The sequence below is a fragment of the Manis javanica genome, chromosome 3 (assembly GCF_040802235.1).
Source record: "Manis javanica isolate MJ-LG chromosome 3, MJ_LKY, whole genome shotgun sequence".
In the NCBI taxonomy this organism is placed as follows: Eukaryota; Metazoa; Chordata; class Mammalia; order Pholidota; family Manidae; genus Manis; species Manis javanica.
Genome location: NC_133158.1, coordinates 127,111,408 through 127,688,123, shown reverse-complemented (window position 1 = coordinate 127,688,123; position 576,716 = coordinate 127,111,408). Strand labels below are relative to the sequence as shown.

Sequence of the window (576,716 nt, the reverse complement as noted above, 5' to 3'; positions counted from 1 at the left end):
CTTTCTGATGTCGTTCTCCAAAGTCCCCTACCTTTGATACATACCAAGATACCAATCATCCTGGTGAATTAAAACAGCATAATTAGTACGACCCTGACATTTTCAGTAAATTACATAATATTGTGCAGCTGTATTTAGGCCTGACAAAATAATGAAAACATTTCCTATGCTGGCACTAAATACTTCATTTGTTCCATTCCTCTTTGGTAGTGCTTTCAAAGTCCTCTTGAAATTTGGGGCACTCGCTTGAAACTGATTTGATTATGGGATACATGGTTAATTGGTTTTTGCATTTGAATTAATTGCATAAATGTACAAAGAATTTTTAAAAAGGATTGTGCTTAGTTAAAATTGATGTCATGGGAGACATCACGATTGTAGTATGAACAGCATTATTATATGTCTAAGGAGATTTTCCTTCCTTCAGAACCTTTGGACATGCAAGCCTGTGACAAATTTTGCTGCTTACCGTGGCTCTCAGCCAGGTAAAGCTGCATCACATGTTCTGAGGCAAATGTGTCGTTGTATATTCATTGATTGCAGTCATCAGTAGTTCGCTAGGAACTGGAATGAAATAGCTCTGAAATAACACATGCTTGTTTTATCTTTCCTCAAACAGACAACGCTGTAGCTACAACTCTGTTTGAAATGAGTATGGCATGGTGCCTTAATCACAGTTTATGCAAACACCATTCAGTTGTAGAGTGCTCCTCAAGAAATTGTCATACAAATTATTTCACTCAATTCTCAAGAACAACACATGTAACTTAAACATCAAACTATAATATCCATCTTGCAGACGAAGAAACTGAGGTTTATAACGGCTGAATAACTTGTGCATGACCATAAAAGCTAGTAAGTGAAATGAATATACTTATTGTATAATCGGTTGTGGATGCTGGCATTTAACAATCACAATATTAACTACTCACAGGCCCTTGAGAAAGATTTATACAAATTTATAAAATTTTTGGTCAAAACTTTGAAAACACTGTGTATGCTAGACACACTTAGGTGTTAGTCAGTTACTAATGAGTGGACCTATTTAATGTTCAGCAGCTACATCTCAACATTTTATTCTTTATTACTTATCACTAATTTCATAAGGATCTGAAAAAATCAAACACAGACATTGGCCCATTCACTCCTTCTTCAAAAAAACAGCGATTATGTGACTCTGTGACTGGTGCTATAATAGATAGAGGAGATAGGGTGATGAGCAATACTGCCTCAATCCATGAATTCAAGAAGCCTGCAGCTGGAACTGCCAATTGGCAAGAAATTAGTAACAGAGCATGATGAGAATTATAGAAATGATTTTCAGGAGCTGGGATAGCTAACCTACATATTGGTCAAGAAGTTTCTCTCTCGGGAAGCTGAGATGTGAAGAACAAATAGGAGCAGGATCTAATTGTTTGAGGGCAAAGTAATACATTATATTTTTAGTTTTACTTTATTGCTTTCCGTGAAAGAAAATATATTATATAGTAAGTATCTATAAATTTAGGAATTTATGGATATACCATTGTGAATGTAGTGGGTAGATTCTATTCTATTCTGAGCTTTCTTCCACATACTTAGCTAGTTTGGTTAGAACATGATGCACTTAAAGTCAGGGGTTTGATTGCATTCTTAAATGATGATGATTTTTCCCTGTTCGAAGTATTCAATCTGTGGTCATAATTCTGTCATAAGAAAGACTGCCTAAGAAAAGGTGGTTGGAAGAGTGAAATTTCATTGCCAATGCTGGGAAAAAAATTTGTTTCAAGTACAGACACTACTGATACCATATATTTTCTGTTTACCTTAAAGACATCAGCTTATTACACAATTTATATACATACTATAAAAACACAAAATCTTACATTCCTTTCTTTAGTGTTCGGAACAAAGAATTCATGTTTATTTGTATTGTTTCTTATAAACCTTCTAATTTGTTCCAAGTATCACTAAGAATATTTGCAAGATATGCACTGTATGTGTCTGAATATTCAGTAGCTATAGTACTGTATTTTACATAACATCTGTCAGAAATATTATGTAGCATAATGAAATTCTAATTGATAGAGTATTTTAAAAAGTCAAATCTAAATTTAAAATTTCTTTTTTGCATAATGGACAACACCATCTCAACACCAGAGATTATGTTCAGGGAAAGTACAGTTAACACAAAGCACAATATATATATATATACGTATATATATATATACAAAAGAGAATATATTTAAAAAATATACCCCAAATTATGGGTATTATTCAGGACATTTAACTTATGAGATCCTAGAATCACTCTTCAATGTTAACAAATTTGTAAAAATCACAGAAAGTCAAAATTGGATGTAACATTTTAAGGTCAATCCTCTCATTTTGTAAGTGAGAAAAGTGAGATACAAAAGTGAATGACCTAACTGCAACCATGTGACCTAAATGCAGTCACATTTTGTGAATGGATTTTCTTTACCCCCAATAATTATTTGGTAAATTAAATTTGGTAACTGGGCTGATATAAAAAATGACTGAATTCAGGATTAAAAATGACTGCTACATAATGTTTACTGATCACAGTCTAATAAATACCTCAATGACATTTGTGTTTTTTCTTAACATGAAAATCAGAAACAAACAATAACAGGAAATTTTAAAAAACATGTTATGGAGTTTCTGAGTCATATCTTAATATGACTACATTATTTTTATTAATTTTTATGCTAGGTCAAGAGTACTACATTGTAGAAGTAATTCCTAGGGCAAGCTGGTCACACAAGGTAATATGAGATTTTTCCAAAGAATACAAAACAATGTTTTTTTCATTGAACCTAACTAAGCCCTTCCTGAGAGATGAAGGAGATGAGTATAAGCATTCCCATTATATGAATAAAAGATAAAACACACACAGTGTTTATAGTAAAAATTTCAAATCTAGACAAATGTGTGAGCCTAAACCAATTCAAAATGTAACACTCATATTGAATTTTAAACCTTTTATAACCTAGCTGATTCACAAACCACTGGATCCCACTGCCAATTGGAGACAAAAATCCCATTTCTTTTTATGTTATAGCTCAGACTCAATGTAAAAGATAAAAAGAGAGTATCCATTTGTAGTGAAAGAAATATATTAAATCAAATAAAAAATCAAATTTTCCTATTAAATTAGTAAAAGTTTTAAAATCATAATAATGTAAAAACATGAGAAATATATATAAATAAATCCTGATTAAAGTGTAATTAACATTTTTTGAAGATCAAGATTCTTCCTAATAAGACAATAATGTTCGATTCAGCAGCGCTACCTCAGGGTGTAACCTTACAAAATAATTATATTATGGATATGGATCTATATGCAAAGATATTCACTAATTCACTATATTATTTAGTATCTAACACTAGAAGTCTGGCTAAAACAAATTCTGATATACCCTGATGGTGGAATACTATTAAAGCACAAAACATTTTTGAACACCATGTAATAAAATGATTAATAGTAACAAAAACAGGACACAAAACAGCATGTGCATGAGTTACTGGTTCTTCGGTTGCAAGCAACAGGAGCAAACTTTAGCTAATTTAAGCCAAGAATATGAGGTAAGAGGAGGAAAGAGAAAAAGTATGATGAGGAAGGGGAAGGGAAGCTAAAGAATGTGACAGAAGAGGCAGTTTTGAGGATCCAGAGGTAGGATCTAATTGTTAGTCTCATCTGTTTACTACTACATGATTCAAATCATTTTATCATTTCTTTCTTTCAATTACTGTATTCACATTGTCAAGAGAGAGCCAGATTGGTGTACTTTAGTCCAGTATCTACCACTTGCCTAGAAAAACTTCAGTAGTACTTCCTTCAATACAGCATGATATGAAAAAAATATATATATATATATATATATATAGATATACACACATTATCTTTTTTGTAAAATATGTACATATCCTTTTTTATACATTGGGAATTATTTTTAGAAAGGTAACATTAATTTATTTTAAAAGGATAGTTCATGGAAAAGAGCAGGGTAGGCATAGCTTAGGTAGGGATGGAGTTTATCACCTTATTTTCTTGAAAACTCACCAATTGAGCATATTCCTGAATGTGTAAATCAGTATTTACTACATTCTTTTAATGATGGTGTTTATTTTTTTGCCTAATTTCAGAACTCTATAAACTGCCTCACTTATGAGGCTTTGCCCTTTCTATTATGTGTTCATAGGCTGTTCATTTTTTTGTTGTTTTTAATTCAGTTGAGATGTGATGTTTTCTTTTGCAACCAGCATGCTAACCTTTCAATTGAAAGTTTCACTATTAAATTGAGATGCAAGAAAGTACAGCTTTTATTCACTTTTAAAATTTATCTTTGGTTAAATTCCAACTGACTACTAGAATATTTTATGGAAAATAACTTTAATTTTAATTAACTGTGGCAATCTTTCAAATAATAATACTTTTGTTCAGTTTTAAATTTGGGTTGATTTTTTAGTTTGAATTTTGAGTTGATTGACACATTTTGATTATAATACAATTGCTTTTTCCATTAAACATGAAACAGAGCAGTCAACTCAAAAACAAATTTCAAAGGAATTTGACAGGATTTGAAAACAATTTTTGTAGTTTATTGGAAAAGAATCTCTTAATCCAAGATCAAGGCCTTAGGTGATTGTGAGAAAGATGACTAGACCATGAGGAGTACAACCAGGGAAGTAATAAAAAGGTTGTTTTTTTTCTATCTTTTGAAGGATTGGAATGAAAGAAGGAAAAATATTTACCAGGAAAAAATAATTGGGATTGATCTACCTGGAAAATTTTTAGAATTTACTTTTATCTCTTATACCTATAGAATTTGCTGGAAATGATTATTAATAGTAGTAATAGCTATCAGTTAAGATATTTTAAAAATTACTTTAACCATTATGGAATTTTAATCATTATAACTCTATGATTATAATTTTAAACATTACAATTCATGGTACTAAAATTCAAGTATTATGTTGGTAAAGTAGAGGTATCACAGGCCAGAAGTTCACATAATTTTATTCTTGCCCTTGTTCTGCCATTTTCTGGCTAGATCACCTTGGGTTATTTACTTATCTTGCTTAGTTTTCTTTAGTAAGGAAATAAATATAGCATCAATTGTGTCATTCACAACTCATAATTGTGTGGACTAGATAAAAGGTAAATATGAAGATGCATGAAAAGCTGTACATTTTCATACAAATAGAAGGTGATAATACTGTTATTATTATTATGCTAAGTGTTAAATAAGAAACTATCTCCAAATTATCTTTGGTTTCTGAACTACTGATATTTATTATTATAGATGCTAATACTTCAATTAAGCATCAATAATAGTGTTCTTGATATCAATGAAGATAGTACTTCAATCTTATGAGTTTTGATTTATATGCATTTTTTAATTGATTACAAGGCTTTCTTTCAAAAATGTATGATATTTACAGCAGCTTCCTATGAATTCTTCATGATTTCAGTGCTCGTGAAAGGAGACAGATTGAGAGCACCATGAACTGTTTATTATCTCTAGGAAATGACACTACCAATTAAAAGTTCTAAAGGCTTTGGCAAAGCGCTGCCTCACAACACAAAAGGATGGTGGTCTGGTCTCCACAGGCTGTTTAATTCTGCAGGGACTCCTGCAAAGGGCCTCGTCTGCACACGTGCTTTTCATGTCATAATCCATTAAGAGTTGGGAAGGAGTCTGCTGATGTGCTTATAGGCTGTGAGACAATGCTGGAGAGGAATAGTGAAAGCAGAATAAGCCCTGGAATAGAAGGGCCTCTAACAAGTCGGGCTGTGTGGGGCTGAGGGGTAAACCAAGTCATCTCCACAGGGGCCTACCTTGCAGACCAGGGGATGGCAAATTATCCATCCAGACAATCAGAGAGTATTTTACGTTTTGTAGGAGATACACAACCTCTCTCTCATATTCTGCGTATGTGTGTGGGTGTATGTGTGTCTGTGTCTGTGTCTGTGTGTCTGTGTGTCTCTGTGTGTCTGTGTTTATTTTACAACCATTTAAAAATATAAAATAAGTCTTAATTAGAAGGCCTTATACAAAGGCCATGAGTTGGATTTGGCCCACAGGCTGAGTTTGTGGACCCCTGTGATAGACAGACATTTGCCCATTTAAGGTATGATTTAGTGATTCCCAGAATATGCTGTACCTCTCTCCAACTTCCCCAAGCCTCTACTAATGCCCACTCACAGATCCACATAATTTAATAGAGCTTTATACCTCAGGCTTAAGTTTTCCCTCCTAAAATGAACATTGTAAATCAGTGAAAATTTTTAAACCTTCACCTTTACCTGTGAGTTAAATGTACCCATTACACTCTTCTGTATGTGTGTGTGTGTCTGTACTGTGTCCCCTCTGAGACAAAGCAAGTCACAGCTGTGCATATTCCAAGCCAGCACCCAGAACCCTTCTGCCTCTGCTCTCCTGTGGGGCCCAGAGAAGCCTCCTTTCTACAGGTCCTGCATCCTGAAACATTTCTTTCCAAATCTGAAGCTCCTTTGATTCAGTCATCCTTTGTCTCCTATATTTTCACTTCTGGTCCTTGGCTCCTGTGCCATCTCCTTGTGATTTGTTTTGTCTTCTCTGAATTTGGCATCTCCGAAAGTCCTAAAGGAGACTCAAGTAACAGAATCCACCTTACCAAATAATAAGAGAATTATGTGAGATAATCCATGTTAGGGGTCTAGCACGTAAGTGCTCAATAATCAATATTTATCAATAGACAGAGGAGTGGAGGGAAAGAAATTCAGGGTTTCCAATATCCGGTGAAGTAGTGGTGAAGTTAGAAACTTTTCTGTATTTACTCTCCATTTGTTGGGTACAAGAATAAAAGAACATAGAAAAATAATTAGTTCCATATTTCTCTCAGTCATCCAGCCTCTGACTCTATTATTCAAGTTAGCATCAATAGGTTCTATACAAAAAGTAGAAAAAGTTTTGCTTATTTTTCTAAGGAGCATAAACACAAGCTTTTAAAGAATTAACGGAGCAGCAGCTATGCTGTCCTTCTATTAAAAAGGTCTTGTTACCTCTTCAAGATCCTGATTTTAATCATTTTGGATTTATATCCAGAAATGGGATCGCTCGATCATATGGTGCCTTTATTTTAAACTTTATGAGGACCATCCATATTGTTTTCCATAGCAACCACACCATTTTACATTTCCACCAACAGTGTGCAAGAGCTCCAGTTTTTCCACATCCTAGACAACAACAGTTGTTACCTTTTGGATTGTTGTGTTTGTTTGTTTTTTATGAAAGCCATCCTAACAGGTATCAGGTGATATCTCATCACAGTTTTGACTTGCATTTCTCTGATAATCAGTGATGTTGAATACATATTCCAATACCTGTTGGCCATTTGTATGTCATCTTTGGAAGAGAAATGTTTATTCAAGTCCTGTGCCTAGTTTTGGAATCAAATTATTTGTTTGTATTGCTACTGAGTTATAGGAATTCCTTATATATTTTGGATATTAACCCCTGGTCAGATATATGGTTTGGAAATATTTACACCATGCACTTCTGTTTGTTCATTGCAGAGTTATTCACAATAGCCAATATATGGAAACAACATAAATGGCTATTGGTGGATTAATGGATAAAGTAAATGTGATATCTACATAAAATGGGCAATTATTCAGCCTTAAAAAAGAAGGAAACTCTGTGTAACAACATGACGAGCCTGGTGAACATTATGCTAAGTGAAATAAACCAGTCAGAGAACAAATATAGCATGATTCCACTTATATGAGGTAAATAAACTAGTCAAACTCACAGATGCATAAGGTAGAATGGTGGTTCCCAGGGCATGGGGAAGGAGCAAATGGGAGTTGCTATTCAATGACTACACCTTCAGTTATGCAAGATGAGTAAGTACCTAAGGGATGCTGTCCAACATAGTGCCTATAATTAACAACATTGTATTTTGAAGTTAAAAAATTTGTTAAAAGGGTAAATCTCATGTTAAGTTTTCTCATCCCAAACAAACAAAACCATAAAGGGCACAAGAAAACTTGGAGATGATGGATAGGTTTATTACTATGGTGATGGTTTCATGAGTGTATGCATGTATCCAAATTCAACAAATTGCATACATTAAATATGGGCAGGTTTTTGTATATTAATTCTACCTCAATAATCTGTTAATAAAAATAAAGTCTTGTTTACCAGACTGTCATAAGCCTCTTTCTTCCCTACCCTGACCCAGATGCCTTTAGAACGGCACAAAAACCACCTCACAATCTAGTCCTCACTGCTTTCCTCACCCTCCTCATTTTCCACATGGACCCTGTGTGTCTCTAGGGTCATAAATTAGTTCTTATTGCCAACCTCTCTATGATCCTGCATACCTCTATTCTCTTAAGTGTTCTCATCTTCATGTGATACGCTCTTCTCCCTTCTTACCTGTTAGGTGATGATGTTTATTAGCAACTCTGTGAAGTCTGAGTTGTTCTTTCCTCTTTATTCAAATAACACATTGTGCAAACCTATATTAGTATTTGACTCAGTGTTTTGGAAATATCTGCTTGCATATTTGTTTCTTTCCTAGATGTGGAGCATATTCTGGTCAGGGGTTTTGTTCTATGCATTTTAAACCTCTAGAATCCAGTAGAAAATCTGGCTTATGTTGATCGAATTAGTGAGTTCTTTGTTAATTTTTTTTTCAATTTCTGACAATTTTTAAAAAATTTTTGTTAACTTCATGTTTACTCTAGATACAAATTCCTATTGTTCTGAAGATTCAGTCTCTAACCATGTTTATAAACCATGTTTATAACTTTACGATCAGAGCAGGAGATTCTTTACTGAGTATTGTGAGATTAATATATAAATCATGTATAGAAATCAAATGTATAATCATATAGGACTTGATTATTTTTCCTGTAATTCCTGATAAGTAATCAAGAACAGAACAAACAAGACCAAAACAGTTTCTGAGACCTAATTGCCCTTGCTATTGTTTCAATACCTTGTAAGATGTCGCACCTCAGGAGACTGGAGACTCCGAAGACTAAGTTTAGAGTTAGTTAATGGTTGTCTAGTAAGTCCCCCACACAGAATTCTATCATTGTTAACATGTATTTGCTCAATAAATACGAAGGGTGCCCCCTCAGCACCACTCTTGCGCTGTTACTCCTTGAGTCCCCTGGCTGCCCTTTCAGATCTTCGATATCTCATCGCGTCTCCTCCCTTGTCTGCAGGTCAGAAGCAGGGAGTGACCGACAAGTATTCTGATAGGATCATCGCAACTTGAAAGAGCTGGATTTACATCACTCTGAGGTATGATAATATCTATTTAGAAAACTTTTTAATGTTCATCAAATACACAGTAAATACTAGAGCTAGATAAAATGACATGCCCTCAAGAAGCTTTTTTGCCCTCAAGGAGCTCAATCATATTTTCTGGGTTTCAAGATTCTATTTTCCCTTATTTTAAAAAGGTTCTTTATCCTCTTTTGTTCTTTCTCTGAGTGACCCAGTCTTCTTCATTCACCTGCCTCTACAGATTTACTCATTCAAGACCTTTCATTCTCATACAATCAAACAACCTTGGAGTTAAAAAGGGCAGAAATTCCTTCCTAATGCCAGTAATTCCTCTTTTGCCAGCCTCCCAAACATCCCCTCAGCAAGCCAGTGATGAGCACTCCCACCTAAAAAGCAGCCTACCTGATCAATTCTATGGGTTCTACCCCAAATAAACCATCCTCTTCCTTACATGACAGCTTTCAAGTATTTCAAATTATCTGTAATCTCCATATGATGAAGCCTAATTTCTCTGAGGCAATTTCACAGGCAAGTTTCCTTATCAATTTCCACTGCTAACCCTACTTATACTGTATCTCCAATGCTGGAGGCTTGGCTTGCTCCTCAAGAAATGTAGTTTTTTTGTACTGTTTCCAACCCAGAGTTCCAGATAGAGTATGATCAGAACAGATATCAGAGGAGCCCTTAACTAGTCACTATAATTCTATTATCAGATGCTACATGGTATAATTCATATATTTAGCACCATTTTTTCCTTTGAAGGTTAATCTCCTTTCTCTTTTTTTCATTAATACTCTGTCATGGGAGCTAAAGTTGGGTTAATGGTAAAGACTGAGGAACATGCTAACAATACATATGTTGATGTTTCATTTATTTCTATTAATTTTTATCTTCTTGGTTTTGGTTTGTACTCAGCTCATCAATTTTTATTTTTAAATTCCAGTGATTTTGACTTGAAATATAGTAGTTACCCTGCACAATATATGCTATTTTTCAGTTTTCAAATGATGCTTCTATATATTCATTAAAAGGAACCTCTTCCCCTACTCAATTGCTCCATTGCTTGAGTCCAGGCCCCATACACACTCCTTTTGAATCATCTATCTAAGCATGGGTGTCCTTCGTATTTCTTTTGACACCTATATCTACATAAGTATGAGCACAATTATTACTCCATTAACTATTCATCAAGCCCAGGTGATTAGGAGTTAGAGACATCTGCTTGTTAACTGTAAGTTAGTATATGGGTCCTACTCTGTGTCTCACCTTTAATGTGGCAGAACATACCATAAGATAACTCCCAACATGCATGGATGGTCTTGTATAATTCCCTCTCCCTGAGTGCAGGAGAAAGCTTTGACTTTCAGCTATCCAGTGGAATATGGTAAAAGTGATAAGATAACCATGATTATGTTATAATATATAGAACTCCATCTTAGCAGACTGGTGAAAAAGATTATTTTCCTGGCTTTGAAGAAGTAAGCTTCCATGGTATGAGAGGGCCTGTGAGAGGGTCATGGCAAGAAATTATGGGCAGCTTCAAAGAGCTGAGAGCAACCCCCAGCTAACAGTCAGCAAGGTTATAGGTACTTCAGTCCTACAACCCTAAGGAATTGAATTGTGCCAATGAACAATCTTGGAAGAGGACCCCAAACTTCTGAAAGGAACACAAGTCTGACTGGTACTTTTACTGTAGCCTTGTGAGATACAAAGCAGAGATCTCAGCTGAGCCACTTGTGACTTCTGACTCATGGAAACTAGGAGATAATATTTGTATGTTGTCTTGAGCCACTAAGTTTGTAGTAATTTGTTATACAGGATAAAAAACTAATATGTACTGATTTTGCACCATTTAGCCTCACCCTCATTTAAGTATACCTAACAGCCTGATACACAATTCCTATTATGTACCTTCAAAGTCATGTTGAAGATTGGGAGGAGGGTTTAAAATAGTGGCAAAGGAAAATCCTGAACTCACCTCTTCTGATGGACATAACAAATCCACAAGTATGTATGGAATAATTCTCTCTGGTAAAGAGGACCTAAAAACTGAATGAACAAAGCCTCCACAACAGAAAGCCAAGACAAACATAAGAGACAGAGATACTTCTAAGGGAACAATAACATACCCCATGGCATTCCATGGTTGGGAAGGATCTCACAGGTACATAACTCTTCCCTGAGAAGAAAGAATTTTGAGTTCCACATCAAGCACCCCAACCTTTAGATCCCACACAGGAGAGACAAACCTCCAAAACAGGGAATATATCCAGGAGAATGATAGGGAGTAGAAAAGCCCATTCTTAAAGGACTTATACCAGACTCACTTGATCTAGAAACTGGTGAAAAAAACAGGCCCAAAAGTACATAGATAATAGATAAAGGAGACCCACTTACTAAACTTGGAATGCCTACCAAAGAGGCAAGAGACAGCTAGGCCTCTCCCTAGGAATAAGATACTGACAGCAGCCACTTTTGCTATCTCATTCTGTCACGACAAACCTGATGGTGGCAAGAGCCATTTTGGAATCCTTCTAGACTGCTAACATTAAGAGAACACCCTGCTGAGAGCCTGTACCACCCTGTGCATCAGCCAGGTCTCACAGTCCACAGGACAACCATATCAACCAGGGACCCTGCAGTAGTCATGGTTGGGCCTCACAGCCAGACAGGCCATGGGCCACACTGCCCAGCAGCACACCCTAGGCAGTTCCAGCCTGGCCTCATGGCCAGTCTCACAAACCAGTGTGTATGTAGCAGACATGGCCCTACCATAACAGGAGGCATGTGCAGCCCACACAGGCAAAACGCCTGGAGTATCTGGCCCTGAGGGACAGCAGGGATTATACTTCTGAACCCCAGAGGACACCTTCTACATAAGGCCTCTCCTTCAAGATGAGGAGATGTGACTGAACTATCTGATACAAACTCAAAGTTTGTTTCCAAAATAATGAGATAGAGGAATGTTACAAACAAACAAACAAAATAAACCACAAAAAAGTAAACAAAAAAGATAAACAATCTACCCAAAAAAGAGTTCGAAGTAGTTGTTACAAAGATGCTTACCAAACTCAGGAGGATGAATGAACACAGTGAGAACATCAACAAAGAGATAGAAAATATAAAAATGTACCAATCAAAGTTGAAGAATACAATAACAGAAATTAAAAATACACTACAGGGAATAAGTAGTAGATTAGATGATACAGAAGAATTGATTTAGCAATGGAAAACAGAGGAACAGAAATCACCCAATTAGAACTGCAAAAAAGAAAAAAATAATTTAAAAAAATTATAATATTTTAAGGGACCTCTGAACAGTATCAAGTATATTAAGTTATTTGAAGAAATGATAATTGAAAATTTCCCTACCTGGAGAATGAAACAGACATCCAGTTCCAAGGAGCACAGTGTCCCATACAAGATAAACCCAAAGACACCCATATCAAGACACATTACAATTAAAAGGGCAAAAATTAAAGACAAAGGGGGAATCTTAAAAGCCACAAGAGAAAAGCAATTAGTAACATGTAAGGGAACCTCCCTAAGACTAAATGCTTTGATTTTTCAGCAAAAAGTTGCAGGATAAAAGGGAGTGAGTGATGTATTCAAAGTGCTGAAAGGAATAAAATTTACAATCAAGAATACTCTACCTAGCAAGGATATCATTCAGAATTAAAGGGGAGATTAAGAGTTTTGCAGAAAAGCAAAAGCTAAAGGAGCTCATCACAATTAAACTGATACTACAAGAAATAGCAAAGGGATGTCTTTAAGTGGAAAAGAAAAAGCCATAATTAACTAGAAATGAGAAAATATATGAAAGAAAAAATCTCTTTGGTAAAAGCAAACATATAGTAAAATTAGAGGATCAACCACTTATAAAACTAGTATAAAGGTTAAAAGACAAAAGTAGTAAAATCAACTATATCTACAATAATTAACTAAGGGAACATGAAATAAAAAGATATAAAATACGACATCAAAAACCTAAAACATGGGTGTGGGGGAGGTGGGTAAAATAATGTGCTTTTAGAATGCATTTGATTTAAGCAACCACAACTTAAACTGTTATATAATAGGTTGTTGTCTATGAACCTTATGATAACCATAAACCAAAAACTTAGATACACAAAAAAATAAAGAAAAAGGCATCTAAATAAAAACTAAAGAAAGTAATCAAAGAACAAGGAAAGAAATAAAGAAAAGAAAGGAAAAGAGATTATTTGTAAAAGTAATCAAGAAAATAGCAATGGATACATACCTATCAAAAATTTATTTAGATAGAAATGAATTGATTCCTCCAATCAAAAAAATAGGATAGCTGAATGGATAAAAAAAAGAAGACCCATCTATTTGCTGCCTCCAAGAGACCCACTGCCTACAAGGCACACTCAAGCTGAAAGTGAAGAGATGGAAAAAAAGATATTCCAGGAAAATGGAAACAAAAGGAAAGCTGGGGTAGCAATACTTGTATCAGACAAAATAGACTTTAAAACAAAAGCTGTAACAAGAGACAAAGAAGATCAATACATATTGATAGAGGGATCAATCCAACAAGAAGATGTAACACTTGTAAATATTTATGTATACAACATAGGAGCACCTAAATGTATAAAGCAAATATGAATAGACACAAAGGGACAATATTACAATAATAGCAGGGGACTCTAACTCCCTACATCAATGGCTAGATTATCCAGACAGAAAATCAATAAGGACACATTGGCCTTAAAAGACCAGATGGACTTAATACATATATTAAGCTCTTTTCATCCAAAAACAACAAAATATACATTCTTCTCAAGTGCACATGGAACATTCCCCAGAAGACATCAAATGTCAGGCCACAAAACAAGTCTTAATACATTTAAGAAACTGAAATCATATCAAGCATCTTTTCCAATCACAACAGTATGAAACTAGTATCAATTATAAGAAGAAAACTGGAAAAAAACACAAACACATGGAGACTACAAAGCATGCTAATAAAACAACAATAGATTGCCAAAGAAACAAAGAAGTAAATCAAAAAATACTTTAAGACAAATTAAAATGAAAATACAACATTCTAAAATCTACAGAGCACAGCAAAAGTAGGTCTAATAGTGAAGTTTATAGTGAGCAGGCGCATCTCAAGAAATAAAAGTAATCTCAAATAACAATCTAACCTTACACTTAGAGGAACTAAAAAAGGAGGACCAAAGTCCAAAGGTAGAAAAAGGAAGGAAATAATCAAGAGAGGGAAAATAAATGATATAGAGACTAAAAAATATGTATCAATGAATCTAAGAGCTGGTTCTTTGGAAAGATAACCAAAATTGATAAACCATTAACCAAACTCATCAAGAAAAAGAGAGGGTCCAAATAAATAAAATAATAAAAGAGGTTATAACAATACTACAGAAACACAAATGACCAAAAGAGATTCCTATGAACAATTATACACTGACAAATTGGACAACCTAGAAAAAATAGATAATTTCCTAGAAACATGCAATCTTCCAAGACTGAATCAGAAGTGAATAGAAAATCTGAACAGACCAATGACTAGTAATGAACTTAAATTAGTAATAAAAAACATCCAACAAACAAAAGTTCAGAACTAGATGGCTTCTCTTAGGTGCATTTTGGCAAAAATTCAATGAGTTAATATGTTAATATTCCAAAAAATTAAAGAGGTAAGATATATTTCCAAACTCATTCTATGAAGCCAGCGTTACTCTGACACCAAAACCAGGCAAAATCACTATAATGAAAAGAAAATTATAGACCAATATCCTACATGAACAGAGATGTAAAAATCCTCAAGAAAATCTTAGCAAAATGAATTTTAAAATACATTAAAAGAATCATATACCATGATCAAGTGATATTTATTCCAGGGATGCAGGTATGGTCCAATTTTTGCAAATAAATCAATGTGACACACCAAGTTAACAAAATGAAGGATAAAAGTCATATGATTATCTCAATAGATGCAGAAGGAACGTTTGACAAAATTCAAATCCATTTACAATAAAAACCCTCAACAAAGTGTGTATGGAAGGAACATACTAAAAACCACAGATGACAAACCCAGTTAATATCATATCCAGTAGTGAAAAGTTGAAAGTTTTTTCTCTAAGATCAGAAACAAGACAAGGATGCTTACTCTCACTTTTATTCAACATAATATTGGAACTCCTAGCCACAGCAATTAGGCAAGAAAAAGAAAAGGCCATCAAATTGGAAAGGAGAAAGTAAAACCGTCACTATTTGCAGATGACATGTTACTGTATATAGAAAACTGTAAAGACTCCATCAAAAACCTATTAGAACTAATAAATGAACTGATTTTTCCAAGATAAAAATCAATATTCATAAATCTGTTGCATTTCTACACACTAATAGTGGAATATCAAAAAAAATAAATTAAGAAAGCAATCCCATTTACAATTACATCAAAACAATAATATAGGTAGGAAAAAATTTCACCAAGGAGGTCAAGATCTGTACTCTGAAAACTATCAGACATTGATGAAAGAAATTTAAGATGACATAAATAAATGGAAAGAAATACCATGCTCATGGCTTGAATGAATTAATATTGTTAAAAGGTCCACATTGCAAAAGCAATCTACAGATTCAATGCAATCCCTATCAAGGTGCCAATGGTATTTTTTACAGAATTAGTACAAATAATCCTAAAATTTTTATGGACCCTGAATAGCCAAAGCAATCTTGAGAAAAAAGAACAAAGGCAGAGTGAAGTTTCCCCATTTGAAACCATACTACAAAGCCATAGCAATCAAAACAGAATGCTACTGGTAAAAATAGTCACATCAATCAATGGAACAAAATAGAGAGCCCAAAAATAAACTCACACTTGTACGGTCAGTTAATTTACAACAAAGGACACAAGAATATATAATGGGGAAAGACAGTACCTTTAATAAATGGTGTTGGGTAGACATCTACATGCAAAAAAAAATATGAAACTGGACCACTTTCTTACACCATATACAAAAAACAACTCAAAATAGATTAAATGCCTTAATGTGAGACTGGAAACCATCAATCTCCTAGAAGAAAACAGGCAGTAAACTCTGGAACTTCAGTATTAGTGATATTTTTGGGGGTCTGTCTCCTCGGTCATGGATAACAGAAGCAAAAATAAACAAATGGTACTACATAAACTAAAAACCTTTTGCACAATGAAGGAAACTATGACAAAACAAAAAGTCGAACTACTGAAAGAGATATATCGCAAATTATTAATACAATAGTGTTAACATCCAAATATATAAAGACTCAAACAATTCAATATCAAAAAACAAATCCAATTAAAGAATGGACAGAGGACCTGAATACATTTTTTTTTCCGAAGGAGACATGCAGATGGCCAACAGACTCATGAAAAGATGCTCAACATCACTAACCTTCAGGGAAATGCAAATCAAAACCACAACAAAACATCACTTCACCTGTCAGAATGGCTACTAACAAAAAGAGAAGAAATAACAAATGTTGGTACAAATGTGGAGAAAAGGGACATGCCTGTACTATTAGTTAGAATGTAAATTGATTCAGCCACTATGGAAACAGTATGGAGTTTTCTCAAAAAATTAAAAATAGAATTCTCATACAATCAAGCAATTCCACTTCTAGGTATTTATCCAAAGAAAAAAACACTAATTGGAAAAGACATATGAACCCCTATGTTCATTGCAGCATTATTTGCCATAGCCAAGATATGGAAGCAACCTAATGTTCATCAATAGATGAATGGATAAAGAAGATGTGGTATATACATATACAATAAAATATTTGCCATAAAAAGATTAAATCTTGCCATTTATGACAACACAGATGGATCTAGATGTTGTGATGCTAAGTGAAATAAATCAGATAGAGAAAGACAAATACCATATGAATTCACTTATGCTACATACTTCACTGTATGTGGAATCTAAAAAAAACAAAACAAAACAAAGAATAAACAAAATAAAACAGAAAAAGTTTCATAGATACAGAGAAAAATATTGATGGTTGCCAGAGGAGAGAATGTGGGGGCATGAACGAAACAGGTGAAGGAGATTAAGAGGTACAATCTTCCACTTATAAAATAAATAGGACATAGAGATGTAATGAACAACATAATACAGCCAATAATATTATAACAACTTTTATGGTGACAGACAGCAACAGGACTTATTGTGATCACCATTTCATATTTTATATAAATATTGAATCACTATGTTGTATACCTGAAACTACTACAATATTGTATGTCAATTATTCTTCAATAAAAAAGTCACATTGAGAACTTTGAAATCAGCACACTTACTATGGGCTTGTTTAGGCATTTTGGGCAATAGGAGACGGAAGTACCTGCACTCAAGCAGCTACAGTCTTATTGTAAAGTCAAGAGCACCCAAGAACAGCGCAACAAACTGATCCTGTGAGACAAGTGAAAGTGCCCTAGAGTCAAAGAGGGAATGGATCTGATGATTCTACAGAGCAAAACACCAACTCCAACTGCTAAGTAGGCAGATAACTTCACTTTGAAATTTATCTTCCCAAAACTCCCAAAAAGAAGGAGAAAATTGCACATATAATATTATAGAATTCATAAAGTTATAAGGTCAATGTAATACCTAACTATACTGGGTTGGTGTAAATAATAAATGGAAATGAGATAATAGGTAAAAATATCTAGTATAGTACCTGACATAGTAAGTACAATAAAAATAAAGTGAATGAGAGAAAATGCTAATTTATATTTATAATAAAGTAGCCTTTTGTGAACAGCAGAAGGATGCCCAAAAGACTCCTGGGATATCTGGCTCTTGGAAACTGGTGAAGTCTGGAGAGAATCACATAATATTATGGCACCTTCGTAACTCTCCCATGTCCTCTACCCTAAAGGATTTATTACAGGTGTTTTCCCCCAAGACCTCTATGACTCCCTAAAAGCTGAGGGTGTGTGGGCTTGCTGAGGAGCATCCATTCACTATGAGGAGGGTTTCTCATGTTTCCAGTCATAACTGGGAAACACAAGTGCAAAGGAAAGCAATTCTGACATTGTGAGGAATATGACCCTCAGCAGACTTCCACCCTCCCACACACACCCATATGAGTTGTATGAAAAGTCAAGCAAACTTTGTGTTGTAGGGCATTTGCAAAAGAAGATCTCATCCTTGCAAGAGATGTTAATTTGTGATCAATAAAGGAAAAAGGGTCTTCCAGAATGCATAAGTGAAACTCAGTAGGTAAGTCTATGCGCCATTCTCTCATCTCCTGTCACGAAATGGTGAACCTAAAACATTCAGTGCACTTACTACATCCTCTTCAAAGAATATTCTTCCATTTCTTACAATCTTTCCTTTACCTGGCAAAATATTTTTCTTTTGAAATCCCAGTTTAAATGTCTCCAATGCCTGAGAAATCTTTTCTGACTCTATAAGGCAATAGTTACCTTTATTTGTATTCATACACTACTTAGCTTATATACCACACTGAATTTTAGTTATCACTCAGTGTCTATGCTTCCCCAACATAAAGTCCTTTATAATAGAGACAACGTGTGTGATAGAGATTTTATTTATATTTGTGTCCTAACCTATGGTCAGACTCATTATAAAAAGTTAGTATATAGTTGGCCAAAAATGAAATAATTTATATAAAACATATCCAAATTATGGAGGAATTCCCCTAAATATCAGAGATTCAGCCCGCATCACAGAAGTGGCAAACCTCAAAGTTTAATATAGTTTGATAATTATAGTTTGCTTTCAAAAGTTGGCATTGACCAGGGATCCCCTTAGCACAACCACCAGCTATCATCTTAAGATAAAATACAGCACATTATATGGTAAAATAGTTCTTTTGGAGCATGTTTATTATATAATCTCTACTAATATGATGGTTTAGAATTGTGTTCCCATGAAATAAAATAGAACAAGGAATAAATACCTGCACTATTTTGACATCCTAAGTTAATGACCCAGATTTCTTTTATTCTAGACTTGCAGAGCTTCATCACTCAGTGAATGCTATGGAAAGAGAAACCTTGTGAGATCTGATGCCCAAACAGGTCAGTTGGCTGATGTTTCAGTTTCAACTTTTTTTCCAGTATCTTTAACCAGTTCAGAGACAGTCTAATAATACCAGTTATTTAGCACTTGGCGTCTCCAAAGCTCTTTAAAACACTAAATAGTCAATCATCTCCTAACCCACTACAAGATGGGGGAGAATCATCATTCTGCCTTTACAGATGGAATATTTGAAATGTAAAATAGCATATCCAAGGCCAGACAGGAACTCAGCATCATGATTAAGTAAAAATTCTGAGTCTCTGACATCCAAGCCTTGGCAAAGAAATTTGTCACATTGCCTTTTTATAGAGTGAGCATGGAATCCTAGGGGGAGATGCATAAGAGAGAACTATGAATTTTAAAGGAATATGGAAATCTATTTAATTTAAGCTGAAGTTAATAGATAATCAGCTCAATTCCTCCCCCTCCTGCCCGTGAATAGCTGGCTGTCAGACCCACAATTTAGGTGACTTGGAAGGACCAAAGCAGGTTGAATAGTGACAGAGGTGAGCAAGAGAAAAATTAAGGGGCAGAGAGGACTTATAAGCTATCATCTGCTTTCAGGGAACTTTTTTTTAAAAAGGAAATATTAGCACTAGAAAGTTATTTACCTACTTTGGGTTATTCTACACACTGAGAATAGAGTTTCATTATCCATGGCAGGATTTTACAACCAGCTTAAGGAAGTTATTCATCCAGGGAGGTCTTCTTTGTTCTGGGCTCCTTGATTCACATTCCTAGTAGCATGTGCTTGTATAACTCTGACTATATTTAATGACTAATCAATGAAAAACTAGTGTGTCCCACAAGTCAGCAACTAGACAAGAGTTTATATCTCACTTTGCATACTGAGGTTCATTTTATAAATTCATTATTGAGGGATCTGAGTTCTGATAGTAAGGATAACCCAGGAAGTAATTTATTTTTCCACAGACATTCTCTGGCTTTAATAGCTGATAACATGGTTGTGGGAGGAGAGCATTGACCACAAATGAAATGTTTTCTTCTCGTGTCCCGCATTTGGGCACTGTTTGACTTTCAGTGGTTTCTGATTCTGTGAAAAGAAGTGGAATCACTACCTGCTGAGGAGCAGAGTGAAGAGGCCTGACAGGAAGTCACAGTGGCTATCTGTTCAGGTGATCTGCAATATCAGGAAGCGAGGAATCCAGCACTCCCTGGATTCTCTCTCTCACCTGCCTACCCACTGGACACACTATTATGGTCACTAAAGGGCGGAATGGCAAAGGTGGGACTGTGGCCTCCAGGTAGCCACAGGTGGGACGCTCAGCCTAGCCTTGATGACAGTTAAAATAGGGATGACAAAAATACAACTATGCCTTTCATGTCTAAGAGTGGCATCATTTGCACAGCATTTTCAGACACATTCTTACAGGACATCCTTCTCGCAGCTGGTGACGGGAAGAGGCCAGGATTACCTCCACTAGATGAAGAACCTGAGGCCCACTAGTATTCTGTGACTTTCCCAGAGTAGTACAGGTAGCAAGTGGTTGAACCAGGATGGAACTGGAGGATTGCCAATGCCAACTCTATCCTATTCCTATGCCCAAGCATCTTTGCACAATTAGCTGTTTTTTCTGTCCTTGTCCCCAAATCTATGTTTAATTAAATGAGAAAGAGATCTAGCTGACCTCCCACAGTCTTTCCAGTGCCAGGTGTTAGTCACCACACAGGTAGCTATAGACCTCTGAGAACCAACCCAAGTTTAAAGAAATGGATTTTCACATCGTTTCTAGATCACTTTAGAAGAAGCAGTAACTATGGCCTTTTGGTGGCGACCAGGACATCATACTCCATGAGATATTGTGAATTGTCATAACACTCAATGTTTGTGCATTTATTCAATTACTATGTACCAGAAATGAGGAGCCTGTACTCAAACAAGGAAAACAAGCATGAATTTCAGGCACAGTAACTTAACTCCAACAATGATATTTAATAAAACATGGTGCTCTGGATGCTAGCTAATATATGATGAACTTCTTATCAATAAACAAACCACAATTTGTAAGAGAAAATAACAGGAGACAATAAAGTCACTTTTGTAGACAATGATTTTCACTATTTGTAGTTAATAGAAAAAAAGTGCTTAGGAAAGGCTATAAGCTATAGAGAAGAAAATAGCTGGAAAAAGGGCCCTGTGATTTCCATGTCAGTTTCCCTTTAGGGAAGTAAGGATTTTTCCAGACCCTTCTGTCATTCCAGGCAGTGACTGACTTGAAGCTCAGGTGTGCATTTGCCTGCTTAAATCTGCCACTGTTCCCAACAGCTTGCCATGCTCTATCTATAGAGATGACTTCACCCTCTGTTGGAATGCAGCAGCTGTTCAGCAGTGCACACTGACAGGCAACAAAGACTTGGACCATATCTAATTGAGCACTTCAATACTGCAGAGATAGACGCCTTGGAAATATTTAGATTAAATGCCTTTGGCCAGATGGAAGCTGGCCAGGATACCAGGATAGTATCTTCATCTCACAGGACTGTAGAGAATCTTGGTGGGGGACTCCATGGAAGGAAAAGGCATGAGGAGAGATGCTGCTCTCTCACGCATGCCCCCACTCTCCTCCTGGGGCTGTAAACATGACACAAAGAATAAGAGGAAATAGGAGAAATCAGCATTTTCCTGTTTATTCCTTCTTCCTTTGGCAGACCAAAGAGAGTCTACCCTCTGTGTAAACAGTCTGAATGGTAGTGGTGCCTACATGTGAAGAGGCTCCTGGTTTTAAGATTCCCCCACAAAACTGTCCCCTCCCCTAGCTCCCAGATTTCCAGCCCTAACAATTGGTTGGCAGATACAGATAGATCAGGTGTTACCATCCCACTGTTTCTAAATTAATTGGTTGCTCATAAGACTTTCATAAACTTATTTTTAAAGCTTAACAATATCAGAAACATTTTGAAAGTTCTAAGATTACAGTTGCTTTATAAAATGTGAAAGAAAACCCTTCAAACTAAACAAAAAATTACTGTGGACCATTCCATTACTCTAAATCAAAAACAAAGTTGTGAAGTTGTTTAGTCATTTTCTTCCACATCCTGTAAATCACCCAATAAGTTCTTTGCCGAAGAAACAAGAGAGCACTACAGGGTGAACACGTGAACAGAGATCAGCATCGTCCATGAGGAGCGCTCAGAAGAGCAAAACCCAGGGAATGTTAAAAAAAAAAAAAAAGATAAGTTTAGTTATATTAAAAAGGTCTATTTCTATTCATGCTAAAGGAAGGGAGACATTTGTTCTTTCTATCAGAAATTAGTATTATTTTATGTAAGACAAAAATAACTGAGATGTGGATTTTTAAATTATTAGGAACATATTTTCTGTACATATAGCCTCATGGATTATTTTTCAGTTCTCACCAAAACACTGTGTGATAGGTATTATCAGCTCCATTTTAAAGTCAGGGAAAGAAACTCAGGTGAAATGGTTTATTCAAAGTGCTGGCATTTATTACAGAGTCCAGGTTTAATTCCAGGCAACTGGGCTCCAGTACCCACTGGGCCACTGCCTATTTCTATATAGCCTATTAGGCTGGATTTTTTTCTCCACTTTTTTATACAGTTGAAAAACCAAAGGAATAATGTCTTGTGATACAAGAAAAATATACAAAATTCAAATTTCAGTGTTCATAAATAAAGTTTCATTGGAACACAACCACTCTCATTTTTTATTATTGTCAATGACTGCTTTTGTTCAGGGCAGAATTGGGTGGTTATGATAGAGAGCAATACATGAAAGAAAAAAATAACCATCTTCATGGCTTAGCCAAAAGTAAGGCTCAATAAATGCAACATTATTAGTTCTTTGCTTTTAAGGAAAGAAGAGTATATACAATCTAGAATACTTAGAATATTATAATGATAATGACGAAAAGGATTCCATACTCAAACCTTACCTATATGTTATTATGGGAGGGAAGCTCTCCAAGGAAAGCCTAGATGCTAAAATAAAGGATTTCTTGTATTAACTGGGTAGACTGGCATGCTACAGTATGTTGTATTTTACTACATTATATCAGCCAAACATTCAAAGACTTAACTTGTCCTAGCAAAAATTGTGATACATTGTCCAAGTTTGAATAAACACATGAAAACACTAAGATTTATTAGTACAAACTGTAAAAATTTAAGTACTGTACTCATTTATTCTTACATAGCTTCATTTTATAAACATTCATAATTTTATACTCAAGGTACTATTTTAAGCAAGGCATGAGATTATGGAATGCCTGCTGTGCCATGCCAATGGACTTGGTTTTATTTGATATTGATGGAGAGCTATTGACAACTTTCAAATTTCAAATGGGAGTGATTTGGGATTCTAGTAGGTTAGTAGCGAATGGATGAAGAGCAGCTCACTAAGGCCAGTGGTGTACAGGTAGAAGAGCAGAATAAAATTACTGAAGAAAAAGAATTATAAAGTTCAAGAGAAAGAATATAATTTGTAGTGTCAAATTCAACAGAAAAGTCTAAAAGGCAAGAATCAAAAAATATCCATTGGATTCATCTATTGATTTCATTTAGCATAATACCTTGTATGTCCATCCATGTTGTTGATTTCTTTCTTTTTAATGGCTGAATAATATTTCATTGTGCAAATGGAATATTATTTCTCTTTATCCACTAATCTATTGATAGACACTTTGGTTGCTTCCATATCTTGGCTATTGTAGATAATGTGGCAATAAACATAGGGATGTATATACCTTTTGAATCAGAGATTTTGTTTTCTTAAGATAAATACCATATGATTCAGTTACATGTGGAATCTAAAAACAAAACCAAACAAAACAAAATGAACAAAACAGCAGTATACTCATAGATACTGAGAAGTAACTGGTGGCTACCATGGGGGAGGGGTTGGGGGAGGGTTGTGAAATAGGTGAAGGGGATAAAGAGGCACAAATCTCAATTATCATATAAATTAGTGACAGGGATGAAAGTACAGCATAGAGAATATAGTCAATATATATATAGAACAATATATATTGTTCTGTAACATCTTTCTATGTTGACAGATAGTAACTGCACTAGTTGGGATGAGGATTTAATAATATATACAACTGTTGAATCACTATGCTGTATATACTTGAAATCAATATTGTATATCAACTGAACTTCAGTAAATAAATAAACAATAAATAAAAGCAAGAAAAAAAAGAAGCCATTGGTGATTAAGTAAAGCCAGTTGCAGAGGAATGGTGAGGCTAAATATTAGACTGCAGTGAATTGGAAGAGATTCTATATTATTTTTGCAAATTTGGAGGACCAGATGACAGGGATCAGACAGTTCCTTAATGAGGATGCAAAGGCAGGGTTTTTCTTGTTTTCCTTTCTTTTCCCTTTTTTAGATAAGAAATGCTCAAACATGGTTATAGACTGAAGAGAATGAGCCAAGAAAAGGATGGGGGGTGCTAAAGATATTAATTGAAGTAGCTGAATGTCTAATGGAATACATCTTAGTAGAGGGGGAAAGCAGATGGAACCATAAACTCTGACAGAATTTGGATTTGCACACAGAGTAGACTATCCTTTCTTCTGATGCTAAAGAAAGGAAATGAGTTTGATGACAGGTTTAAACTTCCTGTATGGTTGTCTGGGAGAGGGACTCAGAGTCTATTATAACCATGGCCTTGCTTTTCTCGATGAAGAAGCAGCAGGGTCACTGACTGAGGATGGGAGATAGGGATTGAATGGGGATTTGAGAAGATCAGTGAGTTTTGTAAAGTGTAGATACTCCCAAACTATTATAGGCCTCCCTCTATTCTCTTTTCACTGTCATTTAAGCATTGTAAGCAACTGAGAATCTGCAAAGTGACTCTCAAAGTGATCTTAACTATTTGCTCCCACTCTATGTAATGCTGCTTCATGATTTTCTTTTGTTGTCTTTTTCTTACATTATTTTTCACCTTCTGCTCATGTTATTCTTCCCAAGACTATACAACTTTGGGGAAGTGTTTTGTGCATGTAAGCCTGTCACCAACCTCAATCATTGTTTAAATCCCTCTGGACATTCTGTTTGGGATTATTGTCATTTCACAAGTGACTTTTTGTGGTTAGATAGTTCTTTTTTTCAGTTTTATGTGAGAATCAGATTTAAGGACCTTGTTTTTAAGACCTTATCATGAAAAATGTTTTCCCATTTTTAACATTATACTGACCTCTAGAGTGGAAAAGCTCAAATATCATGAGCAAAAGAAAATAGCAAGATAACTAGCATAGAAAGGCTTATTTTTAACCCTAACCATCATCAGGGGAGTATGTATATAGAGGAAAACATTTTATTTAAATACATAATTGAAATAAATATTTTAACTTTCATATAGGGTCACATTGGAAACATATCAAAATAATCTCTATATAGTCTTAGCCACAACATAATACTTTTAGAACAAGACTGGCTTAGAAACAGAAAGCCATAGTTTTCTATTTCACATATATATAAGGTTCTGTCTATAAAGGAAGTCAGGATCTTAAATAACAAAACAAGAAAGAAGAGAACAGTCTGATTTTATGGAGCTATAAAGGATAGAAAAATAAGGCATTACGACAGTCAAATAGAATCAAGATTGAATAAAAGACAGAGTCAGAGACATAAAAAGTAACTCAGAGAACATTCTCTGTCTTCATTTCTCTCTAGCTCTTATTTTATAAGAAATTAGAGGCCCAGGGAGCTCTCTATGATTTGCAAAGTCAGATCTCTGGCTCCTAGTTCAGTGTCTTCATTTCATAATGCAGCTTCTCATGCAGGAAAGAGCCACTTGCTTGGTAGAGCCACTGAGCTACCCACTGACAAGAGGTGGTCCCAATGACAATAAGAAGACATACAAGACATATAGTTTAAACTTTGCAGTGCTCTGTGAAAATGTGATTTAAATTCAGAACTAGACCCGACCATGTGCTTCCTAAATTCAGTTGCCTGGCAAACCCTGGTTTTCCCAGGGACCTTCTGGACCATGAAGAGATCCCAGAAGTGTCTTGTATACTTTTATACCAGATGCTCCTGTGATAGACCAGAAAATTTCAAGTGCACTTAGCTGAAACGGTCAGAAGATACCATCTTAGAATACCAAGCATACACACATACTCATCTAATTTTGTCTTCTCAACAATGAGAAAGGTAAGTATTAATATCCCTGTTCTACAAATGAAAATCTGAAAGAGTTAAATAACTAGAAATGGCAAGACTAACGTTTAGCCCACGTTATCTCATTTTAAGTCTCACTCACACACCCTCCTTTGGCAGTGAGATTACTTCAATACTCAGGCAAGGCGTATGACTAAGGATTTATTTAGTAGAGAGTTTTGATTCTTTTCTAAAAATCTTTCATAATTACTAGGTTTGAAAACAACTACTAGAAGAACTCCTAAACCACTGGCTAATTTATTGTTCTTGATGGGATACAGGGGTGACTATGAGTATGAAGTCATTTCTCATGGGTATACCCCAAGGCTGTCCCAGAAGCTTCGCAGTGGGAAGCCAGTCTTTCAAAATGATGTCAGACTCAAAGTGAGGCATAATTTTAAAGCATATTTGACTTAAATGAAACCACAGACTGACCTTCCTCTTACTTTCTTACTTTCTCTTCAACCATCATGTACCATACATCTCATATCCTTGCACCCAGACTGTTGTTTGCCCCGCACATATGTGTACCTTATAATCATTACATACCCAGACTGGGCAATTTTGGAGGAATGATCAGAAGTGGGTATGTTTGTCTTGACCCTCTACCATCTACATTTTATCTACTTTTTTTCCATATTTATACTGTTCAAATTCTCATGAACCAATGCATGTTTTTCCTGACCTTATCTCACAGAAGTTTCAATTTATGCTAAAATGTAAATGATAGACAGAAACATCAACTACTACTCAACCCAAAAGGATGTATATTTTAAAGGTATCAAGTCTTTTATGGAAAAGGAGAAAAAAATCCATTATGGTGATTGTGATTTTTCTATGGCGATTACAAACTACAGCCATTTCCCTCTCCCATATCTAATGGGGTATAAGAGCTCTACCTGAACACCAAAAATATCGAACAAAAACATATCTTAATTTGTAAGCTGAAAGTTAGAAGACAAAGGAAAGAGTAGCATCTCCTACTCTTCTCCTATACACTTCAGGACAGAAAAAGAGCAACCCAGTATTTATTGAGTGCCCATAATAGGTCATTCACTGTAATAACTCTCCCATATGTGCGACCTGAACTATTTCATTTCAATCTTCCCTTAAATCCTTTGATAGAGGTAATTTATCACCATTGCAGTTTTTCAGATTCATGCAGGTTTTGAATGTCAGAGTTGAAAGTGAAACTAAAAATTGTTAAGACAACCCTGTTTTCACTAATGCCACCATAAGTAAACTAGTGGGCTTTTCTGTTGATGTTGTTGAATCTGAAAAACCTTCTCAGCACTATCTTCCAGGGTATTTGTTCTCGACTCAGACTGCCTGGGTTCAATCCCAGCTATACTGGCATGACTATGGTCAGGACACTTAACCTGTTTAAGCCTTGTGCTCCTTATTTGTAAGAAAGGAATTATAATTATACCTGTTTTATAGGGGCTTTGGGAGGATTAATTGAGTTAAACTACATGAAATGCTTAGCACAGTGGTTCAATAATTTAGATATTATTACCATTACCCCAGGGTTGGAGGTGGCCAGTAGGTTTCTTTCTTACTTGCTCATTCTGAGTGGAATGGTGCAGAAACGCTGGGCTAAGAATTCAGAGGAAGTCTCTGGAGAAAGTGTGCTGTGCCTGATTCTGCCTCAAGAGCAGGGCTGGGGTTAGGGGCAACAAGCGCACAGGGAGAAGGCCATTCTGGACCTAGGCAATACCGAACTCTCCCCAGTGTTTTGCATAAAATAGTGCTTAAAAAAAAGTGAATGACTGAAGTAAATAGATAAATGAATTAAAGAATTAATAAAAGGCCTATCTAGTATGGATCCATATATTAACTGAACTCAGTCTCAAATTTCCTGACTCCTCTATCTTAACTTCCCAATCATAGCTCATAATAGATACTTTCTCTAAAACTTCAGTAGATTTCAGAGCACAGACATTAAAAATATGTACTATCTTTGTTTGTATACAGTGTAACAGTCCAAGTGGGCCTGCAGCTCTAAAATCCTAGGACTTTAAGGTTGGAACATGTTCTTCCCCAATCATTTGCTCCAAATGGAACCTGTCTGTGGACTGGTGGACATGGTATTGTGCACAGAAGCAGAGTTAATGTAGTTCTCCCTGGGAACATCAATACATGGCTTGTCCACAGTAAGTTTAAGCCAGAGTATTGAGTTTTCAATACAGAAATGAAAACATCTTTTCTAGCATTCCCGCTTTGTCCTCCACCTCTGAAAGGTTGCCAGGCTAGTTTCAAAAGCAGGCATATTTTTTTCAAAAGAGAAAGACTATCTTTACCCAGAAGATATGTAACTTTCAGACTTATGATGTGAAGACCTTAGACTGACGGGATTTGGGGAAAATAAGGGAAGCTGGAAAAGTCTCTTATGACCAACTTTAGAGAAAATTATTGAAAATGCTATAAAAAAAAGAATCCAACAATAAACTGAGCTGTTCAGATAAAAAAACAAATCAATAGACTACAGCTTTAGTTGCCTTTCTTACTTCCTTTCCTAAGACTAAGAAAAAAAACAAATTGCTTCATATCCATGATCATTCCTTGTACTGTGTGCGTACACATAATGGAGAAAGGTGCCATGGGTGCAGACTGAGTCTCAAGAGAGAAGAATGCCAAAGAATAAATGGGTGGGAGTGATCCATCCAGGAATGACAACTCATGCGCTTTTGAAACTGGAGTGGAGTACAAAGAGATCAAAGTAAGATATGTCGACAATGAAAAGCCTCATAAAACAGAAAATTATGAGCTATATTCCATTGACCACGAAGAGCAGCTAGCAAGACTCAGTGACTATTTTGGAATGAATAAATGTTCCAGAAAGACCTAAAACCCCTTTTCAGAGAACATCTGTAGCATTAGGTTTCCATGGAGCACACTTTGGGAACCATTGGTATATTGCTATATGAATAGATTGCTTTAATATTTATAAAATAATAATTATTTATATGTTTGTTATGGCTCACCATACATGCTTGTGTGCCCTTGTTCATTTAATTATCAAAAATAACCTATTAGGTTAATATTAAAATATTCATTTCAAAGACATAGAAACAAAAACTAAGAAAGGTTAAATAATTTGCCCAAAGTCTCACAAATAATCATAAGCAGAGCCAGGACTCAGGATTAGAATTTCAGGTTTAAATCTTGTGCTTTTTTCAGTAGAGACAGCAGTAAGTAAGCTAGAAAAGAAGATTTGGGACATATATAGCAGCTTTCTTCTAAAGAGTCTATTTTGTGGGCAGTCTCATTAATGAATCTCACAACACTTCAGAAGTGAGACAAGAAATTATTGTATTTCCATTTTGCAACAACAATTCTATTTCTCCTCACATTAGACCCTAAACAATATTTGCTTTTCCTTAAAGCATGCACAGTCTACAGAACCAATTAAACTGAATGATCCTTTGGTCTAGTGCTTATAGATTAGGCTGAAATCCTCTGAACAGCTGAAACAAACAGTGGAAAAATTGGTGTCTCATGCTGATATTATCGACCACATTCACCTACTGAAAGAATGCAGCTCTGACCTGCTTTAATTATTAAAGTCAGATACTGCCTCTGCTGTCAAAGCTCTCCAAGAGGACAAAGAGTTAAATAAGCTAAGTTTAAATGATTTTAGTAAGAACAACAACTGCAGTCTTTAAAGATCACCAACAAGATGAAGATGGTTAGGAAAATAAAACACAAATAGAATTGACCCGAAAAAATTTGAGGATTCTGCAGCTGATGACCACGTGTGTAAGAAAAGCCAATCAGATTGATCTTTTTGTGCATTTTGGCAAGTTGCTTTTTATCTCTTGATCCAGTCTCCCCTTCTTTAAAACAAGGATTCTGATATTTATTTACCTCATGAAGTTATGAAGATTAAGTGAAAGCATATGTGGTATCTGGTAAATGTCAGGATCCCCTTTTGTTCCTGTTTCTCCATACTCTAGGTCATCATTTGAGAATATTGTCACTGAAGTTCAGCTAAATGCCTTGTTTTGACTATGAGTTTTGCATCCAGCAGAAACAGAATGCACTGAAACACTGCACGTTGTGTAGGGGACAAGGGAGAGGCAATTTGCAATGGTGGTGATGATAGTTGTCTGATTTTTGGAGCAGAGACTGCAGCCTCTGAAAAGGTCTTGTAATCCCTAAGGCTTTATGTGTAAGATTCTCTGGGTCTCTGAAAGCCATAAGTACTTCTATCTAAATAAGAATCTGAAGTTAACTCGGAGATTCTGAAGCTTAAGGAATCAGCTTTCTTCTGCTCAGTTTCCAGTGGGAACGCAGGAACCCAGCAAACTTTAGCAAAATATTCCCTCCCTGATAGTGAAAAACCAGCAGAGAAATCAGCAACACGATCTTGAAACCTGAACCATGACCTTTAGGAAATGTCAAAATGAGAATGGCATAGCAATAGGGTACTTTTTGTTTGGTATTATTTTTTCCCCAAAAACATCCTTTGAAACATGAAGTTAAAGCAATGAGTTTTGTGATCACAAAATAAAATTGTATGCCAAGATCATTGCATTCAAAACTAAAAGTGCTGAGGATGAGAAAAAGTTTCAAATAGAATCATGTGTATCTTAGGTGTCAAGATATATGAGCTTCCATCTGACCAGATAGATGGTACAACTTCAAGATGCTTTTAAAATGGATTCTATGCCATTTATCTCCAAACTTCAGAAATTTATAATTTTGTTAATTAACCCATCAGGTTGTATGTGAAAGGAAAAAACAGGTATGAAGAAGGGTCTTGTTATGAGACACTATGTACGTTTAATTCACTTTTCCAAACAGCAAGTACTTAGATTCAAAGAAATTAATATCCTACACAGGTCCCAGAGCACAGCACCTTCTCTTCCTTTGTAACTACCACAGATCGAACCATACCTAGAATTAATTCCTAAAGCTTTGATTTTACTTCTTATTTATGTACGATTCAGTTTTCAAGTATGAGAAACATTGCTACTTCCTACTTATCCCCTACAAATTTAAAAAGAACCCTCAAATGTTTTATGTGGGATAAGGTTTGAAATTTAAAATATCAGAAAATATTGCAAAAGATATAAATATAGGTTATGTGAATTTGTAAAATGATTGCTTTGGAGGCAATAGATCCTTCTTAAACCTCAAGCCTGGGATGATACCACATTCCTAACTGAAGTCCCTGGCAATTTAATAGTGTGAATCTCTGAAGGGGAAGAAGAAATACAGAATAAGGGCTTCAAAACCCAGTAGGGAAGGAAGGAGAGGGTTAATACCCCTCTATTCACTTTTAATTCTGCTCCTGTTTCTCTACATGTTTTGATCTACATGTTTAAGGCTTCTAAAATGAAATCTAAAATAAATTCTCATCCCTTTAATTATCACAATGTACTTCACATTCACAGTGATCTTTACATGGTCAGAGGCAAGAAAAAGTACTTTTGATACACAATTATTTACTGTAAGCAAAAACTAAAAGTCTTATTTCTTTGGGCCCTGGATATCACTTATGAGTTAAAAGAATTTCAAACCAATAAACATTTATATCCCTAACTAAAAATTAAAATTAATCAGAATAACAAACTGGGTGTCCATGGGCAAATTATATAATGCCCCTAATCCTCAGTTTCTCCATCTTTAAACTATGGCATTCTCATTGTGTTGTTCTAAGTATTAAAGTGACTGTTCTGTTTCACACTACCACCTATGCAGCGTGAACTCCAGTTGCTCTGCTTCCTCATCAGCACTTAGGACTGTCAAGTTGTTTTGTAAGCCATTCTAGTAGGTGTGTAGTGGTTTCTCATTGTGGCTTCAATTTGCGTTTCCCTAATGGATTATATTGCTGAGTATTTTTTATGTACTTATTTGCTATACTTGAATCTTCTTTATTGAAATGTCTGCTTTAATCTTTTGTCCATTTTTAAATTGGGTTGCTCATTTTCCTATTTTTGAATTTCAAGATTTCTTTTTATATTTTGGACACATGTCCTTTATCATATATGAGATTTACAAATATTTTCTCCTGGTATTTGGTTTGAATTTTCATCTTCTTATCCATGTCTTTTAAAAAGCAGCTCATAATTTTGATGATTTCTAACTTACTTTTTTGTCCTTTCACATATTATGCTGTTGGCATCACATTTTTGAGGTTTTAATTGTATTCCTTAATTACTAATTATGTTGAGGAACTTTTCTGGGTGTTTTTGTCCAGTAAGTTTTTCTTTGATCTTCTTCCTCATATCATCTGCTCTGTTTTCTATAATGTGGTTATTTATTTTTCTTATTAAGTAGTAGGAATTCATTAGATATTCTAAGTACTAAAATCTTTTAATATATTCTCCCAGACTGTGATTTTTCTTTTCATATTTTTAAGATGTGTTTTGATGTAGTTGATAATGTATTTGAATTTATTAGCCTTTTCCTTGTGGTTTGTAATTTTTTATATGATCATTAATAGACACTTATCTATTCCAAGACCAAAGATATTTTCCTCTAAAAGTTTGACCTCATATTTTCATATTTCATTGTTTAAACCAGCTAGATTTTTTTATAATGTTGGAAGGTAGAAAACTAATTGTATTTCCTACCATGTGGATGGCCAATTGTCATAAGCACATAAGCAGTTCCATTCATACTGAACTGCTGCTATACTGTCTCTGTCATATTTCATTTCTAGGTTCTCTCTGTTACAATTTTTTTAATTTTCTATGATTATGTCAAAATTACATATTCTTAATTACTATGCCTTTATAACATTCCTACCTAAATCTTTAAAATTTTACTGGCTTCAATAATCTTTGGAATACAAGATTCCTTGAAAATTTTAATGTAGATAAAGTTGACTAAATACCAAAACAGTTTGTCGAGAAAATCAATCAATGGAATTTACCATATTTACAGAATAAAGGGGAAAGTCCATATGATTATTTCAATTGATGCAGAAGAAGCATTTCCTAAAATTCAAAATTTGTCTTTGGTAAAAACACTTAGAAAATTAAGAATAGAGTAAAATTTCTGAATCTGATAAAGGGTATCTGTAAACACCTAGAGCTAATATTAAACTTATCAATGAAATGTTCAATATTTTCCTCCTAAGTTTGAAAACAAGGCAAGGATGTCTATTTTCACTCTCATTTAGACTGTCTTGGAGATGCTGTCATTTGAATAGGGCAACCAAAATAGTAAAGGTCAGAAAGATTAGGAAGGAATGAGGAAAACTGTCTCTTTGAAGGGGAGAAGACCTTTGGGTAGAAAGTCCTCAGGAATCTACAAAACAACTACTAGAACTAATAAATGAATTTAGCAATGTCACAGGATGCATGGGAAATATGCAAAAATCAATTGTTTTAATTCACTTAATAGTAAGCAATTAGAAAATAAATTTTTTATTTAAAAATCTACTTAAAATACTGTCAGAAACATAAAATTCTTAAAAATAATCTCAACAAAAGACATATATGACATTTTCCTCCATGTGTAATTTTAGATTGTATTCTGGAAAGTGTGAATATTATGTTGTACATTCTGGATTCTATTATATTGTTTTAAAAAGTGTTGTCTCTGTGTCAGCAGGCAGTTAACTTGATTCTAATCATATTGTCAATTCTGATGCCTGTGGTTGATGACTCAGATCTCAAATCAGATCTTTAAGCTTTAGAAGGAAGCTGCTTTAAGTGTTCCCCATGCAAGACTGTTCCAGGAGTCAGCCAGGGACAGGCTGAACTTAAACACAAGACTTAGGGTTCTCTTTCTCTAGATCTTTCCTCTGTCATATCCCCTCATTCTCTGGTCTTCCTGGTGGTCTGGTCTTCGTTTACAAGTACCTCTGGCCAGAAGAACTGGAGACTCTCTACCCCAGGTTTGCTGTTTGTTAAGTTACCAAGGCATTAACTGTGGCCACTCTCAGGGCAAAGCAACAAAATGCAGGCAACTTAACTCCATGCAAGCCAACTTAAAAGTTTCCCTCCAATCTAAAAATCTACCTGCCATGGTTCAGACTCCAGGGGCCTTGGTTGATTAGTTTTATTTTGTTCAAATTTACAGCTGTTATTTGTGGCAGAATCAACTTGTTAGGCACTCATTCCTTCAAACCAGAACTCCAAAACCTCATAATTGCTGTATATTCCCTGTTCTTGGAGGGAGGGCCTTAGAACCACTGAACTACAATTATCTACTTCCAGAACTACATGCTACTAAACCATGTATTTTAATTATCCATATGTTTTAAACCACTGTATATTATTCTTATTGTTTTGCACATTTAATATTAATTTACCCTTACCCTCTTATTTATTCTTCTTGATGAACTATGTTCCTTCCTACATCTCTGAACTTCTGTCTGGGGTTACTTTCCTTCTGCATGAAGAAAATCCCTCAATATTTTCTATGGAAATTTCTTTAGTAATCTCTTCAGTGTTGGTATACTGACACACATTCTCATCTTTTGTGTGTAAGAAATTGTGTCTTCATTTTACTTTCTCTCTTGAAGAATATTTTCAGTAAATTATAATTCTAGGTTACTAATCATATCCTTCAACACTTTAATAAGACCATCCTTGCCTTCTGTCTTCATCATTTCCATTCAAAATTCAGCTATCATTGTTTCTGTTGGTTCTTGAAAATAATTTATATCTATTATTCTGGCTTATATGAAGATTATGTTTTTAATTTTATTTTCCATAGTATTACTGTCATGAGCCTTCTTTGAGAAGTTTACCTATTTGAGATTTATAGGATTTCTATAATCTATGACTTGATGCCTTTCTTGAATTTTAGAAAATTCTTGATCATTACCCTTTCAAATATTGTTTCTGTCTCATCCTCTCTTTTTACTCTGAGACTAAATTACACATAAGTACACATATATGCACTATCTCTTCTTTTTCTATTTTTGGTATGTCCTATCCTTTTTATCTAATCTTGTTTCCTTCCAAGAAATTTATTTTTGATTTGTAATCCAGCTCACCAATTTTCTTTTTGGCTAGTCTGCTCTTAATTCCATCTATTGAGCTCCTAATTTTGATTATTTATGTTTTAGTTACACAATTTGTATATGCTTCATCCCCAATTCCAAGTGGAAATATATTTATTCCTATATTTAACTCCTTGAACATAATAAGCATACTTATTTTAAAATCAGCATTTGATAACTTGATTAAGTCTGGAGAACCCAGCAGATTTATTTCTGTTATCATAACTATTGATAATAGTTGTCATTCATTTTATTTTTACTATTTTTATGACTAGTATTTTTATTTTGTTTTGAATATTGTATTTTCACAATTGTTTGTAGAAATAGTTTGAGTACTAGGATCTTTTTGTTTTCCCCCCAAACATTTAGGTTTTTGTTTTCCATGTGCCTGACAGCATCCTAGCAATCTGACATTACTCAAAGCCCAGAGACACACAAAGTTGACCCGTGGTTCCTGTGATAACCTGCCTTCTCTGGCTCACTGATACTCCTCAGCACAATTCTTTGGGGTTCCAACTCAATGTAGGGAGCTCTACCTCTGTGAGGCTGTCAAATGGGCCATCCATCATTCCATCCTTTCAGCTGCCCCTGTAGGTTTTACCTACTTCCTAATGAAATATGATTCAAGTACCAGGGGTATTTCCTGGGCCTCAGTCTTTCCATGTACCTTAGCCTGATCATTGTTAATGACCAAGCTCTCTCTCTGTTATCTTCAAGCAAGTGTTTATATTTTGCCCAGCTTTTTATTTGACCTTAAAGGGAAAGTTAAAAAGATCTACCTAGTCAGCCATGCTGAAAAAAGTCTACATTTACATACTTCTTAAAACTTATCCAATGTGATGACAACTTAATATTTAACTATAGTATTATCATTCAGTGGTTAATTCCACTAATTCAGAGAAACAATATTACCTATGAAAGTCAAATTAATCATATGTAAGAACTCCAGCATATTTTTATGAATTTGATATATGTGCTATTATTTCCGTAAAAAATGATATTTTTCCAAATAATTTCTAAATATGAGAGAGTACTTTTTGGTAGAGATGCACCATGATATCTCCTATATCCTACTTCACAACAAATATCTTTGTACATGAAATTGTTATTAGACCTGCTAATAGCTTGTTCTACAAATTTTTTTCTTTCTTTCAGAAAAATGGCCCTTGTAATTACAGTTGACCCTTGAACAACATGGGTTTGAATTGTGTGAGTCCACTTATATGCAGATTTTTTCAATTAATACATTGGAAAAACTTCTGGAGATTTGCAACAATTGAGAAAACATTTTCTTTTCTCTAGCTTACTTTACTGTAAGAAAATAAGATCTAATATACTCAACATACAAAATACATGTCCATTGACTATTTATGTTACCAGTAAGTCTTCCAGTCAACAGTAGGCTATTAGTAGCCAAGATTTTGGGGAATTAAAAGTCATACAAAGATTTCAAGCTGCACAGGAAGTCAGTACCCTTAACCTACACATTGTTCAAGGTCAATTAATTTAAAAGCCAGCACATCTCCATTACTTTGTTCTATCTCATCAATTTCTACTTTTATCATAATTATTATCCTTTTGTTTTTCTATTAGTTTGATTTGATATTTTTTCTAACTTATTGTCTTAAATACTTAGGTTTCATTCATTTTATAAAAAAGTTTAAGGCCACAGATTTGTCATGGTCACATCATATCCATGTTGTTAATTCTTAATATAATTTCCATGTTATGTTATATTTTATGTTAATTTCTAAATATTCTTCAATTAGAATTTTGTTCATTTACTATTTAACCTGAGGCTAGATTAAATTTAGAGTAGATATATTTTCCCATTTTTCAGACAACCAAAAACATACAAGTCAGTTGCAATTTTGATGAGCTGTTCTTCATATTCTGACACTCCTGACTATGTCTACACACAATAGACATGAGATATGAAGTCACTATCTACAAATAAAATGCATCATTCTGATTAGAGGGTAAAATATTAGTTCAACCTTTCACCCTCAAGTGCTATTTTTATTTTGCTCTTTTATATCGTTTATTCTTGGGGAAGCCAATTGCCATGCTGTGAGTGGACTTGTGGATCTGAAACCTGCCAACAGGCACACAAGTGAGCTGGGAAATGGATCCTCCTACAGCTGAGCCTTGAGTGAACTGCAGACCTGGCCAACACCTTGATTACAGTCTTAGCCAAGATCCTGAGCTGAAACCACCCAGCTAAGCCACTCTAGGATCACTGATCCACACAGTCTATAAGATAATAATTTATTGCATTAAGCCACTAAGTTTTAGAGTAATTTATTGTACAGAAATAGGTAATTAGCACACCTCCCATTTGTTTTAACAAATATCAAATAATAAAGTAAAATTCTAAGTGATAAGGTATATGGGAATATAAGGTGTATAAGATATATGGGAAAAAGAGAGTATGACTAAATCAAGTACGGTTAAAACAAAATTATGGACAAAACTCAATTATCTATAAAAAGAGATGTCAAAGATATCTCCCAAGAGGAGATGATGAGAAACCTGGCTACCTGTCCCTGTGATCAGGAAGTTTCCAGTGCTGGGAACTAAAGTTGAGGAATGGTGTTGTGTATAGTGTATGACTCCAAAATGTTGCTCCATTCATGGATGAAATTCATGGCCATGGCCTTATCTTCACAGCTCTACATCTCAATGAGCTGTGTCACAGAGGCATCTTTGGCTTACTTACAGATTGCTGATTAACATCTCTGCAATTGAGCTTCAGGTGCATGGCAATGCTCTGTGTTCTAATCTGTTTTGTCCTTACCTGTATTTAGTGCAAGCAATGATGGTTTTAATTGTATCTGAAAGACAAAACTTCTGTAAAGGATATATTTATTTAAGACCCCATAAGAAATGCTATGCTCTGTCTAATCCTTTGGGAAGAATCCTCAGAAAACTGCATTGCCTGCTGTGTGCTTTATCTCTTTCACAATATAAAAGATGGGACTCTTCCTTCTGGAGTGTTTTAAGATCTCTGACATCTAGTTTAGGAAGTGATGAACGTGCAACTTCAGTAATATCTTGCCTTAGTTGCAGGAAACATCAATTGACAAAGCTGTGCCTGTGATGTTCATACAAGTGCATTCCATCATAGACACATTTTTCTCGTAAAATCTGGATTTAGTCCTGTCACTTGACTTGCAGAGAATAGGTTATCTTGTTTCAAAAATATCTTTGCCAACTATCAGTCATCATTAGAGGAAACATCTTTTTTTCTTGCTTCTTCATCCTGTCTAGTAATTCAATAAGCATACTTTCTCAATCACATCTTTGTTGTCTTTTCTCTGCTTATTCTGCTTTGCTCCAATTTTTCATTTTAGTACAGCTGTTCCCAATTCTTAGTACCTTTTGAAAAAGTGACATAAAGCATCCTTTCCTCTCTGCTTTCATTCTCTTCACTTAGCAAAAGAATCTTCAAAACTAATACAGACACTTTTATTTCCATTTGTAAAATGGCCACCAATGAATATCCATACATGTATGATTATAAATATGAGAGGCATTTGGGAAAACATTCATTAGCCAAGTCACTCTCATAAGGAAGTATAGCATACTATAGAAAAGCTCAGGTAGATGGGTTTTCATCCCAGTTTGGCTATTTAACTGTGGGGTCTTTGGGAAAGTTTTATATACTTTTCTGGGTATCAGGTTGCTTGCATATTGGACCATATTTACCTAGGATATTGCTCTGAGTTTTAAATACAGTAGTGTATGTTAAGTGTTCTAAGAAGAACCTGGAATATAATAAATGCTCAGTAAGTATTATCTCATTCCCTAGCAAAAAGTTGGGATTTTGACTATGCTGTATATTATAGATTTTCCTATAATAATTAAATATACAAGAGAATTAGTCTGCAAGACAACCATATTTAGGGAAATATGCAACCTTTTTAACACAGTCTACTTCAGGTGTTAGTAGATATATGATAGACTGAGTTATGTAATAACCACCTCTAATTAAATGTGTGCACTATGCTAAAATGTGCATAATGGCCATTATAGACAGGTAGAGAAATAACAGGTGATAGACATATATATGATACATTCATAGATAGATACAATCATAAGATCACAGAATTCAAAAAATAAACGATTTTAAATAATTTGCTAAGCAACCTCTGAATTTACAGATGAAGAGGGGAGAGATCAAGCTAAATTTACAAGACCACAGTTCTCCCAGTCAATTCTTATGCCATTTCCACTACACCAGTAGGTGCTCTGTAGACATTTCCATAGAATCTTGCAGTCAAATAACACCAAAGAATGTATAATTCTTTCCAACAATTTGTACAACACAAAACATTTAAAGAATTTGAATTAGAAAGTCTTCTTAAGAGGAACATTGCATATTAGTTATTTTTGATACAGCAAAGCATTTTGCCTGAACTATAGACACCCCTGCATTTGACTCCTTTTTTATCATCATGGGAAGGGCAATAAATGGCCCTTGGAGGTAAAAATGGATATCCTACTTAAAATAACTCAAGCACACACAATTAAAATGTGTTGAAAGTAATACGTACACTCATCAGGTAAAATTCTAAAGTATATAACCTTCTCTAGGCCAGTATGTTAAGCCTTCTGCAAAGTTTATGCACATTTTAAAAACACTAGAAGGGGGGAAAAAAAGCTTCCTGATTTCAGATTCAATTAAAATGTGCTGAATATCAACTACTTTCATGTACATAATCTTAATTTCATAACTCTGATAGGCTGGTAGAATTTATATGTAACTGATGATAAAACTAGGGTTCACAAAACTAGGTTACATATCTACAATCACACACACATAAATGAGAGAGCCAGGTTTCCAACCCGAGTCTCTATTCCAAGTGCAGTGCATTATACTGTAATTGCCTTAAAAAAGCCTCTTTGGTTTTTATGTGTTTGTTTTCACCAAGAAAAAGCAATATTAAAGAGTGTTCAACAAAATGGAAAAAATTAAATATAATTTTCTTACTCTGGCATAATTTTCCTACTTTTTGTATGTATTCCCAGCAATATTTATCTAAAAGCATTCATAATTTTATACAGGTCTAATCCCAGTGTCTGCTCATTCTATTGCCATTTTGACTTATTGAACATGTTACTTATTAAACATGCTTTTACAAATGTTTTTAGCTATTTTTAAGATTGTATAATATTTAGTCACTTAGCTGGACAGTGATTTATTTCATATCTATTAATAGCAGATATTTAATACAATAATAATTTTGTGCATATGGCATTTTTCTTTTGTTTGAAATTTTTTAATGATACTTTTCCACTATTTAGACTCCTGGATTAAGAATATGGATATTTTTTTCCCTTTATATGTACTGACATATTGCTTGTGATAAGAATTATGTAAATTTACACCACATGATTGCCAAATGGTTGAGTTGATGAAGTCCAGCTTCACACAGATATGTAGTTTGAAAAAGAATATATTTCCACAGCCTTTTCAGATAACTGAATATTCTTCTTTGATCCTGTACCCCCAAAATCAATAAATGATAGTGTATTAAAACTTGGTTGCTATGTGGAATCTGAAACCATAACAATGAACTGTTTGTCTTCAGTTGACATTAAAATCCATTGGCCTATTTTCACTTTGAATGTATATAATTACCAATCATGATTTTGCAATGCTATGCATTGATCATTTGGAAAATATCAGTTCACAGCTTTATGCAAATCTTCCAAATGTTGCCACATTTCATTATACAATATAAACAATTCACATTCATTACTATCACAACTCATCTCATGTAAGTCTAAAGCAGGATCATCTTTCTGGGAGTATAGGCTGCACAGCTGCAGAGGACCCACACTCAAAGGGTTCTGCTTGGCTTAATGCTCTGCTGTTGCCTCTTGACATTTTTAATAATTTTATCTTTGAACTTGTGTTTCGTAAGTAGAACCTAACAGAACAATAAATGCCCACAATCACAGAGTTCTCATGCACCTACAAAATGTGGGAATTCACTGAAATTCAAACTACAGGCTCAGCTGGTAAGCCTACAACTAAGCCTACAACTAAGTGGGGGTGCTCAAGGTCATTAGAAATCACACTTTGCAATCAAATCAGAATCTGCTTCTAATACAGAAAGAAGGTGATGCTTTCTAAGAAAATGAAGTACCTAGATACTCTATCATATCCTTTCTTATTGATGTTCCTTTGATAATTAATAATTATTATTGATTATTAATACTAAAATTAATAATAATCTCTTGGTATTATTACAAAAATCATTTTGATCTTGTGAACCTCCCTGAAAATGATGACAGTAAGAAAACAAGGATAGGGCAACCCATAGCCCCTTTTATTTTCAGTCCATCCTTAGACATAAAGAAGCTGAACATGGTGTTGACAGAACATACAAAGGCTAAGAATAGAAATGAAAACAGTTGCTTAAGGTTGGGCCTCATTTCCACTCTTCTGTTAAGACCGAAAAAATATGCACATATGAACTATGCAATACAAATTGTGTAATTTTTGTGATTTATATGAATCAGATGTCCTTATATTTGTATGTAAAACTGGCATTAAATAATGTAAACAGTAAAGTTCATGTTAATAATTTAAAATTTTAATTTTCCTTACATAGAACATTAAGTAGCAAATAAAAAACACTATGACAAGTCAAAAGAGAGACCATGGCAGAAGGCAGAAAGCTTTCTATTTGAGTAACCTTAATTACTTAATGATACTTCTTTCTGCATTTTGAACAAAGAGCTCCACATTTTCATTTTGCATGGAGGCCTGCACTGAGAAGCTGTCAAGTTTATGGTGGTGGATACATGTTTTCATAATTCTGATTTTAACTTGAAAGCTCAAATTTTATCATTGGCCACAAATACTGTCAGCTGTTTTCCTTGAAGTGACAGGTTCACTTCATTCTTTTTTGAGAAAGTGTCTGCTAGATAGTTAAGTCTGAATAACCATAGTTGCTTTCAAGCAAAAAATCGTATTTCATTTTGGCAAAGGGCAAGTTCGGCTCTCAACAATTGCTCAATGAGACAGCCATCACCCGTTGGTATGTAGCAGAGGTGCTTTATGAATACTTTGTCATATGCAATATTAAAAAAGCGCATCCTCAAAGATTGAGATTAAATAAAATTAATAATTTTTTGCTGCTCCATCCAAGGCAGTGAAAAAAGTGAAACTGGCTTTCTCGTCCCTTTTGCATACATGCATGGCGAAAGACAATACAGTGTCTATCAGAACAGCTGTTACTACTTTGTATCATTAAGACTATAGCAATTTGTCCTACCATGGCATTTGATTCATCTGTACAAATGTCAACACAGTAAAAAAAATTAATAATCTCTTGGAATTATTATGAAAATAATTTTGATCCTGTGGACCTCCAGAAAGGATCTCTGGGGCCTCCAGAGGTCCATAGACTTCACTTTAGAATTATTACACTAACTGATTCATCATGATGGGGACAAGAAAATATTATTTGAATTATATTCTTTGAAATGTAGTTTGTATTTAAAACAAGAAAGGAGTTAAGCTTCACTAAATATTTAATATATAAACAGACACTAAGTGCCCTCATTTTTGCACATAAAATGATTATGTATCTTACATTAGACATTATATACATGATATATACATGATATATACACTATACAAGATTTCCTCCATCCAAAGGAGGTGCCAGTGGTGACCTTGCTCCTTTGTTCTTTTATATTTTCATCTATGATGTCAAATGGATTTACCAGGTATATTATGCATTTTAACAGGGCTAATTCTCACAGAAATGGTCAAATGACTTAAATATTTCTGCAAAGAAACAAGAGGCTAAAGACAATAAAGAAAATACAAGCGTACAAACTCAAATGACAGAGCCTACACTTCTACTCCCAAAGTGACCGAACTAATCCAATATGACAAGAAGTGTGTTAAAAGTACTCAAAAGTATTAAAAAAATATTTGATAATGAACAATGAATCCCACTGAAAATACTGTATACTATATTTGACATATTAAAGATAGTAACACCTGTATATACATACATTAAAAAGTGTTTCTAATTATTAAAAACTAAATAAAGTAAAATTGTGTAAATAAAAATGAAAGGACTATCCATAATGAAAATGCATTAGGAACTCTGGTTTATTTTTTAACCAATTCTACACACATGAGGTTCATAAAGGAAAAAGAAAGGTACTCAAAAATAATAATCAAAAGAAAACAAAAAGCTGGCATAACAATACTTACATTAGACAAAATCAAATTTAAAGAAAATTATTAATAGTAGAACAAAAAGGCACCCTACACTATGGGAGAACATATTCATAAATGACATATCTGATAAAGGTTTGAGATCCAAAATACATAAAGAGCTCATGCACATCAACAAACAAAAAGCAAATAATCCAATTAAAAAATGGGCAGAGGATCTGAACAGACACTTCTCCAAAGAAGAAATTCAGATGGCCAACAGACACATGAAAAGATGCTCTACATCACTAATCATCAGAGAAATGCAAATTAAAACCACAATGAGATATCACCTCACACCAGTTAGGAGGGCCACCATCAAAAAGGCAAACAGCAACATATGTTGGGGAGGATGTAGAGAAAGAGGAACCCTCCTACCCTGTTGGGCATGTAAATTAGTTCAACCATTGTGGAAAGCAGTATGGAGATTCCTCAAAATAGAAATACCATTTGACCCGGAAATTCCACTTCTAGGAATTTACCCTAAGAATGCAGGAGCCCAGTTTGAAAAAGACATATGCACCCCTATGTTTATCGCAGCACTATTTACAATAGCCAAGAAATGGAAGCAATCTAAGTGTCCATCAGTAGATGAATGAATAAAGAAGATGTGGTACACATCTTCTTTATACACAATGGAATATTATTCAGCCATAAGAAGAAAACAAATCCTACCATTTGCAATAACATGGATGGAGCTAGAGAGTATTATGCTCAGTGAAATAAGCCAGGTGGAGAAAGACAAGTTTCAAATGATTTCACTCATCTGTGGAGTATAAGAACAAAGAAAAAACTGAAGAACAAAACAGCAGCAGACTCACAGAACCCAAGAATGGACTAACAGTTACCAAAGGGAAAGGAACTGGGGAGGATGGTGGGAAGGGAGAGATAATGGGGAAAAAGAGGCATTATGATTAACACACACAATGTAGTGGGGCAGGGCATGGGGAAGGCAGTATAACACAGAGAAGACAAGTAATGACTCTATAGCATCTTACTACACTGACGGACAGTGACTGTAATGGGGTATGTGATGGGGGTTTGATAATGGGGGCAGTCTAGTAACCATAATGTTGCTCATGTAATTGTACATTAATGCACCAAAATAAAATTTTAAAAAAAAGAAAATTACTAATAGAAACAGAAAGGAACATAAATCATGATAAAAGAACAACCCTCCAAGAATATATAATAATCATAAACATCTATCATTGAAAACATAGTCTTAAAATAATAAACCAAATTAACTATGGAGAAATTGGCAAATTCACAAAGTGGGAAATTTTTTACATAACTCTTTCTGAAACTGTTAGCTATAACAAGTTATAAATAATTGAGAACACTGGAAAAGAGACCAATGTTATCAATAAGCAGGTATTAATACATTTGATAATATCTAATAAAATCAGACATATTCAGATTTTTCTATCCAACATTACCAATTATAGATATTCATCTAAATATTATAATAAAGATATCCAACATCTTTCTATGTTAACAGATAGTTACCGCACTAGTGGGAGTGAGGATTTAATAATATGGGTAACTGTTGAGCCACTGTGTTGTACATTTAAACCAATATAAGATGGTATATCAATGATACTTCAATAAAAAATAAATTTAAAAAACTATAATAAATCCAAACATAAATAAATAATAAACAAAAAATAGAAACAACCTAAATGTTCACTAAAAAGAAACAAGATAAAAAGTATATGTGCAGATTAATACCAAAATAAAAAAATTTTTTTTTAATTTAAAAAGAAAAAAAGTATATGTGCAACTTTTAAAAAGCATACATGTGATTGTTAAAAAACATTGTTATAATATTTTAAGTGAAGAGAAAATAAAGACAGAATACATACACTTTAATATGTGTATGTAAAAAATGCCAAATGCATACATGTCAATAAAACGTGTTTTAAAATGGATTTATAAAGCATCACCTAACTAAACTTTGAAATTAGCTACTTTGAGAAAAGACAAGGGAAAAGATTTATATTTTACTCACATGTGTATGAATTTTTTAAGTTTCTTAAGACAAGAAGATACTTAATTATATTTAAATATTATAAATGTATATTGGAAATCCAGGGAGAAGAAGGGATAGAATCTAGATGGATCACTAGGCAACTATATGCTGCTGCAAAGAAACAAATAGGAAGCTCTGTATTGACAAAACCATGGGGCAAAAGATATTTCCATAAACTGAAAGTGTAACCTGATATAGTGAAAGAAAGTTTGTTAGTACTAATGATCCCTAACCTATGACCTAAATGTTTTCTGGTCAATGGTTGCATGTTAAGTTGTGTTAAATAAAACTCATTTGTTATACAGACAAATGTAAAAATCAATTCATAAAAGACCAATTGATCAGTAAATACAGAATTTTATACAATTATAAAGTAAAGATAAGTTAAAACATAAATGCATTTTAAGGGAGTAGGGTGAGCAAGAGCTCTCATGGAAAATGGAATGCCTCAGACATCATAATACACAAGTCTGATGAATTTGGTATTTTCCCAATAATCTTCCTTTGGCAGGAATTATTCATTGTTCTGAAGATGCACAATTAATTCTAAAAAATAGGGTTTATTCTTAGTTGTTCAGATGTACATGAGTAACTCTGAAAGAATTTAGTTAATACAGGAAGAAATAATTATTAATGGCAGCATCTTCAACAAATATTTATTAGGCAAAGGAGAAATATCTCTAGTAAGAGTAGTGTAGGATGCTTGGTATTAGATTTAAAATATTCTTGTGAAGAAACACTTTCCTCTCTAAAATACAACATGAAAACAGTCATCGCGAGAGCTACCATTAACAGTGATTCAGAGAAGTGAAAATTATAATATCACCTACAATATTTGGCTTCAATACAGTATCATCTAATTTAAATGTAATAGATTGGTAGAAAGAGTTAGATAATCAGTCATTATTACATCAGAATAACTTTTTAATTGCTTTAATCTATTTTTATAATTGCTTAAATTTGAGGACTAGAGAATAATCTTAAAGAAAACTTCAAAGGTATTTTTGGAAAGGATTAAAGAATGGGAGAAAATGAAATAATTTTTTGCTTCTACATACAGAGCAGGAAAAATTATTAATGAAAGCAAATTCCCCCAAAAAGAAAATGATAAGCAAATTAGTTTTAGTTCACCAGCACAAGCAAAAGGCACTGAAATAAGGCAAAATTTTAAAGCATTCATAGGCCAATTATCAGCATTAGTAAAGATAGCAAAACATAATGATAACTAATATGAGAAAAAGGACACAGTTTACCTTCTAATTAGAAACCATGTCAACTTAATCCCAATATATCCAGTTAGGAACAAAACTTGTGAGCTTTTAAAGTAAAGATTTGAAAAATTAAAAAATATAGTCTTAAATATTACTGTAAAACTGTATGTTATCAACAGGAGACACTCATTAAAAACTCCATTTCAAGGAAATAACAGATTCTGATTTCATGCATGAAAGCTTTGGAAAATTCGGTAGTTCAGAGACTGTTATTTGACTAAATTGGCACTTTATTTAACTGAACTAAATGAATCAGCTCAATAAAAGTGGCCCAACTGTTTTTTTCCTGCCTCAAAAGAGGTCTCTCAATAAAATATATAAATAAATGGAAAGATGGATGGAAGGATGAGCATTGATACATTTTTCAGATATTAAATAAAGAAGTAGTCACTAAAAAATTATTTTAAATTTTTAAATAAAATGAGAAATAATAATAAGTAGAAACAAAACCACTTCTCAAAAATAACCCCAAATAAGACCTAAAATATAATTTTCTTTATTTATTGAGGTATGATTGACTTACACTATTATACTAGTACAGGTATACATTATGATTCAGCATTCACATACATTAAGAAATGGTCACCACAATGAGTCTGTATACCACCTATAACCTTACAAAGCTGATAAAATGTTACGACTATATTCCCCATGCTGTACATCGTATCTCCATGACTTATTTATTTTATAACTAGAAGTTCGTTCTTAATCCCCTTTACTCACGTTGCCCTGCAGTCCACCTCCCCTCTAGCAACCACCAACCTGTTCTCTGTACCTATGAATCTGGGTTTTGTTTTGTTGTGTTTGTTTGTTAGATTCCACATATAAGTGAATTCATGCACTATTTTTCTTTCTGTGTCTGACTTATTTCACTTAGCATAATACCCTCGAGGTCCATTCATGTTGTTTCAAATTTCAAATGGCAAGATTTCATTCCTTTTTATGGCTAAGTAATGCTCTATTTTATACATGTACTAGATCTTCTCAATCCATTCATTCATTGATGGACAAGTGTCTTTTTCAAATCTTGAGCTATTGTAAATAATGCTGCAATGCACATAAAGGTGCATATTTCTTTTCAAGCTTGTTGGGGGGGGGGGTGTTTGTTTTCTTCAGATAAATACCTAGTAGTAGAATTAGTAGATCATATGGTAGTCCTGTTTTTAATTTTTGAGGAACCTCCATACTGTTTTCCAGCATGGCTACACAAATTTATACACTCATCAATAGAGCACAAGGGTTTCCTTTTCTTCACATCCTCACCAACACATGTTGTTCCTTGTCTTTTTAATAATAGCCATTCTGAAAAATGCAAGGTGATATCTAACTGTGGTTTTGATTTGTATTTCCCTGGTGATTGGTGAAGTCAAACATCTTTTCATGGCTTCATAAAGAAGCCATCTTTATATCTTCTTTAGGAATGTCTATTCCAATCCTCTCCTCGTTTCTAAACAGGATGGTTTCTTTTTTTGCTATTGAGTTGCATGAGTTAACCCCTTATTGGACATACGATTTGCAAATATGTTAGTATCCTATTTAGTAGGTTGCCTTTTTGTTTTATTAATGGTTTCCTTCACTGCATAGAAGATTTCATTCGTCTTGAATTATTGAGAAGTGTTTTTGGCCTAATGCAATCTATCCCAGAGATTGTTCCATGTGCATTTGAGAAGAATGTGTATTCTGCAGTTTTTAAATGGAATATTCTATATATATCCGTTAATTCCATCCAGTCTAATGTGTCATTTAAGATCAATGTTACCTTATTATCTTCTGTCTGTATAATCTATCCACTGATGTAAACAGGGTTTTTTGTAAGATATGTCTCTGTCTAGCCTACCATTCTTGAAGTGGTCCTTTTATCCTTTCATGTGGACAGCAGTTCATCTAGTTTTCAAATATTTTTCAGAAGGAAATGATCTATATGTACATAGTTGGAGATTAGGTGTGTCCATGGGAAGAGGTGAATTCAGGATCTTCCTACCCCCTCCACAGAATCACCTCCCAAAATATAATTTGAAACACACAGAAGGTGTAGATCACTGGAGTAGAAAGCAAATAAAGAGGACAAAGGAAAGAACTGATTTAAATATAAAGGGAAAGTAATATATATTACACAAAATAAAGGGAACCAAGTCTCTGGTTAACCCAGATCTATTTTTTCTTGATTTGAATTAATTCAAACTAACTGAGGGTTAGGATTTCTGATGCAGTAACTGATGAACACAGATCACACAGGATTTGTAAATAATAGGACAGGTGTTGACAGCCCAAAATGATGGTTGAATGAAACATAAGGGAAAAAATTCAAGTTTCTCGCATCTCTAAATATTGAAATGGATGAATGTTTCTTTCTCTGAATGAGCATGGTTAGATCATCTGAGAATTTATTTCACAGATAGAAACATTACCCTGTTTTCTCAGTCAGCATTACACTAGCGAGAAGCTCTTATATAGAACTAATTCTGTTTTTTTAATCTCAAGGCACGAGTCTTAATTATTCCCATAAATTACTATTTTTAAGAAGTATCATTCAGTTGTGCATGGCACACTGAGCTAGAAGCAGGAAAGAGTTACTGGGCAGCTGACCTGTCAGTAAGGAAACAGGAAAGGCTTCGGCTCTGAGTCTTTAGACTTTATCTGGCAAACTCCTTAGATTCTGTTTTTATCAGAGAGGCATGGCAACATATAGAGGGAAATATTTATGCTACAATGCTGATGTTAAAATTTCAGAGGAAAAAAACCATATACAGTTCAATTATAGGCATGCAAAGTACATAAATGTGAAAAAAACTAGAATAAAGGAAATTGTTAACAGATGGGTTGAATTAGGGATTACATGCTTTTATTTCTTTCAATTAATTTACTAAACTTTTTTGATGGTGTCATATATACTTAAAAATTTTTTTTAATTCAACGTTTCTCCCCATGCACAGGGAATATGTTCCAAGAACCAGTGGATGCCAGAAACCACAGATAGGACTGAGCCCTATAAATACTATGTTTTCTTCCTATACACACATACTTATGATAAAGTTTAATTCATAAAATAGGCTGAGTAAGAGATCAGCAACCACAATAATAAAATAGAACTATAGCAATATAGTATAATAAAAGTTATATGAATGTGGTCTCTCTCAGGAATATCTTACAGTACTGTACTCACTCTGCTTCTGATGATATGAGATAAGATGCCTGTGTGATGAGATGAAGTGAGGCGGATGACATAGACATTGTGATGTAATGTTAGACTACTACTGAATTCGGAGAATATGTCGGAAGGAAATCATCTGCTTCTAGACTGCGACTGGCTGTGGGTAACTGAAACCGAGGAAAACAAAACCACAGATAAGGGAGGCCTACTGTATGCGTAAAAGATATTTCAGACGTAAGGTCATTTAGACTGATGGAGACTATTAATGGCTTATAAAAAAATACCAGTATATGACTTGAATTCTCCCAAAAGGGCTCATATTTAGAGACAGATAAAACTAACAAGTACATGTTTCCAATTATCTAATGACACAGTCTTGAATTTCCACTTTTGTTCATATTGTCTATAATAAAAATTAGCCCATAGAGTTACAGTTCTTTTGCTTTTTTTCCTCTCACTGTGAGGCTAGATAGGCAAGACAAACTGGTAGACGTATAATTTCTTTCTATATAGAGATATTAAGGAAACTAAAATTAATAAAACAATAGAGAAAAATATGCTAAATTTCACAGTACATCTAGAGAGTAAGACAGTAGCAAAGCTTCCTTCATAGGCTCTCTACCTATAGATTTCCATAGATAGGAACAGATCTGAATGACAGGGCAGGTGTGCCGGTCACCAACAGAGAGCTGAGCAGCTGTGCTTAATCATGTTCATCTCTTTATTTATCTACTGGCTTGGATGCTTGCTGTGTTTGTGCTTATTTGGGGTATGTGTTAAAAACCTTATTGATTTATATAAAGTAAGTTTTTTTAAGGCAGTAAAAATATTGTATATTGTAAGAAGCAATAAAATATGATTTCTGAGTGTGCTATTATGATTTCATAAGTGTTTTTCTGGATAACCTTTCAGACAATAACTTATTTATAAGGGAAAGACTCAATTGTTATTATGTCAGTCATAACATGAAAAAAGGAGTCAGAGAAAAGTAAGATATAATGTAGGGAAATTGAAGACATGAGAGAGAGAAAATGAATCTAGGAGGAAGTTAAATTCATACATGAATGTAAAGTTCTCATTTAGGGTAAAGACAGAGGAAGATTATAAAACAGGGGAAAACTTTTTAAAACATTTAAAGACTTAGAACAGTAATATATAATACTAGCTTCTACAGAATAAAAGTTTGAGAACAGAGGACCAAGAAATAAAGTTTGGGGACTTCCCATGGTGAGAGGCTGGAGCAGACAGAGGAGCGAGAAGAGAGACGCGTAAGAGAGACGGAGCCCCTCCTGGTCTGTGAAAGGACGGCTGAGGGGAGTTGGGGAAGGGGCTGAGGAGCCAGTAGGACAGATATCACTGAGACATCAAGAAGCGAGGTGACTGAATTAAACCTAATTTAAAGGGCACCTTACTGCCGTTGAAAAAACTGGGCCTATTTCAATGGTAGAAGCAAAAAAGAGGGAGTGGGTGGTCAGAAATTGGATTTTGGCTGCCAAAAGAATATTATAAGATAGGTCAATGGTGACAAAGCACAGCAGTTAGTAATGAGCCTTTGTTTTCATTCAGACGGAGAAACTGGGTTTTTAGAATATAAGCACTAAGAAGAAGAAGAAAGTATAAACTTCCAATTACAAAGTAAATAAGATATGGGGATGCAGTGTACAGTATAGGGAATATAATTAATATTTGTAACAACTTCGTATGGTACTATATGGTAGCTAGATCTATTATGGGGCTCCCTTTATAACATATAAAGGTTGAATCACTATGTTATACACCTGAAACTAATATAAAATTGCATGTTACCTACACTTCAATAAAATTTAAAAAACAAATTAAGAAATTCAGCATGGTTGGAGCATAAGGTATGTGTCAGAAAATGATGTATGCAGGGAAGAAGCAGAGACATCTTCCTTAAATGATTAAAATCTTCCTGTGATCTCACTTATATGTAGAATCTAAAATAAAGCCAAGCTCATAGATAAGAGAACAAATTGATGGTTGTTGGAAGGGTGGGGCTGAGGGAATGAACAAACAAATGAAGGGGATTAAAAGGTACAATCTTCCAGTTATAAAATAAATAAGTCATGGGATGTAATGTACTTGCATGCTGACTGTAGTTATTAATACTCTAATTATAGGTATAAGAAAATAAATCTTAAAATTTCTCATTACAAGAAAAAAAAATTTCTAGCTAAGGATGGTGATGGATGTTAGCTAGACTTACTGTGGTAATAATTTTTCAATGTCTATAAATATCAAATCATTGTGTTGTATACCTGAAACTAATATAATGTTATATATCAATTATGCCTCAATTTTTAAAAATGGTAACAATGTAAGATTACATATAATTAGCTTAAGTGTAATAATGTGTATCAGTTTATCTTGTTGTACACTGTATATATATATGTGTGTATCAATGTATCTGTATCAATTTATCCTGTTGTACACCATATATATATATATATATACACATATACATACATATATACACACACATAAATATATGCACACACACATATAATACACAACTTTTTTGTCAAAATAAAAAGAGTAAGTGGGAAGACCCTGCAGCAATAGGGATCAGCAGAGTCATTTTTACATCCCTATCCTTATGCTAACTGATTGGGGTGCAGAAGGATGTGGTGGGGCCCCCTAGGGTCTTCTAAGAAGTGTTATAAAACAGGGATAATAGAATAAATAGGTTTCCCTTTGAGGGAGGAGTCAGACTACTTCCTGACAACAGATCAGGGAAAGCGATCTTTCTTGGAGGAATACCATAGTGACACTTTCCCCACTTGGTTCCTTCCCTCCGGGTCTTCTTTCTTAGTAAAGGAATGAACCCAGCAAAGGTCTCCTACCAGCACATAAAAACAGGAAGCTTTCCTTGGTGGTCCTCAAAAAGGAGAATGGTAGATTTTTGGTAAGGGACCACAGCAAATCATTGATTTTAAACATTTTTAAAAATACTTTCTCCTAAAGTAAAGAAAAATGAAGCAGTGTAAAACAGTAAAACACCTAACCTCTCTCAGGTTTAGGGCTCAGTGCAGGAGAGGTAACAGATAGTCCAAAGATGCATCTAGGGCTTTCTGCGCTGAGAGGACTCTGGCACAAGGAAACACATTGTACTTTCCTTCAGAGAGTGACACAGAGTGATATTTCCTGACTGTCTGTTGAATTTATTTCATCTTAATGTAGCATCTCTCAGTATTTGGTTTCACATTTGTTTATAATCATGTAGTCAACTGTGCATTACTACAAAAAGGAATCTGAGGTTAAAAAAGAAGCAACATTTTCTTCACCGAGACATAAATTCCTGAATAAATCACTCTTCCCTGAAATATAAAATTTGAATAACAATTTTTCTTTTAACATTTTGTAAAAGCTTGTCATAATTATCTCTCAAACAGCTAAACAAAACAGTGTTCTGTTTACAGGTCAAATCATTTTAATGAACCGAGCAGAACAGCAGGAATGTCACTAATCACTGTCCTTTCATCTCCAGTCCTCTTTGGATGGGTCAAAGTAAAAAATAATAAATCAAATTAGTCCCCAAAAATCTTATCAAAGAAAATCAATCAAATGCAATAGCCAAAATGGTATTATAGAATCCAAGTTTACATTTTTATTAAATTTTACATAAAGCTATTCAAATCCAGACTTGCTGCACTACCTAACTTCCAAATTATACAAACACTATTGCGTGTAAGAGAGTGTTTGCACCAGATGGGCAGCGTAAAAGAGCCATATTCCCTATGACAACTGGTCCTATGAATTCTTAAATGAATGCAAATAGGGATTCACTTTGCTGTATCTGTGGTCCAAAACCCCTCCCATATAAACCCCATAGATTTAAATGTTCTTGCAATCAATTCATCTAGCAGATGAGAATAAAGCATTTCACCATTTCTCAGAGTTTTCTCCTTCTCTCCCACACTTTTTTGGTCTATTATTGATAGTCAAGGATTTTCCTTCTTTAATAGACCACATTTAATTCTAATGCTCATTGTAGTAAAGATTCTCTTGCAGCAAGGCTGTTAAAAGGGGGTAGAGTGAGCATCAGGCAATGTTTGCTTCATTCCCTGTGAGCATCAAACTTTCATTCTGCTAAATGAGTTGTCATTAGCAGGCAGTTTTTCCCTCCAGCCTTCTGAAGTCACACAGAAAGAACTTTAACTGAAGTAGTGACTAAAACTGGAGGAGCCCTGGTTGAGTTTGGAGGCTTAGAGATCCCTTTTTCCCAGACCCCCCATCCAAGGACACTGAATAGTCCGTAAGAAGGGAGGGTAGTTGGCTTGAGACTGATGACCTAAAATTACCTTGGAAATCTGGCATGGTATTTCTGCTCTAGCATGAATATTCTCATCTCTTAGCCAGCATTACTGGCAGGCATCTCACGCATTGCCAAGTATGTACAGCAATGGGAATGATTGAGAAGTGAGAGTGACTTGCAGAAATAAATTAGTAATGGTTCCCTTTATTCAGTTTAGAATTTCTGTGGGACATTATAGCCTCAGCTTTCTTGGTCTTCCTTTGTAGTTTTACTAGGTGATTTCAATACTTTCCCCAAATTCAGACCTTATCATAGTAATGGATTTTTCAACCCTCAAACACCTGTCACTGCCTTTCTTTTACAAAATGATACATCTTCATGTGCCCTATATTACATATTCTCAGGCCAAACTTTGTATTTTTATGATCTTTTGCTTTTCTGTAGAACTCCTAAATTTGAACTAAATGAAGAGTCATACTTATGAAGCAATTGAACTTTTGCAGAGAAAAAAGAACATCGTTTAATTGATTCAAAAAACATCGATTGGCTCCTTATGAGAGTAGTTACTTCCAGCCTGAAATCCCTCACTATTTAGAGACTCACAAAGCTAGTAATAGAAATTTCAAGTTACTTTAAATATTTCAAAAATTAAAACAGTAGTCACATATTTTTCCCATAATAATACTGTATGGGCTAACTAAAATGTCAAGTTTCTTTGTGGCTGGAGTTAAAGCATACCTTTGGTGCTCCCAAGGTGATCCCAGCGATTTCGTGATTCCTCTACTCCATGGATACATTATCATACATAATATATCCTGATACACTCTATGTTATAACTAAAGGTATATCTTTCCATATCCTCCACCAATGTTGAGTTCTTCACTACAGCTATCTGAATAAATTCGCACACATCCACCAGTTATCTAAACTTCCTGGCATAGCATAGTCAGAATTATAACACTTCCTTTGTACATAGATGACTTTGCAAACACACCAAGTGTGTAACTCGTTACAAAATTCCTCAGCTGGTTAGTGAAGAGCAAAGAGCAGCAGTGCTGCCAGGAGAGGAGGCGCCGGGCAGGCAGCCACCCAGCCAGCCCCCAGCCAGCTTCCCAACACTCAATGCAAATACAAACTTGGGCAAAATGTCACTAGGTCACGTACCTCTGTGAATGTTTACCTCAGACTGGTGATAAGCTGCTCTTGGCATTTACATTTTTTAAAAAGAGAAAAGTGAGGAAATGAATTATACTAAATAAACATACCTTGCTGAACAAAATATTTCAACAAAATATAAAGTTCATGGATGGGATTGAGAATAACAAAGGGGTCTTGGAGATGGAAAGCATGAGGTTCAGTGTTAATCTGTTCTTCAAGATCATTTTTATCTTTAATTTTTGTTCTTAATAAAATGGAAAAAAATACAAAAACCTACAGAGATAAATATAACAGCCTACATGTAAACCCTCCCTGGGTGAATAAATGTTCCCATTTTGTCTTTTTTGTTTAATTTATTTTTTAAAAGAAACAAAGCTCCTTAGTTAACACTGAAGCTCTCTTTGATCTCTTCCCCAGTGCTGATCCCACATTCCCTTCCCCGAGTCAACTACCACCACGATTTTGAGCCATATCACTCTAATCCATGTCTTAGTGCTTTTATTAAATACACGTTTCTCCATAGATAGTGCATGTTATTATTTTTGTGAATTTTTAAATGTATGCATATTATCCTACTCTGGACAACCCTTGACACCCTATTTTTTAAAATTCAACATGGTTTTTTAAATCATTTAGATTTAATTTTCTTTTACTATTGAATAGTTTTCTATTATATAACTGTCCCACAACTATTTATCTCAATGGGCATTAAGGTTATTGCCTATTTTTTGTGATTACAAACATTACTACACTGCCCAAAGTTATGTATGTTTCCTAGCACACATGTATAGGAGGCAAGACTCTTAGGTAAAATATAACAAGCTGAAGGCTTTTAAATGGTGCTAGGGGAGGGTCTACAGGGCTTAGGCTGTAAGAGGAGCTCACATGTAAGAGGAGACATACATGGGGGAGGAACAACAGGCTCCCCTTTGGGTGTTAGCAGAACACTTTGTTGATGAACAGGAAGCTAACACATTTTAAGTGGCATCTTTACAAAATCTGTTTTAAACAATGATAAGAAAAATACTACATTTAATTTCTGGTTGCAGAAATATACTACTTTATTGAAAGAAAACTCTTCAAAGCAGGTAAAGTGATCACAGAAAAAAATGAGTTTCTGCTAAGAGAATGTTCTCATACCTGGATCCTACCTTTCGGGTCTTGTCTGAACTCTGCCTCTCTAGCATCAATTCTCCAGCATATCCCTCCACTCTAGCCAAACCTCTCAACTTACCACACTATAAATAAGATCTCTATTTTACCTCTTCCTTGATTTTGCTCCTGCTGCACTGTCTTGCCAATGGGTTTCAGCCCAGGCAAGTCCACTATGGACTCAATGTGACCAAAGAAAATGACAGTAAAATGTTTCTTTGGGGTGAAAGGGATATACCCAACTTTATTTCCCGGTGGCAGGTCAGTCACTAAAATCCCATTCACTCAGAGTGAGTCTGCATGCAGCAAGCTGGTCTCTGCCTCTGGGCCCCTCTGTCCGCACAGCCATCCTCTGGGCCTCTTTCCTCGGCACTGCCACCACTCCAGCCTCTGCTCTGCTGCAGCCTTGCAGCCCTGCCACTGTGTTGCCCCAAACAGTGAGCAGAGCTCCTTATATAGAGTCAGTAGCAACGTATTGCCCACACATGTGCAGTGAGCTAGCCAACCAGGGCCAGGTGAGAATCCTGGCCACAGGAACTCTCATTTTATCCACATGCACCCAGCCTGGAAAAACCCTGCTCTGGTTCATGGTGCTTTTTCCTTCCTCTCGATTCCTATAATACTTAGTCTGAGCATCTCACTCATACTTAATCACTGACATCCTGTTGTAAGTGACATGTGTTTTGATAAATTGCAAATCTAGGTCTTTAAGATCTCAGCCAAGCAATCAATTTTCAGATTCTGCTGCATCCAAGTTTCAAGCTTTCTGTAACAATGACAGAAGAATCTAGATACAGTTGGCCTAGTCTCTTAAAGTTGGAACTTAGTTTTCAAGGTTTAGTGAGTCATAACAATAATATACATATGAATGAGATTATTATAATAACAATATCCAGCATACGAACTGTTCACTATGAGTCAGGGTCTGTACTAAACACTTGGTATGTATTATCTCATCTAATCCTTAAAACATGTCTGAAGAAATGAAAGGCACAAAGAGATTAAATGAGTTGATTAAGGCCACACAGTTGGCAGGCAGCTAACTAAAGCTTCAAACCCAGGTCTTTCTCATTCTAGAGCCTGAACACATTAAACTGCCTTCTTGTTAATAACTAGAGAAATATGTTCCTTTTATCTAAAAGATGCTAATAAAAACTACCCTGTCCATGGAAAGAAGGAAAGACAGTATGGAAGGGTGTAAAGAGTGCCAAATCTGGACCCATTTCAATATGAATTCAGTTCCCACATCTATTATTTATTAGGAATGTGGCAAGTTACTGTTTACGATCCTAGTTTCTGTAAGATAGAATGTTCCCTGGGATTCTTGCTGTTGATGCACAGATGTTACTCAGTCTCTGGATTTTCTTATTCCCTGTTGCAAAGCCTTTGATGCATGTCTCTGTTTGCTTTTGTGCATTTATTCATAATACCATTCATCAGGCACCTAGGGGATGTGCCAGGGCCTATTCCAGATGCAGGGACACAATGGTGAAATTTACATAATAGCCCTGGTCTTATGGAACTTAGATTCCAATGGAGAAAGAGAGATGATAAACAAAATAAATACTTAAATAAAAATATAAGGCTAGAGAAATTCTATATAAAGAGCTAAAAGAGGATGATAGCAGTTTAGTGACTATTTTACATTGGGAAATTAAAGAAGGCTTCTCTGAGAGAGAAGTTTAAGATGCTAAATGAGTCACAAGAAGGATCCAGACTTCCAAATATTGAAAGAAAGAAGGTGCCAGGCAGACAGAAGAACTAGTGCAAAGAATTCAGGTTCTCTCCGTACTAGACAATGAGCTTCACCCAGAAACATTTTGTTTTCTGATTGCTTCCTGGTGGTGTATTTTAATGTGTTACTGTATTCCTTGTGTATTAATAATCCATTGCTACAATGATGGTGTGCAATAAACCATATAGTTTCTCTGCTTAAAATCCTTTAGTGACTTCTCTCATTGGACCTGGAATAAAATCCAAACTGTAAAGTAAAAACTCCATGAAGAAAAGAAGCACATACATCTGGATTGCCTGATATGAAGTAAATGCTTGTAGTGATAGAATAGCAAAAAGGGAATGTGTGTATAAACTGAAGGTTTCTGTGGCCAGGATTCTCACCTGGCCTTGGTCGGCTAGCTCACTACACATATGTAGGCAATACATTGTTATTGACTCTACAGAAAGAGCTCCGCCCAGTGCTCTGGGCTACTGCGCCGGTGCACAGCTGTAGGAGAGCAGAGGCTGGAATGGTGGCAGCACCGAGGACAAAGACTGGATGGCTGTGCAGGCAGAGAGGCCCAGAGGTAGAGACCAGTTTGCTGCATGCAAACTCACTCTGAGTTGATGGGATTCTGGTGACTGACCTGCCACAGTGGAAATAAAGTTGGGTATAACTCTTTCACCCCAAGAACATTCTCCTGTCATTTCCTCAATCTCACTGAATCCACAGTGAACTTGCCCAGGGCTGAAACCCAGGGACAAGACAGAATGCATGAATGAAACAGGGCCCTGCATCCCAGCCTGTCATTCCCCTCAAGGGATTACAACTCTGTTTCTCCTTTTTATTTTAAACCGCTCTTTTATACTAGCCCTTTGCATTTAGAACATGCACTTTTTCCTACCTTAAGAATAAAATTAACTAACAGTAACAACAACAAAAAAATCCTTACCTTCAATTCCTTTAGCTGCCAACCTATTATTGCATAAATGACACAACTTCACTTGTCATTCACACTTGGAATAGGGCTTCTGACCACCAGAGAATAAAATTTGGAAGTTTCCCATACATACATAAATGCCAAAGTCAAAGGACATTTTTTTTCCTTACCTTGCTAAACTACTGGACTTCCTTTGTTGCTGTCAATCTTATTTTCCTATAACTATTCCATTCAGCATTGCTTCTGATCAAAGAACTCACTCCACAGCAAAGAAGTGTGGCAATGGGCCTGTGCTCTTATTAGGGTCTCCACCATCCTAAGCAGCTGGCCTGACAGAGTTTTGAAATGGCCTTTTGAAGACTAAAGTACAGTGCTAGCTAGGTGGCAATTCCTTGGGGAATTGCGTCAAGGTTGGGGCTAGGATGAAGTTCTCCAGAAGGATGTATGTGATTTGAATTAGCATCCAGTATATGGTGCTGTTTTGTCAATAGCCAAGATCCAGGGGTCCAGAAATCAAGTGGAAATGGGAATGGCACCACTCACTATTACCCCTAGCAAACTTTCTGCTTCCCATTCTTTGTAACATTCTATGTTGCTGGCTTAGAGATTTTAAGTCAGAGGAAGGAATGCTTCCCCCAGGTGACACAACAATAATGCCATTGAATTGGAAATTAAGAGTGGCTCCTTGTGCCTCTGAATCAATGGGCAAAGTGGGCATGCGCACTTAAACATACAGTGAGGGATTCGAAGAAGGAAAGCAAAGGCAAGGGATTTAAAGACAAAGAAGGGAGTTAACACTGCAGTTTGGGTGACTGATTCCAACTTCCAAAGGGAAACTGGACCACTACTCCATAACAGAGGGAAGGAAGAGTACATCTGGAATAAAGGAGATCTCTCAAGGAGTCTTTTAGTGTCACCATGCTCTGTGATTAAGATCAACGGAAACTGCAACAACCCAGTCCAGACAGGACTTAACGGCCCAGACCCTGCAGGAGTGACGATGCGGATCACCCTGCCAGGTGAAGAATTGTGACCAGCTGAGAAGCCTGATGAAGGCAAAAGGAATATGGAGTGGGTAGTAGAAGGTAGTTACAAAAGCAGCTGAGACCGTGTGACCAGCTACAGCAATGAGGACTACAATTGTCACAAGTACTTACTCTTCATTATCTTGGGAAGATGTTTGTGTGTATATATGCATATATTAAGCAGTCTTTATTTTCTTCCCTCTCTTATTCCCTTATCATGTAACATAAGATGTATTGACTTTCTACCAGTATTTTGGTATTATTAATTTTACATTGTAGTGTTTAAGTTATGGGATATCAGAAGAGTAAACCACTCAGGGACTTAACCTCTTCTGGAGACGGGATCAGTGCAGTTTCAGTTGTACGCAGGATAGTTGTATCACATTAGGTGGAATTATAACCCTGTTATTGTCCTTATTTGGAGATTAAGTATGGTTTGAAGAGATGTGTATGGGTGCCAAACTGACCAGGGTTTTACGCATGCTGGTGAATTTTATGTGTCAATTTCACTGAGCTATGGGATACCTGGTAAAACATTATTTCTGACTGTGTCTGTGAAGGTGTTTCCAGAAAAGATTAGCATTTGAATCAGAGGACTGAGTAAAGAAATTCACCCTCATCAATGTGGGCAGGCATCTTCCAATCCACAGAGGGTCTGAATAGAACAAAAAGGCAGAGGAAGGGCTAATTTGTCCTTTTTGCACGACTTGGGACATCCTTCTCTTGCACTTAGACACTGGCATTCCTGCTTCTCAAGCCTACAGACTCAAGCCGGTATTCACCCCATCAGCCCCCAAATTCTCAGGCCTTTGAAACTGGACTTACATAGTTGACTCCCCTGATCCTCAGGTCTTTGAACTCAGACTAAATGACACCACCAGCTTTTCTGGTTTTCCAGGTGGCGGAAGGCAGATGGTGGACTTCTTGGCCTCCAGAATGCTGTGAGCAAGTTTCTATAAAAAATCTCTCTACATAAATCTATATATCCTATTGGTTTTTTTCCTCTGGAAAATCCTGAAACACTCCTCCTTCCTAAGCTTCCGATTTTCTTTCTATTTCTCCAGTCACCACTTAGTTTTCCCCATGGGCTGTATGCTCCTCATTCTCCCACCCTAAATAGTTCTTTTCATCCCATTCTTTTTTACTTTATGCACAATCCCTACAGAAATAAAGCCAAACTCATGGCAATTAATACCTATGTGACAATGATACTCAATATCATCACTCTAGATATCTCCCAAGCACCACAGACCTTCATAATAATGGCCATTATTTACTGATTGCTTATTATAATGCAGGAGTTGAACTTAGAACTTTGCAAACATTCTTTGATTTATTCCTGTAAACTTTTGAATTATATTTATTATTATTTATATCTTATAAAGGAAGAAACAAAGACTTACGCAGCAGGTTAAGTGAATTGCCCACGGCAAGACAAATAGTAGCAAATCTGGGATTTAAATCCAAGTTGCCTGACCCCAGAGGCCATGATTTTAAACACTGTATTATATTACATTATATGATACATGAAACACTATATTTATTATATATTAAACATTATATTCATATTGAAGAGTTATTTAAATTAATTATTTTCAAGCATCTTAATTACAAATTATGTTGGATATAATTCATGAGGATCCAAACTGAATTTCATGTATTAAACATGAAGCAGTTATTTTCTATTTAGGAAATATACTTTCTGCCTAGAAAACCTTATGCTTTATTGTTCCATTTGTTTAAAATTGCTTATCTGTACTTATCTTCATGAAACTTCTCTTGGAAGAAGAACCTTCAGGCTAAAACAAAACACATTAAAGCACAGAGTGTATTTGCTTTGATCAATAGTTCCATAATAGTTCACGGCTAAAATTTCCAGCCTGTTTTTCTTGTTGTGTTCATTTTTGTTTTATTTTGTTTGTGGTTAATGCTCTACTGGGCTCTTTACACCAGGAAATAGTAGATAGCTAGTTTATTAACACTTTTCTTTATTTTCTGTGTCTAAGGGACTAGATGACACATGGAGAAGAGATGCTTAGCCAGAGTATTAGACAAATGGATCAGACTTTCAAATTTCTAAAGGCCAGAGGCAAAAAGTTAAAACAGATGATGGTTAAAGACAGGGGTCTATAATCAGAATTTGTGTTCTGCACCTACATTGCAACTTGGCCATGGTAACAATCATTTAAACAAGCCTCATATTTCTCATACACAAAATCTTGAGATTTGTGTGGGTGGCAGAAAGATCTGCTGTGGGTAGGACAGTGCCTTACATACAGCAAATATTCAACCAAAATTGGATAAGTTACTTATGTTTTCTTCATGCCCACCTGTTCCACATGCCTGATGACAATATCACATGCCAGACATTCGTGGTTGTAGTCCACAGCATCACCACGCATCCCACCAGCCATGCCAGACTAGCAAGACAAAGATCATTACATGTTTCTAGCCCCACCTTAAAATAGAAGGCGTGCTAGTGAGCCATGGCTATTTAATGAAAGGAACATGACCTAGAATTTCAACACACTTGGCTAAGTGCTACAACATCTACCGGTTTGTGTGGAATAGAGAGAAATTGTATTTAACTCTACCTTGTATCAGTCTTATATCTGACTGCATCAAAGTATCTGAATACATAAATAGTATGAAGATTGAAAGGCAAACCCAGGGGAACATAGGAGAGTATTTTGTATTTAGACATAAAATATTTAATGCTTTGAGGAAACTGGATGAGACACATCAGATCTTATCTTGCTGTTTTAAAGGGTGCTTTGGTAAACTACAATGTGGAAATGATCAGATTAGAGGAGGTGCCTTACCACTTTGAGACTCTAATTTAGTGAGGTGGAGTCACATGGCAATTCTAACTCACCTACAAGAATAATGTATCACACTGTATTTACTACATATGGGGCTTTTTTGTATGTACTAGAAGTTGATCTTTACAAAAATACTGATGGATAAAGAAGCTGTCATTTACCTATCAACATTTTGTATACTCTAAAAACTGTTACTTTTGGAAGATTGGTGTAACTTCTCTGATTCTGTACTTAGTATGCCACAAATAGCACCCAGACCAAAACTGCCTCATTTAAGAGAATATGACTTTCTCCCAGGGCATATTTATGCTCTAATAAAATCCTAATTTACAGATCCATGTATTTACTGTATAACAGTAATGCCAATGTGAGGTGGTGCAAATCCTACTGCTGCATATTATGGAGAGTCAGAACCTATCCATCCTTAGTGCTTATGCTCTATGGCCCCAGAGCACCTTTAGTCATGATCTGCAATATTATAATGTGGTCTTCTAGCAAGTGCATGCAAAATGGGAAAGAAAGGCATAAAGAGAAGAAAAGGTAACTGTTGACTCAGGAAAAAATCATCTCACATTCTTCCCTTTCTCCTTTGTGCCATCCTTTCCCATTTTGTACATATTTTTCCCCAGAGGCCCTCATGCTGTTATAGCTCCTCTCCTAGACCTGACCCTCATTTAGCTGAAATATAAGATGCCCCTGAGTAAACATCACTGATGTTACACACAATTCTGTAAAAACAACTGACTAGGGACCATTTGGCAGAATTATTAAAGGTGCTCTCAGCAGTATGTTTGCTGTTGTGCCACTGGAGCCCACAGACTCATCTCTCTCGTGTGTGACATGCCCTCTTGAATACAACCACAGCTTTGCCCGTCTCCTCACAACCATCTGTTCATTCGGTGCTTCTCTGACCTTGACCTGGACCTTACATATCAGTGAAGCTACCTTGCACCCCTGATTGTATCCATGCTTCATGGCCACCTGCACAGAATCGTGAAGAGAACTCAGTGTTCTTTCACACATTTTGAGCAAAACACTCAACTTTGTATGTGGAAAAAAATCATGCAAATCTTACTCAAATCTAATAGATGCAAATCTTTCTCAATCTAATAAACCTTTACTTGAAAGAAAAAGTGAATTCATCCAAATGCATATTTATTTATTTTAAAACCATTTAATGCATATGTAAAAATTACTTTCTCCCCACACATACTCCAGTAAATGCCATCTGTGATTAATATTATCGATATCATATGGAGTTTACATTTACTAATCTACTTTTTTATACAGAATCTGGCAAAGACCTATCCTGAAAAGATCTAAAGTGCTTCTTCTGTAGAATAATCATATTTACATAAATAAAAAGAAAACATCAGAATGATGTTTTTCCCCCTACTTGAAGACTCACTTTTCATATAATTGTATGTGACTGTCTCCTTTTAGGGGTCATTGAAATTCTAAAAGACTTCAGCTGATCACACACACACACACACACACACACAAATGTATTATAGTTCAATTAAAAGATGTTAAAATTTAATACAGTGTGGTTTTTGTTCCTTTATTTCCCGCTGTGTGATAAGATACTGATGCATAACCTTGTGTGTTTTGTAAGTTTACTGCTCCTGATAGTGTTCCTGCTGTCACTCCGCTATGTCACTATTTACTGTGGAAGTGTGGAAGTCCATGCAGGAGGAACTCCTCAGCGGGGAGGTGCTACTCTCACACTGGCTTCTAGGACAGGTACTCTCTGGGCATCATTTCCGATTCCTTGATGGTGTCCTCATGGCCTCTGCTTTTGGGAGAGCAATTCTGGCTCATCACCCAGAGAACCCACCCACCTTAATTAATAAAACTAGCACACATATAGCACTTTTATTTACAAATGTCTTTCACATACATTATGTGAAATCTGTCCCAAACCCTATGAGGTAGATATTTAAAAAATTAAAAATCTCTTACATTATGGCCAAGAAAATGAACTCAAGAGAGTGATTCAGTTTATACAAAAAGAAAGTTTATATAAAACTTCATGTCGATAGCACATTAGTGGTGGAGATAGGATTGGAAGCCAGGTATTCAGACTTAAGGACACATCATCTTGCCAAGGCCCTGCCCCTCTTTAGAGTAGTGACCTATTCCAGCCTGCAGTGTCACTGTGGTATCATGTGTACTCATGTATCACTATATATGCGCACACCTACTGTGAAGTAGGAGGGCAGCAGGTCTTTCATGTAGAGAGAAGCAAACATACACACATCATTTGGACAGAAGGAAAGAAATGATTGCCCCTTGAATGGGCACAATGTACACATGCATAAACACCATATAAAACTCTAGCACAGGATTCATTTTCTAAATGCAGTTTTCTTACAGATTGTTATTTGTACTACTATGAAATGTTCTTCTTGAATTTTGACCACAGGACAAGCACAGTCCATTATGCAAGTTAATGTTAAGGAACCACTATCCATAAGTCTAGATCCCTCTCTACACACCACCTTTCCATTAGCTGTGTCAGTCACACTGAAGAATGTACTGAATGGAAATGATTTAAATACAACCAGAAAAAAGAGAAAACTATTTGTTTCTCGGATTGTCAGATTATTTTCATTGTTCCCTTGGAGGAAAAGGAGAAATAGTGTTTGTTCAACAGTTTCTAATACAAAGAGAACTTCAGCACGTGCTATCTGGTGCAATCTTCTTAACTACCAATAAATAAAAGTTAGTTTTTCTTTTTTATCCTTGTTTCCTGTAACCCTGTTTCAGATGAAGTTCCCTGAGACTCACTGAATGCTTTCCCAGATTTCTCATAGATGCTACAGTCAGAATCCCAACATGGGCATCAGCTCTCGAGCCAAGGCAACTTCCCTCTCACCACACTTCCTGGCAGTGGCATGTCCGAGGGGGCACGAGGGTGAGGGCTGGACCGCGGAACCGGGGTAGGCAGGCTGACTCTTGCAAATCTAGATCCAAGGTGGAAACTAGATTCCCAAGTTCTCACGTTCAATGTTAAGCTTCCTTTGTCCATCCCAGCCTTGTCATACAACAAGGGGAAATGGATACTGGAGAAGAATAAATGAAAGGGAGATGCCGAGTTCTCAAAGCAGGCTCTCGGCCAGACCATTTAATATCTGGAATGAAAGCACAGGAGTGGTGGTGCAGAGGGCTAGCTAAGGGGGCTTTAGTTGCCACAGTAATCTTTATCACTTCCTTTCCTCAATAAAGATACAATCGAAGGAGAAAATTTGCTCTGTATGCAAACACAGCTTCAATACAACACCCCCACCCCCAGCCATACTCTTTCTGCAATCTTTTAGCCACATTATCACCCCTGAACTTCTTCATATAGATATTTTGAGACCGTCATGACTTGTTCTTTATTATCACAGCTAATTATTCTTCACTTCCTAAGGAAGAGTCCTATCCCACCCTAGAATATGTATATAATGTATATACCTCCTACAATATGATCTTTGGCCAGTTATAAGACAGTGTGAGGTAGAGATTCTGTTCTCACTTATGGGCAAAAGAAAGTTTATACAAAAATTAGACCTAGAAGTTGATGCAGGAAGATGGGACAAAGGTAGAAGAGAACTGGAGAAGTCCTGGAGTATTAACAGAAAGCATCCCTAATAAAATTCAAGCACTGCTGTACAAGGTAAGTTTCCAGGGAGAAAAAATTTACTAGGAAAAATAAATCTTTTTTGGATAGGGGGAGTAAAATAATGGCCTCATTATAGTGACAATTTGGGACCAAAATGAAATCAGAAGTGGAAAGAGCTAATAGGCCTTCATACACTACAAAGCCTAAATTAACTTTCAGTTTTGGAGAACGTGCACTAGCAGATGCCAGGTTCAACAGAAATGCCTCTGGCGATGGCAGAAACAGTAAGAAAAGCAACCTGCAGCTCAGAAGGAAACTGCCAGGTCATTAAACAAAGCACCAGCACATTAAAAAACCAATGTCTGTCCACTGGGACATAGTAGTAACTTTCCACATTCCACATGCAATGTTCCTTCATGAGATACACAGAGCTGCTACAAGCTATGCCTCTGCTCTGGGGCCTAGAACTACAAACAAAATAAAAAATAAAAGAGAATTTGTATAGCAATTGAAGCTACCTAAGCAAAATTTAAGCAGGCTAAACTTTATTTACCTGCCCTAATATGATTTCTCCCACACTTCAAGGAATACAGCATGCATATGTGAAAAAGAATTTCATTCTGATAAGAAAACAACGTATTTTGTAAAATTGTTAAGTGGTCATGAATAGGACCCAAGTGTTTCATTCATTCATTTATGCTTTCAAATATTTAATAAGCCCCTAGCCCTGGGCTAGACACTGGGGAATACAAAGAGAAATGCATCTGATTTTTCCAATGATTGATCTCACTATAGTCTATGTTGATCGAATCTGACTCAGAATTTGCATTTGATTTGCAGCCCTAGATTCTGATCAATCAGAGAGGGAACTTGGAAAGTGCTGAGAAGAGCATCATAGCAGCTGCTATTGCAGGACTAAGAATGGTCAGCTTGGAGATCCTGTGGGTGCTCACTCTCTTCAAACACTTAAAGAGCTGACTGGTCAAGCAGACGACAGATGTATGTTGTGGGGTTCCAGAGGACAGAACCACCGAAGTTACAGCAAAAGATATTTTGATCTAATAAAATAAAGAGCACAGTGGGCTGCCTTAGCAAAGTGCGAGCTTCCTGACTCTGGAAATATCCAAAGAGAGGCTGAATACCCAGTTAGCATGACCCTAATAGGGATTTCAGCTTCTGTATAAAGTTAGATTAAATGTATTAATCTGAGGTAGTGAAAAGAGTGGTGCTGGAAAAATCAATCTTATTGATTCTTTTTATATTGAAAAGCCCTAAGATTAGCATTTTAAAATTAAAATTGTAATACTTATATTGGGAGTTTTGTTAAATGATAAGGTTATGAAAAGGTGCAAGCAATAAATATCACCCCCACAAGGCCTCCCCAAGCCCCGGCTGTTCCCCCTTTGGTGATTAGGGGGGTGTAATTTAGTTCCTGAAGCTCCTGGTAGAGCCTGTGTCTCCAAAATTTGTTTTAAAATCTTTTTTCCTACTTGTGCCACTAGATTCACTCTGAACAAATAGCAAGAATAACAATGGTGAATCCCAAGTGCACGCCTGGGCCTCCTTATATATTAAGTACCACATGGTCACTGTGTGTCTTTAGACAGAAATAGCTCGTTACGATTGATTGGTTGTGAAATACATGGTTTGAGTACCTTATGCCCAAATATGCATTATTTGTATGAATGTTACCTATTTTAATTGAATGTCTGTCAGCCTGTAGCTATTTTGGTCCTCAGTATTACAAGGCACCTTTCTGAAGGCTATCAAATTGCTTTCCAAATCTGTTGAAACAGCAGTTGTTACAGGATTAACTGGATCAACAGAGTCTAGAGAATCTGAAGTTGAATCAGAATCAGATTCCTCTGCTAGACAATCTTTATCCTCTTTGGGATCATCCAAAAAAATCTTTAATACTCCTGCTTCTCCTTCTACAAGAGATAATTCTTTAACACTAAGGCCTTTTTGTTGTTGTTTTTTGACATTTTAGTTTCTTCCTATAATTGAATAAATTAAAAGTACAGTAGAAACACATAAAAGTGGGTGTTAAGGTGGGAACAATATCTATCATATATTAGTGTAGTTTAAGAACTATTATATTTGGGTAATGTGGTGCTAAGGGTAAGAACAGACAAGTCAAAAACAGAAGCATGTAGAAAAATTTGGAACATGATAAAAGAGGTCCCCTGATAAGTGGTATTGGGAAAACTGGCTAACTATTTGGAGGAAATACATTCCTAATTTTTATCATGTATTTCATCAAGATTAAAGAATTATTTACAAAAAAATAAGCTATACTGATAGTAGGAGAAAATAGCTTTATTTTAAATGACATCAAGGTGGAGAAAGTCTTTCTAGGCATGATACCAAAAGACTGAAATTCAATAACCTAAAAATTAGCACATCTATAAAACAACAAAGGAAATAGTCAAATGCAAAAATAAACTTGGAAAAGTATTTTCAACATATATGATATGAATATATTAATAGTTCTTCGCGTAAATATGAAAAAGAGAATAAAAGTATCTCCCCAGAACAGCCTTGGGACATGAAAAAGTGTAACTGTGGGGGGAAAATCCCAGGTCAAAATACCTTTGAAACAGAAATGATCAAAAGGAGAAATGAAGTGGGAGAAACCCTTTTATTTCTTACAAGCAGTCCACCTCTGCTCCCCCATGTCTCTCCTGACACAGCTGCAGAAGAAGAGTCCCCCACCTAACCTCTCAGGTCCAGATAAGCCCTGCTAGCCCTTGTTAATATGGAGATGGACTACTTCTCTCCACCCTTTGGAAACACTTATTGCATGGAAATGCACTAAAGCCAGGCGAGAGAGTCTGGAAATTTTACAATTTTATCCACAAGAAGTAACCAGTAAAGAAGAAATAAAAAATGGCCAGTAAGCATTTTAAATGGTCAGGGCTCCTAATAATCAAAAAACCAAAAATTATAATGATAAGGAAGTACACTATGTACCTACTATTAGAGTAGAGGAAACAAAAATAATACCTAATGTCCAAGATGTGAAGAAACAGGAGCTTTCATACTCTGTTGGTGGAAGTACAAATTCTTAAAACATTAATTATTCAAAAAGTTAAATGTTTTAAAATATGTCTGGCGTGAAGACTGCAAAATATACTGAATCAATTAACATCTGCATATCTTTTAACAGAAAAATTTTCTTTCTAGAAATTTATCCTAAGGAAAACAATCAGACATATATGAAAGCATTAAAATGAAATAGCATCCATTAAGGATTAAAATCTAAGTATACATTATTTTCTTGGAGAGACATGTGATTTCCTGTTTTAAAGGATACTGTAATATATTTGTTTCTACATTAGTTTATCTGTTCACAAGGAGTTTCTTCCTTAGGTGAGATTAGTCGTCCTACCCTAACCTCTCTTTACAGATGTCTCATTCGCCACACAGAAATCCCAGATGTTCCCCCTTTCATTTGTCATCGAGGATATCTGTCTATCAATGTGTCATCTGTCAACCTATCTAAAGTAGCCTAATCTGGAATTAATGGTGCAGTTAGTGTGCTAACCAGCGCCCACCCAGGGCCACAGCCATCAGATGGAGGGCCGACAGAATGGGCTTAGAGTCTGGAACAACCAACCAGTCCGACCACATGTGCAAATACAGGAGGAACACTTCTACTACTGTGTCTGCCATCATTTTGGACTGTTTGAAGGTCGTGTTAACAACACAGCTCCATTCCCCTCCCTAAATAACCAGTAATCAGAGCCTTCCAGATGAGTTGTTTCAGTTCCTTATATTGAGACACCATCCCTGAAGATTTTTAAGTTAAATACCAGTCCCTTAATGCTTTACTTTCAGATATGACTCTTAGCCAAGAATTATATTCAGCTATTGTTCACAGAGGAACCTAGAGAATTTGAGGAAAGTTTAAGTGGAGAAAGGTGATGAAAAGCTATTCACTTTTCTACAGTATCCATGGAACCTCTAGTGGCTAGGATCTACATTACTGACTGGCACCCTTCCTTCGCCTCTAACTCCTGCTTTACCACACCTGAATTACCTGTATCCTGGTATCGGGAACTTGCGTACCTTCAGTGCTTTGACCTATTCTCAATCTTCTCTTTTATCACCTTTACCAAATCCCCAAGCCCTTAATCCCCCTGTGCATTCTCTGGTGAGAGAATGCCGTTTCCTAGTGCTGCCCTGCTTGCTGGCCAAAGAATGTTCCCTTCTGCACCCTATCACTTTGGGAAGTCTTTGGGAAAGCCATGCTTGAGGGTAAGGAGACACTTAAGATATACAATAATCTCAAGCAAACTGCCGTTGATAATGCCATGGGAAAATCAAGTGTGAGGAAAAAAGGAAACTTCTGGGATGTCTTCTTTAAAAAAGGGTCCAGATAAAAGAAACAAGTGAGGCACAAATACATATGAATTCTAAAGCTCAGCAGCTGGGGCTCCCTTCCTACGACCCCATCCAGTTGAAATTCTCTTTCTCTGAGTTTCTCTTGTTCTGAAATCCTTATTCTACTGCTGCTCTAGGACAGAATTCTTGTCACATTCATCAGGTAAGCCCAGCACCTGCACAGAGCCTGGCATGCAATATGTGCTCAACAGTGTTTCATGAATGAAATTAATGTGAATATATAATCAAAGTTTCCTCCCAAGTTTGGGATCTTCATGAGAGGATAATGATCAAATTTTATAATGATAGTTAATTATAAAATTCATACATCAAGTAAAGAGGTCAGTTGTATCTAGAACCCAGCTTCTTTTCCCTGCAGCTGAAAGGATACATATCAGAGCAAGACCTATATGCCTAAATTTACATTAGAACCTACAAGCGGTCTCACATGTCATAAAAGATATATATTGTATCTAGCAAGAGATGATAATTTAACAAGAGACAATTTACAGATATGTACATGACACAGACATAAAACATTTGTATTTTATATATGTTCCAAGTTTTGAAAGGGGATGGTTGGAATGATTAGGAAAGATGATAACTGGCAAGCTGGATTGACAGTCCACACTGTGTACCACTCTGGGCCCTGCTCCTTGGCTGTTTTCCACCACAAATAGTTATCTGGCAACCTTGTAAGATCTTAATAAAAATAACTCATAAGATTTAGTCTCATCAGAAAGACCATCAGTATGAATGATCACAAATGTTTTGAAAGGGTCACAAACAAAGTCAGCACTTAGGCTACACTTTAAAAAAAAAATTGCCTTATCTCTTTCATTTCCAAAGAAAACACCAGAAGGATATTGTCACAACTCTGGCAATCTCACTCCATCCCCCAAAATCTGTTAATACCACATTGTAAAGTGTGTGCCGTTGTCAGAAGCCCAATAAAATCCCACAGCATTTTTTTTTATTTCTTTCCTTTTCCAGAGGAGTAACTTCTTTCTAATCTTGTTAGACACATTTCCTTGCTTTCTAACCTAGTTCATACCAGATGTATTTTTACCTGTCACTACATGAGTTTTCATGACCCAAGGACTTTGAAAGGACATAATTATACTATTTATATAAATAATTACACTCAACAGATTGTGTAAAGCACCTCACAGTTCACAAACCCATTTATATGTAGTTGTCATTTTAAACTTAAAATCACCCAGTCACTTGTTTGGGTAGATTATGGTGTTTTTTCCCACTTTAAGGAGAAAAATCGAGGTTTAGAGAAGTTATAGTAAATTCTCAAGGTTAACAGTACATATCTGGTAAAGTAATTCTTGAAAACCATATGTCTTCCTCTAAGTCTATGATCACCTGTACCTATAAATGGGCTGCACAGCTGGGAAAAAGAGAGAGAGCTGTTAACCGGCACCCCTAGCATGGAGGCCCAGAGGACAAATGATTTACTAAACTCCGTGTATCCTCATACCAAGAACTCCATTAGGTACCTCTTGTTACTCTACTTTTCCCACTAGAAAATGGCCCTTCTCAGATAAGACCAGTTACATAATTTTCAGGGGCCAATGCCCTGTTCTAACATTCTTCCTATGCAAAATTGAAGAGGAGATACAAAATGTTCTTCTGAGACTTTATCATTAACTCTTCAGGTGTCCCTCTTAATTTTTGGATACTTGTTTCCCCAGGCCCTCATCATCCAACCTGATCTACTTGATCCACCTCATCTGGGAAGAAGTCTACACAGTTGCCTTTGTCTTCTCTCTGGTGACATTTAAAGAGCAAGTGAAGGAGTTCGCACTAAGACGTTAATGAGGGTGATGTGATGAAGGGGTTTCTCTTCCTATGGCAAAGGTATTTCTTTTGTGAATCTCTAATGGAGTCACTGTGCATATCAGGGACAAGCTTCGAGGGGAAAGAGGGCAATATTTGGCAATAGTCTTGCCCTGGTAGCCATAAGCCTCAACCGTAAATATCAGCCTGGATATTTTTACATCTGCAACCCTCAGTTTATATAAATAATGTATCTGTTTTGCTTTTAAAATAAAGAATTATATTAAAAAAATGTTTTGACTACTAAACTGAAATACTGTCTTATTGAGAATAATAAACTGTCATTCAAAAATAACTACTTTTACTTTCAACATACTGTAAGAGAAAACTGTAAAAGGCAGAATAAAGGGCTGAATTCTGTGGAAGTTCCCATGTGAATCTTCCAAGGGAATAGAATGGCCCCTTCCTTTGAACCATTTTAACCCCCCGATTACATTAACTTTCAGAAAAAGCACAAAGGAAATATGACTTCAGAGAGTTCCTGAAACTAGCATATTCCTTGGAACTCTAATACCACATGGCTGACAGCAAATGTCACTGTTAACCTTTTGTTATGTTTCTGAACCAGTGTCCAGCACAGCCTCTGAGGCCACCTGCTTTTCATGGTTGTCAGCCCTGAAAATACCGAGAGGGCTGACTTCCTGGAACACATTTTTCCTACTGTTTTGATTAGCAAAGCACTTCCACCCTAATCAATTTTTCTGTTTTAACTCAAGCAGATATTTGACAACCTTCCTAGGTCTGATTCTTTAATATACACAACAGACTTTAAATACCAGGTGATATTTGACACTGGGGAAGTTTCAGTGTACAGACAACAGAATGCTATAAAGTCATTTGCTTTGCTCTCTGCTCCTGGAGAGAAAACAAAAAAACTTGTACTGAATAAAACCACAAAGGCAGGGATAGAAGGAGGCCCTTGTGCTAGTACTTCCCTGAATTAACACTTTCCACATCCTCCTTACTCCTTCAGATACTTGGTTATGTAATTTCCCAACCTCCTATCTATCATGTTTTCTTGCTGCTTTAGATGATTTTTTGTGGCTCTCCTAAGTATCTGTGTCTAATGGTTGAGGCCCATCACCTAAAATGTGTGCTCAAATAGTGAAAACAGAACATCTGAAAACACAGACTTATTCCAAGCAGATTTATGATTCAAATAGGATCATCTTTGTCCCAATTCAGCAAGCCTACTTGAAGATGGCTGGCACATTGTCTTCATGAGGAGATTTTTTAAATGTCTCAAAGCTAAAAGAATGAAAACATAGAGGGAGCTACAGAAAAAACATTACTTACTAAGGCACTGCGTTTACAAGTCTTGGAGGCATGCACGGAATTGCTTTCTTTCTGAACTGGATGGTGCTCTGCAGAAATCCTCCTGTGACTTCTTTCATTGCCTTCATTCAGTTTTATATTGTTTTGAAGGTCCAGGCAGAGAGGATATGTAATTGGACATTTGGTGAATACAGAGGAGTGAAATTTTGTCCAAAGTTATTAGCTTATCTTCGTCTGAAGAGCAAGGAGACATTTTATTTCATCTAACTTTTTATAGCAATCAATTAAATCCTTTGCTTCAAGAATGACAACAGAATGCCTTATTCATTCTCATGGAAACATTGACATCTAGTGGGCCACTGAATTAATGCAGTGCAGCTCAAAGGCTGGAAAAAAACGCTCAAATTTGGGAGATATTCAATGTGGTGTGTGTGTTCTCTTTAATTAGTTTGGTCCATTGATCACTCTAACTAACCTTGCTTCTAATTGCAGATGGGAAATAATAATTCAAAAAAATATGTAGAAAACAAACTTAGTATACTTAACCAATAGCTTTCAGATACCCTGTAAATAAATTCTCACAGATTATTTTATCTGAAGATTCATTATTTGTAGCAACCAGAATCAGTAACGAACGGGTCACAGAAGTTTAGTTCAGAAACTAAACCTTAGTGTTTGGAGACCTATATAGTCTGGCACAGTAGTTCTTATGCTTTTCATTTCAGAGATTATTTAATGAACAGTATGAGCACTCTGCCAAGAAATGTTACATACTTATGATACACACTAAATTTTACATACAATTTCAAGGGGTTCATAGAACCAGTGGAGCTTGGGCTAATAAAGAAGTCCTGACTTACTAAAAATGATAGTATACTCTTCCAGCACTTACTATGTGCCAGACACTGTTCTAAACAGTTCATGTACGAACTCATTTATTCATCACAACTTAGCTAAGTAGATATTATTGTTACCCATTTCTCAGAAAAAAGAAACTACAACAGAGAGGGATTAAGATATTTGCCAAAGCCACATAGGCACTAGCAGATGGAGTTAAGATGCTGACTCCGGTAGGCTGGCCGCAAAGTCCTTGCTCTGTTACACTGGTCGGGGTCTCCCGCAGAAGGAGCACTGTAGAGATGGTTACATGGGCAAGCAGAGGCCTTGCACATTGCTCTCAGCACGGCCAATCTCTCTAGGCAAACCTCTTCAGACTATTTATTTTCTATGCCTCAATTGCCTAGAACTGTATCAAAACAGTATAAATACATACTTCCTAACTGAGAGAGCAGAAAGCAGGTGGAGAAATAAGGCAATATACCTTGGATCCTTTAAAAGGGGTATGTAATACATGTCTGAGTTACTAGGAACTTCCAGTCCTATAGCATTGGACTGATAGCCATTGGGAATACAAAAGACTAGTAAATTAATCATAAAAACACTAAACTTCAGCAAATAATGTCAGGCAGTGGGGGAAGAAATGTGACAGATCTTCTTAGTTCTATAGGAGCCTTAATGTTTTACATTCATATCATAAAGCTCCTTCAAAGCCAACTACTCAGATTAACTCTCCTGTCACATTAGGAATGAAGGACTATAATGTCTGCTCCCTGCATGCAATTCTCCTATAGGCCAATGGTAGGTTAGGAAGCAGGATGCATGAACTAGGTTGCCATCCCCCTAGATTAGATGTCCTCTAATCCAGCTCTGGACCACCCTACATAAATCCATCCCCAGAGGCTGCTGGACAGCAATAAGCCTTGCTCAGTAGTGCTCTTTCCCCAAACCCCAAAGCACTTAGTTATGACTGAACAATGTCCTTCAGAATTCATTTTTATCTGGTTAGTGAGGGAGTGAGAGATCTTTTAAAAGATCTAATTTCCAATGCATCCTTTATATATGCAGGCACTCTAGCACTATGACCACACCATGCATCTTTCCTTTGAAATGGATACAGTGAAGATTTTAAAACATTATCTCCTCTTCTAGGGAGTTTTCCCTCCCCACCTTGGCCCAAACACATAACCAAGCCAGAAATAGTGATTGTTGTCACTTGAATGCAACTGGGTTTGTTAACACAGAACTTCTGATGCTGTTAAACAAGAACAGACGTGAACATCCATGGATGGCGAAATGTTTTCTCCAGAGAATCCCGATGAATCTAAAAGAAAGGTGCACATGTTTTCCAATTAAGAAAATGCCTGCCGAGCAATGGGTAATGCCATATGTCTGAGGCTCTTAAATGGAAATGGAACAGCCAAAAGCTTCTTGCTAAAATAAAGAAAAATGATTATTTGTGTTTGTGGCCTGGTGTTTTGAACTTCCAGAATATCATCATTGCATTTCCATTATACCTACTATTATCTTATGTACATTTGGACTCTTTGATGGTGATGTCATAATTCTTTAATCAATCAAAGGAAATTTCCCCTTCTCCACTCCTCAATGGTCTTCAAAAACACCATCTTCTCATTTAAGGAAAGAACTCAATGGATTCCCAATATAGTTTTAAGTGATTTTAATATTCAGTGATAAAAGTTTGTGCTTCATATTTCACCATCGATCTATCAATTTCTCCTCACAAACACTTGAGGAATCAAATCAAATCAAACATTTTAAAAAAATCAGAATAAACTCCATCTGTTGTCTCACCTTTTCCTAATTCTTTTCTGAACAATTTGAAAGATGTGGTCCATAAATATTAAATGAATAATAAAGATCAGAGAAAGGTCATGATTTCTTTTGAGACAGGTACATTTTCTTTAGCCCATCAATTTGCTGTTTTCTAACTACAAGGGAAATCTGCAGCCTTATTAAAGAGAATTCTGCTTTCATTTTTCCACTTGAAATGCAAAATTGTGTTCTCTGGGTCTAGGTTCTATACAGAACCATATTAAAAGGGGTCCTTAATATTTTGTAAAAATGATGGAATTCATTGCAAACAACAGAAACTTGCAATATAATGAGAACCAGGCATAGCTTATAACACATAGGACATGACTAACAAAGGATATTAGGTTGGCTCTGAGACTGAGTAACTGCTGAAGACCAGTGAAACTCTCTTGCCAGTGAGTTAAGGACTGAGCAACTCTTCTAACTCATTCCAGCTAAGGGGGGCCATATACCTATCACTCCACTAAGGCTTGTGTCAAGGTTCTTAAAACTCAGACTTGAACTTTGCTTAGGTACTTGTTAAAATAATAAAAACAATATATAATGTTATAGTATACATATGTAATTTTATAATGAAAGTAATACAAACAATATCACTCATTCTAGGTTTATTGCACCAAGTGTCCTAGTAAACACTGCACTGTTTTTATTTCATTTCGTTCTCCCTTAGTGAAACAAAACCTCCATGAAGGCAGGCATACTTTTTCTTATTCACCACTATATCACCAGTGGCTGAAACACTACCTAATAGGTAATTTCTGGAATGAATGGATGAATGTTGAAAGTATTACAATAAATATTTGACAGATGAGAAAACTAAAGCTCAGTGATGTTGCCTTGTCTCAAAGCTACCAAAAAATAAGTCCCCTTATCCAAGGTCAAACAGTAAGTTTTGAGACTGAAGTATACCCCCACTTTCATCTGAGTTCAAAAGCCAAAAAATATATTTTGAAGTAACAAAGTCTAGGGCTATGAAAAGCATTGCTTTCCTCCCAACATAATCTGTGGATTGTCAGCCTTGTCCCTCTAATCTGAACGGGGTGCGTGGTTTCTTACGTGTTCTGCACCAGGGCTCCATTCTCCTCTCTGTTATTAAGATAGGAAGAACTGAAGTCCTCCACTGGACACTCTTCCTGGACACACTTGGTACCCACCTGACAAGTGATCACCCCTATGTGCAGGAAGTGCTACTTCATAGGCATCACTACTGACACCACCTCACAGTAATAGCTCAGAACACTGCATAATTTTTCATGCCAATTATCATATAGATTATACTGGGCCCCTCCATTTTCTCAGCCATTTTACCTTCCTTCCACTGGGTCTTCACAAGTTTCCTACTCCCGAACTAGCTTCCTGTCTTCAATTATTCTTTAAAGATACAGTCTGCATTCAGAATCTGAATGATAATCAAACTAAAAACCTTATGTTCAAGATGACCTAAGATAAAAAATTTCAAGATTTCCTAAGCAGTAAAAAATATGCTTCCTGGATTAAATGTGCTTGTGGGCTCTCTTTTCCCTGGGGACACCATGGGAAGCGTGGAGGCTACCCTCCAGCGTAGCTGAGTCCCTGGCTGCTCTGTTTACTGACCATGGGCTCTGGGGCAAGCACTTTATCCTCTCAGCTTCAACCTTCTCAACGTGGAAACTGCAGGGTAATTTAAAACCTTCTGACAGGGCTGTTACTTGATTACTGAAAAATTTTAATTTGTTCTACTTGGCAGATAACAACACAAGCACATGTTACAAAATTCAAAAGTAAAGAAGAACATTTAATAGGAAGTAAATCTTCCACCCATCCCTGTCTTCCAACCCTGAAATATACATTAGGTGTCCTTCCAGGGAAATCCTTTGCATATTCAAGCAAATGAAATTTTTATTCATTTTTTTAACTTCAAATGCAGTTGAGCACACATGGTTCTTCACCTTGTTTTTTGTTTTGTTTTGTTTTTTAACCTATCAATATTTCTTAAAGGCCTTTCTATATAAAAGAGTTCACCAGAAGCTCACTCATACTTTTTAAAAGCTATATGGGATTACATTTGAACCTTAAAAAATTACCATTAAGTTAATATGGAAGAACAAACAGGTGAAAACATTCAAGACATTTTGAAAAGGCAATGATATTAAAGCGAGAATTGGCCTGTCCAGCTGTCTAAATGTCTAAATATATCCTGAAATAGGTAAAACTGTGCAAATACTAGTACAAAATAGACCATAAACAAAAAGAACATAAAAAGGTCCATATACATAAAATCTGGTATATGATAAACTATGGTATATAATAAATAGGGCACTTGGGAAAAGATAATTATCATATTCCATACATATTCCAAATGGATTGAAGTTAAATATAGATATTGAAACCATAAAAGAAGTAAAGAAAATGTGGGTAAGTATCTATGTGATCTTGAAGTTAAAGGGGCTTTTTTAAGCAAATGAAGAAACTATAGCCATATCAGTTATATAAAGAAACTATATAAAGAAGCTAGAGCAGAATCAAAAGAAGAAACTATAAAGAAAGTGATAGATTTTTATGATTCCCATTTCTATTTCTATGATAGGTTTGACTCTGTGAAGAATGAAAATTTCATTATACCAGAGAAATTAAAAAGGTAAATTACAAAGAGAAATATTTTGGAACATATATGGTGGACAAGTGGCTAACAATGGGCTTTACATTGAAAGAGGACTTACTAATAGTAAGGAAAGCAAAAGCCGCCCAATACAACTGTCAAAGCACTTGAGTGACAATTCAGTAAAGCAAAGCTTATACAAAATGGCCAACAAGCATTTTCAACAGATATCTAACTTTCCAGTAATGTTAAATGGTAAATAACGCTGAGAAAAAAATGAAATAAAACTTTTTTTCATCTGTGAAGTTGGGAAAGATAAAAAATGCACAATTTTCAGTACTAGCAAATGCTCAGTGAAACAGATGCTCTCATATGCTACTATCATCACAAAAGGTAATGTGATATTATGATTCAAGAGCCTTAGAGTTCACAAAACTCAGAAAATTGTGAATTTTTTTCTTGTGCTTCTTTTCATAAGAAGTTATTCTAGTAAAATAATCAGATGTGCACCAAAAGATTTATATATAACAATGTCCGTAGAACAAGTGGAAAATTTCAAACTTATATGTACATCATAATGCTATATACATATTCTGTTACACTTTGCACCTGTTAAAATCACATGTTATGGAAAATGTAATAACAAGGGAAATTCTGCAAAATATAGAATTACATGAAAAAATAAGATTATAAAAGATCATAAGTGACATGCTTCTATACACATATATCTGTTAAAAATTTGGTGGGTGAAATGATAAAGAACGGTTTTTTATAAGTTTTGTATAGAAAGGTATTATTCATAAGTTTTGTACAAAAAGGTATTATCTTTGTAATCAGAAAAGTCAACAAATGTTATTTTTTAATTGAAATAAGAACATTTATGACTTAGATATTTAACATTTTTTACACTATTTGTACCAAATCTTACTTGTTGCTTAGATATGAATTTCCTCAAAAAACATATAAATGAGCATTAGTTCAGATAATCTTCAAGAAATCTCTCAGCCGTAAAATGAAGTCCAAAAGTATCCCCTGGAAGGGTCTAAATACTATTAAAATATTGTTAATGTTTCGCTTTGTGTGAGGCAATTGTTTAGATTACATACACAAACACTGCTGAAGCCTGATTAAGAAGTTAAAATACCTGTAATAGTGACGATGTAGTTAAAAGAACTGGGATTGTTCATGTCAGCCATGGGATTTGTCCATGTAGGTCCTCCTAGACCAGCAATAGCTGTGACATCATCCGTTCAAGTTGCACCCTTGGCACAAAAACAGGAACCAAGCTGTTAATCTAGGCCAGGATTCATTTCAGAACCAATCACAATTTTTGTGTGTGATTTATCAAATAATTTTTTAGTTTCTTTTCATGGTTTTCTGAGAAAATCCAAAGCCATGATTTGGTTACATTACTTGAATTGGCAACAAAGCTAGTCACGCACATAAAAATCACTACTAATGCGTTTAAACACCCTTAAATCTGTTTCTTTTTCAATTCTCCCACATTGTTAGGACAATCAGCTCCACTCTAGTTTTCCAGTACTAATCAGAGTTTGATTCTCAAATACAAATGAAATGGAGGCCTCCTTTAATTATCAAGAGGTCTTCCTCTTCAGGTCTCCTGATAACCAGATACCCAAAAATGTGTCTGCACTGAGGAGAGTAATACTTGGAAGTCCATTGTGCATAAATTATTTCTGATCTGGCATTTTTTGATTGATTAACAGCTGATATATATCAGATCTATCAATCTAAAATACACTGTGGTAATGGGAATGAGAGGATTTTGGCAGATCAGTGCTTCCACCATAAGCAAAAAGAAAAACACAGATGGGCCGTGGGGACTGTGTGCTTGAGCTCAGCATACAGCAAACACAGCACAAAGAACTGGGAGGCCCACACTCCAGACAGGGAAGAACATTGCAGAAGAAATGAACTTACACAGTTACTTTTAACTTGGGGGCATTTGCCAATTTTGTAAATGGCACAAAGATGAGAATCCAACTGTTGGATGCTACTGTAGGACAGAAAAAGAAAAACACCTTTTGATAGCAATATGGAGAGCCTCAGGTATACTGCTGGTTTTCCTCTCACAACAGTTAACAATTTCTAGGTCACTAGCAGACAGGAACCTAAAACCTAAACAGAAAGTTTTTTAAAAACTAAGTAAAACTTTAGCAGTCTAATTACAAGATACCATTGAATGAGTGAAAAGACAATCCACAAAGTGAGAGAAAATATTTACAACAATGTAGCCAACCAAGACCACCACCAGAATATACAAAGAACGACAAATCAATGAGAACACATGATACAATCTAACCAAAAACAAATAGGCAAAAGATAGGAACAAGTGCTTCACAGAACATATCCATTTAGCTGGTAATCATAAAGAATAGTGCTCATTAATCATCTGGAAAGTAAGAATTTAAATCACAAAGCAATTACCACACACACCTACCAAAAAGCTAAAATAAAATATATGTATAATAATTTCAAGTTTGGTGAAAGTATAGAGCCACTGGAATTCTCATATACCACTGAAGGAACTATAAATTGAAAAAATGCTTCCAATATTGACTAAAGCTAAGCTTATGCATATCCTTGATCCAGCTATTCCCCTCCTTGGTATAAACTCCATAGAAATATTTAAGTATATAGAAATGTTTAAGCCCCAAGAGACATGTACAAGAATGTTTATAATGGCACTGCTCATAATATCCCCAAATTGGAAGCTACCCAACTCTCTAACAACACCAGACTGAATAAATACTAGTATATTTATACAATTTCACTACTTTCTGCAATGAGAATGAACACACTGTAACTACATATAAATAGATTTATCCATGTAACAACAAAGAGGATAGACCCAAAAGATTGCTTATATTCTGATTTTATTGATAGAAGTTCCCAAATCAGATAACATTAGCCTATAGAGTTAGAAGTCAGGAGGGTGATTACTCATGGAGGCTTAGCAGCACTTAAGGATAAAAAGAGGGCTTCTGGGATCTGGATTTTTTTTTTTCATCTGGATGCTGGCCACATGGGTTTTGTTCACTTGGTGAAATTTATTCTGCTGCATACTTTTTATTTCTACACTTTTTGAAGATACATTTTGAAGTTCACATCAAAATGTATAATACAGAGAGGAGCCGCCTAACTAGCCCAGCATAACTGTCTTACACTGAGGTCGGTATCAGAATCTCAGTGTGCGATCCATTGATCTGTTAGACACAATTGATTCTACATTTGTGCCCAAACCACTGAACAAATATTAATTAAACACCTAATTGCTATGCTAGTGGGAAAAACTTACATAAAAGATATAATCTCCAATTTCATGATATTTACAAAGTATTTACAATCTGTTTGTAGAATGAGATTAAAGATTAGATTAGCAAGCAGAATTCAAAGTTGACGTCTAAACTCCACTTGAATCTTGGGAGTTCTGAGCTGATTGAGTTGGAAAATTACTTCAGCCACCAAGACTACCTTTGACGATCATGTTTCCTGCTCATAAATGTGTTTATTTTTCAAGTTTTTTGCATCTATACTAGTGTGGAATATTGACTTGTAGTTTTCTTGCAATGACTTTGGGTAACATTGGCCTCATAAATTTGGAAGTATTCCTCCTGCAGTTATCTGGAGGACTTTTTGTAGCATATAAATGTTTGGTAGAATTAGTCAGTGAAGCCATCTCACTTGGAATTTTCTTTGTGCCTATATAATCCTTAACAGATAGTGGATTTTTACCTTTATCTAATCCTCAGTTTAACTTTGGTAGATTGTGACTTTCTATGAATTTGTCCACTTACTCTGTGTCATCAAACTTATTCAAATAAATGTTTTTATAGTATTTCCTTATTAGTATCTTCAAGGTCTGTATGATCTAAAGTGATGTCCTTTCTTTCCTGATATTTCTATCAAGTTAAAAAAATAGATTAGAAGCTCTGTAATTGAGTACATAAACCTTTAAGATTGTTACATCTTCTTGGGGAATTGACCCATTTCCAATGTGCAACTTCCCTTCTTATTCCTGGTAATACTCCTGGTTTTGAAGTTCACTATGTCTTGTATTAATACACCCACTTCTGTTTTCTAGTGATCAGTAATTGCATGGAATATGACCCATCTTACTTTTAATTTATATATGTCTATATATGTAAAGTGGGTTACTTGTGGACAACCTATAGGTGCACCTTAACTTTTTAACCAGTATGGAAATATTTGCCTTTTATTTGTATCTCAGTAAACAGATATGTTTAAAGAAAATATTGATATGGCTTGATTTAAATCTGCCATCTTGCTCATTGTCTTTTGAGTAGTCCCGTCTATTATTTGCATTTTTTTCCTTCCCTACTACTTTTGAATTGAGTAGTTTTTATGAATCCATTTTGGCTCCACTTTTAGCTTATTAGTTATACCTAAATCTTATTTTTTAATAGCTGCTCTAGTGTTTATAATATTCATCTTTATTATAATCTACTTTCAAATGCTAATATACTATTTCATATTGTATAAAAATCCTATAATAGTGCATTTCCATTTCCTTCCTCCTATCTTTTGTGTTACTGTAGTCATAGATTTTATTTCTACGTGTGCTATAAACCCCACAATCCATGGTTATGGCTTTGCTTTAAACAATTATCTGCTAAAGTGATTTAAAAGAAAAGTCTTCTACTCACCCTCATTTTTACCATTTCCTATGCTTTACATTTCTTGTTTAGATTTGGCTTTCTATTTATTATTGTTTCCTTTTGTCTAAAGGACTTGCTTTAATACTTCTTGCAGTGAATTTTTTCTGCTGGTAATAGATTTCTCTGTATTTGTATGGGAAAATAAAATCTTTATTTTGCCTTCAGTTTTGAGATATATTTTCACTGAGTACAGAATTGTAAGTTGACAGATTTTTACTTTAAATACTTTAAATGTGTCTCTCCATTATCTTTCATCTTTAATATTTTCCTGAAAGAAGTCTGCTATAATCCTAATCTTTGTTCCTTTCTTTGTATTTTCACTTTTCTTCAGCTGCCTCCAAGGATCTCTACTCAGCCTGGATTTTCAGCGGTTTGCCTTTGACATATACAGATGTTTTATTCTGTATGGGGTTCTCAGAGCTCATACATCTGTTGTTCATTATTGTTATATTAATTTTGAAAAATTCTCAGTTATACTCTATTCAAATATTTATTCTGCCTACTTCTATCTTGTTCCTCCTGGGACTCCAATTATTTATATGTTTAGACCACTTGTTATTGACCTCAGCTCCTGAATGTTATGTTGGTGCTTTTTAGCTCTTTAATTCTCTTTGCATTTCATTTTGGATAATTTCTACTGACCTACCTCCATATTTACTCATTCTTTCCTCAGATGAATTCAGTCTGCTAGCCATCCCACTGAGGAAAATCTTCATCTCTAATGTCCCATTTTTCTTAAAATCTAATATTTTTGTCTTTTAAAATATTTTTTTATATCTCTGATGAAAGTCCCCCCTGTTCATATATATTGTGAAGCTTTTCCACTGATTATTTTAAATACTGATTGTAACAATCTTAAACTCCTATCTCATTGTTCTAACACACGTATCATCTCTCTGGTTCTGTAGATTACTTTGTTTTTTTTACAATAGTCTTTTTTTCCTGAATTTTATGTGTTATGCAGTTTTTGACTGAATGTAGAACATCACATAAGTCAGAGGCGAGTAGTTTCTATTCCCAGAGATGGGTATGACTCTTCTTCTGTCAGGACATCAGTGGAGGGAGGGTTCGATTCAGTCTAGTCAGTTATTGAAAATAGGCTTGGCTTTTCTGTTGGTGTCATTATCTTTAGTGTGTCATAGGATTCAAATACCTTCAGAGCAGTCACTGCTTTCTGCTCAATGTAGGGCCAGGGCTCCTGGCCACACACTAAGCAAAGGCACCCATGTTATGTTCCACCCCCTTCAGCAGTTCTACATGCCTGAATTCTGCACTCTGGTCCGCAGGTGAGCAGCTTCTGCCGGGCTTGTGGTGGGGGTGGGGAGGGCTCTTGGTTCTCCTAGCCCAGCCTCAGGCTCAGGCAGAGCTTATTCACATGGGCCTTGTAAGGGAGGCATTTTCAGCATTCCTTCCCCTTCTTCCTCCCATAACAGCCAAACGTTTTTAAAGTCTGTCAGGTCTTAGGCAAGTTTTCTGACCCTCCCCAAGTGGTAGCAGATCTCTGCTTTGTACTGGTGCAGGATTCTTGGACCAAGAGGTTTTCCTGCCTTTCCTTTAGCATCCCTGGTGGCAAGTTTTCCGTCCTCTCCCAGTGTCTTAAGGTTCTGGTGACGAGAGCAGTGCTGTGTCCGTCACCCAGTGGCAGCCAGTCACCTCATGGGCATCTACCCACACGAGTCAGGGAGTCAGGAGGGGCATTCCAGCCTCTTGCCCGGCCCCCAGCCTCTCTGTGAGTCCTTGATGAGGCCCATGGAAAAGAGTTTGTGAGTGAGGGCAAACTCCCCTTGTGTCTGGGGCTCTCAGTTTTTCTAAACTAAAATTTTTGCCCATTATGGGCCTTTAAGAAGTATTTATGATATTAACTGATTTTTTTTCTTAAATGCTTCTATGGCAGCCACGTACTCTTTTTTGATATATATTTTTAATTGAAGTATAGTTGATACATATTATACTGGTTTCAAGTTTACAACATATTGATTCAACAGTTATATACATTATCAATCCTCACAACTAGTGTAGTTACTATCAACATAGAAAGATGTTAAGAACTATTGACTATATTCTCCATGCTGTAGTTTCGTGCCTATGTCTAATTTATAATCCCTTTTGCTATTTCATCCTCCATCCCAACCCCTCCCCCATGGGAACCCTCCTACACTGTTGGTGGGAATGTAAATTGGTGAAGTCACTATAGAAAGCCTATGGATGGTCCTCAAAACAGAACAAATAAAAAGACCATATGACCCAGTAATTCCACTTCTAGGGTTTTATTCAAAGAAAACAGAATCTCATGATTCAAAAAGACATATGCACCTCTATGCCTATTGCTACATTATTTACGATAGCAAAGACATAGAAGCAACCAAAGTGCCAATCAATAGGATGGATGGATAAAGGAATATACACAATGGAATATTATTCAGCCATTAAAAAAAGAAATCCTGCCATTTGCAACAAAATGGGTGGACCTAGAGGGTATTATGCTCAGTGAAAAGGTTTGTGTCTGGACCCTCTGGCCAAGGGATTTGTAACTTTTCAGAATTCAGGTTTTTTTTATTTAGTTAATAAACAATAATATATTGGTTTCAGGTATATGACACAGTGATTTGAAAAGGTTTGTGTCTGGACCCTTTGGCCAAGGGATTTGTAACTTTTCAGAATTCAGTTTTTTTTTTATTTAGTTAATAAACAATAATGTATTGGTTTCAGGTATATGACACAGTGATTTGACAATTACATAACCTTACAAAATGCTCACCATGATAAGTGCAGCTACCATCTGTGAACATACAAAGATACCATATTATCACCATATCCCTATGCTGTACTTTTATCCCTGTGACTAATCTATTTTATAATTAGAAGTCTGTACTTTCTTATCTCCCTCACCTATTTCACCCATCCCCCTGTCCCTCTCCCCTATGACAACTACCAGTCTGTTCTCTGTGTTTGTGAGACAGAATTCAGTTTTCTTTGTTGTCTTGTCAACTCAGCACTCTGATGACATTGTGATGTTACAATTTTGGAGATCATCTGCCTTTTTCTCATCACTAGGATGGGCACAACATTCTTTGGCAGCTTTCAGCACCCTAAATGGAAGTAGAATTTACCTGCTAGGAATTTGATTGGAATTAAAATCTACAGATCAATTTTAGTAGAATTTTCCTCTATAAAATATGAGTCATTCAATCCATATGTGATTTATTATAAAACATTTGAGTGATTAAAGTGATTAATTTATGAATAGTCACTGTTTTTATAAAACAATTTTATTTTACAAAAATAAAAACACTGGGGCTCTCTTGTCCCCTCCTGGCTCATACCAGGAGCTCTGTACTCTCACTGTTTCTCTCAATAAAAGTCTCCCTTTCTGTCTTAAAAAAATAAAAATAAAAAATAAAAAAATAAAAACACTGGAGAAAATTACCCTTCCTGAAGTCTAGATTTCCTTGGGATGATGAGGTACCAGAGGTAGGGAGCAAATGTAGAGAGAAGAGAGTGATGCCTTTTTTTTCTCATTTTACAGGGCATCATAATACTTGTTCAAAGTCAAACTGCTGCTAGTGCATTGCAGATGCCAGGCTATAACTCTGGCCTTACTGATCCCGGATCCAGGACTCTCTCCACTACACACCACACGCGCTAATGCACTCTGAAGGGATCCCCTGGCTTTCTTTCTCTTTTCTTAAAAGAAACAAAACAACTTGTTCAGAATGTCAAACATATCACTGAGTTCATGACTTTTCAAATTTCTAATCTCTCTTTGTACAATCGAAACTTTCAATTTGGGATATTCCTGCTGAAACCTTCATTGAAAAGGAGGTCTTTCCTTCTAGAACATTTGTTCCCATTCATTTATCAGTGCTCTCAGCAGACCTACCATTTTTCTCACTTTGCATCTTACACGTTTGTATTTGAGGTAGTCCTTGGGATCTCACCACTTGAAAAATGGTTCCTTCTTGTATCAGAATTAGGAAAAAGCCTTTAAATATCTGGCAGATGGGTTTTGCCATTCTCTACTTGAATTTGAAGTCACTGACATTGGAAGACGAGGGCTGGATTTTAAGTTAGTTGGCTGATCATCTTATAATTCAAGTAAACTTGGCCAGTGTCATGTGGGAACCTCAATAGCAGGAGCTGGAATTTAGGATCCAGATGTGAGGGAAAAGGGATATTAGAACTTGTCATGGGACAAATAACCCTACAGAAGGATGAATCCCTAGGAGAAGGTAATAATAGCATTCAGTGCAGTGAAATAAAGTAGCTTTTGCCTGGACCACAGAGTTACTGCTTTCTTTCAACATAGTAAATGAAAATTTTCCACTCTTATTTTTTATTTATGGACTTCTCTTTAAAGAGAAAGAGGAGTGCAACAGAACATGACAGTAAAGGGTTTTAGTAATTTTCCACTAAAAAAAAAAGCAGTTACTTCTAAAACAAGAATTCAATCAGATTGAAAGCAGAGTTCAACAGAATATGGCCCACAGCCTAACTCTAACCCACCAGTTATTTTTGTAAATAAAGTCATACTAGGGCATAGCCATGTCTATCTTCTATGTGCATTCACAGATGTACTTTAAACTAAATTCTTGTTAAGTAAATTAAAAAATTCAATCTTGGATTTGCTTACTAAAAATCTTCCAAGGGCTTTTTACTGCTCCAAACCTTTTATGGCATATAAAGCTATTCATAATATGACTCCTGCTTGCCTAAGAGGATTCCACATTTATCACTATTCCCCATCTTATGTGCTACATTTCAGTAATCATTTGTTGCATCTATCTTCTTGCCTGTAGGCCTTTGCACATATACTTCTCTTTGGCCTCAACTGACTCATCCTTTCTCATCCTCCTAGTCACAGCAGAGAAGTCATCATTTCCCCAATAAAGTCCAAGACACCCATGAGGACCATGTGCTCCCATAAAACCCAGAAAAATATATTGCTGACAGTGCTGATGCTATTGTTTGTTTAGTTTGTGGTATATATCTAGGGTTTTTAAACTGTAGCCCAGAGGCCAAACCCAGATTCCTGTCTGTACAATTTCTGAGCTGAAAATAGTTTCTACATTTTTTAATAGTTTTAAAAGAACTCAAATCAAATATTTCATGATGTGCAAAAAAATTATATGAAATTTAAATTTCGTTGTCCATAAATACAATTTTATAGGAGCCCAGCCATACTCATCTGTTTATGTATTGTCACACTCTAGAGAAAGTGTTATAGATACAAAAAGAAAATATTATTCCAGGCCCCACAAACCTCAGTATCCACAACACCTTCCCCAGTTGTAGCCCATCAAACACACTCAATAATTATTTATGGCATGAATAATGTGTGAATAAATAAATAAAACTAGTCTGCTCAAAAAATTACAATTAAGTACAGAATCCAGCCAAATTTTCCAGTTCCTAGCCAAGCACTCTTTGCTACTAGATCAGGCCTCATTCCCTATGATTGCCAATATTATTCTTAGAGTAATAACGGAATTAAAATTCTTTCCAGTTTACATAGTCTGGGATGGTCCACTGACTACAGGTTCTAATATGTTGAAGTGTGCATAAGAAAACCTCCCCTGTTATGCCCACAAAGAGTAAATAATGACAGAGGAGTGGTTCTGCTCAAAGCTCTGCTTTAGAACAGCATTTTGGTAAGTTCAGGCACATCTCAAAAGCACAGCTTATGAAAAAAATTACATAAACACAAGCACTGTGATTAACCATATCCAGATGGAAGAAAAATGCATTGACATTTCAGCAAGAATAGTTTCAATTCAAGCCCCCCAAAATCCCCATTTATACCTTCCAGTCAGCCAAAATTTCCAGCTGCATGGATTCTCTGGTGAACAAACAGGCCAGCACACAGAATAAGGTCACTAAAGAATGTGCCAGTAATCATAAACTGTAATTAAGCAGTAATGACCTCAACCTGCAGCTTTCTTCAGGATTAATGAATACTTAGGAAGCCAGTAGCCTGAGGCAGCCCTCATTCTATCCACAATGCCCTGGGATAAAGTGAGTGCTATAAACAAAACATGTTTCTAGCTTAAACCACCCCCTAAATTTACTTTCTTCCACCATTATGTCACAGAGTTGGACTTTTTTATGGCATTTGTTATAGAAAAAAAAGTTTAGACAAATAAAGAGAAAGGAAAGATTACAACTGAAAAACAGCAGGGGATTTCTTTGGGGTAGGACAGTGTGGGTGAGTGTGAGTATTCAGAATATTTAGCCATAATATTCAGCTTTGCCAGGAAACATAAGGAAAAGTATATTATTATGTGCCAAATGTTGTCCATAAATTGCAAGTATAAATGTGAACTGCAATTACAATTATTATCAATAATTATTATAATCATTATCACTATGGCTTTTAATGCCTTGATTTAACTAATGTGAAGAGAGAGAACAAGTAGATCAGCAGGCTAGTAAGTAACCTGCTGTTAGTAGTAAGTTAAACATTATTATCTCCTTCTTACAGGTATGGAATCTGAGAATCAGGGAGAATCAGTTAAGGAATTTGTCCCACATCATTCTAATCAGTGCAGGGGTTGGGACTCAAGCCCAGGTTCCTCAGAGCTTGGAGTATATCTGTTTCTTGATATGAATATAGGAGCCCTGAGACAATCATAAGTTGCAACGTGTATCCCACACTCAAGCTAACCCCATCTCAGTCCACCATGTCTGAAATTTCTTTAAAGTCTAAGGTCTATGTTTAAATAAGAGGCTTAATACGTAGACATGTCTTAAAGAGTTTCCCACTGTAACTTAAATTTATCCTGAGATGGGAAAAACTCTGTCTTGCCAATGAGTTTCAGCGACAGGCAAGTTCACTATGGATTCCATGTGGCCAAAGAAATTAACAGCAAAACTTTCTTTGGGGTGAAAAGGTTTATTACCCGGCTTGTTCTGGCTAGTAGGTGGAGCACTAGCCTCTCTACCTCCACCCAGAGCACTAGGCTGAACTTTCTATATAGCACAATAATAACTTACTGCCTACGGGTGTGGGAGCGGTAGCCTCGCAACAGGCCAGTTACATCATCCGGTGGTTTAAGTTCAATGAGGATCCTGGACATAGGAACCCCAACTTCCCCACAAACTGCTATCAGTAACTTTTTCAAAGGTAAAACAAGAGGCTAGTTTTACCATTTGAGGAATAACTACTGGGTTATAAAGAATCCTTCATATACTAAAATAAGAGAGGGAAGATGTAGGGAAAGACCTATTTACTTGTGTGCTGCAGACAAATGTGGAAAAGATAAAGCAACCAGATTCCTGTTTCCCTAATTTCATTTCCTTGGGCCCAGAGTGGGTGGTCGGGCTTTCCCTCTTCCTCAGGCAAGTGGATCTGATGACAGGGGACATGAAAGGTCCTCCAGACAGCCAGTTCACTGTACTGAGCCTTTCTTTTCAGGTGTGTCTTGTTCTTTTAAGGGAAGTGACAGTTTACAGTGGGGTCTCAGGGCCTCCACCAAAGACACAAAATGCAAGATGTCCATTCGGTGACCTAACTGCCCGCACCCTTTTCTCTGTATGAGCAGCAGACCCAAAGCTAGTGGCTCAGCTCTCCAGGGCTGAGGCACCACTATGAGCTCAGCTGCTTTAACTTACTTAGGAAGACAACTCTTGGCAATATTCGAGCAAACAAAACCTTTCCTAGTCAGGTCTCAGATACAGAAATAAAATTATGTTTGGAGTAGGATTTTTTTCAGCCAAAACATACTCAGATTCTAAACTAAACTTTACATGACCTCGTCTTCTTTTTCCAAGGGGAGAAAATTAAAAGAATATTTGGAAGGAAATTCTCAGTTCAGCTGGGCCTGCCTTATCTTTCCACATTTTCAAGATCAGATCATCACAAATACAAGTACATAAATCTCCCCTTTGGCTGTAAGCTACAAAATTCAGAGGTAAAGTATAGCGAACAGAGAGAAAAGGGTCAAGGCACTATGGACAGGGGTGACTGACCTTACCCACTTTGTAATAAATAGGAAGTCTTGCCAACTTTCTCAAAGCAGAAAATTATCTTACCTTTCAAACACCATGGCCAGGATCGTAGGACAGAGGAGTGACAACTTCTTCAGAATGAGTGAAGCATGTTGGTAAAACTGATGCTGAGGCAATAAGAAGAGGAGGGGAGAAGAGGGGAAGGCAGGGGAGGGGAGCGCAGGAGAGGAGAGAAAAGTTATTGAATAAAGAGTTTAATAAAGAGCTGCTGAATTTAATGTCATTGCTAATTACATTACAACTAAAGTCTGGCCCCAGCCAAGTCCCTGGCCTAGTCCAAATCTATCTCATCTACCAAGGCCCGGGCTCCCCTGGTACAGGAGGAGTGTGGAAGGAGGGAGAGAATATAAGAAAATCCTTTCTCATCTCTTGGTTGTAGAATATAGAGAAAAAGAAGCACAGTGATGGGCTGCCAGCCTTATCCATCCCAGCTAGCCCACTCTGCTGAGAGAGTTCCCTAAGAGGCATTTCCCTCAGCCATAGCTGGTTAGCTATTGATTTTGGAAATAGTAAAAGACCCCAGATGGGAACTGATCAACTGGTTTTTCAGGAGATTCAGTAAGTAGAAACTTTGTCGTGTTTGTATTTGTAGACAATCATTATATACACTTAACTTTCTTCTCTAAGCTATTTCTAATTTGGTGATTCTCAACCAAAGGTATGTATTTGAAACATCTGTAAAACTTTAAAAAAATACACATCCTCTCCTCATTCTAGATCTGAGGAGTAAGAATCCTTAGGGTGTTTTGCCAATGGGTTTCAACCTGGGTAAGTTCGCTGAGGACTCAATGTGATCAAAGAAATTGACAGTAAAACGTTCTTTGGAGTAAAAGGGTTTATTACCCGGCTTGTTCTGGCTAGTAGATCTAGCACTAGCGTCTCTACCTCCGCCCACAGTCCTGGGCTGAGCTCTCTATATAGCGCCATAATAGTTTATTGCCTAAAGGTATGGAAGCAGTAGCCTAGCAACAGGCCAGTTACATCATCAGGTGGTTTAAGTTCAGTGAGGATCCTGGCCATAGGAACCCCAATTTCCCCACAAGGGGCATCTGTATGTATATTAAAAACAAACAAAATACTCAAGTGATTCTTAAAACACCTGCTAAGTTAAGAAGCATTGTTTCAATTTCCTTAGTACTTCATCAAATGATAAAATCCAAACTATCCCTGCCATCTCAGCTGCTACTCTTTGGGATGTACTGGTTTTCAATCTTGCTTTTAAAATAATGACACCTGGTAAAGGGCATAAAACTCCAAACATAAGAAAACTGGACTACCACCTCCTGATTCTATTAATGCAACCTAAATGTCATTTGCTTCTCCTTTTAGCATTAGCAAAACCTCTATAGGCTTTGTAATCTCTCTTTCAACTGTTTGATCATGTGCCATTTCATGAGATGATGTTCTCCCAAAGAGAACATCTCACATGCTTTCTGCAAGAGCTTTCAAAACTTACTGTTGAAAACTCAGCTGCCTAATGTAGCCTCCTAACTGCTTCCCTTCTTTTAGACATCCTCATAGCCTCTGGTCTGGCACAAGCTTTTGGTTTCAAGTTGCATTGTGTAGTTTGTGGCTTATTGTTGTATCTTTTCTGTGCATAGATTAAAAGGAAGCTACATCCCTTTTTCAGCCTCCTGAGACTAATGCAGATTGGATGTTCCAGGATGTTCACAGTATATTCCAAATCTGTGCTGTTTGCACAATCAGCCTCTCATAAATTTCCTCATGATTAAAATGTTGAGAGCATGGTATCAAGGTTATTTTAGATCAACTAAATAATCATCTAACATTACACCTTGCTCCAAAGTAAGAGATCAAAAATAAAAAAGAATTCACAAGAAAAATAGACATTTATAACTTGGATACTCCATAGTTCAGGAACACAAAACCACCTTATCCCCTATGATACATCCTCTTGATGGGCGACATTTCTCCTTTGTAAAATGTCAGACTAGAAAAGTTTTATAGAACTTGAAGGAAAGAGTTATAACATTTACTATCATAAACCAGTTTATATCAGAGCCCTACTGAAACTATGGGTAAATAATTTATTGTTGAATTAAAATAAAAATGATGCCACAGACCTTCATATCCATTCATCCATCCATTCAATGAATGGATACTTATAGAATATTAACTGTGCATCAGATAGGCATGACACTAGGCATGAAGATAGAATGATAATGAAAATAAACCTTTTCAGTTACCTCAAAGAAATAATGGTCCAATAGAGGAAGACAGACACTAAAGGGGAAATAATACAAGTTATCCTGTCTAGATATAGAAGGAGCCCTACTGCTAAATAATGCTCCATTACTATGACACCATATGATGACACCAATCCTCCCAAAACTCCATAAAAGCCACTGCCACACTGAATGGGGACTCCCAGGTGTCTCTAGAACATATCTTGTGGTCATATACCAGACCATGACACAATAGGCCACCACCAATATGACTGTAGCACATCCTAATAATATGTGTATCTTGATTTTTAAAGATTCAGCATATGAACTTCATAAATTAGTAACATTTAGCTGGCAAATTGTTGTATGAAACCAGAGGCTCTCAAAATGATTGTGAGATATTTTACATTCCCTCTTTTTGAAATTATTTCCCCAACTAAAATTCAATGGGGAGGAAGCCTACTTATATTCTGTTAAAAAGAAAACCACAGGCTCAAAGATGAGTCATTCGTGTTAATGGTTCTATGTCAGCTCACCAAGACTCAAAACCCACTCTAACTAGTTTCAGCCAACTCCCACCCCAGGAATGTAACCAGTCAAAATTCACTGATAGACCCTGTCTTTTCCCCTTAGGTAGAGAATTCCTAAAACAATGGATTCTCTGCTAATAATTCCCTTTCTTTATGCTCCCTCTTTATCTTTAAAAACCTTTCCTTCTCTGGAGCTCAATGGAGTTGTTCTCTACTTACTGGATGGGAGGCTACCCAGTACATGAATTAATTAATAAAATCAATTAGATCTTTAAATTTACTCAGTTGAATTTTTGTTATTTAATAGAGCTTTTAATGAGTCTTTTGTGGAAGAGATATGAATTGTTTGTTCATATTTATTGAAATAAAGAGCTATTCAAATCTTTAAAAAAAAAATTTTCTTTTGCAACCTATGTAAGCCCTAGTTAGCCCCTTCCTTTGTAGCCCAAACTATACAAACTACCCTAGCCCCTTCCTCTGTAGCCCAACTATACAAAAGTTGCCATCACAAATAATTTCTGAAACTCCTGTTTAGGAAATGCCTTCAAGAGCCTGTAGCAAAATCTTTTGAATAGCTTCAGTGGTAAGCTCCCACCCCTAGAGTCCTCTGAGGTGCATGTTTTGAAATAACCAAAAATCATTCAAATTAACTTCTGAAAAATAAGGTTAGGATATCAGATTAATAAATCATAGCCTATTTTCCCAATCTTAAATTTCATTTCTTTTTTCTGTGGAGGTCCAACTAATTCTTCTCTTAAGGCTATAAATTCTTGCCCCCTCCAGGGAAAAATGTCCGAGTCTTCCTGTACAATCCAACCCAAGTGTTTTGTTACTGGTCCATTTCAGAATTGCTTGACCGTGTTCCATGGAGAGGATATGTTTAAAACCTCAGAGCCTTTAAACCTCACTGAGGATTCACTAGATCTCCATAGATCCTAGGAATCTCTTCCAATCATTATGATACTTGACCAAGTGAGGGCATCTCTGCTCTGTCATCTTATTCCACCTCATACTTTGGTCCTCATCCCATCACTTCCATAATAAAATTCCTTTAAGGGAAAAGCACAGAGTTTTAAATTATGAATATATAGATTTAGATCCTAAACCCACTGTTAACTAGCTGATCTTAGCAAATGACAATATCTTTGAGGATCTTCTCAACAGGGATATATTAATAGTTAATTTGGAGGACTATTGTAAGAGTTAAATTAGATGGTATATATAAAGCATCTAGCATAGTAGCTTAAAAATTATGGAAGCAATTATCAATTTCTCATCATAACTCAAACCTACACATGTTGAGCACTTTTTCCCTAATAATTTTTTGTTTATTACTTTTTATTGAAATATTTGATATGCAACTATGCAACTATGCAACATTATAGTGGTTTCAGGTATACAAGTGATTAGACAATTATGTACATTACTAAATGCTTACCACTGCCATAAGTGTAATTACCATCTGTCAGCATATGAAGATATTACAATATTATAGAATATATTCTCCATACTATACTTTCATCCCCATGACTATTACTGAACTATTACTGAACTTGGATTTCAACAAAACCACTGAGCTGGAGGGATCAAGCCTCATTAAGTGAGAGGGGTTCTAGAATACACTGTAGGATTTCCTGGAAACACCAAAGGAATATGTTCTAGGAGTATATGTGAACTAGAAGTAAGGACTAAACGCAGCTTCTAATGACCTCATTACTTGATTGGAATAAGGTGGCATGCCACGCTGCCTTCTATAGCAAAATAAATCCTCTAGGAGAAAGATAACATTGTACAGAGCTCCAAATAATCTCCTCAATTTCTCATGTAAAATGCCTATCTCTCAATAAAAGGTTTGGCAAAGGGCATAGTGTGGGGGGAATAAATCAGCAAAACTAAAATGAATTCATGGGAGACCTGACAATGGAGTTATCAGACAAGGGGCAAAAGTCTTTATGGGTAATATGTTCAAGAAGTTAAAAGAATAAATGGAAAATATTCATAAAGAGTTAGAAATAATAAAAAAAATTCATATGGAAATTCAAGACTGAAAATAATAATGGCTATTAACTCACAGAAATGATTTTAAAATAGATTAGACACAGATGGAGAGAGGATTTGTAAGCTTGCAGATAGGTCAAATAAATTATCTGTACTAAAACAGGAAAAAAAAAAAGAAAATCACAGAAAAGAGCATAAGAGACATATGTCATAGGGAAAAATGTTTAGTATAATTGTAATGAGAATTCCAGAAAAAGAGAAAAGAGAAAATTAGACAGAAATTATTGAAAGGTCAAGATGGTACTGGCCAAGAAGTTTCCACGACCAGTGAAAAACAAGAAAACAGTTAAGGGTCCTACAAACTCCAAGCAGGATTAAACACACGATACTAAACAAAAACAAACCCAGATCAAAACCAAAGACAAAGAAAAAAAACTGAAAAGCTCACAGAGGAATATAATATAATATCTTCAAAGGAGCAACAATAAGATTAACAATTTATTATATCACAAAAACAATGGAATCTAGAACATAAAAGTGCTGAAAGAAAATAATTGCTAACCTAGAATTCTATTCCCAGGAAAAAACAATGAAGGCAAAATAAGGACGTTTTCAGAATAACAAACATGGAGAGATTTTATCACCAGCAAAAACACTCTAAAGAAAACCAAGTAGGTATTCTTCAGGCAGAGGGAAAGGAATTCAGATATAAATTCAGAAATACAGGAAAGAATGAAGACCAGCAGAGGCCATAAACATAAAGGTAATACTAAATTAACAAAGTAACTTAGTGAATTACAAATACCTAAAGTGAATGACTGAATTAGAAAAATCACCATTTTACAACCCCATTGTAATAACTATTTCAGCCAAGGGTCATCTATAGGCACAAAATCATCAATAAAGTTAACTGAAGAACAGGATATTCATATGTTGCCCAAGTATTAACCCCACAGGACATTAATTACAAACTGAAAAATATGACTATACTATGGAGAGTCACTTAAATGATCTAATTTAGAATCTTCATAGTGACACTATCTGACATTACACGCCTTCTTATATTATGCAATATGAACATCATACCTGTGTAACATTTTGCCAGTATTTAACTTGAATCTAATAGAGTTTAAATTTAACTTCCAATTTATTGAAGATACAGAAAACAGAGGAACTAGTTAAATGATGCGATGAAGAAACAATCAAATCCATAATTTGGGGCATCCTAAGAAATAACTGGCTAGACTGACTCAAAAATTCAATGCAATGGGAGAAAAATCTATTGAAGGTTAAAAGACAGATCAGATTAAATCAATGTAATCTTTGTTTGAATCCTAGTTTGAAAAAAATAGTTTTAAAAGACATTTTTGGTAAAATTTGAGTAAATGTGTATCGGGACTCTACATTAAATATTACCAAGTTAGTGCAAATTTTCTGAGGTTAGATAATGACATGTGATTGAGGAAACTCATTATTTTAGGGAGATTCCTGCTGAATATTCAGTGGTAAAGTCTGTTGATGCCTGCAACTTAATATACAATGGTTAAGCAAAAGAGATAGAAATCATGCAAATTAGCAAAATGTTAGCAATTGTGAACCCAGATATTGGATATTTGGATATTGTTGTACTATTTTTTTCAACTTCTCCATATTTGAAAATTCTCAAAATAAAAAGTTGGAGAAAAATACACTCAAACTGACCCTAATATATAGAGGAGCTTGGCAGGAACAAAAATGAAGGCCTTTAATCATATGTCTAAACATTTTAAAGTTATAAATCAAATTAGCAGAATGTTAACTAAAATCTATCCTATTATCCTGACTCAACAAATGGATCTTTATATATTTTCAAAACTGGGTTTGTATTCTAAATTATTGGGCTCCTTGGAGTTGTGCACCTGTAAGGCAGAGTAGCCTTGTGCCCCTGACCTCCAGCTCTGCATCTCACCCTCTTCTCTTCCCTTCCTAGGATCCCCCCAGGAGGACCTCCCACAGGTAGGCTCCAACATTCTAGTCCAGTACTGTTGCCTCCGTATCTCTCACAACCACTCCTGGCCACCAGTTCAGGTCCACTTAGCGGTCCTGAGAAGAGGTTCACATGAGTCCTGGAAGTAATCCTGGGGACATTCAGAAAGGGAATTTAGTTGTCCTGGGAAGTGGAAAAATGGTCTAAAGATGGGGATGCAGGTCAGAGCACTTACCTTTGGCCTTGGGACTCATCATCTAGGAGTGAAATTCTTGTTTTATGTCAGGGTTTAAGGGCAATATTCGGCCCAATTTCTAACAGCTAGCCAGCAGCAGAGCAACAGTCTAGGATTAAGATCCCCAAACTTGTAGGAGACTGAGAGACCCCACACATTCATTTGTGCTCTTTCAGTGGAGTCCAAACACTCTCAGAGCTGTCCTATTAGACCTCTCCTGATGTCTAGGTGTTAATAAAGAATTGTGTTCTCTTTACACAGAGATATGTCAAAGCATTTTCACATGGAAATGACTGAGGGAAGTGGCTTTGGTCTTATGAACATACACCCACCTCAACTCTTTAATTTGCAAGAATCACCACCTTTGGGGAGAACCACTTTCACATCCAAACTCACCTCCATCTTCCACTAATAAAAAAAATCACAGGCTCAAGTGTATGTCAAAGGATGCAAATGCACCAATATCTTTACTGATGAATAAAACTACATCACTTACTGTTCTCTGGGAGTTGGGGGAGACAGAATGTAATTTAGAATCTAGAAAAAATGTTTAAATGAACAAATACATCATTTTGATAGATTTTTTTCATTTATTTCCAGGCATATAATGTTAAGAAATCATTTTGAGAGTCTTTCTGTTTAAAACAAATTCACAGGAATAAACATACAACAAAAAAAGCTTTTCCTCCTTAGAAATTAAAAATTGCTTTTTCATCTTATTGTATACATGGATGTAGACATCAAAAATGTCAATAATTTCAAAACAGTGAAACTGGTTCATGTATTTCTAACTTGGTAACCTATTATCAGAACCAACTACTTTGCCTATGTGATCTTTTCCCAGACCTTTCAGCCAGAAATTGCTGAAAACAGGCTTTTAGAATGGCAGGGCTATTTTACAACTTGAGTTGAAAACCAAATGAAACCACTTCCAACAGGTACTAAAACAAACAGCAGGTCACATTTGTAGTCTTCTTACACTACCGTCTATCATTCAGAGATGTCACAAATTTGCACACCATATACTATACTGGTGTACAAGTATACAATGCGTATGATGCACCTTATTCCTGCAGGGAAAAGTCTGCAAAATGAAACAAATGGTATCAGTATGTCTCTGGGCTTCAATAAGCTTTAAACATGTAAAAAGTGTGCCTCTGAGCTCTTTCTGCTAACAGATGTTAAAAATCAGGGGAAGTTCCCCTCCATCTCTCTATTGCTATCAGCACAGATGGTCAGGGCACATCTTTTCTTGGGGTTCTGTTTGTTTTACTCACTGTTTTTCTATCCCTCTGCTTCAGACATTTTAATGAGTAAGCCAGAAAATGCTCAGAACAGAAGTCTCCCTGCTACCTGAAAAAATGAGTTTTAACTTTGAATATCACACAGATATAGTGAGGTAAGTGATTGTTTTTTAAACCAGTAGAATGATTTTTAAAAGTAGTAGTTTACTGTATGATGTGATAGTCCTACAGGGTACTGGCCTAACTTTTCCAACATCCCAATTTGGGAACTTCTCCCATTCCCCAATAGGAAAATATGACTTAGCTGTAGTATCAAAATAAGAAATTGTATGTGAGCATTTGGCAAAGTTTACAGGAGAGTTTTTTCCCATTTATTTAGGGGAAAAAGCTAAAAGTATAAGAAAACTTAAAAGCAATCAAATTTGTTAATTATTTACACCCTTGACTTAAAAGTTAGTCCTTTATCCTTTACTTACTATCATATTAGGTAAAATTGCATTTGATAAGAAAAGCTGAATTTTTATCCCAAGATTTTGCTTGTATATCCCATTGCTTAATAACAAGAGCAATCAGGTACTAAGACAAAAAATGAACCCACGTAATTAAGGAACTGGCTACCAATTTGGTGGAAATATCAAGCATGACAAGTGAATTTCACAATAGGTTTACTTTAGTAATCTTGCTTTAAAATGATCGCCCTCTAATTTACTTTGAATAATATTTGAAACAATATTGAGAAGTTAAGGAAACATGTATTTGGAGCTCACCATGAAATTTTAGGTAAATGAGCCCCAAATCAAAATTCTGTCTTTCTTTCAAGCTTCATAACAATATGAGCTTAAAGTGATGGCCTGGTCCTGAACATATGCAAACTTACTCAAGTACTCCAGGGAAATGGATGAGAACTCTTCTGTCATTAACCTCACCATAAAAGGAGCAGGTGAACAAATAAAATGAGAAAATACTAGGTGAAAATGTATATTTATGAAATGTATATGCATGTCAAAAATGAAAATATATATTGACTCCAATCTCCTACTAGTTCATATATAATACAGTATGACAATATTTATATGAGTTTTCTTATACAATGGGGTGATGACAATGGGTTATAATACTAGACTTCAGTATTTGTAAGGTTATAATTTGGGTCATCCATTGTTTACCATATCTAAAAGGAGAAAGTGTTAGAAACAACCCTTCCATTGTAACCCATAGTCAAAACAACTTCTTGACATATGGATTCTCCAGGCAATTTTAAAATACATAATGCACAACAAAACTAGGAAATCATCTATTGAATTTTTATAAATATTTTCCTTTTCTTCATCTAGGTGCATTATTTTTCATAATTTAGAAACATTTTGTATAAAACATAATGCAATTTTCTGTAATAATTTAAAAGTGCTAAATGAGCATTTTTCAATCTAGTTCTTAACTCTAATAAGAAATCTATTTAAAAAATAATTTATAAATTTAAATCCCCAAATTGATAACCGGTAAAGTATAAACCCATTTGAGTTTTATTAGTTTAAGTTTTGCTAGTGTTCCTCCATACTGGATCTTGAGATTAACTGTTTGTAGAGATAAAATGCACACATTCTCAAATGCCTTCAGAGTATTGTGCAAAATATATCAACAGCATTCTGCTTCAGTTTTATCTTACGAGTTCTTTCTGGAAAAGCAAAGGAATTGCCCAATGCTAGCACTTAAAAATATTACTAGGTTCACAGATTTGACAATGAAAAGATGGTTATTAAACTGGGCATTGAATCCAGAAAATTCAAATTGAGACAGATTGATTTTTCCTAGTTAGAATTTTCCCTAAATTGAGTCAACTTCAAATAGCTAACTTATTTGCAGGCATGCATACTTCCTCTGCTATAAAGTGCCCCAGTTTTGGTCCAGGTCCATCTGTATATTTTGTTTGCTTTAAATAAGTGAAACACAGATAGTCATAGCTCAAGCTTCCCTTAGGTACTTAAGGAAAACGTACATCATGCTGCCAGTCTGGTTATCACTGATGATAACACATCAGGAAAGAGTCACCTGTATTTGTTCAAGGAAATCTGATCCTGACAAGCAATAGTAAGCATTTTATAGACCTGAAGTCCCACTTAAGGATTTTAAAAAATCAATACACATTCTACCCAGCAGGTTTGCTGTAATAACGCTGCACATATTTCTGACCATGTATCATCTCTTTCTCTTGACTGTAGCGATTGCTTCAAATATGTGTACATTTCTCCCTGAGCACTAAAGAAGAGTCATTACCATCATAATAATCAGCTGAGGATTTGCTATATGGAACCTGCATTATGTAGTGGCACATTGGACTAGAAATTATATCTGTACATTAGTAGAGCACATTATTCCCTCTTAAAAATTCATTTCCTCATCAGAGCTTGTGGTTGCCAATGTGTGACTACACATACATAACTTCTTAATCATGAAAATTAATGTGTACTCAAAGAATCGAAAGAAATCTAACACACACGGATTTAGTTTCTGTGTCTGAAGGTGGATGCTAAGAAGTATAAAACATGGTTCCTGGTGTTCAGGAGGTTGTGATCTAATTGGAAGAACTGAGGAAAGCAGGCAGGAAAAAGTGAAGTAGCAGCAATGATTAATGCCAACACAAGAGATAACAGTAATTTCCAAAGGGGTTTTAGAAGGTGATAAATGGGGGTTGACGCTTCAATAAAGGCCTCAGGCACCTGAGAGGCAGTATACCCTTGGACAGATGCCTGAGCAGGATAAGGAAAAATTGAGGGGAAGAAGAGGATCAGTTCAAATGTCACCTTCACTTTCAAGCCTTTGCCAACTTCCTTGGACACAGCTAAGGCTGACATTTCCATCAGACTTTTTCCAAGCAGTGGCCCTTGTTGCAGTGCACTGTAATTCCCTGCTTCCTTGTTCCCCCACCCCATACTTCCTTATGAGCTACTAATGTTAAACAGGATTCTGATTTTTGTATTCCCCTTGCCTTGAAAGTTCTCAATAAATGTTTCTTAGATGCATTTTTTAATGATTGGGAAGCAATGCAAGAAAAGGGGCAGGAATAAGCACAGCATGTCCACGTTTTATTGAAAGAACTGACCGTGTAGACAGAGTTTTATGCTGAATATAATAAAAGATCAGTTTAAATGATTAGGGAGAAGACCTGAGAGCGCCTTGCTTGTTGGGGCTACAATTATCTTCTCTTGGCTGGACTCACAACCCATAGTTTCTCTTGGTCAGCTGGGTCCATCATTGCCCAGCCTTCTGTGAACAAGATAGCACTAACCAGACTTGAGCTGCTTCAGGGTTAGTCCATAGACTCTACTGCTCCATATTCAGCTATTGATGAGTTCTGTGATATATACAAAATGAATTTATAAAGGTTAATTTGGCCAAGTACAGGATGAAGAGGAGGATTAAGAGACTAATGCAAAAGTCCCACCTAGAATAAGATAGGAGTAGTGGTTTAAAGGAAGGGATACTAGAGAAGTATTATGGGAAGTAATTGGTATTGATAAACTGGGGGTGGGAGGATGTTGAGGAAAACGGAAGTCTTAAATATGCCTCCATGTTTCTGGAACAGGATGATTCCATTGTTGGAAGAAGTAAACCTAGGGCATAAACTCTGATAGGTTTGTTACAGGGAAAAGAGAATCAGTTTATTAAGACATGTTGTGGGTGATGGAAAGAGACATAGTAGAAATATCTCAGAGGTAAGAGACAGGACTTCTGGAAATATAAATGGTGATCTAAAAGCAGTGAGCATTGATGCTGTGGCTGTGGTAAGATTTCAAAGGCAAGAGAGAATTCTGGCCAGGAGTTAGAAAAGTGTCTGAGTGTCTTTGAATAAGTCATTCCGTCTCTTCTCGTTGTTTTCACCTCATGGAGAAGGTAGATGTAATGAGTGATGTTTATAAAGAAGGAAATCCAAAGATAAGTAATAATTTGTGAAAATGAATCTGGAATACAATAGGAAATCAGAACCCAGCATCCAAGACAACTGCCTGGAAAAGAAGCCAGCACCCGATCAACGCCCTGAGTGACCATATAACAGGAATGATTATGACATTAATAAAAAAATGATCCAACATTGGAACACACCCCAGGAGAAGATTAAATGAGCGCTATGAAAACAGACTGATTATGATGCCACTAAAAGAGAAAAATAAATTACACAAAAAGAGCCAAATCAGATAAATAACTAAAAAGAAGAGGAAGCAGAATAAGACAAATGAGGAAAATAGTACCTCAGACTCCCCTCTTCCAAAATAGTAAGAAACACAATCTTGGACAGATTCATACTAGTTGTGGACAACAGAGGCCTAGAGACCACAGGTGGATGGGGAAGTCCTAACTGGCCATGAGGAGCAGAACTCGTGTGCAAGTTACAAAGAAAGTTTGTATTATATACATGACTGTGTCTTAAAATCAGAGCCATTTGGCAGTTGAACTACTCAGTACCATACTCTAATAGTGGATTCACGGTGTTACTCCTTTGTCAAAACCCACAGAATGTACGGCACCAAGAGTGAGCCTAATGTAAACTTCAGTGAGTAACGAAATGATATCGGCAGATCAATTATAATGAATGTAGCACACTAGTGAATAATAGGAGAAACAAGATGTAAATAACAGGAGAAACTGTTAAGGGCAGGGGTATAAAAAACTCTGTGCTTTCCACTCATTTTTCTGTTACCCGAAACCTGTTCTAAGAAATAAAGTCTATTTATTTAAAACAAATAGGGCTATTTGAAGCTTGTTGTAGGTCCCAAGGTCCACAAATTGTTCAAATATAATAAAATATTTATGAATATTAATTAACTATGGATAGAGTTTATATAATGTTATGTTTTGATACAACTAGATATTTTTTAAGTTTAATTTTATCATGATTTTTCATATTTGGGGGCCAGTAAATTTTCTTTCAACTTGCAAAGATTTTCATAGATCCTAAAAAGCCATTAACCCTTGGCATTCTATCTATAAACCCATACTGTTCAGCTTATAAATGTACCTACTTAAAAGATAACTATTTATACATATATATGTATATATGGCATATAGATTTAAAGTAATAAGGCTAAGTTATAGAGCCTGATGCACAAATATATTTTTATTTATTATATTTTATATTATATATTATAACAAATTGTATAGTTATTATATTTCTACTTACAGTAATATTATAATACATGATTTATTACTTATACTTACTGTATTTCATATTCATATTATATTTCATTTTTATATTTTACCTGGTCTCAGTAGCAAATTTTTAATCTTAGGAAAAATGGCACCGAGGCATAGTATTACAGCTTCTTTCCCTATGGTATGCAATATTTTCAAACGCAGACTCACCCCATTTTGTCATTTACATAACTCTACCTAGAAACAGTATGTATGACACATAGGATGAAACCAGTAATATTGCTGCTTCCCTACATAAACTGCTAGAAATTAAACAGCATTAAAGTGCTTATTTTTTAAAAGTACCCAAAAAGATGAAATGAAGTAGAATAAAATGAAATTAGAAAGGCAAGCATTTTATATTTTCCAAAAAATACTGTCAGTAATCTTGCCTCCAGCCCTCCCAACAGTTTCTTCCAGAAGCAAAAGGTAGGAGACTTTAACAAGAAGAGGGGGATTTGAACTAAGAACGAATAAGGTTAAGTCTCACGCCTCATAACGCCACTGAGCAGATTTTGTGAAGGAGGAGCTTTTCTCAAGGAAACACCTTGTTCAAAGTCTGAGGACATTCAAGTTTGAATACTTTGAAGCAACGCTCAGTTCAACCTGAAAAACCAGTTCTCATAAAACACTGAGAAAATCAGTACAGAGACAGGTTTCAAAACCAAGCCACCAACCTTTTTCTCTTCCTGCCAGTTATTACATTTTGCTTCTAACTCTGTTTCACCAAAACTGGAGCAATGAAAGAAACAATGGCCTGTCTGGGCAAATCTTTTCATCAGGCTTGTACGGAAGCCCTGTAAAGTGACATGGGGACAAAGAATAAACATTCAACATAGACTGGCAATGGTAACTTGGTTAATAGATTTTCCTCCATTCACCTATTTATTGCACACTGATGATAAGAAAGTGCTTTATTTTTGACTCTCAGGATACAGAGATGATCAGTGAATATCTGTGTGCTAAAGAAACTCAAAATCAAGTATAAATCTATGAATAAATCATTTATAAATGTTAATATATTACAACAGAGAGTGATAAAGTAGAAGCATGTACAAAGTAGAGTGACAGAACAGAGAAGAGGGAGATTAGTAACATTTGCAGAAAGTGAAAAGAGAACTGCTGAAAAAGGTAATATTTGCACTGGGTTTTCAAAGATGAGTAAGAGTTTGCCAGATGGGAGAGTCCGTTCCTGCAGAAATAAAGAGCGTGTGCAAGGGCATGGAAGCCAAAACAAACCTCGTATATTCGGAGAACTTACATGTAGGTTGGGACCTAAAGCCAGTACTGTATGTGTCTATCGAGCACTTTAAATGTGTGTTTGTGTCAGATGTTAAAATGATACTATGATTTTACCTGTTGTTTTAGGGTATTTTGTTTGGCTGGCTTATTAGTTTCTCCTATTTTCATGTGGCTACTAGAAAGTCTCAAGTCACATCTTTGTGTTGGATAATGCTGTCCTAGTGTGTTGAAAACAAAGAATTAATTATGAGAGGTAAGACTGGATAAATCATCAGGGGCCGAATCAAGAAGAATCTTTTATGACCTGGAAAATAGTTTCAACTTGCCCTTTAGGACAACCCCGAATGATAATCAAGAGCAATCAAGGAAGGTGCCCTGGGGGAGGCTAAAGGGCCATTGCAGGGATAGGAAAATGAGGAAAGCCTTCGGGCGAGGCATGACGGAGCACTGTGGAGACTGCAAAGCTAACCGAACCCATAGCCAGTGAGAAGTTGCACCAAGAGGTGCACACGGCCAAAGCGCAGGGGCCGCCCAAAGAGCGATCTAATAACGCAGAAGGTCAGATCTGCGTTGGTGAGAAGAGGAAGCTGGGCTGACAAAGAGACCAACAGCCCTGCGCACAGCTCAGGCTTACAGTGCCCTGCCTCGCAAGCTCCCATCCAACAGTTGTCAAGGCCTCGGTTTTTCCCAAAGAGGCAGGAACAGCACCTGGCTGCATCTACACTGTATGTACAGGCTACCCTGGACCTGGTGACTTGGCAATGTGACCTCATTTAATGAGCACTCTTCCACTATTTACTCCCCAACCTGAGAACAGACTCTACCTAGGCCAGAAGCTGGTCAGCTCTCCTGGAATAAGCAGGAAATTGCAGGAAGTAATGTTTTCAAAGCAGCAGATGGCACTCTGTCCTCTGCCTCCGTACTAAAGGTTTTAATGATAGGTGAGGCTGTCATTTACAGAGAATTAAGGATTTAAAAGACTACAGCACTTTGCAGGAAAGTTAGGGGTACTTAATTCTAAAGTATAATCTATACAGAAATGTCCATCCCAATTCTATAAATTCATCACAAAGAAATAGCTCAAGAGAAGGAAGAAGTAAGGAATATATATCCAAAGATGCACATTGCAACACTTGTTCAATCAGAAGCAACCTAAATGTTCATACATAGGAGCATGGGGGATGTGTGTCCATCCAGTCTATAGGATATAATTCAATTATCAACATGATAAATGTGGGAAATGCTTCTTAGCTAAGATTCAGTGAAAATAGTATAACAGAAAGTATTTCCATAATACAATCTTTGCTTTAAAATATATATAAAATACTCACACGCATATATACAAACATTAGACTAGAAATTTTTGCACACACAAAAAATGAAGACAGCTGTTTTAAGGGTGCTAGGATTATTAATGCCTTTACTTATTTTTCACATTTTAAGTAATATTGTAATTGCTTAAGCATAGTATGACGGCTTCCCCTCCTAAGAGATCCTTATCCAGAAAGCACCAGGTTAGCTTATGCTTTGGATAATTTTGAAATAGGGAGAGAAAGTTAAAGTCGTTTAAGATTCCCCAAAGCTCTGCCTAGTGGTCTGGTTTTGGGAAAATTCAACTTCTTGATCCTTTAGAGCCTGGTCTTTCTAAAGTTCCCCTCTAGAGTTGCTGTTGAGGTGAACACAGCATTTTGAACCTTCCTGGAGAGGACGCTAAGAACTGGCTACTCTAAGCGAGGTGCTGGCACTGGGGTTCTGGGGCTTGTGTCAAAAGCACGTGAGGTTGCAATGATGGACAGCTGTTGGAATAACCTTTGTTCTTCCCGGCCCCTGCAGAGGGAGCTATGGTTCTGCAATGGAGGGAGAGGGAGCAGGGGCTCTTTGCTCTCCACATTAGCAGTGTGACTCAAAGAAACCAGCGGTAGCAGTCCCCTCAAGTAAGGATGTGACAGCCTGCAAGATGCCATCATGGCATTTCTGCAAGGTTCCTTCCCCCTTCAGAAAGGCAAGGCAAGGCTGAGTGTACAACGTGTCAGTACCTAGGCCAGAAGCTGGTCAACTCTCCTGGAATAAGCAGGAAATTGCAGGAAGTAATGTTTTCAAAGCAGCGGATGGCACTCTGTCCTCTGCCTCGGTACTAAAGGTTTTAATGATAGGTGAGGCTGTCATTTACAGAGAATTAAGGATTTAAAAGACTACAGCACTTTGCAGGAAAGTGAGCCCCATAGTTAAGTGACTTTGGTGCTGGCTGCTTTAGGCATATTATCTCCCTTACCTTCATAGCAACTCTAGGCAGATGCTACAGCCCCATTTTATATGAGAAAACTGAGACCCAGACACAGTAAGTGCTTTCTCAAAGGTTTCTCCCTGTGAAAACTGCTGAATCAGAACGAAATGCAGTTGTCTGACTCCATGCTCTTTCCAGAGCTCTACGTAAATGCAGAAGGTCTCCCCTCCGGGACCTGGCAGGGCACACCAGTCCCGGTTGGGGAAACTTCTCCTTAACTGCAGACTGTGAGGAGTTTGAGGAATGAGAGCACAACAGAGTATTACTCTTGCAGTTCCTGGGAGCAGGCCTCCCTTTGGAAAAACTTCTTTATTTTATAAATGTGGAAAATGAAAATCAAAGAGGGAAGATTGTACTTTGAAAAAAAAAATTTGTACAGTGCTTTAAAGGCAGGCTAGGGGTTAATTGTGCCTCCTCAAAATTCAAATGGTGAAGTCCTAACCCTCAATACCTCAGAAGGTGACTGTTTCTGGAGACAGGGCCTTCAAACAAGTAATTAAGTTAAAGTGATGTCATTAGGGTGGGCCCTAACCCAGCATGACTGTGTTCTTATAAGAAGAGGACATTTGGACACAGACAAAATACAGAAGAAAGACCATGTGAGGACACGGAGGGAGGCAGCACCTACCGCCAAGGAGGGAGGCCTCAGAGAGACCAGCGCTGCCAACACTCTGACCTCGGACTTCCAGCCTCCTAAACTGTGAGAAAATAAGTTTCTGTTGTTGAAACCACCCAATCTACAGTACTTTGTTATGGCAGTCCTAGAAAACTAATACAACTATTTCCCCTTTATTATGTCCTTAAAATAATTCTATAAGGGAAATTGATATCGTTATTATTATTTTACTGACACAGAGATTGTGGCCTGGGAAAGAAAAGGCAAAAGCACTTGGGAGTCCCCAAAATAGTTGGGTTAGTTTTTTACAAAACAAAAGGTTTATATGATATTAGAGAACAGGCCTTCATTCTAAATGTTCGGAGACTAAGCTAAGCAAAAATCATCTGGGTAGAATCACAGAATATACAAAATGCTTTTTGAGGTTTTCTTCTCATTTTACAGATGAATAAAGAGAGGCCTGAAGGGAAAGTCGTTTTTGTGCCTATTGTACCAGATATACTCCTTCCTACCAAGAAATTGAGGAGACTGAAAATCAACAAGTAATTGGCAGCAGTACAAGTAGTTAGTATTGGCACAGCTCTTACACATTTAGCTGTAAACAGGTATCTTAATGTTTTCTTTACTTAAAAAAGAAACACTAAAATCGAATGTTATTTTTGTGTCACAATAAAAATTCTGTGTCTATTCCCAATTCATAAAAACCACAAGGATTTATAAGATCTTGACAGGATCCTCAGGATCATTTTTTTTTTTTAATGCTTTGAGATTTTATTGCAAAATTTTCTGTTATATCCAGTAGATGGCACCACTTAAACCACAGCAGGGAAGAGAACTGCGACAAGGCTAGAATGCTTGTGACATAGATCAGTGGTTCTCAAATCTTGGTCCCTAGACCAGCAGCATCAGCCTTACCTGGGAACTTGCTCAGAAATGCAAAGACCAAACTGCATCATAATTTCTAGCAGTGGCCCCAGCAATTGGTGTTTTAACAAGTTCCCCAGGTATTTCTGTTGCAAATTAAAATGTAAAAAACCCCTATAGATTATTAACAGAAAATCAGGTTTGCATGAAAGTCAGGCAATAGTTTTCTATGTTGAAGCAACATGAAAATGCACATTACAAATGTTGTTTCCTAATAAATACAATGCTCTCTTTTCAGACTTGATTGAAGAGGCAAACCTCTTCAGTATCATTGCCATTGGCCTTACTATTAATTGCCTACTATGGGCCTACCACTTTATCTGCATAAATTTATTTAATCTTTACAACAGAGCCTGGCTCTCCTGTCTTTACAGATGAGGAAACAGGCTCTGAAGTCCTAAGCCTACCTCATTTACCCACCTAGTAAGGGGCAAGCCAGAACTCAAAGGCAGCTCAGTCTTCAATCTTGAAGCCAAAACCAATGCTTTTTCTCTTTATGCCCATTTAGGTTGTTAGATTTAGCAAATAAAAATACAGGATGCCCAGTTAAATTCAAATTTCAACTAAGCAACAAGTTTTTTTCAGTATAAATATATCCCATGCTGTATTTGAAACACTGTTACTGACAAATTATTTGTTGTTATTTGATAATTAGTTTACCTAGGTGTCCTGTATTTGACCCGACAACCCTTTTCCACTGTCTCCTTCGGTTTGCTTTCAATCAGTTGAAGAAAAAGAGGCTGGAAAGAGGCCTTCCCTATGGGTCATTAAGAATAAACCTGAGCTTGGGGCTCACTCCAAAAACTGCATTTTAAAACCATCAGGTGTTAAAGTAAACACCAAGCGATTTATATGAATTTCAGTGTTCAAGAAGCAATGGGCTTGCATAGTTACAGTCCAGAATGACTTTAGGCTAGAGGTAGGGACCACATTCAGAGGCCCCTCCAGACCTGAGAGTCTAGGATTCTATAGGGGAAGATAATGTGAAATAGGTTATCAGTTTGGTTTTTTGTTTTGGGTTTTTTCTGCATTTATTTGAACTACTGATATAAATCTGCATGAGGCAATGAGAGATATTGAAAAATCAATAAATATTCATTTACAGAATTATAATTATTGATTCAGTTATTGAAGATAGGAGTAACACTGAGCAGAATTTTATAAATAGTAAAGTATCACAAAAATGCCTTTAATACTGATTTCAAATCTCTTATTCAAGTCACAAGTATTCACAGCAGCAACAATACTACTCATTTACAAAGAAGAATGCATTTTTTAGCCATAACACCAAATATAAGACACAGAAGAAGGAAAATAATTTCCCAAATGATACATTTACTCCCTCATTCAGTGTTTATTAAACACCTGGGAGAAGTGAAAGTTCTTCTCCCATTATGTCAGACATACATAATTCATGTGAGATGTCACACATTCCTTTATGCAAAACTTGAAAGGATCTTTTTGGAGAGCCAGCCTCAAGCTTGCTAAGACAGAATGCCATCCAACAGCCCTTCCTACTGTGCCTATCAAAACCATCAAAGCTCAAGTAAAAACATGAATTGGCTCATTCAGCAAACACAGATTAATTTCCTACTCTGTACCAGGCTTTGAGGGAGGGTTTATATATAGGAAAAAAGAGAAGGGAAATCCAGGCACATGCAGTGATTCATGGGAATATGAGCAATGTCACTGTCTAAGCCAGGTCCTTGAAATGGAGACTGGACAGTGTGTGTACAAAGGGCAGAAAAAGTGGTTGGCTGCAAAGCCAGGAAGGCAGGCTCGGGGAACTCATCAGAAAATCTCCTGACTCTCCAATCTTGATCTTATGATCATTATCCTGTGTTTATCCACATTTAAACAAAAGGAATGCATTTCATCTGTCTGGTTTTACATTACTCAAAAGTCTTGCTGCTTTTATCAATATTTATCTGCAATATGATTTTGCTCTCTGACATTCATTTGCACCTGGCTTAGAAAAAAAGTATTTCATTAAATATTAACTATGACACTTACGAAGTTTGGTATTTTGCAGTCTGATATTTCCAAAACATTAATAATATTGAACCAATAAATACTACCCTCTCTTCATATCTGGCCCACAGAGGTTCGCATTAAGAAAAGAGTTTTAGCGATTTGTTTGGCCTCAGATCCCCAGATGCTATTTTTCATAAATCCCTGTAAACAGTCTACATTTTAGATACTGAACAAATTGTTCACTGAATCCACAGGGCTATTAAAATGTGTATTTATTCCCTAAACACTAATGCAAACTCAAACACTTGACTAAGAGTTCCCCCAGAACTTCTCTCTGTTGGGGGAGCACCTGCAGGAGGTCGTGAGTCAGGATAGACTCTGGGCTGGAAGGAAGAGACTGTAGCTTATGCCAAGACATGGGGGAAGTTTGGAGTCATTTTGTACTGCTCTGCCCAGACTTTTCAACATCAGTTGAATCTTCTGCGTCTTAACCAGAGTCTGGAGGTATTCAAGGCTCTCCTGATCACCCTATCTGGTTTTCCTTCCTCTGACAGGTTACTAACCATACCATACTAGTACCCACTTTGGGCTGAGCCCTGGACTAGATACTTAACATTTTGCCATTTTATCTTTAAAAACCTGCATGAAAATATGTGTGAAGCATTTGACAGTGAGAAACAAAATCCAAGGTTAATCAGCTCATGTGTGCCTGGCAAGAAGTCTCTAACTCAGATTTGTCTAAGCTGAAGCCAGTTCTGTGTTCACTAAAATGCACTACTTCCCTACTCCATGGAAAATGTGGTAAAAAAATAAATAGCAAAAACACATTTGGAAGGAAAAGGGGGGAGACTGTGGTATATGGACAACTTCAGGCCTGAGTGTGGAGCAGGCAGAAACTCAGAGCAGTTGGACAGTCAGGTCCACCTACAGACCATGTGAATAGCAAAGGCATGTGCGCCTATGCTACTTAAAGTACTTTTGCGCCAAAAGGGATGCAGCTCTCCAGGGCATTTCCAGAGTCTCATGACAGCTTTCAGTCAGGCTCATCTTTTCAAAGAGTGTGCATAGCAAACATAGCTCTACCTTCCAGGGTAAAGAGATTTGTTTCCTGATCAGGATAATGTAGATGTCTTCCCCAAGGACTTTCAAGGTTGGGCATGTTTGCTAGCATCCCTCTGAGGGGGTTTCCCGAGCTCAGCATTCCTCAGAGTGTACAGTATCCATGTGGCCCCAGGGAACTTGGGGTGCAAGGGGACCTGGTGCAGACATGAAGCTCAGGGTGCCTATAGTGCCATTGAGTAATCAACTGTCTAAATCCATCAGAGCTTGTTGTCTCCTGAAAACCTGAATCTATGCACCTGTCAAGAGCTGTCCTAACAGCTGTCTACTGCTGCTGAGAGGCTGCCGGACCACCTGCTCCTGCACCCCATCCTTCTCCAAGCTTCTCCGTCTTGTACTCAGTCTGACTTCTAACAGCTGCACCCTGGCCTTCTTTGCTTCTGGCTTCCCAGTTATGGCCAGGGGGAGGTGCTCTGGGAGGTTGGAGACACAGAGGTCAGGGTATTGATTCCTCTTGCTCCTTCTCTGCCTCTGTGGCTGCAGCTTCTGTTGGGAGATCCTCTTTCACAGCCATTCTGTCCCTCCCTCTTCCCTCAGCCCCAAGGAGGCTAGGCCTTGAGTATGTCCCCATCTCTTTGTGGAGCCTCTGAGCCTGCCCACATCGCTATAAACAGTCTTTAGGAAGACGGCACTGAAACTCTTTGGAAAGTGCCACCTTGCTTCCAAAGATAATTTAAGGAAGTCTTTTATGTATATGAAACACGGGTTAGACACATATACACATAAGAGTTCTTCAAAAACCTTAAATTACTTCTCCATCTTTATCTTACCATGTTATTGCGGCTGCCTGGGTCCGCAGCAGCACAGGGGCCCCAGACGGCCAGGACGTTCGCCTTGTTTTCCAGCACCTTCAGGGTGGCTCTGACTGCATCGCGTCACAGATGCATTTTGCCCTCCTCCCAGCTATTTTGATTAGATCATAGAAGAGCTGTGGATGATTGGTGGACATGAAAAAGATGCCATCTTTGCCAGTATAGAGTCCACTGTGCCTCTTCTGGCAATAGCTTAGTTAAATGATGGGAAATTAAATAAGGGCTACTACATAAAAACATTCTACCTAAAATCACATCATTTGGGGAACTTAGAATCAGTTTCTAGTTGGAAGAAATCTTTAAAGACCTTTATTAAACTTTTTCATTTGAAAGTACATTTGATTGTAGAAAAATTAATATTACATAAATTCATTTCAGTCTCAAAATCATTTCATTTTCCCTTTTTAAAATATTGTTCCTATAACTCAACAGAAAAAAAAAGTTTCAAGAACAGTTCTAAAATTGCATACTGTAGGAAAAGCATATTGTCCCAGTACCACATATAAGGAGAAACTTGGCAACTAAAGCGTTTCCTTTTGTTAATAATAGTGATGACGATAAGCGAAATAGGAGGTGACGGCTGTGCCCTGCCCGAGGGGTGGGCAGGTGCTAGCCTGGAGGACAGCACTGTGCAAGGGCAGCTGGAGCAGCTGGAGCAGAGCAGACAACCCAGGCAGAGGCCTGGAGCAAAGAAGGAAATTAATGTGTCCCAGGAGCTACAGACAGTTCAGAACTGTAAGACCATGAAGGGTAAAGGTAGAATTAAAACAGAGGAGAGAGAGATGAATGCCCCTAGTGTCCCTGATTTGAAATTACCTGCTTCTAGCCACACAGCCCAGCTCTTCTTCCTGTAAATCCCTGCCAGCTCTGGGCTGGAGAAGAGCCATAATCAATGACATCAAGTTCCCAACTGACCAAACAACCATGATCAGCCCTCTCTCCACTGAGTCAACAGTCACTTAGCATTTGTTATTCTCTAAACAGTGATAAGGGATCCTATCAAAATTCTCAGTAATTTTACCTTGAATTAAATGATCATTATGCACCAAGGTCAATGCATCTGTTGAAGTCTCCACCATTGCTGTCCCATCCAAGAACTGGTTTTTGATTCTCTTCCAGGACGTCTGAATCCACAATGCCTCTAGATCAGTGTGGTTCAAGGTAAAACCTGGTCTCTGCACTGAAGAATGTGGATCTAAACATGGGATAATTTGTAGATAATCTAGCTCCTCTAAAATCTACATCAGTAAACCCCCAAGCCTCTCCTCCAAATGAGCATATAGGTATACCTAAAAACAATGCTTATTATGCTAATGCAACTACAGGACAGGTCACCTCTCACTTAACAGCTCCCCCACAGCCAGACTGTCTCTCCTAACTTCATCTGTATAGAAATATTACCTATGTAGAATTTCTCCCTTGAGTTTTTTTTTTCTTCTAATGAGGGGTCTTTGAAGCAGAGGAAATGGCCTCAGAAATTAGAATAAAGGTAAGAAAGAAAAAGAAATTTTGTTTCTGCTAGTAAAGAATTATATTCCAATTAGGTAGATAAGTAATATTAAAAAGAGTACTTAATAAAAGACAGTCAAACAGGGTCCATGCTTAGAAGGGCCGTGCTCTTAGTTTAATGCTGCTGTCACCATTTGGAATTCTTAAAGGTTTTTGAACAGAGTTTAATTCATTTCATATGGGCTCTGTAAGTTATATAGCTGCTCTGGCCTGTAAATGATACAAGAGTCCTCAGAGGGGAGGGCGCTGAGGGCACACCTGGTCAGGGAAAGCAAACGGAAAAGAAAGACTTTATGCCAGACTTCAAATAATAGTCAGGAGTTGGATAATTTAAGCAATGTGGGGAAGGGGGCTGAAAATTCTCTCTGGGAAATTGATATTCTCTCTGGGAAAACACTAAATAAATAAATAACACTGATATATTAAAATTAAATCCTGAAACAATCTCCTAAAATTGTTCCAAAACACCAAATTAATATACTTTTTTCCTGCTCATTCTTCTTAGTTAAGTAGCTAGAGTGTATCTCTTAACCTGTGGCACTGCTTCATCCCCTACGAAGGATTGAGTACCATATACAAACCTAGAAAAAAGCTCCCAATTGTCAAGAGAATTCCACAAGGTGTCAGCCTTGGGCTGAAATGGCAAATCTAACACTGGGAGATAGTTTTCATTTTTAAAAAAGGAAGATTCCAAGCCTCCATTTTGAACACAGGGATCAGAATCTACAGTAACAGAGCAGGGCCTATTCGTTGACCGCCCAGGATATGCAGGCAGTTAACATACAATATTTCTAATCTTTAAAATAACCCTGTGTTAATTTTTTAACTCCCCTTTTGCAATTGAAAAGGCCAAGATACATAGAAGTTAGGTCAATTTCCCAAAGCAGACAGCTCATAAGACCCAGAGCCAACATTCAAAGACAGAACTACCTGAGCTGAAGAAATTCTATGCAATTTCTACTTCACCATATATATTCTCAAGTCATTGAAGAACACAGGCAAAGATGTTTATAAAGTGGACACAAAACAAACTGTGGGATCACTCTCCTGTCCAGGCTCTATTCTATGCCAGCTAAGGGCATCTGGAGTGCTATGCTGGGCCCATCAAGGATCAACCTAGGAACTGCCTCTCCTGAGAACAACAGGGAAACACACAAGGGCCACTCGCAGTGATATCTATGCCTTGCAAAAGAGCATTCTAGTAAAACTCTATTGGTCTTGATCATCATCTGCTATTGCTAGTACTTGTATCAGAAGTGATGTGCAGAACATATCTTTGACATTAATACCACTGTTGCATCCAGATATCCTTGATCAAGATGTCATTTGCAAGGCTTCCTGCTGTGAGGGGCCTCTATAAACCTGGTTTCTTGACCATATCTACAAACAGTCCCCTTCTCTCCAAAGCTCTGAAACCATTCTTCATGTATTAAGAAGGTGATTCAACATTAAGCTCATCTTGCTGGTTATTCTGATCAGCATTGTAACTGAGCCTTATTTTCAAAACAAAATCCCTCTTTGTACCAGATTCTTGTCATTTGGAACCATTGCCTTCTTGTCCTGAACCAGAATCCCTGCCTTAGGAAGGCAGAACAAAAGCATGAGGATAAATACCTTAGGAACTGAGTTTGAGTCCTAGCACCATCATTTTTAGGGTAACCAACTGTCCTGGTTTGCTTGGGACTGTCTTGGTTTTAGCATCAAAAGTCCAGTGTCCAGTGAGATCCATCAGTCAAGGACAAACCCAGATGGTTACTCACTCTAAATTCATTTCTTAGTTCTGCAACCTTGAATAAGTTACCTAACCTTTCAACACCTGACATGTAAAGTGGGCAAAATACTATTGATCCCATCAGGTCCTTTTGAAGATTAAGTGTTGTTTGTATACAGTGCTTAGCACAGGATAAGCATGCAATATACTTTAGCACATATTGCTCTTGACCTATCCATCCATAATTCTTCTAGAGCTTCCAAGACTGAAGAACTGCTCTGCTCTGACCAATCCCTCCCCACAGAGAGACGTCCTGCCCAGAACTTGAGATTTGGGGTCCCTCCAGACCTTCATCTTCTCTTGCTTTTCCTATATTGTTTGTTCTTATACCAACAGCCCTCCAAATAAAGAAGTCTCTGGGATGTATTTGTTTTTAGGCATCAGTAACCATTCTGACAGCTCACACTCCCGAAGTCTCAGTGACCATGAGAATGTCCTTCTCAAAGAGGCACAATCAGTACATAAGAATGTCCCTCTCATGGGACACAACCAGTGATCCTGGGGGACAGTAAGGAAGGTCTACCTGGAAGTGCCTGAAATCTGAGTGTGGCTGAAACTGTACACCTTTATTCCATTTACTAGTACAACATGTGCCTAGCCTCAAGAATAATTTTGTTGACTTGGCCAATAATCCTTCTCAATCCAACTGTATCTAATGTCCTGCGTAATTAAAGATCTTTCTCCAACCAAGCATTTAATAGCTGTCATGTTTAACTACACTTCGACACATATATCTTCATCATCATTGCAAATATTGCTTTTAACTACTTTATAGAAACACTGTACATAATTAGACTCTTTCAGCTTATAATTATTTTTCTTTGCAACAGGAAAAAGGAAAACATAGCTAAAAGTGGTGCCTGCTCTATTTTCTTCTTCTATCTTATGTAAACTTGGGTTTATGATCGAACACATTAAAAATATATGTACATATTGCCTCACTCAAGAAAGCTTGCCAAGACATTTCAGCTATATCTTATCTACCACTCATGAAATCATAACTAAACCTGTAACTGAAAATGGTATGTTTTATTTCTACCTTCTAAAGAGATACTCAGAAGTTATATTTCTTTTTCATAGGATACCATCTTCTACTAAACTTTTAGACTTTGTCATTTTATGTGAAATGAGTACCTTGGAACAGTAATATGTATTGTGTCCTTTGTATCCTCATCCAAAATGTCTTAGTCATCAGCCGAATGCCTGATTTGCACAGGAGAGCCAGTTTGGATGATTTTCAATGCAGATTTCTGTGTAGCTTGAGTCCACCTTCATCATAAAACATGACTGAAGTTCTCATATTATCACACAGTCGACCTCATTCTTCTCACACCAGCCAATCTGTAATCCCTCTCTGAAAAAGTGATACAAGACAGCTCCTCTGGAAGTTGCCATCACAGTGACTCTGGGAGAGATGCCTATCTATACAACAACTAGTCCTGTTCTCCCAGCTGGTTGCAAATACTCAGTCCAAAGAAGCCCTTGGGGGTTGGGTATTTGTCAGCTCTAATTGAAGTAAGCGCTTCTGGTGAGGCATCTCAATCTGGATTCCTGCCACATGATTTAACAGAAACTCAGAAAAGTGAATATTGCACTAGATTTCTATATTAGTGTCTAACCTTCAAATTTTATGACTCGGTGTTTAAATTGAGTGGGTCTCTACTATATAAATCACAATATATACGGTGAAGTATAGATTTGTATTACTGCACTCTTTTGACAACTAGGCTTGGCTTCTGGAAGAGTCCATCAGGAAACTGCATAGTAGAGGCGAGATGGCAGGAGTTGGAGAGCTTGGTGAGAGAGAACTTGAAGGGACTTTCCTTTGACATGTTCCAAGTTGACTGCATCGGCGTTATTCAGCCATCAAGATTGCCAATATGCTATCAGAAGTACCAAGAATAATAATGGAATGATAAATTCACCATGAGTAGTATAAAACTTGCCAGCCTAACTCAAAGAGAATCCCAGTCTAATTTACCAATCTGACATATAGGGAATCCTTCCTCTCAGGTCACCACTTATCCCTTCTTTAATTCATTTAACAAACTTTTAGAGAACACTACTTTATGCCAAGCACTAGATCAACTGAGGACTCCAAGACAAAGAAGCTATGTTCCTTCGCTCCAGGAGCTCATCATCAATCAAACAGGTAAACAATAATTAAAATTGTACTGCTCTACTCACATCTATACCTCGAGTAAATGCCTACGTAATTGATGAGCAGATTGCCCAGATCAATCTTTAACCTTTTCTGTACTTATTGAATTGGTATTATAATCTCTGTATATCTTCTCAAAGCCTAACAGTTTCACACTTTAGGTGGTTCTTTTAATAGCACTTAGCTTTTTACTAAAATAATCAGTCCCTTATCACAATCATGTCCCAAGGTATTGACCATCCAATTTCATATCTTATAGGAATTTATAACCCACACACACACATTCACACACTGCACAACACACACACACACACACACACACACACACACACACAGCCTGTCCAGGAAGTAAATCTCTTGAGTGCTTCAGATTCCTTTAGCCTGCAGACACTATGCCAGGAACAGTGGCAGGAGTGTGTTTCCTTACCACCCAATACCCACAAGACAACAGAAACACTGGGCAGGCCTGACAACAGCAGGAAGACTGACAGTAGTTAAACCAAGCCCAAGTCATAGGACTGGGGTTTAGAGACATAAATCTTCTACTTGTACAGACATTGTAACATCTAGAAAATAACTATTGTTATTGAGTCTTTATCATGTGCCAGGCAGATATCTATATGAAGTATTTATCAGATATTATTTAATCTTAACAAAAATTCTATTATCCCCATTTTAGATGTAAGGCAACTGAAGCCAAATAATTTGGCCAAGGCCACACAGCAGTGAATGATAAGGTCCCTGACAGCCTGGCTTCAAATCCCACTCTATAAGAGGACACAGAGAAATTAGAATCCAAGGTCTTAGGGTGGCATAGTGTTAATACACCTGGATATTAAACTTAACTTGTTTTATCTTCTGGGAGAGCAATTGTCCTTAGAGTTTTGTGAACACCAAGAGCCATGAGAAAATGTCTATTAGCCACACAATTTTGTCTCTACCTTAGCAGAACCTGACTTACACAGACATCCTGCCTCAAAATTCTGCTGTTTCTGCTGTACTCTGATGCCTGTTTATAAAGCTTATCTGTGGTACAGATATAGAAGAGAATAAAGAGTTCTGAAAGGATCGATTGAACTATAAAAACTAGATGTTCAAGTTTCACCATCATTGGCTTATTTAAGTTTGACAATTGTTTTTAGCTAGGTGTAGAACGGCTGGTTGTCAGGGAAGAACATTTTTATTCTGCTCTTGAAATGTATAACATCTTGTTTATTAAGGAGGAAATCATTCTAAGTGCCTCATGTTCAGGCTAGAAGAGAGGCTCCCCATTCATTCATTGCCTGAGTTTCCACTAAGGTGGAGTACAGAGCCAACCATCTTTAACATCCCGAAATGAGCCTCAGAGACAAATAGAAGTGTGTCTAGTTGAGATTTGTATGGCAGAGAGCCCCAGGGTCCCACCATGATTGACGGCACCAATATGAAGTCCCATGTCTGTCATCTGGGGATGATGTTTGTAATGATGGCACATTCCTCCTTTCAATTCTCATTTCCTCTTAAGGAGGACTACTCATCTATACCCTCTGAGGATGCTTCTAACAAGATAGATGTACCATCATATGTTTAAGGAGGGAGAAAAAAGGCAACTGTGGGAGTTCAAAAAAAAAAATGAAAGCTGAATCACCCTCAGTAATCTCCCAAATTTATATCTCCCAGTATCACAAACCATATTATCTCTATAAACATTAGTTTAGAAAAACAACTTTCCACTTACAGCTGCGTGGTGAAGAACCACATCACATCAATACAGTAAGGATTTTATTTTCAATCTAATGTGTCAATGGCAGTTTCCAATAACAAAATGCAATTTGCTAGTCTAGGCAATTATGATTTGTCCTTGGATGAAAATGACAGCAAAGTCTGTGTCTCAGGTCCAGTGGAAACATCAGGAAGATGTCTTTAAGACTAAGTCTGTTTTTCTGTGAAGTTAAATATTAAGGAGGTGATTAAAATTCAGCCTAACTTTAGTATCAAATCAAAGGGAAGGCATTGCCTGATGGTAGGAGGAGGTTTTCAGGACTGTTCAGAGCAGCAATGGCGTGCATTTTAATTACAAGCCTTATGGACAATAATGAACCTCAGTACCTCCCGTTATACCCTCACCAAAAAGCCTCCTCTGTATCCTGTGGGTATAGGGCTACTTGAGGTATCTACACTCCTGTACACAGATTTATTCAAACATGCAATCCTTGCTTCATTTGACACCTCTTTTACCAAAAGATAACCCATGTCTGTGACTGAGAGGTTTGGGAATGAATTACTCTTGATTATGTCACTAGTTTCCTGTGTCGTGATCAGAAAATCATTTTGCCTCTTTTTGCCCTGGGCTACACTGTTAGAACACATCAGAGAGCTGATTTGTGAGGCTGCTATGATAAGAGGATCAGATTTTTTTTAAAAGCAGATCAGAGATATTTGCTGTGTTAATAGTCTTTTAAAGATGAGTAAACTGATGGCTTCTGAATAATTATCCAAGATAACACTTTTAAAGTTACTCTACCACTATTATATCAATTTAACACTGGATCATTAATGTAGAGATATAGGAAATTATGCTTGATAATTAAAAGGCACTTCCTATATCCTGGCCCAGAACTAATGAACAGGAAGTCAAGCCTTAATTATTTCTTCCAATTCCAGCATCAGACAAAACTCTGGGGGGAAGAGACATGCTCTGGTCATTCATTTATTAATTTAGCCAACCTTCACTGAACGTTTACTCTATGCCTGGTTCAGTTGTACTAGAGGTACAAAGATGAAAAAGGCTTGACTCCTGCCCCATTTGCAGGAGACTGAAGGGGGCTCACCTGCTCTCCATGCCTGAGCCCCATGCACCCTCACTTGATGCTCATGCTCTCTGCACCTGCTCTCTTGCTTTGTGGGCTGGGCTCTCTGTGTGACACACCCCCATTCTTTATCTAACTAACTCCTACTCATTATTTGGATTTTAGCTTTGTGTCTGGAACATGGTATTTGCTCAATAATTATGACTGAATTCACTCTAATACAATATGAGAAGTTCTCAAACAGAGGAGGAAACAAACATCTGTAGCCCTGAGCCCATGGGAAAGAAGGCTATCAAAGAAGGCTTCACAAAAGGCATTTGAGTGGTGATATTTGAGATAGATTTTAAAGAATGAATAGAGGTGAAAAGTGAAAAGGGGCAACATGAGAAGAGGGCTATAAAGTAGTGAAAAGTATTAGGGAAAGTTTACCTGACAAAGGGCACATCTTCTGCAAAAGCATGAAGATAAAGATATAAATGAGGTTGCAATGTTTGTGGTGTTTGCAAACTAAGAGACTAAAATGTAGAGCATGGTGAGGACAGAATAGATTGGAAGGTACATTTGAGCTATATGTTGAATGCCTTACATGCCATGGTTAGAAGTATGGATTTTTTTCCTAAGGTGATGGGAAGTTATGGAAGATGTAGTTAACAGGTGATAGGAAGTTTATAGGCAAGTGTATCAGTTGAGGTTCAGAGCTAAACAAATGTAAAAGAGTAACTGCCCTAGCTTAAGGGGAAAAAATGATTTGTTAAAAGTTATTAAGTAGTTCAGAGACACTCTGGAAGGGACAGAGAGTCCAGGCTTGGAGGCTGTAGCAAAGACCACTTTCTCCTCTGCTTACCTCCCACTCCAGCAGCCGTACCAACGTCCCTGGGCATTAGTTAACAATAACTCTACCACTCCTTCCAAGAAAGCCATTTCTGTCATCCTCAAAAGACAGTAAATTCACACAATACTTCCTTCTTCACATTGCTGACTTTCAAATCAAAGTCTTACATACATTCATCTGATTGGTAGCACCCAAGTCACATGCCAGAACCATAGCTGCAGTGGATGCTGGAAAAGTGAGTTTCTAGCTTCTCCCTGGGTAGGAAGGACCAATAACATAGAAAATTCCAAACACAGAAAAGGTATTCTAAAGGAGAAAAAACATAATCAAATTTACATTATAAAAAGTGCCTTTGCAGAGGAAGACAGTTGGATGTTAGAAACAGGCAAGATTAGAGCAGGCAAGAGACAAAAAGAGCATGGACCTTAGTGCTGACAGTGGACACAAAACAGAGTGAACAAGACCTAGGGTAGGAGATGCCAGAGAGCAAGGATTTGCTCTATATTTCTCACTGCAGGAACCATGAAGTCCTTCTACATAGAAGGCATTCAGTAAATTGGTTTTTTTTCTTTTTTATATTAAGTAAAATTTTTTTTTATATTAAGTAAAATTCACTTTGTTTGTAAGTTTTGGCAATTGTATACTATAGTTCTACCACTACCACAATCAAAATAGGTGTGGTAGTGGTCAATAGGATGGCTCTATCACTCCAAAATTTCTTCATCTTGTCCTTTTATAGTCACTCTCTCAATTCCAACCACTGGCAACCATATACATACAGTATGTAGCCTTTTGAGTCTGACTTCTTTCAGTTAGCATAATGTATTAGAGATTCATCTATGTTGTTGTGTGTGTCAGAGTTCATTTCTTTTTATTGCTGAGTAGTATTCCATGGTTTGGTATACAAGTGTTGATCCATGCCCCAGGTGAAAGGCATTAGGGTTGTTTCCAGTTTGGAGGACTACAAAAGGTTTTGAATGAACATAATTTTTCCATTCCATTTGGGTAAATCCCGAGGAATGGGAGTCCTGAGGGATATGATAAGTGTATGCTTAATAAGAAACTGGCAAACTGTTTTCCAAAGTCCTGTACCATTCTACATTCCCACTAGCAATGTATGAGAGTTCCAGTTGCACCACATTCTCATAAGCACTTGGTATTGTCATTTTTAAGCCATCCTAATAAGTATCTAGTGATAATCATTTTTGTTTTAATTTACTTTTCACTAAAGACTAATTATGTTGAACATATTTTCATATTCTTATTTGCCTTCAATAGATATTTTTTGGTAAAATATTCAAATATCTTCGCATTGTTTTCAATAAATGTTTAATGAATTTATATATAAACCTTTACTACAGATATTTAGAAAAGCCTCCAGCTGGTATAATTAGGCATTGCTAATGAGAAAGAAAGGAGGCTTTGAGGGTGACACCTGTGGGTAAAATTGCAGTATTTCCAGAATCTCTCTCCTGGCTGTAGTTCATCTCCATATCAGTAGGTGTTTCCAAGGACTGGATAGAAGTAGTCCATCTCCACATCAATAGGTGATTACAAGGGGGAGCAAGGGAATATCTGTACCAGAGAGGTTGGGTGGGCCCCTTTTTGCAGCCTGTAAGCAATAAACAGTTTTCTCCCACTTTATTTCTCCCTTTGACTGATTTCTGTTTCAAAGATATTTGGCCCTGGTCTGAGAAAATATTTCCCCCCCAGAGTTACAACACCATAGTTTTTAGGTGAATACTGGTAAGAGAGTTTAACTGAATGACTTAGTAAGCCATCACCAGAGGTAGCTGTTCTAATGCCTTACAAGTAATTACTATCATTCAGTAGTCTGTAGCCAAATCTAAATTCATGGAACTGTATAACTCCACAATGCTTTCTGCAATTCAAAGACCGTGGAACCTCAATTGGTTTTGACCTCTAGCTTATAAGAGAAATAAATAAATCTCAAGACTGAATCCATATCATTTCCCAGAAAACCTTGGCAATGGCTCAATTTTTGCCCCCCAAATAGCACTGAATCAGATACCAAATCAGGAAAAAGAGGACAGTGAAATAGAGCTGTGGGCTCTGGAAGTTAATTAAATGGCTGATCCTCTGTAATCACCTTCCCTACAGTGAAGGATGCTGAAAAGGGAAGTAAGGAGATTATACAGTTTTGCCTCCTAAATCACCACAGAATCAAAGGTTCTTGGACAGTGGGGGGTAGCTGGTAGCTGCGGTGGAAGAATTTCTTTCTTTACATGGAATTGCCAGATTGTGAAAACATGCCTTGAGTTGCAACAAAGACAAGACAAATCCAACTCCACCGGGCGTCCTGCTGAAGCTGGGATGGAGCTTGCAGAACGGCCAGAGCAACTGGCAGCCAGCGGAAGCTGAAGCCCATCCACATGGGCGTGTCAGGATTTGGGGGTTTCATCAAAGATCAACTAACCTTGGTCTCGAGTTCGCCCACGGTGCTGGTAGAATATCAGACACTAAGGCAAACCAAGAGAAGAGAGCAAAGTATGGAATGTGTGCCATAGCATTACAGTGGAGGAAAAGCATTGACAGAAAAAATATATCAAGCCTTGATTCAGCCTAAGCAATTTTATGAAAAGATTGGTAAGTGCAGATTCTCTCCATTCTCAATTTTTCTTCCACAGGAGAAAAACAATAATGCAGAGACCACAAAGACATGGATTCCAGCCCCCATTTCCTCAACAATATAAACAACAGAAGGGCAGAAAAGAGGTTTATGATTCCCCCATACATAGGAAGTTATTTAATGGCATCACTAGATTAGAACGTAGATCTGGTGATTTACTATTCAATCACTCTGCCAGAAATGTCAGCTCCAAAGAATGCTGCCTTCGCAGAGGGTCAGTGACTGGGCATTTCCTAAAATTTTGCATAGGGCTTTTGATCAAGCATTTGCTTCATCCCATCTCAATCTCTGCTACCAAAAAATAGATGTTGTCTAAGAACTGATCACTTAATAATTTTTAAGATGCATTTATAATTAAAATCATGAACATTCTGCTCAGTGCTAAGGCATGAGAAAGGTGGAGAAACTCAGTTAAGAGAAGAAACTCGATTAATAGAGGAAAATCTGTGTAGCATGTTCTGGTAGAAATAATTGCTTGTGTTCAGATCCCAGATATACCATGTGTTAGTCCATGACCCTGGGAAAATTGTTTAATACTCTTGAAGTTCAGTTGGTTTGCTTCTAAAACTGATATAATGGTACTTCCCTTTTAGCTGTTGTTTAATGGCTTCTTCAAATCTCCAGGACTGAGCATCTCCTGGACCACACTATCTGCACACAGAATCAAAAGCTTAAGAGACAACTCCCTCTGCTTGGAGCATCTATACCTTGGTCTATATTAAGTAACTTTAATTATTATTTCTATATTAAAATAAATGCCCAGAAAAATGTATTAAAATAAAAAATTCAGAAGAATCTTTTATATAAATTACAGGATTTCCAAAAATGTGGCTGTCACAAATTCCTTTGCCTATGCCTTCAGGCATAGTCCCTCTACTAACAGAAAAAAACACTCCTATGAAATGGTGGTGGTCATTCAGTGAAAGGATTTGGGAAAAGACACAATCTGCTTGGCATATGGCATCACTAGTTTATTTCCTTCCTCTGGTAAGTTGTTTCTAACGTGGAAGACTAGCTGTGCAGACCTGAGACTGCTTGAAAACAATATCATTAGACACAACTGCAAAGTCACAGCTCTGATAGAACCACAAGCCGTAAGGGAGCCACAGAAAGCAAGTGGGTGCAGCAGGGCCACATCAGCCAAGGTGGAGGTCAAGGCAGTTCTCAAGCTGTTCTCAGACTAACACAGGAATACACAGAATGAAGCCCACATTTGGCCAGGTTTGGTTCACAGCTGAAATGACGGTTTAAAGATCTACGACACTCCCCTGTTACTGTGAGGGCACAGTTTTCCTATCCTCAAGGCCTGTCCCTGAACTAGATAACGGCCCCACGTTATTCTTCTTCAGTAAATCAAAGCCATCAATTACCACCTCCTAATGCAGCCGCTCCAGGTGCTGCAGCATAGACAGGGCTGCAAAGAGCACTCATTGGCAAACGCTGGGCTCCTGCTGGAATTGTTTGCTGCCGCTTATGGGGTCAGACAATGCAGTGACGTTTCATTCTCTCCTGCCCTCCCATTAGTCTCTTGGTTTGAATGGCACCGTCTCACAGGAAGGTGTAATGACCAGACTCCGAATAAAAGTGCTCTGATGAGCCACAAAGATCTCAGATTAAGCTAGCAATTTTTATAAGATGATTACACAGTGAAAGGTTTTTAAAAAGAGCTTTTTAAGCAGAGGTCTGAATTTTTTACAAGCAATTGGTGATAGTTATTAGAAATGATTTTTCAGACAATACCTAGCAATTGCTACTTTGAGTCAGGCACAGTTCCAACCAACACCCCAAAACTCAGAGAACTGTGCATATGGATCAAACTTAAAAGAATCATAGGTGTTTTAAAAGTAGACAATTAGTATATTCTTGGAAAACATGGGATCATAATACTTGAGAAAATAAAAGGTATATGACTTTCCTATGACCACCACTCCAATCCCACCATTGGTAATCTGTTGCTTAATTCTATAGCCAATTTTCTCTCTGTGAAATGTGTATTGTATGTGTGTGCCTAACTATAAACTCTTAAGTAGTCCTTTTTTATTTTAACAAAATGTTGTTATACTATACACACTGTTCTTTAACATAATTTTTTCATGTAATAATGTCTCATGGACATTTGTCCATAAATCATATGTATTGTTTTTATTCTTCTAATAGGTGTATAACGTCACACCAACTTAATTTGGCAGATTCAAATCCATGATTTCCTCTATCAATAAATATTTATGTTGTTTCCAGTTTTTCCCTATTACAAGTAAGCCATCCAATGAGCACCCTGGTACTTACATCTGTGTGCTTGTGCTCGTTATCTCTGAGAGACAGCTTCTAGAAATGAAGTTGTTGAGATGATAAGTATTCATAATTTTAAATTATTTATTTAAATATACAAATAGTACTAAGTTGTCCCTCAAAATCCTATACCAGCTTACACTTTGACCAACATTATAATGTGAGAACTCAATTCCTCACACTCATATTAACATTGGATATTATCCATTTTTCTAAATTTTGCCAGTTTAAATTTTTTTCAAATATACCTCTTTAACAAGCATTTTTGCTGTCCTAAATAATGATTTCTAATCACAACTACTGGAGCTGGATCATGATTACATTTCTAGGCCATTTTTATGTTTGTTCTATAAATTACTAATCCATATAATTTATTTGACTCCTCCACTAGACTGAGCTCCAAAAGACAGATTCGTAGGAACTTTGTGTTAAGTAGAGATATTTGCTCTTAACCTTCCACTTATCTTTCTCAAGTTAGTTTTCCCCCCTCATTTGTTTTTCTGTCTTATTCTCTGTCTTCTATATTATATACTTTCAATAATGTCTGCAGTGTGAGATCCTATCGAAAATTGATTTTTCCTAGGAGAATCCTAAAATGTTAGTACTTATGGGTCTTTTCCCTTAAGCTGTTCAGTTTTTTCCACAAAACAATGTATCTCTGCCTGAGAGAACTGGTGAGGTAAAAGATTTTCACAGATATCCTGGAAGCCTATCAAGCGAAATGGGCTTGATACTCTACTTTTCAGCCTTCAGACTTCTACCTAATTCCCTTATTTCCAGAGATACCCTGGTCAGATTTCTCCACAGTATCACTTATCCTGTGGGGAGGGGTGTTCACCTGGCTTCATAGATCAGGGGTGGGGACCTCGGGGTCTGTCTATCCTGTTAGGGCCTTTCAGTCAAATCTCTAGGATTCGGTTCATACCTCGCTCTCACCCATGGTCCCCGGTGCCTTGATTCCTGAATCACCATCACATTTTCCAAGATGAATTTCCATGCTTGCCATTGGTATCCCATCCTCAAAGTACTCAGGTTTTTGACATTCTCCCAAATGCCTTCTTAACACTCACTAAAACCTCAGGTTCACTATCGTTTCCTCTTCTTTTGTCCTAATAAGTTTATGCTTTTTAAAATCTTTAACTGTTGTTTTAGTGACATAAGGTAGGGAAAAAAGTTGCAGTCCTGGGTCCAAGCTTCCCTAACTAGAAGTTCAGTACATAACTTGTCTTAAAGGCAGATGTTCCTGGAAGTTTCTATCAAGCACAAATGATCAGCCATTCTCTTTAATTTATTTATCACATTAATTTATGTGACATCCTTTCTTAAGGAATCCTTATAAATGAGCAGGGAAATGTTGGGACCCAGAGGAAAATCTCTGAACTGGAGTCAACAGGTTTCAGTGTTGATTCTCCACAAATTAGCCCATTTCCTTGAGGAAGTCTTAGACTCAGTATCTTCATCAGCAAAACGACAATGGGTTTAACTACAGTAACTTCTAAGGTTTCTTCCTCATTTTAAAAGGGGATGGGATTTTGAATGAAAGATGTTGAGACTGGTGGCAGGATGATTCTGGAACATGGGCATGCCTGAAAGAAGGGAGGGACTCGACTCACAGGGCACCGCAGTTCAGGATGCTACTTCACAAGGAGGCAAAGAGAGCTCTAGAATTGGGAGGTTTAGAAGCAGAAAGCCCTGTATTCAAATCTTCAAAGCATAAAATACAGCTGTCTAACAGCTGTGCCACTCCTGACAACCTCATTCTTAACTGTAAAATGCAGTTAAGAAGTTTATAGGATTTTTATGTAAAGGAGTAAAGTGCCTGACACATAGGTTATAATTCATAATACTATTTGTTTGTTTGTTCACGTTTAATGTGTCCTTGCTAATTGCCATGTGGAATTCTCCCTGCAGATACCTCTTAACAAATTTCCTGGCACACCTTTACTTTCTGAAGCATGTGATTCACTTTCTATGGTCTGATGTATGGCAACTGGGCATAATTCAGGATGGGCACCTGGGCACAAGGTATGCTGGAACTGTTAAAATATTAGTGCTGGAAAATGTGGGGGAAAACTGTAAGTCATTGAGTCCAGATCTAAAGACATGGATTTGATGGTGGAGCTGACCCTCAGGGGGTTTGGGCCAATCTGATTGGTCTGCTATCATCATCAGAAGGTCCAAATGTGGTGGGGCACAACCCCCAGAGGTGCTGACAGTGCACGAGCCTTGGAATCAGGTGGCAGACAGGTGTGAAGACTTATGTAGTAAGACTACTTGGAGTAGGACCAGCCCTTCTTCTAATCTGGTGACTATGGATTAAAAAATCAATCCTTAGAGAGAGCAAGCAAGCACCAGGCAGAAGGCTGGGTCCCAGGCAAGGGGCCTGAGTCTCTGAGGACAGGGTGGTGGGGTGGCAGGAACTTAGAGGCCCAATAAAATAAACTGTTGCAGAAGGCCAGCCAATCAGGATAGGCTCACATGACTGGGCTGAGAGAAGATTATGGCCTGCCATGCTGGCACTCTGCCATCAGATTCACTTCATTGGGGACACACAGCCAAGACTAAAGCCGGCTTCCTTCCACTTCTAATGCACTGCCTGCCTTTCCCTGGAATGGTTCAAGAGCTGTCCAGAGCAACACCTGCAGGCACTGTGACTGGGCTGGGCCTGGCCAGATGAAGGGCAGACAGAACCATTACATCCACGCAGAACCGCTGCTTAAACAAGGCACGGGCAACAGTTAACTGCACTTTACCAAAAGTGAGGGAGGACTCTGAGAAAGGATGTGACTCCTACAGGTGGTTCACAATGTACTCAAATGAAGGAAAAATTGTTAGGGGCTACAGCTTCATGCTTATCCTTTGCCTAGTAATCCTCTCCTCCAAAAGGGAGTGGCTGAGAAAAGAAAATAGCTAGCTGAATATATTGAATATTTAAATTTCAGAATATGAAATCAGGAGAATTTCTTGGAATGGTATGATCCCCAGCATATAAATTCACTGAGAATGAGCACAGAAGCAGCCAGTCTGTCCAGGTCTTTCTCAGAGACTCCAAATGTTTGGTTGGTAGACATCAGACTTTCAATGGAGAGAGGAAGGAGCATTTTTTAAAAGAAATTCTCTTTTCATGTTGGCAATCAAATGTATTAACATTCCCAAAGTTCATTTAAGAATGAAATTTCAAAGAGCTTCTCTTTTAATTACTCAAGCTGACAGGCCCATTTTTTTTTTTTTGAGAGGGCATCTCTCATATTTATTGATCAAATGGTTGTTAACAACAATAAAATTCTGAAAAGGAGGGTCAATGCTCAATGCACAATCATTAATCCATCTCAAGCCTAGTTCTCGTCAGTCTCCAATCTTCTGAAGCATAACGAACAAGTTCTTACATGGTGAACAAATTCTTACATAGTGAATAAGTTCTTACATGGTGAACAGTACAAGGACATTCGTCAGAGAAACTTTCGGTTCTGATCACGCATTATGAACTATAAACAATCAGGTCAGATATGAATATTCGTTTGATTTTTATACTTGATTTATATATGGATCCCACATTTCTCCCTTTATTATTATTATTTTATTTTTAATAAACTGCTGAAGTGGTAGGTAGATGCAAGATAAAGGTAGAAAACATAGTTTAGTGTTGTAAGAGAGCAATTGTAGATGATCAGGTGTGTGCCTGTAGACTATGTGCTAATCTGAGCTAGACAAGGGCAATACAACATCCATGGATGCAGAAGCTTTCTCTCAACACAGGGGGGGTGAGGTTCTAAGCTTCACCACTGTTGTTCCCCAATTTCTCACCTGATGGCCCCCCTGCGACTGTGCCGACAGGCCCATTTTTTACATGTCATTGCTGATAGATCAGGTCCGTCAAACTGCATTAGCTTACAGGTGCCACACGGCACAGCAGGAGTCATGTAATTGAACAGGATGTGCACTTCAGTGGTGAGTACATCAGACAGGCCACCTTCTGCAGGACCTGTGATCTAAATAGTTTCATCTCTGACTGTTTCTCTCAAACTTAATTTTCTCTCAGTTTTTATTTTTCTCGTATTTCCCTTGGTCTCTTGAATACCTTGCCTGTGTACTTGACCTCCTCTGGTTTGTCCATTCCTCAGAAAGAATTGATTAGTGAAAAAGCTTGTTTTCCTAGTTTATCTTACTCAGGCTGTGTAACACTGCAGGACAAGAGTGCCTGTGTCAATGGTTCAGCTTACCTTGCTGAATTCAAATAGGATGACTGGAGTTTCCAGAGCTTCTACTGCTGAAACTATTTCACTTGACGATATTTCCTTTTAAACAACAAAACTGATTCAGGCTGTCATTTAAAAAAAAAATCTAGTGGTATAAAATGGATTAACTCACAGCATTAATGTAGCAACTAAAAAATCAGCCTTTGAAAAAGATACAGGATCTCTTGAGGTCTACATTGTGAGGATAAGTCAGTGTCAGGGACTCTGCAGTTTGGGGTGTTGTGTTTTCTTCCTGCATGTAATTCCATGGAGAGAGATCTGGTGGGCCTAGTAGGGTCTTTAATCACCATTTAGCTAAGGAAAAAAAGAAGAGCTTTTTGATTCATCATGCCACCAGTTCTATATTCATTGGAGGAGACAGGTGGTTCCCAAAGCAAAAGGGACAAGATGCTTGGGTTGCAAATCCCCAGATATCCACCATAGCCCAAAAAGAGCTAGTTGCATAGGGCTGGATCTGGGTAGTTTAGGGATGGTAAATAAAATGGTGCGCTAGAATCTCAGTAGTGTTGGGCCCCACATGAAATCAAGTGGAGTGAATCTGCTGCTAAAAGTATTAAGTCATAGGAGTAGCTGAGGATGAGCCCCAGGTCACAAACACCAAAGTCAAGCCTAGAACCAGATAATACAGCAGAGTGGGTAAGCTCATAAGTACCAAATTCAGAGAAACATGGGATTAATTATGTTCCCTCATCTGTAAAGTGAGGATGAGAACAATAGCTACTTTTATAGGGTAAGTGTGAAGAATTCATGAGAGAAGGCCAGCAAGGTGCATACCACAGCACCCAGTACTTAGTATGCCGTCGAGGGGTGCTATCCCTGCCTGCCAAGCGGACATTGCTTCACTATAGCTTATTCCATTCAGAAATTGGTTCTCCATCTCTCTTATCGTGGATATTTTACTGCCTAAGAGAAACTATTCAGAAGCCTCTGTTAGACATTTGCACGGCTAGATTTGGAGTACAAAAGAAACAAATGGTTCTCTTTTCCCCTCTGCACTAAACCTGACCATTGCCTTGCTAAGCACACTTCCCTTTTCTCAGCACGTTACTCTGGAATTCAGGGCACTATATAGAGTGAAAAATTGACTGACATAGGAGGAGGAAAAGGGGAAGAAGAGAAAGAAGTTCATGGGACCAGGAGTGAGTGCATGATGAAAGGTTTTTGAGAGTTTACAGATTCTCAGAAGCCAGGAGGGAAATTAAACCGACTCAATAGCTCCTCCTCACCCACAGCCCTTAAATGTCCAGCATGCTGAGATCCTTCAATGGGCAATGGTCATTGGAGACACCAGACTTATAGGTTAATATACAAAAGATCAAAACATATGGAGCTTTCCAGCTGCCCTGTTTCAGCCTAAAAACTCCATAGAAACGCTTAGTTCCTCAGACTCATTAGTTTCAGGCTGTCAAAATCCACTTCTGCTGATTGGAGAATTGCTAACAACTTTCTCTTCTCCAAAGTCCACTTAAGCTTTTAGGAAGTTGTACTCCTACCAGGTCAATACTAATTGGAGCCAGTGCTGACCTCTGCAGATGTCGGAGTGTCAGGCATCACATCCTTGTTTTCCTTCTGATCTCATCCAGAAACTTCTGTTCCCTTCCTGGCTAATAGTTTTACCTTCTCTTTCTCTCTAAGACTGCTTATAAAATTCAGCTCATTAATTGTGTTATACAGTGCTGCAAAATATCTGGGGAACCTTCATATTAAGCTTGTCTAAAACCCAAAGAATATAAAACATTGTTACTGGCAGAGATGATACATTTATAGTGACAGTGAATTCAGGAGATAGCATGTTTTTAACAGTCTAGGAAGAGAGTATAATATTAGGCTGTATGAAATTTAGGTTAAGGAAGATATAGATTCAAATAATACAAAATATACAGACTCCAATGGCTCTTCAGTTAATTTTTTGTTCCTAGATACACAAACTGAAATTATTTGACAGATGGGTCATCTATGCAATACATTATGCTGATATCCTCAATTTGTTTTTCATAGTAAAGGGAAGATGAATCTGAAACTTCAGGTGTATGAAATAACTTAATAAACATGCTTATATAAACAATTATTTACATAATCAGAGCTTAAATATAAATGTTTTTAGACCTCAGTTCCTTAAATGCCCAGGATTTAATTTGTAACTTAAATTCACAATGCTCTCATTTTTTGGGCACACTGCTGATAACCTATTTCCTAGGCTGACTTTTGCTACTAAATATAGAAATCAAAATTTAGCAGCCATTATATCTAAGTAGGCTCTGTAATAAGGATCAATTCCATTACCAATGAGAAAACTGAATTTTCCCCAAATTTGTGTAGTCTACCTGAAATTTCACAGATTTTAATAGTTAATCATGAAAAAACATAGTCTATGTAGCAACAAAGTTTTAACTCTACTAGTAGTAAAGATGCTGCTACATATCATTAATTTTCCTCTTTAAAAATGAAAGACATAGCCACGTGTTTTGGAAACCCTATTTGCTTCCAAATAGGGGTTTATGAGAAAAGTATCTGGACAATTGACTAAAAAATTTCATTTTTTGGCACCAGGAAGATAGCTTCACATGATATACTCGCACTGTACCAACACTGCCTCATTTCAGAAAGTGCTTAGTGAGCGACAAGGGAGGCCCTGTGGGAAAGACCAAGGTGACTAAGGATGCTTCAGACTGCACGGAGATGAAAGTCTGCTACTATGTAGTAAAACACCATCCAGATCTCCCCCAACTTACAACGGGGTTACCTCCTGATAAACCCATCATAAGTTGAAAATTCATTTAATACACGTAACCTACCAAAAGTCATGGCTTGGCCTGGCCTGCCTTCAACATGCTCAGAATACTTACATCACCCTGCAGTTGGGCAAATCATCTAACTCAAAGCCTATTTTATAATACAGTGTTGCCTGTCTCAAGTCGTTGATTGAATACTGTACTGAAAGTGAAAACCAGAATGGTTGTATGGGTACAGAATGGCTGTAACTGTGTTTGTTGGATACCCTCCTGATTGCTTACCTCCCTTATCACACGGCTGAATGGGAGCTGCAGGCCCAGCTGCAGCAAAGAGGATCATACTGTATGTCGCTAGCTGGAGAAAGATCAAAATTCAAAATCTAAACTTTGGTTTATATTGAATACGCTATCTCTTTTGCAGCATTTTGAAAAGTCAAAAAATTGTGAGTTGAACCATCATAAGTTGGGGATGGTCTATCCTTACTAGAAACCGAAGGAAGGTGGGGCCATCAACAGATGATCACATGGAAAAGAGAAAGGCTGCAGGTGTGGAGGTGGAATAATGCCTCCTGGAGTCGTGCAATGTAGTAGCTTTGAAAGTAATGAGTCTGGGACTTAGAGATAGAGGACCTGAGTTTTATTCCTAGACCAGACAGGGACTGGGAAGTCCCTCAGCCTCTGTAGATCTCCATATCCTCAGCTATAAAATAGAAGTAATAATCTCTCTTCACAGAATTGATGCATAATTAAGTATGTTTACCCATTATTAGTGTGGGGGCCCGGCCTACGGCCGAGGCTGAGCCCCACTCCAGGTGGACAATGCCCTAAAGATGGCGCCTGCTTCCCTGTTGGGGATTGGCCCAGCAGACTTCCGTACCCGTGCACAGCTCGTGCTGCCCGCTTAGAGTGGCGCATGACACCTATCCGCTTAAAGGTCACGCATGATACTGTCCCGGATTGGTTGGGTGACTGAATATAAGGGAGCCCACCAGGAGGGAAAAAAGCTTCCTGACAACTGCTGTAATCACCGTGAGAGATTAGACAATAAAGCCTAGAGAAGAATCAAGACCTTGGGCGTGTTGCTTCGGTCCCTGAAGGGTCGCAACAAGTGGTGCCGAACCCCGGGAATCGCTAAACCTCGTCGCGACCTGATCCGCTGACCCTGGTGCCTGCCAATGATCGTCGCTGGACGCCGTTTGGTCGGCTGGCCAGACCGGGAGAGGGAACCAAGGAGGGTGAGTGGATCGGCGAGTAAACAAAGTATACGTGGCAGGGCAGATGGCAGGCAGTTGCGGTGGGTGTTTATGTGTAGTGTGTCTGTCCTGTTAGTGTTTGTGACATTGTTTATTATAATATATGGAATGAGGAGGCGCCAGTGAAGGTTCGCAGAGTGGCGACAAAATCAAAAGGTTCGCAGAGTGGCGACGAAATCAAAAGGTTCGCGGAATTAGCGACGTAGTCCATCTAAATCATAACTAGGATACTTGCCCTTTTAGAGAGAGGATGGGGACAGAGGACCAGGATTGGGTTTTTCTTCAGGGCCACTGAGGGAAAACAGCCTAAAAAGGCCTGTGTGGGTACCTCAGTGGCCCCTCACTAAAGAAAAGAAGGAAGCAGCCCACACTTTAGTACAAGAACAGATAGCAGCTGGTCACCTCCAGCCCTCTACCTCGCCATGGAACACACCTATTTTTTTAATTAGGAAAAAGTATCAAAGACTGTTTCTTCTCCATCCCGCTTCACCCCAGAGACTGTCAAAGGTTTATTGCCACAGGGCATGGCTAATAGCCCCACCATGTGTATGTAAAGAAGGCCTTACAAACTGTCAGGAAACAGTTTCCCCTGATAATCATCTATCATTATATGGATGACATCCTTTTGTGTCATGAGAGCAGCAGGGAGCTAGAGACAACCCTCAGGGTCAGGGTATGGTGGAACGCACTCACCTCACCCTCAAGAATGCCTTATATAAACAAAAACGAGGAATAGGAGAAGATTTTAGAACACTGGACAAAAATGGCCGCAGTGCAGCAGAGTGGCACGGCCAACAATCCAATCCAAAACACATGCCTAAAGTTTTGTGGAAGGATGTGTTGGAAGGAACATGGAAAGGCCTGGACCCAGTGATAATCTGGACCCGAGGCTCAGTTTGTGTTTTTCCACAGGACTAGCGGAACCCCGTTTGGGTGCTTGAACGTCTGATATGCAGAGTGGAAAACCCCGGAGCAGAGGTACAAGATGATCACACTGCTTCTGCTCCTGCCGTGGATCCTATCACCATTCCTACAGCAGAGATGCTGAATGGTTTGTCCCAGGCCACTGCCTCGGCAATGACAACGCAGAACGCAACCAACGCATGAACCTTCTTCAAGAACAATTGGACCTCTTGGGGGAGGTTTTGTCTGTGGGCTGCGTCCATTCTTATACGGGGGTGTACTGGTATTCCTTTTCATAATTATTCTAAAGCTGCCAACTTGTTCAGACAGTTAGGCAAGATGTTAAACGCCACCAAAGCCTGGTCACGTGTAGGTGTCATAGGAATATTGCTAATTGTGGGCCTCCTCGTGCTTAGGAGGAAAGTCTGTTCCATACAAAAACAGCAATGGGGAGAACGGAAGGTCCTGTTGCAGGCCATGGCAGTGCTAGAGGAAGGCATCTCCCCTAGAGTATGGCTTAATATGCTGGATCAGTAGTCAAGGACAGGTAAGATCAGGAGCTGCGCATATCAACCTAAGACAGGGCGCAGACCTAAGCTGTCTGTTGCCTGAGGACGGGTAAGAATGCTGCAGACTCCAGACGACCTAAGACAGGCATGATCCCGACAGCCCTTTGGTTATAAAACAATAAAGGGGGAGATGTGGGGGCCTGGCCTACGGCCGAGGCTGAGCCCCACTCCAGCTGGACAATGCCCTAAAGATGGCGCCTGCTTCCCTGTTGGGGATTGGCCCAGCAGACTTCCGTACCCGTGCACAGCTCGTGCTGCCCGCTTAGAGTGGCGCGTGACACCTATCCGCTTAAAGGTCACGCATGGTACTGTCCCAGATTGGTTGGGTGACTGAATATAAGGGAGCCCGCCGGGAGGGAGAAAAAGCTTCCCGACAACTGCTGTAACCACCATGAGAGATTAGACAATAAAGCCTAGAGAAGAATCAAGACCTTGGGCGTGTTGCTTCGGTCGCGACAATTAGTTGAAATCTGAAATAAGGGTCTAAAATGGAATTTATTGGTGATTTGAAACATCATTTAGTAGTCATAAGTTTGATTTTAAGAGTAGTTTTCAAAGGATTAAGGAGCCACTAGAAAGTTTTATGCAGATAAAATAAATATATAAAAATGTAAAAAGTTTATTAACAAAATGTGAAGAAAAAAACATTCAAATATTCAAATACATTTTTTACCAAAAAATGCAAAGAGCCATGTAACTATTTCTAAAAATGTTAACTTTATACCATCTCATTTTTTAAAGTTCAAATACAAGCCATTCAATGACATGAAAATAACAGCTAATATTATTTAATTTTGCATAATAAATTGAGCGGTAATTTTTTTCTCCTGCACACCCATGCATGCCTTTAGGTATGCATTCTGAGTCTGTCTCTCTGCTGAACTGAGTTATGCTCTCAGAGCCAAAGGAGGTAATGAATGGAAAGGCTCCTGACAGGAATTAAGGGCTGTAAAACAAGCGAATCTAGCATTTGCAACCACAATTGCCTGTTGTTGCAAAAATCTCTCCAAATTATCTAGCTACCCTGCCACCATGCAACAATATAAAACCTTTTGCTTTGTAAAGCTCTCAGTTCTTCATTTTCTCAAGATAATCTCTCCAGCCTTCTTGGCATGACTAAACAATGGAATTCTGACAATATCTGTTGTGAAAACAGCATACAAAATTTTTTGAGGTTGAGAAGACTGTTTCCCAAACAACACTGACTTCTTCCTGTCTTGCTCCTCCAGGCCCTGGCATTTCCTCCTCATGAATCTCAGAGAAAGTTCTCAGTGCTTATGCAACAGTGTGGGAGCCTCAGTCATATCATGTGTCAATATGACAACATCTAGACATATAACTGGCTTTATCATTCAGAACTGTCTTGGAGATGGTGCATTGAGTGCCTTCTGGACAGGTGGTAGGTGCTAATGAATGAGGAGGTTGCCATGCAGCAGGGAGAACAATTAAATGATATTGCCTCAATGCCAATGTTATTTTAAAATTTAATCATGCTGTCTGGTGGCTTAATGGGAATTTCTTTTCCACAATAAAGAAACCAAGCCAGATGCTGGTTCTCTGAACGAGGCTCTATCCACAACACAGAGCAAAATACTGTTTAGATGATCAATCAGGTTAATCGGTAAACATAGATGGTAAATCTGCACAATTCAGAGCCCAAGGTTAGGTTTTCTCATTCTGATTTATTCCATTAAGCTTGTGCTTCAGAGAAGCCAACTCCACAATTACAAAATACTTTCACTTGTACCTTGTAGATTTAGCCTGAAGAGGGTGATACCACAATTAAGGGCAAAAGAATGCCAACACCCAGGAAAACTTCAGAATACAATTGATCAACCTTTAGCTTCCAGACCAAAAAAACAAACAAAAAATAGTTCTAATAAGACATGTTTTCTAATCATAATAATTAACTTGGCCTTAAAATAAAAAGGAGTTACCTTTACTAGGTAACACCATTTATACAAAATATACCCTTAATTTTTCACTTTTTGACTATGTGCAAATCACAAGCACAGAAGCTAAGATCTAATAGAACAGGAGCCAGAAATCTGTGGCCTGAGGGCCAAGTGTGGGCTGCTCCCTGTTATTATGCAGCCTGCATGCTAAGAATACTTATTATATTTTTTAATGTTTTTTTAAAAATCAAAGGAGAATAATATTTTGTGACAAGTGAAATTATATAAAACTCAAATTTCAATGTCCATAACTAAAAGTTTACTGAAACACAGCAACACCTGTTCATTTATGTGTTACCTGTGACTGCTTCTATACTACAACTGTACAGTTGAGTAACTGCAACAGTGACAATATGGCCCTGAAAGCCTAAAATATTGACTATGTGACCCTTTACAGAAAACTGTTGCTAAATCAACACCCTAAAGTCATCCGCTTACGTTCAAATCCTGCTCTATCACTTACTAGCTGGGTGCTCTTGGACCAGTTAGCCTTCCTATGCTTCAGTTTCCTCAACTACAAAATGAGAATTATACCACCAGCTATATATGTTACTTATGAGAACTAAGTAAATTAAACATGTACAATGTATTCAAAACAGTCTCTGGCACATAGTAGATCTCTCCATGTTATTTGCCATTATTATTACATTTTGTCTTCTAAAAAGTTCAATGGTTACATCTTATGCTGATTTGGAGAATTGTAAGGAAAAGTATTAAATGAGAAGTTAATTGAAATATATGAAATTGATTATAACATTATTTTATGTAAGTTCAGTAAATAAAATTCCATAGACAGAAATATAGTAATGTGTGTTTATTATTCATCCCATCACCCTGCAACGTTCTTAGCCACATATCTTAGTGTAATTTCAAAGCCCGTTAATCAAAACTGAAAATATAGTTAGGTAAAAGCAGCTGGATTGGCACATTGGCCATATTGCTTAAACACAGGATTAAGGCCCCTGGAATTCTTTCCCTAATAAAATACATGATTAAATACTGATTGCTTAGCTAAAACACCAGCTGCAATTTAAACACTTGTGACCAATTGTGTCAGCTCACTGTTACCTTAAATATTATAAAATATAAAACAAGTGCTTAAACACCTAAGGATTTAATTTCAAAATTTTGCTCAGAGGCTTCTAAGCAAATTTTGTCTTTACTTCTTAGAAAGCAAATTTAATCTGGGTTGAAAATATACATAAGGAAAAAATACATAAAGAAAAAGTGATGGTAGAATATAATCATCAAAATTAAAAAGTTTTTGAATATTAGTAGATAAAGAATTAAAAATATGTAGGGAATATGAATATACATTTTAAGAAAACAAAAATGATAAGGCTACAAAGAACACAAACAACTATTTTTCATGATTAAATTAATTCAGATCAACATAAGATATATTTGCTTATGGGCTGGCAAAGATTTTTCCCAAATGATAATAATGCTGGAAAGGGTGAGATAATCATGATAAAGGTTTATGCAATGTTTTCCCGAGGGCCACATTTTTACTAAGTGCTTTACATACATTAACTCAGGGAATGCTCAGAATAATCCCCTAAATTCCATATTATTATTAGAGCTATTCTAATAATATTTTACTATAAAAGAAACTAGAGCCCAAAATTATAAATGTGGTTGGAGATAGAGCTGATATTTGAACCCACATCACCTAGTTCCACAGCTATCGCTTCCAACCACTGAGTTATTGGTGCAGATACAGGCATAATCACCCTCTGCTGGTATCAGAGAAACCAATACATATTGTGAGCTGAGGACAGGTAAAGAGGGAAAAAGAGGGTCTCCACTGATTTTCTCTCCATCTCAACCTCTTTCAAAAGAATATGTCTTCTCATTCCACAGCTTATCCTAGACTAATGATAAATATGTTCCAATGATATTTTTAAGACAAAGTAACAAGTCTTGCCAAAGCTCATCCAGGCAGTTTCTGTCTAGTCAGAACTATAGCACAAATACACTGTGGTTGTTCCCAGATTTCTCAGAAGAGCAATGACAAATTAAAGTTACAGATATGGGTTCTTTATTGATATGCAAGAGAGGGAAAAACAAATATTTATCAAGGAACTGCCAAGTTCTAAAGCTTTATATGGGCATTCCTTGGAGATATTGCAGGTTTAGCTCCAGACCACTGCAATAAAGTATCACAATAAAGCAAGTCAAATTAATTTTCTGGTTTCCCAGTACATATAAAAGCTATATTTATACTTTACTGTAGTCTATTAAGTGTTCAGTAGCATTATGGCCAGAAAAAATGGACATACCATAATGTAAAAATACTTCATTACTAAAAAATGTTAAACTACATCTAAACTTTCACCAAGTTATACTTTGCTTGCTGGTGGAGGGTCTTGCCTCATTGTTAATGGCTGCAGACTCATCAGGATGGTGGTTGCCGAAGGCTTGAGTGGCTGTGGCACCTTCTTGAAGTAAGACAACACTGAAGTTTGCCACACTGATTGACTCCTCCTTTCACAAATGATTTCTCTGTAGCATGTGATGTTATTTAATAACATTTTACCCATAGTAGAACTTCTTTCAATATTGGAGTCGATCTTTTCAAACCCTACCACTGCCTTATCAATTAAGCCTATGGAATATTCTAAATCCTTGGTTGTCATTTTAACAGTCTTCACAGCATCTTCACCAGGAGTAAATTCCATCTCAAGAAACCACTCCCTTTGCTCATCCATAAAAGCAACTCCTCATCTGTTAAAACTTTTATCATGAGATCACAGCAATTCAGTTACCTCTTCAGGTTCCACTTCTAATTCTAGTTCTCTTGCTATTTCTTTCACATCTGATGTTACTTCATCCACTGAAGTCTTGAACTCCTCAAAGTCATCTATGAGTGTTAGAGCTGACTTTTTCCAAACTCCTATTAATGTTGATATTTTGACCTCTTACTGTGAATCAAAAATGTTCTTAATGGCATCTAGAATGGTGAATCCTTTCCAGAAGGTTTTCAATTTATTTACCCGGATCTATCAGAGGAATCACTATTTATGACAGCTATAGCCTTACAAAATGTATTTCTTAAAGAATAAGACTTAAATGTCAAAATTACTCCTTAAACCATGGACTACAGATGGATGTTTGTGTTAGCAGGCATAAAAACAACATTCATCTCATTGTCCATGTACATCAGAGCTCCTGGGTGACCAGCTGCATTGTCAATGAGCAGTATTTATTTTGAAAGGAATCTTTATTTCTGAGAAGATCTCACCAGTGGGCTTCAAATATTCAGTAAACTGTGTTGTAAACAGATGTGATGTCATCCAGGCTTTGTTGTTCCAAGTATAGATCATAGGCAGAGTAGATTTAGCATAGTTCTTAAAGGCTCTAGGATTTTTGGAATGGTCGGTGAGCACTGGCTGCAACATAAAGCCATCAGCTACATTAGCTCCTAACAAGAGAGTCAGCCTGTCCTTTGAAGCTTTGAAGCCAGGCATTGACTTCTCTCTAGCAATGAAAGCCCTAAATGACATCTCCCAGGAGAAGGCTATTTGAGCTACACTGAAATCTCTCGTTCAGTGCAACCACCTTCATTAATTATCTAGTGGACACTTTGCTGCAGCTTCTACATCAGCCCTTGCTGCTTCACCTTGCACTTTTATGTTATGGAGACAGCTTCTTTCCTTAAACTTTTCCTAAACCAACCTCTGCTAGCTTCCAAGTTTTCTTCTGCAGCTTCCTCTCCTCTCTCAGCCTTCATAGATTTGGAGAGAGGGCCAAGACTTCAGTGGATGCTCTCTGAGTTAGGCTTTGGTTTAAGGGAATATTGTAGCTGGTTTGATCTTCTAACCAGACCATTAAAACCGTCTTCATATCAATAAGGATGCTTCATTTTCTTACCATTCTTCTGTTCACTGGAGTAGTACTTAATAATGTCCCTCAAGAATTTCCCCCTTTCTTTCACAATTTGGCTAACCATGTGGCACAAGGGGTCTAACTTTCAGCCTATCTCAGCTTTTAAGCATTTCCAGCTCCTAAGTGAAAGATGTGTGATTCTTCCTTTCACTTGAACACTTAGAGGCCACTGTAGGGTTATTAATTGGCCTAATTTCAAAATTTTTTGTATTGCAGAGCATGGGGAGACCTAAAAATAGGGAGGTAGAGAGATGGGGGGACAGCCAGTTGGCGGAGCAATCGGAACACACACATTTATCGATTAAGTTTGCCATTTTATATGAGCACAGCTCATGGCACCCCAAAACAATTACAATAACACCAAAGATCACTGATCACAGGTCACCATAACAAATAAAATAATAATGAAAAACTGTGAAATATTGCAAGAATTACAAAATGTGATGCAGAGATGACACAGAGTGAGCAAATGTTGTTGGAAAAATGGCACCAATAGACTTACTTGACTCAGAGCTGCCACAAACCTTCAGTTGATAAGTCAATATTTGAAAAGCACAATAAATAGAGGTGTGCCTGTATGTTGGTTCATGCTGACCTCATAACTCCATGAGTTGAGTTATTATCTCCATTTAACAGGTGACATCTCTAGATCAGATTAGCTGAGTTATTTAAACTGAACCAAACTCTCACAGCTTGAAAGTGTTATAGCCTGGCTTTAACTCAAGTTTACCCGAAAGGTCTCTGTTCTTTCCAGTACACAACCCTGTCTCCTATCTAAGGGGTTATCTCAGGTTTGCCCTCTACACTGTCATGAGGAAGTGTGGGATCCTGGTATGTCTTGTTGGGAGCTGGGGTACAAAAGCAGGAGAGTGTAGAAGGAGGAACAGATATAACAGTAGGAAAGGACATGAGCAGAACAGTGACAGGATGGCCTTCATAAACACCAGGATCAGGAACTGGAGCTCACAATTGGTTTTATGTGCTCCTTCAGCACGGCATGTGAGTAGAGCAGATCAAAAGGTTGAAGAAAAGGCACACTTTGCCTACTTCATCATTAATATGTTGAGAAGCAGCACAGAGTGATCCACATTGTGTGAGCCACTATAGGTTAACACAACTGAAACATGATGAAAATATCCATCAAAAAACACCTATAATAATCCATGCCTAGCCACCAGGTAGTCTCAAAAAGGAGCAGGATGCACATTCTAAGGAAGGGGCATCTAGACACATCTCTCAACCTAGACTGGGAGGCAGATGCTATGATTATCCGTTTTTAAACACCCAGACCCTAACATTATAGTTTTCAATAAACATTTTATGGCATATGGATAAATGAATGGAAAGAGCATAATTACACAGGTTTGATGGAAACCCACTGAATACAGCTGAGTCACAAGGGCTTAGAATAAGCTTAGTCGTCAGGCCGACTTACTGCTGAATCACAAAAGCTACCAAAACAGAACTGCTAAGATTCTACTGACCAAAGTCAGAACTACTTCCAGGGCCCTGCATGGCTGAGTCCTCAGTAGGGCTACAGCAGTGGGACAGGAGGGTCATAAAGATGGGGAGCCAGCTGAGTCAACCCCGCATGGGGAATTTTACCAGTAAAAAGCCATCACTGTTGACTGTGGACTAACTCAACAAATTGGAGCATGTCAAAAGAAGTGAGGGAAGCATGGTGAGGGGACACGAATCCACAGTGGGGGTTGAGTTATGAAGAAGCTGGGTCTGTGTTACTAGATGAGACAAGGTTCTGTGGGACAAGAGAGCTCACTTCAAGCAGATTTTTTTTCTCTGTAATATTCTAGGACAGAACTGAGACCAATGAGTGGAAAATAGGCAGGTTGACTTCATTTGCTAGTAGCCTGGAGAAGCCCATGGCAGGGACATTACAGAATTCATTCCTAACAGACTAGAATTGATGAGGTTGGGGTGTGACATGACATGACCTTTAAAATCTTTTCTTACTACCTGTCTGTGCCTCCAAAGTCTCCGTGCCTCTAGCATTTTGAGGATACTCATCAAAAACTCAGAACAAAAATTATGCTTAGGAAGAACCAGAGAGAGAGAGAGACAAAAGGAGAGAAAGAAAGAACCAGAGAGAGAGAGAGAAGCATTTGGCACTCAGAGCTGGTGCATCTTTGTGCAGGTTTTAATCTGGATTCAGTGTATATCATTAATGCTCTCTTTCTATTCAACACTGCCTTCCCAAGGCTTTGTGCCTCCTCACGGGAGTAACAAGTTGCTGGTGCTCTTTACCTTAAAGAGCCTGAATCTCAACTTTCATCCATGCAGTCGTCTTGCTTTCACTTTTGAAATATTAACTAATTTGCTTTCATGATTATACCCATTGCCCCCTCACTTCTATGACATATTTTGTCATACAAATTAATTAGTTGATCTACCCATGATAAATATCACTCCCCCTCCCATCCCAACTACACACAGCTAACCTTAATTGTCCAGAGTCATACTGTGAGTCAGCAGCATACCCAAAATGTGAATTCGGAACTCTAACGGTCCAGAGTGGATGCCCTGCCCTTTAAATGTAAGGGTGATATGGTGGGCTCACTGACAGCAGGACATGACTTGATGACTTTTGTTTTAGCAGAACATTGACTTCATGACTTGTGTTTTCTTTAGATAATGAATCTGTATAGAAGCACCTGTGCTCTCTGACCCAATCATTCATTCATTCATTCACCACTAAATTCATTCATTAAAGACAGGAGCAAAACAAGCTCAGCCCTACCCTCCCAGAGCCCAAAGGCCTTCCTTAATATTTCTTTAAAACAGTCATGATCATAGATTGAAAAGTGAGGGCAAGATTTTTCTAGGTGGGGGAAGAACTGGCAAATAACTGGATACACTTGACAAAAATGTCTACCTACAACCGCACAGCCTTGTGCTGAGGGGAAGTGGGATGAAGATGGAGTAGTTGCCCAGCACAGTCCGCATCACTAAGGGCACAGGGCCTTTAAACTAAGTCTTAACAGATACAACTTTCTCGTTCTGAGTTTTTACTTATGTGAAGGCAAGTTTGCATGATGTTACAAAATCCCCAAATAACTCACATTCAAGGAACACCTGAAATCCTTAGGGATGGGTACAAAGTGGCAGAGTGGGAGCTGGAACCCAGGGCTCTGGGGCTTCAAAGGCCATGCTTCCTCACTTCTCAAGCTGCTCCCCTTCTGATAGGTGAACTACGCTCGTGGGGGTGGGGTACCTCTCACGAAATTCTTGGATAAAATGCTGCCTGTGGATCACTCAGTGTGGATTCTGTGGGCCCACTGGGAGTGTGCTCAGGGCCTTGGAGCCACTCTAGGGCAAGTGTGTCTGCGCCATCAACACAGGGGCCAGGTTCCACCAGAGGCTGGAGGAAAAGGAGCTGAGGAGGGTATTTATACTGTATTGGTGCACGAGAGACTGAGGCATCCAGTATCTGCACAGTAATCTACAGTCAGAAGGGGTGTATCTTACCATCACCTTTGAGTTTTATAAGGCAGCATGAATCTGTGGAAAGAGTGAGAGTGGATCGAGGAGAGAAGCCTAAACCAGAAATCAATGACCTGGGTTTGAGTCAAACTCTGCTCTGATGCCAACCAACTTGAGCTGATTCCTTACCCTGTGTTGCTGCCTAGAGAAGAGGTTCACTACACTGTGCTTTGGGTTACACAATGGTCTTAACTGCGTGGGAATGATGTGTTGGCACTTTAATATAAATATGAACGATGCAAAAAGCACTGTACAAACCCTAATGCCTTATTTTCCCTTTTAATGTTTTAAGACTGCCTATGAAAACCAATGTTGTTAAGATGTCTACTCAGGACGGTCACTTGTATATTTCAAATCCCCGCATACACTATACTCACCGTGCAGCCACCCATCAACTTCCAAATAGCCAAGGCTCATAACAAAGAATAAGACTTAGTGTACCAGACTTCATAATTCTAAGAATTGATTAGAAAGTCTCTTTTTAGCTCATTCATATCTCCAGGGTAGACAAAGAATTAAGCAACTGTAATTACAGAGGCTGGAGAAACTGTGAGACTTTGAGTTGGTGTATATAAAATGCAAAGGGGGAAAATTATGCAAAAGATATCCAGTTAAATTAGTGTGAGTTTTTATTCACTAGTTTCTGATTCTCTGTTATAAAGCTGGAGGTTCATAAACAAATTTTCAGGTAGTCTACTTTTTCTCTTTCTTTCCATACATGTATTAGTGTTTTTTTATATCAGGATAATTTTCACAAGCTAATATTAATTTCCTAATAAGTATTTTCCTACAGCAATAACTTGCTAGAACATTAGAAGATTATTTATGAGCCAGGTGGTATCATCACGTTAATAAGCAGAGACCTAAATCCTGCAGAAATAAAATCTTGACATCTGGAAACTCCTCTTGAGAGGTAGTTGTAAGAATGAAACATGGTCTAAGAAGCATAGTCCTAAGAATATGGCAGAATTTGATCCTATTTTGTTCTTGCTCATACTTTGTAGATTAAAATATTATTTTAACTTGAAATAAATAGATATATGTATCTTTCTTATTTTTTCCCATCCCCCCAAAATATAACAGCAGAATAAAGTTATCTTTAGTCTGCAGCTGCTGTGGGAACCATCAAGAGATAGTGCTAGTAAATAATGTAGCCATATGAAAAGCTTTGAAGCCCACAGAGCTGCTCTTCCTGAGCTGGGGTGGGGCAGCAGGGCCATGTAAACAGAAGGAGAAACAGTAAAGCCCGTAATTCCTAGTAACAGTCTCTGTATCTATCCACATCACAAGGTCCTTTGAAATATGAATCCCATTATTTCAGGTCACCCTGCTCACAAAGAAATCATTAGTTTAGCACATACATAGAGGGTTTACTCTGAATGAGGCAAGGTGTGTTTTAATAGCAACATGAAAGCAAGGGAGGCAAAGACATCTATCTGTCCAGGGAAGTCGGGGAAGGTTTCTTAAAGGAAGTGACTTTTCATTTGAGGTGAGTAATCAAGTTATCAAATGTGGTTGCATATTCCAAACAGAGGGGACAACATGAGCAAAGTCTGGAAGATACACAAGTGCATGGAAGACTAAAGTAACAGCTAAAAATTCCAGTGTAGCTGGAGCATAAGGTACTTATCAGGGATGGATAGGAAATAGGACTAGAGAAGTATATGGGGACAGACTGTAGAAGCTCATATCGGAAACTAAGCAATGTGAACTTTAACTTGAAAACTGTGGAGAACAATTTGAGGTTCCCCATGCAGGAGAGTGTCATGATCAGCAGGAGGTTTTTCTGTTTGTTTTATAAATTTTGTTGAAGTATAATATAGAGTAAGTGTACAACTTGAATTTCACAAAGTGAACATAGCCATGTAACACAGGACCAGAACGAGTAGCCGTCTAGCCAGTAACCAGGTCAAGAAACACAACATTGTCAGTCCCTAGGACACTCCCTTATGTGACGTTCCGTCATCCACAGCCTCCTGTCCCCCACCACACGCACAAAGGTTACTGTTATCCTGACTTCTATTGATTAGTTTTGTCTGTTCTGACCTCATATGAATGGAACACTAGGGTACGTGTGCTTTGGTGTCAGGCTTCTATTTAACAGTTAGTGAGATTCGTCCATATTGCAGTAGAGCCACAGTTCATTCATTCCTATTGCTGCAATAGTATCACATTATATAAACTGACCACAATCCATGAGTTCTAATGTTGAGAAGGACATTTGGGCTATTTCCACATTTGGGCTGTTAAACAGCGTTATTAGGAGTCCTCATTCAAGGCTTTTGGTGAGTATGTGTTTTCATTTCTGTTGAACATAGTAGGAGAGGATCTGCTGTGCCAGAAGGTATGATTATGTTCAACTGTCGTAGATATGGCTAAACATTTCTCCAAAACCTGTTCTAATTCACACTCCTGCCAGTTACTCCACATCCTTGTCAACATTGGTATTGTCTTTTTCATTTTAGCCTTCATCCTATCCTGCAATCTATTTTGAACAATGTGATGGTAGAGAGAGACCAAAAGTCGGGTGGTGGATTAGAGAACCTGGAAGTAATCCAGGAATTAAATATTACAGGCATGAGCCCAGGACAGTGCCAGTTAGAAAGCAGAATTCTTGTATTGTCCCTATTTGTCACCTATCATACACACGCAGTAGAGAGAGCATATGCAATAATACTGAAAGCCTATGCTAAGTGTTTCTCATCATCTCACAAATATTTGCACTTTTTCCTTTCAATAAAATAATTTCCATTTTTGTGGGATCCTTAATCCTAAAGTCCTTTCAAAGGAGCCCAGCAAAATGCAGCCCAGTCCATGTCAGTTAACAGAGGAGAGAAAATAAAAGGCCCATAGGAGCCTCACCTTCCCTCCCTGTCAGGGGCAGGGCTGCGCATCTTCTGTACCAGCCTGTGGGTAGGGGGAGTTGAGACGGGTTGCAGGGAGCTGGCGTGGAGATGGAGCCTGATTGCTTAGACTAGCATCTGCTCCCAGCTCAGCGAGTCCCCTTCAGCAGGGTGACCAAGTGAGGATGAGGAATTCCATCAGGGGGAGTCCAGCCAGGGCATCTGCAAACCCGAGAGGGGATTTCATTGTCCTCTGAATACCTGTCTAATGCTGTTCACTTGCTATGGACACAAAAAGGGTTTTGTTTGTGAATTTCAACCTTCAATTCCAGGTGTTTTAAGACAGTTTGCACAAAGTTGGCAGGCCATTCAATTTGGAGCACCATTTTGGAGGCAGGATCTGTGATGAGTCAGGGAGCAGTATGCCCTTGGATTGCACGCAGGGCCTCCAATTCAGAGAGAGGCAGTAGCCCATCCCATCCATTCAACATGCACCCTTCCCTCCTGCTCACAAACAAGTCCTGCTGGGGCAGCTCTCTGTCCCACCCACATAACTGGCCACTTCCAGAGTGGGGCTCTGCCGCCGAGGGTATTACAGGTAGCCTTTGTAGGAAAGTCTCATAGCCAGGTAGGTTGCAATTGGACCCGTGAAGAAAGTTCATAAAGGAGGTCTTTCCCCATGGGTCCACCTTATTGAACCAGAGGTATTCTTTTTTTGATGCAAGTAAAAGTAAGTTTCCCCTCTCCTATTTTTTTTTTTGTTGTTGTTAACTTCCTCCTTCAAATGTACCTCTCAGCCCATTAATATGTCCTGAGCCTCCTCTGTGATCCCTAAGTAATTTGGACTCTGGAGTCTGCACCTTAAATTCCTTAAGCAAAGCACCCCTTTTCTCAAACCTGCTGTTTCTCTTTGTGGGCTGCATTTCCTATTTTTACGAAGAGGACCATTTTTACGACCAGTCACTGATTCAGAACCTTGAGGGCATCTTTGACTTCTCCTTTGACCCCCACCCCACCCACACACTCCGTCACTCTCCCCTCACTTGCACCCCTCACAACACCCTACATTTTACTTTCCTACTTCCACCATCCTGGCTCAGGCCCTCTTGCCTGGAAACTTACGAGGCCCCAGCCTGAGCTGCTCACCTCCTGCATTGCCATTCTGATTCATCCCCCATTGCACTGAAAGTTCAACCTAATTAAAGTTCAATTAATATATATTAATTTAAAAATATACATATATACAGCACTTGTTTCCAAATCCTTCTATTTTTAAATATCCAAGATTCTCTAATGTCTCCAGAATAAAATGCAAACCATATAGATGGACATTCAAAGCTTTCTGAGTAAACATTCCAACTCATCCTTCTAACATTCTTCTAACCCTCCTTATCCATACTTTGCAGCCTGGTCCAGTAGATTTCAAACTGTATTTTTTAGAACCCCAGTGTTTATGGAAATGCTATAGAGTCCATGTCAGGGACAAAAGGCAGGGAAGGAGATGCTGAGCAGGTAGGCCCCTGTCCCTCCTTTAATTTTATTTACTACATTTTACATTTATATTTAATATATCAATGTATTGTATTTTAATTTTATATACAAAAGTTCCACTGTTTAAAAATAGTAATGAGTTTTCAGCCCACAGCCTTCTTGTAACTGAAAGCTTTCCTGAGCTCTGAACACCTGATCCCATGTCCCTGTCTTCTATTACTATGCCCTTCGGTTGGCTGAACTGTCCTTTCATTATTCCCACCCATTTCCACATTTCCAGATGCATCCTCTCTTCCAAACCCACCTTAAATGCCTTTCTTCCATCAGTAATCCTAGAGAGCCCCTTCCTGTTCCCAATCTGGAGGCTGAGCTGCTGCTTGTACACTGAGGCAGAGGGATGAAGGGAAGCTCTCTGCACGTTGGAAAAGCCTGTGGTCTGGCAGGCTTCCTCTGTGATGCATACATGAATCAGAGGCCAGAGGGCTGGAGAGCCCCCAAAAGACAAAAAATCGCAAAAAGAAAAAGAGAAAGGACTTCTCTGAGGCACACTGCCTCTCAGTTTGTCCTCTCTACTTCTTTAGAAGGAAGTTCTTATACTCCATCACAGTCAAACCAAAAGGCTGTGGTGTCTAGCTACTTAGGACACAGATTGTTAACCAATCACCCTGATTTCTATTCCTCAGCTGACTTCAGCTCCTCATGCCCACCATCACCCATTTGGGGGCGCATCCCTAGAAAAATGATCCCTCCCTCTTTACAAACGTTCCATGTGTGTGTTCTCAACTCTGACTCATTTCTCCAGCAATCTTTCCCACCCACCTGTCATCTTGCAGAAATTCACTAAAAACCCTCCCTGGTGTTTTGACACAAAAAACATCACATTCTACCAATTCACATTTCAGCAGAATAGGTTCAAAGTTCTAGGCATTGTTCTGGATTAGAGAAGACATCTGAGATCTAGATTGGTTTGGAAGCTCATGTGCTAAGGAAGCTCAGCAAGATGAAAAGGACTGGGTAGAAGCTAAATGAAAGGCCGAGAGGAAAGGAATCATTTATGACATTTTCAACAAAATTCAAGACAAGCAAGCAAAAGGCTTCAAATTCAGTAGGCCTGGTAGCTGAGACAGTAACATGGAATAGGGAAGACAGAGATCGCAGCCTGGCACTAAAATAGAGGCAGCCTAGCCTCAGTCTGTTTCATGGTTCTTCTGAGTCTGAGCAGTCCTTACCAATAGATATTAAAAGGAATGTGAGATGAGAGCCTTTGTCTCTGGTGGGACCCCAAATGTGGTAGCAGTGGGAAGTTCTATAATTCTCATTCTACTTAAATAAAAAAATGATTTCCTATAAAGGTAGCATATGACACTATTAACTTTGTTCATTCAGATGGACTATATTCAGACTTTATTGAGACTCTTTATATAACCATAAAAACAATGAGAAAGGCAAAGATATTTTTGACATGCACCTAAAGTTTCATCCATTTACCCAAACCAATATCATGCATGGCTTTTCACGATAGATCAGTTGAAGTCAAGGGGGAAAAAATAGTCACTTCACTCAGCAAACATGCACTGATCAATTAAGTGACCCATTAAAAAACAGTCAATTCAGTAAAAAATGACTGAAATTGTGTGTGTCTGTGCACGTGTGTGTACTCAACAAAAAAAAGGAGATATCCATGAAAAATGAGCCTTTGGTTATCATAGGCACCCAGAATGTATTTAGACGCACTTGCTCTGTGATTCCTAATGGCCCTTGGTCTTAAAAATAATTGAGCAGAGAAAAAATTTGTTTCCAGATCTACTTTCAGGAAAGATAGTGAAAACAACACAGTCTGGAAAAGATAAAGCACTCTGTGTGTATACGCGTGTGTTCGTTCCACTGGGTGTAGAGGGACACACAAGTTCAGAAATGAGTCACTACCTCTAGGACTGAAGCACCTGCAGCCTTTGGGTGTAACCTTCCTGTGGATGTGAGGCAGTTCAGCCATACACAGAAATCAAAGTGTATGGGGGGAACTATGCAAAACAAAATATGAATTGTAATAATCTAAAATGCCAGTAGTTCTATTATTGTGTGCTTTATGCAATTAGAGGCAAAACTGCCCAAATAATGAGAGGTCAAAATGGATAAAAATTGGAGCACTAATGTCTCTAACCCACTGTTAAGAAGCAGTGATCTCAATAAAATGCAACAATAATGGGAATAGTCCCACTGGGAAAAGCTGACATATCTGTATTATAGGAAAGTGGAGAGAAATAGAGAAACCATCTCAATCTACCTAAAATCTATTGTTTCAACAAAAAATGTCATTTTAAATCAGTTAGGAAATTTCTCCCCAAGTGTGTGCTTCTAATGCTTCTCTCACCTAGAGTCCAATCTTCTAACTTTCCCTTGAGTGAGTGAGTCAGCCAGTTGTGGCCGTCCTATTCTTAAGAACGTTCTTGATTTTGACAAATGTAATCGACATGCCCATTGTATGAAAGGCCATGACAGCCACTCAGTGTGCAAGGAGGCTGTTGAGGAAGACAAGAGCCCATTCAGAACAAAGCCTTTTACGACTTTAGGAGGAGTTGAAGAACCAAGTTGGGGCCAAGTAATACCTCAGGCTTAAAAATATTCAGTCAGCCCCTAAGCCTCTCACCACTGCCAAAATAAAGTCAGGGGAGACCCTCCGTGCTTATAAGCAGCCACTGATGGAAGATAACTCTTGCTTCAAAGCTTCGCTTTAGTTTCTTTTTGTTTGGGACCAGTTTTTACCTGGTTTTGTTAGGACAAGAAAGCCAAGGAAACGCAGGAGTCTGGAATGGTGACAGATTTAATAGAAAACTCCACTAGAGAGGTAGTGAAGGACTGAGTCAGAGATACAGCCGTGAAAGGAAAAGTTATGGGGTTTGATAGTAATCAGTCTTTGGCCAAGCGCATGTTCCCAAGGATGGGGGCAGGACGCAGGTGAGGTGCAAGCATTTCCGTCTCTTCGTTAGCGGGACTTGAGCCCCGCAGACGTTCTCAGAGTCTCGGCAGGATGTTCTCCAGCTCCTCTCTGGGCCTGTGATTTCTCTAAGAAATCAACTCAAAATACCACAATTAGTTTTCCTATTTCTGCCTTCTCTAGAGTTTTGATAGAAAAGTGGAAAGGGAACAGCCGTGTCATTTTCTCCAGCCATGGAAATGATAAGGGGAAATGGCTACTCCGACCACCTCATCTATGTAATTAGACTTCTTACATGGCACATTCTACAGATGCTAAGCTCCTGGAAGGCCAGGATCATTTCTACACTTTTTAAAAATTATCCCTTACAACTGTTAATAGTATGCTCTCCACACAGGAGAAAAAAAAATGGTATATTGAAAATAAAACCTCAGCATACTTCAAAATTGCTGAAAGCTCAGGGGGCCATGTGGTGAGCATCTACTGGGCCATAGGGCCATGTGCAAGGTACATTGCTGAGTGAGCCTAGAGCAGATGGCAGGGGTCTTTCACAGAGACTCCTTATTATTCTGGGGGTACTGGGGAGACACTCAGTTTAAGCAGAAGGTGTTATGATCCTATTTGGAGACTTGGGAAGATCACTTTAATGGATGGGATGGCTGCCATAGGAAAAGAAAAATAAAAGGCAGAGAGATCAGGTAATCAGTGTAGCTTAAGTGTCCCTGCTCCCTTTCTTCATATGCTAGATAACAGATAACATCCCCCTGCTGACCTCTGGCTATCCAGACCAATTTTTATGATCTCCCACCTGCAGGCTAATCAGGCTTTGGTTTAGGACTGGGCATCTTAGATTAGAATTCTAGAACAATGATTAGCAACCAGGTGTGGTCATGGGTCGGGTTGTTTGGAAGGAAGCACTGGTATCTCCTAGCTAGGAGATTTCAAACTACATCAGCCACCTTACTATGCCCCATTTTCTACCCGCCCCTGCCCCACATACAACCCCTGAAATTCTGAAGTCTGCTGCTAGAGGAGTCTAGGTCCTCACCCCCTAAACAAGGGGGACCCCTGCCATGGACAGCGGCATGGGTGATGGGACTGGACCATACACTCAGCTGTGACTGAAAGCGTCAGAAAATTGAGGATCAGTCTGCTAGAATGTGGGGGGTGGGTTGCTCTACTCCCTGTTTTTGAAGCTCACTAGGTAATTTACTCCAGGTAGGCTATTGTCCTCTCCTATTCAGAACAAACCCTTTCACAGCTTTAGGAAGAGTTGAAGAACCATGTCACTGGTTAACCAGTGGATAGCACTAAAGGAGCTATTAATCCAATCCTCATCGCCTTGTCTTTCCATAGCTTGTGAAAACAACAGGAGAACTACAAAATTCACAAAATTACTGTGTGTGCTTGACTCACATTCCACTTGTAAACCGATCCGATTCCCTGTGTCCGCTGCTTCTCCCTCACTGACCGGTTTTCATTTTCAGCCTTCCCTTTGGGTATCCCTTCGTCTTCCTCATCTCATCTTTCTACTTCTCTATTTCTATTCTTCACAATTACTTCTCTGTGCCTCTTCATCCAATTTACTTCTACCTATTTGAATATTTTAAAAATATATGAAATTTCTCTTTTCATGGAATTATCAAAGGAAAATGTCATTCAAACTTAGACTCTAGAATACTCTGCCAACTTAGAGATAAGTTGGATGTGTTTTCATATTTTCACAAGAAATGAATGACTGAGTAAGAAGTGAGTTTAATGATCATTCCCTCCCTTCGTGATTCCACAGATGGCAGAATCCTAGAAGACAGAAAATCCATTCTCTCTCTTCTTTTCTTCCTGACTACATTTTCTTCTTCTCTCTTCTCTATATACCTATATACATATATTTTACCATCTTTTAAAATGTCCTAAGTTCCCTTTTTTTCAATTTATCATAATATGAAACTAAAAATATGCATTACAGAAATTTTGATACATGATACGACTGTATAATTCACCACCTTTCTCCTATGTGGAGAGCATTATACTAAGAGTGAGAGGGGATAATTTTTTTAAAGTTCAGACTTTTGTGAAAATCCTTTGTGTCCTCTGTAAGGTGAAGCTTCCTTTCCATACTATCCTATCAACATTCTTTCCATTTTTCAAGACCTAGCTCAAATCACAAATCCTCTAAGAAATGACCCTAATTCTTCACATCAAAATTGTTTTCTTTCCACTCATTTTCATAGCACCACAGACTTACATTTTTATTCCTTCTTTTATCCAATCAGTCATCCATTCACACACTGTCACAGGCTGAATTGTGCCTACCCCTATTCATATCTTTAAGCCCTAACTCTTAATGTGATTGTCTCTAGCGCTGGGCCTTTAAGGAGGTAATTAGGGGTAAATGAGGTGATAAGGATGGGTCCCTAATTCTATAGGACTTTTGTCCTTATATGAGGAGGGAAGTACACCAGGTATGAATGTGCACAGAGAGAAGGCCACATACGCACACAACTAGGAAGTTATCATATGTGAGCCAGGGTTAGAGGCCTCCAGAGAAACCAAAACTGCTGACACTTTGATCTTAGGCTTCCAGCCTCAAGAACTGAAAGAAAATTAATTTCTGCTTAAACAAAGCCAGTTACTCAATGGTATTTTCTTATGGCAGTACAAACAGATTAATACCAAATTTGTATTGCAAGCCTATTATACATGACGCTTTTTTATCACGGCCCCTGCATTACACCGTCTGCTCTGCATCAGACATATTGATGCAGGAGGCTTCCCTCTCTGTCCAAAGGGAAGCACTTTGTGGATGGGTCCAGCTCAGAGCTGAGGACAGGGCTTTGATATGTGTGGGCAAAATGGAACTTTCTGACCAGGATTCCGGCCTGGCCTTAATAGTGTCCACTGTGTATATAATAAGAGACTGTGCACATTTATGGCATGCCTACCAGCAACAGAGCTGCTGCTCAGTCAAGGGAGTACCTGTGCAGGGGAGGGTTAGAGAGGTAACACCCATTCTTTCCTCCCCCTGTGTTCCTGGTACATAATTGGCCAGGCATTTGCCAGTCACCAGAGACCCACCCACAGAGTTCCTCCCCAGTGTGGGAGCAGGGAGCTTGCCTAAAGGCCCAGAGTGGCGAGCATGTGGTACTCCTAGAGGATTAGGCTTGTGTTGTGGAGCAAAACCTGTAGCCGGCCTGGGGAGCATATCCAAGCCAGCTGCATGTACTGGGCTGTCTGTGACCACTGTGGGAATAAACTCGGTGGCCCTGAAACTTGCAACTTCTTTCCCTGGGTTTTCTTTGGTCTCATTGAATTCACAGGAAACTTGCTCTGAGTGGGGAAACTCCTCCTCCCGGAGCTACAATAGACGATAGTCTTGCTCATCTGCTAGATTAATATCAAACTTTGCTCTAGCTACACAGTGGCCCTCGGGAAGAGGAAGGTATTTGCAGTTTAACAGGTGACATTCTTTTTCCTCAGGGCATATTTCAGCTCTGAGCAGTCACCATGCTGCATACTTTTCTATCATATTTTCTCCCTGAGCCCTCCTGACACCTGAGCCGGAAACTTCTGAACTCATAGGGTGCATATCACAGTGAGCTGTGGACTCCCCTCCCTCATCAACCCAGGCCACGGTCAAGCTAAGAAAGGCAATTGTGTTTCAGATCCACTGCTTTTCCTCTCAAGCACACCCTTCTTTTCTTTGTGCTAACAATTCAGTTTGTTTTCATATTTGAAAAAGAAGAAAGGAAATGCATAAGCCACCCCCGCTCTCTCCACCCACTTTGGCTTTTTACAATTGACGACTACAAAAGGCTATCCAAGTTTAGGAAAATTGATTTTTGCCATTTAAATAATCTAATCTTCACAAACCCTTTTAACACCCAAACAAAAACCATTTAAGGCACAGCAAGATAATTAATATTGAAAATAGTCTCCACAGGGGATCTGCCTACCTGCCAGCCCACATTTTCCATTTGGAGGAAGTATCTCCTTTGTAGTTTTAAGTTTATGGGAAGATTTACCTCACCATACATGAATTCTATTTTAATAGACCTTTTCTTCCACATGTTTTACAAATTGCTTAACTGACCAAATACTAATTAAAAATGCATTAGGAAATGGTTTGTATTTGACAGTTTCACTAATATTCTTGTTGATGTTTTCAAAGCCCACTGAGTCAGAAAATAAACACCGAGGAGTCTATTTCTCTGCTATAGCCTCACACATTATACAAACTCACTGGTGCTGATGGGAACTGCCCTGGGAGGAGAGAGCTGAGCCAGGAGAAGAGAAATTATTTTCTGAAGGCTAAATGCCACTATTAGCAACCGCAATGTAAACTCAAGTGGCGCACAGCATAGAAATATCCTTTCTGCTATTATTCACCTTGACTTACGTAAATTAAGAAGAGTCAATGGGCCTGGAGTAAGACTGATAAAAACAACCTGTCTAGTGAGAGCCCCCTGCTTCCCTCAATCCTGCAAACATAGCTGTTTCCCACCTGATGGGATTTCTTATTCTGAAGTTCACAGACAGGCTTCTGCAAATTTGTGAACTTTCTGAATTGGGAATGTAGGAGCATGTTTCTAGAAAGAAGGTGCATAGCTTTAAACAAATCTTAAAAATATACATGACCCCAGAAGCATCAGCAACAAGAATTCCCTTTTTACCCTATTGGATGCCATTCTTCCCATCTCTGTAGTCTAGCTTATTGCCTTTCTGTAGATGGACAGTGCCTTCTGTCTGACTCAAGTCTCTGCACATACCCTGTGTGGGTAAAATTGAAACATTTCCAGAATTTCTCGCCTGGCTTTGGTGCATCTGCATATACAAGTAGGCTTTAGTGCATTTGCATCTTTCCTCAGGGGTGAAGAAGTTCATCTCCATATCAATGGGTAATTACCTGGGCAACAGAGGGCTTATCTGTACAGGAGAGGTGAGGGGGAGGGCTGGTGTTGTGGCTGCTTGAACTGGAGAGAGAGATGGGCGAGACTGCAGTTTTGTAAGCAATAAATGGGTTTTAAACTTTATTTCTCCCTTTGACTGATGTTGGTTTTTAGAGGTATTTGCCCTGGGATTTCCTTTCCCCGGACATAGAATTGGCATAGTCGGCAGGGTTCCTGTGAACTAGAAACCTGTCATAATGGGTGCGACCTTTGGGAGGGCCGCCCCTAGTAATGATGGGGAGAAGCGGCGCTCGCGCTGAGGGACATGTTTCTACACTCGTGTGGTTGTGGAGGTACCACCACCGCTGCTTGCCACACCAACCCCGGCCCGTGGCCTGAGCCTAAGCCTACTGCTTTTGCCACTACTGCTGCTCTTGCTGCCGGCCAGAGCCTGGCCACAACCATGGAAAGGAGCAGAGGTCCGGCTCACCTTGAAGCAATGGCTGCTGTATACCACGCCTTGCTGTCTACAGAGCCCATTGCTGGAACAGCTCTGACCAAGGTAATGACCTCCTATCCCATCGCGGGGAGGGTTGCCAGACTGGACCCAAAGGCCACAGGGTGGCGTGGCACAGACACCTAAAAAGACAATGTGGGCCCATCGGTGTGGCTTGTCTTTTACCTTTGAAGAAGTCAGCCGAGCCCAGAAGGAGTGCCCTGCACATTGTGCAGATCAGCAGACCACCAAGAGGCGCCTAGAGTGTCTCTCTGCAGCCTATAGTCAGTTGCCAGTTACTGAGAGCGATCGAGGTATGGGTGCAGCAAAAATGGACATGGCCCTGGACATTTCTATGGTCTTTGTGTCCTAGATGCAGCCCCTGGCTGCAGCTGTCGCATGATGGCTGGAATGGACAAGCTTTGGACTTAATCTACATAGGACTTTGAACCTAGCTGAATCCTCTGGCTTGAGAATTATGATTGTGTTGCTATTGTCAAGAAAATAATGTTTAAAGAGAGGCTTGACTTTGTCTAATATTTGGTAAAAGTTTTGTGAGCAATCTAGCATGATTGTTAGGAATGAGTAAACAACTGTAGAAACGTACTTTTGTGCTTAGTGAGAGATTGTGCTGTAAAGTAACCTAGCTGAATCCTCTGGCTTCAGAATTATGATTGTGTTACTGTTGTCAAGAAAATAATGTTTAAAGAGAGGCTTGACTTTGTCTAATGTTTGGTAAAAGTTTTGCAAGCAATCTAGTATGATTGTTAGGAATGAGTAAACAAGGTGTAGAAACGTATTTTGTGCTTAGTGAGAGATTGTGCTGTAAAGTACATTTACTTAATATGCATAAGCTGAATCCTCTGGCTTGAGGATTATCAAGATTTTATTGTTGTTGCTATTGCATGTTATAGATTGGTCAGAAAAGGGGGATCGAGTAAATGGTAAGGCAAGATTTCTGGAGGGGTAGACTGTGGGTAAAATTGAAACATTTCCAGAATTTCTCTCCTGGCTTTGGTACATCTGCATATCAACAGGCATTCAGAAGTCTAAACAAGTAGGCTTTAGTGCATTTGCATCTTTCCTCAGGGGTGAAGAAGTTCATCTCCATATCAGTGGGTAATTACCTGGACAACAGAGGGCTTATCTGTACCTGAGAGGTGAGGGGGAGGGCGGGTGTTGTGGCTGCTTGAGCAGTTGAGAGAGATGGGCCGGACTGCAGTTTGTGAGCAATAAATGGGTTTTAAACTTTATTTCTCCCTTTGACTGATTTTGGTTTTTAGAGGTATTTTGCTCCGGGATTTCCTCTCCCCTGACTTACATCTGTCTTCTTCATTTTATCAGAAACTGGAACATTGTACACTTACAATATTTGTCATGTGAGTGGAAAATGCATGAATAATAGATGAATTGATGAGTATCCCAAGCTCTACCTGCCATTGAGCCTCCTTATAAAGTCCCCTCAACTTTCTGAAACATTAAATTCTCAAGCACATGGAGAGTGACACCATTCATGTGGGCACTGTTCTGTGTTGCCAGACTCTTGTATCTAAGTAAGTCTGTGTACTCAGCTGACCTAAGAGTGCTTTGGGACAGGGATGAGTCTTACACTTGTCTCACAGCTCTCATCTCACTTGGCTCATTGTTGATGACATATGAGGAAATAACCAGATGCTGTCTTAATACCCCACAGCAAGTCAGCCAACTTTAGCTCAGTTTGTTCCACACTAATTTACAATAATTGATAAGATGTTAAGTATATGACCTGCCTCCCAGATCAACCATCACTCCCTGAGAGTCTGGATTTCCCTTCTCCCCTATGACATATGGGTAGTCCTAGGTGCAGATTCAGTCAGCTCTATAGCTGAACATAACATGCAGCACAGGGTTAGGCAGTCAGTAGCTCTGTTTTCCATGAGACCTGAAAAAATGTGTAAATGGGAAAAATGACTAAGACTAGAGTTTTCTTAATCTTCTTGCCTTCCTATAAATCTTTCTATAAATTGTAACTCCCCCACTGCACAGGGCTGAAGACCACCACACTAACCTGGCCAGGGCAACCGCAATGGGCATTCACTGGGGCTCTTGCTCCCAGTGACAGCTGTGTTCTGATATCCTAACAATTTTTTCTTCTCAGTTAGAAACCTGAAAACTGAACTACAGGGACAGTCCATATCCTTTTCATTTACTTCTCAACTGCTGTTCACCTTCAGGACAAGACCATACACTTATTCAAGCATTAGGCTGACTGTGTAAGTTTTGGACAAGTTAGGAAGGAGAAGATCAAGATGGATTACTGTGTCTGGATGCCCAGAAGCTAAGGCAGTGGGCATATTTCACAACTCAGTCAGCAAAGACCTGATGGCAGCATTTGTCCTATGCCATTTTATGACCCAAAAGGCAGGAACAAAATGCATGAAGCTGGTGAACCAGAATAGATCCTGTTTAATATCCTAGAAACAAACAATATTACAGCAACTGTAAATTGGTGTTATATTTCTGCCTTAGGATGCCCCACGGTTTCAGAGTTAGAACATGGTGATGGTATTTGCATAGGTTGTGAAATTAAGCCATGTGTCTTTATGTTAAGGTTGGCCACCTCTATCTAGTACACATCAAAAATCCCCAGGTAAAACATTGTGCTTTGTTACAAACCTGCCCCAGTGTAACCCCCTTGCATTAGCTTGCTAGGGCTCCCATGACAAATTACCACAGCCAGTTACCTGAACAACAGAAATTTACTTTCTCATAGGTCTGGAGAAACCACAACCCAAAGTCCAGGATCAAGATGTCAGCAGGTCTGGATTCTGAGGCCTCTGTCCTTGGGCTGCAGATGACCACCTTCTCACAGTGTCCTCACATGGTCACCCCTCAGTTGTGTATGTGTCTGTGTCCTAATATTTTCTTAAAAGGACACCACTCAGATTAGGGCCTATACATACGACCTCGTTTCACCTTAATCACCTCTTTACAGGCCCTGTCTCTAGTAGTCACATTCTGAAGCACTGGTGGTTAGGACAGCCACAACATACGAATTTGGGGGAAACAGTTCAGCCCATAGCATCCCTCTTCCTTGGATGGACATCATCTCCTCCTAACCAATCTCTTCACACCTTCAATGTTCTTCCCATCTCAATCATACCATGGCCAGAAACTCTTCCTAAACATAGTCTCACCCCATCATTCTCCCACTTAAAAATGAATTCCCAATTGTGTGTAGATTACAGAATGAAGCCCTCATTCTAGTTTGACATACAAAGCTCTTTCTGGTTCCAGGCTTATGTTGTCAAACTAACTGAAGCCCTTCCTCTCCTCTGTACTGGTCTCTCACTTCACAGCCTGTGGGCCTTTGGTCTCAAGCTTCCTCCTGCCTGGAGTATACCACCCACCTCACCTCCACCCCAGACACATCTATGCACTCACCCCCATTTACCTCCGGCACCACTATCATAAGTTCCATCACGAAATCCAAATTCTATTCATTTTTAACAAGATTCCCAAATCCTTCTTCTAATAAATATGTCGAGACACCTTTAGTAGAAAGTACTCTCCTTCCTCTAATCTCCTACTCTAACCAAACTTAAGGCAATGATAATAATGTAGAAAGAAATACGTGTCTTCCTTGGAGACAGGATCTATATTAGTTTCCTGAGGCCATCAACAAATTACTACAAATTTGGCTGCATGAGCAACATACGTTTATTCTGTCCCAGTTCTGGAGGCCAGAGTTTGAAATCAAGGCCTCTGTAGGACCGCACTTCCTCCTGAAGCTCTAGGGTGGAATTAACTTGCTTCCTCTTCAAGAGCTACTAGCCTGACTTGTGGCTTCATCACTCTGATCTCTGAGTCTGTGGTCCTATTGCCTCTTCTTCTGTCCTTGTCTCTCTTCTCCCTCTGCTCTTCTCTCAAAAAGGCAGTTATTGGATTTAGGTTCCACCTGAGTAACCCAGGATTATCTCTTCCTTACAAGATTCTTAACTGTATCTGTAAACACCCTTTTTCCAAATAAAGTAATCTAGCAGGTTTTGGGAGTTAGAAAATGGACATTTCCTCAACCTATTACAGGATTCTCAAGTCTGATCCATCTTTATATCTCCACCAGGTTTAATAGTGTCTTACATAGTAAGTGTTCAATAAATATTTGTGGAATGGATGAATAACTAGTGCTCTGTTAGTTCAATTGCCAGGATAAATCTTTTAGCATTGTTGATGCAAAAAAGAAAAGAAAATTATTGGTGGATTTTTACTATAAACCTCTGAGCCAAATAAATTACTTACTGATAATTTTTACATCCTTTTAAATTCTTTATTTAGACATTTCTCACTTTTTAATAAAAGAGAACTCTTTTGTATGTTTCCAATAAGACTATCTCTCTGTTTCAGTCTAAATGCTTCGGTGCCATGAGTACTGAAATGTCTGATGGTACTATGCTTATGCAAAATGAAATAGAACTGACTCATATTAAGTTTTAATTTCATGTTTATGAACATTTCTTGCAAAGTATCAGATGTGTACATTCCTGATAGGATAGACCATTAATTATTTAAAATATGGCATCATTATGCATGAAATTGTCATTTATTTTGTAAGCAGGTATTATAAACAGCATTTATTGCACCTTGTAGCAGATATTTAAAAAATAATTATAAATATTTTAGCATACCTATGTTTTTACAATAGAGGCAAGATCTTTTTAAAATAATACCTTAAGATTGGGAACAATTTATTGTTTCAAACTATACTCCTGTGCTGCATTATCTCATTAAACCACATAACAACCCTGAAAGGAAAGTAAAACCTGCTTATTAAGACCTAATCACTGACAGGGTTCCTTTCAGAATGTACTCTTGTAATGATCAATGAAATCCCTTTCACAGAGAACAAATATTCTTCATGACAAATAAGGACAAAGAACCTTTTTTTCTGAAGAGCTTGTTAAAATCCAAGGTCTCTCCATTCTGCCTCAAGATAAGAAGACATGTGATCTGGAAAAAAGCAATGGACAAAATATATCTTTGGAATAACTGATTAATGACTTTCAGAGTTGGAAAGAGTCTTGGAGACCCTGTGGAGGTCTCCCTGTGGAGACTCAGTTGAGTCTCAAAGGGGTTAAGTGACCTGGAGAGTCAGAACTAGAACCCAAATCTCCTGCTCCCCGGTCCTGTGAGCACATGACAGTTAGGGTTCTGTCCTAGTCTCTGAAGTGCACTGACAGTGTACCACACGGAGCAACAACCCCGGTGGTGTGGCCTTGCAGCTCTTGCGTATGATTTGGGTTCGGGAAGAAGGAAACCCGGTGGTGTGCTGAAGCAGCTCCCACCTGCTTCAAGAGCTGCTTGTTGGTATCTCTTCTCAGCTCCGTGTTCACTGATGTCACACTGGTAGTTTGAGTGGCCACGGTGGGAAAATTTGCAGTATGGATTCAGCAAATGCTCCCAATTAGGCCTTTACTTGAAGTAGGGCTGCAGTGAGGACAGCCAGTTGTTAAACATTTACTAGCAGACCCCTGGTAAAACCCTCTCCCACCCTCTTCAGTATGAACAATATTCACCTTTGCTTTCTCAATACACATCAGAGAGGAGCAGGCCTAAAAATATTATTTTTTGCTCTTTAAGATTTGAATAAGAAATTAGGTAAGAGAAAGAAGAATAGCAACTATTTATTATATGCTTACAATGTGCCAGGCACATGTATACTCAGAGTTTACTCTTTACAGGCTTTACTCTTTAAATCTGCATAACAGCCCTTTAAGGTGGCTATTTCTATTACCTCATTTTATAAATGAGGAAATTAAAGCCCAGGAATGATATGTAGTTTACCAATTTTTACTGATAATAAAGAGGAGAACCAGAATTGAAAATCACATCTTGCTCCAAAGCCTCTGTTCTGTCCCCAGACCATGCTGCCTCTGTCCCTCACCCTGCACACCATATTCTTTGAAACAACTACTAGTTCCCGAGTGTCTGTGAGTGTCAGATGTTGTGCTAGGCCACATACAGACATGAATCATTCACAGAGGGTGTTGTTAGCATCTTGCATGGTACCGATAATAAATCAATGATCAGAAAAACTAAGTGACTTGCTCTCACTCTGAGAGCTAGGTAGCGGTGGGGTGGCGTTTGCACCAGGCCTGCCCATCCTGGATCCATCCTTTTCCCCACTGGCCTTAAGCAGCCTTGCAAACTGACAGTAACAAAATGTGGTGACATTTGGCGAGTGTGACTGGTGCCACAGTCATCACTTCTCATGAAGTGTCACCTTTTGTTTTGCTGTTTTCCATGTCACAGGAAGTGCTGATGGATTGTAGACTCCTTTACGGGATAACGTACAGACCCAGAACTGTCAAACTTAAAGAACTGGACAGACTGGCCATGACCATCCGACTTTCACACCACAAGGCTCTCAAACAGAATCACTGTCAGTGATATACCTTTATTTTCACTTGGAATTATCATGAAAGCAAATATTTTCTCTTATTTAGAGAAAGATTCAGCTCTCAAATCAAGTATGAGAATCATTTTAGAACTGTTAGGCTCCCAAATGGCTTTTAAGGTCCAAATTGCAAAACCCAATAGAGCAACTAGTGGAGAAATAAGCTTCATGCTTATAACCCGTCATTGTTTCCTGCCTCACTCTACTCAAAACTTTTTGTTGTTTATATTTTTAAAGTGAAGTGAAAGCCCAAAACTCACACAAATATAATAAGGCATGCCAAAAATGATAGTGATTAGTAAAATGAAATGAAATAAAATAAAATAAAATAAAATAAAATAAAATAAAATAAAATAAAATAAAATAAAATAAAATAAAATAAAATAAAATAAAATAAAATAAAATAAAATAAAATAAAATAAAATAAAATAAAATAAAACAAAACAAAACAAAACAAAACAAAACAAAACAAAGGTAAACTATGAAAACTGGTATGACTAGTTAGAATGCAAAAAAGAACCTACCAATTTTTAAAACCAATGTCAGGCATTAAGCATCCAGTGGAACTCAAATCCACCTCTCTGAACTATTTCAAGCACCTGGACAATCTTCATGCCTATATTTAGGCCCACATGGCTACCCAAGACTATGCTAGGTACTAGAATGAATGGGAATATGCTGAAACGAAAACTTCCCATAGTAACTTCTTATCTATCTGTAGAGATAAAGCCAGCTTCCACAAAACCATCTCAGAATAAGTACACCCTAAATGGTATAACCCACACTCAAAATTCCTTAGTATAAGAAAGGAGATCAGCATGTGTCATTGGTATGGGCTGGAGTGGACTAGAAATGGTGGAGAAGAGGCAGAGGTAAGAAGGGGAAAGGAGAGGGCAGGACTGGGTCTTTCATAATGTCTTTCCTTACCTAAATAGTGAGGAAGCCATTCCAAGCAGAAAAAAAAGCAAAACCAAAATCTGAGGGATAGGAATGAGCCTACTACAGTCCAGGAACATTTCTCAGAGGTTCTTTCCAAAGTGATAAACAAGAGTAAGGAGGGAACATGAGTCTAATTTGAGGGTCCCAGCTGGCCACACAGGGGAGTTTGAGCTTTAAATGTAAGGCATCTGTGACCCACTCTAAGTCTTTGAGAAGGAATGACACGATGGAAGTGATTTAAGAAAACCCGCCTTCTGCCTCTGCCACCCCAGGTCTCCATGTGTGGGTCTCTCATTGCTTCACTGAGTCAGTCCTGGCTGCGCCAGTTCACAGGAGCATCAGCAGCTAGAGCGACTGTCTCCTTGGTCCAAACTGCGGGGCTCTAGCAATATTTTTCTTTACATTCTCAGTCCTCTGACACTGAATTTTCAAATTTTTTCCCTAACCTGCCAAAATATATATGCATCTGCTGCCGCCGGTTGGGTTCCCATGTGCCCTCCACCCTTGAAGTGCCCACTAGCTGATTCCTACAGGTCTCAATGCCTTGTCATCCCCCTTCTGCAGAGGTAATATGATGCTTCCCTTACAGCTTTTTTGGGGTCCCAAACCCTACAGTTGTATGTGCTTCCTCCTGGGTGAAGATATCTGGATCCTCCACCCCTACACTGCAGCCACTTGCTGGATCCCTGGCCTTCAGATATGGCCACTACCTGTCGTACACATGTATTATGACTGCACATTCTGGACCCTCTGAAATGGTCTTAGCCCATGTGGCTGCATCTCAACTATCATAGATGACTTGTGCTATCGGGTCTGGAATTCCAGATCTATCCTGCTTGGAATGCTATCTTGTTACCTTGTCCTGGTAAATATCTATTTGTCTCCCAAGTCTCAGCTCAAAATGGCTTCTCAATCTCTCTCTCTCTCTCTCTCTCATGTGCCCTCCCATGTAGACTTCTCCTTGCCCTCACTACACCCTGTAAATATTTCCACCTATCAAGAAAGGTTGGACTGCAAACATGTTAAATGCCTACCCCCTCTCACCAGACTGTGAGCTTCTTGAGGGCTAGGGCATGGGAGTCTCTTCCCTGTGTCCCTGGCACTTGGGAGAGGAAGAGGGTGAATGCTTCAGTGCATGGATCTAGAGTCAGGTCATTGCTCTTTCGTCCTCTCCACCTGCTCTGGATTAAGAGCTGCAACCAGCCATAAGATGGAACGGTATGGCCCTAGCCTTGTGAAGGAACAAATGACAGCAGATACTCTAGGGCAGCAGGGGATCACATTTTACTCAGTGCACTCCACTCTACTCAGGTGTCAAGGAGAGAAGAAATGGCATGAAATAGTATGTGCTTGCTCCTGTATTAATGTTTATCACACTGATTGTAATTTAATTATCTGTCTCCTTATTAGGTCATAGTCTTCATAGGGTTCAGAACCATGTCCTATTAATTTCTATGTCCCCAGGCCCATCTAATAATATCCGGCCTTAGGATGGATCCTGAGCCACCAATGGCTCTGTGCTGAGAGTTATTCTCTATCTCCTGCCACCATTATGCACTTTCTCTCCCCAGCCAGAAACTTAGAGGGAAGAGTACCAGCAGGCTTTTTGGGTGGAGGGGTAGTGTGGATGGACTGTAGTGTGCCACAACATTGAGACCTGTACACGCCCCTGAGGCATGAACTCCAGGGATAGCTGACCTTTCACCTGTAGCATCTGGAAAGGTATATTTGATTTTAAGGAGGGAACAGCATCTTGGAAAAGAGATTTGCTAACTCCAGAAATCCATTGTTTCCACTGAGCACTGGCACAGGAGGGTGGCATAAAGGGAGAGGGCAATCTAAGACATCGTCTAAAAGAAAAGAATATTTGTCTCATCTCTTGACTTCAAGAAATGAAAAACCCCATCAGCCTAAAGAAACATTAGAAGTTTATGATGCAGAAATAAGTAACTTGTGCGTGATGCATTTCCAACTTATGGCAAGGCAGCTATTAGAATGGAATACTCTCCAGTGGATGTTACCAGATTTGAATCCATTGCTACCAGCCAAACAAAGCTCAGGAAAACTGGCAATTGCATACAAATGGGAACTGATTAGTATTATGTCTCTGGTAGACTCTTCCCAATGGGAAGGTGACAGAGCAATCGTTTGCAACAGACTATAAGAAAAAGCAGACATGTGTCTGGGTTATCCTTTAAAGATGTTGCGCTCTCTCTGCATCTTTCCCTGAATTATTTATTTATTCATTTATCCAGCAACATTAATTGAGCACCTTCTAGTGCCAAGCAAAGTGCTCAGCCTTGCAATTCAAATATAAATAAGACCCTGACCCTTACCCTCAAAAAATTTACAGACTGGTGGGGGAAAAGAGTGAATAAACAATAAAAAATTGCAATAATGAAGAAATGCTTACATATAAGAGAGTAAAAAAGATAAGGCCAGCTAAATAAGACTTTGCTTTTTTGGGGGAGTGGGGTAGGAGGAATAAGGAACCTAGAAGTCCAGGTTTCCTGGTGGAAATTGTTGTCATGATAAGTCCTGAAGTGTGCGCAAGAGTGAGCCAGGCAGAGAGAGTCAGTGCACCAAGGCGTGAAGGCGAGAAGGAGGGTCATTCTGAGGGAACAAGGGCTCTCCCTAGAGGATATGGGAGCAAAAAAGGCAGAGGGCAGGGGACAGGCAGATTTGGCTCAGTAATGGATTAAGGTCTGGGGCAGACCTTAAGTGATTCTGCCTTATTGAAATTTCTTTTTCAACCTAAAAACAAAAGAAATGTTTGGAATATTTATTAATAACCCACTATCAACCCAACTACCTGAGTGCAGATTTTCTATCTGGGCTATAGTCTACTTTTATTTGTTTGCTATATTCTTGCTGGGGAGAAGGGAAATGGGTAGATAACATTTTTAATCCCTTTAATATCAGCGATTCTCATCTTATAGATAGAGCTGCAAGAGACCTTAAACATTGTTTAAGGCAATCCTCTCATTTTACAGATGAGGATACTTATCTCTCCAAGGTTAAATGACTTGTTCAGGGTCACATACATAATGAAAGCAATAAAAACCACTTCTCTTTAATTTCAAATCCTTTAAGTATATGAGAAAAATTTAGAAAACAGTCTGGTCCTCTCAGTGTGCATTGCTTCTCAGAAAGCTAACCTCTTCCATTAAATCTCAATTTGTAAACTTTTGTTTCAGATGCTGCCCTTTGACAAACCTCTGTGCATATTCTAGGGTTGTGACCACTTTGTAGGCCATGAAATACCTTCTTCCTACCCCAAATCCCACCCCCACCCTGCCAGACATGGCATATGAAGGGAACAGAATAAATCCTTGCCCACCTGGGCACAGCTTAAAGATTCGGTTCTCCGTGATGTTTGGATGGTTTGGTTACATGCACTTTAGTCCTCAATAAATCATCTCTCTGGTTTTTTAAAAATAATATTTAAGTAATTGTCTCTGATTTAAACATTCCCTGGAAATATGAGATTAACAGACCCTGGAAGACCTCTGAACCATTTCCAGCAGCAACAAGGAATCTTATCCTTTTCTTTGGCCCTCGCTTCTCCCAAACTTGGGATTCAGTCTAGAAAAATGCAAATATTTTTTTATCTGGATTTCTTCATTTTACAACTTTGTGACCTTATAAAATCCTTATAAAGTTTGGTACTATACCACAGTCATCATTCAAAGTGAGTTAAAATATTTTTTAATTTACAAACTACGTTTTAAGAAAGTGATTCAGTTCATGGAAACTTTCAGGCTGTCTTCCTTTGACAAATCTCATATTGGAACCATGTTCAATAACAGTCTAAAAGAAACCCTCCTAGAGTGATATAAAAGTGTCCTTGTTTACCTGAAGAAAAATGATCAGAACCATAGTACACGTATCACTTTTAAGTTGGCAGCTGTGGTTTGACATCAAAATCTGACCACTTCCTTCACCACATGATCCCAGTGGGTGAAGGCTGGAGAAGGTGGAATAGTTACCCAAGTTCATGCAACTCGAGTTATTTCCTCAAGCATTATCTAACACATAGTAAGTAATCAAAGATTGTAGAATAAATTAAATGAGTAAAAAGGATACTTGCACATTTGAAATCTCATAACTCAGAGGTATGCATTCCATAACTCCATTACAAATGCACTCCTCTGAGACTGTATTCTGCAAAACATGTCTCTTGAGATTAGGGTGTAAAGCTGTTGCCATAAATTTCTTAGCCATATTCAGTCAGATGCAAGAGTCCAAAACCTGTGGTGGAAACTACATAGATGTTGTTTTCAGGCCTATTGCCCACAATTGCCCCACAGGAAAAAATGTTACAATAAGAGTTAGTGTGTTCGTGTTCCTCACCCCTGAGACTTCAATCCTTTTAGAAAGTTCTCCAGGGAAAACATTTGCCAGCTCCTTGGATTGGTTAATAAAATGGAGTTCTTTAGGCTTTTCCCTCAGGTACTATGCTCAAGAAACCAGATACTGATTAGGCAGTTACTTCAGAAATGTAACTTCCAAAATTCTCAATAAGGATGCAATCTGCTGCCTGAAAGATGTTAATTTTTTTTTCCAGTGATGCCTGAATTTAAATCTCAGCCAAGATCTAGGTTTCCTACCAAGTTATAGATACCCTCAGGTCATCTTAAAGTTAAAATAATGCTTCTGTGCATGGGCATACAGAAAAATCTAATTTAATACAGGGTGGCAATTAATACAGTTTGATACACTATGGAGCACCTGTGTGCATTTGTGGGGAGGAGTGGTGGGGAAGGGAAAACGAAGGCTGAAACACTAGGTTGGTACATATTCACAGAGAGCCTGGAGTGCCAAATACAGAATTTGGGATGAACTATTCCCACCTTCACATTCTTCCTGTCCCGTAGTCAATGTCATCCGAGTGTCTGTAACACTCACTATTGCTCTGTTATTTATGTCTGTCTCTCCACGCTAGACAGTAAGCAACATGAAAGCAGATGCTATCTCCAACTGCCTTTTTTTCTCCATGGCTAGCAAAGTGAGCAGGGTAATTATTCCACGAATACTACCTGATACCATTATCATTGTTACAGAAACTCAGAACAATGAATGGTTTTGAATAAAATCAAGAGTGATGAATGAAGGGCTGAAAAATCTGATGGGGTGGGACAAGTGCTTCTTGCAGTGCTGTATATCAGTCTATAAAAGGAAATCAGAAAGGAAATCATTTCCCTGACCTCAGAGGACGTCTGCCATCACGACTAGTTCACTTTAGTCATGCAGAATGTGCAGCAAAATTCTGTACAGTAAACCACTTGCTCATTGACTTTCACATTAAAATTAGATTAAAACAGGAGTTAATGGGTTTTGCTTTGTTGCTTATACTAACTAGCTTCTGATTGATCATTACATGGATTAATCCGTGGGTCAGTATAAATTTATCCATATAACATTCTAAATCAAATTTCACTCCATATACTGGTACACAATTCTCTTCTATCTTATTATGAAAAAGAACAGAACTATAAACTCTCTCCCTTACAGGAAATTTTAATTACCAACTCAGTCAAAACAGAAATGGCCAAGTTCTATGACTCTTGTGTATTTGGGATTTTTGCTCTCTAATGACAACTAATAACAATAACATAATAATAATCACACTACTTTTGGTTATCTGTTTCCATCAGGAACTTTCCCAGATACTGTTGAGTAAAAATATTATTCCCATTTTCCAGATGCAAGAGCTGAGTCTCAAAAAAAGTTAAAGTATTTGCATAAGGCAAGCTAATAAATGATGGAGCCAGAAGCAAACTCCTTGATCTGTCCAGTTCTAAAGCTTGGACTCTTTTCATTGTGGCACTTCCGTTTTTTGCACATTTCACATCCTTCATAACAAAGGGCTCTATTCAAGTAAACAAATATGGCCAATATTTAGCATGAGTCAAACCCCAATGAGGCAGCAAGAATTTGGCATGATCATAAGGAGTGCACTTGTTTGAGGGTGATATTACTATGTTTCATGAGTCATTTGGCTAAATTGACTTTAAAGGGGAGCCTGAGTTTGAAAGCAACAAAGAAGCATATGGAAAAAGAACAGGTGCTGTCTTTGGTCCTGCCTATAATTTACAAAAAGCCACAATCCCATAGAAAGGAAAAATAAACAAATATTCCAGTATGGACAAGATAAATGGCAACCTGAGGTTATGTATTTCTTGTGATCTGCTGTAATATAGTTCACCTGACAGAGAATAGGAAGTGAAAGGAGACGAGGGTGTGTGTGTGTGTGTGTGTGTGTGAGTGAGTGAATCTGGGAAAGGGCTGGGGGCTTCTGTGTATGCAGACATTCCCAGTAGGAATGCATGAAAAGAAATAGAATATAGGCAAGAAAACTCAGAACATTTGAACTCAAGTTCTTGCTCCAGGACATTTTAGAGGTAGAACATTGAGCAGTTAGCTTAACCACTCTACCCATAATTTTCTTCCTCTCTAAAGTGAGGTTATTATAAAGTGTAGTAAGCTCCTGACTGATTAAATAAATGAAAACATAATCAAATGAAAGAAATTTACTAGATAGCAGTTTTCTATCATGAAATACTAAACAACATTAATGGACTATTTTGTTATTAATGACTTAGTATAGGAGATATTCATCAAACCCAGATTAGAAATACTATCTCTCATTCAATAAAAGGACTTAAATGATACTATAAATCATTCATGGAGATTTTAACTGGGTTTTCCGTATCCTCAGAACATTAGCCAAAAAGGCAAAATTAAAATATAAAAAACATGTCTATTTTAATGGTGCTTTATATTTTTGAAATTCTTTTCCCACCCACTACCCCAATAAGTGGGCTTGGATATAGTTATTTCTAGAGATTCTGGAGATATTTATCAAATAGTGGTCAGAATTTTTATTTTAATAAACATTTTTAATTTTCATTCAGTCTTTAAAGCAATAGAAAAACTTTTATCTGTAAGTTAGCAACTGAAACTCCTTAGTTTTTAAATGTCTAAAGGGAGTGAGCTTTGAAAGGGTGATCGTGTAGGATGATATTTAAGGCATATGATTTGCAGGATATCAAGAAAGCCTCAACCACTCATCTGCGCCCATTCAAATGTTCTCTCCTATTCTATTAACTTTCCACTGTGAGAAAGTCATTCTTTTTCATTAACTATTATGCTCCACCATAGTCTTTTGCATAAAGATGCTAGAAGGGCCTCACATTATAACTCATTACCAGAAAGCCAACCAGTCATTCTACAAGAAATGACAACATGTTTTTAACCTGTATTTAATCAATCATTTAGAAGCACTGCTTTGAGCCCCATGTTGCAAAGGACAATGAAGCCATTGGCTCTGAGGACTCTAGAGCCATGCCCGAGCCACACCACCCAGAGACACAGGACGGGGGAGGGATGATGCGCTTGTCAAGTGCTGCTGCCCCTAGTTGAACACATTCATCTGGCCAGAGAACACCCGAGCGCAGCTAACAATGGGTTGCCCAACACCACTAGGCCAATTGAGAGGTCAGACATTAAAAGCAAAGAATATCCATCTTTTTATGCTGCAAGTGCAGTGTTCGCCCTCTAATATATTTGTTCACACCACAATTTGATTTCATTTCATCTGATTATCACTTTTTACTGTGACCATATGAAAAGGGACACTAAATAGTGAAAAGGAATGAGGGAAAAATGTAAAATCCCTAAAGTTTTGGCCAAAATGGTTCCATCTAGAGTTGGTTGGACCAATCTCATTATAACATTTTATTTCAAAAAAAAACAAAGACAATGAAACCCCAAAACCCCATGTACCCAAAGACAGCATATAAACTACAGATTCCCATAGAAGTTCATATCCTGAAATGACAGAGCAATTTGTATAAGCAATTTAGGTAAATATAGAGAAATCATCTATGTGAAAAGCCAGAAAATGAGTGAAAAATATTGCCTACCTCTGCTGTGTCATCAAAGATGAGACATATGGAGCAAAGTGTTAGGGGCCAAAAAGGAGAAACTCTATATCTGTGTTTCAGAAAAATGGCTTCTTATTAAGTACACATGAAAGTCTCACATCCAACTTCTGTGCATGATGAAGCACATACGATTAAGCACATTAGCTTATTTTGCAAGATAGATTCCTGTATCCCATAGATGAGTATCAATTGACTTGTCTTATTCATTTCACAAAGTAATACACTTAATCAACTACAGGCCTGACTCAGAGCCTTTATAAGTGGCACACATTTATTCCACCAAAGAAAATCAGAAGTTCCCAGTTTTCAAACAGTGCTCTATTTGCCTCCCAGAACCATTCCTAAGATATGCTGGAAAGAATAACTGGCCCCTGTGGAGACGTTTGATTCGTGTATTATACCAGCCCTGAGTAATAAGTGACACAGGAAGAGAACTCCTTTGAATGTCCTTCTAGAGGACAGGCCCCATGCTTGCCATGCCCAGGCACAGGAGAGTCCAAATGTGGATGGGTCTCCCCCAGTACAAGTGCCTCACTTAACTACCTGAAGGGAGCCTTTACATGGACAAAATGTGGGCTGGAAGAAAAAGCCCAGATTCATATGCAATGTCACATACAGTCTTTTAGCATTTAAGCCTAAACATACAAACATAACAACATGCCCAATACAAATATTTGCTGGTTCAAAATGTTAGATGAAAAATAAATTACAGATAATACCATATCATAGCTCAATAGGCTTTTCTAATAAAATACAGGTTCGAATCTAGGTTTTGTCACCTTACTAGCTGTGTGAGTATAGGGACATTACTCCACTTCTGTGAGACTATTTTTGCCCCTCTAGTACCAGCCATGTATAGAGTATATATGTAATACAGCTCACATAGGTGCTATGAATGGACATTATTACTGCAGTTAGATGCTGGTATTTGTGCCCATCCCCAAGGGTGGGGAGAGTCTGTAGTGGTCTCTGCAAGGCAGGCCCAGCTCCCATGCCTCCTTGGGTTGAGTGGAGTCTTTCTCAGCTTTGACCTGATATTGCTGAGCTCCTCCTTTACAGTTAAGCAATGTTTGACTTCAACTATACAATTGAATTTCTATTTTCAAAAACTTTAGTGTAGGTATCTTCTCAAACAAAGGCTCAGTAATGTAAAACAGATCAAAGTACAGTTGTTCTGTTGTCTCCTCAACCCAGCCTGCTCTCCTGGGCATTCTCTAAGGCACAGCCAGAACCCCTAGCCCTTTCTGAACTACATCCACTGGCTCTCAGCCCAAGTAGTGATGACCCTCAAGGGGCTTTTGGAAATGTGTGTGGGTCATTATGCCTGAAACAGTGGTGGGTGGGGACACTATTGGCAGTAGGAGGAAATAGGGAAGCCAAACATCTTGCAGAGAGGACTTCAGAGGACATCACTCCACAAATGCCAATTACCGCCCTCAGTGGAAAAGCTCAGAGCTCTATCTTTTCATCCTTTTGCATCTTTTTGCATGAATGAGTCTGTGTGTGAGGCAAATAAATCACTCCTGCAATGCCTCCTACCCAGTGCCCTCTGCTCAGCTCTGGTTTAGTGTGAGGGCTGTTGCGTATCTCCTTGGCTTCAGCCTAGAACAAAAGTCTACGTCTTAGGTCAAGTACCACCTGTAAGACTCTTACAGCTTCAAAATTGTGATAGCCATCACAGGGCTGAACAAAAGTCTGAGACTGAGAGAGATTATTCATCTTTCCCAAGGCCACACACATAAGATGGAGGGCCTGGGTCTGTTGGACTCCAAAAGCCTTTTTCCACACTCCGACAAACTGTCTCTCAAGCAAGTGACACTCATTTCCATGTCATCAACAGATACACCATGCCAAACACTGTGGAAAATCCAAAATAAATTAAGGCACAGCTTCTGCTCAGAGGAAGCTCACAGTCTAGTCAATGGGACTACAATTCTGATGTGTGGTTTTTTCCTCACACAAAGCAATTATCCGACACCAGGTAGGTGTCCTACAATTCACGACCCGCCCAGATTCTAACACTACCTACCCAGAAATAGCATCAAGTTCCACAGGTTAAGCTGTCCTTCTCATGAGGCTGCCCACCCCCTTACTTCAGACTCCAATCAGAAGTCCAGGTTGTCAGCTGTGCTTCTGACCAATGGGCTAAAGATTAAAGGTTCCAAAGACCACTGCCTCCTTGTGTTCAATTAATTTGCTAGAGTGGCTCTGAAGTCAGAAAAACATTTTATTTACTAGACTACTGGTTTGTTATAAAAAGATGTAACCCAGGAACAGTCAGAAGGAAGAGATGCACACGGCAAGATATCTAGAAGGTGCACAGAGCTTCCGTGTCCTCCGAGTGCACAGTTCTCCCCAGATCTCCACCTGTTCACCAATCTGGAAGCCCTCCAATCCTGCCTTTCTGGATTTTTAGGGAGGCTTCATTACATAGGCATGACTGCTTAAACCATTAGCCACTGGCAGTGGAATCTCCAGCCCTCTCCACTGAGCTGAAAGTCCCAACCCCAGCACCCGGCCCTGACCCTTAGCTGACCTCGGGGCTTCCCAAAGTCATAACAAAAGATAACTTTGATTCTTTCATCATTTAGGAAATTCCAAAGCTTTTAAGAACTGTGTGCCAGGAACGAAGACCAAAAATATATATTGCTTATAAATCACAGTGTCACAGAGACATAAACCTCAGGAGCACAAATCTCAATACAGAAAAACCACTATGTGCCTTATTAGTTAAGAGATCAGTGGGGGCTGGAATGATATAAAGATCTTCAGGAGAAAGGTCATACTTTTCTACTATGAAAAATGAGTTGGACGGTCAGCAAGTGTTTTCCGTAAAGGGCGAGACCCCAGGTATGTTAGGCCCTGGAGGCTGCACACTCAGCATGGTAACTACTCAGCTCTGCTGTTAAACAGAGCTGAAGGGTAATAACAGCCATTAACTATATGCAAGAAGAAAGGCATTGCTGTGTTCCAGTAGAACTTTACTTACAATATCAGATGGTGGGCTGCATTTGATCTGTAGGCTATACTTTGTCAACTCTTGTATTAGACTATAGATTTAATTACAAACCTAGTCTGGCTTTAACCTTTACAGTTGGACTGAAATCTGCCTTTTCAATATCTCTGTGCTTTTCAATGGGTAAAGGATATTAAGGAGGAGTTCCACATGAGTAAAGCCATAGAGGCAAGAATGGAAAGGTCATGTTCTACACAGAGAAAAATCAGCTTGGCCAGCGCACAGGATTCTGCTGAAGAGTAGAGAGAGAGACTGAAACAGATTTGAATTCAATAGCAGAGTGCCTAGAGAGAAGATCAGGGGATTTGTACCTTAACCTGCAGGCCATGGAGAATACTTTAGGCATTTAAGCAGGAAAGAGAGAAATTTTTATAAGGTTAATATTTTTGAGACAAGGGTTTTTCTTTAAACCTCATAGAGGTCAGTAATATTTACTATGTTTGTGATAGACATGGAGATACACCGCCCAGGTACCCCTTCGTGGAAGGACTTGCTGTCCAGACTAAGAGTGTGATCTGCAACCAGCTTTCAGCTGTCGGCACCTTCAGGGTCTGCCTTCAGGTGTCACAGAGACACCTCGCCCAAGGCCAAGCCCTTCCTAGGGAGCCCACACCTGATGTCTGAGAACGGCAGGGTATAAAGGCCTCTCAGAGAGACATTATGATGGGCAGTACTTGTTGCAAAGCTCCCTGACAGATGGTGTGAGACCCTCCCGGCAGGATCTGCATTACAGTTTAACCTCTTCTTCTGCCCAGTGTTCTTTCATATACCTTTCTCTTAAAGATGCACATTTTGCACCCCTTATGGGTTGAACTGTGTCCCTCAGAATCATATGTTGAAGCCCTAACCCTAGTACTTCAGAATGTGATCCTATTTGGAAATAGAATCTTTGCTGATGTAACTAGTTAAGATAGTATCATACTGAAGTAAGCTGATCTTTAATCCATTATGACTAGTGGACTTCCAAACAGGGAAACTTGGACATGGATATACACACAGGGAGAATGCTATGCGACAATAAAGGAAGAAATTGAATTGATGCTGTCACAAGCTAAGAAATGCCAAGGGTTACTAGCAAACTACCAGAAGCTTGGGGACAGGCCTGGAGCAGAGCCTTCCCTCACAGCCCTCAGAAGGAAGCAAGCCCACTGTGTCATGATCTTATACTTCCAGCCTCCAGAACTATGGGAGAACACGTTTCCATTATTTTAGCCACCCCATCTGTGTACTTGTTAGGGCAAGCCTAGGAAACTGACACACACTCCAAACTCCATCTCAGGGTTTACTGCCATAGAAGCCAAACTATGACAGTATTATTTTAATAAAAAAGCAACTGAAAAAATATTAAACAATAATATGGCATGCTCTGAAGGAAAGACTAAAAAGCAATCTTAAAGAAGGTTTTACATAGACTTTTACATTCTTACATCAAATATAGAAACTTTAAATTATTTTCATTTACATAATGGAAGACTGTTGTATGTTTTTTTAAAGAAAACAAGTAAGACAAAAACAGAGGTCAGAGCGAAAGTAGAGAAGCAGAGGAAAGAATGTAGAAAGTTAATCAGCACCATAATAACAATATTTTCCTAAAATATCAAAAGTGTGTGTTAATCAGTGACATAAAATTGCTGATCATGCTGAGTATCCATAATGTAGATAGAAAATAAATGTTCCAGGGGAGAAATTCAGCTTTGGTCTGTCTTTAGATAGAAACCACTGAGTTCCAAATTGTTTAATGTATTTAAATTATGAACTTCCTACTCTAGCTTGCTCTACCAGAGGCAATAGTGAAAGATGATTTCTTTGTTCTAAAAGATATGTAGATCAAACACAATGCAACAAACTTCCCTTATTGCATGACAATGTCTTCAGAAGTTTTATCCGTGACATGTACTTGCATTTTTCTTACACGGCAGTGACAAAGTTTGGTATCACCATGGTTCCAAAGGCCTGGTACTGCAGTCCAAGCAGATCAAGGGTTACCCAACCATCACCCAAACAGATCAAGGGCTAAAGTGGATGAAAGAAGTAGGGTACAGAGCGCAGCCTATTAAATATGGCTGTCTGAATTCTATCTCAAGTCAACCTTAGACGAGTATGTGTAACTTACTTGACAAGTCACTTCTCCCTGAGTGTCATCATTGCATTTGTAATACTGAGGGTTGAACCAGATGTCCTCCAAATTTTGCTGACTCTAATATTTTGAAACAGTGGACAATGAGCAAAAGAATATAAAAAATGTGTACGGGATTTAAGAGACATGTTCGTAGAGCACCAGTGTACATCTGGACAAGGAACAGGCCCCGGAGATAATAGCTGCTCACAAGCCCCCATACTCTGCCTGAGAAGTCCCACCCTGAGCAGGCACAGAGTAAACCAGATGGCTAATCTTACACCAGTCACTCCTTCTCATCCTTGTGTAATCATGTTTCCTTCCTTCAAAGGGAACAGAATGGAAAACACAGTCTTTTAATAAAGTATAGATCTGGGCTGAGGTAGTACTTTGACTATAAACAAGAGGGTCCTGTGAGCATAAACATAAACTTTGAAAATGTTTTATTCTTGATGATAAAAGGAAGATGACAGTGTGAATTATATCTCAATGAAGTGATTTAAAAAAAAGATGACAATGTCTACCTTAAAAGGTCACTGTGCAGAGGGGCCAAGATGGGTGTGGACAATATATGCTTAGCAGGTACTCAACAAATCAGCAGCTACTAATAGTCTCCTCATGATAACATATGTTAACATGGGTATTTTAGAGTTTTCAGTTCTTTCACTAGCATTTGCTTCTTTAATTTCCTCAGCATAATTAACAAGCCAAGGAAGCAAGCAATAAAGCTAGGGAGATTTCCCAGAATGTACCCACAGAGCACATAAAACCATGAAAGTATCTTTTTTTTTCCCCTCATGCCTCAGCTGATTGCGGAAATAAATGACTCTTCAGTAAACATTCTTGGCATCAGACGATATTTCCAAGCATTGTATTATGTCTCTAAATGTCTGTGCAAGTTAATTATCTTCATGAATATTGATAATTGTTTGGAAAGTGTGCTCTTGAATCAACTAGTAACATCAGTAAGGTCTCAGGCAGAGGGGCAATAGTTTCATTTGCACCCCAAATGGAACTGAAGTAAATTATCTGCTATATGTATATATGTATGCCCTGACCTTTTCACAGGAAAACAGGGCAATTGATAGGGAGTGGAAGTTCACATCAGTGGAGGATTTGTGAGGGCTTTTAAAAATCATTGACTATTATTCCTGAAGGTAAATTTAGAGATATAATAATTTAATCTACTCATTGTTATCTGAAGTAACTGGGGCACAGGGGGGTTAAATGATTTACCCAAGGCCATAACTTTGTAGTGGTGCAACTCATACTAAAATCTGCCTGGCCTAACTTTCAAACTAGTGTCCCTTCTACATACTACCCTGCTTCATCACGACAAAATAAGATAGCAAAAAGCACTGACATATACTTCATGTGTTCGGGCCACATTGAAATCTGGATGTATAATTTTATCATATAACTATGTATATTTCCTGTCTGGATATATAACCTTATCATATACCTATGTATATCTCCTTTCATCCTCACTTGGATGCTAAAGAAAATGAGAAAAGTCCAGAAGACATAAGCATACCCTAAAGAACCATACAATATCATGGGAAGAGCATGGGCTTAGTCTCCAGAAAGATATGAACTTAAATTTAAGAGCTCAGTGTTACTTTGAGCTAGTTATTCAACCACTAGGATCCTCTTCCTGATCCTCAACTAATTGCCTGTGGTTCCCATGAAATAATAGAGGTAACACCTGTCTTAAGGGCTTAGCAAGGGAGCGGAGAATACACATGAAAGGATTCTAGCTCATAGTAAGTGTTTGATGAATGTCAGTCATTATTATTCTCTGAGGCCCATTCATGGTTCAGTTCTGTAGTTGCCCAGTGCCCCCGTGGGGGAATACGGAGAGGAAGGAGGGCATCAAACTGAGACAAAGGTTGGGCTCGGGTCTAACTGCCACCAGCTGCCTTCATTAAGGGGAGCTGGCTTTGCCTCGGCTCCTGTTTGCAAATGGGTCTGAGTTCTGCCACCTCCACCAGGCTACGGGCTGCCTTTCCCAGGGGCTCACAAGAGCCTTGCATCCATCCATTAGGGACGAAAGGGCACGAGCACTATAGAGAGTCAGGGCAGGGGAAGCAAGCCGCCAACTGCTGCCACGCCATTCCGCCCCTGGCAGGCTCCTCAGGGAGACATTCTCCTCAGACCCCTGCTCTGAGACGTCAGGAATTTTACTGCCTTCGCAATCCTCTCTTTCCAACACTTACACCCTGCACAGAATTCCACAGCCCTCATGTGTCCAATTTCATCTGAAAAAGTCATATTTTCCCAAGAAAACAAAGAAGTTCATGGGCTTTAGCAATAAAAATACCTTACTTGTTTATTCATTTCCTCCTCCATTCCCAACCCATATTGCATGCCTTGGTGCGATTTGAAAAAGCTGTTCTCAACAACTCCTCTCCTGCCATCTTTTCATTCAAAATACAGCATTACATTACTAACCAAAAAGACATCAGCCATCTGGTGAAGTCCTATTTTTACAGCCAAGGAAACCAAAATATTAATCACCTTAAAACAGTAACACCTTTATTTTCCTACTGATCCTTTGATCCTCTTTTGTTTCTCCTAAATATGATTATTTATCAAAATCTATGTTTGCAGAGTATTCGAAACTAAGAAAGGTCACCCAAACACAGATAGCCATATATACTCCTGAAATTTAATTATCATCCAAGTTTTTAAATAAAGGCCCAAGACATGTATTTACAGATTCAGAAAATAAATAATAAATACAATGTCTAGATTTAAACAGATTGGGCTTCTGATCTTCAATGCTGCCATTAGAAAGTCTAAACAGTGATGCTCTCAGCTGTTTTGTGCTTTTTCGGATATTTGAAAATTAATAAGGTGAAAACCTTTAAATCTTTCCCAGCCCAAGAAGTTTTTACAAAGAAAGATCTGAATCCTCCAAAAATAGTCAAGGAATACGCCCATCAGAATGAATGCTGCCTGTTGAAAAACTGTATCTTCAACAACTTTATCATCAACATTGATCAAGAATGTATTATGTATCCAAGAGGGTATTAAGAGTTTTCCATATAGTTACTCATTTAATTTTGACAATAACTCTACAAAGGAGATATGGTCAACCTTATTTCATTAATGGGAAACTGAGGCACAGAGCGGCTCATTCCCTAGTCATGAAGCTAGGACACTGAAGAGCCGTAATTCAGATTCATGTGAGCTTGATTCCCAAGCTCATGCTCTCACAACCACCAGATCCCTCACTGAGGTCTTGATGTATCTAACTGACAAATTGCATCTTTTGGACTTCTTAAGAATTCAGCTAAAAGTTAAAATATCCATAGCTCATTTGTTAATAAAAGGAACTAGTAATATCACAAGGCACTGTGAAAACCATGACATTTTAAACAGATAACTAAATCATGACATTAATAAACTTGTTGACAGTCTAAGGTTTAAAAAAATTAACTAATTAACTAATATGTGCTTTTTAAACTCACAGCTTGGAGAGGAGTCTTCCCTGTCAGGGGCTGGAGATTTCCTGCCACTGCTGTTTCCTGAAACCCCAGTTAGCCTGCTTAGGTGCATGCTGACAACATTAAAGACAGCTGAATGTACTACAGAAAGGTAAATATTAAAAATGAGCTGGAAGAAAGAAGGGAGATTTTTTTTTTTACCACATGTCATTAGGCAAACAAATGATGCAGTTTTCAATTGTCCTGTTTCTGAAATAAAAATGGTAGTGGATGGAAGGAATCCTGTCTCAGAGATCAGGAACTTCAGTCAGGAATAGATCATTAAAATCCTCAGCTGGCATCAACTCCTTCACTCAAAGGACAGACACAGAACTATGGCAAACATTTTTTTGTTTGCCTCTGATCAAACTTACCATGAGAAAGGGGACTTACAGAATTAAAGACACATGCACACATTTAAAAGTACAGGTGCAGGCTTCACATTGCTCTTTACTCTTAAATGAATATGTGACAATGTGGAAGTTTCATTACTTTGGAATTCTTTCAACAGTGGAAGCATCTTGCAGGTTGCTAAAGGTGCAATTGTGTCCTTCAGGCTGATTCTGTCTCCATCATGGACCCTCAGGGACCTGGTCCAAAGCCAAAGGCTAGGAAGTGCTGGAGCTTAGCATGAGGTAATAAAGGATCATAAAGTTGAAAGGGACTTAGTCTAGCCCTTCCTCTGTAGGTAATGGGAAGAAAGAGCATGCCTAGTTGTTACTGGCAAAGATTTCTTCCTTATAGCTCACTGGAAACTTAAAATTCAGCCTAAAATAGAATTCACTGTGTGCCTGTGGGATATACTCTATGGAATGTACAAAGTTGGAGGCTTAAAGACCAGGCTTTTTTAAAAGAAAAACATTCACACAAATACTGTACTTATATATTGACCTTCATTTAATCATTCAGTAAATATGTATTAAGCACACACCAAGTGCCAGAGACCATTCTAGGTAATGAGGATACAAAGATGAATAAGATTTTATCCGTACCTTTAAGAAGCTCACCTTCTAATTCTATCCAGTGTGATTAATGAGCCTTTAACAACTGAACGTACAAGATGCATCACAGGCCGAGCACCAAAGATGTAGCTCTACCCAGGAAGGTCGACCAAGGCTTCACACAGCTGTGAGGCTTCGGCTGAGACCTGAAGGATGAGGAGCAGTTCAGCAGGCAGACAAAAGGGAGCAGGGCTGCCAGGAAGGGAGTGAGCTCAGACAAGATAGGTAGTGCAATGCATAGCACCCTTGTAAGTAGGAAACACATGGAATGACTTATACAAGGGATGTTAGGGGCTGGAAATTAGGATGTCCCCTTCAAATATTCTGAAAATTTATAAACAACTCACAAATAATTCTTTAATAAAGGAGGGAAAGATGGTTGGGAGTAAGGCATTCACCTTTGAAATAGCTGCACTCTCCTATGTGTAATTCATATCAATGGCTCCCATTAGAAAGAGTAAAGCCCTCTTAACCCTCTGCAAAAGTAATCAGGGTTGGTCTTCTAAATGAATGTTTATAGTTAACTCGTCAGAGAGAATGCTAAGCTGAGCAGACCTCAGGGCAACCCAAACTAGTCATCCAAAAGAGGCCTGGCCCTTTCTCCAAGAAGACCTGGTCCTTCAGGTTTCCTTCCATGCCGCCTTCCTGCTGAGCCCTGCAGCGCTCAACTGCAGTGCTGCATTGCTGACTCACAGGCAACCTAATAACCACCCAGCACCTCAATCTCTCCTTCCACCTCCTCCTACATAGCCAGGCCCTTCCCCCAACAACTGTGGGCATGCTTGGGCCCTCTCCCCATCCACTGTCTACTTCTGCTCCCAGTTAGACAATTTACTGTGTCTATTTCTGATCTCATTTCTAAATAACCAAGGTCACTTTGAATTGTGAATCTCTCTTTTATCAGAGTAATAAAACCCAGTTTATACAATCATGTTGCCAGTGTACTTAAATAATGAAATGGTCTCAGTGACCTCTTTACTGTGTCACCGATGGAAATGTGACTTAACACTAGTCCCAATACTTCGTCCTACTGAGCATCACTTCTTACATCCCTGGCCTACTATTTGTTTTCTAGGACCATTCTCAGATTATGTTTCCAACCAGAAGTTAAAAACATACCTGGGAACTGTACATGTTTTTAGTCATATTTCCATAATGGTTGGTATTGCACTTCATGATCCACTTTAAAATATTACCAAGGTCAAGGGACATGACATCTATATGAAACAGAACTGTCATCTTGCCCTAAATGAGATTAGGTTTTTATGATAGATCTTGACAAGTAATAAGCATAATGCTAACTAGTATTTGTACAGTGCTTTAGAGTGTTAAAAGGGCTTTCACATAACTGAACCAAATGACAATTCTGTGAGGTGAGTGTTTTAAGTCCCATTTATTAGATGACAAAACTAAAGCACACAAAAGTTAAGGCACTTGCCCAGATTCTCAAGAAAGTAAATAGCAAAACTCAGATTTGAAGGTGTGTATTCCTTTTCTAAATCCTTTATCAACTCTAATGTTCTGGAAAAATTTTTCCTCTGTTAAATTTAGGATTGCAGGCCTGTAATTTCCTATTTAATCTCAAGCATGTTCCCAGACTTCTAGTTCTTATTAATTGAGCTAATATTCCATCAACAACAGGTAATAATTTTGGTGCCCTGGAATATAAGTCAGCACAGCTTTTCAGACAAGAAACATAACCAGAAAACAATATTTGAAAATAAATGCTAACCTAGGGATACGTTAACTGGTGTTCAGTAGAATGATGTCTTATGACCAGGGTAAGTAACACTTGCATCAAGAATACCTCAGAGTTCAGTGAAGAAATCTGTAACACTTTAGGGTCCATTTTTACTATATTTTTGTTTCTGCCCTTCAGTCTAACCAACCTTTCTTCAAAGAACTGATCTGTTTTTTAATCATGTTTAGTTTTTAGTGTATTTTTTCTAAAACACTAAGTAACTAGAATGGCAAATGGCAATATGAGGATGAGATTTAAAAAGATTTTAAAATGTGGAATTTTAAAAAAAGTATTATAATAGACCTTGAAGGTTTTTTTTTCTTTCCAGATGAAAGAAACAAATGAGACCCCACTACTTTGATAGGTGCAGCTAGTTGGCATAAAAGTAATTTAAGGTCATAGACTAAAAAAAAAAAATGTCTGTTCTAGGTGATGAAGAAAACAGTTTAGGGCCCTGGTAAAGGGATTTGATACCCTATGTATCAAATTTTCCAGAACAGAGATGGATAAGTCAGTTTCTTTTGATTACCCTAAAAAAAAAATAAAAGCTTCTTTTGATTACCCTAAAAAAGAAACAGCAGTAATAACTATTGGAGACTTTGGAGAAATTAGCAAAAGGATAGTGACTGTGGGACTCCCAAATGAAAGCAGAATTTGAAGTTTTCTGAGTCATACTCAACACTGTTAGACAGATAGTGTTTGATCAGTATTCCATCACTTCACAAACGGAAGACCAGCAGGCATCAATCAAAGCTCAGCAGAAAAGGTAAAGGGAGGGGAAGCTGAAGCAACATGGTCTATTTGAAGCCAAGTGAATTATGTGACCTCATATCAAGGAGGGCAAGAGTGTGAAACTATCCTTGGGAATTACTCTCTAAATCTCTTATATAGACAGACTGACTTGGTCAGACACCTCTTGCATTTATGAATACAAGGAATCGAATTTACTTTCAGAAAAGACCTAAAGAGGGAGTCAGCAACCAGCTAGCAAATGAGGTTACAAAGCAAAAGGACATATCCAACCCAATTTCACCCCTCAGTAAAAGAGATAAAAACAACTGCAGTAAAATGTGGCCTAGCATAAAATGCTGACATGAGTAGAAGAGGAAATCCTAACTCATCCTGGATAGAGTCAGGCGAGACTTCTCTGAGAACATGGTACTAGAAATTAGCTTTGAAGACAGAGGAGTATGACATTAATTTCCATATTTTACATTGTACACACCCAAGTAAACTGGACAAACAAGTATAAATTACATAAACTATTAAAAATTGTGCAAATTGACTGGAATTAGGAGAAAGCAGTTAAACCTAAGCTCCTAACTGCACAGCACATTAGCTATTTCTCATTCCCCGTGGAGAAGTAGCATCTGGAGCAGATGTTCTGAGAAATCGTTCAGTTGAACTATCAACAATTTGATAACTAATGACCAGACAAATGGAGAAGATAGCAGAGTCATGTTTAGGAGAGCAAAAATGTCCTACACCCTGTGCTATAATGACAGATGGCAGAAGCTAGGAGGGAAAAACACACTGCAAGAAGTGGCACATTCTCACAGCTGTAGAATCAAGCTGAACTGTAGAATGACTGACTGAACTCCTCTGAAATGATTCAGGATCAAGTACCCCTTAGACAGTCTTGGGAATTGTAGTTAAAGTACTAAGGTGTATACTCCACAAGCAGTGATGGTCAAAATGTTCAGTGGTTAGCCAGGCAAGAAAAGCACCCTAGCAGGACACTAGAAAATTTGTATGAATCACCATCTGCAAAGTAAAGACTTCTGGGTTACTTAACAGAGTTTCTGAAACATCTTTTTTGCCACACCCTCGCCACCCCTTCCCCATGCTGTCAGCACACAATGGCAAGAACAAAAGATCAGACAAATTATTTTGCAGATGTGGACATGATTGGCAATTCATAAAGCAGAACAAGTAAAATGCACTAACAGCATCATTTGTCAGTGAGGCATGTGAGTCATAAAACCAAAGAGAAGTCATGTATATAAAACAGACAGGTTTTGTCATCATCATGAGTGGGCCTCTCAGCAGGAAGTAACCCTCAGCGCTGTTACTAGAGAGAATAGGAAGCAAGGCAACAGAGCCCATGGTGTTCATGCACTTGTTCATCTCTTCATACGTTAATTTAGTTCATTTTATTTCATGTGGTTCATGTATCAGGCACAGTGCTAGAGGCTGAGTTCACAAAGGAGAACAGGACCCCAGTTCTATGATCAAGCAGCATTGCTCCACAGCAAGATTCTAAAAATGCATGGGCATTTATGGGAGAGGTAGAGCTGGGTCTTAAAAATGAGGACTTGCTCAGATGAAAATGAGAGAAGAGGGAAGAGGGGATGAACAGGCACAGAAGGCAAACAAGGGCAACAGGAACAAAACCAAAGAGGTGTGAAACCAGTGGGGGGAGCTGGATCTGGATGGACAGTGACCTAAATGTAAGTGAGGTGAAGGAAATGAGACTAAAAAAGGGAGGTAGGGACCACACAAAAATAGCTCATATGACAAGATACTTGAATTTTTTGAGCAGGCCAATGGGAAACCAATAAAAAATTTTAAACTAAGGACCCCTTAACAAATTCCTTATTGTAATTGAAATGACTGGGGTTTCACATTTAGGATGATTGCTGCTAGATTTTGATAAATTGTCTTTATCTAGTTGTCTTCTTTTCCTATTTTATTTAGAATTTTATTAGGACTTTAGGACTGGATACTGACTTTTATCAAATATCTTTCAATCATCTTTCAATAAGATCATACGGTTTTTCTCCTTGAACCTGTTGAAAGCTTATGTTGTAAGATTGATAAATATAGCATTTCTTAAATAAATCCCATACTGTCCCAACATATTTGGTACATTGCTGAACTTTAAATTTAATATTAACATTCCTCTATTTTCTAATATTTTACTTAGAATCTTTGAATCCATATTCATCAATGATTCTGATCATTCTTTCCATCATTGCATGGTTTTGTTTTGTTCTGTCTTTTCCAGAAATAACTTCATCCTGGTTTTGTACTAAGTTCTATTGACTTTTTAAAATGAAATCAACAGATTGACTTATTTTCCTATGATGGGGATTAGAAAGAGCTTTAGAATGACCTGTCCTGTACAGGGTTAGATGCAATTTCAGCTGTGAATGCCTGTTTCTGTGCTTCCTACATATGTAGGTATCTAATCACTGGTCTGATCCCTTCTGGGATAATTGGTTTATGAAAATTTTCATTTTATCTTTGAGTCAGCTTTACCAATTTATGGTTTTCTGGCAAATCATCCATTTCATCTATATTTTCAAATATTGTATTTCCTTCCAATTTTTTAATCATCTAAATTTATCATACATCTTCCTTCTCATTTATATCTGGTATATTTTTACTCTCTCTGTTTCCTTTAATCACACTTGCTTGTCACAAGTAAATCTATCCCACTAGGTTTGAGGATTTTCAATTTATCTTTTCCCATTTCTGATTTTCTATTTTACTAACTTCTGCTTTTATCTTTGTTCATTTATGCTTCTTACTTTTAAAATAATGTTTTTCTGGTCTTTTCAGATACATACTATTTCCTTTACTTTTTCATTTTTCTTCTTTAATAATAAAGGTATTCAAGGCTGTACATGTTTAGAGTAGTTGGTTACAGCATAAAGGGTCTCCTGTTGTAGTTTTTTACGTAAGTAGTAATTTCCATTTGACTTCCCCTTGATCCACTGGTAATTCAAGAGTGGCTTTGGTCTGGTTTTAATTTCTAAGGAGTATCCTTTTTATGGTCATCTACACATTATTTATTTCTAACTTTATTAGTAAATGATAAAAGAATGTAACTCATAAAATCTAACTTTCAAAAATTTGTAAGATTTTTCTTTATAGCCAAGCATTTGAAAGATGGAAGCCTTTTAAAAATACTTAATGTGTAATACTCTTCAAGTCTTCCATAATTTTACTATTTTTTTTGTATATTCAATCTTTCCAGTTCTTAGTGCTGTCACTCACTTAAAATATTGTCACCTATTATATTTAAAAGTTCTCCTCTGAATTTCTAATAGTTTTTGCTCTTGATATTTGCTGATTTATATTTTTTTACTTGATAGGAGAATATTTTCTACTTGATAGGAGAATGAATATAAGTTAATGACTATTAGAGTTTCTTTAAAAATTATCATTTTGTCATAATATAATGCTTCTTTTTCTCCTTTACAGTGCTTTCAGATTTAAATATATTGACTTCCATTAATATTACAGCTTCTACTTTCCTTTAGCTTGTATTTGTTTGGTATCTCTTTTTCAACCACCTCACTTTCAACCTTCTTTTATCACTTTGATTTTATTTTCCTCTACATACTATATATATGAGTTGTTGTTTTTTAACCCAATCTGACAGTTTGCATTTCCTAAGGGAAAATCATATTTACAAATAATGAAATCACCATTATACTTTATGTCTTCCTTTCCACAATGTCTTAATTATTTATTTTATATTAGCATTTCTTCTTTTTCCTTCTTTCCTATTTTGGCCAGTTAAATCATGCTGTGCCCAGTGTGACAGATTTTGTTGTTGTCATTAATTTGGAAGTTTTACTCTACTATTCCACTCCATCAGTGATTATTTTTCCTTTCCACATATACACCATTTTCCCACCAGAACACTTCCTACAACCAAGATGCTATATTTCTCAACTACTCCCCTCCCCTGTCCTCTATGAGATTTAAAATACTTGGTGCTCTCCTCCTTTCCCCAAGAGGGAGTCCTTTAGAATGCTTTTATTTACCCTCTTCCCATTTTTTTAAAATCAGAATTCGTTTTTCAGCACAACCATCCAAGTGTCCTTACAGAGCACTTTTACACCATTCTGCAGTCGGCCTTTTGCTATCGAGTTATCTCTCTCTCTGTATATATATATATGTCATCATTTGTCTCCTCTGGAAGAACAATATCACTGGGTATTACTCAATTTGTCTGGAATTATCTTTTTCTCTCTAACTGCTAAATCCCCTTGGGAACTGTTATTTTTCTCTGTTGGTTGATTGGGGCTTACATATGATCCTTAGAGAATCCAAGTAGCAGCCTACCCGGGCCAGTGATCTCTACTCCCATGGGCCATTGGTATAAAAGCACCCAAAAGAAGCCTCTGTGCTTTGTACTCTCTCAGGCTTAGGGCCAGAGAGGTATCAACCTACATGTTTATTTCCTTGGATTCCACAAAAAGCAAATATTCCAATAAGGACCTTCCCTAGGAATTCATAGATCCCATGGTCAAGCCTTCCAAAATCTATTTTCTTGTCCCCACCCCTGACTTCCAGAAGTCAGTTAATAGGCATTTAGCCATTCCTCAGAGTTTTCTCCATGGGACAGCCAGCAGAGCTTAAGGCTCCAGCTGCACAGAGCCATCAGTTGACTGGAGAATGGAATGGAGAAGTGAGCTGCATTCAGCTTCCTGTAGCTGTAGATTCTCCTCTTCATCCATTTATTTTTGCACTTGCTACTGTTTTTGTCAAATGCACTGCTTACTAAATATTTATTCACTTATTTTGCCACTGAGTAATTTGTAAATTAATATCATCACAGACATTATCATTAATGATCAGGTGTCAATAAAAATGAATTATTAACATCCAAGTTAGCATGAAAATGTAAGGAACAGAGTAGGGTTCACCATATACAAAAATTAACTCCAAATGGATTAACAAATTGAATGTAAGATATGAAACTATAAAATTCTTAGCAGAAAATACAGGTGTTAAGTTCCTTGACATGTCTTGGCGATGATTGTTTTGTATATGATGCCACAAGCAAAGGCAACACAAGCAAAAATAAACAAGTGGCCCTGCATCAAGCTAACCAGCTTCTGCACTGGAAAGGACACCAACAGCAAAATGAAAATGCAGCCTAGTAGATGGAGAAAATATTTGCAAATGATGCATCTGATAGGCAGTTAATACCCAAAGTATATAAAGAACTCACATAACTCAATAGCACAAAAGGCAAACAATCCAACTAAAAACTGGACAGAGAATGTACAGACATTTTTTCCATAAAAAGACATAGATGGTCAACAGACATATGAAAAGATACTTTACATCACGAATCATCAGAGAAATGCAAATCACAACCACAATGAGATTATCACCTCACGCCTGTTGGAATGGCTATTATCAAAAAGACAGGAAATAACAAGTGTTATCAAGGATGTGGAGAAAAGGGAGCTCTCATGCACTGTTGGGTGGGAATGAAAATTGGTGCAGCCACAATTGAAAACAGTACGGAGGACCCTCAGAAAACTAAAAATAGAACTACCATATGATCTAGCAATTTTACTTCTGGGTTTACTTCTGGGTTATCCAAAAAATGAAAACAGTAACTTAAAAAGATGTACGCATCCCATGTTTATTGCAGCATTATTTACAATAGCTAAGATATGGAAACAATCCAAATGTTCAGTGTCATGGGTAAGTAAATGAAGAATATGTGACGTGTGTGTGTGTGTGCAATATTATTCAGCCATATGAAATTTTGCTGTTTGCAACAGGGTGGATGGATTTTGAGGGCATTATGCTAAGTGAAGTCAGACAGAGAAAGACAAATACTGTATGATCTCATTCATATGTAGAATCTAAAAACAAAAACAAAATAGCTAAGATCATAGATACAGATTGGTGGTTGCCAGAGGCAAGGAAGGGGGCTGCAAAATGGCTAAAGGAGATAAAAATGAACAAACTTCAAGTTATAAAGTAAATAAATTCTAGAGATGGAATGTACAGCATGGCAAATGTAGTTAATAATACTGTATTGCATATTTAAAAGTTGCTAAGATATACCTGAACCTTATGTAATGTTGTATGTCAATTATACTTCATTCAAATAAAAAGCAAAAAAAACTAGAATTAATCTCAGTCTTTTTAAAACACGAACTTGGCAGCATTATTTTTCTCATGCTCCCTCTGCTTGGTTCAGACAGGCAAGGCCACCACATGTGGTCATGTGGAGTTTCTACGCTATGATTCTGGGGCTACCATTCTTTTTAGTAGACATCAGAATTTTTGTACTTATTAGTACAATTTTCTAGCCAGTGGTTCACAAAAGTCCTGATGAAGGGGTAGTTTTTTACTAATTTCACAAAGTCACCATCTGGCCATGTCCACAGTTAAGATTTCACCAAGCTATCTTCTACTCCATGAGCTTTATCCTTCAGAGGAAATGGAAAAGTTAACATTTTAAATTTCAAGATAATGTAAAGCTGTTTTGAACAGCTTGCCTGATTTTTATAATGCAATGCATGATAGCAAACCTACCTAAAACTTTTCCTGTTTAGTTGGCACAATTCTGAGGACTTTTTTCTTCTAAAATATTGTGATTGGTATTTAAAGTTCCCTGCAAGAGTGATGGCTTCAAGGAATAATTATATAGTGTTTTCGTGCGCACAAGAAAGGTCATTCTCCATCTCTATAATAATAAGACTATATCTTAAACAACTATTTGGGTACATGCTAAACTTTCTTGATTGACAATTGCTTCCCATTACATATTTACTAGATGTTGGGTAATGGTATCACCCTGTCAAGTGCTTTGCCGCACACTAGGGATGTCAGCTCTGACACATCTCAATGACTTGAGGCTAACCTGAATTTCCTTTATTATCTTGCATATTTTCTGGTATTTCAAGCTCACGTAAAAAGAATGTTTGCATGATGTTTTTAACTACCAATCAATGATCTCAGTTGAAAATATAATTTTAGAATTAGTATACTTTTAAGAAATTAGAAATGGTATTAAAATCACACATACACACATACAATTTGAGTTACTTCATCAGCAAGAATTAAAATCAACTATGGACTTCATTGTTTTAAAATTTGATTGACTGCAATTTTGGTAGGATGTTGATCTGGTTTGTGTGGGGGCAATTTTTATATGTGTGACATCCAAATATTACTGAATATTAGAAAGGTAACAAACTCGGTTTTCAGATAACAAGCAACACAGTTCTCTTGCTTACCAAGAAATATTATGTGGCCAGCCGGCATATTAGACATGTTTTCTATTCATTTTGGCAAATGCCTCAAGAGCTCTCTGAACACAAAGAAAGTCGCAGATTTCCAATGACTTTCAGTTCATAAAAATATTTCCTTTTGTTGAGATTATCTAAAAAATTCCAGGTTTAATGATGTTGGAAAAGCAATTTCACTTATTTACACACATGCTAAACCTTTTTCAAAACACAAAAATTCAAAACTCCTGCCCCCAAACTGACTTTCCAGAAAGACACCTCGTGTGGTGTCTTTAAGTTGAGGATTTGTGTATCTCTGGTATACAACAGAATCCTCTGGGAGTAGAAATACTCTAAGTTTCAAAGGACACAGCTGGGGAGAGTTTCTGCTCTGAGCAATAGGAACAATATGAATGTAGGCCCTAGACTTTGCAGTAGCTCTTCACCTTCCCTCTCCTCACAATGGGAATAAAAACATTTCCATTTGAGGAAACTGACATAAAAGTTCTTACATTAGTAACCCTCCTCCTTGTCCTCCTTATAATCCCCTCTTGTTATAGGACACCTGACTTCCTCTTCAGTTCCCAAAGCAAAAAGATAGTGAAATAAACCTCTCTGTGTGAAAGAGAGGAACAAATCCTCCTCTGCCCACCGCAGAAACTACCCTGAGCAGGGTCACACCCCACTGATGGAACTACAGAAATGGTGCAGCTCTTCAAGAGAGCCCCTTAGCAATACGTAACAAGAGTGTGTAGGATGTTCAGACCCTTCAGGCTAACAATCCAGTATGGAAATCTATCATGAATAAATATGATCAGAGATGTAGACAAAGATTTTTCTAAAAAGACCTTCAGCCAAGCATTAGCGTAATGAAAAATAAAAGTAACCTGTGTTCAACAATTTTATCTTAAGTAAGTTATGGAAGATCCACATGGCAAAATATTATGTACCCACTAAAAAAGACTTGAAGATTTCAAAACAACATGGAAAACATGTTATAATATTAAGGAGAAAATTAACATAGAATTACATATGCAAATTCCTAATAAAAATAAAATAATAGAAGAAATCTGTGGATTGTAATAGAAGAAATCTGTGGATTGTAGGATCACAGGAGACTTTTGTTTATACTTTCTCTACAATCCAATTTTTTAATCATGAGCACATGTCACTTTATTATCAGAATTAAGATGTTTTATAATGAAAATTAAACAGTGCTTTGTTTTTAAGGAGGGAAACAGGTCACACAGTGTAGCCACCATCACATCTAACCTACACCTTTGATAAAGTAACTTTACAAATATATTCCAGTATACAAACATATTTGTTTATATCCATTTTACTGATTCTTTTTCTAAGTATATTATGAAAGGTGGAAATATTTATTAAGACTTTCCTAGATGTCTAACATTGAGTAAACACTTAGAAATTCTCCAAATCACAAAGATATATTAGGATTTTACTACAGTTTTGTAAAACAGGACCCTTTACCATGAATGTTCACACACTTGCTAAAATACATTTTGTTTGTCAATGGTTCTCCTACCCTAACAATCTGGCAACATAAAGGAAGTTATTCATATATACACATGAATGTAAACACCAACATACATATAAATCCTTGCCCTTTATACCTAAACTTGGAATCTTCTGCATATCAGGGATGTTTTGTTTTGTTTTGTTTTGTTTTGAAGATAGATGTCTTTTAATAACTTACATTGAACACAGCAGGTATCTTATCTAAAGCGATGTTGTGTAGGTGGGATATATTGCTGCAACATCGTAGTCTTACTAATAATAATTGCAACTGGCAATCTTCTTTTCACTGATAGTGCACAGATGCACTGTGGCTGGAGTGCCCCCTTGGAATAGCACCTGCTTCTGGGAAGCAGGAATTGCAGCGAGGTCCCTGGAAGTAGGAAAATCCAAATGAAATAAAACTCAAACAACTGTAATGTTCTATTTTACGTTTTATTTTAAAACTGATTTATGTGCAATATTCTGACAGCCTTCAGAAGGATAGAAACGTGGTCCCAATAAGCTGTCTGCCAAATGCAATGGCTCAGCCAAAGAGTGATGGCTGGGAACACTGGCTCAACTAGCTTGGGCAGGGCCTTCCCATGGGCATCCAGGCAAGGGCTTGGGCTGTCTGCATCTGGTGGTGGGAGGGGGCATGGCAGGGAGGCTGTTTCTACTGTTCTGAGAATTCAGATAAATTAAGTAACATGTATATTATATTATGATTACCTGCTTCTCCCATTTCAACATGCACACAGAATGGAAATTCACTAAAACCAGCATAGAGGGCTAACTTCTGACAGTGGGGTGGGGGTGGGGGGGCAGTTCCTGCAGACTTTCCTACTTTTTAGGAAGACAGACAGAAAATTAGAGAATCCAACATGGTCCAAATTATAGTCTCACTAAATGGGTTTGTGTTTATAGGCCACAGATTAGAGACCCTCCTGTTTAGCTGCCACCATTAGGATAAATTGTATTGTCTCAGTTCTGTAATTGAAAGAATTGTGAAAATCTGTAGTTCATCTTTTAAAAATGCTTACCGACTCTACCTTAAAAACACAAAGAGCTGCAAAACAAAAAGTAAAATCCAGCATGAATATTTGCTGGGTGGAAAGAAAAAAATGTGCCAGTAAACTCCAGTTTATATATTTTTTTCACAATTAAAAAAAACTATTATAGTGCTTATATTTCTGGATATTTCTAGAAGAAATAATAGGAGCTAAGCATAAAGTTTCATGGAATAAAAACACTAAATTATGAGCTAGAAAACATACTTCCATGCTATGTGATCTTGGGGAAATCATTTAATCTCCCTCATCTTCAATTTCTCCAGATGGAATGTAACTATTAATATTTGCCTGTGTCCCAAATAGCTATTCTGAGGATCAAATATGATGTGTGTGAATATACTCTATAAATGTAAAATTTTAGAAAATACAATGTCATTAGTAAATTTTTTAAGTCTCTAATCTGAAGGAAAAAATCTTTATAAAAAGTGATGTAGACCAATACTTTTAATGTCAGATTTTCTTCAACTATTTCATTTTAATCATCTTCTAGGACTAAGACTTCACCTTTATACAGAGAATGCCTCTTGTATGGATCTAAACTGGGACTTCAGAGTGAGTCAGCTTCAGCATTCACAGGAAAATAACAGGAAGGAAACAGTTTCTAAAGTAACTTTCCTGTTGTTCCTAGAAAAATAGTCACAACAGAGCAAAAGCAGTTACTCTTTCTATTATTCAGAGTATAAATTATATACTCCAAAATATAATTAGCACTTGCATCTGTAATAGATAGCTACACTTTCTGGTTGTGTATCTATCAAATTTTTATTTTAATAGTGATGACACATAATGAAATTATGCATTGTTTCATTCATTAAACCGTTTAACTTGCAGGCTGTGCATGTAAACTGCAAATTCTCAGCATAGGCGATCACATCATTCTCACCCAGGCTATGGTTTTCAGCCTCCTCTATTTGTTAACATGCACAAATTCTTTCCAGAGCAAGTTTTTTTATGTGCATTCCGTGAGCAGATGCTGTTGAAAATGTTATTAAGTTACAGACGCACACAGTACTTTGCTGAATGTGTTTGGCAATATAGCTCTAAAATATCACTTCAGTTCCTGCCTTCTGCTGCCCCAAACTTCATTCTCCAGGGAACCATCCAAAAAAAGCAATGCGAAGAATTACTAAATTCAATCCTCAGGTCAGCTGTTTCCAAGATGGTAGACCATGCTTTTAACAAATTCAACATAAGTTTCTCTCTTGTTGAAGAAGGTGTGAGCTCTAAAGACACTTTATTATCTGAAACTTCCTTAAAAGGGAGAGAACTAAAGCAACACTTACTAGAATGTGATCCAGAAACAAAACAAAAACAAGAAATAAATTCTATCTTAGATGATTCACAGGAGAAATTCTCTTCTACTTCCTCCCTCTCGTACCCAGTCACATGTCCTTCACTTCCTACTCTCTTTCCTCCTCTTCCTCCCCTTTACTTCTCACCTCTTCTTTAATCTTTCATCTCCCTCTTTCTTCCTGCTCAGTGCTAACTAGCACTTATGGTAGTAGTTCAGTTTACAGAGAGCTTTACTCCTCCCTTGTCACCTACTCATCTCATCACGGCATTCTTACAACCACCATTTCTATCAACCCATTTTACCTGAGACACTCAAATAGTCTAAGAGAGCCAAGTTTCATCATCAGGCCTCTTAATTTCAAAGCCTGTGCCCTCTTCCAACACAAAGCCACCTCAAGAAATTCTTTCCTTCCTCCCTCATGGATTTCTCTTCTTCTTTCCCTGCCATCAGCTTCCTTCCCTCCTTTCCTGCCCTTCCTCCATTACCCGGATAAACCATCTTCCACCCCACCACCACTCCCACCTGAACTGCCCTTCCAGCAGTTTCCTTCATCTCCACAGAGATCCAGTGACCTTCTCTGCACCATGGACAGAGCATCACTGACCATTTCTGCCCCAGTCCCACCCTCTTACTTTATCCCAGGATCAACATCTTACCCTTCTGCCTCCTGTTTATTAGCAGCTATTTCCTGAATTAACCACATGTAGGATTGGAGGGGAGTTTTCTGACTTTCTCTCTCTCTCTCTCCATCTCCCCACAAGTCATGTATGGTGATTTTAATGGTGTTTAGGTTGTCATAGGTTGTCATTTAAATACTCCCTTACAATTGCAAAAAAATATTTGGGATATACAATTTATGATATTACTCTCCCATCAATTTTTAAAAGCAACATCATAAATTCTTTTCCCCTGAAATAGTCCTTCTTCTATCATAAATTTTTGGGTGATATGCTTGCCTATAAAAAAATTACAGGATTTTCATAAAATCCCAAAGAATTACCTCCCAACAATTTCATTTTGGAAGTCTTGTGATTTCACTTAGTGGTGTCAGTTGTTCCAATTACAAACTGTGAAACTGAGATATTACAGACAATAGTTTTGTGTTCCCCAGACTCCTTACAACTGTGAAATTTTAATTAGTAGGAAATGGTTTCTCTTGCATGATCATGAGACTAGTGAAAGTTTGGACACATAACACAAAAAAATCTTTTTTCTATTTGAAAAATTGAAGTTTGAAAAGTCGTCTTCTCTTTGTCCTACCAACATAATGGGAACAGAATTACTTAATAAAATTCAAAGTATAGTATTTTCTGATTTTAGTTCTGTCCCAGTGAAACCACTATAAAGATTCTCAATCAAAATAAAACATCATTATGGTTTGTGATACAAGATTTTCCTGCTAAATCACACTTTATTCCTGAGAAGAAATTGTGACCAATCAAGTGACAACTAAAATACACATGCAATCAGGGTATATTCAAACTGACAACCAGGAGTTAAAAAAAAACAGAAAGAAGGGGGAGAAAAAGTGTCTTTCTTTTATCAGAAAGTTGAGCAAATCAGATACTCAGTTCTTACATATAAATGTGATCCTAATAGTATTTCTAGATAACAAAATGATCAGTAATTAAATAGTGATGATTTATAATCATTCCCTTTTTTTTGTTTTGTTTTGTAGTATTTATGTTTTGAATCCCTCCTCATTTTCAATTCTATAAGCCAATATAGTACATTTCTGTCGTATTCCATCTGCTGCTCTCCCTAAGCCCCTCCCCTGGAGCGAACCGCTCAGTTTCCATAGTAACTACTAAGTAACTATTGCTCCAGGGGTAGCTGGAGAAGAGAAAGAACAGCAGAAGAGAAGGACAAAATCTGGGTAGCTGGACCATCTTCCTCTGAGCGACCAAGAACTTTTTCTGCTTCCCTATTTGGAAAAGTACTTAAACTTTTCAGAGTAGCATTCCAGCCGCATCTCTGACCAATGGTAAGAAATCCCTTTTCCATCTTCCGTGATCATGACTGTCCAAAGCGGATCAAGGTAGCGTACACACCCCCTCCCTCCCACCCATCATTTTTTCTTTCCATTTTGACAGTAGTGCACGAATATGATTGCTTCATATTAGAACACAAATCTTTGTGAATCGGCATGAAATAATTAATGTGCTTTGATCCATTCAGTGTACTTGATACATAATCTGAGATTTTGTCTGTATGTATACCCTGAATCCTACTCCGTGTTGCGGAGAACATTTCCTATTGGGATTGATTATCTTATTAACTCTAGAGAATGCTTATTTTTGTAACTGGGATGAGCAGAAGTCCTTTGCTGGGAATGAGAGAATTGTTTGGGGAATCCTATAGAGCATTTATTCCCAACTTCACTTTCCATGTAAAAATACCTATTTGCAAACGGAATTCCTTCTGTAGTTAGAGGATTTGGAAATGTGATCCTCTAGGCAGGGTGGTGTCTGTCGTCGTGGTCTGTAAGGAAGTCTGAGCCCTCCCTGCCTTTTTAATGTGAGAATTCAAAAGCAGTGGGAAGTGATGTGGGACCTATCACAGCATCGCTAACAGAGAGCCTATTACAGTATTTAATAAAAACAGAAACAGCATGCCTATCATAGGCTAATAAATCCTGCCTCCTGCACGCTTTAAAAACAGTATGAAGCAGCTTTGAAGGAGCTTCAGATAACTAATTTCAAGCATGGCTGTCTAGCGTGCCTGTCACTCCTTTTGTCCTTCCAAACTCTTTCAGACATTTTGAGCAGGAGTATTAAAGCTATGAGTTAGCAAGGGTTGTGACATTAACGGTCCAAAAGGCTTTAGGCGTGAGAGGTAATGATCATTACCAGTGGCGATTTGGAGGACTGCACTGGATCGCTGTCATTAAAAATTAAGCGTGGCTTTTGAGGAAGATGTGACAACTACCGGAGGTAGGATTTGCATGTAAAACAAAGGAATCTGTTGCTGTTTCGTGCTTTTTGTTTGCTGTTTGCTGTGTGCTGTGCGTGTTGTGAATTGCCGCCAGGTGCGGAGTGAGAAGCAGGAGAAAGGGGAGTGGGAGATGGATCTGCTTAGAGCAAAACACAGTGAATAGTATTATGCTTTATGGCAGAAATACCTCGAGGACAAACTGGCTCCAGGCTCGTAGCCTGCTGAGTGTGCGTTCCACGTTGCTTTTCGTGGAGTAGAATGCTTAGAGGTCAAGGAGAAAACAGTTTGCTTCTTATCTGTGGTACCAGCTGGGCTGTTGGTAGGGTTGAGTGAAGACTTTGTGGGTGAGCAGCATAAAGGTCCAAGAAAAATAAAGAGGAAGCGGTCCTTAAGACTTGAAACCTGTTAGGTAAATACTGTATTCCTGTGGTCAGTGTGCTTCCATAGCCGGTGTCTAATTTTTAAAAGGGGAAATTAAGAGATTACAATGGATTTCCCTGATTAAAAATTACTTCAGATTTACTCTATTATAAAAGAAAATTGGGTACCTCCATCCATTTTGCGTATTGCAAGGCAATCCACACTGTTTATATTAATGGTTTTTCTGAAGCAGCATGAGAGTTTCAGACTAAAAGACAGGGCTTTCTCTCTGTTCCTTCTCTTGTTTATAGACAACTGCCAGGGCTGCAGATGGACAGGGTGATTCGTTAGAGGTTATGGACTTGACATTTTTTCCTCTTTTTTTTTCATGAACAGCATAAAAGCGCAATTCTCCTTGAAAAATAAAAGGGACAGTTGCCTTCCAAAGTCCAGGGGATATTGAGTGGATTTGCAGAGGAACTTACAGGGCTTTGTACTTTTATTAGGGGATCGGTATAGCTCAATCAGAAATGGAAATGTCAGAAAATCATAGACTGAGATTCTAAAGCAAAAATGCAATGATCAGAAACTAATGTTTCCCCAACTTGTTCTCTGGTGCAAGTTTCAGTATTTGTCATTGCATATGATCCTCGATGTGAAGTGGCAGAAATGTAGTGAGTGAATTTCTCAATGCTGTGACGTTATTCCCCTGATGGACTTTACAAACTCCAAGATAAAAGATGTTGTTTTAGATTTTGAAAAACTATATTCTGATGTATTGATTTGGTCATAACAAATGGCAAAGATATATAGAATGATTGTATGTTTATAATAGTATGTAATATTCTCCTGAAACTTCTATATTAACACAGTATTAACTAGATAGAAGTAAAAGACAATACTAACTAGTATGTTTGTTTTCAGTTAAATAATGGAATTAAGGCTAAGTGGGACTTTTTCTCTCCTCTGACGCAGTTCAGTTTGTACATTTGTGAGCTTCTGTGTATATACTGCTATTCACAGGCAGAGTGGAAGTCATTGTCCACCTATGCTTAAAGTTGTATGTCTGTTTTTCCTAATAGCATTACGGATATGACTGAACCTACCAACTCTCTTGAGTAGTCTTCATGTGACCAAGAGCTTATGTTCATGAAATGACTATATAGAATATCTAATGCAGTTGATAGCTACGACATAGTTTTCTGCTTCAGTATGGCCAGTGGGATATGTGACCTTGACCTTGTAAAGTCCCATTTTCTAGCCAATTGTGTTCCCCAGTCAAGAACCCATATATGGAAAGAGAGCCCGCAATATGCAAACAGAAATACACACATACCCATTTGATTACTGCTGTCAGAAGTTTCCAACTGTGTATTATTTCCACTGTTCTCATTTAATTTCATTTATTTGAAAAGGACTTTCACTAGGCCTTTAGTCTCTTACCAAAATCTTCTGACTTTCACTAGGCCTTTAGTCTCTTACCAAAATCTTCTGAATCTAATCACATCAAGCATTTATTTTAGAGGAAAGTTGTTCCATAAAAGCTGTAAACAGAAGCAATTCTCTTGTTGTGGTCATGCTCATCACACCTTACTGATAAACTAAGATGACTTTTCACAATTTTCACAGATTTTTGAAAATCTTGTTGGTATATATAAATCCAGACTGGACCCACAACATGAAAAATATAGGGAGATATGATTTTTCTTTATTTGTAAGGTACAGGGAAGGCCAAACCAAATAATTTAGTCAAAACAACCTACTTCATGTCACAAATTAATTTCATTACCTCTTTACATTGGTAGATACCAGCTAAGGCATCTCAGATATTCTCTCCTTTCAGTTCCTGCTACATCTCATAATGAAGAACCAACAATTCTCCAGCTATACAGAAAGCAAGCCTGGAATCTATCCTGACATAAAAAATAAGCAAAGCTGTAGTCTGTCTTGTTTTCTCTTTCCCTGTGGCCAGTACAGCAAAACCATATCAGTCACCAAAACACAGTTCCAAGTGGTCCTTGTTCTCCATCTCTCTCATATACACACACAGTCATTACTTTATTGGTAGATATTGGACCACACATTTCTTAAACCAATACATTTTTCTCTTTGATCACCTCTCTCCTCTTATCAAAATATTATAAAAAAATGAATCATCCAAAAAATATTCTTGCCCTTATAGAAAATAAAAAAGCAGACTCCAAAAATGTATGTATATAATATAATCCTAATTTTGTGTGTGTAAAAAAAAGAAAAAAAGTGTCCCAAAATTTAGCAGAAGTTATCATAGTGTATATTACTGATACATTTATTCTCTTAATTCATTTGTAGAGTTTTAAATTTTTTTCAGAGCATGTATTATATTAACAGTCACAAAAAGACTAAATCATAAAGTGTACCTGCATCTCCTTTTCCAACCATGTTGCCATCTTTTCCCATTATTATACTTCATACTCTCACTATCTCGCTATATCTTTCGCCCAAATTCCAAAGTCATTTATTGGCTTCAACAAGACTGAGCAGAAATACCATTTTCTTATCCTTAGTTTCCTGGCATATCATGAAAAACTCAGCATTATCTTTTCTCATAGACTGCCTGCTACTTCTTAATTCAGGCTTATTACAAAAGGAGAATTTCTGTGCATGTGTTTCTGTGTGTGTGTGTGTGTGTGTGTGTGTGTGTGTGTGTAATCCTCCTCACTTTATAGATAGAGGACTTTCTAATCTCCTTTCCTGGTTCCTCATTACCTCCTCAATCATTAAATATTATAGTTTTTAATTTAAAATATCCTCTGTATCTATACTTACTCCCTGAATTATAATGTGACTAAACTGAAGTTCCAGTTTCCTCATTGGTTGATGACAGTAGTGCCTATTTCTTTAGGTTCAAGATCAAGTGTAAGGCAGTGAGTCACTAGTATTTGGCACAGAGAACATGCTTAAAAAGCATGAGTTGTCCTCATGGTTATTGTCATTTGACCATCACTGTATGTTTGAATACATACAGATGTTATACTTTTCATTGAACAGATACATAAATTAAGATGTAGAGAAGTTAATCAAATTGCTCAAGGTCGGAGAAGTAGCACATGAATCAATAAATGAGTCCAATCTAGTCTTAAGACCTTAGAAACCATGCATACACAGCTCCCAAATTCTAATCCCTTGCCAGGACTGTCCCCTGAACTCCATACTTACATATTCAACTATCTATATAACATTTCCACTTAACTGCCTTATAGGCATCTCACACTTAAAATGTTCAAAATCACATTCCTAAATTTCACACAAAATGCCCTCCTCCCATATTTTCTTCCCCCCATGTATGTAAATAGAAATTCCATTCTTCCACTTTCTCAGAGGAAAAATCTTAGAGTCCTCTTCGAATCCTCTCTTCCTTCATATGCCATGTTCTTCTACCTTCAAACTATGCCCAGCAATTACTTATTATTCCCACTGCTCTGAACAAGTTACCCCCAGTTCTCAGATCACTGCAGTGTTCCCACCACGGACCTCCTGCTTCTGCCTCTCCCTGCTTCCATACACGTATTCTCTTCTATATCCAACACCAACGGCCATTTCAGAACTTAAATCGTAACTATCTTTGCCCAGAAGCCTCCAGGATCTTCCTATCTGACTAAAGATAAAAGGCAGCTCCTTCCAATGGCCCACAGGCCATGCATGATGAGCCCAGGCTCCTCCCTGGCCCTCCTGCTACCATCCTCCCGTTGGCACTCCACGTCAGCCACACTGGCTTCCCGGCTGTCCCTCACACCTGCCGTGTGCTCTCAACCCTCAGAGCCTTTGCCTTTGCTGTCCCACCTGCCTGGGAAATTCATCCTCTACCTAGATACATAACTCAGTTTCTCACTTTCTTCAAATGCCACTTTACCAGAGAAGACTTCCCAGAAAACCACCTTTCACATGGCACCCTCTTGCACACTTCCTACTCCAATCCCTGCTTTCTTTCTCTATAGCATACCAAATGATCCGCCAACACACTGTATGTATCGAATTTTTATTGTCTGTCCCTCTCCTGCTAGAATGTAAACTCTATGAGAGCAGAGATTTTGTTTGTTCCCTGATAAATCCATAGCATCAACTGTCAAATCAATGAATAAACTGAGGAAAGTAGGAATTGAATATTTTTCCCCATCAAAATCCATCAGGAGCATTTAGCTCCAAGCATAAGTTTTCAACCTCAGGGTCAAAGCTCTGTGTCATAACACTGTGTTGCTCTTTCCAAGGAGAAAGATCCTGAACACCTTGAGGAAATTCAAGGAGATTTATTAAGATGATTTCTTTCTTCTCTCTACACAGGAGGGAAAAAAAAATCACACCACTGATTCCAATCTATGTCAAAGCAAATAAAAATCCAATTTGCCTGAATTTGATCTTATCTAAAAGATGACTTCATTTTCAAAAAGACATCTTCGCAGATCTCTACAAGGACTGTGGACATAGACATGTCCTATATTTCTCTACTCTCCCCTTGTGATAAGAGAAAGGATAGCAAAACTAGGTTAGAAGATAAAATGGGGCTCAATACCCCTTTCTGAGCATATGAGTCCCAGTAGCCTGTGGGGCAATAGCAATCAACCAATAATAATCAGTACTTTTCATTTACATTCATTTGTTGCTCTCAAAATCAGCATAGTCTATCTCATGGTCTGATTAACAGTGACCTCTCTATTATTCATGAGGTACAAGTTTTCAAGTAATTAAAGTATCTTATGGTCCAAATTGGGTACAAACAATAATATCCAACATTTCTAGGATGTTCTGTAGTCTAGAGAGGAAGTGTGATATGAAAAGGATTCAACATACGAGACAAGCACAGACTTTAGACAGACTTGGTCTGAATTTCACCTTCTCTACTTTATAGATATGTGACTGCAGAAGTGTTTAAAAGTTTTCCAAGACTCAGTTTCCTCACTGGTAACTGATGATAGTAATACCTACCTCTTTGGGTTTAAGATTAAATGTGATCATGTAAGCCAGTGCCCCACAAAAGTACTTGGCACAGAGGAGAAGCTTAAAAAGTAATGAGAACTGTTGATGTTATTGTCACTAAATCTTCATTGTGTGCTTGATATTATACTTACCACTATAAAGATATCATACTTTCCATTGAACAGATAAGAAAACAAAGATGTAGAGAAATTAATCAAATTGCTCAAGGTCAAAGAACTAGTAAACTGTGGAAATCTACTCTCCCTTCAGCCATAGAGATGCCTGATAAATAGAATGTCAGATTAACATTCTTTAATGTATTTAGTGAATAAAGGCTGCCAGTGATTAGGAGAATTTTTAAAAGGGAGGATCTGAAGAAAACATTTTTCTTTCCTCTATGAATAATGCAGCTGCTTTACATATTTCTTTCTAAACAAAAAGTAGACTTAAGCTTCTATGAAACAACTTAAATGAATGCTAATCTACTCATTAAGAAAACCTCAGTCTCTAGACATGCAGTATAATGGAGTACTGAACATCAGCTTTACAACCCTGAAGACTTTGGCTTGAATCCCCATTTTGCCCAGTTGTTTAAAGGTTGCTAAACTTCCCTTTCCTCAGCAGAAATGTAGATAGTAACAGTATATCACTCATGGGTTTGTGATGATTAAATAAAATAATCTTTGCTTAGCTGTTAGCACCCAGTTTGGCACCAAGTATGAGCATAGTGTGTATTACCTATCATTATCATCTAAGATGAAACTTTAAGAAAGTAATCCCTTTATTTCTTATGTCTTGGTATTGCATGCCTCTAAATTCATTCAGTAGACATCATTTAAAAGTCATTTTGCACTAAGGTATCATAAGAATTTGCAGTGTTTGAGCATCTGGTCAGCACTGGAAACTGAATTTCCTGAAATATGTAACATTTGCTCACTAGACCCAAAATGAAAGAAGCAATTCTGAAAAAAAAAATCCAAAATATTTCTGCTTTTCTGAGATCCTGAACTCAATTTTACATATTTATATTACAAGAACTTTAACTGAGTGCCTTCCTTGGCCCTGTCAGGCTCTAGTTTCAGCATTTCCTGTCTTCGCTCTGTCTAGGGCTGCATGGGCTGAATTACAGGTAGACTGACCAGATGAATGCATCATCACGTGATTGCAGTGCAGCGCGTGCATGAAATTGGCAATTGGTATCATCAATTATTCTAGACTTAACATTACTAATTTCTTAATGTGAAAAAATTCAATTTCATTTAATTGCTCAATAAAAGTTAGCATCTCTAATTAAACTATTGGGAAACTCTCAAATATAAATCTATAATCTAATACACAGACCACACTCTTCTTTAATGAGTTCTGAACTTCATCCTACACCAAGTAACTTCTCAAATTTCAGATTCTTGAATGTTGGTGTATGACACTAATGACTGTATTTGTGAGGGTGTTTCCTTTAATATGTTGTCATTTCTCAAGTACACCTCGTTGAGTACAATTGGTCCCAACAGTAGTAACCCTCTCCAAAAGTTTCTATATGCCATTGTCATAAATATGTCACAGATTTTCTAAGTTTGATTAGTTTTTTAATCTTTACAAGATATCACTTCTTTTTTGCCCCAAGAATACTGTGTGTGTAGTTCTATCACAGCCCTTAACACACTGGGCTGTGATCTTTGGTTCACTAATCTGCTCCCCTCTACCCAGTGAAATTGTAAATCCCGGGAGGTTAAGGACTTGGTCACAGTCATCACAGTATTTCCAGCCTAGCAGAGTTCTTGGCCATAATTAATGCTCAATAAGTATTTCTTGAATGAATCAATCAGAGATGTCTGTACTAGAGCTCGTAGTGTCCAGTTTGACCTGAGGGTAAATGACCAAGTTGACAAATAGACTGTATGCCTCAGAAGTGGAGCACTGCATGGAACAATTACATATGAACAAAACCCTGGACTTGCCCTGGGCTCACTGACCTCATTGGCCATCCTCTCACCTCTTCTCTTCATATTCTCCAGCCCATTTCTGATGCTTCTAGCACTGTTTCCCCATCCTTTCCTCTCTACTGTCTGCCACAGCCACTACCCTAGCTCTCAAGAGTATGGTGGAGCCTTTCATTTGACAGCCTCAGACAGCAAATACCTAACTAACCCCCTCCTCATCAAAGCCAGGGTGACCGATGAGCCTGGATGAGAATTTTACCTTGGGGGGTAGGAGAGGACATAAATCAGCTGTCAAAATGTCAAGCCTGCCAGCTTCTTGGGAAAGAGAGAAGGTGCTGATATTGAGAGACTGGAGGGCTTTGGTTTACATTTCCCAGCATTTGTCCTAAATAGGGAAAATGTCAGATGAATCCCACATGCAGGTTCCTTGTCACCTTGGTGTTTCCCTGAGTGTAAAATTGAAACTCCAGAATGTTCTGGACGTAGAAGCTCATTTTCAGTTTTCAATAAATCCAGTCAATATCTAGAAAATAATAGTTAGGAAAGTAGTAAAATATGCAACTCAATTTTAAAGTATAATTTTTATCCCAGATAATTAGGTTGCAAACTCCTTGAGAGCAGACACTATGTTTTATATAGTGAACAGAAGAGTATTAAATATATACATGTTTCTTTAATAACTTTTTCTGTTGATATACACCCTCCTCTGCACCCCATTCCCTGAGGTAAAGCTGTATTGGGGAAGTCAGGTAAATGTTTTATCGTTATTTACCAGGCTGCTTGTCTGGAAATTTAGGGTTTTAGAAACCACACAAATCTTAATTCCACTGAATCCCCTTTGTGCACTACAGTGTAGACATGGCTTTTATGAAAGGAAAGAGGGATTGTGACTTCTGATGCTGCCTGTTTATTCATAGAGTCATATTCCGCACAGACATTTCTGATTGCAAATAATATACAAAACCAATACATGTAGGCTTCTACCAAAGGAGGATTCAACTTGGAACTTTGCCAAAGTAAAGCCCTTACTACATGACATGTGTCTGGGAATTCCATTGTACTTTGTGACATAGTTCAGGACTCTGTAAATAATGAGTTTGGTTTTTGTCAGACTTTGTTAACTCTTTAATTATTACATTTTTCACTTGATGGCTGGTAAAGTTCAAGCCCCTGACTCCATAACTCTTATCCACAAAGGTGAAATATCTTTCAAACTAAAACTCTTAGAAAGTTAAAAAATAAGCAGAGATTCAAATGCAAATGAAGAATCTTTCTTTTCCTATAGCAGAGGAGCATTCTGGCCATGCTGTATAGGATACTTTATGAGAAGGAGAGAGAAGCAGTTGGTAAATTTCACCCATGAGATTATTTTTAAAGGTTTTGAGGTTGGTTTTGTATAAGCATCTGAAAATTTCTGACCATATAATTTGTAGCTCCTTCAAACTAAACTATAATTTCTTCAGAGGGATTGTATTTCTGTGGTAAATCTGGGACCACTGATTGTCTCTGAATTTTTTCATTTTCTAGTATATTCCAAATGAGGAAATTAAAGGGGAAAACAACAATCTGATGTCCAGAAGAAAATTTAAACCTAACATGAGAGGAAAAATTGTAACAGGATTGATCCAGTTTCTTCCTTGCTATGAGGATAATCAATGACAGGTTTAGCCTCACTTCCTAGTGGTTTTATTTGATCCTATGTGGTGCTTGGCAAAAGTCATGTGGGACTGCCTGTGTAGACAACTCAAGGTAACTATTTGCTTTAAAAACATAAAAATAGAATAGCACAGAACTAAATGCTCTGTTGGAATGAATCAAAAGAAAAGTTGAGAGGGAGACATAAAGTTCAGATTCAAAGGAAAAGGAAAGCTTAGGTAATATGTTACCAAATATGAGAAAATCGTTTTAGGTGTATAAAAGATAACAATAGCCCTGGTTCAGAGAAAACTGGCTAGAGAATGTCTATTACCACCTGCTTCCCAGTCCTCTAGGCCTGTATCCCACTGACAGGTAGAGTTAACATCTGCTGAACTGAAACTGAAAAAAAAAATGCTATAAAAACAGAAGATGTGCTCTGAGTTATGTACTTATATGTAAAGTTGCCTTGGGTGTGATTGTATGTCAGATGGTATTTAGTTTGTTGAGAGGATTCTTTCCTCAGAACTATGAATGTGATCAGGTATTCACATCATTAAAAATACATATATATTGTCTCCCTCCTACTACCCCTTAACTAATCAGTCCTCATTTCATGCCTGCATTCATTTAACTACTCACTTATGCAACAAATATGTAATAATATCCATGATGGACTAGGCACAATGACCAGTATCAGGATTACAATGTTGAACCAAATCAGAAGTGAACTCCTTCCCCCCAACCATGGAGGTTATAGTCCTAAATGAGAAAGACATTATTCAAATAATCATATAAATAAACATAAAATCACAAATGTACTAAGTGCTAAGAGATTATTTAACTGGAGGTATTAATGTAGTCAAGGACATTGGAGAAAGCTTCTCTAAAGAAAGGAATGACTGAGATGCTAAATGAAGAAGTAAAAGTGAGTGTGAATAAGCAAGTGTGAAAGCAGCAGAGGGTGGAGGGGAAGCTTTCCAGGCAGAAGAAAAGGACATGATAAAGCTAAAGTATCGCACCTTCACTCCTCCAACATTTATCAGGCGCTCTGCCCGTTTGTGCATGTGCACACACTTATGTGCATGTGTGTGTGTGAAAGACTTTCCTGTCCTTATGGAGGTCACATTCTAGTGAAAAGCAATCAATTAAAAAAGAGTTAAAAAGGAAGTCTATTACAATAGATGAGGACCATGCCTCTGACAAAGAGCCAGTGTGCCTGGACGGCCGGGATCAAACAGCCTGTGGTTCAAAGTAAGGCTGGAGAAGCAGAGTAAAACCCAACTAGACAGGAGCTTACAGGTCACGTTAAGGAGTTTGCTCATTATTCTAAGAGCAATGGAAAGACATCAAAGTATCAACAAGGAGGTTGACAAGACATTTGCTCTTTACAAAGACGTCTTCGCTGCACTGTATTGACCTTAATGGAGAAGAGCACTAGGATGCAGAGAAGCCCGCTGAGAGGCCCCTTAGTAATCTGGGTGATGGCACTTGCACCAGGCAGCAGTGGGACGGCAGAAAAGTGGCCAGAAGGAGCCACATTTAGGAAGTCATTTAGAGAGTTGGCAATAGGCTATATTTGAGAGGATGTGGGTACAGAAGAAGGAGGTGTCAAGGATAATTTTAGATTTCTGGCCTGAATAACTGGATAGATGGTGAGGTTATAGAACACTTGAACATGACTAGAGTTATCTTTCCTCAAAAACATTTTGAAATTATAGTCTGTACTTAATTGCCTCCACTTCCTTGCTCCCCATTCATCTTTAAAGGCACTGGCCTATGAATTCTGGCCACACTGCGATCCTGTGACTGCTTTCTTCACCCTTTCCATGAATTTCTTTAGCCCTCATCCAGCTTTTTCATAGTCCTCATGACTACAGCATTCAAAAGCATGGACCTTCTTTCTCTAATATATGTATTTTCTTTTTTTTTTTCCTTGAAATGTTCTCTTCTCTTCATTTAATTATGTTTCACTTCCCAGGTCACCTCCTACCTTACAGTTCTTTCCTATCTTTCCTCTTTGCTGAGTCCTCTTTTTCCTTTTAATTTTTTATACTGTTTCTGTAATTGACCATATTACCTATCTACACTTTACCCTAAACCATCTCTCCAGCTGTGACCTGCTCCCCAAGCCAAATCCTACATTGCCTGCCATCTAATAGACACTTCCCTGCGGCTACCTTTACATTTCAAATTTCACTTACCCAAACTAAATTCTTATTAAGACCCAGTACATCTATTCTGCCTCATCTTTCTATTCATTGCGCCACTGACTGCCCAGGTCTCGAAGCCCATAGTTGTCACTGATTCCTCCTGCCACTATAGACCTAATCGGTCTATTGATTGTTCTTTCAAAATATCTTCTGCATCTGCTTTTGTTCCTCCCTGTACAAATAAAGCCCCTTTATTCTCACACCTTGGTTATTATGATTATTTGCTAACCAACCTTCTTGCCTTTAGTCATTTTTTTTTTCCCCAAAGTGCTGTCCTTAAACCGCCAGCACAAGAATTACCTGGGGAGCTTTTGTAAAATATCAGTTCATGTGGCCTGTATTTAATCAGAATCTTTTGAGGTAAGGCCTGGAAATTTAGCAAACACCATAATTAGATCTACCACACATAAACTTGGGGGAACAACTGCTCTAATCTCTCCCCTGTTTTCTTCTACATAGCTAGCTCTTCCTAATGACGGGTTCCAAGGCATGACCTGATTATGGAACTTCCCTAATCACAGCCCTTCAGTGGTTCTTGTCTAACCAAGCAGAGAGTCTCTCAGTATACATCATGATCCTCCAATGTGGGGCATGCAGATAAATTTCCAGCCTAATCTTTACCTCTCCTCTCTCGCCCTGTATTACGACTAACTATACGAGTCGCCACCCCTCAAGCATACCTACCGCCTCCTCATGCCTCTGTCCCGTGGCCTGACATATCTCAAGCATCTGGAAAAGGCCTCTGTCCCCTTTCACATTTCCTCCTGTCAAACTCCTACCTACTCTCCAGAGGCCCCTTCCAGGTAGAGCCTCTCTCTCATCACTTCCCACTTCTCCTTTTCCTTTCCATTCCTTGTCCTCTAGACCAGAAGGGGCCTCTCTGGTCTTTGAACTAGTTTAGCAAGGATTCTACGTTTTGCTACTTACTCATCACATAGTTATACACGCACATCATTTTCTTTTTTCTTTTTACCTTTTACTTAAAAATTTCATGAAGAGAGAAACTATAATTTATAAAAAGACAGATTTATGAGTTAGAAAGAAAGTTGACCTGGATTCAAAATCCAGCTAGTATGTGTCCTTGGGAAAACCACTTAACCTCTCTGAGTTTCATCTCTATTTGGTAAGTGGGATAGTGTCTCTTACATTATAAGATTTGGGTCAGGATAAGTTAAGGTGTCTTGTAAACAGTTGAGCCATAGGAAGTTGCCCATATTATTTTCATGGACAAAAATGGAAATTTCATTATACTGAGTAATCCTCTTTATTTTAATACACTTTCCTTTAAAATATTGTTGTATCCCTTACTATGCTTTGCATCCACTTCACACATCAGCCCCTTGCCCACTGACAAGATCCATATGTGTGAATATAAGAATGTCATCATCATTGGGAAAAGGTAACTGGGGAGAAAAGAAAGCTACACCAGCACCATGTGGGTAAACTATTATCTGCCTAGGCACTGACCCTTGCCTGTTGCTTTTTCAAAACACGTAAACTAACAGCTTACTTTAACAATAAGCTAAAGCAAGCTCTTTCCTAAGAAGAGAGTTCTGTTAAATATAGGTCAACAGGGAAAGTAACATCACTCACTTGTCTCTTGTTTATGGTCCATCTTGGGCATCACACAGACTTGCTCAAATTTCTCCCCTGAGAATTACCTTCCTTAGAGTTTATCTAAATCACATTATACTCCACCCCAGCTGGGACTCTTTGTCATTAATCAGGACAGCAATGATATTTTCCAGTGCAACTTCTAAGAAAGGTATGCACATTTTATCTCTTCGGCTCTCTTTCTCTGCCCCTGCAGTACTATGAAACAAAACCTCTTGACCAACAAACCCAAAGGAAGCTTAGCTTGAGAAGGTCAATGTTATATTGACTACAAAGGTAAATGAGCCAGGCAGGACTTGATATTGTTTTCAGTTTCTTATTTAGTGTTAACTCTTCAGACCTATCCATCCAAGAAAGATGCTTTGTGTAATGTTCCCTTTGTTAAAAAAAAATTATTTGTCCCAACAAAGCCTTATGCGAAAGGAGGCCCTCAGTGGGACTGCCAAGTACTCAGGAATTATATCAAGTTCTAGAGTTAGGAGTGAAACAGATGCCACAAGAAAGGGCCACAGTGTTTTCAGTATTTTAATAGAAAGATTACAAATAAAAGTTGAGAAAAGGACAGACCCCAAGAAGGAAGAAACATCAGTATTAACAGAATATTAATCTCTCTTTTTTCTTTCCTTTTTTTTTGGCCACTTAGATGGCTGTATTAATATCTCTGTGCCTCAACTTCCTCCTACATAAAATGAGGCCATAATGCCTGCGACCCAGAGGTTTTGTGTAAGTTAAATGAAATCATGTGTACAAGGGGGCTCGCACAGTGCCGCTCAGAGTTACACCTGAAGAAATGGCACCCGTTGCTATTGTTAGTGTGGGAGTGGGTAATCATGGTGAATGTTACCGAGAGCTCAAATAGGAAGGGGATTTTGTGATCCTGTATTTTACTAATTCAATTGCAAAGTGAGAGATCATTTTCCAAAACATGGCTTAAGTGTCAAAATTAGGCTCAATGTCATTAAAGGATGGGGCAGAGGTAGAGGAAGCAAGCCATTCTTTAAAACACTTTTCTCCCAGAAGGAAGGCAAGAGTGAGGGCAGTTCACAAAGAACAAGCAGGGATGCAGGAGGGGTGTGGACAGATACTCTTTCCGGAGGCTGGCCACAGAGCCTCCTCGTAGGGACTGAACTCGCATCTTACCTCATTTTGTAGATTACACATGGAACTCACACAATTCACCTTTTATGAATACCATGGCTCTGTATGGTGGTTATCATCACCCCCATTTTAAGACAAGGAAACTACAGTCCAAAGACACTGGAAATCCTGCCCCAAGATCCAGAGTAAGTAATGGGAGAGCCAGCCTTCCAGACAGCTCCTCTGACTCCATCTACCACCAGGCCACACTACCTCACCTGCGGAGCCCCCACCGCTGCCTTGGGAGCCTGATCACCAGGACATATGCATTTCCAGAGAGGAACTAGGGGCAACAACCATGGAGAAATAGCTGTTCCTTTTTGGTATATTCCTTGCTGGCAAGACCTTAAAAATACCCACAGTGATACACACCATTCACTGGGTACTTTGTGGCTAACTGGCACTTCACACAACAATGTCACTGTAGCAGGGAAGCCTTTGTACATTCAAGGTGTTATGCTAAGCATTTGATAAGCATTCTCTCGTTTACAGCACAGAACAGCCCCAGGAAAGGAGAATTCCAATCATTCCTACTTTATACATGAAAAAACTGAGGCTCAAAAAGTGATGAGCTTGCCCGAGGTAACACAACTTGCAGGTGGCAAAGCTGGGGTTCAAGCTGAGGCCAGCCTGATTCCCAAATTTGACACATGGGGGCCATTTGACACATTTTGTGCCCTGCTGCCAAGGTGCACAGGCCCCCAGATGTGCAGGCCTGGGCTGTAAGGTCCCAAAAGGGTCACGCCCAGAGCTCCAGGAAATAGAAGGAAGCACACGACTCATGTACGGAGGTCTTGCTGGCAGCTGACCCAGGCGATCTGCTCTCCTGTGGATTCACATCTCTGATCTCGCCTGACCTGCTAAGTAAACCACTAAAGCCTGGTGCTGACCTTCCTCCAGAAGCTGACCAGGGTTTGAAGATGTGATTCTAATGGTAATTATGGAAGAATGGTTTAAGAGCACTCCTACCACAAGCTTCTACACTGAGAAGCGGTGAAAGGGGAGTTAAAGCAATGGAGCAAAATGTTTTGTAAAGGATTTCACATTTTTCTTTAACATATCATCAAATTGTCTTCTATTTTTCTCCAATCTTATCTTTTGAATAACAAACCAAAACATCATGATTCTATTATTCTGCCACCAATCTCTAAAATAATTCAGGTTGACAAACCCATTTCAGATAAAATATAAATTATGCACCAATTCTCTTTGCCTAATACTTTATATAACCCAGTGTGTGTGTCTGTGTGTGTGTGCATGTGCATGTGTATATATATATCAATAGCATTTATAAGCTTTATTTCCTTCCTGTTCCATTTTCCCCAAATTGGTCTTGACCTCACCAATACTGCACGTGGGCTGCTTTCCCAGAAAATCACATTCCTCAGTCTGGGTAGAATCTGGACCACAGGTCCTTCCATTTCTGTAAGTCGCTGTTGTTGTTTTGTAGCTGTTTTAAGTCAAGCAAATATAATAATTGTCCTTGCTTTTGCTTTTCCTTAAATTATAGAAATTCAAACACTTTGTTACCCTGAAATTATTATAATTTGTATTCAAAAGCAATGACCTAATAAGTTGCACATTTTATGCCTCAGTAGTCTTCTAGATTTGTGAATAAATGCCACAGTCGATTCTGACAGCACCCTTAATAGTGTTTAGATTCCTTTCTTCTTTGTTGGGTAGCACAGTTTGATTTTATCCATATTTCAAAGGAATAATAAAAGCTAAGGGTTTCTTTCTGGTAGTTCTTCAATAAAGATAAGCAGAAAAACAAATATCTGCCCTATGTCAAAGTGTTATCTTGGCTGGATTTTTATCACTGCTTGTCAACAAGTTTCTTCTAAAATGATACAAAATTAATTCATATTTGCAAAAGCAAATCAATTTTAATAAAACATTAAAATGAAATCCAAACTGAACCTTCACCTGAAACTTGAACTTTTAAATTGCTGTTCATCTAAAGTCAGTTAAGATTTATGACAGATACATAAAATATGAGGAAGGAAACAGATTTCCTTTATTATACTACCTAAGTGCCATTTGGCACCATGCTAGGGGGCTAAAAAAATATGGTTTGGACTTCATCTTGGTCTGGATGTGTTTACAGGATTTGATGAAAAAATGGGAAAGATGAACTAGATGTTGGCCAATACAGACTTTCAGGAAGTCAGGAATGCTTGTTGAAAATAAAATGTAAAAAGCAGATATATGGGCAAGCCACTCAAATGTAAGAAATGACTGGGTATGTGCCCCAAAGACAGAAAGGGCACAATTTGGGGCAGAGGCTAGGAATGTCACCCAGAACTGAGCATCCTCTGGTCAGCTTCCGAGACTCTTACTGAACCAAGGGCTGCTCAGATTGGCTTTCCCCAAGATAAAACCTTGAGAGGGAAGGAGGCTTTGCAGAGAAGAGAGAGAAAATGAGAGGTAGAAATCACTGAAAAGGAATATACCAGAGCCAAACCATTTTTAAAAACCATTAAAATTAATAAGAGCTAACATTTCCTGTCACTTATTTATGGGCCAAGCTCTATGTCTTGTCATCTCATCCTGTTGACAAACCTGTGAGTAGGTTTTCTGATCATCTCTATTTTGGAAAATAAGGAAACTGAGGCACAGAGAGGTCCAACAACTTGATCAAAGTTACACAGTAACAAGGCTTAAGGCCTTGATTCAATCTCTGGTGATCCAATTCTGATTGCAGAGTCTATTCTCTGAGTCACCATTACTAAGAAATTCCAAAGTACTTTGCATTTAAAATAATAACTTTCAGAGCATATGGTTGCAGGTACATTTGAATGAACTTCTAATAAGAATTCAAAGCTGAAATACTTATCAGAGTCAAATCTTGAAACTCTAATTGTTACCAAAGCACCATGCCTATTCCTCATCTGTTGTGAAAGAATGGAACTTGAAATCAAAATGAGCTTTAGAGAGTATATAAACATTTATATTTCAAGACAAAAATGGTTTTCTCTCATCAGGATCACCTAGAATCTTATTAGAAATGTTAATTCCTTCCTTTTTTCTCTGATGTAGAACAAGTGGCCTGACTGCAAGTCCATTTAATTCAGTTATTTTTAACCATCAATTATTGGGCCCCCTTTCAAGAGAAACACGTATGCCTTTGCCTCTCCTTAAAAACAAAGAGCTCAAATTCCCCCTATTTCCATGAAGTATAATTTATGTTCAGAGTCCATAGCCTAGTAAAATACTGAGATTAATAAGAAGATTAGAAAACTTGTGCCTTTGCCCTCAGTGGCTTACAAATTAGTCCTGATTACTGCTCAGAAGAAAGTACGGCTGGGTTCCCAAAGGCATATGGGTGTTGTATAAAGGGTGAGGGTCCTTGCCTTCTGCACGTCACTTTATCACTGTAGGAGCTGTCTGAGAGGACCTCAGAAGGCTGTTGAACACATGCTTTCTCAGCAGTTAGCTGATCACATCATATGACCGACCAAGCCAAGGTGGTCGTCATTTTAACCAGGGTTTTTTAAAGACAATGTCTCCGGCATGAAAAGAGACAAGAGGGGAACAGCAGGCTGACAGAGGAGAGGGCTGGCCATGAGAAGAGTGTCCTCAAACACTATCACTGAAAGCCCACCACGCTGCCCACCATGCAGGTGGACTCTACAACTGGGAAATTGCAATAATGAGAGTCAAAAGAAAGAATAAACAGAATATTTTACTCTTTTTCAGCAATAAAACTGCTCTTCACAACCCACAAAGGGTCTCTTCCCTGTTCTATTAACCCCCAGTGTGTGAGCACAGCATATGATTTAACCTAATGGAGTCACACAGTCTTAGGAGCATGAGCTTTTATACCTGAATTTGACCCTTGCTCGTCCATGACTAGCTGTGTCACCTTAGGCAAGTCATTTAATGTTTTCATTACCAGTCTCTGAATCTATAAAATGGGTTCTCTTAATACTGAACTTGTAGGTTTCTTAGGAGGTTTGAATGAAATGATACATACAAAATATATGCTGGTGTGTGGTCAGAAGTCTGACTACATGCCCAAGTGGGTGACTTACGATGGGAAAGTGCTTGAAAGACCCAGAGATGCCATAGGAGACATGAGAACTTTTGGGACTTACGTGCAAGGAGTCCAGGAGTGGCCAGCTGGACAAGCTTGCACACTGCTGTCATGGACAGGAAGGGAAAGGCTTATGTGGGGTGAGGGGACAGAGACTGTGTGCTTTGCTACAAGGGATCATTCTTGTGTGACCAGTGCCTCAAGGAACAAAACCTTGGTCAAAGGAGTCTGCCTCCCAATAAGGTTTCTCCCAAAAGATAAGGTGGGCCTAGATTTGGCCAGCCCCAGGCCACCAGCATACCACGTACTTAGCATGCTGCCTAATGGAGGGGGCCATGTAGACACGTGGTTATTCTGCATCAAAAGGTTACAAGTGGGCAGTGCTTGTCCCCATAGCTGGTATGCTGGGTGATAAACCCAAACTACTCATGATTATAAAGCATCACCTATGTCATAGAGCCATGTGCCACCAGTACACTTTACAGTGTATAACCATTTTCATTGTATTACAGCTGTGTGTGTATATGTATGTGTGTGCCCATGTGTTTTGTTTTGTTTTTTACCCAGATGGTAGGTTTCTTATTCTTACTTTTAACTCCATCCAAAAGAAAACAAAAAACAAAAAAATCCACTGATACTGTTTCTGACATCAAGAGGTTTATGTAAAATTAAGAAACAAAAACTCTATGTGTAGTAACATATTTAAGAGAAGAATGTGCTCTCTCATATGAGCCCCACAAAGTGTTTTGGGACCAGCAAGAAGGGGGAGGCTGGTTCTGACTGGGAATTCAGGATGGCATCATAGAAGACTGGATATTTGATCTGCAGCTTAAAACAAGGGCTTGGGTAAGAATTAGAAGTAAGGAGAAGGAAACAGAGGTCTTAAAAATTACAAAGGTAAAATAGACATAACTGGGGGATTCGGGACATATGTGGAGTGAATAACAAAGGAAAACGACAGATAATCAGAGTTTTTATGCCCAGAAAACTGAAGAGCGTGTGAGTCGGAGTTCAGCGGGGATCAGGAGCAGCTTGCCTTGGGCGCACGGAGTCTGAGGGGGGGGAAGCACATCCAGGGGGGGAGTCTCCCTTGGGGTGGGACCTGAAACTCAGCGGAGGGAGGCAGATTCCAGAGCCATTTTCCTGGATGGGATCATTTAAATCTAGGCAATCACTCTGGAGGAGAGAACAAATCAATAATTTAAGAGTGATTAGGATAAAACTGTGAGAAGCAGCTATACTTTGGGGACCCATAAAGACATACTTTTAAAAGAATCTTTGGGAACCTGGGAAAGAAACCAAGAGAATGCGGAACCACAAAAGCCAGAGGCAGAGAGAATTTCACCAAGGCAAAGGTGATCAGGAACAGCAGGCTCAGCAGGGAGCGGGGAGGATGAAGACGGGGGGACGTATTTTGGCTATCCTGGTGACCTCAAAGAAAGCCATTTCAGGAATAACCTGGAGCAGAATGACAGAGAAGGTAAAATGGGAGGGAAAGTGAAAACGATGCATGGAATCATAGCTTGAGGGACAAGGGAAGGTGTTTTACTAAGATAACAGAAGGCTAAGCACATATGCAGGTTTTAGGGAAGAAGCCTGTAAAATGGATTAAAGCTAAAGAATAAACTAAGTTAATTAACTTTTAAAGACCCTGGAGCACTGGTTATCAACCCTTTCTGAACACGTGACTCACCTAGGCTCCTTACAATAGTACTGACGCCTACTCCTGACCTGCAGGGATTAAATCGTTTGGGGTGGGGTGGGCACCTGCATTCTTTACTAGCCCTCCCCAGTGATTCAGATACGTACCCAGGTATGAGAACCACTGACTCAGAAGAACTCGGTGTCAGATGAGGCCACAAGAGAGGGTTGCTTGTGTATGACAAAGGCTGTCGTCTTTGTCTAAGATGGACGTAGGGTGATGTTTGAGTGGCGGAGTAAGGAAAAGATGAATTAATTGCTTAAGTATTATGAAGGAAGAACATTGAAAGAACTCATGATGGATGGTTTCGGTCTGAGAAAGTAAAAGTAAGATGTTTAGAGCAAGGGGGGCAGGAATGAAGAGTCATGAAAGAAACTTAAAATGTCTCAACAACCACTACGAGTCCCCCAGGCATAAACAAGGCAGTGGTCCTGTTACTGCTTCATTCTCTCTACCCTCATCTGTTGGCTGCTTGCTCACACAGAAAAGGCTTTTTATTGTTCTCATTCCTCTTAGGAAAAGGAGAAGAGACAGAATTTCTAAACAGGGGAAATTACTAGAGAAAGGGTCAAGTTACAGAAGCTTAAGGAAGACTTTAAGCAGGGGTACCCAGAGTGAGAACAAAATGTGAGCAGACTTGGACTCTGAAATCCCATGAAGGCCTGCTGGAGATCCCCATGACCACCTCCTCTCATTTAACTGATATGTAACAGGTTCAGACCCACCAGATCAAAGGGGCGTGAGCCACCACCAGCAGCCCTTGAAATCGAGTCCTCAGATACCCACACCAGTGCGTGCCGTTCCTGGACACACACTGCCTCATGACCTCTGTGGCTGAGGTTCCCCATAAGCAAAAGTGGCTGTAGCTCTTCTGAAAGGTTTAATAAGAAAATTCCAAAATTGTTTTGAGCTTGTTGCAAGAGAGAAGAAATGTTCAGTTTCCTCTTTATTGCTATTATTATGTGAACCAGATTGAATTGCTGCATCTCTTAAGAGTTTCTTATGGCTAGTGTGAAGTTTCCCATTTTAACTGAGCCAATTTTAAATTGCCCATAGAATACACAGATAACTATAATAATTCAGTTTCCACACTCTGTACATTGTTCGAAATACAACCAAAGGGAAGGAGAAAACCTTGTAGTCCTACAGAAGCAGCAAGATAGAGCCTGCAAAACTGTAAAGTGACATGTAGATAATTAAGAAGGGGCAGAGTACATGGTGAAAAGATCAGTGGGCCTCCTGGTTGCAGTACCTGGACAGCAGCTTTAACACACTAAGCCTGAGTTTTTTCATCTGTAAAGTAAGATAACTGAACTAGATCACCTCTCAAGTCCCTTCCATTTCTGACTGTATTTTAAATGCTGCCATTGTCCTCCACAGAAGTGTTCTGAAATAGTTTAAAACAAACTGTGTGGAATATCTCATGGATCATGGTTCCAGTTTTTTAAAATCACAAATAAATGTATGCCCCAACTCCAGGGTTCTTATCTGTAAAGAAGAGCCAGGGAGAAGAGTAAATATTCTCCCCTCAGCTCAGTGCTTCAGAGGCCTTTTGATTACCTCGCGTTCATTGCAGCAGGCCCGGAGGCTAGTTGCTATTTGCCTTGCGCGGTTGACTGCTCTGTTCCCCCATCCTGGGGGAGGGCCCTGACCAGTGAGCCCTGCATCTGAGTACAAACGTCCCTGGGGACCTTTCTCTCCTCCTTTTCTTTTATCCTATCCAAGTGTGTAGTACCCTCTTAGGTCAACCCGGGAGTCCTGTGGGCATGTTGTAAAGAACTGAGAGAGAACAGCAAAGCAGACAGTGATGTGACAGTGTGACATACACTAGAGGTAAGCTAGAACCCCCCGAAGAACTGTTTATTTTGCATTCATCCTCCTGAAGTAGTAAAGGAATTGGTGATGGCTACTATGCAGAAGAAAGCTACAATTAAAGTATTGGTTTAGGTATTGGCTTGGGTATTTCAGAAAATGGCTAGAAGATAGAAAACTAGAGGGTATAGTGTTTCCTGGCTTTGGAAATGTGTGTATGACCAACAATTCAGGGTACAGGGAGCTGATGACTCGTGAGGAAGCTTTCTTTCACAGGAAATACTTTTTCTCTTAATAGGATTTAGGGTGTTTCTTGATTCTAGTGTATTTTTTCTCCTATTTTAAAAAATAGTGTGCTGATAATTTACAAGTTGCAGGTTTCAACTCTAATATAATAGAGTTGTGTGTGTTTTTTAAGCCTTTCAAATTCTCTGTTATTTTACTGTCAGAATTTTCTTCTCTTTGATCAATGTTCTGAAAGTAGCTCTGTCTAGACACGCAAACTGAATTGGAGAATGGACACAAACATCTAGATAATTCTAGAAAAGATATCTTAATTGGTTGTTTTAGGCACCAATGGTCTTTACGAGTATTAGTAACTCATTACATGTTTAGATTTCTAATTAATTTTGCATACATATGAATTGTCTCACACATATTTAACAACAGGGTTATTTTATAGGCACTTTTCTTCTGAAAACTAGATCACAGTATTTTTAATGATGAGAAAATATATACAAATTCAAACTGACAGCAATTCATGGAGCCCTAATATTCCAATATGCTCTAGTATATGTCACCCGCTTTGCAGAATGATTATTAATAGCCTGACTGCAAAGTTGTTTAAGGAACATTTCATTTCAAATTAGGCAAAATGTTTTTCTTTCAGATTACACAGATGCATTGTGAAGGCCGTTTTCCTTCCCTGTATTTAGTTTGTTTACCCTGTTTTTAAAAAAGAAGGAAATATACATGTTTTTATGTATCTAAGTATATGCAAATATATGCATAAATATATATATATATACATAAATAAAGTGAGGGCCAAAAAAACTTAAGAGAAAGAAAGAAACAGAAGGAGGGAGGGAGGAATTTGGCAAGTAGTTAGTTATTTGATTATCTTATATCACCATACACAACACTTTAAGACTTCCCAGAATATTTTGTACCATCTAGTTCAAATATATTCCTCTGAGGGGCTAATTGAATGGCAACTCCAGAGGGTGCTGGAGGTAAGGCAGGCTGGAAACCCAAGTAGTTGACAACCAGTCAGGAGGCGTGTGTCTGAGAACCTGAGGTGAATGGGAACATGGACAGTCACCGGGAGGCAGACTTCTATCCTCCAGGACACTGCTCCCAAGAGCAAACAATTCTGAATGAAATTGAAGATCACACCCCCGTGAACTACTGGTGTTCCCAACTCTACCCTTAGGATTCTTGAGAAAGAAGCTTGACATTGCTGTTGTGGGCAAATGGGCTACCCCAAGCCACACAAACAGAATGCAATCAACCAGTACTCAACCAATCAATAAAACCTAGAAATTTCAGATCCAAAGCTCAAGTTTTCTTCTCCTAAATGTATTGAGGTGACTGGTTTTTTCTCTAATGTACTTTGAAGAAAGAGACGTCATGGACCTAAATGATAAAGATTCTAAACATTAGGTAACGTTTTTGAGCACTACATGTCAGGCATGTGTTATGTGAGCTTTGCCTTGTTTTTTAATAGAATCTTTGAAATAACCCTACGAAATAAGTACTATTCTTGTCCTCAGATGAGGATACTGAGAGTTGACTAAAAGTACTTACCCAAGACACCACAGCTAGTAGCTGACAGAAGTAGAATACAAACCCTACACAGCCTGATCTCAAAATCTATGCCCTAACTCATTATACTATTCCACCACCTTTCAGACAACATTCCATTATTCTCCAGATTTTACTGAACACTCAGAAACCCACAACAGAATATTAGCTCTCTGAGATGAAAAGCCATGCCATATATTGCCTCTGAATCCCCAGAAGTGCCAAGAATAATGCTAGGCACAGAGTAGGTACTTCACAAATACCTATGGAATTGAATTCACAAATGAAAACTCTTTGTTCTAATGCTTTACTCTCTCACTGTGCTATGAAATTGAGTACGAAACCATAAAATTTTAGTCATAAGGATAATGTTATTTGAACAGGAACAAGATGGCATTATGAATAATAGATTTCAATCTATTAAGCACAGAGCTGCAGCCACAGTTTAACAGGATAATGCAAGGATTATTATAAAATCTTAAGAGATTACTGTAAGTGGTACATGATCCCCTTCCCTATCAATAAACACAAAACAATGCTGAAAAATAGGCTTTCTTGTTTATTTGTTTTTATGTGAAAGCTGTACGGATTTGTGCAATGAGACTGCTTAGGATAGCCAGGTTCTATTGGTCCTGAAGTTAAATGGCTCTAGGGCTCTCAGCAAAAGGGCCTAAAAAAGTAGGGGAGAATCAAATTAAATAATTTATAAGGTCCTTCCAACACTAAAATCCCACCATTCTGTAATATTGCAACATTAAGTTCCAGTGTTAGTATAGCTGGAAATGCTCACTTTGTAATGTTTTTGCCTTTTGCAAAATGCTGTCAGGAGATTCAAAAGGCACTTTATGGCAAAACTTAGTAGGGAAAGAAATATAGCAGCTTTTTATCCACAAGCTGGGATGCAGCCACTATAGTGTATCTGTAAGGGGAAAAGAGATCTGATTTGCTGTAGGCAAGTCAAACCTAAACTATTACCAAGATTTATTATACTTAGAATTGGTGACAGCTTCCGCATAAATACAGATTCCTAGTAACATCATACTTAGCACAATTTTATTTATACAGACCTGGGAAATACCAGTGTTGGCTTCTATGCTTACCTCTCTGCTAATTAGCTATGATTTCTTAGTTAACTAATGTGAGTGTTATGCATCTGGGTTTCTCCATCTATAAAAAAAAGAAAAGAGAACACTGGATTCAATATGCTGCCGAACTCTTAAACAAGCAATCTTATTGTGGTAGGAAAATACATGCGTTGAATATGGCGATCACTCGCTGCCTTCATGCACAGAAAGTCCTGATCAGTGGAGGCCCTCCTGCTGGCTGAGGAGATGATAGATGTGACCACCGTCTCTGGTGCAGCTAGTCCAGAGCTAAGTTGCTCTGCATAATTAAGAAAGAGATTGAGAAGCCCCAGAAAGAAGATCCCAGGGAAGGAAGTGGGAACCAGTAAAGCTAAGTGTTGGTGCTGACAGCATGGATAAGGGAGCAGAGAAAACCGAAGAGCTGTAAGCTAAGAGAAGAGACCTGGAGGGGAATGGGGAGGCTTCAAAAACCCTCCCTTTTGCTTTCCAGTTCTAGACAACATCTAATTTTGGTTCTGAATGTGCATTTCAGCAGGAGTCTCAAACTCAGACAACTTCAGGGGGCTGAGCTGAATGAACCCAGAGCTAGGGCGACAGATGCTAGTGGAAACTTACAGCTGGAGAATGCATGCCCTGTGGACAGGCATTCAAATTTCTCTTACTTTTCTTTTGTAGTTAAAAACAAAACAAATAAAAAAAAAGACATGGTGCCAAGCAAAACACATCTATGGGCCAGAATAAGACAGCTTATAACCTCTGAAAGAGTCACTAACAAATCAAAGGACATTCAGAGGAGAATGATCAGGATATGAAATAACTCAGTAGTGTGCAGCATGTGAAACAATTGAGTGAACTGGGATTCTTTAATTTGAAAAAGAGTAGGCCTTAGGGAACCTGGTGGCTGTCTTCAAAGTATTTGAAGGCTGTTATACAGAGAAGATATTAGAGATGTTTTATCTTCCCTTGTGGGGTGGAATGAGAAAAACAGAAGCAGCCATTAAAGATTAAATGAATTAGTATTTGTAAAGCACCCAGAAAAAATGTCTTCCCAGAGTAAGCATTGCAGAAGTGTCTATTAAATTAAATTAAACGATACCTGAAACTATCCAAAGCTTAAGTGAGATCTGTGTTGGTTGACTGAAGAGGGAACACCTCATAGGCGTGGACGGGAGGCATATTTTGACAGAAAGCTTACTCAAACTTGGAATCCACCAGTGTCCAGAGCTGGATGGTCCTCTGCAGTAACTTATCAACTTGGATTTAATTTCACGTGCATAAAATCACACAAAGTGAATGAATAGTCCTGCATCACACCTAACTTCTCAGATAAGACTCATCCCATCTTTGAGATAGCAACTGATGTTGTGAATTAAATTCTCGTGAAAAATAAAGTATGGGGGAGGTATATATAATTCTAGAAAGTAAGGTGGTCTCAGTGGAAGTGTGGGGACTTTGGAAAGGACCCAGCAGAGTCCTCCCACAAAGGAGCGAAAGGCTCGGGGATAGTGATGAGGAGCACCAGAACTTAGCCATCTCTCAGAGCCTCCTTTCACACTTTTTGTGAGACCACACTTTTTGTAGATGTAGGCACCTCCATGTTGGATCATTCAAAATAGAAATCCATGCCTTTATACTCCAGAACACATGAAATAGAATTCTGAGACAGCAAGAAGAATGAGAAGACATCTGCAAAGTACTTTTAAAACACTGAGATTCTGATTATGATGGATTCCATATGTCATAGACGGTCCATGACCAATATGAAGACAATAGTGACCAGAACTAACTCTGAGTTAAGAAACTCAGGAATGATGTAGGTATGAATATTAGAGGGATGGGAACAATGCATATAATCCAGATGGAAGAATTGAATCACTTTAATTGCTGCATTGTTGCCTTGTATAAAGTGGGGCAGTTGAAGAAATAAAAAAGATGGGAATGAAGATTTATCAAGCACCACTTTTGGTCAGATACAGTGACATACTTTACATTCACTACTCTATGTAATAAATTAACCTTGATAAAAGGTAATATACACCATTTTTTATTACACAAGAAAATTAGAGTTCAGTTTAATAAACTTGCTCAACTTTTATACACTTTGGGGGGATTATAAAAATCAAAAACTTTATGGAGAGCAACTTAGGAGAATCTATCAAAACATTTGAGAAACAAAATTATTGTCTCAGCAATTCCATTTGTATCCATCTACTCCCAGAAATACTTTCACAAGTGTGCAAGGATATTATGCACAATTGTCTTCATTGTAACATTATTTGTAATATTGTAAATTTGGAAACAATCTAAAGGTTGTTCAGTAAAATATCTCATGGTACATCTATACTAGAACACTTTGAATGCAATAAAAAGATTTAAGTAGATGAAGATAAACTCATTCAGAAGGATGTCTAGGAAATTTTTTTATTCATTTTATTATCATTAATCTACAATTACATGAAGAACATTATGGTTACAAGATTCCCCCCTTCACCAAGTCCCCCCCACCACAAACCCCATTACAGTCACTGTCCATCAGCATAGTAAGATGCTGTAGACTCACTACTTGTCTTCTCTGTGTTGCAAATCCCTCCCTATGCACCCCCCCACATTATACATGCTAATTGTAAGGCCCCCTTTCTTTTTCCCCACCCATATCCCTACCTTCCCACCCATCCTCCCCAGTCCCTTTCCCTTTGGTAACCATTAGTCCATTTTTGGGTTCTGTGATTCTGCTGCTGTTTTGTTCCTTCAGTTTTTTCTTTGCTCTTATACTCCACATATGAGTGAAATCATTTGGTACTTGTCTTTCTCTGCCTGGCTTATTTCACTGAGCATAATACCCTCTAGCTCCATCCATGTTGTTGCAAATGGCAGGATTTGTTTTCTTCTTATGGCTGAATAATATTCCATTGTGTATATGTACCACATCTTCTTTATCCATTCATCTACTGACAGACACTTAGGTTGCTTCCATTTATTGGCTATTGTAAATAGTGCTTCAATAAACATAGGGGTGCATCTGTCTTTTTCAAACTGGGCTGCTGCATTCTTAGGGTAAATTCCTAGAAGTGGAATTCCTGGGTCAAATGATATTTCTATTTTGAGCTTTTTGAGGAACCTCCATACTGCTTTCCACAATGGTTGAACTAATTTGCATTCCCACCAGCAGTGTAGGAGGGTTCCCCTTTCTCCGCAACCTCACCAACATTTGTTGTTGTTTGTCTTTTGGATGTTAGCCATCCTTACTGGTGTGAGGTGATATCTCATTGTGGTTTTAATTTGCATTTCTCTGATGACAAGTGATGTGGAGCATCTTATCATGTGCCTGTTGGCCATCTGAATTTCTTCTTTGGAGAACTGTCTGTTCAGCTCCTCTGCCCATTTTTTAATTGGATTATTTGTTTTTGTTTGTTGAGTGTGTGAGCTCTTTATATATTTTGGATGTCAAACCTTTATTGGATCTGTCATTTATGAATATATTCTCCCATATTGTAGGGTACCTTTTTGTTTTATTGATGGTGTCCTTTGTCTAGGAAATATTTTTGAGTATAAAGACCAAGATACACAATATTATACATAACAAAATCAACTTTTTATTAATGAAATATACATACATCTATATGTATATAGTGAAAGATCTGGAATAATATGTACCAAGTGATTGATACAGTTACTTCTCGAGAATGAGTGAGGAGCCGGGAGGAAGGGGCCACTTTCTATTTTCTGCCCTTCTGTATTACTTAAACTATTTTGAACAAATATGTGCTATTCCATCAAAAAAAGATAAAGGAGGGGGAGATGGAATATCATAATGAAGCCAAAGTCACATAAGCAGTCCCTGGCAGTCAGGATTCAGTACAGTGCTTCCACCAGAACTGACTTCTAAGTTTACAGTTTGGGAGTTCTCCCCTCCTGAAACGAGTTTATTCTATATAGGATGGAAAGTAGAATTACCTGAGAGAAGAAGCAAAAACTTTCCAAGGAAAATCAATTAAAGCATGGATAGAGGCCATGGCAGCAACCATAAATGCATTTCCTGCCAAAGAATGAACATGAATCTCTACACATGAAGATTTATACAAAACAGAGCTGTGACACATCAGTTTGTCTTCCAAAAAGCATAGCTCTTCATAGCAGTTCCAACTCTTCTAATAAATTAGCTCAGCAGACATGGTCAAGTGCACATAGCTATCACTGATTACACCTCTTCAACATACTCTATTTATCAATGTGGTTATATCTCCTGATTTAAACCTTTAGCATCTCTTCTGGATTTTCCCATATAGTATCATACTGCAAATCAGGATTCTAGTCAGTCACCATCTCCCAGTATAAATCCCATGGCAGGCAAAAGAACTGAATTTTTAGTAATATTGTAATATTTAATAATATTTTTATTATAATTATTAATGAGGTATAGAACCCTGAAATGAGGCCACCAGGACAGAAAAGAACAGGAATATGTTTTCTTACTGATTTTCTTAACTCAAAAATATTTCAAAAGTTCCCAGGATATTAAGAGTGGACAGAAAAAAAGGAAAAAGCAATAATGAATTCTCTTTAGCAGGGGAATATCATGAGAATGCCTGGAAGTATCCAAAGGTTCACTAGGGGTCCTTTAGGGTCTTTCCTTCCCTTATGTGCATGTCACTTAAAACATCCATAAATGACACATGGAGTCTTACCAATGAAAACACTCAAGGTTAATTCACATAGCCCTGTCATGGTCTATAACTGCCCTGAGGTATAGTCTTAGTCCAAATTTTTTCAGTTTGCTTTTTTAAAAAAGGAAAATAATGCTTAAAATATGCAGTTCATATATGAAGATAAAGTTCTCTATCAGCTACTTGGAGGTGTAGGTTCAAATATAACCTTTAGTCACATCTGAAAAGTTCAATGGTTACAGCACTGAGGTAGGCAGCATCCAGCCACATAGCACAAATGATTTGCATCCTAGTACACATATATGCACATAGCTACTTGGCAATTTTAGCTCAGTGAACACTCACATAGACTATAACATGCATGTCACTTAAAAATTTTCTCCAAAACCAGATGAAAACAAGTCAGTCAGTCCATCTAGCTAATAGGTCTTATCTTCTTACCTCCTTCCAGAAAGATTCTTTGTTTTCTGTTTCGAATCCAGTCAGGGAGGACAAAAGTATAATTTTTTTTTAATCAGACAAACATCAAAATCCATTCCTCACATTTAGATAAATGTCTAAAAATTCCTCGAAACTTCATATGAATGTTCTTCCGGTGGAGATATTTCAGCAAAATTTTACTGATGACATACATTTACAACGCAAACTTCACAAAAGTTATCAAGCAGCCTTGCACTTTAAAATGTGTACTCATATTCTACAGATTAACCACCTAATGGCTCCACAGGAACAATATGAGCAAAACACATTGCTGATAATTGAGAAGTGTTCATTTAAAGATAAACTGCCATCCCTTGCAGCCCTAGGTACTGAAGGTGCATAATAATGAGTGATCACATGAGTTAATAAACTGCCTTCAAACCTTTCAGCACTTAATGGGTGTAGTTAAATCATTGCCCAACTAGACTGACTAGACTGTCCTGACTTTATCAAGGTGTCCTTGGCATATCACCATTCTGGGTTTTCTTATTCCCATTTTACCCTTGCCAAGATTTGACCATAGGCAGAAAGGTCAATGTAAATAATCAGAAATACTGAGTGTTCATATATATACAGCTGCTCACTTAAGCAGGGTATCATTTCCCAGTCAATATTATCTGTTGGAAATTTACCTGAGACCCAGAAAATAAGGAGGAAAGTCCTAAGCAACCAATAGAAGTGTGTAAAAGTGAGGATTATGGAAATTATATATGTAATACATCGAGTGGTTATAAAAGGTATTTAATAAATGATCACTATATTATCCTCACCATTATCGTCATTGTTCCCTCCATATGGCTATACAAAGGATCTGAGATCATTTATCCCAGGAAATTACTCAGATTTAAAGCAGCTAGGAAGCAATCAACTGAAATGAAGGACACATTTTGCTAAAGCCAGGCCTACTTACAATAGCAAAGAGTTATAGTTAGCCTTCTAAAAGAAGGAATAAAAATAGAGAAAATTATAAAATGTATACATAATTCAAAGAAAAAGCACTATGAGGCCATTTTTACTAGGACAAATAGTTCAGAGCATTTGAAGCAGGGAGACTATCATTTAATCTGTGCAAAGCCAATACTCTATGTTCTTAACGATGACACTGTGTTAAGAATAGCAGCTGTGGAATCAGACAGGTCTGAGTGCAAATCGCATTCTACATCCTTGTGGTTTCAGGGTCTTGGCTAAGTTACTTAGCCATTCTGATCCTCTCTTAACAAGGACAGTATCTTTTCCATCACATTACTACGTCTAAATGAAATTTTAATACAAATGGCCAATATGGGGATACCACATGAACTCTATTTATGAAATGGTGGCTATATTATTATTATACTTTGCTTAGGAAAACATGGAAATATATAATGCATTTTAAAAGATCATTCTCCAATAGTTTGTTATAAATCAATTTTGTCACTTAAGGGGTTAATATTCAGTTATCTAGAAGATTGGAAAGCCTAATTCCCACATGATGCAGCCATAAATATGAAGACTTTGTTTATAATATATAATCAGACACAGGTGAACAAGAAGATGTGCAATCAAAAGGCAGAAAAAAAGAGCAGCATCTTTTTCTCCCCTTTATCTGGGTCAAAGCAAGTTAATAAATATCTCAGACTTAAAAGACTGTAGAATTATTGTTGAAACTGGATCAGTCACTACATTTCGGTAAGTGTAACTACACTAGCTTGGGAGTATATTTCTGCTGTCTCTTTCATGACATTTCTCTGTTTATCCTTGTGAAATCACAGACAAAAGGTGAATACCTCCAAATACACACTCACAAATGCCCAGGGATATTTTGAGCACCCATAATGGCAGGGGAAGGAATTCCTCCTGGAAAGAGTTCAAAAACTTCTGAAGATATTCATGCTATGATCATGGATATATTCAGCCAATTTAATAGTCACAGAATTTCATAGTTTTTAAGAGGAATGGTAAAAGGACAAAGAGAGTAGTGTGGTATAAGCAGTGCCTCTCCAGTGCTTAGAAGATACTCATGGAATACCTATCGAACTAGTAAGTACACTTATGCTAACTGGACTGTACAGAGAAATCTCTAAGATGATAGAGAGATAAAATTAAAACTAAATTTAGAAGAATTGAGTCTCTGCATTATTCAGTACTCTGGAGATAAATGACAGAAAGACAACACAAACACATCAAAGTGTATATGTACTGCATTGGCTTATGTAAGGAAATGTGTCAGGAGCTGACTAGCTTTGGCATAGCCAGATCCAGCTCCTCAAAAATGTCCTCCCTTAGTTTCTTGGCTTCTTTTCTTTTGGATTCATTACATCTTCCAGAAGTTTTTCTCCATGAATTATGAATGGACAGCCATCAGCAGCTTCAGATTTACATAGACGTTGCCCTTGGAAACACCAAGAGGCTCTCTCTTCAAACATCTAAATAATTCTCTAAAAGAGACTACAAGTGACCCTAATTGATTTGAGTGGCCCTGCACTGATGGTGGCATTCTGATTTGCCACCTTGGTCCATATGACCACATCTATGGAGGGAGAGGAGCAGTGCCCTTTGATTGACAGCATTACTAGAATCATATGGTGAGAGGAAGGGGCAATTTCCAAAAGAAGACTGTAGGAAAGACAAAATAACAGATGTCAGCTCCAGTTCCCTACTGTAAAATGCTTTCGTATTCTCTGCTGGTTCCCTCCTTGAGTCTCTAAAATATTATAGTCAGTTGTTTACATGCCCCAAACCTCATCAGGATTTAAGCTTTCTCGGGGTAGGGGACACATTTTCTTCACAATGTTGTGCATTGAACATTGTAGGTACTCACTAATTTAAAGGGTTAACTTACACAAAACTGTATACTATAAAGAATTATACAACTGCATATTTGTATACATCTAAACTGTAAACTGGAAAGGATTATATAAATGTAAATATTTAGGGCAATAGACTTACTTGTCTCTAAACTTCAGAGAGAGTTAAAAAACATCAGAAATTCTGTCTCAAAATTCAATGATCCTAGGAGAAGTAGGGCAGCTTGTGGCAATGGCTTCTGCGTCTTTGTTTCCTTCAACTGTTTTTATTGCCTGTCTTTTTTCCTGATTCATATTACAAAGAGGCTAAAGGTAAAATTAAAAATAGTGTTATCACCTGGAAGTAAACTCCAATAGTATTGATTGTAATACTTTTTCCCTGTTCTTGGCATTGAACAAGAAACCTGGAATGTAGCCCCCTCTGTTTTCCCTTTTCTGAGTTACCACACATCTAATCTGGTCTGCCTTGGCTCTTTCTCCTGTGATGATGTTTCCCTTAATACTCAGAATGAAATGATTTGTGACCCAATATGTTTTTAGCCCTTTACAAGTCATCACTATCTTGAAAGTTCAGTCTCTCAGCAATTTTTCTAAAATTTCATTTCTAAGCCCTTAAAGTTTTCTGATTTTCATGTATTACGATTATGTTGGGAAGAAAAATTATAATCTTCTAAAGGAGGACCATGTTTAGTCTTTCACTTTTTAGTCATTCACTATGCCCCACCACCAAAAAAACAAAAAAAAGAAAGAAAGAAAATGCCCTAAAAGTGATTTTTTATTTAGTCTTAGAAAGAAAAGACTGAAGAAAATTTGAAAATATTTCAGTAAAGATAAGACTACAAAGTCAAGTCTCATTAGAATGAATACTATTCCAGTAGCAGTTCTCTGTAATTAAACTATTTCCAAGCTGTCTCTGGACAGTGACCAATAGTAATGATACCTCTTTGTTCTTGCTAAAGTAAAAGTTTCCTTTGTTAATAACTCAGTATAACAAAAGCTTTATCCTTGGTTCTTGTCTACTTAATTGTCAGTAGCTATTGTGAAGGGAAAAAGCCTGAATACTTGATTCTGGAGCAAAGAACAAGTGCGAAGAGAAGTAGAAAGCATGAGCTTTAACAGCAAACTCCTCACAAAGGAATGACTGTCAAGAGATAGGAAGGGCAGCAGTTTTCTTTTTTCAAAAAGAGGAGGAAAGAAATAATAGAATCAATGGGCTCTACCAAGAAGAAAAGGAGCTTTGAGCAAAAAGGTATGCTATCTTACATCACAATTTACACAAAAGTTTCACCTATATTGCCTCATAGAGCTTAAACATTCAACAAAACTAGGAAGTAGATATAATATTATCACTTTGCAGATTGGGAAACTGAAATTCAGACTTTGTTTATCCCAAGAGAGAAAGCTAGTCATCTTCTGATTTAAACATTCTGTACTGTTTACATAACATTATATCTGCCTCGGTTGCATTCCACAAATTAATCGTGTACTTTTAAAAGACTGACACCCACTGTACCCTTTAAATACAATCTCAAATTCATTACACTATCACTGTTTCCACTTTTTATTTGCCCCACTATATGTCTAGATTATAATTTCACCCCTCAGTCACTTTTTCTATAGCTCCACTTTGAACCAGCACCATCTAAAATGTAGATTCAACCTAATAATTTAGATGATGTGGATTGGAATAAGATATAAATTATGGTTATAAAAAAAATTACCCCTTATGATATTTCTTACTATTACTATATAAGAAGAATTGAAAAAGTGTGTTACTTTCTGAATGCACTGAAAAAATGAAGTGTGTCAGCATCACTTACAATCAGACAATGTAGATCTAACACAAGCCTTATAAATTTGTAGCATGGATGAGAAATGAAGAAAAAAGGAAGTCTGTGTAAATGTGCAAGGATGAAGGGTATCAATGAGATTACACCTTAATTATGAAATATCTTTTAATTAAAATATTCAATATGTATTTCCATTCAAGTTCACCTAACTGGACAGGCAATGACCTCAAAGGCACAAACTCCATTACTTCAATCATCTTCATGATACATAGGCTACTCTGAACCTCTCGATTCAGGACACTGGACAGCACCTTGGCTTTCGGAAAGAAAAACAGCAAGAGCGAGCTAACTACTGGCCAGGAACCTGGGCTATCTTGGTACAGTAGTGGTTGGAGTTTTAGATCTTCAGATTCTAAAATGAAAGCGAAAAAGAAAACTCTGTCATCCTCCTTTTCTGCAGGCATTTATTTCTCACTGTGGGGAAGTCTATGCAAACTCATTCAATTCCCTCAAATGGGACAGCCAGTTCATGCAACTCTGAACAAAGGTACCTGATGAGAGCTTAACACTGCTCTTCACTTGGGCTCTAATCAGTTCTCTGTTATCCTGCCATAGTAATTACACTGCATTTAAAAAGCATAAAAAATAGATAAGCTTTTGAGTTTGCCCGAGTTGCAAATGCTTTGAAGTTCCACTGGATGCTTTGAAGTTCCAATTCTAATGTTGCTAATGCATCTTCCCAAATAACCCCTAATAATGTGTTAAATAAATATTTTGTAGCTGAATGTTGAAGGAACATTTGTGAGGTAAACTGCATGGACATGTAAATTCACATGTTCCCTATGGATATAATTTCATAACCTAGCTGGGCCAGTTCAATGAACAATATTATACCTAAAATTGTCTTTCCTCTGCACTAAAGAATTATTCCTTAAAAAATTAATTAAAGTAAGCCATCTGCATTGACCCAACTACCCTTTTGTAGTATATATTCCATGCAGCAAAGCCTAGAAAATGTCCTATTTGCTTGGAGAAATAATCATTTTTTAACGTTCATAATGGTAAAATGTCCAACCCAGACACCATTGTTCATAAAAATAAATTCTTTCATTTGTACATCAATTTACAGAGTAGAAAACTGGTCAGAATGGGGTATGCCTGAGATAGTAAGATAGTTTCTGGAGTAGATACCTGTACTTAAACATTTTGAAGAAAGTTTCTCTGATAATGCTTTCCCATTTCTTGCTATTGATGTTCCTCAGGAATATTTTGTATTGAAAGCATGCATAAATTAAGTTCTTTAGTACTTAAGACAGGACCTTAACAGATTTTCACAGGGACCTTAAAAAGTAGTTAAGGCAGGAATTGGTTGTCCCACTTTAAGGACAAACAAACTGAGGCTCAGAGAATTAACTAACTTTTCAAAGTCACATGACTAATGTGTGCTAGAACTGGGTCTCAAGCCCAGTTCTTCTGGTTCGAGTTCTACTCTACACCACTACTCCTCATGTATACACATCTCCTCCATGAAGATGAATAATAATCCGTTTGCCTCTCTTTTCACATATGTCCATTTATTTTGCAATGCATCTTTACTTTATTTTCCCCCTGCAGAAGAAAAGAGAAGATGAAGATAGGTAGGTGGACAGATAGGCATAATATGCTTCCTGGAATGGTATACCCTGGGTTTAAACTTGTTTTAACCAATAATGTTTAATTCCTGAACTCTGAAACTGGTCTATGTGTGAATAACAATAATAGCAATTGATAGTAAAATATTTCACTTGCAACTGTTGCTCTAAAATTCTCTGATAATATATATCAAATTGAGAAATCATCTCCTTATTCCAGCTTTTCTCCCACCAAATCGTCTGTCACATTGTGAAAGTCTGGCCTTGCTATATTCCATTCTTAACTCCCACCTCCAATGGCCCCCTGTCACTCTCAGGATAAAGAATAAACTCCTTAGGATGGCCTCTCAGGCCATCAATGACCTAACCCTCCTTTCCTTTCCAAACTCCTTCCCCAGTGCATTTTTCTTTCTAGCTAAACCAAACAATTTCACAGTTACCCAGTACAGCCTGTATCATTTTACATTGCCATACTTTTGCCCATAATCTCCCTTCCTTCTGGAAGGCTCCTTTTCTATCTGAAATCTCTATTCTTTGTTCAGACGTGGGTCAAGCATCTGTCTATAAAACAATCATCCCACTCCTCCAAGCAGGGTTGATGATTCTCTCCTTTGTGCATATCTTGAGTAGAGTTAGTAGAGTAAATTAGTTTCCACCTAACAATTTTGCCACCACCAAGAAATGTTATAGTCAGTTGTTTGTGGGTCTCTTTCCATGTTTTACCTCATTGTCCCTAGTCTTAGCACAGGACCCAGCAAGATATAACAGGCACTCAGTAAATGTTTACTGATTGATCAATGAATGCATGAATACCCATTTAACAGAGTAGCCAGGGAAACAGAAAGCCACTGAATTTTTTTAAGGGTAGAACCATCCAAAGATCAAATGTTATCTTGTCTGGTCCTTCCTGTACCCTGTTTTAACTAATATTAATATAAGATTACCACGAATCTCAAACATATGACCGTAGCACATAATACTCTAGTTGCTTAGAACCTTATCCCTAGTAAGAATGAAAAGAGACTTAATTCATCTTACCCAAAATTCTGGTGCCAGCCCCACTACCCTTGAGCAAGACTTCTAATCTTAGGCATTTTTATTGTTGGTTTTTCTTCCCTGCTCTTCAGTTCTTCAACTTTGAATATAAAATAGCAAGATGAAGCAAAGGGAAATTCTAACATTTTGAGACAAGTATTGAGGCAAATGGAAAAGAACACTATTCACCCCAGATTCAGTCATCAGAACACCACTTACACAGTTAAGAAAAGCAATCACCGAGTCTGAAGGACCTCCCTGAGACACACTGTGAGAAGTTACGACTTCAAAGAACAGAAATCTAAACAAAGGCTTGGAATAACAAAAAGAAATTTATCTGAAACTAAGCTTACTAATTTTATAATTGGATTCCTGTTTTAAGTGTTCTTTTTGATCGTTTATGCACAAATCCATATAGCAGTTATCATGGGAAGTTTTCCCAGAAACTATTGTGAATACTGTGTCAAAAGATAATGGAAATATAATCTCAAATATAAATAATTGAGAAAAATATTTATATACAAACATATCTGAGGAAAGGAATATTTTAAATAATAACACCAAAATTTATCATTTAAGATCTATATCACTAGGATAGGCAAGTTCAAACCAGAGCTCATGGAATTGCTTTATATTGATTCTAAGAACTGGTTAAATACTTGAAAAAGATGTTATTTAGCAACAATGTTGTATGAGGCATGATACTATACATTGTGAGAGATGAAACAAATAAGGCCTAGTCTCTGCCTTCTAGGTGATTTGTGTCTAATAGTGAAGGTAAGGAATTTATACAAATAAAGCCTGTGAAGCAAACTTAAAGGAGAGAGCAAAGTGATAACCCATTACATAAGAAAAGAATTTCCCACCTTCAGGAAATCAAGAACCACTTCATGGAAAGGAGTTGCTGTCAAGATCAAATAGTATAATATACATTAAAGCACTCTATCAACTATAAAATCCTGTTGCAATGTTAGATGATTTTTTTCCAAGAACAGAACAGAACAGAACATGCTGCACTCTAAATTAGACATCAGGAAGGGTAGCTGGATTAGGCACTTACAACTGTAAAAACAGAGGTCCACTAAGGTCACTGAAACCCAAGAAACACACATTATACCACAAACAGGAGACACCAGGCAGAGCAAGTCCTTGTGGAGTTAGAGCCAGAAGACGCTTGCTTGGAGATCAAAGAGATCGAGGCTACACTAAGGGCCTAGACAACAGGGCCTGGGTCTCTTCATTCCGTCTCCACCACTTCAACCTGGCTCTTCACAGGACTTGGCTTCCTCTCACTATAGACTGTGAGCCCTCTCACTCTCCTGCTTTTATCTTTTCTCTCCTTGCTTTGTGAGCCATTCTGCTTCATACTCTACTTGTCTTTACCTACCTTGGCCTCAGACTCTACTGTAGGGCTGCCAAATATTATATAATATATATACATGCCAGCAGCTTTGATCAGAGGGAAAGGTTCTTATGGTTCAAAGTGTGAGCATTTAGTTTTTCTCTTTCATTCACACATTTATTTGTTTATTCAATCACCTGTTGCACTATATACTAGATGACACAAAGTAAACAAGATTTTTTGTTTAAAATTCCCGTCTTGGCTGGGCGGAGCCAAGATGGCGGCGTGAGTAGAGCAGTGGAAATCTCCTCCCAAAAACACATAGAGCTATGAAAATATAACAAAGAAAAATCTTCCTAAAATAGAGACCACAGGACACAGGACAACATCCAGACCACATCCACACCTGCAAGAACCCAGCGCCTTGTGAAGGGGAGTGCTTTTTGGAAATCTTAAAGGGGCAGGACAGGTCACTTAGACCAGAAGCAGGGAATCTGGGGATCTCTGGGCACTCTAACCCCCTGGGCAGCAGGGAGCACAGAGGCCCCTTACAGAGATAAATAGTCTCCTGGCTACTCCCCCTCCAACGGGGCTCCACCATTTTGGAGGAACAGCCCCAGCCAGGCCAAGCCCACAGCAACAGCGGAGATAAACCCCAAAGCAACTGGGCAGGAAGCAGAAGCCCTGTCTGCGCACAGCTGCCCAGCACAAGCCACTAGAGGTCGCTATTCTCCCAGGAAAAGGCTACAAACCAACAAGAAGGGAAGCTCTTCCAGCGGTCACTTGTACCAGCTCTGCAAACTATCTCTATCACCATGAAAAGGCAAAACTACAGGCAGACAAAGATCACAGAGACAACACCTGAGAAGGAGACAGACCTAACTAGTCCTCCTGAAAAAGAATTCAAAATAAAAATCATGAACATGCTGACAGAGATGCAGAAAAAAATGCAAGAGCAATGGGATGAGATGCAGAGAAAAATGCAAGAGCAATGGGATGAGATGCAGAGAAAAATGCAAGAGCAGTGGGATGAAGTCCGGAAGGAGATCACAGATGTCAGGAAAGAGATCACAGAAGTGAAACAATCCCTGGAAGGATTTATAAGCAGAATGGATAAGATGCAAGAGGCCATTGAAGGAATAGAAGCCAGAGAACAGGAACGTATAGAAGCTGACATAGAGAGAGATAAAAGGATCTCCAGGAATGAAACAACACTAAGAGAAATATGTGACCAATACAAAAGGAAAAACATTCGTATTATAGGGATACCAGAAGAGGAAGAAAGAGGAAAAGGGATAGAAAGTGTCTTTGAAGAAATAATTGCTGAAAACTTCCCCAAACTGGGGGAGGAAATAATTGAACAGACCATGGAATTATACAGAACCCCCAACAGAAAGGATCCAAGGAGGACAACACCAAGACACATAATAATTAAAATGGCAAGGATCAAGGACAAGGAAAGAGTTTTAAAGGCAGCTAGAGAGAAAAAGGTCACCTATAAAGGAAAACCAATCAGGCTAACATCAGACTTCTCAACAGAAACCCTACAGGCCAGAAGAGAATGGCATGATATACTTAATGCAATGAAACAGAAGGGCCTTGAACCAAGGATACTGTATCCAGCACGACTATCATTTAAATATGATGGTGGGATCAAACAATTCCCAGACAAGCAAAAGCTGAGGGAATTTGCTTCCCACAAACCACCTCTACAGGGCATCCTACAGGGACTGCTCTAGATGGGAGCACCCCTAAAAAGAGCACAGAACAAAACACACAACATATGAAGAATGGAGGAGGAGGAATAAGAAGGGAGAGAAGAAAAGACTCTCCAGACAGTGTATATAACAGCTCAATAAGCAAGCTAAGTTAGGCAGTAAGATACTAAAGAAGCTAACCTTGAACCTTTGGTAACCACGAATCTAAAGCCTGCAATGGCAATAAGTACATATCTTTCAATAGTCACCCTAAATGTAAATGGACTTAATGCACCAATCAAAAGACATAGAGTAATAGAATGGATAAAAAAGCAAGACCCATCTATATGCTGCTTACAAGAAACTCACCTTAAACCCAAAGATAAGCATAGACTAAAAGTCAAGGGATGGAAAAACATATTTCAGGCAAACAACAGTGAGAAGAAAGCAGGGGTTGCAGTACTAATATCAGACAAAATAGACTTCAAAACAAAGAAAGTAACAAGAGATAAAGAAGGCCACTACATAATGATAAAGGGCTTAGTCCAACAAGAGGATATAACCATTCTAAATATATATGCACCCAATACAGGAGCACCAGCATATGTGAAGCAAATACTAACAGAACTAAAGAGGGAAATAGACTGCAATGCATTCATTGTGGGAGACTTCAACACACCACTCACCCCAAAGGATAGATCCACCGGGCAGAAAATAAGTAAAGACACACAGGCACTGAACAACACACTAGAACAGATGGACCTAATAGACATCTATAGAACTTTACATCCAAAAGCAACAGGATATACATTCTTCTCAAGTGCACATGGAACATTCTCCAGAATAGACCACATACTAGCTCACAAAAAGAGCCTCAGTAAATTCCACAATATTGAAATTCTACCAACCAATTTTTCAGACCACAAAGGTATGAAAGTAGAAATAAATTCTACAAAGAAAACAAAAAGGCTCACAAACACATGGAGGCTTGACAACATGCTACTAAATAATCAATGGATCAATGAACAAATCAAAATAGAGATCAAGGAATATATAGAAACAAATGACAACAACAACACTAAGCCCCAACTTCTGTGGGATGCAGCGAAAGCAGTCTTAAGAGGAAAGTATATAGCAATCCAGGCACACTTGAAGAAGGAAGAACAATCCCAAATGAATAGTCTAACATCACAATTATTAAAACTGGAAAAAGAAGAACAAATGAGGCCTAAAGTCAGCAGAAGGAGGGACATAATAAAGATCAGAGAAGAAATAAACAAAATTGAGAAGAATAAAACAATAGCAAAAATCAACGAAACCAAGAGCTGGTTCTTTGAGAAAATAAACAAAATAGATAAGCCTCTAGCCCAACTTATTAAGAGAAAAAGAGAGTCAACACAAATCAACATAATCAGAAATGAGAATGGAAAAATCACGACAGACTCCACAGAAATACAAAGAATTATTAAAGACTACTATGAAAACCTATATGCCAACAAGCTGGAAAACCTAGAAGAAATGGACAACTTCCTAGAAAAATACAACCTCCCAAGACTGACCAAGGAAGAAACACAAAAGTTAAACAAATCAATTACAAGCAAAGAAATTGAAACAGTAATCAAAAAACTACCCAAGAACAAAACCCCGGGGCCGGACGGATTTACCTCGGAATTTTATCAGACACACAGAGAAGACATAATACCCATTCTCCTTAAAGTGTTCCACAAAATAGAAGAAGAGGGAATACTCCCAAACTCATTCTATGAAGCCAACATCACCCTAATACCAAAACCAGGAAAAGACCCCACCAAAAAAGAAAATTACAGACCAATATCCCTGATGAATGTAGATGCAAAAATACTCAATAAAATATTAGCAAACAGAATTCAACAGTATATCAAAAGGATCATACACCATGACCAAGTGGGGTTCATCCCAGGGATGCAAGGATGGTACAACATTCGAAAATCCATCAACATCATCCACCACATCAACAAAAAGAAAGACAAAAACCACATGATCATCTCCATTGATGCTGAAAAAGCATTTGACAAAATTCAACATCCATTCATGATAAAAACTCTCAGCAAAATGGGAATAGAGGGCAAGTACCTCAACATAATAAAGGCCATATATGATAAACCCACAGCCAGCATTATACTGAACAGCGAGAAGCTGAAAGCATTTCCACTGAGATCGGGAACCAGACAGGGATGCCCACTCTCCCCACTGTTATTCAACATAGTACTGGAGGTCCTAGCCACGGCAATCAGACAAAACAAAGAAATACAAGGAATCCAGATTGGTAAAGAAGAAGTTAAACTGTCACTATTTGCAGATGATATGATACTGTACATAAAAAACCCTAAAGACTCCACTCCAAAACTACTAGAACTGATATCGGAATACAGCAAAGTTGCAGGATACAAAATCAACACACAGAAATCTGTAGCTTTCCTATACACTAACAATGAATCAATAGAAAGAGAAATCAGGAAAACAATTCCATTCACCATTGCATCAAAAAGAATAAAATACCTAGGAATAAACCTAACCAAGGAAGTGAAAGACTTATACTCTGAAAACTACAAGTCACTCTTAAGAGAAATTAAAGGGGACACTAATAAATGGAAACTCATCCCATGCTCATGGCTAGGAAGAATTAATATCGTCAAAATGGCCATCCTGCCGAAAGCAATATACAAATTTGATGCAATCCCTCTCAAATTACCAGCAACATTCTTCAATGAATTGGAACAAATAATTCAAAAATTCATATGGAAACACCAAAGACCCCGAATAGCCAAAGCAATCCTGAAAAAGAAGAATAAAGTAGGGGGGATCTCACTCCCCAACTTCAAGCTCTACTACAAAGCCATAGTAATCAAGACAATTTGGTACTGGCACAAGAACAGAGCCACAGACCAGTGGAACAGATTAGAGACCCCAGAAATTAACCCAAACATATATGGTCAATTAATATTTGATAAAGGAGCCATGGACATACAATGGCAAAATGACAGTCTCTTCAACAGATGGTGCTGGCAAAACTGGACAGCTACATGTAGGAGAATGAAACTGGACCATTGTCTAACCCCATATACAAAGGTAAACTCAAAATGGATCAAAGACCTGAATGTAAGTCACGAAACCATTAAACTCTTGGAAAAAAACATAGGCAAAAACCTCTTAGACATAAACATGAGTGATCTCTTCTTGAACATATCTCCCCGGGCAAGGAAAACAACAGCAAAAATGAGCAAGTGGGACTACATTAAGCTGAAAAGCTTCTGTACTGCGAAAGACACCATCAATAGAACAAAAAGGAACCCTACAGTATGGGAGAATATATTTGAAAATGACAGATCTGATAAAGGCTTGACGTCCAGAATATATAAAGAGCTCACACGCCTCAACAAACAAAAAACAAATAACCCAATTAAAAAATGGGCAGAGGAACTGAACAGACAGTTCTCCAAAAAAGAAATACAGATGGCCAAGAGACACATGAAAAGATGCTCCACATCGCTAATTATCAGAGAAATGCAAATTAAAACTACAATGAGGTATCACCTCACACCAGTAAGGATAGCTGCCATCCAAAAGACAAAGAACAACAAATGTTGGCGAGGCTGTGGAGAAAGGGGAACCCTCCTACACTGCTGGTGGGAATGTAAATTAGTTCAACCATTGTGGAAAGCAGTATGGAGGTGCATCAAAATGCTCAAAACAGACCTACCATTTGACCCAGGAATTCCACTCCTAGGAATTTACCCTAAGAACGCAGCAATCAAGTTTGAGAAAGACAGATGCACTCCTATGTTTATCGCAGCACTATTTACAATAGCCAAGAATTGGAAGCAACCTAAATGTCCATCTGTAGATGAATGGATAAAGAAGATGTGGTACATATACACAATGGAATACTACTCAGCCATAAGAAGTGGAAAAATCCAACCATTTGCAGCAACATGGATGGAGCTGGAGAGTATTATGCTCAGTGAAATAAGCCAAGCGGAGAAAGAGAAATACCAAATGATTTCACTCATCTGAGGAGTATAGGAACAAAGGAAAAACTGAAGGAACAAAACAGCAGCAGAATTACAGAACCGAAAAATGGACTAACAGGTACCAAAGGGAAAGGAACTGGGGAGGAGGGGTGGGGAGGGAGGGATAAGGGGGGGGAAGAAGAAGGGGGGTATTAAGATTAGCATGCATGGGGGGGGAGGGAGAAAGGGGAGGGTGGGCTGCACAACACAGAGAGGACAAGTAGTGACTCTACCACATTTTGCTAAGCTGATGGACAGTAACCGTAATGTGGTTGTTAGGGGGGACCTGATATAGGGGAGAGCATAGTAAACATAGTATTCTTCAGGTAAGTGTAGATTAAAAATTTAAAAAAAAAAAAGAAAGAAAGAAAAGGGGGATTACTCCTTAACAGGATAAAACTATTGGTAAATCAAAGATCAACGCATGCTTTAAATATCCTTAATGTTGATCACTTAAAGGGTGTCAGATGATCAGCTATGGAGGTACTCTTTTCTGATAATATTCCTTTCTCTTAATTAAAAAAAAAAAAAAAAGCAGTTACTGTGTGCTGACCTCCAATGAGTTCTGCACAGTGGTATAGAGGGCATGTCAAAGTGTGGGCAAAGGGTCTGTTTGTTTCTACGCAGAAGATCAAGGCCTAGCTTGGATACCCAGAAAATGAACTAAGATACGATATGAGGAGGAGCTTCCGGCATCAGCACTCTCTGGAGGACTCGTGCCGGGGGATGATCATCAAAAAGCCTCCACAGGGATCCGGACGATGCTGCGGTTGTGGCTGCATCCAGCCCACCGTCTCCTGGACTTGCCATAAGAAGGAGGAGGGAGATGTCTAGGCTGGCATGTGCATACAGTGAGACAACGAATTTGACTGGATCTGTACTGTTGGAACTCAACCAGGAGTTGGGAGGGGTGCAAGTTGTAGCACCCCAAAATCTCATGACTATAGACTATCTATGGTTAAAAGAACATATGGGATGTGAACAGATCCCAGAAATGGGCTGCTTTAATTTGTCTGATGGTTCAAGTACAGTTGGAAAATATCCATCATATCATAGATAAATTTTCACAAATGCCTAGGGTGCCTAAATGGTTTTCTTGGCTTCACTGGAGATGGCTGGTAATTATAGATTTGCTTTGTTTATGTCACCGTATTCCTATTATGTTAATATGTGTGTGCAAATTAGTTAGTAGTTTAAAACCTATACATACTTAAGGTACTATACAAGAAGATATGTCAAAGAAATAATCAATCCTCCCAAGTTTCCTTCATATGCTACATCTATAGCTTTTCTTCTTCCTTCCTAATTACAAACCTTAAATAGAATTCGTGCCTCATATCGAATTTACCGAGTATCATAATTCCTCCAGGTGGTAAAGATACCTCGAGACAAGTGCTGGGCATAGAAGCCACAGGGCGTAAATCTGCAAAGAAGTAAAAAGCTAACCTTTGCAAACAATATGGCTTCTCTCTCACTTACCAACTTTACATTTCCCTGTATGGCCCCGGAAGATGACTGGTTAGCCAGAGACGGGTAAGATTCCTCAAGGGAGGAACAACCTAAGACAGGCACAGTCGCAGGGGGGCCATCTGGTGAGAATTTGGGGATCAACAGAGGTGAGGCTCAGAACCTCACCCCCCCTGCTTTGAGAGAAATCTTCTGCATCCGTGGATGTCTTGCTGCCCTTGTCTAGCCTGGATTAATACTTAGTCCATAGGCACACACCTGATCATCTGATCATCTACATTTGCCTTCTTACAGCACTAAACTATGTTTTCTACCTTTATCTTGCATCTACCTACCACTTCAGCATTTTATTAAAAATAAAAATAATAATAATAATAGGAGAAATGTGGGATCAACATATAAATCAAGTACAAAAATCAAATGAATATTCATATTTGACCTGATGGTTTATAGGTCATATTGCATGATCAAAACCGAAAGTTTCTGTGATGAATGCCCTTGTACTGTTCACCATGTAAGAATTTATTCACTCTGTAAGAATTCGTTCACCATGTAAGAACTTGTTCGTTAAGCTTCAGAAGATTGGAGACTGACGAGAATTAGGCTTGAGATGGATTAATGATTGTACATTGAGCATTGACCCCCCTATACTGAATTTTATTGTTGTTAACAACCATTTGATCAATAAATATGAGAGATGCCCTCTCAAAAAAAAAAAAAAAAAATTCCCGTCTTCATGAAGCTTTCATGCTAGTTAGGAAAGAAAATAATGGAAGAAAGAAAATGAGCAAGATAAATTCAGCTGGTGATGAATGTTACGGAAATACTAAAATGTATAATAAGAACAACTGGGAGTAGGGAGAAGAGATGCCGATTCTGGCTGGGTGGCCACGGAAGGATGGGGCGCCTCGTGAGCAGAGCAGCAGGGTGAGGAGTGCGGTCCAGCAGTGAGTGATGTCATAGTGCCAAGTTATCATCCCAGTCTTTTCCCACCCGAGTTTAAAATTAACAAATCAAGTTTAAAATAAATTCACTAGCTATTGTGAGTTCTGAGGAATCAATTTACAAACACATAAAAGCACAAATTCAAGAAAATAAAGGGACCATCTAGTGAGAGATTGTTTACAGGAAACGGTGATGAAACAGCTAGGATTCCTACCCTATAGGATTATTGATAGGTAAAAAACAATATGAAATAAAGGGTGTAAAAGCAATTTTAGGATAAGAGATGATGATTAATGGTATAAAGCAGAGTGAAGGGAAGGACACAGAATCTTAAGCTACAGACTATCAACTAATCCCACTTTTTAGAAGTTGTGAGTTATCCAAATAAGCTATAATATGTACTCATAGTGTTCAACAGAGAGAACATTACTGAGACAGAATTTCACTGAAAAGAAAACTTTGTGTGCATACATTTATGTCATCCCTGTTAGGAACATTATTTAAATCAAACTCCCTTTGCCTCACCATTTGGCCTAAGTGCTCTGTAATTTCTATAGCTATATCTCATAAAAATATAATTTTTCACCAGAACATTTTCCCTGACTTAGAGGTTACATTCTTGAGCCCTGTCACCTTTTCTGCATCACCCTAAGCTCATATAAAACCAGATAACTAGCATGACTATTTTAATTATTTTCTTATTATAGGCTTTATCATGTCATTATCAGATGATGAGTTGTCTACTTTTACAAATACAGGTGGAAATTGTCCATAGGCCACTTTCTTTGACTGACCTTTTCCCACATCCCTCACTAATTCCTCTCACAAGTTAATTTATATTGAGCTTCCTCTGCAGAATGATCTTTTTTTTCTACATCCATTTTTCTATGTCTCCTCTAGACCTTCCAGAAATAGGACTTTGTATATGATTTTGTACTCTTATATGTACATTTATAAAAATTAAACAATAATTTATTTTGGAAAACAGCATAGTGCAGAAAAAAAGACCTGGATTAAATATTATTTTTGCCATTAAATACTTGAGTGACCATAAACAAGTTATTTAACTTTTCTGAAACTCAAATTGTCAATAATCAAATTTATGATTGAAAGAGGTGGTGTATGTAAAATTTGGGGTACAAAATAAGAACCTAGTGACCTTAGTCCTCTTTCGAATTGCAAAATTTTTTTTGTGTGTCTAATTTCTCTTTTGAGTTCAGTACAATTTCTGGCTTAGAATTTTAAGTGAACAGTCACAAGTGCATATTATTTACTTGATGGATTAAATGACTACCTTAGAGCTATTAATACACATTAAAATGAATGTTCCAGAAATAAAAAAGTTATAATAAAGATTACTGTTGTACTTACAGGATAATCGGCTGTTTAAAATATCCATTTTCTATTTATATCCACAATGTAATTATACTATAATCATTGACTAATCTTATATTAATCATAAACTAAATCTGAGGAAACTCAATAATAGTAAGTTTCAGTCTATGACTGAGAATTTATCAAAAATATTATTTAATTGAGTAGTTGGAGATGACATTTTGTGATCATAAATACTCAGATCAGAAACTTGAACTATTTTCAAATATAACTGAGTCACAAAATGTTAAAACAATACAATTTGCCTTTGATTGGGTCTCTCCCCATATCCTCTCAAGAAGATAGAATTTAAAAACAGATGACGAATTTCCTTCCAAAGGATAAATTTGCTAGCTGTGTGATCCTGGAGAGTTACTTAACCTCTCTGAAGCTCAGAACTCTCATTTACAATGGCAGGAATAATGTCTGTCCTACTCTCTTCATTGAGATATTTTGAGGAACAAAGTAGACAACACACATAAAAGCACTCAGAGAACTCTGAAATGCTAAAACTGGAAAGAAGGAACAGGTCAGGGTAAATGGCTTTGGGTTCCCATAGCAGGCTGTCCACTGCACTCTATAGTAGTATAATTATCTGCTCTCATGGCCTAGAAGTGACACAATAGCAGGAGGACAGTAGAAACCTGGCGCCTGGAAAGCTCCAGACTAAACCATCTGTCCCCAGCAGTCAGGGACACCTGGATTGAAATCACTTATTTAACCAGAAACAGAGTTATTTTTGTGATGTTTGTGCTGGCCAAGCCTGCAGGGGAGCTCAACAAGGAGACGAACAGAAGACGAAGGCAGTGGGCCAAGAGGTCATCCTGGCTGGTGGGCTGAACACTTGTACTTCAAGAAGGTGACAAAAGGGGCAAATCATGTTTTTTACATGCCAGCCAACAGACAAGTTTACTGGCTCCAGAGTAGCCCACTGTCCACCATAAAAATCCCTGACTGAAAATGAGAACTTGACCCAGGGTTGGCGCATTACAGGACTCTTCCATTTACGGGCTTAGAGGTCACAGGGCACTTTGCCCCAGCCATAGCTGTTTGGATGTTACAGGGAAGAGCCTGCTCAGTCTCACACACATTCTCTCTTCCTCCTTCCCTCTCCAAGAACCAAAGTTTATATAAAAAAGCATGTTTTTGCTTGATGTTGGACCAAATAGATTTCTATTATATTACTATCAAGTAAGCTGGACTCACTCAAATGCACTCTCTTGATAAAATGCCTAGTTATTACACCTGCTGTTTTCCACAGGCAAAAGATTGCAATACCTTTCTCCATCCTCCTCAAAAAACAAACAGAAACCATTTAAAACAGAGCCATTGTTTATATATTATACTTGTGTGTACCTATCTGCAAAGCTCTTACTTCACAGAAGGAGTATTTGTCTGCCAATATTTTTGGATTTAGCAGCAGGGTTCTTATTGACAAGCTAAGAGAGGGGTCTGCAGAGGAAAATTCATCATCTGATCAAGGCTTTCAGGCAAATTAAAATTCTCTGGGCAGGATCCTCTTTCCTACACTTAGATTTCAGTGAACAGAAAGTAGATTATCTCTTCAGGCAATTATCAACTCTGAAAGTGCTTGTGGTTTTAGACTTTGGCAGAACTTGTTGAAAATAGCATTATCATAAGGCACTTGTACAAACTCTAATTTCAATGGCTCTTTTGTCTCACATGATACATGATGAAACTTACGAAGATCTGTTTTCCCCCCTCAGGGTCATTTCTTTTTTTTCCACAGAGCCAATCTGCATCGTTTATATCCAAACTATTATATTAGCCACTCTTTTCACTAGACTAGAGAACTTCTTTTTAATTGTCCCTATCATGGCCACCATGCATCAAAGGTAGGATCATTATTTTTTCACTTATTTTCTCTTCTAGAGACCCAAATGCTGGTAGCAGGAGTTTTCAGGGTTGGGAAGAGGACAGAGTCTAAGAGTGGGAGCAGACTGCATCATCAGCAATTTGATCTGAGTCTGAATATACCAAGCCATTTCATATAGTACCATATTCAGGGTTCAATCTGACTTGTTTTCCTTACAGATATAGGGTGGACTGCCTAGGATTTGATCCAGACACTTGGGCATCTGAAGAAGCTGCCTGAATAATTTTGCATTTTTATTATTAAAGCAACATGATGCTAGTTTTCTAGGACATTGTAGTCTTACTTAAAACATGTATAAATGGCTTTCTTAGAGATTATAGCACTATTGGAAGAGAAAGCAAAAGTGATCATTTATATGATAATGTGAGCTGATAATTTAGGAAAGATTCATTCTCATAAATGTTCCAACACTGCCATGCAAGTTTATTACTTAGTGCATATGATGGAACAGGAATTCCATCCAGAAGGTAATGCCTTTTCTAAAACAATCTTCAATTGACCTTCTTTTCTGTATGGTAGAGTAGTATAAAAACTTCGTAGGATTTTAGGGTGTGAGGATAGCCCCTGCTCCCTTTCCCACTGTTTCTCTGCTCTGTGCTCTTTGCCTCATTCACGCAGGCTGAACGGCTGGCAGGGGAACATAATGGATCAAGACAGTTTTGCAAAGGGACTTCAAGTTTGAGATGGGGGATTTCGCTAGATGAATTCTAAGGTTCCTTCCTACTCTGACGTTCTGCTAACCTAAACAGGAGGTAGAAATGATTTCTAACTGCAAACACTAGCAGAGAGCCAAATTAAAAGGGAATTTTGTGAATATTCCACTGGACAGGGGGAAAAAAAACAGTAATTGTAGTAACAGCTCAAGCAGGGAGTATGAGGATTGCCTACTCTAGTCAACACTTTATTTTAGCTTAAAATAAATCCTGAGTCTTTAAAAGTCATATTTTGAAGGCAGTCTCTTTTAGTATAATCTTCCTCAGAAGATGAGAAAGAGGTAGGGGATGGAGGCTTTTCTAAAGCATGTTGTTGAATATGAGAAAAAATCTCTATTAATAAAAGAAGTAGGGTTGATACAAGGTTAAATTGTGTAGAGGTTAAAGGTCCTATACTGTTTCTTTTTCAGATAGATAGTTAGCAAGATAAACATAAATATATTTTCTCTAAACATTTTTTAATGCTTTTCTACTAGTGCAAGTAATATAGCAGCACATGTCCTTTGGATTACCTTTATTAGAGGTACCTGTTGCTAATGTTACTGAATATTTTCTCTGTATTTACATCTACTTTGTGTCATAGTTTTCAATTTTTTATAGTCAAATATGCCAATATTCCCTTTATAGCTTCTGGGTTTGATGTCAAGATTAAAAAATTACTCTCCTGCACATTTTCTAGGACAAAATAACTTTTTGTGTTTAGAATTTTAATCTACTTGGAATTTCTTTTGGATGTTATAAGAGAAATATTGTTTTTATTTGTAATAAAATAGTCTTTTCTTCCTTTACTGTACATTTATCATATAAACACAGTAATTGAGATGGAGGGCATGATCTCACCCCATTCTGCCCTGGTGGTCTCTTTATTCCCCTAATGATATCATATAGTATGAACATCTTCAGTTTTTGTACTATATTTTTCTATCTACTAGGGAAAATCTTAATTTAAATTTTTAATAGATTACCTCTAATATATTTTCCAACAGAGATGGATTATCCAGGCTGAGCTAAGGCCTGAAAGGTGCTGGGAAATGGAGGGTGGAAAAGAAACCCTGGAACCCAAGGGTCTTTCTCCTTTAACAAATAGAATTCAAAGAGTTGACTGTATTTTCCAACTGAGTATATTTTCTTCCTGTTGGAGGTTGCCAGATAACTCTGCTGACCTACTAGGAGATGGATGGTAACAGGGCACCTGCCAAAACCAGGGAACATGTCCTGGACCAGATTCAGTCCCTGCCTTTGAGGAGCACACAGCCTAGCAGGGCAAGGCACCCAGGTAGAAAAGGGTCTCGTTCCAATGAGGAGCAGAATGAGAGGTTAAAATTCCAGCCTCCATCACCAGAGGTAAAAGCAGAAGATTCCCATCAGTGAATAATTCATTAACTAATGGGCAAGAGAAACGATTTCCAGGAAACTTTGAGGAGAGAGATGGTAGAAAGTAACTGTAACTCTCCCTTATGAGTATGTTAGCAAAACTCAAAAGCAGCCTTCTTCATTCACTTCTCACTGTGTATTCCTCTATGGAAGCAAACTGGTCATTGTAGAAAGGAAACCTCTGTAAAGTAATGCTATTTACTAAATGATTTTTCTGTATCAAACACACACATATGTACATATATATAATTTATATATAATATAAAAATTATTTGTTAGAATATATTAAATATAAAAATTTTTTCTTAATTGTGTGTGTGTGTGTGTGTGTGTGTGTGTATTTCAAATGTGTGTGTGCACCCATCTTCATTTACTCACTGCAAGCGCCCTGGGAGGTAGCTACCATGACCTTCATTTCACATTTGAAGACACTAAGGCTTAGTCATGCAGCATCATCACACTAGTTATAGGACCTCAGACAACTACTGCACTTCTCTTAAAGTCCTCAGGTCCCTCATGAGGAAAACATGAGGATCTATACAAAGACTACCAGAAGTAATTTATGAGATCATGGATATAAAACATGCAGCATAGGGCCTGGCACTTAAAAAGTGTTCAACAGCTAATAACTGTTCAGGTCACACAAGTACTAAATGGCCAAACAGAGCCTATGTGAATAAGTGATTTCCTTCAGGCTCAAATCAAACACTAAACATATTTAAGGTTGTTTGGGTTTTTTAAACCATCTTCTACAACCTAAAAAAAAAAGGCCCTTTAGTAAAAAGAAGGGCAAATTTATCTAAAAGGAAAATTATTTTAAATATAAGCTCATGATAAACAAACGTGAGAGGCTATAGTCCCCTATCCCAACAGCCCAGCTTTCACCTCCGGGGCCCTCCAGATGGGTCAGCAGCAGGCTTCCAGAGCCCGGATCTCACTAAGTCTCTCAACTTTGCCAGGGCGCTTGGTTCTGCCCAAGCCCACATTCAAGCACCAAAGCCTGTGCCGATTCGGCTGGACCCTGTCCCCCCACCGCTGACCCCTCTGATCCCCACAGACAGCCGTGGCTGCTCAGGGTCAGCCCGCACATCACAGGCTCTAAGACCATGGCTTTGTGCATGAACAGCCAGGCTCTCGGAAAGGGACTGTGAGGCCGTCTGGAAGGGCAGTGACCCGTTCAGGTTGGACTGTTGTGACCTGATCCCAGTAGCCATTCAGTAACTGCTTGCTGGTGAATTAATTAGAGTGGCAGGGCAAGGTGTGAGCCCAGTCTCTGAACTCCTTTCCACCACTCCCTACAGTCAGAGGCCCAAAGAAAGCCCTAACATTTTAAACTGTTCATTATGACCTAGGAACCTCTTTAATGATCTCTTTATCTAAACCTGCAAAAAGGTGAAATCAAATCAGATCTGTTTCCATATCGATACACTAAAAATGATCTCAAAAGTGTGACAGTGAGAGAGGAGGGTTGGCATGAGATGAATGTCTTGCCACTGCGATTTGGGAAGGTTTAATCAGAGAAGTTGCCTCTAATCTTTCTCATTCTCCTTTTTACTCATCTTCCCTCTTTCTCTTATTTGGTGCTATCAGTTCATAGAGACAAAGTGTCAACTGAGAGAAAAGAAGGGAGAATGGATATTTTCAAGAAGAGTGAAAATAAAGTATTTTCAACAATATTATCTGCCCATTTGTGCCATCCTCTTTTCCTCCCCTTCATAAACATACCATTCCAGTCAAAAAATGAACATTGGTTTGGTTGACACTGGATTTGGAAAGGAAAGGAACTTAAATTTTTCAAATTTTCAATGTTCTGATTTTCAAAAATGGAAGATTTTTTTCTTTGTTTTGTACTTATGACTTCAGTTTCTGTTGTAACATATCACATAATTACAATAAATTTTTTGGAGGATTAAGGGGAAAAAATCATCCATTGTCACACCACTCAGAATGAATAATGCTGAGATTTATTGAGAAATTCTATGTGCCAGGCACTTTACCAAGAACTTTATTCATTTTCTTGTTTAACCCTTACAATAGTACTATGAAGTAAGCACCATTATCATCTCCTATCTATAGTTCAGTTAAAGCACAGAGTAGTTGAGTGACTCCTATAGTCACACAGCTTGTAACTTGGGAAAACAGCACCCAAACTCAGAGAGTCTGATTCCAATGCCCATGTGCTCAGCCTCCCTACTTTCATCTATTTTAATCTCTTTTTAAAATAGAGTTAAAACCATATTGCACTTAAAGTTTTGGGATGGGACTAGTAATTCTTTTTCCTCCAAACAGGGAGATTTCCTAGTCCCTATTTGAAAGAAAGAAAAAGGAAGTATTACTAACTGTAAAATGAAGTGATACTAACTTTATTTCAAACATCATAGATGATGATGCATGAACCACTAAAAACAACATAAGATTAGTGTCTGAAAGCAAATTACTTCAGTTTTTGTTTTTTATTTTTATAAGGAAACTTACAGAACACAGTGCAATCTGGAATGGAGAAGAGGCTGATATCTCATGGATCACATTTGATGGGCCTTTGTTTAAAGTAATTCTCATCCTCTTACAGTCAGTTACACAGAACTGAGAATTGCCAGAGAAAACTCTCAAACTTCCCTACATAAAATTAATACGCAATGGCTAAAGTCAATAAAGATTCATTTCAGGGGTTGACCTGTCTATGGGGCCTGCCAAACGGAGGAGCTGACTCAAGTTGCACACTCTTTGCTTTTTTGTTTTTTGGGGTTTTTTTTATTTTTATTGTAAGCCTTGTCTTTGAATAACACTAATGAGCAGGTTTTCATTCCTTTTCAGCGCTCATTCTTCTAGAACCATGAACTCTACCCAGAGAGCTTAAATGGTATGCATGAACTAGGAGCTTGTGGCTTCCACTTCCTTCAAAAACATTTCTCGTGCTCAGCCCTGGACCTTCTTGCAGGGAAGTAGCACTGCCTGTCTCTCTTTGCTTTAGACAAATTTCCATAAAGAAAATCATATTGAGGAAAGCAGCACTTAGCCAGCCCTTCCTGTGGGTACAAAGAGACTCAGACTGGTGAGTTATTAAAATTTGGCTCCGCCCCTTTCCTGCTTTAGGCGAATCCCTTTACTTCTTTGGTCATGGTGACTGCTCTCAAAAATGAAGGCATGGAACCAAACAGTGCTTTTCAGAGAAACGCTGGGGCTCTGATGGAGGATATTAGGTCTGCCAGTCAGCAGGCTGGGAAGATCAGGCCTAGCCTTTCCCTACACCCTGCCATCACTCAGAGTAGCTCTGCCTTTATCTTTTTATATTTGGAGATTCTACATAAAACTTTGAAAAAAGGATTCTGGGGCTAATTTTTTTTTATATAAAAACTACTGGATTAGATGATTGCAAATGTCTGTTTCAGTCCTATACCATTTTCTTTACAATAACCCAATTCAAGTGTGTATATTTCATTCCAAGCCAAAAGAATCCCCCTCACATCTGGAGCACACATTGTTTTCTGCAGGCCTTTTTTTTTGGTGGTAGAGAGGTTGGTTTTTTTTTTTTTTGTTCTTGCTTTTACTGTAAATATTTTTGGAGGGTCAGAATTATCTTAATCACACTAGCACCTGTAGACCAAGTTCAGGCTACACAGTGTGTCATCTCTCACTCTCAGCACTCAAGCAAAGCATTTCCATAGGCATAGTTTGACCCCATTATTTCAGACAGTGGGAAACCAAGAGTTCCAGGTGGAACACAAAGGTAATACTGATTAGCCTCTGCCTACCCAAAAAGAGTGATCACATCTGGTTCCCTGAGGCAGAGGTTCATTGAGGACACAGACATCATTTAATGTTTATGTTTATCTCAGACTCTCTTAAGGAATCAATGTATGTGAAATGCATCAAAATCAGAAGAGCTTGATACTCAAATTGCTGGAGAGGATAACTGGATCTGCAATTATCACACTATGCTGGCATCAGCCATGAAGGGCTCCATGGTGGTCTATGTGCATTTTCCATAAAAAGAGATGTTAGTAAAGAAGAATTTAAGTAGTATCCATCAGCCTAAAATCTGGGTATAGTTGTGGAAGGTCTTTATGTTTTGGTAAACTCATTGCTTGTGCCTGCGTATTTTATTTCATTGAAGTCAGTCTTAAACTGTGGTACAAAGACCATTTATATTAGCATCAGGGTGGGGCAGTACTTTTGAAAAGTGAAGGTTTCTACTGAATCAGAATCTCTCAAGAAAGGCTATACTGCTAGCCTGCTCTCTGGGGTTTCTAACACATACCAATGTCATTTTCTTTTCTTGTGTGACTCTTTTGCTGCAATATGGCCTCAGAAAATATTATTTGTGTGTTCCAAATGTTTTGGCTACCAGATATAAGGTTTGGCAAGTCCCTTCCCTACTCAATTTCTTCTTTTAATCATGAAGTTGGGACAATGCAGGCTCTGGGGTTGGGGTGGGGTGCTGAAGATCATCTCGAAGGCCCCTGCCAGCTCGAACATGCTATTACTGATGCTATTTGGGTTACTCAAGCCTGGGGGCCAGAGCAGTGTACTACCTTTGGCCCTTTCCAGTTGGAGCTAATATCCATTAGATGGCACATATTCAACCTGGAGAAACAGAAACTTTTTAAATATTTATGTACATATTTATGGTGTGTGAAATGGAAAATGATACATCTGGGAACAAGTATCAGAAATGAAAAAAGTGTCTAATAAAATAAGCAAACCAATAATTCATATATCACCTGCCTCAGTTCCCCCACGAGGGGCAACCAAATGAGATCTGTCTTGCAATCCAAAATTAAATATACTGTAGAGTCCAGCCAGAGAATACTGCATCAGAAGACATGATTTGGTCCTTTATGAGTCTGCATTCTCATTGAATAATTAAGGTCCCTAAACTGATTTCTAAGTTTTTTCAATCATTGATCTGAAGTTTTCTCACTGATATATCTACTCTGAAAACCAGCTGGTGACAAACTTTTATTCTACTGGATTTTGACCAATGCTTTTTTTTTTCTGGTGGTTATTTAATGTCTATAGTGTGTCATTGTCTACTTCCTGAAATACAGCTGATCATCCTCCTCTTTCTCTTTCCAGTGTCCCTGCCACAGATTCGGCCTTTAACCCATCCTTTGCCTGTGTCATTCCATATCCTCCCAACAGGTTACCCTACCTGTTTCAATACATCTTCCACTTTAAATTGCTAAAATGCAAATCTGATTATGTCACTCTTTTGCCTTAAACTCTTTATTGGCTACCCATCATCACTTAGGCTAAAGTCCAACCTCTTGGACATAGCATACCAGACCATTCATTACCTAAACCTGTATTTTTACATAGTCTTACCCCCAGAGACACTGAAATTTCAATCATGCTAAGTATTTTGAGAACGATGACTTAGAAGATGCTACTCTCTCCTTCTAGGAGGCCCTCCTCCCTCCTTCCTTATGTACCCAAATATGCCTGGCATGTTTGATCAATAGCAGGAGGCCACCAAGGCAGGAACAAAATGAGCAAGGGGAAGAATATTAGGAGACAAGGTGGAACGTAGAAAATAGGGCAGATCATGAAGGACCTTATACTCTGAGTGAGATGGAATGTCATTGGAAGGATCATAGAAAAAGAGTGGCAAGATGCGTTTTGTGTTTAACATAGAGCTCACTCGGGCTGCTGTACTGAGAAGGGTCTGTGGGAATAGGGAAAGGTGAGATGATCAGAAGCAGAGAGACCAATTAGAAAGAAGCTACCTGAGCAAGAAATCAGTATGGAAACAGTAGAGATATTGGGAAGAGGCCAGATTCTGGGCATATTTTGAATCTAGAGCCAATAGGATTTGCTCATGAATACAAGCAAAGTGTGACAGGAAGACAAAATTAGTGATAACCCCAAGTTTGGGGATGAGCAATTGGAAAAGTGGAATAGCCATTTATTAAAATAGAGCAAGAGGAATACATTTGCAGAGGATAGTAGCAAATTAGAAGTTCAGTCTTGGGGGTATTAATTTGAGATGGCTATTGGACATTCAGGCATTATTTATAAATGAGTATAGACATAAAAACACTAAAAAAACAGTGAGACTAATGAATGAAATATACTGATTGAAATACCAAGTTGCAGAGGAAAGTGAATTATACAAAAAGTCTCATATCAGTATTATTCAAGGGATTTCATTCTTCCCTTTCTTCTTTTGTGGAAAACTTGTTGGCAACTCTCATTTTCAAGAACACACCACCAATGAAGTTATTTATTAGGGTACTCATTACAGATATGGTGCATACAATTATCTGATTGAATACTGAATTACTGTGTCTTCTAACTCAGTATCTTAGTGGTCATATATTTGCAGAAAGAAATAAAAATCAGTACATCAACATGATAAAGCTGTCAAGTTTTAGATGGCTATCACAGCTAACAAAGCATTTGGGCACATAAAAATTCCTCACTTCCTCACATGGTTTACAGCACAGTGCTTTGTCACACATTATATCTCTTTGACTTTGAACATCATGACGTCTATATACCAGGCAGGGGGGAGCATTATTATCCCCCATTTAAATTGGAAGAAACTGTGGCTGAGGAAGTGAAGTCATTTACTAGTCTAACGAGTGGCCACTCCTTCCACGGGCCACCTCCCTGGCGAGCCTGGAATCGGCCCAATCTTAGCTATAGTCCAATAAATTTTCACAGGACGGCAAGCAGCTAAGTCCTTTCCATTTCATAATAAAGACAGAAAATAAATGGTCCTTGCTGGATACCATCCAGCAGGTCAGCAGCATTACGTGTGTTGTGGACCTGGGTTGAATTTCCAAAAATACTCTCAGGCATGGAATCTTGGGTTTTCCAAGGCAGTACAGTGAGGAGAAGGGTGACCCTGGGAATGTCTGGACTCACTTTGCACCACCTCACCCCCATCAGCCCTTGCCACCTTTCTTCTTGGATCTGTACCCTCAGCAGGCACACATAGGCTTCCTACTCAAGTCTGATGTCTTTCCATCATTAGCTTCCCATCTTGGACACTTCGCCTCTGTGAACTAAGTTCCTACCCACACATCCAGACATATCCAGATGCAGATATTTTAATTTTAATAACCTTTCCTCAACACTAACAGTGAAGAATAAGAACAAATACCATTAGTTTTATACTTGCTACACACTTGGCCTTTACCCATATTATCTAAGCTGCACAATTCCAACCAGAAAGACATTTTGTATTTTACAAAGGGGAAAACCAACTCAGAATGACATGCCAAATTCTTATGGTCACTCAGCTGATAATAATTGGAAGAACTGAGCTAAGAACCCAACTCTATGTCACTCCAAAGCCCAAGCACTGTCTTAACTCTGCACTACTACCTCCCCTCGGAAGGATCCTATCCTGCTCTCCATAAGACAACATCAGCACAAGCTAAATTACAGTCCATTTATTTTTCCCTCTGCATGAGGCTAATTGCTTCTTGTTTTCCCCTTAAAGAGCCAATAATATGATCTTCTATCCTCTTTCCCCATGTCCCTACCACCATCACCCTGGGGATTGCCAAAACCTTGTTAGCATTAGTGAAGCCCAGCAATGAATCAGGTATCTTTACAAGAGCCAAATTGAAAGGAACTTCTATGTGTCTAAAAGGAAAAAAAATCCAGTTTTGTACAGGCTCCAAATCTGTTTTTCAAATGGCTCCCATATATCTGTACCAAAATCAAAAGATGTGATTTATCAGGGAACTCTTTCAGTTGACATATGCATTCCACTGTTTGCTTCAAGTCAAGGGTTTTATGTGCATATGGTAGAAGGGGAGATAAGAGGGTCAGTGGGGCCTTTGTCCTGAAGCTCAGTCTTCACAGGTGTGCTTGCTTCTCTTCTCCATGCAGAGGCTAGAGCTTCTGGGGACACTTATAAAGCAACTGTGTTAGTCACAGTCTCAGGCTACCTGTCCTAAACAGGCATGATGGGGAGGAGTTTAAGTCACAAGCTGACATTCTTATACCTCTTGCCCATAACTGCTTTCTATCACATCATAAAGGAACTCCTCAGCCAGTTGGAAATTATTGCCTGACTGAATCAATTATGATTTTCAGGGCACTTTGGATTGTTATGCTGATTGTCATATTAATAGGTCCAAAGATACACACGTGCAGCTCAATAACCATTCCATTAACATCTAGTTTAAACCTTATTTCCAATACCATCATTATGAGGGAGAAAATGACCCATAGGACACAGCACTGGGAAAAGTAAAGCTCACATGTAAGTGTGCAGGCCTCTAAAAGTCACTTTGTCTCCCCAGTTTCATTGCTCGTGAAATGTGCACAGCACTGAGCTTGCACATTCAGAACCGCTGAATAATCAATCAAAGGGAAAGTTTCAGTTGGGATAAAATTGGCATGCAAGTGCGAAAGTGGAGAGAAAGTCACACTGTCATTTCCCTTACTAACGCAGTGATACAACTAAGCCAGCATTCCCCATGTGTCACAGCAATACCACTGTATCAGTATTTCCTCATAAATATATTTGAATGGTGTGCCATCTACCCCTCATTTTCCAGACCTCCTTGGGTTATGTTTGCATGGTTATGGGTAAGGTATTGAGACACTGAGTTTCATCTTTTCCTCTCTGACTGAGCTATATAGTAGAAACTGACTCTGTTTACAATCTTGACTGTAGTTCCCTCTTTTGTGTTGACTCTGCAATATTCCAAATGTTAAATTCTGGGGGAAGAAGGAATGGCAGGAAAATCAAATCATGAAGCTTTAACAAGAACTCATATTTTGAAACCTTTGGAGGGATGACCATTTGATGACAAGGAATTTGGAGAAATACAGGGCAAAAGACAAGGTGTACAAACCTCGGGTTTCTAATTACTGTCTGACACCAACCTCCAAATCCCCACAGAGTGCACAGTCATGAGCTCAGACTATCTGACCTTCTAGCTATACTTTCTCCATCTGCAACCAGAAAGCAGTTCCAGGTGGAAACCGGTGGGTGAGGTGAGCTTGGGATTTACAGAGGACTTTGGGTTTGACTCCAGTCAAGTGATAACTACACAGCAGCATTTTTCTGAGGTGCAATTATAGACAATAAGAGTCTGTAAAGCACTACAGGGTTTGAGTTGGTATAAAGAGGTCAAGCAATCAGACTTCTTAGGAATCTGATAGATGTTCTGTTCTTTCATTCATTCATTCATTTTAGTAAGGAAACTTGTCCCAGGTATGTGCATCAATCATAAGCCAGAGAGTAAGGAAGAGATCTGGGGGAAAAAAATGCCATGGTTACAGTGGAGTTTGTTCACTGATCAGAAGACAGAGGAAGGGAGGGAGGAACTTACATGAAATTAATTATGCTTGAGCTGTGTTTTCAAGGTAGAATCCCAATCTGTCAGGGGATAGAATAGAAAAGGCCTGTCAGAGAGAGCAGCTGATCAGGAGAAAGGGGTTAGACTGTGCATGTGCCCAGGGAACCTCATTCGATCCCAAAGTGTACAGGGCCATCTTGACGTTAAGCATTATTTGGAAAAGATAAAATCCTTAGGGTCTTGTAAGACATGTTAAGGGGCATATAGACTATCCCCCAAGTCAGGTGTTCTAAATTCTGGCTGCGTATTACACTGGAGGAGCTACTGAACTATACTCAGGCCCCAGCCTAAGAAATGCAATTTATTTGCTTTGGGGAAGGTCCTCAGTGGCAATTTTCAATGCCACCCAGGTACAACTGGGGCTGAGCACCACACTGCAGGGGTATAGTTGTATGCTGAGAATGTTTAAACAGAGAAACGTCAAGGTCAGTTCTGTGTTTTAGAAAGGTAAGTCTAGCAGATGTGTGGAGAATTGATGGAGAGAGGTGGAAACCAGGTAGGAAACTAACAGTTTATTAGAGCAACAGCATTCAAACCGTGGTTCACTAAGCCTCTAGGGTCTTACCGGGTTTCTGCAAGGGTTATAAAACATTTGCTTTCAATTAAAAAAAAAAAACATTTGTTTAGTTACTGCTAAAAAGAATAATTTAAAAAAACCAATGTGATATAAATCAAACTTCAACACATCAGCAATGGTTTAATTTATGTCTCCAATTTAATTCAATATTCTCCTGAGATCTTTAATTGGTGAATAGCCCGGAATTATAAGGTAAGCTGTTTATAAATGGGGATTGATGAGGAGAGAAAGTCACCAGCCTACAGTATTTTTTTAATATCATAAAACCAAAAGTAACACCTTGAATGTTAAGGATGATCCAAGATTTCCAAATAATTGTAATTCTCAAACTCATTTTTATACTCTGACTTCTTTTTTTTCTTATTCATTTACTTTTAAAAGAAAAAATCATGGCATAATAAACATAAGGTAAAATTATCATCTTAACCATTTTTTTTAAGAGGGCATCTCTCATATTTATTGATCAAATGGTTGTTAACAACAATAAAATTCTGTATAGGGGAGTCAATGCTCAATGCACAATCATTAATCCATCTCAAGCCTAATTCTCATCAGTCTCCAATCTTCTGAAGCATAACGAACAAGTTCTTACATGGTGAACGAATTCTTACATAGTGAATAAGTTCTTACATGGTGAACAGTACAAGGGCAGTCATCACAGAAACTTTCGGTTTTGATCACGCATTATGAACTATAAACAATCAGGTCAAATATGAATATTCGTTTGATTTTTTTTTTTTTTTTTTTTTTTTTTTTAAACAATTTTTATTACAGAAGTAAAAAAAAATACATTGTCAAAGAACCAGGAAGTACAGTCAAGCCAAAAAAAATTTTTTTTAATTACTCCTAATTCTGCCAGCCACGTCCTATTTTGGTACATCTCCCCCCACTTACCTTTTCTGTGCATATATATAATTTTCTTTTTTTTTTTTTTTTTACCCTGAGAGGTTTTTTAATGGTTTTATCTCTTTTTTTTTTTTTTTTTTTTTTTTTGAGAGGGCATCTCTCATATTTATTGATCAAATGGTTGTTAACAACAATAAAATTCAGTATAGGGGGGTCAATGCTCAATGTACAATCATTAATCCATCTCAAGCCTAATTCTCGTCAGTCTCCAATCTTCTGAAGCATAACGAACAAGTTCTTACATGGTGAACGAATTCTTACAGAGTGAATAAATTCTTACATGGTGAACAGTACAAGGGCAGTCATCACAGAAACTTTCGGTTTTGATCATGCAATATGACCTATAAACCATCAGGTCAAATATGAATATTCATTTGATTTTTGTACTTGATTTATATGTTGATCCCACATTTCTCCTATTATTATTATTATTTTTATTTTTAATAAAATGCTGAAGTGGTAGGTAGATGCAAGATAAAGGTAGAAAACATAGTTTAGTGCTGTAAGAAGGCAAATGTAGATGATCAGATGATCAGGTGTGTGCCTATGGACTAAGTATTAATCCAGGCTAGACAAGGGCAGCAAGACATCCACGGATGCAGAAGATTTCTCTCAAAGCAGGGGGGGTGAGGTTCTGAGCCTCACCTCTGTTGATCCCCAAATTCTCACCTGATGGCCCCCCTGCGACTGTGCCTGTCTTAGGTTGTTCCTCCCTTGAGGAATCTTACCCGTCTCTGGCTAACCAGTCATCTTCCGGGGCCATACAGGGAAATGTAAAGTTGGTAAGTGAGAGAGAAGCCATATTGTTTGCAAAGGTTAGCTTTTTACTTCTTTGCAGATTTATGCCCTGTGGCTTCTATGCCCAGCACTTGTCTCGAGGTGTCTTTACCACCTGGAGGAATTATGATACTCGGTAAATTCGATATGAGGCACGAATTCTATTTAAAGTTTGTAATTAGGAAGGAAGAAGAAAAGCTATAGATGTAGCATATGAAGGAAACTTGGGAGGATTGATTATTTCTTTGACATATCTTCTTGTATAGTACCTTAAGTATGTATAGGTTTTAAACTACTAACTAATTTGCACACACATATTGACATAATAGGAATACGGTGACATAAACAAAGCAAATCTATAATTACCAGCCATCTCCAGTGAAGCCAAGAAAACCATTTAGGCACCCTAGGCATTTGTGAAAATTTATCTATGATATGATGGATATTTTCCAACTGTACTTGAACCATCAGACAAATTAAAGCAGCCCATTTCTGGGATCTGTTCACATCCCATATGTTCTTTTAACCATAGATAGTCTATAGTCATGAGATTTTGGGGTGCTACAACTTGCACCCCTCCCAACTCCTGGTTGAGTTCCAACAGTACAGATCCAGTCAAATTCGTTGTCTCACTGTATGCACATGCCAGCCTAGACATCTCCCTCCTCCTTCTTATGGCAAGTCCAGGAGATGGTGGGCTGGATGCAGCCACAACCGCAGCATCGTCCGGATCCCTGTGGAGGCTTTTTGATGATCATCCCCCGGCACGAGTCCTCCAGAGAGTGCTGATGCCGGAAGCTCCTCCTCATATCGTATCTTAGTTCATTTTCTGGGTATCCAAGCTAGGCCTTGATCTTCTGCGTAGAAACAAACAGACCCTTTGCCCACACTTTGACATGCCCTCTATACCACTGTGCAGAACTCATTGGAGGTCAGCACACAGTAACTGCTTTTTTTTTTTTTTTTTAATTAAGAGAAAGGAATATTATCAGAAAAGAGTACCTCCATAGCTGATCATCCGACACCCTTTAAGTGATCAACATTAAGGATATTTAAAGCATGCGTTGATCTTTGATTTACCAATAGTTTTATCCTGTTAAGGAGTAATCCCCCTTTTCTTTCTTTCTTTCTTTTTTTTTTTTTAAATTTTTAATCTACACTTACCTGAAGAATACTATGTTTACTATGCTCTCCCCTATATCAGGTCCCCCCTAACAACCACATTACGGTTACTGTCCATCAGCTTAGCAAAATGTTGTAGAGTCACTACTTGTCCTCTCTGTGTTGTGCAGCCCACCCTCCCCTTTCTCCCTCCCCCCCATGCATGCTAATCTTAATACCCCCCTTCTTCTTCCCCCCCCTTATCCCTCCCTGCCCACCCATCCTCCCCAGTTCCTTTCCCTTTGGTACCTGTTAGTCCATTTTTGGGTTCTGTAATTCTGCTGCTGTTTTGTTCCTTCAGTTTTTCCTTTGTTCCTATACTCCTCAGATGAGTGAAATCATTTGGTATTTCTCTTTCTCCGCTTGGCTTATTTCACTGAGCATAATACTCTCCAGCTCCATCCATGTTGCTGCAAATGGTTGGATTTTTCCACTTCTTATGGCTGAGTAGTATTCCATTGTGTATATGTACCACATCTTCTTTATCCATTCATCTACAGATGGACATTTAGGTTGCTTCCAATTCTTGGCTATTGTAAATAGTGCTGCGATAAACATAGGAGTGCATCTGTCTTTCTCAAACTTGATTGCTGCGTTCTTAGGGTAAATTCCTAGGAGTGGAATTCCTGGGTCAAATGGTAGGTCTGTTTTGAGCATTTTGATGCACCTCCATACTGCTTTCCACAATGGTTGAACTAATTTACATTCCCACCAGCAGTGTAGGAGGGTTCCCCTTTCTCCACAGCCTCGCCAACATTTGTTGTTCTTTGTCTTTTGGATGGCAGCTATCCTTACTGGTGTGAGGTGATACCTCATTGTAGTTTTAATTTGCATTTCTCTGATAATTAGCGATGTGGAGCATCTTTTCATGTGTCTCTTGGCCATCTGTATTTCTTTTTTGGAGAACTGTCTGTTCAGTTCCTCTGCCCATTTTTTAATTGGGTTATTTGTTTTTTGTTTGTTGAGGCGTGTGAGCTCTTTATATATTCTGGACGTCAAGCCTTTATCAGATCTGTCATTTTCAAATATATTCTCCCATACTGTAGGGTTCCTTTTTGTTCTATTGATGGTGTCTTTCGCTGTACAGAAGCTTTTCAGCTTAATGTAGTCCCACTTGCTCATTTTTGCTGTTGTTTTCCTTGCCCGGGGAGATATGTTCAAGAAGAGATCACTCATGTTTATGTCTAAGAGGTTTTTGCCTATGTTTTTTTCCAAGAGTTTAATGGTTTCGTGACTTACATTCAGGTCTTTGATCCATTTTGAGTTTACCTTTGTATATGGGGTTAGACAATGGTCCAGTTTCATTCTCCTACATGTAGCTGTCCAGTTTTGCCAGCACCATCTGTTGAAGAGACTGTCATTTTGCCATTGTATGTCCATGGCTCCTTTATCAAATATTAATTGACCATATATGTTTGGGTTAATTTCTGGGGTCTCTAATCTGTTCCACTGGTCTGTGGCTCTGTTCTTGTGCCAGTACCAAATTGTCTTGATTACTATGGCTTTGTAGTAGAGCTTGAAGTTGGGGAGTGAGATCCCCCCTACTTTATTCTTCTTTTTCAGGATTGCTTTGGCTATTCGGGGTCTTTGGTGTTTCCATATGAATTTTTGAATTATTTGTTCCAATTCATTGAAGAATGTTGCTGGTAATTTGAGAGGGATTGCATCAAATTTGTATATTGCTTTCGGCAGGATGGCCATTTTGACGATATTAATTCTTCCTAGCCATGAGCATGGGATGAGTTTCCATTTATTAGTGTCCCCTTTAATTTCTCTTAAGAGTGACTTGTAGTTTTCAGAGTATAAGTCTTTCACTTCCTTGGTTAGGTTTATTCCTAGGTATTTTATTCTTTTTGATGCAATGGTGAATGGAATTGTTTTCCTGATTTCTCTTTCTATTGATTCGTTGTTAGTGTATAGGAAAGCTACAGATTTCTGTGTGTTGATTTTGTATCCTGCAACTTTGCTGTATTCCGATATCAGTTCTAGTAGTTTTGGAGTGGAGTCTTTAGGGTTTTTTATGTACAGTATCATATCATCTGCAAATAGTGACAGTTTAACTTCTTCTTTACCAATCTGGATTCCTTGTATTTCTTTGTTTTGTCTGATTGCCGTGGCTAGGACCTCCAGTACTATGTTAAATAACAGTGGGGAGAGTGGGCATCCCTGTCTGGTTCCCGATCTCAGTGGAAATGCTTTCAGCTTCTCGCTGTTCAGTATAATGCTGGCTGTGGGTTTATCATATATGGCCTTTATTATGTTGAGGTACTTGCCCTCTATTCCCATTTTGCTGAGAGTTTTTATCATGAATGGATGTTGAATTTTGTCAAATGCTTTTTCAGCATCTATGGAGATGATCATGTGGTTTTTGTCTTTCTTTTTGTTGATGTGGTGGATGATGTTGATGGATTTTCGAATGTTGTACCATCCTTGCATCCCTGGGATGAACCCCACTTGGTCATGGTGTATGATCCTTTTGATATACTGTTGAATTCTGTTTGCTAATATTTTATTGAGTATTTTTGCATCTACGTTCATCAGGGATATTGGTCTGTAATTTTCTTTTTTGGTGGGGTCTTTTCCTGGTTTTGGTATTAGGGTGATGTTGGCTTCATAGAATGAGTTTGGGAGTATTCCCTCTTCTTCTATTTTGTGGAACACTTTAAGGAGAATGGGTATTATGTCTTCTCTGTGTGTCTGATAAAATTCCGAGGTAAATCCGTCCGGCCCCGGGGTTTTGTTCTTGGGTAGTTTTTTGATTACTGTTTCAATTTCTTTGCTTGTAATTGGTTTGTTTAACTTTTGTGTTTCTTCCTTGGTCAGTCTTGGGAGGTTGTATTTTTCTAGGAAGTTGTCCATTTCTTCTAGGTTTTCCAGCTTGTTGGCATATAGGTTTTCATAGTAGTCTTTAATAATTCTTTGTATTTCTGTGGAGTCTGTCGTGATTTTTCCATTCTCATTTCTGATTATGTTGATTTGTGTTGACTCTCTTTTTCTCTTAATAAGTTGGGCTAGAGGCTTATCTATTTTGTTTATTTTCTCAAAGAACCAGCTCTTGGTTTCGTTGATTTTTGCTATTGTTTTATTCTTCTCAATTTTGTTTATTTCTTCTCTGATCTTTATTATGTCCCTCCTTCTGCTGACTTTAGGCCTCATTTGTTCTTCTTTTTCCAGTTTTAATAATTGTGATGTTAGACTATTCATTTGGGATTGTTCTTCCTTCTTCAAGTGTGCCTGGATTGCTATATACTTTCCTCTTAAGACTGCTTTCGCTGCATCCCACAGAAGTTGGGGCTTAGTGTTGTTGTTGTCATTTGTTTCTATATATTCCTTGATCTCTATTTTGATTTGTTCATTGATCCACTGATTATTTAGTAGCATGTTGTTAAGCCTCCATGTGTTTGTGAGCCTTTTTGTTTTCTTTGTAGAATTTATTTCTACTTTCATACCTTTGTGGTCTGAAAAATTGGTTGGTAGAATTTCAATATTGTGGAATTTACTGAGGCTCTTTTTGTGAGCTAGTATGTGGTCTATTCTGGAGAATGTTCCATGTGCACTTGAGAAGAATGTATATCCTGTTGCTTTTGGATGTAAAGTTCTATAGATGTCTATTAGGTCCATCTGTTCTAGTGTGTTGTTCAGTGCCTGTGTGTCTTTACTTATTTTCTGCCCGGTGGATCTATCCTTTGGGGTGAGTGGTGTGTTGAAGTCTCCTACAATGAATGCATTGCAGTCTATTTCCCTCTTTAGTTCTGTTAGTATTTGCTTCACATATGCTGGTGCTCCTGTATTGGGTGCATATATATTTAGAATGGTTATATCCTCTTGTTGGACTAAGCCCTTTATCATTATGTAGTGGCCTTCTTTATCTCTTGTTACTTTCTTTGTTTTGAAGTCTATTTTGTCTGATATTAGTACTGCAACCCCTGCTTTCTTCTCACTGTTGTTTGCCTGAAATATGTTTTTCCATCCCTTGACTTTTAGTCTATGCTTATCTTTGGGTTTAAGGTGAGTTTCTTGTAAGCAGCATATAGATGGGTCTTGCTTTTTTATCCATTCTGTTACTCTATGTCTTTTGATTGGTGCATTAAGTCCATTTACATTTAGGGTGACTATTGAAAGATATGTACTTATTGCCATTGCAGGCTTTAGATTCGTGGTTACCAAAGGTTCAAGGTTAGCTTCTTTAGTATCTTACTGCCTAACTTAGCTTGCTTATTGAGCTGTTATATACACTGTCTGGAGAGTCTTTTCTTCTCTCCCTTCTTATTCCTCCTCCTCCCTTCTTCATATGTTGTGTGTTTTGTTCTGTGCTCTTTTTAGGGGTGCTCCCATCTAGAGCAGTCCCTGTAGGATGCCCTGTAGAGGTGGTTTGTGGGAAGCAAATTCCCTCAGCTTTTGCTTGTCTGGGAATTGTTTGATCTCACCATCATATTTAAATGATAGTCGTGCTGGATACAGTATCCTTGGTTCAAGGCCCTTCTGTTTCATTGCATTAAGTATACCATGCCATTCTCTTCTGGCCTGTAGGGTTTCTGTTGAGAAGTCCGATGTTAGCCTGATTGGTTTTCCTTTATAGGTGACCTTTTTCTCTCTAGCTGCCTTTAAAACTCTTTCCTTGTCCTTGATCCTTGCCATTTTAATTATTATGTGTCTTGGTGTTGTCCTCCTTGGATCCTTTCTGTTGGGGGTTCTGTATAATTCCATGGTCTGTTTGATTATTTCCTCCCCCAGTTTGGGGAAGTTTTCAGCAATTATTTCTTCAAAGACACTTTCTATCCCTTTTCCTCTTTCTTCCTCTTCTGGTATCCCTATAATACGAATGTTTTTCCTTTTGTATTGGTCACATATTTCTCTTAGTGTTGTTTCATTCCTGGAGATCCTTTTATCTCTCTCTATGTCAGCTTCTATACGTTCCTGTTCTCTGGCTTCTATTCCTTCAATGGCCTCTTGCATCTTATCCATTCTGCTTATAAATCCTTCCAGGGATTGTTTCACTTCTGTGATCTCTTTCCTGACATCTGTGATCTCCTTCCGGACTTCATCCCACTGCTCTTGCATTTTTCTCTGCATCTCATCCCACTGCTCTTGCATTTTTCTCTGCATCTCATCCCATTGCTCTTGCATTTTTTTCTGCATCTCTGTCAGCATGTTCATGATTTTTATTTTGAATTCTTTTTCAGGAGGACTAGTTAGGTCTGTCTCCTTCTCAGGTGTTGTCTCTGTGATCTTTGTCTGCCTGTAGTTTTGCCTTTTCATGGTGATAGAGATAGTCTGCAGAGCTGGTACAAGTGACCGCTGGAAGAGCTTCCCTTCTTGTTGGTTTGTAGCCTTTTCCTGGGAGAATAGCGACCTCTAGTGGCTTGTGCTGGGCAGCTGTGCGCAGACAGGGCTTCTGCTTCCTGCCCAGTTGCTTTGGGGTTTATCTCCACTGTTGCTGTGGGCTTGGCCTGGCTGGGGCTGTTCCTCCAAAATGGTGGAGCCCCGTTAGAGGGGGAGCAGCCAGGAGACTATTTATCTCCGTAAGGGGCCTCTGTGCTCCCTGCTGCCCAGGGGGTTAGAGTGCCCAGAGATCCCTAGATTCCCTGCTTCTGGTCTAAGTGACCTGTCCTGCCCCTTTAAGATTTCCAAAAAGCACTCTCCAAACCAAAACAACAACAGCAACAATGAGAGAGGGAACAGAAAGGAAAAAAAAAAGAAAAAACACGCGATTTTTTTTTTTTTTTTCCTCAGGTGCCGGTCCCAGGCACCCGCGCACTGGTCCTGCTGCCCTGTCTCCCTAGCACCAGGGTCCCTGTCCTTTCAAGGCTTCCAAAAAGCACCCACCCACCGGTCCCGCAGGGAAGGAACGCTCAATATTCTTGGTCCTCAGGCACTGGTCCCACGCACCCGCTCACCAGTCCCGCCGCCCTGCCTCCCTAGCACCGGGGTCCCTGTCCCTTCAAGGCTTCCAAAAAGCACTTGGCAAAAAGAGAGAAAAAAAAGGGGAAAAACGCGCGATTTCTTCCGTCCTCAGGTGCTGGTCTCAGGCACCCACCCACCGGTCCCACAGGGAAAAATGCGGGATATTCTTTGTCCTCAGGTGCCGGTCCCAGGCACCCGCTCACCAGTCCCGCCGCCCTGCCTCCCTAGCACCGGGGTCCCTGTCCCTTTTAGGCTTCCAAAAAGCACTCGCAGAAAAGAGAAAAAAAAAGGGGAAAAACGCGCGATTTCTTCCGTCCTCAGGTGCCGGTCTCAGGCACCCGCCCACCGGTCCCGCAGGGAAAAACGGGGGATATTCTTTGTCCTCAGGCGCGGGTCCCAGCCACCCGCTCACCAGTCCCACCACCGTGCCTCCCTAGCACTGGGGTCCCCGTCCCTTCAAGGCTTCCAAAAAGCGCTTGCCAAAAAGAGAAGAAAAAAAAAAAAAAGGGGAAAAACGCGCGACCTCCTCCGTCCTCAGGCACCGGTCTCAGGCACCCGCCCCCAGGTCTCGCAGGGAGAAACGCGGGATATTCTTTGTCCTCCGGCGCCGTTCCCAGGCACCTCCTCACCGGTCCCGCCACCCTGCCTCCCCAGCAACGGGGGCCCGTCCCTCTAAGGCTTCCAAAAAGCGCTCGCCAAAAAAAAAAAACTGCTCCGGTTTCTCTCCACCCGCCGGGAGCCGGGGGGAGGGGCGCTCGGGTCCCGCCGGGCTGGGGCTTGTATCTTACCCCCTTCACAAGGCGCTGGGTTCTTGCAGGTGTGGATGTGGTCTGGATGTTGTCCTGTGTCCTGTGGTCTCTATTTTAGGAAGATTTTTCTTTGTTATATTTTCATAGCTCTATGTGTTTTTGGGAGGAGATTTCCACTGCTCTACTCACGCCGCCATCTTGTATATCTCGTTTGATTTTTATACTTGATTTATATGTGGATCCCACATTTCTTCCTTTATTATTATTATTATTTTTATTTTTAATAAAATGCTGAAGTGGTAGGTAGATGCAAGATAAAGGTAGAAAACATAGTTTAATGTTGTAAGAGAGCAACTGTTGATGATCAGGTGTGTGCCTGTAGACTATGTGTTAATCCGAGCTAGACAAGGGCAATAAAACATCCACGGATGCAGAAGATTTCACTCAAAACAGGGGGGGATGGGAGGTTCTAAGCTTCACCACTGTTGATCCCCAATTTCTCACCTGATGGCCCCCCTGTGACTGTGCCTGTCTTAGGTTGTTCCTCCCTTGAGGAATCTTACCCGTCTCTGGCTAACCAGTCATCTTCCGGGGCCATACAGGGAAATGTAAAGTTGGTAAGTGAGAGAGAAGCCATATTGTTTGAAATCATCTTAACCATTTTTAAGTGTACAGTTCAACACTGTTAAGTACATTCTCGTGCACATGGTTGTGCATCCAGTCTCCAAAACTCATTTTGCAACTAAAACTCTATTCATATGCAATCTTATATTGGTTTCAGGTTTACAACACAGTGGTTTAATAGTTACCCATATTATTAAATCCTCACCCAGACTAGTGTGGTTACTATCTGTCAACATAGAAAGATGTTACAGAATCATGGACTATATTCTCCATGCTGTACTACCATTCCCACGACCAACTTGTATTAAGATTGAGAATTTTTGTGCCCCTTTACCCCCCTATTACGGTGATTCTATTTTTAATTTTTTGAGAAATACATTGACTTTCAGTAAGTAAAAGCTACATAGTATATCCTTATAAAAAGCAGCTTTAGCTATTTTGTAAAATAGAGTTCTACATAGGAATTTATTTAGAAGAGTTGACTGGGGAGAAATCTGCTACTTTGGATAGAGAGAGAGAAGGAAAGAGAGTGGGACCCACAAGGACAGACATGGTAGGAATGGGGGGAAGGAGCAGAGATAGATCAGAGGGTAACAAGGTGACTGTGTCAAGGTCTCTGAGACAACCCTGCCCCCCAACCACCACTCTTCTCTAATGATTGCAGCCCTGTGCAGGTCTTGGGTTATATGAAAAGAACAGGAACCTCTTTGAATAGCATAATCTTGGGGTCAATGAATGTCTCTGTCCACAGTTGACTCACGAGTAAAAGCTACTACAAAAATTATAGAAAAGTGAAAAATTGCATGATCTTCCCAGCATCTTCTCAGTAGCATCCCTCCTATTAAGTCACAGGATAAAGAAAGTATACAGGAAGTTTCTCCTTCTGTTTTGCCTAGGGACCTTGTCTCATCCTCTGACATTCCAAAATTTATAACACCACCGGTAAATTCTGCCGTGGTGTTTTGATAAAGCAAGTTATCTAAATTTTGCATATCAGTAAAGAAGATTCCTATCAGAAGAAATGGAGAACTAACAGTGGTGCTTTCAAGCAATTAGTTGGGACCAGAAAAGAACAAAGGCAACAAAAGGAAAGCCATTATGCAGATGCCTGGCCAGTGACTGCAGCCCACCCTGAATAGCCTAGTAAAGGATGGAGAAGAGTAGCAGACTTTTGATTTCTGCCAGTGAATTAGACTTTTCCATAATTAATAACAGGCTTCTATATAATATTTCCTCAACAGGATTACTGACTGTCCTGATATGGTTGTGAGAAGGAGGGTATAAGAAGGTGGGATTCATACCCTGGTCTCCAACTCAAATGCTTTAGCTGATGATGCTTTAGCTGATATGGCATTAGTGAACAGAACACACATGGTCCAAATCCTCAGGGAGTTTCTAGAGGGTGTGACAGGCAAGTGATCAGCAATTACAATAAAGGAGGGTCCAGTGAAAATTAGATGTTATTACAGAGCATTGTGGGACAGTTAGGACAAGACCCTAACAGAGCTCTGGGTACTGGGGGGGCTCTAAGGAGAAGTGGCAGCCAGGTAAAGAGGAGTGGGTTTCAGACAGAGGAAGCAGCATGTACAAAGGCCCTGTGACAGAAAAGAAGCTGGCAAGCTGAGTAGAGAACAGTAGTTCAGAAGTACAAATGTGAGGTTGGCAAAGTTCTTACACTTTAGTGACACCAAAGCCACCTGGTGGGCTTGTTAAGGCCCAGAGAGCAGGGCCCACCCTTAGAGTTTATGATGGAAACTTTGTCATTAGAACAAGCTCTCTGGTGGTGTTAATGCAGTTGGTCTGGGGGCCACATCCTGAGAATAACTAATAAAGAAAATACGGTGGAGTTGGGGATTGTAGGGGGCTGGAAGCACATCTCCCCCTACCAAAAAAAGAAAAAATTGGCCATCACAGTAGAAGATGGCAGCAGCCTGGACTAGGGAGGTAGGGGTGGTGATGGAGAGACACAGAGACTGTGGCACTGACTGCTCTCACTGACTGTCTGTGTATCTGTGGCAGTGGGGTGTTAGGTGTGTAGAGCCAGAAGGGCTGTGGTACTCACTGAGGCGGGAAAAAGAGGAGCTGATCTGGGGCAAAAAGTGGCATTTGGGCCTTGAGGGTGTTGCTTATGAGTCATATAAGTAGAGAATAATAATCAAATGGATATAAGGTAGGTAATTCAATGTCTGTTGATATTCAGGAGCTAAAGGAAATAGTAAAATAGGCTGGAGACACAGGTTAAGGTCCTGGGATGGTATAGAATAAGCATAGAGATAGAGACTGAAGTGGTAGAAGTGGCCCAGAGAACATATAGATAAAAAGAAGCTCTAAAACAAAATCCTGAAAGAAAAAAAAAATGATAATTTGAGGAACAGGCAAGAAGGAAGCCAAAACTGAAGACCAAAGCTGCCAGGGCATCAGCCACAGCACCTGAGAAGCACACCCAGTAGAGACCATTTTCAGCAGCAGTGTGCACTCGCCAGCTGCACAGGACACACAGGGGAGGGCCTCCCGCAGCCCCTGGCTTCACTAACAACCAAGTGTGTGACCTTGCAGAGGGCAATGCACTGGAGTGATGAGAGGCGGCATTGGACAGAGTGTCAGCATGATGCTGCTATGCTCTATGCAGTGCAAATTCTATTGTGAGTTGGAAATTCTACTGCTGGCTCTGCAGCTCTAGCACCTTAATTCCATGTACAAAGATATTTGAAAATGTCATGTCCGTAGGAAGGCAAACTCAGAGTCTAGTAAGTGAAGCTGGCCCTGTATATACACTGGTCTGAGAGGAAGTGTGCCTGAAACACACTTCAAGGCCCTGGACCAGGAGTCCTCATACCAAGGAGACCCAGAGGCATCCCCAGGTGACCACGACAGCATTTTTCTGGAGAAGGTCACAGGCTAAGCCAACAACTCTGGCTCTGCTGCTGTCCCTCCCTCCAGGGCACCCTGCTTCTGCTTGCTTTCTCTCATCCTACATCCTCAGCAGGCCCTCATCCCTGCCCGCCTCTCCCCATAGGCTCACTGTTCTGGGGCCAAGCAAAGGGGAGCTATTCCTGCTACCTTCACTGCTTGGCTGAGGGAGAGAATTAAACCGTGGGACAGACAAGCAGCTAGAGTGCAGTGTGACAGCACAGGGACAAGACGAAGTCAGATATGATCGAGATACATTATAAAATTAATTCCAAAATACAGAAGACAATGCCACAAAAGTGTTAATTGCTTATTATTCAATACAGAGACATGCTGAAAAACACTATGAAATCCAGGGGAAAATATAGTATAACCCAGAACCATCAGTATTTAATAGCACAGAGCCAGTACCTCTTTGAAATGCCTGAAATCCACATTACTTTCTCCTCATAACCTAAGTTTATCCTACAGTTTTAGTTTAAAAATTTGCATATGATTTTAAATGTTTTATGGATTTTAAAAAATAAACTGAAGTGTAAATGTAACTCACAAGTTTGACTGACAAAATTTGATTTTTAAACTTAGAGTAATCCAGAAAATTTTCATTTTAACCAATACCTGTTAGCATTCCCCTTACTAAATCGTTCATCTGATTTGTTAGTGACTAACAATATTTACTTTGAAGTTGCTTATATGAGTTAACTTACATGCCTTATATGAGAAAGCCCAGAATCTCATCCTACTGCTGTCTAATTGATATGATGCAAAGTAAATCACCTAATCTATCAGTTTCGTAGTAAGTAAAATTACTCAGTTTTACTAGATGTTCTCTAAGTTACTGGGTTGCCTAAGAATTCTGTAAACATGACACATTATACTAATAGCTCTGATGAAATAGATTATGACTAACAGAATCATGAAGTTGCTGGAAGTTCAGATACTATCAAATTCAACCTGTCATTTTACTGACCAATCAGAGGCCCTAAATGATTTCATACTTGCCTACTGTCAAGTAGCTCTCTAGGACCAGGTACAGAAATGGATATAAGATCAGTACTATTTCCACTGCAGCATATGCCTCTCAGCATAGACGAAGGATTGAACACAGAAATGCAGTAGTAAGTCAGATGTAAGGAAAGGAACAGTACAATGGCCAATGGGATGGACTTCCTAGAAGAAAGGTATTTTGACTGAGTTCTAAAGAATTTGAAATGTATGGTTGACTGAGGGAAAGTGGATAATAAATTAAGAAATCAAAAGACAGAAAGGATTTGGATGGGGTATATAATTACCTGCTTAAAACGAATGTTTTTGTTTTTGCCTTTGAATCTCTTCAAACCTCTGGTTACAACAGCGTGCTAACTTAGTTGTTCTTAAAGTGTCCAAATTTTAAGACTAAAATTAGAGCTGTGTTTTTTTCATTCTTGGCAAAGGGGGTATTTTATTTTAATTAAGAATTTATATATAGGATTACCCAGGTGGAGAATAAAGTAAATGCAATGATCACTTTAGTTAGCATTAGACCTTCGAAATTCATGCAGAAAATGTGTGTATGTTCATATATTTCAGGTTTGCTTATTGTCTTATCAGTAAATTAAAGACAAAGAATCATTCATAATTTCAGAGATCAAACTAGTGAATATCTAATATAAGAAATTTCCTCCTACGCACTGGTGTCTTGTTAACACAGTCCTTTAAATCCAGATTTTCTTTAAAAGCTTTAATGAGAAGAATAAATCCATGTTCCTACTCAGCTTGCAGGCAGGAACTTCCTATGGTATCTAGGGTTCTCCCTTAAATAAAATATTAATATGCATGTGGTAAGAGCCCAGGGAACACAAAAGGAGTAGGACAGCTTAAAATATGGTGTATATTAAAGAAGTAAAAAGCTAACCTTTTCAAACAATATGGCTTCTCTCTCACTTACCAACTTTACATCTCCCTGTATGGCCCCGGAAGATGACTGGTTAGCCAGAGACGGGTAAGATTCCTCAAGGGAGGAACAACCTAAGACAGGCACAGTCGCAGGGGGGCCATCAGGTGAGAAATCGCGGAACAACAGTGGTGAAGCTTAGAACCTCCCATCCCCCCCTGTGTTGAGAAAGCTTCTGCATCCGTGGATGTTTTGCTGCCCTTGTCTAGCTTGGATTAATACTTAGTCCATAGGCACACACCTGATCATCTGATCATCTACATTTGCCCTCTTACAACACTAAACTATGTTTTCTACCTTTATCTTGCATCTACCTACCACTTCAGCATTTTATTAAAAATAAAAATAATAATAATAATAAAGGAAGAAATGTGGGATCCACATATAAATCAAGTATAAAAATCAAATGAATATTCATATTTGACCTGATTGTTTATAGTTCATAATGCGTGATCAAAACCGAAAGTTTCTGTGATGACTGCCCTTGTACTGTTCACCATGTAAGAACTTATTCACTATGTAAGAATTCGTTCACCATGTAAGAACTTGTTCGTTATGCTTCAGAAGGTTGGAGACTGACGAGAATTAGGCTTGAGATGGATTAATGATTGTGCATTGAGCATTGACCCCCCTATACAGAATTTTATTGTTGTTAACAACCATCTGATCAATAAATATGAGAGATACCCTCTCAAAAAAAATATGGTGCATATTATGAATCGCTCTAAACAAACATGAGGTATATATTGAGGAGAACTAAAATTATACATAGTCATGGGATATAGAGGGTCAGAGAGCACTCACAGCAAAAAGACAAGAAAATCAAATTCAAACTTCTAAAGAAAAACAACAAACAGAATTTGGTGGGAAAAACCCTGGACTTACAAGATTTTTTTAACCCAAGGAAGAAAGTGAACAAGGATGCATAAGGGTTTTATGGTTTCACCCACAGGCTGGTAAAAATCATTTGATCTGTCAGGATATTGTGTTAAAACTGAAATGCTCAAATTGCCTTTTACTCTCTTATTAAAACAACCCAAAAACATATGTAGGATTGGTTTTACAATCCCTATTTTGTAGGTGGAAAAATCAAAGAAGAGAGTAAGCTTTCATGATATATTTACAGATTTATAACAAGCCATTTGTGAAAACAAAAAATAGGACCTAGGTTATCTTATCTCCCAACCCATTCCTTCCTCACTAGACCAGGCTAGAATGAATGACCAAAGAAATAGTTCCAGTTTTCTTCCTTAGAGAGATTTTAGAACTGGAGGGCCTTCTATCTTTCACACTGGAGAAATTTGGAGAGGGGCAGGGAAGGTGTATATGCTTTATTTTGTTTGTTTAGATATTGGCACTCATTAAGGTGATTTTTATCATGGGTGTTATATTCTTAAGGGACATAGAAATGAGTAAGAATTATGCAAATTCCAATGGTGTAGAATTAAGCATTACTAGAATATTGGAATATTTGCTTCTAATTGTGTTAGTTTGTTTTATAAAATGAATTGTGTTGTTCTAAAGAACTATTATCACCATTTTTAACAAATTGAATGCTTTCAAAAAATACAAGGGTGAATGTTTTAAAATAATCCAAAAAGAAAACCCATCACCCAAAAGAAATCATTCTTAACATTAAGAAAATATCATTCCTGACACATTTCAATGCACATGTACCAACAGAAAAATATTTTTTTCATTATAATTTTATAGATGGCATTTTTAAGTAAAAAGTACTAAATTTTATTTCCTATAATAATATGTAAGCAAAAACAAGAAAAAAAACCTCTAAACAATATCAAATTATATTTCTGTAAGTTTAAAGTCTAACTTCAACACATTTAAAAAAATCACAACAAACTCATCAAGTTGTATACATTAAATATGCACAGCTTTTCACATACTCAGTAAAGTAGTTTTTAAAAATCAGCACAAATAGTACAACATGTCTCTGTGGAGCTTTCCTTATAGTTATCATCATTTTCATTAATCATAAATTTTACTATTTATGGCTCACCAGATTTCAGATATCACACTAAGATTTTTTTGACATGAATTCTTTTATCCTTACAATCCATCTGACCACAGATTCGCCCATACTCTCTAATACTTCTCTAACCTTCGTCTATTTCAAGAGACAAGCCGAGTACACGGCTTAAATAGGATGGGCCAAGGGAGCCTCAGTCTTGCATGGATAAGCATGGAGAGTTGTGACATTTTCCATCATTGTCTCCATGCCTCCTTCTCACTTATAACTCACAAGTAAGAAATACGGAGGTAATGAGAAGGTAATCTGGCTGACAAACAGAAACCAATTTTGTAAAATTAAAGCTACTAAAAGAAAAATCAGAAAGTTTGGAAAAACTTCAATATCCCTGACATTTTCTGATTCTTCCTACTGATTTTTATAGCCTTTACATATTTTATTCTCTGCTGAAGTTAGTCTCAGAAAGAGGAGAGGTAAGGAGAATAAAAAATAGAATTGGAATTGGAATGTCTCCAAAAGGAAAAGAAGGTGACTTCTATTGCATGTGTACTATGTGGCAAGCCATCTCACACATGTTATTTCCTTTAGTCCTTTATCAAGGTAAGAATTAGTTCCCCTACTGTTTGGATAAGAAGTTGGGGTTAGAGAAGATAAATGTCCTGTCAGGGAACACATAGCCAGTGATGGGTGGAGCTGGGATTAAAACCTCACTCTGATCCTAAAGCCCTTGTCCTGAAAAGGTTCCTCTAACAGTCAGGGTGAGGAAGCAGTAGTGATGATTCTCTCAGCTGATACTTATTGTGCAGCTACCAGGTACGAGACTCAGTTTAGGTTCTGAAGATACAAAGTAGAGTGTTACATAGCCCCTGGCTTCAGAGAGTTTGTAGTCTACAGACACTCACAGGCTAGCCTCCATCCACTACAGGTATCACAGATATATTTAAAATACAGATCTGCTCATCTCTTCCAAGAATAAAAGGTAGAAGTCACATGGATATTGAAATGCAGAAAACAAAAGTACCCTCAAGCACCTGCCCAGCTGTGGCAGTGGGGACACAAACCTAAAGAAACACTCAAAGTATTAAATGTTAACTCAGTAAAAGATGACTGTCAGGTGGAATTATCAATGATTTGCAGACTCAAAACACCAAGAGGGATGTGCTTACTCTTGAATTTGCAGTCAAGCTGGGAGTAATGGGACAAAATATAAGCACCTCTATGACATTTTATTATGTAGATTTATGAGAGTGTGAAAAAAACTAGGCCCATAGGTATTGCTGCTTTCAACAATTAAGCTAGAAAAACCTAAAGTCAATCCACAATGATACACGGAAATCAGGGTCAAAGAAAACAAGCAAATTTAATTTCTGTAAACCACATTTTTACTAACATTTCCAATCTTCCTTGACCCAACAAATTGCTAAAAATACAAATTTGCTTTCCCTGGATAAATTTACTGAGACTAAGAGTATATTTCTTGTGGGAGAAATGGAAGCTTTTTGTTTCTCAAAAGCAGAACCATGATTTCTTTTAGAAACAGAGAGAAGCCCCTTACATAGGAGCATCCCCTCTTCTCCATGATGTGTTCTGTCTCTCAGCTGAGAGCAGATGACCCATGGGAAAACTTCTTGCCCACATGAAAGGAGCAATGATTATCATCATCTATTGAGCATCCACCATGTTGTAGGTACTATTGTAAGGGCCTTGACGTATGTCTCATTCAATCTTCACAACAACCCTATGAGACAGGCATTCTCATTGATTCTTCTTATGGATAAAGAAATTGAAGCTCCTATTAGGGAATGGTTACATATATCATGGTATGTTCCTGCACTTGAATATTACGTAGCCCTTAAAATAATATTTTCAAAAAAAATTTTATGGACATGACATTATGATAAAATTACACAAGAATTAAGTTCTCAACTTCCACATATGTAATTACAATAAAAAAATGACAAAATACTAACAATAGCTAGATTGGGTAACAGAATTATGGATGATTTTTTTTGTACTGTTCTATATGTGTTTTTTAATGTTAAAAAACAAATTTTTGTTTGTGTTACTTTTTAGAGGAAAAAGGCACATCCAGGAAATACAACCAAAAAAGGTATAGCATTTTTTAAAAAAGCACATAACTTCTAGCTGGCATGACCTAGGATGGTTTCATGGGAAAGATAACATTTGAGGCAGACCTGAAAGACAGCCAGGATTTAGGTACGTGTATGCACCGCGACTGGAAGATTCAAGAGAGTACAAACAGGAAGAACAATTCCAAAGTCACTGAAAAAATTTAGGCCTGAGATCACAGGGCTCAAGTCAGCATGACGGCAGTAGGAATGAAAGGGGGCAAAGAGCACAGGAGGCCCCTTCCCCTCCTCCAGCCCGGCACCCACTCCTGCCCCTCTTACTTCATCTCTTGCAGCCCCACAGGCCTCCTCTCCGGTTCCCTGCACATCCTGTGCCCTCCATCCCTCTCCATCCCTCTCCCTCTGACACCTTTGTTCCTATTTCATCCTCTGGGTCTCAACTTCAATATCTCTCCCAGAAGGACTGCCCTGCCCTTCCCTGCCAGCCTCGAGCTGGCCTTCCTACTCACTCCCGGGGAGCACCCTGCACTTTTTCCTCATTGCACTGACTCATTGTCAGTAGCTAAAAACAAGCACATACTGTGCAGTTATGTCAGTTACTGTGTATTTTACAAGTATTGTCTTATACTCAGAATAACCCCATGAAGAAGGTATTAGTATTATCCCCTGTTTTCCAGATAAAGGAACTGAAGATCAGACAGGTAGTTAACTATGGAATTTGAAAGTGACTGTTCTCACCCTCCAGATGTACCAGCTTATGTATGTGGGATTGTTTGATATAGTGATGATTAGTATGAACATAGTATTTAGAGCCAGACTATTTGGGTTATTGTTTTGGCTATGCTATGTATGAGCTGAGACCCCCCCTACAGCAAGTTGTCTAAACTCTTGGCCTCAATTTCCCCATCTGTAAAATGGAAGGATATTACGGTCTCTCACAGAGTTGTTCAGGAGGATTAAATGAGTTAAAGGCTTAGAACAAGACTGACACATAGTAAATATAATGTATCTAGAAATTATTATTAGTTGTGATAATTTGTTTGAAACCTACTGCCATCTATCCTATAGGGCAGAAGCCATCCATAAGAGGCAGAAGTTGTACTGACCACTGTATTGCCCAGGGCCTACCACAGTACCTGGACACAGTGGACACCTGGTAAATATTGGAACAAGTGAATGAACAAATGAAAGGCTGAGCTCAGAGAGTTTACCATCTAATTCACCACCATGCACAGAGCACTTTAAAATTTATGATGCATGTTTCATGATTATTTTGTTTAATTCTAACCACAAACTCAAAGAATGCAGGGAAGGAATTACTATCCCAATTTTACCTTTGAGAATGTTCAGTCTCAGAAAAGTGCTTACTCAAGGTCACATAGCTAATGAAAAGTAGAGCCAAAAGAAAAACCTAGCCGTCTGACAGCCAGAGGCCATGAGGTACCTTAAGGACAAGTCCGGTGAGCCCCCCCACAGGAGGCTGAAGCAGCCACGGTCAGCGGTGCTCTCCCGAAGTTCCCAGCTCTGAGCCCTGGCCTTGCTGCGAACCCTGAAAACCTCTCTGAGTGCTGCCTGGCATGGCCCCATATCCTCCCCTGAGGCACATACTGGCCCCTCCTTGTCCAAGAACCTCTTACTGACCCCACTGCTTACCCCAATCTGAGTACAGCATCATGTACTAAGCCTGACATCAGCTTAAAGTGCTTTAATTGGCTCATAACAAGATGGAATGCTTATTATTTCCTGGTTGGATATTAGAAAGAAAAAACAAATTAATTCATTAACTAATGAATGAACTGGGTTACAAGCCTGGCCAACCAGAAGGATGCTGTTCATAGTAACACAAAGAGTCAATAATAGGGGTTTGAGGGAACTTAGAATCAGTTCAGCGTTAGACATGCCAAGTTTGGGATACCAGTAAGAACTCTAAGTGAACAATGGATAGCTAGCAATCGGAAGTGGGATCAGCATTCAGGAGAGATGTCATGATAGAACTTTAGGAATCATCTATGCAAAAGGAATGGTTGAAGCCAAAACAAAACCCTGTACAAAATCATTTAGTGCAGGGCTTCAAACTGTGTTCCATGGTATGCTGGCATTCCTGAGAAGGGCATCAGCTCCCTGGGATTGAGGCTGCAAACCCTGCTTCAAACACATTTATCTAATTTATACTGAACTTGTATCAGAGTTTGTTTGATTTAAAAAATTAAAAAATAAAATTTTCAGCCAAAAGAAATGTTTAAAACACTGATTTATAGGTAGTCTATCTTCCTATTCTACTACCAATGCCCCTGATAACATCTATGCCCTCACAAGATAGATAAACGGCAGGGAAAATCATTAACTTGACTTTTAGCTCTGATAGTGAAGAAGCACTTGACACCAGGGACTGTAACTGAACAATACTCAGGTGACTCATGTGTGATTTAGAAAATATTTTGATGTTCTAGTCTGGTTCCAGTTCAGTGATTAGGTACAGCTTCAAACTGGTTCACTGGGATTTAATAAAGAATAATAATAATAAAAATAAAACAATTTTGTTTCATTTCTCAGTTCCATAGAAATTAAAAATAATAATGTTTGGATTTGATTTAAGGTTCAGCAACCTTATGTAATTCATTCCAGGTTTAGACTTCTGGTAGGCCCCTGCCCCAACTCCTTTTCTTGAAAAAAAATGCCCTCTAGATATCTGCAAATCAATACTGGTGGACTAGCCAAGGCCTCCATTTAACATGATGTGTCTGAGCCACCCAAGATGTCATGGAGTAAAGTTCAGCTAGGCCTTTCTTTGAGTGCTGGGCAAGATTTAGGGCTAATCTCCCTGGGAGAACACCTGCCCTGGAGCTCTCCTGAGAGCAGTTCCCAGATCACAACATCCCCAAAGGACAACAGCACCGCAGGAATGAGAAATTACCTCAGACACAGCTGCCCATTTCAGAGCCTCAAATTTCAAGTGAGTTAGCACCTACTTGTTATTTTGGTCTGGGCCCAGTTTCCAGAGACACTAGCTCACCTGAGGCCCTTCGTCCACAGGAGACTTGAACCATGCCAGGGCAAATTCAACTGCCAAAGATTCATGTAAAGGCAGATCTCAGCTTTCCTTTAATCAAGCCTCAGAGGATTAAAAAGCAAAACAAAACAAAACAAAACTTGTTTTCAGTGTTATTTCTTTTTACTCCTTGATTGGTGACACCCAATCCAAGAACAGCTCAGTCTTTTTAATGTTTCTTCTTATTGTCTTGGATTTTTTAAAACACAAATTCATTTTTGCAGAAGCAAAATGTCTGCATTAAAATTTCTAAGGAAAATGTCTGCATTAAAATCTCTGACTCCACTGTGGAAAATGTATAACATTGCTCCATTTAAACATACTCATTGACAATAAGTATTTATCCAGGATGATCCATTTGACCTCTATGTTATTAATGTATGTAACACCTGAATTTGGGTGCTCTTAGGAGAACTCAAGTAGCCTTACATTTTCTAACCTATACCAATCAATAGTTCTATCAGGAGCATAGAGAACAAAGGTGGCCACAAAGGTAGGCTGTGTGTTCTGTGAGGCCTAGAGCTGTGTGACATAGGGGAGAGAGGTGGGGTCTGGACTCAGTTTTGGGTTCAGATCCCAACTCTTCCGCTTGCAAAACTCTTGCAAAAAAAAAAAAGAAAAAAGTGAAGACCTGGAATCAGACAGGCTTGGATTTGAACACAAGTCCAGCCCACACCCTGTAACCACTCTTGCTTGAATACCCCTCTCTGGGATTCTGCGCCAGCGCTTGATGCTGAAAGGACATGAATACAAGTAGCCAGGAGTGTGCTCGACTCTCCCTGTTCATACTACACTCTCTTCCCACTTGATCCTGTGAACAAGTATTTCTTGAAAAGAAAACATGTCAAAGGAAAAATAATGATTCTGGTTTTGGTCTGATTAATGTCAGACCTGAACAAGTTATTTAACATTTCTGAGCTTTTGTCTCTCATTTATAAAGTGAAAGTTATAATCAAGTGTCCCAGACATAGTTGTGGGAAGGATTAAACAAGACAATGTAAATAAGGCACCTGCCACATGGCAAACATTCAGCAAGTGATCATTATGACTGTCACCTTACACCAGCCAATGATAAAATTCTAGATTATAAAAGCAATTTATAAATGCTTGTGTCTCCCTTGTAAAATACTTATGTGCTATTAGTACCATCTGGTTGATTGCCTCATTGAGGTTGAATGAGCTGCATTTACAAACTTTGAGATTTATTTCATTCTCTCTCTGTTAGAATAATTATATTATCTCCTGAAGAGACCAGAGAGAAAAGTTTAAATTCTTTATAGTCATTCATGATAGCCCTGAACATTTGGTTATCTGATAATGTTTTCCCCTAAATGTACAACTATGAAGAATATACTATGATCAATTTATACTGTGTCATTTCATTAATTCTGCCTTTGAAACTAAGCTGAACTCTGTGTGCCTTTGAATATCCATTTAGGAAGTTATAATAGAATGTCCTAGAAGGACATTTTTATGTCTGCTCAGAAGTTTCATTACTAGACTGATGCTAAAACCCAAAATATATAGTCCTTTTTAAAGGAATGGTCACATTTGTTCTAAGTGTTTCAGAAAAATTATCTCATTTTGACTTATTTCACTTATAATAACTTTTTTCAAGGAACAACTTTTCCCCCCAATGTTCAGCTACCTTCTCAACATGGTCACTGAAAATTTTTTGTTAATTTTCTTTCATCAGGGTGGCCATTTGATTTATGGTCACAGGTGAGAAAGAACAGACCTGCAGCTGCTGATTAGGCTGCTTTATTTCCAACTGTGTTTTATGAGCCATTTCAGCTCTGATTATGCTAATCTGATAACATTGTATTTGAATAAGTTATTGCTTCTCAGAGACTTGGATATGGAGATAGCACCCAGTACAATAAGATATTCTGCTCTCATATTTCAGCCACTGATTTTCCAAAGAAAGCCAAGATTATAAGTTTTGACAGAGGAAGAAAAGCAAAACTTGAACATCCAGAAAATGCTAAGGCAGCCAGCAGCAGCAGTGTGAACCTTGTGACCAATGTCCATGAGTGCCAACTACCATTTAGTTTAATTAAGAAAACAGTGTAGCCCTAAATTAACTGTATAAGATCTTGCTCCATATTTTCAACTTCTTCAAAATTCATTCATACTCATACTTCTAATGGAGTGATTTTGGAGCTAAGGTATCTTGTGCCTCACACAGCAGCTCTGCCCTGGCCCTGCCCCCGCCCCCACCCCTCTTTAACTCCCTCCTCCTTGAATACCCCTCTCTGGTATTCGGCGCCAGTGCTTAATGCTGAAAGGACGTGAACACAAGGAGTCCAGAGCACTCAGCTCTCCCTGTTAATACTAAACTCTCTTCCCACTTGATCCTGTGAAGAAGTATTTCTTGTAAAGAAAACATGTCAAAGGAAAAATAATGACTCTGGTTTCCATCAATTAAAGTGCCTTTAATTTATCATTTACTTTCCTACAATACAGAACACAAATCAGAGAATAGATGTTGTCAAATGCTGCAGAAGGTAGGTTAGCCATCATTTCTGAGTTTAGAGAATGAGGTTTGATGATTGTGACCTAGCAATATTCTCAGGGAATTACAGTCTAAAAAGATAGAAAAAAATGACAAGTTTTTGTAAGTGCCCAGGTCAGGGTATGAGTCAAATGAACTGAAGAATAATTTTGAGAGAGGCAACTGCAAAGGACTATCCAGGAGCATGTAGAAGAGCCTCTACCCTTGGAGGCCATTTTCTGGCTTTAGTATTAAACGACATTATATTCTATCCTGGGATTTGGGGAAAGGGAAAATCATTCTAGAGAAAGGGAATGCTCAAGTGCCTATGTCTTTTAAAGAATTTGAGCTGGGTTGCCCTGGACAGAATACTTCCAACCGTGTACTTTTTAACCATTATATTTATGTCTAAGAAAGTACACCCAGTTTTAAATTGCTCATGACTTAAAAGTGGGGACTACTTTCACGTTAAGATCTCTGTCTACTTGAATACCTTCTCCTGACATTATAATACAATCCTTACTTGTTTAACTCAAGTGAATTTAATTGAACTTAACATATATAATAAATATTTTCATTCAGAATGATATGTTCATTCAAAAATTCCTTTCCTCTAGTATTTTAAGTGACTCCTAATCATCTCCATCATTCCTCTTTACTCTAAGCCCCAGTTAACTTTCCAAACTTCTATTCTTTGACTCTCTTGCGTTTCGTAGTACCAGCCATACTGAGTTACTCACTTTCTCTCTAGATGGTCCTACATTTCCTTACATTTGTATGTGTTCACACCACTTTCTCCCTCCAGATTTGTTTCTTTATCATAAATAACAGGTTCTGTGGTGTAGAACAAGCAAAGATGAACTGAAAGCAATTCTGCAGGAAAAATTGCAAGGCAGAAGGGCTAATCTCTCTTGGGAGCAAGGGTGGTGAACTGCAAATCCTCCCGAGGGGCTGGGTCAAGTTCAAGAGCAAACAAGGCACCAGACCTCTCTGTAAGGTCAGATTTGGTTGGGGTGAGTATGGAAGGTTTGGGAAGAATAAGAGACATTTAAGTCACACAGGGCTCTCTATATGAGTCAGAGAGATTCAGAGCAACATAAAAAGGGTCCTGCTCTGAGGAGTAAGGCTGCCAGTGTTCTGAATCACAGCCATCTTTGTATGTTGTTACGTAACATTGTGAAAAGCTTCGTGACAGGCTCTGACAGATACACAAAGGTCAATAAGACAAACTCCTTCACCTCAAAGAAGTACGAAATGAACATAAATAGTTCAAGAAAGCCAAGGAGAAGTAATGAGGTTGGTCTCATGGAAACAGGCAACATGGATTTCCAAATTTGTTCCTCCTTATTAAGTCTAGGCCCATTTAAAGTAAAACAAAAATGCTCTCTGTGCCTTGAGGCCCTCCAAGGGCAATTAGGCATTACAAACCATATTAAGGTAACCACTGTATGTGGGAAATAATTCTGAGAAAACTGGAAATATGAGATAATGTTTCATATACCCCAGTATTACCAGATATTACCAACAGATTCACATGAATAGTTATACCAATTACAGTTTTGAATTTCCAGTGCTAAAGAAGACCTCACCCTGTCCCAGTGTCCACCGTTTGTTCCTCTTCTGCCCTTACTTCCATGTATAAATGACCACAAAGTCCACTTACCTGAAGTGGCTTTCAAGAGATTCCCTACTGCCACTGAGCCACCTGTGCTTATGGGAAGACCATGACAGGCAAGGCGATGTCAAGGGATGACCTAGGTGGGCTTTAGCTCCCTCCCTCCCTGACAATTCCCAGAAGTACTTTCCTGGAAACCACTGCCAACTAGACCTACAATCTAAGTTAAAACATGGGTTTGAATATAAAATCAATTTCAACATAAGTGTTCTAGCACCCCCTTCCAACAAGATTGCCTCCCTTACTCTCCCCCATAAAGCCACCATTAATGCCAAGATCATAGCCTATTGAAATCTGTTGATTCCAGTCACAGAGAAAATGACCTCTTCCAAACTCTTTGCTACACTTTGTCACCGGGACCCCAACCAGGGTTCGACTGGGTCTGGAAGATCACAAATTCTTTCTTTAAACCAGTTGTGCCAGCTCCTGGATTCTTATAAACTATACTATGGGCTCCAGATACCAGTTTACAGTAAATCCAAGGAAGTGACAGGGTAACAGACAATATGGCATTTCCTCCATCCTTCTTTTTCTTTCCTTCTCATTCCTATTTCTACCTTCTCAGATATAAAGCAAGTGATTATATATATTTGTAGATGCAAACTGATGTGGGGGATGGGGACCTGAGCATCAGATCTGCCAAAGAACATGTTCTATAACATTAATGAGCTCTGTCCGTAAGGTCAGAAATGCTGAGATAGTTTAAGGGTAATTTCCATGAAAGCCTAACCAGCTCTAGTGTTTTTAAAAGCAACTTACAATTATCTGGAAAAGTGAATTTATGTGGAATGCCATCTTCTTTAGTAATGTTTAATGTGTGAGGCATTATTTATTAGCAAAGAAGCAAACAAACTCAATGAAACCACACAGCATCCCCAGGACAGAGGAAGTATCTCCACCGTCTTCTGATGGAAGCTTGACTCTTAAAAGGATTCAGGTACCTGAACTTCAAGGAAGACTAAAACCCTTTCTACTCTTCTTAACCTTGTCCTTGGAGGTGGAAATTACTTCTCACTCACTATCCAAACCTCTTGGCCATTCTTCCCACTTCCACATGACTCCTCTCTGTGACCGATGAACTTCTTAGTACCTCAGAAATTTCTGGTAAAGATGTCATTCACAGTGGTGCCTCCTGCTTAACTCAGGCCAGAAAGGGACTGACCAATTATTACTATTTTCAGCCACAGCTACGCAGGGAGAATGGGCGAAGGGACCTGTGCTTCTTAGCCAAAGGAACCTGTATGCATTTTACCCCACAATCTACAACAAGCCAACAAAACTAGCCAACTTCTGCCTGTTCACCTGGCATTCCTCAATCCCCTTTTACTGCCCATGTTTAGGCACAAGAAGCATACAGTGGACACTGGATGGATGGATGGATGGATGGATGGATGGATGGATGGATGGATGGATGAATAATGCCCCCTGACTAGAACCAGGGTATTTAAAGAATAAGAAAGGGAAACTCAAATCTTAGGAATGCTGTTACAATTCAAATTAAAGGGCTTGGTGAAGGAAGATGGGAGACTAAAGATATTGAGTAAAATTCAACTTAAGAATTTCAGCCTCTCTTGCCACTCCTTTGTCTAACTAATCTGTATTTTACTAAGAATTAATTGTTTTAATATAATTCTCAATCCATACAAGCCTACCCAGCATAATGGACCTAGATGTTAAGTCTCCCATGGAGAAAACAGCAATCTAGCCACAGCTTCATGTCATGCATGGTAGTGCTGCCTAGAAAATGTTTTCCTTTAAAATAAAAATATGGCCTATTTAGTTTGCATTCACTGAAGCATATTGACAGTGCAACAGGTTTAGGAGCAGTTTAATTGAAATCATGAATTATTCTGCATCATCTAGGAGGCAAGACCATGTCATCTGGCTGTTTTTGTCTCCTTTGGAAACCAAATAGCATGAAGCCTCAGGAAATGCACACAGCTCAAAACAGGTTTAAAACACTGGGTCCTGTCTGACTGCTGATTGTATCCCTCTGTCTTTATATCCATAACAAATAAGAGCATTGCAGCACAAAGAGTGCCTAGATCAAGGGAAAAGGCAATACCCAGAACACATTCTTGAATCTCTGGGATCAAACAAAGACCCATAGTTGGGTCCAATGGTGGAAAACACAGCATCAGACTTCTCAAAAGCCAAAATGAACAGCTCTCATCTTTCTAAAATCATACAGAGAAATATTTAAGAAGTCAGGAAGGGGTCAACTGAGATTACATTTATGGAGTGCCTGTGACTCTGCAGGCCTGCATTTGTTTGACTGGCCAACTCTAATGAAGAGGCCTTCAAGGTAATAATCTTGGTCTTCCCAGGCCTGGCATGAAACAGAAGACTTGGAGGTAGTGGAAGGCACAGTGGCACAAGTCTGAGCCCAGTGGAAGGGATAAGCTTCCTCTCCTGCCCCATGTGGAATCTACTCCGCCTCGTGGACTGTGGAGATCAAAGGGAATTGATCTCTGGGTGTATGATTTTTCAGCTTTGGAACATAGCAGGAGATAGCACCCTAGACAAGGTAGTCCTCTTTTGTAGTGGAAAGCCTGGAGGAAGGCCAGCAGTGCCCAGGGGACAAAGACTTGATGGAGCAAGTACTGAATAGCCCAGGAGATGAGCCGATATACTTGCTTGGGGAGGGGACTTCACCAGTGTGCTCAAACAGGGAAGAGCTAAGAACCAGCACAATTAGGATACAAAATACTGGTTTGTTTTCCCTCTACCAACAGGACGCTGAAGCCTGGGAACATGCGGTTTACTAAGGCAAATCTCCAACATACATGGGATTCTGGCTTTCAATTACTATAAAAGCCCTTACACAAGTACATATGCAAAAAACATATGCACAAATATACCCTTCTATAAGCTGCTTTCACACCAGGCAGAGGGAAAAGCAAAAGACAGCTTTAGATGTCTCTGGAGTGCAAAGTTCTGAGGAGCTCCATTTCCAGATTTTTATAAATTGACAGAGGTATCATTTGGCCCCTACAATGTTCTCTACACCAGGTTCTCATTGCTCACAACACAGCTCTGCCCACTGTCCTGGGTCAGATTCCTTCTTCACCCAGCTATGTGGTCAAGTCAGAGAGCAGAAAATATTTACATCCAGGTACACGTTCTTTGTCTCTTTCACACACCAATCATTCACCCTTGAGCCCACATGGCCACACTTAAGCACATTTAAGCACATTATTTTTCAGTTTATTATTATTATAAAGATCACTGCATAGTAAATAATAAATTATTATAATTATAAAAATTCAATACTTCAATTATTGCTCACTACCTACTAAGTCATAGTCATTAGTATCACAAACAATTGTTATTGTTAAGAGTTCCATCATTTTGTTGACACCACTGTTTTTGAGATACAGAAAGGATATTCTACCCGCATACCTCGTAGAGTATATGGTTTGTTCATTTTTACCAAAATAATTTTGGAGTTCAGATCAATTTTGGTCAGAATTAAATCTTGAACTCAGATATGACAATAAATCAGTATCTTGTTTCTTCCCAATTTTCTAATCCCAAGCCAGGGAATCAAAAGAAATTACTTCTCACACAAAATATCCCTTCAAGTTAGATGAATTATGTTTTTCAGAAATATCATCAGTAAATCCAAATAGAGAGACCCATGTCCTAACTAATTGCCTTGTGATATCACTGTCTGTTGTGGACTTAAAAAGGTAAAATATAAAAAAAAAATACAATGTGTGTGTGTGTGTGTGTGTGTATACAACCAGAAAGAAAAAAATGAACTCCCCCTCTTGGTACTGGAAGCTTTGAGTCTTCTACTGATCTTCATATGGAACAAATATGCAGAACTAGCTGAGTAACTTGAGGAAGCCATCTGGGACCTCTTTCTAAGAACCATCTTACTTTCATTGGGGTTTCTTTGAGCAATGCTTTTTCTTTTCCTGAGGCCAGGAGTTTCTTGTGACACAGGGGTGGGTGGAAGTATCTATGACACAAGGGAGCTTTGGAGAGCAGTTAGCTCATGACTCAACAGACCTGTGAATACTGGTAGAGGAGTGGTGAGCAGAGCCTTCAACACTACCTAATAACCTTTAGAAGCTACTTAATTATATTGATCTTTAGTCTCCTCATCTTCATGGGGAAATTTTAGAACTATAAAATTTCTGAGGTTCTACACCACGTGATTTTAATCTTCTAGGGGTTGGTAAATATAAATGATCTAACATAAGTAAAATGCAGGTCATGCAGGGAGAGATGGTATATGGAGAAACCACTAGCAAACTCATAGAGGGAAGAAGGGGACACTCGTCGGTCACAGGGATGGTGGGAGAAACCCAAGGCTCATAATGAACCCTGCATATGATGGTTATTTTCCATTTCTAATATATTATCCCCCATTTCCAACATCTTACTGGACATTCTATTTGGAGGTTCTATAAGATGGACTTCATACATATTATGCCCCACAATGATTTCCTTATTTCTGTCAATCCTGCTCCTCCTATTCTTTCTGTTTCTATCAAGGGTTCCCAGCCTCCTCTTAGCCACACAGCTTTGAAATTTACTGGACTCTCCTCTATCCATGGAAACTCATCCAAACATGGCACAATCCTGCCGGTTCTGCTTCCACAATGTGTTACAGATATGTCCTCTTCACCATCAGCACCTTAGTCCAGATGTCACTGGATTTCCACAGTACCTAATTCACCTCCTCACCTCTTCTCTCTTTTGTAGTCCCGTTTGCAAATAGCCACCAGAGCTATTTCCCAAAGAGCAGGTCAGAGACTATTATTCTTAGATACATTCAACTGCACCCCTTAACCTGTGTATAAAATTCATAATCCCTAGACTGCATTTGAATCTGATGACCTGATTTCAACCAAACATTTTTTGTTTCCTTCTAATCTCTTTCATATACACTACTAATTTACTGATCTGCATTGTCCTTCCTTTATATTTCTCCTGTTTTTATTCCCTTCTAGATTGCCTTTGCCATTGTATCTACATGTCTAAATCTACTCCTCTGTCAAGTCACTAATCAAACACCACCTCTTCTCTAAAGCCTTTCCACATCCACCTGCTGGAAGTGATCTTTTCTATCACACAGGGTTTAATCTACACCTTCCTTAAGGCCCTTCTCACTTTCTGTGTTAAATTTGTTTTATAAAAACACTCTTGACAAGAATGTAAACTTCTTGAGTAACTGATGTTATGGCTCCAATTTATGTATAGATTTAAGTTATTGCATGTCCCATCAGAGGAGACAGATATGAAAAAATTACAACCAGGAAGTATATTGGAAAGACAATATGGATTAGAGGAGTAGTTTAGATGGACTATTCTGGTTTAGATTAACAAATGTTGTAGAACCTCTTTCATGCAAGTGTTCTAAAATACCATTAGTCGATCATTTATTTATGGCCTTTCTAAGATGCAAGTTCCTGGTCTGATGTTTTTTGATGTCCGTGAATCTAAGTAGCATCTTAAAATATTCTGCGCTGTTTATGACAGAAGCAAGGTCATGTTAGAATAATTCTAACTGACATGTATTAATCCTTTACTGTCTACCATGTAATGTATTTAAAACATCTTTAATTCTCTCATTTCTTCTCATAGCAATCTGATAAAATCATATGATTTTCACAATTTTTCAGGTGGGAACATTGAAGTGCCTATGTTGAATAAATTGTCCAGGATTAAACAGCTAATAAATGGAAATCCCAGAAAGACAGCCACAGTAATTTGACACTAGAATCAATCATTATATGCACTGCCCTGGGAAGAAAACAAAGAATAGTCACTTTGGAGTTAGACAAGTGTTAATTCTGCATCTGCTTTTTACTATTAGCAAATCGATCTTGAATAAATTACTTATCCTGTCAGAGACTCAGTTCATTATCTATAAAATAGTCAAAGTAATACCTACCTGGGAGGGTTCTTAATAGAAATAAATAAAATAGGTTCTCTGTAACTCAATCCCAGACTTGTCAGCCTCAGAAGTACCTTTCCCCTTTGGAAAAAAGAGGCTTTTCTCAACCTGATCCTAAGTTGTCCATTCTCCTGTGACACTTTCCTTTCTACACTTCCACTCTGCAAGTCATCACTTACCTCTAAGGCCTCCTGCAACATTTAAGAAATGAAAACTACTATAGTAAATCTATACCTATGTCTACCGCCAGGTTCTATAAAACATCAGGAAACCCTTTAAAATGAAAAGTTTTCTCTATTTTCTGGTCATATTCTTGGTTTGTGGGTCCTTTTCCTCTCCAATTCTTAGCCATGAGGTCACTACACCCTCACACTGATCACTGACTATCCCTCATTTCCATACATAAATAATAGAATAGGAAAAGGTTTCCTCTTACGGTCATGTATGTGTCTAGTACAATGCCTGACATAGATCACACACTCAATAAAGTCGTTTTCCCTGCCCGAGAGGAAAACAGCACCACATGATATTGAAATAGTAAAAAGGGAAAAAAAAAAAACCTTCACTCATGTGAACTTTATATATAATTATTTTCTATAACCAAATGAAGCTGTAAATAACCTCCATTGTTAAGTTTCAATGGCTTGAATGTTTTCCTCCTTTTCTTACTTGAATATGTTAGAAAACTCATTTTGGTTAAAAGATTAATAATACAAACAAAACTTAATTTCTAACTCACAAAGCTGAAGTTCTCATTTTTAATAAAGACCAATATACCATTTTTTTCTTTTGTGGATTGTGCTTTGGGTGTTATACCTAAAAACTCATCACCAAACCCAAGGTAACAGATCTTCTGTGTTTCTTTCTAGAAATTTATTGTTTTGTGTTTTGCATTTAGGTCTATGATGTATTTTGAGTTAATTTTTGTGAAAGATGTAAAATCTGTGTCCAGGTTTCATTATTTGAATATAGATATGCAATTGGTTCAGCAGCATTTGTTAAAAAGACTACCTCTTCGCCATTGAATTTTCTTTGTTCCTTTGTCAAAGATCAGTTGTCTAGTCTATTTCTGACTTCTCAATTCTGTTCCATTGATCTATGAATCTATTATTTCACCAAGACCATGATGCCTTGATCATTTTATAGTCAGTTTTGAATTCAGGTAGTATGAGTCATATTCTTCAGTACTGTATTAATGTTATTAGGTTTTTGTGCCTTTCCATATAAACTTTAGAATCAGTTGTCAATATCTACAAAATAACTGAGATTTTGATTCAGACTGTGCTAAATCTACAGATCAAGTTGGGAAGAACTGACATCCTGATAATTTTGAGTCATGTATGTGTCTAGTAAAATGCCTGACCTAGAACACACACTCAATAAACAATCGTCTTCCCTGCCCCAGAAGGAAAACAGCACCACATGATATTGAAATAGTAAAAAGGGAAAAAAAAAACCTTCACTCTTGTGAACTTTATATATCATTATTTTCTAATCCATGAACATAGACTATCCATTTATTTAATTTTCTTCAACTTATTTCATCAGAATTTTGTCGTTTTCCACAAATACATCCTGTACATAGTTTGTCAGATTTATACTTAAATACTATTTTTTTTGGGTGCAATTTTAAATAGTACTATTTTTATTTAATTTCAATTCCATTTGTTTATTGCTGGTATATAGAAAAGCAATTTACTTTTATATATTAATTTTATGTATTAATTTTGCAACCTAGCTATAATTACTTATTATTTCTAGGTGGTTGTTTCTCATCAATTCTTTAGGATTTTCTGCATAAACAGTCATATGATATTTGAACAAAGAAGGCATTATTTCTTCTTTCCAAAATTGTATACATTTTATTCCTCTTTCATGTCTTATTGCAGTAACTAGGACCTTCAGTATAATGCTGAATAGGAGTGCTGAGAGAAAGTTCTTGCCTTGTTCCTGATCTTAGGGAGGAAGCACCCAGTTTCTCACCATTAAGTATAATGTCAACTGAAGACTTACTAAATAGCTAGGATTTTGCCCCCAGGTAAAATAAATAACTACAATCATGTGCAATAACATACAGTAGTAGTTTATTCTAAGTATCTCTAAGATTTGTTTGAGGAAAAACAACCAAGATAGAGCTTCTGCTTTTTTACAAACATGATTTTCAGCAAGTAAATGCTATAGAAATACACACATGGGATACTTTTGACACTGAGATTTTAAAAGTCAAGTGATGAAAATAATCTCCAAGTAAAAAGGTAGAGATTTCCCCCAGTGCAAACCAGCTTATGAAATATGCCCCCAGGTGTTCACCAGTTGCCCCACCTCACCAGCTGTGTCTGGTTATTAGGAGTCCTTTAAGGTCTGATAGGCATGATGATGCCCAAGGCAAAAACAAAAGGCTTGACCAGAGGACCGATTCAGGGAAGGCTTCCCAGAAAGCAGTGTCTGACTGAGTCTTTAAGTAAAGGAGGCACTCTCCAAGTAGGAAGGAGTCAAGAGAGAATTCTAGGCAAAGGGAAACTATGTTCAAAGACACTAAGAGAGTACATTGTGTCCAAGAAAGAGAAGTGGTTCGTTACTGGGGTATGAAGTCAGTGGGTGGGGTGGAAAGCAGAGAGGAGGACTGGAACCCAGCCCTGCTGACTTCCGAGGCCCGTGTCCCCCATGGTTCCATGTGCCTAAGGAGCATTTTCAGATATAGCCACACCAGAACCACTGTGCTCTGTCACACCTAGGGCTTACGTCCATCGCGAGGCACCTAGAATCCGGTCTGTCCAGGTTGGTGAGCTAGCCTCAGCACTGAAGTGGCAGAGAGATGATGGAGGCCAAGAGGGGCTGCTTTTGCCCCAGGGCACTCCCAGGCTGCTCTTAGGCCAAATGAACGTGTATGTGTGCATTACCACCTTCTCCTCTTGCCTTACTGCAGTTTCTATGTAGATCCATCCTTCCTCTTTCACCCTATCCAAAACTACGGGGCAGAGTAGCAGGCAAACATGGTGTCTCAGGAACACTAGACTTGATGGTCTTGGTGTGAACCATAGTCCTACATCCCTTACCAGCTATGTGCACTTAGCAAATTCATTTTATTGAGCTTTAGTTTACCCACCTATAAAATGGGAGTAAGAATCTACCACATAAAACTCTCATTAATTTAAATGGAGAAATACATGGGAAAATGCCTTTCACAGGCCCTCACCCCTAAGAGAAATGTTCTTCTTTTACACCATTTTGCTTTCTTTTTCTAATGGTAATTCCCCTGCCTTGTTCAAGGTTCTCACATGTTCTCTCACTGTGGTTCATACTTGGAATTCCCCTAAAGCAAACCCCTGAGACAATGCTTCTGGTGCTAGTCGTTTCTTTGGGAGTTGCACGAAACACCTGTAGGAGGAAGTGAATCAAGACTGGGAAGTATAGGCAGCCAATGAAGAGGCAAGATGAAGTCAGCTCCCTCTTCATGTCACTGATGTGGAACGCCACCAGGAAACCTTAGGAATGCATGAAGGACACTAAAGAGAAAACACAATTTTTGTATCCAACCACTGGTGAGGGGTGCTCCTTCCGGAGCATAAGGCCATTCCTGAATGGAACTTCTGTCCTGCTGAGTAGGCCTAAGAAAACCTGAAGACACATAGTTATTCATGGCAGGCATGTGGAAGTGGTGCACTGCAATGGTAAGGGAGAGGATAAGGGTGAAGCACCAAGAATGAGAGTCTGAGAAACACAAATGTGTCAAAATAATCAACCTTAGTTGTCTTAGTATGTACATTTATCTTTCAACAGGAGAACAACTTAACCAGCAGACTTTCTGGTGCCACTTGTTAGGTACGGGGGACAGGTGCTTTATTGGGTCCTCCTTGGACCACATAATGAGAACATTTTTTTCCCAGCTAGAAGTAAGGCAGGCCTCTGTCTCTGGCATCCATCTGCATGCATTAACCTGCATCCAAAGTTATCAGCATTTTCAAAACATAGCTTCTGATAGGAACACAAGAAAATGTGGTTCATATCATAAAAGGTGAAGGTGTCCAGAGAATTAGGGCTGAGAACATTTGCTTCCTGAGGGCATCTGTCTCCCTGCCTAGATGATAGTCCTGGAGAATCGGTTTCAAGATCACAGGGAAATCAAACAGCTGCAGGGCAGAGCCCAAGGCACATTACCACCTGCTCTGGGCGGTAGACTCTATTAAGGCTCTGGAAACAGACAAGGATCTGGCAATAGCTCAGAATCTGTGACACAGGTTGTAATGAATAATCAGGCACGTTAATTTGTTTCCGCCAAATTATAAAGCTTGGTTTAACTTCTCGCTTCATTTTGGCCCAGACTTAGCATAATTTAGCTGTGCAGGCCAGAAAAGAGTAGGCTGAGTCTCTGAAGGGCAAATGGCATCTGTTCTGCTGACTTAAAGGAGTATGAAACAGAAACACTGAGAGGCGCTGGATGTTGCTGCAGCTCAGAGAAAACGTGACGTTCAGGCCAAAGGACTCTGACAGGCTATCGCGAGCGCTGCCCGAGCTGCTTCCCCAGGCCAGCGGGTCTGAGAGTCGTCAGTCAGATAGGACTACAGAAGGCAAGGTGGTGGAAGGGCTCTCCGGCACCAGGCTTCCAAACCACAGCTCTGGGTAGTGACTTAACAGGGCGTCCGCTGTTCATGAACTTCATCTGCCCACGGTGACAGAGTTCATTAAGGAACATTTGTCCTCCACTCAAAAAAGGAAAAATGACTTCAATAAAAACTATGCGAGCTCCATAAATACAGTATCTTTATTAAAAAGGCATTTTTAGTAGTAAAACTCATTACATATTCACATAATTAATCTGGACCCACCTCTCCATATATATTATTGTGGATAAATGCTAGTAAGCTTTATGGCTGTACTGTAATTGAAAATAGATGTAATGAAGAACTATAAAGTATGTTTACATTTTTATTCTGCTAGGTCAGTTTATGATCTCTCCAGGTCCAAGTTAAAGGCTGCTGATAAATCGTTCTGGGTTGCATGTGTACTAATGCAGGTGCAAAGATAAGCTAAAGGGACAAGATTCCTCTCAGGCAGCTAAAGTTTGTTACTTGTTTGCTATTTCCATCCTTCCCTTTTTTTGTATTCAAGAAATACGCTAGAGGCAAAATACACTTGAATTGATTGAGAAAAGGAGTGTAGCTGCTATCATGATCTGTCAGTGTATTCTAATTAAAAGACTTCTGGAATCAAAATAACCTGAGTTAAAATCCTAGTGCCACCACTGATAAGCATAGAAAAGTCACTTCAAGTGTCATCTATGAAACATGAAAGAGAAAGCCTACACTGTAGTGTTCTGAGGATTGAGAATATGTTATCACCTGTAGTCTACTAAGTGCTTAAAAAACAGTTACATAGACTTTCCTTCATGTTGTTTTATATGACCAAGTCAGTTTTGTTTATTATTTTAAAAAATTCTTTATTGAACATCTATCAAGGACCAGATAGAGTATTTCAAGTTCTGGGAATGTAGAAATGAACAATATGATCCTGACCATAGGAAAATAGGAAAGATAGTCATTATTCCTAAAATATTACTACTCTAGATGTAAATTTTAGAAGAATTCATGAAGAATAAGATTCTTGTTTTGAGCCAAATGATTTAAGAGTAAGTTAGTATTACTCAAACAGGAGTATTAATAATACCCCAGTATAGTAATATATAAAAATAATTCATTTCCCTATGTATTATATATTGTTTTTTCCTTCCTTTTTTTTCTTTTTTGACTTCAGGTACACAAAAATCAAATTAATCATATTTCTCAGCTCATGATATGCTTTCATCATAAGTGTTTGCAAAGCTCTATTTTTCATTTGTCAATACCATTATTCTCCTTTTCACCATAGGCATTTACACTCAAGTATTTAACATACGTCCATTCACTCCACTTTTGCACATTCATTTAGAGATAGATATATGTATTCTTGAAATATACAGTGTTGTTGTTCATATGTAAAAAGTATTGTTATAATAAGTTCTTTGTCCTCTTCTCCTGTTCTAGAATGCAGCATTCCTTTCACATAAACCTAACTTACTTCCAAATGCCTTTTAGTATTCCATGGTTTGCACAGATCACATTTTATTTATTTGTCCCCTTAGCACTGGGCACCTAAATTGCTTTACCTCCTTGCTGTGGTAAGCAATTTGGCAAATAAACATCCTCACACATACATCCTTATGAATATGTTAGCGTTTTTGGCCTATGTACATACCCAGGCATCAGGTTTTGCATACTAAATGCCACTGATGGCTTTTTGTGTCATTTTCCAATTCCCCATATCACTGCCAAGGCATGGCATTATTTAATGTACTTACAACTGTCTGTCATCTAATGGATGCGGAGTGGTATTTTATTGTTTTTTTAATTTGAATTTCTGTAAATAATTGTGATATTGTTCATATCTTAGTATGGTTATTAGGTTGATTTTATCCCTCAGTTCATAGCATATAGATAGTCTATCTTCTAAGTAAAATTATCCATTTTTCCATTAGGTTTCCTCCCATTTCTTACTGATTTATAATCACCTATATAGCTTAAATGTTAGTATTCTTTGCCTGTTTTACACTTTGCAAGTAACTTCCCTCAGTTGGTCATCTTCTAATCATTTTGCCTGTGCTCTCCTTCATTGAACATAAACTGTCTTTGATGAAATTAAATCTTTCACCTTTACCCTTTAATGTTTTAGGCTCTTCTAGTCTTGTTCAAGAAATTCTTCCCTATCTAAAAATTACAGATTTTCTCAAACATTACCTTCTATTTTCCTTATATTTTTGCTTTTCTCATTTAGAACTTATTTCAGTTAGAGACATTTTACATATGATGTGAGGTAGGGGTCCACTTTTTTTTTTCATATATAAGTCAATTCTCCCAACATGATCTATAAAATTATCTTTTCTCCACAAATAAATTCATAATGTTATTTATAACATACCACTGTGGCCTTGTTAATATGTTTTAAATATTTACATCTAATAATGTATGTTAATATTGGATAAGAAAATTCTCTCTGATCTTATATTTTCTTAAGCATCTTTAGTTTGCCATATATTATTTAGCATCAACTTGTCAATTTTTCCCTCAAAATCCTGTTGGTACTTTAATTGAATTTACATCAATAGGTTAATTTGGGAATTACTGACACCTTTACAACAGCCCATCTGAAAACATTCTACCATCACTCTACTTATTGAGGTTTCTTTTATATTCCTTAGTAGGATTCTACACTTTCTCCAAAGTGGTCATATGCCTCCTATGTTACGGTAATTTCTATGTAGATAATTTATGTTTATAGCTATTTAATAGTACCTTATTTTCTATGATTTTCTATTTGATTGTTGCTACTATAAAAAATACTAGGTTATTTGCATCCAGTAAATTTGCTGAACATTTTTTTTAGTCTTCAGAGTTTATTTGTGGATTTTTTCATTTTTGATGTAAATGATCATGTCATTTTCAAATAATAGCAGTTCTGTTTCTTCCTTTCTAATCCTCTGTCTTCATACCTTTTCTTACTACACAGCCAGAATACTTTGTACCAGACTGAACAGTAGTAGAGATAGTGGTCATCCTTAGTCTTGTGCATGACCTTAAGGCATCTATCTCACTTAAGTATGATGTTTGCTGTAGCCTTTTGGCATATAATTTTCATAAAATTAGGGAAAACCTAATTCTCCAAGAGAGCTTTAGCTAGCAGAAATTTTCTCCATTCATTAAAGGATTGAATTACATTAATAAATTGTTTGTGTCAAATCATCCTTATATTTCTAGGTTTAACCATGCTTATGATTTTTTAGTACAGAATTTTGAAATATGGCTAGCTAATATCCCACTTGAAATTTTTGCATCAATAACAATGAAATTGGCCTATTATTTTTGTATCTGTGCTGTGCTTATCTATCTTGAGTCTCAGCATTATACCAGTCTCCTAAAAAGAGTTAGACAATTTGCCCTTTATACTATTTTCTGAAAACATTTCCATAAGATATAAACTACCTCTATTTCTTACAAGTTGGGTTCTCATCTGTGAAATGGGCTGAACCTAGAGATGATAGGTTGTACATCTAGCCAATTCTTTCTTTCAGGCTAATTTTAACATTTTATATATTTCTAGCAATTTATCCATTTAATGCTATTCAAATTTATTGGCATGGAATGATTCATGTATTATTTTATTATTTTTAATTTTTTTTTCGGTATCTATTTTCCTTTTCTCATTCTGGACTTCAAGTAGCATCATCTTTTATTTTAATTACCATTGCCATAGTTGATTGCGCTTCAAAAAGCAGCCTCTGGCTTTATTTATGCACACTTATAAAATACTTCAAACTTAAAGGCAGTAAAAGGATCTCATGTCAACATACGAGAGGCACAGCTAAAATAGCGTTTATAGGAAAATTTATAGTTTGGAATATATTTATCACAAAACTGAAGTTTGAACTTCCCAAAAATTTGAACTGAATATTCAATTTCAAAGAATAACAGAGCAAAACCAAAGAGGAAAGAAATACTAAAATTAATGGCAGAAATCAATGAGAAAAACAACTAAAGTTACTCAAAATTAACAACTTATACTTGTTAAAATACTTTTACATAAATGATATCTTTCAACTGTGAACGAGTACATGAATTTAAAAAAAGAAAACTGAGATTCTTTGTTGGTCTGTTTTTTAAAATGCTGAGAAGAACCATAGCCACAAAGATATCTCAAAAAGAAAAGGAGTTCTTTAAATAGAATTCGTGCCTCATATCGAATTTACCGAGTATCATAATTCCTCCAGGTGGTAAAGATACCTCGAGACAAGTGCTGGGCATAGAAGCCACAGGGCATAAATCTGCAAAGAAGTAAAAAGCTAACCTTTGCAAACAATATGGCTTCTCTCTCACTTACCAACTTTACATTTCCCTGTATGGCCCCGGAAGATGACTGGTTAGCCAGAGACGGGTAAGATTCCTCAAGGGAGGAACAACCTAAGACAGGCACAGTCGCAGGGGGGCCATCAGGTGAGAATTTGGGGATCAACAGAGGTGAGGCTCAGAACCTCACCCCCCCTGCTTTGAGAGAAATCTTCTGCATCCGTGGATGTCTTGTTGCCCTTGTCTAGCCTGGATTAATACTTAGTCCATAGGCACACACCTGATCATCTGATCATCTACATTTGCCCTCTTACAGCACTAAACTATGTTTTCACCTTTATCTTGCATCTACCTACCACTTCAGCATTTTATTAAAAATAAAAATAATAATAATAATAGGAGAAATGTGGGATCAACATATAAATCAAGTACAAAAATCAAACGAATATTCATATTTGACCTGATTGTTTATAGGTCATAATGCATGATCAAAACCGAAAGTTTCTGTGATGAATGCCCTTGTACTGTTCACCATGTAAGAATTTATTCACTATGTAAGAATTCGTTCACCATGTAAGAACTTGTTCGTTATGCTTCAGAAGATTGGAGACTGACGAGAATTAGACTTGAGATGGATTAATGATTGTACATTGAGCGTTGACCCCCCTATACTGAATTTTATTGTTGTTAACAACCATTTGATCAATAAATATGAGAGATGCCCTCTCAAAAAAAAAAAAAAAAAAAAGAAAAGAAAAGGAGTTCTATTATTGTTCTTATTGAAAGATAGCATAACATGTTCGCTTAAAGGGCGAACTGTATATTCAGCCTGAAGAAGTTCAGTGTTTTGCTTGGCCACTTCTTGCTGTGTAATCACAGGGGCCTTAAGCCTCAGTTTCCTCATGTGCAACATGAGAAGCATAATGGTTTTTACCTCAGAGAGTAGACATAAGAATTAACTGAGATAAAATAAAGTATATAGTGTGCTTAGCATAAAGTTCAGTAAATGTTAGCTTTCTCTGTGTATGGGTCTTAGTAAACTGTATTATATTTAAATACCTCTTTCCATGGAAAAGAAAATCTTGGACAAACTAAGAATACATGCTTGAATATTAATTTTAATTCTCCCATAAATGTGATAGCGCTGTGTAAATAAGGATATACTCAAATCCAGACTTAAAGTGGTGCAAGGCAGCTTCAAACCACAGGTGAGGAATTCAATGCCAAAGAGCTCATGTAGAGATCTCTGAGTTTCATCCACAGGAAGTAGGAAGAGAAAAGGGAAGTCATATATCCCAGCTCCAGCCCAGATGGTGTGTGGAGAAACTGAAAGAGAAAAGCTTCCTAGAGTAACTGGGAAAGAACCGCACACCTACTAGGGTAGCAAAGACCCTCCCTGGTGGATTTTTCCTGGAGCTTTTTCAATCTTTGCTAGAGTATCCTCAGGAAAAGACAGAACACAAAGGAGAGGAAGTGTAGGAGGTGAGACAGCCCCCAGAAGCAGTGGCAGAGCTCCCGCATCTGGTCTGATGAGCGGGGATTCCAGAGAGGCAGGGAAGGTCCAGGCCCTCGGCTCCAGGCAGCACCAGCCAGGACTGCTCCGCCGGGCCTGTCCCAGGACCCATGCTTCCACAGCTGACACCTTAGTCCCCTGAGGCCTCTCTCAGAGACCCATGCTGCAAAGCTATTTTTGTAAAGCACAGGAGCTTCCCAGACGTCCTTAATTTCACAACCTGCCATAGGAACTCACTTCCCTCACTGCAGCTGTCAGCCTCCTTTAACAGTGAGAAGGAAAGGTAATGAAAGCAAGCTAGACTGGCACATTACCCATAAAGGAAGGAGGCCCACAAATTGCATACTGTTACCTATTTGAAAATGGCAACAGTTGTCTCATATCCAGACATTCAAATATGCTGTAAACTTGAGAAAGCAGACTTACATGCAAACATGACCTAAAAGTGCTAACTAAAAATCTCAATTATATGACATTAATGTAATGTGAATCTGTTTGATTTATTCTGAGGTATCTTCATGGTCTGCTAAATGCAAATGTAACTCTATTTCTGACAACTAAAATCCAGCAGGAATGAAAGCTAGGAGTTTCCAGAAATGATTCTCCAGGAAGAGCCCATTCTTTTCTTTCATAAACTAATAAGCACCTATGCTAATGAATGCTGAATAGAAACGATTTCTTATAAAGTGGAAATTAACACCTGAGAATTCATCTTGAACAATGGCAGTATAGCATATGTCAGGAATGTGTTAATCGGTCTATAAAAAAGGTGACAGGGTGTTCTCGCAACCATCTCAAGGAATGTTGTACTCATCTCAGCCCATATTCTAAGTCTCATGTGTGAAGTTTAAACAGCATATATCAAAATGATTAAAACGTACCTTCCTTGGAGTAAAGGAGACAAGAAGCAAATATGGCTGGAAAAAAAAGGTACTCAGTGAAACCCAAACACAGAGTGGGCCTCTCAGAGCTGGCATTGGCTGAACACCTATTATGTGCTGGCTCTCTGCTGCTTGCCTGCTAGCTGCTTTCTGTCTCTCAGTCCCTATATCTATTCAAAATGCAAAAAATAAGGCTCACAGGGTGGAAGCAACTTGCTCAAAGCCACACAGCCAGGAAGTGGCAGAGACATTTACTGATTCCAGAGCCCGCACACCTTCCCTCTTACTGTGCTGCCCATGAAAAGGGCCTGCACCACACAGAACAGGCCAGTGAACTTATTCGTCCAGGTTCCCAGTGTTCACGCTGCTTTGCATCCTCATTAAGACATCTTTACTTGCTGTTTCTATTGCCCCAGCTTGGAATCAAGATCTCTTGCTGTGAGCCTAGGGCCTCCCTTTGGAGGTGAACTGACCTGGGAACAAACACTATCTCTGTCCCTGTGTGATGCTGACCAACCTACATCATCTCTCTAAGCCTTAGGTTCTCACCTGTGAAATAGGAGGAATTATACCTACTTCACAGGAGTCCATTCCTTTCCATCAGTGAATGAAAGCTGTCATCAGGTCTGTGGCCTATCATCAGCTCTGCTCCAAAATTTACACTTTTCCACACTTCTTAAGTCCCTGACTTTGGCCTGACTCCATTTTACCATCACTTCAGATTGGCATGTTCAATCCCATCATGCATGGAAAGAGTCCAGGAAAAAGAAATAAGGAAAACAACAGAGGAAGAAAAGGGAGAAGATCAGAGGATAGTTATGATTGACTCCAAAACTCAAGATCATGTTAAAAAGATGCCATTTTCCCCTATTTCTCAAACTTCCAAAATGTACATTCTAAGAAATAGGTTTTTCTCATAATACCAAAAGGTTGGTCCAGTAAGCTGGTAGTCTTTTCAACACTGAAGAGTTTAAGTCCAAGCCATCTGTTCATGACAAACAAAACTTGCTTACTGAATTAAGATAAAGTTACCTCTTCTTTATAGCTTTCTCCTGTTTTCTCTGGCGCTCTACTGGAAAACTCACCTTACCAATCATTCCTAGGAGACTTTTCTAGCTCCTGTGTTGATCCCCTTCTTCCATTTCCTCTGAAGAGCTGTGTCACAACCTCCACCAATGGTTAAAAGCTAAATTTCTTCACTGGTTAATAAATGTATGGTTGGTATCTCCCAAGCTAGATGGAATGCTTGCCAACCAATGGAAAGAAAACCCAGGCCATGCCTTCTGCTTCCATGACTTAACCCCAAGCTCCTATAGCTAGTGCCATACAGTACACATAGTTATTACTTAGTAAATGATACCCAAAATAATAATAAACTTAAAGGACCTCTCAGACAACTAATCAAGGTTTACAATATGCCCAAAATGATCTTCCTCAATTAGGATACTCTTACTAAGTCTGACATGCCAAGTGCTAAGTGAACAGCAATTGCATGCTTGACAGACAGACCCACCCCATCAGACTATGGTGAACACCAGGTTACTTTTTCAGGTAGATGCCTGAGTTTGGGCCTCAAAAGAAATCTAAAATGAAGCCAATGGGCACTCAAAAGACATACATTTCCTTCTGGCCTTTCCTCCTGATAAAAGAGCTTTGCAAAGCAATAGGCTAAGGATCTTTTTAATATTTCAAATAGAAAGTCAGTTCATCCGTGAAGCTCTCACTCTGGAATTCTGTGCATGTTCCCAACATAGACTAGATCTGATGTGACAACTGCCAGGTGAAAATCACAGAAGCATAATATTATGCAATTTGATTTCAAGGCAGAACGTTCTAAATCCTCAGGTTGCCAGCCAGACAAGACATCTGTGAAAAACAAGCCCACACTTAGAATGGGTCCCTCACCTATAAATATTTGAATGAATGTTATAAACCCTGAAAGTTAAGGCTTTCCTCAACTTAAGTTCCTAAAAACTATAATTCTTAAAAGTTCTAAATTCTCCAAATAACATGTTACTGAACTTAAATGTAAATTTCATAGAACCTTAAAAATGTTAGAGTTGGGATATCCACAATATTTTACTTGTGGAAATTCCCTCTGTTTACAGTAAATAAATCGAAACTTACAGAGGCATATGACTTGCCCAGGCTCACCCAGTCAACTAATATCAGAGCCGAGATGTGTTCGCAGAGTCAGTCAGTCCCTATGCTCCACAGCTCAGCTTACCTGCACACTCAGATCCATAATGCAAATCACAGATTACAAGGCTTTGTGAGCAAGCTACACAACTTCTCTTGAACTAAGTAACTCCTATTTCACAGGCAAGTTATGTTAAATGAGATGGAGTATACAACAAATGGCCCATCACAGTACTTTATAAATGGTAGTTGTTGCTGATCATTATCATTACTGTTATTATATAACTTGCAGTCTGTCTCACATGATTTCCTGTCCCACCATGAGTGAGGCTGGCTGTTTTTAGGAGATCCCTTCTGAGCAGTGAATAGAGCCTAGAGTTAATATTCCCACAATTAACTATAGTCCCAACAGGTCCAGAATGAGCCCCTGAGCACTAATCTCTATACCAAGTTGCTACTTTCCCTCTAGCCTGCAGTATGAGCCTCATGGCCAAGTGGAAAGAGCCCAGGTTTTGAATCACATGGTTCTGGGTGTTAATCCACTTCTGCCATTTATTACATGGTTGCCTTTGGATTAATTACTTAATTTTACTGACCCTCAGTTTTCTTTGTTAAGTGAAGAGAGTAGTACCTACATACAGAGTTTACAGAGAAGATTAAATAAAATTATATAGTGTCATCAGCAAGAGGGTGAAATAGGTCATTCTTGACTTCACTCCCCCTCACAAGAACAACTACCAACTATTCAAAAACAAGATACCACTGAGAGAATTCTAGAACAGGGAGGTAAGGCTGAAGCACCCCTGTACTACAGAGAGCAAGACAGATGAAATAGGAGGGTAAGAGAAGTGGCCATACACTGACTGCACTGCCCCTCCCCAAGGCCAGCACAGCGCCACTCAGGGAGGTCTCCCCCGAGCCTCCAGTTCCTCCAATGGGAAAAGAGAATCCCAGGGGACAAAAAGCACCCCTCAGCATTGGGGTTCTCTTTGTGGGAGCCCCTATTCTGATCCCACATTGCAGGGATTGCAGGGTAATCGATGGGGCTCAACCACTGGGAATCCAAATATGATGGAGAAGAAGGGAGGACCTTGCAACAGCCAACACACAGATCTTGGCAGAATTCATACCTGCAGTGCCCAAACAGTAAGCACAACCAGCAGCTCTGCTCATTTGAAGAACCAAGTCGGGGCACACTCTGACCAGGGAACTCAGCAGCAGCAGATTTGCCCGATTCAGATCCTCTGAGTCTTGCCAATCCTAGAGCTTGGTGAGCCCACATCCAGCCAAGGTATGGAGTCACATCCCCACCCATTGTGGAGGGTGTCTTCTGGCCACAGCTGACCAGAGGAGCAGATGGAACACATGAAAGGTATATGGCCTGCCAGCACTCCAGCTGAAAAGTAGGTAGGCAGAGCTGATCGCCCCCAGAGTAAAGCTGGGTATGAAGGGCTCCTGTGGTGTGTACAGGCAGAGGGATTAATTCATAGCCAAAGCTGAGGGTAGCTCCCAGCCCCTCCCAATTGGACAGCCTGTTTGGGAAATTGAGAATAGCCTGGAGGAGCCACTCCTCAACCCCTACACCCACCATGCCACATGCTGGGAAGGGAGCTGAGACACAGTCCCAACCACTGTGGAGAGTATCTTCTGGCCCCATCTGACCAGAAGGACCTCCTAGAAGCTGTACAGCCCAGCAGTGCCTGACCTGAGAGAAGGGCAGGCAGAGTTGATACCTTGCAAAGCAAAGACAGTTGCCCTGTTCAGCCAGGGAATTTGGGGTGCAGGTCATCTTGAGCTAAGACAACAAAGGGCTTTACAGGCTTTAGAGCTGCTTCTCTTGCTGCACCCCAGCAGGGAATCTCCTGCTCATCACTGAACACAGTCTTCAGCTCGTGTGACCAGGAAACCTAACCAGAACACAAAGAATGCTGCAAAGTCAATCCAACAGCCATATATACAGCAGCGCTTGAACAGAGAGCACAGCCTGTGGCTTTCCACATCCCACAAAATGGGTGGCTTCCTGACCATGGAGTTCAGTGTACATTCTAGACTGATTTAGGTCCCCAAACAATGAGCTGTACAGGCCCTGGGCCCTGACCCATTGCCCTGCCAGCCTGAGGGTAGTTAATTCATAACCCGTATACTACTGAATATAATACCCAGTGCCCAGCATCTAGTGAGCTTGATCAGAGAATCCAGGCAACCATGGAACACATCCTACAGCCTTACTCGGGTAGAGAACCAAGCCAGCAGTCCCATCCAGCCATTCTCAGTCAGCAGTGCACACCCCTAACCGCTGTCCTCAGAGCTCTAAACAGTTGCTGCACCCAAAAACAGACCATAATAACAACTTCACCTGCCCAAGGACACTACCAGCAAACACACATAGAAAGTCAAACCAAGGTGACTGGGAAAGAACAGTCTCTGCCAAAGCAAACCTGTCAAGTCTAGAAAGGGAGCCCAGTTACTCAAATACACAGAAAGCAACATAGGTAATCAAGGGTCATGAAAAATCAGGCAAATATGACACCACCACAGGAAACTAAGATAAACCTCCAATAACTGACCTTAAAGAAATGGGGACCTATGAACTGTCAGACAAAGCATCAGAATAATCATCTTAAGAAAGTTTAGTAAACTACAAAAAACACAAACAATTAAATAAAATTATGAAAACAATGCATGGACAAAATGAGAAGTTCTACAAGGAAATAGCAACCATCAGGGGGAAAAAAATGAAACTTTTAATTTGAAAAATACAATAACTAAACTGAAGAATTCAATACAGAATTTTAGAGGTAGACTTGACCATGCTAAAGAACGAATAAGTGACCTGGAGGATAGAAGGACATTAGAAATTACATAGTCAGAGGAGCAAAAAGAAAAAAGAATGAAAAACAGGGAAGAAAGCCTATAGAAATTATAAGATATAATGAAAACAAACAATATTCACATTATGGGAATTCCAGAAGGAGGAGAGAAAGAGAATGGGACAGAAAGTATATTTAAAGTAATAATGACTGAAAATTTCCTGAACCTAGGGAAAGAAATGGACATTCAGATTCATGAGGCCCAAAGGACCCCAAATAGGTTGAACTAGAATAGGGCTACACTGCAACACATTATAAATAAATGTTAAAAGTCAAAGGCAAAGAAAGATTTTTAAGAACATCAAGAAAAAAGAGAGAAGTTAAATATAAGAGAATTCCCCATAACACTATCAGTGGAAACTTTCTAGGCCAAGAAAGAATAGGATGACATAGTCAAAATAGTCAAAATAACTATCAACCAAGAACTCTATACCTGGAAAAGCTGTCCTTCAGAAACAAAGGAGGGATAAACACTTTCTCAAACAAACAAAAGCTGAATTATTCATTACTACCAGACTTGCCTTATAAGAAATACTAAAGGGATTTGAGTGAAAGTAAAAGAATACTAATTAACATCATAAGAACATAAAAAGTTAGCATAAATCTCACTGGTAATGGTAAATATATAGTCATAATTAGATTCTACAATATGGTAATTGTATATAATTCACTTACAATGCTAGTTTAAAAGTTAAAAAATATATAGCAAAAATAACAATAACTACAATAATCTGTTATTAGTTATACAAAATAAAAATACATATGAAGTATAACAGCAATAACCTAAAATGTGACGAGACAGGTGTAAAAGTGTAAACTATGAATTCTATTGAAGTTATATTGTTATTAGTTTAAAATAGGTGTTATAAGTTTAATATATTTTATTTATGCTTCATGGTAACCAAAGGGAAACTCCTATATTAAATACACAAAAGAACACAATGAAGTCAAAGCATATTCATACCAAAAAACAACACACACACACACACACACACACACACACACACACACACACAAAGACAGCAGGATAAGACACAAGGAACAATGGCTCTATAAACCTACTAGAAAGCAAATAACAAAATGACAATAGTAACTCCTTACCAATCAATGATTGCCCTAAATTTGAACAGATTAAATTCTCCAATTAGAAGACAGAATGGTTGCAAGGATCAAAACAAGATCCAACAACACGATGCCTATAAGAGACACATATAGCCTTAAAGACACACATAGATTGAGAGTGAAGGGACGGGAAAACACATTTCAGATAATTGGTATGCAAAAGAAAGCAGGCAAAGCTATATTTATATAAGAAAAAATAGACTTTAAACTAAAAATGGAAAAAAGAGACAAAGAAGGTCACTATATAATTATAAAGGTGTCAACACATCAAGAAGATATAACAATTAGAAATATTTATGTACCAAACATCAGAATGCATATATATATAAAGCAAAAACTAACAGAGCTAAAAGGAGAAGTAAACAATAATACAATAAGAGTTGGGGAATTTAATATCCCACTTTAACAGTGGGTAAATCAGACAGAGAATCAAGGTGAAAACAGCAGATTTGAACAACACTATAGACCAAATGGACATGCAGAATATTCTATCCAACAACACCTTCCCCCCAAGTGCACATGGAACATTTTCTAGGATAGACCATATGTTAGGCCACTCAACCAGGCTTAGCAAATTCAAGAAGACTGAAATCATACCAGATATTTTTCTCTGACCACAATGGCAAGGAATTAGAAATCAACAAGAGGAAAACTGGAAAATTCATGAACATATGGAAATTAAACAACTTCTCCTGAACAATCAATGGATCAAAGAAGAAATTAAAGGGGAAATAAAAAAGTTTCTTGAGACAAATGAAAATGGAAACACAACATATCAGAACTTAAGGAATGCAGTAAAAGCAGTTCCAAGAAAGAAGTGCACAACAGTAAACACGTACATTAAAAAGTAATAAAGAGCCAAATTAAACAACATAATTCTATGTCTTAAAGAACTAAAAGAGAAGAAACTTAGCCCAAAGTTAACGAAAGAAAGGAATTAATAAAGATTAGAACAGAAACAAATTAGATAAAGAACAGAAAAACAATAGAAAAGATTAACAAACTAAGAGTTTCTTCTTTGAAAAGGTAAACAAAATTGACAAATCCATAGCTAAACTAACCAAGGAAAAAAGAGAAGGGTCCAAATCAACAAAACTACAAATGAGAAAGGAGACATTATAACTGATACCACAAAAATTCAAAGGATCATAAGAGGCTATAACTGTTGCTATAAAATGGATAACTTAGGAAAAATTGAAAAATTCTTAGAAACATAGAACTTACCAAGACTGAATTAAGAATAAATAGAACATCTGAATAAACTTATTATTTTTAAGGAGATTGAATCAGTAATTTAAAATCTCCCAATGAAGAAACTCCAAGAACCAGATAGCTTCACTAGTGAATTTTACCAAACATTTAAAGAATTAACACCAATCCTTCTCAAACTCTTACAAAAAAAATTCAAAGAGAAGGGAACACTCCCAAATTCATTTCATAAGGCCTGCATTATCATGATACCAAAACTAGAAAAGGACACTACTAGAAAAGAAAACTATAAGCCAATATCCATGATTAATACAAATGCAAAAATTATCCATAAAAATCCTAGCAAACCAAATTCGGCAGCATAGTAACAGGATCATTCACCATGATCAAGTGGAATTTGTCTCTGGGGTGCAAGAATGGTTCAACATATGCAAATCAATCAGTGTTATACATCACATTAATAGAATGGAAGAAAAGAATCATATGGTCATCTCAATAGACATATAAAAGTATGTGACAAAATTCAACATCCATTCATGGTAAAAATTCTTAACAAATTAGGCACAGCAGGAACATATCTCAACATGATAAAAGCCATATATACAAGCCTATACTTGTACTAACTTGTATTAACATCATACTCATAATGGCAAAAAGTTGAAAGCTCTTCTTTTAAAATCAGAAGCAAGACAAGGGTGCCTACTCTCAACACTCCTATTTAACATATTGCTGGAAGCCCCAGCTGGAACAATCAAATACGAAATACAAGGTATAAGAACTGAAAGAGAAGAAGTAAAATTGTCTCTACTTGCATATGACATGATTTTATATATAAAAATCCTAACGATTTAACCAAAAAACTGTTATCTAACCAATTAATTTAGTAGTTACGGGATACAGAATTAACATACAAAAATCAGTAACATTTCTATATACTAACAATGAATGTTCTAAAATTAATAAATCCCATTTATAACAGTAAAAGAAACATTAAAATACTTAGGAATAAATATAACTAAAGAGGTGAAAGATATCTGAAAACAACAAGACACTGATGAAAAAAATCAAACAAGACACAAATAACGGAAAGGTTTCCTGTGTTCGTTGATTGAAAGAATTAATACTCTTAAAATGTCAATACCACCAAAAGCCATTTATAGATTCAAAGCACTCCCTACCAAGATTTAAATGGCATTTTTTATAGAAATAGAAAAAACACTTCTAAAATTTATATGGAGCCATGCAAGAGTCCAAATAGCTAAAGAAATCCTGAGTAGGAGGCATCACATTTCCTGATTTCAAGCTAAACTATAAAGCTATAGTCATCAAAACAGTATAATACTGGAATAAACAGACAAATTGACCAATGTAACAGAACCATGAGCCCAGAAGTAAGCCCAGTCATACATAGTCAACTAATATTTGACAAGGGGGACAACCAGTAATATTCAATGGAGTGAAGACAGTCTCTTCAACAAATGGTCTGGTATAATTGGATATTCACATATAAAAGAATAAAACTAGCCCCATATCTTACACTACTCACAAAAATTAACTCTAAATGGATTAGAGACTTAAATCTAACACCTGAAACCATGAAACCCCTATAAGAAAACATAGGAGTAAAGCCCCTTGACATAGATCTTAGAAATGATTTTTTGGGTATGACATCTAAAGCCCAAGTAACAAAATAAAATATAAGCTAACAGGACCACTTATTTAGTCCCATTAGTCAAACTACTTTAGCCAAACTAAAAAACTTCTGCACAACAAAAGAAATCATCAACAAGTTAAAGTCAACCTATAAAATGAGAAAAAAATTTCAAGCCATGTATCTCACAAGGGGTTATTATACAAAATATATAAAGAATCCATACAACTAAATAGCAAAAAGTAAACACAAGAAAATAACCTAACCCAATGAAAAAATGGGCAAAGGATCTCAACAGACATTTCTCCAAAGAAGATATACAAAAAGCCAACAAGTACATGAAAAGTTGCTCAACATCACTAGTCAGAAGGGAAACACAAAATTAAAAGCAAATGAGACATCACCTCACACCTGTTGGAATGGCCATCACCAAAAAGATGAGACATTAACAAATGCTGATGCGAATGGGGAGAAAAAGGAACCCTCATGCACTGTTAGTAGAATTGTAAATTGGTATATCCACTATGGAAAACAGTATGGAGGATCCTCAAAAAGTTAAAAATAGAACTACCATATGATCTAGCAATTCCACTTTGGGGAATATATCTAAAGAAAATGAAAACACTGACTCAAAAATAAATCTACAGCCCCATTTTCATAGCAGCATTATTTTATTATATTTTTATTTTTTTACTTGATACACAATCTTACTAAGGTTTCACATGAGCAACATTGAGCTTTCAACATTCACCCATATTATCAAGTTTCCCCCCATCCCACTGCAGTCACTGTCCATCAGCATAGTAAGATGCTATAGATTCATTACTTGTCTTCTACATGCTGCACTGCCTTCCCCATGACCTACCTATATTGTGCTCATAGAAGCATTATTTTAGAAATCCAAGGCACAGGAACAACCAAAGTGTCATCAATGGATGAATGGGTAAAGAAGTTGTGGTATATATACTCAATGGAGTATTATTCAGCCATTAAAAATGAGGAAATCCTAACATTTGTGACAATAAGGACAGACCTTGATGGCATTATGACAAGTGAAGTAAGTTTGAGAAAGACAAATACTGTATAATCTCACTTAGATGTGGAGTCTAAATAAAAACTAAGAGAAAGCTCAGAAAAAAAAAGATCAGACTTGTGGTTACCAAAGGCAGAGGATACAGAGAAGGGGAGCTGGGGGAATGCACAAACTGCCAGTTCTAAGTCATTTCTGGGGTGGAATGTACAACATGATGATTGTAGCTAACACGGATGTATGATACACAGGAAAGTTGTTAAGAGAGTAAATTCTGAGAGTTTTCATCACTAGCAGAAAATGTTTTCCTCTTTTTTTCTTTATTTTCTTTTTATTGTTTGTAGATGAGAAGATTGATGTTAGCTGAACCTACTGTAATCATTTCACAGTATATGGAAATCAAACCATTATGCTGGATGCCTTATACTTCCACAGAGATATATGTCACTTATTTCTCAATAAAACTGGGGAAAAAGAAAACTAAAAAATACTAATAATTAAAATTAAATAATATTTCTAATAATAATAAAATAGTGTGCAAAATGTTTAGTATAGCAGCTGACAATGGTGGGCATTCAATAAATCACCATTATTTTTACTACTATGAATACTATCCCTGTGATAAGATTTCTGCCTTGAGTTCTGACATGAAGCACAGTCCAGGTTTCTGGGAACAAGCTCTCACCAAGGCCCTTTCCCAAGAAAGACTATATAGAACAGCAAAACAGCTGCCTATTTGACTCTAAGTATCACAAATGCTAAGAAATTCTTGTCGTCATGTCTCTCACAGCTGACAAGGCTCTATCTTCTTAACCAATGCAATAGGAATAGTTTGTCTTGGTCCATTTGGATTTCTACAATAACAGACTAGGTGGCTTATAAACAATGGAAAGTTATTTCTCACAGTAATGGAAACTAAAAGTATGAGATCAGAGTGCCCACATGGTCAGGTGAGGGCCCTTTTCTGGGCTTCAAACTTATTATGTCTTTACATGGCAGGAGAGGCTCGGAAGCCTCTGGAGATCCTTTTATAAGGACACTATTCCCAGTGAGATCCATTGTAATAACATGTAATAACATGATTCCTCACACAGATCCTTCCACCTCTCTCTAAAGGCATTACATGGCCCCCTCAAGATATTATGTACTTACAGGACTCTAGATCAAGGGTCGATGATCTTTTTCTATAAAAAAAATCAGACACTAAATATCTTGGGCTTCGTGGGATCAACAGCCTCTGTGCAACCACTCTATTCTGCTACTGTAATGTACAAACAGACATAGACCATATGTAGACAAATGGGTATGACTGCGTTCTAGTAAAACTCCATTTACAAGAACAGGTGTTTTTACTCTAACAAATTGAAAGTATTACACAGTCACAGCAATAAATTTCCATTCTCATAGATAACCCTAAAAACAGAATACCCTTTACCAAACTATTCCTTCACATTCTGCCCTTTCCTCAACTTTATCTAACATCATAAAGTTTTCAAAGGATCATATAATTTTTTAGGTGGTATTTTATGTACTTTCATGTTTATTCTTTTTTCTAATGACTCTTCAAAAATTTTTTAAAGGATTTGAGGTGACTTAGAGACACACATAAAATATAAGATAAAAAAAGAAATAAACAATGGGGGAGATTATGAGGACTATAAAGTGTGCCCAAGAAAGAGGGCCATATATAAAATGCACACCATAAGATTCTGTACCTGTTTGATGGTATTTTACTATGGCTTTATCATCTGTTACATAATGCAAAGAAGCCAAACTTAGAAAACACTTGCTTGTCAAGCATATCATTTAATTTCTACTTACTCACACATAAAAAGTAGATTACTGATATTTTTGAGAATTTGTATCAAATAAGAAATATGAAAATATTATATTATCTTTTACTCCAAATTTATATTATACTCCAAATTTCAGTGACATTTTATCATTATAATTACTGACATAAAATACAATATTGTCATAATAATTAATAGTTATTGATCATTTATAATGCTAAGGTCTCTGAATGGATTATTTCATGTATCTGTACAACAACCCAAATTGCTAAAATTAGCCACAGTTAGAAATAATCCAATGACTCTAAGAGAAGTTAAGTAAATTGGTCTTCTAGTGTATCAGGTAGTACAACCCCAACCCAACCATAGTAGTCTGGGTGAAACATAGTGGTTCAGAGAACAATAATCATTTATTTGTTGTCAGTTCTTTGGGTCAGCAATTTGGGCTAGGCTCCGCTGAGATGGTTTCTCTCTCTGCTCCATGTGATGTTGGCTGGGCTCACTTATCTAGGAGGCCTGGAACAGGAGCCTCTCCCTCCAAATGGTCTCTCATCTTCAAGGAAACTAACCCAGATTTCCTTTGCTGGCAAAAGGATTCTCAGTTGAGCAGCAACAAAAGGAAAATCCCAATGAATAAGCACTCCTCAGCCTCTGTTCGTGTCCATTGTTAATGTCTCAAGCCTAGGGTCCATATGGGAGAGAATTCAACAAGGGTGTGCAAACAAGAGACATAATTCCTTGAGAGTCATTGTTAGCTATCTTACCCTGCATATAAATGAGTGTTCCATGTGTAAAACTAAGACATTGTGAATTCAGGTCCCATGTACTTTGGCTTCAAGAAAATCCTCCGTACTATTTGCTGGATGTTGTCAATTTCTCTTTTAATCTTAAAATGCCACCTCCTGAAACAGTAAAGACATTACTAACCTCATCTCCAAATGATTCTGACCTAGAGCTACCATGAACCTCACTGTAGTTTAACAAAGTACAAATTAAAAACTTTTTTTTTCCTTCCTTAAGTCATTCATATTTTTAGAAATATTGGACCTAGCTGATACTAAAGTGGCATCAATGCATTAAAAAATAGCATGATTACCTCACTTTGTGTAACACTGTTTGTCAGCACAGGAGCTTCAGAGTGACAGTGCATCTGGGCTTTCCCCGGGGGGATCTGGGAATGCTAGGGATGGGGAAGGAGGGTCAGGGTTGAACAGCCACTGTGTAAACAGACTATGAGAGCTCTATAAGCCATGCTAAGGAGTTGGGGAACTTCAGAGGGAGCGGAGAACGGATAACATTCAGGAAGAATGGATCTTCTTGAAATGATCTCTTACACAACAGAGGAGAAGGTGGACTGGAGTGAGCTGAAACAAGTAGGGAGACAACGTGAGAGACTTTTATAGTAGTCTGGGTGAAAGTTTGTAAAAACCCAAGTCCAGGTGACAGAAGGGATGGTTCTGAAATCAAACAGCCTGGCCATGCACTCCTAGTTGCTCTAGGTTGTGTTTTTCCTCTCCACAGGGAATTGCTGTATAATAGAATCATGCAATGGGTTGCAGGGAAGTAGGATATGAAGACTGGTCTGTATACTCTGTAACTACTAGGGATCCTTTGTACCCAGAGGACTGAGAAAACCTCCCCATACTCTGAGATTTATCTCCTCTACTGCCCTTAATATAAATCCTCCACAGTTAAAAGAAAAGAAAGGAAGAAATTGCATTGTCAGGTAAACAATAATGGCATACTTCTTAAGGAAAAATAATGAAAGAAAACTAATGGAGCGTTAGATTGGGCTCTATTAGTATAATTATACAATGGATTTCCTAAAGAGATATGTCATGGAGATAATCTTTATTGTCACAAAGGACAGTCTATATGGAAGAACAAAGGAAATAATTTTAATAAAACATTCTGCCCTGAGCAAGAAATGTGCTTCATGTATGATACATGAGAAAGGATACTTAGCTGATATAAAATGTAACTGTGACCTTGCTATAAGAGTGTTCATTACTTAAAGCCACTGAAAGTAAATTAATGGACTTCCAAAAGGTGTAAAATTCATCCTGCTTTGTGGCATTTGTTTGCTTACAGAGGAGTTTAAGAGGGATCTTTTCATATGATTATTTAAACAAAGAACCTCAAGGAATTCTCCTTGACCTTTCAGGTTTCACCAAAAGGCATTTCTCATAGAAAGGATTCATCTGAGAGGGAAGTCACACCTTTGAAAGAGTTTATTAACAAGGGAAGAGAAGTTCATAGGCTATACCTGCAAATTCAACAATTTGTGCTTTTAAATATAGCCATAGCTGTTTTATTTTGAATTTCTCTAATCCAATTCAATATTTGTTTAAAAAACAAGTTGAGTTTGAGCTGACAACCCAGCAAATGAACTGATTCCTTTAAAGGTTTGATTTGTACTCCATCACGTGTGAATTCCTATGTGACATTAGAGTGCTATATTATATAGTGTCTCCTTGTTTCCTATCATTCAAAACCACTGCCTTTACAGCTGCTTAACTTACCTTTATAAGCCACTTTATAGTTTATTAATTGCCATTGACTTCCCATAAGATGTTTCAATGACCTTGAGTTAGGCAGAACAAAGGGTGGCATTACCATTTGACATAAGAGCAAGTTCAGCTTCCAAGTATCTAAGTAACTTGCTGAATATGAAGAACTTATATGATTTCTAGCAATAAAGCAGCAAATATGACAGGCAAAGTTCTTATCCTCAAGGAGTTAGTCTTCTAGAGTGAGAGTACACATAAATATATGAATAAATATGTGATATAATGTCAAGAGAATATAATAAATGAGACTTAGACAACACAAGTCATCTGCCTCAGATCTGAGCTATTAGCATCTTTCTATCATGACAGACACTGTTGTCCTAGGACAATATTTCCCAGTAAGCCTCTCTAGTGTGACTCTAGCTAATCCCACTGGCCATGACCTCTATACTTGCAGCCTACGTGGCTATTCAATGTAAATGTTCATGTCTCTTTGGGGAGCTGCAGATCAGGGAAGTAGGTATCAGTGCTCCAGAAGGGTTATTTAAAACATGGTTTGTGGACATGAGAGAATGGCAATTACTAGGTACCAGCACGGTTCACTGAGAGCAAGTCAAACAAGTCAGATCAACACTACTAGCATTTGCAGTAAGGTCACAAAAGAGATAAGTGAAGATGGTGCTAGAGGCATATGGCATCTACATTTTAAGAGCCACTTCAAGTCCTTTTAAGGCAATAACACATAAATAAAAATTTCATGAAGACCCTTGGTGAAATAAATATGCAAACAAAACATCTTTGTGGGGAAACATGGCCTGCATGGCAAGCTAGGTAGGTGGATTTAAAATTAGCTAAATATGCCTACCTGAAAAACCATGGTCCCTTTCTCAACTCAGAGGAGGACTGCAGAAGGGGAGGCTTCAACCTCCATCACGGTTAGTATTTTCAACAACTATTCAGATGAGAATGTCAACAAAATGCTGATAAAATTCACATAGGAAAAAAGGCTGAGAGGACATCATCAGAATCTTACTTCACTAAGCGGAGGCTGTCACTCATTCATACAACATGTGTTAAAGACCCAACATGAAGAAGGCTGAGGAGGCATGATCCCTGGCTTCTAGGGGTTCCTGTGAGTGGCCACTGCTGTCCCATTGCTGCCCCCATTACTACCCTCTCATGGGCTGAATTATGTCCTCCCCAAAATTCATGTGCTAAATTTCCATACCCCAGTGCCATGAAATGTGACTGTACTTGGAGAAAGGATCACTAAAGAGATAACTAAATTACAGTGAGGTCCTTAGGGTGGGCCCTAATCCAGTCTGACTAGTGCCCTTATAATAAGAGCAAATAAGGACACACACACACAGAGGGAGGACTGTGTGAAGACACAGAGAGAGGATGGACACCTACAAGCCAAGGAGAGAGGCCTTAGAAGAGGTCAACTCCAACCACACCTTGATTTCTGCCTTCTAGTCTTCAGAATTGTGAGAACAAATCTTTGTTTTTCAAGCCACCCCATCTGTGGAGCCATGCTATGGCAGTCCTAGCAAATTCATACAAACCTCTATCAGAACTTCTATCCCTGGGCCTCTGCCCCTCAAAGCCTCACTCTAGAGTTTCAACCTTTCTGCCCAAACTTCCCTTCCTGTCCCTCCCCCAATGTTGCTGCTGCCCAGGCTGGTAGAGGAGCAGGGAATAATTACTGTGAAAATGGTCAAAACAGAAGGATCCAATTTTGCCACTGAGAGATTTTAAGGAAGGAAAGACTGTACCTGCATTCATATAAAAACCATATTATACACAGATCAGTGATGCTGAGTTAAACTGACTTACAAACATCTAGCACATAAACCATTCATAAGACAAAGATCTCCCTTTGTATTTTCAAACTCAGATGTCTATTCATTCACTGAACATCCACTTATTCATAGAAGGAAGTATGGGAGCATATCAATAGGAGATGGGAGTATGGGGGCAGGCAGAGACTTTCAGTAACTGGGAAGTTATTGTTCAGAGTCAAAGGCACAAAAGGCTCCACAGTGTCTTCAAAGAAGAGAAAGAAGTTTGCCATGGCTGGAGCAAATGTGTGAGAGATGAGATCAAGGATAGATTGGGGTGTAGTATAAGAGCCTTTTCTGCCACACTAAGAAGTTTTAGACCCCATGCTGCACATAACTGAGAATCAACATGTTTTTAAGGAAACAACAAAATGTGATTAGCTATAAAATTATAAGCCTGGCAGAAGTGAGGTTAGATGGGGTAGGGAAGGAGAAGTGTCAGGGGGCTGGATTCAGAAGTTATTGAAAAACCTGAAATAATGAATCCCATTACTGGTCCCGAAGGTCCTCAAGGTCCTGAAGTCATGAATCTGTGCATCAGTCTCACAGCAGCTCCAGTGTGTGTGTGTGAATATGTATGGATATTGCACACTTATGAGCTGACCCATATTTAATTCAATTCATTGGCACTAAAAATACAGCTATCATTATTTTCGTAACTTACTGCAATTGTACATGTCTTCTGTTCTTCAATAGCAAGTAATTATAACATTAAATGGTTTATATATTACCAAGATCTTTTTAAATGCTCAAGACTTTATAAAAATGGCACATTCCCTTTACAAATCACATGGCCAGAATGTTCCTTTTCCTTTAGTAATGAAGCCATCATCCTGAGAGGTCCAATTCATAAAAAGACATTAATGTAGCTTAGTGGGTGTTTTCTCTTTCTTCTGCTTTTTTATGAGAAGAGAGGAGGAATAGGGAATGAATCCAAATCAAATGGAGAATTAAAGCCAAGGTAAAAATGAAAATGAAAATCCTCAATGATTGATGTAGTGAATAGGGTGGGTGGTGATAGGAAAAAAGGAAATCCCACAGGCTTGTAGGAAACACCAAAGAAGTGAAGATGGATGGGCATGTGATCCGCAGGGGAATTCAGACCACTTATTTTATAAATAGCACTGCCACCTCTTGTTGCATCCCTAAAATAACTTACACACTGTTAAACAGGCGAGAAGTGGGAAGGAAGGGGAAGAGTGTGGTGGTTGTGAAGGTAATAACTGGGAACATTAAAACAGGAATTCTGGTGCAGGCTGAGGGGATGTCATAAGCAGTGGCTGGGCCCATGCAGGGGAGGATTTAGTCATGGGGACAATGCTGTGATCCAACAACTATCGGTTGGGCCCCCACTGCGTGCAACACCATGTGCTTAATTCTACACAGGATTCAATGATGAGTAAGAGGTAATTCCTGCCTTCAAGGGACTTACCTACCATTTAGGAGGAGTGATTACCCAGGACTGTCAGCACCTGTAATACAGGCAGGCTGTGAGCCATGTCAGAAGACAAAATCACAGCATGCTGGGAGCCGGGGTGGAGAGGGAACGCGTGGGTGATTTGGAAAAGCATCATGGGAGGGGGATGGGAGAGTCCTTCCCTGCCTGCTGGAAGAGTAGGGGCTTTGCAGGTGCAGCAGATGAGGGGTAGAGGGAGGCGATGTCCCAGGCCAAGGGGAAAGCAGGAAGAGGCAGGGAACCTCAAAGACAAGGGAAGGAGAGCAGAGGCAGGTACAGCTGAGAAAACGTTTATTAGTAGGGTGGCTAAGTAGGTTGTTGCTGATTTTTCTCATCTGGGGGAAAATTTATTAATTTGAAGAAGAGAAGTGGAAGTTGAGCTTTTCCAGTGGAAATTTCAGACTATCAAATGGGTATTACCACCCTCCTCCATCCCCACTCACAAGGAGCCAGAAGCACCACTGCCACCAATACATACTAATTTGGCAAAGAAAAAGAAAATGTATTTCCAAGAGATTCTCAAATCAGCGTTTAAACTCCTCCCCACCACAGCAATTCTCAAGGACAGGATAATTCTTTGTTGGTGGGGAGAAGGTGCACTGCAGAATGTCTAGTGGCATCCCTGGGCTCACCCCACTGGATAGCAACACCAATGGTGACAATCAAAGAATTTCTAGAAGAGAGTGGACACTAAAGAAGTGAGGGATATTAAATAAACAAAGGAAAATGCTAAAACTGGAAGACACCTCATGGGTATATTAATAAGAATAGCAACAACTAACATTTTTAGTGCTGCATGCCAGTCTTCTGGGGTCTCTACTGTGTTGATGTGAGGTGGATTTCAAATTAGCGGAATAAACCTAAAGACTGCACAGCAAAAGGCCTCACTCTTTACAAACTAGGCACAGTTATTAACCCCATTTTTAAAGGTCATAAAATTGAGGACTAAAGTCATTCAGTTCTAAAGTTTTGATGCAAGATTTGAGCCAAGCCATCTGACTCTGCCTAAAGGCGTAACTACTCTTCCTTGTTGTTTCAACCATAAAGCAACTAATTTGTGAAATCTGCTAGCTGGAAGCTGAGGCTTGGGGAGGGGAGGTAATTTGCCCAAGGTTACCCACTTGTCAGTAACTACTCTGTGGCTAAACTCTAGGTCTTCTGATTTACCCTTCAGTTGTTTTTCTACTTAGAGTGCCCTAGGGATGTGTACACAGGAGACTAATTCCTTCTGCTAGGAGCCCTGGGTATAAGAGAAGTTGGAACAAGTAACAGGTGACAATGGAATAGCCTTTGGAATAAAGAACAGTTTCAGATTCAATATGATACTTGCATTAAAAGAACTGACTTCTGAAAGTCACCCCACCACCCCACCACACACACACACAGGCTACAAGGAAGGAGAGCACTTGGTTGAGATAGAGCTTACAGAGCTGTAAAGAGATCTAGAAAGGCAAAATGACTACACTGTTCCCCGAAAACTTGTAGGTCCATTGAAAGAAAACTTTCTCCTTTTACACTTTCCTCTTGAGGGTAATTCCACCAAAATTCCTACCTAAAAATAGAAGAAGAGACTTTTCCATTGCTTTGAGGGTTGACATAAAATGCTTTGACTCTCCCTTAATTGTGCAACCTTGTGGCATTTAGAAACAGAAAGAGGGTCTGAATACACCACTGCCCAACCTCTAGAGAGGCGGTCTGCCCACACTTGACAGGTGCTCCTATCTGCTAGACAGAGAAAATGAGCAGTCTAGACTCATTATCTCAGCCCCAGTGTCTCCGAGCAGCGAGCTCTGAGCTTAGGGAAAAAATACAGAACACAGACAGAAGGTAAAATTGATGATCCACAGCACAGTTTTCTGGTCAATCAAAAGGATGAGGGCTTAACGAGGAGCAGAAAAATCTGTGCTGCCTGGGATAGTGTCCATTTCAGCCCACTTCTGCTTTGGGTCTGTCCTTGTTTCCCTGAAAACAAAGTGCCTAGGAACAGTTAAGTACACCTTTTTGAAATAGTTTCTGTACTTATGAATGAGCATGTGTCCTATCCGTGTGCTGAGAAAATCAACATATGATAAAATAATGTAATCACTGAAACACAGAAGCAGTAACCAGCAGCTCCACTCAGTTTCTTAGACAGCTATGGAGACAGAGGCACTGAATTTCCTGAGCTGCATGTAGAGAAATGCATGCCTTAAGCTAAAAGATTGTGTAAAGTTTGCTTTGCTAAGAAAACACAGAATTATGCTTTCATCATCTCACTGGGTATGTTATCAGATCACTGGGCACCAGAGAGTCAGTTTCTCCCAATACCCTTTTGCTTTAAAAGACTGTGGCACAGGGCCAGATGATGTGGAAGTCTACCACTCTAGAAATAACCCAATCAAACATAAATTTTTAGCCTTCATGCACCAGTGGTTAAAATTTACCAAGGAATTTCAATGCACCAGGACTAGGACTAGTAATCACTTCACATGAAAAGCCTTATCTCACTAACTCCCTACCACCACATCCCTACAAGAGGGTGTTACTGCAGTTCCCATTTAGACAGATGAGGAAATGTACTTAAGTGTCTTTTCCAGGCATATATAGCTAAAAAAAAAGCAACTAGAATTAGAACACAATTTCCTCAGATTTCAGAATCAGTGTTTAAACCACTGTATGCTGCATGTAATGCACAGCCCTGGGGCATCCCTAGAGCCATGATGTCAGCCCCTGAGGCCTTCGTAATACTGGCATCCTTGTCTGTAAAGAGCTTGGAAAACAAAAGGATGACTGCAACGTAACTGCTAGTGTAGAGCAGCTTAAAGTTTGCTTACCAAAGTGCAAAGGCGTGGCATGTAACATCCACAAGGATCTGTGCTACCACTGGTTTCGTGGTATCATAGACCCATAGTGAAATACCATCGGGAGCAACATTTGATTTGTGCATGCGGGGGAAGCTGAGTGTGTGTCCTAAAGATTTCAATATCTCTATTGAAATAAAGTTTGAAGTTTGGGGAATAAAATAGAAGTTTGGGGAATTCTTTAAATTCTTAGTGACTTCAATATTCACCTTGGTGAGTCTTCTAAAACCTTGTCCTTTCAGTTTCTGAAATTCTTCTCCAATGATACTGTCCACCTTCCTGTCTCAGCCACTGACCTCCAGGCTTGTCCTTACCTAAACCTGCCACATGCCCATATTCAAAATTCCACCTGTTGCTTTCCTTACCCAGAATACTCTTACCCCAGAATTCTGCGTGGCTCTCTCCCATGTTCTTAGCAAGACTTCCTGATCACCACCGTTACAACTGCAACCCCTGTACTTCCTATCCTCCTCTCCTACTTAATGTTTCCCTAGAACACCTACTGTCTTCAAATATAACACATAATTTATGTATTTCCTTTACTGATTGTTACAATGGAAGGGAAATTGCATGAATTCAGAGATTTATATTGTTTCTGAGTCCTCAAATGACAGGTCTGCACATGGTAGTTACTGGCAAATATCTGTTAGATGTTGAATGAAAGATAACCTTAAAATACGATTTTGATTCATTTTTATTTCACTCATCTGCATGTGCTATTGTAAAAGCTATTCATATTTAACAGCTTAATGAGCTTTTTAATAAGCATTGGTGGAAAGCCTGGTGTATTCAAATTAGTAGGTAGTAAATACCAGCCAAGTGTTTCTCAGTGTCTAGAACCTGATGAGGTTTAAAATAATGGGGTTTATTCTTCTATGTTGAATCATGCCAGGTACCAGCTACCAAGTTTCTGAGGGCACTCCAAGGACACCAAGGGGAAGTCAAGTTTAAAAGGATGAACTGCGTGTTTCCCACAGGGGTTGGTTTCTGTAGATGTCAGAACTTCTGACACACCTGCTCAGGGCAGACTCAGGACAGAGCCAGAGCAAGGGCAAGCATGGGTAAGTAAAGACTGCAAGTTAGCATCTAGCGTATTTTCCTTAGGTGTGTAAAAAAAGTGTTTGCTTTGACAAATAAAAGGAATTTTTTATCAATGTTCACACATTTTCTTAGAGAAGCATATCTAAAAGTGGAACTACCTTGTTCTGCTCCAGACTACCTTTAGGGAAAAGAGAACGGACTCAGCGTTAGGCACACCATGAAGAACAGAGGCCAGAGTATAAATTAGAGAGTCCACAGCGTTGTTACAAAACAAGGTAGGACACTGAAACTTTCAGACCTAGTGGATGGAGAAGCTCTGGCCTCCTGTCAGGCAGGTGGGAGCACGCTGGCTCTCAGGAGCCTCCCCATGTGTAATAACCACTCTGTGTCAGGTCTACTAGGTACTTTACATGCATTATCTCATAAATGCAGAAAACACTTAGCTCTTGGCTTAAGTGCCACCATCTCAGAGACCTCCATGCCGTGAGAGCCAAGGAGAAAAAGCAACAAATGTACAGGTGAAGTGAGAAGGACGAGACAGAAGTCCAAGTAACCACTCGCTTGTGAGCCATGGAAGCCACAGGAGCAGAAATAAGGAAAGCCAGAGGCCGGGGACACTGATGCAAATTGTTGGACTGCATGCCTACTGCCTAGAACTGGTCTCTAAGGATCTAGAATACCTGACAGCAGCTACCACCTTTGGAAGACCCTCCTTGCTCGTCCCAGAACAGTTCCTTTCAGTCCTTTGCCCTGGACTTGTGACAATCTGGACTAGGTCTATTCTCAGATATGGGAAATAAGTGTACAATAAATCATTTCTTCTGCTGTCTTAGCTGAAGAGAAAAAAAAAGTACACATATGTTATTCCATTGTAAAGATGAGAATCCAGAAGCTCAGAAAGGAAACTCAGCTGCCTAAACTCCCCCAGCTGGTGTGAGAGGAGATCAGTATTCATGCTCAAGTCTCTTGGACCCCAGATTTATGTTAATGGTCCTATCCTAAGCTGAAGTGCTCGGGCCTGGGAAGGGAGCAGACTGGGGTGAGCAGGTTGGGTCATGGCAGGCCCCAGGAAGGAACTGGAGGCCACCTGAGAGCCAGACATACTCAGCGGTATGAGTGACCAGACTTGCCCAGTGGGCACAGATGACAGGGGCTTCTGCCAAGCTCAGGGCTGCAGCCCTTTTGGCAAACAGAGAGGTGGACAGGTCCTGGAGACACTGACAGGCCCAGAGAGGGCCCGCACAGGCTGGGGCTCACAGGAGGGCCCCTTCGGCACTGCTCTTCCCCCCTAATTGCCACATTCTGCCTGCATGTCCTCCTCACCCAACCATTTTTCTCCTTCAGCCTCCACCTTCTCTCCAAGCTCACCTTACTGCCTCTGCAAACAGAGGGTCCTGGCTGTTGGGTTTGGTGGCACCTCCTCCCTCCTGAGGAGACCTCTCAACCCCCCTGATCTCATCGAATACCCAACCCTAAGCTCCATGTTTGTCTTGGCAACCAGATAATAATAACCCATGAAGAAGCAAGAATAACCCACTTCAGGGGAAAGTAACACTTCAGCAAATGTCCTTAAGGCATTTATCCCTGAGGCCTTATGCACAGATCCTAGGTAACAGAGTCAACATGCTTATACTTCAAGCAATGTTCTCGTATTTTACCTGACACTCACTGTCGCCTAATTTTTCTATACCAGGAAAAGGGAAACCTCCCATTTGCTTAGCATTTTACAGGTTATGAAACACTCTCAGCTGCATTACTTCACTGAACCCTCCCAAGAGTGCTGGAGTCATTATCCCCCAGGACACAGGAAGGAGTGAAGACTCGGGGTGCAGGTTGCCTCCCTGGGCCGCAGAGCTGGGGGACTGCCCCCTCCCCACACCGCAAGAGAGAGAGTGACTCAGCCTGTCAGAGAAAAGAGGCTTCTTTGGCCTAATTTTCATTTTCTCATGACATAACCTTTCATCCCATTAATGTAAGTAAAACCAAATTAAACGGAAACAGCTGCCAGACTCTGGCGCGGGAAGTCGAACTCTCCCACCCTGACATCAATTCGCAAAGGGCCTCTCGGTTCAGGGGTTTCTCTCCATCCTTCATTTATTTGTAGTTCTATAAATGATCTCACTTTTCCTATGGAAAACACTGGAAGCCGTAAGACCCTTCACACAAGGGGCAGCTTTAGACTTTGAACAACAAAGAAATCAGAAGAATGAGGACAATGGGAGGGGCTGGCACACAGAGGACCTGAGCCTGAAGGAGGCAGGTCACAGCTCGGCCCCCATCGCTGTGGGCAGCCCTCGGTGTGGCCTCTCTCCTCGCCTGCCCATGGCCTACTCTGGGCTTTATTTCCCAGCCTCCTCCTGACACTCCTGGTCTGCCATCTGTGCACTGTGAGTTAGTAGAGACAACAGAGTTTGTAAGAGATTAGCCAGAAAGGCATAGAAAGAAGAGGAAGGTAGCAGAAGTGAGGAACACCTGGCAATACTATTTAAGAAAACCAGAACAGAACTTTTTTTTATTTATTTTCTTAGAATGTGGCAGTCTAATGAGAATGGCGGATCAAAATGGGATTGCCTTGGGAAACGTTTTGTGTATGCAGATCACCTCATTTCTGACATTCTGCAACCTGCAGAGTCACCTGTACAGGAAGACTCAGAAGACCTCCCCTCCTGGGGATTCTTCTAACTGCCTGTATCAGAAAAAGAAAGTACAGAAGACATGCAGGTGTTTTTTTGTATTCTACGTGCCAAGTGCTCAAGTGAGCTGGGGAGAGGTGGACATGTCCTGGAATACTGTGGGGGCACATAGCATCCTGTTGACACAGGGGTCCCTCAGTCACTGGCATGCCAGTGACTTTCTCATCACCTTCCAGGCTCAATTTAAAAGGGACCTATAGGCCTTTCCTGACCCCTTTCTAAAATAGATCCTCCCATTATTCTGTATCACAGCACCCTGTTTACACCCTCTCTAACACCTAACAATAAACAATAATTATTTTGTTCACTTACCAATTTATTTGTTTGTTGGTTGACTGGCTACCCCAAAAGGTGTAAGCTACATTAGCATGGCTACTTTCATCACTAGCTTGAAATATTATTAAGTAAGGGTTCAATGTATAACAGTAGAATGAAGGAATATTAAGATCTCTAGCACAGTACCTGATATTCAGTAGATATTCCATAAGCCCAGCTTCCCTCTCAGAACCTACAGTCTATTTGCATGTATGGACATATGGAAATATAATTCTATACAAGGCAGATTAAGTATCATGCTGATTTGGATGTCAAAAAAAAAAAGAGTTGTGGGGAAGATTACGTTCAAGGAGTCCTCAGGCACTGTCAGGAGAGACCCCACTCACGTTTCAGGATCCAAGTTCATCCCCACTTGCTCCTCCCCCTTTGGCATCTGGGGTTGACAGTTAACTAATGAGGACCAAACATCAAAACCAATGGCCCAAAAAGTACCTACAAACATGCAAGATTTGAAAACTGCCTCGTTCAGTAAACCCTAGGATGTGCCCTCACCATTACAGGCTCCCACCTTTTTGTTTTGATGTACATTTCCCTCATTTCTTTCCAACAAGGAATTGAAGCAGGATGACTTTAAAATCTCCCATACACAAAATGTCTGGGCCTTAGAAATGTCATCTAAAGATGCATTGGGAATATTTTTCTCCAAGTGGTTGGAGGACAGCCTGGAGCCTGATCTCGGCATGTGACAGTGGGGAAGGATGGGAAGGATCCAGCCCGACTGCAGGAGACCCCAGGAGCCCCAACGCATCCCCTGCATGCAGTTAGCACCTCATCACCTCTGCCTCCCACTCCCTCTTCTGGAACGAGGCTGCACATCTTCCCTAATCACAGTAAAGTTGAGGCAAGCCTGTCAGGGAGAGATAAGGTTAGAGGGAGCTGGAGATGGCAGAGGGCTGTGCCTTTCCTTTTAATCTGAGTCTACCAGCACCTGCTTAGTGAGGCCCCAGAGGTCTCCTTAGGACCTGTCTGGCTAGAAGCGCACTCATTTGGGGACTGCCCCTGTCTGCCAGCAGGGCTGACAGCTCCCACACCTCCTGGCCGGGCTGTCTGGAGGCAGGCTGCCACTCACTTGGGCTGTTCTTTTGCCAACCTTTTTTTTCTTCATTTTTGAAGAGTTTTGTTGTGTTTCTTTTTCCATCATTTGGGGAATTGAAAAGGCAGGGAAACAGGAACACAACTATACTTTATACATTTTACTGAAAAAATAAATATTAGAAGCCAATTCAAATATCAGGGAATTTCTCATTTCTTTTTGGTTCTTGAAGCTACCGAAGTTTAATCTCCAGGTTCTCCCACCAGGGCGCTCTGCTGGCATTTATCCACATTCAGTCTAGGCAATCGAAGAGACACCACACTCTACTCATTTAAATGCCTTTTCAGCAACCCCTTTTCAACTCCTCACCTTTCTATTCTCTCAGTAAGACCTGCCCCAGAGAAGAAATAACAGCCTTGGAGTCTGGAGACTTAGATGATCTCTGAGGAAGGGGCCACAGAGGCCATCAGCAGATGCCCCTGAAGAACACACAGAGTGCCTGAAGAGCTGTCCCTGTACTGTCATCAGGCCACCTGTGTGTTCCTGCAGGCTAGGACTGGGTCAGTCAGCAGAAGCTCAGGATGCACATTTGAGCCATTCTAACAGAGCCCACAGCTGCCTCACAAGACAACACCCATCCCAAAGGTGTTCAGAAGCTTGCTAGAACAGTGCTTCCTGAGCTGAGATAACTACTACAATCTCTAAAGTTTAAAAAATATACAGATAGCTGGATCCTACTCCAGACTCGCAGAACCAGGCTCTGGGAGCTAGAGGCAAGCATGCAGATCCTCGCCCGAGAGAATGTACATTCAAGGCCATTCTCACACACTAATAGAGTTACCTAAACTCAGAGCTTTGGTTTCCTCACTAGTAGAATGGGGCTAACAATATCGACATAATAGAGTTGCTGTAAGAATTAATAATTAGTTATATGTGCTCAAAAAATGTTACTTTTTAAAATAGTTAACTCAGTCAAAGGAATTCACACTCATGTGCTACTGGAATGAGTCAAAAGCCTGACAACACCTGTAGTTTTAACAAGGGTCCTCACGAAACCATGGTCCTATATCTGTCTCACCCAATAACAGCTAATGAATGGATTTTCAAGCAGATGCAGCACTTTACAAATCATAAGGCATATATTCATATCATCTCATTTGGATTTTAGGCCTCACAACAGCCATGAAAGGTGAAAAAGATTGATGGATAAGAAACCTGACCATTAGAAGGGTTAAGTAGCTCATACAGGGTCACACGGCTAGTTATCCAAAGATATAGGATGAGAATGAACTTATACCTCCTAACTTTAGTCATGTGCTACTATTTCTACTAGCCCAAGCTTTGTGAACAGTCAGCGGCTTCAGAGGCTTATTTAGACAGACAGACAGGAGACAGGAGTGGTTCTCTTTGCCACTCATTCTGTTAAACAGCATCTTACTTACAGCAGGAACCCAATTAATGTCTGTCAGTGGAATTAATTCATGGAATGGATTTTAGAGAGAGCAGTGCTTTTTCATCAGATGAACCCAGCTTGGGACTTGATGTCACCTCACTTTATATCTCCAGGGCTTTCAACTCTAAGGTTAGCTTTCATCTCTTTTTTCTTAACTATTTACACTGGTCTTTTCTTGATACCTGCTAACTTTTCTGCTGCAGCATTTTCTGGGCGTTCCCATTTCTTATAGCTGTGTCCCCAGAAGTTCTTGTCATTCTTCTCCAACTCCTGGTCAAGTGGAGGATATGGAGCAGATCCAAGTTTGAATCCTCAATCTTCTCTCAGTAGATTAGATAATTTAGGGCAAATTATTTTGTTTTTCTAATCCTCAATTTTCCCACCTATGCAATAGAAAGAATACTTACATACCAAGGCTGCTGTGATGATTAAGAAAGATAATGGACCAGCGTGCCTGGTGCAGAGTTAATGCACAATAATTGTTTTTGGTCATCTCTTGCCCTCCTTTAGTGTTTTCTCCCTGCAAATCTATTGCAACAATCCTCAACTATAATTTTGATTTCCTCACTTACCTACACAGATCCTTCCTTCAACACCTCCTAAGCAATATCCCCCTCAAGTTCAAATTCTAGATAAATACTGATCAATAGAAATATAGGCCGTAAATATGAGCTATATATGTAATTTCAAATTTTGTAATAGCCACATTAAATCAAAGTAAAAAGAAATAGCTGAGATTAATTTTGATGTTTCATTTAATATATCTAATATATCTAAAATGTTATCATTTTAACATGTAATCATATAAAAATTATTAAATGTTTTACATTCTTTTTATACTGAATATCCAAATTCAGGTGTGTACTTTATATTTACACTTATAGTGCATCTCAATTCAAACTAGCTACATTTCCAGTTTTAATAGCCACATGTGACTAGTGGCTATCATATTATACAGCACAGCCTACATCTCAGTTTAACCTTCACCTGCCTACTATTTCTCTTTGCTAATAACCCTGATTTCCCAGGCTTACCAAACACAAAACAAACATGTATCAAAAACACTCATCTGCCACATTCTCCCTTTCTTACCAAAACAAATACATAAATCCTTCACCCATGCAGAAAGCTCTTTCTCCTTCCTCTCCTACTTCTTCAGAACCTTGAATGCTGGCAGCTCTTCCAGGGCCCATGTCTCTGCCTAACGCCTCCTGGGTATGAGGTCACAGACTGGGAAGAAAGATCTATTGATGACAGGGTAGAGTGACGTTGGTGAAGATTAAAGGTTGTGAATTGTACACCTGAAACTAACATTACACATCAACATCCTTCAAGTGAAACATTTTTGAAAAGGAACAAATCATATCCAACCAACTGCGGATTATGAATTTCTACTTGAAGAAGTGCAGACAGCTTTTATTTTTTCTTTTTAACCACAGAAGCAAATTAGCAAGTGCCTCTTCTATGAAATCTGTGAACAGATTTAAACGGATGGAAATATTGCTCAAGCATGCTTGATTTAGGAAAACAAATGCCATCCAAGGACAGAGTGGCCCAGTGGAAGTGACTAAGGATAACACCAAAGAGTTTTCTACATTTCCACCCAGAAAGCTGCACAAGGAGGCTCTTGGAAATGGGAACTAAGGAAACCTCTTCATCTTCAGCTGCCACTGTGACATTTACCAAAACAAAGGCAGTACCACTAAAAAAAAAGGTTGACTCCTGATTTACCTCTGCATGATGAGAGTGAACTGTATGAATAATTCAGCAAGTCAGATCATATTTTTTGGTTCATGGCCTGATAGAAGGAAGATTAACGTTCACATCCAAAGATTTCTTCACTGATTCTCATCATATTTTTGTAATAAGCCTCTGTGTATTTGTGAGTCTAGAGTTTCTACATGGCTATGCAATGGGAATCCAGTGGCTATTATTGAAGGAAGACTTTTGCAAAGATAACATGAAAGGCAAGGCCCATATCCAGTGGAATCCTGAAGTGCCCTGCTGTTTGTGGGAATTAGATTAATGCCCAGGAATCATGTGAGTAAAACAATTAGAGGAGGTGCAAATAGCACTGCAGGGCAGAGAAGTTTCAAAAATGTGGAAGTAACCAGGGGTTTGCTTATTAAGTAAAGTTGGAGGCAGAATCTTGATTTTTATTATTTAATTTTCACTTTCATGACTGTTATTTTGTTCCTGAGCAACCAACAGAATATTAGGAAAATACTATAGTTTTGAAATGTTCAGTACTTCCAATGAAATATTTTTGTCTTGCCTGAAAATATCCTTGAAGTCTGAGTGAAGAAAAAGAATGAGAAAAATCCAAAAGTCCTTGGAAACAGATTTTTATAAACTACTTATTTTTAAATGGGCTTTCTTCTTAAAGGTAAAACTATAGATGTGTATAATTGGAAGGAAAAATATCTTTGCCTGGCACAGTTGAAATCTTTTTACTGGGAACTTCAGGTTCACTGTTTCCAAGGTAACTCGATCAATTAAAATTTGGGTAATATTCCTGAACTTATTAATGAAACCTGAGGAGTGAAAAAAGATTAGATTTATGATGAGAAAAACTGGAAACCAAGAATTAAGTGGGTTACAACAACTTTCTGGGTTGCTTTTTACATTTCAGATAAGAATTCTCAGAGCTAAGCAGTTTTGAACTGATAAAGAAACAAATGAGATTCTGAGTGCTCTAGTGAAATATTTTATAGGACAATAATTTGAGGTTTAGTCTCATGATAAATTTTGCTATTTCATCTCTAGAATAAATAAGGCTGGTAGCAGCAACTGTTTAAATTTTTTAAATTCAATGATATAATCATTTTTCTGACAACTTTATGAAATTTGTCATGAAATCTTATGGACCTGTATCCCCTCAGGCTTCAAATTAAGTGAGAACACAGTAAATAGCTATTCTCTTAATGAGAAAAAAAAAGATTGTGATAAATTTATAGTGGGACAAACACACAGAAGTAGAATTTATGCAGCACAAAAGCAAATAAATGTGCTAACTCCAAGGCTGAAAACTCACTACCCCTGCTCTTTCATTCATAACTTGTTCCATTATACCAGGAGAGTCCATATCTCAGAGATCTGTAATGGCATCATCCTACCTGCAATTCCAGAACAATAAGAAGAGACACAAGTAAAGAAAAAAAAAGGCTATCTAGTGATGAAATTTGGAATGTTTCATTTTTTTTAAATATTGAACTTCCAACTCAAATTTCATATCTTTGTAGATGTATTTATACTTGCATATTCTTTGATTCTTTTGGAAGGGACAAGAAAAAGTTGTTGAATAGGAGAAAGGTAAGTGAGACTTAAGAAAATATGGTAAACTCCTTCATATTCCTATCAAAAATGTGAATACCAATGTATATCAGCTTTGCAATCAGTGTATATTCTTATTTGAACAGCAAATATCTCAGTGTCTTTCACATGTAAAAAATATACGCTAAGGATTAAAAATATAAGAAGCAGAAAAAAGGAATTTTAAACTCATGATTAGTTTAGGCTTAAGTCAAACAGAAGTCTTCTGATCATTATTATTATGTAGCATAAAATTTCTAATGAAGTAACATTCAGAAAATCCTATGAGTATAAAAAAATACTAAATGCTGCATAATATACTGTGAATGTGTATTGTTAGTGAATTCATGACATTTTCTCCTCCAAAATGGTAGTAAAAAATTAACATAGATTGACTTGATAATGGCAAGCATCTTAGTAGTCACAGATTTTTAAGAATATTATTTTCCTCTCATTTTATTGTAACTCTGGTAGTATTCAAAGATGATATGTTTTACCAGTAGTAACATTTGCATTTGTATCATGCTTTAGTAGTTACAGAACATAGTCATCTAAATGATCTCATCTGATACCTAAATACTCTGGGAAATACTTCTTTACCTGTTCCTCTGTCTTAAAAATAAGTATAGACTGAATGGTTAGGTGTCTAAGATCATAAAGTTAGTGAGCAGTGGGACCAAAACTGAACTTGAGGGTTCTCATTCCAGTCATATGCTCTTCCCACTCCTCCACAGTATCTCCATTGAAAAGATGAAGTATTATTACTGAATTTTACTACAGAAATGTCACCAAAGGAAAAGAAGATATATAAGGGGCTCCAGCAGTGGTTGAACCACTAGCTTATGCATATCTGAACTTCATAAAGAAAACCCATATGTTGAAATAGGCTGGAAATATCTATTCAAGTGCTTTCATTCTTTGTTGCTTTCTTCTAGGCTGTTGCACTTGTCATTTCTGAAGTATTAAGAGTAGTAAGCACATGTTACTTAAAATGTAGTGTGCTTGACATTTTGTGCATTCAGACTATGCAAATTTGAAGTACTGTGATTTTGATATAGAAAATATTAATGAATCACTTTATACACAAAACTGTACATAATGAAAATCTGTGTTTTTAAAAAACTTAGAGCCACACAATTTCAAAGTTAGCAAGTCAAGTGAATCATAAACTCTATTACACTGACACCAGATGGCATCAGTAACTTTTATCCTTTGCCAGAATCATCTGAACCATATTGTTGGGTGCTTTAAAATTTCAGAAGATAATTCTGATGACTATTTGACTGTTATTCCAACACTCACTGTGTTCATTATATACTGCTTTTTAAATATACCATAACAAAGTTTCTAATCATTAACTGAATCATGGTGCTAGTGCAAAAATCAAACTCTCCAAGAAACTTTTTAAGAAATGTCAGATATGCCAAAACACTTTAAAGGCGGCCAACCAAGTACCAAGAAACAATGAGCTGCTGATTTAGGAAAGAGAGCTCTAAAAATAATAGATAATTCTGCATCTAGATATATATAAAAGCATCTTGGAAGGAGAAGGAGAAGGGAAAGAGGAGGAGAAAAAGAAGAAATGAATGAAGGAGGAGGAAGAAAAAGGAAATGAGAGGGGAATTGCCATAATGACTGTAGATTTCTACACTCTGACAATGTATTCTCCTTTACACTTACTAATTTGGGAAAATCAGCCTGAAATTATTCAAATTACATATTATACAAAGTTTTAAAAACATACCACTCACATAAAATATGATTCCCTTTATTAGAAATGCACTGTTTCACTACTGTAGATTCAAGATCCACTACTGGTAGATTCAAGGTTTAATGAAACTTAAGGGTCATCTGCTTCAACCACCTTAAATGCAATATATGGAATCTCCTCTGAAACATACCCCAAAAGGGATCAAAGTGATCAAGAAATACATAGGATTATTAAAGCCTTTGAGTTTGCAAGGTATTTTCATGTACATAATCTCACTCAATTGTCACAATATTCTGTGCAGACATAATTATATTATTTTTACCATGGGAAAACCAAGGCCCAAAGAGTTCATATTGATTACTTATGGATGCAAAACTAGCTAGTAAAAGGCTAGGTCTTCTGATATACTATTCAGTACTTATCTCCTATCAACCAATAATCCCACTTCACTGTCTAAAACATTTATCAAACCTCTTTAAAATTTCATTTCGTGACCAAACCCTTAATAAGTAGAAAAAATTGGACCAAGCTCTCTTCCAGCTTACCATCCTCTAACCAGGATGGTTAGTTAAATCACCTGGCCCCTGGAACTTAGATTCCTTAAAAGGACTTTTCAGGCCTTAGAGTGTTAACCCAACACCCACCTTTCTCAAAAAAGGGAGCAAAAGTCAAAAAAGATGAAGAAATTTTCTCTGTGTCATCACAACGTAATTTCCTTACAAAACATGAGAATTCTAAATGTTTTTCCATATCTAATGTAACAGATTTAGGAAGAGATTTGAGAAGATACCTCCAGCTAATAGCACTCAAGATTAAGAAAAAAGAGCTCATTTCTTTTTCCATCTCATCCTCAACCACATCTTCTACATCCGCAACTTCCTCTTAATGAACAGTCTTAAAAAAAAAAAAGAAACCCAAGAAACTTTTCATGTTTTTAAAATAGTCTTAAAGCTGAAGAGAGTTTGCCTGGTTGAGTGTGACACTGAGCCCCACTGAGCCATACTACAAGTCAAAGGTCCTTCCCAATAGGATTTTACTGTGACACCCAATCTAAACTCAATTAATGCAGCTTACATTCTGGATGGATTTTTTTTCCAAACTAAAATAGCTTTGGTCTCATGATTTTGTTTAAAATTCTAATTGCATTCATTTGTATGGAAGTACTAATGCTGAAAGCTGGGGGGTTTTTTTAGTTTTCAGTGAGGTCCTGTGTTTGTTTTTTTTTTGTTTTTTCTTTTGGTATCACTAATATACCAAATTGTTGTGGTATATTAGTGGTTACTAGATTACCCCCATTATCAAGTCCCCACCACATACCCCATTTACAGTCACTGTCCATCAGCATATTAAGATGCTATAGAGTCACTACTTGTCTTCTCTGTGCTATACTGCCTTCCCCGTGGCTCCACCCCACATTATATGTGCTAATCGTAATGCCCCTTATTCCCCTTCTCCCTCCCTTCCAACCCACCCTCCCCAGTCCCTTTCCTTTTGATGACTGTTAGTCCATTCTTGGGTTCTGTGAATCTGCTGCTGTTTTGTTCTTCCAGTTTTTGCTTTGTTCTTACACTTCAGAAATGAGTGAAATTATTTGGTACTTGTCTTTTTCCGCCTGGCTTATTTCACTGAGCATAATACCCTCTAGGTCCATCCATGTTGTTGCAAATAGTAGGATTTGTTTTCTTCTTATGACTGAATAATATTCCATTGTGTATATATATGTACCACACCTTCTTTATCCATTCATCTACTGACACGCAGTTAGATTGTTTCCATTTCTTGGCTATTGTAAATAGTGCTGTGATAAACATAGGGGTGGTGCATATGTCTTTTTCAAACTGGGCTTTTGCATTCTTATGGTAAATTCCTAGGAGTGGAATTCCTGGGTCGAATGGTATTCCTATTTTTAGTTTTTTGAGGAACCTCCATATTGCTTTCCACAATGGTTGAACTACTTTACATTACCAAGAGCAGTATAGGAGGGTTCCCCTTTCTCAGCAACCTAGCCAGCATTTGTTGTTCTTAGTCTTTCTAAGACTGGTATGAGGTGGTATGTCATTGTGGTTTTAATTTGCATTTCCCATTAGAGATGTGGAACATCTTTTCATGTTCCTGTTGGTCATTTGAATTTCTTCTTAGGAGAAGTGTCTATTCATATCATCCGCCCATTTTTTAATCAGGTTATTTGCTTTTTGGGTGTTGAGGCATGTGAGTTCTTTATATATTTTGATGTTAAACCCTTGTTGGATATGTCATTTACAAATATATTCTCCCATACTTCAGAATGTCTTTTGTTCTGCTGATGGTGTCCTTTGCTTTACAGAAGTTTTTTAGCATGATGTAGTCCCATTTGTTCATTTTTTATTTTGTTTCCCTCATGTGAGGAGATGCATTCAGGAAAAAGTAGCTGAGGTTCACATTCAAGAGATTTTTACCTATGTTTCTTCTTAGAGTTTTATGGTTTCATGACTTACATTCAGGTCTTTGATCCATTTTGAGTATGGGGTTATACAATAATCCAGTTTCATTCTCTTGCATGTAGCTGTCCAATTTTACCAACACCAGTTGTTGAAGAGACTGTCATTTCCCCATTGTATATCCATGGCTCCTTTATCATATATTAATTGACCATATATGCTTGGGTTTATATCTGGGCTCTCTACTCTGTTCCATTGGTATATGGGTCCATTTTTCTTCCAGTAACAAATTGTGCTGATTGCTGTGGCTTTGTAGTAGAACTTGAAGTCAGGGAGCTTAATTCCGCCCCCCCCCCACTTTATTCTTCCTTCTCAGGATTGCTTTGGCTATTTGGGGTCTTTTGTGGTTCCATATGAATTTTAGAACTATTTGCTCTACTTTATTGAAGAATGCTGCTTGTATTTTGATAGTGATTGCATTGAATCTATAGTTGCTTTAGGCAAAATGGCCATTTTGGCAGTATTAATTCTTCCTATCAATGAGCATGGGATATGTTTCCATTTATTGATATCTTCTTTAATTTCTCTCATGAGTGTCTTTTAGTTTTCAGAGTATAGGTCTTTCACTTCCTTGGTTAGGTTTATTCCTAAGTATTTTTATTCTTTTTGATGCAACTGTGAATGGAATTGTTTTACTGATTTCTCTTTCTGCTAGTTCATCATTAGTGTATAGGAATGCAACAGATTGCTGTGTATTAATTTTGTATCCTGCAACTTCACTGAATTCAGATATTAGATCTAGTAGATTTGGAGTAAATTCTTTAGGATTTTTTAGGTACAAAATCATGTCATCTGCAAACAGGGACAATTTAACTTCTTCCTTACCAGTCTGGATGCCTTTTATGTCTTTGTGTTGTCTGATTGCCGTGGCTAGGTACTCCAGAACTATGTTGAATAAAAGTGGGGAGAGTGGGCATCCTTGTCTTGTTCCCGATCTTGAAGGAAAAGCTTTCAGCTTCTTGCTGTTAAGTATGATGTTGGCTGTGGGTTTGTCATATATGGCCTTTATTATGTTGAAGTATTTGCCGTCTATATCCATTTTCTTGAGAGTTTTTATCATGAATGGATGTTGAATTTTGTGATGCCAGGGCAGGGACTGCCAGTTTGCGAACCAGTGCTGGCAGGCTAGGAGGAAGGCACAGCAGGCTGCATGTCACAGTGGGGGACTTCGGAGCTGAGTAGCCAGCCGTGGGGATGGAGTGCCTGAAGATCCAGGTGTATGCAGCGTGGTGCAGCCTTCTTTCCTGTTGCTCTTTAAGGATTAGTTGTATTAATTATATTTTCATAATACATGTGGTTTTGGGAGGAGTTCTCTGCCTCCCTCTCATGCTGCCTTCTTGAGTCTTATTAATGCTGAAAGCTATTAATCAAGAGATATGAACCTAGCCTGCATCCATCATTGTTAAGTCTCTGTTCACGGAAGCAGATGGAATTAGGGCACACACACCACACATTCCTTCCTTACTGAAGGTATCTAATCCCAGGGTCTGATATAAAGTGGACAATTTAATAGTTTTTTTCCTTTACTCTTGCCTGAGTAGCTTTATCCTAGTAGCTTCTTCAAACCTTATCATCTTTTTAAAATATATAATACAGACATAGCTAGAGGTATAGAGATACATCTATATGGACAGAGAGAGCAAGAGAGAGAGAGAGAGAGAGAGAGGAAGGAAGGGAGGGACGGAGGGAGGGAGGGAGGGAGGAAGGAAGGAAGGAAGAAAGAAGAAAGGAAAAAAGAAAAGAAAGAAAGAAAAGAAAGAGAGAGAGAAAGAGAAAGAGAATTGGCGATAGAGAGGGGTTACTTGTAAGGATCTCTATGTATTTGCAGACTAAGGAAAGGAAGTAGACAAGAAGAAAGGAATGAAGATTATTTAGTTAATTATATACATATAGCCATATTCCTTTCAAGTTTTAAGGAAACCAAGAGGAATATGAAAAGGGTGATTAAAATTAAGGGAAAAGAAAGAGGAAAATAATGAAAACAAAAAAGGGAAGACATTGGAAAATGAGAGAACGACACTGAGGTCTAACCAATGATATTGGTAACACTTTATTAATGGGCTCCTGTTTGCTAGGTACAGAACACTCTTCCTTCTTATGTTTGAAAGATATTCATATTCTCATTTTGAGGAAGAGGAAACTGGAGTTGAGCACAGAGCCACAGAGCTGGAATGTCTCCGGAGCTGGGATTTGCCTGCAGGCTTGCCACCGGTCCACTATTTCTAAAGCTTTTTGGAAGCCAAAAGGAAGTGGCTAGGGGGGAAAAAAGTCATAAAAGAGAAAGAACAGGGAGATACTTAGTTCTCCATTTGTGTCCCTTTGGCTTCCTGCTGGTCTATTTAGTCAGATGGTCAATGTGGAGAACCCAGTAAACAGAAAAACAGCAGACACTCAAGTCCACTATTTATGTTGAAATTTACAAAAATACAAAGGTTTTAATTCAGGAGGAAAAAACTTATTTCTTCACTAGTGGTACTCAGTTAACATTGGACAATAATAGTGGGAAAATATAGGCATATGGTATAAATGAGGCCTTGTTCATGTAAACATGCATCTGCTTACATAAGTTCATGTATCTTGGCTCTTGCATGTGGACCATTGCTGGCTATAAACCTAAGCTCTTTCTAAATACTGAATAATTCAAAAGGAATTAGTCTGTGAGTAACTTCAAGCATTTATCATAAGATATTAAAGTGAGGAATAGAGTGGTTTGGATGATGGCATAAATCAACACAGTTCCCAGAGTTTTAAGCCCAAAGAGTATTCAAGAGATAGGTCTAAGGTCTATTTCTTAAGCAATAAAGGAAATGTTTTCCTGTATAGACCAAAGAACATCATACTGTGGAAAAGAGTCCTCTCAAATTATAATGCTGGAAATTGAGAAATAAAACTTTAATAGTTGATGAAGTACTTTTATGATTAGATAATCTTATTTAAAATCTCCATCCTCCATGGGAAACAATTAAGTTTCCAGTACTATAGTAAAAAGTGATGTGTCCTATGTTGAATTTGCTATACAGATTTCACTGTCAGATAAACATCCTCTGATGGTATTACCCAAATACTTCCCACACACACTCCAAGATGGGAAGATGTGTTTCAAAGCTACGTAGACCAGAGCTGTCCAATGTGATAGTCAGTTTGAGCTATATATGGCTAGTGGCTACTGTATCAGTTAGTAAAGGGTTATAGAAAATTTCCATCATTGCAGAAAAATTCTTAGACCATGCTCCACTGAAACAAATAACCTCCCTTTACAAAGGTGAAGACTGTTTAAGGATACCTTGTCAGAAGGGAGAACAAGAAAGCAATCACTGTCCTCTCCATTAATTTAAGAACAAGAGACTCAAAAGGTTAACTAGCTTCCTGAAGGACATAAAAGTAGCCAATGGGAGAACAAAGACTCAGGACTGCCTCTCTTGCATCATGCTTAGTCCCAGCCTGTTCACAAGGCCTGTTCATGTAAGGCTGGGAAATGGTACATTTGAGAGGCTGCAGTGTTTTGCAACCACCATCAATTCCTGGCTTCTGTAAAACTTGACTTTCATAAGTGCCCAGCCTCTTCTGTTCCTCATCTCTCTGGTACCTACTACCATGACTCCTTCCCCCACTTCAAACTCAAATCTAACTCTCCTTTGACCTCTTTTCTAAGGTCATCTAAGCCAAAAATCCAGGGCCTTCTCCATAAGTCCATGGCCCCAGGTCTTAGAAGAGACCCAGGCTTTGAACCACAGTCCTCAAGCTGGGATCCTAATCCAACCATATCTGGGGAACCACTGACTACATCCCTCTACAGCCCCTCTGACAGGGGCTTCACCCAGCTCTTGAACAGAGACCTTCCCTGAGTCCCTGACTCTTCCTCCCAGTAGTACTCACATAGGAAGGGTTCCTTGGCCTCGTTCCTAGGTAATCGCTGCTGAGTATCAGGCCTGTGACAACTTTATGCTGTCACTGTGCAGCAGCTACTAGGACTGGGAGATACTATCCAATCTTTGGTAAAAGTGTTGATAATCAGGCCTGACTTGTCTATCAATCCATCACACAGGCTGTGCCTGGCCTAGCTGACATCCCATATTAGGTTCTCTGAACTGTGGACAGTTAATTCAGTGTCTACTTTCAACAATATAAATGAGAAAGTAGGTTTTATTTTCATAAAATGCATAATTACAAAAATGTTTAAATGAGAGTTTAATCACCCAGAAGAGAAGGTCTGAAAATGAGTTCCAGATACATACACCCACCCCCTTACACACACACACACACCCCAGAAGGGTTATGATGTTTGTATTTGGGGAAAGACCAAAAAAAGAATGCTTTTTATACATGTCTATAATCATCTTTTTTTTTTTGCTAACAAAATTTTAATTATAGTCATTTCTATGGTTTTGGACTGTTCTTCAGATTTAGCATATCTGAAATAATTACAGTTAAAATACCAAAAGCAGAGTCAAAGGCATCTCCTCCAGGAAACAAAATGCCAAGTATCTTGGAATGGAACCCCATCCACTTCTTCCAAATAGAGTTTTCATAGAAAAATAGACACAGAAGCAGAGGGGTAGAAATACAAACACAGAAGAAATGCTTTGGCCTTGGTAGTACCATGGCCCTGCTTCCACCACCCGTGTCAGACCACAGGAGACACCTTCAAGTGCTTAGCAGGGCAGGGAAACCTTGGCTGTCATATCTCACAATCCACTGTCAGAGGCTGCACGTGATCATCCACTATCCACTCCCAAGACAGATTGCTTAACCCCCAAGTCACGGCCCCTCCTGGCCTTTGGTGTCATAAGCCACAGGTATTTGCTTAGTTCTCAAGTCACAAGCTGCATGATCTTCAGCAAAATACAGCATTAGACATTCATCTGTTTTTATGTGTAGCAAGATCATGATAATTCCATGCTCATAGGATATTTTAGTAATTAATAAGATAATGTATGCAAAGTGCCAGGCACAGAGTAGGACTTCTCCCAACAACAGCTATTGTTCCTTTTTGTCATATGCTTCTCTTTGTAAGGTAAGGGGACATTAGCACCCCTCACTGGCCTGTCTCAGTGTGCAGAAACAACCACATTTAGAAGGTCTATGCTATTTGCAAAGGGGTGCAGATCAAATTTGACAAGTCACAGGCCTTTGGTCTCTTGTCTTTCTAACCTGACGGCATTCCTCTCCCAATCCAGACCAGCAGGAACTTAAAAAAAAGGAAGAAGTTGTTATTTTGTGGCTTGTGATCCCTTTGCCAGACCCAAACTTCTTCCCTGATGAAAAAGAACAAATCTCTCTGCAGCACCACACCCTACCCAGCTCTAATGCCTAACTTGCTCTCCCCTCTGCATATCCACACCACAGTCCACCCCAAGGCTTCTGTGCAAATGCCCAGGGAGGCTCCAGGCTCCTCTCCACCAAAGAGACCTCTCAGTTAGCTTGTATTTAGCATATCAACACAAAACAAAGCCACAGAGTACCATACAACCATTTCTAGTTTGGTTCTATTTGCAAGTGGACATACAAGGAGAAAGGCTTGAGAGAGAATGTGAATGGCAAGTGGTACTGATTCCAAGGGTCCAGTTTCAGGGTCTCTGGTATGAAATGATAGCTTATAGCTGAGTTGCAGGGAGCAGAGGCATCTGCCGTTTACTAGCCATGAGACTCTGGTAAACTAGTTAAGTTTTTTTATCATTGGTTTCCTCACCTATACAAAGGAGGTAACAGTCAGTACCTAACCCTTAGGGTTGTTGCAATGATCAAATAAGATGATAAATTAGAAGCAGCTGGCACGTAGTAAGTTCCAAATAAATGATGGCCCCTGCTGCCAGCATTCATATTACTGCTGGTACCACTACCTGGAAAATCAAAGGAATTATTACTATTGATTGCAGTTGCTACTCTGAAATGCTCTTGGCAGGGTAGAGATGACAAGAATAGGCTTGCCTCAGCTTTACTGGGATTAGGGAAGATGTGCAGCCTTATTCCAGAAGAGGGAGTGGGAAGCAGAAGCGATCAGGTGCTAACTGTGTGCAGGGGATGCTTCAGGGCTCCTAGGGTCTCCCGCAGTCAGGCTGGAACCTACCCATCCCAGATATTTGTGCCAATTTTGCAGTTTATATAATCAGTATCAATATTTGGCTGCACATTAAAATCATCCCAGAGCTTAAAAAATCCTGATGCCCATATTATATGCCCCATAGCAATTGTCAGAATCTCTGAGAGGGGAACCCAGACATCAGTTATTTTTAAAGATGATTCTAATGTGCAGCCAAGTGTGGAAACTGTAGTTCTAATGAATGCCTGGGGAGGGTACCTTACTGGGGCTTCTATAACCTTCTGTTTATACCACCATTATCATACCTGTTCTCTTGTAGGTACTTACTTTTAAGTGTACTCTTCCAAATGCCTGTACCCCCCCGCCCGAGACTATGCATGGCCAGGGACCATGATTTATTCATCTTTGTAACTCCAGTGACAAGGACATATAATGATAATGATGATGGTAGCCAACTTTCATAGAGCGCTAATCTTATGTGCCTGGCATTGTGCTATGCTCTGTACAAATATTCCCTCATTTCATTCCTACTGATGGAGTAAAATGCTGCGGGTCTCATTTTATACCTGAGAAAACTGAAGCACTCACAGGTTGAGAAACTTGCTTGAATAGGAAGTCTGATTCAAGACCCTATACTTTTTCCTTTAAGTTATAGGAACTTCTTATCAGTGTGGAACTCAGAGTGGGCATTTACTAACAAAAATAATGACAGTAGCAATAGTATCATCCACACAATTCACTGTGAGCTCATTCTGTATCAGAAGCTATGTTGATTGCTATACCTACTTCATTTAAGTCTCACAGAAAGAAAAAAAACCACAAGGTAAATCCTATTTTTATTCCCTTTTGTGAAGAAGAAACTGAAACTTATTAAGAGGTTAAATAATTTCAGATGGGGTCATTCAGAGTGAAGTAGGGATTTGAACTGAAGTGTGTCTGATTTTTGGCTCTTAATTGCTAAATACTGTATTTATTTGTTAATTCACCAATGAATGCAGGAAAGACCAAATGAATGAATGAATGAGAGAATGAATGAATGATCTTCTCAAGTCTTTTTTCTATTCTTGCCTTCTTTGTCAACATTCTCATAAAGCATCTCTGATTTATAAGAAGCTTAACTCCTCTTATAGGTTAAAGGAGTAAAAATAGCAGTGTACTAGTTCTATTTGGGGGCAGAACATGAGAAAATCAACATGAAGGAAATGAGTCTTTGCAAATTCCCAAAGATTTGGGGCTGAAGCCAATTTGTTAGTTTACAAATGAAAGCGCTGTTTCCGCTTTTCACTACTCTGTTTCATGCTCTTAAAATTTAAACAGGAGGCTTCACATCTGCTATGTGTATTGGAAAATCAGGAGAGCTGCAAACACTAAACAGAAGATGTACTGGATATTTTCAAATGTTTCTGATTGCTAGGCAACACACTTCCTGCTTTCCAGACACCTTAGTTAAGTCACCTGGCTTCAGCTTTAAGGATGTCTTGAATTAAACTTCCAGAAATAGTCTGTGACACACCAAGTATTGAAAAAGAACCAGAGAAGAGGGCATTTGCTTTCATAAGGTTTTCTGAGACTTGTCACTAGCAGCTGTTACTGTCAGGCCTGGATCAATAACAAAAGATGGGTTAACACAACATGGTTTTTTTAGAAACTCAGTTTTTTATATAGTATTTCTCCATAACTCAATTAAACATCAGAAAGGGCACTTCCGAAGTAGTAAAAAGTATAAATTATGGAATTTTTTTAAAATAGAATTTTGTTCATTCAGTTAAGTTCAGCAATTTCAAATGAACTAACATAATTGCCAAGTAGAAATTCTATTTTAGCAGAATTTGAGAATTTTTTTTTTACACATTAACATGCCAATTAAAGCAGTTTGGGTATTTGTTTACCAGTCTCCCCAGGATTGTGTTTGCACCATTCAGATCTTGTTTCATCTCCACTGCAGTTCTGGAAGAAAAATGCTTCCACTGCTTTTATAGATAAAGAAACTACAATTACATGGATAAAAGCCCTGTCTGGAATTCATAGTTGGATTCCAAAGACTTTCAAAGGAAACCTGGATAAAAGCAATTTCTGCCATGTGCTTAAATCTCATCCTATACCTGGAAATCCACACTTGCTTTTCTGATCCCTAAGGCCTGCCCAAGCCATGGAGCCCAAACCAGCCAGTGGGGCCCCAGTCTGTGCCTTGCCTCTGGATCCCCACGTTGGCAAATGCCCCCAGGGACCTGAAGTAATAAGAGTTAAACCAAAAATACTACTGATGTGTATTGTGTGAAACAAATGGCAACTTCATGCCATAGGAATCAAGCGAAGTCCAGCTCTGGCTCTTCACAGAGTCCTAGATTACAAATTACAGCCACCTCTGAACTTCTCATTTCTTCCTTCCCCCATCATAGTCCCTTAACCACTCACATCCAAATAGGCAGAGGAGATGCAGATCAGTTAGGGACTCCGAAGAGAACACTGTCAGGAGAGTTAATAGAATTTCTTCTTCTTAGGTGCCTCATTCCAAACCTCAGTAATCCTAAATTCTAGATTTGCATGCCAGAGACTTGTGTTTCTCCCTTGCCTATAAAAGGTGACAGCTGGGCCAAGGCCTGGAGGCAAGGTTGCTTTCAGTGGGTTCCTAATTCGATTAGGTGGATGTGGGTGTGGGTGTGGGTGTGGGTGTGAGTGTGAGTGTATGTGTGCACACACATGTGGGAAGAGGCAAAAATGAAAAGCAATTTTACACATAAAACATTCAAATTCTTTCAAAACATTCAAATTCTTCCTGTACTAACTGGAGTAGAGAACAAAGTTTGAAAGTTTTCAGTCTTCCCTGAGGAAGATTGAATTTTATTTTAATATTAGACCTCCTTATAGTATTGATATTATAACAACCTCTTATATCTCTGATGAGGCTCTAGCTTTCAAATGCTTCCTCTGTTACATCCATTTGCACTCACTAATTTTATTCAACCCATATTTGATATCTGTTGAATGCCCATTATGTACAAGGAGCTGGGGACATAGCAATGAACTAAATGGATATGGACCCTGCCTTATAAAGATTGCTGTCAAGGGAACATTAATTGAGTACATACTATATTCCTCAAACTATGCTAATCCCTTTACATCATTAGCTTATTAAGTTTTTATTGCATTCAATCCTCACAACAACCACATGAGTAAATATTATGATCCATCACTTTTGACAAAAGAGAAAACCGTCTCTGACAGGTAAGGAAATGGCCCTTGCCAATTGGTAAGTCAAAATTCAAACCCAGATCCTCCAGAGGGCAATCACTTCACACCATGCCAAATGCCTCTATTTTAATTGTACATATTTGCATATATTTTAATTGCATATTTTAAATACCATAATACAAGCAAAACTCTTAACATTGTGCCTGGCATTAAGTCCACAGCGGTTACTTTTATTCTCTCCTCTTGCACAAGGAGAACCTAACTAATCTGAGCTCCCAAGACTTGTGTCGTGGCCAAGTTCCCTTGGTAAGTTAGAGACAGTCTTCCTCTTGGCCTGTCCTTGCCTCTCCCCTCAAAACAGATTCCCAATTATCTTTTACAAACCAAGAGGCCTGACTTTGTCATTCCTCACAGAAGGAATCCAGGTACATAGGCCCCCAAAGCCCTTGTCCTTATTCAGAGAAGACAAGAGGTCCCTTCCAGCAGCCTTTCCAAGGTCAGAGTATACACAGCCCCTGTGGTCCACTAGGAACAGTGTCCCCATGAAGTCCAAGAATATGTTCATAAAATTTTAAAGTGCCTCAGAATCCCCTAAAGGTTTGTTAAATGCAGACTTTCAGGCCTAACCCCTAAAGGTTCTATTTTGGTAACCTGGGTTGGGCAGGGACGGGTGCAGGGGTGGGACAGGATCTGAGCATTCCATGGGCTTTTTATGCAAGTTGCTGGAAGACCACAGAATAAAAACCAGCATCAGAATTAGCTCCACTTGGGGCTCCAGGGAATCACTCAGCCAGTAAAACTCCTTCCTCCAAGGAGTCCCACTTCACCCCAAAGAGCCAGAGAAGACTGAATCCTCAGAAAAGACTGGAAGTTCATTTAAAATTAAGAACAGGTCAAGCGTCACTTTCGTTATCATCTCTGGCCAATCAGAAGAAATAGACTTAAAACAATATGCTTTAATCGAAATGTCTTTGTGCCAGCCTGGTTTAATGGAGCAAGTACTAGGTTTGGAGTAAGATGAACTTTTTTCAGATCATGTTATGTTTCCTTGGGCAAATTACTTATTTATTAGGGGCCTACCCACCTCGTTGCTATAATCTGTAGGTGTTGTGTATAATGAGTAGAACTTGGGACTGATTAAAAATGTACCTGTTATTTTGGAAACCTATCCCAAGATACTGTCTGAATATTACTCAATTAATAGCGTGTACAGTCTAGTATAAGGAGGCTACAGTAATGTGAATGCATGTGGATGTTGTATTGATTCAATAAATATTTATTAAATGTTTCCCAGATGCCAGCCATTGGTACAGGAGCTGAAGACACTATGTTGAACAAACAGGGATTTGTGCTCATGACACTTCAACCTAGTGAGAAAATATTACAAATGATAGCTGACATTTACTACATACATTCTGTGTATAAGGTCCTGCAATAGTAACTGTTCTACATGTGTTATTTTCTTTATAATTCCATGAGCACTAGCTGCTTTATTCCCATTTTACAGATGGAGAATCTAAAGCACAGAGGTTAAAAAAGTGACCCAAGTTCATACACATGATAAACAGCAGAGCCTGGATTCAGATGGACCCCAGAGATTTCTGCCTCAACCACTGTGCAAACTGCCTCTTGATATAATCTGGAGTTTTAAGTGGTATTTTATATTTTATTCTATGAGCCTCAACACATCTATGAACTGGAAGCAGCAAATGGTAAAAATCACCATTTTTGAAACTAAAACAAAGCAGAAAGGTAAAGCAGCTGAAGGTTAGGAGAGAGTGGACACAAAAAATTTTTGATATTTTTTGTGTTTAGTATTCCTTTTACTATTTGCTCATATATCCCACTCGAAAAAGGGGTAAAAGTTTGTTAAAAAATGAACTGAACCAAGGGATCTTAGACAATGTTCAGTCACCTAACTGTAAAATCAGAATAAGTTTGTAGTCTGGGGATGATTCATATAAGCATATACAGTGATTGGCATATAATGATTATTCTGTAAGTATGCAGCTTCTTCATTTTGTTATTATAAATTTATTACTTTTATTCTTTCACATGGACATAGGCAAATATTCAGAGAAACTATATCTCATTGCTGGGAAATTTCTGAAGTCAAATCCCTGTTAATTATAAAATTACAATACAAAATTAGCTCAATAAAGCTGGTCCACATGAGTGTTTAATGGGCATGCAAATCAAGAAAAATAATAGTGTAGCAGGAAATAAAGAAAAGGAGTTATCTACACCTACTTTTAGAGCCAAAACTAGTTCTTAGAGATTACTTCAGAAATCTGGTTCAACAACTCCAGAAACCAAAACACAGACAGTAACTGCCTTGTCCAAAGTACCACATCCAGTTGGAGGCAACATACTCGGCTCTAGATTCCTGCTATGCACCCTCCCCACCCCAACTCTGCCTCCTACCGGCCCACTCTCCACTCCTGCACTCCACCACATAGGATGACTCTCCCCCAACCCCTCCCAGCCCTGCTCTATGATGCCACCAGAGGAGCCGCACTCTGACCCCGCCCTCATGCAAAGCCGTCTTGAGGCGGCCTCCCTTGGTACAGTTTAAAGCAAGGAGCTCCTTTGATGTATTTTGGCTCACAAACTGGCCTGGTGCATGGAGAGCAAGGAGAGATGGAAGAAAGAGGCAGGCCACTCCAGAGAGGTGGGTGGCAGGTTTAGTAAGTGAGGGAACTTACAAGGCTTGTCTTGGGCAGCAGCAAGCCGCACCCGCACGCCACTCTTCAGTTCATAGAGACGCCCTGACTGAGTTCAGTCGTGTACACCCTCCAGGTGGTCTCCATAACACATTGCTACCTCAAGGCTGCGGCCTTAAACTGACTGTGGAAATGGTGGACAGACTGAACCTTCCAAACAAAGGGGTAGGGAGGTGGAGCCTCCGATTGCCCTGCACGGCTCCCAGGTCAACCTGCAGTCACGTCCTCTCAATGACCTCCTGCAACAATGGGGTGTGAGAATAATCCACACTATGAAAATTTCAGCCCTGTGGGGTAAACCTGTATAGAAGTTCCCAAGTAGTAGTGACCCCAGAACACACAAATCTCTGATCGTAACCTTGTGGAAGAAATGTTTATCTACTGTCTTATTAGAGTTTTTCTGCCTACTTTTTTAAGGAAATTAGTAATTCCCCTTACATATAAAAATCTTACAATTATTGTGTTAAACTCTAGTCTCCATACATCTTTCTTCTATCTGAGAAATGGAACCCTTCAGAAAAATAGTCATTAGTTGGAAGAACTTGGTGTTAATTTTCCAAGAAAAAGATTCCTGATTATGAATTAAATTGCATGTCCCTTGAGTAACACACACACAAAGTTGAAAATACCAGACACAACTTTTCTTCTTCACTACTTCTAGACTTAGCCTGCATTTCATTTCAATATTCATTTGGCAAATATTCCTATGCTGTATGTAAACTACAGTCCTTGCCGGAGGGGTTCCCTGGGGAGACAGACCCTCAAAAAGGTGTATTACAAGTGCCCCCCCTAGACTCTAGAGGATGAGTACAGTGGAGTGGGGACAGTGAAAGGAGCAGCTTTCTTCCTGCGACAACCAGAGAAGGCTTCCCAGGGGAAGCAACTTGGAAATAGGTCTTGGAGGACCAGTGGGAATTTGCAGAGTGAAGACCTGTGAGGGCACCTGGGATGGAGGGAAGAGCATGTGTAAAGGTGTAGATCCGGGAGAAGCATGATGTGGTGACAAATGAGGAGGAGGAACGGTGGGCAGGAGTGAGCGAACCAAGTTAGAAAGGTAGGTTACAGTTTGAAAAGGGTCTTTTAGGTCAGGCAAAAGAATCTGCACTTGTTAACCTGTAGGTGGGCAGTTCTGTTCCAGTGGAGGCTTTTAAGCAGGAGCAACCAGATCGAGTCCATTTTAGTAACATCTAACGTTTGTCAGCATGTGATAAAGCTTTTGCACTGGCGGCTGGGCCCCTCTCCCTTTGAGAGACTGAGGAGATTGGCCGTGGAAGTCACAGCTGAGCCAGTCTTCATCTATAAATAACGCATAGGCTGTTTTCTGAAGCTCTTCATCCCTGATTCTGAAATTCTGTATGTCTGCCCTGGCACTTCTATAGCACTGAAGAGAAGAAACTGTTTGACCACTTTGTTTATTTTGGAGGTAAATTACAGAGAGATTTTGAAGGTTCCAGCCTACTTTTTCAGTTTGAGGATTTTAAAAAGAGAGTTTGGGGCTGATTTGAATAATGGCTTGTGTTCCCAAGAGCTTTGTGCTTTGGTAAGCAATGTTGGCTGATTATTGCCTCATGCTTTTCTGAAACTGCTGCCTGCCTCCTTTTAGAGCTCTATTCTAGGGGGACTGCAAGAGCCACAGAAGGGAATTTAACTCCTGAATACTCTGTTCATTTGGGTAGAAGAGATATGGAAAAAGGGTGTTGGTACAGTTTTATTTGTTTCAGAAAGTTGGTGGTTTTTTGAGGCAAATAGTGAAAGGTTCTTTATGTGGACATCCATGGAAGTTTCATGTGAGCCCATTCCCTGAAGTCTACCTTCTCAAAGATGTTTGATGTGTGTCTGCCTGTGTCTTTGGGCTAACTTGGTTTTCAGCTAGGATTCAGTATTTTTTCAAGGAGGGACAAGTTAGGGCCTGTCTCACTGGGCTGTCTTTCTGTTTTCTGAGTCCTATTATACATCCTGCTTATTTGGAAACCAAATGCTACTGTGGTTAGATTGATTTTGCCACACCTGATAAAGAACTGCCTTTTACTCCTTTAGAGATTATTCATTAAACACTCGGCACTTGCCATTTTTAGATGATATGTGTATTTAATTGATGGAGTTTGGTTTCCTGCCCGCCTCTAGTTTTAATCACATGATTTAACAAAGGGCCCTTAGCTTAGTGAACTTCCCTTTTGTGGTGGGATGACAAATAAAAAGAACTGACCAAAACACTGGAGAACAGGGGTCAATTTTTCAGGAAGGAAGTTGGAGGTCTGCAGTGACCCCTCAGCCCAGCTTGAGGTTTGGGTAGAGATGCTGGAATTACCGGCCCCATCCCCATGCTGTATAGCCATTCCCTGTCAGTGCCCCCCTTTGTTGAGATGTCTGCTCTTACCATCTTGTTCCTAAATGAATACACATATCCCTTTAACCAAAGTTTGCAAGTCAACCAATTCCCATGGATTGCGCATTCCCAAAGGGCAGCAGAACATTCTATGGTTTGATCTCACACACTTCACCAATGACCTTGGTTTCTCCTCTACACTGAATATTTCTGACATCTCTGAGTGCCTAGATAAGGTACAGAATAATGTTAATAATACCAACTATTTATTAGCACTTATTGTATATAAGGGATATGCTAAACATTCACAGGCTATCTCATTTATCTCCCTCATAACAATTTTATGAGCTAAATACTGTTATTCCCATTTTATTGGTAGGAAAATGTAGTCTTAGGTAATTCGGTTCACTGGCAGTCACAGAACAGGTAAAAGGCAAAACCAAAATTAGAACTTGCATGTCTTAATACTACAGCCCTTGGGAACATCTCTGGGGCAGAGGTTTTCCACATACTTGCATGTGAGTTACCATAGGGAGCTGAGAGCTAGCTCTCTGGAACAGGTCGTATTTGACCCCAAGTCAGAGACTGCAGGGCTCCCAGATACACCTCCTCTCCCTCCAGGATCCAGTTCACTTAGAGAGAGAAGCTTATACTCAAACAGTAGAGCCAGTCTTCTCTTTAAGAATTGCTTTTAAAAACATAAAACACTATTTTTTGGAATAAGTTAAATGATCCGCTTGTCAGGTTCATGTTGGTGTCTTATGTTTAAGCAAATTTCAGTAACTTAAAAAAGAAAAAAGATGAACAATTCAAGTTCTGACATGTCTAACCTAAAATATATATACGTCAACATCAAGATGTGTCCAGATATACATGGAAAATTGAAGGGAAGAAACCAATGTGTTCCTATTATGTTGTTTTTATTTGTTTGTTTGTTTTATCATTTTACCTATTTTGACTTGGGCTTTTACCATTGGGCACCTGCTCCCAAGACATGGCCTCCAGCACCACTGTGTTCAGGAGCCATTTACCTTCATCCTACCTTAGCCACATTTTTCTGCTGGTTTCTGACCATCCTGCTCAGGCGTTCTCACTCATACCCTGCATCCTTTGCCCGATCATGTTTCTCTCAAGCTGACCTTGGTTTCCTTCTTTGTCTATCATTCTATCATTTGCAGGAAGTTTACTCCTAGGTCCTCTACATAATGATGGACACTATTACAACCTCAGTATCCCTACTCCAGTGCCAGCCTAGAGCCCCGCTCCCCTGGGTCTGCTTTAACTAACTCCCCCAGGGAGAATCTGAAGTTAAAAGGCTCCTCTGTTCACATGTAGCATAACAGGCTTCTACACCTGGGAGATAAGATAGCTTCAGGGAGGCATCTCCTTAGCAAATACGGTAATCCTTATACTTATGCGGCCCTTTAGGGTTTACAAAGTCAACCTGATCAACTTATTCGGTAAGCATTTATTGAGCACCTGCTGTATGTCAGACAGTCTACTAGACTAAGGGATACAAAGATGAATAAGAAATCTTCAGGGGAGTAGGCAGACAAACCAGGTTAGTGATGAGAACTTATCCAGGAAGAAAAAATAGTCAGATTTGCTGGTTCTGATATCTTTGGATACAACAGAGAACCCCAAACTCTAGCTCTACTAGAATTTACCTATTCTGCCGCAACACCATCATTTCTTTATCACCAACACATGCACATACCTTTTCCTTCTGTGAATAAAGTTCACCTCATTCCTTTCCTTCAGAATAGCCTTGTTTCTAATTTCCTGCCCTTCTAACAGCAATCTTGGGTCTGAGCCCCTCTAGGAAAGCCACATTCCATCTCTGCTTTGGAAGTAAGTGCTAGATCAGAACAAAGCCTGGCCAGTTACAACTCAGGTACTTAGGACACAATAGTGTCTTGTCGTTTTGTGCCTGAGAAAGGTCATTTTCTTATAACTTCATCTTGGTAGATGTTGTCCTATTGTATTGTCCTATTTTGAAGTAAAAGAAAAATAACCTTACCAAGTACCTGAGAATTTACCTGTCTGTCTGTCTCTCCAATCTATCTAGTTTTCCCTCAAGGAAGCAAACTTCACCCCTCAGAAGTAAGACAGGACTACCAGATCAGGAGCATATCCTTATATCTGTTCCCTCACCCTGGAATCTGATCGGCCTTAAGCCAGTTTGGGCAGTGAGAGGCTGTGGGGCCTAAGGCAGACCTTCATCTTTCTGGGCCTCAATTTCCAGATATGTCCCAGATGGCACATGGGAGTAGCTGGGCTCTAAATTGGAATACAGTGGAAAATTGCTTAAGGCTACAGGCTGAGTTGAGACAGAATTTAAGCTTAAAGCAAATCACAGGTTCCTTCCCCACACCACCTGATAAAACTTATCAGGAAGCACATCACATTTTTTTTCTCTGTACAATAAGGCATATTGCTGACCTAACTAAATACATTAGGTCATATATAGATATAGTCCTACAGACCTCAGAGGACATAAATCTCCTCCCATCTCATTCTAAATTCAGTCATGGATTTGGAATCCTGAGCCTTATGAGATCTATCCCTTCTGGGAGGCAGTCAGGCCTCCAGGTAGTGAGTGGTGAGTTGGGGTTCACCTCGAGTATGGACGTCCAGAAGCAGGGGTAGGTCCCTGAGCTGACAAGCTCCCACATCCTCCAACCCAGCCCTGTGACTTTTCCATGAGCATCACCTCGTCAGGCTGGGCCTCATCAGTTTTCTCCAGATTAGGGCTGCTGACCAAGCACAGGTGTTACAGTTTAGCCCAGCTTTTTTGCATTTTCAAGACTTGCTTTATTTTTTTCCCTTACAATTATTGACTGTCAACACTTCCCTTTCAGCACACCAAATCTTACGTGGGATAAGCTGACATTATTCCAAGCAGGCCAAAGTCATGGGCTTTCCTCTCACAAGGGAGTCATAGGATCTTTGAACATTCCTGAGGGCTCCATTTCAGGAACCTTCTCTGCAGGACATGGTGATGCCGTGCTTGACCTTGATCCCTAGTGAACAGGAAGCGAGGGCCTTGCTTTCTGACTCCTGGGTGACAGCTTGAGCAACTCTGCTCTGGGCCTCTGAGTCACTTACCTCTGCTCTCAAAGGGCAGCAAGCAGTATTTGGCTTCACTTTATCCTTTGTCCAGGTTTGATTTTTCTTTTTGGCTCTTGTTGCTTCCAAAAATCATTTTCCTCCAGTGGCTTAGCAATACATATGATTCAAGTGGAAGAAGTTCACAACTTTTTTTTTTTTCTCCTATTCAACATCAAAAACACCATGGTAAACTAGAGACATACAGCGTATTTGTCAGCTTCTGCCATCTTTACATCCAGGTACTTGTTCTTCTGTTTTAAAATGATTGTACAGTGAAATTTTAGAATTTATTTTTGGCCACATGTTGAGTTGGCCACAAAGACGTCAGATGTTTGGTTCTATGAATCATAACACATGTAACTATCACTACAATTACAATAGAGCTCCCTCAACCTGCTGCACCTTTGAACTCAAAACATCCCCAACCTCTAGCCTCTGACAACCACCATCTTCCGGAACGACATATTAATGGAATCATATGGTATGTAATCCTTTGAGTCTGGCTCATTTCAATTAGCACAATGCATTTGAGAGCCATTCATGTCATTGTATACATGGTTTGTTCCTTTTTATTGCTGAGAGGTATTCCATTATACAATAGTTGTTTAGCAATCATCCCTTGAAGAATACTTGGGTAATTTCTGGTCTATGGTGATTATAATCTATATGCATTTTTGTATTGGTTTTTGTGTGAAAGTAAGTTTTCATTTTTTCTGGATTATTGTCCCAGAACACTATTATTAGGTCTTATTACAAGTATATGTTTAACTTTACAAGGAACTGCCACACTGAGGGAAGTAGTGGCTGCACCATTTTGCATTCCCACTAACAATGAGTGTTCCAGTCTTTCCACGTCCTTTCAAGTGCTAAGTATTGTCAGTGTATTTCAATTTTAGCCTTTTAATAAATGTGTAGTGCTCTCATCTTAGTTTTAGTCAACTTTAATTAATCCCAAATGCCTAATGATGTTGAATGTCTTTCATGTGCTTTCTATCTTTATATCTACTTTGGTCAAGTATCTGTCCAAGCCTTTTGCCCATTTTAAAAATTAGGTTTCTTTCCTTACTGTTGAATTTTCAGTTTTTTTTACTATTCTGGATACAAGTCCTTTGTCAGATATCTGACTTGCAAATATTTTCTCCTAGTCTATAGCTTATATTTTCATTCTCTTAAATCTTTTGCAAAGCAAAAATAATGAATTTTGATAAAGTACAAATTTATCAAATTTGGTGTCATGTCTAAGACTCTTTGCTTAATTGTAGGTTAACAAAATTTACTATGTTTTTCTAAAAGTTTATAATTTAATGCTGTAAGTTTAGAACTGTCATTCATTTTATATAAACTTTTATATAAGGAAGTGTGAGACTTAAGTGAGGTTTTTTGCATGTATATGTCTAATTGTTTCAACAGTTTATTGAACTCTCTTTGCACTTCTGTAAAAATCAGTTGACTGTATTTGTGTAGATCAATTTCTGGATTCTATTCATTTTCATTTATCTATGTCTATTCTTTCACTAATACCACACTATAATGATTATTATAGTTTAATAGAAAGTCTGAAAATCAATAGCATAATCCTTCTAATTTTGTTTTTCATTTTCATAATTGTTCTGACTATTCTAACTCCCTTGCCTTCCAATACATAGTTTAGAAGCAGCTTGTCTATATCTTTAAGATATTCTGCTACTATTTTGATTGAAATTGCAATAAATCTATGTATCAATTAGGGGATAATTGACATCTTTACTATATACTGAGTATTCCAACTCACAAACACAGTATGTCTCTCCATCTTCGATTGTCTTCAGTTTCTTTTATCAGTGTCTTGTCATTTTCAGCATACTGAATAGGTTCATGTTAGTTAGAGAAATGGTTCCAATTTCCCAATACTTAGGGATTTTCCTGTTATCTCTCTGGTACTGATTTCTACTTTAATGGTGTTATAATCAGATAACATGCTTTATATTATTTAAATTTCTTTCAACTTATTAAGGTTTGTTTTGAACCAGAATATGGGCTATCTTGGTGAATTTCCCTATGCACTTAAAAAAGAACATTTCATGTGCTATTGTTGGGTGGAATGTTCTATAAATGTAAATTGGATTGAGTTGGTTGATAATGTTATTTAGGTCTTATGTCTTTGCTGATTTCCTGCCTACTGTATCTGTGGATTACTGAAAGAGAAATTTTGAAACCTCTCACTATAATTGTGGGTTTGCCTATTACTCCTTTCAGTTACATCAGTTTTTGCTTTGTTTATTTTGAACCTTGTGGTTAAGTACATAACATTTAAAACTGCTCTTTCTTCTTAGTGAACTGACTTTTATCATGATGTAATACACTTCTTTTTAACCCTTGGTGATTTACTTTGTTCAAAAGTGTACATTGTCATATATTATTATAGCCACCCTAGCTTTCTTTTGATTAATATTTGCATGGTATATCATTTCCCACCCCTTTAACTTACTTATATTACTGATTTGAAATGAGTTTCTTATAGACAGCATATTGTTTGTTTATTTTTTAATCCATCCTGACAATTTCTTTTAGTTGGGTATTTACAACATTTGCTTTATTAGAATGATAATGAATTTAGGTGTACCGTATTACTATGTTCTCTATTTGTGTTCTCCAGTTCTCATCCTTATGTTTTCCATTCCCTGCTTTCTTTTGAGTTATTTAAACATTTTTAATTTTTAACTTTAATTATGTAATGTGTTTTTTACTATATCTTAGTGTTATTTTTTAGTGGCTACTGTAGGGATTACAATATATATACTTAATTTTTTGTAGTCCATATAAAATCAGTATCTTACCACTTCAAAATGGAATGTAAAACTCTTACCACAATATAGGTTTCCTTATCTTTACCCTTTATGTTATAATTGTTGTATATATTGTGAAAACCTCATATGACAATGCTTTAATGTTTACTTGCGAGCATCAAATATTTAAACTCAGGAGGAGTCTAAGAATAGTCTAAAATGTTTACCATTTCTGTTGCTCTTTCCTCATTCCTGATGTTCCAGGTTTTCTTCTGCTATTATTTTTTTTCTGCCTTAAGAATGTCCCTTTCTGATTCTTTTAGACTAGTTCTGCCAGCAACAAATTCTTTTGGTTTTCCTTTTTTTTTTTATTTTACCTTCCTTCCTGAAAGATATTTTCAGTCATTATAGAATTCTGGGCTTGCAGGGGGGTTTCTCATTATTATTCAAATATTTCTTTGGATATTCTCTAATGTGCACTGAATCTGAAGAACATGGAGATTGCTTTTATGGACCAAAGAGTCTGTTCCATTTTTTTCTTCTTATGATTAGAAGAGACATATGCTGAAATAGATATTTGAATATATTATGTTTACACTTTTACATTTGCCTTCAAGATTTCACAGTAGAAAAACTACTATAGCCAACACACATGTTCACTTACTGATGATATGAGATGTTGAGCCAACATCTATTGGTAATTGCAGCCTGTCACCGTTTTCATTAATTGGTCTTTCTCCCACAGTTAACTGAAAAGACATATTGTCCCTCTCATTATAGTTCTAGTTCTTTCACTTGATTTCACATCCTGTTGTGATCACCCCTTCATCTTTGTCCTGGCTAGAGACCACCAGTTTGCAAGTAAAAACCAGACAATCTCCATCAATAGTATTTACCATCTGCCTCCTTCATCAGACTGCTAATTAAATAAGAATTAGTAAGATAATGATAGCAAAACTCTTGACTGTTCAGGTATTTACTGAAGTAACAGGAAATAGCCATGTATCTTCTTGAAAGACCAAGGAAATACCAATTCTAGCTTTCATTTTACCTTGAACCCACATACTGGCTTCAGTACACATTTCCCCCATCAAAGCTGAGATTCCCATCTGGCCTAGAATCCCTTCCCCATATTTCTCCCTCTCCCTCTTCACCTGGAGAATTTCAGTTCAGCCTTTAGGACTCAAATCAAATGTCACCTCTCTTAGGAGATTTTCCTTCACTTTCTCTTTTTCCAATGTGGTAGGCAGAATAGTAGTCCCCCAAAGATGTCCATGTCTTAATCCCTGGAACCTGAAAATGTTACCTTATGTGTCAAAAGCAACTTTGCAGGTGTGACTAAGTTAATGACCTTGAGATGTGGAGATGATCCCAGATTATTCAGGTTGGCCCAATCTAATCACATGAGTCTTGAAAAGTAGAGAACCTTTCCTGGGTGTGGTCAGGGTAGACATGACTAAGGAAGGAGGGTCAGAGAAATGCAATGTTGCTGGCTTTGAAGGAGGAGGAAGGGAGCCATGAACCAAGAAATATGGGCTACCTCTAGAAGCTGGAAGAGACGAGGAAACAGTTCTCCCCTAGAGCCTCCAAAAAGGAATGCGATGCCAGTGACACTGAATCTGGCTCAATGACACCTGTGTCAGACTTGGACCTATGGAATTACAAGATAATAAATATGCCTTGTTCTGAGCTATTAAATTCATAGCAATTTGTTGCAGCAGTAGGAAACTAATACAACCCCCTTCAGATTGGGTTAAATGCCCCTTCCATAAGCTCTTGTTACACTCCACACACACTGCCAACAGTCCATATATAGCACTCCTCAGAAGTACTGATATCATGTGCTTATTTGTGTTTCTTGCAGTAAACTGTGAGTACCTTGAAAACGGGTATAGGTCTTCTGCGGAATGTGGTTGTCTGTGAATTCATTCATTCATCACACAAAACAGTTACTGAGTCATCCCTTCACATCTGGCTCTGAGACAGGCTCTGATAATGACACTGCATATTAACATTGCTTTTGCATTCCAGTCCATCTCCTGCCTGTGATTTTTCATTAAAGAAATGAAACTCAGATCAGGCATAATAAAGATGGGTGACTTCACCCAGACATGGACCTTAACAGCATTCATATCTTTAGACCCAGCTGTGGAAAGACATTAAAGACATATTTGTATCCACAAAGTCTTTCCAGTGAATCACCGAGGTTATTTGGGAAAATATTATGAGCCTAGGTGAAGGGGGAGAAACTGCAGAAGGAAATGCAATTGCTTATTTTTCACACACAGAGTGTCAGGCAGAAGGCATCATGTAATGTTACCCATGACACCATCAGACAGATGACTATTTCTAAGCCAAGTTATGAATCATGTTAGTGCTGTCTGTCCAAGAAGCAAAAGAGATGAGATCAGTTTAGGGATGAATTTGTATGCTTGTCGACTCCTTGCAGAAGGCACCTCCCAGTTGCCTCTCAGCATCAGGCCTAGGAAGGTTCAGCTCTTCCTTATCTACTTCCTCCCTCTACCCCCATTGTACTTTTAAGCAAGAATATGCACTAACACACACCAGAATGTACTTTTAATCTTTCCACCACTCCCCGTTGCAATTATGCTCCTTGAAGTACCATTTTTTATAGGGACACACTCTATCTTAAAAAAAAATAGTACATATACCTCAGACTTGGTATCTCACCCTCTATTAAACTGAGAACTTCTCTACTCTTGGAAAGTTACTCAGGAATGCAATTCCTATTTCATCATTTGCATCTATCTCATTCTCCTTCAAGTTTATCTAATCTCCTCTTCTCAACATCACAAATCCAGAGATCAAGTGTTGGCCTGAAGGTGCATACGTAGTCTTGGTTGACTCTTTAGAAGAGAGGTTTGTGTGTTACTATGGCCTATCACATAATTTTTTTAGAAAGGAAATGTGAGACAAACAAAGAAGATACCTATTTGATGCCAGGTTAGAAAAACTTGCCCAAACACTGCAAAAGGAAACAAATTCTAGTCAGTTTTTTTTTAACCAAGTGTCATGACCCTTCAGGGGCCGAGGCAACATGCCCAAGGTCTTGATTCTTCTCTAGGCTTTATTGTCTAATCTCTCACGGTGGTTACAGCAGTTGTCGGGAAAAAAAAACCCCTCCCTCCCAGCGGGCTCCCTTATATTCAGTCACCCAACCAATCCGGGACAGTATCATGCGTGACCTTTAAGCGGATAGGTGTCACGCACCACTCTAAGCGGGCAGCACGAGCTGTGCACGGGTAGGGAAGTCTGCTGGTCCAATCCCCAACAGGGAAGAGGGGAAAGGGTGGTGAGAGGAAATGGGCGCCATCTTCTCCAGCTGGTGACGAGGCTAAAATACCAGGTCTTAGAACTACCACTGGGCAAGGGAGCTGCGGTGGATCAGCCCCAGGACCGAGCCCTGGCCAGGGGCCCAGCCCTCACATCTCCCCCTTCTTTGTTTGATATAATGCGTGGCCTTTGGATCATGCCTGTCTTAGGTTGCCCAGAGTCTGCAGCATTCTTACCCGTCCTCAGGCAGCAGACAGCTCTGGTCTGTGCCCTGTCTTAGGTTGATATGCGCAGCTCCAGATCTTACCCGTCTCTGGCTACTGATCCAACATCTGAAGCCATATATTTGGGGAGACGCCTTCTTCCAGGGCAGCCATCGCTTGCAACAGCACTCGTCTATCCTGTAATTGCTGCCACTGCACAGAGCAAATTGCCCTGCCAAGAAGCAGCAGTCCAGCGATCATAATCACACCCATAACTCCCACCCGGACCAAGCCTTTCAGCATCAAACACTGTCATAGCTGATTGAGACATGGAGCTAACATTCATGATTTCTAATCTTAGCTGTGCGGTAAGCTCCTCGAGTTTGCTAGACCAGTTTGTGTTCAGCAAGTGTCCCAGCTGTCGGGATAGGTTTGCAGCCCGAGAGAAGTTGTTGAACGGAATGCTGGAAACACACAGTCCAGTGTAGGAACTGACACAGCCCAAATGCCATGTCTGACCGAGTGACAGGCTGTTCAAAGTCTCTGCTGATAGGTTACTCAGGGGCAGTGGCAGTGGCCATGCCTTTACTACTCCCCATAGCTGTCTCTGCTCGGGTCTCGCTGGCGGCAGGGTCCACCCTAGGATCGTGAGCGCTATCAGCATCAGTATTCTGTTCTTCCGTCCTTGAGTTTTCCACTCGCCTCACGTATCGCTCCGGTACCCAGATAGGTTGGTGTTGGCCCTGCGGGAAAACACAAACAGAGCCTCGGGTCCAGATAAGTACTGGGTCCGGGCCTTTCCAGTTACCTTCCAGCACGTCTTTCCACAGTACTTTGGGTTTCCTGTCAGGGTCGGCAGACTGACTGTGTCTTTCAGCCACACTCTGGCCGTTTATGTCCAATGTCAAAAAATTTAATATAAATAGAATGATATTAAGTTTATCTTTAGGGGATTTGTAGTCTGCCCCTATTCCCCCTTTTTGTTTTATTAGAGTGGCCTTGAGTGTTCTGTGTGTGCGCTCTACTACACCCTGTCCTTGAGGGTTGTATGGAATGCCCGTTGTATGAGCAATGTTTAGAGTCTGAGTAAATGTCAGAAATGGTCGGGATGTATATGCTGGTCCATTGTCAGTCTTCAGGTGTTTAGGCATGCCCCAGGCAGAGAATGCCTGTAGGCAGTGGGAAATAACATCTCGGACTTTTTCGCCTGTGTGGCAGGAGGCGAAGATTACTCCTGAGCATGTGTCAACGGACACATGAACATATTTCATGTTCCCAAATTCGGGGATGTGTGTGATGTCCATTTGCCACAGGTGGTTTGGTAGTAGTCCTTTTGGGTTTATGCCTTGAGACGGTAGGGGTAGGAGAGCAACGCACCATTTACAGCCGAGAACTATGGCTCTCGCTTGCTCCCTTGTAATAGGATATTTCATCCGTAAGGTGGTGGAATTAACATGAAAGAGCTTGTGGTAATTAGTGGCCTGTTCTACCGGGTTGGCTAAAGCCAGGATGTACGGGCTGCGGGTTAGTTTGTCCGCTCTCCTATTTCCTTTGGCAAGCGGGCCTGGGAGTGGAGTATGAGCCCTGATATGTCCAATAAAGAAAGGATGGACCCGATCCCAGATAAGGTGTTGCAAGCTTCTAAGTGTTCCGGCGACCGGCGATGTCTGTCTAACGTGCCCTGCATTTTCTATAATGGTAACTGAGTTAACTACATATTGACTGTCTGACAGGAGGTTAAATGGCTCGTGGGGAAATAATTTAAAGGCCTGCACCACTGCCAGCAGCTCTACCTGCTGGGCGGATGTCGCCGGGAATGTGAGGGTCCATGATTGTTCATTGGTAACTATTGCGGCGGTGCCATCCTTAGAGCCGTCGGTAAAGACTACCTTAGCCCTAGGAATGGGTTCCCTCCTGGTAGTTTTAGGGAAAATGATCGGGTTAGCTAGGCAAAACTGGAGCCAGGGGGATTTTGGATAATGATTATCGAAGGTGGCACTAGATATGGTGCAGGCGATAGCCCATGCATCACAGCAGGCGGTAAGACATTCAATTTGTTTTGCAGTATATGGGGTAATGATGGTATTTGGAGGGGCACCGAACGTCTCTGTGGATACCCTGACACCTTTCAAGATCAGCTCGGCCACACTCTGGGGATACCAATCCAGGATCTTCCCGGGCAAATGTGCCAAGTAGACCCATAGCATAGGGCCCTCTTGCCACAATACGCCTGTGGGGCTATGATTACTAGGGAGCACTATGAAGGCAATTGGTTTGGAGTAATCAATCCGCTCGACTTGCGCTAACTGCAAGCGTGACTGAACCAATGTTATAGCGTTTCTCGCCTCTTCAGTGAGTGACCGAGGGGAGGCCAGATCAGGTTCTCCCCTCAGGAGGTCATATAAGGGACTTAGCTCTTCACTGGTGAGTTTCAAATATGGACGAACCCAATTAATGTCTCCCAGTAGTTTTTGAAAATCATTTAGAGTTTTCAGGTGATCCGTCCTTATGGTTACCTTTAATGGCCTGGCCATTGTGTTTCCCAATCTCATTCCTAAATATTCCTTTACTTTGGATGTTTGGATCTTTTCAGGGGCTATTTTAAGGTTCCACTCCTCAAAATGTTCCTGCAGGAAACAGAGAGCCAACTCCAGTTGTCTCTCCTCTTCACTGCACAGCAAAATGTCATCCATATAGTGATAGATGATTATGAGGGGAAACTGTTTCCTGACAGTTTGTAAGGCCTTCTTTACATACATCTGACACATGGTGGGGCTATTAGCCATGCCCTGTGGCAATACTATCCACTCATATCGCTCATCGGGACAACTATGATTCACTGCTGGCATGGTAAAGGCAAACTTTTGACAGTCTCTGGGGTGAAGCGGGATGGAGAAGAAACAGTCTTTGATATCTACCACTATTGAATTCCATCCTCTGGGCAGAGCCACAGGGAGAGGAAGGCCTAATTGTACAGGTCCCATAAGCTCCATCTGTCTGTTCACTGCCCTAAGATCATGGAGTAATCTCCACTTGCCAGACTTTTTCCTAATTACAAAAATAGGTGTGTTCCATGGCGAGGTAGAGGGCTGGAGGTGACCAGCTGCTATCTGTTCTTGTACTAAAGTGTGGGCTGCTTCCTTCTTTTCTTTGGTGAGGGGCCACTGAGGTACCCACACGGGCCTTTTTGACTGCCATGTTATTTCTATAGGCTGCTTTCCCTCAGTGGCCCCGAAGAAAAACCCAATCCTGGTCCTCCGGGCCCTTTGGGCGGTCTCCCTGCTAAAAGGATTGGTTGTTCTTTCCCTTGGAGATCCTTCCCTAGTCCTCTAGTGCCCGCATACCCCTGTCTTTTCATTATGGCATTAGACTGCTCACTGTAAAAAGTCTCTGTGGTTAGTTTAAAATTCATTTGTGTTAACACATCTCGTCCCCATAGGGACATAGGCATTTTTAGGATGTATGGTTGAATAACACCGTGATGCCCCTCTAAGTCCTTCCATGGCAGTGTGGCTGCACTGTACATTGGTGCCTGGGCTATCCCCAGACCTCTCAGTGTTTGTGCAGCTCGATTTAGAGGCCAATCTTTAGGCCACTCTTCTTCCCTGATGATGCTGCGATCTGCCCCGGTATCTAACAGCCCCACAAACTCCCTGCCTCTAATTTGGATTACATACATAGGCCGGTCCCCTAATTCTAGCGTGACACAAGCTAGTGGAGCCCCGGATGACCCAAAGCCAGAGGTCCCCCTTATGACCTTCTTACTGTCAAAATTGTCATGGTTACTGGGATCTACCACTCCAGGATGGACTATCAAGCCTGCTCTAGTGGTGGAACTGCGGCCTAAAAGGAGTCCCACCACCCCCCTCTTTAAGGGCCCCCTGTAATCAGACTCCACTACTTGAACTCCCATTTCTGGGGTCAGTACGAGGCGGGTTGTGGCACAGATGTCCAGTCCAGCACTCCCTGTTGTGGCTCTCCTTGGTTCTCCGCCTCCTTGTGAGTGCTCTGATCGGTCAGGTGATAATGTGTTCGGGGGATTTGCTGAATCACCCCATACATTTGCGGGCCCTGAGGTGTGGGGCCCCGCCTCCTGTTTTTTGGCTGCTGTGGAGGCAGTGGGCGTCCTTCTACATCGGCCACTGATCTACACTCATTTGCCCAATGGTTCCCTTTTCTGCACCTAGGGCACAGTCGAGGTTGCCTGATGGGTGCGGCATTACCTCCTGGTCCCCCTAGCTTGAGGCAGTCCCTCTTCAAATGACCTGGCTGCTTACAATAGAAGCATGCCCCTGGAGGGGTGGCTCCGCCGCGTGCATTGCGCAGTCCTTGAGTTATTGCAGTGGCCATCACTTGCCCTTGAACTACACTATCGTTTATGTCTCTACATACCTTAATATAGGTGTTTAAGTCTTTATTTTTCCATGGCCGAATGGCTTCCTTACACCATTTGTTTGCTTGCTCATACGCTAACTGTTTGACTAGGGGCATGGCTGTTTCTGCATCTCCAAAGATCCTACCGGCAGTTTGCATCAACCTCGCGAGAGTTGACCTGATTGTGCTGCCCTAAGTAGGGTCCAGAGCCCATTAACATGTCTAGGTTCCATTGATGGTTCCCTGCTGCAATATTACACCATGCAGTATCCTGGGAAAACTCCTGCCACGCAGTTTTAAAAGTCAGATACTGGCCTCCGGAGAGAGACGCCCTGGCGACATTGGCCCAGTCATCTGGGGTTAAGTTCAAAGAGGCCACTGATTCTACCAGAGACACTGTAAAGGCGGCCTGAGGCCCATAGGTGGTGGCGGCCTCCTTCAGGCTTTTGATTATTTTGAAGTCTATGGGTTGATGATATCTTTGCTGAGTGTTCGGGTCTTCTATTACAGGGAATGCTGCCTGCCCTTCTCTGCATACCCACCTCGCCCAGCCATCTTTACAGTGACAGTGCTGATAAGGTGGCGGCTCAGGCCATGAAGTGAATGGTCCTGGTTTTAATCGTGAGGGTTCGATGGGGGCTGAGGAAGTTACTAGCCCTGCTTTGGCATTATCTGCCTTTAGGGGGGTGTGGTGAGCCTCCCCCTCCTCCCTTGGCTGGAGTCTCAACGGTTCAAGGGAGAGATATAATGATGGGCGTGATGTTCTGCTATTAAACCTATTCTCTAGCTCGTCCCCTGAAAGTTCCCCATTTTCATCCTCATCAGATGGCAGTCCCTGTTCAGATCCCCCTTCCGATGCCTTTGCGGAGGCACGCTCTTCTCGTACTTCCTCTAATATTTCCTCCCCCTCTTGGATGGCCTCTCGGCAGCTTGGCTTCTGTCCCTTCAGGCAATTTTTTACTCGACCCCAAATAGGGATTGTCCCCGGTGGAAGGGGCTCCCTCTTGTCTGCCCGGCATAGGTCATCCCCCAGCCTGTCCCATAAAGGGCTGGTGATCTTTCCTTCATCTAAGAACCATGGGGCATGATTCTCTATAGTGTTCAGGAATGCTCTGGCAGTCTTCGTTTTCAAAGGGGTTCCATTAGCTCTAAGGAGCGCTTTCAGAGGTTCCTCGGCCCTAACCCTAGAGGCCTCCATCCCCATCCTCTCTCTAAAGGGGCAAGTATCCTAGTTATAATTTAAATGGACTACGTCGCTAATTCCGCGAACCTTTTGATTTCGTCGCCACTCTGCGAACCTTTTGATTTCGTTGCCACTCTGCGAACCTTTTGATTTCGTCGCTGCTCTGCGAACCTTCACTGGCACCTCCTCATTCCATATATTATAATAAACAATGTCACAAATACTAACAGGACACACACTACACATAAACACCCACCGCAACTGCCTGCCGTCTGCCCTGCCACGTATACTTTCAGTTTACTCGCCGATCCACTCACCCTCCTCGGTTCCCTCTCCCAGTCTGGCCAGATGACCGAACGGCGTCCAGCGATGTTCCTGAAGAGTTACAAGCTCTACTTCATTGGCAGGCGCCAGGGTCAGCGGATCAGGTCGCGACGAGGTTTAGCGATTCCCGGGTTTCGGCACCACTTGTCGCGACCCTTCAGGGGCCGAGGCAACACGCCCAAGGTCTTGATTCTTCTCTAGGCTTTATTGTCTAATCTCTCACGGTGGTTACAGCAGTTGTCGGGAAAAAAAAACCCCTCCCTCCCGGCGGGCTCCCTTATATTCAGTCACCCAACCAATCCGGGACAGTATCATGCGTGACCTTTAAGCGGATAGGTGTCACGCGCCACTCTAAGCGGGCAGCACGAGCTGTGCACGGGTACGGAAGTCTGCTGGTCCAGTCCCCAACAGGGAAGAGGGGAAAGGGTGGTGAGAGGAAATGGGTGCCATCTTCTCCAGCTGGTGACGAGGCTAAAATACCAGGTCTTAGAACTACCACTGGGCAAGGGAGCTGCGGTGGATCAGCCCCAGGACCGAGCCCTGGCCAGGGGCCCAGCCCTCACACCAAGGGAGCACTAGGACATGAGGGAAGAAAAAACAATTCCTCAGTACTGTGTTTTTATGGAACTGACCAAATGTGGCAAAGAGTGAGTGAGTGAGTCAGGCCAAGTATATCATGGTGTCTAGGTTTCACCAACTTCTCCTAGGCTGCGTTTTGTGTACCATTCAACCAATGTGGTCCCAGCTCACTGGAAGCTGGCTGAAATGATTGTCTCTTCCAGAGTCAGGTTCAGCAGCTGCAAGCAGACCAGAATCCATGGGAGGGGTGGGGGGTCATCAGTTCTCTGCCTTCTTCTATCTGTTTGTTTGTTTGTTTGATCTTCAGCACCACCCATGAACTTGAGACCTCTGATCTCTTTAATCTGTTCTCTTTCTGGGTTCTTGCTGTCCTGACTTTCATATTTCATGTGTTGAGATTCCAGTTAGCTTAGTGCTGGATGGATCAGCCAAGTCACAGATTCTTTCTGAAAGCCCATTTCCTAATAAACAGACTGAGAAAATGACCACTCTTGGCAGAATATTACATTTTTTAATCCCATTTCCAAGCGTGTTTTACACTTTTCTTCATCCCACCTTGTTAATGTATTTCAATATGTATCTCAATAATGTGTCAATAAGCCGTGGAGACATCTTTAGGTGGTGGTCATTCCCAGACCCTTCCTGGAAGATGGTTTAGTTTTTCTGTCTTCAAGATTTTACCTTTGTGCCACATATCAATCATAATAGGCTAGATTATGCTGCAATTTTTAGAAACCTCAAAATGTCAGTGGCTTAAAACAACAGGGGATTATTCCTCTACTTACGCTATATGCCCACAGCTGGTTGACAGGGGAGAAATCTCATTGTAGTCACATCGGGGGGAACCCAGGCTGACAAAGAAGCCACCATCTCATCATCTCAGTGGAAGTTAGCTCAGTCTCACTGGAGAAAGTCCTACACTGACACACATCTAAATGCTCTAGTGCAGTGTGACACACATCACTTCCATATGCAATTTAAAGACCCTACGTGACCACAAGGAAATGAGAAAGTACAATCCTACCATATTCAGCAACATAGACATTGAAAATATTCAACAACACAAATGAGAATGTGTGCTGCAATAAAAATTTGTGCTTTGATGTAGTCATTCAATCCATAAATTGTCAAGTCATATACCTTACCCATTGTACAGTTGCTTACTATCATTAATAATCTACTAGACATTTTAGGTAATTGCATTTATTAAGTAAGAACACATCTATATGTTTCAGTTTTCTCATATCCAAACTGCTTCTCACTTTCTCCATTGTCAGTACCATCCTCCCCTCCTTCCCCTGACCGCACACACATTCTCACCACCAGCCCCCCTACTCCCCTCCACCACATTTTATCCTCAGGGCTCCAGTTGCTTCCCAACTGGTCTCCTTGTTTCTACCTTTGTCCTGCAAAGGCCATTTCTTCACATAACACCCAGAGTGTTTCTTTTCAAAATGTGTATCAAGTCTTCTCCTACGTAAGACCTTCCAATTTTTCCTAGCAAACAATAAAATACAAACTCTTTACCATGGCCTGTGAGATCTCCACTCTACCTACCTCTTCAACTTCACTGGGCACCATTTCTCCTTGCCACTCCACACCAGCCATAATGGCCTTCTCTGTGCTCCCAAACAAGCCAAGCTAATTCATGCTTCAGAACCTTTGCATTAAGCCTTCTCTCTGCCTGGAATGCTGTCTCTCCAATTCTTCACATGGCTGGCATCTCTTGCCATTCAGGTCTTATATCAAGGTACTATCTACAGAGAGGCTGTCCCTGATCACACAATCTAAAATATTACCTCCTCTAATCACTCACTGTTATTCATTTATTTAACACATATTTAAGTGTCAACAGTGCACCAGACACTATATTAGCTACTTAGGTATGTTCAGAAACAAAACAAACAAGTATGCCTGCTCCAGTGGGGGAAGACATATAATATATATTAAATAAGTAAGTTATATGTTTTACTAAAAGGTAGGAGGCAAGGAGTGAAAGAGGGAGGGAGGGAGGGAGGGAAGAGAAGGAAATGAGTGACCTACTTGAACACTCTCCTATGGAAGAAAGATGGGACGATATTTAGTGTTTAAATCCTGCCACTTCTATATGATCTTTTACCTTAAGATCAAAGTTTATGATTAAAAGTTTCTCTCTAAATTGGGGATCAACAGAGGTGAGGCTTAGAACCTCACCCCCCCTGTTTTGAGAGAAATCTTCTGGACCCATGGATGTTTTGTTGCCCTTATCTAGCTTGGATTAATACTTAGTCTATAGGCACACACCTGATATCTACATTTGCTCTCTTACAGCACTAAATTATGTTTTCTACCTTTATCTTGCATCTACCTACCACTTCAGCATTTTATTTAAAAAATAATAATAATAATAATAAGGGAGAAATGTGGGATTCACATATAGATCAAGTATAAAAGTCAAACGAATAATCATATCTGACCTGATTGTTTATAGTTCATGATGCGTGATCAAAACCGAAAGTTTCTGTGATATGACTGCCCTTGCACTGTTCACCATGTAAGAACTTACTCATTATGTAAGAGCTTGTTCACCATGTAAGAACTTATTCATTATGTAAGAACTTGTTTGTTATGCTTCAGAAGATTGGAGACTGTTGAGAGTTAGGCTTGGGGTTGATTAATGATTGTGCATTGAGTCCCCTATACAGAATTTTATTGTTGTTAACAACCATTTGATCAATAAATATGAGAGATGTCCTCTCAAAAAAAAAAAGTTTCTCTCTATTAAAGTATTTCAGCTAACTCTAATTCAATGATAGAATTAGAGTATTGCCATCTCCCAGCATTTTGGTCCAGATAATCCTTTGTTGTGGGGGGCTGTCCCGTGCATTATGGGTTATTTAGCAGCATCCCTGGCTCCACCCATCAGATGCTGGTAATTGTCTCCAGACAGTGCCAAATGTTCCCTGGGAGGAAAAGTTGACCTGCTTAAGATCCACCGATTAAAGAAATGAGCATCAGTGCCTATTTACATGATAAAATGAGAGACAAACAGACTTATGTGCTCTCTGGATAGCAGTACAAAACACAACCCCTAAAATAATCTTGCCAAAAAATAAAAGTAAATAAAACCTAATTAAGCCTATAGCTCTAACTTCCAATGTGCAGGAGGTACTGGAGACAGAGACACATATTAAACAACACCAGAAGGACAATCAGCAAAATCCATACCATGGGAAACAAACAAACTGTTCTTCAACAAAGGGTTGCAAGCTAAAAGCAAAAGACAGAGAAAAGAGACAGATGTGGGAAGGGAACCTAAAGGTTAAAAAAGGCTAAGCAAAAACTGGAGAAATGCAAAACTTACTGGATATTTGGTGATAATAAGTAATTATTAAAGTTGTGGTGAAATAATAATACTGTGATAATGTTTTTTAAGAGAAACCTCTTTCTGTTAGAGATAGATAATAAAACACACTCAGTCTTCATTATTTGCAGATTCTACATTTGCGATTTTGCCTTCTCACTGAGATTATTAGTAGCCCGAAAACCAACACTCACAATGCTTCTGCAGTCATTCATGCACGAGCACAGTGGCAACATGCTGGAGTCACCTGATGTACAAGTTCCCAACTTAAGATGAAGAAGGCAGTGGTCTGCTTTCTTACTTCAGCTTTCATAACTGCATACAAACATCCTTTCCCTGTTCTATTTAGTGCTACATTTCTCACATTTTTGTACTTTCTGTGGGTGATTTTGCTGTTTAAAATGGCCCCAAATGTGATGCTGAAGTCCTGTCTAGTGTTCCTAAGCACAAGAACGCTGTGATGTGCCTTATGGAGAAAATAGGTATCAGAAAATCTTACCCAGGCATGAGTTATAGTGCTGTGGGTCATGAGTTCAATGCTAATGAATAAAAAACATATATTAAATAAGATGTCTTGAACAGAAAGACTCATAAACAAGATTATATATTGGTTGCTTGACAAAAATGTTGTGACCTGAGTCTCATGGAATCTTAACCCTGCATTTCCCTTAGGAGTTAATGGTTCAGTATTTTCTAATCAGCATTTATAGCAACTTTATGGAACATTAACCACCACAAATGAGAATTAACTATATAACAAATGTAATTCATTGATTCTTGATTTCCACACTTTCATCTTGTAGAAAGTAATTCTTTAGTAAGCACTTAATGTTGTCCTTAAACAGCTACCTAATCCATGTAAATAAAATATATTCATATGTGCACTTATAAATGTATATATAATGCTTAAAGATAAAATCATCCTGATAATTTTAAAAAATGACAATTGAATGTACAAAAATGAAATTATGTAATGTTGGATTTGTTCCACAATAATCTGGAGTGAGGAGCAGCAAGTAAGGGTAGATGAAAGATTGGCCATAGTTGATAACTGTTGAAATTGGGTGGTGATATTTGGGGTTTCATTATACTCTACTCTTAGATATGTTTGAAATTTTCTATAATAAAAGTTATAAAAATAGAGCTAGTGTAGAATAAGGATTTGGAGAGATACCTATCAGAAGTTTACAATTTTGGTTAAGATGGTCAAGGGCAGGTCTTGCTGAAAAGATGACATTTCAGAAAGAGATGAGAAACATTTAATTAAATATGAATAACCATCTCACATCACATAAGAGGACTCAATAATATTAGTTAAAAGTTAGCTTATCTAGAAGAGTTAACCACTGAAATACCACAGAGCCACAATGAATGTTGGTTTTGGACCTTAAATGGCCTGCTTCTAAAAGCTGGACTTGTTTTGCTAGACTAAGTAAGACTCCCTCATTTGTGCCCCCTCAGGCTTTCTTGTCTTTCTCATCGAAGAACAGCCTATACTCTCCTTTCTGGACCTTGTCATTCTGCAGCTAAAGACAACATCTCAGCCCAAGCCCTCTGAGCTGTAGAAGCCCCCGACACAACACCAGGGGCTCATTCACTTCTGCCCATGCAGAAATGCATCTGATGGGTGGCTTTGGATGACATTCACAATAGGCACCATTTTTCAGAAGAAGGTTTCTAAAGGAGCCTCTTGGATACACAGACAAGAATGAGTCAGAAAGTCAGAGGGAGGAATGATACTAACAAAGTATTTTTAAAATACAGACTTACCAAGAATGTTTACTATTTTAAATTAATTAAAGTACTGATGCCAAACAATGATCTTTGATGCATGAATATCCTTCCATTCTACAGAAAGAAGTCTGCAGAATAATCACAGAAAGACAGTGTACCAGCTTCCTTAAAGAATAGTAGAAGCTAAAGTAAGACCAGGATCCAGGTTATTCCCCTCCCCAAATCTGTAACCTCACATTGTTACATTAGCATTATGGTAAATTTTAGCTCCATCTCTTCCCACAAACCAGGCAGCTAATGGTTCTAAGCATGGATTTCAGAATGGAAGGGACTAAAACAGCTTTCCTTTATACTTTATGAACTACGGCTTGAAAGATTTCAGTTTAGGTTTCAAACTTCCTCCTCATTACTTTCTAAAAAATGTTCCAACAGTCATTATAGTACATTGTCAATGGGGACAAAAATAAGACTCATGAATAATAAATTTATAACTTGTCCATGATATAAAACATTAGTTTAACAATCACTTGCTGAATAAGTCCCATATTCCAGGCATATCCTGAAAACCTAGTAAACAAACATGAATAAGACACAGTCCCTGCCCTCAAGAAGCTTCCAAAGTAGTGGTAGAAACAGAAAAAATATATAATTTAATATGAAAAAACTATAATGGATTTATGCATAGTAGTTTAAGGGAGCTGCACATAAAATGTGAGTTGAGGGTAATGTCAGGAAAGAACTCAGAGATGTCAGGAATGCTCAATATTAGATAAAAATTCTTCTACTAAGTAGATCACCCACACCATGACTTCCACCAATGAAACCCAAGATATTCACTTTGAAGAGGACTATGCAATATGAAATATCTACATTTGCTGACAACACTGATATTTAGTAGGAACTCAAGTATGTGCCAATACACATATGTTTATGGACCGAATGGCTACAAATTAGCAATAAAATCTCCCCACCAAGTAATCGGAGTACAAGCATCTGTTGATGAGTGAAAGTTAGCATGTTTGGCCACTGACAAACCATTGACATTAACTTTTTTGTATTAATTTTCCCTTCCCCCCAACTGCTCCCCTTCCCCCATTCCTCATCTCAATGAATGACACCACCACCACCCAACACGGGAACCAAGAAATAATCATGACACTCTGTCACTCTCATTCTTTGTAATCCTGCACCAAATTGGCTCCCCAACTTTATTCCCTGCCATATTTCTAGCCACCAGCACCTCTACTATTGGCCCCCTCCATCAGTCTGTTTTACTCTAAAACATCAGTAAGACTGATGTTTTGAAAATTCAAATCTGATCTTGTCATTCCCTCCTTAAAACTATTACTAACTCCCCACTGATTTCAGAATGCTGTCCAAGATCCTCATCAGGGCCCCACAATCCCATGGCAGCTTCAAGTTGTGCCACTGTCCTTCATTTGAGCACTAACCCACTGGTATTCTCCAACTTCTCCCAATATGCTGAACTTCATCCTGACTCAGGGCCTTTGCATATCCTTTTTCTTCTGCCTAGAACTCTCCTACCCAATCCCCAGCCCCACTTTAGACCTCAAGTCAAATTTTACTTCCTGAGGAAACCTTTTTCTGGTCCTCCATAGTACACCTGCCCTTCCTCCCCATTAATCCCAACCCCCTCCATTGTGCCCTTTCACACCTCTCAGAGCTCTACCCTCACCAGAATGTCAACTCCTAAGGGCAGAGACTGTCCAGTAATTATATGTTCTAGTTACATACTTTGTGGCTATTTGAGTAATGTCTGTTTCCCCTCCTCATCAGATTGTAAGCATGAAGTCATGGGCCGTATCTAGCCTGTGGTACTCCTACAGTAAATATTTACTTAACCACCCTCTTTCAACATGTAGAAAGTAATGAAAGTCAAGATCACATATTGTTTACAAAAATACACAATTTCCTGTGATCAGTTGATATGTAGTTAGGAAAAGGTCATAAGATGAACAGTGTGTGTGCAAGGGGGGCTTCTAGATTGGAGAAATGTCATTAGATAACAGAAAAAGTGTGTGTTTGTGTGAATGTTGGAGGAAGGGGGTGTGGAAGTAGAGGATTCAGAAAAATTGACAGTCAAACCCACTTCTGTAAACCAATGGATTATGTGACATTAGACTTTGTCACTTAACCTCGCAATAAGCTTCCTCATCTATAAAACTAGATACAGAAACACTTTCCTGCCCACCTAACATGATATGTTGAAGGGAAGACTTCTACATCAAAGGAAAAGAGCTCTACAACAGTAACAGGCTATTATCATATAGTCATGGAAATAAAATCTTATTTCCACTGTTGAAGTGTTTCAAAGAATTTGCCTCTGAGGACAACCCCAGATATTTTTTTTCTTACAGAGCTAAATGAATTATCTAGTCAGACAGTCTGGGTCTGACCAAATTTTCTGGTGAATTACCAAGGCTGTTCTCTCTAGGGCAGATGCCACTTCACAGGGCACTACCCGCTCCTTGCATTCAAGAATGATTGGTGAATATAGCTTCTAAAGGTGGAGTAGCTAAATCTTTCTGACCTCCAAATTGGTGTATCCTTTGTTAAGCAGTGAGCTATTGAAACAAAGTCAAGAGGAAGAAAATGCTCTGAAAAAGAGGTTACAAATTCAAACGCTTTCTAGGGCAGGCAGATAACATAAAGTTGAGAGCAGCCAGGTAACAGGACAAAGATACGACAGCACCATAGAGATGAAAAGAATGCATATTGTCCAAACCAAAGAAAAGGGGGCTGCAAACATTAATTATGCTAAGGAAATAGGCATAAATCAGGCTTTCCCAGGCAAATTAAGACATATGGTCACCCTAGTGAGTCAACATGACTGCTTGGCTCCAGTTAATGCGGGAACACCCATCTGCTATTAACAGGTCTTCAAGAGAATCCAGAAATTTGGGGTTTTACACAAAATTTTCTGATTTTTAAATGTTGGCAACTGACTCTTCTAAACACTGAGTATACCATACAAAACACATATTCAGGCAGCCAGATTGTGACCTCTTTCTTTATTTTCTTCATCAGTATTCACCATTAGCAGGACTACAGTTCCCCAGAAAGATACCTGCCTGTATCACCTTCAACTGAACAGAGTGAATCTTTGGAGAACGCATTAATGAACACACATATGCTGAGCGCCTGCCATGTGCTAAGAGATGCTCTCAGATGTATTACCTAATTTAAATTACCCAACATCAAGAGGTAAGGATTCTTACTATTCTCTCCTTTCCAGGAGAAAAATCACAGGCTGAATGTAACAAAATGACTTAAGTTCCTGAATAACAGACCTGGCATACATAGTCATCAATTCTTCACAAATAACAAGTTTAGAGGAACCTAGAAAGGTAAGAAGTGAAAGGCAAGGAGAGAGAGTAGCATTAAAGCCAAAAGAAAGGAGTGAGAGAACAATTTTGACTGTCTGGCGCAAAATAGGGTCTCTGTATTTATTTGTTGAATGAACAAACATGTTTGTGAACCTGTGGTTGCAGTGTCAGTATTTACTGTATGAAAGAGGATGTATTTGAAGTTAGACACACTTGTATATGAACGTCTTCACTGTATACTGGAATGTGAATTTTGGTAGATCTTTAACCTTTCTAACCTCAGCCCCTCAACTATCAGATGGACATAACATCTCCATAGAGGACTATTTTGAGAAATAATTGGAACTACAGGTGGGAAACAAATAGCACAGTGTGTGGCCCACAGTACAAATTCAGTGGATGTTCACTTCCTCCTGGCACTCTTGGGAAGAAGAGGAGACGTTTCTTGTTTCCTCTCCTATAGGCCCTTAGTTTTCTACAAGGGTCTGTTACCTCTATCAAATTGATCCCTACCCCATTCTCCCTTCTTCACTTTCATCCCCTTTCCTGGCTCTGGTTTGTCCCCATCAACGGGGCATTCCCCTCTGCTGCTCAAATGGCTTTTCTGCCTACAATCCCTTGCCTCTGGGCTAGGAGTGAAAGGGGATGGTGTCAGTATTCTCTGGGCTTCCTGATACTGACATAAGATGAAGGATTCACAGCCTTCATCCAACCATGAGACCGTCAGCCCTTCAAGAGCTTGCCTGTATCCTCCTCCTGGTGGGTGGCCCTGCAGCCTGGTGTGGGACCTGGCTGACAGCAAACCTTCAGTATACACCCACTGAGAGAATGAACTTGCCTTACAATTTAAATCTCTTCTTGCAAATCCCAACTCTGCATCTAACCGAGGCTCCTAAGCTAGATTTAAAGTTGTCCAGTAATTGTAGAGAAGTTCATCATTACTAGGTAATTAATAAGCACCTGCCCAGGACTTAAGATTATTGTAAGGAAGAATAATGTTAAGTTTTAAAAACCCATCTTTCTTAATTATTGTAGATGCACTGATTTATGGATATAATGGGCAGGTAAAAAGAGTCTAACCAACTGTTCATATCCATCGTAAAAATACATTTGACTAAGGAATCACAGCGCTGAAAATCATAGACCACCTCAGAAAGGCAATTTGACTGTCAGGATATATTTCATGAAGTACAGCCAGTAAAACTACTCTGCAGTAAATGATTGGAGAAATTAGGTACATTCTTTTAGGAAGATTCAAATACTACTCACATTCATAAAACATCTAATGGGGTAGCACACTCATCCTACAGGGCTGGGCCTTCATAGACAGGCCCTGCCCCCCACACACAGGCCTCAGCTGTAGTGAGATCTCACTGCCCTGCTGCGCATGCCATGCCTGTGGGGTCATGACTGTGGCAGAGTCAATGACTCTAACAACATCAGGTGCTCCTCAAAATGTACTCCCAATTGGCCCTAAACTATCCTTACCCAACCCACAGGAATAATGATCATTTTGTGGTCAAGGTGAAAACAAAAGCAAAATTTTAAACGTATGCTTTGTTTAGATTTTCTGAGAAGGGGCAAAGATGCCAATAAAGCTCTATTAAAGCAGGTCTATCAGCAGCGTAATTAACATCTTCTCAGCTGAAACCTGACACTCTGACGTCTGGCTCCCTGCAGAGCGAGGCCGTCACTGAGAGCCCTGGTTGACCGGACAAATAGGGGCATCACGGGGGCTGCCAAAAAAATGTCCAAAGTGCACAGAGAGACAAACGTGCCTGTAGCAGCAGGCATATGGCTGTGGCTGGGGGAATCCCCAAAAGGGTTTTGAGCTGATGGCCTCAGACACTCTGCAATACTGTGTCAATATGGCTGTGGGGCACCATTTCTCATCACTGTGCTGGGCCGCATGCTGGCCAAGAAGCATCTGCCCCCCTGATCTGACAAAGGGGGCCTGGGCAGGGGGACGAGGGGGTGGGGCTTTGTCCAATTATGTCTCACAGGAGCACTGTGTGGAATCCAGGGGAGGGTAAGCTGCATAATTTGGGGAGTCTGGGCTATTACAAAAAACAGTTATCTTGAGGGAATACTAGGACTAAGAGGTCTGAAAAATGAGTAGGATTCCTACAGGGAAAGGAAAGAGAAGAAAAACTTAAGACAACGACCACTGTGTGCTCCATAGCAGTGCAGCAAAGCATGCAGAAAGGGCCCCAGGGGGCCTGAGGCCAAAGCAGGCTCAATGCTCTCTCTGCTAAGCACATACCCTCTCCCCAAAGTTTCAGCCCCCGTTAAGTTATAGTTATAACTGTCTAAATGTGTTAGAATAATAAATTAATTCTGGAAATTGTAAACGTAAATTACATTTCTAAGTTTTATCAAGCCAAAAAAATAATAAATTATAGTAACCTGTCACAGCCATATCACATATCAGATTATATCCACCAACCCTCCCCACTTCTACCCCACCACTCCCCATCTTCTCATATAGCTGGATCCTTCAAGGTTACAGAAGCTCAGAAATTCTCAGAGCAGCCAAGCTTTCTCATCTTTTTAATTTTCCTCAAAAAAAAGTAAACATAGACTCTCAAGTGCTGTACAAGTGACACCAATCCCCAGGCTCCTGCTGTGTCGACAAAATTCTGCAGGTGCAAATGGACTGGCTCGGAAAGAGCCCCAGTTACTGTAATTCTTTAAGAGTGCCATTGCCCAGTCTCTGATTGTGTGGCTCCCCAAGTTCCTCTTACAGGAGAGTGTGCTGATAGCAAACCGTTTCAGCCACACTGGCGGGGAGAAACACAAACACAAAAGCCGGCACAGGGATACAGCCGACAGGGTGATGTTTCATTTACTTCTCTCTTTGGAGCTCATGGCACTATAAACTCCAGCATTAAATTTTAAGCATTTAATGCAGGAGGATCAAGAGGAAGCCAGAGAAGTGTTCAGGTTCATCGACCACTGGCCTTGCTATGAATTTTCAGCTGGACAAAGAAGGGCATTGCTTGAAGAGAATGCAACACGGGTGGGAATATAAAACATCTATTTCTGGAGATTCGTGAGCTGATATCATTAACAGATGTTTGTTTAGAGTGTATAGATATGTGACCCTCAAGAAGGTCAATATTCACTAGAATATAATTTGTTAGACTGACAGGAGTTAAATCCTATTTTAACTATCAGCAGAATTGGAAAGAGACTGTGATCTCTTTAAAATTACTATGGTTAGAAAGAAATACACTTAATATAGCAAGTTAATAACACAGTATTTCACATCAAATGAAGCTATAATGGGTCTTTTATAGTGAGGCATGCCTGATAAATTGTTGACATGACAAATATAGAATAATAACCCGAAATGTCTACTTGCTCTCTTAGTCCTTGAAGTTAAAATCTGAACCGCTCAGTTTTATCACTGTAGTACACAGTCTCAGTTTTCTGGCAGAACTACAGACTGATACATGAGGAATTAGTCCTTGAAAGAGAGAGAATAAGTGATACCAATCATTAGAAGGAAGAAAAGGTATTTCACATTTGTTTAATGCTTCAGTTTTTCACTTATTCATTCAATGAGTATTTCTGAGGCCCCTACTATGTGCTGTGCTAGATTATTAGGTGGATGGTGTAACCAAAACAAAGCAACCCCTGCTTCCATGGAACAAAACCTTTCATACATCCTAGAGAACAACACAGAGCAAGGGGTGGGACCCATCGGCTCAGCCTCATCAATTTCTTTTTTTTTTTTTCTTGTTGTTATGCTTGGATCAGAGGCTCCCTGGAGTCTTCTCGTGAACGGTGATAATTCCTGGAAAGGCACATGGATCTTGTGCAATTCCAAGAACAGGAACAGGCATGGTCAGGCTTCTCAGGACCTATAATTGGACCCAGAGCAGCCATAAATCTCAAGCTGCTTTTGCTCTTCTTTCCACTCTGTGTCTTAGTTTCCTCATCTGCAGAGTGGAGATATTAATAAAACCTACCTCATAAAGCTATTGAAGGACGCACAGACATAAATCCTATAAAGCCCTTGGTATGGTGCTTCTCAGGCAGTAAGTCATGGCAACAAATAGTGATGGGATTTAGTGACCTGCCAAGCACTAGTCTACAGATTTTCCATGTATAATTCACACAATCCTCACAACAACCCTATGATGAAAATACTATTATTATCTTCATTTTATTGACCACAAACCAGGGCCTTAGAGAAGTTAATAAGTTGCTAAAGATCATACAGCTGATAGGAATCCACAAACTCCAAAACCTTAATGAGTGAGCTAACGTAATACCCGGCTTAGTCTTGTCCTTGACTCAGTAAATCTTTCCTCAGTCTCCATGTTGCTTGATTGAAGTACTCCTAGCTTCTGCTCCCTGTGACCTCTCTTGGCCTGATTCTCCTCCAAGGCTCTACTATATGTTTCCTTTTTCAAATCGCAGCTCATCTGTTCATGACGAATCCTTCCAAGGTTTGTCAGCCCACTTTATGTCAGTGTCAGCCCAGACCAGTTTGCTGATAGAAGGGCCTATGGGCATGGCAGGCACTATGATTGTACCCATTCTACAGATACAGCAATCAGTGTGTTAAAAAGTCTGGTGACCGACCCAAGCTCATTCTGTTAATTGTTGCCAAAGGTAGAACTCCAATCTGGGATTTTTTTTATTCTGACACCAGTGAACTTCCATGTTTCCTCTGGGATATTTCTCTCTGTGCATATGGACACCAAAGTCTGCCTAGCTTGGAGTCATCACTTTACTCAAAAGTAACCACAGTCAAGATCATATTTAACAATAGCAAGTAAAAAGTAAAGAGCTGAAGACTATTCCAGCTAGTCCATACCCTGGAGCTTAGCCTACTATGGAAGTACTTTGTTCACCTAATACAATAAATTCTCTCTAGTAAATATTTGCTTTTTTTTCCCCCTCTTGATTTCTGTATCAAGATTTTCTGCTTATGTACTAAGAAAAGCAAACTTTTTATAGCTCTATCAGTGTACAATTCCTGCCAGCTCAAACATTGCCAGATGTCATTTTAGGGCAGGGAGGAGAGCTTGGAGGACGCCAAGACTTCTAAAATAATCTACAAAAATTCAAAGTTTAGAAAAGAAAAATGAAGGCTTATGTGTGGAGGTAGGGAATTAGGCAGCATGGAATACAATCCTTTTTTACACTGCTCAATAGAGAGGTTGTTTATACTAATTGATTCTCCATAAAGAGGTTGAACTTCAGTCTGCACCCTTTCCTCCCCAAGGCCTGCAGCAAATACTCTAAGCTTTATGCCTTTAACAGAAGCTAGCTGTTGGAAATTGAGAATGGAGCATCACACTGAAAGTTAACTTGGAACCCAAAACTATTCCTTAGCTTTCCTGAGGCCTTGTGTCTTGACATCATGTCCATTATGTTGACATATTGACTGAGATCTGTCTTTCGTTAGGAGAGGTGAGACAGATATTCATACTTAGAAACTCGAGAAACCTACCTCTTATTGGCAAGTAATAAGGATTGCAACAAACCAAGATCTCAGTTTAACAAACAATGGTTCCTTATGACCTCAGGAGGAACAAGAAGAACTTTATTAAGAACTTTTCCTACTGTTGGACCCTGTTTTATCAAATTACCCACAGAGACAGTGTGGTCTAACGGAAAAACATGGCCCCAAGAATCGGAAAAACCTGAGTGCAAATCCTTACCATGTCATTAATTTAGTTCCTCTCTCTGAGCTTTAGTTTCTTTACCTATAACAATGAGGATATTAATACCTACCACACTGTTGTCATAAAGAATGCATATGATACATCAGAATGACTGCTGAGAAGAAGAAAATAAAAGTTCTTTCCTTCCTTCCCTGTGAGAAATGCCTTATAAAACAAATTTCTGCTACAACAGGACAATTTGGTATCCATAATCATTACATCTGATCTCAGATTGCAACACCTAGAGCAGAGCTATAAACAACTTGTCCTAAGAGAATTTATACAATAACAATTCTAACCCAACTTACTCAAAGCTGGTGATAACTTTCCTTTGAACCTTCCTATTTTTTCAATACTTAAAGGCAGATGTTTCTAAACAACTATCTTCTAGTTAGGAGTGAATATCTCATCTAGATATTGTCCATGCCATCTGGTCATTTTGTACCCAGCACCTTCTTGCTCCTCAAAACAGTTCTGTGGAGGCAGCAGGCTGCAGTCTTTGAAGATCTGATTCTGGGACTAAGAACTTCCATTATTTGCATCTAGGAAATGCTTAAAGCCATAAACTTAGATAATTAACTAACTTGGCATTGTTCAAAGTTGTGAGTACAGAGAATTAATTAAAGGCATCATTTCAAGTGTTTGCAAGGGGTAAATTTGGGTGAAATTATAACAGCTGAATTGAACAGATTGGAATATAGATGTGTCAGGGCAGAGGTATCTGAAACATGTTTCTAACCTCTGGGGAAGCTGATTAAATTTATCATCTCAGCATCTTCTTCTGCCTTTAATTTGGTGATGACTCTCAAAGTAGCTATGTAAAACTGAAGACACAGACTCTTTCCCATGGGCATGGACAAGAAAATCATAGTAGAACTACTGCAGAGCTTCCTCTGAATATGATGTGTGCCTTGAGAGCCAAAGGATATTGGACAGCCCCAGGACATGTATTTTAAGAAGTGCCCAAATAAATATTAGCTGTTGAATTCTTACATGCCAGTCAATCAAAAAATGTGTATTAAAGACCTACCATTATTGGGCATGGAGCAGGGCACAAATTGCAGATTAGCCATATTCTTCTGCAAGGATAAGCAGGAAGATAAAATATGCACTAAATTGGTAATGAGACATACATCCATTAACCACTTTCAGAGCTCAGAGGTGGGAACTCTTACTCGTTGCTGAGGAAGTCACTTCGAAAAGAGGTCAAATGGGAATTAAAATAATCTACTCATTCTGCCATTAATATCTCATAGTCTTGTTATTCAATGACCTTGACAAAAAAAAAACGGTTTGGGAAATAGAACATGGAGAATTAGGGATCTTGAGAGGGAAAGGAAAAAAGAAAGAGTTTGGTATTGTTTTTCCCAAAAAATAACATAAAATAGGTGATGATGTCTTAATAACATAGCGTTATACCAATCTGTGATAGCCATCTACAAAAGACCCACTTCAGACAGCTCAGCTTCTAAAGCTCTCCATAAGTGAGGACAATAGAATGGCCAGTCAGCCATTCCAATATGAAGGGGAAACACAGCAATGCCTTATTCCAGGGCCTAGTACATGAAGGAGTCTCTTCACAAACTCTGTCCTCCCCACCCTCATCTAATCAGTGTGAGGCTCCTCCTGTCATTCAGCACACACTGCCCAGAAGGACACAGACAGACATCCATGCCCACATAGACCTTAGAGGCAGGTCCTTCAGTAGGAGTCCTGGTTCTACTCTGCCCTGATGGTTGGAAGTTTTGGGTCTCCTGCTTGTAGACTCATGAGGTAATAAGAGAGGGAATAGTCCTAAGGACACTACTAGCTAGTGATTCCCCACTGTAATGTCCTCAGCAATTCCAGCAGACAAATTAATTTCCTGCTTCATGTAACACTCATGTTCTTATAAGTTCTTCTCACATCCATCATGGCGTTATCCTTTCAGTGGATCTACTTGTTATTTGAAGGAGCAGATCCATCTGCCCAGGATAGAAAAGCATTCCCAGCTATGCTGCCTAGAAGCCCAGGCTAGTTTTACATGACTGGTTTGGACAACTCATGTAAATAAATAGTTTGTGCTTTTTTGCCTGCCAAGAGTATGGAAGGCCATTCACTTATTCCCCATTTAATGAGTGAACCAAGATATATGCATTGTCTGCTATGCTTCAGGCTTGGTACTCTCTGCAAGAGTGAGGCTTTGGTCACAGGAAGACCCAAACGAGGGATTGCAAAGAAATAGTGTAAAGACAGATAAATAATAACAATAATAATAAGTCTTCAAAGTTAAAAACATTTACAAGATACAATTGAATAGATTATCTGTCCTACAGCAACTGGAGACATAGTGAAGGCACCTAAAGGTACAATGGGGAAAGGGGGAAGCAGAATGTTCTTTTGGAGAGGATTTGAGAATTTAACTGCACATGTATTTCATTTTGGGAGTCAATCAGTCCCTGAGCCTGGATGGCTCAGAGCAAGTCTCAGTCACATAAAATGATGTGCCTAGGAGTTCAACTATAAAGCTAACCAATCAATTGTTACCTCTATTAAATTTTTGCCATGCATGCAATACTTGGCTGATGTTACATCTCTTGGCCTCACAGCAATCACTGGAAGTAGGATCAGAGTTAATAGCTTTCTTTTGGTCTTCTACACAAGAATATTAACTAGTAGAAGCAAATGTTAAGTCAACTAAAGCCCCAAACACCTCATATTGTAAATGGTCATTTCCTGCCAAAAGCCTACATTCTATATGGGGAGATGTGCCCTATACGTTTAGAAAACTAAAAACATAGGACAACTGTGCTAGGTGGTGTGGTGTGTAGCTACAAAGACTAATTAATTTTTTTAAGTTCAAGGATCCTCCAGTTTATTATGGAAAGGGTATATTAACTATCCTAACAAAAAGTGTCACACAAGAACTGTAAACACAGAGCTGTTAGAAATAGCAATGGATTCTAGCTTGTGGTAATCAAGAAATGATACTTGAGCTTGATTTGAAGAATATCAAATATTTTAACAGGTGAAGAAGGAAAGGAATTTTTTCAAGAAGGTAAGGCACATGTCCTGGGGACATGGGAGCATATGATCCATTTCAGAAATAGTACACAGTCCAATGTGGCTACAGTGTTTGGGATTAATAAGGAAGTATGATGGGAGATGATATCAAAATAGCAGGTGGGGACCCAATCATGGAGTGCCTTGACCACCATGCTATGAAATTTATGGTCTAACAGAAGGCAGTTAAGGGCAATTAACAGCTTTCAGCAAGGAGAGATATTATCAGATGTACATTTCATAAACATAAGTTAGAGAATGGAAAACTGGAGGCAAGACTAGCGAAAATATAGATCATAACCTGGGATACCAGTTATTACAGTGGTATAAGTGGTATAACCTGAGATACTGTAGTTACTAGCAGTGAGAGTAGAAGGAAGGAGCTATCCTTGAGAAACACTTCATGGGCCAAAATTAACCACAAAGTGAAGGAGTAGGGAAGATGAGGGTATGTCCTCTAGCCCAGGAACTAGAAAGGGTAAATATAAAGTCAGTGAAGAATCAACTTGGGGTACAAAAGATAAACTCATACATAGTCTTTTAAAGAAGAGATGCCTATGGGCTGAGCTAGTAATCACAAGTCACCCAGAATTGGTCTAAATGCCATGGCCCCATGGGTAAAGACAAGAAAGAAGGAACTTTTTCTCTAGTTCTCCTACAGCTGACCTTGCATTTTATACCAAGTTCACTCAGTCCTGGTTAGGTGCTTGGTCTCTCTCTGTAAATGAGCTCCAACACCAAAAGCAGAAAGCAAGATTTCTTCCACCAAAATGCTATAAATATTAATTGTCATCCTGTAATAATAGTTATGTCTGTAGGAAAAGGAGCAGTAAGAACTTAATTTATAAAGTGCATTACACTTTATAAAACATTCTAACACTCATCACTTATTCATTCAACTGCCTACCAGGAAGGTAAGCACGAATGTACTCTAGAGTGGGGCTACCTGTGTCAGGCTCTGCCACATAGTCACTGTGTGACCTTACACACGTCACTTAACTTTTCTGTGCTATTTTCTCACCTGCTCTATAAAACATCTAAGATAACAATGTTGTGATGATAACTGAATGAATTAATTCATTTAAGGCAGTTAGAAAATTGCCTAGCACTAGTGTTTGACATATTACTTTCATTAGGGCATGCTGATGGATGCTTTGAGGTAGTTAAGGGGTTTTAAAGGCAAAGCCTCCATCATGAAGTAGTTTAGAAGTTATTGGAAGAGAATCAAATGGAATATAGGTAATTTGTATTATTTTTAAGGTAAAGCTTTGACCTGATTCCATTACTCCCCATACCCCCACCCATAACCAATGAAGTACTTAGAAAACTACCTGGAATAAAATGAGCACATCTAATGTTTATTATGTTCCAAAGAGAGACAGTAATGACAGTTGAATTCTACAAGAATGATTACCCTTTCAATCACCAAAAAGGAGGAAGCATTTGTGCTGTGCTTAGACGAATAAGTGAGATTTCATGTTATGTCACATGTCCCCACAATAGCAGGGGACATAGGTAGAATACATTCTATAATCTCAGTTTACACATGACACTTTGCTATGACAAGGCATACAGGTGAAAGGACTTGCCCAAGATCATACCACTATGCAGCAATATCTCTGGGTTAGGAAACGGAGTGCACCCAGTTCCATCTGTTTAGGCCTGTATAGACCCTGAAGCTTCAGGGACAGCCTGCTTAGTATGTTTGGCCCTCATTCTGCACTAGGGCATATAAAGAGACTAACCAAAGTTCCTCTCCCACGGTCTCTGAGTAAATGGCCACTACTTACCCCACGTTCAGGCATCTGCTTTGCAGTCATCACTGGTGATGAAGTTAAAGCCCAGCACAGAGCAGATGGCCCATTTCCCCATTCTGGCTGGCACACACTAGACCCACCTGCATCCTGGAAATGCTAATGCCAGCAGCAGGGGAAGGGAAGCATGACCAACACTAGCTCAGACAGCACTACTGCTTCAATGTCAGCAAGTCCTCCACCTGGGGCTGCAGGAGACACGCCTGAGCACCTGCAAAGCAGGGGCACCCAACCAGTGCTCCATGGAAGAACCTGATATTTAGAAAATAAAAAGGCTTCAAACTAGGCATGATAATAAATATCATATTGTCAACATCCTCACCCTTATTTTACAGTTTAGCATTATTTTTCTTCTCCATTCCATATTGGGGGTAGAAAGCACCATCATCTTTACAGGTTTAGACGCTCTAAAAGCTATATTTGAATTTCTGTTTAAAGCTCAATGTGGAATAAGAAAATGCATATTAGTGTCTTAGAAATACTTTGTCTTTGAGTTAAGGTCATTTAAATAGCAAAAAATCAAAAATCTTTAATCTTAGTTGGATTAGAGCCACCTTATTGTATCAAGCAAGTAAAACTAAATGTCAGTGTTGCTGTGTGCTATTGGCCAAACTATTGCAAAAATTGATTGATTTACTTCTACAACACAACATTCTTCCAAGTCTCACCCAACACTGTTGCCAAAGCTAAAGTACTCCTCAAAATTAGCCACATACCCCTAATATCATATTTTAAAATTATAACCACAGTTGATTCTGGGTGGTAATTTTTCTTTCTTCCTTTGTTTTCCTTTGTACCTATCAATATCTGCTAAATTTTTTTCTATAAGAAAGAAATAAATTTAAGGAAGAAAGAGAAACAAAGGAATTGCAAGCAAGTGTACAGAATCTAAGCAAGGATGGGTTTAGGGAGGCAGGGCTTTGAAATTGGCTATTATGCTGATTCAAATAACAAATACAATCTCTAAATAAAAATGCTTACAAGCCAAACACTTCCTTAGAGATAAGTAACAAGTAGAAAAAAATATGCAAATATTGACCAAATGAAAGGATGTTTATAAAAAAAATATTTAGGGTCTACTTATTTACTGTTTATACTATTTTCTAATCAACATATCACCTCATGACTTACTAAGAAGGATGTGCATGTGCACTAGCTAAAGTTCTAGGCTTTAGAGCCTGGGCATTAAGGCATTGGATGATTTCTTTAATCCCTTGAATTCAATGAAAATGTGAAGGTAGGAGACCTTCAAGGTGCCATTCCTTTAATTATTCAGATACTTAGATTGAGAAATGGGCAGTCTCTCTGGACCTACATTATCTCTGAGTCTGAATGAGCTTTGATTTACTTCTAAAGAAAATCTTCAAGCTTGAACAAAGAAGCTAGAAATGAATTATGTTGAGTGTTATTCTTTCCCATTCCTTGCCTTAAGACATCAGTGTTTCAAGACCATTTCCTGTGGGACCAGTGTATCATTGCACAGCCTGCTCAGGCATCATTTAGACCCAGCAATGGAAGCCCAATAGTATGTTTTTAAAGTCACAGGAGAAATAAAATTATATTCCTCTTATACAATGTCATTTCCCTATAAACCTTTCTTAACAGATATTATTTACCTGAGTCAACATTTCCTCACAGTCTATCTATACCCTATTAGTTCTAGTTTTGATCTGCAGAACACATGATGGCTCTTCATGTGGGAAAGAGTTGTTGCATGGCAAATAGAGCTGATATGGCTTATTATTTTACCTTTTTAGTGCCCCATACAGCCACCTGTGTCACTGTCCTGCCAAGTAATACAGCTCATCTGTGAAGAACAGGATGTGTTACACCAGCATAGCACAAAGGACAGTCTATTCATTCATTCAACAAGTGTTCTTCCTGAGTGCCTACCAGGTACTGAGAAATACACCAAGCACTGGAGAAAAGTTGTAAAAAATATAGACAAGACCCCCAACATCATGTGTTGACCCTCTGGTTGAGAAAGACACTCAATAAACAAACACACAAAGTAATTTCAGTTGTGAGGACTATCTAGAAAAATTACTGGAAAGTAATTGGGGGAGAGAGGAAAAGTGAGACTCTCAGAAAGAGTGGTGATTCAAAGCCTCCCTGGGGACATGATAGTGAGTTGAAGGCAAAAAGTGAGATGGATTCAGCCAAGCCAAGAGCTGGGAGCAGAGCATTCTAGAAAGAGAGAGAACTGTTGTAGGCAAGGGGCCTGATGAAATGTGGCATGTCCACAATGGCTGGATGGAGAAGAATGGGAGATCATAATGGTAGACCACACAGAACTATAAAGGGTACCAACTTCAAAAGCAATGGAACCCACTGGCAGATTCAGAGCAAGGAAAGGTCCAGCCTGATTTCCTCCTTTAAATTACCTCTCTAACTGCTGTAAGTTACAGATGGTAAGGGGAAAACTCAAGGAAGCAGGGACAGCAGCAAGGAGTCTGTAGCTGAGGTGCAGATGAGAGAAATGTTGGTAGTAAAAACCAGAGTTGTAGCAGTAGTAACAATGAGAAGATAACTGATCAGAGATAGAAACAATAGAATAGGGAGAGTACCTGGATGTAGGAAAGCACAAGGTCAAGAAAGAAATCAAAAGTTATTCTCAAAAATTTGGCTGGAGAAACTGGAGTGTGGAGTACAGGAGATAAGTCTAAAGATAGAAGTTTAGGAGTCACTTAGCTGAAGAAGAAGAGTTGCTCAGGAAATTATCTACATTGAGTGCTGATAAGACTTCAGGTGAATTTATAACAAAGGCCTGTACATTAGTTTTGGCATCTTAGAAATCATTATTGACTTGACAGAGATTTTAGTAAAAGATGGGGATTAACATCTGATTGGAGTATATAAAGATTGAATGGGAAATGAGGATGAAAAGACAGCAGGTATACCCAACTCATTTGAAAAGTTTTTCTCTAAAGATGAGCAGAAAAAAGAGGAGGTAACTAATGGGAGATGCAGGATCAAGGAAATTTGCTTCATTTGTTTAATATGGAGGTTTCTAGAATCCTGCAAATTGGAGTGATCAAGTAAAACGGAAAAGAGGTGGAGATAACTGAAGAAGAGAGATGTTTTCAAAGACAGGAGAGAATAGACTCCTGAGGAGAATAAGGGAAAGATCTTGGGTGGCAGCAGGGAAAGGTGAGAACAGATGCCAGCAGATGCACGCAGCTGTGTTGGTGGAAAAGGTGAGATCATCAGTTAGGGAACTGGAGACAGTGGGCTGTTTGAAAAGAGATGGGAAGATATGAATTGATTGTTTCAAAGAGAGGAAAATTAAACTCCCTAGGGAACTGTAGGTGGTGATTGAATGCCATTTGAAGTTTACAGTCATGACTTAATGTGAAACAAGTTAAGTCAGGCTTTGTGAGTTTCTTCAACAAAGTTCAGCTGCCCCTGTACAGGAATGGAAAAGATGGATAGCTGTATTTACCCACAATTCAGGTTTAGTCTGACAAATACAATGAAGGAAAAGTGAGGCAAAGGAGTTAAGGGTGTCTGCATGGGAAGGACACAGGAAAGATGTGGAGGAAACTGATGGAGGTAACGACAGAAGTAAAGAGAAGAAGAGGTTGATGGAGAATGAAAAGAAGCAGTGTCAGCAGACTGGGGACTCAAAAATTGTGCCAGAGACAATCTTGGAATGAATAGCTATGCACAGTGCTTGTTGACCAGGAAGTAGGATGCTCAAAATCAAGATTTCTGAGATGGTGGGTTTAGTGGTAATGGTAAAATTTAGGGTGCAATGATGGGAGTCAGTGGCTGAGGTGGAGTGGAAGATTGGATTGTATCTTTTGATCCTCAGCCTGTCTTGAAAGGGAATCAAGCCAAATACAGCACTGTGTGGTGGTGAAACAAATCTATTTGGAAGTAGAAAACCATGGGTCATGTTATACTTCTTCCATTTATTGTCCCTTTTAAAGAGCGACATACATCAAACACTTTTAACTACCAAACCACTATAAAATGCAAGTCATGACCAGGATTATTTTATGGGTAAGGAAACCAAAGCTCAAAATCTAAATAATCAAGATTAGACAGTAATGAAGGTTAAACACTGATGGTCAGATTAAACTGCTATTATTTGATTCATAGTCCAGTGCTCTTTCCATCACACCATTTACCATTTTGCCAATCAAACACAAAATCTCTCATTTGTTAAAAACAAATGATTTTTCATATTTTGATCTTTGTGCAAATAAATTAATTGCAACAAGAAGGATGATGATACACTAAATTATGTACTGATTTTCTCAGGAACCGTCACCCAAAAAGCAGATATCCTTAATACCCTACCACTACAACACATTGCCTCCTAGGGTCAAGGAATGAGGATCAGAACAACTAATCATTTTGAATATTAATGCCAATGCAGATTATCGGAAAACTAATGTGAATTCAAGAGCCATCCACATTGTAAATGCTGGGAGTTTTTCTGGGTTTGCATTACCTAGAATAACATTCACATATTGAAATTAAACTTTACCAAAAAATATTAAAAAATTAAATCTGTCTTCTGGCCCGGAGGATAAAATGGAACTAAAAGCAAAGGGTCTTTAAATAATTATTTAACTCTCTCAGACAACTAACCAGTACAACTAAACTGGAATACTTTGTAGGACCTTAGGAAAACCAATCCCTGAGAATGATAAACTAAATTTAGAACAGCAAGATAAAGAAATAGCATATTTATCACTCTTCTTTTACATCTGGAATGAATTATGTAGTACAGGAGTCTCCTGACTATATTACAGTGTGAGTACATCCACCTAAAATTGTGCCCTACTGCTCAAGAATTACACTTTGCTGATCAGGTAACGGGGACTGTGCCCTCTTGGAAAGCAGGCACCAAGAAAAATAATCAGCCCAGAGTGTGAGACTGGACATTAACCCCTAGGGTCCACTCTTTGTTTCCTAAAGGTCACAGCATGGCTACATCCCCAACGCATGTTTTACCAATTGCACGCTAGCAAAAGCAGCCTCCATCTGCCCCTACTCCAGCCCCTCCTCAAGAGATGGAGAGGAGGGACCTCACAGCCTTGCTCATTTTCTGTTTTATAAAATAAAACCACCTTCCATTTCTGGTTGACTTTTCACATTCTACCCTTTTTTCATTTTTTTAAAGGGAGCATGACAGGAGGTAAGAGAAGGACATTTACTTTAGTAAACATGATTCAGCTGCCTCCTACACAACCTGTCACCAATTCCGCTCCCACAAGCCCCAGCTACTTCCTCTTCAGCAAATGCCACTCAGGCTTCTAGATCAGCTCTGCTAGAGAGAGAGAGGGAGAGAGAGAGAGAGAGAGAGAGAGTGTGTGTGTGTGTGTTGAGACCAGGCTGAAACTGTATCCTTTCTGGTTTTGTGCAAGGTAATGCTTTTACTAAGCACTTGCCTCTTCTGTTCCCTAGTTCCTAGAACCCCTCAAAAATTGCTATTCTAGACCTTCTGTCTCTTCATCAGATCCTCAGTTCCATCATTGCTCCCCTCATTTAATTAATGCCCATTCTCCTACTTCCACTGAGAAGATGGAAATTCTGAGACATAAACTATCCTCTTTCCTACTCCAAATATTCTATGCTCTACTCTGCCTTCCTCTGTCCCCTTCTCCCTCCTTCATTCTTGATCTAAGATCTTCTTTCCTGTCCAACACACTGTCCTGACAGTCCAGCTACAGTTTTCCTTCCGCTCCACATCTACCTCTGAACATTTCTACTCCTCTCTCCAAATTTTACTGAGGCATAAAGATTCATCTCAAATCCTACCTCCTATATATAAAAAGGGAGGTCTCTCTTTCCCAGATTCCTATTTTTCACACAAGTGATTTGGCAATTAATTTAACTGTCTTGTAACATCTGCACTATTATCTTGAATTGTTTTATCTTATATTTTGACATTTTTTTTCATATTTTGTTATTTCATTTTTACCATGGTTCTCCATGTATCGCAAAAAGAAACAAACCAAACTCTTAAAAAATGATAATTTGTGTAAAACTCTTGAGGAGAAGCCAAAGGTTCTTATTGTACAAGGAGCCAGTGCCTCAAACATCCTCTTCATCCATCCACAATTCCTCTGAGTGGGTCTAGGGATTAGGTCTTGATTCCAGACTTAGGGTCAGGTGCCACAGCTATAACCACTCTTCCCAGCCACCTTCTCTCTCTTCTTACTCACAAAATCTCTGTCAAGACCACGCTGATATCTACAACCCAATGCCTGAGGTTGTACGCAGGTCTGTGCCTCTTTAGCCCTGAGATGGAACACTCCTTATCCACACACACTTCACATTAGGTCAGTCCGTTGGACAAACTTTTGTCCACTTTCTCCTCTGATCTGATCGTTCACATCACCATGGACTGCAGTGTCTGCATCCAGTTTGGCTGATGCCCAGTCTGGCTCTTGTCATATCTCTTTTCAAGGATGATCTTCCCCCGTTATCCACTGTGGGCAGATAGGATTTTAAGTACAGATTCCCCTGGAACAAGTTATTCCGAGATTCTTTCAGCAACTTTTTATTAAAGCTCCTGCTCTACCCCTGGACCTCAAATATTGGTGCCTAGGCTGTCTGCTTCCCCACTGCTACAGAAGCCTCTCTCCTAAACTCAGTTTCCTCCAATCCCCAGCTGCCTTGGTTAATGAGTTTCTGCCTGCCCCTGCCCCTTCTCCTCTACCAACTCCGTAGGACTGAGATCATCACACAATCCCAGCCCATGCAATCACCACCATTGTTTCCATCTCGTACATAGCAGGCTGTCAAGAATTTTAAAGCCATAAAATTTTCAGAGCAGTTTAAAGACTACACACTGCACTGTAAACAGTGACCTCAAATCAAAGAAGGGATAAATGGCTTGAAAAAATGTATATTTAGTATTTCCTTTGTTTTCTATCACATTATTTAAAGTAAAACTTGACAACATTTTCTTGGCTGGCAAGATCTTTTGCATTCTTACACCCAGTTTCCACGTGTGTGGGGGGTTGTGGGGGACTTCCCACACACAGCAAGCAATTTTCCAACACCAGCAGGTGTCCTACCATTCAAGTCACTTCTAACCATCCACCTGGAGACAGTATCAGACTCCACAGGTTAAGGGTTCAGCTACAAGACTGCCCCTCCCCACCCCAGCACCCACCACATCTGCCCCTCCCAGGCTGTGACCTGTGTTCTCACCCACCAGCTATAGATCATGGGCTTCAACAACCCCCTCCTTTGAGACCCACTTCATATGCCAGTGGCAAGTCCAGGTTGTTACTTATACTTCTGACCAAGTGACTATAAAATGGAGGTTTCCAAGACCCCTCCTCAGGTTCAGTTAATTTGCTAGAGCAGCTCACAGAGCTCAGGAAACATTTTACTTACTAGATTACTGGCTTAGTATAAAAGGATATGACTCACTAACAGCCAGATGAAAGTGATGCATAGGGCAAGGTATGGGGAAAGGGCATGGAGCTTCTAGGCATGCTATGCTCTCCAAATCTTCACTGTTGACCAACCCAGAAGTTCGCCTAACTCTGTCCTTTTGGGTTCACTACTTAGGCATGACTGATTAATTCATTGGCCATCGGTGACTGATCCAACCTCCAGCCTCCCTGCTTTCCAAAGGTCTGAATGGAAAGGCCCAAGCCTCTAATCAGATGGTGGATTCCACAGGCAACCAGTTCCATCCTTAGGTGTGATACCAAAGTCACTTCATTAACATAACAAAGGACACCTTTACTGTTCTCTATGCTTAGGAAATCTGTGCTGGAAACAGAAAAGACCAAATATATTTTTCTTTTGTAAATCACAATATCACACAAGACTAGTCAGAAAACAGAATGAAAAGCACTGTGGGAGGCATAGATTTTAAAAGGTCAAAAAGCATTGCTCTCAGGATACCCACTGGCCATTTCACTTCTCTAAGGAGCTCTGCCCTTCCTAGGGAGCTGCAATGAGTGTCTGCTTCTCAGGCAGCTGATCTGCATTTTCTCCTCGCTCATCCCACTGACCTGTCTTAATTCCCTTCACATAAACAAGTAGAACAATAATAAAAGACCCCTGTCTCTAGCTCACAGAGCAAATAAAAAGTTAAGACAGACTCATCATCTTGGTGTTTCTAATTTTCACATATTTCTTTCATTTTTGCATGAGTGAGGCTTAAAAGGAAGGACACGCAATGGTGTACTAACATTGAACAGCAATGTGACAGCAATATCCGAAGTTACCCAGAGGGATTGTCTGATGTTCAGAGTAAAACCCAACAAACACCCAGCCCCTCCCCAAGGAAGGAATAGCTACATCGACAGTATCTGCAACCCTTAAACAGACCCGCGGGATAATGTGGAAATGTTGCACAGACACTTTCGGTTTTCCAAATGTGCTTCCCTTAATTGAACTTATCAATTTAGCTTTTCACCCCTGGTATGTATGCTTTCTAATCTACCCTGAATTCATCGGGGCCATTTGATTTTTTTTTACCATTATTTTCCTATTTCAGTATATATCATGTGAATGCATTTCCCTAAGAGTACAGAATGCTTGCACTGCTTAATGAAAGTACACTTTATCACATTTATGGTCTGTCCCTGCATGACCAGTTCTCACTCCGGTTCAGGGTGACATAGGAAAGCCCAGCACCTCCCTGCTGGAGTGGGGTAGAAATGGGGTCTGACCCAGCAGAAAACCCTGAAAGACTTTGTGCAAGGCATGAGACCCACTGTGTAGGAAAAATAGTAACTATGGAGAGAGGTAAAAATCCAACCAGCAGGATTTCCCAAAAGGTGAACAGAGCATAGAAACTGCAAATCCACTTAAGACTCATACTCTAGCAATCCAGGCAGGAAGGCAGGGGTACAGAAACACTTGGTTTGGTAAAAATGTCAATTCTCCCCAAATTCATCCAAATATTCAGAGAAATTCAAATCAAAATCCTAAGATTTTTTAAATGTAAATTTGACAAGCAGTTGCTTAGCTCATCTGGAAGAATAAATGCCGAAGAAGAGCCAAAAAAATTTTGGTGGGAAAAAAATGATGGACTAGGTCTCTCAGATATTAAAATGTACCAGAAAGCCATAGTAATCAAAATTTTATTGATGCAAAGTTATAAATAGACCAGAATATGATTTAAAATCAGATCCATGTATTACATGAGAATTCAGTCTCTGATAAAGAAAACATATAACAGAACAACATCTGTCCATAATTCAGTCTGTGGATTATACATTTATTACCAAATCAGGACAATTTGAGAGTACAAGTACCAGTGGAATGCCAGAACAATAGCCAAAATTCAGACTCTCCTTTACAAATCAAGACATACAGTTATATAGTTATAGGTAGGGTTGTCCTGGCATAATTATGAATAGCTTCCCATTTCACTCTCAAAGGTGTTCCACTTTAGGCACTAAACTTTATGGTTGCCCTAGTGATAGAGTCCTGGTCACCAGGTAGATATTTAAGAACCAAGCTCTAGAAACTGAAATAGGGTGCAGGTCCCCAGTTCTGAGACAGGATCAGACCATACTATTTAGGTTATATTTATAGGAGTTTGGGGATTACGATCCGGGCAGAAATGTAGTTTTAATGGCTTAGAAATATGAGAGACAGGAGGATCAAGGTGACCTTGATACTGAGTGCCAATGTTCTGACCAGGAGGGGCTGCCTCAAGTCGGGAGTGGCCGGAAGGTGGAGACCAAATGTGGCATTGTAGGTCAGATGAGGCCTCACACAGTTTTTACTTAATTACTTTTATTTATTTTATAGATGTTCCAAAATTTTAGTGACTTCTTTTTAGATAGTTTGCCCACTATTTTTACCCAATTAAAAAAACAAACCACGGTAAAATGCTTGTCAATATAAAGGCTCCAGAGGTTGAAATAAGATAAAATATGTGAAAGTATTACAAAATGCTGCCAAGAACTCCTATAGTGTCCATAGGTGTTTTACTATCACTGAAATTTACATAAGGCGTGCAGTTTAGACACTTTACATGCATTATTTCCTTTAACCAAAGCCACCACTCCAAGCAGTTTTTATTAGCTCCATCTAAGAGAAGCCACTCACAGCCTTGCTAAGCGGTAGAGTCAGAAGTCTGGTCTGTTTGGCTCTCAGCCTTTACCTCTTGTTGGTACCAGGATTACTCCTTGAGAAAATGAATAGAAATGCCTATAAGCACAGGGTAAGTGCAACTGACCCTTATTCTTGGGAAAAACAATTGCACAAAGTCTAGTCTTAAGATTTTAAGAACATACCTACTTACTAACTTACAAGTATCTTTTTTGCTTGATAACTGTGTTTACCTGAGAACAGCAAAATTACATTTTAATCTTAGAATCATCCTTGCCGTCTCTTTTTCTCACACCCCCTACTATCAACTCCTCAATAAATCCTGTCTGCTCTGCCTTCACAATACATTCAACACCTCCACTGCTACCATTACTGCTCCACCATCCTGTCTTGTCTTCACAGTTTCTACAACCCCAAATCAGGACTCCCGGCTTCAACCTGTGCCTCTGCAATCTATTCTCAACATATTGCCAGAGCAATTCCAGTAACATCTACATTGATCATGTCCCTCCAATGCTCAAAGTCCTGCGATGACTCTCCATTTCATACAGAGCAAAAGACAACTGCCTATCAGCCCCTTTGTGATCTGGCTGCCTTCTAGCTTTCTAACTTACATCTAATCACCTCCACCAAGCTTGCTTTGCTACATTCACACTTGTCTCCTTGCTGTTCCCCAAACACAGCAAGTACGTGATCACCTTGGCATCTTTACACTTGCCATCCTCCTACCTTGAATGTGAAATCTCTCACCTCCTTACCACTGCCTAAATCCTTTACCATCTCAGGTCTTCACCAAAATGTCAGTTTAGCAGTGAGGCTTCCCTGACTGCTGTGCACAGTCAACCCCTTCCTCCCCCAGCATCACTCGCCTTACCCTGCATCACGTTCTCCAAGGCACTTAACCACCAACTGATATGATGCATGAATAGTCTTTTTTATCTTTATCGCTTACCCCCACTTGAACGCATTAGGTTGAATCATAGGAAATTTCCATTTGTGTAAGCAAAAATTGTTAAATAGCTACAATTTCATAGGGGTTAATTTGGTAGCTTTAAAAGGATCTATTTTGTTTTCTACTAAATTTCTTTATGCAGTTAACAATGTCTTGCATATAACAGGTGCTCAATAAATACTTGAAAAAATGACTTATTTGAAGCAAGTTTTAAAGAACTAGAGTGTACAGGAGTACTCAAGTGTCTTATCTAACTGGTAGGACCATTTCCTGTGTCAGCTCAGTCTGGTCCTCAGTCAGCATCCCATGCAGCTAATCAGGGAGTTAGTCTTCCCTGAATCCCCCACCCTGCCCCCTACTCTGTAGTTTCTTTGGAACTCAGAGCCAATGGCAGCCTCACCACTTGCCTCTGTCACTCCAAAAACTTCAAAGCTCTGAGCTCTGTTGACAGTGTCAGAAAGGGAAGGGATCCATTACTTTTTGCTGCTGATTCCCCTTATATACTCCATACTGGGAAATTTCAAGAGGAAAAACTGGCCGAGGCCAGGGCCTCTTAGGGCCTTGGCAAACTTCCAGAGTGACCAGTCATGACGACTCTTCTGAGCTCAAATAGAATCAAGAAGAAAAGACCTACAGTCCTCCCTTTCTGCTCCCTTTGCTCAAGGGTAGAGATTCCAGATTTGCAGTCATAATACTGACTAAACAAATTTTATTTCCTATTCATTATTCTCTGGCAATTTGTTTCTCTCTTACTGCCTTCTTACTAATCATTCTGACCTTTACATATTTGCATGAATGATAACTTCTTTATAGCAGTAAATGTTCAATAATCTCTGGCCTGCTTTTTCCCCCATTTTGAATCTGAATCCCAATTAATCAAATAGGCTTTACCCCTTTGTTCAGTCAAATGTATTTTTAACAGAACAGAATACTCTTACACTCAGAACACGATCATTACTAGAACGCAGCGAGGAGAAGGTACACAGCTTGGACATTACCGCTGGGTACCTGGCTGCCTGTTCCTCCTCACTCTTCCCACTCACCCATTCTCCAGATGTATGGCCCCTCTGGGGACTCAGTAGGTGCACCAGGCACATTCTTCCAAAAGTTTATGATACATCATCTTCTCTCACTAAAATAACTGCCAAATTGAATGAAGTAAGGAATTCCCCACTTGCAGGTTCTCATTTACAGAAAGCCATTACATCTTCATTTCAGCCACAAGCAAATGTTCAGTGAGTCCCTATTTGAAAATATTAACTCAGTGATATTTTGGGGGGTGGGGGCAGGGTTTTCTGCTGTGGCTACTCTACTATACCTGTAGCCTTCATTGCTATACCTCTCTTCAGACTGAGCCTTGGGAAGATCTAGGGTAAAAGAACTAAGGATGAATAGGGAAAGAAACAGATCTATAGAGTACTTACCATGTGTGTCTTCTTCCATTTGAGCTGCTGTAACAGAATTGCACAGACTGGGTGGCCTCTAAATAGCAGAGATTTATTTCTTGCAGTGTTGGAGGCTCCAAGTGCTAGAAGTCCAAGATCAAGGTGCCAGCAGATTCAGTGTCTGATGAGGTTCCAATTCCTGATTCATACATGGACCATCTTCTCACTCTGTCCTCAAAAGGGACAGGGAGCTCTCTGCAGTCTCTTTTATAAGGGCACTAACCCCCTCAAGGGCTCCACCCTATGACCTAATCACCTCCCAAAAGCCCCACCTCCAAATAACATCACACTGGGGTTAAGATTTCAACTTATTTAGCAGGACACAAACATTCTGTCTGTGACAACGTCCCAGGACCCTATTCCATATAGCCCCTCATTTCTATCTCATAATCTTAAGAAACTGGTTTGCTCTGGAAGGCTGAGCAAGAAACACCCTGGGGTTCAGGGGGTCAGGTGGCCTAAGACAGTGGCTCTGTGAGAAGGTGCACAGAGAGGAGCACTGATCCACTGAAGGACTCTGCTCTCTTTCATATTCCAAGAAGGTGGGTGAGGTGGGGCGGGGGCCTGCAGGCCAGAAATAAGTCACTGACACTGGGGAAAGTACCTGCTGAGAAGACCCAGCTCTGGACTGGAATGGAGACAGAGGTGAGAGGCCTGAAAAGAACTACTTCTAGAAGACCAGAACTTCCTTTTTCTCCGCTCACACTAGGAACAACTTTACCACCCTTCTCTCCTCCATTGTCACTGAGGATATATTCAAAACCCACAGACGGCAGGGACAATAGCTCAAAACTCTACCAAATGTCATTTAAATATCTAGGGCAATTTTAGAGGTCAAATGTTATTTGCTCCTTCTAACATCTCAGTATTTTCCTTGTTTATTTGACCTTAATTTTGACAAGAAGCTCTTCTGCTAAGTGGCAAAAGATTTCAACTTCCAGAGGCCAACAGGCCTCCCAGAACCATTCTTATGCGAATGCAGTTATAGAACTACTTTCTGAACCAGGCTCACTTTTCTCCCTGCCCTATAGTATTTGTAGCCAATTCCAGAAATGAATTCAAAGTTCAGAGACATATAGCATCTTTAACTTTCTGAAGCAAGAACATAGCAAGTCACTCAAAAATAAGCAGGCTATTAAAAATGGTCAGCAGTTCACCAATGAATATTCATTGCCAAATTACCAAGTTTATTACTGTTCTTAAGCACTTGATTCCCTTCAAGACTTCCCATATTCCTGATACTGGCTGAAAACAGATTTAATTCCTCAACATCTAGCATGGTATCTGATACCAAACATGTTTCTAACAAATATTACGTAAATGAATAAATACATCAATAAATGTGAGGCCCACAGAAACTGCTTTAAAGATAAAAAAAAGGAGTATACCTTTTTTAGAGTGTTGAGGAAGAAAGACCCCACACTATGTTCTAGATAAAATAGATCTTAGTAACTCTTATTTTACTGGAACCTAAGTTTCCTGTATTTTCACACTAAAAATATTAAATTCTTAAAATAAGAATTCTTTTTCTTACGAGATAATCACATACCATTTATACCAAATGGCCATCCTGTTAGAGTATCTAGGGAACACTGTGAAATGATGAATATGGCTCCTGTCAAACATGTTATTTCTTATGGAAATGCAAATTCACTTACACTGACAAAGCGATAAAGAAAATTACAATCGTTCTGCTTAAATTTTGACACAGGAAGACATCAAGGTCAGCTAGGGGACTTTATACTTGGGGTCTCCCAAGAAGGAAAGCCAAACTACAGCATACTGTCTACACCTGGATCTTCCTTCTGAGCTCCTGCACACTTCCACTGCCTCCAGCCCTCTCCCCTGCTGTGTCACTTGGCATTTTCTTTATGCCTCCCAGCCATTCCCTGCCTCCCCACAAGCTCCATCTACCCGACCCCTGCCCCAGAGCACCACTCATTTGATTACAACCCCCACTACAGTTAATGATGGTGGCATCCATGCATTCCCCAAAGAGAAACCCAAAATCCTTTTTAAATCTTTCCATCACCCTTCTCCTTTCAATCCAGTAAGTCCCCACATCCTGACCTCACACCTTACAAACACTGCCTGGACCTCTTCGCCCTCTGTCGTCCCTACTTCCTCGTGATCTTGCTTGGATTATTGCCATCATCACCTAATTTCTTGCTTATCATTTTATCTTTCTAATTTGTCCTCAACACTACCTTCAGAATTATATTTCAAATATGTAAGTATGATCATGAGTCCTGCTCCCTTGCTTAAAAATGTGGATTTCAAAATAAAAAGGGTTTTCTAATGCATAATAGGACCCCATCATCTTCAGGATGAAGCCCAGAACCATGCAGAGGCCTTTGCAAGGCAGGTGTGGGGTTTCAGGATCTGCCTCCTGATTCGATTCCTGCATGTACCCTGGTCAACTATAGCAGCCAATAATATTAACGTGATCTCAGGATCCTTCTAAATAGAAAGAGGTGATAGTTTTGCCATCCTCAACACTAGTTAGATGACAGGCAGAAAAATGGAATTGTACCGTGTTTAAGAGAGTAGACTGAATGTAGGCCACTCCTACATTCCCCTGGTTCCCCTCCTTACCAGCTCTGTGACTTTGGGCAAGTTATTTAGTGTCCCCACACTTTAATCTCCTCATCATAAGAGAGGAAAAATAAGAGTATCTATTTTAAAGAGGTTTTCTGGCAATTAAATAAATTAAAATATATATAGCACTCTTAAACAATACATTTTAGTATTATTATACCCATGATGCTTTAGGAGAGACATTAACCAATGGGGCATGGCTTGAGGAGGCGGCTAGAACAAGAAAGAAATTGAGATCATGCTACGCAAAGAACAGTTGGATCACATGCAGGTCTTGTGAAGTGTGGACAGGATGTTACAGCTGTACTGAAACATCCGGAGAGCACTCCAGAGTGTGGAACCAGGAGCAATAGGAGACCCTCCAGGAAGACACATTTCATTTCAAACTATAGAAACATTTTCTATCTAACAGAAATCCCCAAACATGGGAGGGAGTCTCTCCAGAGAAGGTGGATTCCCCACAAGAGTCATTTAATCAGTGGCTAGATAACTTCTCGTTTAGAGTGTAGAGGAATTGAATCCTCAGACACAGGAGAGAAGAATAACTTCTAAGGTCTTACAATGAAGATGAAAAGGACTTAACATATCAGTCAACAGTAAGTAGGTGTCTATAGTGATTTATTGTTTTTGGTAAATCCCACAAAGCAGAAATATTTATGTCACTAACACCAGCTTAGGGTGACTTTTCATCTGCTTTCCCTCCATCAACCTGTTTACCCAGTGCTGTGTGAAAGCCATATCTAGGATACACCAAGCATCTGAAAGAACCTCCCTGGCTCTGTGATTCATGGTGGATGATGCTAGCCAAATGTGCCCAAGTGGCAGCTGCCCTTGGCTTCTGCAGCTGCATTTTCTTTTGTTTCTTACAGAAATTCCTTGAAAGAAACAATGAATGTTTTCCTCCCCTGTAATTTGCTTGCATTGTTTATTTTCATTCATTAACATGTTTTTAAAGCAATATGGCAAAAGTGAGCTTGAGAAGAACTCTATTTTTCCTTTACGTAACAGTTTTAAATAAGACCCATAAAGAAACGGGTCATCTACTGACCTTGATGCCACTTGAAGTTTTGAGATAAATCCACTAAGAAGAACAACTCAGTTGAGTTCCTTCTGTATACCAATAATAATTCCATTTTAAAATTAAAGAAATAGACTAAGGTATGCTCAATTGCCAACTTCAAGCCACTTGGTCAATGAAGGGAAAGCAGAGACTCACACACAGTGACCAATAAAGATGGAGTGTACTTTCCTCCAACTGTGGCTCGGTAATGCCTCGACTTCCTCCTTCCTTGCTCCAGGCTCGTTCCTTGCATCACTGAGCCAGGCATGCCTCAAATCTTGAGAGTAGGGGTAGCCAGTGTACCCATCTCTGTGGTCCTGCATGCTTGGGAACACACTGAGGCCAGTCTTTTAATCAGAATATAATCCTTGATGTAGAGTTTGTACTTGTATTTCACTTTGACCTGATTTGCCCACTGGTTCTGGACTAGCCAGTGGGAGGGTGACCCACCCTGAATGCCTATTATATCCTTCTACCTCACCTCTACATAAAAAATGAAGTGAGAATGGAATGAGGGATTAGACGGGCCTCATCGTGTGAAGACAGGTGGGTTTAGGTTCAAAGAGGGCTGAGATTCAGGATGACTGTGACATAAAATACTTGGTAATAACAGTAAAATAATGGTATTATGATTTGAAGTGACTATCTTGACACAACCATATTAAAATGTCCTGCTGTAAGGCAAGCCAATCTGTATTCAATTAATCCAGGACAGGCTACATGATAGGCAGAAATCTGCCATTTAAAAAGCTGCATGACCTTGGTTAAATTATCCACCCTTTCTAAGCCTCAGCTTCTTCATCCATAAACTGGGATAGCCACCTACCTGACAGGGTTGTCAGTGTGATGCACATAAAACACAGGAGCCATCACATGGCAAATGCTCAATAAATCAGAATAAACACAGCAGCCATCACATGGCAAATGCTCAATAAATGAGAATAATGTTTATATTTGATATTTTATTACTGCTGCAAAAATTGATATAGTGACTGGAGACAGATTCTAAAACAATCCAAAACACTAGCCACTACCCACAAGTGCCCACTGAGCATGTCAAAGGTAGTTAGTCTGCATTGCTATGTATTATAAACATAAAACATACATTGAATTTCAAAGCCTTGATTTTAAAAAAGAATGTAAATTATGCCATTAATAATTTTTATTTCTATTACTTGTTGAAATAACATTTTGGTATATTAGACTAAATAACATATTATTATAATTAATCTCTCCTGTTTCTTTTATTTCTTACTGATTGATTACTAGAACATTTTAAATTACCTATGTGGTTTTCAAGAGATAGTAAGAAATTATATACAAGAATTTAGAGACTGAGTGCATGAGATGTGAGGAACAGGGAGATCACTTCTTTCATTCATTCCTATATATTCAACATCTTCTAATACAAAGCAACTTTTCATAAATGCTTCTTAGTAGACTAATACCCATTTTTTCAAGAAAACAACCATATGCACTGCTGCTTTCCCCATGTGTGAAGATGCAGTTCTTCTGGGTCTTGACAGCAGATGTTGGACAACGTAACCATATGAGTTCCTTTTGGGGAGGGACTTAACATTGATTAATTAATTCTCATGTTCCAGAATCTTGACATGTCTTCTCACTTAATACTAAAACAATTTTTGGAGGTAGATATTACAGCCTTTGTTTTACAGATAAAGAAATTGAGATTCTGAGAAGTTAACTCATCCCATGTCACAGAGAAAGGAAAGAAAAAAATGAGAGGTGAGAGCAATCCCATCTGCCTCCTTGATCCCTGTTGTCTCTGGCCAAGTTAGGTGGCCATTCAGGCGTAAATGTGTAGGTAAAAAAATAAATAGGATCCCAAATTCTGTCAGTTGCTCATCTTCTCAGGTAATTTCTCTTAGTCTCTTTGGTTCTTAGTTCCTAAAGCAGGACCCAAGATCCTATATGCTACAAAATACAAGAGATGCAAGCTCTTTAAGCAAACTATTTCAAGGTATTTACATTACTTACAATGATTTCTCAAGAACTGAATCATCACATCAGGCATTTTCCAAACAATTGTGAAAACATATGTTTAAAAAAGGACTAAATATCTAACAATATTTCTTAAGAGTCTTCCACCATAAAATCCATGCAGTTTCAATAGATTTTCTGTCAACCTGTAGCCATCAAGAATCCTGTTGCTGGTTTGTTTGTTTTTTAATCTTCAAGTACAGCCCCTTCCACTAGGTCAAAGCAGGATTTAGAATTTAAAATATCTTTTCCTCTGCCTGCTTAGTGCCTTTTGCATTGTGAAACCCTACTTTTATAATTAGACCCATGCCTTTTATGTGTAGCTTAAAAAACTATTCAAGAAAACAAAACAAAACAAAACAAAACACCAAATCTCAATATTAGCACATGGCCTAGAATACCTGTGATAGCTTCTCCAGCTTTAAAATGCTGTCATTCAATGATTTCTCTGAATTCTGTCTCAAATCCCTTCAATTAGATAATGGTCTTAATTTGGCATACTAGCTATTGTAGGATATACAAATAAACATTTTTTATTTCATATAAGTAAATAACTATATATAAATAAAAAGTTGCCAGTAATGTCAGACCATTATTTTCATTGATTCTCACAACAAATTTTGAAGATTGCATTAATATTCCCACTTTATAGATTAGGAGATTGAGACTCGAAGAAGCTAATTAGCTTGCACCCAATGTAATTCTGGTAGCAAAAGGGCAGAAATGGAACTTGGACTCAGTTTTCTCTGCTTCCAGGTCCCAAGGTTTCTTAACACTATTCCACTTGGCAGTAAAAGACATGGATAAGTCAAAGGAATATTTGTCCCACTGGAAAAAAGGAAGGGCTGAGCTACTCAGTTTGAGACTGAGAACACTGAGTTCAGAATGCTGGTTTCCTCCAGGAGAATTGTACACATATCATTAGTAGTCAGTTCAGGGCACCTACTGAGAGAGGCTGAGGACAAATTTAATTAGAGCTCACTCAGTGACCAGCACAGTTGGACAGAACAGGAGCTACAAACCATATTTTCTTGGCCCCAAAATATCTCACCAGTCTGCCATAGCACCTAAGATTTCTACTATCACAGTTCCACTTTGGGAAAGAGAGGTGGTTTGACAACCAGGTTAGAGGTGGGACTGTGTGGGGAGGAAACCTAGGGAGGGGGGAAATGAGACAGAAGAGCCTGTTGGGACCCTGACACCAGAACAAAGTTTGTCCCCAGAAGGCCAGCTCTGTAACAGTGCCTGTCCCTAGAAGCCCTTGTCAAGGATCATCAGGGGCTTTCATTCCGCCTTCCCATTTGGTGCTTACTCTGTCCTCCCTCTGCTTTAGTGGGTTTCCCTTGAGCATTACTGAACACTTCATTTAAGAAATCAACAGGATGTACAATAGAAAGAAATTATATCTAAACAAAGACAAATTAGAAATTAAATAACTCATAGGAATAGACCTTGACTGCAATTTTCTAAAGCATAACAAAATAGAATTTTTCAGAAGAAAGGAACCTTAGATTCATCTTTTCATCTTTTTCAATTCCCTCCTGTTACATATGAGGACTAGGAGGCCAGGAGGCAAAGAGCCCCAATTACAGACTAATCAATGGCAGGGCTAGTGCTGCTTCCAGGGACCACCCTTGCCTCCACCATTCTCTCAGTGAAAATTTGGTGATCACATTCGTGAATGTGTTCTGAGTATATTTAACTGTATGAACCTTTATCCAGATTCTATTATCTTCCAACTCTAGTATATATTTAACCCATTTCCAAGAGGTAATAATAATAATAGCATACATGTAAATCCCTCCCATGTTGTACATCTCATATATTAATTCACATACATTATATATAATGTCATATATATTCACATGTTAACATAGATATATGTATTAACTTGCATATAGTCATGTTATATATATATACTGTGTACTGATATATATGATGTTATCACATTATATCACAAAGCACACCACATATATTAACTGAATCTTCACAAAGACTCTCTGAGGAACTTGGTGCTATAATCCTCATTTTATAGGACAAAAACAGAGGTAGAAAAGCGTTAGACATTTGTCCAGGGGCACACACACTAAGGGGCAAAGGTCGAGCTGGGCCACCTACCCAGGTACTCACCACTGTGCCTTACTTTCTTGCTTTTTTTCTCACTCATATTTTTCTACCAACCCTCATTTTCCCTAACTTTGATGTGCTGGATAATGTGGTGCTCAATGAAGAAATTAACTGAATGTTGCCACCATCACTGAGCATTTATTAGGCATTTGATATGGATTTTGTTTCTAGGTTTGCCTAGCAAAACATGTGCAGGTGGAGAAAGCATGGGTTTTGTGGCTGGGCAGGCTTGGACTGAGATTCTGGCTTTCCCACTTAGTAGCTATGTAACCTCAGACAATTGGCTTATTTTTCTGAATATCAGATTCCTTTTCTGGCAAACACAGAGCTATGCTAAGGAATCACTGTCAGAATTAAATGAAGCAATGCATATAAATGCATTACTTATATAGATCTGGAGAAGTACCTCATACCTTTATGTTTATTATTGTCTAGTTCTTCTCCATAAAAAGCTTTTATTATAGTTTACCTTCCTTAATTTTCAACTGAAATTGAAGAAGTAAACCATATTCACTGAGAAGAGATGGATGGTTTCAGCATAAATCTGTCACTTGTACCAATCTAGAAGGCACATGCAAGTTATGAGCAGGTTTTCTCACATCATCTGTATGCATGATGCCAACAGAGTGAATGTTTAACAATTAAATGGGTTTTAAGCATGTAGCATAGAAGAAATAAAACTGAACATCAATTGTGGTCATCCACTTGAAAAGCTCATAAAGAAATGAATTATGGAATAGTGGACTAATAAAGACTGTGTAGAAATGTGTTTTCTATTTCCTCATAGAACTTTATAAAAGGGAAGAGCTTGACATATTGGGATGGCCAATTTGGAAAAAAGAAAGTTTTTCTACCATTTCCTCCAAGTGGAAAGCACTAATGTTTATTGGATGCCTACTCAATGATATGCATTATTTCAAATCATCTGCATGATGATTCTTTATATCTGTTATTACTCTAATTTTCTTGTTGAGAAAAATGAGGCTCAGGGAAATTTGGAGCTGGGATTTCGACCTGAAACCAATTTCAAAGCTCTTTCAACTAAGCCCTGATATAGTCATTTCTGAATGTTGTTACGACTGTAGATATGATGCAAAAGTTATTTCATTATTGTATAACAATCTTACGTTTAAAACCCCCACCCACACTTGTCTGACTTGCCCATCTCCTTCTCTACACCATAAGCTCCATCAGAGAAGGGTCATGTCTGTTGTGTGCACCAATATACGCCCAACAGCCAGCTGGGTGCGTGCCACATAGTAACACCTTCAGTAGATATTTTTTGAATGAAGAGATGAATGCTGAGTCAACTAGAAGAGAGTTTAGCTCTGCAGTCATCCTTTCACAGGTGGGAGCACTGAGGAAAAAAGAAATGTTTTGACTTCAGTCATACAATTGCTCAATGACAGTGAAGATCAGAAGCGCAGGGGCTCTGAATTGCTAAGCTCAATGAGCCAAGTCACAGGCAGGCGAAAAGGTACTTTATTTGACTTGAGCTGTGTATTCCCAAAGCAGAAATCAAACCCATCATGATTTCAGGAACAGTTGGTCCACACACGTAACAGAGGTCACAAGTGACTCCGACACCTATCTCCCACTGAAAGACACAGTACCTGGCTGAGCCAGCCATTGAAAAGCAGTCTGTGATAAAAGTTCAGATTCCACTCTTCTCTTATTTGGTTCTTCTCAAAGAGGCCAGAGTGTTCAGTAATACCCCTCTTCCTCACTTCTACAACTGGGAGGCAAACAGAACTATTACTCATTCTCCTAAGCATCAGATTGGGGAAGAAAGGTATTTTCCATTCCCATTAGGAGGCATTGTCAAGACACTTCACCATACTTGTTAGTCCCCCAAATGATACCAACATTTAAGGGATGGATGGAGAAATAGGAACCCAAAAGAGAAGTGGAATGAGCAGCTAGGGAGGGAGAAAGAGAAGCAAAAGAGTCCTGAAATCAAGGTTTTAAGTCATTTTTAGAGGAAGAAAGTGACCAATGATAGCAAGTTCAGCAAGCCGAGAGGTTAAGTGAGATACAGAGAGACAAGTTAACTATTGGATATGTCTACTAGGAAGGCACAGCAACCTCAGAAAGCACAGTTCCACCATAGCACAGATGTCATTGTGTCACTCTGACTCCTCATGGACTGCGTGCATCTTAGAAGCAGAACTGAGTGGCTCGGAATTAAGTAGAAAACGTGAAGTCATTCATGTTAGAAGAAAACATCCCAAAGATATATACAGTTGCACTTAATAAGAAGTACCAGTGTTTTCTAAATTAAATCACTAGGTCTAAAATTATCACCATTCACTTGGCTTCTCCCTCCAAAAGCCCTGAAGCCAAAACAGTTCAGTTCCTATGGAGAAGATATCATTTGCCTTCTGCAAAACGAATTCTCACCCATTAGAAGCATTCCTAATTTCTGTGCTTAGAGTGACCCTTCAAGTTGCCGCTGTGAAGTCATTAGTGTTACAGTTTTAGGCAAGGTTAGGCATGTCATTATATGTTAAATAGTTCTGCAGGCTCCCGCTTGCTGTTTCACAAAGCAGAGCGCAGGAAGACATTCCCATATGCACAGCTCAAGGCCCCTGACACTAAAAAACCGCATCTGCTTCGCTCTGTCCCTGCCTGGAATCCCACTCATGCCTGCCACTGTCACCTCAAGGCTTCGGCCCAATGGGAGGCACGCAATGACCCCACAGATCTGTCACTCTCCAGCTAAACCTTCAAGAGGCAGAGGCAGTCTCCGTAAGAATTCAGCCTCCCTGAAATCAGAACCTGTGTATTGGAAACAGCGCTTCTCGCCTTGCTGCACCATAGAACCACCCCTGCCAGAGTTCTCACTGGTCTGGTTCAAGATCAGTATTCTTCAAAGTTTCTTTAGAAGTTTCTCCAGATGATTCTAATGTGTGGCCAGGGTTCAGGAGCACCATCTCTATGCTCGTCTGGCTCAGGATGGGTATAAGCACTTAATGTGAGTGAGGAAGTACTTCAGATTTATTATCTCAGTATCTCTGAAAACTCTTTTTCCTCTATGGAGGGCCACTAACCCACAGGAGGAAATAGATCAATAGTCTCACTGTAGAAGTGTAAAGCAACTTAATTAGATTTTTTTAATAAAAAGATAAAATCCAATCCATTTGCTTTTAAAATTAATAGCAGCAGAAAAAAGAAATAAACTAATGTTTAGTATGTGCCTTCTATGTGTCTTCATCTACTTTAGGTACTTTTGTATATATTATCTCATTAATCTTTCAAGCAGCCCAGAAAGGCAAGTGTTGCTATTCCCATTTTTACGGTTGAGGAAACTGAGATGTAGAGATATTAAACTAACTTGTCCAAAGTTACACCATTGGTGGGGGCTGATGCCAGGAGGCAAACTAACAAATAGCTCCATGTGGCCGGCCTGCTCATGTTTTCCTTAGGCCATCTGCCCTTGCTACAGAAAACCTTACTGAATGGTAATTCAGCAAGCTACAGAAACAGCCTGTCCAAGTCAGTGAAAGAGACAGAGGGAGCAGGGCAGTGAGGAAACGGAAGAGGGGGAAGTGGAGTGAGAAGGAACAACACCCCCAGCTAAGGGCAGGATCAGGAAGGAGGCCTCAGCTGCATCGGGCAGCAGCGAGTCACAACGCAGGAGGCCGTTTTCCAATAGAAACTCGGGGACCAAGTCAGCAAACATCCCGTGTGGCACTGTGTGTCCTGCATTGGGCCATAAACATTTGTAAGACTTAGCCCTGCCCTGCCCTGCCCACAGTCTATCAGGGGGTACACATAAACCAGGAGAGACTGTGCCCTGCTCTAACAAGCGTAAGTACTAAGAATCAGGGGCAGAGCTGAGGAGGCTGCTCATGTGAGCCAGAGAAGTCTTCACAGAAAAGGTGACGTCTGAGATGGTCTTGGAATGAAGGAGCTCACTCACCAGGCAGGGAAGGAAGGCCCAGAGAAAGCAGGAACTGAGGAGGTAGAAACCCAGAAGTATGTGCTCGCAAACTGGAAAGGGGCCCTGTACAAATTCCTGAGACAAAGAGATGGTTACATCCTCACTGACTCCCTGCTTTCATTCCAGGCTGAGATTGCATCTTTTAGGGCTTCTGGCTTTCAGATCACACTCATCTGCAGTCATAGACTCCTGGCTTTGCCAGGTTCCTTCCAATACCTAGGTCATTGAATGATGGAATTACATTCAGTCTCCTCCCCTGCCCACAGCCCTGTGCAGCCCTGAGCACAGACCTCTTCTCCATGGATCCCCAACACAAAATTGTACAAAATGCCTTTTTTCTGTCTCTGTATCACTTTCCTAATCACAATTCAAATGAGATGTTCTTTGTCTTATAAAGCGAGCAGGGTTGAGGTAATTGAGGAGTTCAGGAGGGCTGCTCTGGGCTGAGAGTGCCTCCAAGCCAGCTTCCTTTTACATATTCTGGGGGTTTCTTTGAAGCCTGGAAAGTTGTTCAGCCTCCACAGAACATTTATACTGTTGTCTTTCAAGCAGACTACTCCCTTTCATTTTAATTAATAATGAACTTAGCAGGTTATAAATAAGTTTGTCTTTCTGAAAGAAAACAGGAGTGGAGAAACTCCAAATCAACTTATGGGACTAACCTGAGGACTCATGAAGTCCTTCCCAACAAGCTTTAGACAGTTAATCAGAATAAATACATCCTTCATCTCTCCCCTCCCCTACCATCTTAAAACAACAGAGGAAGGATGTAATGCTAGAACAATGTCACACAGACTGAAAAGCATCCTGTGTATTGAAATCACTGCAGCCCTTCCACTCTGAATGATTTCAAAGCATTTACAATATGTACGGTGTGTCTATTAAATGCTGGCTAGTAACAGTAACAAGAGAGGAGTTCAGCAATTTATTGCTTTACCTTAATTCAAAGTGTGTCACTTCTCTTCCTTTGTCTGTTCCACATTTTAGGAGTGACGAAAGTGATCAGAAGATTCCACCAGAATCAATGGTGAAATAATTGCTTGAAAGTTCAAGCCCATCCTCATACTTAGGAAGCAGTTTATTCAACTTAGATTAAAATCATTCTTATACCCCAAAGACTGACAGTTTTAATAATGGATTTAATCTCCATTCTATTTGATAGGTTTTAAAGGTATTCTAAAAGGAACATAAGTTTAAATATCCCAGATCCAAGTCATTTAAAGAGCTAGCAGATTCAACTTCAGAATTTTTCTAAAACTGTCTGTGGAATCCGTCCAGGTGTACCCTTTCATTCCAACCATTTATCCTAGGAAAACAGGTGGAAGTTTGACTTCTTGCCTTTGTGCTGGTTATCAAACCCCTACTACTTCCCATGGCCTCTGTTCCTTCTATCTCTGATGCTGACCCTTGGGGCTATAGAAGGAGATCTATTCCCAGACCTATAACAAAAAGTCAGACATAGTGACTTAAAATATGCTTAGATTCATTCTTCAGTTTACTGAATCACAAATCTTGGCTCTGAGAGGAATCTTACATGTTACCTGTTTCAAACGTTCTTTGTTACAGATTAAAATCAACTAAGTGGAGTGGGAAACCCTAGAAAGTTAAATGACTTTCTCAAGGCCACACAGCTAGTTAGTGACAAAATTGGGCCTCTAATCAGCCACTTACTGAGTATATGCTCTGAGCCCTTGCTGCTCAGTGTTTTCTGCAGACCTTCAATTGAGCATCACCTGAGAGCTTATTAGAAATGCAGAATCTTGGACCCTATCCTGACCCACTGAATCAGAATCTGCACTGTTACAAGATCCCCAGGTAATTTATATGCACATCACAATTTGAGATTAATGGGCTAGGCCATAATGTGCTCCAGAAATCACAAGAATTGGAGGCAAGAAGACACTGTTTTGAAGCATGACTCCACCTTTTCTGAATCTGAGCCAGTACCTCGATATCCTGGAAGCATCATTTGTAATCTTCAAATAACAGCACTATCCACCTTGCAGAGTGTTCATAATTTAACATAGACCTATGTATATACATCTCATGATATATGCATAAATTATATATACAAAGTGCCTGGCATGTAGTAGCCAATAGAATATATAGTAACAAATATTATTTCCAGTCTCATGCTTATCAGTAATATTGTCCTTAACCAAAAGGAAAGCCATAAGTGACAGTGAATCCATAAAGGAGTCGCCTTCCTTCCTTCCTTAATTCTATTTGTGAAATATCATTTTTAATGTTTATTTGTGCTTAATATTTCTAAGATATTTCATGTTTCTAACTCCCTAAAATGTGATTATGTAGAAAATAAATAGTAATAGCTAGCCATTTTTGTACTATGATTAGAAATGAAAAACCTTATCCCTAAGCCATGTCGTAAACAAAAGAATACAACATTCCTTTACCATCTTGCCTCTGAATCCTACACACCTGGCCTCTAGGAGCCAGAGAGCATCTGCTTCAGCGGCTGCTTGATTTTCCCAGATTGAGACGCAGCCACCATGGGACGAACCCATAGCTTGACCACCAGTAGAGTATATTGAAAAGATGATGTTTGGTCACCAGTTTGTCACATCTGTCAGCACCAAGGAAAACGGTTTGAAGAGGAAAGGAGAAATAGAATTTAGTACCCAGATATGAACCAAAATTTTGGAAAAATACAGTGTACTAGAGAATATGAAACCACACCAAAATTATACTTTTGGAGAAGACATATTGGAGGAACATGATGCTAACATCAATTAGAAAGCCATGTTTCCCTAAAGCAGAGGCTCTCAATCCTAGCGGTGTACTAGAAACAACTAGGAGGCTTTTTAAAAACTGAATGCACATTTCTGAGGAAGGGACCATGCTTCCATGTTTTTTAAGATTCCCAGTTGATTTTAAAGTGCAGCTGGGGTTGAGAACTGCTGCCCTACAGCAATAGAAACTTGGTCTTACTTAAAAGAGTCAGCGCACTGAGAGCTACTAGCTCTTGATACAGAGTTTCCAAAAATTTAAACAACGGATTTAACTTGAGTGTGCACCTCTTCCAGGTCTTTTCGCCATTCCTCCAGGACTTCCACTGTAAGGAAAGGAGCACCTGGACCAACATCCTCTAAGATGTTTATATGGACCAGTGGCCGGACCTCTTCATCTTACAGACACGATGAGAAAAGGTAAATCACTGGGGCTCTAGGTGCTTTTCAGAATCATTTAACCTACTGCCCAGTCAGGATGCCAACAGGAAAGCACTAGGCAACTCAGTTTTATGCTTTGCAAGTGTCAGTATAGGTGGGCTCTATATTTGTGACACTTTGGCCTTCCTCCTCCTTGTACCATCCACGCTCACTCCTAACATGCAGCTTTGCAAAGGCTGTTCCCTGTCAGAAATGCCCTTCACTCATGCACATACACAACCACTCACCACTGAGCTAACTCCACCTCTGCCTTCAGATATCCATTCAATCAGAACCTCCCACTATCCTCTTGACCAGCACAGACTTTGTGTTTTACTCCATTTAATTTCTAGCAGCTACCACTGTACCTGGAACATAGTAAATACTCAATAAATACTGAATTAAAATAATGAAAATAGCATTTCAAGGCATTGAACATATGGCAGGGAAGGAAGCAGAAACTATGAGAGGAAGAAAAGAGGAGGGCAAGTCCATGGACCTTCAAAGTCTTTGGAAGAATGGCCTGGGGTAGGGGAGAAAGGGGTAAAGAAGGAAAAAGATTAAAGGGCAAAGGCAGCATTAATAATAGACAAAACGACAATTACACAGTTCAGTCCAACCCTCCCACTTGGGTTTAGGGAGAAAATGCATTCATAAAATGCTCTGGCCATTTTTACATATTTGGTTTCTCTCCATTTGTTTTCTTCTGTGTCTCTGTCTTTCTCATTGACCTTGTTCCATTATTTGGGTTTGATAAAGCTAAATTTTAAATACAACTGCCCATACCAGCTTATTGAAATTTAAGCAAGGCTCACCTGCCTGCAGAATCTGATAGAAATCAGGATTGATAAGCGGAGCTAGACACAAGAAGAAGGACCTGAGGGAGGTTTACTTAAATATAGTTTAGAGAGCTGGTACCTTTATTTGTCCTTTTAAAATCTGTATTTCCCTATAATAAAATCCTTTGAAAAATTCTGAAAGCAAAATTGCCTTTACAATAACTATGTACTACAACAAAAATGTGGAAGCCAATTTTGTATTCACAATAGAAACTCTGTTAAATAAATCCTGGAATGTAATATATTACTTAACACTTATAATGCTTTGACATAATATTAACTGAAAAATCAAGTGAAAAACTGCACACAAACTCTGACTGAAACCACAAAAAATACATCTACACAGGAAAAGGCCTGGAAGGAAAAGTATCCTTTTCACTTTTCCACTTTACAAATGCTTTGTAATATGTTACATTATCTTAATTATGGAAAAGTAATGAAACGACATTTAAGTAAAATTATAGCCCATAAGGCAAGTAGTGTTTGAATGAAGCCCCAGCACTCATCAGAACACAAGCAGATGGACTGAAAATTTACTCTCTTTGTGCATCTCCAGGCTTTCACATGCTTTTTCTCAATGCTTAATCAAGTTACTTTTCATTTGCCTCCAAGCCAACTGAGCTAATCTTCAACCAGATTTGTGCTAAAAAACTAAAATTTCATACATTTCAAAATTCCATACTTTGTATGGAATCTTATTTCCTTAAAAAACAAAGCCCACTGCCAGCGATGGCAGAATGGCCAAGACTTTGTTGCCCTGCAGCCATGTGGTGGCTGTCAATGGCCAGCGCTCCTGAGATTTTGAAGGTTTCATCAGAACAAATATTTTTCACCTTCTGTTTATTCTCCTTGAATAATTTAATTAAATACATATATGTATATATATATTACAAATAAAGGGATTAACATTTCAGAAGCAATTACTGCATACTGCACTTTTTACATAAACTGTTCTTTTAATTTATAAAACAAGAATTTTGCAGATGAGGAAGCTGAGGCTCAGAGATTTTCAAATAACTTCCAAGAGTCCAACACCTAGCCAGAGACAGAATCAGAATTTGAACCCAAGGCCATACTCTCTCCTCTGCAACCTACAGCTAACATAGACTCTTGTCAGAAATGAGGTATTTAGAGTAGCAGTTGACAGCCAAGCCCACAAAAGAAAAATTGTGTTACAAAAGAGCTGAAAACTGCCTATTAGAGGATATACTATACATGTGAATATGATATATTGGCAATATTTCTACAGTTAAAGGGAGCCAATAATTAGCTTCATATTCTACACCAGGAAGATTCTACGAAACTCATAAATTAGCACTTCCTTTTTTTTATTTTCAAAGTATGATTTAAATAACTATGAGATTGAAAATAATAAAAATATTGATTATAAGTAAATCATGTTCAGCAAGCTTTATTCATGGGATGAGGATGCCAAGGCTTGTGAAATCAGTCTGCATGGCTGTGGCCTACAAAGTCAAAGTGAATGGCAAACAGTCAATGAGTCCAGCAATAGAATCTGCTACTAAGCCAGCATCTTTAGCTTGATGTCAGTTCATCTGTCTGTACCTCCTCCATGACCACAGCTTCATCTTCCCTGCCTAACTCACAGACTCTTGTAGGAGAAGACCCAGATTTCAAAACTGACTTTGAACGGCATCTATGGCTCTGCTTAAGAGGCTCTTGGTGACAGTAATCATGTGGATAATGAAAGTGAGGATACCTGATAATGAACCTAGATAATTAGGGTCCTCAAGTTAATTACTTGGAAATAAATTAACTAGGTTGTCTGGCAGCACTACCCGGAGTGCTAGTGATTGCTCTACCCTCAGTTTCCTGTCATTCTACAATCCTGGCTTCTCCAGCTGCGCCCCTGCAGCCATCCCCAGGGACAGGCCACCAAAGCTCCTCACGGCACCCCACCTCTTCCCAAGACCAGAGCCACACCTGTCAGAGCACTGGCTTCCCTGGGAGTCCTCAAGTGGTGGCGCATCAGAAGTCACCTTACAGACAGGCAGTGCAATTAAGTGTAAGGAAAACTCCACCAAAAATTCTGAAACTAGATGTTCTATAGCTCAAAAGAACTTGAAATCCATTTTACCTTTTTTTTTTTTTTTTAGTTCTTTGAAATCAAAATCAGTCCTTTTTCTGGTCATCTGCTATATGCAAAACACTGATTTCGATCCTTATCGTTCATTTCACACACACCCAGCAATATGAAGGGATACTTTTTCTTCTCTAAACAAACTTCTTTGTTAGGTGAAGTTACTTTAATCCCAACTCACAGGTGGCAAAACAACTAATAACAGCAACAACTCATTTAGAATTTAAAGAAGAGAGAGATTATTGTCCAAGGACATTGATCAAATAGGCTTCGGATTGTTTTTATTAAATATTGAACAGATATCAAGGAATACTGATCACATGTTAACATACAAAGAATGAGGATACAATAAGCACCTGAGTACCCTTCATTAAGCTTAAAAAATAAAAAATAAGAATTGTTGAAGCCCTTGAGGACGCTTCCTTAACATCCTCCTCCTCTCTACCCCAGCCCCAACCCAGAGATAATCACCAGCCTGAGTTTGTATTTATCATTCCCTTGCTTTTCTTCATTAATTTATCCAGTTTGAATCTTTGAACAATATATGGTTTAATTTTGAATGTTTGGAGATTTATACAAATGTAATCACGCCATATGAGTTGTTCTGCAACCAGCTTTTTTCACCAAACATTATGTTCCTATGATTTATCAGTGCTGATGTGAGTAGCTATAGCTCATTTTCTCTGCTGTGTGATATGCCATTGTATGAATATACTACCATTTATTCTCAGTCTACTTCTCATAGACATTTGCATTATTTCTAGTTCTTTTATACCAATAGTGCTGCTATAATACTCCTTGTGGATGTCTCCTTGTACACATTTACAAACATTTCTTAGGATATACATCTAACTTAGAAATAGCTGCTTTGAAAGTTCGCCCAGCTTTCACTTTACTGGGTAACACCCTTGCTTTCCAAAGCAGCTGTAGATGTAACACCTTTGTTCTACAGCCTTGCCTAGTGCTTTCAGATTTTTAATTTTCATCAATCCAGAAGGTCTTGTGCTGTTAATTCCTATTCCTTGGATTAGTAATAAGAGCAAACCTATTTCCTTAGTCCTGTTCTGTGAAGTGCCTGTTCAAATATGTGGTCCATTTTTCTACTGGATTATTCATCTTTTTCTTATTGATTGGTAGAAAGCCTTTATAAAGTCTATATTAACCCTCTGTCTGTTTATTGTGTGCAAATAACTTCTCCCACTTCATTACTTGTGTTTTCACTTTCTTCAAGATGTCTTTTCATGAACACATATTCTAAATTTTAAGGTGTTCTAAATTAGCGAGTTTTTGAACATTTTGAAATCCTTTCCTACTCCAAGTTCAGTAAGATGCACTCCCATACAGTTTCCTTAATATTGTACAGGTTTGCCTTTCACAATTAAGTCTTTATTCATCTCAAGTTAACTTTTGTGTGCATTGTAAAATAGGAATCCAATTTTTTTTATATGGATAATCAGTTGCCCCAGCACCTTTTACTGGATAATTTATCCTTTCCCCAATGATCCAAAAGCATGCATGTATCATCTAGTAGATTTCCTTATATGCATGGAAGTGTTTTGGGATCTCTGTTATGCTTCACTGGTCAACTTTGTCTACCTCAGAAAAATACCACACTTGAGCTTATCAACTTTAGCATTACAATGTATCTTGATATCTGACAGGACAAGTCACCCACCTTTTTCTTTTGTGATCAAGAAAATATTGGCTATACTTAAATGTTTGCGTTTCCCTATAATTTTTAAAGCAGCTGGTCAAGTCACTCCTGCCCCACTTCACAAAAAAGTTCTTGAGATTTTTTTTACTGGAATTTTATTAAGTCTATTCATTAATTTATGGTAAATTTGTAACTTTATGTCACCAAGCCTTTCTCTGAGTGAATATAATTAATCTCTACATTGATTTGTCTTCCCCAATATCTCCCAATAACATTTTATAATTTTTCCAAAGAGAACTCACACACATTAGATTTATTTATTAGATTTATTCCTAAGTATTTTCTTTTTTCAATGTTTCTTTTATATTTTCTACTTTTGAAGATATATGGAAAGGCAAATTGTACATATCAATCTTTATTTCAACTATGCTAAATTTTCTTATTAATTCTATAATTTATCTATAAATTCTTTTGTATTTTCTTCATAATTATAATACTGATGAAAATATATTTTATTTCTTCTTTACCAGTAAATATGTCATTCATTTATTTTTCTTGACTTAATATTCTTGCTAATAAATCATGAATAAAATACATGAACATCTTTGCTTTGTTCCTTCTTATAAAGGGGACTCTTTAAACATTTCACCATTTAGCATCAAGTTTACTATAGGTATTTCCTCTATGCTATTTTTCACATTAAGGATATTCCCATCCCATCTATTCCTGACTTGGTAAGAGTTTCCTTATACTTTCTTGTAATATGTTCTATTAATCTTTTCTATAACACCCTGAGTTAGAAGCTTAGCACATTAATTATCAGGCTTTCTTCTTATCTACTATGGGCATTTAAGATGATACATTTCTAACTGTGTATTGCTTTAATGCATCCCACTAGTCGCTCTATAGTGTTTTTTTAATCATTCAGTGGTAAATATGCCCTAATTTATTATGCTTTGTTCTATGATCCATGAGTTCTTTGGCACTGTTTTCATTTTCATATATAGAGTCATTCTAGTTATTTTTTGTTATTTATTTCTACCATTGTTGCACTAGAGCCAAATAATGTGATCAATATAAAGGCAATACTTCTCAAAGGCTCATTAGGTTATGAGATACCCTAATTTACATATTATTTAAATAATTTTCTGTTTCCATCTATATTTTCCACTAAGGAATTTTATCAAATTTAATATGCTAGCAGATCAGGTAAAAATAAATAAGAATTAGAAATTAGAATATCATTGGAAAATTATGTGATAAGTTAAATTTAGGACTAAAAAGAAAAAACTCTTACTTTTCTTTCCATAATTTTACTCTCATCCTTAGTCTCTTATCCATAAAATAATATTATAAGACTTTCTGTAAAGTCCTGTAGATTAATAGGTTGACAACAGTAACATTAGATTCATGGACAGAACCCCTCATGTTAATGATTGTATTAAGAGTGACTATCATTTGTTCCTAAACTCAAAAGCACATTTCCCCCAATGGCATATACACCTTAAAAAGATTGAAAAAAGAATAATTAATCAAAATGTACCTTGTAAATATATACCTACTAGCTCCAGGAAAAACCATGAAATCTGGAACTAATAGCATACATGCAAAGAAGCATACCTCAAATATGTGGAAGACTTTGGTGAACAGAAGGGAGAACAATGTTTTAATCAATGCTACTCCCAGCTCTGCCATATACTATAACAGTTTGAGTGTTTCTGAGCAAAAAGATGTGGTAACTGTTCATTTTAGGTCTTCTGGCATTCAGCAATCCATTGCACTACAGATTCACGCTCATAGGATCTAACAGAAGGAACTTTTCCTTGAAGTCTGGAATCTAGAGTTCTCCGTGCCTGAAAGCTTAAAGTTTTTCCAGAAGGAATAGTAAATTTGTTGGTGGTAAGTCCAACTGACAGGAAGACAGAAGTCAGGAGCCTGTTCTAGCCTTGGTTTTCTGATTTACCTGGTTTTAATTGGCTACTTAGCCTCCTTTTGCTGGCTACCTCACAAACTAGCATACCATAGGCATTGCTAGCTCACATTAAAGGAACATATTTTGTAAGCCTGATAAATGCAAGAGACTGAACTTGCAAAGGTGAATGTAGTCTGGCTGTAACTCTTGAGCATCTCAGTATTCATTGGGCCAGAGAGGTATAAATATTTATTCAGTATGTTAAGTCTTAGGTTTAAGGTTCTAAAGCATCTCCCCTGTGTCAGACACACATAATTCTTCATTTCTATTCATATTGATCCAACTTCTCTTTCTTACATCCTCTAGTGCCCCTCACCTTCCAGATTCGTCTTCCTGTCCCCACATGTTCTAGCACCCGAGCTATCTTTTGATTCTCTACCTAAAGTCTAACTAACCCCATGATTTAATTGTTACTTCTGGACACAGGCGATGCCCAGATCTAACTTTTCCTCTCCTCTGCCACTGTTCTTCTTCAACCCCTCTTTATCTACCTGAAACATGGGAGGTGTTTGGGATCAGTCTCTTTGCCTCTAGACATAAATCTTTCTAAATAACCAACCATACTAAACTGAGTGATCTCACTGAAGTACAAATGCAATCATATCACTTCATTGCTTAAATTCTTTTAATGGCTCTTCTAACTTCAGAAGACATACAAGATCTTTTATCTCTGGCCCTTCCCCATCTAACCAGCTTGCTGCCTGCCATCCCCTACCCACCTAGAATCCAACCATACTCAACTACTATTCTCTCACATTCTGCCTGGATATATTTCCCCTTCTCAATTGTTTGCTCATCAGAAACTCAATGCAGTGAGTTCAGGACCCTTAGTCATTGCTGCCGAAACCAAGTTATGCCCTCCAACTGGCAGCCTTCTAAACCACCTCCATGGTTATACATCACAGCCCTGGGATGATTTATCTACTGCCAATCTGCTGAACACCCAATACAGTGATAGTCAATTTACCTGAAGCCAATATACCAAAAAAATTCATTTCTAGTCAATCATTTTGATGAATTTACCAAATTTAGCTATGTACCAAAAACTCTGTATGATGACTGTAACCCTAAATAGTCCTATGAATTAGGAGGATTGCCAGACTGTGCATTATGCTGATTCTTCTCTTCAAATTTCCCCCAGCAGAGGGTCCCACCATTCTTACCCAGATCCCTCCAGTTGCAATAACAGAACCAGTGCAGAGAGAAATTAAACATTTTATAAATAATGTTCATAAGGACAAAATAAAAACTGTTTAAAACTTCACAAAATCTTCAAGAAGCTGTGAAAAATCCCTGTCCAAAATAAATTATTATAACTTTATGAATAGTTCAAAGAAACAAATTTTGCTTAACTGATAAAGTTGACAAATCTATCAAAGTAGTCATAATATAGAATTTGCCATAAGAATCTCAGTGATGCTAAAAATGTTAACAAAACAGCAAATGACTCTAAAAAGGATTTGAAAAAAATCAGTGCGGACTGAAAAATTTCCATTTGAAATGCTATATTTTTGTTGTATATCTATTAGAAAACTGTATTTACACACATAGTCATGAAAGATTTATCTATGAATATAATCATAAGAATATATTTATAAAGAGACTAAGTCTCCCTAGGAAGCTTAGATTTAAAAAAAATAAGATCTTAAAATACTGCTAAAAAGAATACATTCATAAGAATTACTTTATGATTGAATATATTTTTAAAATATAGTCGTAAAATATTCATAAGAAAAAATATATTCATATCCACTTGCTATACTTAAAACAATACTCTTTAAAAATAATTCTTTAAGTCTGTAAACATGATAAAGTAGGCAAATTATTCACTTAGCAGAGTGATCCTTCAAAAAGCTGAGCCTCTGGCCCATTGGCCCCCAGAACATTCACTTGCTTCCCTTGTTTTCCTCTCTAACCACCCTCAGAGCCATGCATCCCTGTGCATCCTAATGAATGGTGTCTCACCCAGCAACTCCAGGACAACATGTCTCATTCATTTTGTACCACCGGAACTCAGCATAGTGTGTTTCATCTTAGGAAGACTTAAAACTATTAACAAATAAATTAACAAATGAATTAATAAGTGGCCTGTACTCTGCCTTAACCTGAATACTTTTTATCCTTGCAGGCTAAATATCAGGGGATTCTGAATTTAAATGGGTGAAGGCCAAGGAGAAAAATCTTTCCTGTACATTTTACTGTTTATATCCATATTTGTGTATACATAGCCTTATAATTAATTTGTTGATGAGCAATAGACGAAGTCCCCAATATCAAACTTTAAGAAATTATCCAAATGAGGAGCTGGAAATAAAATTATATTGTGTTCACTATTGCTTAGAGAAAAGACAGCTCAATTGGACAACTGAGAATCTTTTTTTTATACAAGATATTTTGTTATACTTGGATTTGCCTTGTGGATTTATTAATAACTTCCATTTCCAGAAGGATTTAGGAACAATGTCCCCTGTATATGTACTAAAGACTGTACATACCTACTCTTGCTGTTGTCAACATCTATAAATGTTGACTTGTGTACTGAAGCCTCCCAAGAACAGAGCTTAAACATACTGCCTTTCCAGAACATGCCAAGACTAGATCTGCTTCAAACTAATAAATTCAAATTCCTGCTCTATACTTAATATGTTGGACATCCCACATATTCAAAACTGAATGGATAGCCATGCCCCAGACTCATTCTTCCTCCTGAGGTCTCATTGAGGTGTACTGGCCTTCATTTCCTTATTTCTCCTCCTGCCCTCTTTCAAAAAAATTCATAAAGAATAGACACAAAGAACCAAAGAGAGATGAAATACCAGCTCTATTAGTAGTGACACAGTAACTCCCAAAGGATGAAGGTTGGTGTTTAGGCTTAAAGCCCAAAATATAGCACTGTATTCCTTCCCCCATGCACTGAAGACAACTTGGCAGGAAGGGCCCTAACTAATCCACTTAGTTTCAGGTGGTAGACATTCCCTTCCCCAACTGGGGCTTACTCTCCAGAGACAGGAAAGCCAAGGCACACGAGGCCTGAACAAAAGCAAGTCCGAAAGGATGAAAAAGAAAATTGTGCCAGATATGAGCAGGGACTTTCACACTCACCCAAAGATAGATGTGGCCCCTAACTGTCAGACTTGGTCCCTCTAACCTGGAGATTAGTCACTCCTCCATCAGGACGCTGTGTTTGGAGAAAACAGTCTATAAATGTATCAGCGTCTGTCTTCTCAGTCAGGGCAGCAAAAGTCCTGTCTAGAACCCTGAAGAGAAGGGGAATAAGGAATTCCTCCACTCCATCATTTCCCCAGTCATCCAGGCCACATACGTGGGCATAAATATAAACTGTATCATTTTTCTTACTTCTCATCATCCCCTATGTCCTATCAATCACCAGATCCTTAAGTGTTATATCCCAGATATTTCCCCATACATCCTTCCCTCTCCATCTGTCCTACCATAATCCTAAATCTAGCCCTCATCATCCTTCCAAAACCACAGTAACAATCTCTTAATTCTACTCTGTAACCTGTTTCAGTCCATTCCTAATCTAATCTCCACACTGCAGCCAGAGTGACCATTCTGAAGCTCAGTTCTGAAGAGTCACCTTCCTACAGCTTCCCACTAACTACAGGATAAAGACCAAGCTCTTTTAATGACATACGACCTTTTCATACTCATCTGGCCCATTTCCCAGTCCACATTCATCTCAGTAATATTAAAATGCTTGTAGTTTCTGAAAGTGACCAGGCAGTTGCAAATCTCCATCCCTTTGTGCATGTGATTTCTTCTGTCTGTAATACTCTTGACTCCCTGTCTCATTTGGTGAACTCTGATTCAACCTTGTTTGAAGGTCTACTTTGCTTAAGGCATTATTACTCTTCGAGGAAGTCTTCCCTAACCTCAGTCCTGCTCCCTGTCCTGCACCCTCATGCTGGAGAAATTTTCCCTTTTCTCTACTTACGCTGAATAGCTCCATCATTGAACCTACTACCCTATGTTGATACTTACTTTTGTTTCTGTCTTGGGCAGGGGTCATATCCCCAGTAACAAGAGGTTAGTGCTCAAGATAAGTGTGTGGACTTAAGTTAATCTTTCTGTTCTTTCAGATCATTCATTCATTCATTCTTTAATTTATCCATTAATTCAATAATAATTCATTGACAAATTTCATGGGTATTTCCCACTCCACTCACTCACTTCTGTTTTGCTGAGTAATATCCTGATTTCCCAGATAACTTTGCCTAATGTGGAAACCAATCAAATTCTCTCTTCTCTGCAAACTCCAGAGCTTATGAAGAACATTTATTAACCATTTCCAAATTGTAATTTGTTTTTAAATTATCCATTTGAATCATTTTTATATGTTCCTTATTCTGGCAACATAACTGACTGATGACACTGAGTCTTTTATGGGTATAGACTGACATGAATGATGTGGTATGACAGCCTAATACTCTGGAACTGAAAGACTACTGCTCCTTCTTTGCTGGCTTCCATCTGCAGAAAATCAAAATCTCAATGGCAGCCATCAGAATTAAATACATTTTGATAAGTAGTAATAGCAAAATAATATCACATTATTATTTTATAGCAGGTCTTTGAAGCCATTCAGACTCAGCCTGTCTCTTCCTATTTAGAAGGCTTCCTGACCACTGACTTTAGCTGCTAATAGGCACTGATTTTTTTTTTAATTTATTCAAGTTCATGAAGGGTCAAGTTTAAACAACTTTGATATAAATCCTACATTTTCCAAAGAAAATCTCAGGGAAAAGTGGGGGAACTTACAATGTGGGTGGTGCCCTGTGTTTGGAAGTAGAAAGCAGGGTGGGCCAACCAGTCCAGGGGCCTTAGGCTGGGGAACTGAGGGCTGATGAGAGATTGGGGCTCTGAGGGGCTCTGGCGATGAGGGTGATGAGCAGCCAAGAATAAGGGAGGCGAGAGGCAGACAGGAAGTGCATGACCATGAAAAGATGAGGAACAAAGGCCTCTATTTGTAATGTTCCTACTACAGTGGGTTCAGGCCTCAAGAAAGTACTCTGTACTTGTATAAACTACCTCAGGAGGAGAACTTTAAAATAATATTAACACACCAACTGGTTAATTTTATACTTCAATAACTAGATTCATAAATACTCTGCCCTAAAACCTTTTGGAAATATATTAATTGCACACATGCTCTTGCCCCTCTACAAGGAAGCAAAATATTGAACAGCCAGCCCAGCACGAACCAGCTGACCAGAACGGATGCTGGCCACCAGACCCAGTGAGGCCATGCTGGAGCACAGCGCTAACCGGAAGCCCTGAATATACACACACTTGCCCAAATAACAGAGAGCTCATCCCTCCCCTGCCAAGTTCCATTGTGTGATCAATGCATACTGGATCAAGTTCTATACTGGATTCTGCTTGGGTGTCTTTTCTAAGCAACAAAAATAACTAGTGATAAAAATTTTAAAGGAAAATCTGAGGTTATTCTCATGCATATTGCCTGAAGATAAAAAAAAAGTGGCCAGAGATTTTCTCCATTTTCAGCCTTCTATTTGTCCTCCTCCGTCTTCCCAGGCCCTAAAGGCCAGCGAGTCCCCCGCACCCCTGCAGCCCTGGCATCTGCAGCTCCCTGCTCAGAACAGAAATGAAAGGAGACCCTGAGCTGCTCCCTGGCTGCCTGCCTTGCCAGCATCCCAAAGCATTTCCTTCCTTCCCATTCTTCTCCCGCACCTCTCCAAGTGCCCAGCAATTCCTCCCTTCTGCCTTTTCCTCCAGATCTACTTTCAAATCCAATTCTCCACTCACAAGATTTCTACATTAATGGTTTACTTGGCCATACTGTCCATGAGAAATTCTTTGGAAGATAGTAGCAATTTTAGGATGTTTTGACACTCATGTCACGGAGCTGTAGCGCCACGCCCCATATTTTAATGGAGGCATTTATTAAGCAGTTCATGTCTGTCATTCTCCTGGATAACTTAATTTATGTCATCTCATTTAAGCTTTTCAATGCAGTTAAATTACTTCCACTTTGCAGGAAACTGGGACTCAGAAAGGTTGAAGAACTTTGCATTGACCACACAGGGTGTACTGATCATGCAGGTAGTGAGCAGTGAACTCAGGGTTTGAACTCAGGAGACTGTTTTACTCCAATCACTTGTTCTTTCTTACTCTATGTTGCTCTAAAATAAAATAACAAAAATACCAATAAAACAGTCCGAAGTTAGGGAATCTGGCCTTGATTCAACTGATATCATTCTAAGCTTACTCAGGTGTTTACACATATGTGAAGGGAGGGTGGGTGACTCCTCCACATCTTCACATTGCTTCTGAATCTCTACAGAGCCCAAAGCAACCCTGAGCTTGAAAAAAATGTTAACCAAAATAATTTCTGTCTATTACTACTGAGGGGAAAGAAGGCAATAAGTTGATAGATTGCTGAGGTCTATTGCCGTTTATTTGAATTAATACTCCCTTAGATATTGAGAGAGTATAAAAAGGCCAGTGATGGTCAGCTGGGGGTTGAATGGCAAAGGCAACAAGCCCAAAGCATTATTTAGGGGGTGAGGGGGTTGCTTGTTTTCTCTCTTTAGATTTAGAAAGAAGGAAAAAGTATTTACAGTTAAACACAGGCCCCAAGTAAAGGGGGACTTTTTCTGCTCAGGGCTGGGTGTGTGTGTGTTTGAAGGCAATGTCTGCATGCTGGGACCCTTTGTCTTCAGTTAGGTAGGGGGGCTCGTCCAGGCCTTTCTGCCTTAGGAAGGGGTGGGCAGGGACTTGCCCTCCCTCTAGGGCATGCCAACCAAGTGTGAACCTCATGTAAGATGGCATTATTTTCAACCACAGAAATATTTACCAGAAAATCAGGGACCATGACCTCCTGGACAAAAGGAAAACCGTCACAGCTCTGAAAGCAGGAGAAGACCGGGCCATTCTGCTGGGACTGGCCATGGTGGTGTGTTCCATCACCATGTACTTCCTGCTGGGAATCACGCTCCTGCGCTCGTATATGCAGAGGTAATGCCCCCGGGGCCGGCATGGCCTTCTGTCCCCGCCTTCTCCCCGCTCCCCCAGAGGTCCCTAGAAGGTTCTCTTCTTCACCTTCTTTCACAATAAGAAATTTGAGCAGTGCCTGGCACACAATATTTTTCAATAATGTGATCTAATAATGATAAAAAACAGCTCTGTGTCTTAACTGCCTGCTATGTACCAAGGACTTCCCATCCATTACTTGTTTAATTCTTGCAACTACACCATGAGGGATGTATGAACATACTCATTATAAAAATGGCACACCTGAAGCTTAAGATAGATATAATCTACCCAGTGTCACGCAGCTCTAACATATGGCAGAGGTAAGATTTGAACTCACATTCTGCTGATTACAGAGCCCTATTCTTGCCTCTACACACCTCTGTCTTGTTCTCCACAATCATTTCCTTTCCATTCCACCTCTCCCTTCCATCACACCACACATCACTGTTCCTCAACTGCACATTTTCAACTTCTAAAAAATTAGTTCCAAGAAGCTAAAAATTACTGGTGGCCAGGTCCCACCACCATCATCTCAGCATGTCAGATTTAATTTGTCTGTAGTGGGACCCAGCCACCAGTATTTTTTAAAGTTCCCCCAGTGACTCTAATATGCTGTCAAGGGTAAGAAATGCTGCTATGCATCAACTTTTAAAAATAACAGATTTTGAATGCTCTCCTTTTTAACATCTGCCGTACTGAATATATTGGGGAGGCAATTAAATACTGAGATAGTAAATGTATCCCCCCTGTGTAAGTCACACGACAAACCCCCACAGCATCTCAGGCTAACCATTGTCCAATAAATTGGACACTTTGAGCACAAGAGCCCAGTATTGCTATAACTAATGGGGAAAATATCACAGTGGTTCAACTTAAAGAAATGAGGCCCCTTCAAAGAAAAATGGAGGTTTCAATCCAAAAGAGAATGAAGCCACTTTTGTGGCATTCATTTCTTCACTTAAATTAATACTTTCATTTTAGAAGCAAGCTCTAGCTGAAACACGGCAATTTGCTAAAATTAAGGCATCATCTTCCCCATTTGTGGCCGCTCTGCTGTGTCTCTGATGCCGTCCATCAGCTGTGCCCCTTCTCAGTGAAAGCGCTGATGCCTCAGGCCTTGAGTGCTCACTTTCAGACCCTCACATCTGCTTAGAACCATTAGACATTTTCCTCCTTGTATAAGCAAAACCTGACCGTCCGTGTCCCAGGAAAATACAATTTGCCCTACCAGAGAGGGTCAGGGCTAGTATCCTGCCTCTGGCACAAAACCGGACATCAAAAGGGGAGCCCTGTCAACACATGTCCAGCAAAAGGAAAGGATATTAAACTGCAAAGAAAGCATGCTGTTTTTGATCACTGTGGTAGTCAGCTTACAGCCAGAAGCAAAACACTGATCACTGAGACATTACTTTCTAATCACAAATGTTACCCTTGTACTTAAAATTACAAGTATTTTAGAATGAAAAGCTGGCCAATGGGCAGCTGCAGGTTTTCGAAAAATCTAATTGAGAGGTATAGGACGCAGGTACTGATATGAATACCTCAATCTGCAAAAAAGGGCCTCTTTCCCACCATGTTCACGAGGAGGCAGAGCAGTCCCACAGAATGAGTCTGAGCCTTAGACAAATACAAGATTGGGTGGAATCATAATTCCCATCACTCACTACCTGTGTATCCTTGCATGTTACTCGATGTCTCTGATCCTCAGTTCACTCACTTTTAAAAGGAATTAATACCCAACTTACAGGTTGGTGGGAGGACAAAAGAAGATGATGTGAAGTACCAATTAGGGCAAAAAGGGTTGCAACAAGTGATGTTCCTGGCATAATAAAAGGGTGGAGTTATGTTTTATCCCTTGTCAGAAGGACCTTAGAGAAATACATCACTGTCCCTCCATCTACTAGATGGGACCTCAAGCCTCCCCACCCCTCTGCCATCTTCCCTCCCCTTCTCCCTGACCCCGTCTCTGCCTGCAAACTGGGCAGGCACTGCCGAGGTGAGGACTGTGGTGTGGCAGGAAGTGTACAAGGTAAATACAGGATGAGTGCAGCTTGTGAGGTAAAAAGATGCCTGTGCTGACCCGTGAATGTGATAAGGGAAAAAGAATCTAATTTAGATCAAGCCTTGGAGAAGATTTTACTATATCTGATGGCAGTCATTGGAAAAGTTTTCAGGTACCAGGCAAAGTTTATCTAAATTCATATTGTAGCTCTCCTGAAGCTGCTCTATTCAAAGGCATGAACTTCAAGCAGATTATAGATTTATAGATTTTGGAAAGGCTTCTTCAGGTTAAGGAGCTCACAAACAATCCCCTGTGATGGCACCCTCCTGGCCGTTAGCATTTGGCCTGTTTTCTCTCCCCCCCCCCCCGCTGCAGTGTGTGGACAGAAGAGTCTCAGTGCACCCTGCTGAACGCGTCCATCACGGAAACATTTAATTGCTCCTTCAGCTGTGGTCCAGACTGCTGGAAACTCTCCCAGTACCCCTGCCTCCAGGTGTACGTTAACCTGACTTCTTCCAGCGAAAAGCTCCTTCTCTACCACACCGAAGAGACGATGAAAATCAATCAGAAGGTAGGAGTCTGGCCCCCACACACTGCATTCCTGTCACCCCGCAGAGCTCCACTCAACTCATCTCTCTCTGAGTTCTCCGGTGCCATCATTTCAAAGAAAAATGCCGCTAGGAATCAGGCCCTGCTTCATCCGCTCACAGAGCTCACTATTCGACTCCTGCCTGGGGAACATTTATTTTCTGTGCATGTTGTAGCCAGGTCATTCTCCCATTGTGTGGTAGTGCAGATTTATCCTTTACTTCTGTTTAGAGGGGTAAACATCATGCCCTTATTTATACACAAAGAGACTCAGTGCTTCAAAGCCAATATTCACCTTCGAGTTAGAAAAAGCCAAAAAACAGGTATATGTCATGCACTTAAGAGCCGTGGAGTAAAACTGTATTTTGCTTTTCCACAGTCGTTGTCACTTAGTTCTGCGGCCATGAAAATGTAACTCATTCTCTCCAAGCAATGGCCATCTTGTCAGGTCGCTGTGGGGATGAGAGCAGGGCGTATAAGTGCAGAGCAGAGTGCAGTGCCTGGTGCCGGGCTATCTTCCCCCACGGGCACAGTGTGTGCCTCTTTTTCTGTCTTCAGATACTTTATGTTGATAGAGGCTGAATTGTTCAGCGCTAATATATTCAAGCCCACATGGTGGATGCTCAGCAAATGAATATGGTAGTAAAGTGGTACCTAAAATGTGCATTTAAAACATCTAGGATGACCAGAAAGTGTCATCAGAACTAACCTGCCATTATCAATTTTAAATTAAGCATATTGGGTCTGGGATTTATTGTAACAAATTTTGATACACCAAGACAACCTGGTGCTATGCCCAGGTGAGGCAGGACAATGGGCCCTCATTCCCAGGATACACCCCTCATGAACTCTATTCTTTCTTATAAAAACTTCTCTTTTCATACTGTTATCAGTAGTTAGGTGATATAGATTATATGTATTGAAAAACTACAATAGCTTCAAAGTCAGAAGCTAGAACATAGGATTTGTTGTGTGACATATTGACACAAAGTAAGGAAATCCGCCTTGCATTTTGAGTACAAAAACATAAAAGAATTCTTGCTAATGTTTCTGAGGACTCAAGGGAATGAATATTTCAGAGAATGTTATTTAAAATATCTGCTCTGATTTCCTTTTGTTTGTGAAAGCCATAAACAATTCCAGTTCTAACCCTGTTCTGCAAATACATAAAGCTTAGCTCTCAAACAAAGTGTTTGTTTCTCAAGATCTTCCCTTGAGTCCGATTTTTAAAGCAAAGCTAGCTGTAATGCCTATAAAACTCACAAATCTCCATGGAATTGGACTTTGGCCAAAGTTGAATAGGCATCAAAAAGTGGGATATATTTCCATTTCCTCCCTTTAACATTTATCACTACAGTTCTGTGAATGCATTATTTAGGCTGGAAACAGGGAGTGAAACTACCATAGAAAAGTCTCAGTTAAAAATTTAGAACCAGTATCTGGCCTGCTGTCAGCATGATACTAGATCATCATTTGGTTTATTTGCCCTATTACCTTGTTTTTAAACATACAGAGGTATGCAAGAAATGAGAGAGTACAACTCAAGCATTTATTACAGACGTCTCCCATCTAACCACCACAAGGGAAAGAAATAACATACTTCCTGCAGCACGGAATCACCCCTCAGACCCCTCCCCATAATTAGCAGCTCTGTCCCCTGCCACAGGTAACAGCTATCCTGAATATTATGGCAATTACTTTATTATTTTTCTTTCTAGTTTTATCACCTGAGCATATATCATTAAACACTGTATTTTAGTTTTGCCTGGTTTTTAAACATTACATAAATGGAATCATATAGAATATTTCCTTTTGTGTCTGCCTTCCTTCACACAACACTGTTTGTTAGACTCATTCCATTTAGTAGTAGTTTTTCACTACTGTTATCATATCCCATTGTATGAATGTGCCAATTTTATTCTTTCTACTGTTGAACATTTTGAATTCTCTACAGTTTGGGGCTATTACATGTAATTCTGCCATGAATATTCTTAGATATGTCTCTTGGTACACAAGCACACGTTTCTACCAGGTATAAACCTGGGAATGGAATATCTAGATCACAGGGCTTATCTATATATGTGAAAGTTTAGGACACAATGTCAAGTAGTTTCCCAAGTGCCTGCACCAATTTACACTCCCACCAACCCCACAGGTATGAGAGCTTTTATTACTGCAAATCCTTAGAAACACTTGGTATCATCTGTAATTTTGAATTCAGCTAACATGGTGATATTTCCTTGTGGTTACAATGAGTAATGTTGTCAAGTGCCTTTTCATTTATTTATTGTCCATTTGGATCTCTTCTTTTGTACATTGTCTAACTCCCTTGTCAGTTTTTTTATAGGTTTTTTTCTTCTTTAGATTCACTGTAGGAGTTCTTTAAATCTAGATACAAACTTCCATTAGTTATATGTGTTACAAATATCTTCTCCTGTGTTGGGTCTTTTCACTCTCTTAATGTCTTTGAATGAAAGAAGCTTCTAATTTTTCAGTGTAACCAAATTCTGTCAGGCTGTTATTTTTTGTGTTTTGTTTTGGTGTTTTCATTGTCCTTAAGAAGTCTTTACCTACCCTGAGGTCATAAAGTCACTCTCCTAAATTATCTTCTAGAAATATTATTGTTTCTCCTTTCCCATTTAGAGTGAAATATGCCTAGAATTGATTTTTATGTAGGAATCAGTTTTCTGTTTTCTTTTTTTTTTATGAGTAGCCATTTACCCAAGTCCATTTATAAAAAAGACCACTCTTTACTCACTGAATTATTCTTATGATCCCATTCCATCTTCTATTTTCTTGGAGTTAGTATTTGGTCTAGAGTTTACAAGTTCAATTTTGACTCAAGGACATTAAAACATTTTAACCCCACTAATTTTCTCCCCAATTTATGTATTGTTATCATTGTATTCTATGAATACTTTAAGCTCAGGTACACATTATTATTATTTTTGTACATAGTAGATACTAACTTGGATGTGTCCTCACGATTTTCCATTTTTATTATTCATTCTTTCCTTTATCTCTGGTCTATCTGGGATCACTTTTCTATTGCTTGACAAACACTCTCAGTTAGTATTTACTAAGTGCAATACTTGCTCTAAAGAACTCTCTCAGCTTTCATTTGTCTGAAAACATTTTTATCTTACTATGTTTGCATTCCTGAAGGATACATTCAGGAAGCACAGAATTTTAGAGTGGCTGTTATTTTGTTTCTGTGCATTGAAAACATTCAATTATCTTCTGGTGAGCTTTGTTACTACTTAGAAATAAGCTCTCATTCTAATTGCTGCTTCTTTGAAGGTAATCTTGGTCTATTTTAAAGATTATTTCTTTGGTTTCTACAATTTAATTATTATGTACCAAAGTGTATATTTATTTTTATTTAGCCTGCTTAGTGTTCCCAAGGCTTCTTTTCCTGTTCCTAGATGTTCTTCATTAACTTTAGAAATTCTCAGTCAGTATCTCATCAAATATTATACCTCTGCTCTAGGTTAGGCTTTCTTTCTATATCTCTTGTGTTGTCTTATTCTCTCTCTCTCTTTGTATTTTCCCTCTTTTTGTCTCTCTGTGCTTCAACCTGGATATTAACCTATCTTTTAATTTGTAATTCTTTGGCTGTGACAAATCTACATTAAACCTATCCACTGAGTTCTTAATTTCACTTACTGTATTTTTCCTTTCTAGAATATCCATTTGAGCCTATTTTATCATTTCTAGTTTTCTGAAATACGTTCATTCTTGTCTTTTAAATCCTTCAACATAAAAAGTAAAATTATAGTTATTTTAAAGTTCATCTTGATGACCTCAGTATCTGAAGCCCCTATATGCCTATTCTATTTTACTTCCTTGTTTGTTTTCATGTTGTCTTGTAACATCTGGTTATTTGTTATAGGTGTCAGACATTATGTTTGCAAAATCATTTATAAAAATAATTTTAAGCCTCAGATGATATCATGATGTCATCTTTTCCAAAAATTATCTCCATTTTCTTCTGCCAGACCCCTGGATGCATTGGCCATGTGTGATCACCTTATTTTAACTTCACAAACTGAGATATTCAAGTCTGAACTGAAGTCCCTGTGAGGACCTATCTACTTCAGGCAGACCATTATTCCTAGGATACAGACAGGAAGAGTTCCAACACAGATGAATAGGGGGGTTCTCAGAGCCCCTGCTTGATAGACCCTCAGTGACAATTCCTGCCACTAGCTTTGCAAGGGTGTCAAAAATGCCACTAAGCTTTCTAGGCTCATAGCCCCCTTCTAGAATCAGCAAACACTCCCAGGAGAAATGTGGCTCCAAACACTAGACTCACTGTCCTGCCCCAGTAGTTCTTCACTCTCTGGATAGCTGTCTTCTGCCTTCAGTCTATATATATATATATATATTGAATATACAGTATCTCCATGGCAGAAGGTCTCTAAACCATGAAAATGGAACATGAGGAATATTTGAGATATTCCTAGGGAAAAAAATAAAAATAATCTCTGTTTTAATATCTCCTTCCTGTTATCCTCCCCTAAGGTCACCAAAAATAATAGTATTTTCCATAGTTACCAAAAAGTGGGCATAGTTTGACTTGAGACAATAGAAAGCAAAAGGATTATCAACTGAGCTGTCTTCATCTTTGTAGAAAATATCCAAAAGAATTTTTATATTAAAATTTTCACACTCTCTCTTATATTCCTTTTCTATAGCCTTTAAACACAGTGCCCAGCCTCTTGTCAATATTATAACTGAAGCTGCTTAAGCTAATAAGCTGGCATGTTCTTGCTCAGCAATTGGCTGACTAACAGGGAATTGCAAGTGAGCTCAAGCACCCTGCTTGCACTGGACACAAGGCTGTCAGTGGAATCATAAGCAGTGGCTGAATATTAATTCACTAAGGTTGTTGAAATCCTTAATGCTGAACCCCTTTGGAAATTTAAAACCTATTCTACCCACAGGGGTTCTCAAAACATGACTATCTGGTTTGAGGGTGGATTAAAATAAAATTTGGTGCAAAACAATAAAGTATATCCACTAAGGGTGTTTTGAATCCAATTCCAATATGTGTGGGGATGGCTTTTTTTTTTTTTTGATGGGGCAGTGGGGCTCCCAACACCACCAAACAATTTTCCAAAAACTAGTTGGGTGTCGTACAATTCAACTCAAATATGACACTATCTACCCAGAGATTGCATCAGATTCCACAGGTCAAGGGCTCAGTCCTACAAGACTGACCCCCAAGCCCCACCCCACTTATTTCAGATGCCAGTCACAAAGCCTGGTTACCTGCTGTGCATCTGACTGACCAGTTATAGATCAGAGGTTCCAAACCCATTCCTTGGGTTTGATCAATATGCTAAAGTGGCACACAAACTCAGAAAACATTTTACTTACTAGATGGATGGTTTATTATAAAAGGATATAACTCAGGAACAGTGAAATAGAAGAGATGCAGAGAGCAAGGTATGAGGAAAGGGTGAGGAGCTTCCATGCCCTCTCCAGGTATGCCACTCTCCCCAGATGTCCAAGTGTTCATCAACCGAGAAGCTCTTCTAACCTGTCCTTTGAGTTAACGTGGAGTTCTCACTACATCTGCAGGAATGGTTAAACCATCAGCCCAATGGCGATTGACTCAGTCTCCAGCTCCTCACTCTTCCTGGAGGTCAGGGGGGTGGGCCTAAGAGTTCCAGCCCTCTAGTCACAGGGTGGGTTCCAGGGGTACTAGCCCCCAACCTCAGGTGTGAACCCAAGTCACTCCATTAACATAACAAAAGGCATCTTTACTAACCCCAGCATGAAGGAAATTCCAAGGGTTTTAGGAGCTTTGAGCCAGAAAAGGGACAAAGGCCAAGATTATTATAAATCACAGTATCACATCCAGTTTTTGGTATGTGGTAGAATTACATCATATTTTATATACAACTGTCCTGGAGAAGACAGCTATTTTGCATGGAGAATAATTCTATAAATTATCCAATTATTCGTAACTCCAGACTCAGTACCACCCCTCATTCGTCACCCATTCTGAAGCCTTCTGGGTTCCTGACTTCCAGAGAATATACATATCTAGACCAGGTTCCTCAACCTCAGCACTACTGACATTTTGAGTGGGACAGTTCTTGGTCATTATGTGAGGGTGGGATGGGGACCTGTCCTGCCCATTGTAGCATGTCCAGCAGCATCCCTGATTTCTACCCAGTAGGTATCTAGCATCCTCCCGCCTCAAGGTGCAACAACTAAAAATGTCTCCAAACGGTGGCAGAACCACTACTCTAGGTGTTATCTTGCTTTGAGCTTGGATGCTATGAGATCCTGGAATTCTAAGCAAGGTTTGTCAGCACTGAATTCTTCTGCATGGCATTGGAAGGGTAAGGAGAAAAGGGAATAAAATAAGGTGGAAAATCAAAATGGGGGAAATAACCCAACATTTATAAATAGTCTACTGTGTACTATGTGCCTAGCACTATGCTAGAACTTTACAAAAATCACCTCATTTAATCCTGACTAAAACCCTACTCCTTAAACAACAATAGTCAGATTTTATCAAGAGCTTACAGTGTACCAGGCATGGCATGTACTAAATATTTCACAAGGACTCTTTTCAGTACAGCAGCAACCCCATGTATTAGGTGCCACTTTGCAGTAACGAAGGTAAACCCACAAAATGAAATAATTTTCCCAAAGCAACACATTCACTAAATAATTAGGTCTGAATTAAAATCTGTCTCTTTACCTTATAATGCTATTTCTTAAAGAGAAAAACATTATAGCATCCTCTCAAGAGAGTGAAGATATGAGTTCTGAAAAATCTGAATTCTGTGATTTATCCTCTGATGGCGAATAGTCATCAGGTGAATAGGTGAAAGAGAGGCTATGTCATTCCTTCATATCCCAAGAGGTGCTTAGGACCAGGAAAAAGCCAGGAGCAAAGAACAGAATTATCTTTCATCCCAGAACCCAAGAATGGACTAGCAATTACCAAAGGGAAAGGGGGCAGGGAGGGCAGGCAAGAAGGGAGGAAGAAGGGGGTTAAGGGATATTAGGATTAGCACATGTAATGTAGGCGGGGAAGGCAGTACAGCACAGAGAAGACAAGTAGTGACTATAGCATCTTACTACACTGATGGACAGTGACTGTAATGGGGTGGGGGGTGGGGACTTGATAATAGAGGGAATCTAGTAACCACAATGTTGCTTGTTTGAAACCTTCATAAGATTGTATATCAATGATACCTTAATAAAAAAATTTTTGAAGTCACATAACTATTAAGAAAAAAAAAGAATTATCTTTGATCCATAGAGAAGCTCAGGGTCCTATATTCAGCACCAGTTTACACAGAGTGGATATTCAACCAGGAGAAGGGCACCCTGAAAAGGTAGAAAAAATCATGCCCAGAAATTTGACATATGACATCTTCATTATTAGCTCCTTAAAATATAGGATATTTGTTAGACATTTGCTGAAACTGCGTATGGACCAGAGAATCATAAATGCTTTTGTGATTGACAAAGTTTATTTAGTCACTGCTCACAGAAACTGAATTCTGGGACAGCTCAGAGCACCTTTGTGCAGAAATGAAAGGAAGAATGTGCCCAAAATAAGCTTGCATGAAGCATCAAGAAGAAAGCATGGGGCAGGAATCTACTTCTTTCCAATTGCTAAGAAAGAGGAGCAAGGCAAAGGGCAAGGAGAGATTAGATATCTCACTGGGTACATCATGGACCTGGGGCTCCATGGTTTAAGCTATTCTCTTTGACTAATCCCAAAGATCCAGATGGCTTCTATTTCATTAGTGGATTTCCTAAGTCTCTTAAGTTTCTTCTCTACTCCAAATCAAGCAGAAGTGCCACAATAAATGTGAAAGCTCTGGGAAACTCAGAAAAGGGAAACCTCCCTCTAGAGGGACCTGTGTCTTGATAATGAAAGAAACCATAGTGAATAGCAGGGTGTGAATACTGTTTTCCTTTCTCTACCAAATGTTTCCAACAGCCCCGCCTGCCAAAATCAAACATTAGAAGTGTGAACTAAAGTCTAAACTAAATTTTGTGGGATTTACTTTTTTTTAAGTGATGGTAAAGAGCAAGAGGTCTCAAAAGAAAAAGAAGACAACATCCCAATTTACTCTCTCACCTCTGTCCAAAGAACTCAGAAGTTCAAACTATGCTTGTGGGCCAGAGAAACTCAACTATGTCAATTGCTGATCTCTACATTCTTTGACCATAGGGACTGGGTCTTCTTTTCTAGAACAGAACACAAAGCCTGGCACATCACACATACTTAATAAACATGTGCACAATAGTCATTGTTTGAGGACGCTAAGAAAAAGCTCTGTCTGCCTCTAGAATGAAGAATATTTATGTTTCACATGAACAATGCTTTTCTTTTCATCTCCTGGTCATTGTGGGCCAGGATGTCTGGGCTACTAAAGTGTTCTGAGAGCCAACTTGTGGCCCACATCTGTGAAGGCTATAGTCTTTGCTGAGAGCCCCACTTCATCACTCCACCCTTGTTTTATAATTTCTCTCTAGTGATCTATCTCTTATCATTTATGTTTTTGACACCTATTTCTAGTATACTATGTGGCACATTAGAGACACTCAGTAAATATTGCCTGGAATTTTTGTACTTTTAACCCTTCTCTGAACTAAGACTCTTGTCTTTTTTATAAAAGAACAAATGAAGAACAAACCCTCCCCATGAGGTGGCCCTGAGAACTGACAGACCCCTTCCTAACACCGAGGCTGGGCAGTCCCTCGGCCAAACACACCCCTCTATGGCCCCCACTCCTCCTCACATCTTTTTTTTTTAGGGTGAAGCCTGTCACTTTTCACTTCACACATGCCTAGTGAAGCATGTGCAAGCAGAGTCCAGCAGGCAGTTTCTCCAAATGTCCATCCGTCATGAGAATAAAACTAACTCTATTGATATAAAAGATTCTGAAAGTGAGGCTAAACAAAGAAAACATTCAGGCACTTTCCAAATTGGAGAGAAAAGGCAAATACTGGATCTTCATTGCCATGTAAGGGAAAGAACAAAGAGGAAAAGATGTCAGGACCCAGGTTTCTTCAGCCAGAGGGGGAAAGGTCATCCCTGTGGGGCTATCTCTGGGGTTTTCAATACTAAGGAGAATTTAAGGGATTTGGGAAAACAGTAAGGTTTATTAGCAAAACAGTATTAAGGAGAGAGATGTGAGTCTAAATCTTCCACTGAATGATTGACTGCGTCAGAGGTTTACTGGGTTTATATATCCATGTGTTAAAGCACAAAAGAAAAAATGACCTATTGTCATGGTAAAAAAAAAATTACATATTTTGACTAGACAAGTATATATAAAATTATTACTCATATGTTCTTTTGCATTATATATCATGCAGAGTCTAAAATTTATATCTTTCCTATCCTACAGTTTCCACTTACAAAAAATGATCTAAAAATCCTGGGATTTTTATCTTTTCAATCTGTACATTTTTCCAAATAAGTGTAGATCACTTAGTAAAGTTTCCATTTGTTGAAATACATTCTATGTATTCTAAACCAATCACATAAAATTATCCTCTAAGCATGTGATGAAATCATAAGATCACCAAAACCTTCACTCTAAATTTATCCTGGCCCTGGGAATACATATGGCTATAGTTTGAGCCATAGAAATAGACACAGAATTCTACGTAGCATTCAGCCTAATGTCTGCCAGGACACAAAAAAACAAGGAAACACGAGATAAGAGCCATGGAACAGTACTGCCCAGTATAACCACAGAACTGGTAAGTTTGCCCTCCTTGGATATTTCATAGCTTAGAATGTGGCACTTGATTAAAGACTGTAGAAGATCATGTGGACAAATGTGATATTCTAGTAGGAAAATGTTAATGAAAACTTACTGAGGCTTTACTCATATTTGTCATTTAATCCCCACACAAACCCTGCCAGGAAGGCTCTGTTGACCCCATTACACAGATAAAGAAGTTGACCTGAGGAGGCAAGTGACTTATTTATAGAAACACAGTAACACAGTAACCTGATCTCCTGAACACAAGTCAGGGGCTTTTTATACTACCTCACATGTTCATTACCACAAAAGAAGAACTCATCAGCAATAAACGTGAATGAATGATTGCCATATGGCAGAGTTTTCAGGGGTCAGTCACAGTCTAGTGGGAGCCAGTTTATGTGCTAAAAGGGGCTGGTGGCAAGGTCAGGAAGAGCTAGAGACACAAGGGCAGAGGAATCGCTCCGCACTAGCAGCGTGGGGCTGCGCCTCTATGTGCCACTGCCTTGAGGACCCAAGCCCGGCCATCCCTGCCCGATTTGGCCAGTCTAAACGTGCACATCTGAGACCCTGAATGGCTTGAAACCTTAATAAGCAGTTCCTGTACTACAGCCTTGCTGGACAGTCTCAAAAGTGATTTATATCTCATTTTATTTAGAAGACTCTTACCTAGTGACAGAATTATTGTCATTTCGCTAACAACCATTTCTTCAAAAATAATTAAAAGCCAAATCAATTCATAAGAGCATAAGAAAGGGGAAAACTCCATTTTTAATGGAATGCCATTTTTATGGAGACCATTTCAATAACTTAGTACTGTTTGCCACTGTAACTGCCTGCTATAAATTATCCTGATGCAAAAACATACAGATGCCTGATGCATTCATACTTTAATTTGGCTCTTTTTGAATTCAACCACAAATGGCTTGCCTGTGATTTTTTTCATGCTTTGCTTCAAAAACATCTTTTAAAATTGTAGAGACATGATCTGGGCAGCTTTAAAGAGGACAAAAATAAAGGTATCCCCATACTGCCTTAAATCCTGCTGATCTGAAAGGAATCCAACTAGTAGAAAATCTGTCTCATGGTAGTCACAGGCCAATTTTTATAGTAAGTTATAACCATTTAGAAATTCTGCTTTCTTGAAGATACCTTCAGATCCTTAATGTTGTGCTGGTACCAGCTCTCTGATGTACTTATATTTATGATTGTACTAACATTTATTCTTAGCTAATTAAATGTGAATGTGTCATCCAGCTCTTATTCAATGTGTCATCCATTCCATATGAGAACATTACTTTAAGCCTGGCTCATGACAAATGCCAGCATGCTCATCCTCCATTCTTAACTAATCAAAGAATTTTCCTGCTCTTTATAGTCAAAAAGTCCAATGATTGCAGCACAGCTAACAAAGCAAAGTGCCTGGGTGTCCACTAATAAACCTAAGGGAAAAAAATAATCCAAACATACTCCATTAGCAAAACTCATTCCTTGTTTTCTTCCTGTGAAATGTACAGGGCTAAATTGTTCTAGAATTCCAGGATCCTACCCCAAACTTCCCATCAATGTATCTCAAAGTTCACCAGCAGCCCACTTCATCTGTGTCTCTACATACACTTGTGAGCTGTGTACTGCACAACCATAGGGGTACCAGACACATTGTAAAAGTCATAGATCAATATTTACAATCATAATCTATAAATTGGTAATAGCAGTAAAATATGTGGGGGGGGTCCTATAAGATCAGTGTATTATGCCAATTTTTCAACAGAAAATAAATGTTTTAAAGAGGAGGCATAGTTTTCTAATTCACACTGTTGATTAGCAGTGGTCTTGTCACAAAACAATTTAATTCAGATAAATGAGTTAAATTAATCATTTGATAATGTGTATAACAAGGAGCAGGGACTTTTTCTCCCCTATTAGGAGGCATTTATATAAAGAGGGGAAAGAGGTAAGAATCCACTTCTCTCCCAGAAAAATTACTTAAATTACTTTTTTTCCTAACTTTTTAAAAATCTAGATCCATTGTTATATCAATTTTGTCACTGCCCATTTATGGATCAAGAAAAGAGAGACATACAGATTTCATCTCCTCAGAGACTGCTTTTTAAATTAGGAAAAATGTATTCAAAAGTATATCCAATAATCAATCAAAAGAAAAACTACACAGTTCTTTCATTCCATTTGTATCCAGACAAGAGAAAGAAAGAGAGAGGACAGGAAGAGGGAAGGAAAGAAAAACACAAAGCAGGATAAAGGACAGGCAGGGCAGGGTAGAAAAGAGGGATATAAAGAAACCGTAGGACCAAAGCATATAGAAAGAAAAGAGAGACGGGGGTGGGGATGGGGGGGAGGGACAGACACAGCAAGGAAGAGAAGAGGTGAAAAGATCAAAGGAAAGATATTGTTAAGGTCTCGGAGAAGCCCTCATTGAAGAGTAAACTTATTTGGTTCTGTTTTATTTTTCCTTGGTTTATGGAAAAATTTCCTTTGTTGTGTAACTGGGCATGAACTATTCATCACAGTTCTAACTATTCAATATCCCTACACTTCCCAAGATCCCTTCACGCAGCTCACCAGAGGTATAGCTGCTTTCTTGACTGCAGTTGCAAGGTGAGCAAAGTGACTTGGCAGAATAAATTAAGCCAAGCCAAAAAGATTTTCTTTCCTTGACAAAACAGATAGTTTTTCATTGTATGTGGACAGCTGTGGATGAATGAAAGTCAGAAAGGTCGACACACTGATTTCATGGAAAAGTGTGTTCAACAGGGAATAACTAAAACGCACCATGCTTATTAGCTATGGTGAAAAGAATCCATTAAAGTCTTCCAACTGTAATCAGTAATTAAACTACATATGGTGGAGCTATCAAGCTACATAAAACACTGTTTTAATCAGTGTGTGAGGTCTGAGGGTCTCCGGGGGCTCTAGTTTGAATATGAAAAGAATAACCCTCATTGTTATTTCATAGATCATTAAATTGGCCTCAATCTCCCACCCACTCCTAATCCCAGATACACGGAGAGGGACTGGGGGAGAGAGAATATCTTCCAGTGACAGTTTATTTCATTTCCCACAGTGCTCCTATATTCCTAAGTGTGGAAAAAATTTTGAAGAATCCACGTCCCTAGTGAATGTTGTCATGGAAAACTTCAGGAAGTACCAACACTTCTCCTGCTATTCTGACCCAGAAGGAAACCAGAAGAGCGTCATCCTAACCAAACTCTACAGCTCCAACGTGCTGTTCCATTCGCTCTTCTGGCCAACGTGTATGATGGCTGGGGGTGTGGCGATCGTTGCCATGGTGAAACTCACACAGTACCTCTCCCTGCTCTGTGAGAGGATCCAACGGATCAATAGATAAATGCAAAATGGATGAGATTATTTTCTTTAAAGCGCAAATACTGTTTTCTTTCATTCTTCACCAAAGAACCTTAAGTTTGTAATGTGCAGTCTGTTATGAGTTCCTTAATATATTCTTATTATGTAGAGCAATAATGCAAAAGCTGTTCTATATGCAAACATGATGTCTTTATTATTCAGGAGAAGAACTGACTGTTTTGTGTTGATTGGTTATTTTCATAATCTTGTTTTGATGCTGGAACTAGTACTTCCTTCTCTCACTCTGCCAAAATGAGGCTCAGTTATTCATTTGCCAAGTTTTGTGGACGGTATCAGTGTGATAAGGTCTGTGTTCTGAATTGTCAGATCTCTTGAAGACATTTCTGCAATATTTTTCATCATTCATTGTTTACTAACGCTGCAGCCAAAAATATTTTTTCTTTTCTTACTCAATACTGAGCCCTGTAGCAAGTGAAGGGACCAGATTTCCTAACTAAAGGAGGTTAAGCATTTTCCTTGTATTCCTACCATATCACTGTAAAGAAGGGAGAAACCCAGCCAGCTATTTTTCTTTCATTACTTTCTATTCATAACCTCAGATTTTTTAACTGATTTCCAAAAAATATGCTGTTTTCATTAACCAATTCTATAATATCTTCCTGTGGTTTAAATAGAAAATGAATAGAACCTTTTTCATATAAGACCCTGCTACTGTGTAAGGAGACAACATTTATAAGGAGTTTCATTATCTGAGAACTCACTGAATGTTGATAGATGCTCCATTACATTCCAGGAAAGTCTATGTTACTAAGATATGTGTGTGAAAATCTTTATTCCATTTCAACTAAATTGTTAAATGGTAAAATTAAGGTCCTACTCGCTGGTCAAGACTGGTGGACTGATTTCAGTGGATAAATCTATTGTGGCAAGTTAACATATTGGAATATTGTTCTTTGTGAATTTATGTTTAAGTTAATGAATGTGTAGTCTCTTTTTCTGACAAGTGTTCCCTAATGGGATTTTAAAACTATGTGCACAGAATATTGTCTCCTCTACATGTTTTATTTTTCTATTTACAATTCCCTTTTTTGTTGCTAGATTTTGTACACTGAATAGACTTTTTTTCTTAACACACATTTGAACTGAATAAGAGATTTAAAGGAAGCTTTTGTTCATATTGCCATTTACTTATTGTGTTGTGAGTGGGGAGGGGGGTGGGGAGAGGTTGGTTTTAAACAAAAACATTTCATCTTTTATTTAACACCAATATCACAAGGAGAAGATAAACATCTATCTTTCTCATCTATATTTAAGTACCTTTTTGTAACGTAGTATCAAAGTTTTCTAGGTATTGCAAAATTTTACAAATTGTGTTTGTGGAATGAGTGGTGAACCTAACCTGATAAAGTGAAAAGTATTCTGCAATATTGTAATTCATAGCTCAACTTTTCATAAGCCAATAAATCCCTAGGGTGTAATCAGGACTTCAAATGTGTAATTAAAATTTTTTTTAAGAATCCATTACATCAGCAAGATTTGAATATCTCTTGCATTTCAAGATAACAAGCGCAGGATAGTACAAAGATCTATGATGTTAAAGGTATTCAAAAAGATTATAGAGAAAGTTCCTTTTTTAACCCTCAAACACATATACACAATATTATGAATATCTGGGAACTATGACAGAAAATATGATTCCTACTCTACCTTAAGTACACAATTCTGAAGACAGTTGAGAAATCTTTGTGACTACAGAGCTGAAAATTTGTAATTTTTAATGTTCCATTGGCTTTCCTTCAAATAATCCAAGAGTGAAACATATGCAAGTGAAATTATTAGATGAGTTATTCTGTATTTTCCTCTGATTTTTAATTAGAAATTCCTAACTGATGTTTCAGATAAGAATGTAGAAAGTTCAAAATAATGACACTAATAAGTTAACTAGTGCCTCTTGAATTCCAATAAAGCAAGAGCCTCTTCAAGTAATTTAAATGTATATCCAATTAAATGCTCATTATTAAGGAAAAAGAACTAGGACTAATAATGTTTTTAAATGCTTGAACATGTTAACTGATTTAATCTTTATAATAACTCTATTAAAGGGAGCACTATTATTATCCCATCCAACAGGTGAGAATATGGAGGCTCAGAGATGTTAAGTAACTTCTCCAAAGTTATACAGATACAAGATGTTGGAGAGCTGAGAAAATACTGAGCCTATAGCTTTCCCATTAGGGTCGCCATTTCCACGGCTTTGGAGTCTTTCAGATAACCTTAAGGGATGCTGAGGTTTGAAAGGGATCATAGGAGTGAAAAGGAAAGAGCATTGGACTGGAGTCAAAAGATTTCATTCAAGAAATGGTGACTAGGTAACTTTGGACACCTCAGTTAGTCTTTTGACTTGTTTGACTGTAAAATTAGAATATGAGGCCAATTAATTGCTAAGGTCTCTTTTAACACTAACATTTCATCTTAAGAAGGAAGGATGAATACCTTTCTCCAGCCTTCAGAACACAAGTTTGATTCTCAAATACAATCTACATGTATTAGTCCATGGATTAAAAAGCCGACTCCCTGATCATCTTCCTCATAAGCTATTTGCTTCTTATTTAGGGCCCAAATCTTTATTTACACCTGCTAGAACCAGAGCTTTGAATCTCCATATTATACAACAAGGATGATTTTCCCCACAGAATATCTGTGCTCCTAAATCACTTTCATTTTCCAGTTGGCACATCCCATCTAAAACTGTATTGATTTCAGATTCCCTGAGACACAATTATATTAAAATCCAGAAAATGGTAAATACACAAACAATATGAGCAACTGACTCAAATGAGTTAAAACAGTAGTTTTAAAGGAATGATTTGTTATTCACAGGCATAATTAAATTTCCTCTCTTCATCCACCAAAATGCTGAAATGAACAAAGTTCAAAAAAGTAAGGTAATTCTCATTTTCCTGGTGGGAAAAAGGACTAAATATTAGACATTGTTACCTCTTTCCTCAACTTCTCCTATTTTCCCCTTTCCCCTTATACAACAATTCATTAAGGACAATCTCACAGTTCTGCAGTAACCATTCCAATGTATGTACCATGTGGGAAATTCGACTCTAACCAAACACACGTCTCAGCTGCTGTAGCTAACCTCTAGCAATACTGAGAAGAAAGCAGAGTTCAGACTGGGGACTCATACTTCATGTTAAATATATCCCTTCCTTTCCAAAGCTGTGACAGATACAGAATTTGGTGTCCATGCTACACTTGGGTCCATCTCTAGAAAGTTATAATCAGCTGGGAAATTTCAGCTCTCCTCAAAAAAGATGGGCTCTAAATAGTTTGGGCATCTCAGCAGAAACCCCAGGAGCCAGGTCTAGCTGAGCCAGTCAAGGCTACTGACAGCCAACTGGTTTTGTGCTGCACCAACAAGGGTTTTCCAGCTCTCAGTTCCTTTAAATATGTTACACTATCTGGCTGAATAAATAACCCTTTGAATACTAACAACCCTCAAGTTAGTTTGGCAAACGTCCAAGGCTGCTCAGAAGATTGCAGTTGGTGTATTTGAGGAGCCACATTTCCAAATCATCCAACAGTGGAGATCAGCAACTGTCTCCATCTTTACAAATGAAGCATTTTAGTAGCTGAGTAGCCTGAGAAATGGCCAGCATTTACCACTACACTCAGCTCAGCACAGCCCCACGGAGAACTGGCACAAAGGAGTCCTTTGGAAGTCTGAGTAAAGCCAGCAGCTTATTTTACTTCTGACAACAATGTGGTCTGTGATTCCTGAAGAGCAGCCACTGGGAAAACTACAAGCTGCCTTCACATGGTCATTCCCCCCATTTCCACTTCTATTTTGTATAAAGCAGTAAGTCAAACCCAGCCCAACCCTGGCATCTGCAGGCAGCAAAACCTGATAAGAGGAGGAGGTTTTCATTCAGTAATCAACTATAGCCCAGCCTGAGTTCTGCCTTTGTTTAGGAAGACGTACACCCCAAGAAGTAGTAATATTTGCTGCTGTAGGTGACTTCAATCCTGGAAGGAATGGCCCTTCACGTCCCTGTCCCACTGTCATCCCCACACCAGTTATGCTTCAGCCATCTAATCAATGGCCATTCTCAATGTTCCAACTTCTTTCACACCTCTGGGCTTTTGCATTTACCGCCTCCTCTGCCTGAGACTCCCTTCTTCAATCTCCCTTCTATGGGGCTGGCTAATCGCACTCATCCCTTAAGATTCTGCTTGAACTTCATCTGTACCAGGAGGTTTTTCCTGAGCTTCCCAGGCTCAAGCAAGGTGCCTATCTTCTATGCTTCAGTAATACCCCATTGCACCCCTCTACTAGCACTACCACTATCTATCTATTATTGTCTATTACAGTATCCATCTTATCACCCCATACTATAGTCTTGGTTTATTTCTCTGATAATCCTACAAGATTCTTGAAGATATGAATTTATTTTTATTCATCACTGTTTCATTTTGTTGTTATATTCTCTCATCTAATCCAATACAATTCCTGGACTACAGGAGGGGTTCAATAAATGTTATTTAAATGGATATATGAATAATTGAATTATTAATAAAAAGTAGGCAAATTAAGTAGATTTCTCTGTCTTGTGACCTGAAGATCATCCCACACAACAAAATACCTGAAAAGCCACCATTAGAGATCTGTTCTTTTTACTGTAGATTCTTGTGACCTGGCAGTAAAATTGTAAATGGCCCTAGACAATGCTCTTTCTCAGCCAATAATTCCTCCACACACTAATGTACCCCAGGACTATCCATCACCACAGAAACCCAAGATCAAGCCTACAGGGGTGCATAACAGGTAAGTTCTGATGGGAGACAGTTGGAAACTTAAGCTTATAGAATGAAATACTGCCCAAGAAGGGGAAGGTAGTGTAAATAAGTGATTAGGATACAGACTTTGGAATTATTCAGACCTGCACTTGAATCCTGGTTCTCCCACTCACTAACTGTAAGATTTGGGGAAATAAACATACTTATGCTTCAGTTTCTTTATCTGGAAAATGGAAATAGTAATAACCAAATCATAAGATTAAATGTGATCATATAAAATGCTTAGCAAAATATTGAGCATATAATGAACACGCGCAAAATGGCAGCAGTTGTCTTATGATGATTAATGATAAAAGACAGAGGATATTATTTTTTTGGACGAAGCACAGAGTTTGTAGGCAAAGGTAAGATGATGGATATAGCATGGGTGATTGAAGTTTCCTAAGATGAACTTTATCTATCCTACTAGACTGGTCCCAGCCTTAGCACTGCCAAATGAGATCTCATAATGAAGGTCAGGGCTGGGGAGATCTGAATGTGTATGGGGAGACAATGGATTGATTTGAGATATCATATCCCATGTTCCCCAGTGTCTTTGGAGGGGAAACCTCTGAAGGGGTTTCCTGTCCATTCCCCCAAGTGGTGAGAGAAAGGATTCAGTCCCTGTATCAAATCTCAACTAGCCAGTGCATGAAATCCCAGAAACCCTTTTAAAAAGAAAGGCATAGGAGGCTGAGTGAACAAGTACCTGAGCTTCAGGGCTCCAGAGAGCCACCCATAAAAGAAATGAGGGATGCAGGGAGAGACACAGAGGAGGGTAGAGTGTGGAGGCACACACTTGAACCAGAGATACCAAGGCTCCATTCAAGAGTTCCAGAGACTGGAACTGAGTTCCTGTTTCTCCCTAGAAAAGAGTCAAGAAACTGTCTGCAATTAACCACACACCTTATTGAAGTACGACATTTTTACACCAGGGGTTATGACACTTATTTTGACTTGAGTCTAAGAACATAAACATGAGCTAAAACTTAGAAAATAAACTGTCTATTCCTACTTTCTCCAATTTCCAGCAAACTGGAAAGATTAAAAAGAAAATGACATAATATATGGCTAAATATCATCACACTAGAAATATTCTTATTCTCCCAAAAAGGAAAGGATGGTTGTGGGTGGAATACTATCTGCATTCAGAAAAACAAATCGATTGTTCAGAAGTCTGTTCCACAGCACTTCAGGAGTCCACACACACGCATGCACACACGCATGCACGCACACTTCTGGCAGAAACAGCTTGTCTGAGTTTGTCATCAGGAGGGCACGCCTGCTTCCCAACTGAGTCATTATCAGTAGTGGCTCTGTTCTAGCCACTTTAAAGAGGGGAAAGAAGATAAAGGACAGAATCCCACAAACTCTCCCTTCTCACAATTAAGTTATAACCTGACTTCTATCACAATTAAAATGAAATAAGCAAATTCTGGTGATCAAAGAAAAGGATCAGCATGGTGATGTTTTTCTGCCTAAAATAAAATCATCATACTCAGAATCAGTATAATTGACTGGGAGTTAATTAAAATAGCACAAAACTGAAGAAACACAACACAGAGGGTGTCCTGCCATAATCTGGGATCATTTTTTCCCACTATCACTTACCATATGCTTACAGAAGTGGGAAAGCAAATTGTCCATCACAGCAAAACATGACAAGCTCCCTCCAGCTCTCTGCGTGTGCGAGCTGCCCTTCCGTCTGTCCAACCAAGTTCTGGTGGTGGCCTCAGGGCTGTTACAAGGGCTTGACTCACTTATACATATGTGACATTGTCAGGGTTTTTTTTCCCCAAATAGAGACAGTATGCCACAAATCCTGTAATAAAATATGTCACAATTCTGGGACATTTTCCAAATCTCTGTGTCATCTCCCTGACAAATAAGAGAAGGGATGTGGGTTTGTTCAAATATTGGCTAGAAAATAGGTGGCTGTGTCCTGACGTGACTGACAGTACTGTTTGGGGAGTGCCTTCCCCAGAGCACAAAAGGCGGAAGAGGAAAACCTCCAGAAGATTTGCTGTAGGCATTTAGGATGTCCACTGAACATAGTGAATTATTACAACCTAGAACTTAATTCTATAGAGTTAGATTGGATGCTTCGCATGTAGGCAAGCATAATGAAAAGGGAGACATCCATGGGGCAAGTTATACAGAAATGAATGGGCCCAGAAAAATGACTGAGCCTAAGCTGAGCCTCCATGAATTCACCTGCAAAGCAATAACTGCTTTAAAAATGGGATTTGGGGTGGCTTATGCCTGTGTCCAGTCACTATGTTAAATGTCAGTCCAACTATCAGCAAACATGTAGAAATTTCAGAAAAGAATATTATACATCATGATTAGACATGTGCCAGATTTCTGCAAAGTAATAGAGACATACATAACATGAGGAAGATGTGATACCTCCTTCAAAAAAAAATCTTTTCTAGAGAGGCCCTATGTCACTCAATATAGATATGCAAACACATTTTGGGAGGGACAGTGTGGTGTGACAGGAGGAGCACTGAACATGGAGCCTCAGCTCTTCCCAGCGGCAGCTAAGGGAGAAGCCACCCAGCCTCTCCCTGTGCCCCCATTTCTCCCTTACTGATGATGGCATGCGTATCTTTCCTATCAGATGTTTATAATGAAGACCAAATGAGGTAATGTGCATGAAAATATTTCATCTACTTTCCACAGCCATTTTTCCCTTTTTTCAAGGAATTCTGTCCCTGCTTAGGGCCTTAAGATCTTCAAATATCAATCACTATTCCAAAATGTGTTTGTCTAGCTGTGGGCTCTTTCCTAGGTCTCAGAGCTCCATCTTTATCTGCTTCTGGATATTTCTACCTAGGTAGCGTTCACCCACTTACAACTCAATATGTCCAGTTGCAATGGTCTTCTCTCTAAACCCACCAAACACACAGCTCCATCCTCTCTGCCATTCTCCCTACACCTCTCACTCTCCTCACATGCATGCGACCACACCCTCAAGATGTTGCCATAATCTTGTGCCCTAAGAATCAGGTCAGCTCCTTTCTGTCCACACCGTCACCCTCCTAGTGTCTGTAACCTCAGACCAATCTTCCACTAGCCCTCATCCCCATTCATTCTTTTCTTTACACTAAAAGGAAATTTTGCAAAGGAATATCTGACCATCTCATCTCCTGAGCAGAACTGTGCAGTGACTCCCCACTGCCTTTGTGATGGAGCTCAAGTGCCTTAACTTGACCTACAATGACTTCGTGAATTCATCACGGGTCGTGTTTTCAGCCTCACCTCCCTTCTCCCACATGCCACTGCCCTCAGTCCTGTTCCAGCCATGTGGAACCATTTCTTCAGCCCCACCAAGCCAGCTGCTTCTGTGGAGGCTGACACCACAGGGAAACTAAAAAAAAAGTGAACTCTTGCCTCAGAGTCATCTCACCTAAGAGATACCCACCTGAGAGGCAAAGTTTCTGGGTTATTAATACAGTTTTTTCCAGATTTATTGAGAAATAATTGACATATAACATTGTATACATTTAAGATATACAATATGATGATTTAATACACATGTTTTGCAAAATAATTACTATAATAGGGTTAGTTAACACATTCATCCCTTACATAATTACCATTGTATGTGTGGGGTAAGAATATTTAACATCTACTCTCTAAACAGGTGTCAGGTATGTAATGCAGTATTATTAACTATAGTCAACATGCTGCACATTAGATCCCAGACCTTACTCATCTTATAACTGGAAATTTGTACCCTTTTACCAACATTTCCCCATTTCTTCCACCTCCCAAGCCCTGGAAAACACCATTCCACTCTCTGTTTCTAAGAGTTTGGTTCTTTTATTCCACATACAAGTGATGTCATATGGAGTTTATCTTTCTCTGTCTTTTATCTCATTTAGCATGATGCCTTCAAGGTCCATCCATGTTGTCAAAATGGCAGGATTTCCCTTTTCTCCTGGCTGAGTAATATTCCATTGCATATACATATATATCACATCTTCTTTATCCATTCATTTGTACAGGGACACTTAGGTTGTTTCCTGGAGCCAATATCTTGGCTATTGTGAATAACACTGCAATAAACAGGTTAGTACAGATATCTCTTGGAGATCGTGATTTCATTTCTTTGGATATATATCCAGAAGTGGGATTGCTAGATAATATATGTTTTCTATTTTTTAATTTTTTGAGGAACATCCATATTGTTTTCCATAGTGGCAGTAAAATAATCTCCTAACTCCAAAAGCATATTCCCATCATGGCATTTGCTATCTTACTTTTGATTATATTTAATTATATTCCTACATATCTTTTTTATGAAGCAATGCCTTAAAGTAAAGTCTTGTCAAATTCTATGCCTTGCACAAAGTAAGCATTTAGGAAGTAGAATTGAACTAAACTAAGTTGTCTTTCAACTAAATTAAGCTGACTTGTTTTCCTTTTGTGCCAAGTAAGAAAAGAAAGTGGACAAGAAAAAATAATGAGTGACCATGAAATGAGTAGCTACTATATATCAGGCATTATATGAAGCACTTGAAAAAAATACAACAATGATTAAGACAAGGTCTCTGCCCACAAGAAGACTGCAGGGGGATTACACAGATTAATTAATGAAAAGAATGAACAATATTAAGTTAAAGAGCACGTGGAAAGAGACACGGATAGCCAAGGAGAGTCACTGGTCAGTGCTCTTTAACTACTATTCAAGTGTTAAACAGTCATGACAAAGACACTGAAACTTTGGAAACTTCCCTGTCTATTGATGGCACAGGCTTCCTGCTAAGATACTGAGTTTCTCTAAGTCTATGAGGTCAAATCAACATATCAGAAGATACTACTACACAGTTCAAGTCTAAAAATGAGCTTGCACCTCATTGTTCACTTCCACTAAATCACATTGCTGTAAATCCTGTCTGGTCACATTATACGAAAGAAAATAAGAATCTCTTGGAAGGATATGTTTTTTTAAAACTCCATGCACTGATATGGAATATTTGTCAAGAACCTTTTTAATGAAAAGAAACAAGAGAGAAGCCAGTATGCAAAGTATGCTTCCAGTAGATAGAATGACCTGTTCTATGGATACCAGTCAGCCTCATTCCCCAGCCACCCCTGTCATCATCCAATGGGCTCATGAGCAAAGTGGCCATGGTGGCAGGGATGGAGGCTATGCATGGGCTCAGCAACGTGGACTCCCACTCACTAAGGCTGATCTGGCTACAACCACTGTGGAGTGCCCAATCTGCCCAATCTCTGTTAGCCAATCAGAGACTAACTGACTCCCCAGTTAGGCATCACTCCCAAGGGAAGGGTGACCAACCATCTAGTAGGAGGTTCATTTTATTGAACCATTTCCATCCTGAAAGGGACAACACTTTGTTCTTATTGAAATAAACACTTACTCTGGATATGCATTGCCTTCCCTGCACACAGTGCTTTTGCCAAAACTTCCATCTTTGGACTTACAGAATGCCTTATGCACTATCATGGTATTCCACACAATATTGCTCTGATCAAGGAACTCACTTCAAAGTGAAACATGAGGAACTTCACAAAAAAAGAAGTACAGCAATGAGTCCATGATCATGTAATTCATTGCTCTTGCCATGTTGCCACCATCCTAAAGCATCTGGCTCGAAAGAACAGTGAAATGGCCTTTTGAAGATTCAGTTACAGTGATGCAATACTTTGCAGAGCCAAGGCAATGTTCTCCAAAAGGCCGTATATGCTCTAACTCAGCATCCAACATATGGTTATATTTCTCCCAGAGCCAGGATTCATGGGTCCAGGAACTGAGCAGTGGAAATGTGAGTGGCACCACTCACTATTAGCCTTAACCATCCACTAGCAACATTTTTGCTTCTCATCCCCATGACCTCGCATCCTCAGCAGACCTCTGCTCTGTTCGTCTAAAGGTCTAAGCTTTGAAAGGAGAAATGCTCCCAACCAGGAGACATAACAATGATCTCTTTGAACTGGAAGTTAAGACTGATACCCAGCCACTTGCTCCTCATGGCTCTCAATCAACAGGCAAACAGAGCATTACTATGCTGGCTGGGGAAACTAATCCTAAATACCATGGGGAAATTAAGTTTCTACTACGCAATAAGGGTAAGGAATAGTATATCTGGAATACAGGAAATCTCTTAGGGTGTCTCTTGGTAGTATCATGCCCTCTAATTAAAGTCAACAGAAAACTACAGTAACCCAGTGCACGAAAGAATGCTAATGGCCCATACCCTTCAAGAATGAAAATTTGGGTCATGCCACCAGGCAGAGAGCTATAATAAGCTGAGATTCATGCTAAGGACAAAGAGAATATGGAATGTGTAGTGAAGAACGTAGCTATAAATACCAACTAAAACTACATGACTGGTCACAGAAATGAGGACTAATAGTTATGGGTATGTCTTCCTTATTTTTGAATATGTTTGTCTATATTTTAAACAAATATATTTGCTTTTTCCCCCTCTTATTCTCTTATCATCTAACATAAGATGTATTAACAACAGTTAACTTTACATCACAATTGTTACAAGAAGCTAGTATTGTTACTGGCCTACTGGGAGGGAACTTGATGGCTAGAAGACAGGGGAGGGACACAGATTTTTTACTGTATAGCACTTAGTAACGTTGAATTTTGAGCTACTTGAATGTATCACCTATTCAAAAGGTCTTTTTTAAGAGGCATTAATTCCTTGAAAGAGCATAATTCTAATTTTCATTGATTTTCTTTCTCCTTTTCCACATAATCAGGTCTTATCTATGTCCACCTAGGTAGACTAGATCAAAACACAGTCACTTTTTAAATATACAACTTTCAAAATGTGACTCTGTAAAAACTATTCGTGCTTTGAAAGGTTCAAAGGACAACAGAATTTTTAAATTTTTGAAATTGTTCAACAGAGTCTGTGTGTGCCAAGTGTTGGAGCTATAAGCAGGATGAGGGAATTCACGAAAATAAGCATCTATAGAGAAAAGTTTTAGTTGCTTCACTATTGTGTATAAAAATATTGTTGAGAAACAATATTGCTTTTCTCTCACTTACCAACTTTACATTTCCCTGTATGGCCCCGGAAGATGACTGGTTAGCCAGAGACGGGTAAGATTCCTCAAGGGAGGAACAACCTAAGACAGGCACAGTTGCAGGGGGGCTATCAGGTGAGAAATTGGGGATCAACGGAGGTGAGGCTTAGAACCTCACACCCCCTGTTTTGAGAGAAATCTTCTGCATCCGTGGATGTTTTGTTGCCCTTGTCTAGCTTGGATTAATACTTAGTCTATCGGCACACACCTGATCATCTACATTTGCCCTCTTACAGCACTAAACTATGTTTTCTACCTTTATCTTGCATCTACCTACCACTTCAGCATTTTATTTAAAATAATAATAATAATAATAATAAGGGAGAGATGTGGGATTCACATATAAATCAAGTATAAAAATCAAACGAATAATCATAATTGATCTGATTGTTTATAGCTCATGATGCGTTATCAAAACCAAAAGTTTCTGTGATGACTGCCCTTGCACTGTTCACCATGTAAGAACTTATTCACTATGTAAGAATTCGTTCACCATATAAGAACTTGTTCATTATGCTTCAGAAGATTGGAGACTGACAAGAATTAGGCTTGGGGTGAATTAATGATTGTGCATTGAGTCCCCTATACAGAATTTTATTGTTGTTAACAACCATATGATCAATAAATATGAGAGATGCCCTCTCAAAAAAAAAAAAGAAAAAAAATATTGTTGAGATTCACTTTGAAATGGGCAAATGATCAAAGAAACAAGTGAGCCCTTGATTGCAGCCTAACAGGGATTACACTCTGTTACAGGGTAATCATTCAGTTTTCATGTTTCCTGGGACTTTGGAATGCCATTTGAGGCCATGTAACTTGACGGTGATGCATTGACCAGGACCAGTTTCTGCAGTGTGAAATGGCAGATATTGTTATTTTTTAAAAAAAGCAACAGTATTTCCATATCAGACATCATTTCCAATTCAGATCCTTACTGTGATAGATGGAACTATAGTGTACTAACTTTCCATCAATACAATGACAGGAAATAAAAAGCCAACACACAAAGGATAAACAGCCCCATCATTATCGTGCTCCTGGAGGTCAGACTGTGAGTTTATCCACTGACTTTTTGCTTTCTTTGTCACTGATGTTATTGTAAGAAAAATGTTGTATCTGTGAACTACAGGATGTGAAATAAGACCTGAATAAGCTAGCTTCTGGTACTTCCAGAAAAAATAAAATAACATCTGGGTTAATAAGCATCAAAAAGTTATTTGAAAAACAAAGCTATCTAAGGAGCTCAGGGACTTGGTGACTACACAGTCCATGGAAATCATGATGATTGCAGCCATGTCAGGATGCTGTATGTTATCTGGGTTTGTTAGCACTATGCAATCAAATATAAGCTCTCTACACAAAATATAAAGTCAATAAATTTTCTATTCACAGCCTAATAGAAAGTTGAGGACTTTTCTAGGAAAGGCACAAAGCCAAGAAGCCATAGAGGAAAATATTGACATATTCAACTATATCAAAATTTTGACAAATTTGAAAATATCCCTAAAATAAAACAAAAAAGTTCACAAGCAAATGAGAGACATAGGTAAAATATTTGCAATCCATATAATAGACAAATTAACTATATGTCTAATAAATAAAGTGTTCCTAAAAAATCAATAAGGAAAAGACATGGTAATAGATAATGAGCAAAGGATAGGCATAGGCTATTCTTAGAAAAGGAAATAAAAATGCCCAATAAATGCTTGAAAAGATGTTTAATTACACCAAGCAAAATCAAGAAAAAGTAAATATGTCAGTAATGATATATCACTTTTCCCTCCTCATGCTGTAAAATATTAAAACTGTATGTTTCCCAATGTTAAAGCTGTATAAAAATAAGTCTGTGTGAGTGCAAATTAATATAACCTTTATGGAGAACAATGTAGGAATATTATCAAATGCTAAAATATGAATTTCATTTGGTATATTAATTCCATTTCTAAGGATATTTCTTAGAGATGTAATTACACTTGGATATATGATCAAGGATTGTGCATGTAATAGTACTGTTCATAGTAAGAGAAAATTGAAAATAAAGGTCCATTACTAAGGAACATAGTTAAATATGTTGCAGTATGTCCATACTATGAACACCTATAGAGTGGTTTTAAAAATTGAAGCAAAACTATATGTATGAAAGTAGAAAGATCTTCAAGACATAATATTTAATAGTCCAATGTATAACATAAAATGGATATATGCACATGTGAGCATAGTATATAAAGCTATGAACACATGGGAAAAATCTGAAATTACGAACACCAGACAGTTAACAGTGGTTTCTTCTGGGAAGGAGTGTTGGATGGAGGACAAAAGATTCACTTTTATTCTTCCATGTTGCATAAATCTTAATTTTTATAACATGGTATACTGCACTAAATGGTGCCTTCAAAGATAGGTGTCTCATGATAGTCTTATGGTCACCTTGGATAAACTTTAGTACTCAGTTATTCAATCCTACAGTAACCTAGTTGTTGCTGTGAAAGCATTTTGTAGATATGGTTAACATCTGGAATGTTGACTTTAAAGGCGATTGCCCTCAATGTGGTAGGTAAGCCTCATCTAGCCAGTCAATGCCAGAAGAGTAAATCCAAGTTTTCCCAGCAAAGAGATTCTGCTCTAATACTGCAGCATCAATGTCTGCTCAGTTTCCAGCCTGCCCACCTGACCTAGAGATTTCATACTTACCAGCGCTCACGAGCTAATTCCTTAATATATAAAGAGAGAAAGAGAGATAAAGAGATTGAGAGTGATTGATCTCCTGTCTGTTCTGTCTTTCTGGAAAACCCATTGACACATATTCTAACATCTGAAACTGGTAATTATTACCTTATTTGGAAAAGGGAATTTTTTTGCAGATGTTAAAGATTAAGTTAAGGATACTGAGATGAGAAGATCATCCTGAATTATCCAGGTGGGTCCTAAATGGCATCACAGAATGAAGCAGAGGACATTTTGTCACACATAGAAGAAAGTAATTGGAGACAGAGGCAGAGACTGGAGTGATGTGCCCACAAATCAAGGACTGCCAGCAGCCACCAGAAGCTGGAAGAGACAAGGAACAGACTCCAGGAGTCTGGAGTCTCCAGGGAGCTACACTGATTTTCTCCTAGTGGTACGGATTTTGACTGTGAGAGAATACGTATCTGTTGTTTGAAACCACTGAGGTTTTGAGAATATGCTACAATGGCCGCAGGAAATCTATATGCGCATAGTCATGTAGTACTTGTATGAAAAACATAAAAATCAAAGACTTCTTTTATGACCAGGGATGATCATGGCATCTTAGAAAGAATGGGCTCTCTGAATTCAGACAGACTTGAGCTCTAATTCATGCTGCTTTATTAGCTACATGGCTTCAGGAAAATCACCTAAATGCTGAGTCTTAGTTTTCTCAACCATGAAATGGGGTAATAGCACCTCCCTATTGTCATAGGCAAAGCAATGGCCCCAAAGATGCCCATGTCCCAATCCCTGAAACCTGCAGATATGCTACCACACTTGGAAAAGGGGACTTTGCAGGAGTGATTAAGGATCTCGAAATGGAAAAATTATCCTAGATTTTCCCAGTTGGCCCCTGGAATAACAACATTCTTTAAAAGAGCAGAAGGGTCAGAGAATACATGACAATGGAAACAGGGGTCAGAGAGAGAGAAGGAGATTCTAAGATGCTATGTTACAGGTTTAAAAATGGAGGAAAGGACCCCCAGGCAAGGAATGCAGGCAGCCTCTAGAAATTGGAAAAGGGCAAAAAGGAAGTGGATTCTCCTCTCAAGTCTCCAGGAGTGCTGCCCCTGCCAAACCCTCGCCTTTAGCCCAGTGAAGCCCATTTCAGACTCCTGACCTCCAAAGCTATCAAATACTTGTGTTGTTTCAGGCCCATAAATGTGTGGTAATTGGTTACAGCAGCAATAAGAAACTAATATAATAGACCTGTCTATCAGAGTTGTTGTAAAGACTAAAAGTATTATTTTAATTATGGGAAAATGTATTATTAAAAGAAGCTATTTTTAAAAAATGACTTTGGAAAGTGGCTTGCCTATACATAAACTGTCTCTGTAAGCTAAAAATACAACAGTTCAACAGTTCAGTTTTTTTTTAATATGTCTTAAGTACAGAGTTCATTTTTGTGTATCCAGTGGTGACTTGCTTCCCATATATTCCCATAGGATTAGATATATTCAATTTTTTTCTTTAATTTCCCGGCTTCCTGACCTTGAAGCCCATATTCAATGATGGCATTTTGCCAAGAAACTTGAATGACCTCTGTGAATTTTGGAGTTTTTATCAAAAGGAGACAGACCCAAAGTTTATTTCTTTCTCAAGTGAAGGTTTGTGCCAAGTTTCTTTGATTGTGAAAATTACCTTACTTTTGTTCAAGAAGTCAGTGTCTCTCAAACTCCATGCACGTTAATGTGAAACTCGAAACAGATGCAGTACAATACCCATCTGACCGCCACCTCCGCCTCTGCCTAACCTTCCATTCCCTGGTCTCATTCCAAGCATTCCTCGGGTTAGTCCCACCTGTGCCTCACAGTCAGTCATCTTCTATGCCCTCACCTGTCTTCCAGTACCCCACCTCTCTAGACCTTCTCCTGTACCTATGGCCAGTCCTACCTCAGGGTAAACTCCCCCACCTGTCCTCTCTGCACCTTTTGTCTTCCCAGAGCTCTGCCAATGTTTGTCTCCTACGTGGCCATTTGCATGCATGGCCCACCCTCAGATCACGCTGTCTTCAGCCAGGCCTGCAGGGCTTAGCTGGTTATCTTGGCTGGTGGCCTCCTTTTGTCAGTTTCATAGCAGGTATCAGGACACTGTTCCAAACCCCTTTGTCCTCTACTAAGCCATTAAATAGTCACTCCACCTCCATTCTCTCAGCAAATAAATTTATGTCTGAGATTCGCTCTGCAGATTAGGGTGATCTAGCAAACTCTTCAGCTTCCTTTCACTCTGCCCAGGAAGACGAGCTTGACCATGGCGTGTCCTTCCATGATTTTGCCTCCACTCTCCTCTCACACCTCCGCTCACCACCCTTCTTTCCAGGGCCAGTATTTTCCTTTACATTTACTACTGTACTTGGCCAATAAACAATCTCAACTTTTTCCTGCCCTTATCACCTTTCCCTCCTCCTCCCTCAAAAACATCTAAATTTACTTCCTCTATTTATTTTTAACAGCTAATATTTATTGAATGCTTCTTATGGGCCCAGTACTATACTGAGCATTTTTATCACGTTTATTCCTCCCCAGGTAGGTACAGCCATTAGTTCATCTGCACAAACAAGAAAACTGTCTTAGAAACTTGAAGTAGCTCATCAGAAACACAGAACTAGTAAATAGAGAATGAGGATTTGGACCTGGACGAGCTATGCAATGTCTGTGCTTAATCACCTAGTTAGACATCCTGCCTGCTCCCCTGACTGCCTTTTCCCTTTTCAACCTCTTGTGATGTGATCCTGCTTTGCCCACTATGCTAAAACTACTCCAAAATCCAGTGACATTTTCCTGGCTTGCCTAAAGATGGCCATTTGACACTCACCTGACTCTCGGGGTGCTTCACTCCACATTTTCCTCCTCCTCTGATTTCTCTTATTCTGCCTCTGTGGGGTTCCCTGCCTGCTAAGGTCTGCTCTTGATTCCTTTCTTTATTCTTTATACTCTTTTTTTCTGGCAGCCAGTGCCAAAGATTAAAAAATCAGCCCTATTATGATTCCTTTTAGTAATTCAACAATTTATTGAGGCTTTTCCCTGCTGGTCCTGATATTTTCATTCTGATAAATGCAGAAGCTATCCTAGGACACGGCTGCAGTGTGCCACCTACCCGCTGATGAAGGTCCTCTAGCTAAAGGCACTGTGACAGCCTTATGTCCCCGAAAAGAGTGTGTGAGGCACAGGCTCTGGGAAGGCCACTTACTAGCACACTTCCAATCTAGGAACACCCTCTAAAACTCTTTATTTGTAAAGTGGAAGTAATCAACCCACTTCAGCAGCATGTGGGAAGTTTAGAGCATGATTTATAAATAACGAATATGTAAATTGTAAAGGACCAATAACAGATACTCAAACAGCAGGACCAAGTAAAATATAACCTCCTCAAGCTAACTAGTCCTTCCTACTTCAAAGGTTACTTGTACAGTGTATGCGATTTTCCATCTGGCTCCTCTTTCCTCTTTCAGTTTGTATTTCTGTTGAATGTGGTAGATTCTCTGTGTGCTCTCTCAGCTTAAGCCTAGTTGAAACTGGTTTTCTGGCAAATGTTTCAGATAACACCCAGTGGACTGACTCTCAAAAATTGTATTAAGCCAAACTATCATGAGGTGATGTTTATTTATTAAGGTGGTAAGCAGTTTTATTTGTTCATGTTTTATTAAGGGACTTAATTCTCCTCTTCTGGTTCAAAAGAAAACAAAACATACTCTTCTGAGACACAGTCAGCAATAGAACCCTTTGCCCATTACTCAACAATATATTCAAAGTACCCAGGCCTTTGTTCCCTGGAGCGTCCCTCAGCTGTCATCCTGTGTGTGGCCCACTGTGGTCTTGTGTTGGGCATGGAGGCAGAGAAGATCACAGGCACACACATTTAAGCTTTATCTTCCCATCCTTCCCCAACTTTGGCAATGCCCCCTTTGTTATCAAAATGCATTTTTTAACTTTACCTTTGTATATTTATAATTTTAATTTGCACAAAAGGAATTATAGAAACCAACACAGCCACCAATCCTTCTAGTTTTTTTTTTCCCCACTATGGCTGTAGGGACCATGGGTGGAGGGGTCCATAGGTAATTTTCCCACATACACCTACTTGGAAATCAGAAAATTAAGGCCACCTTCTGAAAGTTAATCTAATTAAATCAACACATAATGAGCAGAGACGGAAAGTCTCTCTATCCCTGTAGAAAGACTGGCTCTTCTCAAGACAGCCATCTAACTTTCTCAGTGATAGAAACACATCTAAACAAAGAATATGCTAACAGAAGTTGGTGGTCAGAAGAAAAAACACTGGGTCCAGAAGGCAAAGCTAGGAGCATATGTCTAGCTCCAGCCAGGAGAATGAAGATCGTTCAGGCAGAACTCTCTAGACCGTAGAGAAATGTTTGCTATCTGCTTAAGCATTTGAGAGATTCAATTCCAGTATGACCCAACAAAACTCAACTCCAAGACCACCAATCTGCATGCTCCCCAAGCAAATTTTTCATTGTTAATTTTATTTCCCAGCTACCTCAAAATAAAGAATGAGAGTGCCCTAGATTGAGACATGAGATCATTCCCATTCCTACCAAGGGATGACCCTTCATGGTCTATTAACAAGCTACCATTCTTGTGTATCTGTTAGACCCTTGCTAATGTGGTTTTTATCCACCATGGTGATATTGATAAAAGTCCAATTTCTGTAACTACAAGACTGAGGCTCATAGCCTGTGTGGACTTTAAGGGGGCCATCAGCTGCTCCTGCCTAGCTGCTGGCACCTGCTTTCTTCTTTAAATCACTATCAATGGTTTCACCAATAAGAAACAATAAGCAAGTTTTAGTAGGTGGCCATTACCTAATAAATGTAACAAAAAGCTAAGGCTTTTATTTATACCAGCAATATCTAGTTATAAAATATAATGGAAAAACCCCTTTCTCAGTGGCAGAAAAGAAAAGCATACAACCTATATGAAAAAAATGACAAAATTTAACCAAGGGACATAAATTTTATTAGAGAGAGCCTACGTCCCAGAGTGAAAAGACTTACTATAAAGTCTCAGTAAAATAAACTATATATTTAATGCACTTTCATCAAACTTTCAAAAAACTTTTGGAGAACTTGACAATACAATTCTGAACTTCTAAAAGCATAAGCTAAAAATCTATTCAAGAGAAATTTGAAAAGAAAAATAGGGCAGCTGGCCCTACCAGATGGTAAAGATAAAGTAATAAACCAACATAGTACCATTGCAGGAACAGAGAAAAATAAGTGGAACAATACAAGGTACAGAAACACACCAAATCTTTAACAAAGATGAGATTTCAAATTAATAGAAAAATAATGGCTATAACAAATGGCACTGGGATAACTAGCTATCAATATTAAGAAAGAATACAGTTAAACTGCTGTTTCAAAACTTAAATCTAAATAAATTCTAAATGGATCAATGATTTAAATGAAACTACAAATCTGAAGAAAACAAAAATTAACTTTCCTTTTTAAATTTTATTTTATTGTGGTTCAAACCCTTAACATAAGATCTACCCTCCTAACAAACCTTTATGGGTATAATTCATTACCGTTGACCATCGGTACAATGTTATACAGTAGCTCTCTAAAGTTTATCCATCTTGCTTAACTGAAATTTTATTCCATTGATTAGTAATTCTCCATTTCCCCTTCCCCCTATTCCCCTACCCATTCCACTCTTTGATTTTATGAATTTGGCTATTTTAGATACCTCATATAAGTTGAATCATCTAGTGTTTGTCTTTCTGTGGCTGGCTCATTTCACCTAGCATAGTGTCCTCAAGATTCTTTCATGTTGTCACATATTGCATGATTTCCCTAGTTTTTTTAAGCCTGAATTGTATTCTACTGTGTGTGTATGTGTGTGTGTACACACCACATTTTCTTTATCCCTTGATTTGTCAATTGACATTTAGATTGTTTCCATTTCTTGGCCATTGTGAATACTGCTGCCATGAACATTGGAATGCTGTCTCTTCAAGATCCTAATTCTTTTGGATAAATACCCAGAAATGAAGTTTCTGAATCATATGGTAGTTCTATTTTTAATTTCTTGAAGAACCTCTATACTATTTTCCATAGGGACTGCATCATTTTGCATCTCAATCAACAATGTGCAAGGTTTCCAATTTTTCTACATCATTTCCAACATTTTCTGTCCTTTTTTTTTTTGATAATAGGCATCCTGACAGTTGCGAGGTGATATGTCATTGTGGTTTTGATTTGCATTTCTCTGAAATGATTAGTGGCATTGAGCATTTTTTTTATACAGCTCTTATCCATTTTATGTCTTCTTTGGAGAAATGTCTATTTGAGTCCTTACCTCATTTTTTAATCGTGTTATTAGGTTTTTTTGCTATTGAGTTGAAGGAGTTCCTTATACATTTCTAATATTATCAGATATATGGTTTGTAAATATTTTCTCCCATTCCATAGGTTGCCTTTTCATTCTATTGATTCTTTTCTTTGCTGTGCAGAAGCTTTTTAGTTTGATATATTCCCACTTATTTTTGTTTTTGTTGCCTGTGCAGTCAGTTCCATATCTATTAAATCATTGCTACCACCAATGTCATTAAGCTTTCTTCCTATGTCTTCTAGGAGTTTTATAGTTTCAGGTCTTAAGTCTTTAATCCATTTTGAGTTGATTTGGTGTATTGTGTAAGATAAGCATCTAATTTCATTTTTTTCACGGAATACCCAGTTTTCCCAAAGCCATTTGTTAAGTAGATTATCTTTTCCCCTGTTGAGTATTCTAGCATCTTTGTTGAAAATAAGCTGACCATATGTGTGTGGATTTATTTCTGGGGTCTCTGTTCTGTTCCATTGGTCAGTAACACACAGTTTGGTTAATGTAATATACAGTAAACTATACTGTAGGATATTTTGAAATCAGGAAGTGTGATTCCTCCAGCTTTGTTCTTTCTCATGATTGATTTGGCTATTCATGGTCTTCCGTGGTTCCACATGAATTGTAAAATTCTTCTTTCTATTTCTACAAAAAATATCATTGGGATTTTGATAGGATTTCATTGAGTCATAGATTGCTTTAGGTAGAATGGACATTTTGACAATATTAAGATTTGTGATCCATTAAACACAGAATATCTTTCCATTTGTTTGTGCTTTAATTTCTTTCATCAGTGTTTTGTCATTTTCAGTGTACAGTCCATAATTTCTTTTGTAAAGTTTATTTCTATTTTTTGTCACTATTGTAAATAGGATTGTTTTAATTTCCTTTTCTAATAGTTAAATGCAACTGATTTTTACATGTTGATTTTGTATCCTGAAACTTTACTTTATTTTTCTATTAGTTCTAACAAGTTTTTTTGTGCAGATCTTTAGAGTTTTCTTTATAAGATCATCTCATCTGAAAACTGGGACAATTTCACTTTTCTGGTTTGGAAATATTTTATTACTTTTTCTTGCCTAATTTTTCTGGCTAGGACTTCCAGAAGTAAGCTGAATGGAAATGGTAAGAGTGGGCTCCTTGCCCTGTTCCTGATTTTAGAGGAAAAGCTTGCAGTTTTCACCACTGGGTATATCAGTTGTGGGGTTTTCATATATGGCTTTTATTATACTTAAGACATTTTCTATTCCTAATTTGTTGACAGTTTATATCATGAAAAGGTGTTAAATTTTGTCAAAATTTTTCTGCTTCTGTTGAGACAATCATTACATTAACTGGTTTTCATATGTTGAAACATCCTTGCATCCTAGGGATAAATCCCATTTGGTCATAGCATATAATCCTCTCAATGTGCTATGGGATTCTGTTTGCTGACATTTGTTGAGGATTTTGCATCTACATTCATCAACAATGATATTAGCATATAATTGTTTTTAGGGGCGGGGGTTGTGTGTGTGGTGTCCTTGTCTGGCTTTGGTATCAGAGTAAAACTGGCCTTGTAAAATTAGTTTGAAAGGGTTCCCTCCTGTTCAACTTTTTGAAAGAGTTTGAGAAGGATTGTTGTTCATTCTTCTTTAAATTTTAGTATAATCATCTGGTCTGGGAGGTAAGCTTCCTACAGAGGGAGGTTTCTGATTACTCATTGAGTCTCCATACTCGATATAGGTCTTTTCAGACTTTCTATTTTTTTATGATTTAGCCTTGGTAGGCTATATGTTTCTAGGGATTTATCTGTTTCCTCTAGGTATCCATTTTGTTGGCAGGTAATTGATCAGATAATATCTTATGATCTTTTTTATTTCTGTGGCAAAAGTTGTAATGTCTCTTCTTTCATTTATGATTTTATTGACTTTAGTCCTTTTTTCAATTAGTTTAAGGGTTTGCAATCTTATCTTTTCAAGAAACCAACTCCGTTTTGTTGGGGTTTTTTCTATTACTTTCTATTTTCTATTTCTTTTATTTCCTTCCTTCTACTAACTCTGGCCTTTGTTCTTCTCTGTAGCATTTTAGGTTGAGATCTTTCTCCCTTTTTATGTAGTTGTTTATTGCTATGAACTTCCGTCTTAATACTGCTTTTTTGTTTTTTTTGCATCCCTTGAGTTTTGATATGTTGTGCTTTCATTTTCATTTCTCCCCAGGGATCTTCTAATTTCCTTTTTGGTTTCTTCTTTAACCCAATGACTATTCAAGAGTGTGTACTTACATTGCTACGTAGTTGTGAATTTTCCAGTTTTCCTTCTGCTATTGATTTCAAGTTTCATTCCACTGTGATCAGAAAAGATACTTGGGAAGATTTTAATCTTCTTAAATTTGTTAAGACTTTTTTTAGCCTAATATGTGATTTATCCTAGAGAAAGATCCATGTTACCTAAGTAGAATGTTAGGTCCATTTAGTCTACAGTGTTCTTCAAGTCCTTTGTTTCCTTGTTGATCTACTATCTGTATGTTTTGTTCATTATTACAGATAGCGTATTGAAGTTCTCTATTATTATTGTATTGCCTTCTATTTCCCCCTTCAAGTCTGTCAGTGTTTGCTTCATATATTTAGGTGCTCTGATGTTGGGTACATTTATGTTTATAACTGTTATATCTTCCTAGATCGATTGATCCTTATCATTTCATTATGACTTTCTGTCTCCTGTGACAAAATGGACAATTATTAATTATTCTGTTTAAACTTTTGCAGGAGTGGATACACCACAGGCTCTCCAAGGAGCTCACCAGCTTTCACCATCCAGCCAGTCAAGTATTTCACCCCATTTAACTCTCATCTCTCTCTCTACTCCTTCTCCTTTCTCTCTTCTGGTGACATGAATTCAACTAGTCAGAATCTTCACAAACACCCTTTTTGAAGTGAGTGGGTCCTTCTTGGACCCATTTGACAGTACCTCTCAAAAATAAAGCTTCAAGGTTAAATAAAAGATAATGAGAGGAGTTCTTAGTTAAAAATATGTAGAGATTTCATCTGTTTCATCTCTGTGTACCTACTGCATGTGAACAGGACACTATGCTTCTGATTTTAGAGTTCTAAGCCAAAGTTCATGAAATACATTCATGAATAAACTATGAAAGGTACATGGCAAAAATAGACACTAAATGTTACCTATCATTATCATAATATTATTTCGATTAATTTTCATTCCTAGGAAGAGCACCTTGAACAGTGCTTTGCACATGCCAAGAAGCCACTAAATATTTGAGGATAAAAGTTAGGAAAGGGAAAAATGAGGGAAAAGGGAACAATGGCTTTTCTTGACATAGATATAAGCTTCCCAGGAAAAAGTACTATCAAGCACTTCCTACTCTGAAACCCTGATCTTTAGGAAAAAGGTAATATGACCATCAAATTCAGATTCCCTGTACTACCTCCAAAAATATAAGTCTCACTAAGGGAGAATTCAAACTTTAAGGTGGTTATACTCAGAAAAAAAAAATCCTTAAATATAATATCAGAAACCAAATTTATATAATTGAAAGGATAATTTGTATCACTTTATTAAGGAAAGGAAAAATTAAATATGAAAAATGAAAATGATCCTGCACAAGTTAGCCCCTCTCCTTGTATCATTTGAGTATATTCTTTGCAATTCAGACTGTGAATAATATTTAGCTAAGTATAGTTCAGGACACCATGACAGAAAATACAGTGTAAAAGATTCTAACAGAGGTGGGACAAAGGTCACTTCAGCCAAATTGCTTTACACTGTTGGGCTTTTCCCCATTCATAAATGTTAAATCTACATGAAATGGATCTCATTGAGAACTTTCTCTTTTGCTTGCATTTTGAGTCCTGCCACCTAATTTGTTAATATATGGTCTGAGAGTTAGACAGTTCCTGCTTAGGAACTCAAAAATATATTAAGCATAAGAAAACAGAATGGCTGTTATCTTTGATGCACAACATGTTGCTATCTATTGTTTGTCACCGGAAAAGGGATGCAAATTTCAGTACCTAAAAGAATAAGATGAATTAGTATCTGGGTAGCATTTGCTTCATAAGCATTCCAGTAAAAATGGAGAAACAGGATGATCCATCAAGGCTAAAAAAAGAGAGAAAATAATTTTAGTTTTTAAAAAATGATTTATAACCATAGATGTTTCTCGTTAAATTTCTCATTTCAAATGAAACCTAAGGATACAGATGTTTAAGGCATTTGACCGTAACAATGATTTATCTTAAGGCCAAATAGCCCAAGCTTAGGTAACAGGCCATCTGGAATTCATTAAGTAGGTGGAAATGATGCTTTAGTGTGTCCTGAAAACCAGAGAAATTGAATTCTCCTGCATATTTTACGACAAATTCTCCAAAATGCTTCAGGAGACTTCCTATCAGATCTAGAGATGATCTTGAAAATATAAACTCTGTGATAACAAGAAATTTATATTCTTTTTCATCCACTGTATTTCTAGTGCCTAGAACCGTGTCTGGAGCAGAGGAGATGTTCAGTAAATACTGCCTAATTAGTTACATTAGACTTAATATTATATAGCAAGGAGTTAACCTAGAGGCTCCTAGGGCCCATCAGGGCCCTAGTGTCTAAAGTCTAAAGTGTCTAAAGTCTCAGATCTAAACTGTTTTGAGTTGTGGAGTACATTGCCACACAGTAGGAAAGCAAATAGTGGCATATAAATCCCTTTCAATTGTTAGACTTTCACATGTTTTTCAAATTTAAAATACATCGTGGAAAAATACGGCTAAAGTAATTTATCTGGTAGAACCAATTATTTTTAGTTCAGTTTGGTGAGAAGTTGAAGGAGGTTTCTAAATAAAGAACTTCTGTCTTCAGCATTATTTGTCTTGCATCTGTAACTTCTCAGTACAACATCCTTCTTGTCGTCAGCGATGGCCATGAACAAAAGGTGACCCTCTTAAAAAACAAATTTTGTTCTTATACAAGAAGAACTCTCAAAAGTAAAGTGTTCCTTTAAATGCTTAAACCCTGGAATCAGCTTCTTCATGCTGGAATCACAAATCCACTTTCCAACTGTCATCCTTGTAGAGTTGCTTTCTGATTACTGATAATTATAAGAATCCATTAAAAGCATAATTTAAAAAATAAACATGTCTTCACTAAACACTGGTAGTCAATCGTCACCCTGTTCTGTCATCCCAAGTCTGCCCATAGTATAGGCAGTCTGCTGACACGGTAACTGGGCTGACGAGTTGATGGATTTCTCCCAGTGGAAAGCGCTAGCCAAGCTCCAAAGCTCCGCCAATGCAATCTGCTGGTGGGCAGAAGGCACCTCTTGTTTACATCTGATTTACATCTGATTACATCCCTTTGAATGAAGTAAATTTTCTTCATATGTAAGGTGTCTGTCCTTAAAAAAGAGCCTTAGGATATTGTAAGTGGAATTAGATCAGAAACATACCATCTATGGAGGGAAAAATCTGGGAGGACAAACAATGCTTCCCCTTTTGTGCTTCCCAGCAGGGAAGGGTTGGCCCTGAGGATATTTGTCAAGAGTCCTGGGAAAAGGCTCTACCTCTCCCCCAGTGCACTTCCACACCCCCGAAAGAGCTTCTTCTGGTGACTTCCCAATAACCAAACTTCGATAGAAAAAAATTTGAAAGAAAACTAACACGCAGTGTGTGCACTCTGCCAGTTTTTCACAAGCCTCTCATGTCAGTTTTTCTAACACTGTGAAGTAGACATTATTGTCCTCATTTTACAGCCTGGGAGACACAGAGACCTGGGAGGAACAGTGTGCTTTCCCAGGCTCAGAGCTGATAGGGGAAGAATCAAATTTCTTAATCTCAGATTCATTATGCTTTTTCATCGTACACTATGATGCAAGGTAATATGGTAAGGCCATGCTAAGGAAGAAATAACTAATGTCATTTTTCCTAAGATAGGGTCTTAATAGAAAAAAAAGAGAAAAAAATACTTGTTGACTCTAAGAGTAGACTATAGTTCAGTCTTAGGATACAAAAGAAAGTTGGAGCACCTACGACAACCTTCACTGGTAACCCAAATTTGCCCTGAACTTCCTGTAGTCTTACATATGGATATAAATAGAATTGTGTTAAAAGAGTTTATTCTGTTGCCAAGTGGCACTAGCGTGTAAAAATCAGCTGTGAGTCATACCCAAGGGCCATGTTGAAACAGGTAAATTCGGGATCAAGGTTTTATTTGCTTTGGGAAAGCCAAAACATTTTGATCAGTTCAGTACACTTGGGATTGCCGTAAGCCCAAATAAAAGGGTTAAGGTGAGGCAGAGGAAGTGAACACAAATCCACCTGGCATTTGGATCCTCACAGAGCTGTCCAATAAAACTCTCTGCAGTAATTGAAATGGACTGTATCTATGCTATCCAATACAGTAGCTACATGTGGCTATTAAGCACCTGAAATGTAACTAGTCCAAAATTGAGGAACTGAATTTTTTAATTTAATTTCAAATTCTTTAAATTGAAATAGCCATTTATGGCTTGTGGCTACCACATTGGGTAGATTAGCTCTCACGGCTACATGGACCCTCACCTTCTCACAGCTATCCTCCTTAATGTGTTGACCACTCAGCTGCAATCCAAGATAGACTCAGACCCAGAAGGGTGGCCAGGGCTGGACCAGGATTGGCAAGCATCATTAAAGAGGAGAAATGTGGAAACGGGAGTAAAGCAGATGTATTAAGATACCTCCACTTCATTTCCTTTGTTTGAGCCCCTAAAGTTGCCAATTCCATTTTACATTTCTTGGGCACAATTTTGATCCATGCAATGAGAGACAACCCAATGTTGGCCCTCTAGATCAGTCTAGTGGCAAAGGTGATGCAAAAGTCAAGTAGGAGCAAGGCAAGAAGTGTGGGAAGGACCTGCAGGTGTAAGGTCAAGAAGTGAGAGCAAGCAAGGCCTGTTTGGGGAGCAGAGAGCAGCTTAGCATGACGGGAGCACGACGGTGTTATAGGCTGAATTCTGTCCCCCAAAATTCATAGGCTGAAGTTCTAAGCCCCAGCACCTTCGAATATGACTATTTGGAGATAAGGCCTTGAAACAGGTGATTAAGTAAAAATAAGGTCATTAGGGTGGGCCCTAATACTCCAGTATGACTAGTTTCCTCATAAGAGGAGGAAATTTGGGTACAGACCAAGAGTGAAGACTATATGAAGCCATGGAAAGAGGCTTCAGAAGAAACCAACCATCATTCTTGGGCTCTGGTCTCCAGCATTCTAAGAAAATTTCTATTGTTTAAATCTCTCAGCCTATGGTACTTTGTTAGGACAGCCCGCACAAGCTAACATAGGTACACACACAAGAAACGAACCCAGAAAGTCAGTCTAGGACCAGTTCATGAAGAAACACAGTGTCATGCTGAGGATTTATTCTGAAGCCACTGAAGGGGTTTAAGCAGAGAAGAGGCAAGATCTGGTTTGCTTCTTTAAGAACTATTGTGTGTGTGTGTTAGCTTTAAACCTGCCGTAACCCTAGTCACTTGTTTATGGTTGGCTTGCTAATCTCTAGCCTTGCTTCTGATTTGACTCTAACTATTCCATGATGGCAAGTACAGCTTTGATAAAACAGTAGTTATTCTTTAACTCTCTGATCTGTGTCACAGGTCAATCAACAACCCTGTCATAACATGTTTTAAAAGCCTGTACTCACGGCACCTGGGTCAGACATGATTGTTTCTTATTCACTGAATAAAATTCCCTAAGTGCCTAAGTGTCTCTAAAGTAGAAGGAGTTCAGCAAAAGGGGAGGTGCATTAACTCTTTCAGGTCACCAGGCTACCATTTAATGCATTATTGCAAATGCACTTTCAAATAAATAACAGGTTGTAAAGAGGCATTGAGACAATTAGCCTTAAGCTGACTGTTAAAAAAAAAATGCATGACAGGCAGTGCTGAGCCCTGTGCAGGATGACTATCATATAAGGAGGCTCTAACATAAAAATAAACCAGAAAATTTACATGCAGATGAGTGCTGTCATCTTGGGAGTCAATATATCTATTCCAAACATCATTCCGGTTACTTACAACGTTTTAGAAACCCTCTTTCTGGACGTGCCTTCAAAGCTGGGTGACAAGACTTCCAGTCTTCAGGGCTCCCCAGGGTTCTAGCCTGTCAACCATGTAAGGGAGAATTTGCTCCATCTGGGGACCAGAGGGCTCTGCGCTGGGCTTCCTGGAAGCAGAGCCTCCCTGGAAGGGAGTGTGGACAGTCACACTCTTGTGGGATAGAGGACCTTTACCTAAGGGTGCTCCTTCCTTTTCACCTGCACCTGGAGACTGGGCAGGAATGCCTTGAAGAATGAAGAACCCAGCATTTCTTTGGCATCTTCCATGACAGGCTTTTTTCTTAATCTCCACAAGAACCATGCCTTAGGGAAGGCTAGGTGCTGAGGGAGAAATAGGAGGGTGTGAAGAGGTTTCCCTATCATGGATACACCATGACACATCTGTGCCGGAGGAAAGGGCAATGCTCTTCCTTCTGAATCCTTTCCTGACAGCCAATGAACAGAACCCACTGTTCCCAATTGGTACTTTTCCAGTTCCTCAACTCTCCCCCACACAGCTTCCTTCAAAGATGATTGTCCTCTTTCCTATGCATGCTTAAACCCTCCTTCTCTCAGGTCAGTTCAAATGCTGCTTCCTGTATTGTTTTCTCTAAACTCCCCAGCAAGAAATAATCCAGCCTTTTCTCTAAATCCGCCTTGTACCTCTTTTGTCCTTATATATCTTCATTTACAGTCTTTTACTAAAGGATGTTTCCTAAAGTCAGGATCTATGTGCCATTAATTTTGGTATTCCCCAACTACTAAAGTGATGCCTACAACAGAATATAAAAACTTGAATCAAACAAAAAAGAATAAAGGCAATTCATAGTAGTATCAGTGTCTTAATTCAGGCTGCTACAACAAATAGCATAGATTAGGTGGCTTAAACAATAGAAGTTCATTTTTCACAGCTCTGGAGACAAGACAGTCTGAGGTCAGGGTGATAATATGGACAGATTCTGATAAGAGTCCCCTTCCCAGTCTGCAGATGGCCATCTTCTTGTGGAGTCCTCATGTGGCAGAAAGAGAAGGATCATCTCTCTGTGCCTCTTCTTATAAGGACACTCACTAATCTCATTTACGAAGGCTCTACCCCTGTGACCCAATTAGGTAATTACATAATTAAGTAATCAAAGGCCCCACTTCCTAACACTATTACACTGGGGCTTATGCTTCAACATATGAATTTGGGAGGAAATCATTCTGTCAATGTAGTCCTCTCCTATTACCAGCATGGAGGCTATGAACAGACTATGGTAGTCTAAGATCAAGACCCAAAAACAGAGGCAGAAGGGCAGATCAAGGAAAAGGCCATGAGGCCATGGGAAAATCGCATGACACAGATTCTGAATCAGAGAGGCAGGCATAGACCAAGACATGCCCAAACCGAGTACCAAACACAGAAATAAAGGAAACCTAAATAACAATGCAAATTTGCACTTCAGGCTCCAAACCCCTTTGTCATCTGGAAGGCATGACAGAAGCATGTTATGCTCCAAATGTCATTTTCATATATGGCTCTTTACAAACTTAGAATATATTTTACCAGAGAAATAAGGCTAAAATGGAAACAAGTTACTCAGATAACCTGAAATGCACAGCATACTTGAAGGACACAACAAATGAAACTATTCCAACTACAACTGGCCATTATACTTGTAGAATAAATAAGTGCTTTGAAAAATAAGGAAAGGCTTCTAACTTGAACTAACATAGAAAACGCTCACTAAGTTTCTCACAAATTACAAGTCAAAACTCTGTAAAGAATACACAAAGCAGCTCTCTGAAGACTCTGAAAAGTGACATGGGTAGGGAAATCAAAACTTGAGGACTGATCAATATGGTGTTTCCTAGATTTGTCTTATCCCCTTCTGGACCTCCTTCCTTAGGCACTATAGAAGGCTAAGTCACAGAACTGCACACAAGTTTTTATAGAAAAAGTCTCAAAAAAACCCTTCTCTTCCTAGCTAGAACTCAGGGAATAGAGGTGGAAGCCTACCTGACAGAAAGTACAGGGGAAAAATCCCCAGTTTTTTTCCTTTTTACCCTCCTGGCCCTTCCCTGAGACAAACTCAAACACAGGCAGCACTCCTGCGGCAGGGGCAGCATACAGGCACCCACAGGTGTGAGAAAGACATCTTCTCTTTGGTGAGAAACTTGGAAAAGACGCTGATGTGCTCTGAACAGTATACAGAGAAATCTCCAATACTTTGCCCTCTTTCTTCTCTTCAGTTTCACCTCAGAGACAGATGTGTGATGGTGCAGGGAAAATTGAAGCCCAACTTTGTTGCCAGTAGTCTAGAAAGGGGGTCTCATAGAACTGGAAGGTGTGGAGGATATCACAGCAAAGAAGCTGGAGCCAGGAGTCCCCCCTAAAATCTGTACCAGATGTCCTGGGTTCATGAATGAACTGTGCATGTGTGGAACTGATCTATTACAGAAAGTCAAGGCTTTGAAAATGCACCTGCACAATAGACCACTGCTTAGGTCCCAGACTGGCCCCTGGGTGGAAGAGACGCAGAGCTCCAACAAGGAGCTTGGGGCTTCTTCTATCTCATCTGCTGCAGGTCCTTGTTGGGGATGAGGCACTAGAAAGACTTTGAAGACTAAATTGACATCAGATCTATAACCCACAGAAGATGACTGGGATGTATGGTCTAAATTGAATCAGGTGGATTGTTGACTTTCTCCAGAGTATTTTAATAGGACCCAAAGGCCCAGAGTCTCATAATATATAAAATGTCCAGGACATACTACAAAATTAATCAAAAGAGCCAAGAAGAGCTCAACAGTTGGGGCAAAAGACAATCAACAAATGCCAGTCCCCTAATGACTAGATATTGGAGTTACCAAACACTGTAAAGCAGCTGTTGTAAGGTGCTCCATGAAGGAAGAGCAAACTCTCTCAAATGAATAGAAAGACAGAAGTGCTCATTAAAGAAACAGTAAATGGAAATTTTGAAAGTAAAAAATAGATTAATTAAAATAAAATATTAATGAGATGGACTCTATTGAAAAACAGAAAGAGTAAACAGTGAGGGAAGGTGAATATAGATAAATAGAAATTATTGAATCTAAACACAGAAATTAAAGAAAGAGACTGGGGGAAGGATGAACAAAGCTTCAGGAATCTGTGAAACAATCTCAGAATTCTAGCATTCAGACCATTTGAGTTCCAAAAGGAGAAAAGACTAGTAAAGGAAGACATTTGAAGAAATAATAGTTAAAATCTTCACAAATTTGGTGAAAGACATAAAATTACACATCAGGAAGCTCAGTGAACCCTAAAAAGATAAACTCAAAGAAAAGCACTCCTAAATGTGTAATTAAATTTTTGAAAATCAATTTTTTAAAAGAAAAAATTTTTAGAAATGCCAAAGTAAAACAACACATTAAATATAGGGGAACAATGATTCAAATGACTTCAGATCTCTCATCAGAAACCATGAAGGACAAAAATACAATGAATATTTTAGAATAAAAGAACTACCAAACAAGATTCCTATTTCCTGAAAAAATATCCTTCACAAAGGAAGGGGAAAAAAAGACTTCTCAGAGGAGGGAAAACTAAAAAAAACTCATTAGTTGATCTGCTCTAAAAGAAATACTAAAAGAAGCTTTTTAGGCAGCAGGGGAATTACAGCAGAAAGAAACTTGGAATTTCAAAGATAAAGAAATAATAATGTAAGTGTTACATACCTACATGAAAAAATAAAACATACTTCTCCTTTTACATTCTTTGAAATATCTGTGACTGTTGAAAACAAAAACGTAAACACCACCTGGTGTCATTTAAAATTATGTAGAAATTATATATGCCATCTACAATATAAAGAAGACACAACAAAGGTATCCATATAATCGTGAGGTTTCTATATTTCACTGGAAGTGGCAAAATACCAATTATAAGAAGGCTGTGAAAAGTTAAGTGTATCTATTATAATCTCTGGAGCAAGCACTGAAAAAAAAAATGCTATACAGAAACAGTCAAAAGCCAGTAGATAAATTCAGACAGAAACCTTTCAAATAATCTAAAAGAAATCAGGAAAGGAAAAGTAGAAAAGTGAAAAATAGAGGGGACAAACAGTAAACTAATTAAAAGTTGGCAAATTAAAAATCCAGCCATCTCAATAATTATATTGAAAGCAAATAGTCTAAATATACAAATTAAAATACAGAGATTGTCAGAGTAGATAAAATATAAAATTGATAGGGTAATAGTAAATGATGGAAAAAGCTCTCACAAGACATTATTCAAAAGAAAGCCAGAGGGGCCATATAAATATCACACACAAAAAAATATTTTAGAACATGGAAAGTTACCAGGAATAAAAAAGAACATTACATAAAGATAAGAGTCAATTCAAAACTAGAAGATACAGTAATCCTAAATTTATGCAGCTAAATTCAGACCTTGAAAATAACCAAACAAAAGCTGACCCAAAGGCAAGGAGAAATAGATAAATCCACAGTTACATATGGAGTCTTCAACATTCCTTCTCAACAATCAATAGAATAGAAAAATCAGAAAAAACATGGAAGAACTGAACACCATCAAACAACTGGACTGAACTAACATTTATCAAGCACTCCACCCAACAACAAAATATCCTTTTCAAATATACATGAAATATTCATGAAGATAGGTTATATTCTACCTTGTAACATGAACTTTAACAAATCTTGGAGGCATTATACTGACTGAACAAAGACAAATACTATATGATCTCACTTGTGGAATTCCAAAAACAAAAACACACCAAACTCACAGAAAAAGAGATAAGACTTGTGATTATCAGAGGCAAAGGGTGAGTGAAGGGGGAGCTGGAGGAAGGTGATCAAAATGTACAAACTTCCAGTTATAATGTAAATAAACACTAAGGATATACTGTACAATGTGGTGACTACAGCTGACACTGATACATCATGTATAGGAAAGTTGTTAATAGAGTAGATCCTTATTATATCTGTGTGAGATGATGGGTGTTAACTAAACCTACTGTGGTGATTATTTTGCAATACCTGTAAATCAAACCATCATGCTGAACACCTTAAATTTATACAGTTATGTATGTCAATTAGTTCTCAATAAAAATGAAAAAATAAAATTAAACTGAAATCATACAAAATATGTTCCTTTGCCATAATGGAATTAAACCAAATATTGATAACATAGATAATTGGGAAAATACTTGGAAACTGAACACCACACTTCCAAATAATCCATGGGTCAAATAAGTCTTGGCACAATTTAGAAAATATTTTGAGCTAAATGAAAATACAACTCATCAAAATTTGTGAAATACAAACATAAGTTAAAGAAGTGCTTAGAAGGGATATTTATAATATTAAATGCTACTATTAGAAAAGAAGGCTCTAGAACAAATAAAGTACTCTTCTACTTCAGAAATGAGGAAATAAGAGTGAACCAAACCCCAAGCAAGTTAAAAAAAAAATGATTATAATACCAGAAATCAGTAAAGTGAAAAATAAAACTGAGAAAGTTAATGAAAACAAACAGGTCTATAAATAAGTTGATAAAATTGATAAATAGCCAGATAGATCAATTTTAAAAAAAGAGAAGAAAAGATAAGAATTATCATGGACAAAAGAGGATATATCACCACAAACCTCAGTGACATTAAAAGGATGATAAGGGAATACTAAAAACTACTCCATAGCTATAAATTCAACAACGTGAATAAAATACAGCAATTTCTTGAAAAATATTCAAATGATTCAAAACCTACTCAAAAAGAAATAACCTATATATCCCTATGTCTGTTAAAGAAACTGAACTTGTAATTAAAACCCTCCTGACAAAGAATATGCTAGCTTTCACTGGTGAATTCTATCAACTGATTTTTGGCAAAGATGCAAAGGAAAACTCAATCTAGAAAGAATGATCTTCACAACAAATGGTACTGGAACAATAAGACATACATATTTTTTTAAAAAAGAACCTTGACCTATATCATATACCTTATGCAAAAATTAACTCAAAATATATCAATCTAAATGTAAATCATAGAACTATAAAATTTTTGAAGATAACAAAGGAAAAATCTTCTTCACGACCTTGGGTTAGGTAAAGAGTTTTTATATATAACACCAAAATCCGTATTTCTATTCATAGAAAAGTTAATAAATCAGTCTTCATCAAAATTTTAAACTTTTGCTTGGTCAAAGACACTATTAAGAGAATGAAAATACAGTGGGAGAAAATATTTGCTTAGCACATCCCTAACAAGGGACTTGTATTAGGAAAAAATAAAGAACACTTGAAATTAAACAAGAAAAAATGGGCGAAAGATTTAACAAACATTTTTGTAAAAGAAGCTGTACAAACGACAAAAAAAGCAAATGAAAAGATGTTCAGTATCACTAGACATTAGAGAAATGCAAACTAAAACCACAGTAAGATAACTATGCTCCTCAGATAATGATTATTTTTTTTGAGCAACTGAAACTCTTACACACTGCTGGTGGGAATGCAAAATGGTTCACACTTTGTAAAACTATTTGACAGTTTCCTATAAAGTTAAACACACACTTACCATATGACTCAAAGTCAGAAATCCCACTCTTAATATTTACACAATAGAAGTGAAAACTGAGGTTCACACACACACAAAAAGAACACTGACACAAATGTATATACCAGTATCTTTTCTATAATCCCCACAAACTGGAAACTACCCAAGTGTCCTTCAATGAATGAACAAAGTATGGAACACTCATCTAATGAAATACTACTCAGCAATAAAAAAGAATGAACTATTTATACATATGGCAACAGATGAATCTCAAATGCATTATGCCAAGTGAAAAAAAAAACTAGACTCAAAAGATTACATGCTGCATAATTCCATTTATATGACAATGCGGGAAAAGCAAGACTACCCAAGTGTCCTTCAATGAATGAACAGATAAAGTATGGAACACACATCTAATGAAATACTACTCAGCAATAAAAAAGAATGAACTATTTATACATAGGGCAACATAGATGAACTCAAATGCATTATCCCAAGTGAAAAAAAAAACTAGACTCAAAGATTACATGCTGTATAATTACATTTATATGACCATGTGGGAAAAGCAAGACTAAAGAGACAGAACAAATCACAAGATTTCTGTGAGGAAGAGTTTTAATACATTGTGCAGCATTTCATTATATATAATGAAATAAAAACAAAGAGAAATAAACTTCAAAAGGAACAGATCCTCTACTCTGTTCCTCCCTCACTGCTGCCTTAACAATTCCCAGAAACAGATTTGAGGGCCATTCTAGTGGAAGGGGCAGAAAAGGAAAGGACAAGGTTGGTCTTTCTGGACCCACAGCTCCATAATTTTATAATAAAAAGATCTTTCCAGCTCATGTACTCTTTTTCTTAGTAGTCTTTTAAAGGGGACCAGTGGGCAAATATATCTAGCAGAGAATGAAGAACAGCTGACTGTTTGACTAGGCAAATCCTTCCCAAATTGGCTATTTTTCAGTCAAGGTCTATCTATATTTCTTTCACTGCACCTGGAAAAGCCTGACACCATCCAAGTAAATAAACTTAGCTCTGGTATTTAAAAATAAAATGTCTGTTGCTACTCAAACAACTTTGCAAAACTCTTCTCTTCTTATGTGGGTCCTAATTTAAATATAAATGCTTCCATTTATTTTTCATCCTATTGTATTTTGTGTATTTCTCGGTTACCTAATTCTTTGTTTAAATGAATAGGATAATTGTTTTTAGCTTTAATTACTTGCTTTCTGTGTTTAAGTCATTTGTGTGCCTGCACATCCTATTATATATTTGACTACCTCAATCTCACTTGCTTAGAACCGTAGTTTTCTATTATACACAAAAAGAAATTGTTTCTGCTGTCTTTTCATAATCTTAAATAGGTTCTAGTGCAGGAAAATCAGGTTTCCTTGGTTAAAAATACTTTATTTTTATATCACTGAATACTCACTGGGCACAATCTTCTTGAATGAATGAAAAACACTGCTACAAGAGTTATTTTAGCTAGCCTGAAAGCTCTAAAACCTGACATTCTTAACATCTCTCCAGTACGAAACTTCAGCCTACAAATCAGACTATCAATCAGAAGCCAGTCTGGGTCAGATTATATCATCTCTGACTAAAATCTTGCAAAAACCACACAGTAGATATATTGTGAAACAAACTCAATAAAAATACAAGTCATCTCACCTGACTCTAACTAGCAGCAAAACCCAGAGGAACAATGAAATATTTCCCTGAACTCCACACAGATATGAAAGAGAATGCTTCAAGTTTATAAGACATAAAGACAATTGGCTCAAAAACAAATGTTGATTAGGAATGTAGAAAGCCATAACCAGCACTGAAAAACAACAGGGTAACCCAGAAAATACTTGGGGGAAAGAAATATATAACTGAAATACCTCTAGATCTATCTTTCTTTTTTTTATTACCATACCAAGCTTAGGGATGAATCAATTCCTGCCCTTAAATAAGAGCTATCAATTGAAAGGCTGCTCTTTCTCGGAAGTGACAGGCAGGTGGGTCAAAGGCAAAGAAAGCATTTGCTCACTTGCTCTCCCCCCGACCTGCCCAACGATTCCCCTCTGGATACGTCATTCTTCTCTGTGCACCATCCCAACCTCAGACTGTGTTCAGTAATCACTAACCCAGGCATTTTTGTTGCCCCGTTACTCCGGCTGAGTCTTCAATCACCCCACTAAGTATCTCTATAAGGCATTGCCTTCAATTCTCAATTAACAATATAACACAACAGCTGCCACTCATGAAGTGCCATTCACTCATTCACTTAAATACGTTTTGACAGAAATGAACTCATAGACACTGAGAAGTGACCAGTGGTTACCATGAGAGAGGGGTTGGCGGGGAGAGTGAAATAGGTGAATAGGATAAAGAGTCACAAAATCTCAATCACAATATAAATGTGTCATGGAGATGAAAGTATAGCATAGAGAATATAGCCAATGATACTGTGATATCTTTTTGTGTTGACAACTATAACCAGACTAGTTGGGGTGAACATTTCATAATGTAGATAACTGTTGAATTGCTATGTTGTATACTTGAAACCAGTATAACACTGCATATTAACTACATTTCAATTTAAAAAAGCACAAAGAAATATGTTTTGAGCTGCTTTTGGTACGGCGCCTCTGCCAAGGACTGAACTTATGATGAACAAGACAAAGGTGACTTTAGTTTTCATGGACTATAAAGTCTAATACAAAAAAGAGACATCTCAAAATAATCACACAAATAATAATTAGTTGTGATATACACTCAGAAAGAAAAAGTGTAGGGTACCACGAGAGAATATAACAGAGGGTCTCTTGTCTGAGAGCTCTGAGAAGAAATCACTAAAAAAATACAATTGAAAAGTGTGAACTCTTCAACTGAAGATGGCCTGAAGAGGGAGACAGGCAGGTGGAGGCAGGGCTGGAGGGAAAACAGGTGAGGGAGCAGAGGGAACTAAATGTCAAGAAGTTGATTGACGTTATCTTACTGATATACAAAATGACAAGCTGAGGAGAAGTCAGAGGAAATAGGTTTCTGACCCAGCTTTGCCACTTAGTTGCCATGTAACTTTGGGGAATCCTTCTCATCTTCAGTATATTCACCTATAGAATGGGGAGAATCACTCTCCTATAAGTTTCACAATGTTGTAAATACTATTACTTGGAACAAAATTACATTCCACAATTAGACAATTATGTGCTAAGCTTTGTAAGCTATGTGTGTGTATACACACACACACACACACACACACACACACACAAGCATGTAGCCTGTACTTTGTGCATTCCACTGGTTCCAGGCTTCCATATAGACTATCCTTCAGCTGGGAGCTAGCTCACATCCAAACCCATCTCTCCATTCTTCATAGGTGGTGGTGAAGTTTAAAAAATGGAAACAGGATCAAAGAAGTGTCATGAAATAGAGGTATTTAGAGAAAGACTTATTCCTACAGAAATCCCAAGTACAATTTTAGACTGCCCCACAGCCAGGAAGCCTTATGCGTCTTAGCTACTCTGAGTCTTGATTATTAGGGACCATGTATCTGCAAAGAGGAGAAGATGGTACATCCCCTGTAATTTAACATTTTTCCTAAAAGTAAATTGATGCTGCAAATCAAGGAATGCTAGGTAGTTGCTAAACAGCAGATCTGTGACAATAATAAACCTGAAGAAATTTTAACTGAGCCATTCATATGGGAAGTTAAACTTGATGGATGGACATTCTGCTCTTCAAATATTGATTGAAAAAAATCACAATAATGACAAAAGTAAATAATACATACATTTACCTACCCACTGGCCAACCTTCCAAAAAACCACAGAATTTGGCCAGCAACTCAGAGTAACCTTCATTAGAAGAAAGAATTAGAAGAATGAAAAAGCTGCTAGTTTTGTAAGGCAGATGTATCCCCTGTATGTCACCTCAGTAACAGCATTATACTTCCTGCTTTGTGTAAAAGATTCACAATTGCTTTCTGAGTGGCTATTTCACAGCCTTTCACCTCTCACTGCTCAGCTTGAATCAGTAGTGCCTGAAATTTACTACTGTTTCAAAGCTAAGTGCTGACCTATGGGAAATGAAATGTTATAGAATATAATGCCACACAGTCAGGTTTCAACAGCTCAGGGTGACATTTGAGTCAATGCAAATGACATAGCTAGAAAGCATGGAAAGGGTTAAATTGCTCTAGCTGGGTATTTATTTTTAAAACAAATACCAGAAGAGAATTTGGCAGGCCATAATCACAAAGTAGAACAACACAGAAGGGTTATTTGATGTTTCAGAGACCACATGACTTGCTGTCCAGGCACCAGCTGTGCCTACACTATCTAAAATGTTTAATGCATGAGGCCCCCTATGCACACACATATTCACTTGTGCATGTGCTCTCTTTCTCTCATACATACACACACACACACACACACTGAACAGCCAGTTGCTGTGCTGTTTCCCTCCTACTGAGTCTATACACTTTTCTTAAGATATTCGATCACTTGTAACATTCTGACTTCTCTGAACTATAGGGATGACCTTTCAGCTATTATATTAGTAAGAAGAATGAATCTGGAAAAAGAGAAAACTAAATGCCTGTCTTTCTCCTTTCATCATCCTATTGAAAGGAGGTTTCTACATCCACATTCTTCCACCGCATCAAAAAACCCTGTGCTTATCTCAATAGGTTAGTGCTGCTAGAAAGACCCATGTGAACCTTGGCTAAGGAGAAAGCACTGAACCAGCCTCACCCGTTTCACTGAAACTACTTTTTGAACTAAAACAATCACTTGGAGTATCACTTAAAGCATCTCATGCTGTTTTTTTAATAGGCCTCTAAAGGCCAAAGCTTTAAAGAGGAATGATATACTTTGAAAATACAAGTATCTTTGACCACAAATGCTATGATTATGTAATCCTTGTCAAAACTAAGAAATAGACACCAGTTAAATAGATAAATGAAGGAAGAGAAAGGGAGAGGAGAGAGATCTCCCCAATATCCCTCCAGACTGATGGTTTTCCCTGTTTAAGAAATGGAGCTCATAAATTAAGGAGAGGCAATCCTGGTGAACTTGGGCAATCTCACCTACCAAAACCCAAGTGCATTCTAAATTAAGATGACCTCGAGCATAATCGAAATGACATGACTTCCCAGGCTTCTCTGGTCTGATGCCCAAACCCTCCCACAAATAGATGGTCACAGTACTCCACCTTATCCTTACAACTGGTAAGTCCCAAGAAAGTTACCCCTAGAAATCTTGGGTCAGCTTCCCCACCCCTACCATAAAGCCTACTCTAGAGGTAAAACATTCATGCTAGTGACCCTGATAAAAATTAAATTCTGTGACTGTCTTGCATGAGGGTTTCAGTCCCAGGCAAGTTCACTATGGATTCAGTGAGATGGAGAATATACAACAGAAGGTTCTTAGGGTAAAAAGGTTTGTACCTGACTTTATTCTCATGGCAGTAGGCCAAGCACTGGAATCATGTCTGCATCCAACAGTCTGCAGGTCTGTAATCCACCTTATCTCTGCCTCTGCCCAGAGCACTGGGCGGAGTTCTTATATAGTGACTCAGTCAATCTTATTGTTTACTGGTGTGGAGGCAGTAGCCTAGCAACAGGCCAGTTACATCATCAAGTGGTTTAAGTTCAATGAGGATCCCAGCCATAGGAACCCCAACTTCCCCACAGCATCTCTCCTTCCCTCCCTGTCTCCCTCCCTCTTTCTTCCCCTCTTTCTCTCCCTCAGGTTAGGGCACAGAGTCTAGATAATTATTGACTTTAAGGTCTGTATCTAGTATAGTTGGCACAAGCCCTGGAAAATTCATGCTTCTGAACTAAAATTTCCCCCCTACACCCCACCAGTCTCAGACTATTTGAAGGGCTCCTGTCTTGTTAGCCTGCTCCACCCATTAACCAATGAATAAAGATCACCTAGAAATGTAAAGCAGTTGCGTTACCTGCCTCTAGGAAGCCCTGTAGCTCCATAATGCCCATTAGATGTCCCTTTGGATGACATCCCTGGACCTCCCACTATGATTCAACCTTTCCACTTTCCATTCATCACATCACTCCCATACTCAAAAGAGTTCAAAGACCACTATTAATTTTTACTAGGTGAAACCTAATTTTATTGACTTTTAAGTCCTTTCATAACAGCATCATGCCAGCTAGTCATCCTGATTTATCACAATGGGGAGGGCTCTAGTTAGGCTCATCACTCCAAAACTCTAGCCACCATTCTCATCCCTAAGGTTTTCCAAATCTGTATCCCAGAGCCATGCTGAGAAATTTTCTCCTGGACTGGTATACCCCAGTTGGAAAACTTTGTACTGTTTCTTTAGTGATAACAATGGTGATTACAAATAAATCATTTTAAAGTAATTGTTTGAGTTGTGAATCTAAGAGGATAGGTCAACTACTCAAATGTAATTAATTTAATTAGTTATAAGATTTCTTTTTTTAGATAATGTAATAACCACCAGCATGAGTTTGCTGTTTGAAAATTGTTTTGTACTGGTGGGAATTAATTAAACCACAAGTGATTTTTAACTCAATGGCTCTCAAACTTTAGTCAACATCACTCTTCTGGAGGGCTTATTAGATACAAATTGCTGGATCCCACCCAGTTTCTGAATCAGTAAATCTCTGGAAGGAACAGAGAATTTCCAGTTCTGAGACGGTCCAGGAGACACTGATGCTTCTGGTCAGGGACCTGTTTTGCCAATGGATTTCAGCCCTGGGCAAGTTCACTCTGGATTCAATGTTACCACAGAAATTATAGTAGAATGTTCTTGGGGCAAAAGGGTTTATTACCTGGCTTATTCTCCCAGTGGTAGGTTGAGCACTAGAGTTACATCTGCATCCAACAGTCTGCAGGTCTATAATCCACCTCATCTCTGCCTCTGCCCAGAGTACTGGGCAGAGCTCTTTACATAGTGACTCAGTCAGTAATAGCTTATTGCCTATGGGTGTGGAAGCAGTAGCCTAGCAACAGGCCAGTTACATCATCAAGTGGTTTAGGTTCAGTGAGGATCCTGGCCATAGGAACCCCAATTTTTCTGATAGGACCACACTTTGAGACCCATTGCCCTGGAGTTTACTATATCCCAGGCCATCTTCTACATTGTTTACCTATATTAATTACTTCATTCTTACAATAAGAACCTAAGAGGCTGGCATTACTAATATATGCACTCTACAGATAAAGAGGTTAAATAACTTGCCCAGAGTTACAATGCAAGCAAGTGATAGAAAAAGCATTCAAAACTAGGCAATCAGCTCCAGGTCCTGCATGCTTCACTGCAAGCATTTCATATGTATTAATTGTAAAAATGTCATTTGAAGTAAGTAAACAAATTGGTTCCTTCTATTGGCACAATATCTGTCCCTGAGGGATAAGAAAGAGGTTACACTAAAGCCAGCATTAAAGGGACCACATTGTTCAAATGAAAATATAACCATCAGATAGAATAGATCCATGAGGACTACTCACCAGTGCCTTCCCAAAGGAAAAATGAAATCCCAGCTGCCCTCCATTTCTAAGCTCTTTGGAATGCAACCCCACATCCACCCAGAGCTAGTTATGATTTTGACAGTTCTGCTGCAGAAAAAAATCCTCTACCCTTCCCCTTTCCCCCTCTCCCCAACCTCCCACCAAAAACTGTATCACACTGACCTCTCCACACTTACCCAGGAGTCAGTCATTTTTAAAGGTAACCAGGTGATTCCAATGTGCAGCCAAGCTTGATAACCAGTGCTCCACCCACTGCTACATATCCACACCCCAGCTGATGACTTATCTGGCAATAGAGCTTCAACTAGTTTCATCCCATCCACCCTCTCTGGACCACTGCTTCTGCTGCACCTTGAGCCAGTCCCTGTATACTTTACACCCATCATTACTCCCTATGCCCCCTCCAACATCTCTAGCCCTGTCTAGGATGTACTAAATCTTGTGAAGATCTATGTAGAATTACATAATTATTTCTGTTTAGCATGGGGGCTGGAGAGACTGTCAAAGAATGTCAAAGTATTTATTTTGGAAAAATTCTCCCAGTAGTGGAAAGTTCTACTTAATATAAAAACACTAAGCAGATGGCACCCACATTCTTACTTTGTCATGTTTAGTATTTTCATACAAGAGGTTTCCTTATGATAGAGCCTCACTCCCTGGTACGAAATGCAAAGCTAAGACATTCAAAAAATGTTTGTGAAATGCAAAATACTATTAATGGTAGTGTAGGGATAGTGGAAGTGCCTGTGGCCAGGATCCTCAGCTGACCCTAACATACTTTATGATGTAATTGGTTTACTGTTAGGCAAATGCTTCCACACCTGTTGGCAACAAGCCATTATTGTGGGTGTTATTTTATAAAGCTAGGAGGCGAAGGCTAAGGTGAATTGAGGATTGCAGACTTGCCAGATACTCACATCGATTCTAGCACTCGACCTGCCACGGTGAAAATAAAGCTTGGTGTCTTGCCAATGGGTTTCAGCCCCCGGCAAGTTTGCTATGGATTCAGTGTGACCCAAGAAATGACAGTAGAATGTTTCTTTGGGGTGAAAGGGTTTATTACCCAACTTGTTCTCCTGGTGGTAGGTCGAGCACTAATGTCTCTGCCTCCACTCAGAGCACTGGGCCGAGCTCTCTATCTAGAGCAATAATAGCTTATTGCCTGAAGGTGTGGAAGCAGTAGCCTAGCAACAGGCCAGTTACATCATCAGGTGGTTTAAGTTCAGTGAGGATCCTGGCCATAGGAACCCCAACTTCCTCACACTTGGTATAAGCTTTAGCCCTAATGTTCTGTTGTTTTTATTCATTGTTATTCATTCTCACTGAATCCAGAGTGGACTTGCCCAGACCTATATGTATCTTCTGGCCTGAATTTTCTTTATGTATATATCATGTAGATTCTGCCCATTTCTAAAAATGATTTGAAGAAATAAATAAAGGTGTTTATGAAACAAAATATCTGAAATAAATATAAAATAGTGATCATTAATCATTATAAAGATAGAACAGTGAACTAGGAATTATGAATGAGTGACTTACTTTCTGTAACTGAGGGCTAAATTTAGTTCTGAGCTTGTGGCAGAAAACTAAAATGGAGAAATATTGGATGATAACAATTTTATCATAGAGAAGAAGCAAAGGAAGGATGGAGGGAGGGAGGAAGGTGTGGATAAAATGAGAGTTCCTGTGGCCAGGATTCTCACCTGGCCCTGGTTGACTAGCTCACTGCACACCTGTGGGCAATACATGGCTGTTGACTCTATATAAAGAGCTCCGCCCAGTGCTCTGAGTGACACGGTGGCAGGGCTGGAAGGCTGCAGGAGAGCAGAGCAGAGGCTGGAGTGGTGGCCGCACCAAGGACAGAGGCCCAGAGGACGGCTGTGTGGGACGACTGTGCAGAGAGGCTCAGAGGAGAGCTGTGCAGACAGAGGGGCCCAGAGCAGAGACTAGCTTGCTGCCTGCAGACTCACTCTGAGTGAATGGGATTCTAGTGACTGACCTGCCACTGTGAGAATAAAATTAGGTATAACCCTTTCACCCCAAGAGTGTTTTGCTGTTATTTTCTTTGGTCACAATGAATCCATAGCGAACTTGCCCAGGGCTGAAACCCATTGGCAAAGATGGAAGGAAAGAAGACATATGAAAAAAAATATCCTGGAATTGAATTCTGGATAAATTAATAAACTAAATTATCATAGTAATCCTCACCCAGGAGACACTTGGTCTCATAATAATCAACGTGTTTTTCAACTTTAGCTCCAACTTCTTTGGAATGTCACTCATGGCCTGTGATAAATATGCAGACCATGCCTATGTAAAGCATAAAGAGAAGCTGATTAATTAGCTAATTGTCTTTCTACATTAATTTATTTATGGTTTTTCACTAAGTTATTTATATATGGTTTTCAACCATAATATATACTATTTATTATTACAAATGCAGCCAGTTCAATAAAAATTTATCTTTGTTAATTCATTATTCTCAACTAGCAACTAGACATGTGTTTTCCTGATGCCTGTCCCTCACAGATTGTTCACAAAAGAGACATCTCTGAAGTACATCAGGGCTTAGAGAAATGTCTCAACTGAAGAAACAAAATCCCTAGTTTTAGAATGGTCATTGAATCAAAAACTTTGGTATACTGGATTCAAAATCGGTTCCAAGAAAATATTGAGTGAAAATTGCTCTCTATATAACTCTATATAACATAGCCAACTTCAATATAGTTCTTGCTCGGTATATAACAAGATACTTAACACGTTCTTGTTTTAAAAACAAAATGAAGGTCCTGTTGTGTTATTCCAAGCTGTGATATCCTGACATCACCTGCAGAAGATGCCAAGTTGCCTAGACATATGGGTAGATGGCAGAGTATCCTCTGGTTGGCATTTCCAGGCCCTGACTCACATTCTCCAAAAGGTCTAAACATTTACCTCTCTAAGCTTACTGTCAGGGTTCGGAGTTGCCCTTGAGGTTTTGGGGCAATGCAAAGAGCAAAAGAAAGCAGCAGGAGTCGTCAAGGAGGGTGCTCAAATGAGGCCACTTTATTCTGCATGAAGCTGTACTTTTTATACTGCTACAGTGCTGATTCATGGTTAGGTAAGTATTGAAGACGCACATGTGTGTGGCCTTCATGGCCTTTCATGGTTAGGTAAGTATTGAAGACGCACATATGTGTGGTCTTCATGTCCAGGTGTCTGGCCTTCAAGGCCCTTATCTAGCTCCTTACCTATGCATACGACATGCTGTGTTTTCAAGGTTTCTCAATGCCAGGCATATCTGGGGTGAAGCAGCGGACAGCTGTCCCTACAGAACAGTAGGGAAAGGGATGGGAGGGCCTTTCCTATACTTACCCATGGCTATGGGTGGGTAACAGCTATAAAGTGGGCAGATGGCCCTCTAGTAAAATCCACACCCAAGTCAGATCAACCCCAAGAATAGACTCATATGGCCATTTTTTTTGTTTTTTACCCCAGTATTTTTCCTAAGTTGCCCCAAAGGATAGCTAAACTGTGCTGTCCTTCTCCTTGATTGCTATACATTTACAAGGATTGATTAGTGCACCTAAGGCTTAAAAGCCTAAATTCTTAAATTGGAAGATATGTTTCATATGGTCTCATCCTTTTATATCCCAAAGCTGAACTACACACCATAGAAGCACCTGGCAACAGGGAACTCATTCCATCTTATGCCAGTCCATTCCATCTCTGGAAACCTCTGTCTTTCAGAAATTTTTGAAAAGGAACTGCCACCTAATTCCTTCTACCTGCTGGCCAAATTCCTCTCACTGAGGACATAAGAGTCTAATCATTCATACATCTGATTACCCTTCAAATATCTAAAGACCGTTGTTATGTCCCAACATGGTTTTCTCTTCTGAAGTTGAAGTTTGTTTTCCTATGGCACAATTCAAAGTATCTGCATCATCTCGGTCTCTTTCTTCTAAATACACATGAGATTGCTTCTATCCTTCTTAAAATGTAATAGCTTTCAACAAATGGTCCTGGAACAACTAGGTATCAACATGCATAAAAGAGAGAGAGAAAATCTAAACACAGACGTTACATCCTTCACTAAAATTAACTCAAAATCTGTCATAAAACTAAATGTAAAACATAATACCATAAAATTTGGTCACAACACCAAATGTTTACAAGGATGTGGAACAACAGAAACTCTCATAAGTTGCTGGTGGGAATGCAAAATGGTACAGAAGACAGTGTAGAGGTTTTCACAAAACCAACATCATACAATCCAGCAATTGTAACCTTGGTATTTACCTAAAAGAGTTGAAAACTATGTCCACACAAAAACCTGCACATGGATGTTTATAGAGGTTTTACTCATAATTACTAAAACTTGGAAGCAACTAAGATTCCCTTCAATAGGTAAATGGATAAATAAACTGTGATACATCCAGACAACAGAACACTATTCAGTGCTAAAAAGAAATGAGCTATCAAATCATGAAAAACATGGAGGAAATTTAAAAGCACATTATTAAATGAAAGGGATCAATCTGAAAATGCTACATACTATATGATTCCAGCCAAATGACATTCTGAAAAAGGCAAAACTATGGAGATAATAAGATTAGTGGTTGACAGGCAGTGGTGGGGAGGTGAATAGGCAGAGGGCAAAGGATCTTAAGTACAGTGAAAATACTCTGTATAGTATTATAATGGTGGATATGAGTTATTTGTCCAAACCCAAAGAATGTACAATGTAAACTGTGGACTTGGGGTGATTATGATGTGTCAATGTAGGTTCATCCTTGGTAAAAAAGTGTTCCACTCTGATAAGGGAATATGGGTAATAGGGAGACAATGCATATAGGGCAGGAGGTATAAACCTCTTTACCTCCCTTTAGATTTTTGTTGTGAACCTGAAGTTGCTTTTAAAAAATTAACTCTACAAAAAAAAAAAAGCAATAGCCAAAAGCTGGTCCGAACTGCTCAGTGTTGGGTTGAACATGATTATAATCTGTCTCACTTGTCAGACTGCCACTTGCAAGCTGTGAGCAATTCATTCTTCTGATAACCATTTATCATTTATGGTACTCACTGCCGATGAAAATCATTCCCCAACCACCACCACAATTATGGAGGTAGAGTTAAGGAGCACTTTGGGTTGGATTTACTTACATGAAGAAATAAGATGCCTTTGTTGTAAAACATCTATTTTCCATTTTCTTTTCCCCACTCTAAATGTCAATTGTACATGGTGTGGATTGGGTGAGAATTCCTGTGGCCAGAATCCTCTCCTGAACCTAAACTACTTAATGATGTAACTGGCCTGCTGCGAGGCTACTTCTTCCACACCCATGAGCAATAAGCTGTTATTGACTGAGTCACTGTATGGGGAGCTCTGCCCAGTGCTCTGCGCAGAGGCAGAGACAAAGGAGGATCACAGACCTGCAGGCTGTTGGATGTAATTCTAGTGCTCGGCTATCGCCGGGAGAACAAGGTGGTAATAAACCCCCAGAACATTCCATTGTCATTCCTCAGTCTTGCTGAATCCATAGTGAACTTTCCCGGGACTGAAACCCATTGGCAAGACACATGGCTAGAAAAGAATCTAGTTTCAAATATACTATGATACCTAGTTTTTAACTCCTATCAATGTTAATAATGCAAACTTCAATCCTTTGAGTCACCAAATGAGTCACCATAGTGTCATCACCATGATAGCCATATCTTCACAAAATGACACATATTTTTGAACCAGTTTTTCATCTTATTAAATTCCAAATACCTAGCAGTGAAATCAGGACTATTAATAACTTTATTTTACAGTTAATATAATAGTAATAGTGACAATGCCATATACAACTTCAGAAGAGACACATCTGAAAAAGCATCCCTTTGTTAAGGTTCTGGAAGTGGTATGCTGGCAAACCAGGATGAATGCCCTGTGCTATGTACCCAAGAAGTGGAGCCCAATTCAGATGTGAACACCTCTACAGACGGGAGGATTAGTATGTGCTGATGTCACATATAACCATTTAGAGCCAGTGAGGACCTCAGGAATATTCAGTTCTACTTCTTGTTTTACAAGTAACCTGAATCCCAAACTGTTTGTGTGTGTGTTCAGGATCCCATAGCAGCTGACTGCAGCTAGAACTCACCTTTAAGGTTTATAACTTATAGTAGTAAAATTTATTCTCCTGTTAGGTAGCAGAGCACTTTTTCAGTGCTTAAGTAAGAAGCATCTGTCCTTTAAACTGCTCCACGACAAAAATCCCATGAGCAAATCAGTGTATATTATATGCTACTCTAGATACTTATGACACTTATTAGCTCTGATGGAAGAAATCTGTTTAAGAGCATTAATGCAACATTTCCTAACTTATTTAACCCTGAAATCTTCCACACTCTTACCTCAGTACTCAGAAGCATTCCACAGACTTAAAGAAGATACATTGTAGAAAATGTCTGCTTCCTGACATTTTTTTCACATACTTATCCAGGTATTATAACTCAGAGCTGTATGTCAAATATGTTAAATACCCCTCCACTTCATGGACTTTCAAACATCTGAAGAAAGTTCTCATACTCTTCTACAACCCTCCAGAGACAGGCTGCACATAAACTGAGAGATCTTTTCTGAAGGAAGATGGCAATGGAGGTGTAAAGCAAAGAAAAATTAAGGGGGACCCCTAGTGGCTTTGGAGGTACAATTGATTTTTAATTCCTTGGATCTTTCTGGCCCACCCAGAGAGATTCACAAAAGATGCCAACAACAAACAGGAGTCTTCAGTGTCAGCTAGTGGTTGCCCAAAAGCAACTGGAAAACCCAGCAGTCCTCCAACAGAGGCCGGAGGTTGGGGGTGCAGAGGGGGGTACTTCCAGCAGTGGTTTCAACACATCCATGCATGTCTCTGGGGGACCCTCTTTTGGAGGCAGCACCAGTTACCTTCTCCTGCTCTGAAAACCCAAGCAAAAAACAAGTCAGGGAAGAGGAGCCTGATTACTATTCAGGTTGGGCTGAATATTTCCAAGGTCATTTAATGAAGAGGAATGTTTCAAAGGGGGTGAACTGGTCAATTCTAAAAACCCTTGATTCAGTATTAATGAAAAGGAATGCTGAATGCATGGCATAAGCAGTCTTTTTCTCAGCTAAACACAACTGTGTTTGAAAAAAATCTTTGCCAGGGTTTTCTTCTGTCTTCATAGATTTTTGCCCTAGCTTCTCTGAGAAAAGAAATTTCTAAAACCATGGGTTTTGCTACTTTTTTGGGATGTGCAAAGCAAGGGGAGGAAAAAAAGCATGAGCTTTATAAATGAAAGGAAGGTTTAGATAGGAAATATGGCTTAGAATTCCAATTGGAAATGCTCTCCAGATGTGCATGGGGCTTTTACAGAGTTCTTGATGGATTCGTTTAAGGGTGACATAATTCAAAACACTTGAGGTAGGGCATATGATAGTAACATTCTCGAAATACCTTTGTGTCTGAAGACAGGAATTCAAGAATAACAAGAAGTGCAGATGAACTATAAAAATAAAAAACCATTTGGAATTCTTTTAGACTTTGCCCTACAGCAAAGCAAATAAAATTAAATATTTAATGAAATTTCAGTCTAAGTCCAACCAATGCAAGCAGAAAAATGCCAAGATGGTTTTTAAACTCGATCCTTGACCCTAGGTCACTCACCCAAGTATATAGCTAATGGTGTGACAAGTGAAGCAGAGGAAGGACTAAATTCGAGGGCCATTGAAGCTCATGCATACTTAAAGCTAAGAATTGTGTCCAATACATTTTAACCCATCAGAGGCTGCATTAGCCACAGAAAGATTTTCAAGTTGACTAATGTAGTGGGAGAGTGGAGAGAAAGCAGTGTATTGGGTTTATACTGTGAATTATTAGTATAAGAACTGACTTTTTTCATATTATGCTTTCAGGCAAAACATTAAAATAGTAGAAAAACAAAACAAGTGAAAAAACCTCATATACCATGCAAAAACCCAGTAGGAAAAAGGGAAGGGTGAGTAGTCATTATTAACGGCCTATTATATAAAGCTCGCACATGGTTGCTCCCCCTGAATTAATAAAACAGCCCCCTCAATGGGACTCCTTGCCGACACTCCAGCCCTCTGTGATCCATCTTTCATACCACAGCTAGTGTGATCTTACAAACCTGATCATAGTTATTTCCTTACCTAAAGATTTTCACGGGCTTCCTGCTGCTTAGGAATAAAATACCAAGCACTGCTTTAGCATTAAAGTCCTTCTCAGTTTCCCCTTGTCCCACCTCTCCAGCCTGGACACTTGCCATGCCTTCCCCTCCACCCCCACCACCCATCCAGTGCTCTGTGCACAGTAAACATCTTACTTGTTGTCTCATACCTGAGCCTTTGTGTCGCTCTTTCCCTCTTCTTACATTGTCCTCCCTCCAAGCCCTCCCCTGGGAAATCACTCATTGACACAAACTCTGTTCAGGTATCATCATTGCTATGGAGTTTTCCTGGTTCTCCTGGGGCTAAATTTATCACTTCCTTCCTTGTGCTCCCAGGGCACTTATTCTAAATAACACATAAAAGATTAAAAATGATTACACACTTACTATAGGCCAGGCACTCACTTAATTTAATCCTCATTTAATTCTCACAGAAACTCCCTGAGAACAATTATTATTACTCTCATTTTCCAAATGAGATAACTGAGGCACAAAGAGGCTGAGTGTCTTGTTAAGATCAGTCAGCCAGTAAGTGGCAGACACAAGTGGACCGGCTCCATGGCATACAGTCTTGACAACACACCACACCGCCACCAACCCGAGCCTCCTGGGATCCAGCTAGGAGGAAGCCCAGGGCTCAGCCAGGCCAAGGGGCTTCCCTGAGGCAGGGTCCCACTGAGGTCACTTCACACCAAATGTGAGGGGCTCCCAAACCAGGATAATAAACAGGGCCATGAGTTGAGAGGGAAGGCAAGTCGAGCAAACCAGAGAAGAGAGCCTTTCCAAGTCCCCCAAATCAGGGGAGACAAGCAAAGGTCAGAAGTTGAGCTATGAAATCGAAGATTGGACAGCCAGGGACCAGGCTGGTTCCAGAAGCAGGGAGAGGTCTTGTTCACCCTTGTCCCCATAGTTGAGCTCAATAAAGGTCTTTTGTTTGAAAAGGTATACATAAATCTAGCTATCTGCGAGCTTCAAACTCCCTGTGGGAGAACCTAGCTCCTTCGTAGAGAGCTGTCCATCCCCGATTCAGAATTTTGGAGGTCAAACCCTGAGGTGGACCTAACTCAAAGGAACATGATTCCCACCCAGCCTCAGAGCAGACCCCAAAATAATGTAGCAAGAATTGAAGGCTTTTGTTTATAAAGCACAGACCACTGACTCGTAACTCATCCCATCTTACTTGTCATTTTCTCCTAATATGTTTTTCATTTCAGGTCAGAACACACTGAAACCTCCTCAACAGTAATTTTCTTCCTGATAGCACACAGACCATTTGGTGGGTAATCATGTCTGGTGAAGTCAGACCTGGTATCAAGTTCATAGTTCTGCCTCTTACTAGTGTGTGAACTTGGGCCAGTTTCTTAATACTGCTGTACCTCAGTTTCTTCATTTCTGAAAGTGGGATCAGAATATCTCTTTCATATGGTATTGAAGGAGATAAAGTGTGTAAAGGCACATAGTAAGTTCTCCAGAAAAGAAATGAAGCTACTAGTATTAGTGGCAGCTGACCTGGGAAATGAATATGATTACAAGGGCTTGAATTGGTATAAAGAGTTTGTACTAGGAGATTGGAGGAGAGAGAGCTCACTTCCAATAAGGTCGACAAGGGAAAGTCTCACTGTGGAGAAAGCATTTGAGTTGGGGGTCTGAAAAATTTGCACCTTCTTTAAATCTCTGGAGAAAAAAATCAGTCTTGCAGAGACAGGGGCATTAGGCCAGCCTCCATGCAGTTAGCTGGGGTCATGTGACCAATGAGCTGTGAGCAGAACAAATCATGAGCAACTGACAATGACGTGTGTCACTTCTGAACTGAGGCTTGTAAGAGTGGCCACCCTGAAGCCATGAGTTGAGATGAGATGACAGAACCTCCAGAGAAAAGGCCTGGACACAGGTGACACCATGTGGAGGAGAACTATGAGGAATCCTGAGGTGTGCATCAGACTTCCTGAAGCAAGAGACAAACTTTTGTTGTACTAATCTTTTAAGAGTTCAGAGATTTTGTGGTTTTACTATTATTACCATGGCCTTGATCAAAATAGACTCCAAATTCTGTGTTCTCAACCCTAAAATTCCAACTTCTTCCAACTTGCCTTTTCAGAGTACGTATCTAATGTAAGGCAGATGGAAGAGATGAGGAAATAGATAAATGCACGCCTCGCTTTACTGCATTCTGCTTTATTTCATATTTTTCAAACTGAAGATTTGTGGCAACCCTGGGCTGAGCAAGATTATCAGCACCATTTTCCAACAGCGTTTGTTCAATTTGTGTCCTTTTGTCTCATTTTGGTAATTCTCCCAATACTTCAAACTTTTTCCTTATTATTACATTTGTTACAGTGGTCTGTAATCAGTAATTATGACCACATGAAAGCTCAGATGATTGTTAGCATTTTTAAGCAATAAAGTATTTTTTAATTGAGGCATGTATATTGTTTTTTTAGACATAATGCTATTGAACATTTAATGGACCACAGTGTCAACATAATTTATATTACAGTAGGAAACAAAAACATTCATTTGACTCACTCTATTGTGACAGCCCCTTCATCGTGGTGATCTGGAACCAAACCTGCAATATCTCCAAGGTGCAGCTGTACATCAAATGGCGCCCTTTTCTTCAGCAGAGGCATGGGAATAAAATGTTTGTGAAGCAGCCAAAGGGAAACCCTGAGGAGCTCATGGATAACTTCACAACACCATACAACAGAACTGGTGTCATGAGGGATCCACAGACAGGCTTGGAGAAAGAGACGTGGATGAACTGCAAATGGGCTGTGGCATTATTTTGCTTCAATAATATCTTTCTCCTTCTTGCCACTCATGCGAAATTTACATCACAGATTCAACTTTAATAATTCTCCTGATACACTAATGTCTGTCATATACTGGAATACAATACTCCATAACAAAGAAAGGTTTTAAAGACCCACAGAATGGCCTTTAGGAGCAGCACAGCCTCTCACATCTATCTCAGGTTTTCTATTTCTCTATCTGTTTCAGTTCTGACTTGCTCCTGGTAGACTAGAGGAGTGAATTTCCTTCCCTCTCTCTTTAAATGTAGTCATCCTCCTCTCCAAGGTCTTGCCAATGCATGTGCCAAAAGGATAAATATGCTCTCCTTCCAGCATTATTAAAACTGGAAATATTAAATGTGCTTACCTTCCTCACAGCAATTAATGTACACTACCCACACAAATTCAAACTTATATACACACAAGTTTGTGGCACCATTCCTTATAATTTTTTTACTTTACAATGAAAAACTGGACACAACCTGAATGTCCATCAACAGAATGAGTAATACAATCATGGCTGGTTATATCATGGTATTTTCCTTAAAGGGAATTTATAGTCCTTAAAATGATTTTGTGGCTCTAGTCTTATTGTTAAGCAAATACATCCTGGTAAGTTGTGTGAGTGAAAATTTTAATTATAAAAATATCTGTGGTATGATTCTATTTACATAAAACTGTCTGCCTTTGTGTGTCTGTGTGTTCTTGTATGTAAACAGAGTAAACTTAAAGGATACATTCCAAAATGTTGATAACAGTTCTCTCTTCTTAGGAGGTTTGGGTGTTCTTCTATTCTTTCTTAAGCTTTTCTATATGGATTCAATTTTTAAATGTTCCCAAAGTGTATTTAAAATCATAAAAATAATACAATTGCTTTTATTTTGGAAAAAAAATATTGAAACTATTAGCTATCACTATCACCTTCTCTCCCACTTAGAACTTCATCTCAGTGAAAGCAAAAAGTGTACTAATTAAGAATAACAGCCTGTTTTCCAGAGATTAGATCTGCCTACAATTTCCACACTAGGAATGGTATCATTACCCAGGCACTGTTCAATGAAAACAATGATGAGGATTTAAAAGTACATTGGAAGTTAATTTATTCTTTGATGAGTGTTCAGGTCAGGCTCCCACATTCATATGGGAAAGTGGGTCTGACAGGGAGAATACATAGTAGTCCATTTCAGTAAGAACTTCAAGTTTATTAACTTCTTGTTGCAGAACTGAAATTCCCAAGGTGATCAAGGTTTTCAATCTCTGCTCAGATTTTCAGCTCATGTGGGTAGACATTTTGGCATCATTAAGTCACTGACTGTCAGATAAAGGAAAAATAAAAGAAGCTCTAAACTGTATCTGTCAACACCCCCCAAAACTATCTCAGGCAAGATATTGTGAGATAACTTTCCCTTATTTTAAGCCTCTCTCATTTGTTTAGTAGTTTTGTTAAATAAGAATTTAGTAAAAGGCAGAACCAAAATACATTGTCAACTTTCCTGTCTAAAAAACTGACACAAGGGCCAGAATTTAGTAACTAAGATCCAAAGAATGGGAGGATGACAGTAAACAGGAAGTGGATAACTATAAAGTTGTGATGAACTTCTTAAATCATCAGGAAGTACTATGAATGAAGTGTGAGTTTAGGTCTAACCCATTGCTTGTACATATTAGATGCTCAATAAAAGTTTGCTGAATGATTAAATGTTATGTGTAATTCAGAAGAAATTAGCCATGTGGCTATAATAAATACATCCTGAAACCTCAGCAGTTCAATAAAGATTCATTTGTCTCTCAAGTCATGGTTCAAGGTGGTTGGGTGACAATTCTGGAAAGCTGCAATCTAAGTGTCGACACAGGGACTCAGAATTCTTCCATATTGCAGCTCATCACGTATAATATGTAGCCTCCAAGATTGACACAGAAGAAGAGAGGTTGGGAAATCAAAAGCAGGGTTGTATGGATAGACCAGAATTGGTATAATGTCATTTATACTTGTATTCCTCCAGCTAGAACTCAGCCATGTTTTCATCTTGCTACAAGGAAGGCTGTGAAATGTAGTCTTTCTGTGAGCCTAGGAAGATAAAATGGATTTGTGAGCATGCTGTATGATGACATTTTTTATGTCAACTACTGTGATGATAATCTTTCTAGAACATTTTATATACGACCTCACTTTCCTAAAGACAATAAACATTACACTGTTTTTTTGTATGTGTTCCAGGTTCATAATTGCAAGCATTACTCACTGTTCTGGGCTAATACATAAACCTGGAAATAATGTTCTTTTCTTCCATTCTGAGTGCTCCCACTATGAGTCATCCACATTCATACTTAATAATGTCTCATTCATTCAGCTTTGACCCCCTCCTCCACCAGTCACCCAATCCAGGTGCTTGCCCACAGACTCTGAAAAGATCTCTCTGACTTCATTATGACCTCATCAACAACTAATTCATTCCCTACACTGCCTCCAGATGAATCTTCCTAGAGCATGCTTAAACCACTACTGAAACAACAAACCTTTATTATTCTAAGGTACAATTTTTTTTCTTTCCAGTTGCCATCTCAGCAACAGAGTCAGCCCAAACTCCTTAGCCTCTATGAGTGGAGGTAGCTATGCAACTCTGTGATCTCCTTTTTAAATTAATATTTCATTCATCCAATTGCATTGCATTCCCTCTGCCATGACATTGCTCATTTCATTCCTCCTGAGACACCTTTGTCATCTTCTGTAGTTGTCTATCTCCCATATCTCCGTTAGCATTCTAACATTTGGTTCCATTCTCATTTTCCATGTTAGTTAGGTAATACAAGCTTCTGTGACAGAAAAGCACCAATACTTAATGACTTAGCACAATCAAACTATTTTGTGCTCTCATAAAGTCCAAACTGGGTGTTCCTGATTGTCAGGAGGCTCTCCTCCTAGTGATGATTCAGGAACAAAGGAACCCGGCTTCTTCAATCGGATGCTCTGCCTTCTGTAACACTTGGCCTCCAATGTTGCTGCAGCAGAGGGAGAAAGTGCATGAAGGATAATGTATCGGAGGCTTTTATGAACTAGAGCTGAAAATGGCACACATCGTGGCTGTTATTATTCCATTGGCTAGCGCTCATTTACATGGCCATGCCTAAAATTGCTAGAGAGGTTGTGGGCCCAGTAATAAGAGCAAATGGGTTTGACAGATAGCTATCTGTATCTGTTGAACTTGCTTGTGACTAATTTCCTGACAAATCCAATTCTCAGTAATTCCTCTTCCTCTGAATTTTTCTTTTAATTTCTAGTATCATCTAGGCTGTGGTATCAGAAAGTAAATATAACTTGGGTGAGGTTTTTCTCTCTTATTTCCTCTCTACATCTGCTAAATTTTAGGGCAGAATCTACCCTCAGTATTTTTTAGTATCCCCTACTATTCAAACAGTGCCTAGCACACTAGAGAGTTCAATAAATGCTGAATGATGAGAATGACAGTAAGGCCCTTCGGCGCTACTGAGCATACAAGGTTACTTCCCTGTGCTCTATATGGGCACAGCCTGCTATGGGCAGGGAGTGCTTGGTCCGCACTTAAGGTTTTTCTTTCTCTTGCTCATAGTCAGACTTTTAGCCCCTGGTTTTCGTTGCCTCCAGCATGTTCGCCTCTTCTAGGTAGCACTCCTTTCTCATAATTTACTGCCTCTAATCTGCTACACAGTGTTTTTAAAATCTCAGCAATGAGAACCTTTCCACATATAAAATCATCTGTGGAATGCCAGCAAGGGGGGAAAATAACAGCTGTTCATGTTGTGGCAGGTGGGGGCACTGGCTCTATAGCTGCTGCCTGTCCCGAGGATTCTCAGGACACACCCGTCCCCTTCATCCTCTCCTCTCCTTGTCTCAACATTCCTATTTGTTCACTGAAAAGCATTTCACTAGGCAAAGTTGCTCAGGACCTCTTATTAATGGCACAAAACCTATTAATTTTGTCAGCAACTCACCCTTATCCTATCCCAACAAGCAAAGGAAAGGGTGACAAAGAGGGAACAGGAGAGGAAAAGAATTTTGAAAGCTTTGGTGAATAATAGAGCTGAGAGTTGTCACAGAGACTTACCAAACTTTTCAATAAAATTCCTTGTTTCCCCCATGGAAATTCTCTATCCAAGTAGCTCCCAAAGCCTCTTTGGCATTAAATGCCACATGAAGACAAAGACGTATACCTGCTTTAAAGTGTCATCATAGAGAAATAATATGACTAATTATAAATGTTCATTCAAACAGTCTTCAATAGAAACACAAACATCTCTTTCAAAAATAAAATTAGAATGATGAGTCATTTTTTTAGCAAAAATGATATTTTACACATTAAAGGGTATAAAATAATTCAATTACTTCTAAGAACATTAAGATCTGTGGGTTCAGTGAAAAGTTCTATGTACCAAATCAATACTAGTGTATATATTAATGTTGATATTATTTGTTATTCTTAATTAATGCTTCCTTGAGCCACCATTTTATTGTCACCTTTGATTAAAGTACCTTGAATTAAATGTTAACTGAATAGAGTTTGAAACAAAGTTTCTTTAAGCCAGACTGAGCCCTAGAGACATAGAAAGATTACAAAAATGCTCAATAAAACCAAAATTCACCTTCAGAAGATCAATGTGAATATAAGGAAAGGCTGTATTTGGGGGCGAAAGGATGGACTGTCCTCTGGGCTCCATGCTGTGTGCCATTGGCTCACAGTCAAAGCACACTGCATTGCACGTTATTAAACTTTCACTGCAAAGATAAAAAGAGCTAAAAGGACCTAGAAAATAACAGAAATTGTTCAAATGTATGTAATGGAAAAGGCAACTGAACTATGCATTCAGAGATCTGAGTTCTGTCGCCTTCGTTAACATCCATGTGACCGTGGGCAAACTGCTTATCGCCAAAGACTTCATTTTCTCCAGCAGTTAAATGACGGTTTGAACCGTCTATGATACTCTGTGCTAAACACAAAATAAGGAAGGGCAACAATATCCTTTCTAATTAAAAAAAAAAAAGAAAAAGGAAAAACCACCAAGAAACCAATGTACCTCTTTAAAAACACCTCCTATTGCAGTAATGAGACTGGGCAGTGCAGCACATTACTGGCAAAGGTGATTGTAAGGGTTTCTAGGGCTGCTGAAACAAAGCACCACAAACTTGGTGGCTTAAAACAACAGAACTTTTATTCTCTCACATTTCTAGAGGCTAGAAGTCCAGAATCAAGGTATCGGCAGAGCTATGCCCCCTCTGAGACTCTGGACAGAATCCTCCTCTGCCTCTTCGTGGCCACTGGTGGTGGCTGTCAGCTGGCAGCATCACTCGGCTTGCATCACCCTGATCGCGTCCTCTCAGGTCACTACCCTTCTCCCTGTGCATCTCTCTCCACATCATCTTCCCTCAGCTTACAAGGATGCCAGTCGTGTTAGATTAAGGGGCCACCTACCCTAGTATGATTTCATTTAACTTAACTCATTACCTCTGCAATGATCCTATTTCCAAATAAGGTCTCATTCTTAGGTACGGAGTTAGTACTCCAACTCATCTTTTGGGGGGACATAATTCTTAACAGTGATGATGGCGAAAATAAATAGTCAGAGAAGCTTGATAGGTTTAAAAGAAAAACAATGTCATTTGCAATTCAGGCCACATATAGGACAAGGTATGCATAATGAATCTCTTCCCCCTAAACCATGGCTTCTTTGCTGGAGTATCTGATGGCAAAGGAAAGACTCATCCAGTACAGAGAAAACACAACCTGAGGTGGCAAAAGTGGCTCGAAAAGCCCCTGGTGCCGGTAGGAGTACATCAAGTAGCCAGGATTCTGCACAGCACAGACATGCATTCAAAGCCAGTGCCTCCCAGGGTCTGTCCTGAAGGTGAACGCCATGAAGAGCCACTAAAACCAACCTTGCCATTCTGACTCAGGAACATTAAAAAATGCTTGCATTTTCCTCTCAAACTTCAACAAATGAGCAGGAAATATAGACGATAAATTGATAAACCTGGAAAATCTTGTCACTCCAGATAGCTATCAAAGACACTGCAGTCATGCTAAGAAGACTCAGGAGTGACTATGAAGGCACTTTCCCGGGCTGCAGATGAGGGAAATCTGTGCACCAGTAAGAATAATTAGAGCAATGGCTTAAAACACATGGAATTCATTGAAACCCTGAGTTCCCAATAATACTTAAGGGGGAAAAAGCCCTTATTGGTCCCCTTGAGGGATGATAGGAAACCAAATAATTATTTTGAAAATGTGTAAATAAAAGGTGAGGCTCAAGTATTGATTCTGCCTTTACTATTTAAACTACACCACTGTTTAACCAAATAACTATGCAACCCTTCATGGACTAAAGGATGCCAAGAGATACTACAATAAGGACTCTGCTAAAGCAATATTTCTATATATCAATAAATTATACACGTTCAATGTGCCCTACTACCCAAATATAAGGGAATACCAAGACATTAAGAATGCAAATGAGATGTAAACATTTCATTGACCAAATGCAGCTAAATGATTGAATGTGTGTTTTTCTCTGCACATGGCTCTGAATGAGCAACCATGTGACAAACTGTGAGCCACAAACTACTAGATACACAACATAACTGTGAAAATGTGTTCCTGATACCCAAATGAAAATAATTGACCAATACTTCCAGTTTAAGAAGAGATTCACACACACACACACACACTCTCACACATACACACACACTTAACCTCTTGTACTTTCTGAAACCCCACTGAAAAAAATAATGCAATAGTAGCTTCAAAGTGGGTGGTGGTGGGAGGGCAATTAAATTCTAGGACACTATACAAATTACACAAATCTCTGAAAGACATTAAGCAGAGGAAGGGGAGTTAGGAGGGTATCATCAGAGCCTACGGTGGACCACAGCCAAGGGGTGTAAAATCATCAAACGCAGCAGGCAGTTTAATAAGAACAGGGAGACCACCACCTCACTCCCCTGAAGTTAAGCCTGTCAAAGTAAATGCCCCACCTATTTACCAGGAGATACCAGTCAGGATCCCCACTGCAGCGTGGGACCCTCATACCACAGCAGAGAAAACTGCTCTATCCACATACTCGTCAATCACTGATGGAATGAGAAAAAGAGGTTTAAGAACATTATCTACAGTGAAAAAGGTAGCCAATAAGAGAACTAGATAATGTAACTAAGGGAGAAGAGAGGTTGTGACCAAGGAAAATGAACAAGCTAGGTAGAGGGACCTGGAGAATAAAATTGAGAGAAAATGATTCCTGTTCAGGAACCCCAAGTATTTCAACAAAGCTAGTTTTAGAATATAAAGAAGGGATTAATGAGATGATGAGTGTAGAGAAGAAAGTAGAGGCCAGAGCATTGCATCATACTAAGGAGAGTTTGAGCTTCATCCTGAAAGTTCCAAGGACATTTAAATACAGTACATCATGGTCTCATTTGCTTTCTAGAAACATGACTCTGCCTTTTGTATGGAGATTTCTGGGAACAAAGCTGGAGACAGAGAAACCACTTAGGTGGCTGCTGGAATCATCCAGGAGCAAAAGATAATCAATTGCTAAACTAAGAAAGTGACAGAGGGCCTGAAAAAATGCTTTCCAAACTTCAGCATGCATACAAATCACCTGGAGGGCTTGTTAAAACACTGGGCCCTGTGTGCCTAAAGGTTTCTTATTCAGTATGTCTGAAGTGGGACTCAAGAATGTGCATTTCTAACCAATCTCCAGTTAATGCTAAAGTTGCTGGTCCAGGGAGCACACTTTGAGAACCACTAGGCTGAAGGAACAAAAAAAAAAAGGTATTTGAGAGTATATAAGAAATGGGATAAATAATACTTGTTGACTGATTGGATAAAGACACTGAAAAGAAGGGAGGAGTTGTGGTTCCTTGAAACCCGTACCTCGGACAACCAGGAGTCCCAGGTGTCAGTCATCAAGGTGGGGAATCCTGAGAAAGGACATGTTTGATGAGGACAGGGAAGCGGTAAATATGAAGAGGTCCACACACTTATCAAACCTGTATTCATGATGAACATCCCAATGGGATTATGAACAGGCAATTCATCTACCATTCTAGACATGAAAAGGGAGATATGAGCTAGAAATATACATTTAAGAATTATAAGCTTGTAATGATAACAAAAGCTATGAGAATGAACATGATTCCCCAAGGGTCAGGGAACACTGTGAGAAGAGGACAAAATCTTGAGGAACACAGAATGCAAGAAGAAAAGGCACTGCCACCACTAAGTCAATTGAGAAAGACAAAGAGGTAGAAGATATTCCACTGCTACATTGTTTATAATAGCAGGGGCTTAAAAATTTTTAAATACCTATTGATATGAGACTAGTTAAATAAATCATAACACTCTCTAGAGTATAACTCTTTGCAGCTACTAAAAAATGCAACTACTAATAGAAAAGATGTCCTAAATATAAAGTAAAGTGATAAAAAGCAAGGTGCCAAATAGTGTGTTCAATGTGCTATGTCATTTATATGCAAAGGGAGGATACATATATGTACATGCTATGCACAAAATGTCTCTGGAAAGATACACAAGAAATTTGTAAACTCAGGAGCAACATAGCAGGGAACCTAGCAAGTAAGAGACAGAAGATCCAAGGCAGAATTTCAAACCAAAGGTCAAGATGTCCCCTTTCATCCACCAGACACAGACCTAGTGTAAAGATGGAGGCATCAGATCTTGATTTTTAAATATTTAAATCACAAAAATAGTTCTCTTTATTCTGATTCTATGATCACCCAAAAACATTCTGAAACTTTCCCCATAGAAAGAGAATTCACTCTGCATACTGCCCACTTGACAATCATATTTTCATGGCAGATTAATCATTGGCATTCTACTATGGCTTTAAACATCTATCTCTTGCAAGTTCTGTGAATTTAGGCAATATCCCTGGGTTCTATCAATTCTAGGAGGTCACACAGAGATTTTGAGACTACACAGCTAAGGACTAAATTCTGTACTTGAATAACTTACCCAAGGTAAATTCTACCTTGTTAGGTTTCTGGACAGCCAATCAGCTAGTCTCTTCTGGCAACACTCCAACAGCACCATGATATAAAACTCAAGTTTCTAGAGGAGACAAGAGTTGTTTATAATACTTCTCACCTTACCTTTATGACACACATTTCTTTGACTAATGACAAATTAACCCATCTATCCATGAATTCCATAGAACTGAAACTGCCACCCTCTCCCAGCTGCATCCACTCCCCTCCCCAAAGTTAACCAGTATTGTTCCATCAAAATATTTCTTCCTACCATAAACAAATATTATATCATAAAAGTAGATATACACTTGCCAAGATCTACCACTAAACCACAAACCTTCTGAGGAAAAGATCTTTTAACACACTCATTGGATTGAATTCCCTGCTAATATATTACCTAGTCAGATAAGATAATTACTTATGCCACTTAAATCCAGGTGCCTTACAGAATTCTCTTTCATGTGTGACCTCTAATCTTTAAGGGAGATATTTTTGCTCATGGGCCCTTGACACCCTTCATATGTAATCAGAAATGAAGCCACTCAGCCTACTTATAAAATGTGCTCAGGTAATACACTATTATCTAGCAAGGTCTGAATGTGGGCTTTCTATTCAGTTACTGGAGAATCTCAACATACATGATACATAGATTGACATTTATCTGTTGGTATATGATATGTTGATAATTAGAGTTTTATTTTTAAATACACTACACTAAAATGATGCCAAACAAGATGTACTTTTCTCTGACCCTGCAGAGGGGTGTTTGCAAGCATAGTGCAGGGACTCCAAGTACATGGAGAGCAGATAAGGTGGCCGAGCACACCAGGCTTAGCACCTCCACTGCTGAAATCCACACAAGCAGCAAATAGCTCTGCTTTTTCTGTTTCATGTGATAGTTTCATATACGATTTCATTTTTAAAAGGTTTCCACTAGCTTTTTTTTTGTTTGAAAAGTCAGTTGTTTAAAAAGGACTAGTAATCTTACAGTGCCTCAGATCATTGTTATTATTATAAAGATTCCTGCCCTGTGTCAGCACAGAAGTAACAGGTAATGGAGCGATGGAGTAACTAGCATGTTAAATAATAGAACGTTTGTTGAAAACACATTGCATACAATGTGATTCTTTTTAGCAGTTAAAAACTCCACTTCCTTTCACTTTCTTTCATAGCAGTTACTTCCTATTCCAGGTCATTTCTGTTACTCTCAGGTCTTCTAACTAATACCAGTGTACAAGTAATGTTCGCAGTACTCCTTGTAGAACACAAAACCTACAAAGATCCCTTCGACCATCTAAACTCTTTAAAGAGGTAATCCCCCACGGAGAACTCAGACCAGAGTACTCTCTGTTGCATATTCAAAGCCACTTCTCTTTTGCCAGGAAATAGTCCCAATATGGAAACTCTAGATCTGGACATCTAGATCTAGTATTAAAATATATACTTTTTTCCATTTTATCTTATTCAGGTAGAACTTCTAACTTCAGAGAACTAACTGCAAACCTTAAGAGGTAAAAAACTACTTTTTATATATGAAAAGAAGTCCAATCACTTCTCACTGGAGAAGAAAAAAATGTCAGCACACAAACCTGGAAAATGAGGGGAGCCTTAAATTGGAAAGAGATGACAGTGAAATATGGAAGGAGGCAGAGGACATCTAAGAAATCAGACCAACTGTATCTTAGTTACCAAGTTTCCAAAATTAATCTAGACTCATTTTTCTGAACTCATCCTCAGAGGGATTTTATCTCTGCTCACCCTTATTTTAACTTGTTTAGGATATTATTTTCAGAACATATCAGTCTCATCTGATAAATTATATTTTAACCAAGTCATTATACCCTGTTGGAAATTATTTGCTATTCTACTTAAGCCACATTCAAATAATTGCCAGTATTATTTAATGCACTGTAAATATTTCAGATCAAAACCTAAGCAAATAATCCTTATCCAGCCAGGAAGACAGCACCGTCACTCAGCCATGCTGTGCATATGTCAAATACCATGATAGAGTAATAATGGCCTATTCATCAGAGCACAGAGCAAATGGTCCCACCACCTGCTTCATATCAACATTTATATTCTGATAAACTGTTTAAAGAGATGCAATGTCACTACCATCCTACACCAGTTTGAGCTTTCAGAATGAAAGACACTGGGTCAGTTATTATCTATGCCCATAGAGTATTGACAGTCATAGATCTCACCAATCTGAATCTAAAGCTAAGCACTTAAACAAATCTCTGGCTCTCAGCCTTAAAATATTCAATCTGTTTTTTTTTAAATCTTTGCATATTTTTTCAGATTCCTCAGTACACATGTCATAGCAAAAATCACACTGGGCTAAAATTGATTGATAGTTAACATTTAATGATTGAGTGACCACTTTGTACAAAGTTCTGGGTTTCAACAGCAATCAAAAGAAACACCATCTCAGCCATCATATTGTTTAAGGTATAAAGTCAGGGCTCCAGTCTCAAATGTACCATAAACTTAAAGTTAGTTCCATTATCTTGGACAAGTCACTTAATCTCTCAGCCTCTTTTTTCTCATCTGTAAAACACAGAAGTTGGACTAGATCCTTTCCAGCACTAAAATCCTGTGACTTATTCATGCTGCTGTTGCTGCTGGGTTTTCCACCACAGGAAGCAGATGCAAGTACTCATCACCCAAACAGCAACTGGACAGTGTAAAATTTGCTGACTGTGACTTACTATGAGCACCAGGCCAACTATGTCCAGTTTTAACCTTCAGAGTTTCACTTAAGATAAGATTTTGGGTCTTTACTCTTTGGGAACGGTATCAAAAGGGATTCAGAATGGCTTGGCATTTGACGTATCACCATAGGCTGTCAGACAGTAGAGCCTCTAACAAAACTGGGCTGTCCCAAGCTCCTGGTAATAGAATTGTTTACCTTTACACTACGAAGGTTGGGAAAGCACCAAATCCCATGTGTGGCATGCACGCAGGTCAACTTGGAGGAGTTTGTGCTGGAAGACCTAAAGTTCTGAGGTTGTCCAAAACAAAAAAACACATCAGCAGGGCAGATGGTGCTTCCAGGGGTGCTATCTGTGTCCATCACAGGATCAAGCGTGCTTTCCTCACTGAGGAGCAGAAAATTATTGTGAAAGTATTGAAGGCACAGTCAGGAAGCTAAATAAAAAATGAAGTTTTTTTTAAGTAATAAAAAGAGAAAAGATGTTGGGTCCTTAAAAACATCCTTAAGACACACAGTATAACAACACTTAAGACCTTCCTTTTAGAAGTTGAGAAAATGCAATAGAGAACACTAATAATGTGTAGTTGTGAAAGACTAATTCGTGTCTTCAGCTATGAACATGAATGCACAGTGCCCCTCCATCTGTATAATCTACTCTGTCTACATATCTGTGCTGCTACTGATGCATCAAAAGATCCATTGAGCATAGACTTGCAAAAGGATATAAATTTATTCCCTGCATGATGCCTTGATGTTTTAATGATTATTTATATATATTCAACATTATGTAATTGCTGGGACTGAGAATTTTAAATTAGGAGCTACAATCTGAAGTCTAAAGTTTGGGGATCTGCTTCAAAGTCATAGAATTCCAAATCTAGAGGAGATTCACGCTTAATTCCCTCACTTTTGAAGTCCTATACATATACACACACATATACATACATATGTAACCAAAAGAATTAACCAAATTTCCCAATACCCAAAGCTAGCACTTGACAGTGAGGACTTGAACCCAGGCCTTCTGGCTCTTTTCCCTACAGGAAATGATTGCCCTCAATATATGCAGATGACAAGAACATCTCCAAAATTCTTTCTTGTCTAAATTTCTAGGCTCCCTGGAGGTGATTAAAATCCAGATGGCTCACTAAACACAAGTAGGTCTTCCCCTTTCTGGGTGGAACTGAGAAGAGCACTGTATCAATCGGAGTTCTTAGTTGCAAACAACAAAAGACTTTGACTGATTTAAGAAGGAAAAGAATTGTTTTAAAGATTTCTGGGTAGTTTCTGGAATCACCAAAAAATACAGAGAAATAGGCTAGTAAAAGAGACAGGAACTCAGGAAGCTGGGCTGCAGCCAGGCTCAAAACAAAATTGACCAGATTGGTGGGTTCACCACCATGGCCGCCACTGCACGCTGGACCCTGCATGTTTCCACAGACCCTGCTTCCTCCCTCTAGAATAGACTGCTACTAGCCTTGGTTATTGGCTTCAGGATTCAAAGAATGTTTGAGGTGAAGCCCTGCACCTAAGCCCTCACTGCAAGGCAGGCAGGCATCTGGCCTCTTCAGCTTGTACCATGGAAGGTAAAGTCTGCCACAGAATGTCCCCAAGTGAGTGGAAATGATCACTATACAATATTCAAACTAATCTCAAGAATTTAATAATAGCGTAGAAGACAATTTTAGCATGATACCTATACTACATCCAGAAGGATCACATTAAAATGTATGTGCTATTACTTTTGGGTATTGGAAAATGAGTAATTCTGAAAAAAATATATGTTTAGATAGAGCTTTAAACTTTTCTATCACTTATATGCACTTCAATGTATGATATATGTAATAATTTTTACCAAAATAATAATGGAATGAAGTGTTTTCTAATTCTGCTGGTAATTTTATATGATTCTAGAAAGTTTAATGACATATGATGCTTTCTAAGAAAACATACATAGTGTTTCATGACATTCACACACAAAAAAAATCCCTTTTAAATGCTAATTCTATTTTTGTAGTTGTTTTATAAACTTAAAGATTTGCATTTCTCCACAAATAATTTCCTTAAAGACTGTAATCTATTAGAGAATTTGGGCACAGTTCTGATTCAGAGAGGGCTTAACCTGTCAAAACACCCTGTATTTTCCTCTTTACAATTCATACATTTTCATTCCTGGAACACTTTATTGCTGCCAGTTTCAGGAGCCTATAACTTTCCACTGCTCTTGCTCCTGGAGCGTTAATTTGTACACTTGAATTTATTGGAACTCTTTCCTTCTTTTCCCCAAATACCAAGCCCTCTACCCCTTAATTTTGTTAGTTGATTCCATGCCCAGTCACTATTTATAACTGGAGATAATCCCAGATTTGGACAGCTGGTCTGGTTCTGAGATCTGTGATCCTATCTAGTTTTACCACAGATGACCCTAGGCCGCAAACATATTAAGGGCATGTATAGGAAATAAGAAGTTTAATAAGCATGTACACATGCATGCCACCATGGATCCTATCCTGTAAAGTTTGGGTACCATGCTTTAAGCAAGAGGGGACTTACAGTACAGTCAAGAGTACCTCTGGCATTTTTTATGCAGGGATGTAGGCTCCAGGGAGGTACGCTGTGGGCAGACCATGCTATTCCCTCCTGTTTCTTTCACCTGAAACATCCTCCCTGAACCTCTCCATCAGTCTAAAGCCCACACATTGCTCAAAAGAACAGTTCAAATTTTACCTTTATTCCTGAGAGATGTACAGATATAGCAAAAAGTGAAAATGGGGGATGCAAATCTTAAAGACAGACATAAATAATAATCATAGGTACCAAGTACCAGACTTCCTCCTCACATCACATCAACCACATAAGCATGGATGGGTTATATCTACTGTGTTCCAGACACTGTGAGCATTAAAGTAAATATAACATAGTCTCTGCCTTAGAGAATTTTCAGCCTGAAAGTATCAATACAGGTTTCCATTGCCATCTAAAAGCAAAGCATTCCTATGAAAACTTTTGTAAGCCAAAATGGCATAAAGTGAAGAAGCAATTACCATTAATTTATATGAGAAAATTTTTTGAGCATTCCCAAGCCCAAAAAATAATCTCTCTTACACTTTTCTGATGTCTTTAGAACACATCTTGCTAACATATGCACAAAATAAATCAAGATAAATCACAGAAGCTCAGGGACACAGTTCACAGCTATGGCATCTAGGTGCTGAGATGTGAGTGCAGCTCCCACGGAAGGAGCCTAGTGGGGACACTCTCACTGCCTGGGGTGCATGCTGCGTCTAGAATGGCTGGCCACAAAATAGACACTGAATGCCATTTTCACTTTTCACCTCTTTTTGTAGAAGTGAAAATCCTCTTTGGATTTCTCTGAGTTAGGGAAAACAGGTACCTACTTAGGTCTTTCAAAAAGCTGGCATAACAGGAACTTTTGGAAAGCAGGGGATACTGGTATGTACAAAAATAATTCAACACAAGGGGCTAAATGCAGAGATAAAGAGAAAGGTGCCTAAAAAAAGAACCTATTACAGGCTGGATATGGGCAAAGGCTTCCGCAAGGAAGCCCATTGTACAAATAAGGAAACTGAGGTTCACAGAGGTTAAACGTTCACCATCACAAACTAGTAAATGGAGCAGCCAGAAATCAGACACAGCAGGTCCCTCTGAGCCCAACATTCCACTCTTTCATGGTTAACATTTCATGGTTAACATGAATATGTTAACCATGGGAAGTTAACATATTCAACTGTATGCTCCCAACACCAGGTGTATTAGTTTCTTAGGGCTGCTGTAACAAATTATCACAAACTTGGTGGCTAATAACAATAAAATTTTAATCTCTCACAGTTTCTGGAGACCAGACATCTGAAAACAAGGTCAGCAGGGCTGGTTTCCTCTGGAGGCTTACAGGGAGGATGTGTTCCGTGCATCCCTCCCAGCCTGTGGTAGGTACCAGCCATTTTGCTACCCCTTGGCTTGTAGATGCTTCATTCTAATCTCTGCTTCCACCTTCATGCAGCCTTCTCCTTCGTTTTTCTCCTTTGTGTCTGTGTGTCTGAAATCCTCCCCCTCTCCTTCCTCTTACAAGAACACCAGTCAATGATTTAGTACCCACCCCACCTAAGTCCAAGATTATCTTGTCTTAAAAACCTTAACTATATCTGCAAAGACCCTGTTTCCCAAAAAGGTCACATTCACATGTACCTGGGTTTGGGAATTCTACTTACTCTTTGGGGAGACAGTATTCAATCCACTACAGAGAGAGCATGGTTTACAAGCCTGTTCTCTTTTATTTCTGAGTTAAAGTCCTCAAATTCACCCAGGGCTTTGTGGAGAACTCCTGGCATGCACACAGCCTTGGGCAGGCAGGCCTCTTGGGGACCACAGGGGTAGTGGGAGCTCACCAGGCCCCATGTGGCTATTGCACTGCCTTCACTCCCCTGCTAAATTTCTCGTTAGTTTATTGGTTCTTGCTTATATCAACTGGGAGCACAACTTCAAGCCAGCTGCTTCATTAACCTCTCTGTTTATTTGCTGACTACTACTGACAATAGCTGAGGGTGTAGGGTTCTCCACTTCCCTCTCCAAATCAGGTCAGTCCCTCCAGAAGCTAAGCACCTCTTTTTCACGGCCTGCCCCACCCTGGCCAAATTATCACCAGCTGGACATAAGGGAGTAGAATGGGAGCAGCCCCGGTTCATGCAGCACAGACTCTCACTGCTTGTCCCTGAGTTTCAGTAGTTCTTGTTAAATAAACTCATATCACTTTGTTGTACGCCTCTAGTCAATTTCCATTTCTGAAATGGTTGTTCTCATCTTACTGTCCAGTTTTACTATTGTTTTGTGGGAAAAGGGATTTGCAACACTCCTCACTTTGCCTTTCTGAAAGTCTCATCCCTAGTCTCCAGCTATTAACCAAAAAAAGAGCCATCGTCACACTGCAACTTGTTGAGTATGTAAGTGAAAGAAGGCAAAGAGTCTCCAGAAATGCTCACTCTGCACACTGGGGATGGGACTGGATGGAGCAGGAACTGACAATTTAGTTTCTTTTTCCCTTCAAGCATATTATTTATTGTCTGCATTTCTCATTATCTCAATAGTAAAAGAAAAAAGAATTGCCTAAGCCTGTATTTTACAGAATAAAGGAAGAGTTCAAAATCTAAATAAAATAATCCATCCATCAAGATGCAAATTGCTACAGCAATTACAGATTACTCATGCACACAGAGAAAAATACTTGCCACATTGATCCACTTTAAATATTTATGACAAATGTTTTTTTACCTCGTTGTTTTGAAGTTTCCATAGCTCTTCTTACTCTAACTAGGAAACCAAATCATTGAAAACCACTCCTATTTATAATACATTCCAGCTAAAAGGTGATGAATGTAATAATTTATTATTGGTTTTAGGGCTATTAAGGTACCAATTAATTTTTTCCCATCTATTCTTTCATCTGCACCTGACCATAAACACAACTGCAGAACTCCTTCTTTCAGAGGTACCAACTGGTAACCTCTGGCTGAAAAACAGGTTTTATTTAGCTCTTAATATAACTTTTAAAATATTGAGCTTAAATTTTTAAAAATAAAAAATCCACATATTTCACATTAAAAAAAGAGTACCTACCTTTTTTTTTGATAGAATAGAGTTAGTGATGCCAAACCTATAAATGTCTGCCCTTTTTAAATAGGTCAAGCAATCTCCAAAGTGTTGCAGTCGCCAACTGTCACTATAGTCTCCCTAAAACTGGGAACCAGTGTCAGCAACCATCAGTCATTTCACTTGCACTATTTTTCTTTTTACTGTAGAGAAGTATTTCCCTGTAAAAATGGGAAGAAAAATAGAAACTAATAGGGCTTATCCTTCCAGCCAGTCCTCTTCACTTACTAATGCTCCCTGTCTAGCCTCCACAGGCATTTGAGTTCGTGATCTCCACTTTTTGTCCCTAGATTAGAACCAAATAATGTCTTGAAAGAGAAATAATTCAAGATACTGAGTTCTTGCTTATTGGGTTGGCCAGTGCCAGAAGGAAATCAAGAACCTGCCCAAAGATCAGTTGATTATGTAGGGTATAGTTACATGCCCAGATTCTAGAGCCAGCTCACATGAGTTCAAATCCTGGCTCTGCCATTATGGATTTTGTGAACTTGGGAAAATAACTTAACGTCTCTGAGATTCAGTTGTGCTGTCTGTAAAATGAAGATGATAATAGCATCCATGTTGTAAGGTCATTTAATGAAATTAAGTGCTCAGAATGGTGCCTGGCAATTAATAAATGCTATATATGTATTGCAGAAAACAGAAATGGAGTCACTTACACCCAGAAACAAAAATGGAGACACTTATGTCAAGGCCAAATGGAAACAGTCAACACAGGCACATAAAGGAAACAACCTAACCTCATAGGAATTTACAACTCCTCTCAGAAATCAGCAGAGGATCCCAGCCGGTCTCCAAACACCAAGTCTTTTCATGCCATCTCTGGACTTCCTTGCTCCCCTGACTCAGCTACTCTGACGCAAATAAGAAAGAAGACCACTAGGCATCCAACCACTTGCAAAAGCCAAATAACTTCTGTATTTATCCTAAAAAATCCCTTAGTCTGTAAACAATTCAGAACTCATTGCTGCTGTAATTGAAGTTTCCTAGCTTGCTTGTCAAAAGCCTTGCAATAAATATATGCTTTTGCCTTGTTTTATTCAGTATGCAGTGTGGTTTTTGACAACATGTTTGCTATTCTTTTTTGTTGTTGTTGTTGTTGTTATCATTAATCTACAATTAAATGAAGAACATTATATTTACTGGGGTCCCCCCTTCACCAATGTTTGCTATTCTTATAGCAAAGCAACTGCCCCCATAAACACTCTCACGTTGTCCTATCTACATAGAATTAACAATCATCCTTTGTAAAAATAATCTATCCCCAGATTGCATGTAAACATTTTTATGAAATTATGTCTACACAATTAAATAGAGAACCAAGCAATTATCTAATAAGTTGAACTAATGTAGACAGTCAGTTGCCTGGATAATTCAAGTCCTAATTTTTTTTTTAATTCTACAAAGCAAGTAGCAGAGCTTGGGTCCTGAATTGTATAAATATCTACACCAACTCTCCAGATCACTCACTTTGACTACATATTCCTAATTAAAAAAAAAAACCTTGCTTAAAAACAATAACAATTATGTCTTCAACAAAAAGTTCCCTTTATGGTTCTACAAATTGATGCCCCATCTAACTAGAAGTCCCTTGAGCTCCTTTCCCTACCTCTGACTTTTTGCTTTCCTAAAGGATGTACTTACAACTAAACTTACTTCCCACTGTCCCAAAAACCTCTGCTTGAATGCTTAGGGATTTGTGACAGAGTGGAAGCATGATATGAAGCAAAGAAAGGAAGGAAAATAAATCATGTACCTAATGCAAAGGCATGCACAAACATCAACTGTAATTTTACAAAGAAGAGGAGGGCTTAGGCAGTTATTAGATTCCAACATATGCATTCCATAAATGCACAAGCGGGAAGTATGTGGGCATGAATAGCATTGAATAAAGTACAAGTGTTAATTATTTGTCCTGGAAGCAACCTATATGCTAGCCATTGCCCAGCAGGACAGGGAGATGTTTGCACTTCAGTACTAACCAAAACATGCAATCTGTAGTCCCGGGAAGAGAAAGTCCCTTCCTAGGTCTTGCTGGTTGACAAAGGCTCTACTTTCAGTTTATGATCCCTACTGAATGTTCACAAAGAGATAAAAAATACAACTACCCACAAAACTATAAAACACAAAACATAACAGATGTACATGAGCAGAGCAATATAAGGGTCCCATGTGTTTTTGGACCAATGAAATTTATGATAACACTGGAGACTCCAAGGGCAAAGCAAGACATTATATTGGCTGGTCTGATCAATCAAGTCCAAATAGCCACTTAAAAGTGTAAAAAAAAATTTTTTTGATTACCAAGTAACATATGCTACAAACATTCCTTATCTTCACCCCAATCCTGGGGCTCAGGGCTAGAAGGTAAGTAAGCTTCAGGACTGAGACATCTTCATATGACCAGGAATCTTTTTTTCCTAGAAGTTTAATTGTTCTTAGAAAATGACCAGCTTGGATGTTCTAGATGCTGCCATGGAAATAGAGAGGATGCTACAAAGTGCCAGTTTGAAGTTTCAAAGGGAACCACTAAAGAAGACATTAATAAAACAATGACCACTAGGTTCTACTATACAATATGTATTATAAGAAGTCCGGAGGTCCAATTGATAGCTAACTTTTCCTACCCCATTCTGTCCAACAATCCCTCCCTGCTTCTAAACACACTTTGCCCTCATTAAATTCATCCTTCCATAAAACTGAACAAAGCATTGCTAGGTTAAATAATTTAGGATGACTGGAAAAGAAATAAAATATATTTTTCTGCTTTTGAAGTGTTCACTTAGAGAATAAAACTACCCACAAAACTATAAAATAGAAAAAAAACACATGTGCATGAGCAGAGCTGTATAAGGGTCCCATGTATTTTTGGACCAGTGCAAGCTTTAGACCAAGCAAGACTGAGGGAAATGAACAGCAGACTAAACGGTCAGAGAGTGGACTATCATCCTGAATGCTGATATTCAGGCCTGAGTAACTCTGCTCAGAACCCCCCTGCTCCTTTCTGGGACCAGAAAGTGATGTGACTAGATTAGACTGAATAGCTCCCTTCCGCTCTGACTAGAATTTAATATGAAGAATACCAAAGACTTTCAAAAGGCTGGTTACTGTGTTCCATAATGGCTGTGGTTTAAATTACTGGGCAAATCCTGAGATTTTCAGCTCAGTGGTGTTTATTACAATAGGCTTTATCCAGGGTATCACAAACTGACCCTTTAAATATACACAAAATATAAAGAACCAGTTAGTATAAGATAAAATTAAACATGGAAACCCCCTAGGGATTTTATCTGAGAAAGAGTGTAGATGATATATTTAAAACTACAAACCTCCTCTAGAAAAATACACAAACACACATTTTGCATACAATTTTAAAGATTCAAAGATACTTAGAAATTGAATTTTGAGAAAAACTGAGATGTGAACATGAGAAGTCAGGGTAGGTTACCTGTTGAGGACTACTTAACCAGTAGAGGAGAACTGCATCCATGTGGTACTTTGCTAAAAATTTAAGTACATTTATTTGATAGCCACTTTATAATATAATAAATCTTATTATAGCTAATCTCCAACTAAAACTCTGAAATCTCTTGAAACTAGAGAGCCATACAGTTTTTTAGTCATATATAAGTTTCTGAAAACATCAACAGATTATTTTCATTCACTCATTCTGAAAAGGAAATGCTGTTCATTTTCATTCAAAGACCAGTTGGTTTCCTTTTCATTCTTAAAAAAAAATAAATCCTACATAAAGAATGACAAGATGCCCTCTTCTGTTTCTAAACAGTTACTGCAGGTTATCTGAACCCCAGCAGCTTGGAGGATTTTGTATTAAACTAGAATACACAGGATTTTTAAATCCTAAAGCACTTCTATTGACCTCCAGCAATCAGAATATTTCCTTATGCAAGCAGAAGTTCCTTTTTGCCAATTAAAAAGTCCTCATCCCTCTCTCCATGTAATAGCACACCCTGTTCCTGGCTGAGAAGAAAATAAAATTAACCTTGGGCTGGCGCCTGTACAACTGATTTCCCTGGGTGAGTGAATGAGCTCAGCAAATGTATAAATAATGTGCCTAAGTCTCCTTGTTGCTCAGTCTTTATATACTCATTGCCCCAAAGCCTTGAGCATGATTCCAAACTGCTAATGTATTAATACTTCTACATGGGCTTGATCCCAGTTGATTGAAAAAACAGTGAGATAATAGTAAACCCAGAAGGATGGTGCAAACTCCTTGTTCTTTGTCAGCAGAATTTGGGTGTGCAACTTGCAGAGTTTGACAAATTATGCAAAGAAATGTAAATGGAAAAGGACAGTTCCAAGATCCAAACTGAAGTGCCCGAGCATAGCTGTTTTAGTGGAACTACCCTTGGGACACTGCCAGTTACATCTGGGCAGGAAGGAAATGCAAATTAAAAAGAAAAATTAGGCCTTTTTAGAGCAAAGTGATTTTTCAGCAAAAGCTCAGTACTAACACTAAGGAATAAAGGAGGTATTATTTAGTTTTATTGATTCTTTTCTTAGTTGCACTAAGCTGCTGCTTTCCCTCTTCCGCAGGGTCACTGAGGTGCTCTGATAAGGGCTCATGATTTCTGTAGTACCACTGCCCATCTTTGTTACTTCATACAACCTCTTCATCTCATTCAGCTACAGAAAGGGATTTTGTCCTTACATCAGACCTATAAACTTTACTGAAATCAAAACTAATTGCCTTTTTTTTTGTCTTTTAATCATCTTCAAAACTAAACAAATAATACTAACCCAGAAAATGGGACTTTGGAATCAGAACTGAATTTTAGACACCTCTCTACCACTTACCCATGCTGGGAACACGAGATTCCTCAGCTGGGACATTGAGAAATATCTCTTTCAGTTACATCATCAAGTGTCTAGTAGGGTAAAATGAGATTATATACAGAAATGCACTTTAGTACTACTCTTAGCCCTTATTATTTATTAACTCATTTAATCTCTCAATAGTTTTATAAACTAAAGACTGTTCTATCCCTATTTTACAGATAAGAAATTAAGTAATCTGCCTAAGGTCTCCCAGCTACGAAGTGAAATCTCCAAGATTCAAACCCAGGTTCCAGAGCTCACACTTTACAACTACACACACCCCCTGCCAGTTTGGACATCAAGTGTCATTATTCATTTATTTATCAACTCTTTATTGACCATCTATTATGTGCCATACACTCTGACTGACTGGAAAAATGATCAGATCGATGAGATCTTTATTACTTTCCATTTTCATCCTCTTCACCCTACAGGAAATACAGGAAGAAGAAAAAAACGAAACCTTAAACCCATCGTTGTGACCCTTCTCACAACAGGCACATAGAGCATTAAGAGCACATAGAGCCTTCTGTGGCATGGCTGCACTTCCACACTTACCATTGATGAGAAGGGCTTGGAGGGGTGGCGGGAGGCAATGACACACCGCGGTGTCCCCCCAATGGGTGCAGACAGGGGAAGGCTGCAAAGGTCCAGACAAGTCAAGACCAGGGTTTCCTTCTCACTGAGCAGCAAACCCCAAAACTCCAGACACCAGATCCTCAGGCTTCTTCACCAGGTTGCTGGAAGACCCAAAGAGGCAACTTCTGGAAATGGACCTGCTGGACTGCAAAGTGCTCCACAGTCCATGATGATGAGGCGACTTGTTGCGAGGGGCTCCTAGTCCCAACAAGGACTCCAAAATTGGTAGCTCTGAACAGGAGACTTAGATACAGAATTTAATTTTCAAAATGGAGGAAGAGATGAGAATTTATTTACAATTACCTAGAAAAAAATAATTATTAGGAAAAGGATAATTAGTAATTTTAACACCAATAGGGCTTTTCTTCCAAAACTATTTTTCTCCAAGAACTTTAGATAAGTTTACCCTCGTTAGGTAATCACCTTCCCTCATAGTAAGTCATTACTTACTTACCTATTTTTAAGAAAGAGAAAATTTAATGAAACCAGAATAAATGGAATTGTGATATAATAACAACTATATTTTTGGTCTTCAGCCCCAGTTCCTGGTACAGAGCTCCTAAAACCCTCATAATTTCCTGAGTAACAGGGGTGAGAGCAATGTCTTGTGTTATTCATCATAAGCCCCTTACAACATACCTAAGTTCAATGAGGTGACACTTGATGAGGTCCCTAAATAGCTTCAGGATGCGGGCTGCTTGCTGGAGGAACCAATCATGTACTCAGAAGGTTGGAACTTTCTGCCCTAGCCCTGGCCTCCAAGGAGAGGAGAGGCACTGGAAACTGAGTTAATCACCAATGGCCAATGATTTCATCAACCATGCCTACATAATGGAACTGCCATAAAAACCCTAAACCATAGGGTTCAGAAAGCTTCCATGTTAGAAGTAAGTATTCACGTGCCAGGAAAGGCATCTCCCAAACTCCACGCAGACAGAAGCTCCTGCTCTCAGGACATTTCCAGATCTCACCCTCTGTACCTCTCCACCTAGCTGCTCATATGGATCCTTTATAATAAACCAGCAATAGCAAGTAAAGTGTTTTCTTGAGTCTTGTGGGCTTTCATAGCAAATTATCAAACCTAAAGAGGGGGTCGTAGGAAAGCTCAATTTGTAGCCAAGTCAGACAGAAGTGGGGGTTTTGCAATTGGGATCTGAATGGGGACCACCTTATAGGACTGAGTTCTTAACCTGTGGGGTCTCTAACTCATGTAGTGTCAGAATTGAATTAAATTGTAAAACAGCCAGTTGGAGAATTGGTGAGTATGGAAAACCCACACATTTGGTGTCAGAATTGTTGGTAGTAAAAACAGATAATAGCAGGGACAGTTAGGCATTTCTACACAAACCCACAGCATGTCACCAGCCAGGAAAAAGATTCCTCTATCAGGGAATATGCACATTTCCTTCACTTAGAAGTATCAATTCCTTTTTGGAGATGCAGGCTAAACATGGACTCTGTCCTCCCCCATAATCTGCCCTTTCGATAAATGTTAGCAGTATTACCTCAGAAAATGCAACATCCCCCTCTCATTATACCCTTCACTCCACTTTCTTGGCACTTATTCTCTATCACACACCACACCACACCACACAAACATACACACACAGCGCGTGAGTACATATCCACCATCCTGACCCAGAGCTTGCTGGTAAGCTCCATGGACACAGGTGGAACGTATAAGAGGTCCACTACATTCACAGTAGCCAGTCAAGCAGTCCAAGGGTAATCCTGGCTCTCTGAGTTTGGAGATTTACTCAAACCACCAAATTCAAAGCCATCTCAGAAAAGTGAGAGGGTAGACAGAAATGACTACAGATATTTTTCAGAAGTAAAGCAACGGGGTGAAAGGTGTCTGGTTACAAAATGAGAAGAAAGATGAGGTTTCGTTGTCAATGATGCTATCCTACCAAGCAGGGCTGCCATTTAAGAAGCAGAAGGATAATGGAAGGCAACAGTAACACTGTGGTACCTGGAAACTTCCACATGCAACTTTGGATAGACCTGTAGGTCTAGAAAAAGTTTAACATACCAAGAAGGATTTAGATCTCATGTGGAAAAGCCCTTCAAAACAGAATGCAATTAACCCCCTAGTTACTAAGGTTTAATAAGAGAAGTTGTGAATTCTGTGGATTTTTGGAACATACAATCTTCTGAGGGCAGAAGAGCCAACTAAGTGACACAGCATCACAGATTTTTGGAAAATGGTTCAAAGATGTAGAACCTTTTCCACTCAACATTATTCTGTACCTTTTGACTGGAAATTTCCAGTGTTCAGAAGGTTACTATCAAGGCATACTAACATTTTTTTCATGCTAATTTAAAATAAAATTGTTTTTCTTTTTACATTGAGCTGAAATCTGCCACCATAATTCACACCTACTAATCCTAGGACTTTTGAGGTAATGAGAATAAGTCTCCATGAAAGGTCATAAAAAATGAAGACAGTTATCAGTCCCTCTCAACCTGCCCTCTCCAAACCAAATAGTCACACAGTTCCCTTTGAAACTAAGATGGCATATCTTCTAGATCTCTCAAAAGCCTAAGGGACTGTGTGGCATCAAACTTCAGAGTGCCTAAGAATCACCTGGAATACTTGTTAAAGATGAAGACTGCCCACCCCACCTACACCAGCACTTCCATGTTCTTATGCAGAACAGGAATGGGTCTGAACCAGAATGCTCAGGTCTCCCTCCCCTGATGCACATGGCCTAAGGCCCCACCGGAGAAACTGTGCTCATATATTCTTGTCACATTAAGTATGATACCACAAACTAGGCAGAGTACCCCAAACTCCCTCCTACTAATGCAGGGTCCAGTGAGACCATTATCTTCTCTGGTCTGGACACACATGTCTATTTCCCAAGCTTCACCTCTTTTGGATAAAATATTTTGTCAATCCTGTCCTTTGGGAATATAACTACAAAGCACATTAACTTTGATACCTAAGTGAGAATATTTTTTATGTATCTGGCCCAAATCAGAACTATGAAAGCAGTATTTGGATTTTTATTAAAATGGGAGCAGATATAATATAAAACAACCATTCAAGTCCTGATTCTGGTCCTTCCTGACAGGGAAAATCCTGAAAGCCAAGAAATATATTTATACACTGGTTTCTTTTTAGTTGTCATTTTTCTTTACTATTATTATAGTCTCTGGAAAAGTATTTACTATTTTAGAATGTAATCATTTTATATGCTTATTCTTACTTCTGAACAGAGACCACCCTGTCAATTTCAACATAACCCCCCAATGTCACAGGTTCTATGGACAATTACAAGATTCCCTTCTGGGAAAAATAAAGGACAGAACAGACTCAATTTTCAACTGGGATCAAATGGCAGAAGACACGGTGTCCTACTCAGCAGAAGAGTGAAGTGGGAAGGAGAAATTCAGAATCCTATGTCCAGCAAAAACAACCTTTAGGAAAGAATAGAAAATCAAGATACCCCCAGATACTGGTAAATTCACAATTTGTCACCAGCAGACCTACCTTAAAAGAACAGCTACAGGAAATTCCCAAAACAAGAAGGAAATGATAAAAGTTGAAACACTGGAACATCAGGGGGAAGAAAAAACACAAGAACCAAAAATATGGGTAAATATAATAGGCTCTCCTTGCTATTCAGTTTTTTAAATTACGTTTGAGGGTTGAAGCAAAATTATAACACTGTCTGGTGTGGTTCTAAATGTAAATGGAGGAAAGCATGAAGACAATTATAAGTAAGGGAGGGTAAAGGAACAATAAGTAAAGTCTCTATACTTCACAGAACTAGTAAAAGAACATCACCAGTATACTATGATAACACAGATATAACCATGTCGTACCTAAAGCAACCCTAAAAGTGTTATACAAAGTGATAGCAAAACACTATATATATAGATATATCAAAATGAAATCTAAGCAACATGCAAGGAGCCCACAGGAGAGTAGGAAAAAGAAAACAGGAACAAAAAACAGAGAAAACAAACAGAAAACAAAATTAAAATAAAACAGCAGATTTAAGCCCTAACATATCAATTATGGAATATACTTAATGGAACTGGTCTAAATACAACAATTAAAAGACACCATTTGGAAGAGTGAATTAAAAATCATGACCTCATTATATGTTGCCTATAAGAAATTCAATTTAAATATAGCAATATAAGCATGTTGAAAGTAAAAGGAGGTTAAAAAGATACACCATGAAAACATTCATCAAAAAAAGAAAAGGAAAAAAAGGAGTAGTGACTATGTGAATATCAGATAAGGAAGACTTCAGAGCAAAGAAAATAACTGGAGACAAAGGGAGACATTATGTAATGACAAAGGAGTCAATCCACCAAGATAATATAGGAGTCCTAATATAGATACACTGAACAATAAATCTACTAAATGTGTGATGCAGAAAATGATAAAACTAAAAGGTGAAATAGCCTTTCACAATTATACCTCGACACTCCTCTCTCAACAATTACTCGATCAACTGGAGAGAAAATCAGCAAGGATATAGAACTCAAAACACATCAACCAGCATGATCTAATCAACATTACTAAATTATTTCACCCAACAGAAGAGTACACACTCACTCCAAGATAGACCATATTCTGGGCCACAAACCAAATCTCAACAGATTTAACAGAATTGAAATCAGACAGAATCTGTTCTTTGACCACAGTGAAATCAAACTAGAAAAATAACAGGAAAATCTCCAAGCACTTGAAAGTTAAGCAACACATGCTTCACTCTTAAATATACATGAGTCAAAGGGGAAGTCTCAAGTGAAATAAAAAAATATATATTAAACTGAACAAAAGTGGAAATACAGCACATTACATTGTGTGATACACCACAAAAGCTGAGCTTAGAGTAAAATTTATAGTACTAAATGCATACATTAAAAATAAGGAAAGATCTCAAATCAGTAACCTGAATTCCCACCTCAACAATCTAGAAAAAGAAGAGCAAAGTAAACCCAAAACAAGCCTAAGAAAAGATATAGTAAAGAGAAGAAATCAATGAAATCGAAAAGAGAAAAATCAAGGAACCACAGAATTAGTTCTCTGAAAAGATCAATAAAAAATCTAGCAAGATTGACAAAGATAATATGAGAGAGAACATAAATTGTCAATATCAGGGATAAAATGGGGTATCACTGCAGATCCTGCAGCCAGCAAAAGAATAATAAGGGAATACTATGAATAAGTCTACAAATATAACAAATGTTTTGACACCTTAAACAAACAAGACCATTTCCCTCAAAAAATACAAACTATCACAACTCAACCAGTACCAAGATTTGCCAGGCTATTCATCTTAATAATCCCAGCAATAGGATCATGGAAGTTTTAAAATGATACTTTATTTTACTTTTCTTATCTTTTGAAACAAAACATAAACATTCCCTCTAAACCATGATGGGGCCCCCACTCCATGAGGTTCACGTTAGGTACTAGTTCAAAATGCATATTTCTGGACTCAAGTCCAGGTTTGCTTAATCTAAATCACTAAGGGTCGGGCTAAAGAAAAAGCACACCAAGGATTCCACAGTGCACCCAAGTTTGACAACTACAGCCTCAATCTCAAGCAGCCATGAAGCCCAAAGTGCCCTCTGATTGTTTTCAGAAGGTTACCTTTTATTCCTCATTCTTGTCCTATCTTATGTTACCATCGTATAACTGCAAGGTGATTGCCACAATGAAAGGACAACGCAAGGGAGATGTAATGCTACGGCAAGCTAGTTTTGCACAAAACTAAATATGGAAAAACCAGCCACAATGAGGAAAAGGGAAAATGCATACACCTCCACATTTTTGGTTGTGTTTGTTTACTTCAATTTAGATTCCTGATTAAATGTGTTTAATGTGGTACGTTTGGGTATTATATCCCTGAATTGGGCACACTGTCCTTCCATCACTCCACACAGCTATATTCCTGCCCATGTTGTGGCAGCTGTGTGGGTCCCCACAGGATAGTTATAAGATGATTGAAAGATTCCCACAGACATCAAGGATATAAAGTTTCTTTAATGGCAGAAGATATGAAAACTTCAAAGATGGTTATGTAAAGTAGGAAATAACTCAAATAGAAACAGCACTTCCCCAATCCCCCACACCCCCCACATTCCACAGGGGGATGCACAGCTGTGGCTAAACCACCCTCCTGGGAATGAGAATTTGCTAGGCATGAGACATCGCCTTTTCCATTCTCATGGAGATGTGATGCCTGTCTGTTCTGAAAAGCTATGCCTGAGTACATAACACCTCCAAGTCCCTCAAGATGTTTATAGCAATGTGGGGAAAAGCAAAGGTCTTTTTCCCAGGAACATGCTCCCCTGCACTGAGGCTTCTGGACAGTCTGAGGCCCATTCCTGTAACTATCATTTCTGAAACATGTCAAAGCCCCAAGCACTGTGATTTCTAGAAATACCACAAGGAAAATCAACAAAAGAGAAACAATGCCATTTGGCAAAAGTGGAAGTTTAGTTGCCAAGTACTTGACAATGTGCTAAGAGGAAGGCATGGTGTCACTGTTATTTTAGGAGCTTTTGGAAAACAAGACCAAAACCAATTCACTCTTCCTGTTTCTTTTTCTCACTCCCTAGTCAAATTCAAACAAGGTCACTGCCTTCTACAATCATATTGGCTGGCCTTGTCTCCTGCTTCATTGAGAAAATGTTGGCTAATAGACATAAACCAATCTCAGCTTTCTTTTCCCTATATATGCATTTTCTACATTAGGTTCCCTTAAGAAGCAACGAGATATAGTGGTCAAGAGGATGAACTCTGAATCCAGACTACCTGGCAACCTGCCTGCCTACCAGCTATGTGATACTGGGCAAGTACTTAACCTCTCTGTGCCTCAGCTTTCTAATCTGTAAAATGGGGATAATAATAATGCATGTCTCACAGAGTCCTTGTGAAGAAGAAAGGCTAACACAAAATATTTTGAAAGCAGCCAGAGCAGTGTCTGGCACATAGTATATATATCAGTGTTGGCCACCATTATTCCAGTCTCAGAGAATAAAGAACCCTTCTCCTTTAGAAGTAAGCTGATGCAATTCTCACCTTCTCCAACAAACGCTGGTCCCATCAGTGTCTTCTTTCTCTGTCTGCAATCTTCCCTCTCCCGTAGCCCCCTCTCCCTAGCCTTTAAAGATGCTTGAGAGAAGAGGAGTTAGGGAAGGTTCTGCAGAGGAAGCTAGGCTAAAGCTGGCCTTGAAGACTGAGTAGGAATTTGCTCGAGGGGAAGGAAAGTAGCAGGGTATCAAGGGGAGGTTGCAGAGGTGGAGTTTTCGGCAGAAGGAATGGCACTAGCAGACAGCTTTGATGCTGTATGCGTGCTCAAGGAGCTATCAGGGTGGTCATGGTGCAGAGTCCCAGTGAGGAGGCCCAGAGGTGAATCTCTAAGGCTGGGTCCAGCCTCAAAAGCCTACAGAGCGGGAAGGTAAACTGAATGAGTCCAGTAGGCTGGTTAAGAAAATTGGGGATGGAGGCGGCCCTAGCCTTGGTTCCCACCTGAAAACAGAGCCTGTGCCGGGGCTTACTTTCCGGCCGTTTTTTAGGACGTGTTCTCAAGGAAGGGGCATGAGGACCAGAAAGAGTGGACACAAGGAGAGCCAATCCAGGGGTGAGAGTGGATCTGGTTTCAGCTGTGGAATATGGCAGCTCTCTCCCCTGGGAAATCTGGAGCCACTGTGTAGAATTACTATGGAAGACACACTGCAGAATTTTCCACCTGAGACATAAAAAAAAAGGGGGGGGGATGTATTCACCAGCTGGCTCTTATCCTCCTTACTCAAGGGTTGCCCAAAGGGTATTAACACTTTCAAACTTCCAGGTTTGCTCCTGTGTCAGAAAGGTGAGTGAATTCCTTTCTGCCTCCCAACTGCAGCAGCAGAGAAGCAGTGGGGCAGGAAGAAAGACTTTCAGAAACAGCAGCCCCGGGGAATCCAATACAAGGGGACTGTTACAAGGGGGAGCTCATGCCCTACCCAAAGAGTATAGCCGCAACTTATTTCATCTGATTTATACAGAAATGCTGGCCAATATGACCGGGAATCCTAATTTTATGTTAAATCCCTTGACTTTGGCCTCTTGGTAACTAATTTTTCTAAAACACTGTGGGGCCAGAGAAAACCTATCTGCAAGGCAAATTCAGTCCTAGGCTGCTGGTTTGTGGACTCTGCTTTAAGACTTTGATTTAATTCTATGACAATTGGATTTAAATTTTTGGCAATGAGAAACCAGTGAAAGTTTTTAAGCAAGAGAATGTTATAGTCAGATTTTATTTGGAAATATGCCCCTTCTGTAAAAGCTTGGCTTTTACTCTTTGGCCCATTAGCCTATGAATTCCAAAGTGCAAGCCACCTGAGATGGGGCATTTATAAGGCAGCATACAAATCTCTCCTGAAATCTAGCACAGGACACAGGTTTCCCAATTGGTAGTGACTTTGCAAAGTCCTTGAGCCCAAAGATAAATTCCTGTTTTCCTCACCAGCGATCATTTTATGGTGATCACCTGCGAAGAAACATGAAACTATTCATTCTCTACCCTCGGTCCACTAAGAAGGACTTGGCAGGAGGGCACCAGCCAACAGCCATTCTGAGAGCTCCCATCTGCAGAACACAGGGAATATTTCCTAAGGCCCTTGCTGACAACACAAGCCCATTGGCTGAAAACTGTCCTGCCAGCAAGCAGAATTTCTGTGAACAAAATCCATCACTCTTCCTGCATAGGTGCAGGAAGGGAAGAGAGAAAAAAACAGCAGCACACTCAGCAATGTGAGAACCAGCCTGCTGAGCAGGTGAGCCTCTGCAACCAGAAGGAAGGGAATCAATCAGTCCTACTGCAAAAATAGGAGTATTTCTCATCCCCGGGAAAGATTTTGTCCTTACAGTTTTATCCATTTAAAACAGAACATATAATAACGAAGGTGTCATTGCTTGTCTTTTAAAATATAATTCAGATACAGTAGTAAACTGTTCAACTTTAGTCATGTGTCTTAATTCTCTATAGAGTGTATTTTTAAGCAGTATCCTGCGTGAATAATTCTTCCTGCATGAAAGAATTTAGCAAATCAGATACTTTGAAATATCTGATCCAGTTGTGATTTAAGTGCTCAGTTCTACAATTTATTCACTTATTCAAAAATGCAAAGTGACTGGATAGATGAATAGTTAGCCTGGAGACTCCCCTGGAAGATCAGGATTTCCCCAGTGATACTGTGGTGTTGGGCAGAAAAGCTCACATCACTGAACAGGCTTAAGTCCCAAGGTCTCTTCATTCGGGAAGTGGTAGATTTGAGCACTCACAGCCCATATCCTGTCTGGGGAGCGGGTGGCAACTGCACCCAAGAAAAGTCCCAGACTGGATGCTGACCATGAAGACTGCACAGCCCTGCTGAGCACAAAGCATAGGAAGCTCACCATCCTGCAGTGCATTCTTTCCCCTTGCAAACATACTCTTTTGACTTTCTAAGAAACTGCACAATTTCACTCAAAATATCAAAGTTTTCTTAAGTGGAAATTTGCCAAGACATGGTATTAATAAAGTGCTTATGTGGATATAGTTAGTGCTTTAAAGTGTTTATTAAGTAATTTAAAATATCACTAGAACTAATTGTACTTAAAATAAGACAAAGCATTTGCCCAAGTGTTTTGATAATTTACCTGATGAGTTCATCGCAATCCCAACTCCCTGCTGCAGTACATAATGGGTAAAACTGTCTGTCTTGCCAATGGGTTTCAGCCCCGGACAAGTCCACTATGGATTCAGTGAGACTGAGGAATGACAACAGAATGTTCTTGGGGTGAAAGGGTTTATTACCTGGCTTGTTCTCCCAGCGATAGATGGAGCACTAGCATTATTACATCTGCATCCAACAGTCTGCAGGTCTGTGATCCTCCTTCTCTGCCTCTGCCCAGAGCACTGGACAGAGCTCTTTATATAGTGACTCAATAATAGCTTATTCCCTAGGGTGTGGAAGTGGTAACCTAGCAACAGGCCAGTTACAACATCAAGTGGTTTAGGTTCAGGTGAGGATCCTGGCCATAGGAACTTCCTTTTTCCCCACACTGTCTTTTCTGGAGAGACATTCCCCAAAAAGCCAAGCAACATAGCCAATGTACATCCAATGTAGTTTCGGTCCAAGCAGTCAATCTGAACCTTGGCTACATATTAGAATCACCTAAGGAGTTTTTAAAAATCCCTGGAGACCCAGGCACATCCTAGAGCAATTAAATTAGAATCTCTAGGGTAGACCCAGGCATAAGGTGGTTCTGGTTTCATGTTTAAACTTTGCAGGTGATTCCAATGTGCTACTAACTTTAAGAACAACTGCTCAAACTTGAATGTGCCTATGAATCACTTGGGGAACTTGCATAAAAAGGTTCTAATTCAATAGATCTTAAGTGGGGGGCCTGGGATGCTGCATTTCTAACAAGCTCCAAGGTAATATAGCAAAGATCTGGTTTCTAGAGGCTTTCATACATATGTCTATGGAGATAGGTATAAAAAAATTCACTGCAGTGTAGTTTGTAGTAAGAAAACATTGAAAGCCACCTAAATGTCCATCAATAGAAGAATGAATTGTGGTACATTCAGACAATGGAACACTGTACAGCATTTAAAATGAATAAATTATGGCTACATGTTATCATTAATAAATCTCAAAAACAATGTTGAGAAAAAAATAGAGGTATTTGCACATTATGCCAATTTTGTATATCAAGTTTGAAAGCATAAATAACACTATGCATTATTTATGAATGCATATGCATTAATATATATGGAAATAATAAATATCAAATTCAAGATGGTGGATTTTCTGGGGAGAAAAATTAGAATTTGGGAGAGGTACATGGTGGGTTTCAGCTAAATCTACAATGTTTTATTTCTCCTAAAAATAACAGAATAAAATATGGCAAAATGTTAGAAATTAATAGTGTTGGGGAGCTCACGGATGAGTACATGTATGTCTATTTGGTTATCTTCTATAATTTGCATATATAAAATAATTTATAATTTTTTGTTTTTAATTTATGTATCCCCATGTTTATAGCAGCAGCATTCACAATAGCCAAAAGGTGAGGCAACCCAAATGATGTCCATTGACAGATGAATGGGGCAACAAAATGCACTATAGACATACAACAGAATATCATTCAGCCTAAAAAGGAAGCAACTCTAACACATACTACAGCATGAATGAACCTTGAAGACTGTATGAAATGATGTAATCCAGTTACAAATACTGTGTGATTCCCCCTATATAAGGTACCTAGAGAAGTCAGATGCATGGGCAGAAAGTAAAGCAATGGTTGCCAGGGGTTGGGGAGGAGAAGAAATAGATGTTATTGTTAGAGTTATGGAGTTTCAGTTTAGAAAGATAAAAATATTTCTGGAAATGGATAGTGTATAACAATGTGAATGTATTTAATGCAACTGAACTGTCGACTTTAAAATGGTTAAAATAATGTTATGTATATTGTGCACTTTTTTAAAGTTTTTCTTTAAAAAAATCATGACAATATTTATGCTCATTCAAAGAGGGCCAATAAGAGAAAATTTGAAAATCCTACAAGGGAACACCACACAGTCAAAAAGAGATCAACATGTGCTAGTATGGAATGATTGACAAGGCACACAAGTCGCCAGGGGAAAAAAAGTGTCCATGGAACATCACCATTCATGTTACACAGACTGTCTCTGGAAAAATACCTAAGAAATTGGTAACTGTGATTGTCTCTGGGAAGAAAAACAGGGGGGTGTTAAGTTCAGGTGTGAGTGCAGGATGTATCTATTCAAAAACTGCACCTGATTTTTAAAAGGAACAATACTCTTAATTATCCATACTACTGAGAGGGATGAAAAGTAATAACTGGAATTCACACCTAATACCCCAATTCTGAGTGAAAGAAATTTAGAGAGGTTAAATGACATTCCCAGGAGCATACAGGTTACAGAACTGGGAGCAGTGATCCTGGTATGTACTTTTCTAAATGTTTGAAATACTTCATAAAAGACTTAAGATATATCTCCTTCTGTACTATCAGCTTATTGAAAAAGAAAACAGTATGTTCTCCCCATCCCAAATAAAGTTTGGGAAAACTTTTTGTATTTTACACTTTTCATTTCTATACTTCCGTACTTTGTAGTTTAGCTTTTCCATCATCAGCCTCTTCCCACATGCATGGTAACATTTGCCCTTGAATATAATTTTTCAAATTTTCAGCAATCTTCTTAGATAAGAGATTTCTCTAGTCCTTTTCTTCTAGTATGGGACTTTAATTGACCATTATTTTAATTTAGGTTTCATGTTTGTTATTGCTCACATAACTGAAAATGTATGGATATTTTTAAGCAAAATAGACATTTCTTTTAAATTACAATCATACACACACATATGCATATATACATATAAATGTTCCCCCACTCCCAATCCACCACTATTCCCACTTTTCATATTTCAGCAGCTGAAGCTATAAAAGAATACACTCCTCATTATCACCTCAAAACATGCTGTCTGCCCTTGCTTTTATTTACAGGAAAAAACACTCTCCTCCACTAGGTGGTTTTTAGCCAAAGATCCTGCTTCAAAAGCAGTATACCAACCACACTCTACCTGCTAACTGTTAAGACTTAGAGAGTCCACAGGGTGGCACTAGATACCTCTGGTCAAAGTCCACAACCTAGTAAACTATTTCTAGAAAACTGGGATAGAAGAGAGCCTCTGGCATTAGCAAAGATTAAAAATTGAAGCTAATATAAAAGACATCTTGTTCCTGTCTAAAGGGACAGCCGCCATCCAAAACACATTTGAAGCTCTAATTACATATTTAAAGACATTCAGAATGCCCTGCACAAGTTATAGACTGCCTGTGGTGGAGCATATTTCTTCTAGTGATAAATCTGTTCCTTTGGACAGGTCATTACAAGTATTTCATCATCTTAAACATATTTCCACATACTATCTCCTAATATACATCTCTTGCCCAACTCCTCTCCCTTTCTTTCACCTATATACACATGAATGGCATGCGCACACACACCCCAGAGTGTATTTTTAGGTGATTTTTTTTTAATAAGGACCCATTAATCACATCCCTACTAAAGGACCCATAAATCACATTATCTCCAACTCATAACCAATATTTACATTTCACAATTGTTACCTGTCTTCATCTTCTTGTAAATTCTCAATTTTCAACAGTTTATGAATATCCCACAAATAGGAATAAAACTTGGTGGGTTAATCTTAAAATCAGATGATTAAAATCTTTAAACTCATCAAAAAATATCTCCTTCTGATCTCTTTATGATATTCTATCAATTTATAACAGATTTGGAAAGTTCATCCTAGTCTTTTACACAGAGGCAATTTTACAGGATGACATCAAAGGCTTGGTCTTGAACAGATTTTCTGCAAACAAATAAGCCTCAGAAATGCCTGAAAAAGAAAAGCTGAAAAGCTCTAGTGGTTTAAGACTTTTTTTTTTTTTGATTGCCAATCATTATGGTTTTAAGCTAAAAATCTCTCAGAGATGATTTAATAAAATGTGCTGATGCCTTAAGTATTTTACAACACAGAGACTCACTGTGATCTATTCATTTCATTCAGAAACATTTTTGTGTGCAGACACAAGAATTTTTCCCACGACAGTAAGTGTATGTGCCTTGCATCCTGATTGTTCAAAGCATATTATGCACCTTCCAGGTTTATAATCTACTTTCTGAAACGACCGTCTAAATTCAAAAGCATATTGCATGCACTAAACCAGAGTGCCTAAATGACCATACTCCAATAATATATTGCATATGTAAGCTAAGAGTACTTTATATGTCAAACACTCAAGAGATTAAAGAGTATATGCCTGTTACTCTATGTTTATTTCCAGAATTAGTGATTATGGTGCTGCTAAGATTTTGAAGATAAATTTTAAAATAAATCAAGAAAATTGAGAACTTGCTCCAATCCCAGGCTAACTCCAGTGAGGGAAGGGGTAGGATGGGCAGCTAGGTCAATTCTACTGCAAGCCCAAGAGCTGACGATATTCTGCCCGAGTTCAAGAAGGTCGTGGCAGATTACATGCAGACAGATGAATGGTGAACACACAGCCACTGACCATCCGCACTGGTCACATTGTAAATCACCTCAGCGCTGGCAATGCACTTTTTTCTCTTATCTCCAACTCATAACCATACAATTTGCAGACGAGACTCAGAAATCGTTTTATTAAATTGAACACAAAATGCCTGTTATAATAACATCAAGCCTCTATCAGAAATCAGTATGTGAGAATACACAGCCAAAATGAGCCATCAACATAAGCAGTATAAATTTTAAATAACTTTTGGATTCCTATATTCAATATGCTGAAGAAAATAAAACCAAAAGAGCAATTCCAACTTCTCAATCCACAGCTGTTTGGTTTTAATCCCATGACACTTTTATCACTTCTGTAGCCCCAGAACACAGATTTCTAAAGCAGTGACTGGCACGTAACCCCAATAGCATATACAGATGTTAAACACTTACATGACATTTAGAGAAAATTTTAGGAAAACAACCCCATTTTCATACAGTATTGGTTGGCATTTTTTTTTTTTTAGCTCTATCCCCTTTACTGGAGATACTGTTCTAGTGAAATAGCAAAAGCAGTTTAAAAGTTTGCCATGCCACTAAATGAAGGATTCTAAAGTCTCCCTTGGTTTTCCACGATTGTATTCTCTAATTTAAAACAATAACTGCACTAAAATGCAACGTTAACAGTGAAAAGAAAACTAGTTTTGCTTCTGGATCTAGAGCATACATCCAAGAGAGGCAATTCAGTGTCCTAGCAGATACATGGAATGCTTTAGAGCAGAGTCGGACATACTCTAGTAAGGCATCTCAAAGCAGATACACCATACCCAAACTAAATTATTATGGTCAGCCAAGGATACCACAAGGCAAACACCAATTAACACATAATCAACATGACTTACAAAATGACACACTGATTTACAAAACCACAGGAAGGTGCTCAAGTATCAAAAGAAGGCAAAATGATGACCAGCCACTCTGAGGAGCTTTGTTCCCATAAATAACAGATTTGCAGAGTAGAAATAAACTTTGCTATGTGCTTTGCCCTAGGATATCATTCATTCTGACACATGGGATTACTTTTCCTTAAAAAAATATATCATGTAGAGAATATACATATAATTAGTGACATAGAACATTTATTTTCACTAGTGAGGGGGTCACTTAAGCACTTACATAGAGTTATGAGTGAATCATGAAGGTCATTTAACTGCAAAAAGAAACCTGAAAAAACCCGCTTATTAGTTAGTATTCAAGAGTGAAGAGAGATTTTGAGCAACTGCATTGGCTTAATGAGGGACATGACCATAAACAGCTCTTTTAAGTTCAAAGAATCACGGAATGCCTAAAAATTAAAGTCTAATTAGTAAAAATACATTTTTTTTTTCATTTTAAGGGCCCCAAAGGAAGTGTTCAGTTATTATGGAAGCCATGAATCTTATTATACAAGCATAAGAATATGAATCAGGAATATGGAAGTTTCAATTCTGACTTATCATTTGAATCTTCATGACCAACAGCAAGTCACTTATACTCGTCAGATTTTGTCCACAAAAAAATTGGCATAAAAATAAAGGCATATATCAAAAACTTTTTCTGAACAGTACTAAAGCTAAATATGGTTACTAAGGCTCATATTTCAATAACTCATTGTACAGTACAATCATTTTTAATCATGCCAATTATGGCTAGAGGAAATGTGGGCAATTACAATTCTCAGGGAATTCAAAGGCTTTAGATATATTAATGGTTTCAACTTTCCAAACTACTTAATCTATTCTCACAGAGTTGCTTAGAACAGCTAATCACCTATGGGTTTGGCTCTTTCCTCCTCCTTTCTGACAGAACAGGTGAAAGTAGAAAAAGGAGACAAGATAACATAGAGAAAAGCAGCAGTAGATTGAAATGAGGTATAAGCTGACTTAATAAACCCCAATCAGTAATTTACAGTTTTTTAAAGCTGCATAGTTCAGCAAAAATACATCATAAAAGGGGTAAAGAAAAAATTCTGATCGTGAACTTGAAAAGGTATGGTCATTAGCATTTAGAATGACCAATACCACAAAACTTCAGTTTGAAAGCTGTCTTCCCTCACCCTCAGCACATTTAAAAACAGAAACTAGATGGCTAAGTCTATAGGAGGAAAAAAATATACACTATTTGGCTGAGGCTATCAACTTCATGCACAGCTTTTTAAAAAACATTTATAAACAAATACTAAACTCTAGTTAATGACACCTATGCTCATGTGTTAAAGGAAATATATTGCCTGAAATTTACATTGAATTGTGTATTTTAAAAACCCCATGGACTGATGAATAAATAGAGGGATGAGCGGATATATGGTGGTACAAAAATGTTGATGGTAGAATCTAGTGGTGGGTATATTCTAAAATTGACTCAACTCAGATGTATTTTGGAAATTTTTCATAACAAAATGTTAAGGAAAATGTGTTTCTACAATAAAATTAATTTCACAGTATGTTTTAAAGACTCAAAGTACTCAGGCAATTTAGAAATTTAAATTAACTTAAGTAGGGAAATTCTTGCTTTAAAAGGCCTCAAGCCGGATTTATGAAGATACCTTTTTTTAAGGTAGAAGTAAACCAACACAGTAAGTATTGTGCAAGACAATCTTTTCACATATGTAGTTTGCAAATACATAATTCTCTCCTCCCTAGAGAATAGACACGTTTGAAAATGACCACTGATGTTTTTCCAAACATCAGTGTTTGGGATCCTCTTCCCAATCCACCATGCTATCATTCAATAATAGGACAGATCAAAGTGAAAAATTATCCATGACTGCTGTCAGCCTGGGATAACTGGATTTATTTTCAGGGTGTATGATTCCCGACCAGTAATAATAACAGATTTATTCATGTGAAATTGAGATTGCATTAAGAAAAAAAAAAGATGTAGAATACAGAATTCACACAGCTCCTATTTTATGAATTGTGATTAATGGCAATAATTCATCATTTTTTCTCTGTCAAACACTAAAACTTGCTAAAGGCACTCATATTCTGGACTTAACGGAGACAGGGTCACATAGGACCATAAGCCAGTTTTGTTTTGTTTTTTTTTTTGGTAGCTACCCAGAAAGGGAGTTTACAAATGATCCTCCCATTCATAATGGGAAGAAAATGTCAAACAGCTATCAGTAGAAATGTCATATGAGAAGCTATTTACACAGCTAACTGTCCATTTAGTTAGACTGATAATAACAGCTCACAATTGTAAGAGTCTATTGCCAAAAAAAGAAAAAAACACTCTCTACTATGTATGAAACTCCTGAAAGATGATTTGGCTGGTAAAACACAAAAACAAAAGAAGAGTAAGATGGAATATTTTTACATATCTGTTCAAAAGCCTGCATTAAACCTTTACTATGCTGACATTTCTCTATTTCTAAAGTAGCTCTATTATCCTTAGCATATGCCTCACCAAGTTCTTCAGAAAGTACTTCTAAATTCTGACATTAAGGAAACAAAATTAATTAAATCCTAAATCTGCCATCTGTACACCTCTCTATAGAGGATATTATGCCAGTTACATGTCTCCCTTGACACAAAACTCAATTTACGTAGGTCACTGGACAGTCCTCAAATTGTCCCTGTTCATAGTCCCAGCCAATTCAGGAGTGAAGGAATCATAAATACCACTGCAAATCCTTAGACTCTATCTACAGAGGAAGATTTAACCAGATACACTATATATATATATGTTTATATATAAACATGAAGTATATATATTTCTCCTCTTATCCTTGTTCAAAGTGTAGATAGATAGCTATAAGCAAGCATGACAATTCCACAGAATAACTGTGTGAAATAAGGTGGGAGATCTCATGCTTCCCTTTAGCTGTTTAAGTCAGAGGGACATGAAGAGGACCTCAGATAGCCATGATTCTTCATTCAATCTCAAGATTTCAAAAATTCTAAATGGTTTTCTAAGTTTAACAACTAATTAGAAGGGAAAATGTCGAGGAAGAGTTGGGAGTCGGGACTTTTTCAAAATGAATGGTATAAAAAAATTATTCACCTTGCAGAATTCAGTGCAACAGACAAGCAGACAAATGTAATAAACAACATGCACATATTTACAAGTTGCAGTACATGATATACAAATACAAGACCAACAAAGTATTTTCTGTTCAGTGTGGAATCAAAAGGATAACATAGCACACCCAGTTTTGTAGCTTAAGTTTCCAGAAAAAAACACTTCAAAGGCATACGCAATCCAATCTTTTAATTGGAACACGGGATTTTTACTTTACAACTTCTTGTCCTCAGTATCTCAGGAGAATTTCTAATCATTATTTTCTAAGGTCAACTTTGACCACTTACACAAAATTCAGAGAAAAGAGATTTGGATGCTATGAGTTCTTCTTGCAGATGATTACTGAAATCTACTTAATTTATTTAACTGAAGGTTTCCCATTGTTTAGGCCTCTGTTCATCCTTGTATACAGCATATAAAATTACTTAACACGATTCCTGGGGAGTACAAGGTACACATTCTAAAGCACAATTCAGAGCAGGACTGTACTTCACAAAAAGAAACAAACGGAGATCACATATGACTGACAGCAAGAGTTACAACAGCCTCCTCTGAAGGGAAAAAATACTGTCTACATGGAACGCATGAGTGTGAGAAACTGTACCATGCAGAGATGTATTTATTTAGCATTTCTTTTCTGACAACCTCTGTGACTCTTTGTTTCACCTACAGAACACAGGAGAATATTGCAAGGGAGCACGCCCAAAACAGAACCCACTCACAGGGATTTGTGATTTTTGGGGGGAGAATGTGTATGTAACCTCCATAAATGATCATGGAAGTTATTTATCAACTTCCTAGACTTTGGAAATTATGGAGCAAACTGAGTTATTTTAGGCAATATGGTATCTAAAGTGTCATATAAAACAAACACATAGCTCTTTTATAGTGCAAAGAAATAGAGCAAGTAAGAAATAACACTATAAATCTAACTTTTTTCTTTAAAAGAAAATGCGTTTACGCATTTGTAACATCCATTAAGGGCACTGGGAGACTGGAAACCTGAATACACAAGGCCAGGAAAAACATCAAGGCCTTAAATCCACTGCTTTTTGTATATATAAAATGAAATTGTTAAGTGGGGAGCGTGGGGTAAACACTTCCTTTAATTTTATTTGCAAAAGAAAAACTGAAAGTGGATGAATACTACTTTTATAAAATGTAAATTCTTACCCACAATCTTTTACTGTTACCTGAAACATGTATTCAATGGAATCTTCTCTATGGTATCACATAAAACTATATATACATAGTTTTATATAAGTGTGTGCATATGTATATAAAGACATATATATATATATATATATATTTATACACACACACATACATATACATGTGTATACACACATGCACATACACACAGAGGGGGAAAAATTAGATTTTTAAATAATCATAGAATCAAGTGTCCAGCACTGCAACATTAAAATCTACCAAAATTAGCAGCAAAATGAGTAACCTACTGACCAATAAAATAAGCTCTAAATTGCCCTAAAGTAATAGATTGTACTTCATACAGTACTGCAAAAAAGGTTATTATGTTGAGACACAGGTCTAGATAGAATCTCAACAGAGCATTATTTCATTCTTCTGGGAGAAAAAAAAATTACAATCCTATGTTTCAAAATACCACCACTTCAACAGAAGAGTAACTTGATATTGTACCAGAGGTTAATCACAAAACTGAATTTTAAATATGGGTCTAGATGGTTCAAAACATGCTCAGAATTATTAAAGGAAAAGAATAATGATAATTTTCCTTCTCCTTATCTCTTTGCCTATAGAATTCTCAAGGAAAAATAAGTTTTATTTTTAATAAGTCAAAAGCAATCAAATGTGAATTGACCACAGTGCAAAGATCCTGCTCATTATAAACATACTGGTAAATGTGGCCTTCCTGGTGAAGTATGGATAAGCACCAGTCTTACCCATGTAAATACAGTAATAGATAAAATACAATTAATGAAAGTTATTAATGAGTACTCTATTAGTTAATCTAGATATACACTAGAGCTTCTGATACTGTCGTAATTATAAGACAACAAAATAATCTATAATGCATTTCCATTATCTTCAAGGAAGCTGTATTAAAAAGAATGAAACTAAAGTTCATGTATTTTCCTACTGGAAGTAATGATATTGGAATTTCATAAGCTTTTTAAAAACTCCTCTTTATCTATGAAACAGTAAAGTAGTGGTATTTTTCAGGACAGTCAACAAACTAGCAAGACAGGGAAAAATGTTTGTAAAATGTAAGAATCCATTTACCTAAAACATCTGCCAGAACAAATCTCAAGAGATCTGAACTTAAAACTGTGACCATGATCTAAGTACGACATTACTAATGAAGTAACTTTAAAATGAAATTCAAACACATCTTTACTTTTCCTAAAACCAGCTGGAACTATCTATCTTAAACTCACTAGATATTCAAATGTGGGGCTTGGAAACTCACAGCATAGCTGGGGCATGAAAATGAGTTCATTGGACAAGGTAATTCAATTGGGGGGAAAAAAAAGAGGAAGAAGGTGGCATTTAAATGTGTGAAATCCACAACTGGAAATGAAGTTTTACTATGTAGAGGTCCACAAGCATGTTGGAAGGATCTGAATCCAAGAAACCTGCACTTCAATAATGGGAGGACATGATAAAGGGAAAAATGTCAAAGGAAAGACCCTAATGCAGTTTATCACAGTATATCCCAGTGACAAGGCATTGAGCTGCGGTGGTGGCTCCAAAGAAGCCTTGAGAAACTGAAGTCTCTACTTACCTGGGTTTTTTTTTACTGTGATCTGAAGTAAGAACTCAGTAAAACACTTAACATTACATAGAACTTGCAAAAGAAGATGAATTTTTCAAATAGCTAAAGCTCTATGTGGTCAGACTACTAGTGGACCAGAACTTGGCCAAGATAAAAAGTCCCTTCTCATGGGGTAGGCAGGTCACATGCAGACCAACACAACAAACCTGGAAAAGCATCATGACCTAAGGAGTACGCTCTCTGCCTTCCCCCGTTCTGATATCCCATGATACCACTGCAGGGCACGTGTATTAACATTAAGCAGAGGAATGCACTCATATCAAAGGACCACAAAGCAGGGCATTGTACAGAAGGCAAACAACAGGCAGGACAAGCTGCTCTATCTGCACATGACAATCACTATACATATCCCAGATTCTCCATCTCATTCCTGTACCGCTGCTCAGACACCTTGCTTTTGTGTTGCTTGCTCTCTAAATGCTGCCGGAATTCCACTTCTTCGCCAGCCCCAACATTACACATTGAGCAATAAAACTGGCCACTTGGAGTAACGCACATGGCCAGATCACGTGGAATTCTCTGCCGAGAGCGGGGATTGAAGTAAGGACCTGCTAAAGCAAGAGATAAAAATGATTCAAACCAAAATACTCACTAAATGAATGATGATGGCCTGACCAATTATCACTAATTTATAATTCTAAATTCAAATTATAATATACATGGATTCCTAGCTTTAAATGAATGTGAAGCTAATCGACTTTTTTAAATTACAATTTCATACAGGTTTAATCTAAAAAACTAAAGATTCCTCCAACTATTGCCAAAAAGACTACCGTAAAGCCAAACCCAACCTCTAAATGACAATGCCTCTATAAAGTCAATTTAAAAAATAATTTAATTTCCAAGCATTATACAAAAAGTATAATTATACTAACTCTTTAAAAATTCTAAGAATTACCCTGAGATATTTATCAACAAGGACATATATTCCATCTTTGTTTATAAAGGTTTTTTTGGGAGAAGATAGGGAAAGGATAGATACAAAAACATGATTTGAAAAATTACAGTAATGAATGTAATGGAAAACTGTGCAATCACTAAAAATAATGAAGTCTTTAATTACACGAAATGTGATAATATGCTATTAAATGAAACAAGGATATCACAAAATATGATCACACTTCTATTTTTAAGAAGTAATAATAGAGACTGAATGACATAAAAAGTTGGTGGGATTATTGTTAATTTTTTTAACATAACTGACTTCTATACTTATCTTACCATTATCTTACTAATTTTCTGCTTTTCTTTTCCACTATAATAAATATCTAAGGGTTTTCTCAAAATTTACTTTCATTGTATCCTACAAATTTTGTATGATTACCTTTTTAACCTATAGTTATTCAGAAGTGTTCTAAAATTTCCAAACAAAAAGAAATTTTGTATGGAAATTAATTGTACTCTGGTCAGAGAACATAATCCAAACTGACTTCTGTCCTAAAATTTATTTTGTCTAATACAGCTATCTCAGCTTCATTTCAGCTGAATTTTTTTAATCTAATCTTAAAATCTTTGTCTTTTCACTGGGACTTAAGTAAATTTACCTTTATTGTAATTATGGATATATGCTTGAACTTTTATGAATCATATTACATTGTGCCTCTTTTGTCTAAGCTTCTCTTGCCTTTCCAATTAACTTCTTTTGTCTTTTGTTCATTTCACTATTCACATGGATGACCTCTGCTGGTATGTACTGAAGTATGGGGAGAGGACAAGGGGACTGCTCAGTCCTACTCTCCCTACTGAAGATAATCAGCAAAAACGCAGAAAACATTCCTTTAAGCTAGTACTTCTAAACTGAAGGTGTATATCAGAATCACCAAGGAAGCATTTTCAAAACACACATGTGTCTGCATCCCATTCCAAATTTACTGATTGAAAAATCTCTAAGTCATGGTTCAGGCATGTGTATTTTGTAAAAACTCCCCATGTAATTCTGATTCACTATCCTGGTTACAAAACACTGGCATAATCTTTTTTATTTTCGCAATAAATGGGGATTTAACATGGTGCAAGTTTAAACCAAATAGCCTATTTTTTAATAATGCATTTTACATTTCTCAGCTGGCAAACATAAAGGGACTATGATAAGAGACCTTAAAATACAAACTATAGTTTAAAATAAAAATAAATAACATACTAAATAGAAAAATAGAGCTGAAACAAACACCAGCTTGAAAAGCCACGAGACCAATTCAACAAAACAATAGCTAACAGCAAATTCTCAGGGCTATTACATTAAGGGAGATAAAAATAAAGGAGCCCATTTGAAGAATATAGCCAAAATATGTGGAAATCCACAAGATACCTGAATTATTCTGTACTGTATACATATTTCTCCTATTAGGCATCATCTTATACTCATTCCCTTCTTTCCGGGTCCGCCTTTGACCAGCCTCTGAGGACTCCCTGGAGAAAAGAAATTTTTTAAAAGTGAGACTTTTAAACAAGGATCTCTTTCAGCTCTTTTTCTCTAAAGACAGTCTCACACAACACCGTGGCCTCAGAGCAAAGGGCAATACCTACGAGAATGAGTTACTCTGAGCTTCTGCCAGCCGCAGCCTCTTGGCATGATTCTTCCCTTGATAGTGGGCCTGAGCCACAGCCGGAGAGCTGAAGGAGGCGTCGCAGAGCTTACAGTAGTCATTCTCCGTGGCCAGGATCACTCGGCCTCCGGGCTTAAAGGAGCCCATCTGACATCAAAGACACAAGAAACAAGGTAAAAAAAAATGTGGAGCTTATTCCCTCCTTTGCCTCACAGTCCCTTCTAAAAGTTGGAAAATAACCAAAGGTCATGGCATGACCTCCAACACCCAGCTTTATAAGGAAAGGAAAGAAATCCATTCCAGAAAAAAGGAAGGAAGGAAGGAAAGAAGGCAGGCAGGCAGGGAGGCAGACACTTAATAATGGTTTTATATTACAATCACCTATGTACAAAACTCATGAATGGCTCTTTGCTATCTCCACTGAGAAATTTTATTAAAGTTTAAAACCCTCATCACAGGAGATGTAGGGCAGTATAGGTAAGCCCTAAAATCACATTACCAGAAAGCTGTCTGCCCAGAGCCCAACAATAAGCAAAAAATAAGCCTACTGTTATAGGGCTTCCTACCTAATGCAGAAGGGACATACAGAAATGTATTTTAAAAATGAGCCCCACCCTCAAAGAGTCCAAACATTAACTACAGATATAATATAATTAGGGGAAAATAACCAGCAAATCCAGACAATTATATTCAGACTGGGAAACGAGTTAAGGGAAACCTAACAGTGCCTGGAAGATGGTATGAATTCAATAAATATTGTTGGGTTAACAAAAAATAATAAACTAGCTTTTGGCTAGATGAGAATAAAATATATATGATAGGGAGTCTAGAAAGCATGTCATATCAGGACCAGCTGAAGGACATAGCACTGTTTCACCTGGAAGGGAAGATTTTAGGGGGACAGGATAGTGCTATGCTATGAAAAAGGCTAAGGCTGTTTGCCCAGGGACAGAGCCAAATAAAAACAGTCCCCAACAGGGAGGAGCAGTCCAAGGCCACAGCAGCCTTCAGGGGTCAGGACTGTCAAAACTACTCAGACTGAAGATCTTTCTGGGTATTTTCCTGTCCTCTGATTCTATTTTTATTACATCTCATTTACCCAACAAATTCTTGAGGATGGAGAACAGCTGATATTGCTACCACTTTCAGGACTGGTAAACTGATACTAAGAAACATAAAATTATACCTAAGTGGCTAGGAGTAGAGGTCTAAGGACAAAAGAAAATCTTGCTCTACCACTTTGCAAAATGTGTAACATCATGGACAAGTACTTAGCTTACCAAGCTTCTAATAACTTTCCAGGTGAGACCAATGCTGCTGGCCCACAGATTACACTTTGAGTAATAAGGCCAATACCTCTAAGTTGTTGTAAGTATTAAATGAAGTCAGGGTCCATGACCAGAATGAAGCAAGCAGGCACTTGCCATGGGCACAAAGTTTAAGGAAGCCATCAAAAAACTCAGCCATCAAAATAAGTATTAATGGAGTATTTTTACATTCAAACCAATGCCATAAAAAAAAACAAGGAACAAAATGCCAAAAATTTAAATAAAGATAGAATCAGTGATAGTGCCATACCAAACAGTACTGCAGCCTAACGCAAAAGGAAATCAGTAATACTTATCCTGTCTCAAGTTTTTGATATTTTGTTCAGTGTTGATCTTTTCACATTAATTTTGATTTTTTTAAATGTCACGTTAAACTATTTATTCTGGTAACAGAGCATTCTGGCTCCCTCTTCAAGTTTGTGCCTAAGTCAACTGCATCCCTCACATCACCCTCATCCCAGCCATGAGTGAACTAATACATGGTAAGTGCTGAGCAGAGGGCCTGGCATAGTGAGTACACAGAGATTTATTATTCATGACCACTGTATTGTTCTATGTACAAATAATACTTCAAAGACAGACTGAGGAGTTGAATCCATATTTCAGAGACTATCAAAGTTCAGGAATACCTTGGAAGGGTATAATATACCCTTCCTAAATACCTGCCTAAAATACCTGCTCTGTCTTCAAAGTGAAAGAAACTTGGCTCTCAAGAGTGTGTCATGTTTGAAACCAGAGCCCAGCTCAAGCATACACATCCTACCTGGGAAGACAGAGCAACCTCAAGGGATTGTTCCTACTGCGCAGCAAGACATATAGTAACTGGGATTAACTGCAGCAAAGATATAAATGTTTAAAAATCTTTTCATTCAGCACTTAGCTTAGACACTTAAGGTCATTTAACCCAGAATTTTGGGAAATGCATAAAGAAAGACACATGGAACAATATTTATTTCTCCATTTCATGCATCACAACCAAAGTCAATGAGAAATTCAAGGGTCACAGGTTTTGGCGTGCAATAAATCCAGCACTAAATTCAAGGAGTTCTAATTAGCAAGTAGGAACTTTCAGAAACATTTGCCCAGCTGCACCTTGAAGGGCACACAGATGACAAACTTCATCCATGACCATTTGTGCAAAGAACAGCTCCCACACTGACACATGTGTCTCACCTGCGGAGAGGCCGGAATAGCTGGAGTGGCCACAGGTTCTATTGTACTGCTCATTCTGGCAGGAGGAGGACAGCTGTGTGCTGCATAGTAATTTCGGAGTTTCTTACCATGGTTTTTACCCTAGAAGAAAAATGAAATGAGTGATCACCATGAGAAAATCTGTCAAATAGTTAATGCATTCACTAAAAAAAGAAAAGAAACACAAGCAATATTAACTATATTTTATTATCTCAGAGATAATGTAACACTGGGATAAACAGACCACTGTATCTTAAAGTAAAAGAGTCTCCTCTTTGGTTCTCATACAATGATTAAAGTTATCTGGGAAAGATAAGGGAATAAAGTCAAAAGAAATTAATATCCTAGGTATTTCTGGAAAAGTATCACATTTTCCAGTGATCTGTATCCTCCCTCAACTTGTTGCCATTCATATGCCACTGCCTAAATATGATTTCATGACACTCTGATCTAATCTACTTTAAAGTCAATAATGAAAGGGATAATCCAATTATTTTTACAAAAGTAGCAATTATAGAGTATCTTTTTACTTATAAAAGGACTCTCATATGCCTCAGCTCACTTGCTGTTCACAAAAATCCTGTAAGTGGAGTTTGTTAATATTATCCACATTCAACAGCTGAAGCACTACAACTCAGGGAGTGTGGGGGACTTGCCCCTGACACCTACAGCAGGGCTAAGTAACTTGAGCCAGAGCTTGAGGCAGACCTTCCTAATCCAAAGCAAGGCCCTTTTTCACTGCAGCATGATGACTTCAGGATACACTACGAGCCTCTGTTACAATGGATTTGCCCCTCTCATCATCTTTTGCCTAAGTTATTATTCACATGATCACACTGAACAGATAGAAACTAGTAGGAAGGGTCAATGATCTAAAAGATTCTAAATGAAAGGAAAAGTGCATTATTCTTAAACTGCACAGTAAAATTCAAACCTACAGGCAAACATTTATTCACCATCTGCTATATGCTAAGACCTAAAAATAGAAAGGACTGGCACAAGCTCTAGAGAAGATGACAGGTATGTAAGCAGTTAATTAATGAGCTAAGTTTCACCTCTTACTCACTGGAATGCCCTAAAGGTACTCTTACTGTAGTCCTGATGACCTCCAGGGAATCAAGTCCAGGGGTCAGGTCTGTGCCTTCACCATATTCTAACTTTAAGCAGCATGACACAGTTGATATCCTCTTCCATTGTCTTCTATGGTTCCCTCTTACCTCCCTTCTTCTCATTCTCTAAACATCAATGTCCAAAGCTCTACCCTTGGCCCCCTTCTTCATCTACACTCAAACTTAGAGTCTTTTATCCCATCTCATGGCTTTAAAATATAATCAATAAATTGGTGACTCCCAAATTATCTATCTCCATCCCTGTCAAAGACTGAATGTTTGTGGCCTGGCAAAAATTCATATGTTGACATCAAATCCAAACATGATGGCATTTGTAGAGGGGGTTGCTTTGGGAGATAAATAGATCATGAGGGTAGAGCCCAGTTAGTGCCCTCATAAAAAGAGGCCCAGAGAACTTCCTAGGCCTCATTCTGCCATGTGAGGATACGAGGAGAAGTTGGATGTCTGCAACCTGGAAGAGGACCTCACTAGAACCCAACCATTCTGACATCCATATTTCACACTTTCAGCCTCCAGAACTGGAATAAAACTCATTCGACTTCCAGGGCTTTTGTACTTGCTGTTCCCTCTGCCTAGAATGTTCTTTCAGATCTCTACATGGCTGGTTCCTTATCTTTCAGGTTTAACTCAAACATTTGGCATTTCTTTCCTACCCTCTGGAATGAAGACCTCTCAGAAATAAGGACTTTGTCTGTCTTGGTTACTCTTCTGTCTCCAATGTCTAGAACAATTTCTAGCATATAGCAGGCAATCAGTAAATATTTGTTGGATAAATGAATCAAGTATTATAATAGAGATAATGAACAAACTGCTAGAAGAACACAGTGAAGGAATTACTTGTACCTGAATACATAAGGCTTCCCTGAAAAGGGAACATCTGAGTCATCTTTTAAAATGAGCAAAAGTTTACCAACCAGGTAACGAGTGAGGGGAAAGAAAACTGTGAACACAGTAAACAGCATGAGAAGAGATGGCCTCAGGATCCTTTGGAGAAGAAGTAGGAGTTCATTCACAGGGGTCTTAATGGTTTTGCCCATGATACAGATCTTGGACATTGGAGGCAGCAGGGAGCCTAAAAGGATTTAAGGAAAGCACAACATGACTGGATTACATGTGATAAAAATAATCCTGGGGAGAGGCGGAGACAAGATGGCGTGAGTAGAGCAGTGGAAATCTCCTCCCAAAAACACATGGATCTATGAAAATATGACAAAGAAAACTCTTCCTAAAATAGAGACCAGAGGACACAGGACAACATCCAGACCACATCCACACATGCAAGAACCCAGCACCTTGTGAAGGGAGTAAGATACAAGCCCCGGCCCGGCGGGACCCGAGCACCCCTCCCCCCCGGCTCCCAGTGGATGGAAAGAAACCGGAGCGGTTTTTTTTTTTTTGGCGAGTGCTTTTTGGAAGCCTTAAAGGGACAGGGACCCCGGTGCTAGGGAGGTAGGGCAGCAGAACCGGTGAGCGGGTGCCTGGGACGGGCACCTGAGGGCAAAGAATATCACGCAGTTTTCCCTTTTTTTTTTTCTTTTTTTTGGAGAGTGCTTTTTGGAAGCCTTAAACGGATGGGGACCCGGATGCCTCGGGACTGGTGGGCGGGTGCCTGAGACCGGCGCCTGAGGACAGAGAAAATCGCGCATTTTTCCCCTTTTATTTTCTTCTTGGCGAGTGCTTTTTGGAAGCCGTAAAGGGACAGGAACCCCAATACCAGCAAAACAGGGCAGCAAGACTGGTGAGCGGGTGCCTAAGACCAGCGCCTGGGGACAAAGAAAATCACGCGTTTTTCCAATACTAGGGAGGCAGGCGGCAGGACCGGTGGGTGGGGGCCTGGGGCCAGCGCTTGAGAACAAAGAAAATCGCGCGTTTTTCCCTTTTTTTTTTTTGTTTTTTTTGGCGAGTGCTTTTTGGAAGCCTTGGAGGGACGGGGACCCCAATACCAGGGAGGCAGGGCAGCAAGATCGGTGGGCGGGTGCCTGGGAACGGCGCCTGAGGAGGAAGAAAATCGCACGTTTCTCCCTTTTTCTTTTTCGCGAGTGCTTTTTGGAAGCCTTAGGGGGACAAGGACTCCAGTGCCAGGGAGGCAGGGCAGCAGGGCGGGTGAGCGGGTGCCCGGGACAGGCGCCTGGGAACAGAGAGGGTCGAGCGTTTTTCCCTTTTTTTTTGGCGAGTGTTTTTTGGAGGCCTTGGAGGGACAGGGACCCCAGTGCTAGGGAGGCTGGGTGGCAGGACCAGTGGGCGGGTGCCTGGGACCGGAGCCTGAGGACAAACAATATCGCACAGTTTTTCCTTTTTTTTTTTTTTTTCTTTTTCCACTTTCGTTGTTGCTGTGGTTGTTTTGGTTTGGAGAGTGCTTTTTGGAGTCTTAAAGGGGCAGGACAGGACACTTAGACCAGAGGCAGGGAATCTGGGGATCTCTGGGCACTCTAACCCCCTGGGCAACAGGGAGCACAGAGGCCCCTTACAGAGATAAATAGCCTCCTGGCCGCTCCCCCTCCAACGGGGCTCCACGATTTTGGAGGAGCAGCCCCAGCCAGGCCAAGCCCACAGCAACAGCGGAGATAAACTCCCTAGCAAACGGGCAGGTAGCAGAAGCCCTGTCTGCGCACAGATCACAAGCATAAGCCACTAGAGGTCGCTATTCTCTCAGGAGAGGAAGGCCACAAACCAACAAGAAGGGAAGCTCTTCCAGTGGTCACTCGTACCAGCTCTGCAAACTATCTCTATCACCATGAAAAGGCAAAACTACAGGCAGACAAAGATCACAGAGACAACACCTGAGAAGGAGACAGACCTAACCAGTCCTCCTGAAAAAGAATTCAAAATAAAAATCATGAACATGCTGACAGAGATGCAGAGAAAAATGCAAGAGCAATGGGATGAGATGCAAAGAAAAATGCAAGAGCAATGGGATGAAGTCCGGAGGGAGATCACAGATGTCAGGAAGGAGATCACAGAAGTGAAACAATCCCTGGAAGGATTTATAAGCAGAATGGATAAGATGCAAGAGGCCATTGAAGGAATAGAAACCAGAGAACACGAACGTATAGAAGCTGACATAGAGAGAGATAAAAGGATCTCCAGGAATGAAGCAACACTAAGAGAACTATGTGACCAAGCCAAAAGGAATAATATTCGTATTACGGGGGTACCAGAAGAAGAAGAAAGAGGAAAAGGGATAGAAAGTCTCTTTGAAGAAATAATTGCTGAAAACTTCCCCAAACTGGGGGAGGAAATAATCGAACAGACCACGGAATTATACAGAACCCCCAACAGAAATGATCCAAGGAGGACAACACCAAGACACATAGTAATTAAAATGGCAAGGATCAAGGACAAGGAAAGAGTTTTAAAGGCAGCTAGAGAGAAAAAGGTCACTTATAAAGGAAAACCCATCAGGCTAACATCAGACTTCTCGAAAGAAACCCTACAGGCCAGAAGAGAATGGCATGATATATTTAATGCAATGAAACAGAAGGGCCTTGAACCAAGGATACTGTATCCAGCACGACTATCATTTAAATATGATGGTGGGATTAAACAATTCCCAGACAAGCAATAGCTGAGGGAATTTGCTTCCCACAAACCACCTCTACAGGGCATCCTACAGGGACTGCTCTAGATGGGAGCACTCCTAAAAAGAGCACAGAACAAAACACACAACATATGAAGAATGGAGAAGGAGGAATAAGAAGGGAGAGAAGAAAAGAATCTCCAGACAGTGTATATAACAGCTCAATAGCGAGCTAAGTTAGGCAGTAAGATACTAAAGAAGCTAACCTTGAACCTTTGGTAACCACGAATCTAAAGCCTGCAATGGCAATAAGTACATATCTCTCAATAGTCACCCTAAATGTAAATGGACCTAATGCACCAATCAAAAGACCCAGAGTAATAGAATGGATAAAAAAGCAAGACCCATCTATATGCTGCTTACAAGAAACTCACCTTAAACCCAAAGACAAGCACAGACTAAAAGTCAAGGGATGGAAAAACATATTTCAGGCAAACAACAGTGAGAAGAAAGCAGGGGTTGCAGTACTAATATCAGACAAAATAGACTTCAAAACAAAGAAAGTAACAAGAGATAAAGAAGGACACTACATAATGATAAAGGGCTCAGTCCAACAAGAGGATATAACCATTCTAAATATATATGCACCCAATACAGGAGCACCAGCATATGTGAAACAAATACTAACAGAACTAAAGAGGGAAATAGACTGCAATGCATTCATTTTAGGAGACTTCAACACACCACTCACCCCAAAGGATAGATCCACCGGGCAGAAAATAAGTAAGGACACACAGGCACTGAACAACACACTGGAACAGATGGACCTAATAGACATCTATAGAACTCTACATCCAAAAGCAACAGGATATACATTCTTCTCAAGTGCACATGGAACATTCTCCAGAATAGACCACATACTAGCTCACAAAAAGAGCCTCAGTAAATTCCAAAATATTGAAATTCTAACAACCAATTTTTCAGACCACAAAGGTATAAAAGTAGAAATAAATTCTACAAAGAAAACAAAAAGGCTCACAAACACATGGAGGCTTAACAACATGCTACTAAATAATCAATGGATCAATGAACAAATCAAAATAGAGATCAAGGAATATATAGAAACAAATGACAACAACAACACAAAGCCCCAACTTCTGTGGGATGCAGCGAAAGCAGTCTTAAGAGGAAAGTATATAGCAATCCAGGCACACTTGAAGAAGGAAGAACAATCCCAAATGAATAGTCTAACATCACAATTATTGAAACTGGAAAAAGAAGAACAAATGAGGCCTAAAGTCAGCAGAAGGAGGGACATAATAAAAATCAGAGAAGAAATAAACAAAATTAAGAAGAATAAAACAATAGCAAAAATCAACGAAACCAACAGCTGGTTCTTTGAGAGAATAAACAAAATAGATAAGCCTCTAGCCCAACTTATTAAGAGAAAAAGAGAATCAACACAAATCAACATAATCAGAAATGAGAATGAAAAAATCACGACAGACTCCACAGAAATACAAAGAATTATTAAACACTACTATGAAAACCTATATGCCCACAAGCTGGAAAACCTAGAAGAAATGGACAACTTCCTAGAAAAATACAACCTCCCGAGACTGACCAAGGAAGAAACACAAAAGTTAAACAAACCAATTACGAGCAAAGAAATTGAAACGGTAATCAAAAAACTACCCAAGAACAAAACCCCGGGGCCGGACGGATTTACCTCGGAATTTTATCAGACACACAGAGAAGACATAATACCCATTCTCCTTAAAGTGTTCCAAAAAATAGAAGAAGAGGGAATACTCCCAAACTCATTCTATGAAGCCAACATCACCCTAATACCAAAAACAGGCAAAGACCCCACCAAAAAAGAAAATTACAGACCAATATCCCTGATGAATGTAGATGCAAAAATACTCAATAAAATATTAGCAAACAGAATTCAACAGTATATCAAAAGGATCATACACCATGACCAAGTGGGATTCATCCCAGGGATGCAAGGATGGTACAACATTCGAAAATCCATCAACATCATCCACCACATCAACAAAAAGAAAGACAAAAACCACATGATCATCTCCATAGATGCTGAAAAAGCATTTGACAAAATTCAACATCCATTCATGATAAAAACTCTCAGCAAAATGGGAATAGAGGGCAAGTACCTCAACATAATAAAGGCCATATATGATAAACCCACAGCCAGCATTATACTGAACAGCGAGAAGCTGAAAGCATTTCCTCTGAGATCGGAAACAAGACAGGGATGCCCACTCTCCCCACTGTCATTTAACATAGTACTGGAGGTCCTAGCCACGGCAATCAGACAAAACAAAGAAATACAAGGAATCCAGATTGGTAAAGAAGTTAAACTGTCACTATTTGCAGATGATATGATACTATACATAAAAAAACCCTAAAGACACCACTCCAAAACTACTAGAACTGATATCGGAATACAGCAAAGTTGCAGGATACAAAATTAACACACAGAAATCTGTAGCTTTCCTATACACTAACAATGAACCAATAGAAAGAGAAATCAGGAAAACAATTCCATTCACCATTGCATCAAAAAGAATAAAATACCTAGGAATAAACCTAACCAAAGAAGTGAAAGACTTATACTCTGAAAACTACAAGTCACTCTTAAGAGAAATTAAAGGGGATACTAATAAATGGAAACTCATCCCATGCTCATGGCTAGGAAGAATTAATATCATCAAAATGGCCATCCTGCCCAAAGCAATATACAGATTTGATGCAATCCCTCTCAAATTACCAGCAACATTCTTCAATGAATGGGAATAAATAATTCAAAAATTCATATGGAAACACCAAAGACCCCAAATAGCCAAAGCAATCCTGAAAAAGAAGAATAAAGTAGGGGGGCTCTCATTCCCCAACTTCAAGCTCTACTACAAAGCCATAGTAATCAAGACAATCTGGTACTGGCACAAGAACAGAGCCACAGACCAGTGGAACAGATTAGAGACTCCAGAAATTAACCCAAACATATATGGTGAATTAATATTTGATAAAGGAGCCATGGACATACAATGGCAAAATGACAGTCTCTTCAACAGATGGTGCTGGCAAAACTGGACAGCTACATGTAGGAGAATGAAACTGGACCATTGTCTCACCCCATATACAAAGGTAAACTCAAAATGGATCAAAGACCTGAATGTAAGTCATGAAACCATTAAACTCTTGGAAAAAAACATAGGCAAAAACCTCTTAGACATAAACATGAGTGACCTCTTCTTGAACATATCTCCCCGGGCAAGGAAAACAACAGCAAAAATGAACAAGTGGGACTACATTAAGCTGAAAAGCTTCTGTACAGCGAAAGACACCATCAATAGAACAAAAAGGAACCCTACAGTATGGGAGAATATATTTGAAAATGACAGATCCGATAAAGGCTTGACGTCCAGAATATATAAAGAGCTCACATGCCTCAACAAACAAAAAACAAATAACCCAATTAAAAAATGGGCAGAGGAACTGAACAGACAGTTCTCTAAAAAAGAAATACAGATGGCCAACAGACACATGAAAAGATGCTCCACATCGCTAATTATCAGAGAAATGCAAATTAAAACTACAATGAGGTATCACCTCACACCAGTAAGGATAGCTGCCATCCAAAAGACAAACAACAACAAATGTTGGCGAGGCTGTGGAGAAAGGGGAACCCTCCTACACTGCTGGTGGGAATGTAAATTAGTTCAACCATTGTGGAAAGCAGTATGGAGGTTCATCAAAATGCTCAAAACAGACCTACCATTTGACCCAGGAATTCCACTCCTAGGAATTTACCCTAAGAAGGCAGCAATCAAGTTTGAGAAAGACAGATGCACCCCTATGTTTATCTCAGCACTATTTACAATAGCCAAGAATTGGAAGCAACCTAAATGTCCATCAGTAGATGAATGGATAAAGATGTGGTACATATACACAATGGAATACTACTCAGCCATAAGAAGTGGAAAAATCCAACCATTTGCAGCAACATGGATGGAGCTGGAGAGTATTATGCTCAGTGAAATAAGCCAAGCGGAGAAAGAGAAATACCAAATGATTTCACTCATCTGAGAAGTATAAGAACAAAGGAAAAACTGAAGGAACAAAACAGCAGCGGAATTACAGAACCCAAAAATGGACTAACAGGTACCAAAGGGAAAGGAACTGGGGAGGATGGGTGGGCAGGGAGGGATAACGGGGGGGAAGAAGAATGGGGGTATTAAGAGTAGCATGCATGGGGGGGAGGGAGAACGGGGAGGGTGGGCTGTACAACACAGAGAGGACAAGTAGTGATTCTACAACATTTTGCTAAGCTGATGGACAGTAACCGTAATGTGGTTTTTAGGGGGGACCTGATATAGGGGAGAGCATAGCAAACATAGTATTCTTCATGTAAGTGTAGATTAAAGATAAAAAAAAAAGAAAGAAAGAAAGAAAAGGGGGATTACTCCTTGATAGGATAAAACTATTGGTAAATCAAAGATCAACGCATGCTTTAAATAGCTATGGAGGTACTCTTTTCTGATAATATTCCTTTCTCTTAATAAAAAAAAAAAAAAAGCAGTTCCTGTGTGCTGACCTCCAATGAGTTCTACACAGTGGTATAGAGGGCATGTCAAAGTGTGGGCAAAGGGTCTGTTTGTTTCTATGCAGAAGATCAAGGCCTAGCTTGGATACCCAGAAAATGAACTAAGATACGATATGAGGAGGAGCTTCCGGCATCAGCACTCTCTGGAGGACTTGTACCGGGGGATGATCATCAAAAAGCCTCCACAGGGATCTGGGCGATGCTGCGGTTGTGGCTGCATCCACCCCACCGTTTCCTGGACTTGCCATTGGAATGAGGAGGGAGATGTCTAGGCTGGCATATGCATACAGTGAGACAACAAATTTGACCGGATCTGTACTGTTGGAACTGAACCAGGAGCTGGGAGGGGTGCAAGTTGTAGCACTCCAAAATCTTATGACTATAGACCAGCTACAGTTAAAAGAACATATGGATGTGAACAGATCCCAGAAATGGGTTGCTTTAATTTGTCTGATTTCTCTCAGACTGTTCAAGTACAGTTGGACAATATCCATCGTATCATAGACAAATTTTCACAAATGCCTAGGGTGCCTAAATGGTTTTCTTGGCTTCACTGGAGATGGATGGTAATTATAGATTTGCTTTGTTTATGTCACCGTATTCCTATTATGTTAATATGTGAGCGCAAGTTAGTTAGTAGTTTAAAACCTATACATACTTAAGGTACTCTACAAGAAGATATGTCAAAGAAATAATCAATCCTCCCATGTTTTCTTCCATATGCTACCTCTATAGCTTTTCTTCTTCCTTCCTAATTACAACCCTTAAATAGAATTCGTGCCTCATATCGAATTTACCGAGTATCATAATCCCTCCAGGTGGTAAAGATACCTCGAGACAAGTGCTGGGCATAGAAGCCACAGGGCATAAATCTGCAAGAAAGTAAAAAGCTAACCTTTTCAAACAATATGGCTTCTCTCTCACTTACCAACTTTACATCTCCCTGTATGGCCCCGGAGGATGACTGGTTAGCCAGAGACGGGTAAGATTCCTCAAGGGAGGAACAACCTAAGACAGGCACAGTCGCAGGGGGGCCATCAGGTGAGAAATTGGGGATCAACAGAGGTGAGGCTCAGAACCTCAACCCCCCTGTTTTGAGAGAAATCTTCTGCATCCGTGGATGTTTTGCTGCCCTTGTCTAGCTTGGATTAATACTTAGTCCATAGGCACACACCTGATCATCTACATTTGCCCTCTTACAGCACTAAACTATGTTTTCTACCTTTATCTTGCATCTACCTACCACTTCAGCATTTTATTAAAAATAAAAATAATAATAATAATAAAGGGAGAAATGTGGGATCCACATATAAATCAAGTATAAAAATCAAATGAATATTCATATTTGACCTGAACGTTTATAGTTCATAATGTGTGATCAAAACCGAAAGTTTCTGTGATGAATGCCCTTGTACTGTTCACCATGTAAGAATTTATTCACTATGTAAGAATTCGTTCACCATGTAAGAACTTGTTCATTAAGCTTCAGAAGATTGGAGACTGACGAGAATTAGGCTTGAGATGGATTAATGATTGTGCATTGAGCATTGACCCCCCTATACAGAATTTTGTTGTTAACAACCATTTGATCAATAAATATGAGAGATGCCCTCTCAAAAAAATAATAATAATAATAATAATAATAATCCTGGGATTAGCATTAGGGATAAATTAAGAGTAGATCAAAGTTGGAAGCTGAGTACACACCAAGGATGAAGCCCCAGGACACTCTAATACAGGGTATGATAGAGAATGAGGATACCAAAAATGATATTGAGAATGCCTCGCCTATGAAACAAGATGAAAACCAGACAAGTGTGGTATTATGGAGACCTAGAACAAAATGTTTCAAAAAAAATCTAGTTAGATACATTATGACCAAGGAACTATCTGTCTAGATATTACCAAATGGAAACACACATATAAGAAGATACCTACAAGAATGTTCCTAGAAGGAGCGCTTGTAAAAGCTGAAAAGTAGAAATAACTTATGTCCATCTATAGGATAATGGATAAATTATAGTCTATTCATATAATGGAACACTATACAGTAGTGAAAATAAACATTCTGGAGCCATGCATGGCAATATGGATGATTCTTATAACAAAATGTTGAATGAAAAGAACACATTGCAAAAGAAGTTATGTAAGAACAATGTTTTAATGTGGGGGTTAAAAACATGAAGAACCACTACATACTACATGGAAAAAATGTACATGCTGCACATATATAGCAGAAGCACAAAGAAGTGTGAAATAAATATCAATTCAGTATAGTGGCTATATCTGGGAGCACAGGACAGAATACAATGAGAAGGGATACATGGGGGCTTCATCTGAATGGACAGTTTTTACTCTTTCAGCTATATGCCAAATACATATGGTCATTATATTATTTTTAGTGCTTTTTTATGTCTAAAGGATTTTATAATAATTTAAAATAACACTAACCAAAAAGAGAATAGTTTGATCAAATGCTACTGAGGGGTTGAGTAAAATCAGCATAGAGAAACAATACCTGAATTTGAAAAGATAGAAGTCAACAGTAACCTTGGTAAGAACCATTTCAGTAGAGTAGGATGGGATAAGTGGTCATTTGATGAGGTTTAGGAAGGGAATGGGAAACGAGAAATGGAGACAACTAGTATAGGTAACTACTAACAACAGTTGTCCTACAAGAGGGAGAAAAGAAATAGGGTACAGAGTTAAAAAGGGAAATGAATCAATGGATGATATTTTTAAAGATGGGTCTTACTTAGGCTTGTTTGCATGATAACAGGAGGAAGTCAGCACAACAGAAGAGGAGAAGACACAGAAGCTAAAGTAAGGCTATAGGAACACAGCCCATGATAAGGCAGAAGATGCAGCACAATACTGCATGAGGGGTTAGCTTTAGACAGTATCAGGTATTTTATTTATACTAAGTATCCACAGTAGTATGCAAGCAGATACTGAATTAAGAACATAATGATAATAATGGCACTAAAAATTTTTGAACACTTATGGAATAGGCAGTGTTCTAAACACTTCACAAATAGTATCTCATTTAATCTATGTGAAATCTCTATCAAATAGGTATAATTATCATCCCTCTTCTACACATGAGGAAACTAAGTTCACAGAGTTAAAAACTTGCCCAAGAACTTCCAGATAGCTAGGCAGCAGCTGCCTAGATTTGTATCTCCCCATGTGTCCCCTGTAAACAATACAGAACAATAAGAAAAACAAATAAAACAACACAAAAACCATGCCCTCTACACAGCTAAATGCCACAGAATGCCCAAAATAACTGTAAGTAAAAAAGAAAAAAAACAAATCCCAGTGAGCAATCACTTATGCTCCTGCCACAAGCCTTCACAGTAAGCAAGAGCAGTCTGACAAAAACTGCAGGAGAGAGAGAAGAGGGAACTAGCAACAGACCTAAAATTGCTTTAAAACCACCACCAGAGAAAGTTAAGTCCACCCTAAGTTTGTAAATACTAAAATACGATCTGGTAGATTAGAGCACAAATTGCTAGAAAAGGGCTTAAAGACACATATGATCTGAACTGGCTATCTCTAAAGTGGTCTTTGGAGGGCAAAGAGACAGAAAGGAAGGGAGAGGCACCCATTGGCAACTGGGAGGTGAAGGGAGGAGGAAAGCAAAACAGGAAAAGCTAGCCCCCGGCAAAACAAAAAAGAACAAAACAAAAATCAGAGGATATACTAACTTTCCCATGACCACCAAAAAATATATATATTGAAGAACTGAACATTGCTGCAGTTATAGACAAGGTTGCAACTGAATTAAGAATCTCATAAAACACTCAAAATCCACAAAATTAACACATCAAGTCTAACAAAGATACTGCCAAAAATCAACACATCTTAGCAAATGAACACCCTCCCCAAAGGCATGAAACAGAAGAAAACCATTAAGACAACACTCCAAATTGCAATAAATATAGTCAAACAAAATTTTGAGGATATGAAAATTCACCTTGAATCAGGAATTCAAAGGGTACCAAGAAAAATGGGCACAGCACGGTGAGAAATGAAGGGTAATTAAACTCACAAAGAAAAAGAAATCATGTCAAAAATGATGAGAAAATACAAGTGCCAAAGGAGAATATACAAATGAAAATGTAATCAGAGACACTGAAGAAAGAAAGAAAGCAATCAAGAAAATAACAATATGACGAAAAAATTTTCAAGGTTCAGAGACAAAGTGATGAAAATGAAAGACAAATAAAGAAGGAATAACTTATGTAAAACTGCAGACCATGAAGAAGAAAAATATAAACAAAACTAATATTTGAAACTATAACCCAAGAAAATGGTCCAAAAGTAAATGAAGACCTAAATCTACATACTGAAAATGTATATAAGGTATCTGGGAAAATTAACCAAGAACAAGTAAATCTGGGGTATATCTTTTAAAAGATATGAAACTTCAAAGAAAAAAATCTTCACGCTTTCCAGGCAAAAAGATCAAACAATCTACAAAGTCAAAAAATTAGAATGGCATCTACAATATGCAAAACTAGGCAATGATGGAGAAGCATTTTTTTTTAAACTTAATGAAAATGTGAACCAAGGATTTATGTCCAGCCAACTATCCCTGTATCAGTGTCAAGATGATAGAAAAAAACTTTAAAATATACAAGACCTTAAGAATTCAGTACTCATAAGTCCTTGGGGAATCTATTATAGCTTCACTCAACCAAGAAATGACTGGGAAAACTTCAGCAAAAGGGGCTGATAGTAAGTATTGTCAGAAATACAAATATAGATCAAAGACTAAATAAAAGGTGGACATGAGGGTGAAAGATGAATGTTAAAATATTTCATGTTACGAAACAATGGAAATAAATCAACAAAAAATGGGAAGAAAAAGGAAAACAGAATAAGCTCATTGATTCTGCAGTGGGTAATAGCTGGGATACCATTAACAACTTACAACCCAAACGTTAAGATAAAATAACCAAACAGGGTAGTAAAATCATTTAAAAATGTGTAAGTAGTAGGGGAATGAGAGTACACTACAAAGGACGGTAGAGTGCAACACTTTCCTAAGTATACATTTTGTACAGTTCTGATTTTTAGAACTATATTGACATTTCACAGACTTAGAAGAATCAAAGTGAACAAGGATTGGGGAAGACCCAAAATGAAATACAAACAGAAACAAATTTAACTGCATGAAAAAAATGAGTAATGTAAACCACACTGAAGAGGGAAGGGAAAAAAGTACTATTCACATATTCACATAGTCTCAAAGTACCTCCCCCATGATACTTACTAAATACAAAAAGAAAAACAGTAACTTTACCAAGGAATACCCTGGTAGGCAACACCTTAGTAACCTAAGTAACTTTGTAAAACAGTATTTTGACTATATAATGCTAAAGACAAAAAGAGACACACAAGTACTATCCTCTGGCTAGTAAATTTTCTTTTTACAGGGATATAGATAATCAATCCCCAAATTACTTTACACATTTTGAGAGAGGGGGAGAGTGTGTGTGTGTGTGTGTGTGTGTGTGTGTGTTAATGAAGCCTAGGTTTCTATCAAAGAAAGGAGTTAAGCATTAAAAAAAGATGGAAGACTAAAAGAAACACTGTAATATTGTACTGGAGAAAGTATCAGTCTGAACTCAGTTTTCATATATGTACATACAGATAAATATAAATGTGTGCATACATACATATGTATAGTGCTGCTCTGTCCCTTAGAGAACCTAGAAACAATGACACCCTAATACCACAGAGTACACCTTGCAGTCAGATTTTGGTTTCTAAATACCATTCTCCAATTAAAGAAACCTGCCTTCTTGAGGAACTGGCTGGCATGGGGAAAAAAAAAATTCCTGAATCTTTCGTACTGTCACAAAGCAAGGAAGTATGCAAAAATTATGGGGACATGTCAAAAGGACACAAATACTAGCCTAAGGGTCAAATCTGGGACAATTTAAGCATCAATATAAATAATGATAGTAACAGGTTATACTACCCCTTGAATCAAGTAAGAATCCATAATCCATCAAGATACAAGCTAAATAAATAAATAAAAGAAAGCAGAAAGTTCTTCCCTTAGAGTAAAATTCCAACTAATTAATGTAGAAAGAGTTATTAAAACAGAAAAATCACGATTTGGCAATCACCATGGTAAAACTCATTGCAGGGAAGAATCATCAATGAATGCTACAATCAGAGTGAAAATATGATGAGAAATAAAATATTCACATAGTCTCAAAGTATCTCTCCACATAATGCTTACTAAGCATAAGAAGAAAAATGGTGACTTTACAAGGAGAACCCTGGCAGGCACCACCTTAACCAGTGATCAAATACCAGTGATGCAAAATATTCACACCATCTCCTCCCAATATAATGCACTAGAAGGAACACACATTATGCCTGTGGTATTCTGGCCAGATTTACACATACCCTGTATCTAATCATAAGAAAACATCAAACAAACCCAAATTGGGACATTCTAACAACTCTTCAAAAATTGCAGGATTGTAAAAAGCAAAGAAAAGTTAAACCTGTCCAAATTAAAAGAGACACACAAAATTTCAACCTGGGAACAGAAGAAGGACACATCAGTACACAACTGGTGAAATGTAGTCTGTAGATTAGACATATTATTATCTGTGTTAATTTCCTGATTTTGATCATTGTACTGTAGTTACGTAAAATATTAACATTTGGGGAATCTAGATGACATGCATACAGGAATTGTTTGTGCTATTTTTGGAGTTGGTTTATAAATTAAAAGTTATTCAAACTAAGAAGTTAATAAAATAAAACTCGCCCAAAGCCACAAGTAAATGACAGAGTTAGGGGCAGTCTCTGCCTAGAACCCAAGCCACCTTGTTCACCACACCCTAGGACAATTCAACAGTATTAAGGACTATCTCAGGCATTGAGATTAAAAACTGTTCTTAATGCCTTATACATACTAACTTGCAGGAATTATTAGTACCATCATTGTCATCATCATCATCTTCTTCATGAGGCACAGAGAAGTTAGGAAATACTTCTATTACCATAAATTTACTAAGTAGTAAGACTTAGTGAACACTAGTCTGACTCCAAAGTCCATGATTTCATGTTCTTAACTCATATCCTATAAAACAGATGCTAGGAAAAGGAATAGTAAGAACTCACAAGATCTTTAAAAATTAAAGATGTGATTGTCAACATTTTAAAAATTCAATATAGAATTCAAGAATACCACTGAAGTTAAAGAAATAAAGGGATGATAAAAGAGAGAAGAAATAAACAATATAAAGAATTAATCCAGCTAGTCCAGGATAGAGCTAGTAGGATTCCTAGAAAAAGAAACAGAGAATATTATTATCAAGGAAATAGAATCAAAATCCCCCAAAGCTCAAGAGAAACAGGAGTATGCAAACTGGAAGGATATACTAGTGCTGACTAAGACAAATGAAAACAGACCCAGACCTAGACACATCCATTCTTGTGAAATTTCAGATACCAGGGATGAAACAGGAGAGCCTAAAACCTTCTGGGGGGAAACAAAAGTCCAGAATTACAGTAGGTCACCCACAAAACATTAAGAATCAGAGTAAGATTTCTCTTCAGGAATACTGGGTGACAAAACAAAACAAAACAAAAAACATGGTTACCAAAGGAGAGGGGTTAGGGACAGAGGGAGAAGGGGATTCAGGGGCAATATGATGAGCGCACATAATACAGGGAGGTCACGGGGAAGGCAGTACAGCATGGAGAAGACAAGTAAGGACTCTGTAGTATCTTACTATGCTGAAGGACAGTGACTGCAATGGGGTGGTGGGGGGACTTGATAATATGGGTGAAGGTTGTAACCACATTGTTGCTCATGTGAAACCTTCGTAAGATTGTGTATCAATGATACCTTAATAAAAAAAGAGAGATAAAGAGAAAACACACACACATACACACACATACACACACACACACAAAATGAAGAACAGCCTTTAACATTTTCAGGAAAAATAATTTCGACCTGGAACTGAATGTCAAATATGAAGACACAATATATTTTTAGACATACTCCCTCATTTTATTTTTAAGAGAAATCTGTGTTGTAACATACATATATTTTTGTTATTTCTTCCTTCAAGAGGTACACCAACAAAATTTTAAAAAGAAAACATGTATGTTTAGAAAACAGCACTCCAAGCCAGACAGCAATGAAGAGATGTCCAAAATTATAGCTGTGCAGCAAATCCAGAGGACAACCAGTTGAAACAGAACAAAAAGATAGATCTAGGATAAAAGAGGGAGTCCACACCATAGTGTGACTGAGAGTTTGGAGAGGAAAATGAGTATATGATAAAGATACATCATGTAAGAAAAAGAAGGGAAGAAAAGAAAACAATTAAAAACTCTAGGGCATACAAAAAGCTACACAATAAAATAGTGATCCAAATGTGAAACAACCAGTCCACATTAGAACAGGAAACCAGTGGGTTTTATGAAGGTAAGTCAAATGGATTGTAAGCAATAAAAAAAAAAAAATGAATAAGAAGCTAGTAGATGTTTTTTCGTTAAGGCATAAGATTCTTCTCATTTTTTTTAAAGTGTCAGAATCAGAGGGAAAAATGAATACTTAATTCAAAGTTACAGTCCACACATGATGCAAACTAAAATGAGCATGATTTTGAGCAACTGGTGGCATTCAAGAGAAGATTATCCATCTGAACATCTCTTCTGAACAGCATAGGAACATGACATTTGAAACAGCTCTACGGTGAACAGTATTTTCCCTACTCACAATAATGCAAAAGCTGAGTGTCAATTTTCAACAACTGGAATCAACCTGCAAACAGAGCATGGAAAACTTAATTTGATTACAGAATAAACAAAAATGTGGTCAACCTTAACAGTGTCAGAATAAAACTACAGCTAACAGAATATGTGAGAGGGGAGAATGGAAAAGAAAGAAAAGGTAGGGATGGGTGAGGGAGAACAAGTACTGCTTCTCCTTATAAGTCCTTTGTTCTACAGGCATTATTTTGAGTAAAAATATCTTAAAATGTTTTAAGGAGGAAGCTGTTACCAGTGGTACATGTCGCAAAGAGATCAAGTGAGAAAGAACTAAATTTGGCCTCTAAGATAACAGGTGACCTTAGAAAGGACTGCTTCAGAACATTGGAACGGAAACTAGAGTGCAGTGGTGGGCTGGGGAATGAACAGGAAAGGAAGACCTGAGGAGGACAATTGTACCTGTCAGAATGCTAAGTCCAGGAGAGAAGAAAAGAAAGGCTGCCAACAAGAGGGATTGGTAAAGGGAAGGTTACTGTTGCTATTTTTATTTATATGGGAAAAAACTTGAGCATGTTTTTTACTTGATTGAGGTGAAGAAGTGATGACAGGTGTTGAAATCCAGGGTAGAGATGAAGGAATCAGCCTTGTACGGAAAGAAGGAATATCTATTCTTCTGAAAAGGAGGAATGAGGTAGGCATGGTCCTAGATGGGAAGGCAGAAAGCTAAAGTGAGATCCTGATCCTGCTACGGCAGGACTGTGGCAGCTTCTGTCCCCTAAGGAAGTAGACTTTGTCCATTCCCAGTCTGCTCCAAGTTAGAATTTTGAAAATATAAAAATTAGCTGAGATCAGAGTTGATAGGCCATCCAAACCTAGGTAATAATGGTAAAATACGCGTGCCAAAATCAGTACTTTAAATGTTGGGGTACGAATTAAGATCACCACATTCAGCATCGTAATTCTAGAACTACTCTTTTTACCTTTGTTCTGTCTCCCTTTCAAATTAATCTAATTAATATGGTAGGTTGTTACTTAGCTACTAAACATTACAAACAGAAATCTATGACAAATTTTAGAAATATACTCTGAGTAGTTCTTTTTTAAACAGATATGTAAATTAGCAGATAAATTGGTTCACATTATTTTAAACAGTAGATGCCTTAGCAAAATTTATTCATGCATTTTGCTTTATTTATTTCTGTTAATGACCTTTCACCCTAAAGTGGTTCTTCCTCTGGGCATTTATGCTGCCGAAACAGTGTTGTATTACTCCATGCCAAGCTTGCCCAAAGTAACTTGAAGCCTGCAGACAGATTTTAATAAAATGAAAACATGTTTTCCCCCAAGAGGTCCTATTTTAAATTGATTTAACTAAAGCCATCACTTTAAGACTACAAAAATAGGTAACCTCGTTAAAATAAAACAACAGCTAAAGGTATTTTAAAGCAGACTGACCAGGTTAAAAAGTCTGGGGTATTAAACTAATCTACAGTGAACACAGATACACATGTCATTGCTAAGGCAGCCCCAGTTTAGGAACATCAGGATGTCAGGGAAAGATGGTAGTGAGCATCTATTGAGCAGTTTCCATTGTGCGTCCTGGATTACTAGAACATGATACAGTCAGACTCTAGAGTAACACTGCTCAAACCAGACCAAGAGTTGTTTACAATACTTTAGGCAATCTGGAACTTTGCAATTTCAACAATGGCATCAACTGACTAGAACATTTTCAGTAATGTAATCACAGTGATTTATCACTTCATACAATGTGTCTGTAGCTTATATACAGTCTACCACTGACCCCTTTTATCTCATCCTAACTGAAATAATGAATTTGTGGTCTTGGTACCACTCTGTATTAAAAAAATTACAAAGCAGGTTTTTAGAGTTGAAAAAAACTTTACTTCCATGGACCACTTTGTTTTATTATCTACCCACAATCATTACCATTCTGTCTATTCCTAGCTCCTGATTCCTCGGTCTTACCCTTGTCTTCACAGCTTTTTTAAATCATTGCCTATTTATGTGCCCTTTGTGTAGTTACTGACACATCTTTGAGACTAACATCTGTTTCCCTTCTATGTTGGTTCACTCACCTCTAGGCTACGTTAATGTTCTGACTGTTCATTATCCTGATCTACTTTTGAATCCACACTCCCTCTCCTTGATCATTTCTATCTTGTTGAAATCCATATTTCACTTCTAAGATCAGCTTTCTTCTATGCTGTCCTAATGAAATTGCTCTGCACTTTTTTACATTAACTGTTTGGCCTTGTTTCTCTATTAAAAAAAAAAAAAAACTCCCTCTTTGAGAATTACCAATAACATTGGTCTCATCCAAACCTTTGCTTCAAGGTCCTAGAAACATGCAGTTACTACAGCCAAACTTTTCATTTTCCACTAGGCTGCTCTACTTTATTAATACCCCCGCTTCTTCTTTATTTTTACTGTAGTACTTGGCTGTTTAACTTGTTCCCTATGAAAGGCTGTCTTCCTCCAACATTTCCACTAAAAATTCTGATTATTGAGAAGTTTACCTAAATTTTACTTCTCTTTTCTTTTATTTTCTAATTTATGTATTCACTGTATCACTGATGAGCTGAAATCAAGTATAATTACTAATCTTTTTCAACTAAAAAGTTCAGAGCACACACACACACAAAAATGTAGAATAAAAGAAAAACCCTAATAAATGCTGGTTCTATTTCTTATCTAGTTTAAGCCTTATAATCCAATGACTCTGTTCAAATTGAATTCTCTCTATGTATTACCAGAAGCATCCATCACTGTCTATAGAGACACAAGTGATAGGAGGCAGAAAAAAAGGCAGAAGGTATAGATATATTCCATGTATATACTAAAATCATGCATTGCCCAAGACTTACCTCATAAAAGTAAACTGCTCTTCTTTAAGGGCACCGAAGTGGGTTTTCTCCCAAATCAGTGATTTATTAGCGGCTTTATACAGCTAAATATCAAAACCTTAGAACCCAGGCTTGATTTTTCAAAGTGAGTCTTATGCTGTAAAACTGAACACTCCACAGGAATAAATTAAGAGGAAAGCTAGCACTGAGTCTTGGGTCTGAGAAAGACCCTAACAGACTTCTCTCAAATGGTAAAACAGGGAAAGGGAGACCCTGGGCCAACCACTGTGGCAGGGAGTGGTACACAGAGGAAATGAGGGCGGGATCAGGGAAAAGGGGAAAAAAAGGAAAAATTAAACCAGAAGATGTCTATGAACCAATGATGACATGGGCCAAGATCTAAGATAATTAACTCAACTCTCTATAGCTGAAGACAAAACAAACCCAAAAGGAACTCCTGAGAAGCAACATAGTGTGTCCTCTACTAAACCCCAGAGAAAATAATACACCACTAAAATAGTTCTGATACACAACCACAAGTGACATGTTTATCAGTCTTTAGGATTAAATAAGCAACACAAAAAAGATTTACCCACATAGTAAGGAACACTTTAAATCAGAGACAGTTACAGTGGCACAACAGAAGAAACACCTGTGTAAGTCCTCTTTCTACTATCCTGTCTTATCACTGCAGATATCCAGGCAGAGAATAAATAGTCAAATCAATGATGACCAAAAGACATCCTTTAATTTGGCGTCTGGCCTCCATTGCTTCTCGGGTCTCTTTGCTCCAAAAAAGTAAATTATATAACTTTATACAGAAAACAATCTAGAATAAAAAGAAATACTCTCTCTTTCTAGCCAAAATTTAATTTTCTATTGTTCTTATTATCCTTTCCACTACCTATTCCACATGGAGATGAAAACTGTAAATCCTAGAAATAATGGTCAGTTCACACTAACAGACTAAAAAATTGAGAATGTTCCTTAAGAATGAAGGCTAAGGCTCAGTATTACAATGTCACTTACTGTCACTACAGAAAGATACCTGTGGTTTCCTTAGAAGTCACAGAATATTTAAGAGTCAGAGGTTAAAAAGGAAAAGCATTAGATTCATGGACAGAGATTACCTTGAACTGGTGCAAACTGTATCAGCTGGAAAAGAGTATTTGTAAGACTAATTCTTCTTAACAATGCTGCCACTGAACTGAGATTGGTGTATCATGTTTCAAATACCTGTTTTCCTTAGGATTGTAGGTTTGTGTATCAGCATAGGTGATTCCCATTTGCCTACTTCGACTGGTAGCTAGTTACAAGAGGTTGAGACCCCATTCTATGAAACATGATGCTTTCTTTTAAAGTAGAAACAATATACTTTTAGTCAAACAAACTAATACTTAGTTGTTCTTTAAGCCATCTTGATTATTCCAGACAATCGGTCATACCTGGAAAGACAATTCTGAAATGGGCAGAGCCCTCAAATGTTCTCCAACTAAATGCCTGCTTTTCTTTTCTTCCCTTACCTGATAATGAGCCTGGGCTTGCTGTGCTGAGTTCAAGGTGACATTGCAGAGTTTGCAGTACAGGGGCTTACACAGCTCCTCCAGGGCAGAGTCTTGCTCCCCTCCTTTAGGTAATTCTTCTTCCCCTGCCAGAGGCAAGGAAGTCTCCTGCCCAAAAGCCTTCTGTGGCGGAAGCTGCGTTCCTGCAGACCTGGCAGCCACTGACATAGGAGGAGAGGATGAGGGCCGCTTAGGTGGAGGAAGCCCTTCGTGTTGCAAGAGGATCATTGGGTAGAAAGGCCTTAGGCATAATCCAATGGACGGTGAGAAGTTGGTTCTTCAAATCTGATTCAACAGCAAAAAAATAAACACTTCAAAAGTGACCTCAGCAATTTAATATGCAAATGAACACACCATCTGACCCCTTCCTCTACTTCTCCAAACCATCTTTGGGATTTCTTTCTTTTTGCCTCATCTAGCAGACTTCCCCAGTCTGTTAATCCACATTAATGCAATGCTCTTCCATTAAGAACAGTTTTATAGATTTGGCTTTATTTTGCTTGGCACAGCTCCAACTGCAGTCCCTCTGGCCTATGAACATTAATAGCATTGCATCTATAGCTAATTAAATCTAAAGTCACATGGCTGAAATGGACATCAAAGGTCACCTAGTCCAGACCCCTTCCCTCTGACACACTTACACTTATACACTCTTGATAATCATGCACAAAGGCACCATTAGCTGAGAACCTTAGCAAATGTCTCCTTTCCATCCAAACTAGTCTCTCCATTCAAATGATGTCAAAAGAGTGACATAAAGAGTGTCCTTCCTCAGAGTCACTGAAGTACTTCTAGAGCCAGTAAAAATATCAAGGAACTCTTGGAATATTTCATAGTTATAGTATGACAAAAATAAAGTATTCCTTCTGATCAACCAGTAATATTAATAGTTGAATGAAAGATTTCTCACAGCAGAAGTTACAAACACTCTATAGGCCACAAGCAGCCACAAGATGTGCTCTATTTGGAATAGAGTATATTGTTTTGCTTTCATTTTGAAAATTGAATTAATCATCAACATTTAAAAATCAAGAGATTCATGGCTTCTCTTGACAGAAGGATGATCTGGCAACACTTGGCATATGGTCCCACAGAGGCAACAATTATATCGTTAGTGCTGAAAGGCCCATTTCCCAGGTCCCTTCTTCAGGTCACCTTCACCCCCACTCAGTCACTGCCTGATTTCACTTTCCCTGCTGGTTCCCTGTAGGCCCTTGAGTTTAGGTCTCAACCTCATACAGCCTTCGACTACAGTCATGAGTCCCCTATAAAATCAGAATATTTTTCTCTCCCTCTCTACAGAAGGTAAATTACCTGCACAAAGTAATGTATCAGTACATATCCAATGGGATAATGGATCACACTACCATAAGCCCCAGTATAATTCCAGTTCCTCAGTTTTTCGGCTATTTCCTTTCCCTTTCTTTTTAAACAACTGATAGTCTCTAGTCTGTTTCCCTCAGAAAAGACCCAATATGTTCTAATTTCTCTTCAGTTTTATCCATGATTTCTCCTGCCTCCCACCCAGATGGCATCTTCTAAACTTGAGTATCTCAAATGAACCACAGTACACGCTTTCAGTTCCCAGAATTCTAATTAACCCGAATTAAAATCCTTATTTCAAAATCCACTATTCCTTCCACTCTCTCAACAGTATTAAAACCTCTTGTGTTGGTCAATAGGATAGAGCTATTTTAAACTACTGAAATTTTCCATCTGCAATAGAAATGTGTTCATTTTATGACAATAATATACTCAAATTAACCAAGAAATTTTTGAAAACTTAAAAGTCTCTTTTACCACACGCATGTGGAAAATTCAATGAAGTAAAAACTTTTAAACTAAATTCAGGATCTGAGGGCAGCAAAGGAAATAATGTAAATAAGGGCAAACTACATAAATTAGTTGTCATAGTATTTAACATTACTTCTTATTAATCACAGTATTTAGAAAATCAATAATTTTATTTTATTCTTAAGCAGATTTATGTTATCCATATCTCTGGGAACATAAAGAAAAGCAAAACAGATTTAGAACTTTTGAAAAGTCAGGTTCTCTATAATCTTATAATTCCTCCCAATTATCTCAAAGATATCCAGAAAAACTTAGATATAGATATTTTAAAAAGGAAAACTAAAGAGACAAAGATCACTTTTTTTTTAAGTTTAACTACCTAATTATAATATTCATAATATTAAAAGACTACACATACCCACACCTAGACAGAGATGGACTAATATCAAATTGCCACAAACAAACTGGCATTTGGGAAGAGAAATGGTGGAAGAGACTGTCAAAACATCTAGATAAAGCAAATCAACAATATAAACAAAATCAAATGCTACCAATTGCCTAGACATGTCTGGACTTGTCTCATGAAAGCTCACTCCTGCTTGAGGGAATTACAGCACATATCTCCCCCAGTGTTGCCCACAGGTTTCCATCAAAATAAACGCCCTCCTCAAGGCACAGAAGTACCAAAGGCCTCCCCCTTTCCAGAGATAATAAAATTCCCTGAATTCAAGAAAAAATTCTCACCACCAAGTCTGTGACGTCCCCCTCAGACTTCCCCATTATGGCATTTTACCTTGTTAATTTTTAAAGAATAGCTAGATATTACAAAATTATTTATTGAAATACTTTACAATGAATTGATAATGTCAACTCCCAAAAAGAATCTGCATGACAATTACATCAGGTATTTCTGTCCTTGCAAACAAAAATGAGCATAAAATATAAATTTAAAAGACATAAAACAAAGCTTTCAGTGGAAGCAAGCACGGTGGAATACACAGACCCAAAGCATATGCAACTCAGATCCATTCAACTACTGCATTAGATTAAAAGAAACTAACTTGATGGTTGATGTAAATAAAATACTCCTCAGATCTTAAAAAACAGTTTGACACTTGATGTGGCATAAATAAAGGATTTATAGTGGTTAATGTCCTGGTTTGGAAGGGGTTGAGGGGACAAATAAAGAAAAATCAAAGGTTTGTGGTGTACCCTGTACAGAGAAAACGAATGATTACAGCTACTTTTCATGATTACACTGGGGCCTACACATCACATACTGTATTAACGACAATCACTTTCTCATTTGGAGAAATCTACAGAGGGAAGAGAACAGTATAAAGGAACAGGTTACTGGCACCTCTGCAAACTAGGGAACTCTGCATAGTAATTGGGAATTCTGGAAATGAGGGAAAGACTGTGAGCATTATTCAGAGGTCAGAAGAACGCAGAGAGGACTGAAGGAGAGAAAAAAAGAAAAATAATCATCTGAGGCAAGGTATATCACATCAGGAAGACTCAAAAGAACGCAAGAATCTGGGAAAGAAGAGGCCCCGGTGAATTGGCGAATGTTTTCCAGGCTCAGCTATGACGGTCCCTAATCCTCGGGAACCGTTTACATATTTGAATCAAAGCTACATCTACTTCGGGATGGCCACATATACCCTGCATTCCTCAGACGTGCATGCATACACACGAGCGCGCACACACACGCACCTCAATCCCGTAAGGATGCCATCACGAAAGATGGAATCCCGCGTCTCCACCGGGCGGGGGCGAGAGCCAGGGCCGAGGCAGCTGCACGCCTAGACGATCCAAACGGTACACGTGAAATGCTTTAAAGCAAACATAAATAAAAGCCGCGCAAGCCTGTCACGTGGAGGGCAGACGGAAAGACGGCATTAGAAAGGAGCCGCTAGTCCCCGTCGCTCCCGGGCTCGTCCTTAATGCCCCAAGGCTCCCGACAGCCCGCACTTACCGGAACCCCCGGGACGCGCCGGGAGTCTGGGTGCCGCGTCCACCCGGGACGCCCGCCGCCGTCTGCTCCGAGTGCCCGGCTCGTCCCGGCTCAACTCCGCCTCTCTCGGCGCAACTTTCTCGGCTGCCCCCAGCCGAGCACCCCCTCCACCGCAGCTGAAGGCTGACTGTCAAAAGTCAGTCCAACCGGACCCACAGGGAAACAGCTGCAGGAAGTGACTGCGGAACCGGGAGGCGGCGGAGGAGGAGACTGAAGGCGCCGGCTCAGCGTCGCCAGTGCGCATGTGCTCGGCGGCGGCGGCGGCGGCGGCTGAGGCTCCCGCATTCTGGGTGCGCGCGGGACAGGTGGGGTACAGCTTGCGCAGGGGTGCTGGGCAGAGGTGGGAAACACTGTGGTGAGTCAGACGGGAGTTGCGCCACCGCCAATCCCATCGAACAGGTCCTAAGAGATGCTCATCATATACCTTGGAAAGTTGATCCAGCGCGGAAGCCTGGGCAGAGCTTCTGCAATTTTCATCTCCTGTCATTGAGATCTAAACCTTTTTCATTCCAGCTCCGCCCTCAGTCCGCTGGTTACCGGTTAAAG

General features: G+C 38.6%; 3 protein-coding genes and 3 long non-coding RNA genes across 21 annotated transcripts; 3 read left to right on the top strand and 3 right to left on the bottom strand.

Moving 5' to 3' along the window:
- Positions 1–9,254: 9,254 nt before the first annotated feature.
- Positions 9,255–73,219, top strand: LOC140848201 (uncharacterized). Its single transcript, XR_012128762.1, has 3 exons — positions 9,255–9,302; positions 19,293–19,362; positions 72,961–73,219. It is a non-coding gene; the product is annotated as an uncharacterized lncRNA (long non-coding RNA).
- Positions 73,220–196,771: 123,552 nt separating this feature from the next.
- On the bottom strand, positions 196,772–336,109 carry LOC140848453 (uncharacterized). Of its 3 annotated transcripts, none has more exons than XR_012129369.1 (3): positions 334,835–336,109; positions 226,157–226,223; positions 196,772–196,944 (listed from the first exon to the last, which is right to left on the bottom strand). It is a non-coding gene; the product is annotated as an uncharacterized lncRNA (long non-coding RNA). The 3 variants fall into 3 exon arrangements; XR_012129368.1 differs by lacking the exon at positions 196,772–196,944 and adding an exon at positions 217,046–217,153; XR_012129370.1 differs by lacking the exons at positions 196,772–196,944; positions 334,835–336,109 and adding exons at positions 217,046–217,153; positions 234,214–235,330.
- Positions 201,474–448,420, top strand: KCNMB2 (potassium calcium-activated channel subfamily M regulatory beta subunit 2). Of its 3 annotated transcripts, XM_037003354.2 has the most exons (6): positions 201,474–201,850; positions 379,482–379,658; positions 417,535–417,657; positions 431,055–431,225; positions 433,621–433,816; positions 446,674–448,420. In XM_037003354.2, exons 3-6 carry the CDS (start codon positions 417,602–417,604, stop codon positions 446,956–446,958), a joined length of 708 nt encoding a protein of 235 aa, XP_036859249.1. In that variant the 5' UTR covers positions 201,474–201,850; positions 379,482–379,658; positions 417,535–417,601; the 3' UTR covers positions 446,959–448,420. The 3 variants fall into 3 exon arrangements, with proteins under 3 accessions (XP_036859249.1, XP_036859244.1, XP_036859238.1); XM_037003349.2 differs by lacking the exon at positions 379,482–379,658 and having other exon boundaries at positions 201,475–201,850; XM_037003343.2 differs by lacking the exons at positions 201,474–201,850; positions 379,482–379,658 and adding an exon at positions 415,567–416,305.
- A 53,673-nt stretch (positions 448,421–502,093) lies between these two features.
- LOC140848200 (uncharacterized) lies at positions 502,094–534,154 on the bottom strand. 9 transcript variants are annotated; one of them, XR_012128758.1, is made up of 8 exons: positions 533,691–534,154; positions 530,930–531,599; positions 523,795–524,178; positions 510,001–510,096; positions 505,081–505,189; positions 503,242–503,998; positions 502,988–503,066; positions 502,094–502,310 (listed from the first exon to the last, which is right to left on the bottom strand). It is a non-coding gene; the product is annotated as an uncharacterized lncRNA (long non-coding RNA). The 9 variants fall into 9 exon arrangements; XR_012128753.1 differs by having other exon boundaries at positions 502,094–503,066; XR_012128756.1 differs by lacking the exon at positions 502,988–503,066.
- Positions 512,833–513,206, top strand: LOC108406971 (large ribosomal subunit protein eL34-like). Its single transcript, XM_037003754.2, has one exon. It carries the CDS (start codon positions 512,833–512,835, stop codon positions 513,169–513,171), a length of 339 nt encoding a protein of 112 aa, XP_036859649.1. The 3' UTR covers positions 513,172–513,206.
- A 3,921-nt stretch (positions 534,155–538,075) lies between the features above and the next one.
- ZMAT3 (zinc finger matrin-type 3) lies at positions 538,076–576,343 on the bottom strand. Of its 4 annotated transcripts, XM_073232050.1 has the most exons (7): positions 576,132–576,343; positions 575,870–575,958; positions 572,321–572,644; positions 549,876–549,995; positions 547,355–547,521; positions 547,137–547,237; positions 538,076–545,379 (listed from the first exon to the last, which is right to left on the bottom strand). In XM_073232050.1, exons 3-7 carry the CDS (start codon positions 572,585–572,587, stop codon positions 545,168–545,170), a joined length of 867 nt encoding a protein of 288 aa, XP_073088151.1. In that variant the 5' UTR covers positions 572,588–572,644; positions 575,870–575,958; positions 576,132–576,343; the 3' UTR covers positions 538,076–545,167. The 4 variants fall into 4 exon arrangements, with proteins under 4 accessions (XP_073088151.1, XP_073088152.1, XP_073088150.1 ...); XM_073232051.1 differs by lacking the exon at positions 575,870–575,958 and having other exon boundaries at positions 538,076–545,376; positions 576,132–576,342; XM_073232049.1 differs by lacking the exon at positions 575,870–575,958 and having other exon boundaries at positions 576,132–576,341.
- Between the last annotated feature and the right edge of the window lie 373 nt (positions 576,344–576,716).

Bases quoted from the DNA above. Each gene is read 5' to 3' on its own strand.
- ZMAT3 (XM_073232050.1), bottom strand. From the start codon at position 572,587: ATGATCCTCTTGCAACACGAAGGGCTTCCTCCACCTAAGCGGCCCTCA. The intron at 547,522-549,875 runs GTGAGACACATG...CTTTGATGTCAG, and splicing joins CTATTCCGGCCTCTCCGCAG to ATGGGCTCCTTTAAGCCCGG. The intron at 545,380-547,136 runs GTATCTTGTGGA...CTCTTGCTTTAG, and splicing joins TACAGTACAGAATAATTCAG to CAGGTCCTTACTTCAATCCC.
- KCNMB2 (XM_037003343.2), top strand. From the start codon at position 416,241: ATGCAGAATCTTGGACCCTATCCTGACCCACTGAATCAGAATCTGCAC. The intron at 416,306-417,534 runs GTAATTTATATG...CACCTCTTCCAG, and splicing joins CACTGTTACAAGATCCCCAG to GTCTTTTCGCCATTCCTCCA. The intron at 431,226-433,620 runs GTAATGCCCCCG...CCCCCGCTGCAG, and splicing joins CTGCGCTCGTATATGCAGAG to TGTGTGGACAGAAGAGTCTC.
- LOC108406971 (XM_037003754.2), top strand. From the start codon at position 512,833: ATGGCTTGGCATTTGACGTATCACCATAGGCTGTCAGACAGTAGAGCC.